The sequence below is a fragment of the Bos taurus genome, chromosome 5, assembly GCF_002263795.3.
Source record: "Bos taurus isolate L1 Dominette 01449 registration number 42190680 breed Hereford chromosome 5, ARS-UCD2.0, whole genome shotgun sequence".
In the NCBI taxonomy this organism is placed as follows: Eukaryota; Metazoa; Chordata; class Mammalia; order Artiodactyla; family Bovidae; genus Bos; species Bos taurus.
In genome coordinates this window covers 60,726,008-61,302,723 of record NC_037332.1, presented here as the reverse complement: position 1 = coordinate 61,302,723, position 576,716 = coordinate 60,726,008, and the positions used below count along the sequence as shown (strand labels likewise).

Below are 576,716 nucleotides of genomic sequence, written 5' to 3'. Positions count from 1 at the left end.
TTTCAGATTGGAATGAAAACTGACCTTTTCCAATCCTATGGCCACTGCTGAGTTTTCCAAATTTGTTGGCATATTGAGTGTAGCACTTTCACAGCATCATCTTTTAGGATTTGAAATAGCTCAACTGGAATTCCATCACCTCCACTAGTTACAGTACATGGGGTCGCAAAGAGTCAGACATGACTCAGCAACTTTTACTTCACTTCACTTCACCATATTATGAAATGTACTATTGTTATCCTTATTGTGTAAATGAAGAAACCAAGGATTACAGAATCTGAATACTTACTCAAGATGGTAAGTGTTCAAGTTTAGATTATTAGGTAATTTTTTATTGAAGGTAAACACTGTGAATTTTGCAGTGTTAGATTGTGGATATTGTTTTCTAGAGCTGTGTTCTGGAATGTAGTTAAGATACTTGGGTGAAATTGTTTCAGCCTTTGCTTTTAAGCTTTGCTAGGTAAGACCAAAGTAGTGTTCAGTCAAGGGCTAAGTATTCTTCACTACTGAGACAAAATGCTACAGGATACCCTATCTGCTACCGCATGAATTATGAAGTTTTTTACTCTGACTGGTGGGAAGAGGAACTGGTCCCAGGTCTGCAAGAGCTTCTCATATTACCCTTTTAGTCACTTCAGGGGGTTCTTCCCCCACCACTGGCAATTTCCTTGCATCAGTGTGCTGATCAACCCTCAGTCAAAGACTCAAGGGGGATCCTCTGCAGATATCCAGAGCTCTCTCCGTGCCCCCTCTTCTGTAAATTCTGGATTCTCAGCTCTGTCTTCTCAACTCAGGGAGACTACCCTGTTCTAGCTGGGTCTCCCTTCCCTGCACCTTAGCTTGAAAACTCTCTCCAGGCAGTCAGTAGCAATGATTGTAGAACTCACCTCATTCGCTTCCCATGTCTCAGGGATCATTGTCCTTCATGGCATGAAGTCTTAGAAACTGTACAATGTCATTTATGTTGTCTAGTTTTCTAGTTGTTTCAGGAAGGAAGGTAAATCTAGCCCTTATCACTCCATCTAGGCCAGAGGCAAGTATTCTCAAGCTCAGATTTGAAGCTAAGCAGTCAGGTTTCAGAACCTGAGACCCTAACTGCTACCCTGATTTTTATAAAGCAATCAGTTGGGATAAAAGAGGTTAATTGGAGAACTAATGAACATACCTTAAAAAAAGAAGTCTTCTTCCTTATAATACAATTTTTCCCTAAAATACCATTATTTGTATGGTGATATTAGAAAAAGCACAGGAGAAATAGATTTAGATCCTCTGTGAGTTAAATATTTTCTGCTAGGCTCAACTATCACATTTTCTTCTGAGGTAATACACATATTTTCTGGGAACATTAGGCCTGAGAGATCATCCATAGAAGTTTCAGGAAAACTACATGAAGCACTCTTTATGTTCATGAACCTCACATCATTAGCGGCATAGAGCACTATTGAGGTGGGGTTTACTGACGTCTCTCACCATCAAAGGACATTTGAGCACTGCAGACATATCTCACTTTACCCAACACATCTGTTCCTAAAGAGGTGTGCTTAAGTCATATTTCAGTCAACTGAATAGTTTTGAAATGTACCAGTGAAGTTTATCCTTTAAAATGATGATAAGTTCTTTTGGGAATTGAATCAATGCCTACTTAAATGCTAGGTAGCATCGTGGTTAAGGGTACAGGGTTAGGAGACTGGTGGACCTGAGCTTAAACCCCTGATTCCTAGCTGTGAGACCTTGGCAAATCATTTAAACTCATCAAAGTCCCAGATTCTTCTCCCATAAAATGAGGATGATGAGAATACTTACTTCTTGATAGGTACAGCATTGTTAGGAGGACTTTGGTGAGCCAATCCCAGTAAAAATGCTTAGTCAAAGTCTGTTTCTTAGCACTAAATAAAAGTTAATGGGAGAATGGATACATGTATATGTATGGCTCGGAGAAGGAAATGGCACCCCACTCCAGTACTCTTGCCTGGAAAATCCCATGGATGGAGGAGCCTGGTAGGCTATGTCCACAGGGTCGCTAGGAGTCGGACACGACTAAGCGACTTCTCTTTCACTTTTCACTTTCATGCATTGGAGAAGGAAATGACAACCCACTCCAGTGTTCTTGCCTGGAGAATCCCAAGGACGGGGGAGCCTGATGGGCTTCCGTCTATGGAGTCGCACAGAGTCGGACACGACTGAAGCGACTCAGCAGCAGCAGCAGCATATGGATGGCTGATTGGCTTTGCTGTCCACCTGAAATGATTCCATTGCTAATTGGCTATATTTCAATATAAATTAAAAGGTTTTTAAAAGTTAACTATCATTAGTTCTCTAATATAGAAAAATGCAAAATTAATACAATGAGAGAAAATGAGAAATAAGTTGTCATCTCTAGTTAAAAGCCTTTTGAGGCATATGATGGGTGTTAGTCTAATTTTAAGTGTAATGAAAGTTGGACTACCCAACAATTTCTTAGAAGAGTTTTATAATTAAAATATTTCACCCTGGTATCATTCTCTTTAAATATTGATTTACTTAATGTCATTCATCAATACTTATGTACCATGGTAACTAATCCTGCAGGGTTTATATCCTTTGGATTTTATTAATCACCTCAAGATGCCACATTCCTTTAGTTACCATTTCAGTCAACTACAAATATTTATTTTCTTTCTCTCTTTCTTTTCCCCTTTCTAACTTACATGGATCGAATACTTCAGCACTAACCACTCCTACCACTTTCCACAAGGAAAATTTTTAAATTATCAGTTTGGTCACTTAGTCGTGTCCAACTCTTTGTGACCCTATGGACTGCAGCATGCCAGGCTTCCCTGTCCATCACCAACTCCCAGAACTTGCTCAAACTCATGCCCATTGAGTTGGTGATGCCATCCAACCATCTCATCCTCTATCATCCCCTTTTCCTCTTGCCTTCAATCTTGCCCAGCATCAGGGTCTTCTCCAATGAGCCAGTTCTTCGTTTCAGGTGGCCAAAGTATTGGAGTTTCAGCTTCAGCGTTAGTCTTTCCAATGAATATTCGGGACTGATTTCCTTTAGGATGGACTAGTCAGATCTCCTTGCAGTCCCAGGGATTCTCAAGAGTCTTCTCCAACACCACAGTTCAAAAGCATCAATTCTTTGGTGCTCAGCAACCCACTCCAGTACTCTTGCCTGGAAAATCCCATGGATGGAGGAGCCTGGTAGGCTGCAGTCCATGGGGTTGCGAAGAGTTGGACACGACTGAGTGACTTCATTTTCACTTTCATGCATTGGAGAAGGAAATGGCAACCCACTCCAGTGTTCTTGCCTGGAGAATCCCAGGGACAGGGAGCCTGGTGGGCTGCCGTCTATGGGGTCACACAGAGTTGGACACGACTGAAGTGACTTAGCAGCAGCAACTTTCTTTATAGTCCAACTCTCACATCCATACATGACTACGGAAAAACCACAGCTTTGACTAGACAGACCTTTGTCAGCAAAATAATTTTTCTGCTTTTTAATATGCTGTCTAATAATGCTTCCCTCTGAATCATAAGAAAAATTCCAATGTCCTTTTCAATATGCTATTTCTAATTCACATCCAAACATACCTACCTGGAAAACCATGTCAATACTTCACACTAGACACTGATATCAACCTGAAAAAGCAGGTGAGCCCTAAAAGAATTGACCCAGCATGTTTAGATGAATGAGTATAATTGTTGTTATTTTCATAACTTTTTCTTAGGATCTCCTAAAGCATCTGTGTTTTAGAACGAATTCTAATATTTCAGGTTGTCTGTATTTTAATTTGATAAATCTGGCAATGCTTAATATGTTTGAAACAGGTATATGCTTTTATATTTGCAAAGTCAAGGAAAGACTATATGTGAGCTATGCAAGTAGTAGAATATTTAAAAGCATGAAGGTTGTCAATGGTACAAAATATGAATATTTATTATATCTGAGCACATCTTAGCATAATTTCTCTTTCCCTAGTGATTCCAACAAGTTTTAATGCAACCCAAGTATAAAATGTCACCAACTTACTTAAATAACAGCGTCCAAATCAAACACTAATATGGCAATTCATTTCTGAAATATCTTGTCATCAGATGCATCGTTATTTCATATTAGCAGCCTTTTCTGGCATCCAGGAAACAACAAGAAGTTCACACCAAAGCCAATTTCAATTAATTCAGGATGGAAAATTTCATGTGACACTATCAAACACTTCACCAAAATTAAGATAGATTGCATCTACAGTTTCACATTCCTGTTATCTACTGATCTTATAGCTCTATCAAAAAAAGCAATCAAGTTTTTCTGGCATGATTTACTCTTTTCAAACTCCTTTTTCATCATGTCCATTATCATTATCCTTATATGTTTCATCAATGTTTGCATATTTTCTATTAATGTTCATTCTACTCTTCCAATATAGATTTACCTTGCTTTTGCTAGATAATTACATCAGCAGTGTTCATTTTTTCAAAGCAAAACAATAATCATTATCATTAGGATAATGATCAAGAAATTACTTCTCATATTGGGGTGATAAGAGGATTCAAATCAATTCTATAAATACTTATTGCACATTTACTAAGTGCCTATTTCTCTGCAAGACAATGTAGGGAAGACAGAGGAAGGATACTTTCCTCCAGAAGCCATTGATCTCACTGAGGGGATAAGATGCAGACTAATGGGGATTCTGTATTCATTTATGTCTAGTATTTTACAAATCTGGTAGGTAAAAAAAAAATCTTATTAAAATTCAAGATTCTATACCTTATTTCTAGGGTTCTGATTCAGCATTTGTGCTTTTAACAAGCACTCACCACCGCCAAGTGATTCCAATATAAGCATATCTTAAACTACACTTGAGAAAAACTGATAAGGATAATCAAAGTATCAAAGGGCCAGAACAGAGTCTAGCCATTATAGATCAAAAATGTACAAATGACCTGCCAGCATAATCAGAACTGTAAAGATGACAGACTAACAGAGTTCTTACACTATTACCTATATTAGCAGTGCTAGAATTGCTTTGAAATTTACTTGATTTACAAAGATAGACATTTTCATTTACCATATCTTGTACTCTTTGACCAAACCAATTAAGCAATGGAAGAAACATTATAATCACTTACCCAGGCAAAAATAAGCATGTATTCCTATCAAAATAACTAAAATAAATTTAATATTGAAAAGCATTAATCTGGGTTGCTTTCACATTGTATATCTACTGGATACAATCCAGAACTCGCGAATTCATCTATTTTTGGTGACAATCCAGAAAGCAATGCTTAAAGGATAATTTCAGAGTCACCAAGGGGATTTTTATCTCATGGGTAAGCCTTGCAATACTTCTGTGAAAGCCTGTCATGTTAACTATGATTACTCTAGATTCATGAAGTCTCTAATAAAAATTATTATTTGAACATGTATAACTGTCTTTCTCCAAATATCTCAGACTGGCCTAGTATATCATTTCATTCATTTTATTATCAATGTAAAACCAACATGTCAGTCAGGGTCCAACCAAGAAAACAGCACTTAAAATAAGGGAAATTTAATACTGGAGGGATTTTGTCGACCAGGTGATGAAAGAGGTGAATAACTAAAGGGGACAGAAAGCAATTGACAGATGAGGAGTGTAGGAAGTTTCTTCCTCTAAACCCAGTGAAAGAGGTTGTGTGCATGTGTTTCCAGAACTCAGGTGCACGGTCCCCCTACTCAATCCAGAACAATGGAGGCTTGTCTGCAATGACTACAATAAAGAAGCAGCAGCAGCGAAGGCAGAGGGACAGGGGAGGAAATGACCTGGCTTCTCCTGCCCTCCGGTCATCTGCAGGTGCTTAACCCTGCTGAGCCAGCAAAATGCTAGCTGGCACATAACCTTTTTATTTTGCCTTTTTGTACTGTTCACAGGGTTCTCCTGGCAAGAATATTGGAGTGGGCTGCCATTTCCTCCTCCAGTGATTTTCGAATTGTGGTGCTAGAGAATTGTGACACTTTCAAATTGTGGTGTAGGAGAAGACTTTTGAGAGTCCCTTGGACTGCAAGGAGATGAAACCAGTCAATCCTAAAGAAAATCAATATTGAATTGATTTGGAATTGAATATTCATTGGAAGGACTTATGCTCCTTGGAAGGAAAGTTATGACCAACCTAGATAGCATATTCAAAAGCAGAGACATTACTTTGCCAACAAAGGTCCATCTAGTCAAGGCTATGGTTTTTTCCTGTGGTCATGTATGGATGTGAGAGTTGGACTGTGAAGAAGGCTGAGCGCCGAAGAATTGATGTTTTTGAACTGTGGTGTTGGGGAAGACTCTTGAGAGTCCCTTGGACTGCAAGGAGATCCAACCAGTCCATTCTGAAGGAGATCAGCCCTGGGTGTTCTTTGGAAGGAATGATGCTAAAGCTGAAACTCCAGTACTTTGGCCACCTCATGCGAAGAGTTGACTCATTGGAAAAGACTCTGATGCTGGGAGGGATTGGGGGCAAGAGGAGAAGGGGACGACAGAGGATGAGATGGCTGGATAGCATCACTGACTCGATGGACATGAGTCTCAGTGAACTGAGTTGGTGACGGACAGGGAGGCCTGGCGTGCTGTGATTCATGGGGTCGCAAAGAGTCGGACACGACTGAGCGACTGATCTGATCTGATCTGATGCTAAGACCTAAGCTGCAACACTTTGGCCACCTGATGCAAAGAGCCAACTCACTAGAAAAGACCATGATGTTGGGCAAGATTGAAGGCCAAAGGAGAAGGTGGTGGCAAAGGATGAGATGATTAGATAGCATTACCAATTTAATGGACATGAATTTGAGCAAACTCTGGGAGATAGTAAAGGACAGAGGAGCCTGGTGTGCTGCAGTCCTTGGGGTTACAAAGAATTGGACATGACAGAGACTGAACAATAAAAACAAATGCAACCTCTAGAAACAGAGAGACCTCTGCTCCTTAGACTAGAACAGGAAAAAGACCAGAAAGGGGTCCAAAAACAAATAAGCCGAGGACTATCTAGGAAAAGTGATGATGATAGTGATGATGATTATTTTTATAGCTTTTCTTTAAAATGAAGAAATGGAGTTTGCAAACAGAGTTTGAAATTTTTATAAATACTCAATCCAGTGCTTCACTTATTCAACAATTCATGATGCCTCTAAATATGCTACATTTTATACCCTCATTCTTTACTGCTCAAGTTTTCTATAACTTAAAATTCAATGCCTGAATAAGCTGCATAATTCTTTTTATAATATTATGAAATGCAAATCTGTTCTCCCTATTCATTTCTCTCACCTATACATCATGATATATTCTTATACCATTCCTGATATATTTTAATTGTCCAAATATCTCTACTTCATATTTTTAAATGTACATTTTTGGAGAACAATCTAGTATTTAAATCATGTAGCTATCATCATTTTGTTCTCATTTGCATGCATTAATGGAGTTTCTGTATCTGGTAGTTTCTATTTTCCATGCAGCAGGCCATGTATTAGTCCCTTTAGCCTATTTACTGAGTAAGAAGAATGTGCTTAGATCACTTTGCTATTTCTCCCCACCTGAGAAAAATCAATTATATTAAATATATATTGCATAGAGCTTGATGTTTAGCAAAGTGTTTTGCATACAGTGTGTGTGTGTGTGTGTGTGTGTGTGTCTGTGTAAACAGAATGGCTTCCAAGGATAAAAAACATATGGAATTGTAGGACTTGGTGTTTCCATCATGTATTTATGCCTAAACATATAAAAACTTTACAGTTATACAATCATGTTCTTAGAACATATAGTTCTTTTTCCAGTCAGTTACCCAAAATCCACAGATTATAATTCAGTTGATCTCCACTTCTCCTTAGTAATCAATTTCTAGTCTCATCAGGTCAGTCTCTTCACTGACCATCCAACATTCCCATGTTCAACTGGGCTCAAGATTGTGCTAGTCTACTGTCCACTCTACTGCCTCTAACTTCTCCATTCCCCAGTGCTGTATCTAAGTTCTATCTCCTTCATGGAATTACCCTGATGGCCCAGCCATCAGGGCTCTCTCCCCTGTCTCCTGGACTCCTATTAGACTTATATCTATGGTTAGTTGTTTATTCATTATTTCATGTATGTGCTCTGTGTCATCAAAAGTCCTTTAAATTCTTGAGGACAGAGCCTGTAGTTTAAATCCTACAATATTGTTAAGAGCAAGCCCCCAAAATACATCCACTGAGTGCCACTGAAGTTCCATAATCAGTCCTGGAGAGGTGTTTCTGAAGTCACCAAAAGATGATGGGGCATCAACAAAGGAATGAACAAAGAAGATGTGGTCCATATATACAATGGAGTACTACTCAACCATAAAAAGGAACAAAACTAGGTCATTTGTAGAGACATGGATGGACCTAGAGACTATCATACAGAGTGAAGTAAGTCAGAAAGAGAAAAACAAATATCATATGTTAATGCATATATGTGGACCCTAGAAAAATGATATGTGCTCAGACTTTCAGTCATATCCAACTGTTTGTGACCCAATAGACTGTAGCCCGCCAGGCTCCTCTGTCCATGGGATCCTCCAAGCAAGAATACTGGAGCAAGCTGACATTTCCTACTCCAGGGGATCTTTGATTTTCTTATTCACAAAGCAGAAATAGAGAAACAGACATAGAGAACATGTATGATACCAAGGGGGAAGGGGGATAGGACGACTTGGGGGATTGAGACTGACACATGTATACTACTGATACTATGTATAAAACAGATAACTAATGAGAACATACTGTATAGCACAGGGAACTCTACTTAATGCACTGCGGTGACCTAAGTGGAAAAGAAGTACAAAAGGGAGGGGATATATGCATATGTATGGCCGGTTCACTTTGCAGCACAGTCAAAACTAACACAACATTGTAAAGCAAGTGTACTCCAATAAAAGTTAATTTAGAAAGAAATAAAAGGTGGTGGGGAAAAGGCAAAAAGGAATGATGTCATAGTGCAAAATGTAGAACAACAGATGAGAGACCAGTAACCTAGAAGGGAAACAGAAATAAGTCAATTTCCGGTATGCAGGAGTAGATCTCCTCTAAAGAAACTTCTCATACACTTTGGGGAAGTCTCCAAGACAGTTTTCTTCCCTTTGGAAAAAAAAAATAATCATACTTTTTATCTTCACTGATTAAATTTCTTTTGTTTTAGCCAGCAATATATTTTTGCTGCCTCTCGCATCTTGAAAAATAACTCTCAGGAATTTCATCTCATAGTCACTCTTTATTATCTGTCTTCTACCCTGTCTTAATTCAGTTTCATCAGGACGATCAAATCTAAAGCCCATCTGTAGCCGTGATTAGATGTTCACTAAATGTGATTTTTAAAACTCAAGTCTCATGATATCATCATTCTTGGAGCCTCTTGAAGGTCGACAGGGATTACACCAGTGACAATTAAACAACGTGGCTTCCTCCCCCGATGCCTCCCCCGCCACCTGCCTGGACCTTATTGTTCTGACCTATCTCCTCATTTAAACCTCTCAACACCAATACGTCTTCAACTTAAGAATCAGTGTTCTCCCCTGTTCCAGTTTCTTTTTCCCAGTTGCTTCTCTTCATTTAATCTTCAGGGTCATCTCAATCCCCATAAATCTAAACATAGCAATCAAACGTCTCCTCTCTTTAAAATGTCTCACCACAGGTGGGGTGCAAATCCCCCCTCCTGATTGATTGGGCAATTTAAAAGAAAGATGGTGAAAGGCCATTTCATCGGAAACATGGGGGTGGAAGGGAAGCTTTTGCTTTTGTTATCGAAAGGATTCGTGTTTTGATCTCTGCTTTGAGAAGCCTTTTTGTTGAAAAAAATCTTGCCATTTATGAATGAGGTCTGAAAAATCAAGGTGTTGATAACACACTACGAGTGTTTTGTTTACTAAAACAAAAAGATGCTACTAAACCTGAAGTGGACTCAGTCTCTCCCCAACCCCTACAAATAGATAACTATTGTGCCACTTAACATGCCTGCGGCAGGCTTCCTGCTAGGATTCTCTGCTTCTACAATCACTAATATTTTACTGACTAGTTAGTGAGCACTTATAATCACCAAGGCATTAATCTAGGTGCTGTGATGCCAATTAGAATTAATATGACTCAGCCTCTGTTCTCAGTGACATAGATGTGATAGGTATGTATACAAATGTTGTTGTTTAGTCATGTCTGACCCTTTTGCAATCCCACAGACTGTAGTCCACCAGGCTCCTTTGTCCATGGAGTCTCCCACGCAAGAATACTGGAGTGAATTGCCATTTCCTCCTCCAGAAGATCTTCTCAACCCAAGAATCAAAACTGCATCTCTTGTGTCTCCTGCATCGGCAGGCAAATTCTTTACCACTAAGCCACCAGGGAAGCTGCATGGATATTATAAGTGGGTGACCAGACATTAACAGAGTGATCAGACCCAGCTACATGTTGTTAAGGCAGCTTATAGCAAAAGGGGCTGATGCAGACTCAACAGTTGAAGATAGGATTTGGGGCTGAGACTCTAGGACGGATAGGAGGTGACAAGGCTCAGAGACGAGGGAAGAATGTTCCAGATTTGGTCATATAAAGAAAAATTTCTACGGATGCTTTGAGAAGGAGAAAACTTTTTCAGGAGTGGGAGGAGGAGGGCACATCCTGGAGTAAACAGAGCACTAGCTCTGGCTAAGGGATGGGATGGTGAGAGGAGATTCTGAGCCAGAGAATGTAAAGAGGCAGGCGGAGGTGAGCAGTGTTCAGGGAGAAAGGAACAGCATGAATCAGTTAAGTGTATGTACAGAATTCAGTGATGAGGACGAAAAAGATTCAAACATGGAGGGCCTCACTATCTGGGCTAAGAAGTCTGGGATTTTTCTAGTCAGGAAATGGAAAAATTGCTAAAGGTTCCAGACCTTCATGTGTCTGGAGTTATCGTGTAACCAGAATCGTGGTTTAAAGATATCATTTGAACTTGGGATACCAATCAGGAGCAGGAATGGAAAGGAAGACACAGAATGCAAAAGAGTTGCAGAAGTAGATCTAACAAGATGAATCTTTAAAGAAGACTTTAGATGTCCTGGAGCTGCAGAGAAATTTTTTTTTTAATTTTATTTTATTTTTAAACTTTACATAATTGTATTAGTTTTGCCAAATATCAAAATGAATCCATCACAGGTATACATGTGTTCCCCATCCTGAACCCTCCTCCCTCCTCCCTCCCCATACCATCCCTCTGGGTCGTCCCAGTGCACTAGCCCCAAGCATCCAGTATTGTGCATCGAACCTGGACTGGCATCTCGTTTCATACATGATATTTTACATGTTTCCATGCCATTCTCCCAAATCTTCCCACCCTCTCCCTCTCCCACAGAGTCCATAAGACTGTTCTATACATCAGTGTCTCTTTTGCTGTCTCATACACAGGGTTATTGTTATCATCTTTCTAAATTCCATATATATGCGTTAGTATACTGTATTGGTGTTTTTCCTTCTGGCTTACTTCACTCTTGAGAAAGAAGGAGAAAGGAACTAATATCTACTGAAAATTTTATCTGCTAGACCCTATGCTAAGAGCTCTCATGAACTGTTTTAATTTAATTCCCAGGATTCCCTGAAACCAGTATTATTACACTTTTTGTACAAACGAGAAACTGAGGCTCAGAGAAATTAAGTAACTTGTCAGTGAGCAAAATAATAAGTTATGAAGCCAAAATCTGACCTCAAGATCACTGCATTTTACTTCAAAACAAAAATATCACTCTGAGGGCTTTCTTCTCTCCTTGTTTATGATTCTTCCCTTGTTTACCATTGCTCAGACTCTACTGACATTCAAAATGGATCCTCAGTGCTCTGCAAACCTCTGATTGAATAAGGTAAACTCCCAAAGGGCCACCTAACCAATGTCATGCATATTTATCTCTGGGATAAAAGAAAGAAGATCTCCAGTAAAACAACCAGTTGGAAGAGGAGGGGAGGAATAATCCATTTCTGGGATGCCTGGTCCAGCTGTCTCTGAAATTTCAATGGACTTGGAAACCAGTTAGTGGATTCAGTATATTACCTTCCACTTTGTTGTTTTTATTTTCCCTGTAGGGATCAAAAAATGATGAACTCCTGTCAAAGCTTGTAACTCCTTAATTACTTAATTATTAACAGTGAAAAGCTGGTTTTTGAAACTGTTTAATGGTCATATAAAAAACCAGTTGAGAGGACTGTTGATACTGTGGCTCAAGTCTTTGAAGAGTTGAGTGATATTGTAGTTACTGTTATGTCCAAGATAGAAACAGAAAAGCCAGGACTACAACATTGCCTGGATTCCCAGTCACACACTGAACAGGTAATACGTCTTTTAGACTTGGATGGGTTCAAGGAGGAGACTTACATAACAAGTTTTTTCCCCAGCCAGTCTTTGTCATAGTAGGTAAAAATAAAGTTGATTATTAGGCAGAGGGGAAAAAAATGAACCAATTATTAAGCATATTGCATCATTCTTAGAGTTGTTTTCTGACTTCTGTTACCAGCACTGGCTGTGAATTTTAGCATTAATTATCTAGAGGCATCAAAAGTGTACTGATATTATAATTTGAAACCATTATTCTAAGTATCTCCACTCCAACTCATCATGTCTGGCAACAAACAGAAAGGTGAAATGCAAAGTAGCCATAAAAAAGAAGACAGAACAAAAGAATAATAAATAGACAATTTTATATTAGTCATGGGAACAATGACACCCATGCACAAATATACTACCCTGACCACAATGCTCTGAAGGTCTGTCCACAGAGTGGTAATGTCATTCAGAAAGGGAGATGGCTCATTTCTGAATTAATACCAAAAGAAAGTATTTCAAGAGGACCTGTAAATACAGAACATTTTAGAGTAGTCCTGACTGAGGATGGGTAGCCCCTGAAAGGGGTGGTCCTAGCACAGACCTGTCTTCCTCCTTCCGAGAAAACGGAAGCCATCAGATGAGGCTCTCACAATTTTGACCGAACCCACAAGTCAGCCCTAAGTGCACTCAGTCCTTCCTCCTTCCTGGGAGAACATAGGTTGTCTCTTCCTCCAGTAGAAAGCCACTTCTAGCTGTTCTTTGGTTTCTACCTCCTCCCACATCTGGTTCTCTTAACGATTACCTCTCTCTTCTCAATGTTATCCTCTATCATTATCCTTTCTCTCTCTCTCTCTCTCTCTCTCTCTGTCTCCCCTCCCTCCCTGCCTTAATCACTTTCCTTTTCTCTTTTCCTAGTCAGTATTTTGCATGCTCAAGTCTCTCCTACATTAAACAAACAAACAAACAAAACCTCTCCATCCAATCTCCAGGTGACAATGTTTCCTTCTTTTTCCTTTGCTGTCCTAGATAAATTCTTCCCACCTTTCTTATCTCCCTTACTCTTCACTTCCTTAAATCTGGACTTCTACTTTGCACTCCACTGAAATGGCTTTCCAATATCACCACGGTCCCCCATGTCACTAAAACACATTTTAGTTACAATTTCCTGACCTCTCAGCATCATGTGACATGATTGGCCAGTCTCTCCTTCTTGAAATTCTCATGTTTTTGGCTTCCCTCATGGCTCAGTGGTAAAGAATCTGCCTGCCAATGCAGGAGACACAGGATCAATCCCTGATCTGGGAAGATCTCACATGCCTCAGAGCAACTAAGCCCGTGCACCACAACTATTAAGCCTGTGCTCTAGAGCTTGGAGAAGGCAATGGCAATCCACTCCAGTACTCTTGCCTGGAAAATCCCATGGACGGAGGAGCCTGGTGGGCTGCAGTCCATGGGGTCGCTAAGAGTCGGGCATGACTGAGCGACTTTACTTTCACTTTTCACTTTCATGCTTGGAGAAGGAAATGGCAACCCACTCCAGTGTTCTTGCCTGGAGAATCCCAGGGATGGAGGAGCCTAGTGGGCTGCTGTCTATGGGGTCACACAGAGTCAGACACGACTGAAGTGACTTAGTAGTAGTAGCTAGAGCTTGGAAGTCACAAATACTAAAGCCTGTGCACCCTAGAGCCTACGCTCTACAACAGACAGTTAATGAGAAGCCCTGGCACTGCAACTAGAGACTAGCCCCTGCTCACCCCAACTAGAAAAAAAGCCCACATGGCAATAAAGACCCAGCAACAACCAAAAATAAATAAATGGGAAAAAATTATCATTTTTTCTTGACAGTCCATACTCTTTTAAGTTTCTTCCTACCCCTTTGGCCATTTCTTATCTTCTACAGATTTCATAATTTTAATATTTCTCTGAGCTCATTCTTCTCACTTGAAGGGGCTTGTGAGCACGTCAAGTCACTTCAGTTGTGTCCGACTCTTTGTGACCCATCGACTGGAGCCCACCAAGCTCCTCTGTCCATGGGATTCTCCAGGTAAGAATACTAGAGTGGGTTGTCATGCACTCCTTCTGGGAATCTTCCAGAGTCACTCCCATACTTCAAGTACCACTCTTAGGCTGAGGAGTTTTCAGACTGCATTTACAAATCAACTGATTTCTAAGCTTCAGTCTGACATATCCAAAGGTCAACTGGACGTCTCCTTTGGGGGTCTGGCAAAAATCTCAAATGCCATATGTCTAAAAAAGAACTTAACTTCTTCCCTCCCATTATGGTAAACAGCATAACTTTTTTTAAATATAAATTTATTTATTTTAATTGGAGGCTAATTACTTTACAATATGGTATTGGTTTTGACATACATCAAGATGAATCTACCACAGGTATGCACATGTTCCCCATCCTGAACCCCCCTCCCACCTCCCTCCCCATACCATCCCTCTGGGTCATCCCAGTGCAGCAGCCCCAAGCATCCTGTATCATGCATCGAACCTGGACTGGCGATTCATTTCTTATATGATATTATACATGTTTCAATGCCATTCCCCCAAATCATCCCCCTCCCAAAGAGTCCAAAAGACTGTTCTATACATCTGTCTCTTTTGCTGTCTCGCATACAAGGTTATCGTTATGATCTTTCTAAATTCCATATATATGTGTTAGTATACTGTATTGGTGTTTTTCTTTCTGGCTTACTTCACTCTGTATAATAGGCTCCAGTCTCATCCACCTCATTAGAACTGATTCAAATGTATTCTTTTTAATGGCTGAGTAATACTCCATTGTGTATATGTACCACAGCTTTCTTATCCATTCATCTGCTGATGGACATCTAGGTTGCTTCCATGTCCTGGCTATTATAAACAGTGCTGCAATGAACGTAATAGATGGAGAAATATACCATGTTCATGGATCAGAAGAATCAATATAGTGAAAATGAGTATACTACCCAAAGTAATCTATAGATTCAATGCAATCCCTATCAAGGTACCAAGGGTGTTTTTCACAGAGATAGAACAAATAATTTCACAATTTGTATGGAAATACAAAAAACCTCAAATAGCCAAAGCAATCTTGAGAAAGAAGAATGGAAATGGAGAAATCAACCTGCCTGACTTCAGGCTCTACTACAAAGCCACAGTCATCAAGACGGTATGGTACTGGCACAAAGACAGAAATATAGATCAATGGAACAAAATAGAAAGCCCAGAGATAAATCCGTGCACCAATGGACACCTTATCTTTGACAAAGGAGGCAAGAATATACAATGGAGAAAAGACAATTTCTTTAACAAGTGGTGCTGGGAAAACTAGTCAACCACTTGTAAAAGAATGAAACAGCATAACTTAGGAAGATCCCCTGAAGAGGGAGACTACCCACTCCAGTATTCTTGGGCGCCCCCTGGTGGCTCAGATCGTAAAGAATCTGCCTTCAGTGCAGGAGACCTGGGTTCGATCCCTGGGCTGGGGAGATTCCCTGCAGAAGAGCATGGCAACCCACTCCATCATTCTTGCCTGGAGAATCCCCATGGACAGAGGTGCCTGGTGGGTTACAGTCCATGGGGTTGCAAAGAGTCAGACACAACTGAGTGACTAATCACAGCAGAGCAAGTAACCTCTTAACTGAAATCAAAAATCTGGGAATGATTTTTGGCACCTTTTTTCTCCTTTCTGTCTCTCAGCACTCACATTAAATCAACCACAAGTCCATTCATTCATTCATTCTGCAAATATTAACTGAGTCTATCATCTGTCTTAGGGGCTAGGGGGTGCAAAACAATTGTATTTCTTATCCTCATGGAACTTGCAGTTTGGTAGAGAAAACAGTAGTCAATACACAAGCAAACAAATGGGAAATCAAGAAATAGAAAAATAAGATGGGTTGAAGCGTAACTCTTTGGGCTAGAATTTGGACAACAAAGAAAGAAAGATACAGCACTGACAGGTGTTGAGAGGTGAAACTGAAAGTTTTTCTTGATTCACTGAATGTAGGCACACAAAAAAAAAGAGAGAGAGAGAGAAATGGAGGATATTTCCAGCTTTTCAACTGAGACTCTGGGTGGATGGTGCTATTGATATGAGCTGAGGTGATGGAAGGGTAAGGAATCAACCAGGAAGTTCAGATGTGTTGAACCTGCAATGTCTATTAGATGTTCACATGGCCTAGTCAACTAGTAGTTGGGGATTATGAGCCTCACACTTTGAGGAGAAGTCTAGACCTCACCACACAAACTAGTGAGTCAGCAGCATATAGATAGTTAAATCAATGAGAAAAACACCAAAGCCACTACACACTGCAGAGAGCAAAGGAAAGAAGTCCAAGAATCAACCCTGCCTAACTTCATCACAGGTGGTTAAAAGGGAGAAAAATTGTTTAAAAGAGACTGGAAGAATAGGCTGGAAAGAAGAGAAATAGGTGAACATGAACTGAGAAGGAGAAAAATAGACAACAGAAAAAAATGTGGTCCAAAAGTCAAGAGGTCAACCATCTAGAATACTGTCAAATAGAAAGGGAAGAGAGAAATATTCATGGACTCTGCCACCTTGAGTGATTGCAACTACAATAGAATTGGTCTTGGAGGAATGATGACGGCATAGACCAGAAATTCTATAGCTCCTCTTTCTAAATATTTCCCAGATAGGCCTCATTCATTGCATCCTAATTCAAGTTGAAACCACTATCCAGGCTCATGCATGTCACTCTTGCATATCCTTCATTCTATTCCCTGTCCCATGTCTAGGATAATTTTTCCAAAGCAACAAAAACAATTTTAAGCATGTCATTCCCCTGTCCAATTTAGGATACAGACCAAATTCCTTAGGACACCTTCACCAGCCCCCAGTGTCTGGCCCCTGCCTGCTGCTTCCATCTCTTCTCATTCCACTCTCCCTTTTAAGTTCAGAGCACTGGTCACATTGAATATCTGAGATTCCAGGCACACCTCATATTAGGGCATCACAGGATCGATGGTGAGTCAGAGCAAAAGTGAAATGAGAAAAGTGCTCATCTGTAAGCTTGAGGGGAATATCCTAGTTGTGAATCAGGTAAGTGTTGTACGTGCGAACTGATCTTCCCCTTTCTTGCTTTTTCCTTTAACCTGGGTACTTCTCCCACTCCAGAATTAACCTTTTTTTCATACTTGAACCTTTGTTGACATCTCCCACAATCAGGGACGAACTCTGATGCTACCTGTTTTATGCCTACCTTGCAATGCGAGGCCTTTTCCAAAGTAGCTATGTTCCTTGTGTTCCTAACTCAGATTGTAAGCTGTTTAAAGTTAGGGAACATCAAGAAGCCAAGAATATGGATACCCATGTTTGAATCCTGGTTTTGGAGTCCTTGGGCCGCTTTTTTAAATGCATTTTCATTATTTAGCTGCACTGGGTTACTGTGTGCAGGCTTTCTCTAGTTGCGGCAAGCAGAGGCTGCTCTCTAGTCGTGGTGGGCAGGCTTCTCATTGTGGTGGCTTATCCTGTCACTGAACATGGGCTTTAAGGAGCGTGGGCTTCAGCAGTTGTGGCACATGGGCTTAGTTGCCCCAAGGCATGTGGTATCTTCTCAGACTAGACATTGAACCTGTGTCCCCTGCATTGGCAGGCAGATTCTTAAACATTGGACCACCAAGAAAGTCCCTGGGCCATTTTGTTTTAAGTCTCTCAGGGATTCAGTTTCTCCTTATAGGTGCGTACTTCATGGGGTTATTTTGAGGATTCCTTGATATCACAGGTGTAAAGTGCTTACCACACTGCCTGGCACACACAGAGCACCCAACAAATTCCATTATTCATTTTGACTATCATTATTTTCTTGATCTTAGAATGCTTTATACAGTATTGGCTCTGCCAGTACTTCACAAACACTGGTTGGCTACCTGATAAATGCTATTGCACTGACCGTTTTCCCCTAATTGTTATGGTATATTATTCAAAGACAAGAGGAGTGCACCCATCCTTAGGATTAATTCCTTCTTCCATTTTCATGTTGAGTTATGTAAATCAAGATTGTGAATTTCACCCTTCAGACAGAAATGGAGTGGTTCTAATTTGATCTAACTTAAGATGGGAGGGGGTATACAGGAGACTGGAGAAGTTAAAACTTTCTGGTATAAATGAAGCAGCAGGCTGCCTTATGTTTTCAACATTAGCATTTAAGTTCACTGCAGCTGAACTCAATTCGTATCAGGGGAGATTTATATCAAACAGTGGGAAGGCAAGTCATATCCTACTGCTGTCTTGCAGAATTATCATCAGGAATGTAGCCAATTTTATCACAAATAAATGGTAGTTAGGGAAGTAACTTGTATGATCGAGTCCTATAATGGTCATTCTTTGATTTAGAAATATATTCTAAACCTGTCACTTTGCATGAGCTTGAAAAGAAGAAAAAAATCACTACACTTTCTCCTGCGGGAATAGGACATATACAATAACAAAATAACGTTTAAAAAAATTCTGCTCACTATTTTATCATTTTAAGTGTATAGAAAATAACATTAAATGGTGGAGGCATGCTTACGAATTAAATTATATACAACACTGCTCACTATCATTACTGTTACACATCACTAAACCAAGACACTCCTAAAACTGTCATCTTGTTGGCAGTCAAAAGACAGCTGAAATGCTGGTTTGAATTTTATCTCTTTTATCTCCTTTATGAAGTAGAAGAAGCACTTTATGAGAGTCACATAAGAATAGAGGGGGAAAAAAAAAAAAAAAACTAGTGAATGAAATGAAAGTATACTTAGACCTGGAAAGAACTTGAAAGATCATCATTTCAACTCCTTCAGTTTAAATATAAGAAAAAAAAAGACCCCCAAAATCAAAATAGCCAGCCCAAGGACACATGTGGTTGGGGACTGCGTCTATTCCTCTTCCTGCCACTAAGTAATTTCCAAGCCTGGCCAGCAAACACAGAGCTTCCTGAACACACAGACTTGCAGAATCAGAATGTTTGGAGAATAGAATCTAAAATTCTGTAGATTTAAAAACCTCCCCAAATGATTCAAGTGTAGAACATCCAGTGACCAATATTCGTGAAGCACTAAGCTACCCTGTTCATGACCACTGGCTGGACGTTCAACCTGGGAAAGGGGGCAGATACAACCTGTTTATTTTCTGTATTTAAATAGCTAGCAATTATAAAATACCAAATTGTAAAATGTCATTTTCTACCAACCTATTTACATCTACACTAAAAGCAGTCAGGCTTACTATAGTTCTTTTCTGGTTTATAAAAGCATATGGGGGTGTGTGTACTCGGTCATGTCTGACTTTTTGCAACCTCATGGACTGTGACCTACCAGGCTCTTCTGTCCATGGGATTTCCCAGGCAAGAATACTGGAATGGTTTGCCATTTCCTCCTCCAGGGGATCTTTCTGACCCAGGGATCGAACCCAGGTCTCCTGCATTGCAGGCAAATTCTTAACCCACTGAACCACTGGGGAAGCGTGTGTGAACATATACATACATCTATATGTTTGTTGACCTATATTTACATCTATAACAAATCTATACTGTCCTTGTATTTATATCTCTACCTATTGAGAGAATGAGAATGATAAAAAGAGACTGGAAGGAACTACATACTAAAAAGTCATAATGGTAGTACTTTGATCGATGTTGACTTCTTTATATTTTTTTATATTTTCTTAGTATTCCCCTTATTTATATTCTTACCCAGTTTCTTCACTAATATGCTGTGTCTAATTTAAAATTTGGGCCCCAAGAGTAGAAACCGCATCTAATCATCTGATTCTGCATCCAGCATCCCACCCCACATGGCCTCAGTGTGAAATGACCCGGTGGTTAGCATTGCCACAGCCGTAGCAGATCTATCTGGCACCCTTGAGGGGGTCTTTTTTGGAAAATAGTCAATTTTTAACAATTTAAGTGTGGATCATCTAGTCTTAAAGTATCTATATCCTTATATTCTACAACATTTCCCTCTTGCTGACCACATTTGACAGTTTCATGGCTCCTAAATATCTCTACCATGACAGGAAGGGGCAAAAGTGATGATACTGTAATCAATCAAATTGCTTACTCTGTGGAACCATCGATCATTATGTTTACTTGGAAGCTCCAACATGAGAAATTTATTTCTAAATGTAATGGGAGGAAAAAAAAATTCTCCTGATTTTCTTTTTTATTGATAAAATGATGTAGCTTATGTTCCACTTTTTTGTCTCTTTGTGAAGGCTTACCATTATTTACTGCTCTGTCTTCTTCCTTTGCTAAATCTGATTTTCCTATTGATCTTATTTTTATGTCCTGTTTTGGTAGCTTGTCTCAACTTATTTTTTGAAGAAGTTGGGGTAGAAATACATTCACCAAATAAATAACAATTTTGAAAATTTGTGCTAATAATTATTAAGGCCTTATATTTTGTTTTGTTTTCTTTTTAGTACTTTCGCATTCATGATTTCACCTACTTCTCCTCCTCCCATAAACAGAGAAGCCATTATCCCCATTTTACAAATAAGAAAACTGACAGCTTCTGGAAGAATAAGATGGAAAGACTGTTTTGGGAGCTGGACTGCCTGAGCTTGAATTGTTTCTCTTCTTGTTCATCCTACAGCTTTGCCCTTGGATAAGCTGCTCACCTCTCTGTCCCTCAGTATCTTCATCTATAAAATGATAATAATAGTAGCTACCACAGAGAATTATTGTGAAGATAGGTCAAATAAATTGCATACTTAAGGAACACAGTTCAGTGAATGGTACATTTGTTATTCCTATTCAGTTGCTAAGTTGTATCTGACTCTTTGCAACCCCATGAACTGTAGCATGTCAGGCTTTGCTGTCCTTCATTATCTCGTGGAGTTTGCTCAAATACATGTCCATTGAGTCAGTGACACCACCCAACCATCTCATACTCTGTCTCCCCCTTTTCCTCCTGTCCTCAATCTTTCCCAGTATCAGGGTCTTTTCCAATGAGCTGGCTCTTCACATCAGGTGGCCAAAGTATAGGAGCTCCAGCATCAGTCCCTCCAGTGAATATTCAGGATTAGTATCCTTTAGGTAATCCAGTAGTCATGTATGGATGCGAGAGTTGGACTATAAAGAAAGTTGAGCACCGAAGAAGTGATGCCTTTGAACTGTGGTATTGGAGAAGACTCTTGAGAGTCCCTTGGACTGCAAGGAGATCCAACCCGTCAATCCTAAAGGAAATCAGTCCTGATTATTCATTGGAAGTCGTGTCCAACCCTTTGCAACCCCATGGACTATACAGCCCATGGGATTCTCCAGGCCAGAATACTGGAGTGGATAGCCTTTCCCTTCACCGGGGGATCTTCCCAACCCAAGGATAGAACCCAGGTCTCCTGCATTGTAGGCAGATTCTTTACCAGCTGAGCCACAAGGGAAGCCTACTATTACTAAACCCATATAAATTTCATAGTACAATGCAGTGGTTACCAGAGCTTTTAGTAGCAGACAGGCCTGGGTGTGACTCAGTCCTGCACTTTCAGCCTCAGGCAAGCCCCTAACATCCAGAGTCACATCGTCCTCTGTCATAAAATGAAGACACCAACGGCTCTGACTTGCTATGATTTTTACGTAAAGCACACAGCACAGTGCCAGGACGGTACAGGCAGTCAATAAATATGGCAGTGATTACTGTCATGTTCTTATTATCATTATACAATAGGCCAAATGTACCAAAAGCTGTTCAATTCAATTTCTTTTATAATATTTTGCATTCAGACTTTGAGAAATTTAATTCAAAAATTTCCCCAACTTTAAATTACAGAGGATTTACTTTAGTTGAAAAAATTGTGTCCTCCAAAATACAAAGCTTTGTTGAGTAATTCCCTCCATCTTGTTTCTGGCTAACTCTAAAGCTCATTATATTTTTTCTTAATATATTTAATATAAAATTAATCCCTTTTGTTATACAGGATCCCCAAATTTTACAATGAATATAGACCTTAAAAGCTTTCATTCTCACCCTGATTCTGATACATGCTGATAAAATGTAAAGCCTTAAGACTTTATAGTTGGATATGTTTGCTTTGTTTTGTGTTTGAGATTAGGGGGAGGGTTATGTGTTTGAGTTGGGAAGAATTAAGTCTAATTGTCTTCAGTAACTAAAATAAGCTTAATTAAATTTGTGCTTAAATTTATACGAAAGACTTTATTAAAAGACAGTATCTGCTGCAAGTCAGAGCTAGCAACTTAAAAAAAATTACATCAAGAACACAGATAGGCCTTCCTTTAAGAAAATCTAAAATGAAAAGCTCTGAATTCATAAAATGAAGAGAGGATGGCTATTTGCTTTTCAAGAGAGACTCTGTTACATGAAAAAGTATCTTTCTTTCAAAATCAGGCTTTATGTGGTATTTGAAACAATTCAATGGTAAGAAATTTGATTTGCACAGACCACAAATATTGAATAAAATGAAATATGCTTATGTCTGGAGAAAACAAAAAGCATACTTTTTTCACATTAATGCCACTGTTTTTCATGTACCTTCTAGCAGATTCCTGTAGTTTAAAAATAATAATCAATTTGGATGTACTGGCCTTTACAATTTAAAATGGTCTGGTGATCGTGTGTACCTCACTGCAACTGATGTGAAAAATGCAGTGCCCTGACAGCTCGCATTAAACATCACACAGAAAAAGTATAATTAGCATTTCTGTGCTAATTAAAAGTGATGCTGGGTTAGTTCCAATATCATGCTTTTAAATGGCTGATGTCTCAAGAGAACAAAGTTGAAGAAAAAAATGCATTTCAAATGGAAAATTCCTGTGCAAACTTTCTTAAATGATTTGGATTTGTTGCTGTTGTTATTTACATCTCATTATAATGGGAGACTTTAAGATGACTTCCTTTAATCAGGCTACCATTTTCACTTTTCCCACTTTGCAAGCAGTAGGTGATTCAAGATTTTTTTTTTTTTTTTTTTGCTTCCTTAAATCCTCTGACCGTCTGCTTTCACACAAAATTAATTAAGGATTCTCTAAATAGAGAACACACCATGAGAGAAAGAAACAATTCAAGATTTTCAGTTTTTCTTTAGAAGAGTACAAAGTACATAGTGTACTCAGCCACTTCAACTTTTCCTACAAGTGAAAATTTCAGAGACAATATCACCTCCCCAACCCAGGGTTTTTCACATAAACAGATGACTGCCACTGATGAAATTCTTTTTTCAAACATAGTCCAATTATTTAAAATCACAAAGGTTCTACATAGTATTAAATCTGATTTTCTTTCCAGACGAAATGTTGGAGAATCACCAAGAGGTGGGGAGAGAGGGAAACTATTGTTCCACCACATTCCATTCCTGTTAACTCAACTTGATATATGCGATAAATTAAGTCTGCACCGCAGGTCAGTGAATTTCTATTAACTACTTATTATGGAAGAAAGGAAAGCAGACCAGTCAAGAACTCTTATACATCAGCTAAAGCAAGATGTCACTCTGTTTAACTTTTACAATAAGTGTTCCTCCATCTCACACATGTGAAAGAAAAAAAACAAAAAAACACCATTTGGCATTTGAGCCCTCGTTGCCAATGTGCATTAAGGCAAAGAATCAGCCCAGACTGATTACTTCTGATTTAAAAGGCTAGGGAACTCTTTAGATTTTGCTCTGACTCTGCGGATTTATAATGTCACCATTTTAAGACACGCCTCTAAGGACTGAAACTATGGACACCTTGTAACTTTGTTACAGTTGTAGTCCCAACTGTAGTCTATCTGCTTCTTTCAGGTTCAACAACTGTTGGGTGGAAATGAGGCCTCCACTCAGAGTTAGACCTCAAAGGAGATGGTTCAAGGTTTCTACATAGGAGCTAAATGAGCAAGACTATAGGAGGCCAATCTCTGAGAGGCCTAGCACAAGGACCATAGCTCCTGAAGATGTAGAAGGAGTTTGGTCCACAGAACTCAGTTGGTTCTAAGTATCCTGAGCATGCCCGGGATCCTTAGACAAGACGTAGTAGATGACTGGATAAAAAGTAATTAAGCAGGTGGACCTGGTCCTCCCTGTCTCCAGACAGGAAGTCTAAGGACTCCACAGAGTCTAAGAAAAACTGGGACAAGAAACTTCTTCCTGGTGCCTCTGTGCAAGGCTGGAAACAAGCCAACTGCCTAGAACGCAGACCACACTGCCTTCTATCACTTACTTCCTGAGATGCTAGCACTTCAGAGCTCCAAAAACCAGATCTGAGCCCCAGTGAGGATGCCAAAAAATAAACTAAGTATAATAATATACAATATATATATATATATATGAAGTGAAGTCGCTCAGTCGTGCCTGACTCTTTGCGACCCCATGGATAGTAGCCTGCACCAAGCTCCTCCATCCATGGGATTTTCAAGGCAAGAGTACTGGAGTGGGTTGCCATTTCCTTCTCCAGGGAATCTTCCCAACCCAGGGATCGAACCCAGGTCTCTCACATTGTAGACAGACGCTTTACTGTCTGAGCCACCAGGGAAGTCCTGCTGTATGTATGTGTGTATATATATATAAATGATAATAAAGCCAGAGAGAGTAAGGTCTTTCTGAGAGTAAGGAAATTTGGACACAAAAGGAGATGTGATCCATGTGCACAGAGGAAAGACCATGTGAAGGTGGCCACATACAAGCCACAGAGAAGGGTCTCAAAAGAAACAAAACCTGCACTGTGATCTGATACAGGGGTATTTAAGCCATCCTGGGCCACAGAAAATGAAGGAGATCTCATTAGTTAAATCTGCTGCTGCTGCTGCTGCTAAGTCGCCTCAGTTGTGTCCGACTCTGTGCGACCCCATAGACTGCAGCCCACCAGGCTCCCCGTCCCTGAGATTCTCCAGGCAAGAACACTGAAGTGGGTTGCCATTTATAAATCTAGCTTTAATATAATACTAAATTGTAATAACATAGTGGAAAAATTCACACTGATACAATGTCACTTAAAATTGGTCTGTTATCAGAGAAGAAGACTTAATGCCATGAAAATGTCTATATAAACATCTATCTATGCACCTATATAATTTTAATGCAACTTCAATTAAAGTTCTGATATTTTTAAAATTTTGACTCTAATGATTCATACATTTTATATGAAAGAATAAATCTCTAAGAACAGTTGAGAAAATGATTAAAAAGATCTTGGTTTACCAGATCAGAATGTACTATAAAGAGAATATGGTATTACCTTAGAAACAGAAAATTAAATCACTGAAACATAATAGAAAATCAAGAACCAGAGGCCAGCATATGGGGATTTAATAAATGACAAGGGTCACACATTTCCTCCCACTGGATAAAAAATGTATTACTCAATAAATTATTCTGGTTATCCACATGGAAAAAAATTGTTTGGACTAACATCTTACACTATATTCCAAAACAAATTTTATATGCATTAAAGACATAAACTGGAAAAGTATTCTTGCCTCCACTCCAGTATTCTTGCCTGGGAAATCCCATGGACAGAGGAGCCTGGCAGGCTGCAATCTGCAGTCTATGGGGTCACAAAAGAGTCAGACATGACTTAGCAACTAGACACCAACAAAAAAGATATAAACATGAAAATATTAATTGAAAATATTTTAAGAAAATCTAGGAGGTTGTGTGTTTGTTGAGGGGGAAGGAGAGATCTTCTTAGTTTCAAACTTAAAACTCATATACTATAAAAGAGAAACTGGACACATTTGGTTAAGTATAAACAAGACACTTTTGATGACAAAAGTTTCCCTAAACAAATCCAATAGACAAACAAGGTATTTGGAAAAAATTCTAAAAAACAGAGGAAAAACAGGCAGTTAATATATAATATATATATACAGGAAGCTCCTACAAATCAATGGGAATACAAACAGTTTTATTCCATATGAAAGGAACAGGAGGAGAAAACTCACAGAAGTGTTGGATATAAGTGGCAAGAAAATATTCAAAGATGTCTGATTTCACTAGCAGTGCAGGAAATGTAACTGAAAATAAATGAGATATCCTTCATGCTCATCAGATTGGCAAAGTGTGAAAGATTAATAATTATTATTGCTGATGCTGAGCTTGAAAAACATGTCCATTTCACACTGCTTAAATAGGACAAAAAAATGCATGAGGGCAATAATGTGTTTAAAAGGAACTGTGAATTATAAAGCTTTTGGTAAGTAGTCTATCCACATTCATTAAAAGCACACATATGTTTGACCTCAAACTACCCCCTCTTGGGACTCTAGGCAAAGAAATCAAAGCTCAAATACAGAACATTTATTATATCACTGCTTGTAAAGGCTAACAACAACAACAAAATGGAAACAAAGTGAATGCTTTACAATCATATCCATGGTGGAATATAATACAGCCATCAAAAAGGGTGGATTACAGCTCTGCAAGTTGGGATAAAAGGGGTTTCCATAAAGTGTTTTGTGCGACAAAATCTAAATGTAGAAAAATTTTATAAAAAGCACATTATTATAAAACAATGGAGAAGGCAATGGCACCCCACTCCAGTACTCTTGCCTGGAAAATCCCATGGACGGAGGAGCCCAGTAGGCTGCAGACCATGGGGTCGCGAAGAGTAGGACACGACTGAGCGACTTCACTTTCACTTTTCCCTTTCATGCATTGGAGAAGGAAATGACAACCCACTCCAGTGTTCTTGCCTGGAGAATCCCAGGGACGGGGGAGCCTGGTGGCCCACCATCTATGGGGTCGCACAGAGTCAGACACAACTGAAGCGACTTAGCAGCAGCATAAAACAATGATAAAACCCCCTAAAATGTTAATTTATGAGTTTGTGTATATAGGTTTACATATGACCATGAAGATAAATATAGATTATATATAATATACATTTTATATATTATACAATTTAATTATATGATTATGTGTACAATTAATGAAATAGAAAGATAGATGATAGATAGGGAGACAGAGAGTAAGACATAGTAGCAATAGTAGGTGAAAGGAGAGATCAATAGACTGCACTATAATACTACATTTATGTAAAATTATATGTGTGCTATACAGTGGTAAAAGTCAATAGCTCTAAGATATTATTTTTTGCCTTTTATTACCTCTGATGTCAAAATGTACTTTACAGTTGATGGCGTCTGGTATCTCCTAATTAATTGGTGAATTTTTTTCTTTTCTTAATTTTACATAAAACACTGCTGCCTTGAATGGATAAAATATGGCATTATTCTAATATCATATCCCTCAAAATGTGCTTTTAACACACGTTGAAAATGGTGCATTCAATTGAAGAGCAAAGCTTTAAAAATCACTTCTCTTTTTCACATTTCTTAAGTGTATTAAAAAAATGTTAAAGTGTGCAAGGGTAAAAATGAATCCCTTAGGGCAGAGTCCTCTAGTAGACAAATAATCTAACAGTGTTATACTCCTGGAAGTGGATTAAAGGAAAAGAAGTCATGTCTTGAAGTCTTCACATTAGAGGACAGTTTGAGAGTATTTCATTGTCTCTCCTGCAATTCCTAGGCAGAGAACCAGAGCAAGACAGCAAAGGATTTCTCCAGCCTCAACTACCACCTCAGACCCTCATCTCTACAATCCTCTTCCTTCGGCTCTACAGGGAATAACAGGCCAGGAAGGCAGTGTTTCTCTGATATGAAGTAACTGAATACCCAGAGGAAATTGAAATGTGGCCATAGGGAATCTATTCTACTAAAGTAGAATCTTTAGTTTGAATACTGGTGTGCCCATTTAAAATAGTAGGTCTTTCTGGGATGTTCCAAAAGACAGCATTTAGAAACATGAAATGTTACCTGCATAAATTTTCCATTTGCTTCAAAAATAGTCCCTTATTGTTAATATGTGATAGATAACATATTCATTTACAGTCTCCCAATGACTAAAACACTATCATTCTTAGAACCTGAATATTCTCTGACAATCTAAAGCTAGTTTTCATACTTTTGACTCCTAAAGTCATTTTTCCTTCTCTTTTTCAAGATCTCCTCATCTAGAAAGGAAAGTGAAGGATTTCCCTGGTGGTCCAGTGGTTAAGAATCTGCCTGTCAATGTAGGGGGTATGGCTTCGATCCCTGGTCCAGGAAGATCCCGCATGCCGCAGAGCAACTAAGCCCATGTGCCACAAGCTGAGATCAGCAACTACTGAGCCTGTGTTCTGCAGCTACTGAAGCCTGCACACCTATAGCCTGTGCTCCACAACAAGAGAACCCATTGCAATGAAAAGCCCGTGCACTGCAATGAAGAGTAACCCCTGCTCAATGCAACTGGAGAAAGCTCACATGCAGCAATGAAGACCCAGTGCAGAAAAATAAACACATAATTTTTAAAAAGAGAGAGAAAGAAAGTGGATCCATAAAAGGATAAAGGCACTTTGGCTGCAAAGGCCATTGGTTAGAAATCACGATTGAATTTTATGCCATACTTTAATGGTCTTATTACAGGTCTGGCATTGGCTGGATAGTGGAATACATAAAATAAGAATCTGACCCAACTTCAGAATTTAGATGATTTATAGTCAGGAAATAAAACACACAATAATACACAGACTCTAGTATTGCTAATCAATCTATTAGTATATTATGTATATATATTAGTATGTTATGTATAAATTTACTGTTTATTTGGATGTCCTCTGTTCCTAAAATAACACCGCTTTCCCTTCTCTCCCTGACTTCCTCCTCTACCCATGTAGTACCCAAGCTCTCCTTGGCTAACAGGGTCAGCTGTGCCTGGCACACAATGGTGTTCTGCCCCAAATTCTTTTCATCACCTTCCCATATTTTCCACAATAGAGTTATGAATATGCTATCCCAGTCCTTCTTCCCATTTGCCTATTTATAGTTCAGTTACCCTTTTTAAAGATTTATTTATGTATTCCCTTCTTTATTTTTGGCTGTGCTGGGTTTTCATCATGTACAAGAGACTTTTCTCTAGTTGCGGCAAGTAGGGGTTACTCTCTAGTCGCAGTGCGTGGGGTTCTCATTTCAGTGGCTTCTCTTCTTGGGGAGCACAGGCTCTAGGCACACAGACTCAGTAGCTGTGGCACACGGGTTTAGTTGCCTCAAGGCATGTGGGATCTTCTCAAAACCAGAGATCAAACCCATGTCTCCTGCATTGGTAGCCAGATTCATAACCATATGACCACCAGGGAAGCCCCTATAGCTCAATTACATTTATCTCAGTAACCATCTCTCACCACTACACATTATCTTTAATTCATTTCCTTGCCTACTTTCTCCTAACACTAATTTCTTCAGAAAAGATTTAAGGTTTCAAACATATTATAATAAGTGATTGAAAGAATTTTAAAAACTTCTCTGAGATAATAAATATTTAAAACTTGAAAGTTTTTAAGAGAAGAGAGAATTAGCACTTTTAAAATACTTTATTCCCCCCCAAAAAAAATCCAAAAATAAAATACAAATGACTGAAACTGGGCTTTTCAGAAACAATTACCCACTATTTGAATAGTTTGAAGTATGTTACAAGAAGGGCTGAGGGTGTGGGGGAATCAAGTAGAAAATGAGACTATTCAGTGGCAGGTAATGTGAAGTCCTCTTAAAATGACCAAGCAAGAAAAGCTCAGGATCAGCATAAGCCACATGTCGGAAAATAATTTTAATTAAATGGCATCAATTCCAAGGAGAAAAAAAAAAGATGTAGAAAGCAAAGCTGAGAGTTGCATGGAGAAAGATAGTTTTCCTCTCGATTTGGAGAAGTGATGGAAGGTGAGGACCTAAGATTCACTAGGCCCAGAACCGGTATGTGTACTTGTGCAGGCTATGAATTGGACAAAGGCTCTCAATGAAGGTGTTGAGTAAGGCAGAATCCCGACGGTGTTCCCTGGTGTGTGCTTCACAAATCCGGAGAAAGGGGTAGTTTTTTCTTGTCTCAAGGGATATGTCTGTACCATGAAGCATCTTTTTCTAAATAGTGATTTTATTTTTTTAATTTATTCAAAGTGAAGTTTTAGTCACTCAGTCGTGTCTGACTCTTTGCAACCCTATGGACTGTAGCCCACCAGGCTCCTTTGTCCATGGAATTCTCCTGGCAAGAATACTGGAGTGGGTTGCCATTCCCTTCTCCAGGGTATCTTCCCGACCCAGGGACAGAACACAGGTCTCCCGCATTGCAGGCAGATTCTTTACCATCCGAGCCACCAGGGAAGCCTATTTTTATTTACCTGAGTTGAAATATAGTTTATTTACAATATTATATTGGTTTCATATATACAACATAATAATTGGTCTTTTATAGATTATACTTGATATAAGGTTATTATAAAATATTGGCTACATTAGCTTGGCTGTATAGTACATCCTTGTAACTTATCTGCCTGGTAGTAGGTACCTCTTAATTCCCCTCAGCCACTTTTCTCCTCCCCACCCACCTCCCCTCTGGTAACCACCTGTCTGTTTTCTGTATCTGTCAGTCTGTTTCTCTTTTATTTGTTGCTTTGTTTTATTTTTAGATTCCACATATACGTGAAACCATACAGCATTTGTCTTTCTCTGTTTGACTTATTTCACTAAGCCTAAGACCAACAGGTGGAGACTTTTTAAATTGCTTCCAAATTCTTTGATATTCCACCTGTCAGAAAGTGAGATCTATACTCCACTCCCTTTGAACCTAAGCTTTTTACTGTTCTATCCATAGAATATTGGAAGTGACAAAGTGGCAGCTTCCTCCTGCTGCATTTTGCAACATTCACTCCTGGAAAGTGACCACTATGCCCTGAGGATGGTCAGACAGCATGGAGTTGTCACTTGCAGGTGTTGTGCCTCACAGTCACATCTAAGGTCTTGGTCAATAGCCAGCATCAACCAGCAAACACAAATGGGAAGACACCTCCAATGGATACTGAGCTACTGCATCACCTCCACCCTTCTAGTCTCTCCACCAATGCCCTAGATACTGTGGAGTGGAGACAAGCCATCACTGCTGGGCCCTGTCTAATTCCCTGATCCACAGAGTCTGGGAGCATAATAAAATGTTGTGTTTTTTTAATGCCACTCTGCTTTGAGTGGTTGGTTCTGCAGCAATAGATAACTGGGACATCATCCACCAGGACCTATTTCTAATTCATGCAGAGGCTCTGTACAGGCTAGGAGCCACCCTGACTTAAGCTCCTTCTAAGTGCTAAGCCAGGAAACAGGTTACTGAACTGAATCCTCAGGCTCATGCTATTGTTAAATATTTCCATTTCATGAAGCCAGGTCTCTACAGCAAAAAGCCTCAGCGTCATCTCGTTGTGTACAAGGCCCTTGGCTTATCTCTCTCGAATTATCTCTCTCCAGCTCCCAAATCCCACACTGCATTCTACCTACACTCACAGCTCCCAGAACACAGCTCTCTCTTGCCTCTGGGTCTCTGTGTAAACTGATGCCTCTCTCTGAAACATCTTTCCTACCTTCCCACCCCCTACCTCCACTGTTGTTTTCTCATGCTCTACTTTAACTTTCTAATACCAAAACTGTCAGTAATGCAAGTGGGTTCTGTATTCTTTCATCCTAAACTTACTATCACTCTGGAAACTTCTTCCGTAATACATCTTGTTCAATGGCTTCCCAAGAAGCCTCCCAATGCACCTCCTCCACTGGAAATGCCCTCCAATGATAGCAAGGCGAGAAACATGGCTGCTGGCCAGATTCCAAGAATCACCGTCTTAATATCCGTCACCCTGAAGCAGGCACAGATGAAAAGCTTGGAACCTCATTCCCACAGAGAAATGATGCAAATTCAAAAAGTCATAAAGTCAATTTTATCCCACTTATGCAAGGGCATGTCTCACAAGGGCTTCAGGATGTTTAAATCTCTTACTGACTAGAACCTTAGGAGTAAGCAAAAGTGGAAAAGAGCCTAGAAATCACATTTAGGCTTCGTTGCATTTGGCCTGAGCAAAGCTGTTACGAGGTGGCGTTGAACTAGCAGTAACATGATGACTCGCAGCCTAACCTGGCTGCAGTGGGCATTTCAGATGACTAAGCTCGAAATTAAGGCTCTGGAAGTTTATAAGAACAACTTAAGAGCTGGGAATAGGGAGAAACTGATTTCTTCCTGATGAATTTTTCACTCTTAGTTTGGTTTCTTCTACATGTAATCCCCACTGTGAGACAATTAAAATAAAACCAAAAGTGATTGGATATGAGAAAATGATAACTTTGATGTGGAAAAAAAATGTACACAGAATGAAATGAATGCTGCTCTCAAATAAAACCTTTCAGGTATTGTGAAACAAGACAGACCTAATCTCTCAAATAACAAAGATTAAGCAAAAATGATAGAATGTGAAAGTCAAAGAGACTCACCGGTATAACTGGAAAATTGATAGACACCCGGGAGTTTCCAAAATGCTTTTTAAAAACCTGAACACATTCTTTGATACAATACAAAATCTGTGGCATTCCATGGGAAAATAAATGTTTATTTCCAATCTTAGCTTTCAAATATTTAAATGAAAGCAGACAGGCTCTTTTCCCTAATACTGAAGGCACTGGCATGCTAATAAGCATTTCAGTGAGAAAAAAAATACATGTATCTCTCTGAATTAAAGTGAAGTCTATCTCACTCTTCCTCGTCTACCTACCTTTTTTTTTCCTTCTGTCAGCTCTATTTTGTCTGTCTTCCCTATCTCTCCTTTTATTACTAATATAATAGTAACAACTGTCCTTCCATTTTCCGTCTCACTGTAACTCTATTTTCAATCAAATGACCTATTCATTGTGATCCTACCCTCTGGGAGTAAATCTGCTAGCCCTCAGGACAAACATGAATACATTGTGGGGTTCTCATCAGACTGGAAAGTACAAACAAGCTGAAATATAAGACAGGAACCAGATTTCCACCATACCAAGCAGCATCTGACCGTAAATGCTGGCATGTTTCAAGAACTGGGCCCTGGACGATGACCCTAAGTAGGAAGAAAGAACGTTCACCCAGGGAATTTTGCAAGCAGAGATATAGGGGTAAGAGAAGGCATTATTTGCTAAGAAGTTCAGTCCAGTAGACTACTTTGCCTTAAATGAAGAGTTTACATAGGCAGGTGGTGAGAGAGGGTTGCAAAAGCAGAGGGGATGCAACTGTGAATGAGTAAGTGAGTGAGTGAGTGAGTGAAAGTCTCTCAGTCTTGTCTGACTCGTTTCAACCCCATGGACTATAGACTCCATGGACTATAGACTCCATGGAATTCTCCAGGCCAGAACACTGGAGTGGGTAGTCTTTCCCTTCTCTAGGGGATCTTCTCAACCCAGGGATCAAACCCAAGTCTCCTGCATTGAAGATGGATTCTTTACCTGCTAAGCCACCAGGTAGGCTGCCTTGAAAGCCAGGTAAGGGATTTAGACTCCACTGCCCACCAGAGAAAGCCAATGGTGTTTTTTGGTGGGGTTTTAAAGATTTGTCTTTGAGATCCTCCCCTCCCTCTCCTTTCATTTTAGCCAACCATCATTTTTCTGTTATTTGTTACACTTACAGAATAAAATGCACTCCTTATGCTATTCTCTATTATAAAATCAGGTGAGCTAAAGGCTTCATATTACCTTTAAAAGTCATATATATTGCTGGACTTCTGTAAGTAACCAATAAATAAATGACACTCAGTTCTGGTCATTTAGATAAATAAGATTTTGAAGGTTATCTCTCAGATGAAAAGAAAAGAAAAAAAAAAACAGATGAGATAAATCCAAGTCCAGTATAAAATCCAGGAAATGTCATTTAGGATATCTGACATTTCCCATGGGCTTCCCAGGCGGTACTAGTAGTAAAGACCCATCTACCAAGGCAAGAGACTAAGAGACACAGGTTCAATCCCTGGGTTGGGAAGATCCCCTGAAGGAGGCCGTGGCAATCCACTCCAGTACTCTTGCCTGGAGAATCCCATGGACAGAGGAACCTGGTGGGCTACAGTCCACGGGGTCACAAAGAGTCAGACACGACTGAGCGACTGAATGCACACACATATAGTTGCTTTAAAATGCTATGTTTGTTTCTATAGTACAACAAAATGAATCAGCCATAGATATACATATCTCCCCTCCCTTATGGACTTCCTTCCATTCAGGTCACCACAGTGCATTAAGTAGAGTTCCCTGGACTACAGAGTGTGTTCTCATTAGTCATCTATTTTATACCTGGTAGTAATAGTATACATGTGTCAGTCTTGATCCCCCAGTTCCTCACACTCCCCATTTTCCCCTTGGTATCCAGATATTTGTTCTCTATGTCTGTGTCTCTATTCCTTCTTTGCAAATAAGATCATTTATATTTCTAGATTTCACGTATATGTGTTAATATACAATATTTGTTTTTCTCTTTCTGATTTACTTCACTTTGTATGAAAGTCTCTAGGTCCTTCCATACCTCTACAAATCATCCAATTTCATTCCTTTTTATGGCTGAGTAATATTCCTAGTTGACATACTTATAAAAGTCATAGAAAAATACAAAATCCACCCTGCCATCAAAATAAAAAAGAGTTAGAAACAACTATTGCTAGACTCTTGAGAAGTATTTTAGTCGGCTATATGGCTCATGGATTAAAATGTTTGCTTGCCGGGCCACTGAGACACTGGGCTGAAGGGCAACCTGAGCAGCCAAGGCTGTTTATTCCCTCTCCCTGCTCTCTTCCCACCTCCTACATCTCACCAAACTCTCTCAATTTCTTCAGACTGGAAATCCTAGAAAATCCTAAGGCAAGAACTAGAGAGTAGCTGGTGCGTGCTGTCCTCGTGCTGCACATTGTGGGAAGACCTCTTCCCTCCCAAGGGTGCTTGAAACATCACATGGAAAGGTGGAACAGAAAACATCCTGGATCTTTAAGGAAGAACACACTCCTGAAAGTGCTTTACTTGAAGTAGTCAGAAAAAATTCTAAAAATTAACCTGGCAGTCAATTGTACAGTATTTGATACTGTCCAAGAGGCTGTGCCCACAAAGATATCCATAAAGAAAGCTATCAGGAAAGCAAAGATTGAGGAAAAAAAGACAAAAGAAAGCAATAAGCTGAGTGCAAGAAAAGCTGGGTGGAACAAGAAAGACTTTCAAGAAAACTAAAACTGCCATAGCAGAATGAAAGCATACTGAAGACAGTAAAAAGTTGAATTCGCATTGTAAAAAATCAAATCAGAAATAAAGATGGGGAAAACATGAGTACTGCCCTCTTTATGAATGTCGAGTAAAAAGGCAGAACAACTAACAGCATGTGATTAGCAAGACATTGGTTGTAATAAGAGATGTAGGCAAAGGCAGGAAAGATCAGCAATGCAACTCTTGATCTGCGTGAAGAACTTGTGGATGAGTCAAGAGTTCAATCAGGCAGCAAAGAAGTTGGAAAGGACGTTAACTACAATCTTAGTAGCTGTACTATGAAACTAAAGGCATAACCTGAACCAAGGAAAGGCCACTCCTCTCCAGAGGGTTTGGACTCAAAGCCCCATCTGGTTTTAGCAATGATAGAAAAAGAAATGGCATTTCATAGTGAGTAAGCCTAAAGACACTGCCAGGGTGAAATCCTGGCTCCCTCACTATGTGAGCTTGGTCAAGTTACTTTATTTCTTTTTTTGCCTAAAAAATTAAATTTATAATTAAATTATAAGATGGAAATAATCGTAGTTCCTTCCTCATGAGACTGCTGTGAAGCTGAAAAGAGTGATATTATGTACATCACTTCATCTGGCACGTAGCACAGTGCTCGGTGAGTTGTTGCTATGCTGCTGTTATCATTATTCAAATCAGAGGACAGATTTATATACATGGCCCTAGAGATGAAGAGAAGTACACGAAGATAACTTAAAGAAATGCAAATTCCAAACAGGCAGTCTTGGAACTAGCTGCAATACTAGGTGTAAGATACCCCCTGCTCAGATCCAAAAAAAAAAAAAGAATTGAATAATTCAAACCAGAAAGAACAAATCTCATCTAAAGGCAGTGGATCAGGAGTCCCCTGTTGTCGTAACAACAGTACTACGCCATCACCCTAGACCCTATGCATCCTGGTCAAAAATCTCTAGCCAAAATGCCTTCTCAGCCAGTTGATGAAACACAGCACCCAGGTCTCCCTGGCTTCAACTTGTTTAGATTGGCAACCTTGATTTATTTTCCATAATAAAATCTAGTAGGTAAGTGTCTTTTCCCTCCAGGAAGTCTGCATTAAATATAGAAATGATAACGTAAATCAAACCTACAGAACTAATACTTTTATAGTACATGTAGGAATTGGTTTCAAATCATGGGGCAGTATTTACAAATGTAGTTTACAAAGAGGTTTAATGTTTAATAACATATGGCATATCAGTGGATATGACAGATTAGCCTCAGAATTCCAATTTAAAAGGGGTAATTGGGTAATGGATTTTAGACTTTTACCTTTAAATGGAAAGATTTAGAGAATTTAATCAAGTTTGAAAGTATCAGAATGGCTAGGAGAACATGTGATTCATTATTTAAGGTTAATTTATTAGATTTGCTGGTGTTGTTAAGACTTGACTGGTAGGTCAGGCATTTGAAAAGCTTAAAAAAGAAAACTGAAGGTATTAAATGTATAAATGGATTTTTAAATACTTAAGGGTATTTTATTAACTAAGTTGTAAAGGGACCTGCTTGAGAGTTTAATGTGTTCAACGTAAATTGGTCAAATGTTATACAAAGGCTCCCTTGAAAGCAATTGTTAAAATTTACTAGATTCATAAATCAAGTAATAAAGTGTGCAAGGTGGACTTCAAGGTTTGAGAAAACTAGATTTCTAAAAAACTGTACCTATAATCAGTGAATACTAAATTCAAATCTTGAATAACAGCAGAGCCTTTTTCTCTACACAAAAGCAGCCCTCAGACATTAAAATATCACAATTGACAAGGATTTAAACTAAGAATTATAAATGTTTCTGAAAATGAAACCATATATGTGAAATAGAAGGAACAAGCAGACATGATTAGGAATTACTTTCCAAAGCTAGAAAAAAAAATGATTTGAGTATACACGTGAAATGGGCTTATTACGTTCTAGGAAAAATTAGGAACTAATATTTTACACTTAAAAAACTGAATTACAAGGTGAAAGAAGAACAAACTCATATTATACCCCATGTAGAAAAAAATGTAATACACAAGGGAAAAAAATCAGGCTAGCCTCAGACTTCTCTTCTTTACAATAAAGGGTACAGAAAAATAGATCAACAACTACAGGGTTTGAAGGGGAAAACTTGTTATCCAAATACTGCCACTTCACCAGCTTCCTGTCCATGTATGAAGTAATGATAAAGACATTTTCAGATAAGTAAGAATTCTAAAAACAGGCTAGAAGATATATTTCCATGAACAAAGATGAAGTAAAATAGAAGCCTGGAAATCAGGCAGTTGTGTATAAGAGGACTATGGTGAGCATTCAGTTCAGTTCAGTCACTCAGTCATGTCCAACTCTTTGCAACCCCATGGACTGCAGCACACAAGGCTTCCCTGTCTATCACCAACTCCTGGAGTTTGCTCAAACCCATGTCCATCAAGTTAGTGATGCCATCCAACCATCTCATCCTCTGTCATCCCCTTTTCCTCCTGCCTTCAATCTTTCCCAGCATCAGGGTCTTTTCCAATCAGTCAGTTCTTCGCATCAGGTGGCCTAAGAATTGGAGTTTCAGCTTTAGCATCAGTCCTTCCAATGAATATCCAGGGCTGATTTCCTTTAGGATGGACTGTTTGGATCTCCTTGCAGTCCAAGGGACTCGCAAAAGTCTTCTCCAACACCACAGTTCAAAAGCATCAATTCTTCGGTGCTCAGCTTTCTTTATGGTCCAACTCTCCAATCCACACATGACTACTGGAAAAACCATAGTTTTGACTAGACAGACCTTTGTCGGCAAAGTAATATCTCTCCTTTTTAATATGCTGTCTAGGTTGGTCATAGCTTTTCTTCCAAGGATCAAGCTTCTTTTAATTTCACAGCTGCAGGCACCATCTTCAATGATTTTGGAGCCCAAGAAAATAAAGTCTGTAACTGTTTCCATTGTTTCCCCATCTATTTGCCATGAAGTGATGGGACCAGATGCCATGATCTTAGTTTTTTGAATGCTGAGTCTCATGTGAGCATTACATGAGTTAAAAATAAAAAGTTAAGCTTATACATCAGTATCTCTTTTGCTGTCTCGTATACAGGGTTATAGTCTTTTGGACTCTGTGGGAGAGGGAGAGGGTGGGATGATTTAGGAGAATGGCATTGAAATACGTATAATATCATATATGAAACGAGTCACCAGTCCAGGTTCGATGCACGATACTGGATGCTTGGGGCTGGTGCACTGGGATGACCCAGAGGGATGGTATGGGGAGAGAGGAGGGAAGAGGGTTCAAGATAGGGAACACATGTATACCTGTGGTGGATTCATTTCGATATTTGGCAAAACCAATACAATATTGTAAAGTTTAAAAATAAAATAAAATTTTAAAAAAATAAAAATAAAAAGTTAAGCTTAAATAATTGCATTTTTTTTCAGGCCAAATGGCATGGAAACGCCATCAGTGTTCATGGGCCCCCACAGACATCGTGCTTCCTTAGACACCAGAGCACACGGGTGTTCTTGAGAGGCACAGATTAGGGACAGGAGAGGCACTGTGCAGGGAGCCATGCTCTCTGATATCTCCACCCACACACTCTGGCCAACCTCCAGAATATCTTCCCTTGGGGTGACTTCACTTGAGTTCTTCACATGTCTTTCTCTAGGAATCCAGTCCATTCCACAGCCTGACTCCATTGACGGGCCTCCTTCTTACTTTCCTCCCAGAAGCAAGCCAAGGACATAATTGTTGTTGTCCTTCTTGACACCAAGAGAGGCTGGTCTTTTCAGAGCCCACAAAGAACCTCAATGGATATCCCCTTTCTGCAAACCAGTCACACATTTTCCCCATCTTTTGAGTTAGAGTTTCAAAACTGAGTTTTTCTGTTTTGTGTGAAATACATCATTCACATGCATATCTGCTCATATCTAAATAATCAAAAGTAATTTTTTTTGTTGTTAGTAGCTTCTCTGGGATATAGAACAGCTAAAACCCATTAAAAATAATCAAGAACATTTTTATTCATCAATTTAACAAATATTATTTTTGACTTACAAGATGGACATTACAAGAGCTACTAAAATGAGTAAAACTTTGGTCCCTGCTCTCAAGTACAGGAGAAAGAAGTGAACAAAAATAATTGTGGTAAAACAGTGTATGAATTAAGTATAGTAAGTGTGGTACAAATAATGAAATATGATAATTCATTAAAGGAAAAAAGAATTTCAAAAGAATAATAAAAGCATCTATTACATATAAAATAGACAACTAATAAGGATCTACTGTAGAGCACAGCAAAAACTCTATTCAATACTCTGTAATGGTCTATATAAGAAAAATAATCTAAAACAGAGTGGAGATATATATATATGTATGTATGTATGTATAACTGATTCACTCTGCTGTATACCTGGAAAGTAATACAAACTTATAAATAAACTACATACCAATAAATTTTTTTTTAAAGCATCATTTTGGGGCAACATTAAAATGGACTTTCCCTGCAGTCCAGTGGTTAAGACTTTGCCTCCCAAGGTAGGGGGTGAAGGTTCAATCCCCAGTGGAGGAGCTGCTGCTGCTGCTACTAAGTCACTTCAGTCGTGTCCAACTCTGTGCGACGCCATAGACAGCAGCCCACCAGGCTCCCCCGTCCCTGGGATTCTCCAGGCAAGAACACTGGAGCGGGCTGCCATTTCCTTCTCCAATGCACGAAAGTGAAAAGGAGCTAATATCCCACGTATCTTGTGTCCATAAAACCAAGACGTAAAACAGAAGCAATACTGTAACAAATTCAATGAAGACTTTAAAAATGGTTCACATTAAAAAATTTTTAATAAATAAATACATAAAATTAGTGTAAACAGAAGCATTTCAAGAGAAGGCTGTGAGGTTTTAATTTGTTGCTTTTTAAAAAAATGTAACCTAACAATTTATTCATTTTTTCTTCCCAGGTGGCTCTGCAGTAAAAAAAAACTGCTGCAATTCAGGAGACCCGGGTTCGATCACTGGGTCGGGAAGATCCCCTGGAGAAAGAAAGAGCAAACCACTCCAGTATTTTTGCCTGGGAAGTCCCATGGAGGAGGAGCATGGCAGGTCACAGTCCAGGTTAGCGACTAAACAACAACAACAAAGGTTTATTCACTATATTTTGTAAAACTTTAGTTATGGATTTTACTAGTTGGGACTTGCAAATCTAAGAAATCTGATTTGAACTTTTTAGTTTAGAGGAAAAAAGGAATTTATTTTTTTAGAATAATACTGGAGATGTCTCAGGTGATCAAGAAGGGTGGAGGGCAGAGTTCTATAATAATTGGCCCAGTTTTTATTAAGTAACCAACCCTGGATCAGAGGCTGAGTACATGGACATCTTTTATAACAATGGCAGTTCCTAGAGACCCACAAGTTTGAAATAAAGGAAGTAAGAGTTTACAAAAGGAAAGAGAAAACTGTAAAGCCCTGCTTGCTCAATTGTATAAAATCTTAGTTCTTTAACACAGAAGAAAGATTTCTCTCTGAGCATTATTCAGTATCACATAAATATGGCTGGGCAGCCGCCTCCTTGCTTCTATTTCAGGTATAAACATAGACTATAAAAATCAACGGAACAACATGTACCATAGGGAGAAAAAGGAACACCTCTAGGTATGGCTGCTTATCCTGAGTACAGAGAAATCTCAGGTACAAACTTCTCAGAGACCACCAAAAATAAAGGCTTTGATGTGATCTATTTTATGAGATGACATTAAAAACAAAAGATACTCACATCTCCTTGAAGTTTTCCAGTTCCATAACCAGGCTATGAAAAATGTAAGTTTCACGCAGGCCTCTTCACTGCATCTGTGAACAAGTTAAAATTTTATTTAACATCCATTTCACCTGGTCAAATCTGAAGACAACCACCCTGAATCCTAGTGTTTCACCATTCCCAGACTGCGACCTCATATAACTAAGACACTCGGTAGGAAAGATTGATTAGCTCGGGGTCTTCAGAACCCTCCCCCAACCCAGAAAACTCTATGCCTACTGATGTTCACTTTTATACAGTAAGATGGTCATTAAAGGTATACGTATTAGAGAACAGCAGGCTTTGCTCTGATGAGTGTCAGCACACAGTACAGGAACATTCATGGTCATTACTAGTACTCCCGTGAATTTTTCTGAGATAATTAAAGGGCCGGAGGCTCAGCACACAGCACCACACGCAACTCTCAGATTATTCCCTGAGCCCCTCAAGGAATGCTGCCAGATTTAGCAGATAAAAGTACAAGGCATCCGGTTCAAGCTGAATTTCGGATAAATGAGCAATTTTTTCAGTAGAATTATGCCCCATACAATAGTTGAGATTTACTTCTACTGAAAAATTAACTATTATCTGAGATTCAACTCTAGCTGAGTATCTTGTATTTTATTTGGCAATTCAATGCTCCAAGTTCCCTTTGGTAATACCTTCAGTCCTTTTCCTGAAAGGTTCGAAGAATTAAATTTCAACCAGCTTTTTGCCCAAACCCTAACACTTTTTTACTTCCTCAATTTTGTGGTCACCAAACTCTGAATTCAGATAATACCCAAGGTATGAGAGAAAAGAGGGAAAGCAATAAATAAATAATAAATAATTTCTTTCCTCTGGTATAAATCTACCCCCAAAATAAAGCGCTTGGAGTACTGATGATTATACCTTGCTGCTGCTGCTGCTGCTGCTGCTAAGTCGCTTCAGTCGTGTCCAACTCTGGGCGACCCCATAGATGGCAGCCCACCAGGCCCCGCCGTCCCTGGGATTCTCCAGGCAAGAACACTGGAGTGGGTTGCCATTTCCTCCTCCAATGCATGAAAGTGAAAAGTGAAAGTGATTATACCTTGGGTTAGCCCTATTTCAGACACAGTTTATAGGATGGTAGAAATCTCCCATGGAAGTGTGCTGTTGTTACCTCCTACGATACTGACAAGGCACGCTGACAATACCAGATGCATTCTTGCCGGGATGCATGAGCCCCAGTACAGAGAAATGCTACTGCCCCAGCCGTTCCCTGTCCATATATCATAAGCATGTGCACATTCTTACAATGGGCCTGCCACAAAGGACGGAGGAGGCCATACATCACCTCTCAACACCTAGAATTTATATTTAAAGCTACCTTTGCAATGTCAGGTCTGGGAGGTCCTTGTATTAAACACAAATCATAAAATACTTGAAGAATGAACCCAAAAACCATAACTCTGCCTTCAACCCAATGCCTCTACTGTCACTTCTATTTGAGAATTTTTAGTAGTTATTGTTGAAGTCAGGGTATGTATAGCAAGGTAAGGGGGCTACATTTATCCAAGAAAACAATATAATTCTAGAACAGGGGGACAAAAGCTTTTCATCAAAGACCTTAGCAAATAAAGTTTAAAAACAACCCCCCAGGTCACATTCATTAAGTGGCCACAAATCTGATTGCTGGAGCTGCAACATGTGACTCTGTAGGCTGACAATGAAAAGAATGAATTAGGATTTATTCTGCTTTATGGTAGTACTTCCTATATTTCAGGGTAATCAAACAGTTAATGAGGGAAATTCCTTCTTTATAGGAAAACTCTCCATTAGTAAATGAAGAAGCTATGATAAAACTAAGCCATCACATTTTGCAAGCTCTTCAATGAAATAATAGATCTAGACCACAGTCATCAAGGACCCAAAACTTGATAATGAGAGGACGAGGCTGCCACACCTGCCCCCACTCATCCGTCTGAGCATCACTTCAAGGGAGACAACCAGAACTTCTAGCTTCAGGACATGAAACAATAGGAAGTACAGAATACCCACCACCCAGCAAAAAGCCTTGTCTGCAAACTGAACCTGAATCTACTTGAACCCTCAGATCATTATATCATCCTCTCTGCTTTTGTGTATGTTTGAAATTTTTCATTTAAAAACCAGGTGTTGAGGATGTTCTTGGAAACCTTTGCTTCGACCTTTGCTTCAGATCCTTCTAATATGCATTAGTTCCCTTTCCAGCCTAAATATATTCACCATCCAGAATAGCTGAGTTTTCCTTTGATGACTGAGGTCATCATTTCAGGCTTAATACAACAGACTTCAAGTACAAGTTTCCATAGTGACTGATTTAAATCATGTAAAGGAGATGGCACTTTATATTAATCCCAGAATATTTATTCATTGATCATAAATAGTTTTCAGGATCTTTTCACATACTAAGTATTGCTACCATCTATTTTCTTGATGTCTGACCTTTTTTCTCATGAAAATTTTAAAAATATTCTAAACCACAGTGAGTGGAGGTGAGAACTGCAGCTGTTAAAACATACTGGTTCATTGGAGGTTTACTTTATATAAAAAAAAACTTATGGCAAAGGATGGGGAGGCTTGGGCAAGGCAATATTCTGTAAAGGTGCTGCTACCCACTCTTCCCCTTCTGCATGCCAGACTCTTGACTGAAAAATACGATCAACTGTATGTAATAAAAGCTGTCTGCAAGTGAGGCTAACTGGTTAACTGGTAACTTCATGAAGATAACTAGCACATTGAGAATGACTGAACTTTGTGTACAGGCTCAGTTACTTCAGTTGTGTCTGACTCTTTGTGGCTCCATGGACTATAGCCCACCAGGCTCCTCTGTCCATGGGATTCTCCAGGTAAGAATACTGGAGTACATTGCCATTTCCTTCTCCTGAGCCAGGGACCGAACCCAGGGTTACTACATGCAGGTAGTCTCTTGTATTGCAAGAGGATTCTTTACCAACTAAGCCACCAGGGAAGCCCTGACTGAACTTTATTCACACATAAATATAAAGGAAAGTGAGTAGGGGTCTAAAAGAAACACCTTGTAGTTCTTTTATGGAAAAAAAAAAAAACTGCTGGAAACCCTTAGCCACTGAGGGGAGGGAACTGTGCCTCTGATACAATCTCAGTTGTTCTTCTTCCTCCATTCTTGCCATCCTCTTCTCACTCCACAATGGAGTAACTGCATTTGTCATCAATGTCCTTTGGTTAAACTTCTCTTAATGCACTTCACAAAGTTCACTTCATGCGTCCTCACTATCAATCATTTTGCTGAGGATAATGCGATTCCTGCCAGTAGCCTCTCGAACATGCTGGCTGCTGACCTTCTGTATTAACCACTGCCATACACTGTTTGTCTCTCAGTTTATGATGTGTTGTGACTTACTGCCTGTCTACTCTCTGAGCTCTTGATGGGCTATTCTGTATTTTTTGTCTGACTGTAGCAAAGGAAACAGAACAGTTTGGTTTTATTTTTGGTTTTATATTTGTGGGAAGGGCAACTTTCTGATTGCTGAAAACTGACTTTTTTCTTCCTTAACCTATTTATGTTCCAATGCCACTGGTCTTGAATACACCCATCTCCCCTCTGGCTTCCCCTGTGGGGGACTGTATGTTTCTCATCATGCCATGCCCAGTACAGAATAGACTCCAACCCCTCTGAGGATGGCTTTGCTTTTTTTCAAATCCTACAAATTACTGAAACTTTGCTTATGGGTAGAAGTAGAGATCAAGGCTCTAAGAAAAAAAAAAGGAAATTCTACAAAACCCAGAAGTGAGTTTAATAGGAAAGAATCCCTCTCTCTGTGATCCTTGCCCTTTTCTGATAAGAATGAAATGAAGATCTCTTGCCTCTTTCTTCCTTAAATACTCCTTTTCTCCCCCCTTCAACCCTATTTCCTAGACACAATAAAGCTTGAAGATTAAGACCACCAAGCATCTGTGGCTCAAGAGGTACAATAAGTAGAGACTCAAGTTAAAGGCTTGTGAAAAAATGCCATTGCCTAAAAAGGATATGGTAAATTCAGAGGGAAGAGATGTGAGTGCTAATGGATGCCTCCAGAGGAATGAGGGCAAAGAGCAAGAGTCCAGGAGAAAAACCCAAGACTTCACAAGAAAGTAATTATGTTGCAGATAGAATAGGACCAGAATCTATTTTTAAAAAATGAAAAATCCAAGGGCCAAGAAAAATGGGTCTAAAACCAGGGACAATCAACAGCTAACTGAATGTATTGAGAGAAAAAAGGTGAGAATGGGGAGGTTGGACAAGTGAATGGAAAATCACCCAAATACGAACCTGAAATATGGTCCTTCTCCCTAATGATCCTTGTATCCAGCCAGAGGAAGAAAGGACATTCAGAAGAAATTGACAGACCACTCTCTTCCAGATGACAAAAGGGAGGCTAAACATAGAAACAGCTCCACTTTGGACTGAAGAGTAGAAGCAAGGTGAGTGAACCAAGATTCAAAATTGAAGGGGACAGAAGCAAGGGAAGAGGCTGTGGCAGGAAGTGGAGATAAATCTCTGCCATTACCAACACAATGAGAGTGGGATTTAATGTTCCGAACTTGGGTGGGGTGAACTGAATAAAGGCAGCTCTCTCCATGGAGGCCCCTTGGCTTTCTCACTCCCAGAGTCTTCAGTTCTGCACCCAAGCTTTCAAGATGGGCTGAGCTGTAGTGGGTGGAGCAGAGGTTAAGGAGATGCCATTGAGGTGGAGGGAAACAGAGTAGGAACAAGGTAGCTGGCAGCCCAGAGAGATCAATTTTGAAGGGAAAAATTCTCTGTCCTGGATGTCTTAAGAGAAAGAATCTAAGGTTACTCAATGCAGCAATATGTTTAAATCCAGACTTATAGCCAACAATCCTTTAATAACTAGTTACTGATCACCTACCACATTCAGGGCACCAGCAGTCAAAATATGAAAAGAATCAAAAGAAAATAACCTGTGATGGATTCATTTTGATATTTGGCAAAACTAATACAATTATGTAAATTAAAAAAAAAAACTTCACATAACACCCAGTAAAAAATAAATAAATAAATAAAAATGTTAGTGCCTTAGTGAAAAAAAAAAAAAAAGAAAAGAACGAAAAAGGTGGTCTAGAAGAAGAATTAATTTCCAAGATGGAATATTAGTAGCCTTGGGTTACAAACAATCTTGGACTGTTTCATTTGATCTAAATACAGATTCTATGCATCCATGCATCTAGCCAAATATCCAACAAACAAGCATGCGGAACACCTACTATTTGCCAAGATTTGTACCAGGTGGTGGGAACAGAAAGATGTTAGACATGATGCCTAACACGAATAGCTCTGCCCAGTAGGGAATGAGGGGGGAAAATGTTTAAACCAACATTACAGTGCAACATAAGCACAAATTAGATAGATGCCCAAGGTACTATGAGAGCCTGGGAACATCCAGATTGTAAAAGGGGAGGGAAGCACTCCAGTCAGAAGGAACAGCATGGGCAAAGACAAGAACAAGACCAACTGCAAGGCAGATTCATGAGGGGCAAGTAGTTCCTGTGACTGGAGTCCTGGAAGCACAGGAGAAATGGCAGACTAGATCAGAGCAGAGCTTCTTCAACTCAGCACTACAAACATTTTGTTCCTCTCTTTGTTGTGGAAGCTGTCTGGTGCATTGTAGACTGTTTAATAGTATCTCTGGCTTCTACCCACTAAATGACAGTACACACACACAAACACACACACACTCATGGTGACCATCAAAAATGTCTATAGGCATTGTCAAATGTCCTCTGTGAGGTAAAACTGACAAATTTTGATCCTGGTTGAAAATAACTAAATTACAGAGGTAGAAATGGGTCAATTTATGAATGGTTTTACATGGGATTTGGATATTTTCTTCTAAGCAGTGGAAATCGTGGAAGGAATTGACATGATCATATATGATCCTGAGACCTATCACTTTTGTTTGGAGGATCTGCAGAGGGACAAAGCTGGAGTAAGAAGCCCAGTCGGGGGAAGTCTACAGGAAGAGTCCAAGCAAGGGCAGGGGATGCAAGCCTGACCAGGGTCAGTAGCATTAGAGCAGAGAGAGGAGAGCAGAAGATAGGAAAGAGCTGATAAAATGATGTCATGTTCCCCTCCCTGCCTTCTCAGTCAAAATAATAACCAAAAAGCCAACAAAGTAAATCTTAAAATGATTAGAACTGGTAAATAGATTTACAATGTGATGATAGAAAAATGAATACTTCATGAAGCTTTCCTGAGAACGTATTACTGCTTTTTCGAAAATCATTTCACATTAAAATTAATACATTCATTTATTTAACAACAACACTATTAACTTCTGGGCTACTAGAAAATAAAAGAAACTATGTGTAAACACATGTAGGGTTACGTGTATAAAATGAAACCAGGAGACTTGCTGGGTCGGCGGCCAGTGAAACTTCAAGAGACCTCAACCCTCTCTCACCACTGCTTCAGAAGCTTACCTCATTCCAAGAACAAGAAAAAAAATAAAACTTCAGGCAAACAGCCCTGCCTTTGTCAAGGAGGTGCTCTTTCCTGCACATATGCAAGCGCACACTGTTCATGAACTTATATGGCACCAATTCCCCAGTGATCTCAAAGTGTCAAGGCATTGCTGAAGGCAATTAATTGTTTCCTCTGAGAGTATCTTCAAGTGGGAAAATTAAAAATGCTTTTTTTAGAGATGACTGTCAGATAGCGACACACAGGTATACCACTTATCATTACCTTCATGCCCATTGAGATCTGCAAAAGCAAGGCAGAACAAGAGTAGCTCATACCAACGACAAGTCATCCCACACACTGGGCTGTCCAATCATACAGCATCCCGGTGGTCCTCCAAAGGCCATTTTCAGCCTTCTCCCAGCACCAAACCTGAGACTTACATCCACTGTCTCCTCTGTAACAGCTCTGCATCACGAAAACACAAGACCCTGTGTCTGCAGAGGCCATCATACAAACCGAAATCAGAGTAAAACCATAGTCAGTAGGTGAACCAGCCTTGAGTATCATTTAGGGAGGGGAAGCACTGAATTGGCTAAATTAACATTTTTCTCCTTCGAAGTCTTTTTTATTCCCTTACCTCTTCTATTTCATTTTCAGCATTCAGGTAATTGACATTAACCAGTCTCTCTGGAGACCGCTGGTCTTTCCAAGGAGACTGTTACAGGAAAAGCTTATTCCGCCCAAACTTACTATTACTGAAACACCTCAGGAGACATAACATTTATAAACTTCCTGTCACCCGATGTGCTGTTTAGAAGCCATTCATTTTAACTTAATTTGCAGGCCTGAAAATCTCAAGCTCACTCGCTATATAAAAAGTGACTTTTTTAGCGATTGCCCATTATCATTTTGCCTCCTGCCAATGGTACAAAGTTAAAGAGCACACAGAGCTGGAAATGTTTTGTTTGTAGTTAAACAACAAGCTGCAAGGCAGTTCTTACCCAGAGGGCAACCTTTTTCCCTCTTAAAGCCTAATAATAATACCAGTGCAGCAAGTCACTCCTTCTCTTAAGATGCTGAGACTGGTGATACACTACTTTAAGGTCAATGAATGTGTGTGTGTGTGTGTGCGCACACACACGCTCAGTCAGTCAGCAGTGTCTGAGTCTTTTCGACCCCATAGACTGTAGCCCACCAGACTCCTCTGTCCATGGAATTTTCCAGGCAAGAATAATGGAGCAGTTTGCCATTTCCTACTCCAGAGGATCTTCTCGACCCAGGGATCAAACCCAAGTCTCATGTCTCCTGCATTGGCAGGTCAGTTCTTTACCACTGAGCCACCTGGGAAGCCCAAGATCAATGAATACTTCAGGCAAATCTTTCCTGCGACCGCCTCTTCATTTGTTTCCTTTAATATCTATCTGAATTGCTATTATTTATGTGGAGAAGGCAATGACACCCCACTCCAGTACTCTTGCCTGGAAAATCCCATGGATGGAGGGGCCTGGTGGGCTGCAGGCCATGGGGTCACTAAGAGTCAGACACAACTGAGTGACTTCACTTTCACTTCTCACTTTCATGCACTGGAGAAGGAAATGCAACCCACTCCAGCGTTCTTGCCTGGAGAATCCCAGGGACGGGGGAGCCTGATGGGCTGCTGTCTATGGGGTCGCACAGAATCAGACACGACTGAAGCGACTTAGCAGCAACAGCAACAGCATGTGCAGAAAACCAAAATGCTTACCCTCAGAAAATTCTAATTGCTTATATAATAAAGTACCAATTTATGATACAGCAATGAATAAGCTAATCACATGACTCACATGTCCCTCCTCTAGTGAAAGTGAAAACCGCTCAGTTGTGTCCAACTCTTTGTGACCCCGTTGACTATACAGTCCATGGAATTCTCCAGGCCAGAATACTAGAGTGGGTAGCAGCTCCCTTCTTCAGGGGATCTTTCTAACCCAGGGATCAAACCCAGGTCTGCCATACTGCAGGCAGATTCTTTACTGTCTGAATCACCAGGAAAGCCCAAGAATACTGGAGTGGGTAGCCTATCCTTTCTCCAGAGGATCTTCCCAACCCAGGAATCAAACCATGGTCTCCTGCATTGCAGGCGTATTCTTTACCAGCTGAGCTACCAGGGAAGAGATCACCAATTTACAACCAAATACTATCAATACCATTAAGATCCTTAATGGTATACAACCTAGATTCCTGAAAAATAATTATCTGGACAACCTTGGTATAGGTCATTTCTGACCTGGGGTCACTGCTACCCACCTAGAACCAGAAGTGACAAATAATGCAGTTGGTAGTTTAGGGGTAAGAATTCAAGATTGTGAAGTCATTATCCACTGAACTGCATGCATGAGTTAGGATCTTATATTTGGGATGAGAAACCATATTCTTTCCCAGTAACTTTGAATCCCTGAACCGATATTCTTAAGCCAGTCAAATAGAACCACACTATTTGGATATTTATGTGGTATTCATTCAACAGCTTCCCTGAAACTATTTTTGGTAGGATCACCAATGCCCTCGTTTTTTGCTAAATCCATTCACTGGACACTTTTAAATCCTCACCTTAACAGACTTTTATCTTTGCTTTTATCCTTTCTTGTCGGGCTACTTTTGGGGAAACTTCCTCAACTTTTCTCCCAATTACACTGGAGAGAATGTTCTATTTGAGCAATTTTCTTTTTCTGCGTTATCTTTGGTTTTGTCATCAGAGTGATGCTGGCCTCATAGAATGAGTTTGAAAGTGTTCCTTCCTCTGCAATTTTTTTGGGGTAGTTTCAGAAGGATAGGTGTTAACTCTTCTCTAAATAGAATGTTTGGTAGAATTCGCCTGTGAAGCCTTCTGGTTCCAGACTCTTGTTTGTTAGGAGTTTTTTAATCACAGTTTCAATTTCGGTACTTGTGATTGGTCTGCTCACATTTTCAATTTCTTCCTGGTTCAGTCTTGGGAGATTGTATTTTTCACTTTTCAAACTTCTTCTTATCCTTCTATGGAGACAATAACATGCCCTATCTTGTCAAATCTGAGGACAATAGAGTTGTTTTTAAATTATTTTTGTTTCCCTGAATTCTCTGTTTCTTCAGGGGTCAGTTTTTTGTGATTATCTTCTGCATTCTCTTCCAAGCTGTGAAAGTTCTGAAATACAAGACTAACTGGGAGCAGAATTTGTCCGCTCAAAGGCTTCTGTTTAAAGGGACAGGGTGAGGAAGTAAGAGCCAGCTTTACTTATGGGCCACAGAAGGACAGAATGCGAAGGGCTTGACTCCAGGGTGATAACACCCACACTAACAGCCAAGTTTTCCCAGAATGTATGTTCAATTTCTTGAGAAAAGAACACTCTGGTTTGTTTTGTTGCTGTCGTTGTATTTGCCTAAAGGAAAATGTTTGGTTTCTAGACTTTCTTAAGGAGAAAGTAGACTATGTGTTCTTATATAAACAAGTTCTTCAAATATAAACCTTTAATATTCCACTTTCTGGAAACTCATTCCCACTCAGTTATCTACCCTCTTTGAGCTTCAAGTATATATTCTTTTTTTCTTCTGGGTTTATTGAGATATAACGGACATACAGCACTGTATAAGTGTCAAGTGTGCAGCGTGATTTGATTTAGAGCCATCATGAATGATTATCACCTTAAGTTTAGTGAACATCTATCGTCTCCTATAATAGATACGAAATTAAATTTTTTTTCTTGTGATGAGAATTCATGATTTACTCTAACTTTCATATATAACATAGAGCAGTGTTAATTATATTGATTATGCTGTACATTACTTCCCTAGTACTTACTTATAACTGGAAATTTGTACTTTTTTGTCTTCATCCAATTCCACTCCCCCCACCCGGGCCTCTGTTAACCACAAATCTGACTCCTTTTTCTGTGGAGTTTGTTTTTGTTTGTTTTTGAAGTATAACTCACCTATAACACTATGTAAGTTTCTGCTACACAGCACAGTGATTTGGCATTTCTATACATTTAAAAATGATCACCACCATAAGTCTAATCACAGCATGTCACCATTCAGAGATAGTATGTTGTTTTTGACTACATTCCCCACACAAACATTTCACACCTGTGAGTCATCTATTTTGCAACGGGAAATCTGAACTGCTTAATCTCCCTCACCTATTTCTTTCCTCCTCTACCCAGTAACCCTATAGCAGCCACCTGTTTGGTTCCTGTACCTGTAATTCTGTTTTTGTTTTGTTAATTCACTTGTTTTGTTTTTTATTTATTTATCTATTTATTTTTGGCCACACCACGTGGCTTATGGGATCTTAGTTCCCTGACCAGGGATCTAACCAGGGCCGTCAGCAGTGGAAGCACGGAGTCCTAACTGGACTGCCAGGGAATTACCCTTGTTTTGCTTTTTGGATTCCACGTATACGTTAAAGTACACAGTCTCTGTCTCTCTCTGCCTTGTTTCACTTAGTGTAACACCTCCTAGGTTCATCCGCATTGTGGGAAATGGCAAGATTTCACTCTTATGGCTAATATCACATTATCTTTATCCATTTCTCTATTGATAGACATGGGGGTGACTTCCATTTCTTGGCTATAGCAAATCATGCTGCAATGAATCCAGAGGGGACTATATTCTTTCTAGTTAGTGTTTTTGCTTTCTTCAGATAAATACTCAGGAGTGGAATTGCTGGATCATATGGTGGCTCTATTTTTAGTTTTCTGAGGACTCCTCACACTGTTTTCCACAGCGGCTGCACCAATTTATGTTCCCACCAACAGCGCACAAAGGGTTCCCTTTTCTCTGCATCCTCATCAACACTTGTTATTTGTTGTCTTTTTGATAACAGCCATTTTAACACCTGTGAGGTGATATCTCATTGTGGTTCTGATTTGCATTTCCATGATAATTAATGATGATGAGCATTTTTTCATGTGCCTACTGGCCATCTGTATGTCTTCTTTGGAAAACTGTATATTCAGATCCTCCTGCCATCTTTTAATTGGGTAAGATTCTTCTTGGAATATTCTAAACAGGCTACTCCTTCCTCAGCTACAACCTCCTCTGCAAATATTATGGCTGGAAGTTTTCTCCCAATCTATAATTTACTTTCCAGAACTGGAAACAGTTCATCTGTCACTGCTCTGTATGTAAACTGAGAACTCAGCATTGTCTCTCCTATCTTTGTTAATCCAACATGAAACTTGAAATCCACTTATTACTAAGTTTCTTGTAATGATTCCAGCAGAGGCCAACAGCTGACATATCTTTAATTATTTTTGAGAAATCATACAAGTGTGATAGTCTTTCTGAATCTTTGTATATTAGATAATGTGTTTGTTTGTTTGTTTGTTTGTTGGTTGGTTGCTTTCACACATTAAGATTTTGGATGAATACTTTGTTCAAAACTTTTTCCCTCATAATTGTTTTTTGGGGCTTTAAAAAACTTATTTATCTATTTTGGCAGTGCTGGGTCTTCATTGCCACACACGGGCTTTCTCTAGCTGTGGTGCGTGGGCTTCTCATTGTGGTGACTTCTCTTGTTGAGGAGCTTGGACTCTAGAACTCAGATTCAGTAGCTGCAGCATACAGGTTTAGTTGCCCCTTGGCATGTGGGATCTTAATTCCCTGACCAAGGATCGAACACATTCCCTGCATTGGCAGGCAGATTCTTAACCACTGGACCACGAGGGACGTCCCCCTCATAATGTTATTATCTACTGCTTTATATTATAGAGGTTACTCTATCACTGGTATTTAATATGGTAGAGATGAAGTCTGAATTCTGCTTGATTTCTGTTCCTCTGCAAAAACTTTGTGAATTCGAGATTTCATAGCAATGTTTTTGTCTATAAAGTTGAATTATTTTTGCTGGGACATGCCTGAAAGCAAGTCTTACCCTGTTTATTTTCTGTGGGAATTACTGAGTGCTATCAAATGCTGACTCAGTCTTTCTTCCATTTGGGAAGGTTTTCTTCTTTATATCTTTTAGTATTACTTTGATACCATTTGTGCTGACTTTATCTTCAGAAACTCCCTACACTCATGGTTTCATTATCTCATCTCTGCATTCCATATGGATAAACTTCATTATTACCATGTTCATCTCATTACTTTTGCATTCTAAAGGAGCCTCTCAACTTCCTCTTCATGGTAACTGACATCGTGTTTTCTGTCTCGATAATGTCCTTTCTTCCTTCCAAAGAAGATTTCAGAAATATGTTTTAGTTCCATTTAACAGGTCATTTCTCAAAGTATGCATTCCATATGTCTTCTCAAGACAACAGTCCCTTTTTTAGAAGTTGCAGAAACTATCCAAAGGTTCCATGTTGATTTTATTTGTTTGTTTGGTCACCCTTTACAGAAGAGTTTTATCCAGTTCCTCTCTTCAGATGGATAAGTTGCAAATATTGCTGTTAATCCCCTTTCTTCTCACCCCCAAATAAATACACCCTAGATTGCAAGCATTCCCTGTTGTCTAGATGCCAGTAGAATTCCCCTCTCAGACTCCAAAGCAGGGGGAAACAAAGGTGACTATTTTACATGCAATAGTCATATCCTTATGACAGAAGATTGTATTTCATTGTCCACAAAAGCCATGAGAATATCTGCTCTTCTATATGCTCTTCTATAATGTACCCTTACCTCTCCTCCATCAAGAGGTGGTATCTAACACCATCCCCTGAATGTGGGCTGGCCTCAGTGATTCACATACTATCAGAGCACAACAACACTGACTGCTTCATGATTTCTGAAAGTAGATCATATTATAATAGGCCATGTATTTTCCATCTGCTTGATCTCCAAATTCTCCCACTTAGAACCCAGCTGCTGTGCTGAGAGAAGTCCAAGCCACACAGGCCATATGTAGGTGCTGCGACTGACATTTCCAGTTGATCGCAGCCTTCAAGTTATCCTCACCCAGGTGCCAGACATATGAGTGAAAATACTTCTAGATGATTCCAGCCCCAAGCCATCTGGAGGGCCCATACACTATGGAGATGAGACCAACCATCCAAGTTACTGACTCACTGAATCCATGAGCATCATTCAATGGTTGTTGCTTTCAGCACTTATGTTACAGAGTGGTTTGTTACACAACAGTAACTAAAGCTTCCAACTAAATTTCTTATATGACTCAGCCACTTACCCACTATAATTTTGACAGGCTAAGAAGGAAAGAATTCTGGTTCCTGCTGTTTGGGGTACTATGACTAAGTTTATTTATTTATGGATACATTTCATTTGAATTTGGGAAAGAGTTGAAAGAAGGCTAACAGTTCTTGTTTTGATGTCACTTCTTATCTCCATTTCTTTCTATGGCTGACTTCACATCCCAGATATAGTGTTCCCTTGTCTGTCTGCTCCAAATGTCAGTCTTTTGCACGACTGAGGAGAAGGCAGAAAGGTCTTGCCTGCCTCAAGAAGGAATTTCCATGTGTGACTCTGAGGAGTATTCACATGGCTTTCTCACTAGTAGAGACCCCAGGGGGTACACAGTGGCATCAGGGGTGTCTCTTCCTGCCTTTGCCCTCTTTGGCCCTGCTCACATGTTTAGGAGTTCCACAATGCAGCCTCCTCTACAGTCGTCTCATTCCCACCCAAGCTTCCCTGTGTCACTGAAAACAGCCCCCCAAAACTGACAAACTATGGCTTTAAAGATGGGATAGAGAGTTTTCTTAAGGCAAGAAATCTCTACATAGTGAGAAAATTATTTCCATTATTTAAAAGTTTTAAGATCCCTGACTGAATAGGGTGTTTCCCCCATGAGCACATAAATTTTGTCATTTTAGATCACCTGCAGAGTAAACACAGCTTAGCATTCTGTCTCAGACATGGGAGCAGTCCAAACACAAGATGCCAAAGGGGTGTAATTCACACTCAAGAACCATTGTGTCTCTACAATTCATAAATATATTATGCCTTCTGTGAACCTTTATTATTTTCAATCCAGACCCTATCTTGGGAATAACTTGTTTCAAAAGTTTATGACTCACTATGTAAACTAATGTGTTTTTTTCTTCTATTTGTCCTAAATTTCTCTTCTTTCAGGCTTCAAAGAGTTCTCCCTGCCCATTCTTGTGCTTTGGAATTTGGTGAACTCAAACATTTTGATGCCCTTCATGGCTTTGTCGACTTTGATCATCTCCCCATGCAGCCTTCATCTCTGTGGGCTGAAAGTCTTAATCTTCTTAGTTTGACCTCATGTTTCAGCCCACATATTCCCTTAATTCTTTCGTCTGCCCTTCACTGGCCCTTCTAAGAATCATATTTCTTTGTTAAGGGGTACTAACCACAGACACTATTTCAAGAGCAGGTGTTCCCAGCCTTATCTTTAACTCTCTCTAGTGGACTATTTAGTCAAGCAGACTTGTATGTTTCCAGGAGGTGGGGGCAAACAGGAAGGTAGAAATATTTCAAAGTCAATATCAGAGCACAGTTTGGAAATATTTTGTCGCCAGAATGATGCAAAGGGAAATTACTCCCTGGGCTCCTTTGGTATCTATTCAAACTTGAATAGCCTGATTTCCAAAGCATGTGGGAACTACAGCAGTAAGCACTGTAGGAAAAACAAAGAGCCTATTTTTATACAGAATGTTCTGGGGTGTGTGTGGGGGGGAGACACAAAACCAGAAAAACAACTCCACATTTTGTACATGGGGAAAAATTAAAAATAGGATGGCAGCTTCGTTTTGATATTTTGGTTCTTGGAAGCTGTTGTTTTTGTAGAAATGGAGAAAAAATAAACAAATGGAACAGAAGGTGTTATACACAGGAGGAATATAAACACAGACTCATAGTATGCTAGTGCTGTGAAGAGAACTCCAAGGCTCCAACACAACAGGGGCTTCCAGAAACCAGGCTTTGGACCAGAGATGGGCTGCCACTGTGAGATCCACATAGAGGGGCTTGTTACAAAAGCCCATGGGGACCATATTCCTAAAATTACTGATTCAACAAATCAAGGGTAAGGTCTGGGGAGTCTGTATTTCTTTTAATTCCTTAGAATGATTTGATAATCAGGTATATTTGTGAAACACTAATCTAAGGCCAGTGGTTTCCTACCTTTAATCCTTTGCATTTTCATAGCATTTTGTTTTGGCAGAACTCTTCTCTTATTGAAATCCCACTTGGAATCTAAACACATGAAATCCTTTAAGAGCAGCTGCCCTGATGGGACTGGGGTGACCAGGCTGAGACCTCCTTTACAATTGCACCCACTTGCTCTTTAAGTGACCCTTCAGTATAACCAGGGAGTTCAAAAGGTGACACAGACACAGCGTGAAGGCAACTGCTCTGGTCTTGTTTCTTGATCATATGGATGGTGGGGCTAGAGCCCAGGGAGGTGGTGCCCACCAAGTTCACAGAGTAAATTAGAAGACGGGTCAACTGGAACAAAATCCCAGATTGTGTGCATAGCCCTTCCCTGGCATCCAACAGCAGCCACCAAGGCACTGGCTGGGCACAAGGTCCACCGTCAGCTCCCTCCTCAGCACCAGACCAGAGCTTTCTGGCGGCTCCAGGTTGCTCTCCCTTCAGAAGGTTGGGCCAGCCCCTCACCCCATGGCTGTCCTCAAGGAGCCCAAGGGGGATGCATACACTCATCCTCCAAAGGAAGGCTACCTCAGTGACAATTCCAGGCCTTTCCCTAGGCTTCCCGTTTTGATTACAATTCCAAACAAGGGCAATGCCAAAGAATGTTCAAATTACCATGCAACTGCACTCATTTCACACGCTAACAAGTTAATGCTCAAAATCCTTCAAGGTGGGCTTCAACACTATATGAACCGAGAACTTCCAGTTATACAAGCTGGGTTTAGAAAAGGCAGAGGAACCAAAGATCAAATGGCCGACATCTGTTGGATCATAGAAAAAACGAGGGAATTCCAGAAAAACATATACTTCTGTATCATGGACTATGCTAAAGTCTTTGACTGTAATCACAATGACATGTGGAAAATTCTGAAAGAGATGGGAATACCAGACCACCTTGCCTGACTCCTGGAAAACCTGTATGCAGGTCAAGAGGCAACAGAACCAGACGTGGAACAAAACTGGTTCAAAATTGGGAAAAGAGTATATCAAGGCTGTATTTTGTCACCCTGCTTACTTAACTTCTATGCAGAGTGCATGATGCAAAATGCCAGGACAGATGAATCACAAGCTGGAATCAAGCCGGGAGAAATATCAACAGCCTCAGATATGCAGACAACGCCCATAGCAGGTGCGTGCATGCCAAGTCACTTCAGTCACATCCAACTCTTTGCAACCCTTTGGACTGTAGCCCACCAGGCTTCTCTGTCCAGGGAATTCTCAGGCTTAAACACTGGAGTGAGTTGCCATGCCCTCCTCCAGGGAATCTTTCCAACCCAGGGATGGAACCAACGTCTCTTATGTCTCCTGCCATGGCAGGATTCTTTACCTCTAGGCAGATTCTTTACCTCTAGCACCACCTGGGAAGACCACCCATAGCCGAGCTCCTGCTAAACCAGGAAGAGAGCAAACCAGGAAGAAGGTACGTAGTACCTTCTGTAAGCTACCCACTTCCCTTTGATCAACTACCATCAGCTCTCTTTTTTAACAGAATATTTGCACATCCAATGAATATGTATGATGCAGATACAAGTTATGAATGAAGCACAGTAAAACAAATTCCCCTGAAACTGCCACCCAACTTAAGAAACAGAGTATTTCCAAAAGAAGTGTCCATGTGCTTCCTCCCCAAAGCCATCCTTGGGCTCCGACCCCTCTACCACTGCCACTACCATCCCGAGTTTGGGTTCTTTAGCCTTCTCTTGTGTTTATGTATCAAAATGTATCAAGATGTTTATGTATCAAAAATGCCTATGTCACTAAATATTCTATTATTTGGTTTTGCTCCGAACTTTAAAAGGGGGCATCATACTGTTGTGATTCTTTTGTCTCACCTTTCACTTTGATGTTTCTGACATGAGGCCATGTCATACACATAACTGTTTCCTCACTCACGGCTGTCAGGTACCCCACATAACGGGATTATACACATACGCCACACTCATCGCTAAACAAATTGCTGAGTGCTTACTATGGACCAGGCACCATTCCAGGTGCTGGAGATGCAGCAGTGAACACACAGACACACTCTCTCCCTTCACAGTGCTTAAATTCCAGGGGGAAGTGTGCACGGCACAACTTATCCTATTTTCTGTCGAGACACATTGGTTTGCTTCATTTTGTTCCAGGTTTTTCTGCTATTACTAACAGTGCTGCCATGGACATGCTGAAGCCCTTTGTGCTCCTGCACTGGAGTCTCTGCAGGGCAGTGGGTCACAATGCTGAGGGCATATGAGAGCTACCTGGGGAGTTCTGAAAACCATCAGTGTTCAGACCCTGCCTCCAGAGACTGTTTCTGAATGTCTTGGAAGGGACCTGAGAACAGGTTTTTTTACAGACTCCCGAGATAGCATATTCAAACGCAGAGACATTACTTTGCCAACAAAGGTTCATCTAGTCAAGGCTATGGTTTTTCCTATGGTCATGTATGGATGTGAGAGTTGGACTGTGAAGAAGGCTGAGCACCGAAGAATTGATGCTCTTGAACTGTGGTGCTGGAGAAGACTCTTGAGAGTCCCTTGGACTGCAAGGAGATCCAACCAGTCCATTCTGAAGGAGATCAGCCCTGGGATTTCTTTGGAAGGAATGATGCTAAAGCTGAAACTCCAGTACTTTGGCCACCTCATGCGAAGAGTCGACTCATTGGAAAAGACTCTGATGTTGGGAGGGATTGGGGGCAAGAGGAGAAGGGGACGACAGAGGACGAGATGGCTGGATAGCATCACTGACTCGATGGACGTGAGTCTCAGTGAACTCCGGGAGTTGGTTGACGGACAGGGAAGCCTGGCATGCTGCGATTCACGGGGTTGCAAAGAGTCGGACATGACTGAGCAACTGATCTGATCTGATGTGATTTTACTGGGTAATCTGCTCTAAGACATAGGAGTCTGCCCACTCCCTCTGAACCCACTAAGTTTCTTTAAGAAAGTACCAGTTCAAATGACACATCTCCTGTTCAGCCTCCTGTGACCACCCTCCCCCACACCATCCCTGACCCCCATCATGCATTCACACACTCAGAATCATTCTGTTCCTTTTCTGTGTGCACACTGCCTTCCTGTTCATGTCACCGTGTGATGTAGGATTGCAAATGTATAGTAACACCTTGGTCTCACTCATAATCTGTGAGCCTTATGATGGACAGACAGGCTGTCTCATTTGTCATTCCAACACAGTGCTTGGCACAGGGTAAATGTTGGCTAAAAGAATAAATAAATAAGAGATGTCTAATGTTTTATTACAAGTTATACTGAAAAATTACTTAGGAAATGGAAATGTAACAAAGCAAACACAACTGTGCAGACTGGAAGGAAAGGAAGAAACATCTACTTTCAATCTCTTGAGAAGGAAACCCAGTTGACTGTAACATATCACAGCTACTAATAACAGATCAATAGCTTAGAATTCTCAAAATGCAATTCACAACCTGGCCACTCAGGCAAAAATTAGCTGGGGAGCATACACAGTTCCCAGCTTCACTGGAGACAAGTGACTCAAGAAAATTCAAGACAGCCTGTTGCAGTAAAAAAAAAAAAAAAAAAAATATGGAATTGGACAAACTTGCTTAGCTTCCTGACATAGCATACTCAGTCTCTAAGTTGTATCCAATTCTTTGTGACCCATCAACTGTAGCCCACCAGTCTTCTCTGTCCATGGGATTTCCCAGGTAAGAATTCTGGAGTGAGTCGCCATTTCCATCTCCAGGGAATCTTCCTGAAACCCACATCTCCTGTGTTGGCAGGTGGATTCTTTACCACTGAGCCACCAGGGAAGCCTCCCTGACATGGCACATATATTTATGTGCACAAATAAATAACTGTCCTTTTTGAGGAGGTCTATGAAATGGGAATATTTGTCATTCCTAGCTCACAGGCATAGCATAATAACTGCCATCACTCTGTCAGTGATAGCTTCTGTTCGATGTGTTTGCCTTATGTCGGGCACTGTGCTGGGCACCCTGGAGATGTCCTTTCACAGTGTCTCAGGTGGAAAGTCTCCTCTCCACAGTAGACAAGTTAATGGACATCCCTGAGCTCCCTCAACCGGCTGTCCAGGATTTAAAATCTATCTGATCCCAGACTTTTGTGTTAGCAGTTCCAGATGAGGTCAAGTCCCTTAACCTTTCCGAGCCTGGGTTGCCTCGGCTGTAAAAAGGCAGACACTATTAGTAATTACCACATTCATTGCCACACATATTCAATGAGGCAATTCACATATTCTCAAAAAAAACATATAAAGGGCTCAAATGATGCTCATAGCTCTTACATCTATCAACACCACTGCCTTCCTTTTGTGTTCATTTTTCCAGTTCTCTGCCTCACGGAGGACATCATCATCTGCTCAGTTATTCAGACCAGAGCATGTAAATAAGTCTTGATGATGCGCTTGCCCTGAACCTCCACGTCCATTCACCAAGGCCATCAGGTCTCTACCTCTTCCCATATCATTGCCACCTCACTACCTCGGGTGAAAGCTACTGCCTCTTTTCACCTGTTACCTCAACAGACTCCCTACTGATCGTCCTGCCTGCTTCCCATAAGCAACCTCCACCTTCCAGCCAGAGTGACATTCAAAGACGAAATCTTCTCCCCAAATGCTCCTGTTCAAACTCCTGATGAAGTCTGTCATTCAAGGTGATACTGTCCTCCACACCACAAGGGGGCACCTTATCATAAATTTATCCAACCCAGAATACTTACCCACATATTGTCACACATTTAAAAAAAATTATTTTGTTGAAGGACAGTTGATTTACAATAAATAAATAATTTTAAAAAATGGTAAAGTCTAAACTCCTCAGTACACAAGGACAAGTGCCAGCCTGATCTGATCTGACTTCTGTCTCCAGTCCCACCTATTACCATTTTGGCAAAACTCTATTAGTCTTTGCCTTGCTTCATTCCATATTCTAAGGCCAAATTTGCCAGTTACTCCAGGTGGTTTTTCCAGTAGTCATGTATGGATGTGATAGTTGTACTGCAAAGAAAGCTGAGTGTTGAAGAACTGATGCTTTTGAACTGTGGTGTTGGAGAAGAATTTTGAGAGTCCCTTGGACTGCAAGGAGATCCAACCAGTCCATCCTAAAGGAGATTTGTCCTGGGTGTTCATTGGCAGAACTGATGCTGAAGCTGAAAGTCCAATACTTTTGCCACCTGATGCAAAGAGCTGACTCATTTGTAAAGACCCTGATGCTGGGAAAGATTAAGGGCAGGAGGAGAAGGGGATGACAGAGGATGAGATGGTTGGATGGCATCACCAACTCAATGGACATGGGTCTGGTTGGACTCCAGGAGTTGGTGATGGACAGGGAGGCCTGGCGTGCTGCAATTCATGGGGCTACAAAGAGTCAGACATGACTGAGCGACTGAACTGAACTGAACTCTGAATAGAAGTTAAATAAGCAAGTGACAATATACAGTCTTGACATACTCTTTTCCCAATTTTGAACCAGTCTGTTGTTTCATGTCCCTTTCTAACTGTTGCTTTTTGACTTGCCTACAGGTTTTGTAGGATGCAGGTAAGGTTGTGTGGTATTTACATCTCTTGAAGAATCTTCTAGTTTGTTGTAATCCACACAGTCAAAGGCTTTAGTGTAGTCAATGAAGCAAAAGTAGACTTTTTTTTTAAATTTTCTTGCTTTTTCTATGATTCAACGATGTTGGCAATTTGATCTTGGTTCCTCTGCCTTTTCTAAACCAGCCTGTACATCTGGAAGTTCTCGGTTCATGTACTGCTGAAGAGTAGGTAAAGAATACCTGGATCTTAGCCTAGGTAGGATATCAGCCAGCATGTGCCAGGTGGCCAGATTATACGGCCCATGACCTTCAACTCAATTGGAAGAAACTGCCCATCAGGAAACTATTCATGGCTGAATCTGGGGGCAAATCCCAGCAGATAAATCTATCCTTTCTCAAAGCAGACAACACTGACTTTTAGCAAAGCTGAGAAGTGTCATTCTTTCCAATATATTCCAACATATTCCAAACCTCCTAACTCCCATTTTCCTTTTAAACCCCATGTGCCTCTGCAGGCACTAACTGGTGGCATGGCCTCCACTCCTACACTGTCTCCCAAATGCAGTGGGAGTCACCTCCTGTCCTGTGACTTGGGACTGCTCTGATTGAAACTGTAAGACTAACTTTTAGGGAGGTTCTTTCTCAACTCACATTTATTTCCACTGAGAATCATCCTCAGCAGATTCCTAAACTGTAGCTTCTGCAGTCTGAGCCCCTGGGAGTTTAGTGACAACCAATACCACTGGCCATTGCCACAGGCACACCAAGACAGTCTCTTCTAAGCCTTTGAATATTCCAGATGAATAAGCATTTCCTCATGCAACATCTTTTATTGTAGGAAGACATGCCTCTAGAGTTTTGTTTCCCTGCACTGCCTTTTTAATCCCATTCAAAAAGACTAAGTAGAGGTCATAACATCCTTAGTCTCTTGAAGTGGTCCCTATTGTTCCAATATATGTAAGTCTAGTATCATTTTCTGAAAAGGAATGTCTCTTTTCCTTGACTGCCTCTTTGTTTTCTGGTCGAGGCATCCATTTTTCTAATATTCTTCTAAAGAGTCTAGTGTGAACTCCCAAAGTGAGAGAGAAAGTTATCAAGTCTGTGAATTTTGGGTCTTTTCGGTTGGCTTCTTTGTTCAAATAAATCTAGTCTCTTTTCTATCTTTCCTACCCCGATGGAATAATACCAACTAGAACATATGTTCTCATCAGATCAACATCAGACTCAAACTCCAACTATTAATGCCCAGATGGTCCCCATTAATGTTTCCTCTTGCATGAACCAAACTCACATCTGATTCTACATGTTGAGCATATGACCCAGGACCATCAGTTCAGTTCAGTTCAGTTCAGTCACTCAGTTGTGTCTGACTCTTTGCAACCCCATGAACCGCAGCATGCCAGGCCTCCCTGTCCATCACCAACTCCCAGAGTTTACTCAAACCCATGTCCATTGAGTCAGGGATGCCATCCAACCATCTCATCCTCTGTTGTCCCCTTCCCCTCCTGCCTTTCCCAGCATCAGGGTCTTCACATGAGTCAGCTCTTCACATCATGTGGCCAAAATATTGGAGTTTAAGCTTTGGCATCAGTCCTTCCAATGAATATTCAGGACTCATTTCTTTTAGGATGGATTGGTTGGATCTCCTTGCAGCCCAAGGGACTCTCAAGAGTCTTCTCCAACACCACAGTTCAAATGCATCAATTCTTCTGCACTCAGCTTTCTTTATAGTCCAACTCTCACATCCATACATAACTACTGGAAAAACCATAGCTTTGACTAGATGGACTTTTGTTGGCAAAGTAACATCTCTGCTTTTTAATATGCTATCTAGGTTGTCATAAATTTCCTTCCAAATAGTAAGGGTCTTTTAATTTCATGGCTGCAATCACCATCTGCAGTGATTTTGGAGCCCCCCAAAATAAAGTCAGCCACGGTTTCCACTGTTTCCCCATCTATTTTCCATGAAGTGATGGGACTGGATGCCATGATCTTAGTTTTTCTGAATGTTGAGCTTTAAGCCAACTTTTTCACTCTCCTGTCTCATTTTCATCAAGAGGCTCTTTAGTTCTTCTTCACTTTCTGCCATAAGGGTGGTGCCATCTGCATATCTGAGGTTATTGAGATTTCTCCCAGCAATCTTGATTCCAGCTTGTGCTTCTTCCAGCCCAGCGTTTCTCATGATGTACTCTGCATATAAATTAAATAAACAGGGTGACAATATACAGCCTTGACGTACTCCTTTTCCTATTTGGAACCAGTCTGTTGTTCCATGTCCAGTTCTAACTGTTGCTTCCTGACCTGCATACAGGTTTCTCAAGAGGCAGGTCAGGTGGTCTGGTATTCCCATCTCTTTCAGAATTTTCCAGGACCATTATATCACCTTAAAATTCACTCAGTAATTCCCTGGGTATTACACACTGATCTTCCTGGACTTCTCTTCTCACATCTGTTCAGGCTATCTGTAACCAGCTAGTATAGCTGTCAAAACTCTTGGGGAAGGGGCTTCCCTGGTGGCTCAGTGGTAAAGAATCTGCCTGCCAATGCAAGAGACACAGTTCCGATCCCTGGATGAAGAAGATCCCCTGTGCCACAGAGCAACTAAGACTGTTAGCCACAACTACTAAGTCAGTGCTCTAGAGCCCGTGAGCCAGAACTACCAAGCCCAAGTGCCACAACTACTGAATCCTGCACACCCTAGAGTCCAGACTCTGCAATAAGAGAAGCTACCACAGGAGAAGCCCAGGCACTGCTACTAGAGAGAAGTTCGCACATCAGCAAAGACCCAGCCAGCCAAAAATAAATAAATAAATAAAACTCTTCGGGGAGAGGGGAGGGATACATTCTCAATTGATTTTGGAGCAAACTGTGCCTGTAACTTTTTAAAAGGGTATTTCTTAATGCTTTCCTGGGTACTGTCTTTCAAGTTGGAATCAATTCAATGAACTCTTTAAGATCTTGCCTCTCTTCTCCAGATATTTTGAGCCCTAACCACCATTTTTGATCTAATAATAACTGAAACATCTCTAAACTCCATCTTTCCAGTTGCTGAGGCCAAAATCCTTAGAGTCAGCCTTGATTCTTCTCTTTTTTTCACATACCACAACCACTCAATCTGGGAATCCTATTGGCTCTTCCTTCCAAAAATATCCACAAGCTGGCCAATCTCTGTTGCCAACAACTACTTCAAGCTACCTTCATCCTTCTCCTGGATTACTGCAACAATCTCAGGATTCCCTTATTCTTCGTTCAAAGTAGAAGTCAAAGTCCTCACAAAAACTTTGAAGGGTCTTCTTAATATGGCCTCTTACCACCTCTCTAAGGTCCTCTCTTACTATCCCTCCCCTTGATCTCTTTCCCCCACTCCTACCTCACTAGCCTCCTTGCTCCTCATCAAACACACCAGATACACTCCTGGCACAGAGTGTTGGTATTGGCTATTCCCTCTACTTGTAATGCTCTTCTCCCTGAAGTCATATGTCTCATTCCCTCACCTCCCCCAAATCTTTATTCCAATAGCACCTTCTCTATAAGGCCCACCCTGACCACCACCACCATTTCCCTCCCAGGAACTCCTAATTCCCTTTACTACAACATATTTTCTTTTCTGTTTCTACAACTTTTTTTTCTGTTTCTACAACTCATCATTTTCTAACACATTATATGTCTGATTTTCCTCCTAAAATGCAAAATCCACAGAAATAGATTTCTTTTTTTATTTTTTTTGTTCAGTGATATCTTTCTAACACTCATGATCAGTGCCTGACACAAAAGAAGCATTGAAAAAACATAAGTGGTTATTGAGTGAAGGCCTTCCTTTTCTAGTACTTTTTACTGAAAGTGAAATTGAAGTTGCTCAGTCGTTTCCGACTCTTTGTGACCCCATGGACTATAGCCTACAGTTCCTCCGTCCATGGGATTTTCCAGGCAAGAATACTGGAGTGGGTTGCCATTTCCTTCTCTAGGAGATCTTCCCAACTCAGGGATTGAACCCAAGTCTCCCTCATTGTAGGCAGACGCTTTACCATCTGAGCTACCAGGGAAGTCATTAGGAAGAAGTAGATCTGAAAGAACCTAATTATTTTGTATCTACCCCTGTCTTGAGAGTTATTGTTCTTATGTTCTTATGAATGTCTGTTTTAGTCTGACCAAGAATATCTCTATTTTATATGAGAAATCTCTCTTTTCCTCTAGTTAACCTATCTTTCTTGGTTTTCATTCCTCCACTGTTTCTGTTATGATAGCAAAACTTGAATATGTTTTCAGACAACTCCAAGTCCTGCCTGACTTTCAAAGCAAACCTGATTTCTAAGGTGTCCCACATACAGACCTTTTAAGTTGTCTTCCTGGACTTTAAATTGGCAAAAATTCCATCGAACTGTTTCTGCCCTGAAACCCAAGACTATGGCATATTCTCTTTATATTATGCCAGTCTTCCTTCCTTCCTTCCTTCCTTCCTTTCTTCCTTCCTCTCTTCTTTCCTTCCTTTCTCCTCTCTCTCTCTCTCCCTTCCTTCTTTCCTTCCCTCCCTCTGTCTTCTTTCATTCCTTTTCTTTCATGAAATCTAACACCTCTTTATGGATGAAGACACTCTTTCAGTCCTGAAAGTTTAAGTTCACGGCCAGAGCTTATATATACTTGGCACTCCATAGCCCCAGGTTCTGTCACCACAGATTCAATCAACTAACCAACTGCAGGTTGAAATTATTCAGGAAAAAAACAATCTAGAAAATTCCAAAAAGTAAAACTTGGATTGTTCATATGCCAGCAACAATTTACAAAGCATTTATATTGTATTAGATATTATAGATGATTTTAAGGATATGGGAGGATGTGCCTAGGTTATACACAGAAACCAGTCCATTTTATATGAGAGTTGAGCTTCTGCAGATTTGGGTATAGCAGGGGTGGAGGTGGTTGTGGGGAGAGGGCAGTGTGGGCAGTAGTTAACAATCCAAAGCCAAACTAAGATCACATAGTTGTCATGATCCTAAGGAACCCCTGGTTAAGAAAATAAAATCCAAGAGATTAGCTGTTTCATGACCATTCCCCTTGGTCTCAACACGAGAAAGGCCATTATTTGGAGAGTCCACCTCTGACACCACCTGAGGCTCATCACTGAAAGCCAGTGCTCAGAAGGGCACAGGGAATTCAGCAGCTGGAAGTCATCCTGGGAGACCTGCCTGAGAAATGGGCCAGAACCCTGCCAGGAAGGGGAAGAGGCTGAGCTCAGTGGGCCCAGGTCCTATCCTGAGCTTACCACTGGGGATTTGGGGGCGGGGGGCGGTGGTGAGTGAAGGGGCATCAGAGGCCAGGCAGGAGGTCTAGTGGGTGTTCCTCCATATGGAGGAACCATCAGAACTGGTAGATCAGTGTTTTCACCTCTACCACATACAAATAGAGCTTCAAAATAGACTCGTAGCTCAGTCAGTAAAGAATCTGCTTGAAATTCAGGAGACCGGGGTTCAATCCCTGGGTCGGGAAGATCCCCTGGAGGAGGAAATGGCAATCCACTCCAGTATTCTTGCCTGGAGAATCCCATGGACAGAGGAGCCTGCCAGGCTACAGTCTCTGGGGTCACAAGAACTGGACACGACTTAGCAACTAAACCACCACCACATACAAATAAAGAGGTAAACAGACTTAATTTATCTCAGTCAACATTCCTGCCTGTTGAGTATCACTATGACCCACGGTGTTTTCTCTTTCCTTCTTCATGCATGCAATTTATTTTTAGTATTGTCTTGATATAACAAAACCAGGCCAGGGATCTTGCCTGTCTGAGGCTCCACCATAAGTGCAGATCCTAGCACGGTGCCTGGCACATAAAGGCCACTTCATTAGTATTTGTTAAATGAACAATTCAGATCAAACACATTACATTTCAACAAGAAGAAAATCGCTCGTACCTGATATATTCAGATGAATAAGGCTACAGTACACACTTTGACTATTATTGTATTATTTGGAAGCATGAATTAGCCCAATATTTGTTGTGGGACCCCCTCCTTTACTTTGTGTCTGGAGACAGACGCACAGGCTGTGAAATGGCAGGTGTTACAATTAATAAAAGAAACCATTGAATGAAATGAGGCATCTGAGTGTTTTCTTGCTGATAATTGTATTGTTTCAGGATATTCCTAACTAACAATCTAAGATTCATTCATGCAAGGAAAAACTATATTTACAATTATCCCAAATATACCTCCCACAGTGTTCACCAAAATAAAAGCTCCATTCCTTTCCCCCGTGCATCCACCCTTTCGAATCATAAAACGGATGTCATCACTGTTCAGCTCTTGACTCATGGGTTTAAATTTTCTGAGCTGAGCTGCGGGATAAGCTGTGTACTTTAATATCAGATTTAAAAGAATGTTTCAAGATGAGTTGATAGGACAAAGTACACACAGCCATGCAATGAGATGAAGCTGCCATAGAGTCCCTGACTTATGTAGAATAAAACACATCTTAGAAAATACAAACGTCAATCTTTGAGAAAATGTCAATTAAACATAAGGAGTCTTCACTTAACATCCCATTCATGTCTTCTTACTTATGTGAATTTTTCATCTAGTCTAATTGATCACTTTTTAAGACTTGTTTTACAGAAAATATTCTAAACGTATTACACACACCCCAGCCTTTAAAGTGTATATATGTGAATTTTCAAATGTCCTCTCTCTGCTGAGAACTTCTCATGGCCGATTTAATAAGCTTTATAAGCTGGAGAGGGCTTCCTAGGTGGCACCAGTGGTAAAGAATCTGCCTGCAAATCAGGAGACACAGGTTCGATCTCTGGGTCGGGAAGATCCCCTGGAGGAGGGCATGGCAACCCACTCCAGTATTCTTGCCTGGAGAATCCCATAGACAGTCCAATGTGGTCCCTAGTGGGCTACAGTCCAATGGGTCCCAAAGAGTCAGACACGACTGAAGTGACTTAAGCATGCACGTACAAGCTGAAGAACTGAGAGGGGACCATTCCTTGACCCAGCCTTGCCCCTCTAGGTACCATCCTCCTCTTCATAAATTCCTTCAAAGTGTGGACCACACACTCCCCTTCACCACATCCTCACTTTTTGCTGCTCCCTTGACTTGAAAACTATTTCTGCTAGCCTACTGACATGCGTTAGCAAAAGTCTTCTATTCTTGAAGTCTCTGCATTTTATAATGAGGCTTCCAAGAAACTCTTAGCCTCATTCCTTGGCAATTACCCTCCCTGTTGTTTTTCTATCTGACCATTTCTTTCCAGTGATCCTTACCGCAGCCTCTGATGTTCCCAGGGTTCTCTTCTGAATTTACTGCCTTGCTTTAAGCAATTTCACCTTCACCACCACCACCTCCATCTGGTGGTCCCTCTTTCTTGGCCGCATCTTGACACCTTCCTCTTGGACACAGGCAGATCAAGCTAACAGGACCCAAACAGAGCTCACTGCCATCCTCAAACCCAACCTCTCCCCGGCCCCCCATATCCAAAGCTGGAAGCCTGATTTCTCTCTTCTCCGTCTTGTAACATCAGGTCCGAGTTTTCTAGGTAATGCCTCAGCTCCACTGGCTCTTCTTTATCCTGTTGCCAATGCCTTAATCTAGGTCCTCTTCTTTCTCAGTATTACTGCAACAGCCTTTTAACTGGATCGCTTTTTCTCTCCCATCTTGACAATTTTACAGCTATGCCCCTGTTACCAACAAAATTATGAAAGATCTAAATCGGATTCTGTCACCTCTGCTTACAAATCCTTCTCTGGCTCCTCAGCACATACAGGATAAAGGCAAAGTCGTTTGAAGGGCAGTTGAGGTCCATCTTGATTTGATCCCTGCCCCCTTCTCACCATTACTTGCCACCTATCCCCACCTCAGAATCTATCTTTCAGCAATTTACAGCTGCTTATAGTTCCCTAAGCACACGTAACCACTAAGCGTTTGCTTCATGATACACTTGAGAAACATCACATTTCTTTACTTTTCTAGATAAAATTAAAACAGGCTCAGCCTTTCTTTGCCAGGGTTGATGAGAAATCCAATCCCAGGGAGTAGAGTCTTGGCTCTCAGTCCCCCCACACACCCACTGAGCTCTTTAAGGACCCCAAGGCTCCCACAGGAAGAGGCCTTGTCCCCAGGCCACAGGGCTGCCCTCCGGGGACCAACCTCTCTGCTACTAAACTCTCTCTGTCAAGGTTCTCTGCAGGCCCCAGGCACTGCTGGCCCCAGAGGGTAGGAACAGTGCTAGCCACTGGTGTCGGCAATTCTCAATATTCACTCGAGAGTCCTCATTAGCCACCTTGTGAGGCAGGCACCCTCCTTACCAGCCCTAGTGGGCAGATGTGGAAGCCGAGGCAGAGAGGTGCGGCAAGTAGTCCAGGGTGAGTGGCGGAGCTGGGATCTGACCCACCGGCCTGCCCCCAGACCCCTGCTCCTGACCACAGCCCTCTGCGCCCTCTCCTAAGCAGCACACAGCAGACTGGCTGGGGAGAAACTGCATCAGTGTCACCAGGGCTTATTGACCAACCCCATCCATGTGCCCCTTTCCTACCACATGACACCTCCATATCCTACACTTGAGAAAACAGCTGCAGCTCTAGCTCTCTCTCTCTCTCTCAAGTTCTAAGAGGTTACCTCACCTTTCTTGGGCTACTTTACTTTTCAATTCAAAATACAAAAATTTGCTTGCTTTCCCTCCCCTTGGAAACGCTCCAGATGAACTCCTTGATGGCCCTAAATGTTTTCCCAGGGACTCAGGCATTCAGCTATCTGTTCCTGTGCTCCCTAGTCTAGTCTCCAGCCTCCTCATGTTCCTGAAAAACACAGCAAGTTTAGATGTTGGAGGTCTTTACCTCAGCCATTCTTGCTGCCTGCTACTCTCCCCCAAAGACAGACTTTAAACTTAACACAGGTCTGTTCTTGGAGCACAGGGAGTGGGACTGGGGAGTTTTGTTTCAATGCTTTGGATCTACTGCACCACCGAGAATAAAACAGAAGTGAAGAGCTTAAAGTTTAGCCCACCCCACAGATCCTGCTGTTCCCTCTAGCTGCAGTGGCTCCCTCCCCCTGGGAAGGGCACCCTGGGAAGTTCTTGTTTCTTTTTCAAAATGCAGCTCCTGTAGGAAGCCTTCCCTGCTTGTCATTCCGTTTTGGGGGTTTCATTCTGTACCTTGAACATATTTTTATTGTTACACTGGACACAATGCATTCTAATGCTTTTTTTTTTTTTTTTTTTAATAGCTGCCTCTTTTTTTAAGATTGGGTTCCTCAGGGGTAGGAACAGAGTCTTGTATAACTGGACCCCAGTCCCTGGCAAGATGCCTAGAAAACTACTAAATACCTTGACTTGTTTGGTAATTGAAGTCTTGTTTGGTAATTGAAGTTCTCGGGTCAAGTGCCCCAAGGCCAACACTGTACCTATCACTGTTTTACCACCTGGCCTTCACCGCTCATCCCAGCTCCAGGTTTCTGTCATTTTTCTCTCAGATGAGTGCAGTGACCTCCCTGCTGACCACAGAGATCCCACCTTTGTCCCCTTGCAGTGTATTTTCAACATGACAGCCAGGATAATCCTCTTAAAATATAAAATAGATAATGTCACTCAAAACCTTCCCACCTCAATCAGAAAAACCCTACAATGGCCTACGAGATTCTATCTGATCTGCACCTGTTCCCCACTCTTATCTGTTCTCACCTCCTGCCACGGTGCTCATCACTCCAGCCACACTGCGCTCCCGCTGGTCCTCAAACACACTGGCCAGGCTCCCACCGCCGGGCCTTTGTATTTCCTGGTCCCTATGCCCAGAACCACGCCCCCCAGTATATCCTCGTGGCTCACTCCCTCACTTCCTTCAAGTCACTACACAAACACCACCCTCCCTGAACACCCCAGTTTAAATGCCTTGCTTTATTTTTCTCCATAGCTTTTTTCACATTCTGCATGATACAGTATAATGTATACATGATATATATTGCATCATTTCTTCATTTATCTTATTTATTGCCTATCTCTTCCACACAGAATGGAAGCTCCAAGAAGACCTGGCACACAGTAGGCACTCAATAAATCATTGTAGAACTGAGTCTTAGACCAAGGAAGCCACATCCAGTCTTACCTCTGCCTCTAATTGAAGAAGGCACTCACTCTAAATGTCTTCAGCTGCTTCAGCTCTGAAACAAGGCTGGACCAGAAGATCCCTTAGGAGATTCATTGCAGAATTAGAAAAGAAAATCGATGATTCTTCCTACCAGCTGTTTTTCTTTTGCACTCTTTAAGCGAAAAGTGGCAGTCGGGATCACAACTTCAAAGTATTTTTGGTCCAAAACAACTGCATGAACATTTGACTATGGTATGATGGAGAAAATACGAACTATATGTTTTCACAAACTTTCTTCTAAGGAGAAGGAAAACACTCTGTGTCTTCGTGAGTTGACCTAGTAAAGAACGAAGGAAAATTGAGAGGAAAAAGAAAGAATTAGTTAACCTACACTAGAAGGAAAGGGTCTGGAACTGCTCTTGGAAAAAGAAAACTGACCCACAGGGAAGAGTAAATAGTGGCCCAGTGTGAAGGGGGTGGAGGTAGTAGCATTTTGAAATAAAGTTTGGTAAAAGAGAAGGACATAAGTCTTTGGAATTTAGAAAAAGACTTTATGCTTCAGTGGAAAATTCTGCACTGTCTACAGCACCCCCTTCTAGATTATCTGATTCTAGTTTTTCATTGCCATTAAGCCGGTTTATAACTATAAAATGCAGATAGCCAATAGCTATTCAAAGTAGTGCCTGTCTACAGACATGTAAATTCTATCTGACAGAAGTTCAACTGACTACCTTTCCTAGCATTGGTAACCCACTCCAGTACTCTTGGCTGGAGAATTCCAAGGACAGAGGAGCCTGGCGGGCTACAGTCCATGGGATCGCAAAGAGTTGGACCCAACTGTGTGACTAACTTTCCTGCACTTCCTAGCATGGAAAAATCCAGTCTCACCTCCATTTGGACATTTACATGAATATTCCTGACCTATAAGTGCATCTATTCTTTGAATTCTCCTTTGAACTGGTTATAACATCTTACATGCTCCCTCTTTAATGAGTTAAATAAAATCTTCAGCACATATTCATTTTATGTCTGCATGAGAGTCATGATTTTATCTTTTAAAAATTCATCCTTTAAATAAGTGAAGAGAATTTTAAGACTTTTATATGTATTATGCAATATGATCAAGTGTAGTAAAAATTTAGTTCATTTTTTAGATGTCATTGTGCTGAGAATGACCTGAAAGTGGCCAAATTATATTCGGATAAATGGAGATGACAGTGTTCCAGAGTTTTAGGAAATTGACACCCTTAAACTGGACTCATTGCCTTCAGAGTCATCCCTTTCAACCCAGCCCAGATTATTTTGCTAAAGTAATCTTCTAAAGGACTACTTTGATCATGCCAGTCCCTTGGCAAAAAACCATAAATACTGCTCCACTACCTAATGGGTGAAGCTCAGATGCCTTTACCTGACATTAGAGGCCAGACTGCAGTGAGTCTTGAATACATGCCAACTTTCCCTGCCTCAGCTCCTCACACAGCAGAAATCTTCTATACCATCCAAAAGCTTGCACTCAAAACCCATGAGTCTGCACCTCAGTTCACATATGTGACATCTCTTCTCCACTTAGGGAAATGCCATTCATTCACCCCTCAAAGCTCTCAACTCTCCACAAAGCCAGCTCAGAATGACTTTCTCTTTTGAATGCCTTGAACAACTTATCTATTTCCTAATTAATCACATCCTGCCCCAATGCCTACATGATCTTTTTTACACATCTAATTAGATTGTAAACTACTGATGGGAACACTATATTTTCTATTTTACTTGTATGTCCACAGAATTTGACTCAGCATTAGGCATGTGGTAAGAAGGATCTATTGATCCTTATACGTAAGAATGAGCCTCTGAGAGAAATCCAATCCTTTGCTCCAAGAGTGGCCTGATTTTTTATAAGGAGCCACACCTCACACATATACCACAAACACATAGCCTTCAGTGGGAAAGCATCACAAATACTCCTCCTCACACATACTACTCCTTACAGATATTCCTCCTCACAAATACTCCTCACCGGAACTCCCGTGCCCAGACTTCTGAATCTTTCCCATTTCTGCAAATATCTATCTAGTCACTCAAATCCTCCAGGTGATTCCAACCTGAAATGTATTCAAGGAATTATACCACATCCAGAAGTCTCCTGACGGGCCCCACTCTCTCCTTCCTCGGCTTCTGAGGAAGGGGGCTCCTCTGCTGGTCCCCCATCTTCCCACTTAATCCCAGGTGACTCTGCAATGCTGCAGCCTGTTCTGTTTCCCAGAACTCAGTAAGCTCTTGCACTGACCTTTGCTGATTCTCCTTCTGGGCTCCACACTGGCCACTGGGAAAGTGCCTTCACTTATGCAAATTCCCTGGTGGGGGTGCCAACTGTTACCCTTAACATATGCAAGGTCTCAGCTAGAACTCAGGTGAGATATAATAATGAATAAGACATTTTCCTTGCCCTCCAGGCACTTACAAGCTAATAACACCTATAGAACTAATTAACTTCTAAGGGAAAAGGAACTACTATCTTCAGAGAAAGAAATACTATCTTCACCTTTACTCAAATTCAGGTTAGACAAAGCCACATGAATGGCTTGTTGGGTCTTTGTGAAAGAATAGCAAGGGGAAACCACTGCCAAATCAATACATTTTAATTGGAAGTGTTTATGAAACCCAGGAGAGGTCCCTAAATGTATTAATTGCTTCCCAAGGAAATATAAAATTCACAATTACTAAAACCATGAAAATTAATACAATGACAGCTCTAAAAAGATTGCTTTGTAAACTGCTGCTAAATACATGGAAATAAACCAATTGACCTTTTAAAATGTGAAGAAAAAAAAAAAAGCTCTAAATGATCAGTAAACAAGAACTGTTTGCCTTGAAACCAACCAACTTACTTAGGGCAGTAATACTAATGCATGGCAATTCATTTAAAAGAGACTTAATCAAGTATATCATTAGTTTTAGAAAAGTTATTTCAACAAAGAAGGTAACTAAAGGTTAGTTGTGAATTCTTCTCCCCTTCCTTCTCACACCCACAATATATTAGTACAGGTAAAATTAATTCTCTATTAATTCTGAATTTAGACTTGAAAAAGTAGTTTAAAGTGAAAAATAGCAATTATCTGTATCCTAAGATTCTTTTTCATTTAAAGTTTCCACCGGATTGCAGAAAATATGTTGATTCTCCATAAAATGCAGAACATGCAGAGCTTTTAAAACTTGAAATTACTTCCCCTAGAAAAGAGCCTCCTCATTCGCATGGCTACTTGTTCAAGAAACATTGTTAACAGTTTCTATACGTGCCTACTACTTACTGGGTTGGGCACTAGGAATTAAAATGCAGAGAGAGCCAGTCCCCAGCCCCAGGAGGTGCAGAGTGCAAGGAGAATGGAGGTTATTTGCTTTGCTGGCAGTACGGGCACTGGGAGGTGGGAGTCCAGGAGAGGAAACACAAGTCTCTTCACAGAGCACAAAGCACTTCAGCTGAGAACTCAAAGATAAAGATTACATTGCCAGGCAATCAAGATGGGCAAGGGCATTCCAACAGAAGGACCAACATGGATGAAACATAAAACGTGGCAGGCTCAGAGAAGAGCAAGTAGCTAAGACTGGGTCTTCCAGTAAAGGTGGGAACCATGGGACACATGGGGCTAGATAATCAAGCAGAACCAAAATCATAAGGATTAGTTTTGAGCACTTATTATGTGGTGCACATAGTGACAGGTGTTTCACATGGATTATTATTTATTATTACAAAATAGTCTCCCTGTGAGATAAGCACTAATATTATCCCTAATTTCACAAGTGAGTAAAATGAGGCACAAAGAGGTTAAGTTACTAGATCAAGGACTCACTGTTAGTCAATGGCTTTGAAACCCAGTATTCTTTCTCCATTTGCATGAGCTCTTTTATGACAGGAGGTCCTGGTAAGGAACAGGGAACTATTAAGCCTCCACCAACCAGAAGAGTTCATGAAAGGTCAAAAGGAGACACCACCTGTCCAACCACCTCCAAGAATCCTTCTCTCTGGCATCCATCTTGGCTGAACAAGGCATGCACCATCAAGAAGGACTCTTGAGTCAGAATGATTGGCTAAAGACAACCCGGAAAATAATCCCATCACCATAAGACTGCAAGCCATGAGACAGAGCTGTTCTCCTGGGTTCCCTTACCCTACTGCTCTCCACCTGGGTGCCCTTTACCAATAAAATCTCTTGCTTTGTCAGCACATGTGTCTCCTCGGACAATTCATTTCCGAGTGTTAGACAAGAGCCCAGTTTGGGGCCCTGGAAGGGGCCCTCCTTACTGCAACAGTGGGATGCCACTGATGGATATGAGCATGGAGTAACATCATCAGATGTGTACAATAAAATAACGAGTCTGATGATCTGGAAGACAAATATTTTTTTCAGTTTTGCTTGTGTGTATGTTGGAGGTAAGGGGGAAGAAGCAGCGAGGCTGAGGCACAAAGACCAGAATCCCAGCAAAGCAGAGAATGCGCATAAAAGAGAAAAACAGGCCTGACTTGTGCAGTAGCAGTGGAAACAGAGTGGAGGAGCGAATGCACTAGATATTTAGGAGGCGGATAAGAGAAAACCCAGTAATACCGATGGACACTGGGAGTAGGACAGGTGTCGACAAGTATCAGGAAAGGAACACCTCTTTCCCATTTCTAATGTTCCTCTCAACACAAAAGGACATCAATTGATATAAAACTCTTGGCCTCTCTCTGTTCTCTTATTTCCACCCACCTCAAATTATACCTATTGTCCGATGGTGAATTCAGTAGAGAAAGGAGACATGTGTAGCTCAGCCTCTTCTCTTTCCTCTCTCTCACAGGCAAGTTGCCCTTGGAAGCATTCAGAAGCATGCTTTCTATTCCGCATTTCCACAGAGCAGGGAAGCTCACAGTTAAAGAAAATAACCCCACCACCACTCAAAATAACTGATGCATGAACCAGAAGCATTGAGAAAAAAGGCATGTTAGCATTTGAAGGTGGAGCCTGTGATTTGGGGCTGTCTGGGTATGTAGCAGTTTACATGGTCCATGAGGCTGGTTTTGACAGTTACGCACTTGGCTTTGAACTGCCGAGCCTGCACAAGATGCCACGTACAGTCTTGGCTGATCTTTGCAGCTCATGGCAGCTCTGTCCACAAGCAAATGACTTTCTCCAGAGGCAGAGTGGCATGTGAAGAACTCTACCAAGGGCCCCAGGTACAACAAAGAGGAGAGCCTCAATGCTGGGAACTTGGTTAACCAAGTGGTTAATGCTGAGAAGAGGACAAAAGGATGGGAATCAATAGAAAGGGAATAGGTATTCTTCACTTCCCATGTTGCCTTTTAAGTGAAGGGCCATCAGTTAGTAGGACATACCCAGCCATGGTCCAGCTCTTCACTCTCTCAGCCTCAAGCCTACCATAGACCAAGCATAAGAATCTTTTTATGCTAGGAGAAGAGAAGTGCACATCCTTCTACTCTGCCATCTTGGTTCCATAGAGGAGATCAAACCAGTCAATCCTAAGCTAAATCAATCCTGAATATTCACTGGAAGGACTGATGCTGAAGCTGAAGCTCCAACACTTTGGCCACCTGTTGTGAAGAAGTGACTCTTGGAAAAGACCCTGATGCTGGCAAAGATTGAGGGCAGAAAGAGAAGGGGACGACAGAGGATGAGACAGTGGGATGGCATCACCAACTCAATGGACATGAGTTTGAGGGAGCTCTGGGAGTTGGTGATGGACAGGGAAGCCTGGTGTGCTGCAGTCCATGGGGTCGTGAAGAGTCGGACAGACTGAGCGACTGAACTGAAGAATCTTCCGGGGTGGGCCCCGGCATCAGCATGATTTAAAAGCTCTCTGGGTGATTCTAATATGCAGGCAGGACTGAGAATCAAAGAACTAAACGATCCCTACAGATACCTTCCAATTCTTAAATAAACTGCTGTCATCCTGCCAGAAGTTAGAGCAAATGACTTTAAGGCCTTTGGGACGTCCTTTCTAGTAGCCCTGAGGCTCAAATGCGTAGTGTGCAATCAGCCTTCTAATGGGAAAAAAATACACGAGCTTCATGAGTTGGTCCCAAAGCTTGCTTCTTAGGGCTTCCCTACTGGGTCACTGCCACACAATCAATGGTAGAACCGTTCTGAACTGTAACCTGAGAGGGAAATAATCAGGAACAATCCAGCCATGCCACAGCCTAATCACAACGACTGGTATTTCTAGGGCTGTGTTAATCAAGCATTCGTGTAGACAGACTCTTATGGTCACACTGATTCTAGGATGATTCTGCCTCCAGAGCAGGAATCTTTTATAAACTGAAATTCTCCGTTCAGCCTTTCCTCTCACCTAAGTGCAAAATCCCTCCTAATGGTAGCATCTGTTGTCTGCAGCAAACAGTGTTGATTACAGATGCTCTGAAAGGAATTTAAGTCCTTTCTCATGCTACTCAAGAGGTGATAGTGGGTAGAAAGCAGTGACTTTTCTGTTTAAAGAAAACAAGATCTCTAGCTAAATAGTGAGTGCAATAATAAGGTAAAAGATATATTGTTGAATAAAATATTAATATTTTTTGGATTTTTATCTTTTTCTTTGGTACTAAATACAACCAATAACCATACATGCACTGTCTCTTATAGCTATGGAGCAGGTGTGCAGGTAACTGGTTACCAAGCAACGTATTGGCTGGGGATTAGAGCACACAGTTGCATGGGCATAACTCTGAATAATGCAGACCTTGTTAAGTGATACATTTTTCATTATCCTAGCATCACATCAAGTTCTATACCACCTTTTTTCCCCTTTTTCTTTAATCTAGGGAACATATTCTATTAAGAACCTTGAAGAAACCTTACCATGAGTTATTTCTTTTTTATTAAAAACAATGAAAAGACCAGATTCATTATATCTTATCCATCACACTTGTTATCTACCTAAACATCTGTTCGGTTTTTGTTGTCGTGTTTAGAAAGAATAATTATCCAGCAGACCTTAAAAGAAATGAATTCCAATGGAGCGAATGAACTTTCCTAATGACTAGCATTTATAGCTCCTTAAGGAAAAAGTTACCTAGTCTCATAATCCTGTTGATTCTTGCAAAATGAAAAAGTCGTTGGTGGTTATTTTAGATCTTAGAGGGTTTTTAAAAACTAGTTCTCAACAGTCTTCTGATCCTTAATAAATATGATCAAAATATATTTAAAATGCTTGTGGTTTCTCAATTGCTGAGCATAGATAATGCTCTTTACCTCTACTTTCTGAATTTAAATACTAGCTGCATTAAGGACTCGAAGTAGTAACTAGAAAAGGTTTTGTTTATGGGAAAGTTCTCTGATGCATCACTGTAATGACTCATTTTGCCTTAAAAAAAAATCACAATTAAATAGGAAGGAGGAGTGGAAGGAAGGAAGAAAGGAAGGAAGGGAGGAACAGAGAAAAGGAAGGAGGAAAGAAAAGTATTCAAAAGGGATCCCTAATTCCCCATTCTTTGAAAACTAACAAGTAGATCTTTTGTAAGACCATTCCTTTTCTATACAGCCCATTACAACAGCTAAGTTTTAAAGACTTCCTTGTAATTGTTTAAGTGATTTACCCAGTCTAGAGAAAGGACTTCTTTGAAGAAATGGTATATGAAGTGATTTTGGTGCAGGGAAACAATGTAAATATTCTTGTCCTTAATTTTAAGGTTAGTCATCCATGATACTAATTTTATTACAAAAATTGACAAACACATTTTTCTAAACCTGGATAGAGGCCAATGGAGTTTTGTTTTGATTCCAAGTGGAGAGAAAAATATATTTTAACCCAGTTCTCTGTGTCATTGTTAAGAACCTAAAGAAAAGCACAGTTGACACACCCCTTTGGAGTTCATGCAGGGCCGCATACAACTGCTTGCTTCAGAGAATGCAGGAGCAGTGGGAACTTGCTTCTGACCTGGTGACTTACTGAAGCTCTAACCAGCAATTTCATAAAATTTCAAGCAGCTTTGTAACTGTGTCTATTATTTATGATTCAGCATCTTCAAATTCATCTAAAGTGGACGTAACATGAGCAAAACACTAAAAACTGGGAAGGGAGGCAGCTTCAAATTTCCTAGAGGAAAGAGCTATGAGAGCTACGTTCTCTCTCTTCTCTCCCTACCTGCTCCTTTTTTAGGAAAGAAATACAAGATTCTGCATCCTGGGGATGGGATGGGAGTCAAGATATAATATTTTAAAATGAAATGGGCAGTTCTTTCCTTTACATTTAAAATGTATATGCTTGATACCAATCTTATACCTAAAATAAGTAACTGGAATCTATACCCTTCCAAAAGAGCAAAGTGGAATAGCTCCTTTTATTTTTCAAGATGCTGTATTTTTTTTCGAGATGCTCATTGGTGTGTTTTCTCCATCTATATTTCTCTTATTTTTTTCCCAGTCTACCCAGTCTTTTCCTGATAGGATTGTTGCTACACTGTCTGAAAGTGAAAAAAAATTTTTTGACTAGCAAGTCATCAGAGTTGTTTTTATAAAAAAAAAAAAAAAACTAACTGCAAGCTACAAGATCTGTTCAGCTTTAACTTCTCTCTATGACTTTTCTGTTAAAACAAGGAAGATAGTCTTACAAATCTCTCCTTACTAGTTCAGGCTGGAGAATCAAGCATGATATCTATACACAGCCTTCTTACAACTTTAGGCTAGTTTAACGGTAACTTCCTCGTAAATGTCATTTCAACCAAAATCACACGTGAAAGATACTCAACAAGAAATCATGACTTTTTCATCACAGAAATGTGTGTTGACCCAAAGCACAGACAGACGATTCATACACGTACTTTGCTGACATTCCCCCATGCATATCATTACATAATGATCATGTAATAAAGATATGACACAGAATAACATATGAGTTGCCTGGTTCTATTCCTTATTCCAACAAGGGCTCTTTCTAAAATTGCCTGCCTCAGAATCAGGTAATAAATGAAAGACAGAAAAGATGGTCCAGAGTCTGTTTCCTTCTGTAATCTTCCATGCAGAAAACACCTGGGTGACACTCCGGAACTGAATCTTCAGATTCACAAGTTAGCAAGGACTGCCTCACCTGTTGCTAAGAAAAGGGCTATGTTTATATTGTTTTTCTCTCTACAATGAAAAGACCTTAGAATTTAAATCTGCAATAAATAATAATCGGTAACAAACTCATATTTTATATCAATTTTGAAACAAACAAAAGGAACACTTGTAAGAACCAAAATGAATTAATGGCACCCTCCATGAGCCTGTTTGACCTTGTGAATCACCTTTCCTCTTTTTCCTGTCCCCATGGGAGCTGCCCAAGCTTCACAGCCACGTTAGTTTGTTTGCTTTGTTCAGCAAAGAAAATGCTCAGTTTTGCCTTGAAGTCTGAATTTATTAAAAGGTAAAGAACCTTATACTCTAAATATCCTTATCAAAATGTTCCCCCTCAAAAAATAAGTTTAAAAGCAATCTGAGCACTGTTCTCAGAGTGGACACCTAAATAATCACATTTTCAGTTTACTGTATTTTTTTATGCTGCCTGAATCTTTTCAGAAATAAGGTAGGCCAAAAATTATATTATTTAGAGAACATTTATTAAAATGTCTATTATTCCCATATTTAAAATGTCAGCCTCATGATTCATTACCTTTTGTCAATTCTCCTGAGTACTTCAATATAGTAATTAACAGTCTTTCTTAAAATCTGCCAGCATCTTGAAGGTCAGAGGTTTTTTCAGAGGGGTAGGGGAAGGAGGGACACAGACTTGTGGTTAGCCCAAGTCAGGGCTGAAAAAGAGGTGAGTAGATCAGGTCACAGGACTGAAGAACACATGAGACAGATAGGAATGTACCTCACCACTCCCACCCCAAACAGGCCACGAGGACTAGGTACTGACCTCCTCATTGACTACTGACGCAGGAGATCTGCTCCCCTGAGAAACAGATAAAGGATGTCAGCATCCTGAATTGCATCTTCACAATACCAGGACCATTTTACTACCTACTAATAAACTCAGGCTATTAGAATATGTCCTTCTCATTAGCAACTACAAGTGTAGTTCCATCTGAGGGTATTTATGGATATATATATATAACCAACCTAGATAGCATATTAAAAAGCAGAGACATTACTTTGCCAACAAAGGTCCATCTAGTCAAGGCTATGGTTTTTCCAGTGGTCATGTATGGATGTGAGAGTTGGACTGCAAAGAAAGCTGAGAGCCAAAGAATTGATGCTTTTGAACTGTGGTGTTGGAGAAGACTCTTGAGAGTCCCTTGGACTGCAAGGAGATCCAACCAGTCCATTCTAAAGGAGATCAGTCCTGGGTGTTCTTTGAAAGGACTGATGCTGAAGCTGAAACTCCAGTACTTTGGCCACCTCATGTGAAGAGTTGACTCATTGGAAAAGACCCTGATGCTGGGAGGGATTGGGGGCAGGAGGAGAAGGGGACGACAGAGAATGAGATGGCTGGATGGCATCACCGACTTGATGGACATGAGTTTGAGTGAACTCCAGGAGTTGGTGATGGACAGGGAGGCCTGGCATGCTGCAATTCATGGGGTCACAAAGAGTCGGACATGACTGAGCGACTGAACTGAACTGATATAAAAGGGAATAAATGTTTGCCAAGAACATTCTTATACCCGATGCTTTATGTGCATTTTCTTATTTAATTCCTTCCATGACCCTTCGTGGCTATACTCTTATCCATCTATTGTACATGAGACACACAAAACACAAAATGCAAGAAGGCCAAGTAAGACTCTTGTGCAAAGGAAAGTGAAAGTCGCTCAGTTGTGTCCAACTCTTTGCAACCCCATAGACTATATAGTCCATGGAATTCTCCAGGCCAGAATACTGGAGTGGGTAGCCTTTCCCATCTCCAGGGGATCTTCCCAACCCAGGGATTGAACCCAGGTCTCCTGCATTGCAGGCGGATTCTTTACCAACTGAGTTATCAGGGAATCCCAACACCCTAATAAAAAATTGATCAGGGATTCAAACTTAGGTCAGGTTCCCAAGACCTCCTTCTTACTACAATGCCACAGAGGCTGGTGAAATACAGATTTCCTCACAAGCTGAGGAAATTGAATTTGGCAATGAACACAGTCATCCAACTTTTACCTCTGAAAATAGTTCTGGCAGCTCCTCAAGTAACTGATCTGTATTTTGTTGTATAACATCCATTTCCGTTTGATAACATTTCCAATATTTAAGTATGCTGAAAACTTTGTTGATCTGCTGACATTTAAATTAGCTTTTGCATGTCTTTCTTCCTGACCATTTTAGGTCATTGAATTTCAGAGTGGAGTCATCATTACAAGGAACAGTTTTCTCAATAATGTAAAAAGACTTCCATATCATACACAGCAGAAAAGGTCAAGGATAAAAGTCCAGCAATAATACACTTCACAAAATGGAGTCCAACAAACTCCTCTATCAGAATCACCTTGGTGATAAGATGCAGGTTACTGACCTCTGTCCCTGAGATATTGATCCCACTTGTAACTCTGTTATCCACATTTCAACATAAAAGTTCAGGAATTACCACTAGAGATAGTGCACTGTGAAAAAAGTATTGCAAAGACCCAAACCGTGGAAGTTTTCATGCTTCAAGAGTTTTGAATAAAGCCCTGTCCAGTTAATGAGGTCTTAGATTTGAAATAGACACAGATGAAATTAACTAGACTTCTCTGTGCAAATGCTCTATTTTGTTTTCTATTTTTTGGCCACGCCACATGGCATGCAGGATCATATTTCCCCACTGAGGTACTGAACCTGTGCCCTCTGCAGCAGAATCACAGTGTCTGAACCACTGGACCACCAGGGAAGTCCTTGCTCTAATTATTTTTATGGAAAAAACAATTGGCATTAAGCATGCCATTGTTGATATGAAGCATGGTAAATCAAATTCATCTACCCACATCCTCACCACAAACCAGCAAATTAACACAGGGGCCAAAACTAAGATTGCCTCTGGGCACAAGACTGATTCCTCCATCACTGTATGGTGATGGTCTTCTTTTTATCCTTGCCTCTTCACATTTCATAGTGATTTCACTTAAAACCTAACATGCCAGCATAAAAGAACTTTTGTTTATGTATGGTTTGTAAGGCCACGGGTCATCAGGCCCTGTGCCACCCCCCAGCATTCCTTACCTCTCATTTAACCCTAGAACAACGTCCAACTGTAGCTCACTGAACACCCAGTGCTGACTTACACTGCATCCTTCCCTTCTAATAAAATGGCCTTCAACCCAGCATCTTCCTTACCTGATTGATATCAATTAACCACTTGTGTATTGCCTCCTTCTGGAAGTCTTCCCTGATGCTCTGCAGACCCACTCTGGGTGAAGTGATCAGTTCTCATTTATGGCTGCACATCAGAATCACAGAGGTAGCTTTTAATATAAATACAGCCCCAAGGCAATGGCACCCCAATCCAGTACTCTTGCCTAGAAAATCCCATGGATGGAGGAGCCTGGTAGGCTGCAGTCCATGGGGTTGCTAGGAGTCGGACACGACTGAGTGACTTCACTTTCACTTTTCACTTTCATGCATTGGAGAAGGAAATGGCAACCCACTCCAGTGTTCTTGCCTGGAGAATCCCAGGGACGGGGGAGCCTGGTGGGCTGCCGTCTCTGGGGTCGCACAGAGTCAGACACGACTGAAGTGACTTAGTAGTAGTAGTAGTAGCTGTCTTATGATTACTGTTTGCATGCTATATCTCATGGTTACTGTTTGCATGATATATCTTGTTCCATATTTCTACTCTTAACCTATTTGTGTCTTTGAACCTAAACTACCTTTCTAGAAGACAGCATATAGTCAGGTCTTGCTACTGTATCAGTTCTAAAAGTGTTTGCCTTCTGATCTGAGTATTAGTTACTCCATTCACATCTGCTGGAATTATTGTTACAGGCAGATTCGTTCTTCCATTTAATGTAATGGATTTGCTTTACGATTTCATGTTTTAAATTTTCCATGCAACTGTTGATGCAGTTAGAGTTATTTATCTTTAGTATAGCTCTGAAGTCTGTAGTAGTAACTCCCAAATTTTTGTGTTTAAAATGTAGACAACAGGATCCGATAAGTAGGATCAGTATCCCTGTGATGGAGTTCAGGAACCTACACCTGAATAACTTCCCAAGTGACTGTTTGTTCCTATGTTCTTCATCTGCTGCCTTCTTCTGAGCTAACTATTTGTTAGGACACCATTAACACCCTCTTCCAACAACACAGGAGAAGACTCTACACATGGACATCACCAGATGGTCAACACCAAAATCAGATTGATTATATTCTTTGCAACCAAAGATGGAGAAGCTCTATACAGTCAGCAAAAACAAGACCAGGAGCTGACTGTGGCTCAGATCATGAACTCCTTATTGCCAAATTCAGACTTAAATTGAAGAAAGTGAGGGAAAACCACTAGACCATTCAGGTATGACCTAAATCAAACCCCTTATGATTATACAGTGGAAGTAAGAAATAGATTTAAGGGACTAGATCTGATAGATAGAGTGCCTGATGAACTATGGATGGAGGTTCATGACATTGATCACTCATCTAGAGCCAGACATCCTGGAATGTGAAGTCAAGTGGGCCTTAGAAAGCATCACTACGAACAAAGCTAGTGGAGGTAATGGAATTCCAGTGGAGCTATTTCAAAACCTGAAACATGATGCTGTGAAAGTGCTGCACTCAATATGCCAGCAAATTTGGAAAACTCAGCAGTGGCCACAGGACTGGAAAAGGTCAGCTTTCATTCCAATCCCAAAGAAAGGCAATACCAAAGAATGCTCAAACTACTGCACAATTGCACTCATCTCACACGCTAGTAAAGTGGTGCTCAAAATTCTCCAAGCCAGGCTTCAGCAATACGTGAACCGTGAACTTCCAGATGTTCAAGCTGGTTTTAGAAAAGGCAGAGGAACCAGAGATCAAATTGCCAACATCCACTGGATCATCAAAAAAGCAAGAGAGTTCCAGAAAAACATCTATTTCTGCTTTATTGACTATGCCAAAGCCTTTGACTGTGTGGATCACAAGAAACTGTGGAAAATTCTCAAAGAGATGGGAATACCAGACCACCTGATCTGCCTCTTGAGAAATTTGTATGCAAGTCAGGAAGCAACAGTTAGAACTGGACATGGAACAACAGACTGGTTCCAAATAGGGAAAGGAGTATGTCAAGGCTGTATATTGTCACCCTGCTTATTTAACTTATATGCAGAGTACATCATGAGAAACACTGGGCTGGAAGAAGCACAAGCTAGAATCAAGATTGCCAGGAGAAATATCAATAACCCCAGATATGCAGATGACACCACCCTTATGGCAGAAAGTGAAGAGGAATTAAAAAGTCTCTTGATGAAAGTGAAAGAGGAGAGTGAAAAATGTTAGCTTAAAGCTCAACATTCAGAAAACTAAGATCATGGCATCTGCTCCCATCACTTCATGGGAAATAGATGGGGAAACAGTGGAAACAGTGTCAGACTTTATTTTGTGGGGCTCCAAAATCACTGCAGATGGTGACTGCAGCCATGAAATTAAAAGACACTTACTCCTTGGAAGGACATCATGACCAACCTAGATAGCATATTGAAAAGCAGAGACATTACTTTGCCAACAAAGGTCCATCTAGTCAAGGCTATGGTTTTTCCTGTGGTCATGTATGGATGTGAGAGTTGGACTATGAAGAAAGCTGAGTGTTGAAGAACTGACGCTTTTGAACTGTGGTGTTGGAGAAGACTCTTGAGAGTCCCTTGGACTGCAAGGAGATCCAACAAGTCCATTCTGAAGGAGATCAGCCCTGGGATTTCTTTGGAAGGAATGATGCTAAAGCTGAAACTCCAATACTTTGGCCACCTCATGCGAAGAGTTGACTCATTGGAAAAGACCCTGATGCTGGGAGGGATTGGGGGCAGGAGGAGAAGGGGACAACAGAGGATGAGATGGCTGGATGGCATCACCAACTTGATGGATGTGAGTCTGAGTGAACTCCAGGAGATGGTGATGGACAGGGAGGCCTGGTGTGCTGCAATTCACAGGGTCGCAAAGAGTCGGACGTGACTGAGCGACTGAACTGAACTGAGGACACTATTATCATTCCTCTGTTGATTTTTATCCATTTTTAAGGTTATTTAATATGTGCATCTCTAAACTTATCACAACCTACTTCAGGTTAATATTGACTTCACTCTGGTAAAATATATCAACTTTATTTCAATAATTCTTCATTTCTTCCCACATACTTTGTGTTATTACTGTCAAATATATTACATTTGTACATTATAAATCCAACAATATAGTATTATAATTATTGATTTAAACAAGATTGCAGTTTTAAAGAAATTAAGAGAATAAAAGATAAAATAAATAGACAGATAGATCCTATACTGACCTCCACATTTACCATTTCCAGTGCTCCTCTATAGTGTAAGTGACTGGCATTAAGCTTCCGAGGTATGCTTTTCACAAGACATCCCTCTTGAATAAACAGGTTGTCAGCTGTATGACACAGCTACCAGCAAAACAAGTGGGCAAGAAACTAGGCCACCCCCCACCCATGAAAGTCCCTCTTTCAGAAATTCCTAGGTAATTAAGATAACTGACCACATGAGTGACTCTTCTCCCTTCCCACACCCATAATTCCTGTTCTCATGCTTGAAATAAGCCAATAAAGAGGAACCCACGAAACTCAAGCACACCACTCTCAAACCCTGAAAAAGGCAGAGCCCCAGGGTCTCCCTCTCCCTCTCTACCCACCCTGCTCCATGACCTCCCTATGTAGCCCTGGGGCATGCCATGTACCCTACAGCAACTGTGAGGAATAAAACTTGTTCCTGTAAGTTCGCTGATGGTTTCTGCTCTCATATACCAAAAGGCCAGTCCAACCACACACACACACACACACACACATATATACATATATATATGTAAATACCCCCAATATAAATACACATGTAATACCAAAATATATATAAACCAAATGTAAATGTGTGTATACACACATATGGGCTTCCCGGGTAGCTCAGCTGGTAAAGAATCTGCCAGCAATGCAGGAGACCCCAGTTTGACTCCTGAGTTGAGAAGATTCCTAGAGAAGGGATAGGCCACCCACTCCAGTATTCTTGGGCTTCCCGGATGGCTCAGATAGTAAAGAATCCACCTGCAATGTGGAAGACCTGTGTTCAATCCCTAAGTTGGGAAGATCCCCTGGAGGAGGGCCTGGCAACTCACTATAGTATTCTTGTTTGGAAAACCCCCATGGACAGAGGAGCCTGGTGGGCTACAGTCCACGGAGTTGCCAAGAGTCAGACATGACTGACCAACTCAGCTCAGCACAGTGCGTGCGCACGCACACACACACCAAAAAAAAAAAAAAAAGAAAGAAAGAAAAAGTACAACCTATCCCCAAAACTATTACTTTTTAACTTGGGAAAGTCTACAGCTAGATCTCCAAAGAACTTCTAGTAATTGTGAACATAAACAAAAAGAAACTTCATTGGTATTTTATAAAGAAAATGTAAAAAAACCTTAAGACATTTAAAAAACTACTTCTCATGCTGGCAAACACAGGCTGATCCCATAACTTACAAATGTAAAAGGGTCAGCCAGAACAAAGGTTTTCCTTTCTGTCTGATCCCTTTCTTGGTAAGGATGACCTATGCTTTGCCCCATGCCTGTTGCTTTCTAATTCTGCTTCAAAGATGAATCAGCTTTCCCAAGAACTTCCTCTTCAAGAATTTCCAAACAAACTCAATTGGGACTTATTTCACTCTTACCAAAAAATGAGATCATGTATGCAAATCAAGCAATGCATGAAACAAAGAACCTGCCATAACCATGAATTGCATGCTGATCCAAACGAAATGCACAGTAAGTATATATATGCTAAAAAGCATTTTTCACAGTGAAGACTGACTCATCCTTTGACAATATTCTCTTGCTGCCCATTTTTAAACTACTTAGATTTCTGGAATAATTGCGTGTTCCGACTTCTGATCTTCACCCATTTCAACTAAACTACTTCCATCCTCTCTGGAACCTACATTCTCTCATAGAAAAAACCTTAGAGCTACATTTTTTAAATGCACATTTTAATTGATGGCCAAGATTTGAAAAGGGCAGTTTTACGTTCCTTCTGTCTCCACCTCCAGAAGAAAGGATGGGCAAGATTTACCTCCTGCCTAACTCTGGTGCAAAGCATTTTTATGCCATAATTTAGCTCTGTTCAGCTCCAAGTCTTAATAAGGTCCGATTCTCCAATAATTGGCTGTAAGGTTATGAAGGACGTAACATTTCGGTCTTACTCCCTGCACTCCCAGCCCCATAATCTGCATCTTTGTCACAAGAATAATTGGGAGTCAAACAAGGCTGGTCACTGTACATGCTACGATGCCCCCAGGTAAACAGCCTTGCAGAATAGAAGGTTCCAAAGGATCGCTTTTATGTTCTCTTCTCCCTCTGCCCCAGCACAGTTTTAAGAAATTGGAAATCAAAGCTGCTGGGTTTGATTTAACCTAATGATTGCATAGTTTGTGTAATTATTATCTTAATTCAAAATCGTGATAGAGGGTGAATTTCTGGTGTGGGATGAAAAGGAGCGCGGTATCTCTGAGAGAATATTGCTGTGCATTCACTGTTCTCGTCTTTCTTCCCCTCGGGAAATAGCTCTTGGGCCCATGAGGTCTTTCTGACCCACAGGAGAGGCTCCCAGAATCCCTGCACTGTGACAGTTCATGAGTCTCCTCTCCAGAAAACACACACAGCAAACTGTTCCCAATGAAAGGTGTTCTAATCCTCATGCAAATGCAGACCAGCACTGTTCTCATGAAAAAAGGCACAATGAAAAAGAATCCTGCTGCAAAACAAAGTCAGGCCACGCCCAGCCACCCCCACCCACCAGGCAAGGCAGCCTGCTGATGGCTGCTGCTGCCCCTCCAACACTCAGGATCTGTGTTAACTGAAAGCTTACCCTGGATAGTTGTATACCCACACCTGCATCCCACCTCTGTATGTGTGGCAGCCTCCTACTCTCTCCCTAGCTCACCAGGGTCTCTGCTCTAGTGTCCAAGTTTTCCTATTGCTCTCTTTGCAATAAAAAATTATCTGTCCTTCTTCTCCTATTCCATCTAGACTCCTGTGAAATGCTCACTCCCGGAGCCAGGGTACTGACGATTGAAAAGTGCTTTATAAGGTTCCCCCCTTCCTAAGATCCATGACTTATTTTTTAATGTATTTTTCACAGTGCTGGGTCTTTGTTGCTGCACTTGGGCTACTCTCTAGTTGTAATGCAGAGGCTTCTCCTTGCAGTGACTTCTCTTATTGTGGAGTACAGGCTCAAGGGCATGCAGGCTTCAGTAGTTATGACACAGGGGCTCTAGAGCCCAGACTCATAGTTGTGGCTCATGGGCTTAGCTGTTCTGCAGCACGTGAGATCTTCCCAGACCAGGGATGGAACCCATGTTCCCTGAATTGGCAGGTGAATTCCCAACCACTGGACCACCAGAGAAGTCCTATATAACCAACTTTTAAAGAAGCCTCTACTATCTTTACCCAAAGACATAAGCAACATAGACACTTCGGAAAAACTAGTGTGATGTGCCAGACAGAGAAAGAAAACTGTCTACTAATGTCTCTCAGATCATTCCATAAAGGATGCCCAGACAAGAGCAAGACACAAATGCCAAACCCATACATTTATCCACTGCTGAGATTCTACGAGGATAACAGCCTAAAGAAAGGCAGAGTATGAACTCATCAGAAGCACAAACAAAACAGAATGGTGAGTGCTAATGTATTATCTGCTCCGTATGTGCCTCATTAAATTAAATTTCATGGTACGACTTTTGCCAGACTTCCTTAGAAATTGTCACACTACACAAATATCACTACCTACTACAGGATAGCAGAAAATTCTGCCAATTCCACCTCTGCCAGAAGAATACCCACTCAGAACCTCAGGTTCCCCAAACATAAACTAGAGACAACAATACTAGCCACACTCGGCTGTCCTCAGGAATAAAAGAGATGGTGCCTGCGAATGTAGCAATTCCAGGGCCTGGCACACAGAAATAACCCAACAAATGCTCTTCATCTTTACCCCAACCTCAAGATTTGTTTCATTCCTAAAACCCTTTTTATGTAAACTTGGATACTCCTACAAGCCCATATTTTTCTCTTTTCAATAACTACTAACCCTCCTCCTGGCACTATTTGCCCTGCCTCTTGAGATGACCAATCTCAGTCTATTTCTCTGGGTCCTTCTCACACTGGCCACGCAGTGGATATGGAAGACCTGGTGTGAACTGCTGACACTTCATCAACAAGAACCTTGTGTGAACAATCTCCTAGCCTTGCCCTTGGCCCTGTGTTGGTTCTAGAGAAAGAACAAGACTTGGTCCACCCACAGCTTCCAGCCCAACTGACAGAACTGCTAAACTTAGGAAAGGTAAAAGACAGTGTGAGACTATATATTTTCAGTGTGTATTATGTTAATAATAATAATAATGACAGCTAAAGTAATGAGTACTGAAACAAGCCAGGCAATAAGTTACATATCTACATCTATGTTGCCATTCCTACTAGGTAAGGAACATGAGAAAGATTAGGTAGTCTGTCCAAGGTCATGCAGTGACCACAACCGTCACTCAACTCACTAGAAAAGTACAAAACACTGTGCTTAGCATAAGGCATAGAGGACTGGATTCGTCTGAGATTCCTAAAGGCATGAATGGCATTTTCCTGATCTTTATTTCCACGGTAGACAGTCCATTACTGTGTGCTGACTACTGAGTGAGCGAAGTCTTACTGAGTGACATGGGGCTTGGTAAGTAAACTACAGAAGAGCACAGTGTTGAGCAGGCAGAGTAGCAGACTCGCATGCTCAGACACTGAATTCAACATAAGTATAGGCAGGAACTAGGAAGCAGACTCGGAGAAGGCAATGGCACCCCACTCCAGCACTCTTGCCTGGAAAATCCCATGGACGGAGAAGCCTGGTGGGCTGCAGTCCATGGGGTTGCAAAGAGTCAGACACAACTGAGCGACTTCCCTTTCACTTTTCATTTTCCTGCATTGGAGAAGGAAATGGCAACCCACTCCAGTGTTCTTGCCTGGAGAATCCCAGGGACGGGGGAGCCTGGTGGGCTGCCATCTATGGGGTCCCACAGAATCGGACACGACTGAAGTGACTTAGCAGCAGCAGCAGCAGCAGCAGAAAGCAAACTGACCTTAATGAAGCCCCAGGCTTGCTCTGAGGATAATGATGGACACAGATGCACAGGTGAGACAGACAGAGACAATGGGGAGGTCTTAAAAGCTGAAGCAGAGAAGTACAGTGTTGACAACATGGGCAACAGGGAACACCCACAAATCCTTGAGCATGGAAATGATCTGAGAAAAGTGGCAGTTTAGAAAGGTTGATCTGGCAAGAGTGAAACACTGGAAGAGAGGAGAATAATCCAGGTGTGAAATCAGGAGGAAGTGAATCTGAGTTTTCCAAATGGCTGAATTAGAAGGAAGAACTACAAGAATGAAAGCACGGAGACAAATAACAATTCAACAATTCCTGAGTGTCTTTTATGTCTGGAATGGTGCAAGGAGCTGAGGATAAAAGATGGAATTAAACACAATCCTCAGTGACTAACGACCAAGAAGAAGAAAATGAAATTGAGAGAGACCTGCCAAGCAGGTGGTATCTAAGTACGACACTGGAAGACATGTCACCCCAGAACCAAGATCAGAAAGTGAAAATGTTAGTCACTCAGTCATGTCTGATTCTTTGCAACCCCATGGACTGTAGCCCACTGTGCTCCTCTGTCCATGGAATTCTCCAGGCAAGAATACTGGAGTGGGTAGCCATTCCCTTCTCTAGGGGATCTTCCTGACCAAGGGATTGAACCAAGGTCTCCTGAATTGCAGGCAGATTCTTTACCACTGAGCCACGAGAGAAAAGATGAGAAAGTTGATGTACTAATACCAGATGTGTGTGTAGAGACAACTCACATTTGTCTCTAATCCTCTCATAAGTACTTATCTCTGATGAGATTTTTACATTTCTCTGAAAAAGGAGCCATATCACATCTTTCAAGATACCTAGGAGAGTATTTGGAGAAGGCGATGGCACCCCACTCCAGTACTCTTGCCTGGGAAATCCCGTGGACGGAGGAGCCTGATAGGCTGCAGTCCATGGGGTCGCAGAGTCGGACACAACTGAGTGACTTCACTTTCACTTTTCACTTTCATGCATTGGAGAAGGAAATGGCAACCCACTCCAGTGTTCTTGCCTGGAGAATCCCAGGGATGGGGGAGCCTGGTGGGCTTTCGTCTATGGGGTTGCACAGAGTCGGACACGACTGACGTGACTTAGCAGCAGCAGCAGGAGAGTATTGGAAATAAAGAAATCGTACTTTGAATACCTAGAATCCAGTAACTGTCATGAAATCCAACTGGAATTTCTTTTTAAAATTATTACAATAACCTGGCCTCTCTCTATTCCCTCATTATCATTTTACAGTCCTTCCCATCTCTTCTCCATTCCTTCACAATTACCTCTCTACTCCTGACAGGACATGTTTCCTGCTGCTCCAGCCATCTGGCACACTGTTTTTGAGTCTCAGAGATTCTATCAATTCAGAAATATAATCTTTCTTATATTTTCAAAAAATTAACCCAAAGAAAGAAAGAATGATGCATTAAATCTGGAATGTGTTTCAGGAAGTAGTGGTGAGTGTTAGGAAGGCATACCATGTCGGAACTGAAGCTTCAGGAGTCGCAGGGCTCTGCCTGCATTATGACTTTCTGTCTTATTCCTCCTCATTTCCTTTCCTGGTGCCTGAGTTGTTCCCACCAAGAGTGGGAAATACTCTGGTCTAACATGTCCTCATAAAGAAGAAACCCAGAAGCCAGCACAGGACTCAGCAGAGCTGGCTTAATGTAAAAATCCACAATGGGTCGCAGGTACTTCTCCAGCATACTGTCTCACGGGTGATTTATAAATGTGGCATAGGGTACTTATAATGGATAGCCAACAAGGACCTACTGTATAGCACATAGGAAACTCTGCTCAATGTTATGTAGCAGCCTGGATGAGAGGGGGGTTTGGGGGAGAATGGATATATGTAAGCTTATGGCTGAGTCCCTTAACTGTTCACCTGAAACTACAACATTGTTTGTTAATTAAAAATAAAAATAAATCCAGCACAGGAAAGGAACAGACTTAAAACAATGGACTGACTGCTCAATAATAATCTAAAGATTCATGATGAGGGACAAGATGCCAGTCGAAAGGCTGATGAAGATCCTCAGAACATCACTGCTCACCTCCTCAATCTCAGAAACAAAAGAAATGGGGGCTTAAGCCATTCCTGAAGGTATGAAAAATTGGCTTCAATTCTTTTACAAACACCAGTTGACAGACAATGACTGCCAAAAGCCTCCTGTTAAGGACTTTGGGGTTATGCTGGGCTCATTGGGAGCATAGCACTGAACTGATAGGTAACATCTAACATAGAGGTATTATGTTGGGCATATAAGGTATGGGCTTCCTTCATAGTTCAGTCGGTAAAGAATCTGCCTGCAGTGCAGAAGACCCAGGTTCAATCCCTGGGTTGGAAAGATCCCCTGGAGAAGGAAATGGCGACCCACTCCAGTTTTCTTGCCTGGAGAATCCCATGGACAGAGGAGCCTGGCAGGTTACAGGCCATGGGGTCGCAAGAGTTGGACATGACTTAGTGACTAAACTATCATCGTCAACATGGTGGAGGAGGGTGACAATACATGTGCTGTTAGGAGCACAGCACTGAACTGATTGGTAATACCTAACATAGAGGGAGGGTGATGACATGTGTGCCGTTTGGCCAGACCTGGACACGTCCAGTCCCACTTGATAATCGGTGGATTGAGTTGAATTCACCAGTAAAGTTTCTAGGGATAAACTATGAGTGTTTCCTGAGTCATTGCTGGTGCAGAGCAGCATACAGTACACAGAGAAGTCATAGTGGAGAAGAAAGAGCACAGAAGAGAAACTCAGAACACCTGCAAGTTCATGCAAGCAAGCTCTACGACTCTAGGGAGACATTGCTCTCCCCTGGATTTCCATACGTTCCACCTGGAAATGGGCAGAGGGCATGCACTTGCTGATACAAAGTCCAATGCTTTTGTTTTTAATTGGAATACAATTGCTTTACAATGTTGTGCTAGTTTCTGCTGTACGACAATGTGAATCAGCTATATGTAGATGTATAGCGTGATTTGTAAGAAGAGTAAAGTGACAAAGTCTAGATATAGGAATGTCCAATATATAGATAGTGTGGTTAAATTATGATCACTCCCAAGTTCCATCTTTAAGGTAGACCTGTTTACCCCAAAACAATCCACACATTCTAATGAGAGTCTGTATATATGTCAACGCTACAAAATTCAAGGTTTTTAATTGCCCATACTTACAATTTATTCTCCATCAAAAAAAAAAAAAAAAAAAAAGAGCTGAATCTCATTATAATGTATGGATCATCATGGGGTAACCAAGTCTACCTTAAAGATGGAATCTTAAAGTGGGAGTGATCATCGTACAACTACACCACTATTGGATATTCCTACATCCAAACTTTGGTCACTTTCCTCTTCTGATAAATCATGCTATGTTTATCTTCCCCAAATGCCAGCCTTGTGCATAAGTAACATTTGCACTAGTTGGTGAATGATTATCTACTATGTAGGTGCCAAGAGTGCTGATGGAGAAGGGATTATGATTGGTTCTGAGACTGCAAATTTCATAGATGGGAAGGTTATGGTAAAGGAGAAAGAACTTGAAGAGAAAAGACTTTCCTGGTTTCAGATATTTTGATCATCACATGTTTAGGAGATATCTGGATAAAGCTATTCAGTGGATATGCAAGTCTGAGGCTTGGGAGAAGAATCTGGATCAGAGATGAGATTCAGGAGTCATCAACACATCGATGACAACTGAAATAATGAGAATGGATTGGATCAACCAGGCGGGAGAACATGCAGAATGGGGAAAATAGCTTGCTTAGGATAAAAAGAATGCCAGGATTTAACTGGTAAGCAGTAGGGGATCCTCTGAAGAAAACCAAGAAGGGATAGTTTGTGAGGTGTCATGACAACCAGAAGAGTGAGGTTCCACAGAAACTAGCAGCACAGAGGTTTTTATGAAGTATTGGCAAACAGCAGAAAAATCCAGAAAAGGACTTTTTTTAAAAGTCCAAATGGACCTTGTGATTAAAAAGCAGCAGGGATGCTAGCAAGAACTATTTCAGCAACATAAAGTTAAGCAGATGCAAATTAAAGTGAGGAAAATAGTATTTTACTTTTATTTGGAGGAGTATGTGGGTAGAGGATGAAAGATGGAAATTGAAAAGCTAATAGTAAGTACATAAATTCTACATACTTACCCTTTTCCATTGCCTGTGACTGGACAAAGGTGGGCTATTTTTTTGTTTACTGGCACGGGTCTATCAGAGGTTGATTTCAACTGGCTCATGGCTGGGAGAACTGACAGACCACACTAAGAAAGAAATAACTCAGTATCTCGGGAGCGGGGGAGGGCTCCCAAATCCCATCCCCTTGTCTGTCGTGTTCCATCTGTCAGGTTTTAAAACAGTCATTCAGCCTCTTTGTTGATCCATTTCCTTAGCTGTGGAATGGGAAAATAATTCCCTTTTAACTGGATCCTGAAGTGCTAAGGGCTTTTCAGACTGCCCGAGCCTCTGCAGTGTTTAGACAATATCCTAGCTCAGAAATTTCCCAGCTACTTTGTCCTATTTCTGAGAAAGCTACTTCTCTCTTCACATGAAATCCACAACCCAAATGCTCAAGATGTAAATTTCTTTCTGCAGGTTTGCATGACTTTGCACCTTGAAGCACCTCCTTACCACCTCATATTGTAGAACAGGCAAAGTAAAGTGGAGGACTGAGGAAATGACCTGGAGAATTCAGCTCCCAGTCTGAAGTTTGCCTCAGACTATTCATTTGTTTGACCAGAAAAGTTTACAAAACTAAATTCCTCCTGCATAGGCTAGGGCCTCAGGTTTATTGGGTCTGGGCAGCTTCATTTGCATTCTCTTTTTCTTTCCTCTTGAATTTCAGCCTCTACCAATTTCACGTCCCCCAGGAGCTGTCGTTAGCAGCCATATATCCTCTCTTGTAAATAAACCCCAACTGTCTGCTGGAAATTTCCACTCACATATCCAGCCATCTCATCAAAAGCAACAGACCTGAAATCAAATTCATCAATCTCTTTCTCAAAACTGGCTTCTTCCCAGACTCTCCCATCGCTGTCAACTGACATCATTCTCCCCGTCACCCTGGCTGAGATCCTCAGTGTCATCTCTGTGCCCAGACTCTCCCTTGTCTTCTGTCTCCTTTCCCCAAGCCTGAAAATTTTTCCACTGAAATGCTTGGCCCCCCTGAACCTTCTAGTTCCCAGTTATTTGCAAACCTCCCTGGTGCCAGACACCATGCTGAGAACACACCTCACCTCACTTAATCCTCATGACAAACCTATAAAGAGGTTGATGGGAATTTCCTCCATTTTGCTAATGAGAAACTGTTTCAGATGGTCATGGGGACTCTTACGGATTGAACATTTATGTCTCCCTAAATTGATAAGTTGAAGCCTGACCCCTCCATGTGACTATAGTTGGAAATAAGGCCTTTGAGGAGGTAATAAAGGCTAGATGAGGTCATATGGATATATTCTTAATTCAAAGGGCTAGTGTGCTGCTAAAATGAGAAAGAGATACCAGAGTGCACTCTCTCTGCCATGTGAGGGCCCAGCATAAAGGCATCTGTCCATCTATGAGCCAAGAAGAGAGTTCCCACTAGGAACCAAATCACCCAGCACCTTGCTCTTGGGCTTCCCTGATGGTAAGAATCTGCCTGCAATGTAGGAGCTCAGTTCAATTCAGTTGCTCAGTCGTGTCTGACTCTTCGCGATGCCACGGACTGCCGCACACCAGGCCTCCCTGTTCATCACCAACTCCCAGAGTTTACCCAAACTAATGTCCATTGGTGATGCCATCCAACCATCTCATCCTTTGTTGTCCCCTTCTCCTCCCACCTTCAATCTTTCCCAGCATCAGGGTCTTCTCCAATGAGTCAGGTCTTCACATCAGATGGTCAAAGTATTGGAGTTTCAGCTTCAACATCAGTCCTTCCAATGAACACTCAGGACTTACCTCCTTTAGGATGGACTGGTTGGATCTCCTTGCAGTCCAAGGGACTCTCGTGAGTCTTCTCCAACACCGCAGTTCAAAAGCATCAATTCTTCAGTGCTCAGCTTTCTTTATAGTCCAACTCTCACATCTGTACATGACTACTGGAAAAACCATAGCCTTGACTAGATGGACCTTTGTTGACAAAGTAATGTCTCTGCTTTTTAATATGCTGTCTAGGTTGGTCATAACTTTTCTTCCTTCCAAGGAGTAAGGGTGTATCAATTTCATGGCTGCAATCACCATCGCAGTGATTTTGGAGCCCAAAAAAGACCCAGATTCAATCCCTGGATTGGGAAGATCCCCCTGGAGAAGGGTAACTGGAGGGTTACCCCCTCCAGTACACTTGCCTGGAGAATTCCATGGACAGAGGAGTCTGGCAGGCTACAGTCCATGGGGTTGCAAAGAACTGGACACAACTGGAGAAGGCAATGGCACCCTACTCCAGTACTCTTGCCTGGAAAATCCCATGGATGGAGGAGCCTGGAAGGCTGCAATCCATGGGGTCTCTGAGGGTCAGACATGACTGAGCGACTTCAGTTTCACTTTTCACTTTCATGCATTGGAGAAGGAAATGGCAACCCACTCCAGTGTTCTTGCCTGGGGAATCCCAGGGACAGGGGAGCCTGGTGGGCTGCCGTCTCTGGGGTCGCAGAGTTGGACACGACTGAGGCGGCTTAGCAGCAGCAGCAGCAGAGCAACTAACACTTTTACTTTCACTTTTATCTTATGCTTCTCAGCCTCCAAAACTACTAGAAAATAATTTTCTGTTGTTTAATTCACTCAGTCTATGACAGTTCATTATGTCAGGCTAAGGCAGGGACCATGTCCAGCCCACTCCTAGAAGACAGAGTAGGATCCAAAGTTAGGACCCCTGTCTCCAGAAAGTATGCCCTGAGCCAAAGCACTGTGCCCCTCCCTGTGCCTCAAGGCCAGCTCCCTAGCTCAGGCCCTGGTGACCACACAGGAAAGGCTCAGTAACAGCACTTGCTTCAAGTCCTCCTTGCCCTCTCTAGTTGGCCTGTTGCATGTCAGGTTTTCCTCAAATACAAGTTGGATCAGATCATTCCTCTGATCAAAACTTTCAGTGTCTCCCCACTGGCTACAAAATCAGAATTCAATCTTTAAACAGGCCTCCAATTTTTCTTTAGTTGGCCTGAGCCTTCTTATCCAGCATAGGGTCGCTTCATTGCCTATCCCAAAGATATCCATTCTGCTGATCAAAGTGGCATGAATTATTTGTTTGTGAGTTCCAATGAGGGCAGGAGCTATGCTGGTTCCATCCCTGTATGACTAGTGTCTGGCACATGGTAAGTGCTCAATAAACAGTGGTTCAATGACTGACTGAACGAACCGGTACATGCTATTCACCTGGCCCAAACATGCTATTAGTCCTCCCATCTGCAGTTCACCAGCCATCAGGACCAAGCTCAGATCCATCTCCATGACAGTGGCTGCTCCAGCCACCAGCCCACCCTGATCTCATCCTTCTCCAAGCTCTTCCTCTAGAACTTTCTTTCCCTGTAACTCATGACACATATCACTTACTGGCATGAACCAACATGACTGAACATGTTCAGGAATGCTCATTTTTGCATTCTTGGTAACAGTAACACATGGTAACAATCACCAGCTGCCTCCCAAATCTCTTCTACCTTTCTTTTTTAATATAAAAGCTCTGATCTTTAGCTAGGCCTATTCCCACCCAGCTTAAAATAACAAACAAAAACAACAACATCAACAAAACACATTTCTCAGCCCTCCATGCAGCTAAATATGGCATGGCCACAGAACTAAATTTTGGTCAGTGACAGAGAAGCCCATCTTTCTCCACCATATCCTCAGTCCCACCGACTGGAGTTCAGCTGTGCTTCTTATGTTCCAGCAGCTATATTGAGCCAGAAAGCAAAGACATGCCTGGGCAGTAAGCTGGCAAGAACCTGGGTATCTACCAGCACGAGGGAGGATCCCTATGCTGCCTCTCTGGCCTTCTTTCTCATGAGAGAGAAATGAATTTCTACTTTAGTTGAACCCTGTTATTCAGGCTTCTCTATTGACTGCAACTAAGCTGGAACACATTATAAATGCCTAGTATGAAAGAAATGAATGAATAAAAGTGGGTGGTTAAAAGAACTAGATTGACCGATCTACCTACCTCTCTGAGAGAAAAATAAGCCATATGTGCATTATATTTTTAATTAATGTATGTATTACTTTTATAACAAATGACAAAAATATTTCATGATAAGTATTACTCATTCTACTTAACATATACTCTGCCTCTTCAATTATCTTTTAAACTTCCCAAACACAGACATAAAAACTTGTATTTTCTTTGTCTCTGCCACTCTCCCTAGCATATAACAATAGACCTTAATATTTGGTTGGCTAAAACCTATGGGAATCAGTCAAACACTGACTATCTGTACAGAAACACCAAGAGTAAATGTTGGGGATGGGCTTTAAAAATTATATCCTTCATCTGAAATAACACAGAGGACTTTCTACTCAGTTAAACAGTAATATGTTTAACTTATCATGTAACTCCCAGCTCCTCATCCACACCAAATTTAATTCACCTTTCAGTTAAAAAAAATAACTATTTTGAATTTTGAAATGAGAGAGAAATACTGGTGGTAAAGCTTAAGAGCAAGAGAGTCCAAAGCATGCAAAATAAAAATGCAAAAAGGAATAAAATGGAATTTCTTTATAATATATGGTTTGAGAGGTGGAATTAATATCCATCCATAGATTTACTAGGTTAAAACTTACTCTTATCCTAAGTATCTTGTGGTTATGTTTCAGCAGATAAGATTTCTCGCCTTCGGCAATGGAAATCCATCCTAATTTCGTACTCTTCACCAGAAGACATTGTTTGGTCCCCAGCAAGAGGTAATAGAGCACAGTACAGAAGTTTATTGGAAAAACCAGCTCTTGTTTATTTCATAATTATACACTTGACATTTGGAAACTCCTGCTTGTTACTAATCGCTTAATTAGGCACACCAAAGTTCATAAAAAATCACAGGTTTAACTTTGATGTAAAAGATCCTTTAACTCCTCTTGCTCTGAAATTTAATCTCATCCACTGTACATGCAATTACAACCCTGACAAATGATTGCTGATGATAACAGACTCATTTAAAGGAGACAAATATAAACACAAAATGATCTGATTTTTTTTTCTTAAATCTGTGTCCACAGAAAGAATGGGTAGACCAGATAAATCAATAATAGCTAAAGAAAAAATGAAAATCCTAAGCATTGACTTTAATTCAGCAAATCATTCAGTAAAGTTTGAATTAATAGAGATTTATATAAATAGTCTGAATGCAGATGACCTTCAGGAAAATTACTATTAAGAGAAAGGCCTTTGCATGTCTCTTCAAAGATGTTTGACAAAGGAATGACTCAGCTGCATGTCTTCATTATTAAAGGTTTCATTTAGATCACCAGGACTTTTCCTGAAATATCTATCTATCTACCTCTGCTTCATTGACTAGTTGATACCTTTGACTATGTGGATCACAACAGACTATGGAAAATTCTTAAAGAGATGGGAATACCAGACCACCTTACTGCCTCCTAAGAAACCTGTATGCACCTCAAGAAACAACAGTTAGAACTGTACATGGAACATCAGACTGGTTCCAAATTGGCGACTAAGTCAAGGCTGTATATTGTCACACAGCTTATTTAACTTACATGCAGAGTGAAAAGTGAAAGTGAAAGTTGCTCAGTCATGTCCAACTCTTTGCGACCCCATGGACTGTATAATCCATGGAGTTCTCCAGGTCAGACTACTGGACTGGGTAGCCAGCCGTTCCTTTCTCCAGGGGATCTTCCCAACCCAAGGAATGAACCCAGGTCTCCCGTATTGCAGGCAGATACATCATGTGAAATGCCGGGCTAGATGAAGTACAAGCTGGAATCAAGATTGCTGGGAGAAATATCAATAACCTCAGATATGCAGATGACACCACCTTTAGGGCAGAAAGCAAAGAGAAACTAAAGAGCCTCTTGATGAAGGTGAAAGAGGAGAGTGAAAAGGCTGGCTTAAAACTCAACACTCAAAAAATGAAGATCATGGCATCTGGTCCCATCACTTCATGGCAAATAGATCGGGAAACAATGAAAACAGTGAGAGACTTTATTTTCTTGAGCTCCAAAATCACTACAGATGGTGACTGCAGCCATGAAACTAAAAGACGCTTGCTCCTTGGAAGAAAAGTTATGACAAACCTGGACAAGCAGAGACATTACTTTGCCAACAAAGGTCCATCTAGTCAAAGCTATGGTTTTCCCAATAGTCATGTACGGATGTGAGAGTTGGACCATAAATAAGGCTGAGTGCTGAAGAACTGATGCTTTCAAACTGTGGTGTTGAACAAGACTCTTGAGAGTCCTTTGGACTGCAAGAAGATCAAACCAGTTAATCCTAAAGGAAATCAACCATGAATATTCATTGGAAGGACTGATGCTGAAGTTGAAGCTCCAATACTTTAGTCACCTGATGTGAAGAACTGACTTACTGGAAAAGACCCTAACAGTGGGAAAGACTGAAGACAGGAGGATAAGGGGACAGCAGAGGACAAGATGGTTGGATGGCATCTCCAACTCAATGGACATGAGTTTGAGCAAGCTCTGGGGGATGGTGAAGGACAGGGAGGCCTGGCGTGCTGCAGTCCACGAGATCATAAAGAGACATGACTGAGTGACTGAACAACAACAATCCATCTATATCTGCCTCTTAGCTAAACAGTAGATTTGATGAATTTTGGCAGTTAGCAAACACACATACATATAACACCCAAAATTATATTTAGAAGTGCAAACTATAAACAGTATTTTTGTTTTCTTACAATCAGTCAGTGATATTTAGTGAAATCAAGGATGACTTTAACAGTGAAAGTACTTTTGATAACAGGAGGTACTAAAAAAATGCAGACTACTACTTCAAGTAGTAGCTCCCAAAATCAGTTACAAAAACCCTGGTTTACCAATATACTCACACACACACACAAAAAGCTCTATGGTGAAAAGAATGTGAAATATGATGCTTACCACATTCTCCCTTAGATATTCATACTAGCGTATTACATTCTATAAGCATACTAAAAGACTCTGAAAAGCCCCGTAGTAAAACAACCTATGTACACTTAGCCAGATATTTTTTTCCCCAAATAACATATTACTGCTTCACTTTGGGAAATCATGCTCTAAATTAATAGTCTAACATAGCATTTGTAACTCTGAATTTTAATTCTCAACCAAAAGTTGTTTATTATGAAGGTTATATAAATGCTCACTATGGTTAAAGGGCCATAAGGAATAAGAGATGAATAAAGTAGTCTCTTTGATCTCCAGGAGCTTACATTCTAGTAGAAAACCTAATCAGCATATCCCAAACTGAATAATGTGTCACAATAAGTGGTACATCATAGTTCAGTTGAAGAGGGAAGGTTTTAGAGTCTGTGGCATTTCAAAATGATTCTTAAACAATGGATGGAATTTCATTTAGGAAGAGATGGGGTGTAGAAACATGAGGTGCAAAGAAACTCAAGACATTCTGCTGGATGAGGACTTGACCAGTTGGCTAGGGTAAAAAAGGCTTACTTTCGAGGAAGGGCTCTTTAAGCTAAATGACTGGAAAGCTCACCAGCAGTTTCAAGCAGAGGTCAGATGATAGGGATGCGTGAACACAAGGCTAAGGAAGGTGGGGTTGATTGGGTAAGCACTATGGAGTAATTGTGAGAGTAGTATGATCAGAACTTGCAGAATGGTTGGCAATGCTGCCTATAATACTGAAGTACAGCAGACAGGTTTCTCCTCCTTTGCTTGGATAGCAACATATAATTTAAGATCTTAAACAAATCTGTGTTTCAAAGGTTCAGAGAGCAGTGCATTTTATCAAAAATGTTCACAAGCAACCGAGAGACCAGAAAATTATGGTTTCAGAATAACAGAGAAAGGTGATAAATTTCCACTGTCTTTCATAAATCCAACCTGATGGCAACACAAAAGAGTAAACCTGAAATATCACCCTGAGTCCTCCCACTCTCACTGGGGGTAGTAACCACGGAACGGCCTCACAGAATCAACGAGATCGATTTCACCTAGCAACTTGTATCAGTTATAAGAGGTTATCTTTATCCCTCAAAAGCCATACAGCAGTAAAAATTTAAATGGAGAAGAAGGATGTCATGTGAGGAACATGTGGGTTAAAAACAAACTGGCAATGCCATACTCTTAAATACCAAAACAGAAAACACAATTTGATTTTTAAAACCCAGTGACTGTTTGAAATAGAAAACTGTTTTTACTACTATAATTGCCTTCACATCTACTGACATAATTTAGGTAATTAGGAATCTATAATTGTGCTTGCTAGGAGGGTGAAAAAGGTTGAAATGAGACAAGGAGAATTTTTTAACAATTAAAATATAGGTGGTCAGCATCTGCAATATCCAGGATGGCTTTCTTCTATATGGGGTGTTTCCCTGGGAAATGAAACTGTATTACCTACGAAGCACTCTATGGACTTTCAAAACAACTGGCCACAGAATATGTCTGAAGTCTTGACTAATTACAGTAGGTGGTATAAATAGGAATTTAGGCTCATTAACCAGGCAACTAAAAATCACTCTTTTTCCTCCCAGTCCTTTTTGCTAAAAAGTCCTTTCTGAAATCAATTAATCTGTATTAATAACCTGCCTTATCAAGTGCATTATCTAGACCAGTGATTACCAAACACCAAACTGGTGCCAGCCTGGCTATATCCAAATCACCTGGAGAGACTCTGAAAAATGCAGATTCCTGGTCCGCTTCATCCACTCCCCTGGAAGTCCACACTTCCATTCTGATCCTGCGTGGGTCTAAGTGACGTTCCAATAATATTTTTTAATAACTCAAATTTTGGAGGCTTCCCGGGTAGCTCAGCTGGTAAAGAATCCACCTGCAATGTAGAAGACACAGGAGATGTGAGTTTGATCCGGGGGTCAGGAAGATCCCCTGGAGGATGAAAAGGCAACCCACTCCAGTATTCTTGACTGGAAAATCCCATGGACAGAGAAGCCTGGCAGGCTACAGTCCATAGGGTTGCAAAGAGTTGGACACAACTAAGTACACACATGTGACGCAAAGTTTTGGAAATCACTAATCCAGTTCAGAATCAGATGTTTGTTACATGCTTTTGAATATCAGAAGAGCCATAAAGACCTCAGGATTTTATGTCTCTGCTGTGACAGAGACCATGCTAGGTGGACACCAAACCCCATGTCCTTTCCTTCCTGGGCGCAGAGCTGGACTGTATCTCCCAGCCTCCCTTAGTTAGGTGGGGTCATGCCATTGGAATGTGAGCAGAACACTGGGCAGAACCACTTTCAATCCTGGTCCCTACTAACTTCTCAAAGACTCTTCCAGGCTGGCTGTCTTCCTTTGTTTGCCAGTCTTGTTCTTTAAATTCAGTGAAAAACTGAGATTCTAGAGGAATTATCAGAGCCACAAGGTTATCTGAATGAGGGTCTGGAGCAGAAAATCTGCTCTCCCCACTATCACTGCTGACTCCCACTGCATCATGAAGTGAATGAGACGTCATCTTTTATTATGATAGGCTATTAAGATGCAGGGACTCTCTGTTATAGCCCTTAGCTTACCCTTACTAATACAACTCCCTTAACACTTTTCGCAGATTTTTCTGTTAAGCATTTCAAAATCATAAAGAGATTTACTTATATTTTAACATCTAACACAGTTGGAGTTAGGAATAACATCTAAAAGGCAAAGGACCATAGGACATATTTAATCTTGAAAAGCAACTCTGATATGGGCATATTTTTCTATGGTTTTCTTCTTCCTTCTACAAGTGGAATATAGGAAAGGAAAAAAAAAAAGAAAAGAAACATCTGGCTAATTGAGAGTTCCAGGTAATAAGATTTCAATTTAATAAGGTTTTATAACAGTTTCAGGAATAAAAACGAAATATAGCAACTAATAACTCTGAATTTTCAAAGACCAAATGGATACAAAATAAAAGCTGGTGAAAATTTTAAGACTTAATAGAATCACACAACCTGAAGAGTATTCAAAAGGTCATGATATTTATTTACTGCTGAAAGAATCTGTAGGAAGAAATTCTACCACTGAGCTCATCATTGTCGTCGCTTTGGAGGCAGTTTTACAGTAAAATGTTAAGAGGGCAAGGTTAGGAATTAGAGCTGGGTTTAAATCCCAGCTCTCCTCACTAGTTGGGAAATCATGAAAAAGCCCTCTGAGCCTCACTCTCCCTATCTGCGCAATGGTGATGATGTAATTTGCTTCATGGGTCGTTATGTAAATTTATAAGGCATGTAAATTTCATGTGGCACCTGGTAAATATTTAATACTTACCTACATTACTTTAGTAGTTAATTGCAAAATACCTTCTTTTCTTAGGACAACCTTTTATTGTCTACATGCATAAAGAAGATCCTGAAAACTCATGAGCTGTAACTAGCTAATTTTTATCCCCAAAGAAAGAAAAATGAGAGGGCTGGTGGCGGCCATGCCTAGAATTCTACATAGCTTTACACTGTTCTTGTAAAGCAACAACGAGTGTGCTAATATCGATGCTTCTTAATCCTCTGTCTGCCAACCATGAAGACCAATAAGTCCTGAGCAAAGATCACTGGTGCTTGAAGCTTCTCTAAAAATGGTAAAGAAGAAAAGAAAAAACCTCTCCCCATTCTTGGAGAGAAGTGCAGGGTGGCCTGTCATCGTTGTCCAATCTCAGCAAGCTTGAGCAGCTGGAGTCCTTCCTATCCAGCCCATATCAAGAATGCACCAGGTGCCAGGGGGAGCAGAGATGATGTGAAGGGGGTGCTGTCCGCCTCCCTCCAACCTGGCTGGCCAAGACAGCGGTGGGAGCCTGCCACCGCATTTCTTTTGATAAGCTACTGAGAAGACACAGTGTCTCCTCGGTTTTCTAAGTTTTAGTTTGAAAATTGAATTCGGGAACTTGTCAACTCTGACAGCAGAGCTTTAACATTCAGTTCAAAAACAATCTGCTTGTACTTTATAAAATCCGTCTTCTGACTTCAGAGCAGTAGGACATTTCAAAATCTTCACTATGTAGTGAAATGAAAAACTTCAGTTTTCCTTCTTTCCAATTAAACTTGGGTTCTTTATAAAAAACATTATTATTTCCTACTCCAATCTTTCTCCCCTAAACTGCCTCTTTCAGCCAATAAAACTCAGTCCTATGTTTCAAAAAGACTGAGACTTTGCTGTAATGTGGGACCCTCCTCATCAGCAAAGACTACAGACAAAAATAGATAATACCCATGGGATTAATCGCAAATCAATGCTGTTCAAGTGACAGGATTCATGACACTTGAGGTTTTAAAAATAATAAAAAGCAAAGCCCAGGGGAGAAATCCCTCCATGCCTTAAAGTTACAAGTCACACTTGGCAGCAGAGACCTCCATCGGAGGCTATATTGAGAAGTAAAATTACTGGCACTCAAAGGGATAGGTCAAAACCCTAAACATGGCAGGAAACCAAAGGCAAAATCATGATCCAATGACAGATGGCAAAGGCCTGTCAATGCCTGGAAAATTACATGGTGAAATTCATTTCTGACATTTCATTCACACAAGAATAACAGGACCCTGAAGTTAAACAATGACATTCCGAAAGGAAACACCTCTGTAGGTGACACCTCTTGCATAGTTCAGCCTCCAGGGCATACACCCACTCATGTAGCTCAGGTGTGTGTGTGAGAACGGGGTGCAGGGAGAAGGGAAGGAGGAGACAGGGAGAGAGCAGAGAAGCCAACAAGAAGGAGAGAGAGGCACAATCAAAGCCAAGCGGGGATGAGGGTGACAGTTCATTCCTGCTCCTTCCCAAAGGACTTGAGTCGTCACTACATAAGAAGTTTTTTTAAGTGACATTTGAAAGGTGCTGCAATCATCCATTGATTTGGGTTCTGTCTGGCCTTTAAATGTAATATTTCAACCGAGAGTTCAAGCCGTGGGAGTCTGAAATGTTTCCATGAGAAGTAACCAAGTCAGACAGTTCCTATGGTCAAAGAGACCCTGTCGAAGGGGAGAAGCACTAAAATTAACCTCCCAGGCTAATTTTATTGCTCAGGCTCAGTGGCACCAGCCTTCCAGGCTGTTCCATTCCACCTAGCAGGGAGGTACTAAAAGGAAACAATCCTTCAACTGCAGAGAAATCCAGTGAGGTGGGGGAAGGAGTGAGGGGAGAGGCAGGGGCATGTATGTATCTAGGAGCCGTTTTCATCGACCAACACAGAAAACAAAGGAAAGGGGTTTTTGTGATAAGGAATCCAAGAAAAATTGTGCCCCATTAAATTTCAAAGGCAGACTCTTAAGGTTTAGCTGCTAATCTCTGTCATATTACCTTCCATTTGAATGATGATAATTATTTTTATTAAGATTTACTTTATTTTTTAAATATGTCCCTTTTTATTTTAACTATTTGCTTTTTTTTAATTTTATTTTATTTTTTAACTTTACAATATTGTATTGGCTTTGCCATATATTCACCGCCACAGGTATACATGTGTTCCCCATCCTGAACCCAGATTTACTTTAAATTTGTTTCCAAATGGCTTCAACAATGGATTTTGAGTATACTAATATAATGTACTAAAAATCATCTCGTAAAACATAAAAAGCATCAGGAATGATTTCTTAACAATGTCACACATACCTACATACATACACACTCCAAAAAGTTCACTTTTGTTTTCTTCTTTAGATAATATATACAAGCCCAGGTGATACTGAATGGGTCATGCACATGCATAACTATTTTAAAAAGGTGATTTACACACACCTATTACTTCCACCTGAAACATCAGACTAGAGAGACTGAGTTTCCCCAGTGAGTCTCAGAAACACAAAACAGGATGTTTAATTTGTTTAAGTTTCCAAAGCAATTTACTGGAGACAAAAATAAAATACCGTGGCATTTTGCTGGCATCTTAAAAAAAGAAACCCTGTCTGAGAAGTACAATGAACCTCATGAGATCTCCAACGCGAATTCTCTATTTGTATGCTCACATCCTTTTATGACTTTGTTCACTGAAGAATAGTTTAACATATTCCAACCCATGCACTTAGAGAAAGAGAAGCTTCCAACAAAACAGGTCTTTTTATGAGGCAGCCCCCAAGGTCTCCAACAGCTAAATGGGCTCAGACAACCACCACACCCACCTATTCCAGCCTCGGTAATCAAGAGATTCTTTTCCCTGGATCGTCTTAATTTGAGTAGAGTTTCTATTTAATGGAGTTAGAGCTCCATGCCAGCACCAGTTCTGAATTTAAACATCTTTAAAGAAAACTTCTGTGTCTGTGAGTAAGGTACTCCATCTATGCTTTCATTATTTTAAAATGAACCTTGAGAAGAATGATTTTTTTAAAAGACAAGAAATTATTCATCTGCAACCCCGGCTTCAACATTGTGCAGAGCAGCCCAAGGAGGTCAAAGGCTGGCATAGTCTCAAAATGGTAGGTTATTTTTTTTTTTTTAACCTGCTTTGTGAGGTTTGCACTTGATCTGCTGCCACTGATGCCCTACCATACAGGAAAACTTTATTTCCTTGCTTGAGAGTGAGTTCTCAAGCTCTCTGTGGGTCTATCAATTCTCTTCCCATTGCAGTGAAACGTCACCACAAGAACCCTCAAATGTACAGGGTTCTCTATAATACTGCTTCTGCTTCCTCCAACTTGACTCTCAACTTACTAGATGCTTAATAACCAAAGACAGGATTTATAAAGGAATTGCCAAATGACGTATCATCTGACATATCTATGCTAAACCATCAGTTATTCCACACACACTTTAGAGTTCTTTGATAGTGAGCAACAGAAAATTACTCTGGCTAATTCCAGCAGAAAAGGACTGTATCAAAAGGGTATGGTGGAGTTCACAAAACAGACAACCTGAGGATCTAACATTAAAAAAAAGTGGGAACCCAGACACATTTGAGGAGGAGATCTAGCTAACAGGACCGTCTGAATGAGGCTTTGCTCCTAGAATAAATGAGTTTGACTAATTTGGGGGGTTTGTTGCTTATACAACATCACTGATGTTTCAGGGTCTCAGAAGAGAAAGTCAAGTTGGCTCAGACAGGGTTTATCAACCTGTGCACTACTGACATTTTGGATCAGATAATTCCTCTTTGGAGGTGGCTGTCTTGTCCATTGTAGGATCCTAAGCAGCATCTCTGGCCTCCACATGCTAGATGTAGCTGTAGCAACCAGAAATGTCTCCAGACATTGTCAGGTATCCCCAGGGAGAGAAACTCATCCCTAGTTCAGAACCACAGGCTGAGACTGAATCACAACATTGACCTCCTAATGGCTTAGGTAAGGCCAGGCATCTTGATGTAGAATCCCACATGACAAAGTGGGAGCATGGATACGTCTCCGAGAAGAAAGTTGGATCCTGTTGCCAAATGATTGGGGCATTAAGGCTCGCTGTCCATTTCCACATTAGTAAGCAGAACGTTACGGTAGGGTATGTTTTCTAGTCCAATGCATTCAGAGAACAAGAAAAAAAAAAAGTAGAACTTAAACTTCTGAAAACAGATGGTGGGAAACATAATCCATCAGAATGCTGCATCAGTCCTTCACAGTGCTGTGACAGCATCCGTGTGCTGGAAAAGCACAGTCCTAGTGAGGTGGGTCTACTTTTCCATTTTTATTCACATTCTCCATGGTCCCCATGTGTTTTTAAATCCTGCCAGATCTTTTTCCAGCTCCTGGTATCTATGGGCTTGTGGTAATTGACATGGCTAATTTAAGGGAAACTGATTCCAAATCCCAGAGAACACTCAATGCATCTCTCTATTAATTAGTCAGTTAACTCTGTTGGTTCCAACATGGTGCTAATGAGACCAAAGATACAAATGCAACCCTCATGCCATATGGGCTTGTTCAACAGCCAGCTTGGAGCCCCACTCCTATCAGCCAACTGACAGATAGATATATATGGCTACTGGCCGGGACATGGGCTGATGGGTGGGGGGTGGGGGGTAGGAGAGAGAATGGATGTGTCCTGACTGGCCCATCCCCTCTGTGAGGAGCCCCTCATGCACCAGGCTCTGCCAGGAATGGGGTCTCTTCTCACAGAACACAAAGCACGGCACACACCACAGTACCTCTCCCCAACAACCCAGCATGGGTTCACTTCCCCTTCCAGCTCATACCTACTCATCTTAGGTTCCCTTGCTGCTTCCTCTCCCTTCTCTTCATTCATATTTCTTAACAACTGAAGTGCAGAACTTCATCTCCAACCTGCGCAGACTCTCAATTCTTTGATCCTACCATCAGCAGCAAGACCGGGCTTGTCTCTTCTTCCGTTATTATTTCTGACAGCCCCAAAGAAATCACTTAATATTCATTTCAGCCTCCTTTTTCAGACAGTCTTAAAAATCAATTTTAAAATTTTTCTTCTTGATCCTGTCATTTAGCACTTAAATGGCCTAAACTGATTACTCGGGAGCCTTAGCGTTTCTCCCTTCTTCCAGGATGTCAGCTTCATTTTGTGAGTCTTTTCTGGTATGATTTAAGTTGGCTTTCATTTCAGGGTTGTTTTTCACTGAGAAACATGAGTTTTTTAAGCTATATTTGTAGAACAACTTTCAATTATCCTTAAAAAAAAAAAAAAAAACGCAGTAAAGAATAGGCAAAGCACTCTGGCTGAGAGAAAACTCAATTCAATGGGTGAAAAAAGAAAAAAAAAGGACTTAAAATTACAATTACTCTAAAACCATCAAGAATGCCCCATTAAAAGCTCTACTTTCCAAACAGCAAATTAGTAACTGTAACATTATCTTATTTATTAATAAAAAGGAGTTAAAATAGCCATTCATAATGAGACACTGAAAGCTGCAAGGAAGCCAAGAAAGAACAGGGAGAAAGAGGTCTGAAAGAGAAGAAAAAGGTAACATCAGCTCTTATAAAGATGAAAAAAAAGTTCTTTTGTCTCTGCTACCATTCTGTGAACAGCCTAGAGAACTCAGTTCATTGTTGTTGGCTGCCCTTCTCCTTTGCTATAGTTTTTGTTTTTCAGGTTGTCTTTAATTCTCTAAGTAATATTATTAGAGAACAGGAGAGGTTGAAAACCACCAGGAAGACCAAGGAGGGAAAAACCTAACTAAATGAAACTTATCCAGAGCGTTTTATTCCCTAGCCTGTGTTTTCTTTTCTTAGGAAAGAAAGGAGGATTTTTAAACTAAGGAAAGCTGCACACAGACATGACATTAAAAAAGGGTTGTGGCCCTTTCTGAAATAGTCCTCCAGCTTGGTAATCAGAACCACTTTTTTTTTTTTTTTGCTCTAACCTCTTAAGAATCTCTGCTCTACTTGTAATTCCACCAACTTGTTATTTATATTATTGCAGTAGACTGACAGACCTCCCCTCATCACATCACAACTCTGCCCTGAAAAAAAGAAAATATCTGCTAAAATGATGAGGGAACAAAAGCCATCGGCATGAACTGCAAGATGCAGAACAATTGGATTTTTCTTACAGGATCAAAGAGTCAAAAATCATTCTTTCCAGGACTTTGGAACATCAAACATTGGGACTTAAAAGTGTTACCTCAGGAATTAACAAACACCAGCATGTGCGTCCAGCCCTAAACCACTTTTTGAGACTGAAGATAAACTGGGGGAACCCATCCACATCACAGTGAATGTCATCAAACGGATTTTGAAAAGGCACACTGACTTGTGGGCACAGCACCCTGCATCTTTTCTGCCTCCAAACGTGTAGTTGTCCGCGCCAAGCAAGTCACCTTCCGGTGTCACCAGGAAGCCACTTACAGGACAGACCACAGCACAGCCCTGGATTTTAGGCTGACTGCATGCAGTCAGCCCATGACTATAATGGACTAAAAATCACTGACCACAACCAAAGAAAGGTGAGAGTACTGCTACTTGAATGTTAAGTGAACATCAGCACTGCACTGACTCTCCACCTACAGCACTGCCCCCCTGCTAAGAGGTCACATATCTCCATGGATGCGCAGGTAACCAGGAGATGCCTTGTCAAAAAGAAAAGTAGGAATCGTTTAGATTACTGACTTTTTCAATAAATGACTTTATTTTTGAAGACTGGGGTGGCAGCTGAGAGAATACAGATCTTCAACTAAGTCGTACAGTGAGAACAGATGAGTACTGCGTCTACACCAGAATTTTTCCCTCAATTCTGCCAGACTTCAAGCAAAGCTGATAGGAGAATATTCATCCATACATTCAAAATTAGGTTATGATTCACTTTACCAAATTTTCATTTATTTTACTAAGGGATTTACTTCTAAATTCTCACAAATAACATTAGCTCTCTGAATGCATTTCTAATTAAATTAGAATTATAAGCATTTCAAACTAGACTCACCCGTCAGAGACAGAATATCTGAACTGCTCGTGTAATTAACACATGTACCCAGGCTAACAGGCCTTGAAATAGGACCCTGCATGGGGATGACACACCCTTAATCTAATGATGCTGGGCTTTTAGCCCATTGGTTGTCATCTCACGTTTCCTTACTATGCTCCAGCATTTGTAGAACTGTCTTTGATTCCAATAAATGAGTATAATGCAAACTTAATGAAGAATCACACAGCATTTTCATCAGCAGGTGACTTTCAGTTCAGTTCAGTTCAGTCACTCAGTCGTGTCCGACTCTTTGCAACCCCATGAACCGCAGCATGCCAGGCCTGCCTGTCCATCACCAACTCCTGGAGTTCACTCAAACTCATGTCCATCAAGTCAGTGATACCATCCAGCCATCTCATTCTCTGTCGTCCCCTTCTCCTCCTGCCCCCAATCCCTCCCAACATCAGAGTCTTTTCCAATGAGTCAACTCTTTGCATGAGGTGGCCAAAGTATTGGAGCTTCAGCTTTAGCATCAGTCCTTCCAATGAACACCCAGAACTGATCTCATTTAGGATGGACTGGTTGGATCTCCTTGCAGTCCAAGGGACTCTCAAGAGTCTTCTCCAACACCACAGTTCAAAAGCATCAATCCTTCAGCGCTCAGGTTTCCTTACAGTCCAACTCTCACATCCATACATGACCACTGGAAAAATCATAGCGTTGACTAGACGGACCTTTGTTGGCAAAGTAATATCTGTGTTTTATAATATGCTATCTAGGTTGGTCATAACTTTCCTTCCAAGGAGTAAGCATCTTTTAATTTCATGGCTGCAGTCACCATCTGCAGTGATTTTGGAGCCCCTCAAAATAAAGTCAGCCACTGTTTCCCCATCTATTTGCCATGAAATGATGGGATCAGATGCCATGATCTTAGTTTTCGGAATGTTGAGCTTTAAGCCAACTTTTTCACTCTCCTCTTTCACTTTCATCAAGAGGCTTTTTAGTTCCTCTTCACTTTCTGCCATAAGGGTGGTGTCATCTGCATATCTGAGGTTATTGATATTTCTCCTGGCAATCTTGATTTCAGCTTGTGCTTCTTCCAGCCCAGCGTTTCTCATGGTCACCTAACAAAATGTTCCTCCAAGGCTCAAGGCCCTATGGCACATGCAAGACAGACTCGCTTAAGTATATCCACTGACAAGAGATAACCACCTTCCAAGGCTCTATGTGTCACTCAACCACAATGGCACAGGACCATGTATAGAACAGTTAACACTGACAGATGAACAAGCCAAGTTCTACCATATATTAACAAGGGGAGACCATATTTTTATCTTAGTCGTCTGTGTTCTGCTGAAATACTAGTTTCCCAACCCTTCCATTGCAAATATTCTAAGTAACTTCACCTGCATTTGAATCCCTTCCATTACACTGTCCTCAGATTTATTATCTAAGTCATACAAATGGCAGCACCAAAAATCCCAAATACTTGGGACAAATTTCTTGTAAATCATCCATCAAATTAAAACAGCACATTCATTCACCTAAGGAGACAGAGTGCCAGGAGCCTCACGGAGACACAATGGAGAAAAAAACACTTTGGATTCCGCAAACGCTTTAAACTTTTGAGTCTGGCATTCTCTACCTGGGAGAAGATCCTGGCTAACAGTTCCACAGACTAATAATTAATTGCCAACTATTTGTGGAAGGCCTTTTTGGTCTAACACTGGGCTAGTCGTTGCGATGAAATAGGAAAAAATGCATATCAGACATGTTTCTTTCCTATCAAAGATCTTCCATCATCCCACTGGGGAGACAAGACTAATGTACAAAGTAAAGGAATATATCATTAAACTAACATTTGTTATGTGTAGTTGAAATAGAAGAGGGATAATTCATGGATTTGCTAATTATACTTCTGTGCCATACACATTAGCCCTGAATTGCTTATCCCTGGCTTAACCTGACTTTAAGGATATTTCATCAAGCCCTTTCTTGATTTTTCCACACGTTTAGCTGAAAACACTTCATAAGCATGGTTCTTTATAGAACACACTGATTTGGTGGCTCCTCTAGCTCTTCCTTATTCATGCAAAGCAAATATGAAAGTTAAACACTTTCAATATCAACCCTGTACAAGTTTTCAAATTTTTCTGTGTCAACATGCAAATAAGCTTTCAAAACCTAAACAGCATTTTCATATAAATAGATGTTAAGTGGTTTTAAATACTTACAAACAATCCCTTTCACACCCTGTTGTTAGATTTTTTGCACAATGTTAACAGGGGGGAAAGAAATAACAGGAAAAGAAAAATAGCCCAAAGTGAGCAGCAACTGAAAGCCTGAAAGAAAACACAGTAAAGAAATACACATAAATTGTTTGCATGAATCCTTAGTCTCCCTCTTCTTGGATTTTAGCCTTACAGGGTTCAATTTCACACTAAACACAGCAGAGATGGCTGAGACAAACGAGGGAGAGAGTAAATCGTTTAATGTACATTCTAGAAGAAAATAACCCCATTCTTTTCTGAGCAAATTCACTTCAACTTCCTCTCCTCTGCGGATGAATAAAAGCATTTTAAAATAAAAAGTTACCATAAACTTTGATGTTGTAAAAATAAATCCCCCAGACAGCTTGTGTAGCTTCAGGAGTAGAAAGCTTCCAAAGCATTTACTCTAAATGTAATAGCAGACTCTACAAGAATACACTGGGCACTAAATCATAAATAATTTATATGCACATTTCATACTTCATTTTTTAGGATAACTGAGGCCATGAGTGCAATCTCTTGAAAATACAAAGTTTTGGCAAATAAACTTTTAAATGTGTTTTAAAAAATTAAAGGGTGCTGTCTGACTCTGTCTGGAGTTATTACATAAAACTAGAGAGAACAGAGAGATTTTTTTAAGTAGGGGGCAAACTGACAATAAAAATTTAAAATATTATAAATGTTCATCACTGAAAATATAGAATACCATAACACCTCAATGAATATTAAAATATATTAGGTAAAACTATTTCAAGTTTGGATCCCAAAGAATCACAATTACAGACTATGAAGAGTTCCTTGGCAAAACTGAAGGAACTTAAAAAAAAAAAAAAAAATTTTTTTTTTGAGACAGCTGTGCCCTCTGGAGGTGGCACTTGGGAATTGAATAAGTCTTTCCTAAACCAACAACAATGACTTTTCTAAAGAATTGAACATGCGCTTGGAAATGCAAAGAAGGCTCAGAAGGTTTCATTCATGTTCCTTTCTTTGTGTCAAACCAGTTTTCAATGAATACTAATTTAGAATTTCAATTTAGAAATGTTCAAATGAGTGCAAAACATTTTGGTAGAAGGGATTAAAAATTGGTGTTCAATATCTGGAATACAACGATTAGGGACATGCTGAATATTATGAAAGGAAAGAACGGTAGTTCCAAATCAAATACCCTCAAAACCTCTTCTAGTGAACAGTGCATGAGAGCAGACTGCCTTCCCCCTTCAAACCATATTTTCCAACACTCCCAGAGAAAATCGAATCATCTGGACCAGCAAATGCATGTATTCTATCTTCTCAGAACAATTCACCTCCTCCCGTTCATTTTCCTTTTGTCCTGTAGGTTTTTACTTCATTCCTAAATTTCTCCATCTGGGGAATATATTATTCCAGTGGGAGAAGTAAGAGGTAAGTATTTCTTGTTGGAGTTTTAGAGATAGATATTAATAAAGTTACAATTTCAATAGACAAAAACCTAAAAAAAATTAAAGATGTAATTATGGAGTGGGGATCAAAAGCAAAACAACCCCAAAAGTAGTCCTTACTTGATACGAAAACAAGAACAAAGCCACCACTTTTAAAGAGAAAATGAAGACATCTTTTTGGTTGTGAATCTGCCTTGGATGTGAGTCACATATCTCTTTTGTAAAGAACTGGGAAGGAAACTAAAAGGATTGAGTAAGGCTGGTGCGTGGAGCGAGAGTAGAACTACTGCGCATCGGAGTCTAAGAGATTACACCCAACTACCCTGAGCGCACTTGCGTTGACAGGCGGGACTGCGACAGAAGGTTCTGGAAAATGGATGCAAAGGTCTTACTGCTTCTGGTTTTGGGCCACTCTTGCATTACAGGTTCTGATCATCGGCCCAAAGACAATTTCACTCCCCACCCCCCGCGTCCTCGCTCTTCCTCAGAGGGAAGTCAAGGAGCCAAGACAAGGAGCCGGAGTTCTTGAACCTCAGCCCTGTCGGCTTCCCTCGTGCCTCTGGTTCCCAGCCACCCAGGCAATTGTAAACGCTTCAAGTTCTCCTGACCCTTGGTCGAGCGCCCATCCAGACGCCGATTCCTCAAAGAAGCCCAAGACTACATGTCTGAAACTCACAAATGATGTCCAGGTCCCATTTAGGGAACGGCTCAGCACCCCCAAACGTGAAAGCCAGCACTCAGGCCCCACAGCCACTCGGGGGCACCCTCCCCGTGCGCACCTGCACATCAGCAGGAGCAGGCCCGTGCGCCACCCGAGCGTCGCCGACAGAGGGCGTCCGTGGGCCCACAAGCCATCCCGGAGGTCCAACCCAGGGTAGCCAAGGAGCCAGGGAGATGGGCTACTGGGTAAGGAAATGGACGAATGTTTAAGACATGAGGAACTTTAAAAAAAAAATTTTTTTTTAATTTTATTTATTTGGCTGCACCGGGTCTTAGTTGTGGCACACAGGATCTTTAGTTGTTGCATGAGGAATCGAGTTCCCTGACCCAGCTCCCTGCATTGGGAGCCTGGAGTCTTAGCCACTGGAGCACCAGGGACGTCTCTGAACTTCTTAACTTCTCTGAACCTCAGCCTCCTAATCTAAGAATATGGTGACAACCCTAATATCTAAGCCATCGTGCTCATGTATTCATGTATTCATTCATTCACTCAAATATGCCTTGAGGTCCCCACATGTTCCAAGCAATGTTGTGGCACTAAGGATACCCTGACAATCAAATTGGAGCCAGCCTCTGCCCTCTGAGTGTACATTCTAATAGGATTAACCCAGAGCAGCCTAAATGAGGTCATGTGTGCATGTAGCCATCTTAGCCCAACTCCTAGAACATGCTCAGTCTTTGGAAACTGTTAGGAGTTATTAGGTGTTTGAATCTACATCAACTTCATCCAACCAATTGTGGTAGAGAGGGTTTGTTCATTCCTGGCTCTTCCATGGGAAAGCACAGCCTTTTTTACCTTAAAGTTAATAGATCAATGGTAATGGAAGGGATGGGCTTCCCATGGCTCCGTGGTAAAGAATCTGCCTGCAGTGCAGGAGACTCAGGTTCAATGTCTGGGTTGGAAAGATCTCCTGGAGGAGAAAATGGCAAACCACTCCAATATTTTTGCTCAAGAAAGCCTGTGGGACAGAGGAGTCTGGGGGTTACAGTCCATAGGGTCGCAAGAGTCAGACATGACTTAGCCACTAAACAATAACAAAAAGTACCATAGACTGGGTGGCTTAAACAAACAAACAAATTTTATTTCACATCATCCAAGGTCAAGGTGCTGGCTGGCTCAGTTCCCAGTGACAGCCCATTTCCTGGTGTACAGATAGATGCCTTCTCATTTTATCCTCACAGCCAGAGAAAGTGATCATCTCTCTAGTATCTCTTCTTTTAAAGGGCTCGAATATCTATCTCCATGACAGGCTCTACCCCTTGGAATTACCTTCCAAGGCTCCACCTCCTAATACTGTTAGGTTGAAGATTAGGGCTTCAGTGTGTGCATTGGTGGGGGGAGGACACAAACAGAACATGCATACCATGGGATGGGACGCTTTCAAGTCATCTTAGAATTCTGCCTGACACAGGAAAGGATAGAGGAAAATAAATCAAGAAAGCATAAAGCTATAGAATTGTGCTAATTTATGGACACCAGATTCCTATCTAAAATAACCATTCTCTAAAGGTCAAAGAGGCCTCAGTACCCAAAATACTTGCCTTCCATCCAGTCTTGAGCCCTCAGCCCTCTCCAACCTTCTCATTCCCCTCCTCCACCCCCTGCATAAGTGAGAGTAAGAGCCAAAGCTGGAGCTCAGAGGATAAAGGGTATTAACTGGGGGCCATAAAGAAGAAAGGCCAACACCCACCCCATGGTGCTTCTGGCCTGGCAGCAAGGCAGGAATTAGAAGTGGTGGGTCAGCAAGACACAGCAAGCCCAACTCTGCCACTGACTCACTTTTTAACCTTTCAGTCTAGTCACTGAATCTCTATTTTGACATCTATAGAATGAAAACAGGGGTTCTCTCAGAGTTGTAAGCATTGGATGAGATAATACACATCAGATGCTTTACACAGCACCTGGATGGTAAAAGTAAAATAAATGGAAAAAAAATAAAACAGGAAGTAACTCAGAGAAGGAGGAGTTGTTATTTCTCATCGTACCTACTGGGGGCTCAGAATGGTGTTGGGAAATGTGAGATTTACAGATTTCCATAAGGCCGGATGTCTACCATTGACACATGTACAATCTAGTTGGAAAGACAAACAAACAGATGCCCTTTCATAGAGAGATGGATTATGAACACAAAAGTTCTCTCTCAAGGACTTTTCACCCAGAACCTGCAAGCATTTGTTCCCTTGTGGTGTTCAAGCCAGGACTTCGGAGGTCTGTGTTGCCTCAGTAACTGGCAGATCTAAGTACCTGGACCAGATCCAAGGTCCCCTAAAGTATCACACAGAGAACACCCTACTCACAGGACCCTCAGTCAGTGACACTCAGAACGTTCAGCCTACAACCAGAACTGGCTTCATTTTCTGCAGCCAAGTAAGAGTAAATATCAAATGACCCTGTCTTAGAGGAATTGGTGGGGCCAGAGACTGCAAACAATGCTCTATTATTCTCCTACTGCTGCTGTAATAAATTACTGCAAACTTAGTGGCTTCAAATGACACACATTTATTCCCTTACAATACTGGAAGTCAAAGGCATCGCTGGGCTAAAATCAAGGTGTCGGCAGGACCGTGCTCCCTCTACAAGCTCTGGGGAAGAATTCGCTTCTTTGCCTTGTCCAGCAGCTAAAGGCTGCCTGCATAGCTTGGCTCCTGGACCCACATCACTCTCATCTCTGCTTCTGCCGTCCCACCTCCTTCTTATAAGGACCCTTGAGGTTATCTATGGGCCCACCTCAGTAATCCAGGATATTCTTCCTATCTCAAGATCCTTAATTTAATCATATCGACAAAGTCACTTTTGCCTTGTAAGAATTTGTGATACTCATTATCATGGACCAGGGTGGTGCTATGTATGGATTTTTAAATTTGTTTTATATACGATGTTTTATATACCAGTACTCACAAGTTTGTGGGGTTAGGACATGGAAATTTTGAGGGGCCATGATTTTGCTTATCAACAAGTGCCTATTTCCCTGAGTCAGATGCCTGTATTTTTCTCCTCAAATGGTTCAGTAAAAAAACTTTTACTCTCTAACCTGATCAAGCCTACAAACAACTTGGGGTTTAAACTTACTTCATTAAAGTAAGTTTGCTGATGTTTAGTAAGAAAAAGTACTGTGTTCTGGACATCATGAGAGAATGTGCTGTATGCTCAGTCATGTCCAACTCTGCAACCTCATGGACCATAGCCCACCAGGCTCCTCTGTCCATGGGATTCTCCAGGCAAGACTACTGGAGTGGGTTGCCATTTCCCTCTCCATTACAAGAGAATAATTGGTCAGTAAAATCTGCTTTTAAGTGCAACAAATCGGCCACCACTGAATAAGATTTGAAAAGAGAACCTATATTTTAGGAGAGGTTCTGCTGCTGCTGCTGCTAAGTCGCTTCAGTCGTGTCCGACTCTGTGCAACCCCTGAGACAGAAGCCCACCAGACTCCCCCATCCCTGGGATTCTCCAGGCAAGAACACTGGAGTGGGTTGCCATTTCCTTCTCCAATGCATGAAAGTGAAAAATGAAAGTGAAGTCGCTCAGTCGTGTCCAACTCTTAGCGACCCCATGGACTGCAGCCTACCAGGCTCTTCCATCCATGGGATTCTCCAGGAAAGAGTACTGGAGTGGGGTGCCATTGCCTTCTCCAAGGAGAGTTCTAGCAGTCATTATTTCAATGTTTGCAAATTGTGATGCTCACTAACACCTGTGTTGCCCCACTCCATTTCCAACTATTCTTTAAATTGACTTGATACTGCATTTTTTTGACAATTCAGTGACAGCCACAAATTACTTCACTGTTACCGTGGTAACTAAGGGACCTCCAAAGAGAGAAAAAAATAAGATTAAAATAAAAGGGGGAAGGAATAATCTAAATTGGCATTATTGAAACGTTGTCCAAGTGTAGACGGGTATCAGTTGGTCAAGCTTTGGGAGTTTTTCCCAGTAAGGACCCCCTGAATCAGTCAGCCAGCAGGGGAGGTTGCTCCTTTGAACAAGAATGCTTGTTTCCTGCAAGAAGCAATGGTTCAAAGTTATGGAACCTTCTACTCTCCCTTACTTATGCATCTCTTTTATTTGGATCATCTCCTTTGTTTTTCATCTCCTCCTGCTTTTCCCCTTCTGAACACATTAGTTACTATGGAAACATTGGTGTGAATGTCAGAAAGCTCAGCTCAGAAATGCCTCATAAAGTCAATTTATAGAATGGTCTGACATTTATCTCATGTTTGGGAAATTTAAAGAATTTATGATATTCATGGCCATGGACAGGGGTGGGTGGTAAACACTGTGCTATATATGGATCTTAAAATTTGTTTTATATACACTGTGAAAACATCAGGTTCTGTCTTTTTAGGGGAAGAAGAGCAACAAAAACAGGAACCTGGTTTGGGATTTGAAATTGGATTCATTTTCCATCAGTTCAGAAAGGATTTCCACTTTCTAAGTTTATAAGGCTGACTGGAATCTCTTGGGTCAAAATAAATGCTTTCTGGAAAAAAAAATTATGGTTGGCTTATTTTTTAAACTTTAATCTGACAATAAAACAAATGGCATTTCCCATAATAATGTACACAGGGCAGCTGCAATATTAGTTAAAGGCACAGAAATGTTAATATCCATGCTGTAAAAATTCCTACTTCACCATGGGGAATTTCAGAGTTAGTGTTACCCTATGGAATAATAATAATAATAGCTAAAGTTTATAGCACACTTACTATGTGTCAAACCCCATTCTAAATACTTTACATGTATTAATTCATGGGGTCCTCAAACCAACCTGGTGAGGTAAATGCTACCATTACACTTGCTTTACACACACAAGAAAACAAGTACAAAGAGGTTAAGTAACTCATCCAAGAAAGTGGGTGAAGCAAAGATTCAAATGAAGGTAATTGGGTTCCAGGCTGTATATTCTTATGGTCTGATGAGTTCAGTTTAGAGTCAATTTTGATTTTAGACTTGCAGGCTCATATATATTTTGGTACATATAAAAGAGCAATAATGTTTTGCTATATAATCAGCAGGAAAGTTATATGATCAGCAGGAAAGTTATATATCAGCTGACCAAATCAATTGATATTAACTCCACTGTATTCCATCAGAAGAATTTTAATTTCAAAGGAAATCCAGTGTCAACCCATGAATGTCTACATGAATGCTTTGCCACCCAACATTCCCCACGTCCTCTGGCAACAGCTCCCAGTTTTTCTTTGAGAAAATCCCATCTGCTCAGTTCATGTGCTTAACTCTCCTGATGCCAAAGTGCATCACATAACCAGTCTAGACCAATCAGCCCATTTCATCTCCCTGACCTCAGTGACAGATGGCATGTGACCAGATCAGAGCCAATGAAATGCAAAAAGATTTTTTCTGGGAATGCTCCAACAGGAAACAGGGCTCTTTTTCTTCCCTAGAAAACTTAACTATGAAATGACTTGCCCTAGCCATCTTTGTCACCACAAAAGAGTTGGCTTAGAGCATACAGAGACAGAGAGACTGAAACCTCTGGAACAGAAGATGTGTGAAAGATTAAGAAAAACCAGCCAGATGGCATCATTTGATCCCTGAGTACAGCATTGTCCAAATCTGCCTGCTAGACTTTTCAATTATTGAATCAATAAGTCACTCCAACACCAACACCTTCCTTTAAAAAAAAAATCTAAACACATTGAACTGGCTTATAACAAACAGAAAAGACTTAATAGACAAAACATGAAGTGTCTGTGTCCTTTGAGGGAAGACACTACATATTACTCACCATTTTGTTAGCAAACAAACATTCCATTATCTGAGATTCCAAAATCCATAAACCTATGAAAACCAGAAGTCCTTTTGTAACTCATCTGGTGTCAAAACAGACATGCCCTTCATAGACATGAGGCTGCCCATGGTCCTCACTTATCCCATGTAATGTGACTATTTCTATGTTTTGCTAAGGAACAACTAGTGTGTATGTGTGTGTGCTTACAGGATGCTGCTACAGACCCTGCCAGGATGGTCAGACAGTCTAAGGCACAAACTCTTCAATTAAATCAAAAAGTTATAAATTCCAAAGCCCCAAACAGTATCAGATAAAAGACTATGGACTTAGGGACTTCCCTGGTGGTCCAGTGGTTAAGACTTCACCTTTCAATGCAGGGGGTGCAGGTTTGATCTCTAGTTGGGGAGCTATGATCCCACATGCTTCCTGGCCAAAAAAACACCTGCCAACACATAAAACAGAAGCAATACTGTAACAAATTCAACAAAAACTTTAAAAATGGTCCATGTCAAAAAAGTAAAAAGGACGGTGGACTTAGAGTCACAGGATAAATTGAAGAAATAAATTGATTGAATAAATGAGTGCTTACTCTCTGAATAGGATGGAATCTGAGTGAGTTGTCACTCACTATCGTTAAGAACCACAAGAGTCAGTCATCCGTTACTCCTTGAAGGTAAAAGTATGCTTGCATATGCTGCTGCTGCTGCTGCTGCTAAGTCACTTCAGTCGTGTCCGACTCTGTGCGACCCCATAGACTGCAGCCCACCAGGCTCCCCCATCCCTGGGATTCTCCAGGCAAGAACGAACACTAGAGTAGGTTGCCATTTCCTTCTCCAATGCATGAAAGTGAAAAGTGAAAGTGAAGTCGCTCAGTCGTGTCCGACTGAGTGGACCTGCAGCCCACCAGGTCCCTCCGTCCATGGGATTTTCTAGGCAAGAGTACTGGAGGGGGGTGCCATAGACATCAAATCAAACATCAGACTGATAAACACCTGAACAAAGTGAAAATTCATAAGCAAAAAGTTCCTTATGAAAGCAAAAGAAGTTGAATGTCTCAAAGCATATTATCAATAGCTTCAAGACTGGAAAATTTGGATGAACAGAAAGAACGTGCTATCTGACTCCATAACAAGTTAACCACACTGTATGTGATATAAACAATAACTACAAGATGCGAAAGAAATATGAGTACACGTGACCACAGCATTGACTAAATCTTGAAATCCATACTCTATGTCCATGGGGGATTCATTCTTAAACTCTTCTGAGTCCTCACATTATACGTATAAAAAGTGTCATTTATTTTTTATTTGAGTACAGCCATAAAAATTATTATGCAATATCAAAAAGAGTACTGGAAACTAATTAAACACCACCTTCAAAATAGAAAAATTTGAGATCATGACTCATCTGTTTTCCTTTTTATATCCAGGACCTAAAACAATAAGTAGTGCACAGTAGATTCTTAATATGCACTTTATTAATAAATGAAATACATGTCACATTCTGATACCTCTGCCATCTGACTATACTGACAAGTCAGTGGAACAATGGACAGAGGGAGGGAGAAAACTAGCAAACCAAAAAGCCCCTAAGGATGGTGAAGTTTATACGTAGGAGTGAGATTTCTGGGTCATGTTGTTCTATGTTTAACTTATTGTGTGCTTAGTTGCTCAGTCGTGTCCTACCCTTTGTGACCCTATGAATGTAGCCCACCAGGTTCCTTTGTTCATGGGGATTCTCCAGGCAAGATTACTAGAGTGGGTTGCCATGCCCTCCTCCATGGTATCTTCCCAACCCAGGAATTGAATCCAGGTCTCCCACATTGCAGGCGGATTCTTTACCATCTGCACCACCAGAGAAGCCCAGGAATACTAGAGTGGGTAGCCTATCCCTTCTCCAGGGAAACTTCCTGACCCAGGAGTTGAACCAGGGTCTCCTGCATTGCAGGTGGATTCTTTACCAGCTGAGCTACCTGGAAAAGCAGGTAACTTACTAACTTGAGTAATTGCTATTCTCCAAAATTGCTGCACCAATTTATATTTTCATGAGCAATATATGAGGGTCCTAATTTCTCCACATCTTGGTCAACACTTGTTATTTTCATTTTTTTTAAATTATGGCCATCCTGATGGATGCAAAGGACCATGTGTTGTGGTTTTGATTTGCATTTGCATCAACAACTCGATGGACATGAGTTTGAGTGAACTCTGGGAGATGGTGATGGACAGGGAGGCCTGGCATGCTGCAGTTCATGGGGTTGCAAAGAGTTGGACACTACTGAGCGACTGAACTGAACTGAACTGAATGAATAATGACACTGAGTATCTTATCATATGATTTTTGGCTTTTTATATATATCTTCTTGGAAAAATGTCTATTCTAGTCCTTTGTCCATTTTCTAGTCCTTTGTCCATTTTTAAATTGGGTTGTTTGTCACTTTGCTTTTGAGTTGTAAGAGCTCTTTATATATTCTGGATACTAGACCTTTAATAGACATACAATTTGCAATTCGTTTCTCCAGTTTTGTAGGTTGACATTTTACTCTTGTGATAGTGTTCTTTGATACACAGATGTTTTTAGTGTTGATGAAGTCTAGATTATCCTTCTTTGTTATTGATGCCTTTGCTTTGGTATCATATATAAGAAGTCATTAAAAGACGGAAAAAAAAATTTCCAAATCCAAAGTCATGAAGACTTGCCCCAATGCTTTCTTCTAAGAGTTTTAAAGTTTTAGCTCTTAAATTTAGGTCTCCTGAGTACTCATTTTGAGTTAATTTTTGTAAACAATACGAGATAGGAATCTAACTCCATTCTTTTGTGTGTGGATATTCAGTTGTCCCAGAACCATTTGTTAAGGAGATTGTTTTTTCCCCCATTGAATGGTCTTGGCATCTTTGTCAAAAATTAGTTGACCTCCAATTAAAAGTAAATAATTAATTTTTTTTAATTCCATCCTTTGAAAAAATATACTAAAAAAAAACAACCCGGTTGACCATAGATACACGGGAACACTTATTATCTCTTATGCAGATTTCTCTTCTGAGCTTAAGACCTATATGTATCCATCAGTCCATATAATACAAACACCTCGACATTTCCAAAGCAGACTTCATGGTCTCCAACATCCCCCCTGGAGAATCCCCATGGACAGAGGAGCCTGGGGGGTGGGGGGGACAGTCCATGGCGTCACAAAGAGTTGGACTCAACTGAGCGACTAAGCACAGCATAGCACAGGGTTGAAGTGGGGATAAACAAATAGCTGTAACTCCAGATAAAAGTTCTTTATGAAAAAATATAATATGAAAAAGTCTTCTAAAAATTATCATGGGAACAGAGATGTTTTCTCTGAGAAAATCATCAAAACTCTACTACAGAATGTATAAATTTAGCTAGGTATTGAAAAATGAGTACGAATGGGAAAGAAGAGGTTTTCAGAGATAAGTATTTAGCAGTAATAAATTGTGATGAAAGACAGTGACATGTTTGGGAGCAGCAAGTGGCCCACACTGGTACACAGGGCTCGAGAGGGTAAGACTGGAAGGTGAGATTCCAAATTTAAAGCCCACGCCACAGCTGACAACGTCAGTCTTGAAAAACTGCCCCTTTCCCTCATTCTAAAAGATAAAAGTATAACTTTCTAATAAAACATTGATATGAGAAATGTGTGGTAATATAAAAAACTCTCTGGTGGAAAGATTCTAGGGAGGCCCCAGTGTGTGATTCTGCAGAACACTGCTCCCTGGTGTTCTCACTGTGTGTAATCCCTTACCCTTGAGTGTGGGTGGAACCTGTGACTTACTTGGAGCCCAAACAACACAGTGAAGGTGAAGAAATCTTGCCAATGAAATTAACGTTCTAAGTCAGTTGGTGTTGACCAATTAGAAGGGAAATTATTCGGGTTACAGCAGGGAGGAACTGACTTACTCCAATGAAATCCCTCAAAAGAGAAACTGGATGTTCTGTGAAGCAAGAAACTTCACTTGTGAGGATAATGAAGGAACTAGCCATGGCAGAGAAGGTAACAAAGAACTGTGGGCAGCCAGCAAGTGATGGCCAGTGAAAAGTGGGGGCTTTAGGCATGCGGCCACAAGAAAACAAATGCTGCCAACAGCCTGAATGACCTTGGAAATGAATTCCTCCCCAGTCAAGCCATTCTTCGTGAGAATGCAGCCCTAGCCATCACCTTGATTATCACCCTGTGAAACCCTGAGCAGAGAAACCAGTTGTGCCATGCCAGACACATGACAATAAATTGTGGATTGCTTGAAGCTGTTAATTTGTGGCCATTTTTTATGCATAAATAGAAACTAATGTATATTCTAAGCTAGTGAAGATGTTTTTGTTGTTGCTATGTGTTTCTTACTTATTTTCCTAAATGGCTTAAATACTATATGAATGATTGAAAGAATATATTGGTTAGAACAACATTTAAATGCTTTGTAGCCAATTCCCCAATAAAGTAAAGTGACTATTGAGTGCTTTAATTTGATTTGCTCTACTTTACAACAGGATGTCTCACTTTCCACCACCACCTCCACCCCCAACCCCCTGCCTTAGGCTTTCGTTCTTAGCAGTCTCTTTGGCTTTTAGTTTGTTGCTTTCAGATGAAAGGAAAAAAAAAAAAAGACAGCAGTTTTAAGGATCAAAATGCAACCATAAAAAAACAAACAGAAGAGTATACTTACCATACAATACACAGCAACACACGAAAGAGCCCGCAACCTATCCTGCTGCAATTCTTCCTTGCCTCTGCTGTCGGAGTCAGTGTTCTCCTAGGATTAATTCCATCACAAGAAGTTGATGACCCAGCATCAAATAAGTCATTGCTGTGACTGATATGGTCAATTTATATATAATAAAAGCAAAGAAGAGATTCAGAGCCACTGTAATAATTTAAAATAAAGATATTATGCTTCAAATTATAAAGATTGGCATAAAAAGACTGTTCATCTTGCTTATAAATTTACAACTAGCATAATCAACATATATGGTATAAAATGTCACTTTATAACATTATTTTTAATCTAACTGGTATGCTAGACTAGATAAATGTATTTAACTTAACCTAATTTTGTTAAGAAGCTAACATCCCCTATTCAAAAATCTGGCAAAGATAATTATAAATTTATATTGCTATGAAAATAGAATTGAAACACTGAAGTAAAATACAAGGGGGGAAAATACAACACTATATGAAAGGAGTAATCCTTCCTGACCATCTCTCAAACAAAAGATGGGTCCATATTCAAAACCAAATCACAGCAACTCGCATCTATAGATATTAAAGGAGGGGATGTTCGACAGATGTTAGAAACTATGAAATTTCTCTTCATAGCTTTAATGTTTAAAACACTTTGAAAATTAGGGCTTATAGGATAATTATTAAACCTTAAAAAGCCTTCTCAAATCAATAGCCCGCTTAATGTGTAACAAGCAGCTTTTAGATGCATTCCAGTTTAAACCCACTATCTTTTTGATCAAGCTCTGCTTATTTCATCCTCCAAATAGTCTTCCAATCTTTTGACGGTTCAGGCCTGGTGTGTTTCTTACCTGGAAGACTGAACAGTCTCCTAAATGATGAATGCTATGATCTGAATGTTTGCCTCCCCCCAAATTCATACATTGAAATCTTAATCCCCAAGGTGAAGGTGTTAGGAAGTAGAAGCTTTTGGAGGTGATAAGTCATGAGAGAAGAGCCCTCCTGGATAGGATTAGTGTTCTTATAAAAGAGGCCACAGAGAGATCCTTCATGTCTTCTCCCATGTTAGGACACAGCGAGAAGGTACTTTCTATGCACCAGAAAGCAGGACCATATTTGGTCCTTGATCTTGGACTTTCCATCCTCCAGAACTGTGAAAATACATCCCAGTTATTTCTAAGCCACCCCGTTATGGTATTTTGTTATAGCAGCCCAAACACTACAATAACATCACTGCTTTTAATCTAATTCGCTCAAAACCATTCTCTTCACTGTGATCTGAATCATCTTTCTAAAGCTGGTTGTGTCACATTCATGTTTAAAAACACTTGACTGGCTCCTCCAAAGAGAATCCTAGTACCTCAGTATACTCCCAAGCCTCCTGATGACCTGACAGGGCCCATCACTGCAATTCACATCCTGTTTCCCCTGCTTGGCCCTGGCAGGTCCTATGCCTATTTCCAGCCTCCTGTCTTAGAGGTACATCTTCCCTCTCCACCAGGTGTTTACCCATCTGTAATCCTCAGATGGGTAATCATCTGATTTCATCAATCAGAATCATCAGTTCAGGACTTTTACCTCCTATTTCCTCTAGGAAGCCTTCTCAGATACTACTCTCAGATTGCAGCTAATACCCATCTCTGCTGCCCTGTGCATATATCCCATTCCTCACTCTTAGCACGTGAGTATTCAGTTTCTATTAATATATCTGGTTTTTTCTGCTCAATGAGTGTGCTCTTCGGTATGATTCCCAGTGCTTAGCACATAGGACATGACTACAATTCACTGAATGAATGATGAAAAAAATGAAGACAAGGGAGCAGAAGTGAGTCCTGTCAGTTGAAACATCTCTCCTGAAGCACAGTCAAGAATGGAATCTCCCATGGGAGTTGCCCAGACACGGGGATAATGCCTGAGAGTATTATCTACCACTAATCCTGAGAAACCCCAACAAATCAAACTTCAATTGTCATTGTTGCCCAGTCACCAAGTTGTGTCTGATTCTTTGCAACCCCATGGACTACAGCATGCCAGGCTCCCCTGTCCTTCATGGTCTCCTGGAATTTGCTCAAACTCATATCCACTGAGTCAGTGATGCCATCCAACCATTTCATCCTCTGTCAATCCCCTTCTCCTCCTGCCTTCAATCTTTCCCAGCATCAGGGTCTTTTCCAATGAGAGGGCTCTTCACATCAGGTGGCCAACTACTGGAGTTTCAGCCTCAGCAACAGTCCTTCCAATGAATATTCAGGGTTGATTTCCTTTAGGATTGACCGGTTTGATCCCCTTGCTTTCCAAAGGACTCAAGAGTCTTTTCCAGCACCACAATTCAAAAGTATCAATTCTTCAGCATTCTATGACTCCCTTCTTAGACCACAGCTTCATTGCACCAAAGAGGCTTGGGCAACTCAATGAAGCTATGAGCCATGCTGTGCAGGGCCACCCCAGATGGACAGGTCAGAGTGAAGAGTTCTGACAAAATATGGTCCACTGGAGAAGGAAATGGCAACCCACTCCAGTATTCTTGCATGGAGAACCCCATGGACAGTACAAAAAGGGATATCATATATAGCACTCAGATCACCTCACACCCACACTCAGAGGATGTGCTATTTCATGTTCAAACTTACAAAGCCAAACTAGTACAAAGTGAATGTCAGTTACACTTACCTCACAAAGCTGAAGCTGGTGACCACACCTGAGTCTGCACACTTTCTAACAAGAAGAGCAGAAACAGGGCGGTCATTCCCCTCATTCCATCATCTATAGGCAAACATACCTCTGTTTATTGGATAAAGTCTAAACTCTTAGCCATGTCTTACAAAGTCCTTCATGATCTAGACCACCTTCCTCTCCAGTCTTCTCTTGTACAACCTTCTTTGTGTAGGCCACATCCCAGCAGTTCCCTATTAAATTTAGGCAACTGCGTTCTTTGCTAAAGTCAATGACTTTGCTATTTAACAAGAGTTCAATAATGATAGCAATATTTAGATATCCAGATATTCTTGTTCCTTCTTTGTTAGATAAAGATTTAGTGTGTATGATCATCTTAAAAAATGAGAAATAAAATGTTCTCTCATATCACTAGTATTCAAATAATAGAGTAGGTGTCTTTTGACATAAGATGTGCTTCAAACCAAATTTTGAGAAGTTCAATTTGTCTGAATGCAAAATGAAGCATAATTGATTTTTGACATTTTAATTTTAAGTGAGCTGGTTGTCAGATTTCACTTAAAAGGGACCCACAGTATCTACATATCAAGGGCATGTCAACTATCTTCAACCATTATTGTCATTTTTCTATGTTCATAAATGTATCCTCCTACTATAAATACTATTTGACATGTGCAAAGAAGGAAGAGTTATGAACCAAATTTCCAGTTTATTGCAAATATCATAAACACCATACAGAAATAATTTATAACAATCCCTACATGTTTTCCAATTATTTAACAATGGATAAAATTAGATGAAATGATATTGAACCTCTATGAAGTTTAAGCATCACACCAGGTATTGCATCTACAGAAAGTTTTCCAAAACTGCCTCTGCCTATGAGGAGAGGAACCTAGAGACAGACCATCCCAATCCTTTAAGAATTATAATGACAGGAAATTAATTTTTAGATGCATGGAAGAGAGCATGATTGTCTTTAGGTCATGGAAAAACGTCACAAAAGAGGCAACATGTGGTAAGTGTCCTGAAGGATCTGTAGGGGTTTCTCAGGCAGAGAGAATGAAGGAAGTAGTTGCCTAGATCTATGAAATGGCATGGTACTTTCTGATGCCCGAGATTGAAATATCTGGGGCAGGGTGTGCAGAGCAGCAGGAAGGATTAGGATGCCACGCCAAAGATTACATGTGGTCTTTTTCTGTGGACAATGAGACTTGCCTTTTGGGTGAGGGCAACACTAATAGAAGTGTATACAACAGATAAGAATAGAGGAAGACCCAAAGTCTAATTAAGAGGCTCCTGAAATAAATCTCAGCAAAGCATGAAGAAGCTCCAAATCACAGCAGCTGGAATAAAGGTGAGCCAAAATGTTAAGTTATCTATTGCTGCATAATAAACAACCAAGAAACTCCCAATGGCATACCATGATAGGCGTTTGTTCCCAGAGATCTAAGGGTCTATTGGGCTGGATTAAGCTGTGTTTGGCTGAGCAGCTTGTTTGAGACAGCCCTGCATCTCATCTTTCTTGGGACTAGCAGCTAGCCTGGGTAGCTTTTTGTTTAGTTTTGTTTTTTAAGGTCCATGTCAGGGGTACAAGAGAGCAAGTGGAAATATGTGAGAGCTCTGAAAGCCTGGGTTTGGAACTGGCACACCATCATTTCTGCTTTATTGGCCAAATCAAGCCACAAGGCCAAACCCAGTCACACATATTCCACCTCTTTAGCAGAAAGAACTGCAATGTCAAAGGGCAAAGGGCAGGAATACAGCTTGGGGTTTAGGACTGGTGACAAAAATGCAACACACCACACTCTGGCCTCCAGGCCACAGTAATTCATTTTATTCCCAAATGAAATATATGCTCACCCCAACCCTAGGACTCTAAAAGTCACATTCAATCACAGCATCAGGCTGTTTAAGATTTTTAATCTGCACTGGACTCTTCCCAGAGAAGGCAATGGCACCCCACTCCAGTACTCTTGCCTGGAAAATCTCATGGACAGAGGAGCCTGGAAGGCTACAGTCCCTGGGGTCACTAAGAGTCGGACACGACTGAGTGGCTGGTTTCACTTTCACTTTTCACTTTCATGCATTGGAGAGGGAAATGACAACCCACTCCAGTGTTCTTGCCTGGAGGATCCCAGGGATGGGGGAGCCTGGTGGGCTGCCGTCTATGGGGTCGCACAGAGTCGGACACGACTGAAGTGACTTAGCAGCAGCAGCAGGCTCTTCCCAGGTGGCACTAGTGATAAAGAACCCACCTGCCAATGCAGGAGACATAAGAGATGTTCAAATTCCTGGGTTAGGAGAATCCCCTGGAGGAGGACATGGCAACCCACTCCAGCATTTTTGCCTGGAGAATCCCATGAACAGAGGAGTCTGGCGGGCTATGGTCCATAGGGTTGCAAAGAGCTGGACATGAAGTGACTTAGCATGCATGCAGTCGATACTGTATTCAGATATGTTTCATCATAATAAAAACAATGCATTGCTCTCTGTTTAGAGAACAATAAACAGAAGAATGAGCTACTCCTGAGGTGTATATACACACAGAGAGCCTACAAACAGAGAAACTAGGACAGATCAGATCAGATCAGTCACTCAGTCGTGACCGCCTCTTTGCAACCCCATGAATCGCAGCACGCCAGGCCTCCCTGTCCATCACCATCTCCTGGAGTTCACTCAAACTCACGTCCATCGAGTCAGTGATGCCATCCAGCCATCTCATCCTCTGTCGTCCCCTTCTCCTCCTGCCTCCAATCTCTCCCAGCATCAGAGTCTTTTCCAGTGAGTCAACTCTTCGCATGAGTTGGCCAAAGTACTGGAGTTTCAGCTTCAGCATCATTCCTTCCAAAGAACACCCAGGACTGATCTCCTTCAGAATAGACTGGTTGGATCTCCTTGCAGTCCAAATGACTCTCAAGAGTCTTCTCCAACACCACACTTCAAAAGCATCAGTTCTTTGGCGCTCAGCCTTCTTCACAGTCCAACTCTCACATCCATACATGACCACTAGAAAAACCATAGCCTTGAGTAGACGAACCTTTGTTGGCAAAGTAATGTCTCTGCTTTTGAATATGCTATCTAGGTTGGTCATAACTTTCCTTCCAAGGAGTAAGCATCTTTTAATTTCATGGCTGCAGTCACCATCTGTAGTGATTTTGGAGCCCAGAAAAATAAAGTCTGACACTGTTTCCACTGTTTCCCCATCTATCTCCCATGAAGTGGTGGGTCCAGATGCCATGATCTTCATTTTCTGAATGTTGAGCTTTAAGCCAACTTTTTCACTCTCCACTTTCATCAAGAGGCTTTTGAGTTCCTCTTCACTTTCTGCCATAAGGGTGGTGTCATCTGCATATCTGAGGTTATTGATATTTCTCCCGGCAATCTTGATTCCAGCTTGTGTTTCTTCCAGTCCAGCGTTTCTCATGATGTACTCTGCATATAAGTTAAACAAACAGGGTGACAATATACAGCCTTGACGAACTCCTTTTCCTATTTGGAACCAGTCTGTTGTTCCATGTCCAGTTCTAACTGTTGCTTCCTGACTTGCATACAAATTTCCCAAGAGGCAGATCAGGTGGTCTGGTATTCCTATCTCTTTCAGAATTTTCCACAGTTTATTGTGATCCACACAGTCAAAGGCTTTGGCATAGTCAATAAAGCAGAAATAGATGTTTTTCTGGAACTCTCTTGCTTTTTCCATGATCCAGCGGATGTTGGCAATTTGATCTCTGGTTCCTCTGCCTTTTCTAAAACCAGCTTGAACATCAGGAAGTTCACGGTTCACATATTGCTGAAGCCTGGCTTGGAGAATTTTGAGCATTACTTTACTAGCGTGTGAGATGAGTACAATTGTGTGGTAGTTTGAGCATTCTTTGGCATTGCCTTTCTTTAGGATTGGAATGAAAACTGACCTTTTCCAGTCCTGTGGCCACTGCTGAGTTTTCCAAATTTGCTGGCATATTGAGTGCAGCACTTTCACAGCATCATCTTTCAGGATTTGAAATAGCTCAACTGGAATTCCATCACCTCCACTAGCTTTGTTCGTAGTGATGCTTTCTAAGGCCCACTTGACTTCACATTCCAGGATGTCTGGCTCTAGGCCAGTGATCACACCATCATGATTATCTGGGTCGTGAAGATCTTTTTTGTACAGGATAACTGCAATAAACACTCGTATTTTAGAATGAGAGACTCCCAGCAGTCACTGACCCACAGCAATTCTGAAATCCAAGTGGGCCAAAGTTGCTTTATGGATGGGAAATGTTTCTTAATTAGACCTGCGTTCTGCCCCCTAGGGGTGCCTCCCAAATCCACTGTTCCCCACATTTCTGACTGCTCTTCAAGATGTCCTTCTTTTTTCTTCACTTCAGTCATTTCTGAAAAGGGCTTCGGAAGGCAGGTCATTTTGGCAACTTGAGTGACTTTCTCAGCCTACCTCCTGCATTACAAAGTTGAGGGGTTAGATAATTTTTTATATTTTTGAAAAGTCTCACTCTTTTAGTCCTAGGTGGCAGCAGTGCTTTTGCTGAATCTACCACTTAAAACACTTTGTAAATGTTTATACATTTGATAGTCTACTCAGTGAACCCGGAGAAGGCAATGGCACAGCACTCCAGTACTATTGCCTGGAAAATCCCATGGAGGGAGGAGCCTGGAAGGCTGCAGTCCATGGGTCACTAAGAGTCAGGCACGAACGACTTCACTTTCACTTTTCACTTTCATGCATTGGAGAAGGAAATGGCAACCCACTCCAGTGTTCTTGCCTGGAGAATCCCAGGGACCGGGGAGCCTGGTGGGCTGCCATTTACGGGGTCACACAGAGTTGGATACGACTTCTGCTTTATTGACTATCCAAAGCCTTTGACTGTGTGGATCACAACAAACTGTGGAAAATTCTGAAAGAGATGGGAATACCAGACCACCTGATCTGCCTCTTGAGAAATTTGTATGCAGGTCAAGAAGCAACAGTTAGAACTGGACATGGAACAACAGACTGGTTCCAAATGTAAAAGGAGTTTGTCAAGGCTGCATATTGTCACCCTGCTTATTTAACTTATATGCAGAGTACATCATGAGAAATGCTGGACTGGGAGAAACACAAGCTGGAATCAAGATTGCCAGGAGAAATATCAATAACCTCAGATATGCAGATGACACCACCCTTCTGGCACAAAGTGAAGAGGAACTAAAAAGCCTCTTGATGAAAGTCAAAGTGGAGAGTGAAAAAGTTGGCTTAAAGCTCAACATTCAGAAAACGAAGATCATGGCATCCGGTCCCATCACTTCATGGGAAATAGATGGGGAAACAGTGGAAACAGTGTCAGACTTTATTTTTCTGGGCTCCAAAATCACTACAGATGGTGACTGCAGCCATGAAATTAAAAGACGCTTACTCCTTGGAAGGAAAGTTATGACCAACCTAGATAGCATATTCAAAAGCAGAGACATTACTTTGCCAACAAAGGTTCTAGTCAAGGCTATGGTTTTTCCAGTGGTCATGTATGGATGTGAGAGTTGGACTGTGAAGAAGGCTGAGCGCTGAAGAATTGATGCTTTTGAACTGTGGTGTTGGAGAAGACTCTTGAGAGTCCCTTGGACTGCAAGGAGATCCACCCAGTCTATTCTGAAGGAGATCAGCCCTGGGATTTCTTTGGAAGGAATGATGCTAAAGCTGAAACTCCAGTACTTTGGTCAAGAGTTGACTCATTGGAAAAGACTCTGATGCTGGGAGGGATTGGGGGCAAGAGGAGACGGGGATGACAGAGGATGAGATGGCTGGATGGCATCACTGACTTGATGGACGTGAGTCTCAGTGAACTCCGGGAGTTGGTGACGGACAGGGAGGCCTGGCGTGCTGTGATTCATGGGGTCACAAAGAGTCGGACATGACTGAGCGACTGATCTGATCTGATCTGATCTGACGTGACTTAGCAGCAGCAGCAGCAGCACTCAGTGAACCAAAAGTCATATCCACAATTATTTTCCACTCACAATTATTTTCCAGATATGCTTCTCTCTACTTAATTACTAATAAATGCATATCAGACTCATGTGAGACCATGCCTTTAAGCTTCTTAAATGTCTTTTATACCACTTGAAAAGGCATAACACAGGTCCTAAATTTTCTTAGTATCAGCTATCTTTTGTACTATTAAAAATTATTGAAGATTCCAAACAGCTACTTTTGAAAATTCTAGAAAGTACAAGCATACACAAGAACCCCTTTGATTAGGTGTCAAGACAGTGATGTAACCACACTGGAAAACTTCACTTTATGCTCATGAGAAAATAAGAATGAAAAAGACAATGTCTTAAGTAGCATTACAAAAATAATTTTAACCTCACAGGGTCCCAAAAGGATCTTGGAAATTCTCAGGGCTCACTAAACCACATTTTAAGAATTATTGGTCTACCAAACATTTTTTTTTTCCTTTCAGCACTTCTAACTATAGTTTCCATAGCTACATCCTTGATTTTCCCACAAATAATCTAAGTCTGGACAGACTACCTCTTTATCTTTTTGTTTCTGTAGGATTTAAGGGCTCCAGCTAAGTATGTGGAACTTGATACATAAAACACATAAAATAATTCTTTACTAGAAATATACAGTGATTATCTACAGTATTAACTTGTCTGGCATTTTGTTAACTTCCACTGCAAACTAATACATCTAAACCTTACTGATATAAGGTGAAAAACAGAACTTGGAAAGAAGAGTTGGAGAGAGAAAAAGTAGAGTTCTTTTCTTGCCAAGTAGGACAGTCCTGTTGAACTCCAAGAGTTGTTTGCAACTCTGAAGGATTAAACCTTTAACATGAGAATAAACCAGAAACTTAAACTCAACTAGGAAGCACCTCAATCCCTGATTGCATTAAGGTGCCATGGGCATGTTCATTCCCCTAATTGGCTGCTTGCTACAGTGGAGGTAAAACTTCTCAGAGAGACGATAATAGCACTGAGACTCAAAGAATTCCTACAATTTTTTATGAAATCAACCATTCAATAAAGAAACATTCAAGAACAGATGGCACAATGTGATCAAAAACTGAAATAATGTAAAATAGAAACAAAAGCACAGGATATCCAGATATTAGTTATCAGACCAAGACTTGCAAATAACTAAGGGAGGAGTAAGATAGACACAGGGGATTAAGAGTTACAAACTGCTATGTATAAAATAGCATAGCTGTGTAGATCACAACAAACTGTGGAAAATTCTTCAAGAGATGAGAATACCAGACCACCTGATCTGCCTCCTGAGAAATCTTTATGCAGGTCAAGAAGCAACAGTTACAACTGGACATGAAACAACAGACTGGTTCCAAGTTGGGAAAGGAGTACATCAAGGCTGTATATTCTCACCCGGCTTATTTAACTTACATGCAGAATACATCATGCGAAATGCTGGGCTGGATGAAGCACAAGCTGGAATCAAGATTCCCGGGAGAAATATCAATAACCTCAGATAAGCAGATGACACCACCCTATGGGAGAAAGCGAAGAACTAAAGAGGCTCTTGATGAAAGTCAAAGAGGAGCGTGTAAAAGCTGGCTTAAAACTCAACATTCAAAAAACTAAGATCATGGCATCCAGTCCCATCACTTCATGGCAAATAGATGGGGAAATAATGGAAACAGTGGCTGACTTTATTTTGGGGGGCTCCAAAATCACTGCAGATGGTGACTGCAGCCATGAAATTAAAAGATCTGTACTCCTTGGAAGAAAAGTTACAACCAATCTAGACAGTATATTAAAAAGCAGAGACAGCACTGTATATAATAGCCAGGACATGGAAGCAACCTAGATGTCCATCAACAGATGAATAGATAAGAAAACTGTGGTACATATACACAATGGAGTATTACTCAGCCATTAAAAAGAATACATTTGAATCAGTTCTAATGAGGTGGATGAAACTGGAGCCTATTATACAGAGTGAAGTAAGCCAGAAAGAAGAACACCAATACAGTATACTAACGCATATATATGGAATTTAAAAAGATGGTAACAATAACCCTGTGTACAAGACAGCAAAAGAGACACTGATGTATAGAACAGTCTTTTGGACTCTGTGGGAGAGGGAGAGGGTGGGATGATTTGGGAGAATGGCATTGAAATACGTATAATATCATATATGGAACGAGTCGCCAGTCCAGGTTCGATGCACGATACTGGATGCTTGGGGCTGGTGCACTGGGACGACCCAGAGGGATGGTATGGGGAAGGAAGAGGGAGGAGGGTTCAGGATGGGGAACACATGTATACCTGTGGCGGATTCATTTCGATATTTGGCAAAACCAATACAATATTGTAAAGTTTAAAACTAAAATAAAATTTAAAAAAAGAAAAGAAAAAAAATTAAAAAGAATTCTATCTATAAAAAAAAAAAGCAGAGACATTACTTTGCCAACAAAGGTCCGTCTAGTTAAAGCTATGGTTTTTCCAGTAGTCATGTATGGATATGAGACCTGGACTACAAAGAAAGCCGAGCACCGAAGAATTGATGCTTTTGAACTGTGATGTTGGAGAAGACTTTTGGAAAATCCCTTGGACTGCAAGATCAAACCAGTCAATCCTAAAGGAAATCAGTCCTGAATATTCATTGGAAGGACTGATGCTGAAGCTGAAACTCCAATACTTTGGCCACCTGATGCATAGAACTGACTCATTGGAAAAGACCCTGATGCTGGGAAAGACTGAAGACAGGAGAAGGGGACAACAGAGGATGAGATGGTTGGATGGCATCACTGACTTGATGGACAAGAGTGTGAGCAAGTTTTGGGAGTTGGCGACGGACAGGGAAGCCTGGCGTGCTGTAGTCCCTGGGGTCACAAAGAGTTGAACATGACTGACTGATCTGAACTGAACTGATATACAAAATAAACAAGCTACAAGGAAATACTGTATAGCACAGGAAATATAACTAATATTTTATAACTATAAATGAAGCATAATCTTTGAAAATTATGAATCACTATGTTGCACACCTGAAACACATACTATTGAAAATTAAGTATATCTCAGTTAAAAAAGAAAACAAAACATTTGCAGTTGGTTTCTGATATATTTTCTCAGCATAAAGAAAATTTCTTCTATTCAGTTTACAAGATTACCATGAATCAGTAGTAACTTTTATCAGATACCTTTCTGTATCTATTGAGATGATCCTTAATGTGATTTAAACTAATTGATTTGTTTAATGTTCCTGTTTTCTCAAGATAAATTCAAATTAATTTTAAGTGATAAACATACATATATGTTATATACTTCACACCTTTTTTCTAGTTTTGTTTCAGTATAGTTTACCAAAAAAATTCATTTAAATTAAAAAAAACTAAAATCAATATACTTAATTAGGAGATTTCACTGAGAATTAGAAACTATAAAAAATAACAAAATGGAAATTCTAGGATGAAAAATAAAATAGATGATATTAAATACTTACCAGATTAGGTTAACGCTAAATTAGGCATAGCTGAAGAGAAAAATAGTTTCTGCTCAAATTTTTATTATTACATTGAATTGGAAAATCAATATGGGAAAAACTGATATTTAACAATGTTGAACCTTTCAGTCTATGAACCTGGCATATCATTTACTTAGGTTTACCTTCTCTAAGTAATGTTTTGTAGAATTCAGAGTACAGGTCATACATAACTTTTATCAAATTTATACCTAAGTAGCACATCTCTGTCGGAGAAGGCAATGGCACCCCACTCTTGCCTGGAAAGTCCCATGGACAGAGGAGCTGGGTGGGCTGTATATCTATGGGGTCACTAAGAGTCGGACACGACTGAGCAACTTCCCTTTCACGCATTGGAGAAGGAAATGGCAACCCACTCCAGTGTTCTTGCCTGGAGAATCCCAGGGACAGTGGAGCCTGGTGGGCTGCCGTCTATGGGGTCGCACAGAGTCGGACATGAATGACTGAAGCAACTTAGCAGCAGCAGCAGCAGCAGCACATCTCTGTAGTGATGTCACTTCTTTCATTCCTGATCCTAGTAATCTATGGTTGTTTGTTTCTTTCTCAGCTGGTTAGCTAAAGGTTTGACCTTAAAGCACTAGCTTTTACTTGCACTGATTTCCTCAACTGACTTTTGCTTTGTATTCTCTTTTTTCATTTGCTTCTTTGGGGGTTTTACTTGCTGTTTCTCTAACTTAAGGTGGAAGCTGAAGCTATTGAGCCCTTTCTTTTTCTAATACAGATATTTAATGATATAAACTTCCCTGTAAGTACTGCTTTAGCTGATTCCCACAAAATATGATAATTTGCTTTCATTTCCATTGTTCATGTACTAATTTTTTACTTCAACTTTTTGTATTTAAATTATTTGTATCTTCATATTTAAAGTGGATTTCATCTATTTCGTATACAGCTGGATAAAAAAATTCAATTTCATAAGGGTAGTTGATAATTCATACTTAATGTAATTATTGATATTGCTGCTTAAATCTACCATTTTACTGTTTATTTTCTATTGTCCCATTTATTCTTTGCCCCTTGTTCTTTGCTTTTTTTGGGTTTTTTGATGGCTACATTTCATCATCTTTGTTGATTTACTAACTAGAACTGTTCTGCGTTTGTGGTTGCTCTGGGGTTTACAGGGCACATTCTCAGCTCGCAGCATCCTACTTTTTGGTAGTACTCTGCCCCACAGTTAAGGAACCTTAGAGTGGTGTGCTTTCATTTCCCTCCTCCCACCCTTGAAGACAGATACGCTTGTCAGACATTTCACTTTACATATGTTACCACATAATTGTTATTATTTTTGTTTTAAATAGTCTGCTACCCTTTAAAGATAATTTAAAATAAGGGGAGGAAAGGTCTTATATTTGTTCACATATTTACCATTTTTGTTGCTCTTCATTCCTTTGCATAGAAGCAGATTTCTATCTGGTACTTTCAATGTTTCCTGTAGGGCAAAAGTTAGCTTGTGATAAATTCTTTCAACCTTTCTAGGTCTGAAGAAGTTTTAATTTTCATTTTTAAAGATATTTTATCTAGGTAAAGAATTCCAAGTTTATTTTTAAAAATTCAGTATTTGAAAACCATTTCAAGTATTTTGTGTCTTTTTAAAATTTAGTTGCATTGTGTAAATCTAATCTCCTATTATTCTATTTTGGCTACAGGCTAAAATTCAATTTTTGATTTCCCATTTTTACCATTTAAAATTTAACTTTTTTTACTTACTTAGCTTTTAAATTCCATGACAAAAAATGTTTCATCTGTATGCATAAGGTTACCAAAATTATTTTATTTATCTAACTTCTTTTAATATACATTATGTGCATTTATAGAAAAAGGCAATAGGAAAATATTAACAGATAATGCAAAACACACTTTTATGTCTTCTAAATCTCTTTGATAATGATATGACAAAATTTGTGACAAGCCACAATGCTTTCATTACCTGTCAGGAAAAAAAGATTAGCATCCCTTTATGCTTTGTGTGCTAAGTCACTTCAGTGTCTCCAACTCTCTGCAACCCTATGGATTGCCATCCGCCAGGCTCCTCTGTCCATGAGATTCTCCAGGCAAGAATACTGCAGTGCGTTGCCATGCCCTCCTCCAGGGGATCTTCCTGCCTCATGGATTGAACCTGGATCTCATGTCTCCTGTACTGGGAGGGGGGTTCTTTACCACTGGTGCCACCTGGGAAGCTCCCTTATGCTTTAATACAAATGTATTCCACTAAGACAAAGTAATTTATTTCTTGAAGTAATTATTAGTATTTTACACTTACTAAATACATCCTTTTCATATTGTTCATGGGGTTCTCAAGGCAAGAATACTGACTGGTTTGCCATTCCCTTCTCCAGTGGACCACATTCTGTCAGACCTCTCCACCATGACCCACCTGTCTTGGGTGGGCCCACAGGACATGGCTTAGTTTCATTGATTAAACAAGGCTGTGGTCCTAGTGTGATTAGATTGACTAGTTTTCTGTGATTATGGTTTCAGTGTGTATGCCCTCTATGCCCTCTTGCAACACCTTCCATCTTACTTGGGTTTCTCTTACCTTGGACGTGGGGTATCTCTTCACAGCTGCTCCAGCAAAGCACACCCACTGCTCCTTACCTAGGATGAGGGGTATCTCCTCACTGCTGTCCCTCCTGACCTTGAACGTGGAGTAGTTCCTCTAGGCCCTCCTGCGCCCACATAGAAATAGAGGAAAACAACAGAATGGGAAAGACTAGAGATCTCTTCAAGAAAATTAGAGATACCAAGGGAACATTTTGTACAAAGATGGGCTTGATAAAGGACAGAAATGGTATGGACCTAACAGAAGCAGAAGATATTTAGAAGAGGTGGCAAGAATACACAGAAGAACTGTACAAAAAAGATCTTCACGACCAAGATAATCACGATGGTATGATCACTCACCTACAGCCAGACATCCTGGAATGTGAAGTCAAGTGGGCCTTAGAAAGCATCACTATGAACAAAGCTAGTGGAGGTGATGGCATTCCAGTGGAGCTATTTCAAATCCTGAAAGATAATGCTGTGAAAGTGCTGCACTCAATATGCCAGCAAATTTGGAAAACTCAGCAGTGGCCACAGGACTGGAAAAGGTCAGTTTTCATTCTGATCCCAAAGAAAGGCAATGCCAAAGAATGCTCAAACTACCACACAATTGCACTCATCTCACATGCTAGTAAAGTAATGCTCAAAATTCTCCAAGCCAGGCTTCAACAATATGTGAACCGTGAACTTCCTGATGTTCAAGCTGGTTTTAGAAAAGGAAGAGGAACCAGAGATCAAATTGCCAACATCCGCTGGATCATGGAAAAAGCAAGAGAGTTCCAGAAAAACATCTATTTCTGCTTTATTGACTATGCCAAAGCCTTTGACCGTGTGGATCACAATCAACTGTGGAAAATTCTGAAAGAGATGGGAATACCAGACCACCTGACCTGCCTCTTGAGAAACCTGTATGCAGGTCAGGAAGCAACAGTTAGAACTGGACATGGAACAACAGACTGGTTCCAAATAGGAAAAGGAGTACGTCAAGGCTGTATATTGTCACCCTGCTTATTTAACTTATATGCAGAGTACATCATGAGAAATGCTGGGCTGGAAGCAGCACAAGCTGGAATCAAGATTGCCGGGAGAAATATCAATAACCTCAGATATGCAGATGACACCACCCTTCTGGCAGAAAGTGAAGAGGAACTAAAAAGCCTCTTGATGAAACTGAAAGAGGAGAGTGAAAAAATTGGCTTAAAGCTCAACATTCAGAAAACAAAGATCATGGCATCTGGTCCCATCACTTCATGGGAAGGAACAGTGGAAACAGTGTCAGACTTTACTTTTTTAGGCTCCAAAATCACTGTACATGGTGACTGCAGCCATGAAATTAAAAGAAGCTTACTCCTTGGAAGGGAAGTTATGACCAACCTAGACAGCATATTCAAAAGCAGAGACATTACTTTGCCAACAAAGGTCCGTCTAGTCAAGGCTATGGTTTTTCCAGTGGTCATGTATGGATGTGAGAGTTGGACTGTGAAGAAAGCTGAGCGACAAAGGATTGATGCTTTTGAACTGTGGTGTTGGAGAAGACTCTTGAGAGTCCCTTGGACTGCAAGGAGATCCAACCAGTCCATTCTGAAGGAGATCAGCCCTGGGTGTTCTTTGGAAGGAATGATGCTAAAGCTGAAACCCCAGTACTTTGGCCACCTCATACGAAGAGTTGACTCACTGGAAAAGACTCTGATGCTGGGAGGGATTGGGGGCAGGAGAAGGGGACGACAGAGGATGAGACGGCTGGATGGCATCACCGATTAGATAGACGTGAGTCTGAGTGAACTCCGGGAGTTGGCGATGGATAGGGAGGCCTGGCATGCTGCGATTCATGGGGTCACAAAGGGTCAGACACGACTGAGAGACTGAACTGAACTGAATTGAACTGAAATATATCCTTAAAATCTTTCATCACCTGGAAGGAAAAAGTTAGTAATCCAGCTAGACTTCTTTTTTATTTTAGTAAATACTTTCATCTCAAAAGTTAAAATTGAGCAGGAGTGCTATATACAAGGTATAGTTTAAATCTTTGGGACAAGAGACTACAAGAGGTAAATAAGCCAGCTGCCCTCTTAATCTTATACCACTAAAAATGTAAATCACACCATGCAATATTCACATATTGTCAAAGAGGTGTATATTCTTTTGACAATTAACCTTACTGTTTTTTTTTTTAATTTTTATTTATTTTATAGTGGGTCAGTAATATAAAAATATTACACACAGCACAAAAAAGAATTAAAGAAAGTTAATGATATAAACCACAGAACAAAATAAACCACACCTCATTTAGGAGAAGAAAAAAATGGACTAATACTGTAATACTTAGGATAATATGAAATTTTCACTAATTATTAAGTGGAATTATATTGACTGAAACATTATAGTATAAATTTTATGCTGTTAATTAATGAGATAATCACCAGATATGTAGTTCTGGTTGAGTCTTATAAACCCTTAAAAGTTTTCATAGGTAAAGTTAACTACAAAAAATATCAACCAGAGTAGAGACCAGTTAGAAGTATAGAAAAGTAATGCAATAGATATAATGTGATCTGTGCAATTCAAAATCTGAAAATTTTCTTATCAAATGTACAAGTAATAAATAATAGTTATACTTGACTTCACCAAGTTAACAAAATAATTACTAACCAACTTTGTGTTTTATTAGTCAATTGCTTAGAAACACAAAACACCAATTAAACTTATGTTCTCCATAAAAATAGAAGGTATATCAAACTCTTTAATCATTAAACATCCAAAAAAATTTGGAAGGCAACTGTCAACCAAAAATATTATGTTTAGAAAGGATGATTAAAAAACATACATAACCTATTTTTTTGCACAATTTTTTCATGAAAAAGGGCACTTAGTGTATAGCTAAAGCTTTCATAAAATAAAGATTCTGCTGGCTTTCCTCTCAGGCAGATGACATAGTGTACAGTTTTTAATATAAAAATATAAATATATTTGACAGAAAAGATGAAATAGTGATTGGTATAAAATCCCATCACCCTTTTACTGAAAAAAATTTTTTCTCCCAGAGGTTATGAAAACAATACTGATTTCATGTAGTTCTGTGTGTCAGAACCTTCCCAAATTACAAAACATCAAAGTATTCACTGAAATTTCAGAAGTGTGCCCGCAGTCTTTTGTTTTCTTCTCGTAGTCTTTCAATTTCTGCCACTAAACCTTCATTCACTGAGTATCTTTCCAACAAAGAGTGCATCTCATTCTAGAAAAGGGGAAAAAAAATTTTTTTAATTACTGGCATTTCACATTTATTTGACACTGCTTTACGCATTTTCAGCTATCATTTTTCTCATGTTCAATTAACTGAGTAATTTTTTTTTTCAATTTAACCACCCTTACTACTTTGCTAATATAAATGAAAGAGCACTGGTAAAATTTACATATTTGGAAAGCTTACATTTCCACATTTAGAAAGGTTTTTGCTTACTTACTGCCAAAAAAAAAAAAATAGCTGTGAAAAAGTAGCCTTAACTATCATAGGTTATAAAGAAGGGTGACTAGTTAAAATCTATTTTATTTACTAAATTTCTAAAACACTCTTTTATTTCTTAGCAATTAGATATAACTAAGTAAGAATACGTCACCCTTTCATGGACTTTTTAGCCACTGCTATGCTCACTTACAATAAAACATGTCAATACATACCAGTTGCATATGAAACTGTTTAATCATCTCCACTTGCAAATTCACAATGTCCCTATGGCATGCTTCTCTAGGGGAGAACATATAATATTTATTAGAATTAGAACAGTTTTACCAATTCTAGAATCACTCAAGAAAATGACTATACTCTTATTATTTCACATTACTATTAACAATTATTATAATAACAGTAAAAATGCCACTGCACCTAGTATTTATTTACTATGTGCTAGGGTCTGTGTCTTGTACTTCAGATGTAAGAACTCATTTAATCTTAACAACTAGGTAGAATTACTACCTCTATTTTACCCATGTAGCTGAGTCACAGAGAAGTTGTAACTCAACCAAAGTCACACAACTAGTATATGTTCGAGCTAGGACATAAACCCGGCTGTCTACTTCCGGAACTCTCATTACACTACATTCCTTAATACAGAAATCATCATTAAGGAAAGACACAGGTTTATATTACAAGGAAATACAGACAATGCTCTAGGTTACAATGTTTAAGTATTACCAATGTTTAAGCTATTAAAAAAAAAAAAAACTTCCAGTAGAAAGCAAAGAGCCTATTTATAACAGAGGTTTATTCAATAAAACGCAATTAAGTCATGCCTGCAAAACCATGAGTGGGAATTCCAAGGTGGCCCAGTGGTCAGGACTCTGGGCTTTCACGTCCATGGCTAGGGTTCAATCCCTGGTTGGGGAACTAAGATCCCACAAGCCACGTGGCATGGCCAAAAAGAAAGAGAAGGCATAAAAGTTATGAAATAATAAAAGGAATATCTGTGTGTCACCTGCCACAGAAATTATGGGCTAGAACATAACGAAAATCACAGAAGCTTCCTGTGGTGCTCCTCACTTAACTCTTGAGAGAAGTCCAAGAAAGAAGTCACTACTCTCTCAAATTTGTTTGAGCAAAGATATGTTTTTTAAAAAAAAAATATATATATATATGTATTTATATATTTTTACATAACATAGAATCTGTAGTCAATGTATTTTTGTTATGCCTACTTTTGAGCATTATAAAAAGGGTACCATATCCTATGTAGCCTTTAGTGTACAGTTAAAAATAATCCAGTATCATGCTTTCAAGGTCATATTCTATTTATCTATAATTCATTGATCTGTACTAGTGTATATTCTTCTGTCAAATTGAACTGTTTTTAAGTGTTTATTATTAAAATGTTGCTATAAACAATAATGTATATGTCTTCCAACCCACATGTGCCAATTTCTGTAGATAATATATCCAAGATGTGCTGAGTCACAGGTATGATCGAAAGGTACAGTGTTCAAACTTACAAAATAATAGAAATTATTTTACGAAGTGGTAGTATTAATGGACATGCTCATCATCAGAATAAAGAGTTCCTCTAGCTCTACATCCACACCAAGACTTGGTGTTGCCAGACTTTTTACAAATGTGTTTCCATATACTGGGTGTGAAATGGTAACCAACTGCATTTTCAGTTCTCTGGTTAATTTTCAGGGTTGAGCAACTTTCCTTATGTTCATACTATTCTTCAGTGAAATGCTTGTCTGTGTATTTAAACTATTGTTCTATTCAATGTCTTTTTAAAAGAAATTATTCATAACAGTTCTTTACATAATCTGATCCTCTATTGGTTATATGAGTACTGCAGATATCCTTCAGAGAAGGCAATGGCACCCCACTCCAGTACTCTTGCCTGGAAAATCCCATGGATGGAGGAGCCTGGAAGGCTGCAGTCCATGGGGTCGCTAAGAGTCGGACACGGCTGAGTGACTTCACTTTCACTTTTCACTTTCATGCACTGGAGAAGGAAATAGCAACCCACTCCAGTGTTCTTGCCTGGAGAATCCCAGGGATGGGGGAGCCTGGTGGGCTGCAGTCTATGGGGTCACACAGAGTCGGACACGATTGAAGTGACTTAGCAGCAGATACCTTTTGTCTTTTCATTTTATTAATGGTGTCCTGGATGAACACTTCCTACTGACATTCTCAAATTTACTAACCTAATATTAATGTAAATTTACCAATCTATTTTTATAGGTAGTGTACCCTCTTATATTTAAGTAACTTTCTAAACCCGAAATCATATATAAATTCTTCTACAATGCCTAAACTTTTTCCATTTCTATTTAAACTTTTACTCTGTATGGAACTGATTTTTTAAATAAATGGAACAGGGATCTATACATTTCCTCTGTGATATATCACATTTCCACATATATGTATATATGGGATACATATATGCTTCTTTGGGATACATTTGATTGCTTTGAAAAATCTGTCCACTCTGTGCTAATGCTACACTATTTTAATTATAGCTTATCTATCTGACAAACTAGTCCCCTTCAACCTTATTCTTCTCTGGTGCCTTAGTTATTTCCAGATCTTCCATTTTTCATATACATTTTGGAATTACCATCTTCTTCCAAAAAACCCAGCTGGTATTTGATTGGAATTGTATTCAACCTTGTAGACCAATTTAAAAGAACTGATAGCTTCACAGTATCTTCCCATGTATTTGTTAGTGCTTTCTAATACATTTTTGAGTTAAATAATGGAGTAGCCATCATGGTCAACAAAAGAGTCCGAAATGCAGTACTTGGATGCAATCTCAAAAACGACAGAATGATCTCTGTTCGTTTCCAAGACAATCCATTCAATATCACGGTAATCCAAGTCTATGCCCCAACCAGTAACACTGAAGAAGCTGAAGTTGAACGGTTCTATGAAGACCTACAAGACCTTTTGGAACTAACACCCAAAAAAGACGTCCTTTTCATTATAGGGGACTGGAATGCAAAAGTAGGAAGTCAAGAAACACCTGGAGTAACAGGCAAATTTGGCCATGTAATAAGCAATGAAGCAGGGCAAAGACTAATAGAGTTTTGCCAAGAAAATGCACTGGTCATAGCAAACACCCTCTTCCAACAACACAAGAGAAGACTCTACACATGGACATCACCAGATGGTCAACACTGAAATCAGATTGATTATATTCTTTGCAGCCAAAGATGGAGAAGCTCTACATAGCAAAAACAAGACCGGGAGCTGACTGTGCCTCCGATCATGAGCTCCTTATTGCCATATTCAGACTTAAATTGAAGAAAGTAGGGAAAACCACTAGACCATTCAGGTATGACCTAAATCAAATCCTTTATGATTATACAGTGGAAGTGAGAGATAGATTTAAGGGACTAGATCTGATAGACAGAGTGCCTGATGAATTATGGAATGAGGTTCGTGACATTGTACAGGAGACAGGGATCAAGACCATCCCCATGGAAAAGAAATGCAAAAAAGCAAAATGGCTGTCTGGGGAGCCCTTACAAATAGCTGTGAAAAGAGGAAAAGCGAAAAGCAAAGGAGATAAGGAAAGATATAAGCATCTGAATGCAGACTTCCAAAGAATAGCAAGAAGAGATAAAAGCCTTCCTCAGCAGTCAATGCGAAGAAATAGAGGAAAACAACAGAATGGGAAAGACTAGAGATCTCTTCAAGAAAATTAGAGATACCAAGGGAACATTTCATACAAAGATGGGCTTGATAAAGGAAAGAAATGGTATGAACCTAACAGAAGCAGAAGATATTAAGAAGATGTGGCAAGAATACACAGAAGAATTGTACAATAAAGATCTTCATGACCAAGATAATCACAATGGTATGATCACTCATCTAGAGCCAGACATCCTGGAAGGTGAAGTGAAGCGGGCCTTAGAAAGCATCTCTACAAACAAAGCTAGTGGAGGTGATGGCATTCCAGTTGAGCTATTTCAAATCCTGAAAGATGATGCTGTGAAAGTGCTGCACTCAATACACCAGCAAATTTGGAAAACTCCACAGTGGCCACACACTGGAAAAGGTCAGTTTTCATTCCAATCCCAAAGAAAGGCAATGCCAAAGAATGCTCAAACTACTGCACAATTGCACGCATCTCACATGTTAGTAAAGTAATGCTCAAAATTCTCCAAGCCAGGCTTCAGCAATATGTGAACCGTGAACTTCCTGATGTTCAAGCTGGTTTTAGAAAAGGCAGAAGAACTAGAGATAAAATTGCCAACATCTGCTGGATCATCGAAAAAGCAAGAGAGTTCCAGAAAAACATCTACTTCTGCTTTATTGATTATGCCAAAGCCTTTGACTGTGTGGATCACAACAGACTGTGGAAAAGTCTGAAAGAGATGGGAATAACAGACCACCTGACCTGCCTCTTGAGAAACCTATATGCAGGACAGGAAGCAACAGTTAGAACTGGACATGGAACAACAGACTGATTCCAAATAGGAAAAGGAGTACGTCAAGGCTGTATATTGTCACCCTGCTTATTTAACTTATATGCAGAGTACATTATGAGAAACGCTGGGCTGGAAGAAGCACAAGCTGGAATCAAGATTGCCGGGAGAAATATCAATAACCTCAGCTATTCTGATGACACCACCCTTATGGCAGAAAGCAAAGAGGAACTAAAAAGCCTCTTGATGAAAGTGAAAGAGGAGAGTGAAAAAGTTGGCTTAAAGCTCAACATTCAGAAAACAAAGATCATGGCATCTGCTCCCATCACTTCATGGGAAATAGATGGGGAAACAGTGGAAACAGTGTCAGACTTTATTTTTCTGGGCTCCAAAATCACTGCAGATGGTGACTGCAGCCATGAAATTAAAAGATGCTTACTCCTTGGAAGGAAAGTTATGACCAACCTAGATAGCATATTCAAAAGCAGAGACATTACTTTGCCAACAAAGGCCCGTCTAGTCAAGGTATGGTTTTTCCTGTGGTCATGTATGGATGTGAGAGTTGGACTGTGAAGAAAGCTGAGCACCGAAGAATTGATGCTTTTGAACTGTGGTGTTGGAGAAGACTCTTGAGAGTCCCTTGGACTGCAAGGAGATCCAACCAGTCCATTCTAAAGGAGATCAGCCCTGGGTGTTCTTTGGAAGGAATGATGCTAAAGCTGAAATTCCAGTACTTTGGCCACCTCATGAGAAGAGTTGACTCACTGGAAAAGACTCTGATGCTGGGAGGGATTGGGGGCAGGAGGAGAAGGGGACGACAGAGGATGAGATGGCTGGATGGCATCACTGACTTGACGGACGTGAGTCTGAGTGAACTCGGGGAGTTGGTGATGGACAGGGAGACCTGGCGTGCTGCAATTCATGGGGTCGCAAAGAGTCGGACATGACTGAGCAACTGAACTGAACTGAATACATTTTTAAATGTTTTTCTATACAGATCTTTACCATCCTTAGATATCCTCCCAAGAATCTTATTTTTTCTATCGCAACAATTACAAGTACTTTTTAAAAAGTTTCTCTTCTGTTTTTAACTATGACAAATGCTGTATTGAAAACACAAAGTAACAAAAACAAGAAGTGAAGGCATCATAGAACCACTAAGGTAACCAGGGCTGGTAGCTTTACAGTCTTGTAAACAAGGGGATCTACTAGGTAAGCTTCACAACTACCTCTTCACCTCTGGGGGGTGAGCTGATTCCACAGTACGGGGAAAAGAGACGGGGAGGAAAGCAGTGGCCCAGAGTCTGAGACAGTCTCACTGGGTTGGGGAGTATTATAATTCAGAACTCCCAAGGCAGCCAGAGCTGCAAGGTTCCTGGGAAGGGGGTATCAGTAGAAAATAAACCTGAAACTGTGCAGTCTCCCCTCAAGACATCTTTGACTCCTAAGCTGTGCCTGTACTGAAGTTAGATGGCAGGAAACCAAACATAAAGTGGCCGCTAAAGAGGAGAAAAGGATCTGGGAGGCCTTGTGATGCTTTAGAATTGGAGGTTAAAGCTAGATAAAAAACCAGAAACAAACTACAAACCCAGGAAGTGATTTGCTTGCTAGAGGAAACTTAAATCTTGAAAGACAACAGAAGTAAACCTGCAGACTTCTGCTTAGAATGTAAGCTCTCCAACTCTAATAATGAGCACAAGCCAGATAACCTATAAAATCACACATTTCAAAATAAATTCAACTTTGAGTACAAAGAAATCTAAGTGAATTTAAATCCAGAAAATGGTGAGTCCCTCCAGAAGAAGAGAGACCCACAATTGTTTTCATCCTTGACAAGAGCAGTGTGTAAACAAAGCTGCCACTGACAGGGTAAAGAGAACTAGATGAAACTTCTCTAGATTTTTAAAGGCCAAGTGAAGACTGCCACAAGCTTAGAATCCCAAGGGAATCCCAGCCAAATGTAAAGTCTCCATTCACTCAACAACTTTTCACCATAGGCCTTCACTGAATGCTCTGTAAAAATTAGGGGCAAAGCAGGAGGGCTCAGAGAGAGTGCCCCTGGGGCACAGATGCACAGAGCCTGGTGAAGACTTAGGGCAGCAGAGGAGAACCCCTGAAGCATGAAGGCCCTCACGGAAAAGGCGGCCTCCAGGCTGAGAGGGAACAGCTATCAGACAGCCCCATCTGTAGCTTGTTCTAAGTAAGGTCTGGCTGGCAAGACCTACTAAAGGCTGAAGTAAGAGCAGCTGAATTTACAGAAATCCTCTGAGTCATTCCGGGTCCTCACCGGGTTTCTAAGCAGAGGCTGCGTATGGGTGACGGAGGGGAAGCAGAGTGGAGAGGGGCCCCTAGCCGCCCTCACTCCCTAGGTACAGGCACACAACGCAAGCTGAAAGCTGAAGGCAGGACAGTGATTTCTTTCTAAATTTGCCCCAATGTAACTGCTCCCTTTCTGTGTTTTCAACAACTGTTTTGTTCCACATTATATTACAGCTGTATCCAGATAATTCTGCTATTTTTTTCCCCACAGACACATTCCTGAAATAGCTCATATTTTTAAAAACTATGTATGGAAAATAATAGGACCAGATTTTTTTAAATGTGGTATGTGCATATAACAGAATATTATTCAGCCTTAAAACAGAAAGAAATTGTGACGTGTGACAACACGCATGAACCTGGAGGACACAATGCTAAGTGAAATAAGCCAGACACAGAAACACAAATACTGCATAATCCCGTGTGCATGAGATGTCTAATAAAATAGTCATGAGATATCGAATAAAACTCATGGAAGCAAGGAACAAGATGATGGGTGTTGGGGCTGGGGAGAAGGGGAAACAGGGAGATGCTAATTGAGGAACAGAAAATTTCAGTTTCACAAAATGAGTAAGTTCAAGAGGCCTGTTGTGCAACACTGTGTCTACAGTTAACAATACCATTATGCTATACACTTGAAGTTCCAAGAGAGTAGATCTCATAGCAAGTATTCTTACCATAACACTGAAAAAAAAAAAGAAAAGAAAAGAACACAATTTAAAGGAAAAGAACTCTGGAAGATCACTCAAAATCTATACAAACTTTGCAACCAGAGTGCTAACAGAAACAATTAAATCCTAATAAAAATACTAGCACAGCTTAAATATTGAATAATCAAAGATTTTACCCTAAAAAAAAGTGAGGGTTACTTGATAAAAGGGGAAAGAAGGTAAGAGAAAGGACTGGGGCTCTCAAGCATGAAGGCAAAAATAAAATGCCCAAAGATGAGGAAAAAAATCACAAAATAAGCACTTCCTAACACACAGCACATAGCCAAATCAAGTTAAGAGGAAGGGAAGAGAAAGAGATGGACATAGACAGGTGGCTTGCAGCCTTTACCTGTGTTCATGTTCTTTGTTTTGACAGCTGTTACACAAACCAAGAAAACTTCCTCATCATACTATCATCGCTGCCCTATTTACAAATGAGTTACTTCACATCAAAGAAACACACATCACAGCAGGACACACTATACCTGTCTTAATTAAACTATAATGTCTTTGTGGGCAGATCACCTGTTTTTGTATCCTCAGTACCAATACATACGAGGCACATTATAAATGTTAAAATGATACAAGAAAATGAACAACCCAATCAAAAAGTGGGCAAAAGAACTAAATAGACATTTCTCCAAAGAAGACATACAGATGGCTAATAAACACATGAAAAGATGCTCAACATCATTCATTATCACAGAAATGCAAATCAAAACCACAATGAGGTATCATCTCACGCCGGTCAGAATGGCTGCTATCAAAGTCTACAAACAATAAATATTGGAGAGGGTGTGGAGAAAAGGGAACCCTCTTACACTGTTGGTGGGAATGCAAATTAGTACAGCCACTATGGGGAACAATGTGGAGATTTCCTTAAAAAAACTGGAAACAGAACTGCCATACGACCCAGCAATCCCACTGCTAGGCATACACAACGAGGAAACCAGAATTGAAAGAGACACATGTACCCCAATGTTCATCGCAGCACTGTTTACAATAGCCTGGACATGGAAGCAACCTAGATGTCCATCAGCAGATGAAAGGATAAGGAAGCTGTGGTACATATACACAATGGAATATTACTCAGCTACAAAAAGGAACACATTTAAGTCCATTCTGATGAGGTGGATGAAACTGGAGCCTATTATACAGAGTGAAGAAAGAGAAACACCAATACAGTATATTAACACATATATGTGGAATTTAGAAAGACTGTAACGATGACCCTATATGCAAGATAGCAAAAGAGACACAGATATAAAGAACAGACTTTTGGACTATGTGGGAGAAGGCGAGGATGGGATGATTTGAGAGAAAACCATTGAAACATGTATAGTACCATATGTAAAATAGATGACCAGTGCAAGTTTGATGCATGAAGCAGGGTACTCAAAGCCAGTGATCTGGGACAACCCAGAGGGATGGAGTAGGGAGGAAGGTGGGAGGGGGGTTCAGGATGGGGGGACACATGTGCACCCGTGGCTGATTCATGTTGCTGCTGCTGCTGCTATCACTTCAGTTATGTCTGACTCTGTGTGACCCCATAGACGGCAGCCCACGAGGCAGCCCCTGGGATCCCTGGGATTCTCCAGGCAAGAATACTGGAGTGGGTTGTCTCCAATGTGTGCATCTATGCTAAGTCGTTTCAGTTGTGTCTGACTCTCTGTGACCCCACGGACAGCAGCCCACCAGGCTCCTCTGTCCACGGAATTCTCTACGCAAGAGTACTAGACTGGGTTGCCATTTCCTTCTCCAGGATTCATATATGGCAAAAACTCCCATGATAGTGTAAAGTAATTATCCTCCCATTTAAATTAATTAATTAATTAATTTTAAAAGTCAAATTGATTATTTTTCTTTAGAAATATATTTAACATTTAATTTTTTTTTTCAAAACATTTTTAACATTAAAAAGAAACATGTAACAACAAAAACTGCACATCTTCTCCAACATTCTTGCTCATGATATCCCAAATCTGAGCAAGAGTACTAAGTAAGTAAAGGTCAGAAAGGGAAAAAAAAATGCAAAAAGATTCTGATAATTGAAAAGAGCTTTCAAAATATATTGAGAAGACACATAAAAGGAACTAACATTCTAGAACATTCTTACAATGTTCAAAATTCAGAATGAGAAGACAAGGACAGATCCAGGCAAGAACTTTTAAAAATTCTGTGTTAATGTTCTCTGTGTGTGTTAGTTGCTCAGTTGAGTCCAGCTCTCTGCGATCCCATCAACTGTAGCCCACCAGGCTCCTCTGGCCATGAAATTCTCTAGGCAAGAACACTGGAGTGGGTAGCCGTTCCCTTCTCCAGGGGTTCTTCCTGATCCAGGGATCGAACCTGGGTCTCCTGTGCTGGGGTCAGATTCTTTACCGTCTGAGCCACCAGGTATATTCTGACACATTCTATTTGAAAATATTCAGAATTCCTTTAAAAATGTCTTTCTCTACCATATTACTGCACATAGCATAGTTAACAGGCAGTCTATAAATACTGTAGGAATCCCATTTGAGCCTATCAGAATCTGTCCACATTTTAATGATAAAAGAATTCACAGTGGCAGCTAGCTGCCACACTCTCAAGTCCTCTGTTAACTGCCCCACGGAAACGTGCCTTTCCCTAGCTGATAGAAAATAAACTCGGCACTTAAAGAGTCACAAAACTCATCATGTCTTCTACGTTTTTACAGATCCTAGAACCTAGGCTAAAGTAGTCACCACCACCATTACTCATAGGTACGGTTTTACACCTAACAATAAAAGCTAGTCAAAGTCTAGATAGAAAGAGTAATTTCCCAATTACCTAAAGTCATCCAGAGTTTCCTGTATCATGTTCTGAATAAAACGGATCTGAACAGATGACAACGGTGCATTTGGCCGACTATTTCCAATGGTATCAACGATTTTTTCTGATAGTGAACCAGCAACTCCAGCAGTGACAGAGGATGCTATCTTTGGATCTGAAATAAAAATTTGAGAAAATATTAATAGTCAGCTTGGACTAAGAGACATCAAATATGATTCAGCATGAGAAAGCCTGAAAAACTGGCAACACCCCCTCCCCACCAAAAAAAAAAAAACCAGTGCTCCCATGACATTTAGAAAAATTCACTGTCTGGAACACAAGTCTTAGAAACTTTCTATGATGTCATTTCTATAAGTCATTCATATATATATATAAATTGCCAACTGTCTAATGTACTAACATCTGACAGAGGAATTAAGTCTTAAAGGATCGCTGAACCATTATCTCTTACAAAAAATGAATGTGACGAGCTGCTGGATAAACCAAGACTATTAGAAACAAACAGAAGGGACATAGGAGTAAAGTAGTTCTCAGGCAAAGCCCTAGAGTTTAAGCTAATGCAATATATCCACAGAAACCTCAAAATACAGGTATTTATATAAAAGAGCTCCTTCTATACAAAGAGTTCTTTTGTATAGATAACTCCTATCGCTAAACCTAATATTGCTTTAAATGTGACCAAGTTTTTAGGGTCTCTACCATGAACTCTATATAGACACTTTAATATGGAAAAAGAAAAAGACATTTCAGGTAGTTAATGACCCTATATTACATTCCTATCTGTACCACAGTAGACAAGACACTTACATATTGGATTGAAAATGAAATTCATACCCAAAGAATACCAAATTAATGTGGTTGAATTTAACCTTTCGTTTTATTGTCTTCTAGTAAGAGAGTCCAGAGAAGGCAATGGCACCCCACTCCAGTACTTTTGCCTAGAAAATCCCATGGACGGAGGAGCCTGGTAGGCTGCATGCAGTCAGTCCATGGGGTCGCTAGAGTCGGACACGACTGAGCGACTTCACTTTCACTTTTCATCTTCACGCATTGGAGAAGGAAATGGCAACCTACTCCAGTGTTCTTGCCTGGAGAATCCCAGGGACAGGGGAGCCTGGTGAGCTACCATATATGGGGTTGCACAGAGTCAGACACGACTGAAGTGACTTAGCAGTAGCAGTAAGAGAGTCACGCACTAGGGTCACAAATTTTAAATTCCTGTAACTTTTTCATCTGTGATCACTGTCAACTTATCCTTTACAAGTTAAATAATGGGAGTTTTCAACTTAACACTCAAACATCAGAAGTTTATGTTCTTACTTGGAGTTGAGGATCCATTGCCTGGAGGTTCATTTATTAACTGGGCTTCAATTTCTTTTTCTGGCTTTTCAAATTTCTCAGGGCTTCTTGTTTGGTTAGATGATGGAGAGGCATTTAGATTTCCAGTTTCAGCACCGGAGATCAACTTTGCAAACTTCACATTTAAAATAAATAATTAATATATAAATTCTGGTTTTATCCAAAGGACCTACTGTAAAGCACATGGAACTCTGTTCAATGTTATGTGGCAGCCTGGATGGGAGGGGAGTTTGGGCGAGAATGGATATACGTATATGCACAGCTGTTCACCTAAAACTATCACAACACTGTTAATTAGCTATACCCCAATACAAAAGTTAAAAAATTCTGGTTTTATCCATACTACCCATATAATTTGTATCTACTTTTCTCTATTTTTCCCCAGTAAATAGGGTCAGAAAAAGGAAGAACAGAAAGGAATCTTGAAGGAGAAAAGAAAATGTTGCTAGGGCCATGGCAAAATAATTAACTTTACTAATCAAAAACAATTTTGATGATTTTGATGATGACAAGGAAAAGCTTATTTACTAAGAATCTGCTGTTGAATATCATTTAAGATGGCAATCACAGGCCAAAAAGTAAATAAAAAATAAATCCCCAAACTCTCATGTGATAACTAGTCAGGAATATTTGAAAAATAAGTCAAAGGATTTTCATATTTCTTAAATATCTTTTCAATACCATTCTAAAAGATAAATATGAAAACAGACATACTAAACAACAGATTCTACTAGATTACAGCAGAAGGTAATATGATGAATCACATTCTCAGCACCGTCAATTTGCTCTAAGACTTAGGGTAAAAGCATCAACTTGGTGCTTTGTGCTGCAATGGAAATACATTCTAAAAGAATTCAGGGATAAAATATTCTTACAGACAGTTAAATCAAGTATCTTGTCTTAGGGAAAAAACAGTGTAAGATTATACCTGCTGTTACCTCCAACATATCCAAAGACAGATTTCAAAAGTGTTCTTCAGTTTTTAGCATGTGACATCAAGACTTAAGAATATTTTCCACCTAGTAAGTGCACAGCACTGTCAATAATTAGGACATATCCAGTGGCAGCTGCCTGCTTTCTAGTGATGAGATGCATTATACTTGCTAGTAATAAACACACGCAGTGAGTTCAATATCATTTACAGGCAGATACCTGCTTGAAGGAGTCTTTAGATTCCTGTTTTCCCAGATACATTTTCTTAGATTCAGCTGTCAGATCATGATTTTCATTTTCTTCTTTCCCAGGAGACCCCATAAAGACATTAAGAGGACTAGAATGCAATACTGAAGTGCTTGAAACTACTGGATTTTTTCTTGGAGGAAACACTGAGTTCAACTGTGGTAGAAAGTCAAGGCCTGAAAAAGAAGAAAAAAGCCAGCACTTACATGGACTGTCCCCCAGTCTTGCATATTTAAGAAAAGCACTTAACATAATAGATATGTTAATATAGTAGGAAGACATGGGATCTGGATTCAGAAGACAAGTTCACTTGTCAGCTTTACCCCTCACTTCATTTGAGTTTTTGGGGTAAGAGTTGTAAAACTGTTTGTGACTGTTTAAGTGATCTATAAGTATGAATGATGATATCCACTGCCCTAAATGATGAGGTATAAAAGAGAAACTGTATGTGAAGATATGCCAAAAACTGCAAAGCATGATGACTGTTTTAGTCAATAAAAATGTTTGATAAAACTGTCAATTTGGTATGTATCTGTGGTGGATCTTGGTAAACAGTCTCTAAGATGGCTCCTCAAGATCCCTGCCTCCTCCCAAGGATCCACAGCCTCATATAATCACCTCCCTTAGAATGTGGGTTGGACCTAGGAACTTGCTTCCAAAAAAGAGCACATAGCAAAAGTAGTGGACCTCACTTCAAACATACTGTGGCTTCCATCTTTAAAAAAAAATATTTTATTTATCTACTTTGGGCTGTGCTGGGTCTTCATTACTGCACACGTGCTTCTCACCACAGTGGCTTCTCGTGTTAAGGCGTACAGATAGGCCCTAAGGCATGGGCTTCAGGAGTTGTGGTGCACGGGCTTAGATGCTCTGCGGTATGTGCAATCTTCTTGGACCAGGGATCAAACCTTTGTCCCCTGCATTGGCAGGCAGATTCTTAACCACTGGACCACTAGGGAAGTCCTTTAGCGTCCATCCTGAGTGCTCTCTCCATCTCACAACAGCTCTGAGTGAAGTCAGCTGCTATGCTGTCAGCTGCCCACATGAGTAAGGACTGGTATCTTTAACCAACAGCCACATGAATGAATTTGGAAGCAGATCCTTGCCCAGTCATACCCTGAGATGACTGTAGTCCTGTTGACACCCTAGTTAAAGCATCATGAGATACCTGATGCCAAAGGCATCTAGCTAAGCCATGCTTGGATTCTTAATCCACAATTATATGATATAAATATTCTTTTAAGCTTCAAAATGTTGGGGTAATTTGTTACACAGACGTAGATAACACAAAATCACTTTTAACATTGATAAAAAATACTTCTCAACGGTTCTTACCATCTCCTTTGCCGATGGACTCATCACCTCCTTTGCTAACTACAGCATCTATAATAAAATTAGAAAATAAAATTTTAAAAATGCAAAAGAAGCCACAACAATTGAGGTTTCCTATCCGTTCCCTAAAGAGTTCAGAGACTAATGATTTTATGAAGAAAAATCTAAATGAAGGTACAGCTAGTACTCCTAAAAATTCTCTTTTCACTCTTTTACCTTCATGCATAGTAGCAAATATGAAAAGATAATTCTATGATATAGAGTCATTTAATGAGACAACAAGGTATACTAGAAAAAGCACTGGAGAAGGTTCCAAAGACCTGTCATCCAGGTCTACCTGTACCACTTAACAGTTTTGTGACCTTGGACAAGACTTTAATACAATTATGCTTCAGTTTCTGTACCTATATAATGAGGATAATGTCCCGACCACCTCAGAAAACTGTTTTAAGGATCAACTGAAATAATGTAAAAATATTTTGCAAACAACACAATGTTAATTAAAAATATAAGGTTTTATCAATATCTTTTCAATGACAGAATATGTTTAAGAATATTTCATTATTCATTTATCAAGTAACAACCAAAAACTGCTTATCTCAATTTTAATAGATTAACATAAAAATGGGGAAAGGTCATTTAAAAATTCCCCAGAAATTCAAATGGTCAATGAATTATCATACATGATTATCACATGAGTAGGACTCTCATCCATATCTCCATTCATTCATATCTCTGTCTGCATGTGTGTATTACATCTAGTAATCATACAACACACATTTTTAGAAGTTATTCATTTTTTCCTAATAAAAACAAAAGTATTATTTAAAAAATGAAGAAATTGAGGAAAAAAGATTAAGCCTTTTACCTAAGTAGTATTGACTCTTAGAGATTAAAATTCAAACCTCTTGACAGTGAAACCAGTACTATATTTAGTATCCACATTTTTTCTTATTAATATCAAACTCTAATAAATGGAAGGGCATATGGCTCAAATTCTAATCATATCTTCTTTAAACAGCAAAAGCAATTAAAAGGAAGTTTATATCCTGTACTTTACCATCAAACACCATTAAATAAGATTTATTTATAACTCAAACACTTCCAAAAAGCCCCTTTAATTAGAAAATTAAATTCAAATTAAAAATTACTCCAGCGATTCTCATAAACAAAGCTCCCCAATTGGGTACTAAACTCCAAAACCTTTCTGATCTCCAGCCCAAGCCACTTCTACCTGCTTTGCCCATATCTTTCCATGGGTGAATTTAACTCAGATGACCATTATATCTACTACTGCGGGCAGGAATCCCTCAGAAGAAATGGAGTAGCCATCATGGTCAACAAAAGAGTCCGAAATGTAGTACTTGGATGCAATCTCGAAAATGACAGAATGATCTCTGTTTGTTTCCAAGGCAGACCTTTCAATATCACAGTAATCCAAGTCTATGCCCCAACCAGTAACGCTGAAGAAGCTGAAGTTGAACGGTTCTATGAAGACCTACAAGACCTTTTAGAACTAACACCCAAAAAAGATGTCCTTTTCATTATAGGGGACTGGAATGCAAAAGTAGGAAGTCAAGAAACACCTGGAGTAACAGGCAAATTTGGCCATGTAATAAGCAATGAAGCAGGGCAAAGACTAATAGAGTTTTGCCAAGAAAATGCACTGGTCATAGCAAACACCCTCTTCCAACAACACAAGAGAAGACTCTACACATGGACATCACCAGATGGTCAACACTGAAATCAGATTGATTATATTCTTTGCAGCCAAAAATGGAGAAGTTATATACAGTCAACAAAAACAAGACCGGGAGCTGACTGTGGCTCCGATCATGAACTCCTTATTACCAAATCCAGACTTAAATTGAAGAAAGTAGGAAAAACCACTAGACCATTCAGGTATGACCTAAATCAAATCCCTTATGATTATACAGTGGAAGTGAAAAATAGATTTAAGGGACTAGATCTGATAGAGAGAGTGCCTGAAGAACTATGGAATGAGGTTCGTGACATTGTACAGGAGACAGGGATCAAGACCATCCCCATGGAAAAGAAATGCAAAAAAGCAAAATGGCTGTCTGGGGAGCCCTTACAAATAGCTGTGAAAAGGAGAAAAGTGAAAAGCAAAGGAGATAAGGAAAGATATAAGCATCTGAATGCAGACTTCCAAAGAATAGCAAGAAGAAATAAGAAAGCCTTCCTCAGCGATCAATGCAAAGAAATAGAGGAAAACAACAGAATGGGAAAGACTAGGGATCTCTTCAAGAAAATTAGAGATACCAAGGGAACATTTCATGCAAAGATGGGCTCGATAAAGGACAGAAATGGTATGGACCTAAGAGAAGCAGAAGATATTAAGAAGAGGTGGCAAGAATACACAGAAGAACTGTACAAAAAAGATCTTCATGAACCAGATAATCACGATGGTGTGATCACTGACCTAAAGCCAGACATCCTGGAATGTGAAGTCAAGTGGGCCTTAGAAAGCATCACTATGAACAAAGCTAGTGGAGGTGATGGAATTCCAGTTGAGCTATTTCAAATCCTGAAAGATGATGCTGTGAAAGTGCTGCACTCAATATGCCAGCAAATTTGGAAAACTCCACAGTGGCCACACAACTGGAAAAGGTCAGCTTTCATTCCAATCCCAAAGAAAGGCAATGCCAAAGAATGCTCAAACTACCACACAATTGCACTCATCTCACATGTTAGTAAAGTAATGCTTAAAATTCTCCAAGCCAGGCTTCAGCAATACGTGAACCGTAAACTTCCTGACGTTCAAGCTGGTTTTAGAAAAGGCAGAAGAACTAGAGATCAAATTGCCAACATCTGCTGGATCATGGAAAAAGCAAGAGAGTTCCAGAAAAACATCTATTTATGCTTTATTGATTATGCCAAAGCCTTTGACTGTGTGGATCACACCAGACTGTGGAAAATTCTGAAAGAGATGGGAATACCAGAACACCTGACCTGCCTCTTGAGAAATCTGCAGGTCAGGAAGCAACATTAGAACTGGACATGGAACAACAGACTGGTTCCAAATAGGAAAAGGAGTACGTCAAGGCTGTATACTGTCACCCTGCTTATTTAACTTATATGCAGAGTACATCATGAGAAACGCTGGACTGGAAGAAACACAAACTGGAATTAAGATTGCCGGGAGAAATATCAATAACCTCAGATATGCAGATGACACCACCCTTATGGGAGAAAGTGAAGAGGAACTCAAAAGCCTCTTGATGAACGTGAAGGAGGAGAGTGAAAAAATTGGCTTAAAGCTCAACATTCAGAAAACGAAGATCATGGCATCTGGTCCCATCACTTCATGGGAAATAGATGGGGAAACAGTGGAAACAGTATCAGACTTTATTTTGGGGGGCTCCAAAATCACTGCAAATGGTGACTGTAGCCATGAAATTAAAAGACACTTACTCCTTGGAAGGAAAGTTATGACCAACCTAGATAGCATATTCAAAAGTAGAGACATTACTTTGCCAACGAAGGTCCGTCTAGTCAAGGCTATGGTTTTTCTTGTAGTCATGTATGGATGTGAGAGTTGGACTGTGAAGAAGGCTGAGCGCCAAAGAATTGATGCTTTTGAACTGTGGTATTGGAGAAGACTCTTGAGAGTCCCTTGGACTGCACGGAGATCCAACCAGTCCATTCTGAAGGAGATCAGCCCTGGGATTTCTTTGGAAGGAATGATGCTGAAGCTGAAACTCCAATACTTTGGCTACCTCATGCGAAGAGTTGACTCCTTAGAAAAGACTCTGATGCTGGGAGGAATTGGGGGTAGGAGGAAAAGGGGACGACAGAGGATGAGATGGCTGGATGGCATCACTGACTTGACGGACGTGAGTCTGAGTGAACTCCAGGAGTTGGTGATGGACAGGGAGGCCTGGCGTGCTGCAATCCATGGGGTCGCAAAGAGTCAGTCACGACTCAGCGATTGAACTGAACTGAACCCCTCAACTATGCAGTATGACCTCTCATCATTTTGAAATAAAGGAATCCTTCTTCTTTTATTAGATAGAAGTAGGAATTTGGGCAATTTAAGGAGTCATTTTCAAGCCAGGGTAAGGCAGAAGACACGTGAAGAAAATTTTGAAAGACAATTTTAAAGTAAAAAATTAAATTTTATAAGATCATGAGTTCAGTTCAGTTCAGTTCAGTTGCTCAGTCGTGTCCGACTCTTTGCGACCCCATGAATTGCAGCACGCCAGGCCTCCCTGTCCATCACTGACTCCCGTATTCACCCAAACTCATGTCCATTGAGTCGGTGATACCATCCAGCCATCTCATCCTCTGTCGTCCCTTCTCCTCCTGCCCCCAATCCCTCCCAGCATCAGAGTCTTTTCCAATGAGTCAACTCTTCACATGAGGTGGCCAAAGTACTGGAGTTTCAGCTTTAGCATCTTTCCTTCCAAAGAAATCCCAGGACTGATCTCCTTCAGAATGGACTCTTGGATCTCCGTGCAGTCCAAGGGACTCTCAAGAGTCTACTTCAACACCACAGTTCAAAAGCATCAATTCTTTGGTGCTCAGCTTTCTTCACAGTCCAACTCTTACATCCATACATGACCACTGGAAAAACCATAGCCTTGACTAGACGGACCTTTGTTGGCAAAGTAATGTCTCTGCTTTTCAGTATGCCATCCAGGTTGGTCATAACTTTCCTTCCAAGGAGTAAGCGTCTTTTAATTTCATGGCTGCAGTCACCATCCGCAGTGATCTTGGAGCCCAAAAAATAAAGTCTGACACTGTTTCCCCATCTATTTCCATGAAGTGATGGGACCAGATGCCATGATCTTCGTTTTCTCAATGTTGAGCTTTAAACCAACTTTTTCACTCTCCTCTTTCACTTTCATCAAGAGGCTTTTTAGTTCCTCTTCAAGATCATGAGTGGACATAATAAATTAAACACACTGATGCCTCTGACATTTAGATTCACTTCTGTTTTTCATTATTATAAATAAACTGTAAACACAAATCTCTGAGGGTTTCTCTGAATATCTTCTAAGGTAAATTTATAGAAATGGAATTAACAGGACGAAAAGTATGAATATTTATGTCTGCCAAATTATCCTCTGGAAATTTACCCCATACTGTTGATAAAACTGTTGTTAGTAGTGAGACTATCCCATTAAAGCAAACAGTATGAACATTAGCACCAAAAAAAGTACAGCCAAACCATGTGCCTAGTTCATAGAAAGTAAACAACAATGATACATAATGTTCCTGTTTAAAAACTGGCAAAGGTTTTTTTGTTTCATTTTTTAGGCTTATTTCTTTTTAATGGCAATGCGTACTAGTGATGTGGGGAGAGGAGAGAGGGAGTGAGTGGGTAAGTATGTATGTGTGTGTGTGAACACCTACTAGCTATGGAGAGTGAGTAAGAGTGTGTGTGTGTGTGTGTGTGTGTGTGTGTGTGTGTGTGTGTGTGTGTGTTGGGGGTACTTTCATACAGTTAGTGTAAAAGATGAGGCAATCTAACCCCCAGCCATATTTCTCCATGAAAACCCTTAATACCGGTTCCTAATAATCAAAGAAACATTTTTTTTATGTTAGGAAGATATTTTCTGCCTATCAAAATATCCAAGATTTGGGGCAGACTTTCTTAGAAATAAATACAAGTAAAAGAATGTCTGTGGAGGCAGAATGTCCTGGAAGAAACTTCAGTGGAAATTAAAAAGGCTAACTTGAGAGCGATTTGTTTGGTTCCCATGTGAAAACTATTAGCATATATTTTAGAAAGATGGCATTTGAAATCTCAGGGCAAAGGGAAAGATAACACCTCAGGGACTGAGAAAATCAGCAACTGTCATGAATAGCATAAGACTGAAGCTATTATCCACATCTTATAGCCAGAATAAAAACATTATGGCCCCCAGAGCAAGAGAACATGATCCTCTGATCTGAACAGACTTACCATCTCTGACAGGTGAGAACATGTCACCTAAACTACTTTTTCCAGAATCATCAAAGTTGGAGAAATCCTGGTTTTTCCCACTCTCTGCTTCCTTTGATAAAGTATCGGTGTTTATGCTTCGAGGCAGACCTTATAGAAATTGGATATAAAAATAAGTTATTATATTGAAATAAGTTTATCATGAGAAGCTAGGAACTAAAAACTGTCTTACCTATATCATTGGCAACACTAAAACTAAACAACAGCTCAGTTAACCATCATTTTCATGGAATGAAGGGCTCCTCAAAAGCAACTAACTTATTTATGTAACACCACTTTTTAAATCTATTTTGATAGCACTTTTCTAAATATTTTTTGTAGTTTTCTTATACAAAGTATACTGAGCACAGCTTACTTTTGTTAGTGACTCAGGATCATCTACAATGATTAAAAAATGTCTCTAAGGCATAAAGTACAGCACCAAACACACAGCAGTATTCAAATGATGTTGATTCCCTTTCCCAACTTACAGTGAATGATCTCTTCTTTTCCCTTCTTTATCTTTTTCTTCACTAACAGTGGGAACCTAACATTGCTCTTAGCATTACTGACCTTAAAGGCCTTCACTAATCTTAGGACAGCTTCCAGACAGGAAGGAAACCAGAATACCAAACTCATAAAGAACAGCACAGTAGACTACTAATAGAGACACGCAGCTATGCAGAGAGTGTGCTTTCTCTCTCAATATGACTTTAGGGCAGGGACGTTTTAAGAGGAATTCTGCAGGCTCAGTAACCTCTTGCTCATTTCTGGGTCAAGGATTGAGTTCTAGAGAATCAAGAACTTTGATGAAACCTTGGCACTTGAATCAGTAGCATATTTCTGTCCTTTGTTTTTAAAGGTGTTTTATTTGCCATCTTGGTCCCAAATGAAACCTGAAAAATCCTGGGATAAAAACAAAGATTTGCTCTGTTCAAAATATTAAAAAATGTCCAAGCCTGGCTAATGAAATAAACCTAACTAATAGTACACTCATAGAAAGTTAAAATATGACCAAACATTTTTATCACCATCACAAAAGGGTGTTTATACCAAGTGTACAAACGGTTAAACGGAGGAAATTTCCTCTCTTTTTTCTAGGTCCTTAACATATTTGAATGACTAACTCTAGCCTCTGGAACTTTATGAAACAGAAGCTTGGTATCATTTGAAAATAGTGTGAAAGTCTAATTTTTCACTTCTTAAATGGCTGTTTCCTACAGAAAAAGAGCACTAGCAAAAAGCCTGCAGAGGTTGTTTTCAATAACTAAATTAGGATGCCTTCAGTAGAAAGCCATATGAACTGTTTCAATTTTTAAATTTATTTTACATGATGCTTAAAGTAATAGTAACAATAATGATTGTAATGACAATATTAACAACATTATAATTTATTGGGTGCCTACATCCACCAGGCACTTTTGATACATTTTCTCCAATTTTCACAATAACTCTAAATGTTAAATATTATCTACGGAAGAGAAAAATGAGACTCCAACAAGTGGTTAAGAAAACTGCCCCCAAAAAAGAAAACTGCCTAGCATCATCCAGGTAGGAAGGTGACAGTTCTAAGACCGAAGCCTAATATATTCTCAATGCTTCAGAGGGGGGAGAAAAATGTATATCTGTGTGTGTGAGCTGAGAGAGGGAAGATGATGAAGCAAATGTGGCAGAGTTTACAAAATGGTGAATCTGCTGAAGGACATACCAGAGCCCAAGAGTTCTTTGCAGTGTTATTCAAACTTTTCTGTAAGTCTGTGATTATTTCAAAATAAAATTAATAAACACAAAGTTCTAACTCTTTGGGAGTACACAGTAAGCATTCATTTTGCCAGAAACTGCTAATCAGCCAAGAATTATCATTAAATAATGGCCCTGTAGACCTAAGTCTAGAACATCTAATTAGTGTTGCCATTGTTACATATAACCTTCCTTATGAAAAATTAAATGAAAGACACTGAGACTTCAGCAAGCTTGCAATAAATGACAGAATCTTTATTTTGTTTAATTTTTGAAAATTATGAATAAAATAGTAATTTTGAAAAATACCAGTTCTCATAATATAGTTAATGCAACATTTATTCTTTTAAAGAGACAGCAATAGTATTCATTCCTGCAAGTTCTTAAATAAGAAACCTATTATTTTTATATAATTTATAATGATTTTTATGTAAGGATGATACAGATATTCACAGATAATTTATAGTGAATATACTATTTGTTTAAAAAAACTATTCTACACTATTAAGACTAACAAATTAAAGTTTTGCTTATACTTGGAAATAGTAAATTTTTTTATAGGAAACTGAAAAAGCACCAAACAAGCATTTGTGTTCAAGTTAAGTACTTATCCTGAAAATCAAAAAAGACATGAGTAGTTTCAATTCTGATAAAAGTACTTCGGCGACATACTGGTATATCATGCAGATTTTAAAAAATATGTTGAAAGTTGACAGTACAGCATAATTTCTTAAAATAAAAACAAAAAGGCTTTCAGGAATTTAGGGAATTATTTAATGTAGGTGAAGAGTATTTTCTACAAGTATGGGGAAGCTTATCATCACATTATACCTTTACAAAGTCTAAATGAACTCTTATTTAAGAACTGATAAGATTATCAGAATAGAAATTATTTAAAAATTACAACATTTTCATTCCCTTTTATTTAACAAATGACAAATTTACTGCTTAATATGTGCCAGGCACTATTCAGCACTTAAATATATTCATTTCACCACCTGATTTACTTTCCATTTTGAAATATGAAGTAAAAGAGCCATTAATAGCTTTTTTTTTTAAACTAAGAGATCAAATCATAATGAAACCATCAAAGTTTCATATTCTCTATTGATTCAGCTAAAGAATCTATGAAAAGTCATCTAGTCCATAGCAGTACTTCTGATTGGGCATTATTCTACTTTTAAGATAATATTTCTTAAAACAGAAGTTCAGCTAAACAGAATAAGTGAAGAATCTTTCATGAATTTTTTTAAAAAGTTAGAGCTAAAGTAGAACTTATCACTTTTTCAATTCTCATTATCTACTAATAATTTTACCCAAGTCCTCAAGTGAACTGAAATTCTAGGTTCTTGAGAAAAGTGATAATGACATTCATTTGGGGAGGAAACAGGATGGGAACTCCAAATACTATATATAAGCAACAGTTACCTGCTTTGTCCTGAGGAGCAACTGCTCCCTTCCCCACAGCGGCTGCCGTGGGCTGAGGCGGAACTGTGGCGATGGATGTGGTAGCTGCCTCTCTGACCACTCCAGGATTCTGGGCTCCTCCTCCGCCAGCACTCACATTAGCAGTGCGTTTGTTCACAGCTGTGGGCTTATTTGAACAGCCCTTATTCAAACCTGACTGAAATGTAATGGAATATGTAAAAAGCTCAGGTTTCTAATGCTCCATACTATACATTAATATTTTATAAATCCCTATTCATTTAAAAAATATTTTTTTCCCTTAGAAATCTTAAGCTCACTGATGGATGTGAGAGTGTCCCTCTGAACCATAAAAGCCTTTTATAGTTTTAAAGAGAGAGAATTGTGAAAAGTACAAAAAAATAAATGAATAAAAGTTTTAAAACTAAGTATCAAAAGGATTTGTACTAAAATTATTAAAAATGTTTTGATATGAATGATTCTGAAGCAAAAGTATGACCTCTATACTCTGATCTAGATTTATTTAGTACAATCAAAAAATGCTGAAACTATCTTACCTTAGAAAGAACAGTGGAGTACTGAAATGCTATACATTGCACAGATGTCTTATGTGCACTGATGGTTTTAATTGGTGATTTCAGCATCCTTAAATCATATTGATATATTTTCCCACGGGAGGATCCAATAGCCAAAGTGGCTCCATCAGGCATGAAATCCACCGCGGTCAGGGGAGCATCAGCCACTAAAGTTTTCACGAGCCTTTGGAAAGGACAGCAAAGTATATATAGATATGTGGGTGTGTGCATATAAGCCTATACAACATAAATAACTGTAAACAAAAACCAAAGTTACTTGGAATTCAGCAAAGTTATTTACTTAGAATATCCATCTCAAATACCTGCCTAAAGCAGAAGTTTAGAATTAGACCTAGAGACATTTCTATATAAGGAACTGCTAAGCACTCCATCCTATTTTTCTATTCACTTCTAACAGATACATTCTGTACTTTCTAGAAACAGGACCTATTTCTTGAGTAATTATTATTTTGGCAGTGAATATGACTCCATATAGCCTCAGGGTTCTGGAGAAGGGAATGGCAACCCACTCCAGTATTCTTGCCTGGAGAATTCCATAGACAGAGGAGCCTGGTGGGCTATAGTTCTTGGTGTCACACAGAGTCGGACATGACTGAGTGAATAACACACATACACACACAACCTCAGGGTTAAGGAGGCTCTAAGTGTCTCCTTTCCATTTAGGGACCTGCTTAGGCCTCAAGAGGACTGTGACCTTTGACAAGGAAGCAGCTGCCACTTTGCTCTTAGTTCTGCATCTCTTAACCCAAAAGCTAGAACTCATGAGGCTTAACTCTGCTGGAAGCTAAGCTGAGCTCCTGGCTAGGGTGTCTGGTATATGAGAGGAATGGCTTACTATTAGGGTTTTCAGTAAATCAGCTCAAAATAAAAGAATAACAAAGAATAAGGGGAAAAAAAATAAGAAGAGTGAAATAAGTAACAGTAAACTTTAAAAGGGGGCTTACAGTAGGTCCTTCCCTAGTAGTACTATTACATCATTTCTAGTTCTCTTCACATGATACTGGTAGGTGTCTTGAATATACCTCCAGCACTCCTGAAGCTTTTTTTTGTTTGTTTTTTTAAGCTAACCAAGCACACTTATAACTGTAAGAAGGACAAGAAGGCATAACAGCCCTTGCTTCTCAGAGAATCACATACCCTTAGGGGTTCTCAACTGGGGGTAATTTTGCTACCTTTGCTAATTTGAGGAGGACTATTAACATCTATTAGGTGGGTGCCAACCTAACTGTGGTTTCAGACTGTGATTTTTAAATCATTATAACTAGGCTCAAACACATCTTTTTTTAAAATTAAAATAGGAACCATTAAAATCAACACATTTTTGCCAACAACAAGTAACTTTATCCCTGGGGCATTAGAATCCATGCTTCAGGGTTCAACGAACTCCAGGAAAGCAATTTTTGCATCCTGCTGGTTGTAGAAGCGTTTTCCCTGCAAAAAGTTGTCAAGATGATTGAAGAAGTGGTAGTCAGTAGGCAACAGGTCAGGAGAATATGGTGGATGAGGCAAAACTTTGTAGCCCGATTCATTCAACTTGTGAAGTGTTGGTTGTGTGACGTGTGGTGGGGTGTTGCCATGGAGAAGTGGGCCCATTCTGTTGACCAATGCCGGCTGCAGGCATTGCAGTTTTTGGTGCATCTCATCGATTTACTGAGCATACTTCTCAGATGTAATGGTTTCACTAGGATACAGAAAGCTGTAGTGGATTTGGACCACCAGATAGTGACCATGACCTTTTCTGATGCAAGTTTGGCTTTGGGAAACGCTTTGGAGCCTCCTCTTGGTCCAATCACTGAGCTGGTCGTCACTGGTTGTTGTACAAAATCCACTTTTCACTGCACATCACTATCCAAACAAGAAACGTTTTGTTGCTGTTGCATAGAGTAAAAGAAGATGACACTTCAAAATGATTTTTTTAATTTTCGGTCAGCTCAGGAGGCACCCACTTACTAAGCTTTTTCACCTTTTCAATTTGCTTCAAATGTCGAGCAATCATAGACTAGTCAACACTGAATTCTTTGGCAACTCTCAGGTAGTTGTAAGAGGATCAGCTTCAGTGACGCTCTCAGTTGGTCACTGTCAACTTCTGATGGCTGGCCACTACACTCCTCAGTCTTCAGGGCTCTCGTCTCCTTTGCAAAACTTCTTGAACCACCACTGCACTGTATATTTGTTAGCAGTTCCTGAGCCAAATGCATTGCTGATATTGTGAGTCGTCTCTGATGCTTTCTGACCCATTTTAAACTCGAATAAGAAAATCACTCAAATTTGCTTTTTGTCTAACATCATTTCCATGTAAAGTGTAAAAGTGTTAGTCACTCAGTCAAGTCCAACTCTTTGTAACCCTATGGACTGTGGCCCACCAGGCTCCTCTGTCCATGGAATTCTCCAGGCAAAAATACTGAAGTGAGTAGCCATTTCCTTTTCCAGGAGACCTTCCCAACCCAGGGATCAAACCCAGGTCTCCTGCACTGCAGGTAGATTCTTTACCACCTGAACCACCAAGGAAGCCCAACATCATTTCCATAGTCTAAAATAAATATAAAATAAACAGCAGGGACTTCCCTGGTGGTACAGTGGCCAAGACACCATGCTCCCAATGCAGGGGGCAGGGTTTTGATCCCTGGTCAGGGAACTAGATCTCACATGCTACAATTAAGACCTGGCAAAGTCAAATAAATAAATAAAAATAAATATTTTTTAAAAAACAGCAAGTAGTCAGTTCAGCTCAATTCAGTCGCTCAGTCGTGTCCAACTCTTTGCGACCCCATGCACCACAGCATGCCAGGCCTCCCTGTCCATCACCAACTCCTGGAGTCCACCCAAGCCCACGTCCATCGAGTCAGTGATGCTATCCAACCATCTCATCCTCTGTCATCCCCTTCTCCTCCAGCCCTCAATCTTTCCCAGCATCAGGGTCTTTTCAAATGAGTCAACTCTTCACATCAGGTGGCCAAAGTATTGGAGTTTCAGCTTCAACATCAGTCCTTCCAATGAACACCCAGGACTGATCTCCTTTAGGATGGACTGGTTGGATCTCCTTGCAGTCCAAGGGACTCTCAAGAGTCTTCTCCAACACCACCGTTCAAAAGCATCAATTCTTCTGCGCTCAGCTTTCTTTATAGTCCAACTCACACATCCATACATGACCACTGGAAAAACCATAGCCTTGACTAGATGGACCTTTGTTGGCAAAGTAATGTCTCTGCTTTTGAATATACTACCTAGGTTGGTCATAACTTTCCTTCCAAGGAGTAAGTGTCTTTTAATTTCATGGCTGCAATACCATCTGCAGTGATTTTGGAGCCCAGAAAAATAAAGTCAGCCACTGTTTTCCCATCTATTTGCCATGAAGTGATGGGACTGGATTACATGATCTTAGTTTTATGAATGTTGACCTTTAAGCCTACTTTTTCACTCTCCTCTTTCACTTTCATCAAGAGGCTCTTTAGTTCTTCTTCACTTTCTGACATAAGGGTGGTGTCATCTGCATATCTGAGGTTATTGATATTCCTCCCAGCAATCTTGATTCCAGCTTGTGTTTCCTCTAGCCCAGGGTTTCTCATGATGCATATAAATTACATAAGCAGGGTGACATAAGCAGGGTGACAATATACAGCCTTGACGTACTCCTTTTCTTATTTGGAACCAGTTGTTCCATGTCCAGTTCTAACTGTTGCTTCCTGACCTGCATACACATTTCTCAAGAGGCAGGTCAGGTGGTCTGGTATTCCCATCCCTTTCAGAATTTTCCAGTTTATTGTGATCCACACAGTCAAAGGCTTTAGCAAATAAACAAACAAACAAACAAAGTGGTAAATGTGCATTAAAATGATCTATAACATAAGCTCCAAAACTCTGGCCACCTGATGCAAAGAGCTGACTTATTAGAAAAGACCCTGATGCTGGGAAAGATTGAGGGCAGAAGGAAAAGGGGACAACAGAGGATGAGATGGTTGGATGGCATCACAGACTCAATGGACATGAGTTTGGGCAAACTCCAGGAGATTGTGAAGGATAGTGAAGACTGGCATGCCGCAGTCCATGGGGTCGCAAAGAGTTGGACACAACTGAACGACTGAACAACAATAACATAACCACATTTATTTAGGAATGTATTTCAATATCAAATGGCAAATTTCAAGTGTAAAACCACAATTACTTTTGCACCAATCTAATAGTAAGTAGGGGCCAGGGAAGGTGCTGAATATCCCACAATGCTCAAGACAACTCCCCACAACCAAGACTCATCCAGCCCAAAATGTGAAGGCTTACAAACCCTGCTCTAGACACTGAAGTAATTTTAAAGCAAATTAATCATGTTGCTTTAAAAATATACAAATTTAGTTGTATTCTGAAGAGAATAACATGGCATGCATGTTAAAATAAAGATGTGAAATCATCAACATGCTATCTCTCAACATTCATCACCCAGAATTACTCTAAAGACTCATCAAGTTTTTTCTGCATATGGGAAGAAGAGAAAATTTTACCTTGTTAGACAACAAATATACAATCTCTAGATCTTTTAACATTCATCAGAGGTCTATGCAAATCACAAATATGGCTACTAGTGAAATAATTATTTGTTACTAAATTAAGAAATGAGCATGTTATACTTACTTCTTACTTGAAGTGTCATAGAGAATGATTCTTTTATCCAAGCCCACAGTTACAAACAGCAGTTCATTGACAGGAGAAAAACAGATGCCTGAAGCTGGAGCTTTATGTGTACTGTCAAAGTTATGGTATGGACTCTGACTATTCACATCCCAGAGAGTTACTATTCCATTATCTGAAACACTGCCCAGGAGTGATTTCTTAAATAAGGAGTACTTCAAGTGCCGAATAGACTAGGAAAATAAAAATAAATTTTATGTAATTGTAAGCATATGTAAGAGCATTTTATATAAGGTATAAATAATGGCCAAATACCAACCATATTATTCACAAGGGATTCAGAACTTCCCTGGTTTATGGCATAACAGGTGTCATAATCAGGACAACCATAACATCATTCAGTGGGCTATAAGATCCTAATTCTAGTAATTGAACAGTACTCATGATTTTATTATGTCAGAGTAGAGTTACTTCAATCACCTCTTTTACAGAAGAAAAATACAATATATTGAGGTAAACTATATTAATTCATCAGGATTATAACATTCCACCTAAATAAAAGACCCAGTCACAGTCAGATCATGAATAAACATAAGGGAACACTGGTAGAGAATAAGTAAAATAGTCTGCATTTGTTTTCAATATATATTTTTTATATTTGAATATATTTCTTTGAATCTGATGTGCTGGCAGTTCTACAGTGGAAGCACAATAAAAAATTAACTCAATATAAAGGGGGTATTGGCAACACTCTAGACTGGGGATGGCCTACCATTCTTTCAAAAGCATTGGCCTGAGGGCAACGCTAGCCTTTCTCTAAAACACTCATCTCTGGAGGCAGTGGAGACTTTTTTCAGTTTCTGCTGGACAAGAATAAACAAAGATCCAGTTTGAGTAAGCAGGTCTTCTGAGACTGAAAGTGGATGAATTTATCTACTTTTACTAAAATGTTACTTTCTAACTTGGCTGATACTATCATTTATTGTGTTGAGAATTAAATATTTCACAATTACCTGATTTTTTACATTTAAGCAAAATAAAAGTATAGAAATCAATATTAAGCAGAATCCAAAGATTGGGAAACTAGCCACAAGACACTTTTATTTATAGTCTCAAGGAAAGCAACAAATCACTGAATGAATCACAGTTGGCAGTTATCAGCTACACATACAGGTCCCAGATAAAACTGCCACAGAACAAAAGTCAAACCTGAAGGCTTTTTGTTTGTTCTATCTAATCTAACACACTTCAAAAAGACTTAAAATTTGAAATTTAGATTCCACTAGCTTTTACATATTAAAAACTCATATTCTACTTTAAGATGTTTCAAAATAGTAAGTATTAGCCCTCAACAATAAAAAATATGTAAGAATAACATAACACAAATTCTGTCTAAGGAAACCAAGTATTTGCAACCTGACACCTAAGGTAAGATAACTACTATGTTGTTGTTTAATCGCTAAGTTGTGTCTCTCTGCAACCACATGGACTGTAGCCCACCAGGCTTCTCTGTCCATGGAATTTTCCAGGCAAGAATACTAGAGTGGGTTGCCAGGGGATCTTCCTGGATCAGGGATCGAACCTATGTCTCCTATATTAGCAGAAGGATTCTTTCCCGCTGAGCCACCAGGGAAGCCTTTTATACACATACACATTCTCATAAGTATTAATATATACAGTATCCCTTCAACTCCATTCCTCCCTCTTCTTCACTCACTTGTCTTCTTTCAAGCACCAATCATCTGTCACCTGAGCTACTGCCTATTTCCATTCTCAGTGTCTTGCTATCTACCCTTCATACCATTGCAGCAATAACTTCTTCAAAGCCAGAAATCTGAATGTAATTCTGTCTTGCCTAAAGTCCTTGTAACTGGAGGACTCTGAGAAGATAGAGGATACGACCGTGGCAGAGTTTTTCAATCTCCCTAAGTCCCTCCATTTGTTGTGTATGTGTGCACAAGCAGGCCTAAGACTGCTTATCCTTATAAAGTCCTGCTTTCAAGATGGGCCCTTGGCTGGAGTCTTCAAACTTGGATCTTTTGGGGGGTTCCCACCACCCTAACTGAAGACAGTGGCTCACTGACTGATAAAGAGTGGCTCACTGTGCCCAAACTGTTTGTGCAAAAGATATGGTTTATGGCTGAACCATGGATGAACACTTGCTATCATTATTAGAATTTGGAAATTCAGTACATGCTAGGCAGAGGATGTCAAGATAAGCAGTCTCCAACAAAGTCCCTGGCCAATCAGTCTCTAACAAGCTTCCCTGGTAAACCATATTCCATACATGCTGTCACAATTTGATCCTGGAAAAATTAAATACATCTACTCCACTGAGAGAAGACTCTTGGAAGCTCATGCCTGGTTTCCTTGGGACTTCACCCTATGCACCTTTTTCCCTTTGCTGATGTGCTTTGTATCCTTCCACTGTAATAAATCATAGCCATGAACACCACGTCTCTACACTGAGTCCTGTGAGTCCTCCCAGCACAGACTGTAAGTATAATGTGTGAGTGTGTATGTGTTACAGATAGCAAATCAGATAGCAAAACTAAAACCCCATGAACAACATTTACAGTAAAACTAGACTGTTTCAAGTATCCCCATGAGCCCCAAAATATCCTAGCAGATCAAACATTTAACAGCCATAGTCCTTCATAGTATTAGTATCTATGCAGGAGGAAGCAGAGGGAAATTATAGGGACTGAGAAAGATTTGAGAACAGGAAAAGCCCCACATAGCCAAAATGCATCCATGGGAAAGTGTGGTGGCCAATCTGACAATATCAGCTAAACCAGGAATACCCATAGAATCAGCATTAGTAGTTCTGTCCAAGAAGTTTGCAGAAAGGTCTGAAGGGCTAGAACACCCCCAAAACTGTCCAGCCAAGGCATCTCCTTCCCAGGTCAGGGCTCCATAATGAGGAGACACTACTAGCAGTGGAAACAAACCTGAACAGGTTGGAGTCAAGATAGTTGAAGCAAAGTGAAAATCCACATACAAGTCCAGGAGCAGAACAAAACCAAGCAATCTCAGAAGAGTTACCCTCTAAACTCCTTCTCTGTTGCAGAGTTGAGGGAAACGGACTTCACAGATGAACCCCAGACAAAGTTATTATAAGAACAAAGAGAACAAGAAAGAAGACATTCTCAACAGAGGCCCAAAAAGACAGGAAAATGATACAAGACGTTAAAAAAAACAACGTAAGTCAGAATTAGAAAACTCAAAAATGAGATGTCAGAACTTGGAAAAGAATTGTAAATTTTAATCCTTTAATCCTAAAGATGAAGTCTAAAAAAAAAAGAAAAGAAGGCTACATTACATAGCTTTCATTAAATGTATAAGGAATACAGAATGAAGAAATATAACAAATAATACCTTAAAGATAGGTCAAAAGGAAAGAATTTTTAAAAATCAAAAATGAAGAAAAAAGTTAAAAATGATATGAAAGTAGCAAATCACTGAAGAAGATTCAACAAAGAAAAAAACAAAGATAAAGAAAATATCAAATACTAAAAACCATAATTCAAGAAAACTCCCTGAAAGAAAAAAACATTTGAAATTACATATTAACTGATCATACCATGTACCTAAAAATAGCAATACGGAATAACCAACACCAGGACACAATCTAGTAGAATTACTGGATTTTAAAGGAAAAAAAATCCTCTGCACATATAGGAAAAGGAACAAATAACTTATAAGGAAAAAATACTTAAATTATGATCAGACACTTGAGACCAAAAATGATAAGAATAACACACTTTAACTCCTCAAGGAAAGAAAATGTAAGCCTGCTACAGAGTTACATTGAAAGAGAATTTTTAATCTCAAAGAAAAAGTCAAAAGCAGAAAACATATACTTATGGAAATAGTATTATGTTATTCACTGTGATTATAAAAATTTGGAAAATACCTAAAGTATAGGATTATCTAAATAAACTGTGCCATTTGAACAATGGAACATTATATAGGCACTAAAAATTATAATTGTGAACACTAGCAATATGAGAATACCTAGGATAGAACACTAATAAGAAAAAGCAGACTGAACCAATGGAACAATTATAAATTTATGGAAAGAAGACAGAGCTATATAGATAAACTGCAAGAAAACATTCTTCAAATCACTTCCTATTAAAGAAAATTTAGAAGAGAAAAACCAAAGGACAAAATAATACTTTAAGATGCAATATATAAAGATATGGAAGTTTGTTTTACACCAACACGTTAATCACAAAACTGCTCGAAAACATAAAATAAAGGCTAGAAAAGTGGACGAATACTAAGGAAATATATTGAGATAATCAAGGATGTTTTATACCATAATACACAACTGTATACCAATGTCCCCATATAACATAAAAGAAACCACTACTCTAGATACAAAGCTTTGTAGTAAGTCAAACTTTTTGAGTGCCAAAGTTCAGATATAAACAAAACCAGTCAACCAAGTCAACCAACTTGGAATTAAACTCATTCTTGATAAAATAATTATTTTTAAAATGTAACTAATAATTATTTACCAGATCTCTATATGCCAAATGCTTATTAATATTTACAGAATCTATACCTAAAATGTCAAAAATTTCACTGAAGAAAATGGACTTATTTAACATACACTGAAAATGTTATATTTAAAATCTCACAGATATTACATTTAAAGATCACTTTTAAATCTAAGGAATCAATAAAATATCCACATTTTAACTGCTTTCAGAAAGACTGCAGTCTGAGAAAGGCAACACAGGTTAACCTATTGGTGAGCCTAAGCTGCTGAGCTTGCCAAATAGTGACTTGCAATTATAATCTAAGGAGCGCGTCAGCCCTGGCAGCTCTACAGAAGCAGTAAGGCTTTTTGCCCCTGCAGATAGACACTGCGATCCACAGAAAACTAATAGCTTCAATTCAGCTCAGACACTTCAAAGTAAGATTCTAAATATATTCAGGCAATCTCATTTCTAATATGAAATTCAGTATAAAGATTCAGTGAGACTCCGTGGTTTTGTCACTTTTGCTAAGAAAGCAATTTGATGATTTTTAAAGATTTCAAATTCTTGATTGCTCATAGGAACAAAATTAGAAATTTTAAATTTAATCATTAGATGTGCCCTACCTACTATTTTTCTCAATAACCCAAACCCTATAGTAAAACTGATCAGCATAGGAACTTGGCTGGATGACAGTATACTGGAATTGGATTATGTCAATTTTTAGAGTTGAAATTTTTATGAACATTATTTGAATGTCTAAAATGAGTATTTAATATACTTGAAATCTTAAATGAATTTTGAGGAATCAATTTTTAAAACTCCATAGATTTCAATTATGCTGCTTGCAAAATGGAAATGTAAATATGCAGAATCATAACTTCAACTTTCTTCACTAAGAAAATAGACTGCATACTTACATACCTAGAGACCAACTGGTATTTACAGAGAGCCCATGCACTCTGCTTTAATGCTGTAGAGAAAAATGAAATAATATAGTACACGAAAAATATAGAAACATTTGTTCCAGGAAAAGAGAAAAAAACCAACATGCTCCAGTTTGATTTCTTCACCTTCTTAACGCTCTCCTTACTCTACATTGCTCTAAAACACAAATTATGATTTCTGAGGTCAAGTTACAACTGGTTAATCTGGAGGGAATGCATTAAACCTAAAGATGCAAAGTAGTCTGTAGAAGTTAACCACAAAAGCTATTTTAATAAATTAATATGATTATTTATCAAAAGTTCCCTGACCTCCTATCACATATTACAAACTATATCAGCATCTCATTTAGCCCTAAAAACAACAAAATAAAAACCTTATTGAAAGTATATTTTCATTCTCACTTGACAGTTAAGGAAAAGGAGACTTGAGAGTTAAGTCACTTGCCCAGGCTCACACAGCTAGCCCTCCAAATAAACGTGGGATTTACAACATAAAGCTGTACCCAGTAAAGCTCACAGAGAGGCCAACTGCCCAAGCAGGAGGCAGCGGCAACATGAAAATATAGGTTCCAGTTCATCTGACCTTGCACAAGAGATAAGCTTTCAGCATTACTGTCTTCCTAAACTAGAAGATCGGAGAAGGCAATGGCACCCCACTCCAGTACTCCTGCCTGGAAAATCCCCATGGACGGAGGAGCCTGGTGGGCTGCAGTCCATGGGGTTGCTAAGAGTCGGACACGACTGAGCGACTTCACTTTCACTTTTCACTTTCATGCATTGGAGAAGGAAATGGCAACCCACTCCAGTGTTCTTGCCTGGAGAATCCCAGGGACGGGGGAGCCTGGTGGGCTGCCGTCTATGGGGTCTCACAGAGTTGGACACGACTGAAGCGACTTAGCAGCAGCAGCAAACTAGAAGATAAATTCAGGTCTGCCATGCAAAGTAATCAATGAAAATCCTTTGAAAATCAACAATACAGCAACCTGCCACCTAGCATTTTAAAATATATTTCTTTTATGTGAAGAAGAGATAATAAAATTTGGGACTCCTGCACAAAGTGACAAGAGAATGCTGCAAAGTTTCCTGAAGCTATGGATCCTCAAATACTTACACATTTAGCTGCCCCTGAGCCAGAAAGAGATCCAAAAGGAAACAATGCTACCAGTCTTCAAGAGTTGACCTTCAAGTCAGTCAATTAAGAATCTTGTGATCTCAAAGTCCTGGAATCTGAGTTTTCTCATTTTTAAAATGAGAATAACCTATACCTCAGAAGTGAGCAGCAAAGAATAAGTGAGAAAATATATATAGTGACAATTACTGTACTTGAAACACAATAATAGTGGTAAGAATTCTATAACGGTGATAACCTCTACCTGGAATGTTCTCCAAACCCTCTCATCACCTACACTTACCCCAGTGGCAGTCGAATGGTCTTTTCAATAAATAATGCTGGTATAAACATATACCTGTATGGAAAGATGAATCCCATCTCACACCACATACAAAAACTACTTTGAAATGGAGCACAAAAGACATAAATGTAAGAACTTCTGTTCATTTTTTAAAGGCATTAAGAGAGTGAAAAGGAAAGCCATAGGCTAAAAGAGAAGACATATGCAACATGTATATCCAAAGGATGACTTCATCTGGAAAACAGAATAAACTATAAATCAATCCGAAAAACACAACCCCAAACAAAAAGGAACAGACTTGAATAGTTACTTCACAAAATAAAGTATACAAAAATGTGCCCAACTCATTCAACAGAGAAATGCAAATTAAAACCACCATGAGATACAATCACACAACCATTAAAGTGGCTGAAGTGAAAAAGCAAGACAATACTTGATAAGAGCAAAAACGTGGAACAGCTGGATCTCACATACATTGCTTATAGACATATACAGTGGCACAAGCACTTTAAAAACTTTTTGACAACTTTTAATGAAGTAAAACTTAATGCCTACCCTAAGACCCAGCAATTTCACCCCTGAGTATTTACTCAAGAGGAATGAAAACATATTCACAAAAAGACTCATATGAGAATATTCATAGTAGCTTTCTCACAATAGATACAAATGAGAAACAGCTCATACATCCATCAATAGTAGAATGGATAAATGGTGGTATATCCATATAATGGAACACTTCACAGGAGTTAAAGCAGTATAAACTACTATTCCATGCAACAAACATAATGAAGACCAGAAGAAACCAGACACTACAATTCTTTTAAGAAATATGAGGTAGTGACTGGAAAGGGTTAAGAGGGAGAACTACGGTATGCCAGAAATGTTCTGTATCTTGATTTTGGTAGTATGTAGTAACACAGGTGTATGCACGTATAACAATTCATCAAGCTGTATATTTAAGATATGTGTACTTTACTGTATGTATCTCGTACATATCTCACCTTTTAAAACTTTAATATTTTACAGAGAATAAGGCCAAGAGCAATAACCAAAACTCTCTAGTAAAATACAGTAAAAACTTAAATACATGGCAGTATCTAACCTAATATTTGTTACTGAAAAGTCAACCCAGAATTTATAAATCTAAACTTATCATGCTTCTAATATATCATGCTTCTTCCAAAGAAGAGGAAGAGAAAGAGGAGAAAGAAGGAAGAAGAGGAGAAGGGAAATTGGGGGAGGGAGAAGAGGAAGAAGGGAAGGGGGAGGGAAAGGAAAAGAAGAAAGAAAAGAGGAAGGAGAGGAGGAAAGAGATGAAAGAAGTAGAAGAGGAAGAAGACTACTCTGTTTCTTTAAAAAGCAAGTCATCTATTTGAACACTAGATTTTTTTTTTCCAATAGTTCCAATATCTATGGGCTTAGGTTTTATGTCTCAGTTATAATAAAAATAACCAAAAAATTACAAAAACAAAATATTACTTCTTATCTTTATGGCCATATTAATCATTCTCTGTGGTAAATCACTTATCCTCATCCATAAAATGCAGAAAATGAGATTACCTCTAAAGGCTTTTTTCAGTTCAAGGATTCTATGGTTCTGACATTCAACTAATCAAAATATTCTGACTAGTTTCCTGTCTTCCAAAATAAAAGCCAAGCCTTCGGTCTGGCATTCAAAGTCCCATCAACATTAGCTCCTACTTTTCTTTTTCTCACATTAGCCCTATATAAAACCCATACACTTTCCTTTCTCTTTATTTTTTTTGTATGATTTCCTCCAAATAAAATACTCCTCTCCCAAAGTTCTTTATTAATGTATTAAAATCTTTATCTTTGAACGTGCCCATCCACTCACATATTTATTGGCGATCTTTCCCATGTAAGGCACAAAGTTAGACAACAGCTGAGGACAAGGAAACAAGACACAGTTCCAACTACTCTGTGGACACGCAAAGAGCTAAACCCAGCACAAGGCAGAATCAAATTACACAGGAGTAAAACAAAACCAAACCCTTAGACCGAGCCTGAGACCCAGCTCAAACTGTCCCTTCTCCAATTTTCTGTTATTCCCAATCAGATAGTTTTTTCTCTGTTCTAAATGACCATAAGATTGTTTCTCAACAATCTCTCACTTTCTCATAAACCTAATCATTTATATCTCTATTACCTCAATATACATGAAATCTGAGAAAAGACTTTTTTCTGTATATTTTTAATACTCGTTTAATTTTCCTTGAACACTAAACATAAACTGTTCAAAGAATGATTTTAAGGCTTTTCAAAACTGGAGCACTCCCGTATTTTACCTAAAAATACTTACGGCCAAAGTGATTACAATACAAAGTAAGAGTAAAAGAACTTGCACCTGATGGGAAATTCCTGTGGGTAATTTCATGTAAAGTTAGTCAAGAGCTAGATTTCTGAAGAAACTACATTTATTCTTTTAAGAATTTTACAGACTAATTTTTTATAAAGAAAAATTCAGTAACTGACTAATTTTGCTTTATAAAAGCATTTATAAAGTATTTCCTTTATAAAATATAAAGTATTTCCTTAAATACTCCTGTATTAACCTGAAATACGTAAATATGCCTTGGTACTGTAACTATCACAGACTTGAAACAAACAAAAAAGAAAAGCCTCTATTTGCCCTGTGCCTAAAAACAAATACTCCATGTCCATCAGAGTATTTATGAACATTAAGTATCTGTCTTGTAGCTGACATGGTTTAAGTTATGCGATACTTCTATAATTGTAATGTCACAGATTAATATCCATGTTTTAGGCTTAATCTATTAATAATTATTTATGTTTTTTATCTGCAGTTAAGTTCTAGGAGCATGTGACCATTCAAAGAATAACTAAACTCATATAAGCTTCATCATCTAATATATACTAGTTTTAAAATACTACCATTAAAAAATAGCTACCTGTAAGTTTTTCAAGCACGCTAAATGCAAATTTTAAATACTTAATTTTAAAAACTGAAATTCATTGCCTTATGTAAGATAATTAAAAATCTCTTACCAACTTTATTTTGAATAAACCCATACTGTACCTGGTTACTACCGTGACCAAAAGGAGTACTAGATAAATTAGTGGTTACACTGTGCAAAATAATTTCACCACTGAGAGATCCAGAAGCAATGTAGCAGTCATTCCAATTATATGTTACACAAGTTACTTCATCTTTATGATCCTGAATGAAAGAAATGACAGTAAATAGAGTGCCACACAACTTCCAAACAGCATATTTTTCATGTTTTTTTGTAAATATTATATATTTGTCAATCTAATATTTGCTTAACATTTTCCTCAAAATAATCTAAAAAAAAAAAAAAAGTACACAAATGAGTAGTAAACTATCTGATCAGCACCAAGTCTTCAGGGAACAAACTTATTTTTCATAACCATAACAATGATCAGGCACTATGAAACAAGAGACAAAAAGGAAAGGTAATTTTCTAAATGGCATTATGCCTACATTAAAGAATTCACTTCCACTGACAAGTAACATTTATTGCAAGTTGACTATTATGAGAGTCTCTGCCCTTGAGAATATTACTGTTCAACTGGGAAGACAGGATGTTTAAGTAAACATGCAAATGGCAGAATGAATCCTAAAGGAGGGGCAGAGTCAAAGCGTCAGAGGAAAGCGAAAGAGGCTTCACTATGGCTGAGTTGACAAAGGAAGCTTTACAGAAGACAGGAAGCTTGAGTTCAACCTTAAAGAAAGCGATTAAGAGGTAAGTTAGGGGAAGGAGAATGAAACCTAACACTGCAAAATGGAAGAGAGCGGAAAAAAAAAAAAAAAAAACCCCAAAGCCGAATTGAGAAAGCATGTTTGAGACTTGATAGATGCTGCTTCCGTCTGTTGAGTACCAACTTAGGCTGGAGTTTTAATTATTATTAATCTTTAGAACAAGCATGGGAGGCAAAGTCATTTTTCCTATTTTACAGATGAGTTAACTAAGGTTAACAAACTGCAAGCTCACAGAACTGCCAGTGGCAAAGCTCAGATTCAAGCTTATTTTCCTCCCATTATACTAGCACTGTCTCCCTGATCCACAGGGGAATCCACTTTGAGGAAATAAAACCGTTTAGAACAAACTGAGTTCACAAGGATTATGTTTTCCAAGACTAAATTAAAGGCAGCAGCCTAAGAGCACAGTGGTCAGCATAGTTTTTAACACTTTGATGTCACATCTTAATAACAGAAACAAACCAATCTTTGTATCTAACAATTAATGTAATAACAATAATTGTAGCTATAATATTCCACTTATTTTACAACTTTCTCAAATGGTCCCTGAAGCATGCCAGGAGATGGCTTTATATTTTAGGAAATTCTTTTTCCGTGTAGGTATGTGTGTATATATATAAAATATGTTTAAAATTTCACATGTTAAAACTTTTTTGAAAGACAAAAATTGAAAACAATTTTAAAGATGAACTTCCAAATACCAAAACGATAGAAGTCCAAAAAAGCAATCACAACCAGAGGCTTTCACAATGATTCTTTTCATTTTCTGAAACTGCAAAAGCTATTTAAAGAAACACTAATTATAAATAGTAAATTATTTCAGAAACATTTTATTACCAAGATGAAAATACACACAAAAATAACACAAATAGCAGCAGAGAACTAAGGAGCAATATCTCCAAACTGATTACCAGATTGAATACTATCATCCCAAAATCACTCTCACTTTTTCAAAGAGCCTTAAAAAAATCTTTAATGACAATAAACCATATTTTTTAAAAAATGAAGGAAGTGGTCCACTCAAGAGCAGAACAAAGTGAAAAAATAAGGAAAAAGTTTTAACCCCAGCAACACAGTAACATACATGGAAGGAAAAATAAACTCAAAAAAGTAAGCTTTTGGCTACACATCTTTATATTCCCTAACAAATCTCACTTCATTCTGAAGCTGCTTATTGTTATCATAAAAGCTCAAAATTAAATTTTGGTAATTACTAATAAACACATTTCTGTAAAGATTTTTTTTAAAAAGTTGCTTACCTTAAGAGATCGATGAACTCTTTTTGATTTTAAATCCCAAATATTAACAGTATTATTTAGGCCTCCGCTTACCAAATACATAGATGTTGAATTTAAACTGACACATGTCTGCTTTTGCTATTAAAAAAAAAAAAGTCATGTTAATAGAGACCAGAGCTGACTATCAATTCTCATCCAACACTTGGTAAGCACATGAAAAACATTTGAGTGAAATGCTATAGACATGTCAATTCTTGTACTAAAGATTCAGCTCTCATCATCTTTCACAAGAATTCAACAGTCTGCAAAGTGTTCAAAATGGCTTTAAGGAAATCAACCAGATTCATGTTCTTCTCACATAAAGGTGGTGACAGAGGAAGCTTAGGAAACCAGCAAGTCTCAGAGTCCCTTTAGGGCTTACTTGCCCTGCATATTTCCCTTTAACAAAACCTGCTCTTATACTCCACAGAATATCTCAAATCAAAATCAACCCACAGCTCAGAAAATTCTAAAGGTAGAGGAGACTTTGAAGAATGCCTAGTTTAAACCCTTCAATTTACAGAGGGGGAAGTTTTATAAAGAGGACAAGATACTAGTCCCAAGGCACAGTGCATCTCCCCCAAATGGACCAAATCTCAAACATCCTGTCATCAGAAACTAATTCTACACTCTTCCCCCCTACTGTAAGGTCCCATTCATCCAACTACTCAAGACAGAAGTTCAGAAGGAACCTTGTTTCCTTGTTCTCCCTCCACTCAGTCTATCAGCAAGTTCTCTAAACTCCAACCGTAAAATATACCCCACAGGGTGCCCCCCTCTATCGACGGTCACTGCAAGCACCCTGATCCAAAACTTGCCAAAGCACAACAGCAGCCTCCTAACTGGTTGTCTGCCTTCCACTCTTGCTTCCCTACATTCCATGTTCTATACATAGAGTGACCTTTATGAAATGTATATCAAATCATGTGTCTTAAAATCCTCAGTGGCTTCTAATCACACCTAAATTCCAAACTCATCATCAAGCTGGCTTTCAATGCCCTATTCATCTAGCCCTTCCTTAACTGGTCTCTCACCAGTTTCCTCCCCACCCACTGATTCTCTAGGCACAAGGACCATCTTCCATTCCTTAAATGTAATGACACTATATTTGCCTCCAGACTTCTACACAGCTATTCTTGCCTGGAAAGTCAATTCCCCTGAACCTTGGCTTGAATGACTTCACCTGATCAGTAGATATCAACTTAAATACCACAACTTCAGAAGACCCCTTCCCCACCTAACTAACTGCTAACTAACCACCTGCTAACTCAATAACGTACTTCAGCTCTCTGCATAACAACTTACCACTATCACTGGGTACTGTTTACTCATTTATTCTGTGTCTTTCACCAGAATGTTAGTTTCCTTAGAGCAAAGACCATATCCATGTTCAATAAATATTTATAGAACAAATGGCTAAAAATACAGTGGTAACCAAGTTTTCTCATAATGAGTATGTATGCATGTCATCTATCTGGTGGTATCATCAGTAACTATGCTACAATGTTGCATGGTTGTTGTTTTTTTCCTATTAACTTTCAGATACACTATATAGTTACATTAATTATTCCCACTCCAGCTGAACACCATAAGGGGGCAGGGCAGGGATAGAAATTAATTCCAAAGGGTACATTTTGTGACTGAAGGCAAATTACTTAGCTCTAGGCAAGTAATCTCATCTTTCTAAGCCTACATTTCTACCTTTGAGAAATGAGAGATGAGGACCTGATCTACTGTTCTTGATAGTCCATGCATTTCAAAAACATCCTCTGCTCAAGAGAGCACCAGATTCTTAAAAGGGTGCAGATGGCCTCCTCTCTCTCCCCCAAGGTTTCTTCCAGCTTTGAAATTCTAACCGAGTCAAAAGTATTAACACACAAAAATATCAGGGGCACATTACATCAATATTTCAGTATGGTCACTATAATTCTCTTGCAGACATCATTCGAGGAATTGACTTTGGTCTAAATAGACTAATAAAATTTAGAATCTGGTTATTACTGCAGATCAGGAGTTTACCTTTAAATAAAATAGATAAGAATGGCATCCATCAAAGATCAATATATTAAAATCCCAATCATCAAAAACAACTGAAATTATTCATAAGGGCTCAGAACAAAACCTTTATTTTTAGCTGCTTACCCTAATGAGAGGATTTTTTATGTTAATGTATTATTAATGTAGGTAGTGAACTTAAATAATTAATGGAAATTGGTTATTACAGGAATCCTGTACCCTAAGACAAAAGCAATGGGTAGAATCTTAAAATCTGAAGATAACATCAGGTCAAATTTCTAGGTTATCATATCCATTATCATACTGTCAAGACCAATCTGTCTACTTTAGAGAGGTAAAATACAAAATCAAAGAAAACTAGTATGGACTTTAAATAAAGTTCCACCTTAAACAGTGGCAGAAGTGGAGATCAAAACTGTTTTTGTTTTTTGACTTTTTATTTGTTTTGGCTGGATCGGGTCTTAGTTGCAGCATGCAGGGTCTTTTGTTGAGGCATGTGAGACCTCGTTCCTGGACCAGGGCTCGAACCTGCATCCCTTGCCCTGGAAGGATTCTTAACCACTGGACTACCAGGGCAGTCCCCAAATCAAGACTGTTTTGATGTTGATATTTAATTCAACAAATGTTAGCTGATCAACTTGGACATGATCTGAAGATCCAAAAATGACTAAGATGTTCTGCCTGCTCTTGAAGAGTACAGTTTACCTTTACCGCCCAGTGGCACTCTGGGGATGCAGATTCAATCCCTAGTCCGGGAACTAGATCCCACATATCTCAACTCCACTTACTGAGGCTGAAAGGCAAGTGCCATTCCTACCCTTAACACACATTCTATCTGTCCCAGTCTCCACCACCTGTGGGCTGGAACTGATGCTGAGGCCAATCCTACCAGACACCTTTAGGAAAGGACTGCTAGAAATAAAAGGACTGCTAGAAATTCTAAGTCATTTTTATTAATATGTTAGATGAACTCATATTGTGTAGTCCTGCTGTGTTCCACTTCAAAGCAACTGGAGGAGAACAATTACTAATTAGGCCACCTTATCTACTCCAGTGTATAAAATCATGACAACTCATTATGGCTTAGAGTCCACCATAAAACTTTGAAATTTAAAAAAAGAACCATCAACTACATATTCCTTTTTATTTAGATCTTATTTAAAATGGAAACAAATTTCAAGAAATATGTGATTGGAAATGAAAAAGCCAGTATTATCCTGAATCAGAGGGATAAACTTATGAAACAAAAGGGTAAGAATATATAGTGAGAAATTTGTTTAAATGCTCTGGAACCAAAGCTCATTTTGACAAAGCCTGTTCTGTTACAGGAAGGCTTGGAGAGGCTCAGGTAGCACCCACTGGACCAAAGCTAAAGCAGAAGGTCACCATCAGATAAGGGTCTTTAGCTGATGGTGCTGAGCCTATTGTTAGTAAGGGAAGGGCTACATCATTAGGACCCTTTTGGTCAGATCAACCTAGGAACCTTGGTGGAACATAGTCCTAAAAAGCCACAGCAATACCAGGAAACCTCCAACAGAGGGAAAATGGAGATGCCACCTAGCTGACGAAATCTAAGTCCTTGATTGCTCCCCTAGGATCCAATATTATTTTACCTAAAGATGTATCAGTAAGCACACTTATCTCACCTTCAAGTGTTAACTGTATTCTTTTAAGCTCAGGTTAAGAATAATGCTTTTAAACTCCTTTAAATTTAGTTGTTAGCACCATAATAAATAAGCAATTACCACGCAAGCAGGACTAAGATTTTTAAAAGTTTAAAAAAAAAATCACTTACCCCTTCACCAAGCTCTAAAAGCGGGACAGGTTTACATTTGCAACTTGAAACAACTATTTTGTCACCACTGGAAGATGCTGTCACTAGAAAGTTATCTAAATCAAGAGTTATGGAACATCAAACAATCCAAGAGCAGCTCTAGCACTCGACTATCACCATAAGAAATGTGATGATAAAAGCAAGCACACTAAACTAAGAAGACAAACAATGAACATAGTTGATACATTAGCTTTCAAAACTGGCTCAGATTACTAATTACTAAGACTAATTCTCTTTACTACTGCAGGGAAGAACTATCCTTTTTGACTTTGCTATCACTTGAAAGCTATTTAACCTGTGTGAAATACTACCCCATTTTCAAAGAGTAGGCCAGAAGGTCTAATTTTATCCTTCAAGAATGAGAACATGATAAAAGCAACATCAAGCAAATACCAATCAGCCTTTTCTTCTACACATATGGTTTAAGATAATTATTTAGTAATGCAGTGCTTGATACCAGTTTAAGCTAGGAAGCAAATGTCCATATTAGTCTCCTATTTTTCCACTAAAAAATAAAGCCTGATATTTCCTGGAATGGAATGGACTGGAATGCTTATGATAGAGAATTTCAATTTTTAATGTATTAAGAATATTATAGTGTATGTAGCAAATATAAGTAAGTGCGATTACACAGCACCTATGAGTTTTACTTTAACTTTATTTCGGCTCAATTAAATTTAAATTATTTAAAATACAATTTTAAATTATTAAAATAAGAATTATTTAAAATTTGATTTAATAATTTAAAATTAAATTTACCTTATTTCACATAAATAAGTGAAATAATCAGTAAACACAAAATAATGTAAGTATTTTTACATGACTAAACACAATAATACAACCAAGAACAAGAGCCTGATTTTGAGAGTCAAAACAAAATATCAGAAGTTTAAACATACACTTTTAACAAGCAAAGTCCAAACTGCATTACTTTAAGTGATTTGTAGAACATTCAGCTATTTTGTGAACAGACCATGGACTGTAATTTTATCATGACATATGATTCAAACAAAATCACTTCCACCTATCTAGATTTTACAATATTGAAAAAAATAAATCATTTTCCCTTTCCTTGGCTTCTTCCTATGTTTACTGTTACTCTTCTTTATAGAATATATTAAAGAAAGGACTGAAAGAAGATACTACAAAAGTATACTCAAGTTACTCCACTTATTTCTCATATAGTTTTAGAAGTCTTAAGAAAGTGAGGAGTGTTACCTGGAGGGCCAAAAAAATAATAAACTGATTTAAAAAAAAAAAAGAAAACTGATCTTCATGGCTGCTGCTGCTGCTGCTGCTGCTAAGTCGCTTCAGTCGTGTCCGACTCTGTGCGACCCCGTAGACGGCAGCCCACCAAGCTCCCCCGTCCCTGGGATTCTCCAGGCAAGAACACTGGAGTGGTTGCCATTTTCTTCTCCAATGCATGAAAGTGAAAAGTGAAAGTGAAGTCACTCAGTCATGTCTGACTCTTCATGACCCCATGGACTGCAGCCCACCAGGCTCCTCGGTTCATGGGATTTTCCAGGCAAGAGTACTGGAGTGGGGTGCCATCACCTTCTCCCGATCTTCATGGCATCTCACCATTAACTCTGTCCTTGGAATCCATGCTAAGCGGTCCCCAAATATCTGAGTCTGGGAATCCCTTGGTCTTCAGTAACTAACCTCTAAGGAAGGCATCAAAGCCTCAATAGGAATAAAACTATACAAAGGTTTCCAGTGCACATGTACTTATACAAGAAAACTACAGAAATAAAACCAGTTTCCAAAACCCAAAGGACACCATCACATTGTCATAGTCACAGCAATTTTGTTGCTAGACCTTTAAGTGGTTTATCAGTAAATGCCAACTCCTGATAAAACTCCTTGGAATAAAAAATAATCACTAAGAATTGGTACTTTTATGCAGTAAGTAACAGAAAATTAAGCTCTAAACATAATAAAAATCTAATAATAGAAGCAACATCACATATTTGTCACTCTCTTTAAACATTTCCCCCCACTATAGATCTGCAGAGGGCTTCAAAAACACAGTCCCCTCACATGAGTTTGATTAACAGGGAGCCAAAGTAACTTACTTTGCTACTTTAATACAAAATCAAGGAATGATAAGAGGAAAGTTTAATTCAATAAGAAAACTTGTCATTTTTGTTATATATATTTACAAGAATAATTAGACTGGGCATGAAAACTTTCTAATGTTTTTGTTCATGAATCATTCATATTTTAAAGCTTTGATATTTTTACTTTCATCAAGAAGCCGAATATTACTACTTTGATACTGATAAGATCAGACACATGTTCAAGCTTAATCTGTTATTTAAGAAACACTGTATGAGTTCCACAAAAGAATGGTTATCTCTACCATACCAAGAATACAGAACATTTTCATACAAAAGGTGGTAACAGTACTTTGTTTCCAGCAATGGTTCTCAACTGAGGATGATTCTGGCCCCTCACAGAATTGATATGTGGCAATTCTGAAGATGCCTCGCAGCTGTCACCACTGGGGCTACTGGTATCTCATTGGTAGTGGTCAAGAAGGCTTCTAACCATCCTACAACACACAGGGCAGCCTCCATGACAAAACATTATCTGGCCCAAAATGTTAGTAGTGAGATATTGAGAAATCCCTATTTATGAGTTCATTTTATCCACCAGGAACTTCCCTGGTAGTCCAGTGGTTAAGGGTCTGCCTTGCAGTGGAAGGGACATTGGTTTGATTCCTGGTCAGGGAACTAAGATCCAACATGCCACTGGGGAGCACTACAAATAAAGAGCCTGCAGAGAGCCTGCACACCGCAATAAAAGACCACACGTGACTCAACTAAAACTCAGAGAAGCCAAATAAATGAACTTGGGCTTCCCAAGTGGCGCTAGTGGTAAAGAAACTGCCTGCCAATGCCAGAGACCTAAGAGATGTGGTTTCAATCCCATGGTTGGGAAGATTCCCTGGAGGAGGGCATAGCAACCCACACGAGTATTCTTGCCTGAAGAATCCCATGGACAGAGCAACCTGGTGGGCTACACTGCGTAGGGTCACAAAGAGTTGGACAAAATTGAAGCGACCTAGTACACAGAATTTACTAAGACAGGAAGGATAGGAATCAGAAACATAAAAACCTTAGGAAAATTCAATCAAGATTATTTATCTTTTTGGGAAACAAGACTATTTTCAACACAGATACAATGGAAGAGAAATACAGGAAATACCTCAGTAACATGGAAATGTTCTACAATTTTTATCTCCTCCCTCAACTTTGGCTTTTGTCTTCAAGTTCTGTCTTGAATTTCCCAACTAGATCCACAAATACGCAAATGGAGAAGGCAATGGCACCCCATTCCAGTACTCTTGCCTGGAAAATCCCATGGACGGAGGAGCCTGGTAGGCTGTAGTCTATGGGGCCGCTAAGAGTCGGACACGACTGAGCGACTTTACTTTCACTTTTCACGTTCATGCAGTGGAAAAGAAAATGGCAACCCACTTCAGTGTTCTTGCCTGGAGAATCCTAGGGACGGGGGAGCCTGGTGGGCTGCCGTCTATGGGGTCACACAGAGTCGGACATGACTGAGGTGACTTAGCAGCAGATGCAAAACATCATTCCAGAACTTTCAGGATTATTTCCACCATTACCTACCTTATTCCATTTAATTCAATAATGAACTGTTGACACAAAACTCTATGGTCTGCAACTAGTAGCTAACATATATTTTTAATACCAGTGCTGTTAAATGTAGTGGGTTGCAAATAAATTTTTTTAATGAAATCAATGGAGAATATCAGTTTTCAATCACATGATATGTCATTGTTTAGTCGCTAAGTCATATCTGAATCTTTGCAACCCCATGGACTATAGCCTGCCTGGTTCCTCTGTCCATGGGATTTCCCAAGCAAGAATACTGAAGTGGGTTGCCATTTCCTTCTCCAATGGATCTTCCTGATCCAGGCATTGAACCCATATTTCCTGCGTGGCAGGTAGATTCTTTAATACTGAGCCACCCGGAAAGCCCCTATCATATGACATATTGTTTATTAAATTCCTATTTCATTTTATCTTTCACAGCTATGCCAAATATATTTCTCATTATGGATCACACAAAAAAGTTTCACTGCTACTGGATGTTTAACATAGTGGTTATTTTTGTTTTTTTTAAAAAAGGATACTATTGCTGCTCCAACACACTGAGCTGATAGCATGTGGTGCGGTGTGTGGGTTGAATTTATCCACCAGTGTCATAGATGAAGCATCCCATATTTTAACATCATCTCCCGATGAAGCAAATCTGAGGTTTTCCTGCATGACTGCACCTACAAATTGTTTAAAACAACATGCTTTAAAAACAATTAATAGGTTTAAAACAAACAAAAAAAAAGAGTTAAAATGAGGCATCTTATCCAAAACAAGTGGCTGCACACTTTCACTTGTGTCCCAGAGACTGCGCTCACCACAAAGATGAGTTACTGGATGGATCTTCCTAAAATGTAAACTGGATGGTCTTAGCTGACCTTCCCAATGGCTCTCCACAGCAGTTGCAATGAAATGTAGCCTCCTTAGTGTGGAGAGTTTCATAAATTGGCCTGATGTAACTTTCCTTTCTTCCCCGGGGCCACCAAACACACTGGCCTTCTTTCTCACCTCCAAGTGTTTCTGTTACCTCGTCTGCCAGGAATGACCTTTCCCAATTTCCCAGGGTCATCTCCTTCACATCATCCCAGTCTTAGCTCATGTTTCTTCCTCAGAAAGGCCTTCCCTGACCACCATGGCTAAACCCATTGTTCTAAACCCCATTCTCCTGTTCCACTTTTTCATGGCCCTTCCTGCTATCTGCAATTCTTATTCTCATAACATCTGTGGCCCTTGACTTGACCAAAACTGTCTTGTCTTGTTAATTACTGGTCATCAAACATTCCTGGCACACAGTTGGTATTCAACAAATAACTGTTGGTTAGGTAAATGCCTCATCTTGAAAAAAAAAAAAAGATATGATAAACTCTAGCACTCCTGCAGGTTAGAATCCCACCACTGCAGGTCTTCCAAATAACTCTAAAATTAGCAAATACAACCTGAGAAGATGTCACTAAGTCCCTATACCAACACCTGATCCACAATGCCTTCGCTTGTATTATCTATTCACAGTTCGAATCCATAATTCCTACAAAGTGATTTCACAAACCCAGGCCGTCTAAAAGACAAAACACACATAGTAGTGCATGATGGGTAAGAAGAAAAAAAAAAAAGGTCAAAAACAGCCTGGGAGAAAGGGGAAGGGAAGGGAAGGGTCTAAAAATATACCTTCACATCTTCCTGGTGTGGACAGTGTCAAGAGAGTGGCAGAGCTTAAGTGATGTCACAGGTTCCCAAGTCATCAACAAAACATCACATTTGTAAGGATATTTCAGAGGACAATTTAGAGACATAGTAAAATACAGGGCTCTTTCAACTCTCAAGAGACAGAAATTTTAATGTGTTTATAATGAGGCTGAAATTTCGTTAACTAGAAAAGTCACTTATGTGATTCACTCTGCTTCATTCAGCAGATAAAAACAGTTCTACTAAGAGCCCTTAGTCACCTGTTGAAATGTAGACACAGTGTTTGGATTTGGTGGCTTAACATGTTATAACTTATGCCCTTTGGATTCCTCCTCAACAACAATGAAATGCTGGAAAAGCATCTGTAAACCCAGGAAACAACATTGAAAGATGTCTTTACTGTAATCTTAGACCACACATGTTGAGCGGTGTGATGTAGCGGAAAGATCACTTTAGTCCTGGCTCAGATGACCTGCCCCTGAGTTAGGTGACAGTCAGTTTGGCCGAGTCACTCAATGTCTGTTTGCTCCTCTCAAAGGAGAGCGGGGAAAGGCCCATCAACCAGTGTTCTGAGAACTGAGCACACTTAAGGGCGCGGCATACTAGCCGCAGAAAGAGGCTCCCATCAAAAGTGAGCTGTCAGGACACACGACCGTAACACCATCAGCCTCGCGGCTACAAGAAACAACTCACTACACTGAGCTTAAGTAAAAGCTCTCCAACTTTCTTTCACCCAAAATGCATTTTACTCGCAGGAGTCTTGCTCAACTGGAGTTACCTTGTTAAATGCATTCGAGCGCCTGCTAAACGAGTCGAATTTGAGAGGTTTACAAAAAGGTAACGGGACTGCTAGCAAGCGCAAACTTTCCGGAGTCGGTGCAGCCCCCGGAGCCGCCCCCGACCTGCCCCAGTCGACCCGGGCCACCTCTCAGGCCCGATCGGAGGTGCGCGACCCCGGCCCACGGCTCCGGGGCACTTCCCCGCCAACCCGGCCGCCGCGCCCCTGCCCGACCCGCTGAGTCGCGGGGAGCCCAGGGACCTCCGACCCGCCCCCTGAGGTGATCGGAGGGCGGGTGGGGAACCAGGAGAGGGCAAGTACGCGGCGGGCGGCGGGCCCTACCCCGGAACCTCCGGAACCTCACCTCTCAGCCGCCGTACACCGGGGGCCTCGGCGCGGCCCGCTCCGGCGCTAGGCTTCCGGCTCCCGCCTGAACTGTTAAACTTCGGCGGCCGGAAGTCCCGCCTCTGAGTGGCGTCACCAGGAGAGGCGCTTCCGCAAGGAGGGGCTCAAGTTGACAAGGCAGAGCCAGGGACAGTGCTGGGCCTGGGTTCGAGTCCTGATCCAAGCGCCTGGGACGGAAGGGCGGGAACTGAGGGCCTGGGCGGCTCCTCTCTGCTCCAGGGAGGCGCTGGTGCCGCTGGCTGCTTCCCTTTTGTCATCCATTTGTTCGCTGACTGCCTCTTGCATGCCAGGCCCTTTGCTAGACTGGGTTTACAGTGCTGAGTTTAGCCTGGGAATACAGGGGTTGGGTCAGCGCTCTTGGTCTCTAGCCAGGTGGAGCTACAATCCAGTATAAGGGGCAGACGATCATAAATAATTACATACTTAAATGAAAAGCGGAAACTCTTGAGAGTTGCCTCAGAGAAAAGGTATAAAATGTATGAAAGGGAAATGAACATGGATGTGAGTTTGGGAAAGGCTTCCCGGAAGAGGAAACCATGGAGAGCCAAGAATACCCGATGCAATTTACAAACCAGGAGACACGATGAGAAAAGCTAAGAAATAATGGAAAGCATAAGTGTCTTCAGATATCAGACTTCAAAACCTGTGATTTTTTTTTTCCAAATCGTGCTGTGGGGTCAGGAACATTCCCATCTAGTTGGGAATTTTTTGGAAGGAGATGCTTCTCAGAGTGGAAAAAGGAGTAGGTGAATTGAGCTTTCATATGCTCCTTATACCAGGGCCCTTTTGTTTTTAAAGCTCTACTGACAATTTTTGCCGAGAGTCCTTATAAAATATAGGGCATTTCTTCTACAAAGAGTGTTATTATTCTTTCAGCACAAGTACATACTTGGATTGTGTTTCTGAACTAGGTACATAAGCCCTGGTTATTTGCACCAATATTGCAAATAACTGGAAAACTAATAAGTATGGAGAAAACACTTTTTCAGAGCAGAAATTGAAGTCCTAAAAAAGCTGTAAAGATTGATAGGGAGCCTCAAAACGAAAAAGATAGGGAGCAGGAACTGCCTTAATTGTAGTGTACAGTTCTTGAGGTTATTAAATCAATTTTGAAAGGGATGGGAGCCAGAAAGTTGGGAGATAAAATAGGGTAAGAGTAGAGACAGGAAGGATAAGGGCAAAGAGAAGAAAGAAAAGACAGCTAAATCTCTGAAAATGAAGACAGAAAAGTGAAGATTAGAATATATGAAACAATAATGATACATTAATATATAACATTGATACAATGACATATATAATAATATTTATGGAGCACACACTTCGCTAAACTCTATATGTCTGTATATGCATAAAGTATATATATATATGTGTGTGTTATATAGTATAGTGTGTATAAAGTGTATATATGTGTGTGTGTGTGTGTGTGTGTATGTGTTATTATAGATTTAAGGCAGGAGGTGAAGGGGACGACAGAGGATGAGATGGTTGGATGGTATCACCAACTCGATGGGCATGAGTTTGAGCAAGCTCCAGGAGTTAGTGATGGACAGGGAAGCCTGGCATGCTGCAGTCCATGCCATCGCAAAGAGTTGGACACGGCTGAGCAACTGAACTACTGAAACTCTTAGCATGATGCTCTTTATAATATACAAATCTGATCATATGACTACTTAAAACCTTTAGAATAAAGTCTAAACTCCTTTGCAGGTGGTGCTAGTAGTAAAGTGTCCACCTGCCAGTGCAGGCGATAAAAGAGATTCGGTTCGATCCCTGGTTCAGGAAGATCCTCTCGAGGAGGAAATGGCAACCCACTCCAGTATTCTTGCCTGGAAAATTCCTTGGACAGAGGAGCCTGGTGGGCTACAGTCCATGAGGTCGCAAAGAGTCGGACACGACCGAGCGACTGAGCACTAGGCCCTTCACTGCCTCATGCTGTTGTTTGCGGCTCCTCTCTGACTATCTGTTCAGCCTTACTGATCACATATGCTATGCATCACTTGTCCAGCCTTTGCCCTTGGAGAGGGCATGTTAAAACACGTCCCTCTGCCTCTCTCCAATTTGATCAAGTGGCAAAGACTGAGAAACTGTCCTCCCCTGCTGGCTTCTACCATGGCATGCTGGGCCTACCCTCATGGACTATAAATCATGTGTTCGTCTACTCATTGACCCCCTGGACTAGACTCAAAGCTCACAGTGGCTGCATAGGAAAAATATTTCTTTGTGTTCCCAGTTCCTAGCATGATGCCTGACACAAAGGAGTTGTTTAATAAATGTTTGATAAATGAACGAATGAATGCATAAATCTGTTTTTCAGAACCCTGTTTTTAAATTTTACCAGTAAAGTGGAAAATGGACTGCTGGTAGGGAGTCTGAGAGCATGCCGACTAGTTAAGAGCTAATTGACATATTCCAGACAAGATGAAGAGGACCTGGACTCAGGCAGAAGCAATGGGAATGGAAATAAGGAGTCAGAATCAAGAGACTTTTGTTCCAAAAAACAAAAGATATTTTATGAGCAAATGCAATTGATTGAGCGCTATGTACTTTCTGAAGGATGGCTCCAGTGTTTTAAATTTAGACAAAAAGCTGGAAAGCCAGCCATACCCTGTGAGAAGCAATCAATCAACAAACTTCATGAAAGTGAGAAGAGGTGACTGAAGTCGACAAAGAGGTTAGCAAGGCACACAGAGTCTCTGATACAGAAATAAAAGTGAGTGTTTTAATTGCCGAAGAATCAAGAGACTGACAAGGAGAGTGAGGATGTTAGTGCAGAGGATGTAATAACTGGAAAAGTTTGCTTCAGCCCTTAATGTAGTAATAAAATTTGCAGACAGCTTACAATACCACACTAACTGTGAAGATATACATTATACAAGCTGCCTTCCATTTTGATGAGGGGGTATAAAAAATAAGCAAATGTATTTCTGGGATTTATTGGGAGAAAATAACTAACTTCCAGGGCATGTCATAGGATCAGGGCAGCCTCATCCCAGTTAACACTTGACATCTTCAGAGCTGTAACATGAAGTTAGCACCTACAACATCCCTAAACAAAAAGGTGCTGTTATAGTATCTGTGCTACTAGTCCAAGTGTGGAGAAAGGAGATGAAGGGATATTTCTTAGGCATCTACTGTGTGCGGGACACCATGGTTTATCAGCTCTATTTTTAAAAAATTAACCTAAGTTGTTAAGCTGTCATAACTGACTTTGGGAAATTCTTCTTGAGCTTTTTGTGAAAAAAAAAAGAAAATGTGTAATTGTATTTTTTTCTGAATAGGTAATGAATACATATTGTAAAGACATTGACTAATGAGTGCAAAGAGGTAGAGTTAAAAATAAATCTTCCTCTACCCCTGATACTGAGCCACAATTACCTTCCTTTAGGACAGTTGTTGTTCAGTCGCTAACTGGTGTCCAACTCTTTGTGACCCCGTGGAGTGCAGAATGCCAGGCTTCTCTGTCTTTCACTATCTCTCAGAGATTGCTCAAATTCATGTCCATTGAGTTGGTGATGCCATCCAACCATCTCATCCTCTGTCACCCCCTTCTCTTCCTGTCCTCAATCTTTCCCAGCACTAGGGGCTTTTCCAGTGAGTTGACTCTTAACATCAGGTGGCCAGAGTATTGGAGCTTCAGCTTCAGCATCAGTCCTTCCAAAGAATATTCAGGACTGATTTCCTTTAGGACTGACTGGTTTGATCTCCTTGCTGTCCAACCAAGGGACTCTCTAACATCTTCTCCAGCACCACAATTTGAAAGCATCAATTCCTCGGTGCTTAGCCTCCTTATGGTCCAACTCTCACATCCATACATGACTACTGGCAAAAACCATAGCCTTGACTACTGACAAAAACCATATGGATCTTTGTCAGCAAAGTGATATCTTTGCTTTTTAATATGCTTTCTAGCTTTATCATAGCTTTTCTTCCAAGGAGTAAGTGTCTTCTAATTTCTTGGCTGCAGTTACCATCTGCAGCAATTTTGGAGCCCAAAAATAAAATCTGTCACTGTTTCCACTTTTTCCCCATCTATTTGCCATGAAGTGATAGGACCTGATGCCGAGATCTTAGTTTTTGAATGTTGAGTTTTAAGCCAGCTTTTTTACTCTCCTCTTTTACCATCAAAAGGCTCTTTAGTTCCTCTTTACTCTCTGCCATTAGAGTGGTATCATCTGCATATCTGAGATTGTTGATTTTCTCCTGGCAGTCTTGATTCCAGCTTGTGATTCATCCAGCCTAGTATTTTGTATGATATACTCTGCATATAAGTTAAATAAGCAGGGTGACAATATACAGTCTTGACATACTCCTTTCCCAATTTTGAACCAGTCCGTTGTTCCATGTCCAGTTCTAACTGTTGCTACTTGGCTTGGTATATGCAGGCCTCTCAGGTTTCTTTAGGACAATAACTAGAAATAATTTCTTGTGTACCCTTCCAGGAATATTCTATGCATATGGCCAATTTTATATAATTTTTTCCAAATTTCTTCAGTGTACACGGAACACAAACATTAACTTCCTATATCTGTTTTGTGCTTTATTTTGTAACTTTGTCTTGGAGAGTTACCCATCTTAGTACTTATTAGTCTCATTCCTTTTCCTGGCCACATGATATTCCACTCTGTGGATGTATCATATTTTATTTAGTGAAGCCTCTGTTAGTGAATACTAAAGATGTTTCCAGATATTCTTTATGCATACATAGTTTCTCATACATGCAAGTAGAACAATATATGTTCCACTATTCATAAGTGAGCAACATACAAAATTTCAAATGTGCTAGTAGTTAAAACAGACATTTAAAATTGTTCTTATTAATGTATTATATTTAATGCACTATTGTCATTTCAACATATGGTTGTTGTTTTTCAGTCTCTCAGTCATGTCCAACTCTTTGCAATCCCATAGACTGCAGAATGCCAGACCCCTCTGTCCTCCACTGTCTCCTGGTGTTTACTCAAATTTATGTACATTAAGTCGGTGATTCTATCTAACCATCTCATCCTCTGCCACCTGCTCCTCCTTTTGCCTTCAATCTTTCCCAGAATCAGGGTCTTTTCCAATGAGTTGACTCATTGCATCAGGTGGCCAAAGTATTGGATTTTCAGCTTCAGCATCAGTCCTTCCAGTGAATATTCAGGATTGATTTCCTTTAGGATTGACTGGTTTGATCTCCTTGCAGTCCAAGGGACTCTCAAGAGCCTTCTCCAGCACCACAGTTCTAAAGCATCAGTTTTTGGTGCTCAGCCTTCTTATGGTCCAACTCTCACATCTTTACATGACTACTAGAAAAACCATAGCTTTGACTATATGGATCTTTGTAAGTCATTATAAAAAAATTAATAATGAGATATTTTACATTTTTCTTTGTACTAAGTCTTTGGAATTCAGTGTGTATTTTATACATAATGTACATCTCAATTCAGATGAGCCACCTTTCAAGTGCTCAGTAATGAGATGTTGCCACAGGGTACTGTATTGGATAGCATAGATACATACATCCCCAGAAATGGAATTGCTCAGAAGAGTATGTGCATAAATTTTATGGTCATTGCCAAATTGTCTTTCAAAGAAGTTGTATCTGTGTACATTCCCCTCAGGTAAGAAACAGTATATCACTGAGTTTTAATTTGCATTTGCTTTATTACACATGAGGTTGAGTATCTCTTTACATGTTTAAAAGCTATTTATATTTCCTTTTCTGTGGATTATTTTTGAGACCTATGTCTGTATTTTTTTCCTACTGGGTTGGTCTTTTTCCTTATTGATGTATGAATTAAAACAATCCCTTTATGTGTCATAAATGTTGCAAACAGTTACCCTCTTTGGCTTTGGTTGTGGTATTTTTTTGCCACATAAAAATGTTTACATTTTATGCAATCAAAATATCACTATTTACAGTTTCTGAATTTGCTCATGCTTATAGAAGTCTTCTTCTCTCTAAGATTCTTTCCAAAACCTTTTCCATGACCTCTTCTAATCCTCACAACACATTTATGAAACTAGTGTCATTATTTCCATTTTACATAGGAGAGGATGGATGCTTAGAGAAATGTTTATAATAGATTGTGTAAAGATACCCATTTAATAAACAACAAAGTTAGTATTAAAATCTATCTGCCTCTAAAGGCTATGCTTACTCTTTTGATTAGCCTGTAAAGATCAATATAATCTGTGTTAGATGTCTTACTATTGTCCACTTCTTTTAAGTTCTAGTGCTATATTAAATATATCATTATTATCAATAACTAGAACATCACGACAATCTAACACCAGATACCCACAAAATTCCAGATACATAGAAACTAGCAGTTTAGACATTCCTGTGGTGTGAGAATTACTTGTCAATCTTGGGTGAAAGAAATCAAGAATAATCAACTGGAGGGCAGGACTTGGGGAGAAGAGCACATGCGGATGCGGGATCTGATCCTTGTTACAAGGGTGAGATAGAAACTGGTCATGGATAGAAAACAACAAGTTAAGAATTCAGAGATTTAACAAAAACTATTCAAGGGTTCAGTTTGAGGGTGCTGAAAGGGAGAACAAATAACAAACTTCAGTGAGACTACAAATTGTCTTGACTTTCAGACCAAAGAGCTTGGATATTTTCAAATCAGTAGTTCAAGTCATTGATAGATTTCGAAAAAGGTAGTGATATTATTGGAGTTATGCTTCAGAAAGATTAGTCTGGATGAATGTGTAAGAGCTACTGGAGGAGGGAGAGAGAGAAGGATAAAGAGGAGAGGAGGTCATTAGGGTCTTGGAGAGAAAAATCAATCTATCTCATTATTGGATTACATGATTGTGCTGTATGCCTCTAACCTGCCCTTTTCACCAGATTTTGTTCCAAATGACAAATTAGGTTTTTTCAAAATTCAAATTAGCCCTTAAAAGACATGGATTTTTACCCCTTCAAGCCAGAGGCAAATTCAAAAGAGAATTTTCAAAACTGTCTTGTGCAGTAACATCACTGCTAAGATAAATGTACAGACTCCCAAAGGGAACACCTTGAAAAACTTTCTAGTGTTTTTATTTATTTACTTTTAAATCCTGTAACCTTATAATCTTCTCTCATGCCAAAACTTCAATTACCATAAAGGAGTGAAAAGCCTGCCTCTCTTATGTGTGACTTTTAGGGAATACATATATCTTAATCCATATGTTCAATTAATAGGCAAGCATTTTCAAAATGAAGCGCAGTCTATGAGAATGTGTCTTAGTTTTTGAATCAATATCTGTGACAGCTGAGTCTGAAAAGCTGACTGGGTTTCAACTGCAAACTGGCTTCCACCAGCATCATTCAACAGATTGTAGACATCTGTTGTTTTTAGTTACCCTCCATTCCTACCCTAGATTCTGGGAACAGCATATTTTCCTCCTCTTTCTTTTGGATCTATTCCTCCTTCCTCAAATCACATGATTTTGGTGGAGTAACCATTCTCAGTATCTTCCCCTTGCCTTAAGGGTAGGCTCATGATCCCGGCTGTCTTGACCAATCAGAGTTCTTTCTAGCAAGTTGTATATCCTGAAATAGAAAAAGAGACATTTCCACTCTCCTCTGGATTTACAGGGCTGAGAAAATACAAGCCCTGAGCCACCTACGGTTTGTCCCCCTCCATGGACAGGATGTTTGTGTGCAGTAGAAGAGAGTGAGACCAAACAGGAAGGACAGACTTGTAATGGTATGGGAGACTTGTAATGGGTTATGGTAGAGATAGGGAGAAAACAGTATTAATATTAATTAAGACTCTGGATCCTCCCTTCTCCTTCCCATTAACATGAACCAATAAATTCCTTAAGCTGATTTGAGTTTCTAGTGCTTGTGATCAAAGAGACTCAATTACTGTTCTCACACATTAGTTCCAATATATGCAGTCTGACTTCACAGTCTTTACCTCATTCAATCTCTTTGAAGTACGTATCTTCATTAGCTCTGTTCTCTTTCTTCCCCAGCTTTTATCCCACCTCTCTAGCCCCTCCATCATGGTCTCTTTCTTTGCCCTCTGGATTTTCATGCTATGCCTTTCTTCCTGTGAAATAGCATTAAAACTCATGGCTTCAAAAACCATTTGTACTCTAGTCACTATATATCAGATATCCCATGAGCATCTAAAATCCAAAGGGGCTGAAGAAACTCTATTTTTTTTGACACCAAATCTGCTCCTCTTCCTGCTATGTTCTGCATCTCAACCAGTTAACTCATCACCCATCCAAAGGGCCAAACTATATCCCCAAGAATCATTGTTAGAATCATCCTCCCCTATCTTCTCTCTCCCTCCACATTCTATCAATCATATGATCATATAGATTTCACTTTCTGTGTATCCTTCAAATTAGTGCCTTAACAATCCCCTGTGCTGTACTGTGTTTAGTTGTTCAGTCATGTCTGACTCTTTGTAACCCCATGGACTGTAGCCCACCAGGCTCCTCTGTCCATGGGGATTCTCCAGGCAAGAATACTGGAGTGGGTTGCCATGCCCTCCTCCAGGGAATCTTCCCAACCCAGGAATTGAACCGAGGTCTCCTGCATTGCAGGTGGATTCTTTACCAGCTGAGCTACTAGGGGAGTCCTAACAATCCCCTACTTTAGTCTGGGATATCACTGCTGTGGGAAATATCAGCAACCTCAGATATGCAGATGAAACCACTCTAATAGCAGAAAAGTGAAGAGGAACTAAAGAGCTTCTTGATGAGGTTGAAAGAGGAGACTGAAAAAGTTGGCTTAAAACTCAACATTCAAAAAACTAAGATCATGGCATTCGGTCTCATCACTTCATGGCAAATAGTTGTGGAAACAGTGACAGATTTTATTTTCTTGGGCTCCAAAATCACTGCAGATGGTTGACTGCAGCCATGAAATTAAAAGACACTTGCTCCTTTGAAGGAAAGCTATGACAAATCTAGACAGCATATTATAAAGGAGAGGCATCACTTTGCAGACAAAGCTCTGTAAGGTCAAAGCTATGGTTTTTTCAGTAGTCATGTACAGATGTGAGAGGTGGTCCATAAAGAAGGCTGAGCAATGAAGAATGGATGCTTTGAAAATGTGGTGCTGGAGAAGACTCTTGAGAGTCACTTGGACAGCAAGGAGATCAAAACAGTCAATCCTAAAGGAAATCAACCCTGAATCTTCATTGGAAGGACTGATGGTGAAGCTGAAGCTCCAATATTGTGGCCCCCTGACGCAAAGAGCCATCTCATTGGAAAAGACCCTGATGATGGGAAGGATTGAAGGCAAAAGGATAAGGGGATAACAAAGGATGAGATAGATAGCATTACCAATTTAATGGACATAAATTTGAGCAAACTCTAGGAGATAGTGGAGGACAGAGGAGCCTGGCGTACTGCCAGAGCACATTCCTACAAAGTAAATAGGATTGTTTTACTCTTCTGAACATGCTTCAGGGAGTGACACGCAGAGCTTTTAGGATAAAGTTTTAACTCAGTTCAGTACACACAGCCATTTGTCAGTCAACTAATATTTAACAAATACTTATCATAACCCAAGTGCTACGATAAATGCTATAATTGCAGAAAACAAAAATTAGATTTCTCCTTAAAGAGCTATTTGTTTTGCTTATATTTTGCAAATAAGCTTAAAGTTCTTTGGAGAAAGTCACTAAGCAATGTGATGGAAATTTACAACACACATGCTGTGATTCATGTTTTCTTTACTCTTTTTAATTCCATGCTGCTGCTGCTGCTGCTGCTAAGTCACTTCAGTCGTGTCCGACTCTGTGTGACCCCATAGACAGCAGCCCACCAGGTTCTCCTGTCCCTGGGATTCTCCAGGCAAGAACACTGGAGTGGATTGCCATTTCCTTCTCCAACGCATGAAAGTGAAAAGTGAAAGGGAAGTCACTCAGTCATGTCTGACTCTTCACGACCCCATGGACTGCAGCCCACCAGGCTCCTCCATCCATGGGACTTTCCAGGCAAGAGTACTGGAGTGGGTTGCCATTGCCTTCTCCAATGCATGCAAGTGAAAAGTGAAAGTGAAGTCACTCAGTCCTGTCTGACTCTTAGTGACCCCATGGACTGCAGCCTACCAGGCTCCTCCATCCATGGGATTTGCCAGGCAAGAGTACTGGAGTGGATGCCATCGTCTTCTCCCTTTAATTCCACGAACAAGAGACCCCAACCTATGTTGTTTGCTGACTACAGACCCACTCTTACTTCTGGAAAAGATCAAAGGAAGATTAAAGGAAGATTCAATCCAAAGAGTGACTTTTTGCATTTCTTATAGCTAAGGATAGATAATAGCACTCAAGGAAGCTTGAACACCACAGCTCTAAACTCCTACATTTCGATGAAAAGTGCTTTGTCTGATTGTACCTGTGTAAGGTTCACCTTTGGGTCAGATATCTGTCCTATACTTTCTAAACACAAAATAAAAGACACTCTGTATCACTAGGTTTCTAAAAACATGCCACAGGCTTTGATGCCGCATCATGGGGTTGTACTATCTAATTGGTTCTATGCCTGCTTGCCATCTACTCCTACAATAGAGGATACATTAGGTTTGCTTTGTGTGTACAGCTTGACTTTGAATAAGAACAGCTGCTCTCATTTTAAACTAAAGAAAAAAACTAGGAATTATATCAGAGGGAACAATCCTTCACCTGATGACCTAATGGATTTTTTTTCTTGAAATTTCCGTTAAGTCCAGACCCATCTTTTGGAAAGAAAAAAGTGCTTCCCGGCTGTTAGTTTGACAACTGGAAATTTTTACTCTGGTTCACCTGGACTTTCATCACTGATTTCAGCTTATGAGGAGGAGGGAGTTGTCCCAGAAACTGTTTTTAAAGACTGACTAATAACGGTCTGAGGGTGACTCATGATGCAGGAAGGTATGCATCAAGCAGATGATTGAAATGAAAAAAAAAGTTGCTTTGATATGTTTTCTTCCCCTTCCTGAAGTATTGACCAGAAAAGGGCTTCTTGGGTACTAGTAAAACTCTATTTCTTTACCTAGATGCTGGTTACTAAGTTCATTTTGAAAAAATTCATTGAATTATATATTTAGGATTTGTGCAATTTTCTGTATGTTAAATGCAAGGAGATCAAACCAGTCGATTCTAAGGGAAATCAGTCCTGAACATTCATTCATTGGAAAGACAGATGCTGAAGCTGAAACTCCAATACTTTGGCCACCTGATGTGAAGAGCTGACTCATTGGAAAAGATCCTAATGCTGGGGAAGATTGAAGGCAGGAAGAGAAAGGGACGACAGGGGATGAGATGGTTGGGTGGCATCACGACTCAATGGACATGAGTTTGAGTGGGCTTCAGGAGTTGGTGATGGGCAGGGAAGCCTGGCATGTTGCAGTCCATGGAGTCACAAAGAGTCAGACACAACTGAGCAACTGAACTGAACTGAACTCATGTTAAAGGTCAGTAAAGAGTAAACAACAACCCAGAAATGTCCCTTTCCCACCTGGAAAATAGACATACATTCATGTCCCAGGAACACACATGCTTCCTCTTCACGCAAAAGGATCACTTTCTTAAGAGCATCTCTTTTTCTATTAGACTATAACTTCTCTTTCTTTATTAGACTCTAAGTTCCTTGAGAGTAGGCCAAATGTTTTATTTAGTTTGTATTCTATGGGAGCTAGGATAGAGAAGCTACTAGGTAAATATAAACATATACTGCAGGAATGAATAAATAACAAAACTAAAGAAATTAGGAACAGGTGTTAATGTCTCAGAATAAGAATACAATGAATTAGTATTCTTTACATTGTAAAAGACAATTGTGGGAGAACTCCCTGGCAGTCCAGTGCCAGGGAATTAGGCACAGAATGGTTAGGACCCTGTGCTCCTACTGCAAGGGGTGCAGGTTCGATCCCTGGTCAGGAAACTAAGATCCCTCAAGTCAATTATGTTCATGATTATCTTAGACATTGGTCATGTTCTACAAAGCAGCTTGAATCTCATAATCCTGGTAAGTATTATATACAATGTTTAACCAAACCAGTCTATTCCTCAGTTCCTCAATATTACCAGATAAAGTCAGGAAAAATAAGGTTTCTTACTGAGTGACTAACGTTCAAGGGTGTTGTAGCTGCAGTGCTGTAGGGCAAGATGGATAGGCTTAGAATTGGAGTGAGGGATACATCACACAGCACTGCCTCCCTCCCCCATGTTACGATACCTCAATTTATGTCATGAGAAGAATCATTGGTATTAGAGGGATTGGACCTGTCATGTACAATTTACTAGTATTTTTTTTTTAACCTTTATCTTGAAAAAAAAAAAAAAAATCCAGGCTTAGAATATTGAAGAATTAATAGCATACAACAGGCAGACTGTTTTAATATATTTCTAATTAAACATCCTCATTATTGTTTTTACATTAGGTTTTTATTTTTGGACATGCAGCTTGTAAGATCTTAGTTCCCTGACTAGGGATTGAAGCCATGTCCCAGGAGTGAAAGTGCTGAGTCCTAACCACTGGACCACCAGGGAATTCCCATATTAGGGAGGTAGGAAATTCCCATTATTACTTCAGAAAGGCTCTCTGAGGTAATGGATACCAAGGCCATAATTTGAGAAGCAGGGGTGGAATGGTAATATATTAGTTTTGTCTTTCTGCTTGACAAATTTATCCAGAAAACAATGGTTTAACATAATAAATACTTATTATTTCTCATAGTTTCTGTGAGTCAAGAATTTGAGAGCAGTTATGTTGGGCAAATTGAGACTCAAAAAAGATTAGTTGACTAGCCTAAAGTTATTTAGCTAATAAGTAGCAAGGCCAGGATTCCAAACAGGTTTTCTGCCTCTTAATGACCAAGCATCACCCTAGTGGTCAGGATACCAATTAGCAAGCTATTGCAATAGGAGAACCAAGAAATAACTTGGGACGGTTGTAACTTACAGTCAAGGTACAGGTGGAAATATTTTGGCCAATTGCAGAACTATGCTGAGAGCCAGGCAAGAGGGCCTCCTGCCCAGGGCATGGTGCTTTAGAAAAGTGTTCTCTGGCCACTCCCCTACCTGCAGAGCAAGATCCATAGGCCTAAGGGTGAAACAGGAGGGAGGGGGGCAGGGCAAAATCTTTAAAAGAATGGCATAGCCCAACGACACAACATAAACTCATTCAAATTAATTAGGTCCAAGATGGTGGATGAGTTGACTTCCATAAATGGGAGAAGGCAATGGCACCCCACTCCAGTACTGTTGCCTGGAAAATCCCATGGATGGAGGAGCCTGGTAGGCTGCAGTCCATGGGGTCGCTAAGAGTCAGACACGACTGAGTGACTTCCCTTTCACTTTTCACTTTCATGCATTGGAGAAGGAAATGGCAACCCACTCCAGTGTTCTTGCCTGGAGAATCCCATGGATGGAGAAGCCTGGTAGGCTGCAGTCCATGGGGTCGCACAGAGTCGGACACAACTGAAGCGACTTAGCAGCAGCAGCAGCAGCAAGCTAAATGACCCACCCCAGACACCATGACATTTCCATAAACGTCAAAAAGTGGGTAGTGGCCCAAACCTGGAAATCTCCACCTCTTCCCCCAAGTAGCTATAATACTCCTCCTACTCACTAGCCTATGAAATTACCCATCCATATAAAAACTGACAACCCGTACCCTGGTGCAGCTCTCACCTTCTAAAATGGCCCCCACTCTGTCTGTGGAGTGTTTCTCTCTAAATAAATCCACTTCTTACCTATCACTTTGTCTCTCACTGAATTTTTCATCCAATGACACATTAAGAACCTGAGCTTCAACCTGGATGGGAGTGGGGTTTGGGGGAGAGTGGATACATGTATGCACATGACTGAGTCCCTTAGCTGTTCACCCGGAACTATCACTACATTGTTAACCAGCTATAACCCAATACAAAATGCTTTTGGTGTTTAAAAAAAAAAGAAAAAGAACCTGAGCTTCATTAAGTCCTGAGACCAGGTGTGTGATCTCAATTAAAAGAATGTGGATTCAAGTCTTGGTCTGGGTTTTGCCTGGGATGGAGTCCTGGTGCATGGGTTCAAGTCCCACTCTGAGTTGTATGGTTTTAAGGGCACTGGCCTGCTGAAGTCCACGCGTCCCCCTTTAACCTCAGGTGCACAGATCCATTCCCTGCCTAGACTGCCCTCAGCGAATATCCAGATCCTTCATGGAATTCTTTTCCAGGCTCTTTCAGTTTGGGCCAGAACTTGCTATTTGTATACACAACACAGAGCAGCAGCCATGATTGCCAAGTTGCCAAAGGTTTGGACAGAGGGTGGGGAGGGTAGAGGGGATCAAGCACACATATATGAGGTCTCACAGTCCTGCATGGAGCCAGGTGTGAGAAGAAGGACAGACAGCAGCCCAGGGCATCTTACCCTGTCCAGCCAAAGTCCTGCACAGAACCTCAGGGAATCTGAGAATCCTACATCCAGATCTGGCCTTACAGGTCCTGACAGAAGTGTATTTTCCAAGTTAGGATGATGGAATACATTTTAGTCTTAAAAAATTATAGCTTGATTTGTATTCTTTATTTGTATTTATTTCTATTTATTTGTATTCTTTTATTCTGTATTGAATATATGCTTTATATGCCTCTAGTCGTGCATGTGCCCTACATTGCTTCAGTCTTGCCCAGCTCTGTATGATCCTACGGACTGCCATCCTCCGGGCTCCTCTATCCATGGGATTCTCCAGGCAAGAATACTGGAGTGGGTTGCCATTTCCTCCCACAAGAGATCTTCCTGATCCAAGGATTGAACCTGCAACTCTTAGGTCTAACCTGCATTGGCGGGGGGGGGGGGGGGGGGGGGGGTTTACCACTAGCATCACCTGGGAAGCCCATGCCTCCATACCCCATTGATTGAATATGATCATACTGGAAATGTATTTTTCTGGCATTACTGTTGGCCATATAATCCACAAATTCTCTGTGAACCCCTAGAAATGCTGGTTAAATGTAACAAATATTCCTTTAAGTAGTAAGATTTCTTATTCTAAGAAATCGCCAAAGAAGGAAAGGGAGACATGAAATCCAAGGTAAAGAGAGTATGAGCTGATCCTGCAATCTCCCTGGATGAAGTATTTGGTTTGGTTAACCTAAGGATGTGGATTTTAATGGGCTTCTCTGGTAGCTCAGACGGTAAAGAATCCACCTTCAATGTGGGAGTGGCAAAGAGTCAGACACGACTGAAGTGACTAAGAATGCAAATAGGTTTTAATAACTGTGAGGCCTGGAACTTCAAAGAATGGCAAGTGAGAACAAAGATTCTGGTATAAAAGCTGACATTCTCAGAAAACTCTGTGGTTCGAAGAAAATAACTCCTCAAAGAGTTCTATATCCTAATGCCAAGAGTCTGTGAATGTTACCCATCACATTCAGACAGGAAAGAATCTACCTGCAATGTAGGAGACATGGGTTCAACCCCTGGGTGGGGAATATCCCCTGGAGTAGGAAATGGCAACCCACTCCAGTATTCTTGCCTGGAGAATTCCATGGACAGAGGAGCCTGGCAGGCTATGGTCCATGGGGCTGCATAGAGTCAAACAGGACTAAGTGACTAACACTTTAAAATAACAAGATTATCCTGGGTTATCTGAGTGTTACTAATGTTATTGTTGTTGAAAGCTTGGCCTCTGTATACCAGTGTCAAATCAAATCCCAGAGACAGAGATTTGGGTGAAATAGAAAAGGATAGCTTTATTGCTTTGCCAGGCAAAGGGAGACACAACAGGCTTCTGCTTCAAAACACTCTGTCTCCACCCCTGAAAACTTGATTAGGGTTTTTATAACAGTTGTTCAAAGTTGAGGTCTCTGACAAGATTAGGGTGTGAATAGGGCTTGAATCCTTTGATCTCACCTTTTTAAAAATATAATTGTATTTATTTTTGGCTGCAATGGGTCTTCTCTGCTGTGCTCAGGCTTTCTCTAGTTGAGGCAAGCGGTTGTTGTTCAGTAGCTAAGTTGTGTCCCACTCTTTGCAATCCCACACTGCAGCATGCCAGGCTTCTCTGTCCTTCACTATCTCCCAGAGTTTGCTCAAACTCATGTCCATTGAGTCAGTGATGCCATCCAACCATCTCATCCTCTGTCACTCCCTTCTCCTCCTGCCCTCTATCTTTCCCAGCATCAGGGACATTTTCAAGGAATTGGCTCTTCACATCAGGTGGCCAAAGAACCGGAGCTTCAGCATCAGTCCTTCATATTCAAGGCTGGTGTGCGGGGCCTCCCATTGTTATGGTTTCTCTTATTGCAGAGCACAGACTCTAAGGTGCATGGCCTTCAGTAGTTTCGGCAAGGAGGCTCGGTAGCTGTGGCTCCCAGGCTCTAGAGCACAGGCTCAATAATTGTGGCACATGGACTTAGTTGCTCTGGAATCTTCCCAGGTCAGGGATCAAACCCGAGTCTCCTGCATTGGCAGGCGGGTTCTTTACCACTGAGCCACCAAGGAAGCCCCCTTAATCTCATATCAGGTGGTCAGTCTCCTAATCTTGATGAACTTCTCTGGTCCCTTTAATCTTGTGTTAGGTGATTTCTTGGCTATTCCTGCCTTTATTAGCAACTGTTCAAATTCACCCTTTGGAATCCATCAAAGGTTATAATGGCTGGAGTCTTCCTGCAAGAAATGGGGGACAGAAAGACCTCTATGCCTGGGAGTCCCACAGGGCCCCATTCAGTTTCATTGTCACGAGGGTCCTTAAAAGTGGAGGAGGAAGACAGAAGAGACTGTCAGGGCCATGCAGCATGAGGAAGACTAACCCACCACTGTTGGATTTGAAGATGGGAAGGGACCACCAGCCAAGGAATGTGAGCAGCCTCTACAAGCAGGGGAAAAACAAAGAATGGCTTCTCCCCGGGAGTCTCCAGAAAAAAAAAAAAAAACAGGCCTTCTGACACTTCAATTTTAGCCCAGTGATATACATCTTGGCCTTCTGACCTATAAAACTATAGCAACAGTAGGAAATGAACATAGACTTCACTCTCCACAGGTAATAGACTAGAAAAAAGTGTGCTCATTAGCACAGGTAAAGAACAAGAAATCTTATCTAATTTTCTATGTCTTTCGGTTAAAAAAAAAAAAATCTCCCCTGAGAATTTGTTGCCATGGCCCAGCTCTTCACTATTTGATCTGGGACTCTCAAACTGAGAAATTAACAACATAATTGCTCTCTCAGAGAGAGGTTCCTGGCAAAATCCCCTCTGGAAAAGCCCAAACTTAGCCCAAACCACACAAGATTTACACAAAATCTGAATTAGCAAACTGAAAGGTAAATTTAAAGACATTATCCAGAAAGACACCTGGACAGAAAATATAAGACACATTAAGAGAGAGGACAGAATGAAAAGACTTAAAACATGTATAATAAAATAAGAGTTTCCAAAGAAGAGAAGAGAGAGAAAACGGGGGGAAAAGCAATATCTAGGAAACAGAAGTCTATGTCTTAAAACCAAGGTGAAGTAGGTGCTAATGGAGACAATGACATGATTATTAAGTACCAATCTCTTGACTCTCTTTTCTGGCATGATTAAGGTAAATAGTACCACTACATATAAATAATTATTGTCATTATTGCCTATATTGTTTATCATAGGTTTTTCCCTGTCAAAATATAATTTTTAAAAATTAAAACACTATACTTATAGAAATATACAATGAATATAGGACAAAGACTTTCTTTAATTCATTAATTAATGAGGGAAGCTATAAGATGCTGTCTTATTCAAAGAACATTGTTTAAATGTTAGAGTAACTTTGTTGTTGTTTTTGTTCAGTCACTAAGTCATGTCCGACTCCTTGTGACACCCATTCCCACCCCTGCCCACACTGTAGGCTGCCAGACTCCTCTGTTCATGGGATTTCCCAGGCAAGAATACTGGAGTGGGTTTCCATTTCATCCTCCAGGAGATCGTCCCCACTCACAGATGGGACCTGAGCCTCCTGTGTGGCAGGTAGTTTCTTTACTGCTGAACCACCCGGGAAGCCCTGTGTAATAGGCTACTTTCACTTTATCATAAAAATTGACATCAGTACCACAACCCTAAGGAATATTTGCAAAGATTAATGTGCCTCTCCCTTGCCCACTTTCAATCTAGTATCCTTACTGCAGCCACAGAGATCTCAAATGCAAATCTGATTGTTATTCCTGAGCTTCAAGTCCTTTGTCACTGTCATAACTCCTTAATAATGCAATACTCCTACAATAATCTGTGACCAGGTGCCTCTCCAGCCAATCCTCTCACAGCCCTGACCTGTACCGCCCAGGCTTGTTCTGCTCCAGGAAAATTGAACTTCTTACAACTTCCAGAAAAGTCAGCCTCCATTTTGCCTTTGCTGCTAAGTCACTTCAGTCATTTCCGACTCTGTGCGACCCCATAGACGGCAGCCCACCAGGCTCCCCCATCCCTGGGATTCTCCAGGCAAGAATACTGGAGTGGGTTGCCATCTCCTCCTCCAATGCATGAAAGTGAAAACTGAAGGTGAAGTTGCTTAATTGTATCTGACTCGTAGAGATCCTATGGACTGCAGTCTACCAAGCTCCTCCGTCCACGGGACTTTCCAGGCAAGAGTACTGGAGTGGGGTGCCATTGCCTTCTCCGATTTTGCCTTTAGGTGTCCAAATATACTATTGTCTAAGTCTAGACTATTTTCCTCCACCTACAGCTGCTATTTCTTACCTGTACATATAGAGGATTAGTTTAAAACTTGTCTTAGCCCAGGTTTCCTAGACAACAGAATTAAAGGCCAGAAATCAGTTCTGGTGCTTTATACAGGAGACAGAGAGGGGTAATCTTAGGTTGAGGGAGGAAGACTTGACTGAAGGAAGAAGGGTTGTGAACTGTGTTACCACACTGGCCACTGCTTCATGGTGAGCCTGGAAGAGATATACCAGTTTGCTCAGCAGATGTGTTTGTGGAGTATTTAGGATTCCTCAAGATGACTGTAGAGAGAGAAACAGTGCCTCAGACTGAGGGGACGGGAGGAGGGCAATCTGCTTGTTCTGACCCCTACCTCTTGCTTCCCAGGACAGAGTCAACCCAAGTCGGGTCAGCTGCCCTGCTCTCCCAGGACATGTCATCTGAAGCCTCTCAGGATACCAGATTCCTTACCCCACAGTGTAGTGTCTAGGGGATCAAAACATGCCACCCTGAAATATGCCACTTCAGGATAAGGATTATTTTGAGCTGAAAGCATTTGAGATTCAATAGATGCAGAAAGAAAGCTTCCCAGAGATTTTCATGTCTGTTGAAAAGCAGAAACTTCTGAGAAATGATGATTACTGATAAATCCCCTCTCCCAGGGAAGTTTATGACCATGAAGAAAACAGAAAGTTAGCACCGAGATGGCCTGCACAACAAGAAAGACCCATCCCGGACTAGGGTGCATGAGGGAAGATGATTCTTAAACTGAACTGGTTCAGAGAATTCTGAGCCAAAGGTGATATAAAAATGTAAAGTGCAATCCACTCCCAGAATCTTGGAAATACACAGAGCTGGCAAGAGACAGAAACTAACCTACAGTCTTGGGGGAGGGCATGTGATAAGATGGAATTACAGCCAAATTTACTCTAATGAGGAGAAGGCAATGGCACCCCACTCCAGTACTCTTGCCTATAAAATCCATGAATGGAGGAGCCTGGTAGGCTGCAGTCCATGGGGTCGCTAAGAGTTGGACACGACTGAGTGACTTCAGTTTCACTTTTCTCTTTTATGCATTGGAGAAGAAAAAGGCAACCCACTCCAATGTTCTTGCCTGGAGAATTCCAGGGACGGCAGAGCCTGGTGGGCTGCCGTCTATGGGGTGGCACAGAGTTGGACACAACTGAAGCGACTTAGCTTAGCTTAGCTTAGCTTTACTCTAATGATGGGCTAACTCACCTAATATTGCATGTTAGAGATGGTTTTTATGTTTGGCTGTTACTCTGAGTTTGGCATAAAGATTTTGAGTTTTTTTGTGACACCCAAACTTTAGACTATTTAGAGATGCTTCTCTCAGTCACATTTAAAAGATTTCTGAAAGTCTATTCAGATTCTATTCTGAAAATCCTTGCAGAAAGTGGAAATAGCCACATATGTAATTTTTAACTTTTACAAAAATTTATTTATTAGGCTGCATATGGTATTCATTGCAACATCCAAGATCTTTGGTTGAGGCATGTGGGATCTAGTTCCCAGACCAGGGATTGAACCCAGGCCTCCTGAACTGGGAGCTCAGAATCTTAGCCACGGGACTGCCAGGGACATTCCTTAAATTTGTTTTTAAATGCAATAAATTGTTTTGTGATAACCAGAATGGAAATTTGTCCTGCTTCCCTAGACTGCTCACTGACTAAGTGACACAGATACTGAGGCTGGCAGGTCCCTATGAGATGTGGGACTCCTGTGAAAAGTGACTCTGGCTCTAAGATTTCCCATTATCCAGAAAGATCTTCCCTGTCTCTGCCATGATTTTTATCATTTCCTGCCTTCACCATTGTTCTTCTTTCCCCCTCATAGTTGTTTCACTTTATGAATATCTTGGACATAAAATCCAGTTCTGAATCTGCTGCTCACAGCATCCAGGATTTTTCACCCCTCACTCTGGAAACACTTGTACAGGAGTAAAAAATTCTTCTCTACCCTTCTAGGTTCACTGACTCAGGTTCTCTCTGAACTAGACAACCAAAGACAGATTAGCATTACAGTATTCTTGCCCAGGAAATCCCATGGACAGAGGAGCCTGGTGGTCCATGGGGTCACAAAAAGTTGGACACAACTTAGCTACTAAACAACAACAATATGCTGTATAAACAATGGACCATTTTCTCCAACTCTTCTGTCTTGAGAAGCACTGAGCTCTACCACCAGTCTCCGAAGTTATATAGCTGAAGCAAGAGATCAATTCAAAGATAACTGAAAAGTAGTTGATAAACCACCTTCTTCCCCTCTCTTCCCTAGTTCCCTACAGAGGTTGGTGAGGGGCACTGCCCCTCCATCATGCTTGGGATGGGTCTCAAGGCAATTTCAAAGGGGAAAGGGAACAATATATTCCTCACTAAATAAACTATGCTTCCCTCCCCACTTTTGAAAGCAAATTCTCCTAAAGTCAATTTTGGTTTTTAAATAACGCATTTTTGTCCTCTTGATTTCACATCTGTTACATCGCTATACCAGAACAAGTTTAATAGAGAAGTCCATGCTAATCATTAATTATGATACCAATATGCCGGTTATATTGTATTCTAATGTAACTCGCACTTGTGGATTTCAAAGAGCTTGCGCCAGATTTAATTAATCCTCAGCTTTGCTAATGAAAAGCATCGTTTCTACCCGGCATGAATTTGGGTTTCCAATCTGTTCCTTAAGGTCACCTCATTTTTCTTGAAAATGTACATTTATAATTTAACATTTCAGATCTTTCACATTCCCTATTAAGCAATTATTTTGATTACTTCATTATCTTTCTTTTTTTTTCTCCTAGACTATTTAGGTTCTGTTTCTGCCTACCGCCAGCCAAGTGTAATTCCGACATTCTCTCTCACTCCCTTTATTAGCATGATTTGCATTAGCAAGGGATTCATTTTCATTCTGAAGACTGAAAACAATTTCATTATCTGATAAAAATTATCTTCTCATATGCTGTAAGAAGCAATTCTCCTCATTTATGGTCTCATTAGGCATTTCATCTACCCAATACATCTTCTCAATTCTTCCTCCTTTTGGAAGTAGTCATTCTGGTGGCTCAACTAACAGTATCTTGGGTTAGGGACTCTCATTTTTGCCTTTCTTCCCTCTTTTGTTCTTTCTTTCCCTAAAGGAGTATCCCCCTTATCTCCTCTGTGAACCCTTGTTCGTTCCCTCTCTCCCTAAATATTTGGTTCAGGCTTCTTTCTAACATCTATATCGTTGTACCATGAATTTTAAGTCTGCATTTCTGTTGTCCTTAATAGACTGTGAGCATCTTATGGGCTGGACCACAGCTCACAGATCTTTGTATTTTCAAACTCTGACAATGTGTCTAGTGGATAGCAATGATAAAAAAAAAAATGTGTATCAGTCACAAACAACAATCACCATCAAGATCATCATCATCTTTAAAATGAGGAGTGGCTTTTTCTTAATACTATTTAAAATGCAAATAAGTGGTCTTTAGAATAGTTTTTGTTCATCGGTCCCAAACATTATGTTATCGTTAAAACCAATATGCTTGCTTGCAAAAAATAAAAACAAAAAATTTGTATTGAATAAATGAAGAACTAAGTATGCAAGCAAAATGCATTGTTATTTTGAAATTTTGTTCTTTTCAAAAGACAGATATGACTGGAGAAGCTAAAGCAACTTGATAAGGAAGTAGATCATTGGACATGCTGAAGAGACAGATCTGTAAGTAACAGGGAGGGAAGTAGTTAAACTGCCTCAGTGAGAGCTAAGACATCCTAATGGCTATAAGAGGCCAGTTGAGCAAGAGAAAAATCTCAAAGCAATATCTGGAGCACTTGGATACATCATAACTGATCAGGTGGAGCAAGATCCAAGTCTGAACTGCAGCCTTCTGTGCAAGCAAGATATTGAATCATGTCTATTTCTTCTCACCAAATTTCCAAAAGCTGACAGATATTGCTGAAAAATTCCTCAGTCTAAGGTCACAGTCTTGATTTATTTCTAAGTTTTATGCATCCCTTGAGGAGGAAAAAAAGAGCAATCAGAATACTTCCTTTTCACCATAAGTGTGCTAGAAATATAAATGGTCCCACAAGGGATCGACTCATGATTTTTCGACTTTACAATGGTGCAAAATCGATATGCATTCAGTAGAAACCATACTTTGAATTTTGATTTTTTCCCAGGCTAGTGATATATGGTATAGTAATCTCTGGTGATACTGGACAGCTGCAGTGAGCCACAGCTCCCAGTCAGCCACGCGATCATGAATGTCAACAGCTGATACACTTACAGCCATTCTGGACCCATAAAACATTCTAGTTTTCACTTTCATTATAGTATTCAATAAATTACAGGAGATATTCAACACTTTATTAGAAGATAGGATTTGTATTAGATTACTTAGCCCAACTGCAGGCCAATGTAAGTGTTCTGAGCATGGTTAAGGTAGCCTAGGCTAAGCTTTGATGTTCAGTAGGTTAGGTGTATTATATGCATTTCTTTACTTATGATACTCTCAACTTACAATGAGTTTATCAGGATGTAACTCCGTTGTAAGTAGAGGGATAGCTATTATAAGGATTGCTGAAGCATCATCCGATGGCACTGGGGTAATTCCATGGGAATGCATACACAGACACACACACCCCCACCCCCACACCCACACACACACACCTACCCATCCACCCACACACACACACTGTCACACTCTCCTTTCCCTGAGAGTCTTCTGGGACCTCCTGGCACTCTGATGTAAATAATTTTTTTAATGTTTGTTTATTTATTATCTTTAATGTTTATTTATTTATTATCGGCTGTGCTGGGTCTTCATTGCTGTACAGGCTTTTCTCTAGTTGCGGTGAGGAGGGGCCACCCTCTAGTTGTGATGTACAAGCCTCCCACTGAGGTGACCTCTTTTGTGGAGCACAGGCTCTAGGGTGTGCAGGCCTCAGTAGTTCAGCCCCTGAGCTCTAGAGCACAGGCTCAGTAGTTGTGGCGCACTGACTTAGATGACCCGTGGCATATGGGATCTTTTCAGATCAGGGATGGAACCGTACCTCCTGCATTGGCAGGTGGATTCTTTACCACTGAGTTACCAGTGAACTCCTGATATAAACAATTTATAGCAGATATTTAAAGAGCAATTCAGTGGATAAAGAAGATGTGTTATATGTACACAGTGGAATACTATTGTGTATTCAGTCACAAAAAAGAATTAAATAATGCCATTTGCAACAATATGGATGGACCTAGAGATGATCATACTAAGTGAAGTAAATCAGATAGAATAAGACAAGTACCATATGGCATCACTTACATGTGGAACCTAAAAAACAATACAAATGAATTTATTTACAAAATAGAAACAGACTTACAAATATCAAAAACAAACGCTCTTTATTCTCTGTTCCTCTCTTTGTAGGGTGAATAATGACTTCAGACTGCCTGGGACTTTTTCCAGTTTAGAGAGTATTCTGATTTTTGCACTGAAAGTTCCACGCCCCAAGAAAATATCTCAGTCCTGGGCAAACTGGAAAGATTGTTAACTCTATCTTTTTGTCTCAAGTTAAGTAGTTTTACCTACCTCTCTGGTGGCTTCCCTGGTGGCTTGGTGGTAAAGAATCCACCTGCCAATGCAGGAGATGCAAGAGATGTGGGTTTGATCCCTGAGTTGGGAAGATGCCCTGGAGGAGGAAATGGCAACCACTCAGGAATTCTTGACTAGGAAATCCCACAGACAGAGGAACCTGGTTGGCTACAGTCCATGGGTTTGCAAAAGAGCTGGACAAGACTTAGTGACTAAATACCACCACGTCCCTTTCTGAAGCAGCAGAGCCAGCCCACACCCATGACTCACAGAAGCCACTTGTTCCAAGAGACATATCAAACATTTTCCAAATCAAGGCAACTCTCCCTATACCAGATGTTGAGAAAATAAACATTTATCAAATAGATACATACACACTTAGGATTATATCATCTTAATGAATTGATGCTTTTATCATTTTGAAATGTTCTGTTTTGCCTCTGGCAGTAATCCATGCCTTGAAATATATCTTGATGTTAATAAAAGTCACACCAATTTTCTTACATTCACTATTTGTGTGGTATACATTTCTCCATCCCTTTATTTTCTTCTTTGATACCTAATTTGCTGTTAAGTTCATCCAATGAATTTTTAATTTTAAATATTTTAGTTTTCAGCCCAAGGATTTCTACTTTTAAAAAATTAGTTTCTATATCTTTCTTGATATTCCCATCTCATCAACCATTATATCAATCTTTCCCAGTAGATTTGTTTCTTGTATATCATAATTATTTTAAAGTCATTATCTGCTAATTCTAACCTTTGGACTTTGTGGTTCTGTTTCATTGTTTTTTCCCTTGACTGTAGACTGTATTTTCCTGCTTCTCTGAATATATAGCAATTTTCTGTTGTATACTGTACACTGTGAGCAATATGTTATAGAGGATACATTATCTACCTTTGGGATGCGTTGAGTTTTGTTCTAGTAGACTGTTGAAATGCTAATGAATCACCTTGATCTTAGGGAGGCTTGACAGGATGGGCTCCTTGTTGTTTTGCTCTTGGGTCTCAGTTGTAGTACTTCCTCCTGCATCTTTATTTTTAACATGTAGCCCTCTTAGGATTTCAATGAAAAGCACAAGGAATTTAGTAAGTCCTTTGCTGGACTTGAATTCCAAACCTTGTCTCTCCAGCATCAAGCATTTGATGAAATCTCTGCTTAGAATCTTTAACCCAAGGGTCTGAGCACTTGAGCAACAATTCCTCTAACCCCAAGGTAGGAACCAGGCTGCATAATAGGAGGTGAGCTGTGGGAAAGCAAGTGAAGTTTTGTCTGCATTTGCAGCTGCTCCCCATCATTTGCATTACCACCTGAGCTCCACCTCCTGTCAGATCTACAGTGACAAGAAGCACAAACTTTACTGCTTCTAGGTTGCACTAGACATCTGCTTCAAGAGATCTGGGTTGCACATTGCTATGAATCCAAAGCCTGATGATCTGAGGCGGAGCTGAGGTGGTGATGCTAGTGCTGGGGAGCCGTAGCCATTGTCTCCCATCACCCCCAGATGGGACCAGTTAGTTGCAGGAAAACAAGCTCAGGGCTTCCACTGATTCTGCATTATAGTGAGTTGTGTAATTATTTCATTATACATATCACAATGTACCAATTGGAGAAGGAAACGCAACCCTCTGCATTATTCTTGCCTGGGAAATCCCATGGACAGAGGAACCTGGTTGGGGGGGCTACTGTTCATGGGGTCTCAAAAGAGTTGGAGACGACTGAGTGACTAAACAACAAAAATGTAACAATAATAGAAATAAAGGACACAATAAATGTAATAGACTTGAATCATCCCCAAACTTTTCCCGCACCCCCAGCCCACCACGTCCGGTCCATGGAAAAATCATCCTCTGGGAATCCGGTCCCTGGTGCCAAAAAGGTTGGGGACCACTTCTTTGACCTTTCCACTGGTGCTTTCCACTGGACTCCCTGAGGTCTCATTGTGAGCACCTGCAGTCTGGTAGTCAGCCAACAATTTGAGAGAATTTGTGCACAGACAGGGGGCACTCCATCCTGCCTCCCTGTATTCTGGAACATCCCTCCTTAATTCCAGAAATTCTGGCAATGCCACACTCTGACCTCTGAATCCTTAATCCAGTCTGTCAGCCTCTTCCTGAGCTCTCTTCCTCAACTACAATACAAAATGAGGCATGTCCTCAAGGAAAAAGCTGTCCAGTGTGGCTCTCACCTAGTTGGTCTCCCTTATTGCAATAATCATGTATCCTCTAGTATCTGCATATTTCCAGTCATTCCCCAGGAGCTTCAGTTATTTTAATTCGGATCTTATAATTGTTTATGCTGATTTTTTTGAAAATTCAAAATTGTGATGAGCAGATGGTCATTCAATAAATGCTACTCTACTATTGTCAGAAATGAACTCCCCTTATTACTAGGAACACAAAATTCTGGTCTTTTTAGACAGAACTGAACTTTCCTGGAAGGTGTATATAATAATATAAGAATGTGATAATGGTAATGATAATAAGAGATCACTGTTTTTGAGTATTCAGTATCTGCTAGACCAATGATTTTGGTGCTTTATCTGTCCCCAGTTGACAGATAAGCAAACAAGTTCAGAAAGTTTAAGAAACTTGCCCAAGTTCATAAGGATGGTAACTAGGGAAACCAAGACTGTAACTCACATGACCTGATACATTGGTCCTTTTAACAGTGAGGCTATGATGCTACTTAAGTGGTGCTTGTTGTTCCTTGGTGGAGACATTTCAAAGGGGATTAAGCTTAGAGAATTCAACTGAATAACCTTTATAGTTCTTTTAAACCTATGAATCGACTAGTCTAAAAAAAATTATAACCCTCAATCAGCAAAAAATGTTAAGTTTTTATGTAAGAAAAATTATGTCCCTTCAATCCAGAAAAAGCACACAAAATAAGAGTATTTGCATGTCTACCCAGCTATTGCAAAAGTCAATTCTCTTTTCTCTGTTTTAGAATTTGACTTACAGCACCTCATGTAGCACAATATACATTCAGAAAACGAAGATCATGGCATCTGGTCCCATCACTTCATGGGAAATAGATGGGGAAACAGTGGAAACAGTGTCAGACTTTATTTTTCTGGACTCCAAAATCACTGCAGATGGTGACTGCAGCCATGAAATTAAAAGACGCTTACTCCTTGGAAGAAAAGTTATGACCAACCTAGATAGTATATTGAAAAGCGAAGACATTACTTTGCCAACAAAGGTCTGTCTAGTCAAGGCTATGGTTTTTCCAGTGGTCATGTATGGGTGTGAGAGTTGGACTGTGAAGAAAGCTGAGCACCAAAGAATTGATGCTTTTAAACTGTGGTGTTGGAGAAGACTCTTAAGAGTCCCTTGGACTGCAAGGAGATCCAACCAGTCCATTCTGAAGGAGATCAGCCCTGGGTATTCTTTGGAAGGAATGATGCTAAAGCTGAAACTCCAGTACTTTGGCCACCTCATGCGAAGAGCTGACTCATTGGAAAAGACTCTGATGCTGGGACGGATTGGGGGCAGGAGGAGAAGGGGACGACAGAGGATGAGATGGCTGGATGGCATCACTGACTCAATGGATGTGAGTCTGAGTGAACTCCGGGAGTTGGTGATGGACAGGGAGGCCTGGCGTGCTGCAATTCATAGGGTTGCAAGGAGTCAGCCACGACTGAGTGACTGAACTGAACTGATGGCTGAAGTGCTGGTTGCATCCTGTGTTGATTCCAAATGTAATGTCAAGACTGATAAACCAACTTACTTCAAGTAATTCAGAGCATCAGTCTTTGAAGTTTTGAAAAATAGCCATTTGGGTGTTTTTCCATGCCACCCCATATATTCAGAAAATATTTTTAACCAGTGAAATTGCTCTAAGGGGAAAAAAAAACACATTGAAGTATTTTTCCTTGGACAAAAATGAAACTGTTCTTAAGATCAATAAAAATATCCCTTCCTTGACATCCATCCCTAGCTACATGCCTGCCAAATTGTTGTAAACTAATTAATCAGAAATGGATACGGTTTTGCAAAAATAAAATAAATGAAAAACGCTTGAAAGAGAAGTCTACGGTCCTTGAAATAATCCATGAAATGTGTTATATTTTACTGTAGGCTGCTGCTGAACTCATAGTTTATTTAGAGCATATTCTCATGAGGATCCTCAGCAAAAACTGTTTTCTGGAATTAGTACCAGGAACAGCAGCACTTCTTCAAAGTCCATGGTCTGCTTTCTCCTCATTACAAAGTTGATCTTGTAATGTGTTGTATTTACTTGCCAACACATGCTGCAGGAAAGCACACAGTTATCTTTGTGGCTGATGACTAGTAAGACTAAAGCTTGTAGCAGCATCTTTTTTCAAGAAATTAATACAACTTCTGGCTCCATCTTACTTTTCTCTTTTTATTTGTTTTCTTGGCCTCATGCTTCTTATCTGGTTTTAACAAATGCTTATTTGTAAGTCCCCTTAAATCCCTTTTTGAAAAAGTCTGAATAAAACTAAATGCTCTCAATTTGACTACCACAGTTTTAAAAATAAGAACTACCAAACAGTAAATGAAAACTGAGAGGCAAATAAAAACCTGACCAAAATATACAAGACATATAAAAAAAGGTGAAAAGTCTTGATTGTGAAGAATATTGGAAGTCAACAAGAGAAAACTATGTGAACTGCAAGTAAAAAACTGGGGAAAGGTCCAAAAAAGATACAAGAAGAGAAAAAAATGCAATGGGCAGATAACAATGTGGAAAAAACCCAACCTCAGTTTTAGTTCAAGAAATGCAAGTCAAAACTTGATGAGAAACTCCCATAAACAATGGAAAAATAAATTGGTTTCCTTGGAATTGTCAACTTAAAAAAATTTGTACAATGTGAGAGTTGTGGGTGAAGTTTTATTTGGGAAAAAAATGAGGACAATAGAAAGCCTGGGATACAACACCTCAGATAGCTCTGAGAAACTGCTCCAAAGAGGTACTGGGGAGGTCAGTATACATGTGAATCTGGTGAAGAAGGAATACATGCAATCAAGCACGTGTTTTTTTCCAGAAGGTTTCTGCTAGTCACAAGAAGCAGATGTCACTATGAAGGATTTTAGTGCTTTTCTAGATATGAAGAGATACAAGAATTGGGCTCATAAAATCAGCTCCTGCAAATATCTAACTCTCTTCTCTGAAGACCTGTTCTGCAAGTTTTCCCCCTGAGCAAAGAGTGCTTCATTTCTGCTTTCTACCCTGAAACTCCTTTCAGGGGGTTTTGAAAATCAGCAGCTGTAGCAGCACATGATTTAATCCTTATAGAGGTAGATGAAGTGAAACTGTTAGTCGCTCAGTCACGTCTGACTCTTTGCAATCCCATGGACTGTAGCCCACCAGGGTCCTGTGTCCTGGGGATTCTCCAGGCAAGAATACTGGAATGGGTTGCCATTCCCTTCTCCAGGGAATCTTTCTGACCCACGGGTCGAACCCAGGTCTCCTGAACTGCAGGCAGATACTTTACTGGCTGAGCCACCTGGGAAGTCCTGTAGAGGTAGATGGTAAGTGCCAATTTGTAGTTGACAGAATTCACCTACCTTGTTCCCTGACCTCAAGGAGGGGAACAGACATGCAGATAAGCATGTATAGGATAGAGTGGCTGTGACAGAGTATATGTGTGTTTACAAGGAAACACCAGAGGGAAGATAAAATACAGGCTCATGGTTGGAGAGATCCCAGAAGAATCTGGAAAGAAGAGCTGGGATCATTAGATGTGAGTTTTTGAAGGCAGGGACTGCCTAAGTGGCATTCCGCAAGTGCACAATCTCTGGCATACAGAAGGCACTTGATAAGTCTTTTTTTAGATAAAAAGAGTGAGAAGGGACATTTCTGCCGGGAAGCAAAGGCCCAGAAAAAAATCCATCAAATGAACAAATGGGTCCATGAATGAATGAGCTGTTTGTCAGGGACATACTAATGCATCTTTGAAAGAATTAAATGACCAGCCTCCAAAGGACAAAACTAACAGCCTCCAAAGGACTTTCTTCCCCTCCTATGGATCATTACCATACATCTTATTACTTGAAAGGAGAACTCCAAACAATTCAACAGTTCCTTTGGATTCACTTACATCCTGATTTTTCTAACTGCATTTCATCCCAACCACCAGGATTAAATACTCCCAACTCAGAAATATTCCCAGTCAAGACTCTGAAAAAGCCCATCTGAGCTAAACCTTAGGACATATGGATAGTTGCCATAAATCTCGATACTTTTCAGCTGAAGGTTTTTTTTTTTTTCTTGGTTATTAGGGAAGACAGATGTGCTATAGGAAAAACATTTAAAAGCTAACATTGGTTGTTTCTCAGTAGAGGATTTCTGAGTAACTTTTATTTTCCACTTTGTACATTTCGGTATTTTGCAAATCCTCTCCATCAGTTCTGAATCGCTTTTATAATGACAAGAAGAGAAATCAGGTCAAGAAATGCATGTGAATCTTGTTGTGGAGAATTAAATTAGAAAAGTCGTGGAATACTTAGAAATCAACTGAGTTTTCACATTGTGGACAATTTAAAGGGAGGGTTCAGGGTGATTAGCCCTTGGGCAGAATATGGTTTTAGACATGTTCTATTCTAAGCTATTAAATACAAAATGTATAAATGTTATCTTAAATATCAAATATTACCAAAGGCAATTTAATAGCAATTAATTTTGTGTCGTCTCAAAAGCTCCAGTTGAAAACGTCTTTGTTGTAATAAAATTCCTACACTTCTTAACCCAGCATTTTAAGTAATGAATTTAATTATGAAGAAAACTGCTGTCATTAAACCCTTCTTCTTAATTATGCCTGTGTTTATGACAAAAAAAAAAAATCTGTTGCCATGGAAATTTTAGTGTCAAAGTTGCAACTCATAAAGCTTTACAGAAGTATAAAGTAAAAATAGGAAATGATCTTTAGCAAGGTGAAACTTCTTCCTTAATATATTTTTAAAAACACTTAAATTATGGACAGCAGGTAGATTTTACAAGTGAACCTAATTTTGTATAACTAAGCAATCATGAAAAGTTTGGCATTTATCTCATTTTGGAAAATCAAATAAAGTATAATTAGGGAACTTATAAAAGATAAGAATTGCACTGGTAATCCACCTCAATTTAATTAAACATTTATTGGGGCTCTACTATCTTATAAAAATTAATATTTTCATGGGCTGACTTTTCTAAAAGTGGGCACTTATATAGTTTGACATTAGTTTTTAAATTATTTTTAGCTGTCATTAAAACCCCAAATAATGGAACTAGATGTGAACAATGCAGCTATAGTTATACAATGAGACCAGAGTCATAACTTACATTTAAGAGTTATTTACTAATAGGTGAGCCCATAGTTATATTAAGCTTGTTGGCCAACAAGATGAGGAAGGTAAATGATGTGTTTCTTTTTAATTTATGAAATATATTGTGTATGCAAAAAAGTAGAAACCAATATGACAACCACTCAGTTTAAGAAAGAAAATTTTGCAGGTAAAATCTCTGGGGAATTCTTACTTGGCCTCATTTTCTTCCTTCATCCAAGAGGGAACCACAAACTTGAATTTAGTATTGATCTTTACTTAATTTGACTTTAAAAAGTTTAGTATATAGCTATACATCCACAAATACTATGTACTATGTCATTTTGCTTATTTTCAAATTTTTATTTAAATGGTATCTCCTATATATATTTTTATGTCACTTCATTTTTTTTCTCTTGCTCAACGTACTTTTTGAAGCATATCCAGATTGATATGTCTCTTTAATTAATTTACAGTTGCTCTGTAGTAGTCTATTATTCATTCATTTATGTGTTCTGTATGGGAGAAGGCAATGGCACCCCACTTGCCTGGAAAATCGCATGGGCAGAGGAGCCTGGTAGGCTGCAGTCCATGGGGTCGCTAAGAGTCGGACCTGACTGAGCGACTTCACTTTTACTTTTCACTTTCATGCACTGGAGAAGGAAATGGCAACCCACTCCAGTGTTCTTGCCTGGAGAATCCCAGGGACAGGGGTGCCTGGTGGGCTGCCGTCTATGGGGTTGCACAGAGTCGGACACAACTGAAGTGACTTAGCAGCAGCAGCAGCATGTGTTCTGTATAATACTCTACTGTGTGATTACACTATTATTTATCCATTCTTCATATGAGGGATATTTGGCAGGTTTCCTTTTTTGTTTTGCTATTGTAATCTAGGCATTAGTGAACACTTTTACATGTTTCCTTGGGCATATGGGTGGGAGTTTCTTTCAGGGATATATCATGAGCATTTCAAATATGAGAAAATGAGAAGGTGGTTAAACAGTGGACTTCTGGATCCACTATTTTCTTCCCTAACTCCCAGTTAGTGGCTTGTCCAATTCTATGTACACATAGATAATATTTAAGTTTAGAATATTATTTTATTTTTCTATGGATTGAAGATGTCCATCTTATGTATATCTCACCCAAGTTTCCAGGCCTTGTGGACACCCTGTAGCTTAAAAGATGCATCACCCAACAATGACGTACACATTGTTGTACACATCAAGCCAAATGAAGGCCAAAGGACTGTGGAGTGGGCTTACACTTATGACACCCTTGAGCTAAAGTCATAAGACTTCACCGTGAAATATAACAATGCAGAGCTATGTGCTCTGGGGACTGTTAAGAGCCATATGATCAGGGCACCAGGAAGCACTTGAAGAGTTCTGGAAGCCCTACGCTCTGTCATCTGAGCTGCTCTGTCATCTGTATAACACTGTCCAGGGGGGGAAAGAAGGGCAAAGCAGACCAGAGGCTGAAGCCAAGTTTCTAGTACTCTCCAGAAATGTACCATTTTTCTCCCTCTGCAATGCAGTGAAGAAGAACAAGTCAACCGGGCTGGGGAATATGGAAAGTGCCTACATGTGTACTGAACCGAGACTACTGCATTTAAGGTTTTGAATAGCCAGCAGGTGGTCAATTTCTAAAGCAATCTCTTGGAGATTGATAGGGAGAAAGATATGGGGAGTGCTGGGGTTTTATTACCCATCACTTAGCTGCTGGCACTGGCTCCTCTTCTCTCCCTCCTTGCTTCCCTCCCCCGTTTTCTCCTTCTCTTCTTTCCATTTCACGTTGTCTCCTGTCATTCTCTGTTATAATTAAATAGAAAACATTGCAGGTGCCTGCTATAAAGCATCTGTAGACACTGTATGTTACATGGGGGAAAAAAAGCAGCTGCAAATTGTGTAATTTGGTCTTTAAAGAAAAATCTGAAAGACATCTCTGGAAACAAACACATCTTTCACCCTAGTAGATTTTGAATTTCTATTTGTTTGTACTTCAGCTAGTTCATCACATTTCCTCACTGTCTTACACAGAAAGTTAGAAGAAATGGGGAATTTCTGGAATGGTGGCTTAAAGTGGGGAAACTGTGATTGCAGGGTCAGTGCCATTTCAGACAGTATTTCTCTCAGTCAAAACAACACCCACGAACGACAACATCTGTACATTACTAAATGTGGGGGAGAAAGTAAAAGATGTGCTGAAATATTATCAGTAATATTAGGAAGTGTAAAGTGTTAGTCACTCAATCGTGTCTGATTCTTTGTGAACCCATGGACTGTAGTCCGCCAGGCTCCTCTGCCCATGGAATTCTCCAGGCAAGAATACTGGAGGGGGTTGCCATTTCCTTCTTCAGGGGATCTTCCCAACCCAGGGATTGAACCAAGGTCTCCTGCATTGTAGACAGATTCCTTACCTTCTGAGCCAGCTGGGAAGCCCAATAGTAGGAAGGCACCTACCTTTCTCAAAGGAAATCAATATACTGGCACAGATCACACTAGAGACACCTCATGACTTTTTTAGTTATTCGTTCAGGTCTATGAGTGATTTTCAACTGTTTCCAGGGTGTTCTCCAATAGGTATTCCAGTTCTAGCTTGAGGTTCAGCTATGTCTTCCTCTCCCTTGATTTTCAAATTTTCCAGAGCAGTAGAGTAGGGAAAAGGGCTGGGGAAGCCAGGTCAGCAACAAAGAGTCAAAATTCTCCAGCCAGATCCTGGCTCTATCTCTGAACGGGATCACTGGACAAGTTGCAGAACTGCTAATGTGCTTTTTCCCTCATCTGTGACCCAGAGTCAGTCGTCCTACATGCATCATCATCCTAATTCTTGTTTTTGAGTACAAACAACCCAATCAAAAAGTGGGCAGGAAATCTAAAAAGATATTTCTCTAAAGTAGACATACAGATGGCCAAAGGCACATGAAAAGATATTCAACATTGCTAACTACTGGAGAAATACGGGTCAAAACTACAATGAGGTATTACCTCACACCAGTCAGAATGGCCAGCATCCAAAAGTCTACAAATAATAAATGCTAGAGAGGATGTGGAGAAAATACACTATTGGTGGGAATGTGAATTGGTACAGCCACTATGGAGAAGAGTATGGAAGTTCCTCAAAAAACTAAAATCAAGCAACCATAGGATCCCGTAATCTCTCTCCTGGCCATATATCTTGAGGAAAACATAATTTGAAAAGATACATGCACCCCAGTGTTCATAGCAGCACTATTTCCAACAGCCAAGACACGGAAACAACCTAAGTGTGCATCGACAGATGAATGGATAAAGATGTGGAGATATATATATATATACACACACACTGGAGTATTAGTGAACCATAAAAAATTAAATACTGACATTTTCAGGAACATGGATGGACCCAGAAATTATTATACTAAGTGACATAAGACAAAGACAAATATCATATATTTCTTATATGTGGAATCTAAAAGACTATACAAATGAACTTAAGTAAGACATAAATAGACTCACAGACATAGGAAAAACTATGGCTACCAAAAGGGAAAGTGGGCAGGGGTGATAAATTAGGAGTTAGGGATTAAAATATATATAAAATACATAACCACCAGTGACTTATTCATATAGCACAGGGAACTCTATTCAATATCTTATAAAAACCTATAATGCAAGAGAATGTAAAAAATTAATATATATATGTGAGATATATATGTATGTTAATATATATATGTTTGTGTGTGTGTGTCTGTGTGCATGTGTGAATCACTTTGCTGTATACCTGAAACTAACACAACGTTATAAGTCAACTATATTTCAATTTCCAATAAAAAATTAAAAAGAAAGGCCATTTTAACATGAACAGTAAGCAGAAAATCCATCTTCAAATAAAGAGTAGTTCATTGACACATTTAACTTTAGAAAAAATATATTTATGTTTCCTTATTTTTTCATTTTACCATGAATATGCATGCATGAGCCCATATGTAGGAAACACTTGTGTAAAGCATTCCTTGATATTAAACAAAGTGGGTCAGGATGCCCGATCCTCTTCCAGTTTGGCAGGGAAACGACAAGTCCTAGCATGATGACTATAATACTTCAGCTACTATCAAATCAACAAAATTAGAAATGAAATTGGAGAAATCACAACAGACAACACAGAAATACAAAGGATCAAAAGAGACTACTATCAGAAACTGTATGCCAATAAAATGGACAACTTGGAAGAAATGGACAAATTCTTAGAAAACTATAACTTTCCAAAACTGAACCAGGAACAAATAGAAAATCTTAACAGACCCATAACAAGCACAGAAATCAAAACTGTAATCGGAAATCTTCCAACAAACAAAAGCCCAGGACCAGAGGGCTTCACAGCTGAATTCTATCAAAAATTTAGAGAAGAGCTAACACCTATCCTACTCAAACTCTTCCAGAAAATTGCAGAGTAAGGTAAACTTCTAAACTCATTCTATGAGGCCACCATCACCCTAACACCAAAACCAGACAAATATGCCACAAAAAAAGAAAACTACAGGCCAATATCACTGATGAACATAGGTGCGAAAATCCTTAACCAAATTCTAGCAAACAGAATCCAACAACATGTTAAAAAGATCATACATCATGACCAAGTGGGCTTTACCCCAGGGACACAAGGATTCTTCAATATTTGCAAATCAATCAATGTGATATACCACATTAACAAATTGAAAAATAAAAGCCATATATATGATTATCTCAATAGATGCAGAGAAAGCCTTTGACAAAATTCAACATCCATTTATGATAAAAACCCTCCAGAAAGCAGACATAGAAGGAAAATACCTCAACATAATAAAAGCCATATATGATAAACCCACAGCAAACATTATCCTCAATGGTCAAAAAGACAAGGATGCCCACTCTCACCACTTCTATTCAACATAGTTTTGGAAGTTTTAGCCACAGCAATCAGAGCAGAGAAAAATAAAAGGAATCCAGACTGGAAAAGAAGAAGTAAAACTCTCACTGTTTGCAGATGACATTATCCTCTACATAGAAAACCCTAAAGACTCCACCAAAAAATTACTAGAGCTAATCAAGTTGAAGGATATAAAATTAACACACAGAAATCCCTTGCATTCCTATACACTAACAATGAGAAAACAGAAAGAGAAATTAAGGAAACAATTCCATTCACAATTGCAATGAAAAGAATAAAATACTTAGGAATAAATCTTCCTAAAGAAACAAAAGAACCTATATATAGGAAACTATAAAACAAATCAAAGATGACACAAATAGATGGAGAAATATACCATGTTCGTGGATTGGAAGAATCAATATAGTGAAAATGAGTATACTACCCAAATCAATCTATAGATTCAATGGCAATCCCTATCAAGCTACCAACAGTATTTTTCACAGAACTAAAACAAATAATTTCACAATTTGTATGGAAATAAAAAAAAAAAACCTCAAATAGCCAGAGTAATCTTGAGAAAGAAGAATGGAACTGGAGGAATCAACCTGCCTGACTTCAGGCTATACTACAAAGCAACAATCATCAAGACAGTATGGTACTGGCACAAAGACAGAAATATAGATCAATGGAACAAAACAGAAAGCCCAGAGATAAATCCACACATCTATGGATACTATCTTTGACAAAGGAGGCAAGAATATACAATGGAGAAAAGACAATCTCTTCAACAAGTGGTGCTGGGAAAACTGGTCAACCACTTGTAAAAGAATGAATCTACAACACTTTCTAACACCATACACAAAAACAAACTCAAAATGGATTAAAGATCTAAACATAGGACCAGAAACTATAAAACTCCTAGAGGAAAACATAGGCAAAACACTCTCTGACGTAAATCACAGTAGGTCCTCTATGACCCTCCTCCCAGAGTAATGGAAATAAAAGCAAAAATAAACAAATGGGACCTAATTAAAATTAAAAGCTTTTGCACAATAAAGGAAACTATAAGCAAGGTGAAAAGACAGCCTTCAGAATGGGAGAAAATAAGAGCAAGTGAAGCAACTGACAAAGAATTAATCTCAAAAATATACAAGCAACTCCTGCAGCTCAATTCCAGAAAAATAAGCGACCCAATCAAAAAATGGACCAAAGAACTAAACAGACATTTCTCCAAAGAAGACACATAGGTGGCTAACAAACACATGAAAAGATGCTCAACATCACTCATTATCAGAGAAATGCAAATCAAAACCACAATGAGGTACCATCTCACATCGGTCAGAATGGCTGCTATCAAAGTCTACAAACAATAACTGCCAGAGAGAGTTCAGAGAAAAAGGAACACTCTTACACTATTGGTGGGAATGCAAACTAGTACAGCCACTATGGAGAACAGTGTGGAGATTCCTTAAAAAAACTGGAAATAGAATTGCCTTATGACCCAGCAATCCCACTGCTGGGCATACATACTGAGGAAACCAGAATTGAAAGAGACACGTGTACCCCAATGTTCACTGCAGCACTGTTTACAATAGCTAGGACACAGAAGCAACCTAGATGTCCATAGGCAGATGAATGGATAAGAAAGCTGTGGTACATATACACAATGGAATATTGCTGAGCTATTAAAAAGAATGCATTTGAATCAGTTCTAATGAGGTGAATGAAACTGGAGCCTATTATACAGAGTGAAGTAAGCCAGGAAGAAAAACACCAATACAGTATACTAATGCATATATACGGAATTTAGAATGATGGTAACAATAACTCTATATATGAGACAGCAAAAGAGACACTGATGTATAGAACAGTCTTTTGGACTCTGTGGGAGAGGGAGAGGGTGGGATGATTTTGGAGAATGGCATTGAAATATGTATAATATCATATATGAAATGAGTCGCCAGTCCAGGTTTCACGCATGATACTGGCTGCTTGGGGCTGGTGCACTGGGACGACCCTGAGGGATGGTATGGGGAGGGAGGAGGGAGGAGGGTTCAGGATGGGGAACACATGTATACCTGTGGCGGAGTCATTTCGATATATGGCAAAACCAATACAATATTGTAAAGTTAAAAAATAAAATAAAATTTAAAAAAAAGAAAGAAAAACACCAGTACAGTATATTAACACATAAATATGGAATTTAGGAAGATGGTAACGGTGACCCTGTATGCAAGACAGCAATAGAGACACAGATGTAAAAACAGACTTCTGGACTCTGTGGGAGAAGGTGAGGGTGGGATGATTTGAGAGAATATCATTGAAACATGTATATTATCATATGTGAAATAGATCACCAGTCCAGGTTAGATTCATGAGACAGAGTGCTCAGGGCTGGTGCACTGGGATGACCCTGAGGGATGGGATTGGGGAGGGAGGTGGGAGGGAGGGTCAGGATGGGGAACACATGTACACCCATGGCTGATTCATGTGAATGTATGGTGAAAACCACCACAATATTGTAAAGTAATTAGCTTCCAATTAAAATAAATTTTTAAAAATTGGGTAAAGAATTGGGAGGACATTACAAAATATGATAAAATTTAAAAAATAATCCCATTCCTAGACACGTTTCTTAATCCATAAATCAAAGGAAATATATACTGTTTGTTAAGATAAGTGTATCCCCATGATTTGTAAAAATAATATTAAACCAAAAAAAAATATATACTTCGGCTACTGAAGAACCTTTTAATCATATCACTTAATTTAATCCTCACAGCCATTCTATTAACATTCCCATTCTATAGATAAGGAAAGGAAGTCTTAAAGAATGTATTACTTTCTCAAAGTAGCAAAACTAGCAAGTGGTAAAGTTACTATTCAAATTCATGTCTATATAGTTCCATAGTTCATGTTCTAAAACTTTATGCAATGCTATCTCTCAGAAGTATAAAATATGAAAAGTCTAATTCACTGTAGATTTCTTCTCAAGCCACACCTACAAACTTCTAAAGTTGACTGATTACTTTGAGTTGACTTGAGGTATATAAGAGATTCTTAACCTCGGCACAGATAATTTCTGCCAGATAATTATTGATTGGTTGTGGGGGGCTCTTCTGGACATTGTGGACCATTTCACAACATCCCTGGCTTCTAGCCACTAGATGCTGGTAGTATTCTTTCTGAGTGCTTGCATGTTCACTCAGTTGTATCTGACTCTTTGCAACCCCATGGACTGCAGCACTCCAGGCTCCTCTGTTCATGGAATCCTCAAGGCAAGGAATACTGGAGTGGGTTGCCATTTCCTTTTCCAGGGGACCTTCCTGACTCTCAGATATAACTAGTGTTTCCTGTGTCTCCTGCCTTGGCAGATGGATTCTTTACCACTTGGGAAGCCCACTCTCTTTGGAGTTATAGTAATAATAATAACAAAATATCTTTGGACACTGCCAAATGCTACCTGAGAGGCAAAACTGCCCCTGGTCAAGAACCACTGACTTAATTTTCAGTCTTGCTGTATGGGTGCATCCAAAGACAACCTCAACATTATACAAAAGTAGGAATAGTTGCACTATGAACAAATATATTTTCCATGACTGGCTCTGTAAGACAGTTTTTAATAAGCAACAGCTTTACCTTTTAATTCAAATATCATTGAAAACATTACTCATAACTATGATTTTTAGATAAATTTAGCTTGTATAAAAAAAAAGCAATTTTATTTTGCTTAGTATAAGAGGATAGCTCTGAAAGTTTATTACAAACCAAGTGAAGAAATAACAATCCCTTTATAAGGCTAACATACAAAGGATGTTCAGGGAATAATTGATACCACCCAGTTGAAAAGGCTTCCTCCCGATACGATACAGCCACTAGCAAGATCAAAAAGTCTCTCCAGACTGAATATAGATGGCAGCGAGACATCAAATGGGACCTGAGAAAAAGCATAAAAGCGTTCATGAAATGCATTGTTTCAAACTGTTGACTGAAGTAACAATCTCAAAACACACAAACACCAATTCTAGGTAATGATCTTATGTGAAATATTCTTAACTCTTGCCTAAGATAAGACACAAAATTTCACATCTCTACTTTGCTGAAATGTCCTATATATCATTTTCTATCCTAATAAGACTCATATCTATGAATATATAAAAGTGGCATACAGATTCATGTCTGTAAATCTACAAAAATGAGACTATAAAATGGTAGACATTTCTAGAAATATGCATCATTTGATTTTATATAATCATTGCATATGATTTTAAGTTTAGGAATTTTAGTCCAGTTCCTAATGAACCACTTCTCTTCAGAACACATTGCGCAGTGAACAAATCTCTCCCCCTCATTTTGAGTTTAAATTCTGACATGGTGAAGCGAATTATGTTTGGAGTTCCTTCTTTCTGAAAGAAACACACAGTTACCATGTTGAGGACTAGTGCAGCCAAAGTCATCTGAAAAATGGAAAATAAAGATTGTTTCTGGGGTCATGGCACACTGGTTATTTAAGTGGGAAGAATGGCAAGAAGGAAAGTGGGAAGATCAAACATGAAAGAAAGAAAACAAGTGTTCACTTGTTTCTAGGAAAGCACTTCATGCAGACTTAGATACTTGTGAAGATACATGAGCAAATAGCATGTAGAATGGTCACCATGAATTAAAGCCTTGGGGCCCCAAATCCTTGTAAGAAACTAGAGGACAAGTTTTATTAATGTCTTTTCTTGTTAAATGAAACTTTTATTCTGAAGAAAATACAATGAACTTAAAAATAGAGGCTGGTTTTCATTTCTTTTTCTTCACTCAATTGGATTAAAAAATAATAAAAGCATTCCAATACTTTCTATAACTTCAGATAATAAAGACTTGGAAAATTAATAATATCATGCTTTCTTAATTCTGAAGTAATTAGTGTTAGCAGTTTAAAGAGTATCTTTCCAAAACAACAGAGAATGAGATGGTTGGATGGCATCACCAACTCAATGAACATGTGTTGAGTAAACTCTGGGAGTTGGTGATGGACAGGGAGGCCTGGCATGCTGCAGTCCATGGGGTCGCAAAAAGTTGGACACAACTGAGCGACTGAACTGAACTGAACATGTTTTTTTGATATTGGGCTATATAAGTTGTTCATATATTTTGAAAATTAATCCACTGTCAGTCTCATCACTTGCAAATAATTTCTCCCATTCTATAGGTTGTCTTTTCACTTTGTTTATGGTTTCCTTTGATGTGCAAAAGCTTTTAAGTTTAATTAGGTCCCATTTGTTTATTTTTGTTTTTATTTTCATTACTCTAGGAAAAAGTGAAAGTGTTAAGTTTCTCAATCATGTCTGACTCTTTGCGGCCCCCTGGACTGCAATCTGTCAGGCTCCTCTGTCCATGGAATTCTCCAGGCAAGAATACTGGACTGGAGTGGATACCCATTCCCTTCTCCAGGGAATCTTCCCAACCTAGGGATTGAATCACAGTCTCCTACATGGCAGGCAGATTCTTCACTGTCTTGAGTAACAGATGGAGAATCCCATAAACAGAGGGGCCTGGCAGGCTACAGTCCATGGGGTGGCACAAAGTCAGACACATCTGAGTGACAAACACTTTCATTTTCTTTCAGTAATATGGTCATTTTAACAATATTAATTTCTCCAGTCCATGAACACATAATATCTTTCCATTTATTTGTGTCTTTTTCAATTCTTTCATTAGTGCATAATACTTTACAGTGAACACAACTTTCATCTCCTTGATTAAAAATTTTTCCCATGGTCTCTGTGGCACTTTGGACACTTCTCCAGTATTAGCTTTCAGAAATTTTATGGACGGTTCTGGGTTTTCCCTAAAGAATTTCTCAGGAAAAGTTAGGTTCCAAGTGAAATTATAGAATTTCTTTATTTGTCATTCAACAGAGATAATATTGGCAATCATATAATTATTGAGAAGTATTGTATGTGTTTAGTAAATAGTCTTGAGCCCAAATTGATATGGATAAGATAGCAGAGAATCTTGGTTTCTTTACCTGGATTAGGAAAGGTTTTATAGAAATAAAGGAAAAAATACCTTGATAGGTAGCAGACTGTAATTTAGTTCAAGTAGATTTTGATTCAAGGAGCAATATCAAAGACAGGATGATGATTTTGCCTGCCTAGAGAGGATAAAAGTATGAAAGAGTACAAGGAAGGCAAAGGAAGTTAATCAAGGTGGACCACACCGAAGGGGTTCATTAAAATCTGGCCTGGACTTGAACTTGTTCAGAAGAGTTCTGAAAGCCATTGGAGAGTTAAAGGTTATTTGCCAATGCTGTATTTTATATGAGTTTCAGCATGAAAACTAGATTTTACCATAATGAAAGATTTATTACTTTTGTTCCTTTGCTCTTACTATTTTCCTTGATTGAAAGAAAAATTGTTTTGTCTTCAAAATATCTATGCGTTTTCTTAAGCCACTAAGTTTTTTACTGAGCACCTTCTTTGAGACCTCTGCTTATTTCTCTCAGCCCAATGTCAGTTGCCTTTTCATTGATTTTAAGTGTTAATGACTAAGAAAAAAGGGAGAAAGCCAAATAACCACTAAATAATTAGATTTAGAGATAGGAATACCAGACCACCCGACCTGCCTCTTGAAATACCTATATGCAGGTCAGGAAGCAACAGTTAGAACTGGATATGGAACAACAGACTGGTTCCATACAGGAAAAGGAGTACGTCAAGGCTGTATATTGTCACCCTGCTTATTTAACTTATATGCAGAGTACATCATGAGAAACGCTGGGCTGGAAGAAGCACAAGCTGGAATCAAGATTGCTGGGAGAAATATCAATAACCTCAGATATGCAGATAACACCACCCTTATGGGAGAAAGTGAAGAGGAACTAAAAAGCCTCTTGATGAAAATGAGACAGGAGAGTGAAAAAGTTGGCTTAAAGCTCAACATTCAGAAAACGAAGATCATGGCATCTGGTCCCATCACTTCATGGGAAATAGATGGAGAAACAGTGGAAACAGTGTCAGACTTTATTTTTTGGGGCTCCAAAATCACTGCAGATGGTGACTGCAGCCATGAAATTAAAAGAAACTTATTCCTTGGAAGGAAAGTTATGACCAACCTAGATAGTATATTCAAAAGCAGAGACATTACTTTGCCAACAAAGGTCCGTCTAGTCAAGGCTATGGTTTTTCCAGTGGTCATGTATGCATGTGAGATTTGGACTGTGAAGAAAGCTGAGCACCGAAGAATTGATGCTTTTGAACTGTGATGTTAGAAAAGACTCTTGGGAGTCCCTTGGACTGCAAGGAGGTCCAACCAGTTCATCCTAAATGAGATCAGTCCTGGGTGTTCATTGGAAGGACTGATGCTGAAGCTGAAACTCCAGTACTTTGGCCACCTCATGCGAAGAGTTGACTCATTGGAAAAGACCCTGATGCTGGGAGGGATTGGGGGCAGGAAGAAAAGGGGACAACAGACGATGAGATGGCTGGATGGCATCACTGACTCGATGAACATGAGTTGGAGTAGACTCCGGGAATTGGTGATGGACAGGGAGGCCTGGCGTGCTGTGATTCATGAGGTCGCAAAGAGTTGGACACGACTGAGTGACTGAACTGAACTGAACTCTTATAATTGGTAAGTGGAGGAGGGCATGGCAACCCACTCCAGTATTCTTGCATGGAGAATCCCATGGACTGAAGAGCCTGGCAGGCTACAGTCCATGGGGTCACAAAGAGTCGGACAGGACTGAGCGACTAAGCACAGCACAGCATAATTGGTAAGTGGTATATGAAAAATTGCAAGCACTGTGATACAGATGGATTTAACTTTGTGTCCTTTCAAGAACCTTAAAACAGAGTCACAGCCATAAAAAGAATAGCTTCAAGGTAGGAAAACAAATACTATTTTTATATAGCATTCTCACATGTCTTTTCCTACCATGTTTTCTATATCTTCTTTATTTATATCACCTGAATCTTTGAAGTTAGTGATTTACTGGATTTTTTTTTTTTTTTGGATCAGGGAAAAAAGATGCATTTCACAGTAGAAAGGATAATGTGATACTAACTTACTTAAGAGCTGATATCATGAATGACTAGTGACCCAACTAATAAAAGTTTAGATGAAAGGGAACCATTAACAGATGTATTTGGTTTCTCAATACTTTATATGACCAAGTGGATCCCATTACAACCAATAATGTTATTCTTCCCAGTCAAACAGAAATAGCACCCAACTCTAAGGAATACGAGAAAGGCTTATAAACAACTCTACCAGACATAGAAATTTTACACTTTCCTGGGAACAAAATTATCTTTTTGATCAACCGAATTTTTGTATTAATAAAATTTAAATATAACAGAAAAGAAGTTTTTTAAAAAAACATAATATCGGATCAAAGAGTCAGACTGGTAAGATAATAGAAATCTTTTAAAATTTAAAGAAATAACATTGTTAAAAAAACATTTTGCAGAGAAGAAGAAATTTAAAAATTGAAGATAAGATTATGGCAGAGAAAGCATATGTTCCAAAAACTGGTTCAATAGTCGTACTGCCTAAGAATAGGATCTATTCTTAAATCATGATGCCCATCACCATCACTGCACTGACACTCTACAAACACTGAACCCTGGCTATGCATGGTGTTTCCTTGAGCTCTTGAGTAGAGTTCACCTTTTAATAAAGGGCTATTCTTGCTCAGACATATCGCCCCTTATGATCACGAAACCAAAGGTTTCAGTCCAGCCGAAAATATTTCTGCAACGTAAGGAGCCCCGTCTCCATTTTCACATCTAAGTAGATGCCAAAAATGTTCAGGACAATGGCTTCTTTATTGAAATACATGAAGAGCACCTCCATGAGAGGAGTTAATATTGAGGGGGACTACATTCATTGGGATATATGTTCAAAAATCAATGTTAGGTGATGTCCATACTTTACAGTTATGGCACAATAATAAATAAATATTTGGTCTATGTCCCTGATTTTTTTGTATAGAGCTCCTAAAACCTTGGAAATTTTCTTTCATATGCTTATAAGATGACTAACGTGAGGAACGACTGAAGCAACTTAGCAGCAGCAGCAGCAGCAGCAAGGTGAGGAAAGATGCCTAGATAGCTTCAGGATGTGGTTGGTCACCAGGAAAACCAAGCATGTGTTTAGAGAGGTAAACATCCAGTCTAATAACTCATCCTTTGGGGAGGGAAGAGCAACTGAAGATGGAGTTCAATCACCAATGTCCAATGACTAAATCAACCGTGCCTACATAATAAGACCTCAATAAAAACTCCATGATGAGGACTTCCCTGGAGGGCCAGCGGTTGAGACTCCATGCTTCCATTGCAGGGGGCATGGGTTTGATACCTGGTCCAGGTACTAAGGTCCTACATGACACACAGTAGGGCAAAACACAAACAAACAAACAAAACAGAAAACAAAATGCTCGCAAACATTTTAAGGAGTTTCTTGGTTGGTAAACAAACTGATGTGCTGGGAGGGTGATGCACCCAAGGAGGGTATGGAAATTCTGCTCCTCCCAACCCCTATGTCTTGCCCTAATGCATCTTTATTTGGCTATTCCTCAGTTGTAGCCTTTACAAAAAACTGGTGCATGCTGAGTGTGCAGTAAGTTGTTTCAGTGTATGACTCTTTGTGACCCTATGGACTACTGGCTGCCAGGCTTTCTCTGTCCATGGGATTCTCCAGGCAAGAATACCAGAGTGGTTGCCATGCTCTCCTTCAGGGGATCTTTCTGCCCAAGGGATTGAACCTGCATCTTTTATGTCTCCTGCATTGGCAGGCAGGTTCTTACCACTAGTGCCACCTGGGATAATAAACTAGTAAACTTAAGCAAAGTGTTTTCCTGAGTTCTGTGAGTTATTATAGCAAATTATCGAACCTTAGTGAACACTGGGGGAACTTCTGAATTTGTAGTCTGCTGTGGCAGAAGCATGGGTATCCTGGGCACCTCATTTAAGCTGGCATCTGAAGTGGGGGCATTCTTGGACTGAGCCCTTCACCTGTGGGAGTCTGTGCTAACTCTTCAGAGTGTCTGAAATGAACTGACTTGCTGGGCATCCAGTTGGTGGCAGAAAACTGTAGAATCAGCTAGTGTCCAGAAACTCCTGTAAGACTTGTATCTGCCATTACATAGATTAGGGCAGTGTTTAGCCACTGAATGCCTTTGGGCTTTCCCTTCACTCTTCCTCCTCCTCCCTGGTACCCCTTCTGCACACATGGCCTGCCCTTCATACCCTACCCCAGGCTGAGCCAAGGCACTATGTAATGAAAAATAATAGCACTTGCACCGATAGCTCCGTTATGGGTATATGCTTTTTATACGGAACTACTTAAGAAAACAATCCTTTAAGACCAAAAGAGACCATTAAGAGAAAAGTAAAAAGTTTTGGCTGTACATATCCAGGCTTATTTTGAGGACTCAAGAGTCTAAGTCCCAGAGAAAAGAGCTTTTGAAACCTGACCCCTATTGTGCAGAAAGAACGGCTGGTCTCTCACTCCAGCAAAGTCTTTTTCACCAAATAAAGAACTAATAAAGGGTCTCAAACAGGGCAAATCCCCTTCAAAACATCAGACTCTAATCAGAACAGGAAGCAGGAGTTATACAACCAACAATGAAGTGCATAAGGCATAAAGGCCAGATGCAAGTTCATGACCAAGGATTCAGTGCTTATAATCATGGGTTGGAGGAAGAATTAAAGGAACAGTGTTCTGGGGTAGGTGATTGAATAGAAATGCATATACTCAATGTACTGTAAAACTGAGTGTCTATTCCTCACTGTCTGTGGAGATGTATAAATCCTGATATTGTTCTATATGTGATGACATTGTTCTTACCTCATTGCCTTTATTTTCATAAGATGGTTTTAAAGTTTTATCAAGTCCTTTTTTTTAACTCCGGGAAAAAAGTGTTTCTCTGAAAAAGGAAGCCTGTATTTACTGAGGACTGGATATGTGCTGGAATCATTGCTTTACAGACTTTATTTCATTTGTAAATTAACTGTTAAAATGGAGGTCAAAGGAAAATGTGATTGAACTCTGGGTCACACTGTAGAATGTATTTTTAATCATGAGTGGGTGACTTGTGTATGATGTTTTCCCCTCACTTCTACATTAGAAAATAAACTTTAAACCAGCAAGAATGTTTCCAACTTCCTTTAGAACTCTTCCAGTTCCAATATAAAGATTAATTGAGCACTCTTATGAACTCATCACCAGTTGGGGAATCTTCATTTTTTATTTATTTTTTACTCATTGTCGTGGTTCAGGTTCCTGGAAAGCAGAGCCTGAGATAGAACTTAGCTTTTAGGAAGTTTATCAGGGCAGTCCCTTGGGATCAACACCCATGGGGAAAGGAGAGAAAGCAGGATTCGGCAGAGAGAGAGAAGATGGGCTGCAACGTGGTCGCAACAAACCCCACGCCAACCCCATGGGAAGCGGTGAAGCTGCAGTGGCCCTTTAGAATTGTCCTAAATTGTGGTTTTGGGGGGTCGGGTCATTTCACCATGTCAACCAGTAATTAGATACAGACAGCTTCCTGCCCCCACCAAAAAAGACCATGCCTTTAGGCATGGATTCCTGGAGAGTGTTGAGAATTGAAGGCTATTGGTCCACACATTTCCACAGCTGGGAAAACAAGTTCTTCAGGGGCCACAAAGGCATAAATATTTAATTGAGTGGTTAACTCTGTGTGTGTGTGTGTGTGTGTGTGTGTGTGTTAGTTGCTTCTAACTCAGTTGTATCTGACTCTTTGCAACCCCTTGGACTGTACCCGCCAGCCTCCTCTGTCCATGGGATTCTCCAGGCAAGAATACTGGAATGGGTTGCCATTTCCTTCTTCAGGGGATCTTCCCAACCGAGGGACTGAACCTGAGTCTCCTGCATTGCAGGCAGATTCTTGACCATCTGAGCCACTAGGGAAGCCATTAAACAAATGGCAATATGGCAGAAAAACACATACTAGTATATAGCCAATATGAGCATATGGGAGATTTAATGTATTGAAATTTTTTATACTAGATTTCTAGAGACTTATTTTCTGGGTCATGGTAAAACAAACTTAATACATTCCCAGTATTATTTCTATTAATCACTTTATTTAATTACCCTCAGGAACATTTCCCCCTCTGGAGTATGAGGAAAAGAATTAGAAACTAAGGAGTAGGAAGAAGATTCAGAAATAATATCCTCCCTCGAATAATGTCCTCCCATAACTTGAATATGAAAAAATTCAATAATTTTGCCTGCAGCTTAACTTTTCTTGAGGAATTCCCTATGGAAGGCCTAGAACCTTACATAAAAAAATTTTTCCCCCAAAAGCGGGAGCTGAAAACAAGTCCAGGGGCCCCACAGAGCCCATGGGAGGAGAAGAGGACTGGAGTCAGGTGGATGTGGGGGGAGAGGCTGCCCATGACAGGGGTATTTCATGTTTTATAGGCACTGCAGGCAGAGTTCAAGGGCAGCTGAGCAGTAGGGCAGAGGCAGTGCTGCACAGTGGTTAGAAACGTGATCTGGGAAGCCAGTCTGCCTGGGTATAAAACCTGGCTCTGATGCTAACCAGTTAAGGGACCTTGGGCAAGTGACTTACATTTCTCACATGTAAAGATTTTTTTTAATAGAAATCTAAACAGAAACAGAAACCTAAAGTCACATTCTCAATGAACTTCAGAGTGTAGTGTGGATTAACTGCCTACTGCTGCTGTAACATACAAACCTGCGGCTTACAACAATACAAGTTTGTTCTCTTACAGTCCTGGAGGTAAGAAACCTGAATTCATTTTCATGGGGCTAAAGTCAGGGTGGAGGAAGGGCTGGTTCCTCCTGGAGGCTGTCAGCAAAGAATCTGTTTCTTTGCTTATTTTAGCCTCTAGAGTCCACTTGTCTTGGAATATGGCTGCCTTTTCCATCCTCAGACCACATCACTCCAATCTTGGCTTCCATCATCACTTTGCCATCTCCTCTTCTGCTATCAAATCTCCCTCTGCCTCCCTTTGACAAGGATACTTGGGACTACATTTAGGGCCCATGCAAATAATTCAGGATAATCACTGCCACCTCAATATCCTAAACCTGATCTACAAAATCCGTTTGGTCATATAAAATAATGGGTTCTAGGGGTTAGGGTGTACACATCTCTTGGAGGCATGATTCAACCTACCAAAAGGTGTGATTAAATTAGACAGCTTAGTTCAAAAAAATATCACATTTATATCATATCTTCTCAACAGAGTTTTGGTAATTGAAGTTACTGAATTAAGTGTTTAAAAAATGCATGGCATTTCTGCAGATGCCTTCAGTGCCAGACATTATTAGTGCTCATTAAACAAAGTACATACTTGTTCCTCCATGGTTCTCTACATACATCCTTGCACATTAGGGTGAGGCCAAGAGGATCAGAGCAGAAATTATGACACGGATTCCATGCTGGCTCTTATAAATGGTCACCTTAATTTATTGCCTAAACTGGGAGACTTTTGAGAATAAAGGGAAGTATATTAACTACTGGGCCTCCTTGGTAGCTCAGCAGTAAAGAATCTGCCTGCAGTGCAGGAGTTCAGTTCGGTTCAGTTCAGTTACTCAGTCATGTCTGACTCTTTGTGACCCCATAGACTGCAGCATGCCAAGCTTCCCTGTTCATCACCAACTCCCGGAGCTTACTCAAACTCACATCCATCACGTCGATGATGCCATCCAACCATCTTATCATCTGTCGTCCCCTTCTCCTCCTGCCTTCTATTTTTCCCAGCATCAGGGTCTTTTCTAGTGAGTCAGTTCTTCACATCAGGTGGCCAAAGTATTGGAGTTTCAGCTGTTCAATATACCAATGAATATTCAGGACTGATGTCCTTTAGGATGGACTGGTTGGATCTCCTTGCTGTCCAAGGGACTCTCAAGAGTCTTCTCCAACACCAGAGTTCAAAAGCATCAATTCTTTGGCACTCAGCTTTCTTTATAGTCCAACTCTCACATCCATACATGACTGTTGGGAAAACCATAGATTTGACTAGATGGACTTTTGTTGGTTAAGTAATGTCTCTGCTTTTTAATATGCTGTCTAGGTTGGTCATAGCTTTTCTTTCAAGGAGCAAGTGCTTTTAATTTCATGGCTGTGGTCACCATCTGCAGTGATTTTTGAACCCCCCCCAAATAAAATCTCTCACTGTTTCCATTGTTTCCCCATCTATTGGTCATGAAGTGATGGGACCAGATGTCACGATCTTAGTTTTCTGAATGTTGAGCTTTAAGCCAACTTTTTCACTCTCCTCTTTCACTTTCATCAAGAGGCTCTTCAGTTCTTCTTCACTTTCTTCCATAAGGGTTGTGTCATCTGCATATCTGAGGTTATTGAGATTTCTCCCGGCAATCTTGATTTCAGCTTGTACTTCATCCAGCCCAGCGTTTCTCATAATGTACTCTGCATATAGATTAAATAAGCAGAGTGACAGTATACAGCCTTGACATACTCCTTTCTTGATTTGGAACCAGTCTGTTGTCCCATGTCCAGATCTGTTGTTTTTTGACCTACATACAGATTTCTCAGGAGACAGGTCAGGTGGCCTGCTATTCCCATCTCTTTAAGAATTTTCCACAGTTTGTTGTGATCACACAGTCAAAGGCTTTGGCATAGTCAATAAAGCAAAAGTAGATGTTTTTCTGAAACTCTCTTGCTTGTTCGATGATCCAGCAGATGTTGGCAATTTGATCTCTGGTTCCTCTGCCTTTTCTAAATCCAGTTTCAACATCTGGAAGTTCATGGTTCATGTACTGTTGAAGCCTGGCTTGGAGAATTTTGTGCAGTACTTTGCTAGCATATGAGATGAGTACAATTGTGTGGTTGTTTGAACATTCTTTGGCTTTGCCTTTCTTTGGGATAAGAATTAAAACTGACCTTTTTCAGTCCTGTGGCCAGTGCTGAGTTTTCCATATTTGCTGGCATATTGAGAGCAGAAGTTTCATAGCATCATCTTTCAGGATTTGAAATAGCTCAACTGGAATTCCATCACCTCCACTAGCTTTGTTCATAGTGATGCTTTCTAAGGCCCATTTGACCACATTCCAGAATGTCTGGCTCTAGGTAAGTGATCACACCATCGTGGTTATCTGGGTCATGAAGATCTTTTTTGTGTAGTTCTGTGTATTCTTGCCACCTCTTAATATCTTCTGCTTCTGTTAGGTCCATACCATTTCTGTCCTTTATTGTGCTCATCTTTGCATGAAGTGTTCCCTTGATATTTCTGATTTTCTTGAAGAGATCTCTCATCTTTCCCAGTTGATTGCTTTCCTCATTTTTTTGCATTGATCGCTGAGGAAGGCTTTATCTCTCCTTGCTATTCTTTGGAAGTCTGCATTCAAATGGGTATATCTTTCCTTTTCTCCTTTGCCTTTAGCTTCTCTTCTTTTCTCAGCTATTTGTAAGGCCTTCTCAGACAACCATTTTGCCTTTTTGCATTTCTTTTTCTTGGGGATGGTCTTGATCACTGCCTTCTGTATGATGTCATAGTTCCTCACGCACTCTATCAGATCTAATCCCTTGAATCTATTTCTCACTTCCACTGTATAATCTAAATCGATTTGATTCAGGTCATACCTGAATGGTCTACTGGTTTCCCCTACTTTCTTCAATTTAAATCTGAATTTGGCAATAAAGAGTTCATGATCTGAGCCACAGTCAGTTCCCAGTCTTGTTTTTGCTCACTGTATAGCAATGCAGGAGACAAGGGTTCAATCCCTGGGTCAGGAAGATACCCTGAGAAGGAAATGGTAACCCACTCCAGTATTTTCATCTGGGAAATCTCATGGACAGAGGAGTCTGGTGGGCTATAGTTCATGGGGTCACAAAAGAGTCAGACACAGTTTAGTGACTAAACCACCACCAACCATATCAGCTATTACACCAAATCAACAGGTATACACTGTGATTGCTACAGGCAAACCTGAATATCTATAATCACCCAACTTAAAAACATCCTGCAAAATCCCCCAGCCCTCTTCTCCTCTGACTGGGAGGCCAGGTAGTCCAGATAGCAGAGTTACAAGTTGAAGGTGAGTTGCCCTCCCCTTGCTGACTTTTATGAGAAATAAACCTTTATTGCCAGTTCACAGGGTATTTGTTCGTAGAACACAGCCTAAGCTATCCTGACTCAGACACGTACACTCTGGCAAGCTTGCTCTCTCCTCATTGTATTTCTGAATAGGGGACATTCCATCAGTGTAAGGGTTTGACTCCACTTAAAGGTCAGGTCATTTGCTCTCAGCAGCAAAGTTACAGGAAGAAATGCTCTAACTGGGTATAAATGCCGACACTGGGTTCCCTTCTGAACAGCTGTGACTGGTCTGCTTATGGGCTTTTGACTTGGGAGACTGAAATGAAAACTCCAGAGTTTGAACAATACTTGGCATTTCTTGATGCTTTTTTTATGAAGGAGTTCAGTGAGCTTAACATCAGGCAACTCTAAACAGGGGGCTCTTTTTCAGAGCAAAGACTTACAAAGAATGTGAACTGATGTTGGCATTTTGTTCAGGGGACTTTGTTGGTGAGAATGAAAGCATGAAGGGCTTTGTTGGTCAGCAGCTCTCACTGCAGCAGAAACTAGAGGGTAGCCCTGTGGGCTCTAGTGTGTAGAGGGAACACTGCTCATGCTAACTGCTTTGTTCACATCCATACACACCGCAAACAGCTGCCAACCATTCTTACAGCGTGGCCACCACTGACTGGCAATTTCTGATAAGAAGTGTAGCAGAGCATACAATTTACAAAGCAATTTCACATAAAGTATTTCTTTTTAGCTTTTTTTTCAGTATCTCTAACCTGAGCAATCAGCCTTTGGTTTGTCAATATTAATAAGAGGATGTGGAGGGGAAGGGGGCAAGGAAAGAGAAGGAGGAAGGGGAGGAGGAGAGGCAGTAAAAAGATGAATCAAACAGAGTGGGATCCACCCTGAGCCCCCCTGAACATCTAAACCCATATTGTGTGCCTGGTACCACTTCAGGCACTCTTGGGTTAATGCTAATTGTGTGGCCAAAGTAAAATGTGTCAATATTTATATGGATTTTTTTGTTCATCAAAAGCATAGTTTAACGGTTCTCCAGACAATTAAGCTGAGAGGGAAAAAATACCAATCCTCAAAGCTTACGTACTGTATGGTTCTTCTAATATAACATTCTTGAAATGACAAAACTATAGAAATGGAGAATAGATCAGTCATTGTCAACAGTCAGGGACAGGGTGGGGTGTGAGATTGGAGGTGACTATAAAAGGACAACAGGAGGGGTCCTTGTTGTGATGAAATTGTTCTGTAGTCTGACTTTATTAATGTCAATATCCTGGTTGTGATATTGTAATATAGCTTCATGCTGTACTACATTATTATGTTATATTTTTATTTCATGGGAGTCTATAATGAAGAATGGTTGAAAAATATTTGGCAAAACTAATACAATATTGTAAAGTTTAAAAATAAAATAAAAAAAGATTATATTAAATGTCTATTTGCTCTTTGAAAAGTTGCAAGCATTCAGATAGGCCAAAGGTCACTAATGCAGAGAGTTACTAATGATCAAATGAAGAAATGACTCATTTCCCATTATTTTAAGTCTGGGGAAAAAAAGATGGCTACAGTGTATTGGAAGTTTACACATGGTGTTGACAGGCAGTATATCAGATGTGTTACACACTGTCTCTAATGTAATCCTACACGAGGAGGAGCTATCATCAAAGTAATGATAAGGAGCTGAAGCAGAGAAGGAAATGTGAGTAGCTCACCATCACATCATAATAGATGGTGGAACTAAGAATCAAATCATGCTTTTATCCACTGAAATACATTGCTTCTGAAACCTTCAACAACATGGAATTGACCTGAGGTCTTTAAGGACAAATGGCTTGTCCATAGGAGTAACACTGGGGCTTGAGTGTTCATACAGCACTCTTTCCACCATGCTGTGCTCTCACAGGTGGTTGAGAAGAGAATATAATGGCAGTATCAGCTGCCTGAGAGACAGGGGAAATAAGGGCAAAAATCTCAACAAGGCTGGTGTCCAAAGTATAACAAGGAAAATGGGTAAATTTACATGAGTTCCTCCTTTGTAGATTTATTTGAATATAAAGAACTCTAATTCAGAACATTTCAAATGATCTGTCCTCTGACTCAGAAATATGGGGCAAAAATCAGCATCCCCCTAAAGTGCATTATAATCCCACTGTTAAGGGACCAGTTTTTTGATCAAGACAAAACTGTTACCAAAAAATGGATGAAGTGAGTGAAAACTAAGCACTTAATTCAGTTTGCAGTGAGATAGAAAGCAATGAACAGATCTGCTAATAATGTCCTTGCCTCTCACCGCCTTTGAGGTCATACAAAGTGACTCAACTTTGGGAAACTGTCCTCTTGATTCTGAAATACAGCTGTATCTGAAATTAAGCCAGGCTTGCTTTCTCAAGCAGCGCACACACTTGTTACCACTTTTCCAGTAAATACACAATATAAGGTTCATGACTATATTTTGGCTTAAATTACATCCAAGTATCATTATACCCCCAATTGCATGTCTGACAAAAGTGGGACCAGTGCTTTGAGCACAGACAACACAAAGGCTCTTGGTTCCTGGATGAGTGAGAGCTGTTTCACCTTGACACTGTTGCTGGCAAATCTCTGAGAGATGAGCGTTTTGAAAATGCTATAAACAGCTTAGCCTTTTCTTAGCATTTTGAAGAGCACATTAATAGCCTGGCCTTTTCTTAAGGGCTTTCTTTTTCCCTTAGCCAAATTTGACAGTTGGAAGTGAACAGTGAGCGGATGGAATCAAAGTCAGAGCTGTGTCTTAAAAGCAGTGTGGAAATGATGTCATCCGGCATTGTCTTCAAAAGAATATAAGAATATTAAGTGGATGTCTCATGAACTTACATACAAAGGATACTCTTCACTTGAGGACAGAATGATAATGTCTCACAGAAGAAAGATGTAATTCTTGATACCCATAAAATCTATTCAGACAGCTCTTAGCTGGTACCAAAAAACCCTGCAACTCTCAACCAAAAGAAGTTATATTAATAGAATTAATTTTTTGATACCTAATAAGCTATAGAATAGCTTGTTCTCCATGCTGTAAATGACAGTTTAAAGATGGTATTGTCATTGTTACCATTTGGGAAATTTTGTTAAAAAGAAACCAAGAGGTATACGGTCATGTAACAGAATTAGCCAAAGGAAGTTAAAAAGCATAACACTACCCTCTTAGACTTAACAGCTTCCCAAAAAGTTATATGGAAGCTCTCCTATATAAACAGGGACACATGCAACCCCATCCAACACCCAGAAAAACTGCAGAGCTTATTTCAAAGGGTATGTTGAGAATCCACCTAGTTTTTCCCCTGTCTTCTGTGTATAAACACACAGCAACTCCGTAGCAGCTGAATTTTTAAACACTGGCTGAGCAGTTTGCCAGGAGCGGTGTCTGCTTACAGCAGGAAGAGGCCTAGAAATTAGGAATGCTTTATCAGATGTTGTGGCCAACTGCATTTTCCCAAAATAGCTGCAACAATGTTCTGCATACAGCTGGAAGTCAATAATTACCAATGAACAGAGAGTTGTATAAGATGACTTAGTCCTCCCCACAGTTAGTCACAGCAAGAGCGGAAAGAATATTTTCAGCGTCATATTTGAATCCTATCTGACAACTTGGAAACTGTAGTAATTTGAACTTATGTAGGCAATAAAAGGATAGCTTCATTGCTGGCACACCAAAAAGTATACCTAACTGTCATTTGCATTCTGTGCTAAGAAGGTCAGCATGGAGCACTCATTCTCTTGCTTCATTTCCTTGCTAGTCGCAGGTTCTTTTTGTCACAAGCTATGTGGCAATATTTATTTTAATCAAGAAGAGGCAATACAAGCAAAGGCAATTATAACAGGTAGGTTCGGTAAGGAACTAAACAGCAAGATCTCATCCCAGTGACCAAAAAAAAAAAAAGCATGTAACTGTATTTGTCTGACAATTTATTTCTTGGAACAAGCTTGTAAATGCCCATATGCTCATGCTCCATCCAGCACTATCAGGTAAGTCTAGCTCTCAGTGGAGGGGTTAGCATGGGGTCAATTGGAGGTACCTTCTCTTGGACCAAAGACCGAAGATTGGGATCTCATGTTGGAATCTTGCACCTTGATGGAATTTCTCTAAGCTCCAACAGTGATTTATATTACAGGAACAGAAAATGACTCCTGGTTTTCTCCCTATCTTTAGCACCATTGCTCTCCTTTTCTGTCAATGTTTCAGAACAAATTTGTATCTTAAAAATCAGTTGAAATTAGTTGACTAGAGCTTGAAGAATTCAAACATAGAAGGCAGGACTATGGTAAAGACGATGATGATGACAATGAAATAGTTAATAATTTACTAAACATTTATTTGCTCTTTGAACTTCCAGATGTTCCAGCTGGATTTAGAAAAGGCAGAGGAACCAGAGATCAAATTGCCAACATCCGCTGGATCATGGAAAAAGCAAGACAGTTCCAGAAAAACATCTATTTCTGCTTTATTGACTATGCCAAAGCCTTTGACTGTGTGGATCACAAGAAACTGTGGAAAATTCTGAAAGAGATGGGAATCCTAGACCACCTGACCTGCCTCTTGAGAAATCTATATGCAGGTCAGGAAGCAACGGTTAGAACTGGACATGGAACAACAGACTAGTTCCAAATAGGAAAAGAAGTACGTCAAGGCTGTATATTGTCACCCTACTTATGTAACAGATATGCAGAGTACATCATGACAAACGCTGGGCTGGAAGAAGCACAAGCTGGAATCAAGATTGCCGGGAGAAAGATCAATAACCTCAGATATGCAGATGACACCACCCTTATGGCAGAAAGTGAAGAGGAACTAAAAAACCTCTTGATGAGAGTGAAAGAGGAGAGTGAAAAAGTTGGCTTAAAACTCAACATTCAGAAAACTAAGATCATGGCATCTGGTACCATCACTTCATGGCAAATAGATGGGGAAACAGCGGAAACAGTGTCAAACTTTATATTTTTGGGCTCCAAAATCACTGCAGATGGTGATTGCAGCCATGAAATTAAAAGACACTTACTCCTTGGAAGGAAAGTTATGACCAACCTAGATAGCATATTGAAAAGCAGAGGCCTTACTTTGCCAGCAAAGGTCCGTCTAGTCAAGGCTATGGTTTTTCCAGTGGTCATGTATGGATGTGAGAGTTGGACTGTGAAGAAAGCTGAGTGCCGAAGAATTTATGCTTTTCTTTTTTTTTTGAATTTTTTTTTTTTTTTTTTGAATTTATGCTTTTGAACTGTGGTGTTGGAGAAGACTCTTGAGAGCCCCTTGGACTGCAAGGAGATCCAACCAGTCCGTTCTGAAGGAGATCAGCCCTGGGTGTTCATTGGAAGGAATGATGCTAAAGCTGAAACTCCAGTACTTTGGCCACCTCATGTGAAGAGTTGACTCATTGGAAAAGACTCTGATGCTGGGAGGGATGGGGGGCAGGAGGAGAAGGGGACGACAGAGGATGAGATGGCTGGATGGCGTCACCGATTCGATGGATGTGAGTCTGAGTGAACTCCGGGAGATGGTGATGGACAGGGAGGCCTGGCATGCTGTGATTCATGGGGTCGCAAAGAGTCGGACACGACTGAGCGACTGAACTGAACTGAACTGAACTGATGCTGTGCTGAGTCGTTTCAGTCATGTTTGACTCTTTATGACCCCATGGACGGTAGCCCACAAGGCTCCTCTGTACTTGGGATTCTAAAGGCAAGAATATGGAGGGAGTTACCATGTCCTCCTCCAGGGGATCTTCCTGACCCAGGGATTGAACATACATCTTTTAGGTTTCCTGCATTGGCAAGCGGGTTCTTTACCACTAGCGCCACCTGAGAAACCTCTATTTGCACTAGACCCTACTCCCAATACTAACATACTTTATTTACTTTAATCCTCAAGATTGTGAGGCATTATTGGTATTATTATCCCACTTTATATCTGAGAAAACTGAAGCTTAGAGAAGTTAAATAATTTGCCTTGGGTCAAACAAGATCCAAGGCTGGGATTTCAACCCAGGTCTGTCAGGAGCCAAAGCCCCTAAATGTTATAAATCATGTGTCTTCAAAAACCAATTTTTTTCTGTGACATACTCTTGCATTGCAGGCAGATTCTTTACCATCTGATCCACCAGGGAAGCCCTCGTAAACCACAGTTTGTACAAAATTATATTTAAGCCTGATTTTTTAATTACCAATGGTCTGCTGCAGTTATTCTACACATTTCCACAATAAAAAATTAAGTTCTTCATTTAAAAAAAATGGAAAAATAATGAATGGCTAGATGAAAAAAAATCAGATATTAAATTTCAGGTATTGAAAATTAAAGAGAATTTAATTCAGTTCCAGAAACATTAACCAAGTCATGTCCTGTACAAGGCACTGTAAGAATTCATTCAAAGATTGAGATAGCATCGCCCCTGCTCCAGAGAAGCCAAAGCACTCGTGGTAGGGACACAGTGTAATGTTTCAAGACTTACTAAAATATAATCTCCTAAGAGAAGTCTCCCCTATCACCTATCTAACCTGCTGACCCATTCTCTGTTACTTTCTATCACAGGGATGAGCATACTTTTTCTGTAAAGGGCCAGATGGTAAACGATTTAGGCTTAGTGGGTTATATGGTCTCTGTCAAAACCACTCAGCTCTGCTGTTGTAGTTTGAAAGCAGCTTTAGACCCACTGGTAAACAAATGAACATGGCTGTGTTCCAATAAAACTTTATTTACAAACAGGCAGTTGGCCAAGTAACTGTGCCAACTGGGCACAGTTTGCCAACCCTACTCTAACATCTCACTCTGTTTTTTCCTTTATAGCACTTAACAAAGTGTGGTATTATCTTATTTATTTATTTACTGTTTCCCTCTACAAAAAAAAAAAAATAGCAGCTCCAAGAGAGTGGGGTCCTTGTTGCTTGTTCACAGCAGGCTCTCTAGGGTCTATAAAAGAATTCCTGACACCTAGGCAACTCACTCTGTGTATTTGTTGATCAGTTACATGAATGAACACCATTCCACAAAAGGAGAAACATGGACTGCCAACAAAATATGAACTATATTTGGCCTTACTGTTAATAAATATAAAATAATTGAAAATGTCATTTTTTACTTGTTAGATGTACAACAGTTAGAAGAAGAGAATGATGAGGAGGGGAGGAGGGGTGTAAGGGGGAGGGAGAGAGAGAGCAGAAAGAGGATGAGAACTAGTATGGATGGGTATGTGGGCAAACTGGGCCTCTCACTACTGCAGGTAGGAGAGAAAACCGGTGGCCATTTGCAATTATACACCAAGTTGTATATGCCCATTCAAAAAGGGCAAAGGATTGAACAGACATTTCTCCAAGGATATACAAAAGGGTAATCGGCACATGAAGGATTCTCAATTAAATTAGTTTTAGAGAAATGCAAGTCAAAATCACAATGAGGTACCACTTTACATCCATTAAGATGGTTATTTTCAAAAAAGAGAAAATAAGTGTTGGTGAAGAAATGGAGATTTTAGAACCCTCTTGCACTGTTGATGGGAATGTGAAATGGTGCAGCTGTTGGGCATTCCTTAAAAAGTTAAGCACAGAATTACTATATGAGCCACCAATTCCTCTCCTAGGTATATGCCTGGATACGTATACACTCATGTTTATAGTAGCATTATTTACAAGAGCCAAAAAGTAAAAACACCTTGAATGTTCATCTATCCACAGAAGAGTGGATAAACAAATATGGTATATGCATACAATGGAATATTATTTAGTCTTAAAAAGGAATGCAGTACTGATACATGCTAAAACATGGATGAACTTTGAAAACATTGTGTTAAATCAAGTGTGTGTGTGTTGGTGGCTCAGTCATGTCCAACTCTTTGTGGCCCATGGACTGTAGCCCACAAGGCTCCTCTGTCCATGGGATTCTCCAAGCAAAAATACTGAAATGGGTTGTCACTTCCTATTCCAGGGGATCTTCCCATCCCAAGGATTGAACCTGCATCTCTAAGTCTCCTGCATTCGCAGGCAGATTCTCTACCACTAGCGCTACCTGGGAAGTCCAAATGAAGTAAGCTAGCCACAAAAAACCAATATTGTATGATTCCATTTATATGTAATATTCAGAACAGGCAAATAGCAGAATAGAGGTTATCAGGAACTTGGGGAGGAGAGGAAATGAGAGTTATTATTTAATGGGTACAAAGTTTCTAACTGGGATGGTGAAAAATCTGTGGAGATGGATGGAGGAGATGTTTGCACAATATTTTGAATGTACTTAATGCCACTGATATACACTTTAGAAATGATTAAAATTATAAATTTTATATTATATATGGTTAACCACAATAAGGTGTATACAGATCTTTCTTGATTTAGGGAGGGGTTGTGAAAAGTGTCCAACTCTTTGTGATGTCCCAATAAATGGGTCAATAAGTGGATCTGTAAAGAGATCAGACCAGTCAATCCTAAAGGAAATATGATTCAAAGAGCTGAGTCATTTGAAAAGACCCTGATGCTGGGAAAGATTGGGGGCAAGAGGAGACGGGGACGACAGAGGATGAGATGGTTGGATGGCATCACCGACTCAATGGACATGGGATTGGATGGACTCTGGGAGTTGGTGATGGACAGGGAGGCCTGGCGTGCTGCAGTTCATGGGGTCACAAAGAGTCAGACACGACTGAGTGACTGAACTGACTGAAAGGAAATCAATCCTGAATATTGGTCAGAAGGACTGATGCTGAAGCTGAAGCTCCAATAGTTTGGCCACCTGATGCGAAGAGCTGACTCATTAGAAAAGACCCTGATGCTGGGAAAGACTGAAGGCAGGAGGGAGAAGTTGGACAAGTTGGACAAGGCAAAGGATAAGTTGGGTGGATAGCACCACTGACTCAATGGAGTTGAGTTGAGCAAACTCCAGGAGCTGGTGAAGGACAGGGAAGCCTGGCGTGCTGCAGTCCATGGGGTTGAAAAGAGTCAGACACGACTGACCAACTGAACAGAAACAATAAATGGATAAACTCATCATGGGTTGAAAATATTTCAAGTCAAAAATATCCTTAATATACCTAACTTACCAAACATCAGAGCTTAGCCTAGCACACACCTTAAAAGTGCTCAAAACACATACATTAGCCCGTAGTGGGACACGGTCATCTAAAACAAAGCCAACTTTACAATAAAGTGTTGAGTAGCTCCAGTACTCTTGCCTGGAAAATCCCATGGACAGAGGAGCCTAGAAGGCTGCAGTCCATGTGGTCTCTGAGGGTCGGACACGACTGAGCGACTTCACTTTCACTTTTCACTTTCATGCACTAGAGAAGGAAACGGCAACCCACTCCAGTGTTCTTGCCTGGAGACTCCCAGGGACAGGGGAACCTGGTGGGCTGCCGTCTATGGGGTCGCACAGAGTCGGACACGACTGAAGTGACTTAGCAGCAGCAGCTTATGCATGGAGAAGGCAATGGCACCCCACTCCAGTATTCTTGCCTGGCAAATCCCATGGATGGAGGAGCCTGGTAGGCTGCAGTCCGTGGGGTCGCTAGGAGTCGGACACGACTGAGAGACTTCACTTTCACTTTTCACTTTCATGCATTGGAGAAGGAAATGGCAACCCACTCCAGTGTTCTTGCCTGGAGAATCCCAGGGACGGGGGAGCCTGGTGGGCTGCCGTCTCTGGGGTCACACAGAGTCAGACATGACTGAAGTGACTTAGCAGCAGCTTATGCATACTTATTATGCACATTTATTGCGTACTGTACTGAAAGTTAAAAAGAGAATGGTTGTTACATGTGTGGATTCTTTCCTCTTGGGATCATGTGGTTGATGGGAGCTATGGCTCACTGCTGTTGCCCAGCATTACAAGTATCAGACTGCATTGTCACTAGCCTGGGAAAAGTTCAAATTTCAAAATTCGAAGTACAGTTTCTATTGAATAGGTATTGCTTTCACAATATTGTAAAGTTAAAAAATCAAAAGTTGAATCACTGTAAATCAGGGACCACGGGTATATGCTTTTTACTCTAAAATCCTATTCCTAACAATTAACGTGGAGGATGGGTAATGCAGAAGGGTGAAATAAGTATGTACTAGAATCCATCAACTTCAAGATCCATGAATAAGGATCTAATTATATAAATAAAGCCTGACATGACAATACACAAAAGAAACTATTATGTAGGCATTAAATTGAACAGGGTAGACTTTTCACAAAAAATATCTCCATTAACACTATTGCTGAATAAAAAAAAAAGTTAAAAAATGTGTGTGCAGAATGATCTCATTGATGTAAAAATTCTAAAGTCTAATTATATATGAAAAATATGTAAGATATTCTCCAAAATGTTAATAGTGGTTATTCTCTGAATGGAGGGTTTGAGATGATTTTAAGATTATCCTCTTCACAATTTTCTGTACTATTTTCTAACAAAAAATATGTCTAACCAAAATAACATGCTGTTATAAATTCATGTTTATCACTTTTTTCACATTAATTAAGGAGGGTTAAGCCCTTGATACTTTCATAATAGATGTTTTCTGCATTTCCATTTCCATAGCAACAACATACTTGTGAGAGAATCAGATATAGTTTTAAAAGAGTTACATACCTCAGATAGTGGAGTTGCCATTTCATCACCCAAAAACAAAGATACTATTTCATTGCAACAGACAATAATCATGTTCTAGAAATAAAAGACAACATAGTGAGGTTGATCTTATTGGTAAAATACTGGGTATTTTAGTTACAAATTATTTGTCTCATTTGTCTTTTGCTACATCATTCTCTAACCCTAATTCCCAGGATGAAATTTAGAGATATTCAGAGGTCACAATCTTTAAAGTAATTATGGTTACTTGAAAGATACAGAATAGCCACAAAATATAAGATTTAATGATGAATAATAAACTATTTTAGGATTTTTTTCCTGCAAATTCACCACTAAAATTCATATGTTACAGAGGTACAGGTAAAGGAATTTACACCAAAATAAGATTTTGGAAGACCACTTTTCTTCTGAGAAGAGAGCCCTGGAATAAAGAGGGTTGGATCTCAGAAAGTATTTAAGAAAAGATGAACAGTTGGGAATTGACAAAAAAAAAAAAAAAAAAACAACTGGAAAGCGTAAATAAAGAGGAAGAGAGCGGTGGCACGTAGAATCTTTCAGCTGTGGCACGTGAACTCTTAGTTGTGAAGTCCCGTGTGCTGCAACTAAGACCTGGCAAGGACAAATAAATAAGTATTTTTTTGTTTGGATATTTTTATTTTTTTAATTTAAATTTATTTATTTTAATTAGAGGCTAGTAAGCCAGAAAGAAAAACACCAATACAGTATACTAACACATATATATGGAATTTAGAAAGATGGTAATGATAACCCTGTATGTGAGACAGCAAGAGACACAGATGTATAGAACAGTTTTTTGGACTCTGTGGGAGAGGGCGAGGGTGGGATAATTTAGGAGAATGGCATTGAAACATGTATAATATCATATAAGAAACAAATCGCCAGTCCAGGTTCAATGCAGGATAGAGGAAGCTTGGGGCTGGTGCACTGGGATGACCCAGAGGGATGGTATGAGGAGGGAGGCGGGAGGGGGGTTCAGGATTGGGAACACGTGTACACCCCTGGTGGATTCATGTTGATGTACGGCAAAACCAATACCATAAGTATTTTTTAAAAAGAGGAAGAGTCAGTATCGTCCTCAGTCCATTGTTGAAGACACTGCTGCAGCTCCTACTGTATGGCCACAGCTGTGTTTCTGAATGGACACTGGACCCAAGAAAGATCAACCCATCAGATTCTCCATCATTGTGATTTTTACATAAGGAAAGACAACAGAAGAGCACTATCAGCAGCACTGGCTGCATGAGCTGAGAGGTCCCAACAGGAGTTGGAGAAGGCAGCCCATGGACTAGACGTATAATGAGTAAGAGGAGGAAACAGAGATAAAGGAGAACTTATGCCCCTGTAGGTCTGTGTGCACTCTTGGCTCCTGACTCTCCAAGTTTCATTTTCTGTGGGGTCCACTGTATTTTGTCCCTGGTCCTTGGTTATGCAAGAGCTTACTGACTATGCCCTGCCAAACACTGCCTCCTTATCAAACCTATTTCATTTGGGTTAGTGTAAGTACTGATAGTTGTTCTTTACTTACAACTAAAGGAGTCATGATCATAAGACTGTCAGAGATAAACTATGCTTATCTCACAGTGTTGCTCACATCTTTCAACAATTTGCTTTTATTTCAGTAGTATTAGTATGTACATGTACTAACATCCAGAAATATGAAAATGATCAAAGTGCATTCATTTTTAAATTAACACTCACCAAGGCTGGCTAAAAGCCTTAAAATAAAGAAACAATTGAACTCATATTAAAGTTTTAACAAATGCAGAAACATAGAAAAGATCAAAATTTGGAGTTCCAAAGCTATAGCTAATTCTATTCACTTTAACAAATATATCTGAGGCATTCTACTAGGCACTGTGGAGCACAAAGATAAAGAAACAGACCCCATCCTCACCAAGTGTATAAGAGCTGAAAAAAAAAATAGATTCATACTTGACTAAATAATATGCCAAGTAGAGCATGGTCAGAAAATGGGTAGCTATGACATGTTATAAGAGCCTAGAGATGGGAGAGAGAGTAATATGTATATGGAACAGGGAACATTTCCTGGAGAAAGGGAACTGAGACATGAGGAAGTAGTAGCTGGCAGAGGATGGGGACAAGGATGGAGGGAGCCATGTAAGCAATGTAACAGCAGATACTCAAGGAACATAAAGAGCCTGGCATGGTCTTTACCACGGAAGTGTATTGGAAGCTTGGTGGTAAGAGTGGTGAGGAATAAGACTGAGAGGTATACTTATAACAGGACATGTAAATGTAAGGAATTTGGGTTTTGTTGCTTAGGAAATTGAGAGGCACTGGACTGAGGGGATAATGATTGCTTTAAGAAAATATTAATAATTCTGGCCATCTGGCCACTGTTTAAAGGTTAACTAGACTAGGAAGAAAAAAGAGAATGAAATTAGCTAGGAGGCTTCTCAAATTGGGCAGGAAGCGATCATGACCAGAAGTAGGGCAGTGTTCATGGGACCAGAAAGGATGGAAGGCAGCAGGACATCCAGCACTCATCGGGGGTCACCAGGTCTCTATGGTGAACTTTGCAGTCTGGTCCCCTCTACTAGATGGGGCAACATACATCCCGGAGTGTGTTCTTACATATTCTTACTTGTCCCTATTTCTATGTTTCTAATTGAGTTCTTAGGACCGGTTAAAGTATGTTTTCTTTTTATACAAAAGGTTGCAATAATAGCTGTGATGGGCCGCTGTCATGATTTCATCAAGAGCTATCAAGCAAAACGACACTGTCTGTATCATTAAACATTTCACATAACAGATGGAGACACCATGTTTCCTGATAAATGCCTTCCATGGTCTGTCTCAACACATAGTGAACAGAAATTTTGCCTCAACAACGTTCTATTTCTTTGGTGTTATTTCAGGTAGACCACTTAAACGTGTCAGAAACTGGCTGATTCGCTGCTGGGCTGTGAGGGACCTCCTGTGACCTTTCTGCCTAGAAATGAAGACAAGGGAAGCACCAAGCTCATCAATTCCTGGGAAGGCTGCCAGAGGGATGCTGCAGTTGGCAAGGGGGGCCGGGAGGGCACAGACGGTCTCTTGCTCAATATTTGCCATTTCCCCCTTAAGAAGGAGCATCTGTTGATTCTATGAGTGGTGGGCCTCTGAGTTACTACAAAACTAACAGAGCCAACATTTTGACTTTGAAGTTCCCATGGTCATTCATCAGTTTTATGAACAGAAAAAAAAAAAAAGAAAACCATTCTAAATTGCTTTCCTTCCTCCAAACTCTTGCTTCCCACATCCCTCCTCCACATGCCGTCAGGGTTATCTTAGCAAATCTCAGGATGGGTCAGGGGATGCTCTTCTGGGTGCTGGCCACACTTTCTCCAACCCCCACCCCTCACCAGCCCTGCTTTCCCAGGGTCCTACATTCACCCTGCACCCCTGACACCCTGATAAAACATCCAGCCCCAAGACTTCACATGTCGTCTCCTGCTGGATCCTTGGTCAGGAGTAGGCGCTCTCCACAGGTCTCCAGTGAGAAGTTTCATGAGCAACTACTGAAGAGGCACTACGTGTCAGTTACCGGGTGAGGTACTGAACATCGAAAGATGGAGCAGACCCCCGAGCAAAGGAACTCAAAGTCAAGAGAGAGGAAGAGACACAGAAAGAGATAATGGCCAAAACAATATGCAATAGTAAGGGGGCACAGGATATTTGGGGGTTTAAAGAAACATGGTCTTTATTTCAGTCTACAGGCTAATAGAATGCTGCCTGAGCTACTGAAGCACAAAGTCTAGTTCAGCTTTCTCTTTAAACACACACACACACACACACACACACACACACACACACAACCCTATGTGAATGAGATTTGTTTAAATGATAAATCAGAATAGTTGCCATCAACAGTCCCCCCATTGAGAAGGATTCTAGCAACCTTGCCCTTTTGTGTAAGTGTAGCACTCAGAATGGAGGAAACAGGAAAACGGGAAGGTGTCAGAGAGACAAGGCGACTTCAATAATCAAGAGCTGAGCCAGAGTGGGAAGTTGAGAGGAGGCAAAACACTCCATGCAGACTGAGTTGGAGGGAGTACATGCTTAGTTGCTCAGTCATGTCCAGCTCTTTGCAACCCCATGGACTGCAGCCAGGCTCCTCTGTTCATGATATTTTCCAGGCAAGAATACTGGAGTGGGTTGCCATTTCCTACTCCAGGGGATCTTCCCAAACCAGGGATTGAACCCACATTTCTTCCATCTCCAGCATTAGCAGGTAGATTATTTACCACTAGCACCACCTGGGCTGGAGGGAAAGGTTCAGAGGTTAGAGAGCAGCCATGGAAGCCAGGGAGGCACGAAGAACAATACAGTTGGGAGAAGGAGATTTAAAAGAAGTTATGCTGTATATGATGAAAGGATTCCCTCTCAGATGTTCTTATGAGAAGCTCCATGAAGATTTAGATGTATTTTCAACTGTTTTGAATATTAAATTTCTGTTTCTTTGAATGGCAGACTTTTCTTGCTAAGGGCCACCAGGCAGCTGGGCTCATTATGAATCTGGGTACCTATGACCATACTCAGCCAGTGATTAAGCTCCTCCTGACAGGGACTTAATTGTACTGATTTCAGTATGTTCTTATCTCCTCCAGCCTAGAAAATTTTTGCACATACCAGTCTCTCAAAAATAATGTGTTAATTCATGCTAATGCTTTGTATTTTGTTCTATGTTTTCATAGTACTTTGATATTTGGGATATGTTAACTAACTTTAATTGCCTTATACAATCGGGTGTCCCACACATGTTTACTAAACTCATTTTAGGTGACCTGGTAAATATATTTTAGGCTTTTTATATTACTATGTTGTTATCATTCCAAAAAGGTGTTTCTGTCTTAAAATCAGAATGGTTTGTATCTTTCCTATGCTTTAAAGCACCTGATAGGCTCTGAAGATACCCCATAAAGCGAAGAATGACAGGTTAAAATAACCCAGTGATTCAGAGCCAGGGTTGTTCATTTTGGAAGAAGGACATGTTTTCAAGCCATAAGTGACTGGAACACCTGTTCTGTAGCCCTCCCAAAACATCTTAAATTAATATCTGTGTTCTCAAGTTTTTGGCTTATTCCAGACCATAGGGATTTGGAGGGGAAAAAAGAAAAAAAAGAAAAAAGGAAGGGAATAAGAAACATAACAAGATGCACTACCTCCCACATCAACAAGATGCACTACCTCCATATCAACCAAAGGCACATTTTCTGAACCTTTATGTTTAACAACCCAGCAAAAATCTATACTGTGATAGAAGTAAATATATTAGATTACAGAGGTTATGAAATCCTGTCCAATTCCCAACCAGAATCGATCTCTTCAAGTGTCCTAGTTAAATTCTAATTAGCTCCAACTGAAGGTTGTCATGACAACGAACCAGCAGATTTTAGTCAATGGAATGTATTTGATATAACTCAGAACCTAGGTGCTTTTTTCCCTTACATGTTGGTTAGGATATTGGAAAAAAAGAAAATGTTATATTTCACAACTTTCAAATGTTGTGAATTAATTTGTTTGCTAATTCACCTACACTAAAAATATTAGTTTTTTCCTCACTTTGTGACATTCCTGCATATATAAATACCAACCAGAACTGGAACACATTTCACAATGCCCTAATTAAAGTTGAAGAAACATTTTTAAGTTGGAGAATAAAAGAAACTCAAAAATACAGAGGAGAACATCAGGACTGAAAGGAGTTTATTTTCCTCAAGAACTGAGCCACTCATATATATCACTCTAGTCAGGACATGAAAGCAAGATGCAAAGCTTGACTCAGGCAAGGTGGGTCATTTGGATTCTCCCCTCTGCCTGCCAAATGCCCCCACTTTCCCTGTTTATTCCTAATTTGTTTGTATTCATAGTCAATTTCTTGACTCAGGAGCTGGGCTCATGGGGATGAGCTTGATACCGACATCTGACTCCCAGGGAAATTCTGATGATTCATTCTCATCAAGGAGCCATCTCTTCATCTCAATGGTATCTGAGTGAAAAGATCATGGCTAGAGACAAGGAGAAAACTAGTCCCAGGGAAGGTTAGGTGACTAACCCTTGGTATAAAGCTGAGTGGCAGGGCACAACCTAGAATGTTTACTCTATGGACACTCAAACTCCTGTCTCAGACAATGTCAGCTGGGAAGACAAATGGGTTCAGGAGAAACACAATCACTTTCCTTTTACGAATTATCTAATAATGGATTCAAGGACAATTTCAGCAAAGAGTAGTCTAGGTTATGGCTCAGGGACAGCAACCTGTTAAGTTTGGTCTATGACTAAAAAACTATGATTGTAAGAGATTTATGAAAGAAGTTTAAAAATGAGTTCTTGAAAACAGATGTGAAAGGGCAACAATGCACTTTAGGAAAAGAATTACGTATATGAATCTCATGAGCTTGAGGTATCTGATCTACCAGGAGATTTATTGTAAGTTCTCAGGATAGTATTACTATCGTTAAACATCTGGTAATTTGTGCCATAACATTTGGGGACCTGTAAAGGATGTGCAACTAAAATTCTAAGCTATCAGTTCTATGATAAATGTAGGCACAGAGCACAGGTGATACAAACTCTGGAAAGTTGTTTCTTTGCAAAGACTAACTGTTCTTGCCTGATAATCCTCTTACGGGACTGGTGCTTTCACAACCGGGAAAAATGCACTCATTCACGTCACTGGTAAATTTAGACCAAAAAACACCCACGTGTATATTCTGAAGATCAGGAGAGTTGCTAGATTTTGCACTTTCCCATAATTGGTGTGAAGATGAGGTAAACAAGAAAACAAAGTGAGCCCATACCAATCATACTCTTTGAGAATTAAAAATGTTTTCTTATTGGTAACCAATTAAATATCAAACTAGCAAAAAGTGATTAAAAAAAAGATTCAGCAGCTCAAAAATAAACGAAAGATGCTAAAAGCTAACAGAGAAGTCAAACAGATATGGGACCCAAGTGGCTGGGAATTCAAACAGAAAAGCAGCAGAGGGAGGTCCCAGAATTAGAGGTGTGCTACCGGCATTGGGGGTGACCAGTCCTTAACCAGAGTCAGAGAGGGGCCTCCAGGAAGGGAAAGAAGAGTTGAGACATAACTATTTATGCTTGGGTAAAAAAGTTTATGGATGAACATGACAGACCTCATGTAATGATCAGAGAGAAGCTAAGAAAAAAGACAGATAGAGGAAAAATCAAACCTTCTACAGGAAAGGAAAATAACCACAGTACCCTCTAAACTGTGAACACTGTTTAGAGGGTTATAATAATGTAAACACTGAATGCTGGCTTAATTAAATTCTGTGATATAACAATATTTAGAAAGGAAGGGGAAAGGAACAGTTGCGAAGTATAAGGGATTCAAGTCCTTACACATAATAGTAAAATCAAGAGATACTATATGGAATTGATACATCAAAGGAGAAAACTAATTATTTTTGGCTCTCAGTAGCATTATTCATCATTATTCCGGCTTTCCTCTTGCCAAGTTGGTAGCAGAATTGTTGGCATGGCTTGTGAATTATTCATCCAATGACATGTGAAAGGAAGTGACATGATGTAAACCTGCAGAACCAGGCTATGCTGTGCTCCCTTTCTTCGCCGCAGCCCAGTGCCTGGAGATGCTCCAGAGAATGGGTGCTCTGCTAGCCTGGAGGCTGGTGTGGGGAGCCGTGGAGCCCAGTGGACTCACTTGGATTTGAAGTTGTATTGGTTGCCTTGTTTTTCGCAACTGATTCTGCAAATTATTTATAGACTTGGAACTAAATAACAAAAGGAACAGATGAAAGAGCTGCAAGTGGACTGCTTGCAGGACTGCAGGTTGTGGACATGTTGGGCAGGAGACTGTCCCTTTTCATTTAAACCTTGTCCATCTATTTCATCTTTTTTTTTTTTTTTTTTTCAAAAAAAGTTGCTGCAGTAACTAGGGAACACATATCTCAAGAAACTGGAGGAATGTACAAATGGAAATTCAAAGAGCAAGTGGTTAGGGGAGGACACGCATTCTCTGCTTCTCTCATTTTTCCATAGAGGATTAGGAACTCCCACTCCACTCCTGAGAAGGAGGGACACTTGTAGCTCCTTTCAGACCTAGCCAGGAGAGCAGAGTCACTTATTTGACTGATGAGTCTGAGAAAAGCAACAGAGTGTGCTAGGCTCAGCCCCATCAAAGCAATCTTTGCTTACATTTTTGGAGGCACCCTGCCTACAGGACTATTATTCTCTGCTCCTCCATGTGGTCAGCCTTCCAGGGGCAGGAGGGGAGTGGTGGAAATCCTATGGTCACACAAGTATGCTAGATAACTGTGTAACTAGGTGGGCAAGTCTGGCTAATTCAGGGGTGGAATGGTGATAAGCTTATTTGGCCATAGATCCAGTGCCATGTTTGTTAATCAGTTTTATCAGCAATGATGCTGATGTTTTGACATCTCCATATACAGTATCCATTTCCTGTGTCGCATTTTTCAACAGGTTTAGAACACAGAAGGAATAAAAGAGAAATAACCCTTTCCTCCAAAACATGAACTCCATCACAAAACCATTCAACTCTGTAATCAGATGAATAACACACTATAACGTTAATATAATATGCCTTTTTTTCTAGTTAGAAAAATACAGATATGCAGAAAAAGTCTGAAAGATACATGCTTATCTATATTTTCTAATTTTTCTTCACATATTATTTGCATAATAAAAATGCTCAAATATTAGACTTAGAGTGAAAAATTAAAAGTAACATTATAAAGCTATAGAGGATTGTTTCTTAGGAGCCATGGTGATATCTGAATAATTTCTCTTGGTTGGCTTTGTTTTCATTACCATCTGATTCTTAGTATCAGAAGAGCTTTGAAGAAAACATTACTTATGTGTCCAAAAGTTGGGTCATATTTGGTTCTCTAAGTAGAGAAAGTAAAGGCCAGAAGAACCACATGATCTACGTTTAGTTATGTAGATAATGTTATCTACGTTTCATTCTTCTCTGACAAAGTAAAAAATAATTTAAATGATTATGGATAATGGCATCCATCCTGCAATATAATTTTCCATTAACTTACTTCCATTTCTGCATCAATTGATTTCTCTTCTGTTTCCTCTACTTCATGTAAATTTTCATTTGAAGTAACTTTAGGAGTTGTTGGCAATGATAGTTCAGCAATTTGCGTAAGATTAGATAGTTTCTCATGAACTGAAATAACTCTAAAAATAATAAACACATATGCATTTTATTTTAAAAGAAAGGCATTCATTTATTCCCAGAATCAATAATATGTGTAAAATAAATCCTTAGTTATTTAACACTTAGATTTCTGGCAACCGCCCCCCCCCCACAAACATCACTCATTCAATTATTCCTTCATTCAAGAGACATGAGCCAAGAGATGTGATTCTTGTCTGTATGATGTTTATGATTTAGTTATATACCCTGATTTATAATTATAAACTTGCAAAGGCATAATAGAGATTCCCTGGAGGAGGAAATGGCAACCACTCCAGTATTCTTGCCTGGAAAATTCCATGGACAGAGGAACCTGGTGGGCTATAGTCCATGGGGTTGCAAGGAAATGGGTATGACTAAGCACAGCAGCATAAGCACAAAGGCATAGTGAGAAAAGGAATGTAGACAGCCAAAATATTGCTTAAGATGAAAATTAAGGAAATAAATATCTACTTGGGCAAAGAAACACCAGGTAGTGACAAAAGATCCACTCCTGCTTAAACTCAGTACCATCTCCAATTGGCTGGCTGGTCTGAAGCTAAGAATTAGGACAAGTCAGCCATGGCTCTAAGAGACCAATCAAGGAGCCCACACAGTGACATGTATCATGTGGGGAGTGGGGGTTAGGGAGAAGAATCAAGAAAGAAGAAAAAGCAAAAGCCAAGGGTGAGGGAAGAGGACAGAGTGGTAATTACACTGAGGCCAGAAAGCTTCTGGAGTCACAGTCCAGTGACTTGTGGAGGTGTCAAAGGCAGGAGTTAACTAGTCAATGAGGTCAGAAGCTGGAAAAGCAATGAAACAGGGAAAGGAAGCAAACAGCCACCTGCAGGGCTCCCAGTGACTCTAGGATCCAGGTATGCAGAGAACAGGTGCGTGCATAAATGTGCATGGATCCACAGGTCTCTATCCAGGGATGGAGGTAAATTTTTATGTAAAAGAAGTAGACGATGCGAAAAACCAAAATGACATCAGGAACAAATGCAGGAACATCAATTCCCCAGTTTTCCACAGCATCCTCTTACTTTGCCTTCTAAAGGATGGTTAACAAGAGCAACTCCCTATAGACTGCCCTTATCTTGACCCCCATAGGAACGCAAGGAACTCCACCCTGGGTGAGAGAAATAGTCTATTTTCACTGTATCACCACGGGATGAATCAGATGAACATTTGTCAGTTACCTTCCCCAATAAGAGCCTCAGTAACAGGGACATGTCCCTAACTTTAGTCTACTAAACTGTTGATCATAAACACACCAAAATCAAGAGCATTTTGTAGTTTTTTTTTTTTTTTAAAAAAAGAATCCTGTCAGTTTCATTACATTCTGTTCTGCAGAAATTATAATCTTTTTCATCACGCAGTTCTAAAAATAAATCCTGCTACCTTTTGGATGTACAAGGTAAGAGCAGAATTGGGCATGACTTAGTGATTGAACGACAACAAAGGTAGGAGCATGATTTCCCAGTGTTGTGGCTTAGTGGTGCTAGCACAGTCTTATGTCTAAGATTTTCTGCCATTTCACCGAAAAAAAAAAAAGGAAAAGAAAGTTGACTGAATAATTAAAAGTATGCCAGTTCTTGAAACATCTCTTGTTTTATTCCCTTTCATGGTGCGGCCAGGAAGTCTTTCCAAATGGAAATCAGGAAGCAGGAACCAGACTCTCCTCAGAAGGATGGAAAAGCACCAAGTCTATGTTCACTGAGCACTTAGTAGGTGGTGAATAGGGGGAGGAGCTGAGGCTGACAGGTATAGGAGGCCGTGAAGAAACTTGACATCTGCTCAGTGCTTTTGGTTTTACAAAGTATATGCATATATTATACATGCATGCAACACATATGCATATACTGTCTGACTTGATCCCAACAATAACCCCCAAAAGTAGGCAGAGTATTATTTCCATCTCAGAAATGAGAAAATGGAATGGGTTAGGCTTAAGGTCACAATAGTAACAAATAGTGGAATCACAACTAAATTAACTAAGCAAAGAAAAAAAAAAGAAAACAAACAAGGAATTGAATAAGGTGAAATCAGAAGAGACAGAACCCAGGCATGAGCGAAAGTTAAGAGTCTCCATCCACTGTTGGATGAAGAGGGAGGTAAACAATGTGGCTGATGCAGAGACTTCTGATGGGGGAACAGATAGGATTGGCCAACGTATAGGACTGGGCAGAGAGGGAAGGATGAGGCTGGGATGGGGATGGAGTTTGGGCTTAATTACAACTTAATACAGAGTCACATTAAGTTATTTTTAAAACACACCCTAAACTACAGGCAAAACTACAGACAACATCTTTGTACTCCCTGTGATCTGTTAATGAAGTACTAGAACTGTTACTCCAATTTGTTGTGCTTAGTTGCTCAGTTGTGTCCGACTCTTTGGACCCCATGGACTGCAGTCCACCAGGCTCCTCTATCCATGGGGATTCTCCAGGCAAGGATCCTGGAGTGGGCTGCCCTGCCCTCCTCCAGGGGATCTTCCCAACCCAGGGATCAAACCCAGGTCTCCCACATTGCAGGCGAATTCTTAACCTTCTGAGACACCAGGGAAGCCCCACAATACTAGGACAATACTCCAACACATACTCCAGCAATACTAGGTCCTATTATTATTCTTATTTTATTGATAAAGAGACTGAGGCACACAGAAGTTAAGTAGCCTGGTCAAGGATACTAAGATAGGGAAGGCCACACTGGCATGTGAACCAAAGAAGACTGAAGTCAGAGTTCATGCTCTTAACCACTGAAATATCATACTTCTCTAAGTAAAAGGAAGATTCTTCCAAAAATGTCTTCCAGAAGTTCTCCTGGATTTACCTTGTATATTACTGAAACAGCCAACCTTATGAAAATATCAGCAAAGAGGGTTAGAATTGCAGATAATCCATCTTTACTTGCCTTTTTAGTGGAACCCAGAAAGAGCCTACGTACACACAGTTGCAAGCAGCAGATGCAACATCAGAAATATTCAGGGGCTTCATATTATATGCATACAACAATAAAACCTGTAAATGAAAAGACATCTCAAATGTGACATCAAAATTACACTCCACCTCAAAAACTACAGCATTGGCTCTCAAAACAATGTCATTATACTTTAAATGGCTTTTCTTTGAAAGAGAAAAAATGAGGCTTTCCCCCCAATTCCCTTTAAAGAGAAATGATATGAACAAGAATTGTGCAAAGGTTATGAGATGAAAATAAATGCTAGTTGGTACTAAGATTATATTATTTTTAAAGACTGACATTTCTTACTGCAGTTAAGTTTAAAATTTAGCCTTTGAAGGTCCTCTGCAACAAGTCTAATATATACCTGGTAAATATCCAACTTGGTTTCCTGTTCCTTCTCAAAATGCCCCTTTCCCCATCAGTGGTCTTGGCTACTTTTGTGCACTCAGGCGATTCCCTTCTTCTTCTCTTTGTGCGTGCAATCCACACACAATTTTTCAGCCCCCACCTCTAAGATGAAACGTCTCCTAATGACTCATGCTTTAGTAATTTACCTAATGTTTGACCTCTTGACAGTTCTTAGAGTCAGGCCTATACTCTACGGCACCTCTTTATAATGAATTTATAGAATTTGAGATTCAGAGAAACTTAGAGGTGGTCCGCTCTAAGTCCTTCATTTTAGATATAAGAACGCTGCACCCCAGAGTTGATAATCAAAATTGACTAATTAAGTGCATTCATTTATCTCTGGTTCCTCTCAAGTCAAACTAAAGTAAGAGTAAAGGGATGTGGGAAATTCCCTGGCAGTCCAGTGGTTAGAATTCTGCACTTCCACCCCAGGTGGCATAGGTTCAATCCCTATGAGGGGTCAGGGAACTAAGATCCTGCAGTCTCCCAATATGAATTAATAATAAAAAAAATTTCTTAAAGTCATAAATTCACAAAGACAGAAGCAAAAGAGAAAATGAAGTAGATGAGAGATGGAAGCAACACTGTGAAAGCACCTGGAAGAGCATAGCTGAGTCAGCAGAGAGGAAAGGTGGTGTCCCACCTGGCCTCAGAGGGGCTGCCGATGACAAGCATGACCAAGAACCCCAACAACCTCAGGAATAATCTCCCTCCCATCCCTTCTCTGAGCTCTTGCAACCAGGAGACTCCCTTCCTCCTTTTCTGCCTCTTCTACGCTGCCCAAACTTCTTTCACTGTTGAGGTTAAATCAGAGAAGATCTACGAGATGCAGACATAGGGAACAGAGTTGTGGACACAGTGAGGGAAGCTGAGGATGGGATGAATTGAGACAGTAGCACTGAAACATACAAATTACCATATGTAAAATAGATAGCCAGTAGGAATTTGCTCTGTGATGCAGGGAGCTCAAATCAGGTTCTCTGTGACAGCCTAGAGGGGTGGAATGGTGTGAGAGGGAGGTTCAAGAGCGGGGAGACATATGTATATTTATGGCTGATTCATGTTGATGTATGGCAGAAACCAATACAATATTGTAAAACAGTTATCCTCCAATTAAAAATTTTAGAAAAAGAAGATATATGCTCAGGAAGGACATTAGTCCAGGAATGAAATGCTGAATTGAAAACATTGATAAGTGCAAGTCCATATTCTGAACAAGAGGCATCCCTTTATCCCACTCTAGCCCCTACCCAGAATGTAGAAAACCAAGCAGGAATCTAGAAGATCCTCTTTGGTAAAATTTACCAGATGAAGAGAAGAGAACTTCAGATCTAACATTTCAGGATCCTCCAATGAAATTGCTAGCTCAGCTACACTGCAGTGAGGCCAAAAGTCCATAAGCCTGACTAAATATGATTCTCATTTTCTCAAACATGAGTGAAGAGCCAAGGGTCACTAGACATGAAATGAAAGGTAGAGACCAGAACTAATGTAATAAAGGGACTTGGAGAATCAGATACAGGACAGAGAGCAGAAGAAAATGTCAATGAAACCATAATTAATATTCTCAGACAGAAAAACGCCAGCGTTGCATCTAAAAATTAGAACACAATGCTATTAAAATGGAACAGAGAATAAGCACTCTTAAATTTAAAAAAAATGTATGATCATAACAACTAATCAATAAAAGATTACTGAAATATAAAGTTAAATATATCTCCCCCCAAATAAACCTAAATTTAAAAACATAAATGGTGGGGTCAGGGGAAGATGAGAAAAGTAAACACTCAATCTAATAGGCTCACTATCTGAATAACAGAAATTCCAAAAATTGCAGAGATCATTAGAGGGAGTGAATTATAAAAGAAACAAATCTACATGAACCAAAGAATAAACTTCATATATTGAAATAGGCACCCTAAGGATCCAGAACAATACCCACACCAAGGTGCACCATGCAACTTTAGAACACAGGGGACAGAGGGGAGATCCCCAGAGTTTGCAGAGGAAAGACGTCACAAATAAAGAACTAGGAATCAGAATGGGAACAGAACTCTCAACAGCAAAGCAGAATTCCCAGAGGCAGTGAACAGTGAGTGCCTCCTACATTTTGAGGGAAAATAATTTTCAACCTAGAATTCTATGCTGAGACAACAGTGAATTAAGTATTAAAATGATGACCTTTTGTCAGGTATACAAGGTCTCTTTACTTCCTATGTAAGTGCAGGAATAATCTCAATACATTGCCACCTTGGTAACCATCTCAGAGGACTGAAATAATGGAACTGTTCCTTGACCAAAGCTGAATGGAATGTACTAGCAAGTAATTAACACAGCTCTTTTTTGGGGTGTGAAACACACCAGGAGGCTGCCTGTGTCAGCTTACCAGCACTATTTTTTTTTTTTTTTTGAGAAAATACACATGTTGATTACTTACATCTGGAGTCTATTTTTATCATCACTTCTCTCATTGATAGCCCCACAGTCTGGTTTTGACTACATGATCAGAGACATGAAAGAACCCTCCCAAGTAAGATAGCAGCTTTCTTGAAACCAACATATCTCACCATATTTCAGTGGTTCATGACCCATAGATAGCATGTGTGCCAGAGACCAGGAGACCAGGCAGCTCCTCCTGGGTACCTGAGTCTCTCTAATGGCTATCTGTGCTTTCTTCTTCCTGCCATGCTTTATTCTTTACTAGAGCCTTCCATGGATGCAATCTGTGGAGTCTGGTGAGCTCGGAATTACCAGAACCTCCAGCACATTCTTTCTCGGGAAGATGGAAGATGTGTTCATTTAACATGAGAGAGCAAGCCAAGTCAGAGAGAAACATGGGAGCAAGGGAATCCAACTCAGAGAGGAAGGAATTATTAGGAGGATGGATAATGGGCTCTGAAGATGATATTTGAGCCATGAGAGTAATTGGTCCAGTTTGAAGCATGTCTCTGAAGGAAAGAAAAAAGGAACTAAGAGACAAGCTCATGAGTTTGTCCACATGGAGAAGAACTGTATAGTTATTTGAAACCTTAGGAAGAATAAGAGATTCTAAAATACAGAGAATACTAAGTGAAACAAAAGTGAGGCAGGTTTTTTTTTTTTTTTTTCCTGCAGGAAAGAAGACAAGAAAGGAAATAGTACCTTATTTGGCTCAGCAGTGAGTGACATTTACATAGTCATAATGTAAACACTGACTATGCTTTAAGAATTGTGATAGGACTCAGTTAGGAGAATGTGCAGAGAAGAAGAGTGTGTAAGGCTGATCACTTGAGAAATCATCACCTGAGCACATAATTTAGTTAAATGGGTGAAAGCAAAACAACCAAACAAAAACAGTTGAAAGAGTTTGAAGCAATTACATCTGAGGAGAGAGATTCAGGGAGAAGGAGAGCTAGACAGAGAATTGTTCTTTTTTTACTCATTAAAAATATTTGACTTTTCAAACTTTGGAAAATTTAATGAAACGTTTCTGAAAAGAAAATGAAATGAATCCCAGAGAGAGTAGCTCAAGATCTCCCAGTGCTTAGTGGTGTTTGCTCTCAGCCTGTGTTTGTTAACCTTGACTCCCAGGCTAGCACATACAATCTTTGAGGACAGGAGTGATATCTTGTACTTCTTTAGCAGTGTTTACAGCATCTCCTTTAACTTTTATTTTATGTTAGAGTATGGCTGAACAACAGTGCTGTGAGAGTTTCAGGTGCACAGCAAGCAACTCAGTCATATCCCTGCTACACGTTAACATCTTTATATTTCTGAAATTTCCATTAATCTGCTAAGAACTAGTCAAATTCCCCAAAGCATGTTAGTTGGAAATTTTAAATAGAAGCCACGCTTTATATTTAACCCCTGATTATGGAAATGACACTCTCCCTCCTAAAACTGATACTTGTCAATGGTTTTGCAACACAATTTAAAGACTTCTTTAACTGCACTTAACTGAAGCCTGGCATAGATAATTGGATTCAAAGTATAAAAGCCTGAAGTCAAAATTAACTTGAATAAAATAGGGCTGTAATTAAATAATAAAGCACTAAACTCAGAGTTGTTGTGAACCTGAGCTCTGGAGCCAGGGTGCCTGGGTTTGCCTCCACCACTTACTGGCTGTGTGATCTTGCGAAAATTATTAAAACATTATGCCTCTGTGTTCTCATTTGTAAAGTAGAAGATATGGTAATCTTCATCCAACGGATCAATGTGAGGACTGAGTCAATGTGAATTGCTTTAAGTGGTATTTAGAGCATTATTGTTGTCATTTGTAGCACCATGATCATCCCTGGCTCCTTAACCTGACCTGGATACCTCACTTCCCATATTCTCTTAGATCTGCTGCTAATCCCAAACCAGGTTCCCATCTGATCCCGCAGCCTGTTCTCATCTAATCCACTTAGTTTTCAGTTGAGAACAGTGTTTAGTTCTATTCCCAACTTGTCTTTACCCTCAGGGATAAATTATATCACCTTGCATATCCAGGACTGGATTCTTCAGGAGGTAATACACCCATGAAAAATTTTCCAGTGCTTCCTTAATCACTTCTGAAAAGACTTTTTCAATGAAAAAAAAGTGATGTGATTTTTTACAAACACTGAGGGATACTATATTTAAAATTGTCTTGTATGTACATCATGATCAACTGAGATTTATCTCAGGGATGCAAGATGACTCAGTATTTGCAAATCAATCAATGTGATGCACCACATTAACAAATTGAAGAATAAAAATTACATGATTATCTCAATAGATGCGCAAAAAGTTTTTGACAAATTCAACATCCATTTATGATGAAAAAAAATTTCAACAGCATGAGCATAAAAGAGAACATACCTCAACAATATAATAAAGGCCATATATGACAAACTTACAAGTAACATCATGCTTTTCCTCTAAGTTCAGGAATAAGACAAGAATGCCCACTATGACCACTTTTATTTAATATAGTGTTTGAAGTCCTAGGTACAGCAATCAGACAAGAAAAAAAGATAAATGGTATCCAAATTTTAGAGAAAAAAGTAAAATTGTCACTGTCTGAAGATGACATGATACTATATATAGAAATCCTAAAGACACCACAAGAAAAACTATTAGAACTAATATAAATGAAGTTCGATGAAGTTTCAGAATACAAAATTAATATCCAGAAATATGTTGCATCTCTATACACTAACAATGAACTATCAGAAGGAGCAAAGAATCCCATTTACAATTTCATCAAAAAGAATAAAATACCTAGGAATAGATCTAACCAAGGAGGTAAAAGAAAGACCTGTACTCAGAAAACTATAAGATATCGATAAAAAGAAACTGAAAACAACATAAACAAATGGAGAGATATACTGTGTTCATGAACTGGAAGAATTAAAACTGTTAAAATGACCATATTTCCCAAGACAACCTACAGATTCAATGTAATCTCTATTGAAATACCAATGGAATTTTTTACAGAACTAGGACAAATGGGGAAACAATGGAAACTGTGAGAGATTTTATTTTTGGGGGGCTCCAAAATCACTGCAGATGGTGACTGCAGCCATGAAATTAAGACCCTTGCTCCTTGGAAGAAGAGTTATGACCAACCTAGACAGCATATTAAAAAGCAGAGACATAACTTTACCAACATCTGTCTAGTCAAAGCTATAGTTTTTCTAGTAGTCATGTATGGATGTGAGAGTTGGACTATAAAGAAAGCTGAGCGCTGAAGAATTGATGCTTTTGAACTGTGGTATTGGAGAAGACTCTTGAGAGTCCCTTGGACTGCAAGGAGATCCAACCAGTCAATCCTAAAGGAAATCAGTCCTGAATATTCATTGAAAGGACTGATGCTGAAGCTGAAACTCCAATACTCTGGCCACCTGATGTGAAGAACTGACTCAGTGGAAAAGACCCTGATGCTGGGAAAGATTGAAGGCGGGAGGAGAGGTGGGTGACAGAGGATGATGAGATGGTTAGATAGCATCACCAACACAATGGACATGAGTTTGAGTAGCCTTTGGGAGTTGGTGATGCACAGGGAAGCCTGGCGTGCTGCAGTCCATGGGATTGCAGAGATGGACATGATTGAGCAACTGAACTGAACTGAATCTTGATAAATAAGAACAAAGCTGGAGATATCATGCGCCCTGATTTCAAATCCTACTACAAAGCTATATCAATCAAAATAGAATGGTACTGGCACAAAAACAGACATATAGATCAATGGAACAGAATAGAGAGCCCAGAAATAAACCCACACTTATATGGTTAATCATTCTACAACAGAAGGCAAGTATATACAATGGGAAAAAGACTACTTCTTCAATAAATGGTGTTCAGAAAACTGGACAACTACATGCAAAAGAATTAAACTGGACTACTCTCACACTATATATACAAATAAACTCAAACTCAAGTGGATTAAAGACTTAAATGTAAGACCTGAAACCATAAAACTTCTAGAAGAAAACATAGGTAATATGCTCTTTGATATTGGCCTTAGCAATATTTTTTTGAATCTGGCAAATTATATATCTCGTAAGACATTAGTATTCAAACTATCCAAAGAACTCAGGCTACTCAACCTCAAAAAAAAGCAACAAATTAGAAACCTGGTTAAAAACTGGACATCTGAGAGGATCTCAGACATGTTTTCAAAGAAGACACACTGATGGTCAACAGGCACGTGAAAAACTGCTCAGCATCAAAAATTTTTAGGGAAATGCAAATCAAAACCACAGAGAGATATCACCTCACACCTAAAAGGGCAGCTACTATAAAAAAGACAACAAATAACAAGTGTTGATGAAGATGTGGAGAAAAGGGAACACTGAAGCACTGCTGGTAGAAATGTAAACTGGTACAGCCACTATAGAAAACAATTTTTTTTAATTAAAGATAAGTTGACTCATTGGAAAAGACTCTGATGCTGGGAGGGATTGGGGGCAGGAGGAGAAGGGGACGACAGAGGATGAGATGGCTGGATGGCATCACTGACTCGATGAACATGAGTTGGAGTAGACTCCGGGAATTGGTGAAGGACAGGGAGGCCTGGCATGCTGCAATTCATGGGGTTGCAAAGAGTCAGACACGACTGAGCGACTGAACTGAAATGAACTGAAAGACAGATCTACCATAGCATCCAACAATCCCACCTCTGCAAAAAACACTAATTCAAAATTATATATATGCCAATGAAAATTATGTATTTCTCAGCCATAAAAATACTGAGATCTTGCCATTTGGGACGACATGGATAGACCTAGAGGGTATTATGCTAAGTGAAATGAGTCAGATGGAGAAAGACAAATATGACAAGATTTCATTTATATGTGGAATCTAAAAAACATGATGACACATAACAAAACAGAAATAGATTCATAGATACAGAGAATAAACTTTTGGTCATCATAGGGGAGGGGGGTTGGGGGATGAGTGAAATAGTTGAGGGAGATTAACAGCTACAAACTTTCAGTTACAAAATAAATAAGTCACAGGGATATAATATACAACATAGGAAATATAGTCAATCATATTGTAACAACTTTGTATGGTGACAGATGGTAACTAGACTTTTCATGGTGATTATTTCATGATGTATAAAAATATGAAATCATTATGCTGAAACTAATATAATAATAATTTTTAAAAACAAATATCACTTTAAAAAAAAAACTGTCTTGTCCTTACAGCCCAGGAACAATGAAAGAAGAATCTACTTTCCACTTCCATTAGATCAAGCTGATTTGTAATTTCCTCATCTTGATATCTTAATCGCCCAACAAAATGCTTGGCATACAGTATGCACTCAATAAATGCTTTATTAATTAGTTAGCAAGCAATTAGTTATACACATTTTATATAGAAATTAATATTTAAAATGAAAAGACCTAGGTTTGCATTCTTATTTTTTGTCACTTACGAGTTGTGACATTGGTTATTTGACCCCTATGGAACTTTGTTTCTCATGTGTAAAACGAGAGTGTTGCTTAGGTATTCTAGTTTCCTTTCAGTTCTGACATGTGACTTGGGTGGGACCAAAAGAAATCAGAGGTTACCAGTGGAGCCCACTATATGAATTGGCAATAGAATACTTCTTGGAGAGTCATCTGTAGAGTATAAGTGCATTGGTATCACCAGCCTAGACCAGTGTTTCTCAAACTTGAAAGTGCATACATTTTGGAATGTGCAAGTAAAATGCATACTCTGATTCAGTGAGTCTAAAGTGAGATTCAAGATTCTGCATTTCTAATGAGCTTCCAGGGGTGCTGGTGGTATTGGTTCCTGACCACACTCTGCAAGGGCCAGGGACTCTCAGATGCCAGTTCCTGCCTCACTTATCCAGCTTTTGTCTTCCCCAGTTCCCAGAAGCTGGTGGTAATCTTGGGCCCCATATGCAGGACCAACTCTAGTTAATCACTTAGGCAACAAGTCCCAAAATCTAGAAGACCTCAGGGGAGGTCCTGGGCATCTGTATGATCTTAGTTATAGCACTCCTAACATCCAAGTTAATAACATTGAGCTTCTGCTTTTATTAAGACTTGTTAGTTTTCCCAGGAATCTTAACTCATCCTTTACCATCCAGCTAGGCCTCAGCTTGTGTTGAATGCATAGCCTGTTTGTTTGGGACCCTGAAATAGTGTCTTGCTCTTCTTAGGGGTACAAAAGCCTCCAGAAAAGAGCACCAGCTCTGTATTTCTTGTTCCCAGACTTGTTGGGCTTCTGAATAAACTTATCTCCAAGAACTATTTTAGCTCTGTACAAATCTGTGTTTTCACTTGCCAGATGGAGTCTGGCAAGCTTTGCCAGATCAGACTTCTTTAACTTGATCATGCTTGTCTGCCTACCACTTCCATGGCCTCTGAAGAACATGCCTTGGGCTGTGCCTTCAACGCAATAGCCCCTGCAGTCGTTTGCATCCCTCCAACTTAGGTCTCAGGCCAAAAGGAAGGGCCAGCTATGGAAGCTTTATTGCCCCTCCCCTGCCCTGCTTGCTCTGGGTTGCATTCCTTGAGCCTTATCAAGTTATAAACATAACTCCAGTCTCATTCTGAACCTCAAATAGGCTGGCTTGTGAGCTAAAGCATTCTACTGGTTACCCTGTATGCTAAAAATAGCAAGAATATGAGGTGCTTTAAAGCTAAAGGCCCTAAAGTGTAATTTTGAGACAAATTTGGACCATCAAACCTTTGGTCATGGTTATATTTCCTTAAGGCTAAGCTGTAGTCTTCTTTCTAAATCAGCCATTCTTACAACGCTTTTTAATGCCAGTGTCTGGGAGGTTCATTAGAATCATAAGCTCTAGCAGTCTCTTCAGTAATTGTCCTTAGGAGACACTGAAATGGTTCAAAAGATGCTTTGCTTGTAAAGAAGTTTCAATGAATAACATGTGTGGTTCTATTATATTCTACTAAAGGTAATTCTGTTAAATAGGATAGTATAATTTATAATCTAGGGTTTCTGCATCCATGGATCCAACAACTTGGGAATCAAAAATATTTTTAAAAATTCAGGAAGTTTCAAAAACCAGCATTTGAATTTGCCATGTTCTGGCAACTACCTACATAACATTTACATCATATTAGGTTTTATAAGTAATGGGGAGATGATTTAAAGTATACATAAGATGTGCAGAGTGTATGTGCAAATGCTATGCCATTTTATGGGGCTTCCCAGGTGTTACCAGTGGTAAAGAACCTGCTTGCCAATTCAGGAGACATAAGAAGTGTGGGTTCGATCCCTGGGTTGGGAAGATCTCCTGGAAAAGGGCATGGCAACCCACTCCAGTATTCTTGTCTGCAGAATCCCAGGGACAGAGGAGCCTGGTGGGGTACAGCCACAGTGTTGCAAAGAGTCAGACACGACTGAAGCTACTTAGCACACACGCCTGCCATTTTATATAAGGGACCGGGCATCTCTGGATTTTGGTGGATATCTGAGGGCCTTCTGAACCAATCCCCTGTGGATACTGAGGGACAATTGTACCTATCTCATAGAGTTGTTGTGAAGTTAATGAAGTAGAATACCTGTATCATCTTGTGGGGTTTCATGAGCTTCACCCAGTTTTTCCAACGTTAAACTCTACACTGAAGGTCTAAGATAATGAATAGATGAATGTTCACAAATAATATTTAAATCATCAAAAAAATTTCAGTGTTATCTTCTGAAAAAATAGACTCTTAGATTTGAGAACATCTAGCTCTCCTAAATCAGCATTTCCTGATTGTGTAGCTGAGAATTATGGCAGCCACTGCATCTTTTATCATGACCCAATACATACATACTTATTGTCAAAGGTGGAAAAAAATGTCCCTGAACTAAGATAGGAAAACTGTGTGTTCTGTGTCTTTGCTTGTGGCTTACGAAAATTACTCAAGCAACCTGTTTAAATTAGAATTTGTTAGTTGGTGCTCCACTTCTAATCTCTGTCTGACACCAGTTCATGGGTCCATGCTAATTGTCAGATTTTATTGTCGATGCATAAAACCTTGTTATTCTAATTATCAGCCACAGATGCAGTCTTAGCATTAACTCCCCCAGATCATCCTGCCCTAGACTGATAGGGATGTGATATTTCTATGGCTTTGTGAAATGAACTTTATGCTTTGTTCTTCATTTTTTAAAACTAACTGTTGGGGTAAACAATCTGTTTCCCAACCATGCCATCCTTCTGTTTCCAAACCCTTTCTGAATGGAAATCCTCTTTTATCACTCTGTTTGTTCTCTTGTCAGCCAGTAAACAAATTCTTCAGAATGCTGAACGTCAATCTAGAAATGCTCTTTTTAACAGAATCTATCCTGAAACAAATGTTTCAGAAAACACTTCCACTTACTGTATGTGGTGCATTCTGATACTGCCTTCTTATATTTAATTTCTTAAAAAAATACCACTTGACTCCATGACCCATGAGGATTCTTGGAACGGTGATTTGAAAACTACTGCACTAAATTCCCCCAAAAGAGACCACAGATTTTTTATTTTAAAATGCATGTGGAATATCTGGCAAGGATTGAACATGGAAAGGGTAGGAAGGCGAGTACTTTCAAAATATGATAAACAGCTTTCAATGTTTCTGGGAAGTTAGGTGTTAAAGTTTCTCTTTTTTGTATGGTAGGAGGGATATATAACAGACCCGGAGTTAGCCCTAGGTTGCCAGCCTAGAGGCGCAGAATGGAGGGGCTGTTGGGAGAAGCTGTGCTTGAGAGTAAAGAAAGGGTGGGCTCTGGAGGTTTTACCATCTGACACAGGTCACATGAGTCAAGGAGCAGCAGAAGCTACCAGAGGCACCGCTAGAGGGGACAGCACTCAAGAGCTGGGAGGTGCAGGAGCAGTCCACTGCAGGAGGCAAAACAAAAAAAAGATAAAAAGTGCTGAACAAGGCAAAAATATACAGGAAATGTTTCATGGGAAAGAGCCCGAGGCCCTTCTTAGAGACAGCAGAAATCAAAGGATTGCTATAGTGGAGGGTTCCTCTGTAAAAGGTGATAGTGACCAACTGTCCCATTTTTCAAAGCTTGACCCGTCTTCAAGACTCTCCCAGAACTGGACTCAGTGTTCCGTCTCCAAAGAGTTCAGGCACTGATACTGAACTGCTCCCAAATTCTTGCCCACCTCTCCTCCTGCTCCCCAGTTAGCCCTATTGCAAACATCTATACACATGTAAGAACTAGACATGGATAAAGATATAGAATTAAAGATAATAAACATTAAAATGAGTTATGCTTGTGATACAAATTTTTAAACAGCATTCAGAGAGGAATTAAGTTTTTTCTCCCATTTACTATACACTTCGGTTTTGCTGGTTACTCAGATTTTACTCTCTTTTCTGTACAACATTGGCACCTGAAGTATCTCTAGGGAAATATTGCTGGTACACTTTATTTTTTTAATTTTTTTTTCTTTTCTGTTGCAACTCTCTCCTCTTTTTTTTTATTTTATTTTTAAACTTTACAATATTGTATTGGTTTTGCCAAATATCAAAATGAATCTGCCACAGGTATACATGTGTTCCCCATCCTGAACCCTCCTCCCTCCTCCCTCCCCATACCATCCTTCTGGGTCGTCCCAGTGCACCAGCCCCAAGCATCCAGTATCGTGCATCAAACCTGGACTGGCGACTCGTTCCATATATGATATTATACGTATTTCAATGCCATTCTTCCAAATCATCCCACCCTCTCCCTCTCCCACAGAGTCCAAAAGACTGTTCTATACATCAGTGTCTCTCTTGCTGTCTCATATACAGGGTTATTGTTACCATCTTTCTAAATTCCATATATATGTGTTAGTATACTGTATTGGTGTTTTTCTTTCTGGCTTACTTCACTCTGTATAATAGGCTCCAGTTTCATCCACCTCATTAGAACTGATTCAAATGTATTCTTTTTAATGGCTGAGTAATACTCCATTGTGTATATGTACCACAGCTTTCTTGTCCATTCATCTGCTGATGGACATCTAGGTTGCTTCCATGTCCTGGCTATTATGAACAGTGCTGTGATAAACATTGGGGTACATGTGTCTCTTTCAATTCTGGTTTCCTCGGTGTATATGCCCAGCAGTGGGATTGCTGGGTCATAAGGCAGTTCTATTTCCAGTTTTTTAAAGAATCTCCACACTGTTCTCCATAGTGGCTGTACTAGTTTGCATTCCCACCAACAGTGTAAGAGGGTTCCCTTTTCTCCACACCCTCTCCAGCATTTATTGCTTGTAGACTTTTGGATTGCAGCCATTCTGACTGGCATGAAATGGTACCTCATAGTGGTTTTGATTTGCATTTCTCTGATAATGAGTGATGTTGAGCATCTTTTCATGTGTTTGTTAGCCATCTGTATGTCTTTTAAAAGGTGCTTTAAAAATGATGCTTACCGAGTGTATCATATATATATTTGAAGTTATTAAACTTTAAAATAGTGTAATACTGTTAAAATTACATAATAATAAATAACAACTACTATTTAGGTTCAATTCAGTTCAGTTGCTCAGTTGTGTCCAACTCTTTGCGACCCCATGAATCACAGCATGCCAGGCCTCCCTGTCTATCACCAACTCCCAGAGTTTACACAAACTCATTTCCATCAAGTCGGTGATGCCATCCAGCCATCTCATCCTATGTTGTCCCCTTCTCCTCCTGCCCCCAATCCCTCCCAGCATCAGAGTCTTTTTCAATGAGTCCACTCTTTGCATAAGGTGGCCAAAGTATTGGAGTTTCAGCTTCAGCATCAGTCCTTCCAAGGAACACCCAGGACTGATCTCCTGTAGAATGGACTGGTTGGATCTCCTTCCAGTCCAAGGGACTCTCAAGAGTCTTCTCCAACACCACAGTTCAAAAGCATCAATTCTTCAGTGCTCAGCTTTCTTCACAGTCTAACTCTCACATCCATACATGATCACTGGAAAAACCATAGCCTTGACTAGACGGACCTTTGTTGGCAAAGTAATGTCTCTGCTTTTCAATATGCTATCTAGGTTGGTCATAACTTTCCTTCCAAGGAGTAAGCGTCTTTTAATTTCATGGCTGCAATTACCGTCTGCAGTGATTTTGGAGCCCCAAAAAATAAAGTCTGACACTGTTTCCACTGTTTCCCCATCTATTTCCCATGAAGTGATGGCACCAGATGCCATGATCTTAGTTTTCTGAATGTTGAGCTTTAAGCCAACATTTTCATTCTCCTCTCCTCTTTCACTTTCCTTTTTTTTTTAGTTCCTCTTCACTTTCTGCCATAAGGGTAGTGTCATCTGCATATCTGAGGTTATTGATATTTGTCCCAGAAATCTTGATTCCAGTTTGTGCTTCTTCCAGCCCAGCATTTCTCATGATGTACTCTGCATATAAGTTAGGTTACATTTACACAATTAGGGCTTTCCTGGTAGCTCAGACAGTAAAGAACTCGCCTGCCAATGCAGGAGATATAAGAGACACAGGCTCGATTCCTGGGTCAGGAAGATCCCCTGGAGAAGGAATGGCAACACACTCCAGTGTTCTCACCCAGAGAATTCCATGGACAGAGGAGCCTGTGGTCTACAGTCAATGGGATCGCAAAGAGTTAGACACAACTGAGTGACTAACACGTTTACACAATTATCTCTGGGGTACTCATGATACAGAAAACTTATCTACCAAAGGTCACAAAATTACTAAGTATAATAACAGAACTGGGATTCAAAACAGGAGTTTGATCTGCCCCATTCTGAGGGCTCTAGAACCTATGTTCTTACCACTGCACTAATGAAAGCAAAATAAATAAAAAGAAGACCATTCCTAGTAAAACTGTGCAAAGACCGCCTCCAAAGTGGTTCATCAAAGAAGTCAGAATATTTTTTAAAGCAACAGCAATTTGACTCTTAAGAGCAACACTGGAAATGAGTAAGTAACATTTTCAATGTACTAAAAGAGAATAATTTCCAAGCTTGAATTCTCTACTCCATAAAAATTTACTTCCTAGATAATGTAAAACAATGACATTTGTCAGGCAAACAAAAATTGAGAGTGTTTGCCTCCAGAAGATGGTCACCAAAAGAAATTTCAAAATATATACTTCAACAGAAAGAAGTGATCCTAAATGGAAAGTCTAAAATGCAAGAGGGAATAGAAAGCAAAGCAAATGTTGAATATATATAAAATTCTAAAGGAAAATAACTCCTGTATAAAATAAAAATAATATTATCTTGGTTACTAAAAAGAAAATGTACAATAATATAAATCATTACAGGAATAAAGACATTATTCATTGACTTTAAAATTGATAAGTATGTATGTTGTCCTGAGGGGTAACCACTAAAAGCACAGCAAAAGCGTGCATCATTTCAAAATTCAGAGAGTAAAAATGCATGAGAAAAATAATCAATCCCAAAATGAGAGAAAGACAGAAAACTGAGAGAAGTCATAGTTTAAAATAATATGGTAGATTTCAAAACAAATAGAGTAGCATTTATATTAACTGTGACTGAATTACCTTTGCTAGTCAAAATACAATGTTATCAGACTGCATTTTAAGATATCCAAGCATATATTCTTATTTAAAAATACAACTAAAACACAAGGACACAAAAGGGCTGAAAGCAAAAGGCTGGAAAAAGAAATACTGTGAAAATAATAATCATGAGAAAGTCATTTTCCTTTAGTAATATCAGACAAGGCAGACTTTATGAGGGAAAAAGTATTCTTATGAAAAGGTCAGAAGTCACTTCAAAATGACAAAATACTGAAATCGCCAAGAAGTCACAATGCTTGTCAACCTGATCGTACCTAAGAACAAAGCCTCTGATTACATAAAGCAAAATTTGACAGAACTACACGAAAAAACCAAAGAACAACAATCTCAGTGACAGAATTAAATGGTAAAATCTCTTGAACACATAGGTTTGAATTGTACAGGTCCTACTTTATGAGGATTCTTTTCAATAAATATGTACTATTATACTATTATACACAATCCATAGGTGGCTGAATCCACAAATGTGGATGTGGAAAGCCAACTGTAAAGTTACACATAGATTTTTCATCTGTGTGGAAGGCCAGCAGCACCCTGACTCCTATGTTGTTCAAGGGTCAACAGTTCTTGATTTAAAAAAATAAGAAGCCAAACAAAAATAGAAAAGTCAGTAACGATACAGAGTACCTGGATAAGACTACACAAACTGGCCTATTGCACATATATCAACACTGCCTCAACAACTGAGGAGAGCACATTCTTTTTAAGAGCAATGGAATATTTACACAATAAACATTTCCTGGTGAAAAAGCAAGTTTCAACAAATGTCAATCATATAGAATATTTTTTATTAACACAGAACAAAATAATCTAGGAATAAATAACAAAAGATAACTAGAAAAACTTCATGTAAGTTGTAAGAAACATGTTGAAATGACTTGTTAAGTCAAAGAAGAAATCATATTGGAAATTTAAAAAGTTATTTTTTTACTGAAAGATGATGACAATACTATAATAAAAATTTGTAGGATGAAGCCAAAACAAAATTTAGAGAGAAACTGATAGCCTTAAATGCATAGATTAAGAAAGAAAGGACTAAATATTGAGCTAAACATCTATGTCAAGAAGTCAGTTAGGAAAAGAAAACACATACACACATTACAAAAAAAAAAAAACAGTAGAGGAAAGATATGTAGGATTAATGAAATAAAATTGATTAATGAGAAATCTCTGGTGACAATAACCAAGAAAAAATGCACCGATAAGCAATATATAAAGTTTCAAAAGGGGCACTTCAGCTACAAATACACAGATTGGTTAAAAAGATGAGCATGAGTGCTTAGTCACTCAGTTGCGTCTGACTCTTTGCAACTCCATGGATGGTAGCCCACCAGACTCCTCTGTCCATGGGATTCTCCAGGCACAAATACTGGAGTGGGTAGCCATTGCCTTATCCAAAAAGATGAGACAAATTTTAAATAAAATGGAAAATTTCCTAGAAAAAGAAACTTTAGACAAAACTGAGTCAAGAAGAAATAGAAAACCCTAATGTCACAGGGGTGACAGTTAAAATACTTAAAACTTGTTTTGACACATGCACTTACCATTAGAACAGATATTAGCCCAACCAGAACTGATACCAGCTCTGAAAACCAGCACGTTGTTAGTACTATTGCCTAAAGACTGCCTCTAACTATGGAGACTTACATCACTAGTCTTATATTGCCTCACAACAAAAACATAAATGCTTTACTTTGATAAACTCTTAGCAAGTATCTGAGAAAAAGGGTTACTCCAAACTTACAACCCTGGACTGTGTGGATTGCAACAAACTGTGGAAAATTCTTAAAGAAATGGGAGAGATGTCTATTTAGTTCTTTGGCCCGTTTTTTGATTGGGTCGTTTATTTTTCTGCAATTGAGCTGCAGGAGTGGCTTGTATAACAAACACATGAAAAGATGCTCAACATCACTCATTATCAGAGAAATGCAAATCAAAACCACTATGAGGTACCATTTCATGCCAGACAGAATGGTTGCGATCCAAAAGTCTACAAGCAATAAATGCTGGAGAGGGTGTGGAGAAAAGGGAACCCTCTTACACTGTTGGTGGGAATGCAAACTAGTACAGCCACTATGGAGAACAGTGTGGAGATTCCTTAAAAAACTGGAAATAGAACTGCCTTATGACCCAGCAATCCCACTGCTGGGCATACACACCGAGGAAACCAGAATTGAAAGAGACACATGTACCCCAATGTTCATCGCAGCACTGTTTATAATAGCCAGGACATGGAAGCAACCTAGATGTCCATCAGCAGATGAATGGACAAGAAAGCTGTGGTATACATTGTGGTATACATTGTGTATACACAATGGAGTATTACTCAGCCATTAAAAAGAATTCATTTGAATCAGTTCTAATGAGGTGGATGAAACTGGAGCCTATTATACAGAGTGAAGTAAGCCAGAAAGAAAAACACCAATACAGTATACTAACACATAATATGGAATTTAGAAAGATGGTAACGATAACCCTGTATGTGAGACAGCAAAAGAGACACAGATGTATAGAACAGTCTTTTGGACTCTGTGGGAGAGGGAGAGGGTGGGATGATTTGGGAGAATGGCATTGAAACATGTATAGTATCATATATGAAATGAATCGCCAGTCCAGGTTCAATGCAGGATACAGGATGCTTGGAGCTGGTGCACTGGGATGACCTAGAGGGATGGTACGGGGAGGGAGGTGGGAGGGGGGTTCAGGATGAGAAACACGTGTACACCCGTGGAAGATTCATGTTGATGTATGGCAAAACCAAAACAATATTGTAAAGTAAAAAATAATAATAATAAATAAATGATAAATGGTTAAAAAAAAAAAAGAAATGGGAATACAAGACCACCTTACCTGCCTTCTGAGAAAGCTGTATGCAGGTCAAGAAACAACAGTTAGAGTCGGACATGGAACAACAGACTGGTTCCAAACTGGGAAAGGAATACGTCAAGGCTGTTATTGTCACCCTGCTTATTTAACTTATATCCAGAGTTCATCATGAGAAATGCCTGGCTGGATGAAGCACAAGCTGGAATCGAGATTGCTAGGATAAATATCAATAACTTCAGATATGCAGATGATACCACTTTTATGGCAGAAAGCGAAGAACTAAAGAGCCACTTGATAAAAGTGAAAGAGGAGAGTGAAAAAGTTGGTTTAAAACTCAACATTCAAAAAACTAAGATCATGGCATCTGGCTCCATCACTTCATGGCAAATAGATGGGGAAACAATGGAAACAGTGACAGACTTTATTTTGGGGGGCTCTAAAATCAGATGGTGACTTCAGCCATGAAATTAAAAGATGCTTGCTCCTTGGAAGAAAAGCTATGACCCACACAGACAGCATATTAAAAAGCAGAGACATTACTTTACCAACAAAGGTCCATCTAGTCAAAATTATGGTTTTTCCAGTAGTCATGTATGGATGTATGAGTTTGGCTATAAAGAAAGCTGAGCACCAAAGAACTGACACTTTTGAACTATGGTGTTGGAGAAGACTCTTGAGAGTCTCTTGAACAGCAAGGAGATCCAACCAGTCAATCCTAAAGGAAGTCAGTCCTGAATATTCATTGGAAGGACTAATGCTGAAGCTGAAACTCCAATACTTTGACCACCTGAAGCGAAGAACTCACTCATTGGAAAAGACTCTGATGCTGGGAAAGATTGAAGCCAGGAGGAGATGGGGACAACAGAGGATTAGATGGTTGGATGACATCACCAACTTGATGGACATGAGTTTGAGCAAGTCTGGGAGTTGGTGATGGACAGGAAAGCCTGGCATGCTGCAGTCCATTGGGTAGCAAAGAGTTGGACACAGCTGAACGACTGAACTGAACCAAGTTCAGTGGTAAAGAATTCGCCTACCTCGCAGGAGATGCAAGAGTCTCTGGTTCGATCCCTAGGTAAGGAAGATCCCCTGGTGAAGGAAATGGCAACACACTCCAGCACTCTTGCCTGGAGAATCCCCATAAACAAAGAAGCCTGGTGGGCTACAGTCCATGGGATGGCAAGAGTTAGACACAACTTAACAATTATATCACCACCACAAACTTACACAAACTTCACTATTGAACAGAAAACCATGATTTTATTTATCAATGAATTTTATGAGCCTAACAAAAGGCTCATACAGAAAATATCTGACAAAGATAGCACAAAAAGGAAAAACTATAGCCCAACATTACTCTTGAGTGAAAGTCACTCAGTTGTGTCCAACTTTTCGCAACCCCATGGACTATACAGTCCATGGAATCCTCCAGGCCAGAATACTGGAATGGGTAGCCTTTCCCTTCTCCACGGGATCTTCCCAACCCAGGGATTGAACCTAGGTCTCCCACATTGCAGGTGGATTCTTTACCAGCTGAACCACAAGGGAAGCCCCATTTCTCTTGAAAATAGTGGCAAAAATTCATTAGGAAACATTAGCCAACCAAATCCAATAAAATTAATACATCATGGCCAATTTCAGGAGCACATGGTTGATTTAACATATAAAATCAACTACCATATTAAAAGAGATCAGTCATAAAGTCATCTTAATAGATATAGTAAAATAGTCACAATAAAACTTTCTATCAAAGTGGAAGTATGAAAAAATCTCCTTAATGTGATAAAGGGTAACTATAAGAAAACACTAAATGTCACATATAATGGTGATACACTGAAAAGTTTCTTTTTAAGTTCAGGAAAAAGGAAAACGATCAACAGGAATCAGACATTCTCAAGATTTCTTAGTTACTTGCACAGTTATTTTACTAGACAATATAGATTCTAAATTGCTGGACATTTCTGTGTATATGACTAGAGGATATTCTCTACTCTTATAATGGCTCCGTTAAATTTTACATCCAAATCTAAGATTTAGCTTTGTAATTATGTTACATACCATAGGTTCTGTTTCCTTTGGAGGTTTTTCCAGGGGAGGAATGTACCACTGAAAACAAAGTTCTTTGTTTAAAGCCTGTGTTGCCACAACTGGTGGCACCACGTCTCCATACAATGTGCTGCTAACGGTCTTTAGTGATAAATCGGAGCATAGAGAAGCATTGGTTACTCCTGTCTGGGGAACGAAGAGAAACATTCACTTTATTGCTGGCAATGAATGTATTCAATATTTAAGACATTCATTCAATTTTCATTCAATAGTGACTATACTGGAAAACTCTGGGAATCATCTCAGCTTGCTTTATGGATGTAGGTCTTAAAAACCTCCCGATTACCACAGAGAAGACTCTTCTGTGGAAAAAAAATATGCTTCAAAACCCAGTGGACTCAACAAATGTCTGCCACTTTGGTGAATATCCAAGAATAACGATCTAGAGGGGAAATATCAGTGCTATCACTTCAGTCTCAAGATCACCATAGAGTCTAAGAACATCTACTTTTCTTCTGGTTTATTCATTGGTATATATATACTAAGGGTTTGGTTACAATTTATTATCTGCTTTTCAACAACATTTTTTTTTTGTAGTACCTTATGAAAAATTAGACACAGTTTTTGCTCTAAGAGGTCAAAATCCATTACTTTCATTCCCTCTTTAAATGAATATGGCTGGTTTGCAAGTTTAGTCTTGCTTAATCTGGGCCCTGCTCATTTGATAGAACTTGGTCACTGAATCAGGAGTTTTCAAGAAGCATAAATGTATAGATTGCAATTGGTGATTTCATAAAATATTTACTTAGTTCTTTAAGGTAGCTTAAAAACGTAAAGCATGATTGCTGTTAACAAAAGTAGAGTCTAGCCAGAAAGATAATAATAATGATAATATCTCACTTCTAAAAAGGACTTTCTTCAGTGGAGTGTAAACTATTTTCAAAATTAAATTCTCATTATTCCCAAGATTACAGTGTGGTAACTGGAAAGCAATTCTTCTGCTAAATCTTGACCTCCAAAGGCATCTCAAGGTTTGGTGACCAAGGGGAACATGTCAGTGACTGTAAAGAAAGGCCTGGTGTTTCTGTAAGACTCTCTGCCTTCCACTTCTGAGCCTGTTCAAGATACAACTGAAGACTGTCAATGCAAAGTCTTCAAAATAAAATAAAAAGAGAAATAAATACACTGACCTTTCTGGTTGTCTACTGATAAAAGAAAAAAATATGTCTTGACTGAAAGGTAATGCTAGGGTGAAAACTATTTTAAAATGTCTAGAGACTATCATAAAAGGATATGATAAGCCAGAATCCTCATTTATTAGCACTAGGATACTAAAAGCATGACCAACATGCACAATAAATAAAATTATTAACTCTACATCAGGCAGTTCACCAAAAAATCAGGTAAATAATTGATTCAGGAAAAATTATTCATTTTTTTCCATATTTGAGTGCCTTTCAGAGCTTCTGACAACTATTTTAGAAAATAATTCATATTTAATAACTAGCTAAGTGGAGAAAAATAAAAAGTAAATACCTATGTCAACATAGATATAGTGTTTATTCATACAATAGCATAATAATAATGAACTGCAACAGAAATCAATATTAATATAGGCATTTAATTTTCTTTTCTCTATTAAAAAACACAATATCTAATTCCTAATGGGATTAATTACATAAGCTAGTCAATGGGCTATACACCAGGTACTTTCGATATGTTTGATTTATTCTTTGAAAGGAATGAAACAACAGACCTACCAGAAGCACTCTTGCTTCATCATGTACTATAAACATCAAATCACTCTGCACTAATCAAATGTTTGACCTTACACAGTCTGTCACGGGCACACAGACTAAACATGGATAACTCAGCATTGTGCACCATTTTAATCACGTCCTTTCTGGAATTTTTAATGTAATTTGTTTGGCGTCTTTGTTTTTCCATCATAAAGCTTCAATAGACTTGACGATAGGCAGACTCACAAAGCTGATGAGCATGACATGTATATATGATGGTTCTGGAAATGTATCTACTTCTTTGTGGGGGAAAAACAGGTTTAAGTACAAAATTATGGGAAGGGCTTGATTGAAATGGCCTCCTGAGTGACTAAAGGCTCAGAAATGTTATTATAAAAGTCAGCCAAGCTTGGAGTTTACTTTTAAAAAAATCCAAAAGGCTTTATGCTCGTTAGCTGTCTACCCCAGTGAAAAGAACACATGATTAGGTGGCTTGCACCTGTCAGGCAAGCGACAGTGATCTCCAGGGCTGATTATTCTGGGAGAGTGTTCCACTAATTATATCAAAATAAAGAGCAAACACGGTGAAACAACTCTTTGACATCATTACTGTGTTAGAAATACTGTATGTATTCACACTGTGTTCAAGGTTGTATGTTTGGAGCACCATCCTTAGGAACTGGGTAATGATAGGCTGCCCTTAGTAATGCAATGCTCAGCAAAGCTCCTTTCAGAACAGTATTTAAGAAATCACATACATTAGTTTCCAAACTCTTATAAAGTATTCACAAGACTACATCCACTGAAACTATAGTTCTCAACTTTCTCATTCTCTCCTATTCCAAAACACCTGAGGTATCTGGGACACATGGAAGGAATCCTCAAGGCAGTCTCAGGTCCTAGGAGGGGTGACTCAGACAGTTGTGTTAGATGGAATGATCTGATACTACTCTACTGGTTCCCGCCAGGTGGAGGGCCAGACGTTAACAATATATCCCAGGCCTTTTCACCTTCTCTCTGCTCCTCTCCCTAGAGAGTTACTTGACCGGTATCCAAGAAAAAGAATTTTGGATATGCATAATTCTACCCTTCTTCCGAGCATATTGTTTTCAGGGAGTGAACATCCTCTGCTCCTTCATGCGACAGATTTTAAAGGGGTTTCTGGCCCCACAGGTTTTAAAGAGACCTGTAATGACCCCACTCTCCACCAAAACCCATCAGCCTGGACTGGTAGAACTGTCAACTTTGCTAATCACTATTAGGGAGACCATTTAGCCGTAAATATAAACCATTTCCTACAGTATCAACACATGACTCATAAAGTAAGGTATTTTTTAATCTCAGTATGTCTTACTCTTTTATTTCTCAAATGACTTAGAATCTGAGACAGGAAATAGGGGCATTGAGTTTGGGGCATTCCAATACTTCCAGTATCTAGGAAGTAATCTGAAAAATCCTCCCGTGTGGATTGCAATACACTGCCGTGGGGGCAATAACCCTAGTTGAGACTCACTTAACTGAATCCATAAATATTCCTTAGTGGGTCTTTCCACTACTTTTTAAAATCACTCTCCTCTCTTGTTCCAAAGAACGATCTTTTTAAAATTTTATTATTTACCCCAAACACAAGGGTGAAAGTGAAAGACAAAGAGTCAGAGACAAAGACTATACATGGACTGTATAGTCCATGGGGTCACAAAGAGTCAGACATGTACAGTCCATGGAATTCTCCAGGTCAGAACACTGGGGTGGTAGCAGTTCCCTCCTCCAGGGGATCTTCCCAACCTAGGGATTGAACCCAGGTCTCCAGCACTGCAGGCGGATCCTTTACCAGCTGAGCCACAAGGAAGCCCGGGAATATTGCAGTGGGTAGCCTATCCCTTCTCCAGGGAATCTTCCCCACCCAGGAACTGAACCGGGGTCTCCTGCATTGCAAGCAGATTCTTTACCAACTGAGCTATCAGGGAAGCCCTAAACATAAGGCTACTATACTCCAGTAGGATAAGATGAGCAAAGGTTCCCGTTGGGAACAAGACACATTTTCAGGTCACTTCTCTGGGACAGTTGACAACAGAAACATGAATGTGTCTGGTATGGGTATAATTGTAAAAATTAAAGGGCTATATGGTGAAATCCAAAGTCAAGATAAATCAGTGGGTTTTTTCCCCCTAGTTTTGAAAGAATTCTATGCAAATGACTTGATTTATTCATTTCACAAATACATATGGAAAATGTACACTATTTTCTCTTGGGTTCTCTACTATAATTTCAAAGCAGAACATACGAGCCTTGTCCACAAACATTCTCACTCTCCTGCCCCCATTGTATCTGCTAATGGTGTCATCATGCTCTAGGGATCACAGACAGGGGTTCCAAATGATGGGATAAAACTTTTCTCATTCCCTCTTCTTTTGCCATCGCCATAGAGTCACTAAGGTGTTTTTTTTTTTTCAATTTTACGTAAGCAACATCATTTATATCCATCTCTTCATTCCCATTCCTCATGACCATAAGCTTAGTTGTTTCATCATCTCTTTCTCGGATAACTTCCTTTCACTTATACTTTGCCAATCAGCCTTACGTGCTATTGACAGTAGAACTAACATTTTGATTTTCATATTCTTTCTGCTATTAACCTGGCCATGTTTTTCTTAAAGAGCATCTGTGAGGGGCTGTCATTTTCTTTTGTGCTAACTCTACCAATCTTTCTCTACTACCACACCAGAGACTATGCTTTATCCACTCCTGCTTTCTCCACCACCTAAGAGTGTCTGGCATATTGTTAGTATCCAACATATGTTTGTTGAACATACCAAATTTGAAATAAATCTCCATTTTTACTGAAACTCTTTATACTTTTTCAGTATCTTCCAATCCACCCGTTTTGGTAGTTTATTTAAAAATTACTATTATTCAAGACCCTAGTAGCTTGTTCAAGACCCTCTTTTACATCTCTTCACTAGATATTTTGGGGAAGTCCATCCAACTGAATAACACTTTCCCTCCCCCAACCACAAAATCTTCAAACTTTTAATTTACTTAAAAACTTGCCATTTACCCTTAGCATACTTATGATTGCTAACAATAAAAATGAATGCTTTTTATTACACATGTAAAACAAAGGTACAGAAATTGGGTATAGATTGAGAAAGTCTCAGTTTAATTTCCTTATAGGGTATTATATTGAAATTTGTATAACTTCTTGGCAAAATGACTCTGAGAGAAGTTGTGATGTGTAGGAATACAGAAAAGTCTGGGACATTTTGAAGGCTTATAAGAGCAGCAAAACAGAACATATGAAAACAGAAAACCAGCATGTCTGGTTGGTTTTTCTCTGTGGTAAAAGTTTCCTCAGGTAAAACCTCTGAGGAAACTAAAAACCTTTGTGTCAGTATGGAGGTTAATGTGCTTCTTTCGGAAATAAAAGGATGATTAAGTCTTCCAAAAAATGTATAATTATATAATGTTTTAAACATTACCTTGCTTGCTGAATCATATAAGACTTTTTCTAGAACAGGTGGATGTTCCATGACTTGAAATAGTTCTTTTGGAAATTCATCAATACAAGAAGAAGAATATAGCTGTAAGAATCTTTTAAGGAAAAAATGCATTTCTTTTTGGCGCAAAATCAATCCAGAGTTAAAAAGAGAAGTGAGAAGAGTGTCATCTGGCAAAGACATCCCAGATCCTGGCTTCAGAGATGCTTAAAGGAAAAACAAAAACTACTATAGAATCATGTTAGATAACAGAATGGTCTCAATATTGCTGTCCTTTGCTTGCTAATCTCATTCCTGCACATTCCCACCTCACCCAGTGGCTGCCCATGACCTTCCTCCATTTTTCAAGCTTGTACACTAACAGAATTGCTTCTGGTCACAGGAAGGAAAGAACACCTCAGAACTCTGTGATCCTACTTCTGGTTTCAAGCGTATCAAAGCAAAACATTCAATCTAGCTGTCTTATTTGTCTTATCCCCAGCCAAAAAAAATAATAATAATAAAGCAAAAATTCAGGTTCAGGTAATTTATTTGAAAACTGATCTGAAGTGAGAGAATGGGAAATGTGTGACAGAAAAGAAAAGAGTCAATGACAACAAGTTAGGAAAGGGCTCCAGCTATGGACAAGGAGAGCTCAGTCCTGCTGAGGGCCTCCTAAGAAAAAGCATGGAAATCTGTTCCATCAGGGGGCTGGCATGCTGGAATACCTATCAACCAGTTCCCTCCCTCAGCAGTTGCGGGTTACTCCTGAATGTGTGCAGTCCCTGGTACTTCCAGGCTATCCTGCCTATATGCTGGGCCTCAGTCATTTCTAAGAAAGCCCAGGGCAGAAAGAAGCAAAATGTGCACGATTGACATGGGAGATACCAGCAGGTGAATCCAGGGGGAGCTGAATCGATAACAGGAGGGCATCACTGGGGCCCACTGTGCTGGATTATATCCACTTCCTTCGCTACTGAACTGGCCCTATCACGATGCACCTTTTACCCACCACCTTTCCCAGTGCTTGCCTCTCCCGTCACTAACTCTGATAACCAGGCTGAGCCGCTCTGTGACTTAGCCTCTTTGCCCTGCTGATTTCCCCATCACTGGGTGCTGCTTTAGTCAAGCTGTCTTTCCCAATTGTTTGCCCTCATAAGCAACACTGGCTCACCAATTTCATGGGCACAGATAAATACATCATCACAAAACCACAAGAGGAGAGAATGTGACTTAGATTACAACAGTTTTTTTGGCTATTCTTTAGAGCACCAATGATTTTAAAATAAAAGCAACAACAAACAAAATTCAAAACTTCAGAGTTAAATATCCTGTCTTTCTCTTTAAATACTAGATATTCTTTCTCTCCTTAATGCCAAAGGTTTCACCTTGTTCATTTTATAAGCTGTCACATTAGGGTCACTCTGATTCTTAACTGTTTTGAGTCACATAGCACTTCAGTAGTCTTGGGGGAAGTTTCTGGATGCCTCCTTCTAAGGATGTTTTTAAATACATTGAAATACTGTTCTTTTCAAAGGTCCCTGTATATCAGGCAAAGAACCCCTGAAATTTCCATCTTCTGATGAGAGTTCACTCAGAAAGATGTTAAACATATTTTATAGTTCTAAGTAAGAAACATGACTTAATGACTGGAAAGGAATATATTCTTTCAAAGGCCTACCTAGCAATTTGCTCATATTATTAATTCTTTGTAGGTGAATATAGTAGCGCAGCAGAAGAATCCATGTAATATCCACTTTAATTGGGTTTTTTTTCTGAGAATCTACATCTTCATGTATCTCTTCACTAACGTAAGAAAATGTACAACCAGTCTGGAAGACAACTTGGTAGTTATCTGAAAGTGTAAAAAAAAAAAAAATTAGAATACAAATATTATGTTTTCCTTGTAAAATAACCATATGTGAAAAAAGTAAAGCACAACTTATAAAGGAAATATTGACACTTAGGATTGCATTCAATTAAAAAAAATTGTATCACAAAAGACACCAATCATAAATAACAAACCATGGACTGAGAAAACATGTTTAAAAAATCATAAATTATCTTCTACTATGTAATCAATAAGAAAAAGTCAGATAGTCCAACAGAAACATGGGCAAAGAATTTCAACAGGTAACTTGTAGAAAAGGAAAACCAAATGGCCAAAATTTTTAGCATCATAAAATATCAGATAAATTAAGATGAAATACCATTTCACATTCCTCAGCAATTAACAGAAACTAAAATCTGAAAGCAATAAATGTGAAGATACCATAATTCTCATATACTACTTGGGAGAGCAAATTCCTGGGCAGAGGCTAATAAAATTTTAAATGCAGATACTCAGAGACATGTACCAAGAGTCCTGCACAAGATACTCATGGCACCACTGTTTGTGTTACAAAAAAAAAAAAAAGGAAACTTGAACAAATATAAGGATTAATTTAATGGCACTAATTAGAATTAATTAGATCTATAAGGAGAAACTCTAGTCTATGAGCCAAATTAGGTCAATGCATGTTTATGTAAGACCCATAAGCTAAGAATGGTTTTTATACTTTAAAGGGTTTGAAAAAATTAATATTTTGTGATATGTGAAAGTTATATGAAATTCAAATGTCAGTGTCCTTAAGAATGGAATACAGCCATGCTCATTTACATTTTGTCTATGGTTCCTTCACATTAACACAGCAAAGCTGAACAGTTGCAACAGAGATCACAAAACATAAAATATTACTATTTGGCCCTTTACAGAAGATATGTGCTGCCTAGACTTTGCTCATGAAGGATAAAGTGAGGAAAAATATCTAAAGATAATTAAGTAATACAGAGCTATCAATAGCCTCCATACACAAAAACAGCAACCAATAGAAAGCTAATGAAAAAATTCTGCAATACTACTAATAAGATAAAAATCTGAGAAGTAAGTCTAACAAGAAGCATATACGATCTACTTAAAGAAAATGTTAAAACACTCCTAAGGGACTGATTTTTTTTGAAAAAAAGGCATGAAAATGAACTAAAAATATAAGACATACAATATTCTTGGTTAAGATGACTCAACAGAATAAAAACATGTTATTTCTAGGATAAAATATAAAGGTAATGCAACTTTAATAAAATTATGAGAGAACTTTCTTAAACTAGACAAGTTGTTTCCAAAGTAGAAAAAAAGAGCCATAAAAGAAATACAATTTTGAAAAGAAAGAGTAATAAGTGAGGATTTACTCTAATAGATACTAATTATATTATAAGGCTATAATAATTAAAATAGTGTGGTATTGAATCCTGAATAGACAGATCAATAGAAATTAGAAAAAAGTACAGAAATAGGATAGCCATTTGGGAAAACTAAAATTGTATCCATTTGTTATTTTTTACATATTCCGAATAGATTTCCATTAACTAGTAAAAGGGTCCATGCCTTTTCCTTAAATACTTGCAGAAGCTCTTTATTGGGCTTCCCAAGTGGCTCAGTGGTAAAGAATCCACCTGCAATGTAGGAGACAGGAGTTTGATCCTGGGGTCAGGAAGAGCTCATGGAGGAGGAGATGGCAACCCACTCCAATATTCTTGCCTGGAGAATTCTATGGACAGAGGAGCTTGGCTGACTACAGTCCATGGGGTCGCAAAGAGTCAGACACGACTGAACGACTAAGCACACACACATACACAGAAGCTCTTTATTATAGAAATAAACCCTTTAACTGTGATATTATTTGCAAATACATCTTTTCAATTATCACATGTTATTTAACCCTCTTTATGGTAATTGTGTGCCATGAAGAAACTTTTCATTTCTAAGTAGTATAAACTATTAACCTTTTCTTTGATAACTTTTGGATTTTTGCCATAGTTAGCGCTTGACCATAATCTGAGACTCTAAGTAAGTAAGGAAACATTCTCCCTTAATGCCTCCAGAGGAAAGTAGCCTGCTGACACCTTAATTTTAGCCCAATAAGTCCTATATTGGGCTTCAGAACACCAGCACTGTAAGAGAATACATTGTGTTGCTTTAAGCCACTGAATTTGTGGCTATTTGTTATAGGAGGAATAGAGCATTGATATGGTACTAGTGGTTCCCTGGTAGATCAGTTGGTAAAGAATCCACCTGCAATGCAGGAGACCCCATGGTTCAATTCCTGGGTTGGGAATATCCCCTACAGGAAGGCCTGACAACCCACTCCAGTTTTCTTGCCTGGAGAATCCCATGGACAGAGGAGCCTGGTGGGCTACAGTCCATATAGCTGCCAAGAGTTGGACACTACTGAAGCAACCTAGCATACACACACGCATTCTGACAACACTGTTTGCCTCTGGGGAAGAGAACTGAGTCACTTGCAGAGAAGATGGAAGGGAGACAACTCTTTCCATACCCTTCTATGAATTTTGAATTGTGATTCTTGAAAATAAATGACCTATGCAAAAAACTGAGCTAAATTAAAAGCAAAAAAGAACCTCTACATTTATGTGGCCAATATTATGTAGTCTTTAATGTCACAGAGAAAAAATAAGACCAGTTTAGTTTTTGTTCTTTCGTAGAAAGTTTGCTTTTTCTGTTTACAATTATTTTGTCTTTACAATCCATAAATGAGGCCAAAATTTGTCCACGTATTATCTGTGCTATCTGTAAGTTTATCTTTAGAAGAATATTTTGGAGGGAGCGTCCCTTATACCCTGCATTGAGAAGCATCCCTTTGCAATGGTTTCCACCACCTTCAGCAAGGACCGCCTGGTTACACTGACTTGGGGCCTCTGCTTCACTGAGGATAATTCTCATTGTACCCTCATTGTCTGAATTGTTGACAATCTGAATTGGTGCAGCACGTGAGCACACACATGCATGCATGTATATAATCAGTATTTCTAGCATGAATAATTTATCTCCATTCTCACCTGTATGTGGTATAATTATTTGGGATTTGAAGATATAATGTGTCCTTCTAGCTCCCCACCAGTATGGGAAATTTGTGTCTCGGAGGAATAGAAAATAGGATAGCAGTAGAGGAATGATATCCCAGTTTTCAGTTGGCACTGACCCATATCTCTGAGCCAGGGACAAGGCAGAACAGGAAAGACAAATCACATTTTTTCCAGGATGGAAAGTTTTCTCCATCTCAAGAGGCAAAACATGTATTAATACTAAGGATCAGTTGATTCTTGGTTCTGCTCCATAGATTTCTCTTTATGTTCTGACAGTAGGTTCATCAACATTCATTTTTGGCATGACACATATTTATATTTTTCTGTGTATCAAGTGTATTTAGTTGTGAGAGGCTGCATCCAGGACCACTGACCCTGAATGTCACTTTTAATTCAAAACATATTACAGAATTTAATAATTTTTAATCCTAGCAGAATTTTTTATTAAGGCTGCAAGAAAATCAAGACAAAAAGATGGAATATATTTGAATATAACGGGGCCCAAAGTAGATATTGAGTAGGTGTTTTCTGCATTCACTCTAAATATGGTCCCCTGTTGCCAGTAGCATCATTTCAGGGTCTGTATTCCTACACGACAATGTAGAAGAAACCTCAGTAAATTGGGCCGGCTGCATCACTCAATTCTCTTATTGTTCTATAGACATCATACAATTGCTCTCTGGTCCTGGCAAGATGATCTTTATTCCATCCTCCACACATGACTGGTCTATTCTGTCACCATGCTTCTCTGTCAACTGCTCAGAGTGCTGAGAAAATAAGCTTCCCTTCTACCTGCTCTCCATGCCTCTAGTCCATTTGTATCTGCCTCACATGTACTTCTTCCAGAAAAAAAAAATGTTCCTAATAAATTCAAATGCCCACCCAGCCTGTGTCCAGCTTTAGCTTAAAATATGGTCCTCTTAATAAATGCATTTATATCATTTCAAAGTGGATGCCTGCTCTGATTGCTAAAGACTAGAAGTTTATGGGTGGCAAGACCTACTCCTTGGTGTGTTCTTCCCTCTGGACAGAAATAGCTGTATAGTGCTCTACACATGATAACAATGAATATCCTTTACCACATAGTGTACAGATCAATGCTAGTGAAGATAAGATGAGTGAAGAGGTTTTCTCCTGGATGCTAATGTATGCTAACACAAGGAAAATCAAACAATTTTTATTTGTTGTTGTTGCCCTTTAGCAATTCATTATAATATGAACTTCACTGCCATCTGGGTATTTGAAGCAATCAGTTGGGGATTCAATATTTCTTTCCAAGCCAAATACTGAAATGAGGGAAATTGTAACAGTAATTTATGATCAGACTGCTAGAAGAATAGTGGAGAGCAAAATTATTATTCTTAAGGCAAAATACAAAATGAATTGGGCTTAAAAAATTTGGTCATTACAGGGCTTCCCTGGTGGTCCAGTGGCTAAGAATCCATCTTGCAATGCAAGGGGCATCCATTTGATCCCTGGTCTGGGAAGATTCCATATGCTGCCGAGCAACTAAGCCCGAACACCATAACTCCTGAGCCCACACTCTGCAACTACTGAAGCCCGTGCACCTGGAGCCTACACTCTGCAATAAGAGAAGCCACTGCAACACGAAATCCGTGTACCACAATGATGAGTAACCCCCTGCTTGCTGCACTAGAGAAAGCCCTTGTGTAGCAATGAAGACCCACCACAGCAAAAAAAAATAATTAAAAAAGAAAAATACATTTAAAAAAATCAGGTCATTTCACATTAGAATCTTTGTACAATAATAAAGGAATGTTAATGGGTACAAAATGGAAACAGAAAATTGGAAGATGCTACCAAAACCACTGAAACAGAAAAGTAAAGCATAAATTCTAGTATTAGGCACCGCTGAGATGAAGACTATTAGCCCAATTGGATCAACTAAGATCATCTGGTTAGGAGATGCCATTCCCCACTGTGCGGGCCCATGCGTGACACCTAACTGATCACCGCAGCATTTTTTCCAGTCCTTGCATGCAGCAGTTCAGAATTCTTCTTAGGTGGCTACCAGCCGAGATCCAACCAGTCCATCCTAAAGGAAATCAGTCCTGAATATTCATTGGAAGGACTGATGCTGAAGAAGAAACTCCAATACTTTGGCTACCTGATGAGAAGAACTGGCTCATTTGAAAGACCCTGATGCTGGGAAAGATTGAAGGCGGGAGGAGAAGGGGATATCAGAGGATGAGATGGTTGTATGGCATCACTGACTCAATGAACATGAGTTTGAGTAAACTCCGGGAGATGGTGTTAGACAGGGAGGCCTGGTGTGCTGCAGTCCATGGGGTCACAAAGAATCAGACACGACTGAGCGACTGAACTGAACTGAGCCATAGTGTGGATTAGGTGTGTGTGCACTCAGTCATTCAGTAGTGTCTAACTCTTTGAGACCCCATAGACTGTAGCCCGCCAGGCTCCTCTGTCCCTCTCCAGGCGAGAATATTGGAGTGGGTTGTCATGCCCTCCTCCAGGGATCAAACCCATGTCTTTATGTCTCCTGCGTTGGCAGGCAGATCCTTTACCACTAGCGCCACCTGGGAAGCCCAGTAGTTTGGACTATCATCCCACAAACATTCACACCCTCTTCCTTCCTCTGCAGAGTCGGACACGACTGAGCAACTTCACTTTCACTTTCCTTTCTCTGCAGGGAGAGTCTAATTCCATGCCTCACTGACATTGTACTTGGCCAGAGGACTTGCTGTGACTAATGGGATGTAACGTGAAGAGAGGTCTTGAGTGTGCTTCTGTGCTTGGGCTTGGTCTTGTGTTCTGGTCTGTACCGTGAGAAGAGCACCCCCTAAGCAGTCACTGCCTCTATACCCTGGGTCTCATAACAAATGTACATGAAGTGCACTGGAACTTGGCCTGCAGCCTGAAGCAGAACACAGGAGACAAGTAAAAGAAAGAAGTCATGCCGTTCTTGCCACTGAGTTTTAGGATTATTGGGTATACACTGCAATTTTGGCAATAACTGATTAACACAGAATTTCAGATCTAACTTATTTGTTATCTCTGTCCTAAAAACTTAAAGCATGAGAAAACAGAGCAGGATAAAGTAGACCAGATCTATCCGAGGCAATAAGGGACCACTGTGAAAAAGAAATAGCCATGTTAGTAGTTGGAATCACAGTCTTAAAATTCAGATTTCAGTCTTCTTCATAAATAAATCTAATTCACTCAGTCTAAAGATTAAGGACAATGAGGCTGAGAGAAATTCAACGGTTTGACAGGATCAGGGTATAAGCTGAAACCTCTTCATTATTAATACTGCATTCCCTTTGTGGCAAAACAATAATGTGTGTTTCTAAGAGGACTGCCTTCCTGGCATTCTGAAGCAGGGAGAACTGAGTTGCCAAGCCGTATCAAGAGAAAAAAGCAGTGACCAGCCCCTACTGCTATACTGCCCTGCTTTGTCCCCCAAGAGCCTACCTTTGGGGTCTCTAAGGAAAACCATGCACCCTGTCTGAGATCCAGGTCATGGACCAGAAGTCTGATGAAGCAAAATCTCACCAGGAAATAAAAAGAAGAAGATAATACCTTAGCATTAAAAAAATCCATCTGATGGTTTAACCTCAGAGCAAACCATTTTAGTTTGGAAAACAGTCTGGGCCACCTAGTCTTCAGGAGAGAGAGAGCCAAAGAAGGAGATGATTTCAGACACAAACTCTTCAGCTAAGGTTGACTCAACCCTTCAGCAGTAAGCTCTGGCCTACCAGAGTGATTTCAGAGGCTTTAGGAAGACTACCTCACCCCATCAGGTTAAAGTTAACATTTTTCATCCCCTTTGGCTCAATGCTCACCCAATGACAAGCAAAATTAGATACTGTTGTTACTAAAATATCCTTCTGGAAGTAAAATTCCAGTACCTTGCTTCTTAGGACCTATCCAAGTGCTTAGCACAAAACAGCACTCAATATTTTTTGAATGAATGGGCAAAAACATAAAATGACTGTTCAATATTTATGTTATTGCTGGTATGACTTACAGATTTATACTACAGTTTACTGTAACCAACAGCAGAGTTACAAATTTTTAAAAATAGAGTAAGGTTAAGTTTAAATTACACTAACTTTTCATTCATTCATTTAACAAATATTAATATCAATCCTTGCTATGTATAAGTAATATGTGATTTTCTGTAGTGTGTGCTCATGCTCATTCATGTCCAATTCTTTGCAACCCCAGGGACTGTAGCACACCAGGCTTCCCTGTCCATCACTGACTCCCAGAGCTTGCTCAAACTCATGTCGATCAAGTTAGTGATACCATCCAACCATCTCATGGTTGGATGAGATGTCCCCTTCTCCTCCCACCTTCAATCTTTCCCAGCATCAGGGTCTTTTCAAATGAGTCAGTTCTTTGCATCAGGTGGCCAAAGTATTGGAGTTTCAGCTTCAGCATCAGTCCTTCCAATAAATAATCAGGACTGATTTCCTTTAGGATGGACCCATTGGATCTCCTTGCTGTCCAGGGGATTCTCAAGAGTCTTCTCCAACACCACAGTTCAAAAGCATCAATTCTTCAGGACTCAGCTTTCTTCATGGTCCAACTCTTAAATCTATACATGACTACTGGAAAAATCATAGCTTTGATTAGATGGACCTTTGTCGGCAAGGCAATGGCCCTGCTTTTCAGTATGCTATCTAGGTCAGTCATAGCTTTTCTTCCAAGGAGACAGCATCTTTCGATTTCATGACTGCAGTCACCGTCTGCAGTGATCTTGGAGCCCAAGAAAATAAAATGTCTCACTGTTTCCATTGTTTCTTCTTGTCTCTTGTTTCCATTGTCTCTATTGTCTCTAAGGAGAGCCTTTAGCAAATCAAATAGCTAACTTCCCTGCCCTCAGGAAGCTGATGATAGTTTAATAAGAGAAAAAGCTTAAACATGCACAAGCACACACACACACACACACACACACACACACACACACACACACACAAAAGAACTAAGAAAAGAAACAGGGAGCTAAATCAGAGTGTAAGAGTAGGTACACATTTCAGAGGCTCAGAGAAGGTCTCTCAAATAAATAATCCCACAAAGTTTCATTTCAAATGGGTGAACTGGAAAATAAACAGGCCATCAGGAAATATCACTCTTTTCCCACATAACCCTGCACCTAAAATGCAGCAGTGAATGGAATAACATATACATACATACAGCAAGCGGGGGCCCCTATGTTTTAGCAGCTAGACCCTAAGATTTGCCCTTTCAGGGTCTTAGAGGTTTCCCAAACCATTGTTGTTTTAAAGTTAAAACCCAACAAATCTCTAGAATTAAATCTTTGAAACTTGATTATACATTATATGTATATAAAATGCCCAACATCCAAACATACCAAGCAAATAATCTGTGTATGAAGACAAAAGATCCATGGAAGCAAATTCTGGAATATTTGATAATGCCCCTTGGCTAACTGTATCAGTTCTAGCATTCTTCTTTCCAATAAGTAGATTAATTGCCAGCACAGCCTCACTGACCTAAAATTAATGCATAATTAGAATTCATAAATGCAAGCTTTTTGATTCATAGATATCCATTAGGTGAAGAATATGAAAGAGCAAATTCATAATGTTTGGTATATACTGTAGGAAAAATAAAGACAATCTGAAAAACAATATGTGATCCCCTGCATGTACTATGTATCATAGTCAAACAAATCATGATTGTTGACAATTTAATCAATAAATAAGTCACTCTGAATAGGCTCCCTCACCTAACTGTAACAGATATTTCCCAAAATATGTGCACATGTGTATCTGCCAACACTTTCATTAAAGAAAAGTTGAAACAAACAAAACCAAGTCTGGCTAATAGAGATTAAAAACTCTACACATATAAAGAGCACTTCTAATCGCCCCAAAGAAATATCATTGGCACAAATCTCTAAGAATGTGAAATTTTTCTTTCTCTCAAATAAATAGATTGTGTTGCCTTAACAGATGAGACAGTAAAGAAAGAATTAAATAAAAATCACACCAACCTGTGCAGCAGCTCTTATTGCAATCCAGGCAAATAAACTGTACATTTCATGTTTATTTACTACTGGTTCTTTAATAGAACTATGCCTTCTGGGAAGAGCCTACAAAATATGGCAAATAGTTTATGATAAAGACAGATAAAGATATCCTAAAGTTTAATGACAGATTTTCTAATCTTCTGAAGATGAGATTTTAGTGTAACACTGTGTAGCCATTAAGAATAATAATGTACATGCATCTATCAACATGAAAAGATATCCTAATCATATTAGCAAAAGAAAAGTGTAGGTTACAAAATAGCATGCAAAGTATGATCCCATTTTTTAAAAGATAATATATATTTTTCTGTATACACAAACAGAGCAAATTATCAACAGTCGTTATCCCAGGTTTTATGGGTAATTTAATTATATTTAACTTTTTGGTGTGATTTTCTAGATAAGCTTACATTATTTGAATATCAATAATATAAACAGAAATGGCACTTTAAGTGTTATTTACCATTTTAATAGAGGATCTATAAATTGAATATATATTGTGTGTAAAGATGTCAGAAACAGGAATACTACTTAAAGATTTTTGATAGGTATTTGCCATCAGCTTTCTAACTACAGAACTGTTAAAAGGATGACTGTAATCATGAAGTTCTACAAAACAGCAAAAAGTGACAATGAACGGAGATACATGCAATGTGAGGGTGTGTGTGTGTCATGTGTGTTCAGTTTTTAAATATAAAAAAGTCAAGAATACAGAAGTAAACAGAAACCCTGCCAGCAACATAGTAGCTGTCTGTTTTACATTTTTAAAGTATTAATAGTCAAATTTAAAGATTCAACTAATCTGGAAAAACTATTCGATTAGATGGCTTATTCTAATTTGTTGACATTCATATTTTACCTGATTTTTTAGATCTTCAACAATAAAATAAGCAATAATAAAAATACCTTTTTTACTTCTGGCAATAAGACTCCCAAATAAAAGGAAAAGCAATGAATAAAGCTGATGCCAGAGCAGGAAATACAATGCACAAATGTGACTAGATCAAGTTTTAAACTTGGAGACAGGTGATACCTGGAGAGATCCGTCCATGGGGAATCTAAAATCTAAGCAATGTAGCCCTGTCCCAAATATGAAGACCATCCTCACTAGCTGTAATAACACTGCTTAGGCTCTGGGGTAGCCACTGCCAGCTTACTGACTATAATCTTGGGCAATTTACCTATTTAATTCTGGACACAAGGCTAATAGGCATTGAGTACAGAATAACATTAAATAACTATATTGTAAGAACAAGTAGTGACACAGACATTCAAAAAAGAAAGCTCATTTTGAATTGAGAGGAAGGCTTTATTGAGGCCAAACTTGAGCTCAGAATGAAAACAGGAAAAAAAAATATGATGGGCATTTTTTTACATGGGAGGTGTTCAATACTGCATATGAGATACAAGCCTATACAAACAGGTAAGAAAATTTTTAAAATGCATCTAGAATAGGAAATGAAATTAAATTGTTTGCAAGGAACATGATCCTATATGTAGAAAATCCCAAGATACACACACACACACACACACACACACACCTCTAAAATTAACAAATGTGCTTAGCAAGATCACAGGATACAAAACTCAATATTCATAAATCAATTGTATTAGCTATGAACAATCTGAAAATGAAATTAAGAAAATACCCATTCATGATAGAAATAATCTTAACAAAAATTTATAAAATGTGCATACTGAAAAGTAAAAAAAATATCAAGAAAAATTAATATCTAAATAAATGAAGAGAGTTCATATACATGAATTGAGGATTCAAAATTGTTAACATGCTAAATGTCTACAAATTACTTGTAGATTATTTGGTACATAATCTGTACCAAAATTCTGCATTTTGGCAGAAACTGACAAGCAGATTCTAAAATGAAGAAGAAAATGCAAAAGATTCAAAGTGAAAATAATTTTGAAAAGGAAGAACATAATTGGAGGACAAATACTTTACAATTTCAAAAAACTTACTACAAGCCATACAGTAATCAAGACAGTGGATACTCACATAAAGGTAGAATTATAGATCAATGGAATAGAATTGGAAGTCTAGGAAAAATATTTAGACTTTTGATCAATAAATTTTTTGACAAAGGAGCCAAGGCAATTCAATAAAGAAAAGATAGTCTTTACAACAAGTGATACTCAGACAAATGAATATCTATGTGCAAAAACATGAATTTAGAGCCTTACCTCACACTTTACACAAAACTTAAATCAAAATATACCATGATGGACTTAAGCATTAAAGCTAAAAAACTTTTAGAAGAAAACACAGGAGAAAATCTTCAACATCTGGGGTTAGGTAAGGTGGTACTAAAACCACAAAATATATTAAAAAATGATAAACTGTACCTCATTAAAAGTAAAGACTCTTGTTTCTGAAGATACAATTAATTGCATGAAAAGACAAGCCATCAACTGGAAAAAATATCTATAAATTATATATCTGATAAGGGATATATATCTAGAACACATATGTTTTAAAAGTTATAACTCAATGATAAAAAAGATAACTCAATTTAGTTTATGGGCAAAAGATTTGAGTAGATATTTTCCTAAAGAAGATATACAAATGGCCATTAGGGATATGCAAATCAAAATCCTAATGAAATACTGCTTAATACCCACTAAGATGGCTACAATCAAAGAGATAAATAATAACAACTGTTTGCAAGGATGTGGAGAAACTGAAACCCTCATACACTGCTGGTAGGAATACACAATGGTACAGCACTCAGGAAAACAATATAACATATCATCAACAGGCTAAACAGAGAGTCGAAGTATGACCCAGAAATTCCATTCTTAGGTATACACCCAAAGGAATTGAAAACACGTTCACATGAAAAATCTGTATATGGAACTGAGAGAGTAGCACTGAAACATACATATTACCATATGTAAAACAGACAGCTAAAAGGAAGTTACTGTATAACACAGGGAGCTCAATGTGGTACTCTGTAACAACCTAGATGGGTGGGAGGGGGTAGGGGTTGGGGGGAGGTTGAAGAGGGAGGGGACATATGTATACTTATGGCGGATTCACGTTGTTCTACGGCAGAAGCCAACACAATATTGTAAAGCAACTACCTTCCAATTAAAAATAAAGTTTAAAATATTTAAATCTATATATGAGTATTCAAAGCAGCATCATTCATAATAGCCAAAAGTGGCAAAAATTCATATATCCAGCTCCAGTTGAATGAATCAAGAAAAGGTAATAAAACTATATAAAGGAATACTACTCAGAAGTAAAAGGAACAAATACTGTTACATGTTACAACATGGGTGAACCTCAAGAACATAATGCCAGGTGAAGGAAGCAGGCATGAAAGATTACATTCTGTTTGATTCCATTTAAGTGAACTATACAGAAAAGACAAATCTACGGAGACAGAAAACAGACTAATGGTTACCTGGGACTAGAGGTAGAAATGGGAATGATAGCAAATGGGCACTTGGGATCTTTTGAAGATGAGGGAAATGTTCTAAAACTAGATGGTGATGATAGTTACACAACATGTAAAATCATTAAACATCTATGAATTGCACTCTTAAAATAGGTTAATTTCATAGATATAATTTATGATTCAATAAATCTGTTTTCTAAACATGTGTTTGATAATCTCTCTCTTTGGACTATTTTTTCTCTCAATTCCTTGGAAAACTTCTACTTATCCTCCAAAACTCATCTCATCTGTAAAGCTTTCTCTTACATTCCCCCAAAGCAGAATTAGCCACTTTGCTCTACTTTTCTACTTGACCTATCTTATTATAGTCCTCAATACATCACAATACAATTATTTCTTTCCTTTGCTCCTCTGTGCTTCTTAGTGGAAGAGAGTAACATGCTTGGCATACATTAAGCACTCAATAAGTGTTGGCTTGATTGAATGAATACATGAATGAATGTTCAAGAAATAGTTCAACTAACAAATAACTATTGGAGATCTGCTGCTACTGCTAAGTCACTTCAGTCGTGTCTGACTCTGTGCGACCCCATAGATGGCAGCCCATCAGGCTCCCCCATCTCTGGGATTCTCCAGGCAAGAACACTGGAGTGGGTTGCCATTTCCTTCTCCAAAGCATGAAAGTGAAAGTGAAAGTGAAGTTGCTCACTCATGTCTGACTCTTAGCGACCCCATGGACTGCAGCCTACCAGGCTCCCCCATCCATGGGATTCTCCAGGCAAGAACACTGGAGTGAGTTGCCATTTCCTTCTCCAATGCATGAAAGTGAAAAGTCAAAGTGAAGTCGCTCAGTCGTGTCCAACTCTTAGCGACCCCATGGACTGCAGCCCTCCAGGCTCCTCCGTCCATGGGATTTTCCAGGCAAGAGTACTGGAGTGGGGTGCCATCGCCTTCTATGTACAAAATACTTCAGAAAGATAAAATGTTGGAGTCTAGTCAAAGTTACATAATGATAAAGGATAGTCCCTTCACCTCTTTTTGGGTTTTCTTTTGGGTATTTATTATGTGCCGAGTCTTTTATTTTACTTAATTTTCCTAGCTACTCTAAGGGGTAAGCATCCTCACCTTCATTTCACAGATGAGGAAACTTGGGTTAGAAAGGCTTTGCTCCCACTGCTGTGTCATGAAGATAGGATTCCAACCCAAACCAGGGTGACAGTCACTATACTCCAGACTCTCCATGTAAGTGAAACAATAATGTTTTCTTTTAGCATTTATATAGCAATTGTCTTTACTAGGACATATTTTAAATTTTCATTTCAATGGTCTGAATATGCCTAGATGAATTTTTGTTGTTTTTGACTGTTTTCTGTGTGTCTAATAATTGTATGTCTTGCTAAAATATTTATGCCATGTCAAGATATACAGAAAATAATGCTCATATTGTGTTTGTTGTTGCTGTTCAGTCACTGGAGTTATACTATTCTTTCATTCAAATCTTATTTGTTTAAGCTCCTAATTATAAACAGCTCCCTAGAGAAGGCCCAAAAGGTGATATATTTTCTATCCTAGCATCTTATTAATTTGCATTGCAAACTGCCATGGAAACAAAGATTTCTGTTTTCTCTTATTGGATGTAAAGATGTGTATCATATCACAAAAGTAAGTTTTCTATGTAATTATTTTGATGAAAAAAAAAATAGCTGTTACCCACCTAAGGCAGCAACCATTTAAGTTGTTCCAACTGACTGAAAGCCTATTTGTCTACAGAATTTAAATCATGTTTATGTTGTCTCAAAGATTAGAGATTTTACATCAAAATTTTCTGGAGAGATTTTTTGGTGGGTCAGAGGATTATTTAATGAGAATGAAATATATAAAGCCTACTGAAATCTAAAGAATAAACAATTAGATGGTATTTTTTGAAAAATAAAAATCAAGTTTTCAAAAAAAAAAATTAACACAAAGTTCCCCACCCAACTTCCTGCCTAAAAAATCTCCCTCTCTGGGGTGCTCAGGGCTGGTGCACTGGGATGACCCTGGGGGCTGGGATGGGGAGGGAGGCGGGAAGGGGGTTCTGGATGGGGAACACATTTGCACCTGCTACTGAATCATGTCGATGTATGGCAAAACCCAGTACAATACTGTAATTAGCCTCCAATTAAAATAAATACATTAATTTTTTTAAAAAAGAAAGAAAATCTCCCTGTCTGAATCCTGGGTACTCAGGTGTGGCCCACAGACCAGGAGCATTGGCATTTCTAGGAGCTCCTGAGAAAGGCTGAACCTCTGACCTCAACAGGATCACAGGATCAATGGAGATGTTTCTGCCCCTTATTTGGAAGAGCTGCTTGATGGAGTGCATGCCTCTGCCACCCTGCAAGGCTCCCTCCCAAATGATCAAATCTCACTTTTCACCTCTTTCCACTGCAGTCATTCACAATCCCACCAACTCAAGTTATTTCTTAATCCTAAACTTCACCACCTAAAACAACCCCAACCCTTCCTTCCCTTCTCTTCCTTCCTCACTCCCTCCCACCTTTCTTTCTTTACAGGTTTATTACCTGTCTCCCTCCACGGAGGAGTAAGTGCGTGGGAACAAGCACTGAGATTGTCCTGGACTCTGCTTTATCCAGAATACGGTCTGGGTTATAGGACATGCTCAATAGATATGTGATAAATGAATGAATGACTTTTCTTATCAAAAGATGATCTGTTTGCCAGTCACATCAGTAATGAAAACCATACTTGTCTATCAGCTTAAGCAATATGTCATTTCCTGCAAACATCTGATCAATCCTAATGACTGAGCATATTTATATGCACCTACATTTCATGGAGTACATCATGAGAAACGCTGGGCTGGAAGAAGCACAAGCTGGAATCAAGATTGCCGGGAGAAATATCAATAACCTCAGATATGCAGATGACACCACCCTTCTGGCAGAAAGTGAAGAGGAACTAAAAAGCCTCTTGATGAAAGTGAAAGAGGAGAGTGAAAAAGTTGGCTTAAAGCTCAACATTCAGAAAACAAAGAACATGGTATCTGGTACCATCACTTCATGGCAAATAGATGGTGACACTGTGGAAACAGTGTCAGACTTTATTTTTTGGGCTCCAAAATCACTGCAGATGGTGATTGCAGCCATGAAACTAAAAGACACTTATTCCTTGGAAGGAAAGTTATGACCAACCTAGACAGCATATTAAAAAGCAGAGACGTTACTTTGTCAACACAGGTCCGTCTAGTCAAGGCTATGGTTTTTCCAGTGGTCATGTATGGATGTGAAAATTGGACTGTGAAGAAAGCTGAGCACCAAAGAATTGATGCTTTTGAACTGTGGTGTTGGAAAAGACTCCTGAGAGTCCCCTGGACTGCAAGGAGATCCAACCAGTCCATCCTAGAGAAGATCAGTCCTGGGTGTTCATTGGAAGGACTGATGCTGAGGCTGAAACTCCAATACTTTGGCCACCTCATGCGAAGAGTTGACTCACTGGAAAAGACCCTGATGCTGGAAGGGACTGGGGGCAGGAGGAGAAGGGGGCGACAGAGGATGAGATGGCTGGATGGTATTACTGACTCGATGGACATGAGTTTGAGTGAACTCTTGGAGTTGGTGATAGACAGGGAGTCCTGGCGTGCTGTAACTGATGGGGTTGCAAAGAGTTGGACACGACTGAGCAACTGAACTGACTGACTGACATTTCATGGATAACATTTTAACAGGCAAAAATCTCCAAATGAAATCCATTTCCAGAATCTTATGTAAAAATGTCCAAAGAGGTATCTAAATATGAGTATGAGCTTAAAATAATGAATTAATTCCTCCAAGTCACAAAGAAAAATGTCTCTTTATATCCATAGCACAGAGGTAGCAAAATAAGCAAGCTCAAAGGCAATATACTTTACATTTAATACTTTATATTTCTAATAAAATCATTTATTACCTTAATACTCATCAATGGTGACACTGAAAGTTTGCTCTTTAACTTCCTCATGTGTAAAAATAATAAGGCTATTTCAAGGTAGGAGTCTCTTATCAACCTAAAACAATAAAACATTGTACTTACTACATAGCCTCACTACTCAGAAGCATCATTTTGCATCATGTGACAATTTCTGAACAAATGAAGGTAAAAACAGGCAAAACTAGCATCTGTTCCAAACTGACCCTTTTTTCATAGCACCTGTGGCTTAAACACTGGCATCTTCCTCCCTACTGAAATCAGAAGCTCTTAAAGACAGCTGTGTGTTCTTCCTTGTCCTGTGCTGTCCTCCTGCCATGACTGCAAGGAGTCCAGCATCAAGACCATTCTGGAATATTCCAGCACACAAGGCACTACAGAAGTGATAGTCAAGCCTGGAAAACCAGGTCTATGTCTCTACCCTCCTACACTGATTAGATTCTAAAGAGACACACAGAGTTATGCTGAAAGTCATGACTTGGTGTGGGTGAGGGCTGTGCGTTCACTACCAAACCTGTCAGACAGGGTCATTTAAATCAGTGCATTAAGTCAATTATACAGAATTGAGTCGCCCAGCCTTGGCACTGATGAACCAGCATGACACAAATCCCTTCTCGATACAATTTCACATCTGGTGGAAATTCCTGTATCCTTGGACTGATAGGAGATCAAGCTGAGTATAGCCCGGAAGTGATTTACAATCCAGTATGACACCAGGCTAACTGCTGTCATCAATTGTCACTGAGAATGAAGCCTTGGGGGCAGAGCCAAAAGCAACAAGCTTGAAAAGGAAGTCAGTGAACCAGTTGGACAATGAACACCCCAAACTAGCCCTGCCATGGGAAGAGAGTGTCCCAGTCATTTCAGCACACATCCAGAACACGGGACTCAAACCCAAATGCATATTGTGATAATGAAAAAGTCTTTTTTTTTACCCTGAATTTTGATCATTTCTCAAGCTTAGCTGTATAGCTTCAAACAGACTCTCAAGTTGCATAGTTGGAGGTTTCTCTTCCATCAATATTTGACATTCTATTTTGCCTGAAAGAGAAAAAGGATATACAAAGATGCATTTTCTTTTTCCTATCATTTAGGACTTCAGAACAAATATTTTATGCTGGAAATTTGGAAAACTGGATGTGTTCTCCTTGCTTGCCCATCTCTCGTTTCCTGCTGGAAGGTACGCCAGTGGGGAAAGAGCTGCTGCTTCCTTCCCTGGGCACCTCGAGGTTCCCCTGCCTCCTTTCACTGTTCGGACACAAGTGTTATCATCCTATTTTCCTTCCATTTCCTTACTTTGTGCTCTCACTTCCTCCTGCAGTGTATTCCTTTAATCTACATCCATTTTCTTCTTTCCTCAATCATTGCAGGCATCATAGGAAACACCTTTGCTAGAAACAAATCCTAGAAAATCAGCAAACGCTGGAAAACCAACACAGATGATGAAAATGCTCTCACGCGCACACAGCTCCCCCTTCCTCATGGTAAGCTGCAGCCTTCAAATGCCAGGCGCTGGAATGCTACTTCTACAGCCAGAAGGACTGGAAAGGGAAATCTCATAATCACTGTGAAAAGGATTGACAGTTTCCATGCAGCATGTGGACAGAGCATAGAGCCACCTCGTGTGAAGTTCATATCTGGGCATTTAGTAGCTCTTGACTTATAGATGGTTATTTACCCAGACTGCCCTCATCTGCCAACCAGGATTGATCATGCCTAACTCGTAGCACTATTGTAGGAACTGGCAATATGAGATGTAAGACACTGATTATAGTGCTTTGTACCTAGTAGATGTTCAATGAATGATACCAATTGTCGTCATCACTTTTCTCAGGGCTAAAATGGCCACAACAAAGTTATATGAATGCATTATGCAAATGTGTATTTCAAGTTATAAGTATAGATATGCTATAGCTATTTAAATGGATAGGTATCTTTTACAGAAACTGGCTATTTTAGCTAAGTAATGAAATTATGCATAAAAATATCTTCTGAGCATTCTTTAAGTAACATTTTTCATAGCTAAATGGCTGATAATGAGATTTTTGTGTCAAACGTGAAACTTTGCATAAGGAAAGCCAGTCATAATTGTAAAAGAAATGAAAATAGGAGTCTTTTTTCCCTTTCTAGATGTAAACTTAATATAAGCATGTTCACTTTATTCAAAACGGAGTTTGGCAGAGACATCAAGGTGTTTGTCAACACCATGCCCTTTGTAAAATCAATATTTTATATAATCAGTGACCAGATTTTTAAGAAGCCCTTTGTTAATAGGAAAAAAAGTTTTGCCAAACTTTATCATAGTTGTGACTCCAAATACATCTTACCTTTCTGAAAAAAGATTTCAGCTTCCACCTCATGTTCTTCTGTTCCTGATGTCCTAGCGAGCTTCAAAGCTATTTCAAAAAAATGAAGGGCAGGTAACCACTTTGAAGAATCCTTCTTTTTACTGGTATAATATACTTGCTTGGCCACTGTATGTCCTAAAAGAAAGATGTTAGATGAAGAGGGAGAAATATACAGAGTGTTCATAACAAGGGCTTCGCAGGTGGTGCTAGTGTAAAGAACCGGCCTGCAGTGCAGGAGATGCCAGTTCGATCCCCGGGTTGGGAAGATCCCCTGGAGGAGGGCATGGCAGCCCACTCCAGTATTCTTGCCTGGAGAAACCCATGAACAGAGAAGCCTGGCAGATTAAGGTCCATGTGGTTGCAAAGAGTCGGCCACGAATGAAACGACAGCACACGCACACACCCATTCATACCCAACCTCCCAGTTAACAGACTCCTCTCACAGTAGGTGCAACTAAGAAGTCTGGGTGTGTTGGGGGACGAGGGTCCCTGGTAGCCTAGTGGTTAAGATTCCAGGCTTTCACTGCTGTGCCCTGGGTTCAATCCCTGGTCAGGAAATGAGCTCCCACAAGCCCTTAGCAAGGTCAAAAAAAAGAATAGAATTCTAGGTGTCTTTAGTTTTTAGCATTGAAGAACACTTAAAGGAAACTCAGTACCCAAATATTTCAATGAACTATAAACAACAGCCTTTTAAAACTTGGTCTTTGATAAATTTCAACATTTTTCTCATTTTTAAGATGAAGGATAATCTCTTGAGTCTTTTTCCGTTCTAAAAGTTCATAATGCTCTACCTAACTTCTGGGTTCCAGAGATAAGGTTGTTAGTAGTGAAACACCTGGACGTTTTATAAACTTTTATGTTGTTCCCAATAAAAGTTGCATATATTAATAGGCAGTAATTTCTATTCAGTTCTATAGTGGTTCCTCATGTTGTATATTTTCTCATTATAACTTGTTTGCAAACCCATTATGGACAAAGAGCTCAAGTCATACTTCTGGTATGGTCCCATCACTTCTTAACATAATAAAGGATTATTGTATTATTGAAGGGGCATTAGATTTAATTTCTAATCACCCCAAAGACAGCCAGACATTTATTCCACAAATATTTTCTGAATTCTTAGGCACTGGATAAGAAAGAGAAAAGTGGAAAATAAGAACTAAGGTTCCTACAATGCCAGGTACCATCCCAAGTACTTAAGCATTATCTCATGTAATCCTTCCAACTCTGAGTGGATATCATTATTATGCTCATGTTACAGAGGAAAAAGCAGTGGCACAGTGAAGTTTAAATAAATTGCCCAAAATCACACCATCTGAACCTAGGCAGTCTAGCTCCAGGGCCCATACCCTAAACCCTGACTCTGCAGCAAACCTCTTAAGTGAGAGACCATGGAGCTTAATGTCTAACAGGGAATGTGAACGGCCAGAGAGGCAATCAAAATACTGTGTGGTGGACTGTGTAGGCAGTGAAAGCTCAGGACACTGTGGTAGCAGGTTATAGGAGCCCTGGGCCAGACCTGAGAAAGGTCAGGGCTGCCTGCCTACGGAGTACGGCCATCAGGGCGGGCAACTGATGATCACCTTGTTATGTTTCAAGAAGAAAAATGTTGAGATAAAAGCAAAAGGCAACTGGGTGGAAAAGTTGTATTGATAGAATAGCTTAACAGGCATAGTAGGGGGAATATGAAAAGAAAGGTAGTGTAAAATTGCAGAATGTGTAGGATTCCAGCTGAAATGCTGGGTACAAGCCAGTCATTGGTGTTACTGTGTCACCAGAGCCTTTGAACAGGTCCCTACATGCCACTGAGCACTGAGGCAGCAGAACTGGAAACTATCTGAGGTTTCTTCGAGTTCTGAAAATTTGAAATCCAAGACGCCAGGCCCTACAAAGAGTTTTTAAGAAGCCTAGGGGTTTTTTTGTTTGTTTGTTTGTTTTGTAAATGTATAGCTCAGGAATGAGCTATTTGAGTAGAAGGATGGTGGAAAAAGGGTCTTTCTCCCTCCCTCTCTCTCTTATCCAAGGAGAAGTTACACAGCCCTTCCTCTGGACAAGGCACTTTGCTGAGAAATGGAGATGAAGAAACTGAAGGCTTGCTTCCCGGGCTTCCTAAGAGAGTAAGGAGGCCAGGCATGGAACAATGAGAATAGCTGACGCCTATGAAGTTCTAAGAACAAACCAGGTGCCCTTCTAAACGTGTTACATATTCCATTCACTTCATCCTGTGAGATTGGTACTTTTCTTACCCACATCTTATGAGAAAGGAAACTGAAAACACAGAGAAGTGAAATGATTTCCTGGAGGGAATTGGACCAGAATTCTTTCTCCAGAGCTCATGCCCTTAACCCCAATAATCACCAGCAACGATCAGATGGCAGGCAAGAAAGGTATGCTAATGCCATTTGTCCTATACCATCTCACAACTCAATACCTCTCCCATTCTGACATGTCTTGCTTATTGTTTCAAAGTATACTACAACTGTTTATTAACACAAAACAAAAATATCAAGTCTCTTCATGTCATTGAGGCACTTATATACATGTACAATATGTACTATAGTACTATAAATAATTACTGACATATAATAATAGTACTTGTTTTCTATGTGTTTGTTAAAACTAGAAAAAGAATTGTTACAGAAATTGACTTTTCTTTCTCTCTCCTAACTAGATAACAGATCCTTTGAAGGCAAAGATGATGGTTCCCAGTTATATTCCCACTCTCCAGCATTATTCTTGAACCTTTCTTCAATCAGTAATCTACTTCTTCAACTAATAAGGAAGCTCTAGGTTCAGTCATTAATGGGAAAAATCATCTTTAATAACCATGATACTTATCTTTTTGTTGTTTTAGAAAAATAATCTCAAAATGTCTTTCTCTGTAAGAGGTTTTCACAAAGAAAGAAAATAACATAAGTGCCTCTGTTCTTGCAATGCAATCTATACTATCACTGAAAAGGAAAACTGTAGAGAAACATCAAATCAGAGGATTTTTATGCTTCATAATATTGAAGCGCTCCTTTTTGCAATAAACATCAACTCTGTGAAAAAGATGTTGTGAAGCTGACGTTATTTTGACAGAAGAGCGGCTTTTGGTTTTTGTTCTTTAAGTTGGTATTTAATATAACATAACAGAAAGCAAGCTGTTCTGCTTCAAGTGAGTCTAAAAAACAGCAGCAGTATTGCCACTGAGTGGTGACACATCTTCAAGATCAGTAAGGCAGGAGAGCAGAGAATACATGTAACACAATCTGTACAATTTAACACAATCTGCACTTTAAGTTCTTATAGAAATCAAATATATTGATAATATAAATTGTGGGCTAAAAATGTAGGAAAATAGCTCTCATGGGATCAGTGAACAGGATAGGAATTCTGCAGGTCAGCTAGGCTAGCCTAATTTCATAAATAAGGAAACATTAATAATAGGGGTGAACGGATTTCCCTACAGCAATAAAATTCATAAATGATGATGATAATCATGAAATAATGATAATCATCATGAGGAGGAGAAGAAGGGGAACAAGGGGGAAAGATTCTGGGCAGTTTGAACACACTTCTGTTACCCTCCCTCCCCAACTCTAGTCCAATCACCAGCCTCTCCTGAGCTGAGCAGCTGCTAGAATGGGAGGTAAGTGGGGCCCAGGAGGCGAGGGGTGATGTTTCAAAATGTTGGTTTGGTTGTTATTCAAGTATGACAAGGTCAACAGGTCAGGAGATGATTGCCACTGGAAAGACTAGTTTCTCTTTGCTCAAAGTTCTCAAGAGGAGGAGGGCACACATGCCATGCAGGGCACCACAAAGAAGCATGAGGGTCAGTCAGGAGGTAGAAATGTTACAGGAAAGAACAAAATCTTACTCCTGTTGGATCTGTTTCTTTGATTTTAATCTTTACTTCCTATTGCTTTTGTTTATTAAAAGGATAGTGTCTATACATAATGGCCTGCCTCAGGGAACACTGCCCCTCTGTCTGAATGTTAAGCCAAAGTGCCTTTGTTCAGGGAGACTCCCTGGTCCTATCCACCTGTGGATGGCTACAGAAAGGAAAAATTAATACACATACTCTGTGAGGCTGGCCATTCCAGGAGATATTTGGAGGATTAATGGCCTTTTCACTGTAATTCCTCACCCTCCCCTGCTCTGTGTTCTATAAAAGATACTGGCATCCAGACCCCGATAAGATGGCTATTTTGAGACATTAGTCTGCCATCTTCTTGGTCAGATGGCTTTCTGATTACAGTCATATTCCTTGCCTCAATACCTCGTCTCTGATATGTTGGTCTGTTGTGTGGCAAGAAGAGTGACCTTGGATGGGGTAACAGAAGGGGCAAGGAAAAAATGTGGGCAAGAGTCTTTATTGTATTTTTTGTGGAAAGGAGTGGGTGTGTAGTGTAAGCAGACCAAGGTTTAGGATTGGCTAGTTTATACAATTTCAGTCGTCTCTGCTAGTAGTGTATAATTGTCTCTGGGGTGATTAGGGCAGAGAAATATTGGCCCCAAGGTAAGAACCCAGCAAGCTCAGTAAAGGTTTTGGGTGTGGGCTCTGGAAAAGCTGATTTGCATATAAAAGTCACCATCACAAGAAAGTGGTTAACTAATCTCTAAGAATTGGCTAACCCTGAGAAGGGAAGTCCCTCCCTGGTCAGCAAGATTCCGGATGTCAAAGCATCAGGAATACATTTTTATTTTTATTTTTTTTATTTTTTAGGAATACATTTTTTAAAAATATTTTTATTTATTTATTTGTTTTTGGCTGTGTTTTGTCTTTGTTGCTGCACTGACTTTTCTCTAGCTGTGGTAAGTGGGGGCTACCCTCTAGCCCCTTGCACTGCAGGGGCTTCTCATTGTGGTGACTTCTCTTGTTGGAGAGCATGGGCTCTAGGGCACGTGGAATTCAGTAGTTGCAACTCCAAGCTCCAGAGCAAAGGCTCAATAGTTGTGGTGCATGGGTTTAGTTGCTTGGTGGTTTGTGGGATCTTTTCAGATCAGGGATTGAACCTGTGCATTGGCAGGTGGATTCTTTTTTTTTTTCTGAAAAACACCTTTTGCTTTATTTCACAGCAAAATTAATAGAACTTGATTCTTACAGTGGCTTGGATTTTAAAACAGTATAGGAAGTTGTTCATTTCATAAAGGAACATCAAGATTAGCCTCATTTTATAACCTGAGCTTCCCTAAATGTTCCAGCTAACTCAGCCCTTTATGTCTCTGAACCTTATGTAGAGCTGTGATTATAATATTGAACCAAAAGCTAAAAGCATAAGAAACTAGGAACCTGAATATCATCCACCTTTAAAGAAAATCCCTATAAACAGCCTTGCCTGTAAATTTTTTTTTTTTTCTAGATACCAGTGCTGGTGTAGTTAAACGAAAATTAAATTTGATCACTGAAAAATCAGTGCAAACCTTTGTTTCAAAGATGACAATGTGAAATAAGCCTTGGAAACTTATTTTTTTTTTTTTCTCCCAAATCTTCCCACCCTCTCCCTCTCCCACAGAGTCCATAAGACTGCTCTATATATCAGTGTCTCTTTTGCTGTCTCGTATACAGGGTTATTGTTACCATCTTTCTAAATTCCATATATATGCGTTAGTATACTGTATTGGTGTTTTTCCTTCTGGCTTACTTCACTCTGTATAATAGGCTCCAGTTTCATCCACCTCATTAGAACTGATTCAAATGTATTCTTTTTAATGGCTGAGTAATACTCCATTGTGTATATGTACCACAGCTTTCTCATCCATTCATCTGCTGATGGACATCTAGGTTGCTTCCATGTCCTGGCTATTATAAACAGTGCTGTGATGAACATTGGGGTACACATGTCTCTTTCCCTTCTGGTTTCCTCAGTGTGTATGCCCAGCAGTGGGATTGCTGGGTCATAAGGCAGTTCTATTTCCAGTTTTTTAAGGAATCTCCACACTGTTCTCCATAGTGGCTGTACTAGTTTGCATTTCCACCAACAGTGTAAGAGGGTTCCCTTTTCTCCACACCCTCTCCAGCATTTATTGCTTGTAGACTTTTGGATCGCAGTCATTCTGACTGGTGTGAAATGGTACCTCATAGTGGTTTTGATTTGCATTTCTCTGATACTGAGTGATGTTGAGCATCTTTTCATGTGTTTGTTAGCCATCTGTATGTCTTCTTTGGAGAAATGTCTATTTAGATCTTTGGCCCATTTTTTGATTGGGTCATTTATTTTTCTGGAGTTGAGCTGCAGGAGTTGCTTGTATATTTTTGAGATTAGTTGTTTGTCGGTTGCTTCATTTGCTATTATTTTCTCCCATTCTGAAGGCTGTCTTTTCACCTTGCTAATAGTTTCCTTTGATGTGCAGAAGCTTTTAAGTTTAATTAGGTCCCATTTGTTTATTTTTGCTTTTATTTCCAATATTCTGGGAGGTGGGTCATAGAGGATCCTGCTGTGATGTATGTCAGAGAGTGTTTTGCCTATGTTGTCCTCTAGGAGTTTTATAGTTTCTGGTCTTACGTTGAGATCTTTAATCCATTTTGAGTTTATTTTTGTATATGGTGTTAGAAAGTGTTCTAGTTTCATTCTTTTACAAGCGGTTGACCAGATTTCCCAGCACCACTTGTTAAAGAGATTGTCTTTAATCCATTGTATATTCTTGCCTCCTTTGTCAAAGATAAGGTGTCCATATGTGCGTGGATTTATCTCTGGGCTTTCTATTTTGTTCCATTGATCTATATTTCTGTCTTTGTGCCAGTACCATACTGTCTTGATAACTGTGGCTTTGTAGTAGAGCCTGAAGTCAGGTAGGTTGATTCCTCCAGTTCCATTTTTCTTTCTCAAGATCGCTTTGGCTATTCGAGGTTTTTTGTATTTCCATACAAATTGTGAAATTATTTGTTCTAGCTCTGTGAAGAATACTGTTGGTAGCTTGATAGGGATTGCATTGAATCTATAAATTGCTTTGTGTAGTATACTCATTTTCACTATATTGATTCTTCCAATCCATGAAGATGGTATATTTCTCCATCTATTAGTGTCCTCTTTGATTTCTTTCACCAGTGTTTTATAGTTTTCTATATATAGGTCTTTAGTTTCTTTAGGTAGATATATTCCTAAGTATTTTATTCTTTTCGTTGCAATGGTGAATGGAATTGTTTCCTTAATTTCTCTTTCTGTTTTCTCATTATTAGTGTATAAGAATGCAAGGGATTTCTGTGTGTTGATTTTATATCCTGCAACTTTACTATACTCATTGATTAGTTCTAGTAATTTTCTGGTGGAGTCTTTAGGGTTTTCTATGTAGAGGATCATGTCATCTGCAAATAGTGAGAGTTTTACTTCTTCTTTTCCAATTTGGATTCCTTTTATTTCTTTTTCTGCTCTGATTGCTGTGGCCAAAACTTCCAAAACTATGTTGAATAGTAATGGTGAAAGTGGGCACCCTTGTCTTGTTCCTGACTTTAGAGGAAATGCTTTCAATTTTTCACCATTGAGGATAATGTTTGCTGTGGGTTTGTCATATATAGCTTTTATTATGTTGAGGTATGTTCCTTCTATTCCTGCTTTCTGGAGAGTTTTTATCATAAATGGGTGTTGAATTTTGTCAAAGGCTTTCTCTGCATCTATTGAGATAATCATATGGTTTTTGTTTTTCAATTTGTTAATGTGGTATATTACATTGATTGATTTGCGGATATTGAAGAATCCTTGCATCCCTGGGATAAAGCCCACTTGGTCATGGTGTATGATCTTTTTAATGTGTTGTTGGATTCTGATTGCTAGAATTTTGTTTAGGATTTTTGCATCTATGTTCATCAGTGATATTGGCCTGTAGTTTTCTTTTTTTGTGGGATCTTTGTCAGGTTTTGGTATTAGGGTGATGGTGGCCTCATAGAATGAGTTTGGAAGTTTACCTTCCTCTGCAATTTTCTGGAAGAGTTTGAGCAGGATAGGTGTTAGCTCTTCTCTAAATTTTTGGTAGAATTCAGCTGTGAAGCCGTCTGGACCTGGGCTTTTGTTTGCTGGAAGATTTTTGATTACAGTTTCAATTTCCGTGCTTGTGATGGGTCTGTTAAGGTTTTCTATTTCTTCCTGGTCGAGTTTTGGAAAGTTGTACTTTTCTAAGAATTTGTCCATTTCTTCCTCGTTGTCCATTTTATTGGCATATAATTGTTGATAATAGTCTCTTATGATCCTTTGTATTTCTGTGTTGTCTGTTGTGATCTCTCCATTTTCGTTTCTAATTTTATTGATTTGATTTTTCTCCCTTTGTTTCTTGATGAGTCTGGCTAATGGTTTGTCAATTTTATTTATCCTTTCAAAGAACCAGCTTTTGGCTTTGTTGATTTTTGCTATGGTCTCTTTTGTTTCTTTTGCATTTATTTCTGCTCTAATTTTTAAGATTTCTTTCCTTCTACTAACCCTGGGGTTCTTCATTTCTTCCTTTTCTAGTTGCTTTAGGTGTAGAGTTAGGTTATTTATTTGACTTTTTTCTTGTTTCTTGAGGTGTGCCTGTATTGCTATGAACTTTCCCCTTAGGACTGCTTCTACTGTGTCCCACAGGTTTTGGGTTGTTGTGTTTTCATTTTCATTCGTTTCTATGCAAATTTTGATTTCTTTTTTGATTTCTTCTGTGATTTGTTGGTTATTCAGCAGCGTGTTGTTCAGCCTCCATATGTTGGAATTTTTAATAGTTTTTCTCCTGTAATTGAGATCTAATCTTACTGCATTGTGGTCAGAAAAGATGCTTGGAATGATTTCTATTTTTTTTGAATTTACCAAGGCTAGCTTTATGGCCCAGGATGTGATCTATCCTGGAGAAGGTTCCATGTGCACTTGAGAAAAAGGTGAAATTCATTGTTTTGGGATGAAATGTCCTATAGATATCAATTAGGTCTAACTGGTCTATTGTATCGTTTAAAGTTTGTGTTTCCTTGTTAATTTTCTGTTTAGTTGATCTATCCATAGGTGTGAGTGGGGTATTAAAGTCTCCCACTATTATTGTGTTATTGTTAATTTCTCCTTTCATACTTGTTAGCATTTGTCTTACATACTGCGGTGCTCCCGTGTTGGGTGCATATATATTTATAATTGTTATATCTTCTTCTTGGATTGATCCTTTGATCATTATGTAGTGACCTTCTTTGTCTCTTTTCACAGCCTTTGTTTTAAAGTCTATTTTATCTGATATGAGTATTGCTACTCCTGCTTTCTTTTGGTCCCTATTTGCATGGAAAATCTTTTTCCAGCCTTTCACTTTCAGTCTGTATGTGTCCCCTGTTTTGAGGTGGGTCTCCTGTAGACAACATATGTAGGGGTCTTGTTTTTGTATCCATTCAGCCAGTCTTTGTCTTTTGGTTGGGGCATTCAACCCATTTACGTTTAAGGTAATTACTGATAAGTATGATCCCGTTGCCATTTACTTTATTGTTTGGGGTTCGAATTTATACACCATTTTTGTGTTTCCTGTCTAGAGAATATCCTTTAGTATTTGTTGGAGAGCTGGTTTGGTGGTGCAGAATTCTCTCAGCTTTTGCTTGTCTGAGAAGCTTTTGATTTCTCCTTCATACCTGAATGAAATCCTTGCTGGGTACAATAATCTGGGCTGTAGGTTATTTTCTTTCATCATTTTAAGTATGTCTTGCCATTCCCTCCTGGCTTGAAGAGTTTCTATTGAAAGATCAGCTGTTATCCTTATGGGAATTCCTTTGTGTGTTATTTGTTGTTTTTCCCTTGCTGCTTATAATATTTGTTCTTTGTGTTTGATCTTTGTTAATTTGATTAATATGTGTCTTGGGGTGTTTCGCCTTGGGTTTATCCTGTTTGGGATTCTCTGGGTTTCTTGGACTTGGGTGATTATTTCCTTCCCCAGTTTAGGGAAGTTTTCAACTATTATCTCCTCAAGTATTTTCTCATGGTCTTTCTTTTTGTCTTCTTCTTCTGGAACCCCTATGATTCGAATGTTGTAGCGTTTAATATTGTCCTGGAGGTCTCTGAGATTGTCCTCATTTCTTTTAATTCGTTTTTCTTTTATTCTCTCTGATTCATTTATTTCTACCATTCTATCTTCTAATTCACTAATCCTATCTTCTGCCTCTGTTATTCTACTATTTGTTGCCTCCAGAGTGTTTTTAATTTCATTTATTGCATTATTCATTATATATTGACTCTTTTTTATTTCTTCTAGGTCCTTATTAAATCTTTCTTGCATCTTCTCAATCCTTGTCTCCAAGCTATTTATCTGTGATTCCATTTTAATTTCAAGATTTTGGATCAATTTCACTATCATTATTCGGAATTCTTTATCAGGTAGATTCCCTATCTCTTCCTCTTTTGTTTGGTTTGGTGGGCATTTATCCTGTTCCTTTATCTGCTGGCTATTCCTCTGCCTCTTCATCTTGTTTAAATTGCTGAGTTTGGGGTGTCCTTTCTGTATTCTGGCAGTTTGTGGAGTTCTCTTTATTGTGGCTTTTCCTCGCTGTGTGTGGGTTTGTACAGGTGGCTTGTCAAGGTTTCCTGGTTAGGGAAGCTTGTGTCGGTGTTCTGATGGGTGGAGCTGTATTTCTTCTCTTTGTTCAGTCGCGCTGTGGGGAGGGAGGGAGGGATGCTGCAAACAAATAACACTGGCGTGCGCTCGCAGTGCCTCAGCCACACTGGGTCTGCCCCCGCTCACGGCGCGTGTAGCCTCCCTGCCCACACTGCTCGGGCTCTAGGTTGTTCCGCCGGGAACAATCCGAGGATGGCCCTGGGTTGCATGTACCTCCCAGGTCCAAGCCGCTCAGGTTCAGGCACTCGGGTAGTCCTCAGAGGCGCAGACTCAGTTGGGCCTGAGTTTTGTGCTCTTCCCAGGTCCGAGCAGCTCAAGTGATGAGGTGTTTGGCGAGCACCAACGCTGCGACTTATCACCTCCCCGCCACTCGGTTATATGGGTGTAAAACCGGCGCACCTTCTCAGGCAGATGTTAACCGTCCAGACCCCCAAGAAGTTTTAGTTAGCAAAGAAGCCTGCTTACAGTTTTATAGATAATGTCTCTCTGGGGCTGCGATTGCCCCCTTCCGGCTCTGGCTGCCTGTCACCGGAGGGGGAAGGTCTGCAGCCGGCTATCTCTGTTCAATTCTTTGTTCCGTGCGCGGGCCTGGCGGTGTCTTAGGTTGAGGCTGGCTTTTCGCGTGGTAGATATCCCACAGTCTGGTTTGCTAGCCCAAATTATTTCGCTCAGATAGTGCTCAGGGTATTCAGGCCAGATTCTTACTCTAAGCGATGCAGCCCGCGCTGCACCTCCCTGCCCAGCCCCCGCTTGCTAATGGCGCGTGCAGGCGTCTGCGCTGCTTCTCCGCTGGGGGAGTTACCATAGGACTCGCAATCTTCGAGTTTTAATTGTTTATTTATTTTTTCTTCCTGTTATGTTGCCCTCTGTGCTTCCAAAGCTCGGCACAGATTCGGCAGTGAGAAGGTTTCCTGGTGTTTGGAAACTTCTCTCTTTTTAAGACTCCCTTCCCGGGACGGAACTCCATCCCTCCCTCTTTTGTCTCTTTTTTTGTCTTTTATATTTTTTCCTACCTCCTTTCGAAGAGTTGGATTGCTTTTCTGGGTGCCTGATGTCCTCTGCCGGCATTCAGAAGTTGTTTTGTGGAATTTACTCGACGTTTAAATGCTCTTTTGATGAATTTGTGGGGGAGAAAGTGTTCTCCCCGTCCTACTCCTCCACCATCTTCAGAAAACTCGGCAGGTGGATTCTTTACCACTAAGCCACTGGGAAAGCCCCAGATATACTTTTTTTTTTTTTTTTTTAAGGCATGATTAATATAGGTTAGAACAGACAGAGCTGTTACAAGATTTTCAGCCCTCTGAGACAGACAAGAGCCTTGGCGCTAGAGGCACATAGCTTTGGGTCAACAGTGTCTGTGAGCTCCTGTGAAGTGTAGCAATACTGGTTTCCTAGGAGTTATATGGTAAACAATCTGCCTGCCAGTGTAGGAAATGTAAGAGATGCTGATTCGATCCCTGGATCAGGAAGATCCCCTGGAGAAGGAAATGGCATTCCACTCCAGTACTCTTGCCTGGAAAATTCCATGGGCAGAGGAGCCTGGCAGGCTACAGTCCATGGGGCCACAAAAAGTCAGACACAACTGAGCAACTGAGCACACACATATATACCTCTGACTTACTGGTCTACCTTCTACAATCAGGTCCTCCACTGGCTGGCTTCAGGTTATCCTCCAACCTATTCTTCACCCAGCAGCTAGGGTAATCCTTTGAAACATAAACTGTTCCCTGATCACCTCCTCCCTTTAGGCTGCCCCTACCCAACTCTGCTCTGGTTGCACTGGTCTCCTTGCAGTTCTGGAATATGTCAAGTGTGTCCTGACCTCAGAACCTACAACTCACTGCTCGCTCTGCCTCCACTATGCATGACTCCCTATGCATATTCATGACTCTGCTATGCATATGCATAATACTTACAGTCTAGAGTTAAATACCACCTCCCCAAAGAGACCTTTCCCAATTATTCTATTCAGTACTTAAATAGACACCCCTTCCTTTGCTATTCTTTATCAACAGACCTTATCCACATCTTTATAACACTAATTACAATTACGTACATAAACATAATTCATCATCATGTTTAAGCTTACTATATCCTTGCAGATTTCCTATATAGTTGTTATCAAATACAGATTTCTATAAAATATGTATTGTATTAAATTTTCTAAATATTATAAAAATGTATAAATATTAAATAAATATTAAAATGTTTTATACAATATTTATAATATGATAAATGATATAATATTCATTCCTGTATATGATTTGTTTACTTGTTTATCTCTATCTTCAAGGTTAAGAGTAGGAACTACATCTGTTTTCATCTCCAGTAGTGTCCTAGGACCTCATATGGAGGCTGGCACATGGTAGGTGATCAGATGTCTGTTCTTTCATCAGCAAAAGGAAGAACTGAGTACATAATTGCTTTCTAACATTTCCACTATCAAGTATCCTTTTCATACAAACTACTTTTCAACTAAAGGATTACACTGTGTAAAGAGCTTTGTATAACCAGCTATTTAATTAAATGCCTTTGTGTGAAAGGAATAACATGGCACTAATAATAATTTTTTCAACTATTTTTTAAATAAATGGAATCTGGGTATTCATAAATATTGCCCCAAATTAAATGCACTCACAAGATAGCCTGTTTGAAAATAAATTAAACTTTTTCATCAGTGTCTTGAATATATGTTTAAGTGTCCTTACCAATTCTCATTTTTGTTTTGGCCAACAACATGACGTGAGGAAGATAAATATTTTTCAAAGGCAGTAATGGACTTGCATAGTCAGTGTTTGATGAAGGCAATTCAATTGTTTCTCCAAAAGTTATCATCTGTAAAAGAAACATCATACTAAGTAATTAGCTATTGTGGTCTGCAATAAGAAAAAGAAGAGTAAATTTCTAAATCTTTTGGACAGTAAAGCTTTCTCACCTGTTCTATAAGAATGTTGTGAGACTGAGTCAACAAATACAATTTTTCTATTTTCGAAAAAGGAGTTTCCTTGAATTTCTCAGCTTTTGTTAAATCATCCAGCAAAAGCATGCTTCTCACCAGGGTTAAATGAGATCGAGGAGAAATAAAGTCATGCCCTTCAAGCAACTGTATTACCTCCTATTAAAATAAAATTATTATGTCTGATAGTACCATTTACAATTCACTGAAATAAGAGCTGGCCATATTGACTGCCATACAAGCAGTAACTAATGGAAATTTAAACTCTCTCCTTTTATTCTAACCAGAATCCTTTGGTAAATATCAATGTGAATGAGACTGGCTTCCTACCTGAAGGCTTTTTATGATGTCTGCCTTTAAATGCTTTTCTTGTAGGCCGATAATTACAGCTTGCATCAAGAATTCAGCCTGTAGCTCCCTGTCACCTGCAGCTTTTGCCTCCACACACACTTCATTGATAAGGCTCACGTAATCTGTTATATCGTTTTCTAAAATAAACAAATGCAGTTACTTAAAATGCACCAAGAAAGGAAGAAACTGTATAAGCATAAAATCCTCAAAGTTTATCACAGGAATATTGTATAAAATAGAAGAAAAGGAAGATGCAAAGATGGAAAACAAAACTACATGAAATATTGAAAATAAACATAATTTGAGGGGAAGTACTTTAGAGTATTCAAACGCTGCCAAAGTAATAATGATATTGCATGAAATAATTTAATTTGGGAGATGGGTAGAGATGGGTAAATAGATAGGTTCACACACAGATAACTATTAACCTCTGCCAGCACTAATATTTGTATGTGCCAGGTTGTAGTCTAAGAACCTTAGAAATTTAACCTATTTATCCTGGAAATAATCCTATGAAGTAAGTACCCTATTTCTATTTTACAGAGGAGAAAACTGGGGCATAGGGGGACTAAGTGATTTGGCCAAGATTACACAGCAAGGAAGTGGTGGATAGAGTATTTGAACTCAAGGCAGGGTGGCTCCAGAAACTGCTCTCTGGACCCCTGCACCAGGCTGCCTTCCTAGATGACTCTGAAATCTCATTGCCTGCAATGCATACATCAGTAACATATATGCCATTTTCAGTGATACAAGGGACTGCTGAAAATTATTATCCTCATTTAATATCTCAATTTTTAAAATTCTGGAAACAGATCAAGCTAAGAAGTTATAAAATGTTAATGTTATAATAAAATACATCCCAATAAAACCTCTGTTACCTAAATAAAATTAAATTTTATGAAAGCTTTGATTGAAGAGAGAGGGTATTTGTACCTTTCACGATTCCAATGCCACGAATCTGGGCAACAAATGCAGTCACCAAGGCTAAGCGGCACCTCAACCACAGATGAATGTTGAAATATTCTCGAGAATTTAAGGAAATAGGATCTAAAAAATTGTCGTCTTTACTTTCAGTCGCCTAAACAATATCAAAATGATGATTATCTTTCCACTTAAAAATGTCCAAGTTCTAGCCTAGTGTTAAATATAAGTTAAGGGAAGCATTGATACCATTTAATAGCATTAAATTTTTGATTTTAGAAATTATCCTTTAACATTCTATAAAACATAAAAGATATATAAAAAACAAGTAAAATCACTATTAACACTGATCCTCATTTAAGTGCTTTCTTTTTCTCTGTGTACCCACCGTTGAAAACTAGATTTACAGTCTGAATTTTTCATTGCAAACTATATCATCAGTTTCCATACCTTCAAAAATTTTGTGACCATCATTTTAAAGGCTGAAAAACAATAATACTGGCTAATTATTGAGTGTGCGAGGGGCTGTGCTACATGCTTTATACATATTATCTCACTTAATCCTCCTGACAAGCCAAAGAGCGGTTATTGTTATTCTCTGTTTTTCAGATTTGAGAAGTGAAGCCTGCTGCTACTGCTGCTAAGTCGCTTCAGTCGTGTCCGACTCTGTGCTACCCCACAGACAGCAGCCCACCAGGCTCCCCCGTCCCTGGGATTCTCCAGGCAAGAACACTGGAGTGGGTTGCCATTTCCTTCTCCAATGCATGAAAGTGAAAAGTGAAAGTGAAGTCGCTCAGTCGTGTCCGACTCCTAGCCTAGGGAGGCTAACTATTTGCTTAAACCCCATCATATTCTGGCAGAGGATTCACACTTGTGTCTTTCTGAATTTAGAGCCCACAGTCTTAACTGACTAAGTTATATTGCTAGGTGCTGCTCACATCCCGAACATATTTTATGACTTACTATCCTTCTTGTTTCACTTTACAAAGGAAATGACCAATGGGAGGGAGGTGACAAAGGAACTCTTCCAGAGCTATCAATCTCAGACACTTCATCTAGAACAATGCCTCTTTGTTCCAGGAATTTCCTGCTATGCATCTCTGACAGTTCACCATCTCCAGACAGTCAGCAACATCTGTTATCAAGGAGCTGTGACCTGGACTTGATGGGGGTTAAAGTGACTGACAGGTGAGGTGCAGACGAGGAGAGGGTGAGCTATTCCTGGGACCAGAGTAAGAAGGGAACAGAGAACCAGGGAGAGGATCATGATTAGAATGAGGGATCTACTACTTAGATTAGATTTACAGGAAAAAATACCTATCTATGTACCTTTATCTTGGCCTACATGCCTGTTACTATCGAAAAGCCAAGTCATGCTTAATCTAAATCAGGGCTTCTCAACCTCAGCATGACTGACATTTTGGGCCAGATACTTGTTGTGGGGGAAGTGTCCTGTGTGTTACAGGATGTTGAACAACATCCCTGGGTTCTACCCAGTAGTTGTCATTAGCACTGCCTCTAGTTAGAACAACCGAAATGTCTCTAGGCACTGCAAATGTCCCCTGGGAGGCAAAATCGCCTCCAACTGACAACCACCACTCTAAGTAAATTTTCAGAATCAGATTGCTTTTTAGCATACATATTGCTTTTAATATAGTAAGAAATGAGTCAATTAGTTTTATTTTGTAAAGACTTAGATAGCAGCAATTTTATTAGTAAAGCTTAAGCTTTATTTTATTCATTTTAAAATGAGCAAGGGTTTAGTGTACTGAATCTTTATATTTTAATCCTAAACAACCCTGTATTATTAAATTACTTGGTCTAATTGAAGTCCATAAAATTTCAAAGAACGTGAGATACCAGTTGCCATATAGATTTGAGAGCTGAAGTGCAGAAGAATCTAATTGTGAGAAATTCAAGATGGGAAACAGCACACATGTCACACTGGTAATGCTAAAGAAGAAATATAATCGAAAGTGAAATGAAGACCAAGTATTGTGAAACAAGTTCATTTACTGGTGACACCAGATCTAGAAGACTAGAATGATATATCTGGTAGGACTCCAGTCACTATTACATCCAATTCCATAAGTTCCTAAATGAGATTACATAGCTCTTTAAAAAAAATGTTAAGGAACTTGCCCAAGGTATACTGACTAATAAACAGCATCAACATGGGACTTAAACACAGATCTTTTTATTCTGAACTCAATTTTTCAGTACTTTACCCCTTTGTTTCATTTAAATAATGAGACAATGTCCTAGTATGCCAATAATTATTCCATAATAAGTATTATAAGGATAAACATTAAATTCATACATACATAACTTTCTGAAGAGGTGCAATTCTCTGAGTCATCTTCTACTACTTTCTTTTTAAAAAGTTTTGAATCCTGGAGAAGTTTAAGTGTGGAAAATACTATCGCAGCACTAAAATAGAGAATATAATTTAAACATTATTAGTATTACACTTGTGGCATTTGTACCTTATTTCCTAAGTCTCTTCCTCCAAAAAACCCTCCCCATATTGCCACCCCCACCCCAATTAGGTGCCCTGTCTGTGTGCCCTAGTGTGGTCTTAACCACAAGATGGTACCTAGCACATTATTTAACTGCCTGCAAACCCCTGTATAGTCTCACCTAATTTTATCTTATTCCTTGCTGAAAACCAGCATCTAGTGGCTCAGACACAATAGAAGTTAAAAAATATTTTTAAATGAAAAGTGTGAACAAAAGAATGAATGTTTCCATGATCTAAAACAAAATTTACTCACACATTCATTAATAAAATGAGCACAGATGTATTTTCCATACATCAGAATATGGTTCTCTGGGGTTATTTGATGCCATAAAACTGTGTTGCTTAATGCTATGCACTTGGAAAATCTTAAGGAAAATTTTTGCTCAATCAGTATCTAGCAGTGCCAAGAGGTAAAGGTACTTAATGAAGAAAATAGAAGCCAGGAGAGAGGACTCTTCTCACTTCCTGTTGCCCGGGATGTAAGTTTTTCTTCACTTTAATCCATCCCATCCTCTTTCCCTGTATGATGATATACATATAACTGATGTCACACTTTTTCAAAATATTTTAATAATATATGTCAACAGGCCTTCTCATTGGAAAATCTAGACCAAAACAAAATTCAAATGCAGAATAATCTACCTGACAATGCTTGTTGTTATGCTACTTTATACACAGAAAGATTGGCTGAAAGCCAAATGGACAATATATCCATTTATCTAACTGATCACTTGATATCTCCACTTGAACAGTAAATAACAATCGCATTTAAGAGGTGTTATGAGCTAAACTGTGTTGAGGTCCTAACCCTCTGTGCCTCAGCATGCATTCTGACCTGGAAATAGAGTCTTGACAGAGGTAACCAAGCTAAAATAAGGTCATTGGGGTGGACCCTATGCATGTGCTACATGCTGTGCTAAGTCGCTTCATTGTGTTTGACTTTTTGCGACCCTATGGACTATAGACTGCCAGGCTCCTCTATCCATGGGATTCTCCAGACAAGAATACTAGAGACAGTTGCCATTTCCTTCTCCAGGGGATCTTCCTGACCCAGGAATCGAACCTGTGTCTCTTACGTCACCTGCATTGGCAGCTGTGTTACCTGGAAACCACTAGTGTTACCTGGAAAGCCCCATTCCAATATAACCAGTGTCCTTACAAATGGGGGGAATTTGGACAGAAAGACAGACATGGACAGAGAAACAGACATGCCCAGAGGGAAGCTGATGTGAAGACACATGGGGAGAAGGCAGCCCATGACTGGAGTGATGCACCTCTCCATCACGCATAATGCAGAACACCGAAGATCGCTGACAAGCAACAAGAGGTGAGGAAGGGCTCCCTCCAGAGCTGTCAAAAAGAGCGGGGTCCTGCCAACGCCCTGATTTTTGGACAGTCAGCCTCCAGAACTGTGAGACTATAAAATCCTGTTGTTTTAAGACACAGTCTTGGGTACTCTGTTATGTTAGCCCTAGGAAACATGTTGTTTAGTCGCCCAGTCATGCCCAACTCTTTGTGACCCCATGGACTGCAGCACGCCAGGCCTCACTGTCCCTCACCCACCATCTCCCGCGGTTTGTCCAAATCCACATTTGTTGCATTGGTGATGCTGTCCAGCCATCTCATCCTCTGACGCCCTCTGCTCCTTCTGCCCTTGGGAGGAGGGAATAGCAAATCTGCCCACTGGAGGAGGAAATGGCAAACCACCCCAGTACACATGTCGTGAGAACCTCATGAACTGTTTAGAAGGCCTAGGAAACTAGGATGGATTAAAAGCAGAGCCCCTCCACCTCCTTCTCCCTTCCACCTCCTCCACCAAACCTACTCCTCCTTCTTGTTCTCTACCCCAGATCAAGAGCCCAGTATCACCACTGCTTCCCCTTTGCCTCCCGCTCCATGTTCAATCTGTCAACAAGTTCTGTCGGCTTCACCTTCAAATCTGGATACTATCCAGCAGCTCCTTCCTTCCTTCACTGCTACTGCTAATGCCTCCATCCAAGCCACCAACATCTCCAGGCCAGACAGCTGTGGGAACTTCCTGGCCAGTTTGTCTGATATGGCTCCCACCCCTGTGGTCCTGGTTCCTACTCTGGTCACATCGATCTCTCTTCAAGATGTAAATCAGATCATGTCATTTCCCCAGTCCTCCTTCCAGAAGCCTCCCTGGCTGTGGCCAGTACACCATCTCCTTTGGGTGAGGTTTCTGGCCAAGAAACCAGCTTCATCAGGGTCCAGGGATACTTCTAAGAAGGTATAGTCTCTGTGTATAGGCCCCCAAGGTATGTACATATGCTCAGATCTTCATTACATTTTAAAGCCTTTTTTTTTTTTGGTATGCATCCACGTGTTGTATTAAAAGATATCCTCTGTCTCGTCTTCCCTCAATCTTTTTTTAAAATGGTAACTGGTATTTACTGTGTTTACCACCTGCCAGGTGCTATGTTAAGTGCTTTCTGTGAATTAATTGACTTAATCCCCACCACAAACCTACAAAGTATGTATTATTATCATCCCTATTTGATAGATGAGTTAATTGAGACCCAGAAATGACTTGCCTAAGGTGACTCATGGAGAAGGAAATGGCAACCCACTCCAGTGTTCTTGCCTGGAGAATCCCAGGGACGGGGGAGCCTGGTGGGCTTCCGTCTATGGGGTCGCACAGAGTCGGACATGACTGAAGCGACTTAGCAGCAGCAGCAGCAAGGTGACTCAATGGGCATGAGTTTGAGCAAACTCCAGGAGATAGACAGGGAAGGCTGGCATGCGGTAGTCCAGAGAGTCACAGAGAGTCACACACGACTGAGCCACTGAACAACAACAAAGGTGACTTGGGTAGAAAGGGGAGGCAGGATCAGAACCCAGGCCACTGGCGCCTGCCGCATTCTCAGATTCATCCTTCTTCTATAATGTGGCCTTTTCCTTTTTACAATTCTAACACACTGCGTTTTGTTTATCCTGGCACAGGGTTACTTGGTCCCACATTTATATTACTATCTAATTATTGTTAACTGTACCTTGCACGATATAAAAGGCCCTCTTTGTTCAGCTTTTTAATGTCTTTTGCCTTCATTCTACTCAGTAAGCTTCATTAAATGGGGTTATCTTAAGGATATTAAATGAGGTACTTAGTCTTTTATATGCTCAAAAATATGTATTGAGCACCTGCTATAGGCCAGAAGCAAATGTAGGGGTTATGGATACAGTACCTGACCTCACGGAGTTGACATTCTATTGAGAGCAGGATGCTCTCAGCAAACAGGAATGCTCAGCAAACAGACAGTATTCAGTGCTTCCTTGCTATAATCCTCCTAGCTGTCATTATTGTATAAAGTTGGACAGGGAAAATGCAAGGACTAAATTGATTTTTTTTCTGAGTTGTTAACCAGCATCAAAGCTTTTCAGCCATTACTGAATTTCAAACTCTCAGGATTTTACTCCGTCATTAAACTGGTTTAGATACTTGTATTTTCTAAAATATGGCTTGTGATGATCTAAACTTACTATTTAAAAGAAAATTAAAATCAAACAAGCAAGCAAGAAACAAACAAACAAACAAAAGTATAATGTTTATGGGGTTTGCATACAGGTACAGAATCTCCTCTCCCCTACACCCTTCCTCCCTGCAGGCTACATACACATTTCTAATGCACTTTGTTTATTCAGTAGCTTCAGAGTTAGCACAGGATAGCAACTAGAGACCTTGGAAGAAGAAAACAGTACTTATCTCACTCTTCTGATCTGAAGGCCTAATTCTGATTTCAAGAGAAATGAGATACAGGGTTTGGAATCTTGCAAACCCCAAAACTTAGTGAATAAAATATAAACGTACTGGTATGTCTTAATCCACGTGGTACTGCTTAGTTGCACAATGGAAAACTTCTAGTTTCTCCTCTGCACTAGGCAGACAGAAAGTGTAAGAGGATTACTGACTATAAACAGTCTGAATCCCAACAGAAGGACATTTCATTCTGACACAAAATTAAAAGGCTCAAATGTTATCCGACTTAGACAATAAATTAAATACAAAGGAGAACAGAAAGGAACATTTAAAAAAAAAGAAGACAAGATTCTGAAATAGAGAGGCAGCCCTGAAAGGAGTAGAAATACTGTTTGCGTAACTTTGATCCCATTTATTTCTTATTAACATTCATGACAAACATGGTCAGTTTGTTCTCATAAAATCTATGTGGCTCACTCCACCTGTCACCCAAGGGAACGTGCCTTTCAATTTCCTTGACACATAATTTTATTAGAAGAATCATGAAATGTCAAGCTAACCATCATTTGGAAAAGGGACTGTCCAACACTCTCAGCAGTGCCCAAACAGAAGCTCACAGAGGGTGAAGTTCACCTGCAAAAACACATTCATCCTGACAGTAGGCTTTCCCAAGTGACAATGCTGTCACTAACAGCCAGCAGTGGCAAAGTTTTTGCAGGTTTTGTCCCAAGGGCCTGGCTCATGGACTTAAAATTGGTGCGATTCTGGTATACTTGCATATTATTTGCATACATCTATCTGGTTGTCAAATTAAAGTTCTGTTGTGACATTCCTTTCTATGCTATTTTTTAATGTTTAGTTTCTCACTTCATTCTTCTTCACTAAAAAAAAAAAAAAAATCACTCTTATCCTCCACACTAAAAGGGTATATATAAGACATGTAGAGAGCAGGGCAAACAAAGAAAGTAAGAGACAAGAACTATTTTCCACAGTTGCTATTGCTCTCTGAGACACAGTTTGGAAAAAACAGTTCCATTTGCCACCATGGGAAATCATATGTTCATTATTTTCCATATATAGATATACATATATATTCTATATAGTGATAACACACAAAATCATATATATAATACACATTAAGATACATAAATATTTTCTAAATATATATTTACATATTATATATTCAAATCATTTATTTTCTATAGGAAATAATATAGTAAAAGTTCCTTTGTCTTCAAACTTCAGTGGGGAAAATGGTGTATTATTATGCCGTCTCTGGGGCTGCACAGAGTCGGACACGACTGAAGCTACTTAGCAGCAGCAGCAGCACTACTTAGTCGCTCAGTCGTGTCTGACTCTTTGCAATCCTTTGGACTGTAGCCCACCAGGCTCCTCTGTCCATAGAATTTCCCAGGCAAGAATAGTGGGGTGGGTTGCCATTTCTTCCACCAGGGGATCTTAGCACCCCAGGGATCGAAGCCATGTCTCCTGTGTCTCCTGCATTGCAGGCCAATTCTTTACCCTCTGAGCCATGTAAGCCTATTTTAACCAACTACCAGTATAGTTTAAAGATAGTTACAAATGTGACAATACTTTAACCCAGTGGGTCCCAAGTTTTTTTTAATCTCAACACCCATTTACATTCTTAAAAATTATTGAGAACTATCAAAGAGCTCTATCAATATTTACCATATTGGAAATTAAATTGAGTCATGTTTAAATTCATTAACATTTACTAATTCATTTAAAAATAAAAACTCATTAATTTTAATATAAATAATGTATTTTATGGAAAATATATTTTCAAAAACAAAAAATAGTGAGAAAGATGCCACTGTTTTTGCATTCTGCAAATCTCTTTAATATCTGACTTGAAAAGAGAAAATCTGCTGAATAGAAGACTAGTCAGTCTGTTCTGACATAATGTTTGGTTGAAGTACAGAAGACTTTGCCTCACACAGATAGTGACTAGACATGGGAGGAGTATTTTAAGAGCCTCTTCGGATAATTGTCAATATTCCTCCTTGATACTATACCAACATGTGACAAATGATATGCTTAGTTGCTCAATCATGTCAGACTCTTTGTGCCCCCATGAATGGTAGCCCGCCAGGCTCCTCTGTTCATGGGGATTTTCCAAGCAAGAATACTGGAGTGCATTGCTGTGCCCTCCTTCAGGGGATCTTCCCAACACAGGGATCGAAGCCAGGCCTCCCACATTGCAGGCAGATTCTTGTCTGAGCCACCAGGGAAGCCCAACAAATTATAGTTTCTTAAGTTTGTTGTTACGTGAAATGTAATACCATCCACTGATGCGCTTTTCCTACTCAGTTACATGAAAACCTAATGGTCTTTCTTGTTAACCAGGATTTGGGAACATCATATGTGGTCATTTAGAAAACATAAGCTCCCTGAATTATACAGATCCTCTTGATGTTGAAGCATTTCATTATACAATTTTTAAAAAGCAATGCCCATTAATGTCACCACCAGTCTCATCCAAAAAATCTAAGCATTTGAAAACTGTCAAACTCATGATGGCAAATACAAATTTTCCAAAACTCCAGTTTTCTCATGCAAGTTTAGATTTTATCACTGGCAACAAAAACAATTAGTTGTTTTCCTAGAAATGGCATGTTCATTTCACTCATTTTCAACAAAATGCCTGTCAAATACCCAAGTCTGAATAATCATGGTTTTTCAGTTGTTTTTATAAACAAAAATGTTGTTCCATGAGAAAAACAGCTTATCCAGCTCTCAATTCATCCACATGCATTCTCTTCCTCAAGACAGCCATCAGACTATGCTACGCAGTGAAAGTGCTTGAGGTACACTTCCCACTTAATATATTCCCACAGATTATTACAAATTTATTTAAGAATAGGTATTTATGAATGTAACAGATTCTACTGCTTCAGCAAAAGCATTCTTAAAGTGAATCTGCCTTTTTTTTTTTTTTTAATCGCAAGCACACAGCAGTGAAGAACAGAAGGACAACTAGTTTGCTTTGGTGTCACTGCTTTGATTCATGGTGAGCTGATGGAAGTTGCAAATAACAACACACAGAAAAGGCAAAAAAATCTTCATTTTATAAACTATTATACACATAGTTTACTATGTTATAAACTACTATAAAAATAGTTCTAACCTCACAGACCTCCCTGAAAGAGTCTCAGAACATCCAAAGATCTGCAGACCACATTTGAAAATCACTGCCCCAAACAGACTTTATGGATTTTCATCGCTGCTTAGAAACCACAAAAATTTATAAATTCCCCCAAACCTGTACTGTCTCCAACATAAAATCAAATTTAGATGTGGACTCAGTAGAGCCCAGCGAGCTTACAGTCTATGAGGTTGCAATTTAGCAATTGAACAACACCAACCATGGAAAAGCCTTCAATCAAGGCAATAGTGAGATGATTGTATGTTACCAATCTAAGTACAAGCAAAGGGGGGGTTCTGCTGAACTGACTTCCCCTTTGTGAAGGCTGCAGGAATACTTCTCCTGTTTAAAGAGAATGTCCATCTAAAAAAATTAAGTCCCTTTCCAAATTCTGGACCCAATGCATAGAACCTAATGCACAGAATTTCAGTATACTGAGAAAGGAGAGGAAAAAAATTGTTTCCATCTAATTTTATCATTTCTTCTTTTCATTCAATGATATTTTTCAGTTCTAAAATCTCTAGTTTTTTTCCCCTAAATTCACCTATTTCTTTTATAATCTTGTCTCATTCTCATCCATCCTTCACATCTTTGAACAGTTCATTTCTTGGGCTGCAAAGTCTGCCATTTATTGTCTGCTCTCTTCTGAGGATGTTTCTTCATTTGGTTTATGATATTTGCCTCTGTGTTAGCTTTACCGGCAGTTATTTTCCATGGGAGTCCTGCATTTCCTAAGTTAATCTCTATGAGACAACTTTGGCTTTGTCTTTGCTCCAGCTTTGTGATGTCAAGGCCAGTTTCAAAGTTAATATCTTAAGGTTTCTGCCTCTCACTGTCAGTGCCAGTTTGGACCCTGCACTTGCCAAAAGCATCCATCTGAGGAACTTATTTGTCTTGGGCTACTCTTTTTCCAACTATACTCAGCGCAGGCAGAAAGCAGGTTCCTGGCTAGTCCCCAGAGACCTTTCTGAAATCCCAACCTAGGGGATAATTTTATTCTGTATTAGAGAAACAGAGAAGACTGGACTGGGATCCTACCCTACTGTGTACAAATTATATCAGAGCATCGAATTCACTCTCTCTACTGGGTCATTTTCATCAGTATATAATACTGATATTATCAGTGTATATCAGTATATACTGTATATACTGTATATACTGATATACAGTATATAATACATTATTGTTGCTCTTATCTCAAAAAAACTTGTCTTGATCCTACTTCTACCAACTTTACCCTATTCCTCTAACTTCCCTTTACATGAAAATTCCTCAAAAGAATCATCTTTACTTGCTCATTCCAATTTCTCTCCTCCCGTGTTATCATAAAACCACTCTAAACATGCTCTTTCCCCATTACCTTCTAAAATTACTCCTGTCAAAGTACAAAATACTGGTGATGTCCACATTTATAAATCATCCAATTGCCAATTCTATGTTCTCATCTCAATCTACCTGGAGCTCTTGGCACAGCTGATCGCTCTATTCTCCTTGACACACTTTCTTTACGTGGCTTTCCGGATTTCATAATCTCTTGGGTTTTTTTTTTTTTTTTTTTTTCTTTTACTAGTCATTTCTTCTCAGTTTCCTTGGCTGGTTCCTCGTTTTCTCCCCAATCTTTTACCATGCCCAACCCTCAGTCCTTGGTCTTTTTCTTTCATTCATCTACTCACACTCCTTAAGGAATCTCATTCTTTATAAAGGCTTTAAGGGACTTCCCTGGTGGTCCAGTAACTAAGATTCTGCTGCATTCCCAATGCAGGGGGCCCAGGTTCAATTCCTGGTCAGGGAACTAGATCCTACATGCCCCATGCCACAGCTAAGACCTGGGGCACCCAAACAAATAAATAAATACACATTTTAAAAAACAGAGGCTTTAAATACTATCTATATTCTAAAGACTCCAAGAATATTTGATATTGCCAATTGTACCTCAAAGGGACATCTCAATCTAAACACATACAAAATGTAACTTTAGATCTTTCCCCTAAATAAGCTGCACCTCTGCAGTCTTCCCCATTTTGGTGAGGGACAATTTCTTTTGTAACTCTTCTCTCTTTCTCACTACTCTACAGCTAATGCATCAGCAGATTCTAACGGTTCTACTTTCAAAATATACCCAGAATCCAATGGCTTATCACCATCCTCAGTGCTACCACCCTTTTCAGAGCCACTAACATCTTTCTTTTTATAACAGCTTCCCCAGCTGATCTCTCTGCTTTCAAACCCTTTCTCTCCTACAATCAATTCTCCACCTAACAACTGGAGTCATCCCTTGGAAGTGAAAATCAGATCATGTCATTCTTCTGCTCAAAACAATATAATGACTCCCTAGTTCTCTCAGAGGAATAGCCAGAATCTTCACCTTGGCCACAAGATCCCTTATGATCTGCCTCCCCCACCAAGTACATCTTTGAGGATCTCTGAAAACTCTCACTTGCTCCATTCTAGCCACAAGAGACCCTGTGCTATCCCTCAAACGTGTATTAGGCATGTTCCCACAGCCTGCAACACTCTGTCTACAAGTATTTGCATGGACAACCCCCGTATTTATTTGTTCAGATGTCACCTCATCATAAAGTCTACCCTGACCACACCAGATTTGGGTTATATGTCAACACTGATGCCAAGCACATCAAGAAGACTACGAAGAGGATGATTACTTCCATAGGGAAACTATCCAGGAAGAGCACAGCAGCCTCCCAAACAGGTTGAAAATGTCTAAAGAGGAAAGAGAAAGGTAACTGACTGGGCTTTATGGTGGTTAACGGGCGGTGCTGGGTTAAGGTTTCCCACATGTGGGTCAGGGTCTGTGTGGTTTAGACTTCCCACCAGCACCAAAGGAGGGGGCGACTAGGCTTTCTTCTCTGCTTGTCTGGGCATGGGGCACGAGAAGGGGGAGTGGGAGCAGTCAGTTAATGAACATCTAAGTGGAGCTTGTCTGGGCATGGGGCACGAGAAGGGGGAGTGGGAGCAGTCAGTTAATGAACATCTAAGTGGAGCTTGTCTGGGCATGGGGCACGAGAAGGGGGAGTGGGAGCAGTCAGTTAATGAACATCTAAGTGGAGCTTGTCTGGGCATGGGGCACGAGAAGGGGGAGTGGGAGCAGTCAGTTAATGAACATCTAAGTGGAGCTTGTCTGGGCATGGGGCACGAGAAGGGGGAGTGGGAGCAGTCAGTTAATGAACATCTAAGTGGAGCTTGTCTGGGCATGGGGCACGAGAAGGGGGAGTGGGAGCAGTCAGTTAATGAACATCTAAGTGGAGTCATTCTCTTTACTACAATAGCACAATTTTAAAAGGATAACCTTCCTCCTCCTCCTGCCTTCAGATATTCTCCGTAACACTTATTTTTGGCCACACTATACAGTTTACCTAACTGTTAGGTTTACAGTTTATCGTCAGCCTGCTTATCTTCTATTAGATTATAAACTCTATGAGGGTAGGATTTTTGTCAATATTGTTATGTACTTTTTGTCTACTGGGATACAGAACTTAGGACGGTGCCTAGCATATTGTAGATGCCCCTAAATTATTTTTTGAATGAATGAATGTTAATATAAGAAATTTGCTCATTATTCAAAACATCACTATTGAAAGTATACTAATGATAGAGGTGATTATCATAACTGATATGGGAAGCTCTTTAAAGTATATTTCTATATTATTCAATATTAAAAAATCATTGAGAAGTATTTTAACCGTCTATGAGCTTTTGAATACAGAAACTGTATTCTATTCATCTTTGTATCCTCAGTGTCTAGAACAGAGCCCTACAGCAAGGTACTCAGCAGATGAAAGAAAGTGAAAAGTGATCTAACTTAGGTTTCCCACACTACAGACAGGTGGGAGAAGCCCCCGGTGGCACTAGTGGTAAAGAACACGCCTGCCAATGCAGGAGACGTAAGGGATGTTGTTACAATCCCTGGGTCGGGAAGATCCCCTGGAGAAGCACATGACAACCCACTCTAGTCTTCTTGCCTGGACAGTCCCACGGACAGAGGAGCCTTGCAAGCTACAGTCCATAGGGTTACAAAGAATCAGACACGACTGAAGCGACTTAGCAATGTCAACAGATACTGATCACTATAAATGAATCAATCAATGAACAGATGAAAGGAAAAATCTGACATTAGCAATTGCATCACATTTAAAAAATCTGCCACTTACAACAGTTTATTCAATGATTCAGCACAGCATAGTTCATAGTAACTTTTTTAAAATAGAGTTAATTTTTAATATTGTTATTGGTTGGAAAAAATACTCCACAGGTGTAATTTGTAAAAAGCTATAAGGAATTTAGATTCTGCCTTTTAAAAAAATAGATTAATTCTGAAAAGGAGAGATCTGTGAATTTGCTAATGTTTGACATAAAACATCCGAGCTATGTGCTTTAATAAACCAACTCATTTGTTGAGGACTATAGTTTTAAGTGTAGTAACATGTGAAAAAAAAAACCCTGAATCCTAAGTCTGCTCTATTAATCTAGGAATTTTTGAAGCTTACATAAAATTGAGATATATTGAACAAATCAGGGTGAGGAAGAAATCATGTGTGCAGATACTCGCCTGTATGCTGCCCGGTGTCTCTGCAGGGCAATGGCAGCCAGCTGCAGTCTGACCTCCACTACAATCTCCAGTTCGCCAGCAGAACACTGAGAGAGGTCCTTATGGCTTAGATGGTCCATCTCCGACAGAAGGGTGTTGAGTCTGTCTTCAGCTTCTGTCAGTAAAATTGACTAAAGAAAGAATACCACGCAGTTACCCAAGTCCAGACATAATACAAACCATGTCTCATCCTTACTCAGCAAGCATTTTTTACGTACTAAAAAGTAACAATGAATGGAAGAGCAAAAAGGAAATCTGAACAAAAGCATCAGAGAAGAGAGCTCAGTGAACAGGAAAAGTTAGCAGAGAATGAAAAGGGCAGTAATGGCAGGAATAAGGTGCAGGACAGTGGCCCTTTACTGCACACACAGCTGATGCCCATACTTGCTTATTCACAGAAGCTGTGTTCTAGAAAGTTCCTGCCAACACTGAGTCAGTGAATGCTGAAGCATTACTCCTAGGGGAAATACAGGGATAGGTTCCTACAAGCCTCTGGTCACACCATTTTTTGTCAGCTGATCAATATGTAATCTTGTTTAATGTGTGTCTATGTTTAAAGACATATAATTGAATATATAATGTAGATTCATTATCCCTGAACTCACAGCCAGGAGCTCTATAATTCATGCCTGACTGAAGCTTGTCTAACATACACATGTTCTCCAAAAGGCTCATCACGGCCTTCTTGAACTTAGGATTACTAGACAGCACTTCAGCTTTATGCTTAGGGGCCATTTCAAATAATGAAATGACAAAACCCCCACAAAAATGTGAAAAGTTTGGCAATAAATATACCATGAAAAGGGATACTTGTTTATAGTATGAGAGTGGAAACAAAAAGTCACCATCGTGTTGTTCAACTTGGCTGAGAATGTGCATGTCAGAAAAATCCAATTCTTCTATGCTCTGTGCAGGTCCCCAAATGACCACCAAAGAGCCAAGGGTTTTGATTTGGAGGTTACAAGTAACTTTTAGCAGATAAGCAAATCAGCAAATACTGAATCTGTAAACAATAAGGATCAACTGTATTTCAAATTAAACTATGCTCATCTAACTTGTAATGTGAAGATAACAAGATTTTAAGGTGGACAATAAGTACTAATTAGAGAAAAAAGAGAAAGAGCCCAACCAAACTTTCAAGGAACAGGTCTCTGAAGACTTCTTTGTATAGGGCAGTAAATATTATATAAGGACTAGGGTAATTTAGTATAATGGTTAAGAACATGATCTGTATTTTATCAATTACATGGCACTAGTGAATTTCTTACTGTCTAAGCCTCAATTTATTCATCGTTCAGCACAATATAGTTCAAAAATGATTAACAGGTACATCACGGAGTTGTGAGAATTAAATATAATGCAAAGTGCCTGTCATGTATAATAGTAAGTACCAAATAAATGGTTCTGTTGTTGTCGCTGTTGTGAATCACTGTTACGATTAGGAGATGCCAAACAGGGTATGGAGAGCTTAGATCCCGTCAAATAATAAATCTTATTTTCCCCACCAACTTACCTGAGTTAAAAGGTCAAAGTCTGACACCACTCAGCATCTGCTTTTTTCATGGGGAGTAGACCCATCTCTGGCCCCAACCCATGCTTGGGAAAGAAAAGCTAACAGATTTCCCAACAGTAAGCACAAACGTGAAGGTTGGCCTGGCCAGGGCCTAAGAGTGGGCATTGTGGTAACTGATTCACTATGATTTGAGAATTTTTTTTTTTAAACTTACCTTTAGTGTGCTAAGAGCAAAGTTCTCTTTCAATTTTGTCAGATGACAAAGTGAGCCTCCCTCATCCTTTAAACACATCTCTACAAAACACAACATTTTAGAAGAACTACATATATCTATGGTTAGCTTAAATGTGAATTCTAATTTATAAAACTTATCATTAGTTGGAAAATTTAATGTTTAAAAATCAACCACAATGATAATTAGAAATATATTGCTATATACAATGGTCCTCAAATATCATACTCTATAGAAGACTACGGCTGATTCTTAAAACAAATTGTGTGTGTGTGTGTGTGTGTGTGTCAGTCACTCAGTTGTGTCCAACTCTATGACCCCATGGAGTAGCCCACCAGGCTCCTTTGTCCAAGGGATTCTCCAGGCAAGAACACTGGAGAATGTTGCCATTTCCTTCTCCAAGACAATTCTGAAAGGATCTTTCATATGTTTGTTGATGCCATTCAAGTTAATCAATCACTGATACAAAGTAGTGGTTCCTCACCTGTGACCCTATATGGTTCTCAAAGTATTCTGAGACTTCTAGATGTTTATAATATCTCAGTAAGATCTCCTTGGAGGTGTCAGTACTGCTGATCTGCACCAGCCCCTCACTCTAAGACCAGAGAGTGAGACCATTTGGAACAGCACAACCTACACTCCTCAAACATCTTGACATTCCTACCTACGATCCAAAGCCAGCCCTCATTCTGAGCAAGGGAGAACTGAGACAATTTATATCGCAGTCTTTGCCTGCTTTAGTAAGCCTGGCTTCTAGACTACAAAAGGGAGAAAAATGACAAGTCCTATTTGACTAGGAATTAATGCACAAATGACGCACGTAAAGAGGCTAAGTTTGCCAAGTGGAACAGGGAGTCCTGAATATCATGGAACTGAACACTCTTGACTTCCTCCCTTCTTCCAACTTCAACCTACCTGGCTCTTCTCCTAAATTAGGAGGCTCTGGAGCTAAGGGTCAGCTGAGGATGGAGGGCCCAGAAGAAAGATCTGGGTTGTGGTCTTCTTCCCTAAGGGAAACTGTGAGAGAGACAAGGATAGAAGACAAATGCCTGAAGGTTGGTATGGAGAAACCCCGGGAAGAGTCTGACCCACATCTTCCTCTGGCCCTCTCTGCCTCCTGAGCAGCGGTCCCATGTTGTATTAGGCCCCTCCCTCTTGGGGGCTCTAAGTAACAAACTATGTTTTCACTGGCAGTCAGTTCCTGATCTGTTGGCCTTAAGCGTTTGTGTGAAAGTGTTAGTCGCTCAGTCGTATCCAACTCTGTGATCCCATGGACTGTAACCCGCCAGGCTCCTCTGTCCACAGGATTATCAAGGCAAGAATACTGGAGTGGGTTGCCATTTCCTTCTCCACAGTTGGCCTTACCATACCTGAATAATAATAAAACTTACACTTTAAAACAGAGGTCAATATTATTCTGATACCAAAACTAGACAAAGACATCATAAGAAAAAACTACATAATATATCATATGAATATGGATGCAAAAATCTTTAAGAAAATCCTAGAAAACAATCCAGGAATATATATAAAGATTTTACACCATGACCAGTGGGATTTATCCCAAGAAAGCAAAGATGATTAAACACTCAAAAATCAACCAATACACCCTATTGATAGAATACAAAATAAAAAACATATAATCATCTTAATAGACACAGGAAAAACATTTAATAAAATCCAACACTATATTTAACTTATATGCAGAGTACATCATGCAAAATGCTGGGCTGGATAAAGCACAATCTGGAATCAAGATTGCCAGGAGAAATATCAATAACTTTAGATACACAGATGATACCACCTTTATGGCAGAAAGCGAAGAGAAACTAAAGAGCCACTTGATGAAAGTGAAAGAGGAAAGTGAAAAAGCTGGCTTAAAACTCAACTTTCAAAAACTATGATCGTGGCATCTGGTCCCATCACTTCATGGCAAACAGATGGGTAAACAATGGAAACAGTGACAGACTTATTTTCTTGGGCTCCAAAATCACTCCAGGTGGTGACTGCAGCCATGAAATTAAAAGATGCTTGCTCCTTGGAAGAAAAGCTATGACCAACCTAGACAGCATATTAAAAAGCAGAGACATTGCTGACAAAACTATGGTTTTTCCAGTAGTCATGTGTGGATGTGAGAATCGGACTATAAAGAAAGCTGAATGCTGAAGAATAGATGCTTTTGAACTGTGGTGTTGGAGAAGATTCTTGAGAGTCCCTTGGACTGCAAGGAGATACAACCAGTCCATACTAAAGGAAATCAGTCCTGAATATTCATTGGAAGTACTAATACTGAAGCTGAAACTCCAATACTTTGGCCACCTGATGAGAAGAACTGACTCATTGGAAAAGACCCTGATGCTGGGAAAGATGGAAGGCAGGAGGAGAAGAGGATGACAGAGGATGAGATGGTTGGATGCCATCACTGACTCGATGGGCGTGAGTTTGAGTAAACTCCAGGAGTTGGTATGTTGGGAAGCCTGGTATGCTGCAGTCTATGGGGTCGCAAAGAGTCGGACACAACTGAGTGACTGAACTGAACTGAACTGAACACCCTTTCATAATAAAATCTTACTCAACAACTTAGGAACAGAAGAGAAATTCCTCTACCTGATCAAGGACAGTTAATATCATACTTAGTAGTTAAAAAAAACTATTTTAAGGCAACATTATTACATTTGCAAAATGCTTATATAGTTTTGTATGTATATATGGGCTATAAATTCCATCCATGGATATCTTATCCCATAGAAATATATACTATAATATGGATATGTAGTGCTTCTGCATATCCCTGGATATGGCAGTATCTAGCGATATGCAAATACTCCATATCCTGGAAACAAAATGAACATACAACAAAGGAATGGTTGAATAAATCATGGGATGTTCACAGCATAGAATACCACACAGCCAAGATAGGAGACAAAGCAAAGCAGTTGACTTGGGGTGGCTTAGCAAAGTTTTCTACATAAAAACTGCAAAAAGCAGAAAAATTAAAAATACGTCATCTCTTAAGCAAATGACAAATCTGATTTTGTATGTGCACCTGACCGTTGATCAACATAGAGGTTAGGGGCACTGACCCTCCATGCAGTCAAAAATCCATGTATAATTTATACTCGGTGCTTGGTATAGACAGTCCTCTATATCCACAGTTTAGCATCTGCAGTCAACCAACCACAGATTTGCAGTATTGAAATATTCACTATTGAAAAAATTTAATAAACCAGTGGACCTGCGCAATTCCAACCTGTGTTGTTCCAGGGTCAACTGCACATAATGTAAAAAAAGTAGACATATATGCAGATAAATTGGTGGATATGGCACCTAGACATAAGCACATATGTGTGTCATTAAGTGAACTCAGAGAAAACTATGAAAGAATACCTGCTAGAATGTTTATATGGACTATAGTGGGTAGAGTGGGGAATTGGAAGGGAAAGGAAATAAAAAGAGAAATAAGCAAAAATAAAATAAATCGTTACCTTTCAAGTTTGGAAGATTTGGTTTGCTTTTCTCATTCATAACTCCATGGCCGACTGGTTTCATTGTCTGTTCTGGGACACAATTTATTGTTGCAGCCACATTTATGAAAAAGTATGCTTTAACAACTAAAAACTTATTTAAGAGATGTTGCTGGCTGACTGTAGTCAGAATTACAGGCATTCCTTTATTTATTAAATCATCAAGTGCCTAAAACAATGGAGAAAAAAAAAAGAAAATCAGGAAAAGTAGTAAAATACTGTTCTCAGATATTATTAGCTTCAGTCCTTCTACAGTCCTTATTTGGCACAGGATGAAAGAATGGAGGGCTAGACACGAGGGACTGTAATTGGCAAGTCCATTGAGAGAAACATGATATCACAACAATGCCAGCAGGTCCACAGTACTACTGCCGTTCCTCACCAGTGGGTGACCTGCCCCACAAGGTCAGCCCTGCCACGCAATGAGAGTGAACCTGGTGCTGGCATCGAGGAGGGGACAAAATAGAGCAACTAAAAAAGCTCACCAGCCAGGCATGTTGGCCGCTCTGCTTTAGCTCAAGTGAATTAGGGCTCACAGGTTGGAAGAGGAGGAAGAGCAGGTAGACAAGCAACCCCTTCCCAGCTTAGATTCTGGGTCAATCATGAGAATGCCCAGCTGAGGACTCCCTCAACTTCCTGGCCCCCTCCCTTGCACACAGACACTTCCTTGGCAATTGTTCTAAGTGGTCCCACTTTACATTCCTGACCAAGCCTCAGTGCCACCTGTCATCATCCTACATTTTCCCAGTCCATTCACTCTTGCTCTCTCCTTAGACAACCACTTCATGCCCTTTTTGTTTCTAAATTCTAACACTTCTTCCCCCATGCCCCTCCCAGCAAATAACCGTGCTTCCTCTACTCAAATGAGCAAATTGAAGCAGTCAGAGTAGTGCCCACAGACCCCGCAGCTCCACCTCCCCACGCACCTGCCTCACTGCCCTGCCTTCCTCCCTGCTCCCTAAGGCTGGTGCCGCTACTTAGGTCATCAGTCCCATCCCCACCAGTCTGATAAGCCATTCTCTCCTACAGTGTAAGTGTTCCCTTTCTGACAAATGCCACATGATATCACTCACACGTGGAATCTAAAATATGACATGAGCAAACTTATCTATAAAACAGGAACAGACTCACAGACACAGTAAACAGAATTGTGTTTGCCAAGGGAAGGAGGGAGGGAAGGGATACACTGAAAATTTGGAGTTAGCATATGTAAGCTATATTATATGTGGAATGGATAAACAACAAGGTCCTATAGCTGTAGAATGCAGAGAACTAAATTCAGTATCCTATGATAAACTGTAATGAGAAAGAATATGAAAAAGAATGTATATATGTGTATAACTCAATCACTTTGCTGTACAGCAGAAATTAATACAACATGGTATATCAACTATACTTCAATTTGTAAAAAATGTTTCCTTTCTACAGAGACATTCTCATCAGTACTCTGTCTTCTCCATTTTAAAAACCGATTAACTCTCTACATTCTGACTTCCCTCTCCATTTACTACCCGAATTTTCTCTTTTGTTTACAACAACAACCTACAAGGTTGTCACTATTCCAATCTCTCTCCTTTCATTTTCTTGTAAACATACTTCATCCTTACATTGAAATCCTCTGTTCAAAGTCATCAATGGCCTACTCTAGGCTAAAGCCATTGTTCAATTCTTAGTTTTCATAGGCAAGAATACTGGAGTGAGTAGCCATTCCCTTCTTCAGGGGATCTTCCTGACCCAAAGGAAGGACCCAAGGAGTCCCTTCCAAACCTGGGACTCCTGCCTTATAGGCGGATTCTTTACCGTCTGAGCCACCAGGGAAGCCTGCTTCATATGCTATGTTATGTTAATCTAAGACACCATTATTTTATATGCCAATTAAACATTCATATGCCTGCAACTGTAAAATGCATTCTAACTGCAGAGCTATTAAATGTTTTATTAAAATGAATGTTTAAGACTTGGTGAATTACAGGACTGCATTTGTCAGCAATATTTGACACTATTAAACCTTCCCTCTTTTGAAAATGTTCCTCTCTTGGCTTCCAAGCCACCACACTCCCTTGCTTCTTTTCCTACTCTATCCACTCCTCCTTTTCAGTCTTCTTTGCTGGTTCCTCCTCTTCTCCTAGACCTCTAAGTATTGTAGTGTCCCAGGGCTTGGTCCCCTTCTGTATCCTCATTCTCTCCCCTTAGATGATCTTAATCAGGCTCATGCTTTTAATCTCATCTAAATGCTAAGTCCTACATTTTTGTGTCTAGCTCCAACTTCTCTTCTAACTCAAGACTCGTGTAATCAACTTCTGACTCAATTCTTACATCTCAAACTCAACATGTCCAAAATTTTATTCCTGATTTCCATCCCCCACCACACACACACAAAATATAAGCTCTATGAGGACTGAGAATTTGTCTATATTGTTTATTGGCTAATGTGTCTGATTGACAGCACCATAATAGTACCTGACACACACAGTAGACTCCACAGATTAGCTAAAATGATCCCTTTAAAACATAAGTAGGGCTTCCCTGGTGGCTCAGTGATAAAGTATCCGCCTACCAATGTAGGGGACATGGGTTTGATCCCTGATTCAGGAAGATCCCACATACTGTGGAACAACAAAGCCCACGTGCCACAACTACTGAGCATATGCTCTTGAAACCAGGAGCCTCAGCTACTGAGCCCACGTGCTCTGCAACAAACGAAGCCACTGCAATGAGAAGGCCATGTACCACAACTAGAGAGGAGTCCCTACACTCTGCAACTAGAGAAAAGTCTGTGCAGCAGAGAAGACCCAGAACAGTCAAAAATTAATAAATTATAAATTTAAAAAAAAAAGTAGATCAGGCTACACCTCTGCCCTGAATCTTCCAGTGGCTCCTCCTTTTGTTCAGAGTAAGAGCCTGGATGATGAAAGCCCTACAAGGCCCTTCTCCATTTGGGCACCCCATCACTAGCCACCCCGTTACCTCTCTGACCCGTCTCCTACTGTTCTCCCATCACTCACACAACTCAAGGAACACTGGCCAAGGTGTCCCTCACTAAGTAGGCGATCCTGCCTCAGGGCCTTTGCACCCACTGTAGCCTGTTCTAAGATTATTCTTTCTCCAGATTTCATATGACTTGCAACTTTATCTGCTTCAGGTCTGTTCACCAATGTCACCTCAGTGATGACTAAGCTGATTGCCTCATTCAAAATTACAACTCCAGCGTACCCTCTTTATTGGCTGCTAGGTTCATTGTCCCCTGCAGCATGGTTCACCTTCTAACATACTACATAATTTACTCATTTATAATGTTTAGACATATATCATGTTTATTACTAGTCTTGCCCACTAAACTATAAGTTCTCTGAGGGCTTGGAATCCGTATTGTTGATTAACTGATGCATTTATTTGACAGCTCAAGAATGTGCTTTGTACACAACAGGCTCTTGGTAAATATTTGTTAAATTAATATAAAAAGCAGATGCCAGGACTATCGATTCTAAAAAGAAGGAAATTATTTGCCTTATGCAAACTGAAAAATAAAAATCTCATCGTTTGAGAGATTTTGAGCCAATGCTGGCAGTGGGGAGGTCTGTTGCTGTTGTTCATTCTCCCTGCTTAACCTCTTGTAAAGGGTGGAAAACAATATCCACATCAGAACCAGACATGGAGCAACTCTGAGACTGATTTGGTAACAAATGGGTGTACTAGGAAAATGGCTGACATTCTCCATCTAGAAAAAGGAACTTCAGACTGGTTAGGGGTGGAGGGATGTGTAGGAGAAGGTTTCTCTTTTTTATCCACAGCAAACAGTGATTTAATGAGCCCTGACAATTACACACAAACACTTGAGGATCAAAAGAAGATTAATTAGTAATGCTATCTAACACTCTTTTCTCTCTCTTTCTACAGAAAATATAAAATGTAATCTGAAGCATCTTAAGCAGACCAGCAGTTCTGTTTTAATTAATTAGCTAATAGAAATCGGTTTTCCATTATACTGTCAGTCTCTTAAAAAAAAAAAAAATCAGACAGACATTCTGTTTATACCCCAAACCACTTTTATAACCAAAACCAAAAGAAGTGTTTTCAGGATGCCCTGGCATTTATGACTGGAAAGAAATAAATATTCTGAAACATTCCAAGGTCTCAGAACACTAAAATGAAAGTTGAATATGTACCTGTATCTTCCTAATACCAGCTCTTCCATGTCAGGCAACTTGGTTGTAAATTAAAACAAATTTTAAGACAAAAACAATGAGTCACCTGAAGGATAATTAAAAGTGAAGTTTGTGGAATAAAATGAACAATAATAGAAAAGTAATAAGATTACATATTTAATAAAAGGTGGATATATCAAAATTATGGAAGAAAAAATAAAGCAATTTTGAGGAAATGTCTCTCAAAATTATTTCATAAAAATTAATACTTAGTGAAACAGAATGCTATTTCTGAGCAAAAAAAAAAATGAAAACTACATGTGTCTGGCTAGATGCATTAACCATCACCTAGCTGTATGAACCACTCACCTATCTGCAATTCCATTAACAATGATCACCATACCAACCTTCCACATTAACACTTTCTAGTGGAACAAATAGTTGGTACTCTTAAGATTTTTTTTAATGACTTGAAAAAATATACTTAAATGCTCATAGGACATCAAAAACTTAAAACCCAATCATTCAATTATTGACAAGAACAAACTTAATGAGATGGGCAATCTGGTCCTCTCTTTGTAAAAAGTAGTGGGAAAGTCAGAGGAATTGTTTATGAAAATGCTATATGAAAATATTCCTTTAGCTAACCCTGCAGGGGAAATCATAGTGCAATACATAAAAGTATCAAATCAATGCAGTTGTGCACCTCACATTTACACAACAATATGTGTTGATTACATTCCAGTAAAAAACTGAAAAAGAAAAGAAAAGAAAACCTTCCAAACACTGGTTGAGAGGCCATCTCAGACTGGGGCAAGGGTCTAAGTAAAAGCAGTACTGAACAGGTGGCCCATTAGAAAATCCTTTACTTATGATCAAAGCTACTAGGTAACTAAGATAAATATTAGATGTTTGGCGTGGCTAGATAAGACACTGACGATGCATGTATAACTGAAAAATTGAGGAGCAATAATTGATGCTTGTTGTATCTGAAAAGCAGATCAGTTTGGGTCCAACTGTACCGCTGGCTTCAGTATTTGGAGGTAAAACCCCTTTACTAGAATAGAAGAATATATTCACAGCAGTGCTCAAAAACAAAGATTATACACACCAAATAGATGGAAATGACTCAAAAATTATCCACACTAAATAGCCAAGGTTTATAAAATGTTATCCTTACCTGCAGATTCTCTTTACTAATAAGAGGTTTTCCCGAGTCAAATGATTGAAATAGCTGTCAATATACAAAATGTTAACATTAGAAACAAGAGTACTGAGTGGCCCTTTAGATGAAAACGTTAATGTGTTCTAAAGCTATTTTAAAATACCATTTTTACTATAAAAGTAATACATGCTCTAGTCAGAAAAGGCAAGTATAGTATAAAGAAGAAAGCAAAAAATCTTTAGGTTGTTAATGTTAATATCTTGGTGTCTTTACTACCAACTTCCTTCTGATGTATTTTAAAGCTTTATACATGGATTTGTGTTCCTTTTCACTAAATGTTACATCATAATTATTTTCTCAAGCCATTAAGTTATTTGTAAACCTCATCCAACAGCTCAATGACACTCTAGCCTACGAATGTACTGGTGTTGGCCAAAAGTTTGTTTGGGTTTTTCTGTAACATCCCATGGAAAAACCTGAGAGAACATTTTGGCCAATCGCAGTAGCATAATAACTTATCCTCTTGCCTATTGTGAGGCAAAGAGGACCACTTCCACCTTCACCCCACCATTCAGCCCTGTACTAAATAATATTGGTGATGAGTATTTCTGATTAGCACCTTTGAATAGATTCCTGGAAGCAGAAGTGCTGGGTCATAAGAATAAGAGGCTTCCCTGGTGGCTGAGACAGTAAAGAATCTGCCTGAAGTGCAGGAGACCCGGATTCCATCCCTGTGTTGGGAAGATCCCCTGGAATACGAAATGGCAACCCATTCCAGTATTCTTGCCTGGAAAATCCCATGGACAGAGGAGACTGGCGGACTATAGTCCATAGGGTCACAAAGAGTCAGACATGACTGAGCGACTAACACACACTCACAGCTCAGTTTACCTTCCACCCACATTGTATGAAAAGGATTAGTGCAGTTTCAATGGCATTGCATATTAGCGCCTATATATTTTTTTTTTTTGCCAGTTTGAGGTAAAATTGTATTACTCTTCAGAATGATGCTTTTTGTGGTTCTTTCCTTGTTTGTGAATTACCTGCTAATATGTTCTAAATATAATGTTGCCTTAGAAAACATTCTATTCATTTGCTGCAGAACATTGTTGTCTCATTATGAGTGTGCATCCCCCTTGGTACGGAAGACCTTTTTAAAAGGCACTTGTTCTCAGGCATCAATACTAATACCTCACTCACATCCTCTTGGTCACCTGGAAGTCACCAGCATCTTCCATGAATAGGTCACTCATATGTGGATGGTATCCTACTTCAACCACCTGGACCTCTCTACCTGAGGGTGGTCTGCGGCCATAAGAGAGTTTCAGGAGAGGCTGGACACGTAAGGAGCAGCCACTACCCATGAGGGGTGAGGGACTGTCTCTCCGTGGCCCCGACTGCCATGGCAGTGATCTCATTAACACTCTTTGGAGTGGTTTTCCTTATTTCGCTGTCTGACTTTCCCCCTTACTCACAGTTCTTCCTGGAGTCACCGCCCAAACACACTGTGAAAGTGAAAGTTGATCAGTCGTGTCAGACTCTTGTGACCTCATGGACTATATTTATATAGTCCATGGAATTCTCCAGGCCAGAATACTGGAGTGGGTAGGCTTTCCCTTCTCCAGGAGATCTTCCCAACTCAGGGATCAAACCTAGGTTTCCCACATTGCAGGTGCATTTTTTACCACCTGAACCATAAGGGAAGTCCCCTGACCACACTACGTGTTCCCAAATCTTTATTTCAGGATCTGCTTTTGAGGGACCTCTAAATCAAGACATCACACATAGCTCTAAAGGGAAGAAAGTGTTGGTAAGCGTTTAAAGACATTTCTTTTTTTTTTTTTTAAGATAGTCTTTATTTCCTTGAATACATTGAAAAGTGAGTAAGCAAATCCATGGTGAGACTTCTGGTGATATAATTTAAAGAAGTTTAATGACAGGACTTTAGATTTGGTGATGAGAACAGAAACTCAATATGAGTATGTTTAAAAATAGAATTTTTTAAAAGCCTGTGAAAAGTCCAATCATAATCTGTAAGATTTTTTTTTCAGTAACTGCTTTTACACTGAAATCTAATTCATTAATCCTTTCTTTAAATAACTAGCCTGCAGCCTAATAACATTGGCACCTATTTTAATTATAAACCCTGAATGCACTTCCTCTTTTAATTACGCTTTCTAAATTCCCAACTGAAGCTGGAAAGCTGCACAATAACTTTGAGAATAAAAAATATGAAGTCACAGTCCATCAGGAGACAATTTGCCCCCACTTTTGTCTTACGCAAATGAGTTGATTAAAAAAATGAAGTTTGGAATTTATCTGTATACATAAGTTTCAGTTTGGATTGGCGGGCTATATAGTCCATATGTCACAAAGAGTTGGACACAACTGAAGTGACTGAGCACGTGAGTTTCAGGCTGCTTGTTTATTTGCTTTGGTGATACCAGTGACTACTGAAAACTTTCTCTTGCTTCCCATTCTACCCAGCTGACTTCCCTTTCCTTCTTGTCTTCTGGACCCTAAGTGTGGAGGATCCCAACATCCAGTCCTCTGACTTCTACTTTTCACTCTGCCTTGGTCCCCAGCTGATTTCATCCAGTCCCATGATTTTTTAACTCTCTGTTAATGCTCCCAAATTTACCTGCAGCCCTCCTCTGAATCATATACTCTCTGCACCTACACAGGCAGCCTCTCCACCTGTTTGTCTATTAGGAATCTCATACTTAACATGCTCCACCCTGCCTCAGAGCAGCAGGACTCCCCATTTCAGTCAATGAAAACACTTTCCTACCAGCTGCTCATGTTGAAGCTGTGTGGTCATGCTTAACTTCTTTCTCTTACCTCCTATATCTCAACCAGCATCAGCAAATGCTGTCAGCTCTGCCTTAGCTACACATCTAGAACTTCACCACATTTCTTTCCTTCCACCCCGTTTACCTCTAACCACTGTCATGTCTCACTCAGCTCATTTGCAAAGCCCTTCTCCCTGGTCTCGCTATTTATACTCAACCTCATCCACCATCCATTCCCCAAATAGCAAGCAAATGGTTCTATGAAACTTACCACTATTGCGTCAGTCCTCTTTCAAAGCTTTACCAGGTTTCTCATATTCACAGCAAACTCTAGTCCTCACCCAGCCCTGTGTGATCCAATATGACCTAGCTCCTGGGTGCTGCCCTGTCCTCTACTTTCTCTCCAGTCTGGGCCCAGCCTCATGTGGCCTCTCTAGTTTTCCACAACCACATCTTCCAGGCCTTTCCTCTTGTACTTCCTCTTATTTGGAAGGTTGTTCCCTCAAATCTTCTACTCCTTATTAGATTTCCCAAACCACCCTCAATAAGACATTCGCCCACCACTCTGGCCACTTCCTATCCCCTCAACTCAGCTTGATCAGCCTTCACGCCATTGTCACCATCTGACATATAGTTGTGTGCTTAATATGCTTATTATTTGTCTTCCTCACTAGACCATCCAATGGTAATGTGCCTTCAGCAAGGCAAGAACTCCATTTATCTTTCCATGGTTCTGGCTCCATGTCTGGAATAGTGCCTATATTCAGTCAGCATTCAATAAATAATTTTCAATGAATTAAAATATGATTTTAATAACAAAACTATTTCAATAAGGAAAGGTTGTTGCTTGAGAAACAAACAAGAAAACACTGATCATTTAACCCAGGTAACAAGATAAATTATTTGGGCCATAAAATTATTTGAACCAAAAAACCCAACAGACTCCCAGATAGACAGCTAACTAGATAGAAATACAGTGGAGGACTGATTCCAGGATTCACCCCCCAACCTCCTTTACCAAAATCTGCAATGCTTAACTACTTACATGAAATAGCACAGTATTTGCACATATCTTAGGTGTATCCTCCCATATACCTTAAATCATCTTTAGATTATTTATAATGTCTAATTCAATGTAAATGCTATGTAAGTAACTGTAAATACAATGTAAATGCTATGTAAGCAATTGCTAGCAGGCAAATTTATATTTACCTTTTGGAACTTTCTGGAATTTTTTTCCGAATATTTTGAACCATGGTTGGTTGAAACTGTAGGTGTATAGACACACACACACATGCTATCACCTACTGAATGTCCCTCTTAGGCTAAAAAGTGAAAAAATCAAACCTGGGTCTCCCACATTGTAGGCAGATCCTTCACTGTCTGAGCCACTAGGGAAACCTTCCTCTTAGGTTACCTCAGTACAATAAATATTAACAATGTAGCAGTCATATTGAGAAAAAGTAGCAACATTTTAGTGGGACACACTGAAGTAATGTGTGCATCATATGTAAATATACTGTCAGCCTATGCAAGTATTTCTCAAGATGTATAGCCACTGCACAGTTTCTTTTAGTTCCTCCAAATCTGAATCCCACCAGCGTGTGTTGTGCCTGTCAGTCTCACTCCTCACACACATGGTCCCTCCTAGGAAACTGACTTGTTCCCTTCTCCTGTTTCCTTTATTGCTGGCCTGTGTATGAGCGTCCAAATATCTAACCTAAGCAAGATCATCCAGTGATTCCCAGATCACCAAAAACACCAAAGCAGAGGAAAATGATGATAGCTCACTCTGATTTAAATTTAAAGGTCAGTATTCAGTCCCTGGGTTGGGAAGATCCCCTGGAGAAGGGAATGGCAACCCACTCCAGTATTCTTGCCTGAAGAATTCCATGGACAGAAGAGCTTGGTGGGCTACAGTCCATGGGTCACAAGGAGTCAAACACGACTGAGTGACTACACACACATTCATTTTCAAGGATGCTTCACTTACGCAATTTACAAATACCAATTAAGCAAGCCAGGTAAAACTCTCTCCCAGTCCAATAAGGCTTGACAAACTAGAACATTTTCTCCTCATAAAAATCAGAAGAAATTTGAACATGTGTTTAACTTTTTGGTATAAAGTATTAATATATAAATAAAAATATCCAAATAAAACTTGAAGAGAGACTGTTTTGACTAAAAATATTAATTAGAAATTACAAGCTCAGATTCAAAAGTCTAAGAGGCAGTGGCTAATAAATATGTCCCTTGAGACATTCCATGATAACACAGAGTCAAAATTCCACAGTCAAAACCTACACCCAGACCACACTCCCATCCCTGTCTTGACACCCACCCCTCCATTTTAGGCAAAGGAAGCCTTGTGCATGTCTGCGGTTAGCTCTAATCAGTCTTGGTGGCTCACACGGTTAAGAATCTGCCTGCAATGAGGGAGACCAGGGTTTGATCCCTAGGTCAGGAAGATCCCCTGGAGAAGGGTATGACAACTCACTCCAGAATTCTTGCCTGGAGAATTCCATGACAGAGGAGGCTGTCATGGACAGAGGAGTCCATGGTGTGGCAAAGAGTCAGACACTACTGAACGATTAGTACAATAATCAGACTTAAAAGAAGCCTGCAGTGCCAGAGACTTGTAAATACCATTAGTGGAAGGATTTCCTAGATTTTAGGAATGTAGTTTTCAAAATGACCTTGAAAAGGTTAAAAAACAGCTTTGAATTAAATCGGCAGGATTACCTTCATTTTTCCAGTAGGTTTACAGCTGGTGGGTACTGAAGAAGGTGTGTTTTTCGCATAAAATATCTGGGATAGCTCATGAAAGGCTTCGGAAAAGAATCCTAAATCTGTAAGGACTTCTATCTTTAAAGGAAAGAAAACAAAAGAGAGATACTAAATTAAACCATTTGTTTTACTTACAAAATTAAAATTTTAGAGAAAAATCATCAACTTTCTGAGATCCAAGATGTCTGCTTCGTATTGGTAATGCATTACAAGGTAGCATTCAGACAACACGGTTGTGGAGATGCATGTTTCTGTCCCTAAGCCAGCTCATGTGTACAGAGACCAAGAAAACTAGGGAATCACAGCAAGTGACTTTTCAAGACAATGGCCATTCATCAGTAATTACAGATGCAAACACATTTAAAGAAATAAGATAGACATGGAAGCATTTTAAATAATTTACTTCATCCTTTTGTCCCCATGGTAAAGTATGGCTAACACTTTGGCCACCTGATGTCACCAACTCATTGGAAAAGACTCATCAGAAAAGACACTGATGCTAGGAAAGATTGAGGGCAAGAGGAGAACAGGACGGCAGGGCATGAGACAGGTGGATGGCATCACTGACTCAATGGACATGAGTTTGAGCAAACTCCAGGAGACAGTGAAGGACCGGGAAGCCTGGCATGCTGCAGTCCATGGGGTCACAAAGAGTTGGACATGACTGAGCAACTGAACAGCAACAACAAAATATGGTTTCAAACAAAGACAAAACAGGGACTTTGCTGGTGGCCCAATGGTTAAGAAGCCACCTTCCAATACAGGGGACTCTCCATTCCTGGTCGGGGAATTAAGAGCCCACATGCCACAGGGCAACTAAGCCCATTTGCCACAACTACTGAACTGGCATGCTCTGAAGCCCGTGCAACACAATTAGAGAGAAGCCCACAAGCTGCAATGGAAGATTCTGCATGCCACATCTAAGACCCAAGGCAGCCAAATAAATGAAAAAGAAAGACAAAACAGAACACTTCTGCTTTCTCTAATACTCTGAGGGATGTCAAACAAACCAGGAGATGAATTCCACAGTACATCAGCTGTTCATTTTCTTATCCACAATGAACAGACACTGTCGATTTTACAGACATGTACTTAAAAGCATTAGTCAATTGGTAACTATATATTGTACATGGTTTATTTTGAATATAACCTAGCAAGACTTTCAATAAGGAAATTACAGGAAGAAAAGGAAAGATCCTGATCAAATACATGCATTTGTTCAAAATGTAAATTGAGCTTCTCTTCTGCACAGAGCCATCTTGAAGGTTACATCCACTGGATAAATTATTAGCTAAATTTAAGGGATACATGAAGATATATCCAGTATGAAAAGACATAAAAGGTACTGACAAAATACTATGTTTCAAACTGTGATCCGGAGGGACTTCTCTGAGAAGAAAACTTTCAAGAGAATATTTGGGAAATGATATGATGGAGGGAGATGTGAAAATCTGCTGAGGGCACCTTGAATACAAAGGTCATGTGGTGACAGAAGCAATCCTGGGGTCCTGGTGTGTTCAGGGACCAGCAGCAGCTTAGAGAGAGGAGAATAGGGTTGGCAGCTACGTGTGAATGGTGGCCAGTCAACCAGAGTGGACCCTTGGGATTTGATTCTATGCATAATAAGTGATTGAAGAGTTTTTAACAGGGCAGGGTCTGTACCTGACTGATGTTTTGAAAACATCTAGTGAATCACAAGCTGGAATCAAGACTGCCAGAAGAAATATCAACAACCTCAGATATGCAGATGATACCACTCTAATGGCAGTGAAGAGGAACTAAAGAGCCTCTTGATGAGGGTGAAAGGGGAGAGTGAAAAAGCTGACTTAAAATTCAGCATTCAAAAAAATTAAGATCATGGCATCTGGTCCCATCACTTCATGGCAAATGGGGAGAAAGTGGAAACAGAGACAGATCTTATTTTGTTGGGCTCCAAGATCACTATGGATGGGGACTGCAGCCATGAAATTAAAAGACACTTGCTCCTTGGAAGGAAAGCTATGACAAAACCTAGATAGCATATTAAAAAGCAGAGACATTGCTTTGCCAACAAAGGTCCATCTAGTCAAAGCTACGCTTCTTCTTGTAGTCATGTAAGGATGTGAGACCTGGACCATAAAGAAGGCTGAGCACTGAAGAATTCAGGCTTTCAAACTGTAGTGCTGGAGAAGACTCTTGAGAGTCCCTTGAACAGCAAGATCAAACCAGTCAATCCTAAAGGAAATCAACATTGAATATTTATTGGAAGGACTGATGCTGGAGCTCCAATACTTTGGCCACCTATGCAAAAAGCCATCTCATTGGAAAAGACCCTGATGCTGGAAAAGATTGAAGGCAAAAGGAGAAGGTGGCAGAGGATGAGACGGTTGGATGGCATCACTGACTCAATGGACATGAGTTTGAGCAAACTCTGGGAGATAGTGAAGGATAGCAAAGATTGGTGTGCTGCAGTCCATAGAGTCGCAAAGAGTCGGACACAACTTAGCCACTGAACAGCAATAAGTGACTTCATAGAGGACAGAAAATAGTAAACTTGGAGCAAGGGGTAAAATACACACTTTGATGAAGGTGACATATATCTAAAACAAAATCCAATTTATCCTTGACACATATACTCATCTTACTCTCTTTTCCTTTATATTATCTTAGGAATCTCAAGAGTGTACCAATTTTAAAGAAAGAAAAAGAAGGTGAGTTAGAAGGAAACAGGATGTGAGAAGAACATAAAAATAAAACATACAAAGTCAGGAGAATATTTTTAATGAAGAGAAAATGGCTTGCCTATTGAGTTGCCCACTTTGGCTCTTCCCTAAAACACTTTGGGCTCTAATCTCCCTGGTGTCATATAATACCAAAGCAGGCATTAGGGAGTCGACTGAACTCTCTGCTCCTTAGAGGAAACATTTCCCCATATCTATGTGAGGTCAGTCTCCTCTGGTCTTGAATGTGAGATTGCTATACGTGGACCACTTGTAACTGTTCAGGCTACCTCTCGTTCAGTTTATTAAATGAATCTGACCACTTGAAAAAGCCATGGTGATAATAATAGACATGTATTTTCAGAAACATTGTGAACATAAGCCAGGTGGAAAAAAGAACCACCCATAAATCAACTATTCCATCATACAAATACAGAACTATTGGTACCCTTCCCAGGAATGCTGGATGTTTTGAGAGTAATACATCTTTTAGGAAGCCAGACAAGTTGATCATAAAGAGGCCTTAAAGCTTTCCCTGAAAGACATTAGAGCACTGGTAGAGACTTAACAGTGTGATTTACTGCTGTTTGATTTGTCAGAAAGCATCACTGTTTATTGTTTTCTGACTGTGACTTTTCTCTTTTCCCACTCACTGACCCCAAGTTTAGTTCGGGAAGGTCAGACAAATTACTCACAGGGGCTGTCATTCTTTCTTCTGTATGATGCAACAATTGCCCCTTTTCATGGATTCTGGCAATGCTGTAGTTGAGTTTCCAGTCATGCTATGCCAGTAAGATCCTACTCTCATCTCACTCTACTCCTAACACTCCTACCAGATACATCTGATCTCGTCCTTCTCCTGATCAAAACTGTGTCATGAATTCCCCCTCTCAGCACAAGACTACAGGAGACTCTCCATAGTTCTCACTGACTTTTAAGCTACTCTCATACAAAAAGAGTTGCTGAGTGCTAACAATCCAATAAAAAATAGTCACTTAATCAAAAACTTTGTTCCAGATTCTTTCAATGCCTTTCTGATCTCCTTCTGACATGCTACTGATGATCACTGCAACCTGCAATGCTTCTTGTCTCCTAGTGACACCAGGATAAAATTGTCACCCTACTCTGACTCCACACCTCCTCATCTCTCTCACTGCTCACCCTCCACATTACGTCTCAGCTTAGAGTTCAAGACTGGACCCACGGTCTCCTCCACATCCTGGGCCTCTGGTGTCCTCATGTCATCTTCTCCAAACTGCCTACTCAAGACCCCCACTCCAGTCTAACCAAGCCCCCTCAGCCCCCTAAAACAAATCAACACTTTCTCACCTCTATACCTTTCACACAGTTGTCGGCTGACAATGTTCCCTTCTTCCTCTCTCCTGCTCAGTTAGTTCTACTCTTTTCAAACCTAAATCTTATCTATGTACTTGGTAAAGCTGATGGCACCCCACTCCAGTACTCTTGCCCAGAAAATCCCATGGATGGAGGAGCTGGTAGGCTGCAGTCCATGGGGTCGCTGAGTTGGACATGACTGAGCGACTTCACTTTCACTTTTCACTTTCATGCACTGGAGAAGGAAATGGCAACCCACTCCAGTATTCTTGCCTGGAGAATCCCAGGGACAGGGGAGCCTGGTGGGCTGCCGTCTATGGGGTCGCACAGAGTCGGACACGACTGCAGCAACTTAGCAGCAGCAGCAGCAGCAGCAGCAGAGACCCAAAGCCCTTTTCCCCTCTTTCAAGCTCCTGGAAATGGTGTTCATCACACTCATCTGGAAATGATCAACTGGGAGGTACACATATAACGTCCTGTCTCTTCCCCGTTTTCACTTCCTTACAAGCAAGGTATATGGGTTACATTTCTTCGATCAGAGTTACTAACGGTGCCTTTATTAGGAGATACTCGAGAAATGTTGCTTCAGAGATAAAGCAGTAAACATTTACCAAGTATCTTCTTGATGAGTTCCCACTGAACACCAAGGAGAGTGTGAACAGTAGGCACATGATATATGTCTGAAGACTTTAAATTCAATTTAATAATTAATTACTGAATATCAAATATATGAATTTACTACTCAAGACACTATAGGGAACCAAAAGATGAATAAGACACATGCCCTAGCCTCGAGAATTTTTCAGTTTTGAAGAGAGTACTATCTTAAAATCAGAGAGAGAAAAGTTGTATGCGGCTTTTTAAACAGTGTTATTGAAATTCAAAAGTCAGAGAACTCTTAAAGAGTTCAGTAACTCAGAATTCGTGGCTGAAAACCAATTATTTATTCCTAGGTTAAAATGTATTATCTTAAGAGCACCAGAATTTCTCTTAGAGAAGGTATTATCTTTATTAAGAAATAGGATGTGATAGACTATTTGGTCTGAAAACACAGGCTCACAGGTTGGGTCCTGGAGAGAGAGGATCTGAGGAAGGAGGGTTTTTCCAAAAAAGGAGAAGGACAGCTCAGCCAAGGGAGTGTTGGTGCCACTCACCCCCAACTGAGCGTGCACATCTTGTCCCAACCCCATGTTCAGTAACGCCTAGTTGGCAGGCTGAAGTCAACTGCAGTGGGAGTATTTATCCCATGGAAATTGCAAATGCTACAAATCAAGGCTTTTATATTTTTTTAGAGTGGGCTGTGGAGAATTTACCAGCATGAAATATTTAAATTTAGAGATGCCAAATATTCTAAGTTGCAAGTGCCTCCCTAGTGACTCCATGGTAAAGAATATGCCTGCCAATGCAGGAGACATGGGCTTGATCTCTGGGTCAGGAAAATTCTTTGGAGAAGGAAACAGCAATCAATTCCAGTATTCTTCCTGGGAAATCCTATGGACAGAGGAGCCAGGTGGCTCCTCTGACTACATGGCTACTGTTCATGTAGTCACAAGAGAGTCAGACATGACTGAGCAACCAACCAACTTGCCTTACGTTCCCAAATTTCAGTAAAACCTGATATAGAAATAAAGACCTTAGGGAAATACAATGTGTGTATGTGTGTTCTCCGTGTGTGTGTGTTGCGTGTGTCTGTGTTGCGTGTTTGTGTGTTGCGTGTTTGTGTGTGTGTGTGTAAAATATGGAATAGGGTTGGATTCTGTATTAGAGATGAGGAGGTACAGAACAGGGAGCAAATTTGCTGGCTATTGAGAGGATCCAGGTGCAAAACAAATTCAACATAAGTGGGAGCCTCTGACAATGGGTGACCAGGGAAAAAACAGAAAAGGAGATGCTTGACATTCTGCACTCCACATGGGGCTCAAGCCAACTACACATGAATCTTGAAGGTAGAGAGCCTCCTGACTTTTAGGGGTTACATAATTAGTTGTAATTTGGTATTTGTGAATTTTATCACTTCAACTACCTATGCCATGAAAAACTCTTGTGCACCATGATATACAAAAGATCCTTAGCAAAAACAACTCAAAAACTTTGGAAAATGACTCATTAGTCTTCATGAGAAACCAGTCATTCAGAAATGGTGATTTCTGGACTGAATGTTGTTGGGTTAGCCTGTTATCAGGCGTAGCTGTTCCTCACTTTACTGTGGGCCCGAGCATAAAATTGCCCAGAAAATCCCATGAACAGAGGAACCCGGTGGGCTACAGTCCATTGGGTAGCAGAAGAGTTGGACATGACTTAGGGACTGAACAACAACAAAACAAAGCATAAAATGATTTAAGATTTCTACCCAGCTCTTTCTTACACTTTATGATAATGTTGGGTAAGGTTTTTTAATATCAGTTCAACACCATGTATTGCTATCAGCTTATGATTATGAGTATTAGAACCAAAGTAATTTAAGATGACATCTTCAATAGTTGAAAAATATCAAATGTCTTAAAAGCTTGAAACATACCTTGAGGATTCTTGCTTCCAGATTTTTGACTAGGTCTTGGCAAATTACAGAAACAAAATATTGGTACAATGCAAGGAGAGGCAGAATCTATCAAGAGAAAAACACTCTTTGTTTTGAAATATATGTTATCAAGTTAATAATCTAACAATACAATTTAACCAAATATTAATGCAAGAGATATTGTACAAAATCATGATTTACTTTTTCCATATTATAAGACTGTACTATTTAGTATAAGTGAAATGACCTGCCTAGCATATGCTTCATGATTTTATCAAAATTTCAAAGTGCTATCAGTGACTTATAATTCCAAGTAGATGCCATTTGGTACCCAAACCTAGGTTTCACATTTCCATAAGCATGGAAAAATAAAACTCAAGTTAATCATCCTTCTTGAAAAAAATTAATTCAACATATATGCAGAATTTAAAATAAAGGAACTCACATCCATGTCCCCTAATAGCTCCTATTTATTCATCTCAATGTCAACTGCTATTGTCTTCAACTGAAATATCTCTATCAGCAAAAAAAGTATAACATGCCTGTCATATGAATGTCAGACTTTGTTGAATGAGGAAAAAATCTAAGTCCTTGCCATTGCAGAACATATATTCTACTGCTTAAAACTCAAGCTTACTCTTCACATAGTATTTTTATTTTCCTAGAATTAACCCCAAAGTTCAAGTCTTCTTGATGTCCCACAGATGTATGTGAAAGCTTGAAGACTATCAACTTCTCAGTTGGCCTAACGACGATTCAGCTAAAGGCAGGTGTTGAGGAATAGTTTGGCCTGGACTTTTGAACAGCTCTTAACTGCAACTTAAAACTGAAGTTCACTCCCTGCAGCTGGGTCCTGCCCCATCAAAGGAAGATGGAGCAAGAATGGGGACTTGGATCCTTATTATTTAGCAAACTATTTCCCATTATTCCACAGCAAGGGGTCCCTTGGTAAATTTTACATATTATAGCAATCTCCTTAGGTACTTCTAGAAGGTAGTGTAATACAAAATGGAAACTGTTTACATCTTGCAAGTTCAGCTAAGGAATCTCTCATTGTCAGTCAACTGGCAGCTGCTAATAGCAACAGCTTTTAAAGAGGATTAGAACTGGCCTTAAATGATTTCAAACATAACACAATACATTTTTCTATAATGATGCTCTACAAACATAACAATACCTTTTTCTACAATTAACGCAGTGCAAAACAATAAGTCGGCTATTACCTTTGAGATTGTATCTTTTCTTTAGTGAGAAATAAAAACACACCATTTTATTGCTTCCAACTGCTCAATTATTCAGAAAAATGTTCTCAATTTCTTAAGCTTCAGAGAAAAAAGTCTCATTTATTTTCCAGTGCAGTGATATGTATTATATATGAATAGGACTAGGCAGCTAAAGGTTACCCAGGGAATAGGTAAAACTATTTTCTAAATCCAGAAATGAATCCTCTTAACAATGAGAGGAACACCATTTTTGTTATTTTTTTCTAATAAACATTTTTTTGTGTGCCAAATCTGCCAAGTATTACAAGCATGTATCAACCTTTTCACATTAACACATGACATTATAATTTAACAACTAATATCAGGGGACAATAAATCTTTTCAAAACCAGAGAGTTAATTTAGAACAAGAGAACAGAAAACAACGTATGAGAAAATAGTAAGTATTAAAATTACAGAGGAAAGGGAAAGAAGCAGAAAAAGAGAAAGAACAGATATTAAGAAGCAAACACAGTGGGAAAAGACATACAATAGTAGAGGAAATAGCACAGAGGAAGAAAAAAGAAAAACTAAGATAAAGGAGGAAACAATAAATATAATAACCAACAGAAAATACTAATTTATGTCTAAAACGAAATCAACTTCAAATTTATGATTTGTGACTTATTTTCCCAAAGGAAATGAGTTTTTATTTGAGAGTTTTAACTTCTTAGGATATTAAGAAGTGTCTTTAATTTCATATTTAGAATCTGTTTTTCACTTAGATGTGCCCTTAACATAGAAGAAATGAGACAGATACAAAGATAAGTTTGTCTCAATAAAGAAATACTCCCATAGTTTTGATATTGATATTCCTTCATGACTTAATAAAGTGAAGTTATAAGTCCACTAGATTTCTGTGTTCCAGACCAGTTAAACATTCTAGTCAATTTTACCATATCTTAAGGGGGAAAAAACAATAAATAATAGTGTTTAAAAAAAAAGAGAGAACCAAATCAAATAGACCTGGCTATTGTATCCAAAATGGCATGCAAATAGTGATGTTAAAAAAAGAACATTAATTATTTTATTTTGAAGTACAGATCAGAATCCTGAAAATAGAGTTTAAAAGTTTAACAAGAATTGATCACAAGAACAATAGTAAAATTTAACCCTGCCAAGTAAAAAGTACAATATAAGTGGGGTAAGATATCACCATGAATTATAATTTGTTGATTTTACAAATCACTTACTACTAGATTTTGCTTAGCAAAGTGCAGCTCGCGGATGACGTAATATAAACTCGCAATGACGGAGCAGATGTCAGCCCGATATCTGTCTGAGAAGAGCTCGATGCCCGGGAGAAGCTGAGTGATTTCATACTGAGCGTAGCAACGTTCAGCTTTAGGATGCGGCAGTGTGGTTCTAAGCAAACCCTGAGGACGAAAAAGGTGAAATGAACAGCTGGAACTTGCATTTGTAACAACAAGAAAGATAAGTATTTAAAGGATATAAGGAATAAGTGTATTCCTTCCCAAAGTGTTTTGTGTTGCCTAGCACATTGTACCCTATAATAAAGGGCTGTTTGTTGTTGATCAGTTGCTAAGCAGTGTCTGACACTTCGTGACCCCATGAACTACAGCACACCAGGCTTCCCCGTCCTTCATTATCTCCTGGAGTTTGGTCAAAATCATGTCCATTGTCAGTGGTGCCATCCAACTGTCTCATCCTGTCACCCTCTTCTCCTCTTGCCCTCAATCTTTCCCAGCATCAGGGTCTTTTCCAATGAGTCAGTTCTCCACAACAGGTGGCCAGAATACTGGAGCTTCAGCATCAGCATAAGTCTTTCCAATGAATATTCAGGGTTGACTTCCTTTAGGATTGACTGGTTGGATCTCCTTGCTATCCAAGGGACTCTCAAAAGTCTTCTCTAACACCACAGTTTGAAAGCGTCAATGAAAGGTACTTATTTATATTCTCATCACTACAGGTTCCAAATGCTTTATCACTGACAATGGGCCTTTTAAACCCCATGGTAGTTGGATATTTATTATTTTAAGAATAAATTATCATTATTTTATCATTTGTTGAGAGTTGACTTTGTGTTGGGCACTCTTAGTTTATTCCTCATAAATATTATCTCATTTAATCCTCACTTAACCCACCCCTAGAAGGAAGACTTATTATCTCACAAGTGATATAATTGAGGCTGAAACAATTAACTTCTTTGAGGTCACCCAGTTAATGCTGGCAAAAAGAAGATTCAAAAATTTTGACTATTTGACTCAAAAATCTGTTTTCTCCCCTCTACCAACCCACAAGTAGAGGAAAGAAAAACATACTTCAGAAGTCTAAATCAAGCACAGGTAATTCTAAATTTTTAACTGAATTAAGTGAAAAGGTAATCAGTTTAATTTGACCACTATTTCTAAATACAATTTATATGACCAATATTGTGCCAGACATTCGGAAACAAGATGAATACACAAAATCAAATTGTACATTTAGGAGTGCTTCTTATGTTTTCTTAAACAATGACATTTCTTGATGACAAATGCATCATCAAATTATTTTAATGTATGTATCAGGAATAACTTTAATCAGACTGCTCATTAAACTTATACCTAGTCTAAAATATTATGCAATTGTTTAATTTTTAGTTTAAAATCATGAAAAGAATGAACAGACTTTTAAAATAAATCCCAGAGCTAATTTTTATTTTAGTTGTCGAATTACTAAGAAATGCTGTCTACATTTAAGCAAAAAATTACTTATTTTCTAAAACATAAACAGCATTATCTTCAAAAATGAGGAATATCAGGAGAAAGTAAAGGATGCAACAGAAGAAATCTGATTCGGATTATCATTCCTTCTGTATCCTTGCCTCTTCCACCTCTTCCCTTTGAAACATTGGCAAGAGGTGTATGGAACATAAGAAAACTAAAAGATCTGGCTATATACTCCAAGAAACCTGTCTCAAAGATCTTATACACCCAGATTTCATAAGCTATCAGACTCTCAGAACAAGGGTGTTCCATCCTTCAAAATAAATAGGACCTCCAGGAGATTGCAGAAACCCCTGGCTACATTCCTGAATCTCAGAATGTCTTATATTTTGGATAAAAGCTCCTTTCTTCTTCAGTAAAATCAAACTAAGAACTGCAGACACTCTACTTCTGTAGTCTTCAACATATTTTTGGCTTGCATTATATGGCGTATTTTACATCATGCAATTAAGCAAAAGTTTATTTCAAGATAAGGCAGGGCAACCCTTTAGACTCAATCAGACTGGCTTCACTGCTCCATGAAAGAAGGACAGGAGACTCAGTTTCCTCATCTATAAAACTTCTCCATCTACAGTGAACAAGAGAAAACTGACCTGCTGAATACTAAAGGTGGAAATGCCACAGGGGCTCAGTCATCAAAGGAAAGATGGGTGTGGGATACTTAATCAAGGTTTATGGTATTTTCCTAATGTCAGTTTTATGAATGTAATAAATCACTGCATTTTTTAAAATTTTTACTAATTAAATGGCTGTGCTACTACAGAACGATATATATGAAGTGTTACCTGAAAGAGTAATGCTGATAAAAGGCAACAATTGGTTCTCTTTTCAACATCCAATGTCTGAATAAATCTAAGTATAAGAAAAAGAAACTGATTCAGAGACAATGTTCCAAGAATATTTTTACATAAATACAACTCTAATACTCATAGATTTTAACTCAAAATTTAAGTAGCCTTTAATAAAATTAAAAATTAAAAATTTAATTTTTAATTCTAAAAGTGCTACATTCTCATGTAAGATTTAAAACATTCAAAGACAGAAAAAAATAAAATGAGGAATTCACCAATAAGGCTACCACCTAAACATGATTGCAGCAGCAGCAGCAAACATAATTACCAGTAACATTTCAGTCACTTTCCTTCTAGATTTCCTTCTACATATAATTATACAGATGCACATTCACATTAAGACTGAAATTAGGCAATACACATTTTTATAAACAAATTTTCTATTATTGAACATAATCAGTTATATAATTATTTTACAGAACTTTAATATTTTTATCAGACACATGTACCAGAGTATTAAAATATTCATCTCCATTTGGATTTTTTCCATTGTTGAAACAAACATTGTCATACCTACATTTTTGAGCACTTGTCCTATTACTTCCACTGGATAAATCCCTAGAAGTGGAATTTTGGGGAAATGGAGGTGCACAGTTTTAAAATTTTTTAAGGAGCACAATTAATTAATTTCTTCTCATAGACTAAAACACTGTATTTCCTCACCAGCAGTACATTATGGATCCATTTATGATATTAAATCTTTCCACCAAAGATTGAGGTAACTCTGTGTTTATTACTGTCTCATTTTATGTCCCTTAGTAGAGTCTGAGTTTTCTTTACATTTATGACTCACAAACTCACATTTGTGACTATAAACCACATTACCTTCTCCCAAGTCTTATTTTAACACCAGTGGACTTCACTGTATTAATAACACCAGTCTGAGTTCAGCTTCTTTGTGAGGTGCTTTGCCTGCTGAGCAGTGGGAGAGAAAAGTTTCTTCTCCTCAGGGAGTCTCCAAGAATAGCCAAAACCCCTGGAGTACCTTAGAGCCTGTGGAAGTCAGACTTCCAGCTGGGTAACCCAGGAAATGACTTTCTGTTGACTGAAAATCACGAACAACTTCAGAGGCCCAGAGACCCTAAGGTGTCCTCTGGCAGGAAAGCTGTAAGCTGTTCTTTTCAAGCTGGGAACCTTTCTCAGCTTTTCTGTTCTCTGCTGACAAGTGCTACTAAATTATAAACTCAGACTTGTATGGGGACTCTGTGTGTGTGCGTGTGTGTGTGTGTGTGAAAGGAAGAGTTCCTTCTCAGAAGAGCAAAAGAAAAATCAGAGTTGTTTTTTTAAATCTTTGAACGTTTTATACTTTTAAAATGGTAATTCCATACTTCCCTTGCCCAAATGCTAATTTTCTGAAAACAATGTGATCGTGAACTAAGACAAGTTACTATTTTTAAAAATTTTCTCTACAGCTCAAAATATTGTGCACATATTTTGCCTAACCATGCCCTATAATGTAACTACAGAGGTAAGGGAAACCTGTACCTCTACTCTCTTCATACATTTTATGTTTTTCACCTTAATCAAATATTTAAGATATTTGTGAGTCCTAAGTAGACATAAGACATTGTGATAAGACTTCCACATACGCCATGTGTGGGAGGCTGAAAAATGGCTGCCCAATGATTCCAACATCCTAATTCCCTAAATCTATGCATATGTTGCTCATGTGGCAAAAACCAAAAAAAAAAGGGAATTCCCTGGTGGTCCCACAGTTAGGACTCAACGCTTTCATTGCTGAGAGCCCAGGTTCAATCTATGATCTGGTCGAGAAACTAAGATCCTTCCAGTTATATGATGCAGTGAAAAAAAAACAAAAAACAAAAAACCTGCAGATGTGATTAAATTAAGGGCCCTGAGATGGGAGGGAAAGTTCTACCAAATTATCCACATGGGTTCAATCTAATCACAATGGTCCTTTAAGAGAAAGACAGGAGGGTCAGAGTCAGAGAAGATGTGAGGATAGAAGCATACTGACAGAAAGGAAGATGAGAGTCTGTGGGTCCTGAAGACAGAAGATGAAGAATGCAGGAGGCCTTGGGAAGCTGAGACAGGCAACAACAGATTCACCCCCAGAACCTCTGGAGGTGGCTCAGCCCTGCCAACACTAGGATTTTAGGACCTCCGCCCTCCATAACCATAAAACAATAAATCAGTATTGTTTCAGGCCACTGAATTTTGTGGAATTTGTTACACCATCAAGAGGAAACTAATACAGTCTGTGATATGGGCTTAATTATATGCCCCACTGGGTCTTCCCTGGTGGCTCACTGGTAAAGAATCTGCCTGCCAACACAGGAGACCCGTGTTCAATCCCTGGATCAGGAAGATCCCCTGGAGAAGGAAATAGCAACCCACTCCAGTAGTCTATGGGGTCGCACAGAGTTGGACACGACTGAAGCAACTTAGCAGCAGCAGCCAGTATTCTTACCTGGAAAATCCCACAGGAAGAGAAGTCTGGCGGGCTACAGTCCATGGCATCTCAATGAGTTGGACACGACTGAGCCACTGACACATAAGCACCCCTGCATACCCAAAATTCCTAAGTTGAAATCCTAACCCCTAGTAACCTCAGAATGTGACTAAGAAATGGGATCTTTAAAGAGGCGATCAGGTTAAAAGGAAGTCATTAGGGTAGGCCATCATCTAATATGAGAGGTGTCCTTACAAGAGGAGATTAGGACACAGACACACACAAAAAGGAAGAACATATGAGAAGAGACTGAGAAGAGAGTTACCTACAAGCAGGGAGAGAGGCCTCAGAAGAAAGCACCCTGGGAACACCTTAATCTCAGATGTCAAGACCCCAAGATTGTGAGATGGTAAATTTCTCACAGATTGATATTCTGTCACTAGTCTGTAGTAGCAAATGAATATGGTATGTCATGTGATTTCTGTCACCATGGTTTACAGATGAGAATAGTTAGGCTCAGAGAGGATGAGTAACTTGCCAGGGGGCGCCCAGAGTTATTAGGAGGCTCTTAAATTAAGAGTAGTTGGCCTGCCTCCACGCTGTTATTCTTGCTCACCTACCAACTGTTATCCACTCAGTCATTCATTCAACAGTTACTGAATGCCATCTCCATGCTGGGCACTTGGAATACACTGGTGAACAAAGCAAAGACCTGAGCCCACGCAGTGCTCACATTCCAGAGGTAGCCCTGGTTACAGGAAAGGAGACAGCCATAAACAAGCAACAGCACAAACAAGTAAAGTGTATAATAAGCCTATAGGATATGAATGGAGCTGCCCAAGAACCCAGTGTGTGTGAGGCACCCTACATGGCCCGGGTGGGTAGCCCATGAAGGAAGGCCCCAGGTCCTACGCAAACGGCTCCAGCGTCATACTCACTGTGCTATCTTTGCTGATATCACCGCTCCCTGCAAACACCCCCAGATGCCGCCTTTGGACAGGAGCTCCTCACTGTAGTCTTTGGAACCTGGAGGTGACCAGCCATCAGTGGCACTGGTGAGTGAGCTGCCAATCTCCTTCCATGTATGGAGCACATCTTCTTTTCTGAAAATTTCATCCAGAGCTTGACTCCAACACTTAAAAGCAGCCCTGAAACAGAAACGGGGCATCAGGCAGCATGAGATCTGTGTTGTTAAATCTATCTTTCAAAAAGGAAAGAAAATGCATTGAATAAACATTTTCATCAAAATGTTAGAGAATGGATCTGTGCCATTTATTGCTCATAACCGTTTCTCTCCGGTAGCATTTGATGACTAAAACACAGCAATGGAATATTATCCAAGAACTAAAATTTATAAAAGATGGTGCTTTTTTTCACAATAGTTAAACATTTTTCAGGTGAACAGAGTTCTCCCTGTTTTACTGACTCCTATAAGCTACCTTTTCTTCTGTGCGAAGATGAGAAGATTTCCAAGTTCATGCAACGCCTGCACATGAAGACTTCTTTGATTGCTGGTTTGAAGAACATCTGTATTTTTAATCAGGTGAAAGAAAAATGTCAGTCCCTGTAAAATATTTCCTTTATATGTGCAAGAATATTTTAAATTGCTTTATACCTTGACTGTGTAGATAAGCAAACTTCAAGTTAATAGACCCTCTAAATGTCACACAATATAGCTATAGAGAACAAATGATGTTCTGTTTGAATGTTAGGGAGTAGGAAAGTGGATCTAAGAGGGAGGAAACAAGATTGGATCTAACAGGTAGGAAACATGAATAAAGTAGATAGCGTAAGAGTGAGGCAGGTCAAGATGGTGAAGGAGGAAAAATCTAGAAAAAGCATACAAGGGAGATCGAACTGGGTATAAAATATAGAAATGTCATATGTGGCCAGAATATGGTTTTGGGGGAAGTTGAAGAAGCCGTAGTGGTAAGATTACTGAGGCATCTGAATGCCAACTGGAAAAATGTGAACACTATTCTACAGCAGATGGGAAGACTTGAATGGTTTGGTTTTGATCAGAGATGTGACAAGAGTGCAGCATATCAGATTCTTCCTTCACCCAAATACAAAAAAGCACATCTTTACTATCACCTGAATTTGTTGTTGCTTTCTGAGGAATGCATGCATTCCAAGATGTGTAGCCAAAAAACCCCATCTAACATGGCACTGGTTCCTAATGAGGGTAGCTCTATTGGCTAGTGGGTATTTTAGAAATGTAAGGGAGGGGGCTGTTATTTGTCACAATGGGGCAACTGCTAGTGTTTCCTCAGTGAGGACCTGGCACTGGGGGGCCCTGCAGTGTACAGAACCTTCCCCTACAGGGAGGAAAAAGATGAGAAACTTGTAGATAATTATCTGAGTCTAACATCTAACTTCATTTTATACATAAAGGGGTATTTTTACATGTTTTCAAAATGCGCAGTTTTCCAGAAATGCAATCCCTGTAATATTTTGGTTTTTGTTCAGAATGCCCTACATTTGCCATTTTAGAAAATCATGGCACCAAAATTAACAATGCTGATAGTACCTGAGTCACCAATATAATACACTTGTATCAGTCTGCATTTGCAGCTGCCATATTCCTATGTATTCTGTATATCTTACATACAATATATGAGCATCTGATTGACTCTCTGTACCTCTGGCGCCTAAGCTCTCGCTGCAACTGTTGTCATTTAGTCACTTAGTCGTATCTGACTCTGCAACCCTATGGACTTTAGCCCACCAGACTTCTCTGTGTAATTCTCCAGGCAAGGATACTGGAGTGGGTTGCCATGTCCTTCTCCAGGGGATCTTCCCAACCCAGGGACTGAACCCACATCTCCTGCATTGGCAGGCAGGTTCTTTATCACTGAGCCACCTGGGAAGCCCATCTAAGCTCTTACATATTAACAAACAGATTCTTTTATTATAAAGTGATTTCATTTAATTTATCCTTCAATTTATATTTAGGACTTCATATTTATTTTTTTAAATAATCTGTATAGGAAGAGTATATTAATACAAATTTTATTTCAGGCACTAAAGGGGGAATATTTTCTGTTGTAAAAAATAGGGACATTGGATCTACAACATGTTGAATTTATACTGCTGAATTTGTAGAAACGCCAAATCAAGTGGAAAGACAAGGAAAACGGAACCAGCTGGGGCAAAGCAAAAGCACATAACAGTGGCCACATCTCAACAAACGGTTCACAGATTCAGTTAAAGTGGGATGAGCGGGAGGGCGCCTAGAATCTCGCAATGGTAACAGCTAGGCTGGAGAGACGATCACAGGAGGCGGGTGGCAGCGGCCCGTCTCCTTACTGCTCTGTTACTGCCTACAAGGGTGTGATGAATAGAGTCTATGTTCAAGCTCTTTCATCCCACTTCTACAGATGATATTTCAGTTACTGTACAGCACAGGTAACTATATTCAATATCTTGTAATAACCTATAATGTAAAATAATCTAAAAAATATATACACGTACAAATAACCAAATCACTTTGCTGTACAGATGAAACTAACACAATATTGTTAATCAACTATATGTCAATAAAAAATATATTAAAAAAGGTATCATTTCAAGACCAAATGCAATCTCAACATTAATGTGGCAGATTATATTGAAAATGAACATGTAATGAATAAACCTTACTAATAGTTTCATAATAAGAAGAAATTACGAGTCCAAGTTGTGAGGAGGGAAGCTTGCTCTTCTCCACTGAGCTGAAAACTCGGAAGTGCTCCTGAGAAAGGTCGGGGGGTGTTGGCATGTGCATCTCTTCTGTCCCCATGGAAAACTCCACCTTCCCAGTAGCAAATTTTAAATTGTTCACTCCTCCTTTGTCTCCTAAATTCATGGGAAAATTTTTAAAAGAAGCTTAAAAATGGAGAAAGAAGGGAAGTTTAAGAGGAGGGGAAAAGTAGGAGAAATAGAAAGGGAGAAGGAAGGGTTTTACATAGAGTTGAGCCTCATTTACAGTTAGAAGGACTCTGTTTCTTTAAACTTTGTGTCTGGAACCATTTCTGAAGAGCCCGGGTGTGTGTCGATGTGCTCTACACTCATGTTACCTCAGAAGGAGTAGTACAGAGGGCAGTTTGCTGGAAAGTGAATGCTGAAATAATGCTTTGCTCCTCCTGGGGATCAGGGGGAGAAGTTGCACAGTTTGAGTTTACTTTTTTAAAAAGAGTTTCCAACATTAAGATGTTAGTGTGCCTCTGGGGCAGAGACCTCTGGGATAGGCGCAATGTACAGGTAGTTCTGACCTAAGGGGAAAGAAATAGGAAAGAATCTGTGTCTGTGTAAGGTCAGAGAACACACAGGGAAAAGAAAGGGAAAAATATTCTTGGGGAAGGAGTTTAAAACCTCAGAGAGAGAGAAGCTAAAATGGATTTAGGTCTACAGCCAAGGACGGGAGATAAACTTCTGAGGGTATTAATACTAGGTGAAATTCAGAATGAAGTGGTATAAACCATCCTTAGGAATTGCATCTGCTTTTTTTCAATTCATGCCCTTAACCACTGTTAATGCACACCATAACCAAAGGAAGTTTAAACATGATATGCTGTGCTTAGTCATTCAGCTGTGTCCCACTTTTTGAGACCCCATGGACTATAAGCCCTCCAGGCTTCTCTGTCCATGGATATTCTCCACGTGAGAATACTGGAGTGGGTTGCCATGCCCTCCTCCAGGGGATCTTCCAAACCCAAGAATTGAACCGAGGTCTCCCGCATTACAGGCAGATTCTTTACCATCTGAGCCACAGGGAAGCTCCAAAACATGATATGGAGGGCTAAGTGTGTCTGTGGACAATACAACCAAAAACTGTGGGCACATATCATAACAAGTGCTTTCTCGGGGGAGAAGGGGAGCAACAATGACACATATATGCATTCATACATGCATACACACATACATTATATATATATACATATATACATACATAGATACATATATTATATACATAAGTAAACTTTTGTCAGTAGTTGTAAAAAAAATTGGTTTAATTTCTAAAAAATCAGTTCAGAGAATATTAGCATCTTAGATGCTAAATTTAAATCTATTATTAATAACTTTAAAATATAATAATTATTTTAAGTTTATTAATATAAATTTATTTTCATTATTCTGATAAATTTGAAAAGTAAGGATTATAAACATAAATTAGGATTTTAGATTACCTAAATGTAGGTAATTTGGGATTTCTTAACCTACATTTGAGTATCCTTTTTCTCCCTGAGGTTAACCACTTGAAGCCCTGCTTTGACTGAGTTTACAAATCAATAGATTTTGAGAAGGGAGAAAACAAGTGTAAAGTAACCAAACATAATGAATATCTTTTTTTTAAGCTAAGATGAAAATCTATGGTATTAATAAGGAATTTTACTGGTGTGTATATTAAAATGCATCTATTTCTTTGACATTGATAAGTAGTGCTTTGGTAAAAGACTGTGTAGTTAATTCTGTATGAATCAATTCATCTACTTATGAAAATAAAACAAGACTATAGCACCGTACTTGCAAAGCAAAGAGTAAGGACACAGAGGTATAGAATCAAACATTAACACTGCTTTTGTATTTACTCCACTCAAGGGAGTATATTCAGAAGGCATAAAAACATGAGGGAGGCAGTGCTTTGGTTGGAATCAAGAGTGGGAAACAGAGGTGTGATCCACTGGACAAGAAGAAAGAGTGAAAGGCAGCTGAAAGCGGGCATGGAAGTGGGGGAAGGAGGAACCTAGTACAGAACATGGTAGACCCACAGGATGATACCCTGTGAAAATAAAGAGACAGGAACACAGAGCAAGTGCAGTCAGCCCTCTGCTTCTGGAGATGCAGAGCCATGGATACTAGGGAGGGGGGAGCTGACTGTAAGGGACATGTGCATCCAAGATTTTGGTATCCACAGGGGGTCCCAGAACCCGTTCCCCACAGGTGCACAGGAACAACGGGAATGACTGTATTTCACCTTGTGTCTGTGCGAGAAATAACGAAAGCAACTTTCTGCTGTGCCGGATTGATCTGTTGTGATATTTGGATTTTTCCAAGGTCTCTCTAAAACATCTCAGAGTGTCTGTCACGTCCACAGGCACACAGAGGAGCTCTTTGGCTCTGCTGTATTCTAAAAGGAAAGGGAAGAGTGACGTTAGGAATGAAATGTTGCAGCAAGCCAAGGAGCCTTTCTAATTCAGAGAATTTCTTGGGTGTAAAAGACTTGCAGTTGATCCTTATTGAGTGAAATTATTATATTTGCTACTTATTTTCTAAAAAGTTCCACACTTCCTTTTTTCCTCCTTTTATAATTAATTGTGCCACCAAGCTGGGATAAGATAAAACTACTTTTCTTGGGGTCACTGGTAGATGGAACCAATGGGCCTTTTTGTCACAAGCATCCTGTAGGTGTATGTTTTATGGCAAGAATAATTTAATCTCATCTTTTGGTAATATTAATCCTAATTAACTGACCATTTAAAGTCTCATACACTTCAACAAGAGCTAACTCTGTCTCATTAGTCAACTTTCTCTTAGAACTGGAATTAGGATCAATTTTTAAGCAATCAAATAAAGGCTTTAAATCTGCAGTAGTCAGTTTTAAATGAGGGCGTATCCAATTAATGTCCCCTAATAATTTTTGGAAATCATTTAAAGTTAGTAAACAATCTCTCCACAGCTTCAAAGGGGCATTATCAGTTTTTAAAACTTTTGGCACACCTAAATATGAGAAGCAAGTAAAGAGGTGTTGCACAACATGTTTATAAGCTTCTCCAGTTAGTTTTGTAAACCAAATCTGGTCTATAGCTTTTTAGATGACAAGTAACCATCTAATCTTTGCTTGAATACGTCCAACAACAGGAAACTCACTACTCTTCAAGGTTTTAAACTCTCCCTCACCTTTTTTTTTTTTTTTTTTTACAGCATTCTCACCCCGCATATCACTTTCTCTAATCCCACCAACTCATTTTTAGTATTATACGTGGGCCAGGAACTAGGCCAGTCTTTCCCAGCAATGTTAAGAGATGTCTGTTCCTGTGTCTAATAGCCCTGACATTTTATTTTCTTGAATTAAAAGATCTTTTAAAGGCCTTGGAGCTGTAATTCCCTGCACCCAAAAAGCTAGATCACTAAATCTAAATGCTCTGTGGCTCTTAGCTTGAGAAGTCAAGGTTTTTCTTGTCTAATAGTAAGGTAAAAGCAAAAACTGTGTTATTCTTTGACCTTTATTAATTTGCACAGTTTTAGTAGGCGGTGAGAACAAAACTTTAATTTCTCAATATAATCAGAATCTACTACACCATGCACCACCGAAATTTTCTTTTTCTTTTTTTTTCTTTCTTCTTTCATTTATTTATTTATTTATTTATTTTAAGAAAGCGAGCTACGCCCTAGCACAAGTCCTACAATGCCCTCAGGTAGGGGGCCAGCCACTCCCGTTGGAATTGGAGTAACCTCGTCAAGGGTTAATATTGTTGCTAAATCCCCTTACCATTGGGCTTTTCTCTTAGCCTGGGTGAGACCCCCCTGAGGGGGTTTTCTCCAAGGAGCAGGCTCTGCATATTGTGCATGCAGTCTGTTTTAAAAGCTCCACTGTTTAAAAAACTTTTTATCTTTTTCAGGCTTAGGCAACACTTTGAGAGGCTTTGGGGGCAAAGTGGGGAACTCTTGGGCCCTGGAAGGCGCAAACGGAGGCGGCGGCTATCGCCCCAAATCAGAAAGTGGTGGATAAGTTTTTTTTAAAAGTTTGTGCAGAGGGGGAGGTAGCTCGCCAGGGCGTCTGGCCACAGTGTCCTGTAAGTCCTCTCCTCTCTCCTCTGCTGATTTTTTCTTCCTTCTTCTCTTTAAATCTTTCTCAAGTTTTCTTTCCCTCACTCTCTTTTTTCCTTCCTCTTCTCTTCTCTTTTACTTTCTATCATTTCCTTCTTGTTTCCCTCTTTCATTCTCCCTTCTTCCTTCTCACTGTCTTCTCTTTCTTTCATTTCTTTCCTTTACCGTCTTTCTCTCTAACTTTTTCTTTCCTCCTCCCTCTCTTTCTCTCTGTATCTCTTTTTCTAACTTCCTTTTTTCCTTTTCCTATCTTGCTGCATTCCCTGATTTCTTCCTCCTCCGTTCCTCTCTCCTTTTCACTCTTTAGTTCTTTTTCTATCTTTAGATCTTTCTCTATTTTCTTTCCTTTTTTCTTTTTCACTTTTTCCTTTTTTCTTTTTCTCTCTTTTTTTGCTTGGGTGAAGCCCCCCTGAGGGGGTTTTTCTGCAAGGAGTAGGCTCTGTATATTGTGTATTTTTTAAAAGCTCCTTTCTTTAAAAATAAAACTTTTTAATCTTTTTCAACCTTAGGCAATGCTCTGGGAGGCTTTGGATGTAAACTGGGGAATTCCTAGGCCCTGAGAGGTGCAAGCGGAGGTGGGGTAGTCGCCTTAAATCAGAAATTGTTGGACAAATTTTTAAAGGTTTGTGCAGAGGGAGAGGGGGCTCGCCAGGGCGCCCGGCCGCAGCGTCCTGTAAGCCCTCTCACTCCTCGGGAGGTAGAGCACAGTGTCCCTCCTTTTTCTTGTCAATGGCAGAAAATATGATCTGCGCAGAAGGTGGAGACCCACTACCATCCACCGCTATAGCCTCTCCCATAGGTCATCCCACAGCCTCATGATGAGGGTCCAGAACATTTTTAATCATATTTATAGGATAAGTGTTCAGTTGTTTTTTTCACCTTCACCCAAGTATCTAAATTAACAGTAGCTTTAACAGTTTCAAGATTACTTGTATAAAGAGTTGCCATTCTTAGTTTCAGTGTTATCCATGTCAGAAAATTAAGTATAGTAAAAGATTTTGCTTTAAGCTATCAAAAGATCAGGCTTTTCTTTGGCCTTTTAACTTCAGAAACCATTTTTTCTCTCTAACTCTAACTCTTTAACACTTTCAACACTTCCCACTCCTACTCGCCCTGTCTATCCTACAGGGGGGTCCGCGGCACCCTGAGTGGGGTCCTATCCGTCCCTAAAATTCAACACTGGGGAAAGGGTTGGGGACCTACCTTCGAATCGTCCCTGTATCGGGCGCCACCTGCCGGGGACCTGCCCCGGCTGATCCAGGGTATTCGAAGCGGGGACGGCGTCGGTGACCTATTTATTTATTTAAATATTTTATCAAAGATATAAAGAGTAATAGGATGAGGATAGCTCAGTAGGAAAATTCAGTGGAGAAAAGAGGCTGAGTAGCTTGGTTTACGCGGGAGACCAATAAAACTTCAAGACAAGAAGTTTGCACCACTTACGTAGGCCGCAGGCGTCCTTCCGTTCTCCCGAAGGAGAGGAGACACTGAGGCCTCCCCGGTCGGATCTTAGAAGCCCAGGCATAATTAGTAAGCATGGTGGGTTCCGCGCTCCAGATGGAGACTCAACCAGAGTGAGAGAGAGCGACATGGGGAGACCAGTATTTCGAGAAACTGATCCCAATTCTTTATTTTCCAGAGTCTGTTTTTATACACTGAGATGTTATACAAAAGTCACGTGGGGACAGCAGTCCTGACTTTTATTAAAGTCAGGTGCTTCACACAAATGTATACAGAGGTCTTAGGGGTGTTACATCATCTTCTGGCCAGGGGGGCCTGCTGACAATTTATGACCCTCTCCTTGTGACAGCGGTCAGTCAGTCAGGACACTTATTTCTCCAGGGCTGATTAGTCTCAAAACAGACGCCACCCAAATAAGGTTACATTCCTACAGGGTGAGGGTGTAGTGGGTTTTAGTTAAGGAAAGAATTTACTTAGCCTAAGGTCTAACGTGATTAATATCAAAGGTTAATTCTATATATTCATTAATGTGTGTAAGGGCAGGGGATATGGAGACTTAGCAACAAACATTGGCTCAACAAATGAAAAACCCTTCACCAATACAATTTCTAATCAGCCCGTTATACTTATACTAATAGTTTTCTAACTTCTCTAAAGAACCCGTTTTTAGAGGGTTTAAAGCATCTTGTGCCTCTCACGGTTGGGAGGCTGTGAGCAATCACATGTGGCCGGACGAGCCTGTCAGGCAGGCTAGAGAACCTTCAGAGGAGTTTGTAGGTTAAAACACTCTTATCATGCCCAGGAATTATTATAAACTGGAGCTCTAAGTTAACTCCTTCTCCAAAAGAGGTGGTGGGGGACAGCCCCCCGTAAAGTCAGAGGTGTAGGTGAGCACAAAGTAGTAAAGTAGGCAGGCTCTGGTTATGGGGGTAGATGCTCGAGGAGTTCCAGGGGGACTCCTGAGGCTCGATCCCGCCTTTGCGTATGTCGAGCCTCCTTCCTCATGACCTTTGTCACGGGCGGAGTACCTCACTCTGGCCCCCAACACTTGGGCCCAAACTAAAGCTGCTAAATTCAAAGCCCCCAGGTCTGCAGCAGGTGTTTCAATGTTCAGATCAATTTTTTTTTCTTGGTTTATTTGACAGTTCTTTTTTTAAAAAAGAAAAAAAAAACTTAGAAAACTTTTGATTCGTATGAAATGCAAATAACTTTAGATCTTGCCAATTTTCCTTATGAAGCCTCCTACTTTTTCCTTTGCTGATCATAAAAGATGAAATAATCTGCTCCTTTTCAGCAGCCTCTTCAAAGCCAAGGTGCCTTGGGAAAGAGACGAAAGGAGGAAACAAAGCTTGGAGATGGGCAACTGCTCTCTTAAGAGAGGAAAAGACAGCTTTCTAACACTGGAGAAGGCAGAGGAAAAGAAGATGAGGCCATAAACATGTAGGGAACTGAAAAGCCATCCTGAAAAGTGGCCAGAAGGGCAGATGTTGGCAGAGCTGCCGTGAGGTCTCTGGAGAGGAAGTGCCAGACCCATGAATTCAGCTGCAGACCAGCTGCATATGCTATGAAGCAGGCACGTGGGAGAGAGGACACACAGGCTTCAGACTGAATGACAAACAAATTTACCCCTTCAACAAATGAACAGGTCAAATACCCCCTGTCAAATCTGAAGTCCTGAGAGTCCAGCAACTTGCTAGGGAACAGGGCTGTAACAGCTTAAGAGACATGACCTTTGTCCTCAAGAAATCCACCCTTTAGCTGAAGCTATGAGGGCATTTTAACACTGGCGAATGAAAATCACACTGACAGAGTGTCTGGGGACACGCCAAAATGATGGAGAGAAAGAAGAGAGATCAGTGCAGGAAGGAAAGGATGAGCAAGAAACAGTTCATGGGGGGAAAGACATGCCAGCTGTGTCTTAGAGAACAGGGAAGACTATCAGGAAGTAAGGGAAGGGGTTTCAGATAGAATGAGAAGAGCTGAAGCTGGGACATCCCTGGAGGTCCACTGGTTAAGACTTGCCCTTCCAATGCAGGGGTTGGGGGTTTGATCCTTGATCAGGGAACTAAGAGTCCACATGCAAAAAAGCCAAAACTTAGAAGGATTATCGAAACAAATTCAATAAGGACTTTAAAAAATGGTCCACATTGAAAAAATCTTAAAAAAAAAAAAATAGCTGAATCTGATTGAGTGTTTATACTATACCAGTAACTATTCTAAATAAACACTGTGATAGTCTTATTGAATTCTAGCAACACTCATTGGAGAAGGCAGTGGCACCCCACTCCAGTACTCTTGCCTGGAGAATCCCAGGGATGGAGGAGCCTGGTAGGCTACAGTCCATGGGGTCACTAAGAGTCAGACACAACTGAGTGACTTCACTTTTACTTTTCACTTCCATGCATTGGAGAAGGAAATGGCAACCCACTCCAGTATTCTTGCCTGGAGAATCCCAGGGATGGGGGAGCCTGGTGGGCTGCCGTCTATGGGTCGCACAGAGTCGGACATGACTGGCGCGACTTAGCAGCAGCAGCAGCAACACTCATAAGAGGTATGTCCCATTATATCCTCTTTTTACAGATGAGAATCAGGCATAGAGAAGTCTCAGCTTCCCTTGGGTCACAGAACCAGCTTGCACAGGAGAGGGTGGAATCAGGATTAAAAGTGGCAATGCAGGGCACAGTGAGATGACACGGCCAGTTCTTTTGAACCAAGAAGGGTTTCCAGAGGCCTAAAGCCCTCACTGCGTATGTGGCCTTCATCCTCTTTAATGGGCAGCCAAGAAAGCGTTTTGAGTAAGACCCCAGCAGAAGGAGATTCATATTTTAGGAAGCGTGAGCCAGCAGTTGTATGCACAGCAGGCTGCAATAGAACGAGGGTGGTGGCTGAGAGGTTATAACGTTACAACACCAACATAGTATGATTTGAACTTGATTAAGATGGTAGCAGTGAGAACAAGGGAGGGACACAGAAAATTCCAATGTTAGAAGTGATTGGAGAATGGTTAATTGGCTACTAGGCGAAGAAAAAAAAAAGGTGTGGAAATTGCCTCTTGTCCACCTTTTAGGGCTGATGACCTTGCTTCCTACCTCACTGGGAATAAACGGAAGGAATCCAAATGGATTTCCTGCAAGCCCCTACCCCTAGACCCACACAGCCCCCAGTTCCCATGCTATCTACACTGCAAGGTCATCACTCCAGCAATTCTCCTCTCTCCTCCCAGTCACCAGTTTTTCCCTCTGCTGAGTCAACATCCCGTTTTGCGTTTTTTTCTATTTTTAAAAATCATCAAAAATTTTGTGTTCACTGCAGCATTAGTTACAGTAGCCAAGATATGGAACAACTTAAGGGTCCATCAACAAATGAATGGATAGAGAGAATGTGGTATTTACCCAGTGGAATATTATTCAGAGCCATAAAAGAGAAGGAAACCCTATCATTTGTGACAACTTGGATGAGCCCTGATCAGACAGAGAAAGGCAAACAGTGAATGATCTCACGTACATTTGGAATCTAAAAAACTCAAACTCAAACAAACAGAGAAGAGACTGGTGGTTGCCAGAGGCAGAGTTGTGGGGTGATGGGCAAAAATGGGTGAAGGTGACCCAAGGTATAAATGTCAATTAAAAGACAAATAAGTTCTGAAACTGTAAAGAATAGCACAGAGACTATATTTAAATTTCTAAAAAAAAAAATTTTAACCCTTTCTCTTGACCCTTCTTTCCCCTCAAGCCACCATCCTATCTCTCTGCTCCATTTTATAATTAAACTCCTCAAAAAGTTCTATTTTCATTGTTCCCCATTCTCTCTTGCTGCTGCTGCTAAGTCGCTTCAGTCGTGTCCGACTCTGTGCGACCCCATAGACAGCAGCTCACCAGGCTCCCCTGTCCCTGGGATTCTCTAGGCAAGACCGCTGGAGTGGGTTGCCATTTCCTTCTCCAATTCTGTCTTAAAACTGCTTAAATCACACTTTTCCCCCATTATTTCACCCGAAGGATCGTCACTAGAATAAATCTAGTGTTCGATTTTTAGGCTTTATCTCACATAAATTTTCAACAGCATTTGACCCAGTTGCTAACTCCTTCCTCGTAATACTTTCTTCACTTGGCTTACAGGTCCTTTACCAACCTACTGACCCCTCCTTCTTAGCCCTCTTTGCTAATTCATCCTTGTCAACCCAAATTCTTAATATTTGAAAATCCCAAGGCTCAACCCTTAGACTGCCTCTCTTTTCTTCTTAACTAACATTTGAGACAGGCTGGAACCTGGGACCCTTTACTGGAATACTTGCATCTGGACAAACGTCTCCTCCAGCAATAGAATACAAAGAAACTTCCAGTACTCTTGCCTGGAAAATCCCATGGATGGAGGAGCCTGGTGGGCTGCAGTCCATGGGGTCGCTAAGAGTCAGACACGACTGAGCGTCTTCACTTTCACTTTTCACTTTCATGCATTGAAGAAGGAAATGGCAACCCACTCCAGTGTTCTTGCTTGGAGAATCCCAGGGACAGGGGAGCCTGGTGGCTGCCGTCTATGGGGTCACACAGAGTCGGACACAACTGAAGTGACTTAGCATAGCATAGCATAGCATAAGCGACTAAAAACAACTGTGTGCATGCACAGTTGAGGCAAATCATGAACAATAAGATACACAAAGGCCAAAACCCATCTGCCATCTCTGGGGCCTGGAGCAAAAGCAGGGTACTGCACACAGCACCACCAGGGCACGGGGAGACCAACCTCAGTGACTCCCCTGCCAACACACTGACCTGCTCTCACACCCAATTTAAGAAACTAGCCCCCCTGTCAGTTGGAGATTGAGGAAGGGAATCTATTACTTCTTCTCATTCCTTTGTGCTGTAGCCTAAGTCCCAATGAAGCCTTGCCTGAATTCCTCATCCTCTCTCTTATCAATGTCTATTGATTAACGAGTTCAAGAACCCAGTTCAGTAACACATTCACCCCCTTGATGATCTCATCTAGTCTCATGGGTCTAAGTATCTACATGCTATCTCTGGCCCCATCTCTCTTGAAGTCCAGGCTCATTTATCCACTGGTCTCCTCTGCTGGGCATTTAATGAACATCTCACACTTAGCATGTTCCCAACTGATTTCCTAATCTTTCCTCCCTAAACCTACTCCTTTCATAGTCTTTCCTCATCTTATTAAAGGGTGGTTCTATTTTTCCAGTTGCTCAGGCCACAAGCTGGCATCATCCTTGACTTGTTATCTCATCTCAAGCCCCAAGTCAAATTCACAACAAATCCTGGAGGCTCCCCATTCAGAAAATGTCTGGAGTGCCACCATCTCTCCCCAGATCTACTCACCACTTCCATTCCACTGTGTTCCAAGACCCGACATCTCTTTCTGAATCACTGTGACCACCCCGAAGCAGTCTCATTTCTACCCTTGCCAGTCTCAACAAAAAAACCAGAGGACCCCCTTTAAAATACAAGTTATCCCTTTTAAAATATAAACTATCTCATGTCACGCCCCTGTCCAAGACTCCCCCATCACCTAGAGAGAGAACAGTGTCCTTGGAGTGACCTCTGAGGCCCACCAAGAAGAGGTTCCCTGTGACCTTACTATTCTCCCCCTTACTCCCTCCCACATTGGCATGCTTCCACCCAAGGGTCTTGGCACCAGTGGTTCACTTTGTCCTAGAACATTCTTCCCTGAGATATCCCCAGGTTTGATTCCTCAACTCCTTAAGCTTATGACTTCACTGTTAACTCCTCACTGAGGCCTTCTTTGATCACTCTCTTTAACATTGTCACAACTTCTCTTTTCTTCTCAGCACCCATTAGCTTCTGACCTACTATGGGTTTTACTTATTTATTGATTGTCTCTGACCACTAAAATGCAAGTTCTGTGAGAGCAGAGATTTTTGCCCATTTTGTCCACTGAATTCACCCCTGGCCTACAACTGTACCTATTACAAGGTATGTGCTCAATAAACATTCATTACGTGAATGAATGACAACAGTTTTCAAAGCTAAATGCTTGGGACAAACTTTATTAATAATCACTTCCATAGGCATTAATCTCAATTTATTGTCACAGTATTTTACAACTAGTAGAGATAAATATCACTCATACTTTACAAAGGACGAAAAGTGAATTTGAGGGACAGTCACTTGTCTTAACTGGAGAAGGAAAAGGCAACCCAACTTCAGTATTCTTGCTTGGGAAATCCCATGGACAGAGGAGCCTAGTGGGCTACAGTCCATGGGGTCACAAAGAGTCAAACATGACAGCAATTAAAAAACAACAACAACACTTGTTCTAAGCCCTTACAAGATGAGAGAGAACCAGTGTTTTAGTCTGACGCCTTTCCCAAATAGTTTCCCAAAGGGTGTCAGATTTGGGGAACAGGCAATGATCCTAATTTAAGGTGTGCTCCTGTGGGCATAGAGACACTTTGAGAATAATACAGATTAAGCCTGGGGTCCTTGTAAGCCCAGTGAGGTCTTGGTGAAATTAATAACATGGGGTCACATTCAATGACCGTGGAGACACATCTTTCATTACACCTTGATGTCTCGAAACCCTGGAAGCTCTGGTCAAACCAGGAACATGGCTATGTTGAGAGGTGCATCTGTGCCCCCAGCAAGTTCACTCATGACTCACTTCATGACACACTTCCCTGTCATACATTTAAGAGGATCAAATAATGAGGCACAGGTCACACTCTTCTCCTGCCAACTTCGCTCTCCTGTCCCCCTACCTTGTCTCCACCACCCCTCTCTCCTCTAAGCATGCACAGTCCTGCGTGAGTCCTGACAAGGCATGCCCTCACCCCTCCCACCCCAACCCTTACGCACAGCACCCTGAAGATCATAGGTTTCTGCTCCGTTTCTCCACTTTTCCTGCCAGAATTCAAGAGCTTGGCTTTCATTTTTTCTTCCATAGAGAGTGAGATGAGGGAAAGAAGTTCAGCAAAGCAAAGGAAAGGGTGGAAACTGGAAGCCCTCACATATTAATATTTTCAGACAGTAACTTTCTCAGGAGGCCTTCATTTGCAAGATCTGTTAAAACTGGGATGGTAAGATTTACCTCCAAGAGTTATTAGACTACGTTTTAACCCATTTGTGACAGGTCCAGCACAGTATTGGTCATGGAGGAAGCATTTAATAAATAGCTCACATTATATTTTAAAAATGTCCACTGAGAACGTACCAGTACTAGGTGCCATGCCAGGCACTGAGCAGGTACAAATGAACAAAATAGACACGCTCCTTGCTCTCCCAGAGCTTACGTTCTAGAATAAAAGTCACAAAGGCATGCCAGTGATTACAGATTATAAGAGGGAAAAGAGGAGATGTTTGCCATCTTTAAAACATGGGCTCTGAATAAAATCATCCTGCTACTTTTTAGCAAATATATGCTTATAAATAATTTCTTTTTGTTGTTTTCCTAAATTATATTTTACCTTACTTTTTTCTCTTCTTTCAAGCCCTAGTATACCCTTTTTTCTTATTGTCTAATTAGGCTTCTGTTGGTGTTTTGGTGGTTGTCTACAGGAGATAAATGATGCAAAGCAATAAGGAAATATCATTAGCTTGCAGGCCTTATTCTGCCATCTCTGTCTCAAGGGGTCCCTCTCTGAGAACTTCTATGGATAATTCAGAAGCTATTTTAAAGGCACTAATAGCCTCAACAGTTTGAAATAGGTAAAAATAAGGAAGAGGAGAGAAAAGACTAGATTTACTATGTCTCTCGTGTACCAGTGTAGACATTAAAATTGAAATGCCAATGACTCCAGAGAGATGGTCTCAATAAGGAAGAATCCCAGTGAGTGATATAAACTTTGGGCCACTTTCTACACCTTCGGTGACATCAATCCAAATGCCCAGAGGCCCTAATAAAACACACCAGCCAAAGGGTTCAAAATTCCAACACACGTGATGGCTGAACTATCCTGTTAGAGAACTTAGATGCCAGTAAAGTCAAACCTGAAGAAAGAGATCCCAGACAGAAAGCAAAAACAGCTACAATAAAAGGCATATCCATAGAGTTATCACCCCTTTGAAGCTTAACAAGCAGGTGGGTTACTCATCCATACAAAAAATCATCTATAAAGTAAGGTATTCTCACTCCTCCAAATCCTACAGAGACTGTACCAAATTACATATGCATTATTAAATAGCTAGAGGGAGAATAGAATGCTGTTAAATAATGAGAATACCAAATGTTCCTAGGCACCGGAGCGTTACAGTATCTGTTCTGAAGAATTAAACATATCAAGCATTACCTCCAAATGCTATTATGCCAAAAGAAAATCTATGATGTTCTAAAGCAGCGATCTGGGGTGGAAACCATCAGGAGTATACTTGTTCTTTTTTTAAAACTCTTTTAAGAATTTCAAACATGTCATGGTGATATAAGGACCATCATGCTTATAAACACATTAATGATCTGAATTTAGTACACTAAAAAAAAATTCAGCATCCTAAAAATTTGCCTAATAAGCCCAAAAGCGCAGCCCAAATTATGCTCCTAGACACAGAGGTCCTAGAGTTTCATAAGGAGGTATCAGGTGGATGCCAAGATTTTAATGATAATGGTTCAGTGTAAAACCTGTAGTAGTTATGCAGGATCATCTTAAAATTGTGCAACTATCATAACAAGTAACAATAAAATATCTGTTTCCCCATGACTACTGATATATAGCAAATTTTTTCTTGAATGCTGTAAGTTAAGAAGAGAATCTAACCTGAAAAGGGACAAAGGACAGACAGACCTGATAGCTCAGTGGAGCCCTGTGAGCAATCAGACCGACCAGAGTTTGAACCATGATTCCAGCACTCACTTGTAACATTTAATTATCTAATGTGTAATGTAAGTATAATAATATCTACCTCCTACAATTGTTGAAGAGTTAGTCGCTCAGTTATGTCTGACTCTTTGCAACCCCATGGACTGTATGTAGCCCGCAAGGCTCCTTTGTGCGTGGAAATCTCCAGGCAAGAATACTGGAGTGGGTAGCCATTCCCTTCTTTAGAGGATCTTCCTGACCCAGGGATTGAACTCAGATCTCCTGCACTGCAGGCAGATTCTTTAACCATCTGAGCCACCAGAAGATAATAAAGTACTGGCTCAATCAATTATTACTGCCATTACAATATTTTTTAGATCTTATCTATTTGAATACTCCTACTCTGTCCATGGGCTTCCTAAGTGACTCAGCAGTAGACTCCACCTGCCAATGCAGGAAATTCAGGTTCAATCCCTGGGTTGGAAAGATCCTCTGAAGAAGGAAATGGCAACCTGCTCCAGTATTCTTGCCTGGAGAATTCCATGGACAGAGGAGCATGGAGGGGTACAGTCCATGGGGTCACTAAAGAATCAGACATGACTTAGAGACTAAACAACAACAACAACTCTGTTCATTGCTCAAACTAGCTCTACCTCCACCACCATTGAGAACCATCTCAAAGGATCACTGAAGCCTGATGACCCCATCTTTCTTTCTGCCCTACCACCCACCCTCTTGCCTTTCCAAATATAACCTAACAACAGACTGGCAACGTGCTTTCCTGACACATTGCAGCCATTGTCATTAAGCACCTACTGGTCACATGGGTCTAGAGTTTTCCTACATATGCTTTTCCTAGATCTTAGATGTTAGTCACCATTTTGGTAACAAGCATTTTCTTTTTTTGTTGTTGTTGGAGTATATTTGATTTACAATGTTGTGTTAGTTTCTACTATATAGCAAAGTGAATCAGCCATGCATATACATATATCCACTCTTTTGAAGATTCTTTTCTCATATAGTTCATTACAAAGAACTCAGTTCAGGTCAGTTCAGTCCCTCAGTTGTGTCCGACTCTTTGTGACCCCATGAATCACAGCACGCCAGGCCTCCCTGTCCATCACCAACTCCCGGAGTTCACTCAAACTCACATCCATCGAGTCGGTGATGCCATCCATCCATCTCATTCTCTGTCATCCCCTTTTCCTCCTGCCCAGCATCAGAGTCTTTTCCAATGAGTCAACTCTTCACATGAGATGGCCAAAGTACTGGAGTTTCAGCTTTAGCATCATTCCTTCCAAAGAATACCCAGGGCTGATCACCTTTAGAATGGACTGGTTGGATCTCCTTGCAGTCCAAGGGACTCTCAAGAGTCTTCTCCAACACCACAGTTCAAAACCATCAATTCTTCAGCGCTCAGCTTTCTTCACAGTCCAACTCTCGCATCCATACATGACCACTGGAAAAACCATAGCCTTGACTAGACGGACCTTTGTTGGCAAAGTAATGTCTTTACTTTTCAATATGCTATTTAGGTTGGTCATAACTTTTCTTCCAAGAAGTAAGCGTCTTTTAATTTCATGGCTGCAGTCACCATCTGCAGTGATTTTGGAGCCCAAAAAATAAAGTCAGCCACTGTTTCCACTGTTTCCCCATCCATTTCCCATGAAGTGATGGGACCAGATGCCATGATCTTCATTTTCTGAATGTTGAGCTTTAAGCCAACTTTTTCACTCTCCTCTTTCACTTTCATCAAGAGGCTTTTTAGTTCCTCTTCACTTTCTGCCATAAGGGTGGTCTGCAGGTCCTTAATAGTTATCTACTTTATGTATGCTGCTGCTGCTAAGTCACTTCAGTCGTGTCTGACTCTGTGCGACCCCACAGACGGCAGCCAACCAGGCTCCCCCATCCCTGGGATTCTCCAGGCAAGAACACTGGAGTGGGTTGCCATTTCCTTCTCCAATGCATGAAAGTGAAAAGTGAAAATGAAGTTGCTCAGTTGTGTCCAACTCTTAGCGACCCCATGACTGCAGCCCACCAGGCTCCTCTGCCCTTGGATTTTCCAGGCAAGAGTACTGGAGTGGGGTGCCATTGCCTTCTCCAACTTTATGTATAATAGTGTGTATATGTTAGTCCCAATCTCCCAATTCACTCCTCCCTTCCCCACACCATACCCCCCACTCCCCCACCCCCTGTAACCAGAAGATTGATAACAAGCATTTTTGACAAATTTTCTCACATTTGTTGCCAGTTCTTTTTAGGATGGAGGGGACAGTATAAATCACATTCTGAGTTACAGATCCCAAGTTGGAGGATCTCCAGAGGTTTGACAGACAAGATGAAGAAAAGGACAACACACCCAGGAAGAAACATGCTCTTTGGAACTATTCACACATGACTGATGAGGGGAAGCTGGTCCTCCTGCTGTTCACTGAATATGAGGAAATAATTTATCATTGGCAGTAAAACCTACAAGTTCATGGTCACCAATGCTACTCAACTGGATCGTCTACACTGCTCTGCAGCTCTCCTATCTTCCTTTCTCCTATTTTCCAGTCCACCACCTCACATCTCTCCTGGAATCTCAACCTTGGCTGTGCTCTCAACTCCTTGCTTCATTAAGAACATCTCTAGTGCCCAGTAAAGATGCCTTCAAATTCTACCACTAACATCTACAAATTTTCCTGCATTTGAACCTGTTCTCTCCTTCCTTTCTTATCTAGCATCAGGGGTGTCCCAACATCCTAAGTCCCATATATCCCATTTTCTGCCTTGTTTATCCTCAAGCTCCTTGCCTGATCAAATATCTTTATCTCTTGGCTCTCCCTCTCTCCCGGATCTTTCTATTTAATATAGAAATATTCTCCTTCTCTTCTACTAAAACAACCACACAAATAAAACAAAGCCTCCCTGGGTTCCACTTTCCCTTCTGGCCGCTCCTGCTTTTTTCTTGTCACTTCTAAGCTTCATCAAAGGCAATTCTCATTCAGTGACTCTGTGCAGGCACAGCTTACCACTACCACACCCACCACTCAAAACACTGCCATTACCCTCCCAACCATTTCTTTGAAACTACTATTGTTAAAGTCATTCATTCAGCAAGTGGACACTGAGTTCCTACGATGTGTCAGGTACTGATGAAGGCATGTAGATTCCATCGATGAACAAACCAATTGTCCTTGACCTCACAGACCCTACCTTTTACCAGCAGAGACAGACTAGTAATCAATAAATATAAGTTTTAAAAAACTGAGTTATAGAATGTGATAAGTGGCTATAAGTGCTTCAGGGGGGAAAAAAGAAAACATTTATTAGGGTAAGGGGAATTGGAAGGAAGGAAGCAGGATGCAGTTTCAAATAGAATGGTCAGGGTAAGCCTCACTGAAAAGATGAGATGCACACAAAGATTTTAAGGAAGTGAGGGGTTTATCAGAGAGCCACCTGGATGGGGGAAGAGCACTTCAGGAAGGAGAAACAGCTACAGCAAGACCCTAAGGTGAGGGTGTCATAGCAGAAAGGCCAGGGACAGTGACCTCCCAAACACAATGGACAGAATCCCTCATCTTAGTTGACCTCTCTCTGACTGTTGACTCATACGCTCTCTGTCTCTCCTCGGCCTCATTTGTAACACTCTCAGCTCCCGTACCTCCCACCTCTTAAGCCACATCCCAATTTCTTTCAGATATGAGCTCTGCCTCTGTTTTTTCCATCACAGTCACTAGGGCTTTTCACATAGTCCATCTTTATCCTTGGGGTACAGAGTACAATCACACTACCCTCCCCTTTTGAAGTTAGATGTGGCCACATGACTTTAGCCAATAAAATTGCAGAAAATGTGTCACCTTAAAGTATCAGCTTGAAGAGCCATCATCTGACTTATATATAAACTATGAATATAAAATTATAAAATATGAAAAATATACAAAATATTATTTTTCCTGGTTAAAAAATGGAGACAACAGCAAACCTACCTCATCAGGCAGTTGTAAGCTAATACTCACAAAACATTTATCAGAGTGCCTGATGTCCAATGAATTTTAATGGGGTTGTTATAATAAAACAATCCACATAAAGCCCTTAGCACAAAGTGTATGGTATATGTGTGTGGTCTCACTTCAAAGTCTTAACCATTTACTATATGCCTCCAGTTATAGCTACCCTAGAGGATAACACTAGTGTTCTGTCTCCTGCCTCTAAAACCATCATGGAAGCCTGTGTCGAGAGGGACATTCCATCAATCCATGATGAGCTGCTCAACCTCACTGAACACAAGCATGAGCAAAAAACAGACTTTTCCTTGTCTTATGGCAATGAGATTCAGGGATTGTTCATAACTGCTATGTACCCCAGCCCTTTCTGACTGACACAGATTCCAAAGTGATGGCATCCTCAGGACCATATTCTTAAGAACACCCTCTGGGTGACCTTGTTCAAGCCTCTGATTTCAACCAATACCAATGCACTGGTGGTGAAAATACAAACCTGCTGAGTGCCTCACTGATGTATCATCAGTTCAGTTCAGTCATTCAGTTGTGTCCAACTCTTTGTGATCCCATGGACGGCAGCACACCAGGTCTCCCTGTCCAAAACCAACTCCCAGAGTTCACTCAAATTGAGTCGGCGATGTCATCCAACCATCTCATCCTCTGTCATCCTTTTCTCCTCCAGCCTTCAATCTTCCTCAGCATCAGCGTCTTTTCAAATGACTCAGTTCTTTGCATCAGGTGACCAAAGTATTGGAGTTTCAGCTTCAGCATCAGTCCTTCCAATGAACATTCAGAACCAATATCCTTTAGGATGGACTGGTTGGATCTCCTTGCTGTCCAAGGGGCTCTTGAGAGTCTTCTCCAAAACCACAGTTCAAATGCATCAATTCTTTGCTGCTCAACTTTCTTTATTGTCCAACTCTCACATCCATACATGACTACTGGAAAAACCATAGCTTTGACTAGATGGACCTTTGTCAATAAAGTAATGTCTGCTTTTTAATATGCTGTCTTAGGCTGGTCATAACTTTTCTTCCAAGGAGCAAGCGTCTTTTAATTTCATGGCTACAGTCACCATCTGTACTGATTTTGGAGCCCCCTCCCCCCAAAAAAATACAGTCTCTCACTGTTTTTGCTATTTCCCCATCTATTTGCCATGAAGTGTTGGGACCAAATGCCATGATCTTAGTTTTCTGAATATTGAGCTTTAAGCCAACTTTTTCACTCTCCACTTTCACTTTTATCAAGAGGCTCTTTAGTTTTTCTTCCCTTTCTGCCATAAGGGTGGTGTCATCTGCATATCTGAGGTTATTGATATTTCTCCCAGCAGTCTTGATTCCAGCTTGTGCTTGATCCAGTCCAGCATATAAGTTAAATAAGCAGGGTGACAATATACAGCCTTGATGTACTTCTCTCCCGATTTGGAACCAGTCTGTTGTTCCATGTCCAGTTCTAACTACTGCTTCTTGACCTGCATACAGATTTCTCAGGAGGCAGGTCAGGTGGTCTGGTATTCCCATCTCTTTCAGAATTTTCCACAGTTTATTGTGATCCACACAGTCAAAGGCTTTGGCATAGTCAATAAAGCAGAAGTAGATGTTTTTCTGGAACTCTCTTGCTTTTTCCATGATCCAGTGGATGTTGGCAATTTGATCTCTGGTTCCTCTGCCTTTTCTAAAACCAGCTTGAATATCTGGAAGTTCACGGTTCACGTATTGCTGAAGCCTGGCTTGGAGAATTTTGAGCATTACTTTACTAGCATGTGAGATGAGTGCAATTGTGCGGTAGTTTGAGTATTCTTTGGCATTGCCTTTCTTTGGGATTGGAATGAAAACTGACCTTTTCCAGTCCTGTGGCCACTGCTGAGTTTTCCAAATTTGCTGGCATATTGAGTGCAGCACTTTTACAGCATCATCTTTCAGGATTTGAAAGAGCTCAACTGGAATTCCATCACCTCCACTAGCTTTGTTTGTAGTGGTGCTTCCTAAGGCCCACTTGACTTCACATTCCAGGATGTCTGGCTCTAGGGGAGTGATTACACCATCATGATTATCTAGGTCATGAATATCTTTTTTGTATAGTTTTTCTGTGTGTTCTTGCCACTTTTTCTTAACATCTTTTGCTTCTGTTAGGTCCATACCATTTCTGTCCTTAATTGTGCCCGTCTTTGCATGAAATGTTCCCTTGGTATCTCTAATTTTCTTGAAGAAATCTCTAGTCTTTCCCATTCTATTGTTTTCCTCTATTTCTTTGCACTGATCACTGACTGACTGGATGATTCTACTCAGCTATTATTTAGACACCTCAAACTCAGTAATAGCAAAGAGATGTTTTCCTCTAACCTGCCCCCCACTTCAGTACTTTTTAATAGAGTGAAGATACCACAACCACTTAGCCACCTAAGCCAGAAACCAAAGCAACTTGAACTCCTCCCTTCCTCATGCATCCCCCTCACCTAACAAGCATTCAACTGCCCACCCCGCTGTTCTCACTAAGTCCAGGACCTCATCATGTCTGTAAACCCATAAGCAGGTAGCAGCAGCTCTCCTGCCGCCATGTGGTCTCCTTCCAACCCATTCCCCACGCTGCTGAAGTGTCTTTCAAGAACACAAATATGATCATTTCATTTTCCTTCTTTAAACCCTTCTAACTAGCTCCCTTCAGCTCTCTAGATGAATCTGAGCCTCTTTACCCTACCTTCTAAGACCCCTTATTATCCAATCCCTGCCGACCTTTCTACTCTCAACTTTTGCTTTTTACTTTTATGATAACCCCACTAAATTACATAGAGTCTCTCAAAAATGACACTACCATTAACTATTATTGTTTATAGCAGCGGCAGGAGTCACAACAGTATAGATCTTACCACTCTACACTACCATCTCTGGCTTATTTATCGGTCTCTTTCAATGGGCTGTAAATCATATAACAAATCTTTAGTCCCATTCATCTTTGTATTCTCAGGACCTCAGTTAGTCATTCAGTTCAGTCGCTCAGTTGTGTCCGACTCTTTGTGACCTCATGGACTGCAGCAAGCCAGGCTTACCTGTCCATCACCAACTCCTGGAGCTTGCTCAAACTCATGTCCATCAAGTTGGTAATGCCATTCAACCATCTCATCCTCTGTCATCCCCTTCTCCTCCTGCCTTCAATCTTTCCAAGTTTCTCAGGACCTAGTATAGCACTTAACACATGGTAGATACTCAAGAAATATTTGCTGAATGACTGAATGGCTGCCTGACTTAAGAAATGAATGAATGAATGAATGCATAAATACATACATACACACATACATACCTAAAATCAATAGATAAATAAGTGAAGGAATCCAAACACATCAAGGCTTCCCAGATCATGCTAGTGGTAAAGAACCCACCTGTCAATCCAGGAAATATCAAAGGGAAGACTTGCATTTCTTTCCTCTACCCAAAACAGAGACAGGAAAAACACCACTGAGAGAGGCATTACTTCCATTTTCATCCCTTCCCATCATCTCATTCGTATAAGTCACATTGCCAACACACTCCAAGAGGCCTCACCAGCTAAAAGCAAAGGAGTCATAATGTTTCAGAATCTTCTGTTGTACTCTTGTTTAAAAACCAACAAGTTAACCTTGGTAACACCAGTAGAAAAATAATCCATACTGATTATGGAAATGGAAGTTATTATGAGGATCACGATAGAACCAAGAAAATAGCAAAAGATCAGTTTAAAGAGTTCCCAAATGAGATTAAAAATAGAGAAAAACTTGTGAAACAGTCTTTTCTCATATTTAATTTTTCCCATCAATTTCCTTTCTCCCTCTTCTCTCATATCCCTTTTTTAACTTACAGATTAAACTAATAAAAGACATGAGTTTTAATTCCCCTTAAGTGACATTTATAGCAATATAAGATGGTAAATATCAAGTGGATTATTTTCAGTCAAATCTGCAAAAGAGCTTTTGCGAACACTTTAATTATGGGAGACTGGACATGCAGAACACAACAGCAAATCTTGTTTTAAAGAAGAGAGAAAGAGCTTCAAGCTAAGATTGGTTCCAACCTGAATAGATAAGCTTTCTAAGGACATCTGCTCGCTGTCCTATAGCTGTCCCTTTATTGGTTGGAGGATTAATCTTGAGCTGTATTCCAATGAAATTTCGGCAGGTTATCTTTAAAAAGATAGGAGAAAACAAATATCACTTAGGTATTTAGAGCCAAAATTTTTGCTTACTTGAAATGTTCATCTTATTTTTCATTAGCCAAAAAGAAGAGATACAAAAAGATGTTACAAATAAAAGTTCCAGAGTAACATTCAATCATGAGAACTTTTGAGGGAAAAAAAAGTGGCTACATAATTTTTCATATTTCTTATGTATACCACAGCTGGAAAAGCATTAGGCAAATTATGTAGAGCAATTAGAATAATTTCTCTGATGTTCTATAAATTCACTAGTCTAAATATATCTCCCATTATGTAAGTTGAAACATATTTAAAATAGAGGCTGCTTTTTCAATGGCAGATTTCCCCTCTACTCATAATTAACACTATTTAAACTTCCCTGGTGGAGTTTTTCAGAACTAACGTCCTCTGTAGTATTTTTTAACAGATAATGAGTCCTAAAATGAAAAAGACCATTTTTAGACATAAGGTAATTCTTTTAAAAGGTCCAAGATCCTCTTCTCTCCATTTCTCCACCCCACCTCCCACACCCCTGCTCAAAATACAACCATCCTTGAACCCCAGTCTGACGTAGATGATGCTTCTTTATTATCGTCCCTTGTAGTTACCTCTATAATGAGATGCAAGGACAGTCTAAGAAAATGCAAATTCCTTCCCCCAGCCTATTAAGATCTTACTTGACCTAGTCCTTCCCACCTCTCCAGCTTCATTTAAAAAATCTTTATTGAACACCTATTATGTGCCAGGCACTACTCTAAGCTCACAGATGATATAGCAGAAAACAAAATAAGCAAAAATTCCTCTTCTTGTGGTACTTATTGTCGTGGAAATAGACAATAAACAAAATATATAGAGTACATGATAAAGTAGACTAAGAGTTATAAATGCTATAGAGAAAAACAGACAAACAGACACGTACATTTAAACAAGGCAGTGAGGAAAAAGTCTTCACAGAGAATGTGATGTTCAGTCAAGACTGGAAAAGGTGTGGGAAAAATCAATGTGGACATTTGGGGAGGGGAGAGACAGCTGTAACTAATTTTGCTTCTTTGATTGAACCCTGACTGATACAGGCAGTTAGATACGTCAGCACAGAATACAGGAGAAAGGTCTAGACAGGAGATGTAATTTTGGTAGCCATCATCATAAAGATGTTTACTTTGAGCCACAGGTTGAGTTAACTCTCTAACAGAGAATACCTAGCTAGAGTACTAGAGGACCAAGAACAGAACGTTGGGCTGTACTAACACTGGGACACTGGGGAGAAGAGGAGGAAGCACCCAAGAAAATGCCGAAGAAGCAGCCCCTTCTTCTCATCTCTCGTCTGCTGCACTGCAGGGTCTGGGCCTCCTTCCTGTCCCAACTCAGGGTCTTTGATCCTGTCCTCCCCTTAGGCTGGAATGTTCTTTTCCACTATAGGGCTGGCCCTTTCCCACCAAATGTAACCATCTCCAAGAGACCTTCCCGATCACCTCTGCTCAACTTTTCCACCTCTCACCCCAGCCTATCTCTATCCCATGTAGCTGTTTTATCTTCTTCAGAGAATTTATGCTGATAATAAATCTTTTTATCTGTTTACATGTTTATCCACTGGTCCTACCTCCCTACTTCTGAAACTAACCTCCATAAAGCAAGAACACAGCTCTCTACATAGAATATGCAAGAGGCAAGAATATGCCAAGACCATAAGCAGCCTTTGTGAGAAGGAAAAAAATGTGAGCCTTCTCTGGGGGGCTACAAGCCCCTCAAGCCCACATGGATTAGTGTGTGGGGCAGGGGCTGGATTCAGCACCCCAACGTATGCCAAGTGCCCAAGGGCAGGACACAGACTGCACAATTGAATGCATCAGCTCTAATCTTAGGGAGTCAATACATATTTATTAAGCTAATAAATGAGAGAATAGATGTATCTCTTTCCTCCCTCAACTTAAAGCTGCAACATGTCATTCATGAGCCCTAAGTACTTTTGCCGTCATGGGCCTACTGCTCCATCAAAAAATATTATTAAAACTGTAACGCTGTCTTTAACATAAAAGTTCCTTTTTTCTTCTGATTGTAAAATAAATCAAAACATTTAATGGCTCCTAAAAAAGTGCTATGTCTCCAGCACTCTTTTCACTGTGCCTAATGCGTAAATCAGCTTTGACCTGGATATAAGCTCCTCGTGTACAAGGACTTAATTTTTGTTTTCTCTGTATCTGGAAAATACTGGCAAACAGCGATTCTCAACAATGTTTGCTGATTTGAATGATAAATGCCTAAGTGAAAATAGCAACATTTATCTGATCCCAAATCTTGCTAGTTATATGCATACTAATAAGAAATGACAACTGCATGAATAACAGAGCCTAACCTACCTTCTGTTTGTATTCAGTCTCATATCTTACACAAGCCTGTTGGCTGATGTCTGGGCCCTTGCATTTGGATATTTGCAGTAGAAGCTGGCGCTGTGCGTAAACCAGCAGTGGAGTCACTTGCTCTGTGTATCTTTCACTGGATAAGAGTAACATATATATTAGAAACAAACATTAGTAAAGACACGTTCTTCTCAGTGAAGTCTATCGCTGTTAGCCACCCTTTCAGAGGTACTTACTGCGAAACTGCATTGAACTGAATGGCAAGTGATACGAGTGTTTCCCATTTTTCTACTTGATAGACAAGTTCCAGAGATTTTAATACAAAGTCATGGATCCATTTCAAATCGACCACATTGACGTCATCCAGAGGATGCTCAAAGGTAAGGCTGGAACCACCGTTATCATTTTTAATATTTCCATAGCAACTCGGGACACTGAACTCTCCTTTTTCATCAATAGTCTGCAAGTAGCACATTGAAACAAAACTCTGAAATTTCATATTTCCCTACATGTTTCGTCTGAACACAAAATGAATAGCTAAAAATATAACATGGAAAAGAACTGAAAAGAAAAAAATTGAATATATTTATTATGCAAATCAAAGCTAGATGATACTGTTCAATAGCTCTTCTGTGATGAAGGAAATGTGTTACATTTGTGCTGTTCCATACAGTAGCCACTAAGCACATGTGGATACTGAGCTGTTGAAGTCTGACTACGGCAACTGGATTTTTAAGTTTATTTAATTTTAATTATTTAAGCCAAAATATACATAGCCACATATGGTTAGTCATTACTATACTTCCTGGTACATAGTCACTATTTAAGTAAGAACATTAAACCAATAAATAAGGTAAAGTTATGAGGAAAAACAGGCTATAGTATACATAAATATTTAAATTTCCTTAATATATTGGTTATATTCAGTTTGTATACGAAAATTTGCCCAGTTCCCTGATGCAAATGTCAAACTTAGGGAGAAAAAGTCTTCTAAATTCACTTCAGTTCAGTCGCTCAGTCGTGTCAGATTCTTTGCGACCCCATGAATTGCAGCACACCAGGCCCCACCATTCATCACCAACTCCCGGAGTTCACTCAAATTCATGTCCATCGAGTTGGTGATGCCATCCAGCCATCTCATCCTCTGTCGTTCCCTTTTCTTCCTACCCCCAATCCTTCCCAGCATCGGGGTCTTTTTCAATGAGTCAACTCTTTGCATGAGGTGGCCAAAGTATTAGAGTTTCAGCTTCAGCATCAGTCCTTCCAAAGAACATCCAGGGCTGATCTCCTTTAGAACGGACTGGTTGGATCTCCTTGAAGTCCAAGGGACTCTCAAGAGTCTTCTCCAACACCACAGTTCAAAAGCATCAATTCTTCGGTGTTCAGCCTTCTTCACAGTCCAACTCTCACATCCATACATGACCACGGAAAAACCATAGCCTTGACTAGACGGACCTTTGTTGGCAAAGTAATGTCTCTGCTTTTCAATATGCTACTGCTGCTGCTGCTGCGTCACTTCAGTCGTGTCCAACTCTGTGTGACCCCATAGATGGCAGCCCACCAGGCTCCCCTGTCCCTGGGATTCTCCAGGCAGGAGTACTGGAGTGGAGTGCCATTTCCTTCTCCAATGCAGGACAGTGAAAAGTGAAAGTGAAGTCGCTCAGTCGTGTCCGACTCTTCGCAACCCCATGGACTGCAGCCCACCAGGCTCCTACATCCATGGGATTCTCCAGGCAGGAGTACTGGAGTGGGGTGCCAGTGCCTTTTCCGCAATATGCTACTAGGTTGGTCATAACTTTCCTTCCAAGGAGTAAGCATCTTTTAATTTCATGGCTGCAGTCACCATCTGCAGTGATTTTGGAGCCCAAAAAAATAAAGTCTGACACTGTTTCCACTGTTTCCCCATCTATTTGCCATGAAGTGATGGGACCAAATGCCATGATCTTCGTTTTCTGAATGTTGAGCTTTAAGCCAAATTTTTCACTCTCCTCTTTCACTTTCATCAAGAGGCTTTTTAGTTCCTCTACACTTTCTGCCATAAGGGTGGTGTCATCTGCATATCTGAGGTTATTGAGATTTCTCCTGGCAATCTTGATTCCAGCTTGTGCTTCTTCCAGCCCAGTGTTTCTCATGATGTACTCTGCATATAAGTTAAATAAGCAGGGTGACAAGATACAGCCTTGATGTACTCTTTTTCCTATTTGGAACCAGTCTGTCGTTCCATGTCCAGTTCTAACTGTTGCTTCCTGACCTGCACATAGGTGTCTCAAGAGGCAGGTCAGGTGGTCTGGTATTCCCATCACTTGAAGAATTTTAGATAGTTTATTGTGATCTACACAATCAAAGGCTTTGGCATAGTCAATAAAGCAGAAACAGATGTTTTTCTGGAACTCTCTTGCTTTTTCCATGATCCAGCGAATGTTGGCAATTTGATCTCTATTCCTCTGCCTTTTCTAAAACCAGCTTGAACATCTGGAGGTTCATGTATTGCTAAAGCCTGGCTTGGAGAATTTTGAGCATTACATTACTAGTGTGTGAGATGAGTGCAATTGTGCAGTAGTTTGAGCATTCTTTGGCATTGCCTTTCTTTGGGATTGGAAAGAAAACTGACTTTTTCCAGTCCTGTGGCCACTGCTGAGGTTTCCAAATTTGCTGGCCTATGGAGTGCAGCACTTTCGCAGCATCATCTTCTAGGATTTGAAATAGCTCAACTGGAATGCCATCACCTCCACTAGCTTTGTTCGTAGAGATGCTTTCTAAGGCCCACTTGACTTCACATTCCAGGATGTCCAGCTCTAGGTGAGTGATCACATCATCGTGATTATCTGGGTCGTGAAGCTCTTTTTTGTACAGTTTTTTTGTGTATTCTTGCCACCTCTTCTAAATATCTTCTGCTTCTGTTAGATCTATACCATTTCTGTCCTTAATTGTGCCCATCTTTGTATGAAATGTTCCCTTGGTATCTCTAATTTTCTTGAAGAGATCTCTAGTCTTTCCCATTCTGTTGTTTTCCTCTATTTCTTTGCATTGATTGCTGAGGAAGGCTTTCTTATCTCTCCTTGCTATTCTTTGGAACTGTGCATTCAGATGTTTATATCTTTCCTTTTCTCCTTTGCTTTTCGCTTCTCTTCTTTTCACAGCTATTTGTAAGGCCTCCCCAGACAGCCATTTTGCTTTTTTGCATTTCTTTTCCATGGGGATGGTCTTGATCCCTGTCTCCTGTACAATGTCATGAACCTCATTCCATAGTTCATCAGGCACTCTATCTATCAGATCTAGGCCCTTAAATCTATTTCTCACTTCTGCTGTATAATCATAAGGGATTTGATTTAGGTCATACCTGAATGGTCTAGTGGTTTTCCCCACTTTCTTCCATTTCAGTCTAAATTTGGCAATAAGGAGTTCATGATCTGAGCCACAGTCAGCTCCCAGTCTTGTTTTTGCTAACTGTGTAGAGCTTCTCCATCTTTGGCTGCAAAGAATATAATCAATCTGATTTCAGTGTTGACCATCTGGTGATGATCATGTGTAGAGTCTTCTCTTGTGTTGTTGGAAAAGGGTGTTTGCTATGACCAATATGTTCTCTTTGAAAAACTCTATTAGCCTTTGCCCTGCTTCATTCCGTACTCCAAGACCAAATTTGCCTGTTACTCCAAGTGTTTCTTGACTTCCACTTTTGCATTCCAGTCCCCTATAATGAAAAGGACATCTTTTTTGGGTGTTAGTTCTAAAGGTCTTGTAGGTCTTCATAGAACCGTTCCCCTTCCGCTTCTTCAGCGTTACTGGTTGGGGCATAGACTTGGATTACTGTAGACCCTCTTTTCACCAAAATTAAAGAGTTACTATGTAACTATTGTATTCATTTCCTTAAGTCCTTGCTGCATTTGAAACACCCTAGAGATGTTTTCTTTTAATTTAAAAAATTTATTTATTCTTAATTGAAGGATACTTGCTTTACAACGTTGTGTTGGTTTCTGCCAAACATCAGCATTAATTGGCCATAGGTATATATATATGTCCCCTCCTTCTTGAACATCCCTCCCACTTCTCTCCCCATCCCACACCTCTAGGTTGTTACAGTCCAGATTTGAGTTCCCTGAGCATACAGTAAATTCCCATTGGCCATCTATTTTACATATGGTAATGTTTATTTCCATGTTACTCTCTTCATATATCCCATCCTGTCCTTCCTCCTCCCTCACCATCAGTCTGTCCATCAGTCTGTTCTCTATGTCTGTGTCTCCTTTGCTGCCCTGAAATAATTTCATCAGTACCATCTTTCTAGATTCCTTATATATGTGTTACTGTACAATATTCATTTTTCTCTTTCTGACTTACTTCGCTCTGTATAATAGACTATAGGCTCATCCACCTCATTAGAACTGACTCAAATGCACTCCTTTTTATGGTTGAGTAATAGTTCATTGTAAATCCATACCACAGCTTCTTTATCCATTCATCTGTTGATGGACATCTGAGTTTCTTCCAGGTCCTAGCTATTGTAAATTGTGCTGCAATGAACATTGGGGCACATGTGTCTTTTTCAATTTTGGTTTCCTCGGGGTATATGCCTCCTAGTGGGATTACTGGGTCATATGGTAGTTTTATTCGTAGTTTTTTAAGGAATCTCCATACTGTTTTCCATACTGGCTGTTATCAATTTACATTCTCACCAACAGTGCAAGAGGCTTCCCTTTTCTGCACATCCTCTCTAGCATTTATTGTTTGTAGATTCTTTTTGATGATGGCCATTCTGACTGGTGTGAAGTGATATCTCATTGTAGTTTCGATTTGCATTTCTCTAATAATGAGTGATATTGAGCATCTTTTCATGTGTTTATTAGCAAAATCCTTTAGATCCACCTACTGGCCAGACTATCAGAGAAGGGCATGGCAACCCACTCCAGTGTCCTTGCCTGGAGAATCCCATGGACAGAGGAGCCTGGTGAGCTACAGTCCATGGGGTCGCAAAGAGTTGAACATGACTGAAGCGACTTAGCACGCACGTACTGGCGAGACTATAGCCCAATAAAGTTAGTAGGGCTTCCCTGGTGACTCAGCATTAAAGAATCTGCCTGCCAGTGCAGGAGACATGGGTTCAATCCCTGGGTTGGGAAGATTCCCTGGAGAAAGAAATGACAACCCACTCTGGTATTCTTGCCTGGGAAATCCCATGGACAGAAAAGCCTGGCAGGCTACAATCCATGGGGTCAGACTAAACAACAATAACAACAAACCAAGTCTCAGTTCAATTCAGAACATTCCCTCCCATAAGATTCATAGTCCTTGAATTTGGAAGAGACCTTGAAAATCATCTGCTTGTGAAGGTATGAATAATAGGTGTGATATACATGACCTATGTGAATTTGCCCCCTTAGCACAGCGTCTGGCACATAACATGCTCAATAAAAGATAGATGTCATTTTGCTGATGTTATAAGCTCCGCCCTTATAATCTAATAATCAAAAGTCAAAGAAGTCAAATGACACCAGTTCCATTTATCTAAGTTCTCTTGCTGTGTGGATGAAAAATGGAATAATTTATGATTATAGGTGATAGATCTAAAGTTATTGCCAGATTTGTTAACATTTCTCCATTTCTAAACCGTTCATAAAGAAAATCATACATGGGGTGATACCATCCTTACGGTAGTCTAGTAGAGCAACCACACTGTCTAGATTCATATCTTCACTGATAAAAAAACAGTAGTTGTTTTTAAAAATTAGCAAGGAAATGCTTGATTTATTTTTCAGACTCTCTCACAAAAGGTTTTATTCTTTCTGGCCTCTGTTCTTCAAGTCGGTCTCTGATTGAACTCATGGAATCTTTTCTTTCATTCATTTTTTAAAATTTTATTTATTTTGGCTGTGCAGGGTCCTTGTTGCTGCTTGAGTTTTTCCTTAGTTGCAGCAAGTAGGGGCTACTCTCTAGTTGCAGTGCAGAGACTTCTCTTTTTTTTCATATTTTAACATATTTTATTTTATTTTATTAATTTAAATTTATTTATTTTAATTGGAGGCTAATTACTTTACAATATTGTATTGGTTTTGCCATACATCAACATGAATCTGCCATGGGTGTACATGTGTTCCCCATCCTGAACCCCCCTCCAACCTCCCTCCTCGCACCATCCCTCTGGGTCATCCCAGTGCACCAGCCCCAAGCATCCTGTATCCTACATCAAACCTGGACCGGCAATTCATTTCTTATATGATATTATACATGTTTCAATGCCATTCTCCCAAATCATCCCACCCTCTCCCTCTCCCACAGAGTCCAAAAGACTGTTCTATAATCTGTGTCTCTTTTGCTGTCTCGCGTATAGGGTTATCATTATCATCTTTCTAAATTCCATATATATGCGTTAGTATACTGTATTGGGGTGTTTTCCTTTCTGGCTTACTTCACTCTGTATAATAGGCTCCAGTTTCATACACCTCATTAGAACTGATTCAAATGTATTCCCATCACTTCATAGGAAATAGATGGGGAAACAGTAGAAACAGTGGCTGACTTTATTTTGGGGGGCTCCAAAATCACTGCAGATGGTGACTGCAGCCATGAAATTAAAAGACGCTTACTTCTTGGAAGAAAAGTTATGACCAACCTAGATAGCATATTGAAAAGTAGAGACATTACTTTGCCAACAAAGGTCCGTCTAGTCAAGGCTATGGTTTTTCCAGTGGTCATGTATGGATGCAAGAGTTGGACTGTGAAGAAAGCTGAGCGCCAAAGAATTGATGGTTTTGAACTGTGGTATTGGAGAAGACTCTTGAGAGTCCCTTGGATTGCAAGGAGATCCAACCAGTCCATCCTAAAGGAGATCAGTCCTGTGTGTTCATTGGAAGGACTGATGCTGAAGCTGAAACTCCAGTACTTTGGCCACCTCATGCAAAGAGTTGACTTATTGCAAAAGACCCTGATGCTGGGAGGGATTGGGGGCAGGAGGAGAAGGGGACGACAGAGGATGAGATAGCTGGATGGCATCACCGACTCAATGGACATGAGTTTGAGTGAACTCCAAGAGTTGGTGATGGACAGGGAGGCCTGGCATGCTGTGATTCACAGGGTCGCAAAGAGTTGGACACGACTGAGCGACTGAACTGACTGACAATCCATCTTGGTGAACACACTATGTGCTTTGTTTCCAACCTCCCTCAGTGTACTACACATCAGTGCTGACACTAATTACCCCACAGTTAGGGTCAGATTCCACAGGTTTAAGAAGGGTCTGTGCTCACTGGAGATGCCAGTCACAGGTCCTCTGGCACCTGAACTCCTGACTGACCAGTTGTAAACTCAGGTCAGTAATTTCCTAGAATGACTCAGAACTCACTGACACAGTTTTCTTATGAAGGATATAACCCAAGAATAGCCAAATGCAAGACGGGCCAGGTCTGGATGGGTCTAAGATAAGGCATTTCTGTGACCTTTCCTATGGACTCAGGGCCTGAGATCTGCTTAGTATATCAATGTGTCCACCAAGCAGAATGTTTTTCAAGCTTTGGGTATCCAAAGTATATTCTGAATCTCTGTTATTTGGTATATACACATTTATGATTAGTATGTCTTTCTGATTAATTGAGCTTCTTCTCATTATGAAGTGTCCCTCTTTATCTTTCAAAATACTTTTTGACTTGAAGATCATTTTATCTAATATTAATATAGCCTCATCAACCTTTCTATGCTAACTATTTTTGTAGTATAATTCTTCCAATTACTGTTTTATTTTCAATCTATCTGTTTCTTCATATCTAGAGTGCTTCTCTTATGGACAAGTACACGTCTCTCTTTTTTTAACCCAGACAATCTCTGCCTTTTAACTGGGGTATTTAGTCTACTTATATTTAATACAGTTATTGATATAATTGGGCTAGGTTATTTGTTATCTTCTATTTGTTCCATGTGTTTGTGTTCCTCTTTCCCTGCTTTCTTTAGTTAACTGACTATTATTTAGTTTTCCATTTTAGTTTTAGCTTTCATTTGGCCTTTTAGCTATATCACTTTTTTTGGTAGTTACTTGGGGGATTATTAAATGCATACTTAACTTATCACATTCCACTTAAAGTTAATACTGTATCACTTTATACTTATATAAAGTTTAAAAACGTATTCAGTTTCATTTTATTTGCCCTCCCAGTCTTTTGTACTATCATTATCATATATTTTACATCTGAAAAATGTTATAAACCCCATGATTCAAAATATTTATGTGTTTACTAATTTTTAATGTGTTTAAGTTATATGAGGTTTGCTTTTTTTTTTCAGTTTTATTTTCATGCTTTAAACTACCGTGTGGTAGATTTGAAATGGCTGCAAATTCTACATCTAGAGAAACAGAACAGGGACTAAAACAAGTATCAATCAACAAGCTACATGATCTGTTTTAAGGTCTGTTTTTTCTCTGTCAAATGATTGCCATGAAGATTAAATGTACTTTGGTTAGTTTCTGTAGAAGCTGGAGCTCAATAAATGCTACTTTCTTTTCCATTTAAGAAACTGATTTTCAGGCAGATATTTGTAATTAACATCAGCACACATTATATACTGTGAACCAAATAACAAAGCAAATAAAATTAAGACAAACCAAAAAACAACTCAAGCAAAATATAAAATTTCTACTTATCCCAAGCTGTATGGTACACACACACACACAAAATTGTTAATCAACTACAATAAAGAGAATTGCCCAAATACTCTTACCTTAATAGAATCAGTATTCTGTAGTTCTATTAACATGTCAATAAGTAATTCTGCTCCCAAATAGAATGGTAAAACAGAGATACAGAGGAAACTATCCTGGCTAATAGGAAATGTCTTATACAGATCCACTGCTTGTTTATGCAGTATTTGTAGCTCCTGAGTAAAGTTCCAAAGGGCCCGACAGCAGTTCTGAAGCAGAGTCCAATAGCCACCACGATGAGCAAGAACCTAAGACAAGCACAACATTCAAAAGATGCCAAAGTTACAGATCTCTGAGTGACTTCACATCTCTGCTAATATTCTAAGTCAGTAATAAAAGTTGTTATATGCTACTTACAGTGCTAAACACCATGGTAAGACATTTATATTCTAATATAACATTCTATATAACAACTCCTATGAAGAAAGTATGCACTAGTATTCTCATTTTACAGATGAGGAAATGAAGGCATGGGGCTAACTTGCCCTGGGTTATGACTCCACTAAATGATGAGCTAGGACTCCAACATGCCCATTGTTCTAAGTGCCGGGAATGTCTCAGTGAGCAAGGGAAACTGCGCCTGACCTTGTGCTGCTTTTGATTAGGAAAATCCAACACTATTAAGCAGACATATCAAAGTACAATTTCAGGGAATGGTAAGTGTTATAAAGGAAATTAAAGTAGAAACTACTCACCCTGGTAAGGGTGAGAGGACAGGGTGGTCAGGAGAGAAGTCCTCTCTAAGGAGGTGACATATGAGCAGAGCCCAGAATGCTGAGTGGAACAACTCATGTGAAGGAGAGGGTGGGGTTATCGGGAGGAGAAGGGCCTTTGGGGCTGAGGGAACAGGAGGTGCAAAGTATGGATAGTGAGCCTGAGGACTGAAGAGGGAGGTTCTAAAGCACACTTAGTGCTTTCAGAACCACAGAGGGGAGAGTAGACTGCACCAGGGAGAGAGGAGCTGAGTTCTGAGAGGTAAGTAGGACCCAGACCCTCCAAGCCCTAAAGCTGCTAGAAAGGAGGATGGGATGCATTGTTAATGCCCATGGGAGATGATGTGAGATGACTTTACATATTTTAGAAAGTCACTCTCTACTCCATGAAGAAATATGGGAACTTAAGTCTTTTTTTCTTGTCCAGAAAGGATAGATTTCTTCTCATCTCTTGAGAAGTTTGACGTACCTCCGCTTCTTGCTATGAGAAAAAGGAAATTAATTTCTTTGTAGTTAATTCCTATTCTGAGTTTAATAATCTATCAGATAACATTTAAGAAGGAAAAAGAGAAAAGCAGTTGAGAGAAGACACAAGTAGCCTGTAGAAGCAGGTCGGGGGAAGGGTTAGGGCTTTCCTATACCTAGAAAGATATTCCCCTTTCCTAGAGGAGAGAAAGGAGCATGTGCTGCCCAGGAGGGAGCAACAGTCTAAAGAGGAACCCCTGGTCTCACTGGAGAAGCCCATGTTCCAGGTGTGGCTAGAAAGCAGCAGAGGGGTGTCTGAATATTCAAGGAGACTTTGTAGACAAGGACAAAGGGCACCTCAGCTCTGGATGATTGGATGACTAATGACAAAAGGGGTTCACCGTCTCCCTCACAACTCTACCACTCTACTACTGAGACCTCAGTGCTGTGGCAAGCCTCACGGATGATTGATACAAAATCCAGCAGGTTTAGTCTCACTGTTGAAATCAAAATTATGAATAATAAGGAAATAAATATATCACACATGCCCAAATTCATGGGCTGAGATTCGAAGAAGGACCAACTTACCATTGCTCTCCTGCAATATAAAAAGATTTTCATAAAATGATCCAAGAGACCCACATTTGCAGATCGATCCTTTTCTTTACTGCTAAGTCCCGACTGAGAGTCTGATTCATAAACCGTTTGGGTCTTGGAAACATTTTCACCACTCATTTTGGAATTAAGAAATGCCAAAAATTCTTCAGCATCTACAGTATAAAAATAAAGTATAAAGTTATTGAAAGTAGAGAGTTAAGCTTCAGAAAACACAATAGGTGACTAGCATCAAATAAATAATTCAGATAACAACTGCTACATTAGTTTGGAGAAAGGAGAAAATTGTTATGGATGCGATGAACCAGGGAAAGTTTCCAGAGAAGGAGGTGCTTAGATTAGCTCTTAAGGGTGAATCATGATTTAGCTGTGGGGGAAGAGTATGGAGAGCATTTCAGGCAAAAATGATTGGCCAAAGGAATGAAGCAGAGGTAGGAATGCCATGTTTCAGGGGAGAAGAATGACAGGATCCTAACTTCCCTCCAAACAGGCTATTCCCTGGACACATACACTGGAAGATGAGGAGGATCCCCTGCAGTTAGGCAGTGCAGCAGCCCTGATCACTCATCCTCCCGTTGCTGTGCTATAAAAACCACGGAGGACTTCTGCCACAAACATTCTCTTATTAGAACTCTGCATTAAACGCTAAGTCTCAATTGCAGAATCTATTGTAAATTTCATAGGAGGTCTTAGGGAGCTAGTTGAAAAGAAAACTCAAGAAAATATATACATATATATATAGTAGTCTACATATGAAAACTCGGACTCTTTCTATGTCTAGGGAATTTACTTTTAAATACTTTAATAGTCATAGAATGACATGTAGGTACCAGTAAAACTATACCCCAGAAGAAATTAAAAACATGTCAAGTACCTCAAATACGAATCAAAACTCCTGGGAAAGTTAACCAGCATATGAAATACTTTGTCCCGCAATAAGCCAAACAGCATTTAAAGTGTCATTTTTTAAAAATCTATATAAGAGGGTTTGCAATAACATAAAGATATTGGAGATAAATGTTTGCTCGTGAAATGAGTGGTATTCAAGGTAAGTGATTACTCAGGAATAGTGTCATCAGTGCAACACCCAAACAGAGAGCCCTGCTCACATACATCTCTCCACCTCTTGGGAGCCCTTGTCACCTGACCAGAAGACAGTATTGGCTGGTCCTACCATTAGAATATTATCTCATTCATCTTGGAGTAAACTTTCATGGAAGGTGCCGACTGAAGATCCTAAGGCAAGATCCTGAGTACAACTAGAAAGTCATGCCTGCTTGCAGCAGTATATTTGGTGGAATTTTTCCTGAAACTTGCGTGCATGTTCAGTCGCTTCAGTCATGTCCGATTCTTTGCGACCCCATAAACTGTAGTACACTAGGTTCCTCTGTCCATGGGATTCTCCAGGCATAGATACTGGAGTGGGTTGCCATTTCATCCTCCAGGGGATCTTCCCCACCCAGGGATTGAACATGTGAGAGCAGGCAGGGCTAACATTTGTTGAATGACCCAGTGAGTGAATACACAAAGGGCCTAGAACCAGGCACGGTATATCATCGATACTCAGTACAGGTTCTGAGTGGATCCCATAGGTTCTGCCTCCAAAAGGCATTCTTTCTGTTTGTGTTTCTCCATCTTCACCAACTTTGCCTCATCCAAGCCTTCATCACCTGAGAGTAAGTTTTCACTTACTTTGGCCACTGAAGGCTATGAATATTTTTTAAAGAACATTATATTTGTTGAACGGGCAAATTGGGGTAGGAGAAAATTCAATATAAAAATATCTAAAGACAATTTGATAGTATATAACGTATTTATTTTACCTGATGGTAAGTGAGCCTTTCTTTTTTTAGCTGTAAGAAGGAAATCAAGCATCACTTTATAGTTTTCTAGAGTCATTCTTCCTGTTGGTAATACTGTTCCTGAATTATACAGTGAGAACATAGTAGGGTCACATGATCGGAAACTGCAAAGGGAAAAAAACTCATTGAAAAAACAATAGAAGCAAAATTGAATTCTGTCAAATACTAAATAAATAAATAAATGTTTCAATGAAATTGGATTTAGCGCCAAGTTACCCTGATTCAAACCTGAGGGAGTTAAAGTCACTGAGTTGTGTCCAACTCTTTGCAACCCCATGGACTGTACTCCAATAGGCTCCTCTGTCCATGGAACTCTTCAGGCAAGAATACTAGAGTGGGTAGCCATCTCCTTTTCCAGAGGATCTTCCCAACCCAGGGATTGAACCTGGGTCTCCCACATTACAGGCAGATTCTTTACCATCTGAGCCTTTCAGTCATTGTGTGATTGGACAGCCAGAGAAGAAGAGTTCTCCATGTCCAGAGGATAGTAAGGAAGCCCATCTGATCTGAACTGTTTTCCCTTTCAGAGCCTCAAAAATGGGTCACTTTGCTGAAAGTTTTCTCTGTCAAGAAATCTAAGTACTTCCTAAATGCTAACTTGGTCTAGTCCACATAGACCAGAATTTTATTTTAACCAAAACTCTGGAGAAACAGAAACTGAATTCAAGTTCCTTGCAGATTTCAACCTGCATATTTTATCGCTGGATTACTGAAATAAATACCCTCTTAATTCATATCCCTATCATCAGTCTCTCCTTCCTCCAATCCATCCAGTATTTTGCTATCAGAAAAATTTCTTATCATAGCCCTGTTTAAAAAAAAACCTTAAAATGGTACATAAATTAAAATTCAGATTTATAGACAGTTAAGACTATCCATGTTCTGGTACCGACATTCTCTTCCGATCATTTCTGACCACTCATTTTCAGATGCCCTAGACTCTGGTCAGACCACTAGGGGCTCCTGTCCTGAGTTTCCTACCTGGGCTGTGACTCGTTCTTCCATCATCCCGGAAAGCTTGTTTCTCTACCTGCATATTTTAAAATCTTGCCTGTCCATCAGGACCCAGGCCAAGTAGCTTCTCCCGTGAAACCTCTTCTGGTAGTCTCAGCCAGTAGAAAGCCTCCTTCCCAGGTACAAAGACTTTATACCTAAAAGGTGTAGTTCACCTTTTACCTTAATTGACTATTATTTGTGAACATTTATGAGCCACTCTACCAGATTCCAACTTGTAGATCCTGTTCATCTCAGAATGCACCTCATGCCTACCTCAGTACCTTGTTTCTAATAAGTGCTCAATGAGGGTTTTGTTTTGGTTTTGGCTGCGCTGAACTTCCCAGGTAGCTCAGCGGTAAAGAGTCTGCCTGTCAAGCAGGAGACACAGGTTCGATCCTTGGATTGGGAAGATCCCCTGGAGAAGGAAATGGCAACCCACTCCAATATTCTGTGCCCACTCCAGTATTCTTGCCATGGACAGAGGAGCCTGGTGGGCTATAGTCCATGGAGTCACAAACGGTCGGACACAACTTGGCCACTAAACCACCACCACATGCAATTTGTTGGATCTTAGTTCTCCAACTGGGATCAAACCCCTACCCTGTGCAGTGAATGCATGCAGTACTAATAACCAGACTTCAGGAAATTCCTTCAATGAGTAGTTTTTTTAAATGAAAAACTCTGGTTACATAAAGTTACTCTGGTTACATGGTATTCTGTATTATGTATTTATCTTATATTTTTACCTCCCATTTTATCTCCTCTAACACTTTAACCAAAAATAAACAAGAACAGGAAAATATCTTTTGAGTTAATGACAGAAAGTATAAATTATATAAGAAAGTATGACCTGTGTTTATGGAGGCTTAAAATATACCTCTAATGAAACAGAGATTTGCCTAAGGCCTACTAATATTTTGGTTACTATACAGTTAGGGGGATCCCTGGTGGCTCAGTGGTAAAAGCATCTGCCTGCAATGCAGAAGATGCAGGTTCGATCCCTGGGTTGGGAAGATCTCCTGGATAAGTAAATGTCAACTCACTCCAGTATTTTTGCCTGGAAAATTCCATGGACAGAGGAGCCTGACAGGCTATAGTCCATAGGGTAGCAAAGAATCAGACACAACTGAGAGACTGAGCATGGAGAGGTACAATTAATATTAAACTTCTCTTGGAAAATTCACTTTCTCCTTTCCCTGAAAGCTATATTGAATAACATATTCAAATGTATGTAAATTAGTACTTATATCCAGCACTTGTTTGGGAAAGATTCTGAGATAAGAAATTTTTAAATATACCAAAGTTATCATCAGCATTGGAGCCCTGAACATACAAACACTATCCATGTTTCTGAGACTAAAACAGTATTCATTGATAATATACTATACCTGACCATTATCGGTGAAGAACCAAATTTTATCTTTGTACGTTCCCCTAGCTTTGTTAAAAGCAAGTTGAAGTGTGCGCTTGCCAGATACAGATTCATCTGAGCTTTCCAGGGCATCTCCTCAAGAAATATTTGATGGAACCTCTTCTTTTTAACATAACTTAATATTAAAGGATTCAAGTTTTCCACCAGGAATCGATGTGCTACTTTTCGAACATCAGCTCTCTTATTTCTGTAGAGGGAAAAAGAAGTTTTGCAATTACAAGAACTTTTAGACATTTTATAACAAAGAATAATCCCTGTCTGTACAAAATACAGCAAGAAATCACTTGACTGTCCTTATGCAAATGTGTCTGGCTTATTTGTCATCTCCTTAGTGCTAAAAATGTGAACCAGGACAATGAAGAAGGCATGAGGGTAAACACTGAGGACAAGGACACTACAAATTGCCTTCGATTCTCTCTGCTGTCTGTGTCCTAGGCCCAAACCAAACAGCTTTTCTTTTCCGTCACCGAAAGACCACTGAGATTAGACAACCAAATTATAAGGTAATGTTCACATTCATCAACTAACTTCAATATTAAACAAGAAAATCATTTCTCTGTTCTTTTCCTTAAGGAAAAGAAAAACAATGGAGCCAAATTTTTCCTATCACTATCTAGATTACAGAGGAAATAAAACATCAGTCAACTCTACATGCAATAACTTCATACATCCATACCCAATGTGCTCTGAAAAACACTAAAATCTCAAGTTTTGGCTAATAGTTCAGATTTTAAGGATAATACATATTCAATTTGTTTCAAATTATTTCTATCAAAATCTCAAAGTAGCCCATCTAATTTCATAGTTACATAATTGTTTATATGGCATGACTTTATTTCTTCAAAATACTTAATCTGTTTTTTTAAAACAGTTGATGATGTTGCTGCCTCATTCTACCTGATTTATACTGAAAAAGGGGGGAAAAAAGATCTCAATTTGTAAGTTAAAGAATCTTGCTCACTTTAAAAGTTAACAAGTATGAATCTGAGTCAACACACACACACAGAAATAAAGGAAGGGAAATAGGGATGGATGGATGCAAGGAAGGAAGGAAGAAAGGTAGACCTTGCTGCACTGGAAGGACAGATATTCTAGAGAATAAAGGAAGGAAGGAAACTATTTTTGACATGCAGTGTTGATATTATCATTCAGTGTGGAGTTATTCTGTATTCGTTGGTGACTGACTTCCTTTGAATCCAAGGTTTTCTGAGCTTTTGCTGTTGTTTGGTTATCTTTGGTTAGCTTCTCTGATAGCTCAGTTGGTAAAGAATCTACCTGCAATGCAGGAGACCCCAGTTCAATTCCTGGGTCAGGAAGATCTGCTGGAGAAGGGATAGGTTACCTACTCCAGTATTCTTGGGCTTTCCTTGCACTTCAGCTAATAAAGAATCTGTCTGCAATGTGAGAGACCTGGGTTCAATCCCTGGGTTGGGAAGATTCCCTGGAGAAGGGAAAGGCTACCCACTCCAGAATTCTGGCCTGGAGAATTCCATGGACTACAGTCCATGGGGTCACAAAGAGTTGGACACGACTGAGCAACTTTCACTTCACTTCACTTCACTTGGTTGTCTTGGTAATGGCATGTGATTTCCAAACAGAAATGTTTTAAATACCTCAACCCTAAAAATTAAAACTATAATTTCCAAAATAAAAGTCAATCTTTTTCTTGTGTGAGATGGCTGTGAAAGTGAATTCGCTCAGTCGTGTCTGACTCTTTGTGACCCCGTGGACTGTAGCCCGTCAGGCTCCTCCATCCATGGGATTTTCCAGGCAAGAATACTAGAGTGGGTTGCCATTTCCTTCTCCAGGGGATCTTTCCATGTGAGATGGTTAAGTCACTTCAAGAAGCCAAGGAGAGTGACTGAACCAGAGGCATCTTCCCTGCTAGAGAGGGTAGGATGGTGAAAGCTCTCGCTTTCGCGTTAGGATTATTTTGAGCTGGAGGTAAATGAAAATCAGTAGATGCAGAAGGATGCCTTCTTGGAGATGCCCTTATCTAAGGGAAAATAGAAACTTCTGAAAAATATGAAGAATGCCATAAAACTCCTCTCCTGGGAAATTTTATGACTATGAAGAGGGAAAAACAGCACCTAGATGGACCTGCCCAAACAAGTCTTACTCCATTTGTTTTCTCTCATATTTCTACCACAGTTTGTTGCCCTTGAAAGCCTACACCCCTGGTCATTCTACTGTAAATTCATTGTCCTTTTGAAGATGCCCTAAGCCCAAATCCTAACCACCCCTTTGAGTTACTCATCACTGAGTTCTCCCATGCATAAGCATATGTTAATAAACCCCTGCTGTTTTTCTCTTGTTCATCACTCTTCTGTTAGTCTAATTTTACCAAGTTCCAGCTGAAGAATTTAGGAGAGTAGAAGGAAAACTCATTTTTTCTTTTTTTGCCTTAAGTCTCAGTGAACCTGTTTTAAAAAAGGAACTGGGAAGTAATAAGTATAAAAGCAAAAATTAAGGGAAAGGAAGATAAACACAATAAAGAGGACTGACAAAGACAAAATTTGGCTCTTTGAAAAAATGGGGGGAAAATAGACAAACCTCTGGCAAGATAAATCACAAAAATATGAGAGAAGACAAAAATTAATGAAGTTAGGAATGAAACAGTGTGCAACTGTAGATATAGCAGAGATTCAAAGGATAACATGAAAACATAATAATGTTTTATGAATAACTTTGAAAATTTGGTAAAATGGATAATCTCCTAAAAAATAGAATTCATCAAAAAGAACTAAAACAAAAATCACAGACTCAAATTGGCTATTCATCTTAAAAAAGTTGAATCAGTAGGTAAAAAAAATGAATGTATGTGGGCAGACCTAGAATGCTATAATAAAATATATATATTTGGTCTTTGTCTTTTATTTCAGGTATAGAGCTCCTAAAACTTGGAGTTTCCTGAGTGACAGGAATCTCCTGTTATTCATGATGCACTCCTTTGGAATACACCTGAGTCTAGTAAGGTGACTCAGGGTTGGGCTGTTAGAGAGCCTCAGCATAGAGGTTGGTCACTAGAAAAATCAAACACATGATGAGTAAGTGGAACTTTCAGTCTCAACCCCCAGTCTCTGGAGAGAGTAACTGCAGACTAGGTTTTTTAAAAAACCTATTAACAATGAAGTTCAGAGGGCCTCCAGTTTGGTGAACACATCCACGTGCTGGGAGAGTGACACATCACAACTCCGTAGAGACAAAGGCTCCTGTGCTCAGGACCCTTCCAGACATCATCTTACGAACTCCTTCATCTGGCTGATCATTTGCATCCATTATAAACCAGTAAACATAAGTAAAATATTTTCCTGAATTCTGTGAGCCATTCTAGCAAATTACTGACCTGAATGAGGGGAAGAGGAGTTATGGGAACCCCCTACTTGGAATAGACTCAACAGAAATGTGTGTACCTGGCCATCCTATTTGTGGCTGGCACCACAAGTGGGGCAGGGTCCTTTAACTTGTGGGACTAAGGCTGTCTCCAGGTAGATAGAACTGAGTTGAATTTTTAGGCTATAGTTCTACAAGGTATTACCACTAGGAGAAAACTAGGTGAAGGGTGTATGGGGGTCTCTCAGTTCTCTCAGTTGCAGTCAGAGAATTGGTTGGTTTTGCATCTTTGGATATAGGATATCCTTTGGGGGCAGTTTCCAGTTTTATTTATTGATGGTTGTTCTGCAGTTGTGATTTTGGTGTGCTCGAGTGAGGTGAGCCCAAGGTCCTTCTACTCCACTCTCTTGTCCCAACTCCCTGAGAAGTGGTTGGTTCTGGAAGACACCCCATTGGAGTCAAAGGTATGAGACAAAGACACTGCACATAGTTTAACATTTACATATTAATGTAATTTGACTGCACAGATTAAAAAAGAAAAAAATCTCAGTGGAGAAATATTTAGCAAAACTAAACACAATTCAGAAGAAAATTTTTAGAAAACAAGAAATCAGACAATTTCCTAAATTTGATACATATGACAACTTGCTAAATGACAAAAATGAAAGAATAGACTACTCAATAAAAAGAGTTATTCAATTGGGTATAATGAAACTTTAAAAAAAAAAAGGAGAGAGAGACTCTTCCTCTCACCATTCACAAAAATTTATTCGAGTTGGATGAAATTCTCAATTGTAAAATCAAATATTTACATTGAAAAAGAAAATATTTTACTCAGAAAAAATTTCAAAAATAATAAAATGAAATGCTGATACCTTTGATCCCATTAACAATTACAACTTTTAATTTAAAAAAGAAGACCTTTAAAATGCAAATGGATGAATGACATCTGGGAAAAGCATTAGTATCCAAACCTTTAAAAATAAATGAGAAAACAAAAGTTGTAAATGAGCAAAGGATCTAAACAAGCAGTCTTGAGAATAGAAAAACTCTAGGGTTTAAACAAATATGAAAAGCTGCCTAAACTCATTCATAATCAAAGAAATAAAAATTCACAGCTCATAGGTCCACAAAAATTTGAAAATTTGATACTAATAGTAAGTATCAGGGAAGATGCTGAATAATGGAAACCTGACACACCACTGATGAAAATTTTAAAGCAATTTAGCAATATCTAGAAATGTTAAAATGTTCATATCCTGGAAACTACAGTCCTAAGTATTTACCCCAGAAACTCTCAAATGTGCACGTGGAGATGTATACAAGAATGTCCTTTGTAGCACTGTTTACATAATGGAAATGTGGACTGGACTTATATATAATCAACATGAAAAAAATCTCGCAAACATAATATTGAGGTATAAGAGCATATTGGCAAAACAAATTGTAAAAAATAACACCACATGTTCTTTAGGGGCATACACATATATATAATTGAAGTATAAAGCCAGTCATAAGCATGATAAGTGCTAGGTTTTGGATAATATTACTACTGGGATAGAGGGGGGACAGAAATGCATTCCAAATGTTTCATATGGCACATTGCATATTGAGTACATGTTCATTTTTTATATCATTTTCTATACTCACCTAAATTATACCATAATTTAAATAAAGAAAATGAAGGAATAATCAAACAGATTGTGAGGCAAATGCAAACAAAAAGAAAATGAGAGTGGTTTCATTAATATTTATATGCTGCACATTACAATCAAAATCACTAAGCAGGTAAAGGAAGACATTACATAATGAAAGTAAACGATATAAAGAATCAAAACTGTGTACTCATAACAATAAAAGCTAAACATACCACAGCATTACGAAAGTGAAAGTCGCTCAGTCATGTCCCACTCTGCAATCCCACGGCATGGAATTCTCCAGGCCAGAATAATGGAGTGGGTAGCCTTTCCCTTCTCCAAGGGATCTTCCCAACCCAGGAATCGAACCCAGGTCTCCCGCATTGCAGGTGGATTCTTTACTAGCTGAGCCACAAGGGAAGCCCAATAAGTATTATAGTTTTAGTTTTAGAAACAAGAACACCATTGGCCAATACTTAGAAGTAATTTACCAGTTTGACATCCTGGCCACTCTTAATCTAATTTACTGCAGCCACCAGCTCTACCCCAGGACAGTTACTCTCTAGTATATCATCCTGTTCATTTATTCTATAAAATTTATCAAAATTTTCAATTTTCTTGCTTATTTGTATGTTTGTTTATTTTATGTTCCTTTTAGTAGTATGTAAGCTCACTGATGGCAGTGATCCTATCTGTTGTGTCTACCAGTGTATCCCTGGTGCCTAAAATAATGCGCAACACATGTAACTCTCAAGTGAACATTTAATTAATTAATCAATCAATACCTTTCATGCTCCGGCATTTCAGAAATAAAGGGATTTTTATTCAAAAATTCTCTTAGAGTTTCCTTTCTTTTAGCTTTTTTTTTTTGCTTCATTTCTGTAGTCTTAACACAGAAGATAACAAAAATGTTACAAATTAAAATCTGAACACAAATCTGAGTACAACATAATTTACTTGTATTCTAATGCTTACCTCTTGACATTACAACAGTGATTTCTTTATGCCCTTCAATTAAAATTATTTATCAAAAGTAACAGAAGTACCACTGTAGATAAAAGATTATAAAAATATCCATATAACTTAAGAATTAAAATATATTGTATAATTATAAGTTTATGCTTGTTGGTATTACCTTCTGTTTAATATTATAATAAATTATAGTGCAGCCAACCATCTCTAGATACATGAATCTCTTAAGTTCACTAACTGAAAATTCAAAATTTACATGAAACTTACTTTTCCAATCTCCACTACTGCAGCTCTGTACTTCTTCACAGGTTTGATGACCTTTTTAGACAAAGTATCCTTGTATTTCAGTTTTTTTATTCCAAGAAGGGACTCATTCCTCCTATTACAAAAAGATAAAGTCAGTTAAAAGGATATGCAAAAATTTGCAAAACTACCCCAAAGTAATAAATTTTTAATGAGTATTGTCACTGAAATTATTCTAGAAGCATTTCCAAAATTGGTTGCATTCCATGCATAAATGAGACTGTGATACTCCCAGTCCCATCAAGGAATAGCTGGCCTCTCAAAAGAGCAAAATGTAAATCATAGCATCAAATGTGATGAGAGCTGAAGTATCGATATGATATAGAACAAATAGAATCGAACTGGAAAAAAAAAAAAAGTGAACACTTTCCTTTCAAACTAAGTGACCCTAAACAGGATATCTTGCTTCCAACAGATTCAGTCCCTTTAGTTCTACCATGTGCAAGCTCCCAGCCACTACCACCTTCGGACATCAACAGGAGCTAAGCATTTTAGATTACTACACTCATCCATGGGGATCTGCAGGGGCTTGGTTCCAGGACCCTCTCAGATACCAAAAGTCAAGGAGGCGCAAGTCTTTATATAAAATGGCATACTATTTACATATAACCTACACATATCCTCCTGTTGCTGCTGCTAAGTCACTTCAGTCGTGTCCGACTCTGTGCAACTCCATAGACATCAGCCCACCAGGCTCCCCCATCCCTGGGATTCTCCAGGCAAGAACACTGGAGTGGGTTGCCATTTCCTTCTCCAATGCATGAAAGTGAAAAAGTGAAAGTGAAGTCACTCAGTCGTGTCCGACTCTTAGCGACCCCATGGACTGCAGCCTACCAGGCTCCTCCATCCACAGGATTTTCCAGGCAAGAGTACTGGAGTCGGGTGCCATTGCCTTCTCCGCACATATCCTCCTATACAGTTTAAATCATCTCTTTAAATCATTTAAGTTGCAATGCAAATTCTGTATCAGTTCAGTTCTGTATAAATAACTGTAAATACAACATAAATATTATGTACAAAGTTAACAGGAGTGTGGCAAATTCAAGTTTTACTTTTTGGAACTTTCAGGAATTTTTTTCGAATATTTCTGATCCATGGTTGGCTGAATGCCTAGATGCAGAATGGATGCCAATGTCCAACAATATTAAATGTCCTCCCTTTCCCCTAGCTGGCATTCATTTTGGCAAATGTTTTGTCTGCCTGAACTATAACACACAGCTTGGACCATTGATCAGAGGGAGACTTGGGAATCCCTTCTGTGCTCTGCTACTTACATTCTGAGCCTAGTTGCCTGCTGTTTTCCAACCAGCCTGGTCTCTCCTCTACCTCCTATCTCTCCCACCCCACCAGAATGCTTTTGTGGCTGTTATTCCAGAAAAAGCTGGAAAGAAGAGGAGGTTATGGAGCACCATCTTCCCAATCCTGTCAGCAATCTCCTCCATGCTCTGCAGAATGCTCTTCCACTGAGTAAACTCCTCCACTTCTCCACCTCTTCATCGAATGCTTTCTCCTAGCTCTGACTGCTTTCTATTTTGCTGATGGTGTGTTATGAAAAATAATATTTCTAAACTTTCATATAATCAATGTTATTGATCTTTGATTTCATGGCTTATTCATTGTTTTGGTTACATACGTCATGCCTGCTTCTGACCCAAAACATTGATTTCCAATGACTGTCTGCCTATTAATTCATAAACACAACTCTGTTATACTTTATTCGACAGAAAAGCCTCTCTTTTCACCCTTTTTTATTCTTTAAATATATTTCATTACTCTAGCCCATTCCATACAAACTAATCTGATTGGAATTGCATTAAACCAATAAGTTAATTTGAGAATAATAGAAATCTTTACAATATTCCATCTGCTCATCAAGTAATGTACTATTTCTCTCCATTTATTCCAGTCATTTTTTAATACCTCTTAGAAAAGATGTTGGTCTTTTTTATATTAGCCTAAATCCCCTCACAATTTCTGATAAACTTAATCCTGTACTTCACAACAACAGAATTGTCTTTCCATTATACTTTCTAGTTGACATAGCAAAGCATTGATTTTGCATCTACCCATCCTATGGAATTCTATTGTTAGTTCTGATAGTTTTTAGTTAACTTGTTAAGTTAAAAATAATAATAACTTGCAGATATCAATCCTTCTATTTTCTGAGTACTTCACCTTGGAATTCACTTGGCAAACATTTTGGGGACCCTATCATATGACAATCATATGAATTCTAATCCTAATTTCTATTTCTTACTTTAAAGCACTGCCAATAATGTTCAAAATGATATTTTTTAATAAAAGATAGGAGGAATAATAGGTTTCTGTGTGGTCCTGCATATTTTAACAGAAAATCTTCTTCTAATCCTGATTTGCTAGGAATTGCTGTTGCTGAACTTCATGATATGACTTTTCAGCACAAAAGATTCCTTTGACTACTAGTGATAATTATATTTAGACTTCTTATGATATATTGAGAACAAAATCTACATTCTCACAGCTAAATTTATAAGCTAGTGTTTTATTTTGATTTTGTATATTTCTAAATAAAGTCAACCCCTAATTTTCTACTTTTTTATTCTCTTTTTACACATGTGTTATCAGAGCCTGCTGTAAAAATTTACAAGGAAACTACAACTACACTCTGAAGTGTGTGTGTGCTCAGTCATGTCCTACTCTTTGTGACCCCATGGACTGTAATGTACCCTGTCAAGTTCCTCTGTTCATGGAATTCTTCAGGCAAGAATACTGGAGTGGGTCAGCATTTCCTACTCCAGGGGATCTTCCCACCCAGGGATCAAATCTGAGATCTCCTGTGTTTCCTGCATTGGCAGGTAGATTCTTTGCCACTGGGCCACCTGGGAAGCCCTGAAGTAGCTTTATGTAAAACAAAATTATTTGTTCCTATGAGAGAACTTGCTTAAAAAGTTTTTGATCTCTCCAAATATTTTTTAATTTTATTTTTAAACTTTACAATATTGTATTGGTTCTGCCATATATCGAAATGAATCTGCCACAGGCATACATGTGTTCCCCATCCTGAACCCTCCTCCCTCCTCCCTCCCCATACCATCCCTCTGGGTCGTCCCAGTGCACCAGCCCCAAGCATCTAGTATCATGCATCGAATCTGGACTTGCGACTCGTTTCATATGTGAATGGCATTGAAATATGATCTCTCCAAATTTTTTACTGCTTCAATAAATTCATATAATTAAAAATTTTCCAGATAATCATCACTTTAAGTTAGATTTTCAAACTGATTCATGTTAAATTACATACATTGTTTTCTAAAATTTAACAACTTCCAAATTTATGACTATTTTCTCTTTGGATTACTTACATTTCACTTTTTCTTATTTTGTTGGCCAGAAAATTACCTAATTTATTCATATCTTCAAAGACTAAACCTAGCAGTTACCATTGGACTATTTTAAAACCAATTTATAATTGATTAATTTCAACTTATTCTATTTCTTCTTTCTACTGTCTTAGATTTATTTTGTTATTTTACCAATTTCTCGAGTTCAATAAAAGCTAATTTAATTTTATTTTACTCTTTTAGTAAGTAACAGAAGCTTCTAAAGCTAAAAATTTGTTTTTACTGCTTTGAATACATTTGATATTGGACTTCTCACTAGCATGATTTTCATGCTCTATACTTTTAGATTTAGCCTAAGGGAGAGAATGGGGGCAAGAGGAGAAGGGGATGACAGAGGATGAGATGGCTGGATGGCATCACTGACTCGATGGACATGAGTCTGGGTGAACTCCGGGAGTTGGTGATGGACAGGGAGGCCTGGCGTGCTGCGATTCATGGGGTCGCAAAGAGTCAGACACGACTGAGCGACTGATCTGATCTGATCTGATCTGATAGTTATATATAATTATATATACCAGTCATCATTTTGTTATAATATTTCAGTTGTACTGTATGAATTGCATTGTATGAATGTGATCTTTACAAATTTTAGACTAGGTGGTCTACTGAGATTTATTTTGCAGTTTAAAAATTACTTTTCTAAAATTTAATAAGTGCTATAATATAAAGGGTGTTTAGTCTCAGTTGGCTATATATATTAAATTAATCTTATTAGTTATATACATTTTCTATGTCCTTATCTCTTTTTAAGTATCATGTTTAACTCTAATATCATTATTTTCTATCAAATTAGCCTTCTTTTCATCAGTTATTTCCATATACTTTTATTTTTTGTTATGTAGAACATAAAAATTCACTAAATATCTTCATTGTGATTTATAAGCATTATTAATAGAATCAACAATGTGAAAAGTTAGCATTAAAAATAAGTAACAAAGAGATTACTTTTAAATGTTCCCAAGACAAATAATTAAAATTTTAAAAGAAAAAACCCTAAAGTTTAATCTAAATCCTTACACCAAAATAAATTCCATATGGATTAAAACACTAAATCTAAACTGTGAAACTAAAAAGTTGGAAGAAAACATTGCTGCATATTTGTCTGTTGAAGTAGAAAAAAAGTTTCTTCATGCAAAAATATGTCAAGCATACAAATACAAAAAGAAAATAGATATTACTAACAAAGTAGAGATCAAGGACTTACTTCTGCCCCTCCTCTGTATTTTTTGACTTGAAGAACATCCTAGAACATCTGCCCAGGCTTAAATGTTGAAATCATTACCTTTGACTTGAACTCACTTATACTGTTCAATCTCCAAACTCATATCCTTTTTTGTACCACTGGTCTCAAACACTTATTCTATTTTCCTATTTCAGATTATCTATTCTTCTTCAGTTGGACCTCCATGGTCAGCCCTCCAAATTTTACTGCACACTGAAAGTGCCTTCTGATTTTCTTTGGTATCAAGAATATTATTTACAGCTTCCAAGGTTCTCATTTTGGCTATCGTTTATTCAATTTGGTGGGACTTTCTAATTCTGTCCAGCTCTCTCATTACAATGGCCTGCTTTCATGTAATGAAAGCAATTTCCTCTTTCATCTTTTGAAAATACAAAGCACATGTATTTCAAGCTTTTGTTCTAATAAATGAAGTGCCTATTTTAGGAAGAATATTTTCCTGTAGGTTTTTATGAGAATGTTCCTCTTTGACATTTTTAAAGTAGATCTTGTGTTACTGATGTTTTTCCTACAATGAGATAGATTAGACCTATGTCCAGTTTTAAAATCAAAACCCAACTATTGGAAGAAAAGCTGAATTCATTTGGCGTCTCTCATAACTAGTTGGCACAAAACACAATTTTCCTTGGGGGCAGAGAGAGCCATTTATGCTTAGTGAATAAAAGGGTTAACTTTAAAGTTTTACTACTTCTATTTGAGGAACTCCATTCACATATACATACGGGAACCCCAAGGAATGACTGCTTGCTACTGTAGAGAATTAGAAAAGCATAGTACATGGCCAAAACCAGACTTCAAAACCACACCATACACAAAAATAAACTCAAAATGGATTAAAGACTTAAAGTGAAGAACCTGAAACCATAAAACTCCTAGAAGAAAACATAGGCAGTATGCTCTTTGACATGAATTTTAGCAATATATTTTGGAGATGTCTCCTCAAGCAAGGGAAACAAAAGCAAAAGTAAGCAATCATTTTAACCTGTTAAAATAAGTTGTAAACACCTTAAAGAAAAAAAAGCATAAGTAAACAAATGGGACTACATCAAAGAGAGGGGGAAGGGGAATTACTGATGATAGCCCAAAGGCACAAACTTCAGTTACAAGGTAAAGAACAACTAGGGATGTAATGTACAACATGATAAAGATAACTAACATGCATGCTACATGTTACAAATAAAAGTTTTTAAGAGGGTAAATCTTAAGAATTCTCACCATAAGGAAGAAAAAAAAATTTTCTGCTTTTATTTTTTTTTAATCTTTTTTTCTTTTACTTTACAATATTGTATTGGTTTTGCCATACACCAACATGCATCCACCATGGGTGTACACGTGTTCACCATCCTGAACCCCCCTCCCACCTCCCTCCCCATACCATCCGTCTGGGTCATCCCAGTGCACCAGCCCCAAGCTTCCCGTATCCTGCATCACACCTGGACTGGCGATTCATTTCTTATATGATATTATACATGTTTTAATGCCATTCTCCCAAATCATCCCCCACTCCCTCTCCCACAGAGTCCATAAGACTGTTCTATACATCTGTGTCTCTTTTGCTGTCTCACATACAGTGTTGTTGTTACCATCTTTCTAAATTCCATATATATGCGTTAGTATACTGTATTGGTGTTTTTCTTTCTGGCTTACTTCACTCTGTACAATAGGCTCCAGTTTCATCCACCTCATTAGAACTGATTCAAATGTATTCTTTTTAATGGCTGAGTAATACTCCATTGTGTATATGTACCACCGCTTTCTTATCCATTCATCTGCTGATGGACATCTAAGTTGCTTCCATGTCCTGGCTATTATAAACAGTGCTGCGATGAACATTGGGGTACACGTGTCTCTTTCAATTCTGGTTTCCTCAGTGTGTATGCCCAGCAGTGGGATTGCTGGGTCGTATGGCAGTTCTATTTCCAGTTTTTTAAGGAATCTCCACACTGTTCTCCATAGTGGCTGTACTAGTTTGCATTCCCACCAACAGTGTAAGAGGGTTCCCTGTTCTCCACACCCTCTCCAGCATTTATTGCTTGTAGACTTTTGGATCGCAGCCATTCTGACTGGCGTGAAATGGTACCTCATTGTGGTTTTGATTTGTATTTCTCTGATAATGAGTGATGTTGAGCATCTTTTCATGTGTTTGTTAGCCATCTGTATGTCTTCTTTGGAGAAATGTCTGCTTAGTTCTTTGGCCCATTTTTTGATTGGGTCGTTTATTTTTCTAGAATTGAGCTGCAGGAGTTGCTTGTATATTTTTGAGATTAGTTGTTTGTCAGTTGCTTCATTTGCTATTATTTTCTCCCATTCTGAAGGCTGTCTTTTCACCTTGCTTAGAGTTTCTTTTGTTGTGCAGAACCTTTTAATTTTAATTAGATCCTATTTGTTTATTTTTGCTTTTATTTCCAATATTCTGGGAGGTGGGTCATAGAGGATCCTGCTGTGATGTATGTCAGAGAGTGTTTTGCCCATGTTCTCCTCTAAGATTTTTTATAGTTTCTGGTCTTATGTTTAGATCTTTAATCCATTTTGAGTTTATTTTTGAGTATGGTGTTAGAAAGTGTTCTAGTTTCATTCTTTTACAAGTGGTTAACCAGTTTTCCCAGCACCACTTGTTAAAGAGATTGTCTTTTCTCCACTGTATATTCTTGCCTCCTTTGTCAATGATAAGGTGTCCATAGGTGCGTGGGTTTATCTCTGGGCTTTCTATTTTGTTCCATTGATTTATACTTCTGTTTTGTGCCAGTACCATACTGTCTTGACGACTGTGTCTTTGTAGTAGAGCCTGAAGTCAGGCAGTTTGATTTCTCCAGTTCCATTCTTCTTTCTCAAGATTGCTTTGGCTATTCAAGGTTTTTTGTATTTCCATACAAATTGTGAAATTATTTGGTCTAGCTCTGGGAAAAATACCATTGGTACCTTGATAGGGATTGCATTGAATCTATAGATTGCTTTGGGTAGTATACCCATTTTCACTATATTGATTCTTCCAATCCATGAACATGGTATATTTCTCCATCTATTAGTGTCCTCTTTGATTTCTTTCACCAGTGTTTTATAGTTTTCTACATATAGGTCTTTAGTTTCTTTAGGTAGATATATTCCTAAGTATTTTATTCTTTTCGTTGCAATGGTGAATGGAATTGTTTCCTTGATTTCTCTTTCTATTTTCTCATTATTAGTGTAGGATACCGGAGTAGGAATCCTACTAATCCGGAATTAGGAATGCAAGGGATTTCTGTGTATTGATTTTATATCCTGCAACTTTACTATATTCATTGATTAGCTCTAGTAATTTTCTGGTGGTTTCTTTAGGGTTTGCTTTTCTAATGTCGCATTTTTATGAGATGATGGATGTTCATCAAACCCACTGTGGTAATCATTTCATGATGTACATAACCCAAATCATTATGTCGTCCACCTTAAAATTTATACAGTGCTGGAGAAGGCACTGGCACCCCACTCCAGGAAAATCCCATGGATGGAGAAGCGTGGTAGGCTGCAGTCCAGGGGTTCACTAAGGGTCAGAAACGATTGAGTGACTTCACTTTCACTTTTCACTTTCATGCATTGGAGAAGAAAATGGCAACCCACTCCAGCGTTCTTGCCTGGAGAATCCCAGGGACGGGGGAGTCTAGTGGGCTGCCGTCTAGGGGTCGCACAGAGTCGGACACGACTGAAGTGACTTAGCAGCAGCAGCAGCATGTCAATCATATCTCAGTTAAACTGGATGAAAAAATTAAGTAAATAATTGGACCCCAAAGTTTGTGTGAAAGATGCTAATTCTAGAAATTCAATCATCCAACATGTCTCAATAGCAAAAGGGATAATTTATTTCCTACTAGAAATAAGAACATGCTCTATTATTCCTCAGTTCAGGTGCACAAACATTTTTGTGTGTATTTATTTATTTACCCAGACACAGATACTCACTACCTTCTAGATGCCTGTTTTAACTGCATAGACTCCACTCTCTTTATCATCCATCTTATATATCTTTTAGAGCTTTCCTGGTGGCTCAGATAGTAAAGAATCTACCTGGACCCAGGATGGATCCAGGTTCCATCCCTGGGTCAGGAAAATACCTGGGAGAAGGAAATGGCAACCTACTCCGGTATTCTTGCCTGGAGAATTCTATAAATGGAGGAGCTTGGTGGGCTACAGTCCAGGGGGGTCACAAAGAGGCAGACACAACAGAGCAACTAACTCATAACATACCATATATCTTTAAGGAACAATTTTACTCATTTTTTAAAGTTGTTAATGCTAATCAAACAAATATTACAGTACCTTTTCAAGAAGTCATAGACAGGATTTGTTATCTCCACCATAGGTTGAAATTTTTCATCATGCATACATTTTTGCATAACTTGTGTAAAGAATTCCAGGAATCTAGGTCTCTGCTTAAATTTCATAACTGTGAAAACAAGGAAATTCACGTATAATCACCAATACACTTGGTTAATGGCATTGAAAGGATACTACTGCTATTAGTCATTTTGTTCTAATAGGCAAGTTTATTAACCTGCTTTTTTTTTTTTTTTTTTTTTGGGCCCATGCCATGCAGTATATGGAATCTTAGTTCCTCAACAAAGAATCAAATCCATGGTCCCTGCATTGGAAGCATGGAGTCTTAACCACTGGACTGCCAGAGAAGTCCCTTCATTTCTTTCTAGATTTCTTACTTTTTAAAAATGTATAGGAGTAAATGTTGTGAGACTATTGTTTTCCTATGATCAAACAATCCTTTATAGTCTAAATTTCTTTTATTTTCCAAATATCTCAGTGTTTGAAAGATTTCCTAAAAGTTCCCTAACATACGACTAGGTGGGGGTAAATATACTGCTGATAACTGCCAGAATAACTAGTCATCCTAATTTTTATTATATTTCACTCTGAGATAAACAATAATGCTGCTATTTCTTCACAGTTGAGCTTAAAAATCACTAACACATTGTTCAGTTCCTAGTTTTTGTAAGCTTCATAACAACACAACATCAATTACTGCCAAAATAAGTCAACATAAAGGTTCCGCATTTTCAGATTTTAAATCAGGTACCTATTTTGGTCTCTTTCCTTACTTGACAATCAAGCATCTGCTTTATTCTGAATGGGTAAGAACCTGAAATCTTCTGCCAACAACAGAATTTATGGAATAAAAGATCTTCAGCAGTAAGGTGAGCAAGCAACATATGTATGACAAGGTAACCTACCTTCTTTCACAGCACCTTTGACCGACCAGTTTAAAACTATAGGGTAAAGAAATATGGGATCTTCTGCTCCTGAGAGTTCAGTTGTAATATCTAAGGTTAAAAAGAATTAGTAAGTTGTTGATTTTGTTTAATATCAATAACCAAAAATGAAAATCCTTTGGTGGAGGGTGAAAAATAGGAAAATACCCAAGTAAACATTTCAGACATCCTAAATTCTTGTCTTAAAATATAAATTACATATTTTTGAGATTTAAGAGATTCAATAATTCAATTATTTTCCTTTCATTTTTTCCCCTAAAGGCCAAGGAGTCTATTACCAAATAGGGGAAGAATCTCTAAAGCATGAATCTTTATTACTCAACAGCTATTGTCTATCAGCAAGTATCAGACACAGAAACCAGATTCTCAGTTTGATACTTTTTTTTCCGGCTGCACAGCATGTGGGATGCAGGAACTTAGTTCCCTGACCAGGCATTGAACCCACACCCCTGCATTGGAAGCATGGAGTTTTAACCACTGAACCACCAGGGAAGTCCCTAAGTCTTACATGTCTTAGTTATGAGACCTTGGGAAGTTACTTACCTTCTCTGTGCTTCCCTTTCCTTATCTTTAAAATGAAATAATAATAGTAGCTTTTTCATATGGCTGTTATATAAGGACTATATAAGTTTTAATATGAATAAAACACTTAAAATAGTTCTTGGCACACAGAGAGCCCTGTATAAAACTGTTATTTTTATTATTGTTTTGTTACTGAATCTATTGTTTAGCTCCTAACTTTACATTGTGCTCCTTAGTGAAATGTGGAGGGGGTGATAATATGAAAATAAATAATTCATATTTCCAGAACCCTTTACACTTCCAGAACCCTTTCTATAATTTAAGGAATTATAATTTTTATATGTAACCAGACAATTAGAGCTTTCCCAAAACTAGGTTTATAGGTTTTGTGAATAATAGAGCATTGGGTTCAATTCATAAGTTCAGCTGGAAACAGAGACATGGAGTGTGTTTAAATAAAGTGAGAGATTCAAGTCAGGGAATTCTGAAACAGTACAACCACCTATATATAACCGAGGCACAGAGTAAGACAGGTGAGATGGGGACACAGAATTCTACAAGGGTAGTGACTTCCCAAAAACCAAGGGGCCAAAAGTGCAACCTTCTAATGAGAGAAACTTATGTACTCTTTTATTCTTCTAGGTATGAAGTGCTGCTTCTTAAAAATGTGAGAACAGTTGTCATCACCAGAAAGTAAATCAATTTCTTAATCAGATTTCCAAGATGCAAACTCCAAAACTCCAATAATCGTGTCAGCATTTTGGTCTATCACTAAATTACAATACAGCCCAATGACCTAAAATCAGTGTTTCACTTGAGTGTTTCACATGGTTCAAATCACTCGTATATTAACACCTCTCATGCTATCCCTTTCTTTCTCAGTTACATTTCTGCCTTCAGAACAGTGATTCTCAACGTTGTGTTCCCCTTCTACAATACATTTGCCAACACTTGTGTCACAGCTGGCGCTGGTGGGGGATGGGGGTAGGGGAGACAGTCCGGAGGGGATGGTGTGCTATGCATCTCTGGACAAAGGCCAGAGATGCTGTTTTACATCCACAATGCCTAAGACAGTCCCCCACAGCAAAGAATTATCTGGCCCAAATTGGCAATATTGTCGAGGTTGAGAAACTCTGCTTTAGAATGAGAAGCTTTAAGCTCAAATCCAAGCCAACTATGTAATCCTAAATAAACCGCTTAATCTTTATGAGCTACATCTGTAAAAATCAGGTTAGCAATCCCTTATTAACAGAGTATTGTTAGGATTAAGGACATAATGTAAAAGCACTGCATAAACCATAAAGGGCTTACCAAATGCTAATCTCATTCTAATCCTTTTAACAAAATATTTTCTTATTTAAAAAAAAAAAGCTAAACAGAAGTATACAGAAAGAAAAATAATAGATTACATTGCTTTGTCAGTTTGAGTAGATGTGTCTCCAATAAAACCAGCTGTTCATTTATTTTTTCAGGTACTAATACCTGCTGTGGCTTCTTATTCTTGCAAGACTTCTTGGAAGAACCCTAGAAACATTGGTTAAATGTCAGAACGTATTTCAATATGTTTCAAGAATTGTCATTTTCAAATAACATTCTTTAAATTATGTTCATGCTTTCATACTTGGTAGACCAAGTTATGAATCTACATAGCTAAATGTACTAATAATTAATTAATAACAACCCATTGTAGTCTAACTAAATGCCAGATACAATACAAAGTGTTTTATGGAGGTTGACCAAAATAGTTCTTCTCTTCCCTTTCCCTTCCTCCCTGTAACTTCTACTCCCCTAAGCAGCCCCTTCCCCACTACACACACCCTTTTGAGAGCACTTGCAGATACAGCTCTCAAAATCCTCAAAAAAAATGCTTTCAGAAATATATCCTTTTCTTTCCTTCCTTTTTTTTTTTTCCCCTTGCCCCAGAGGGAGCTTCCTTACAACTAAGCTAATTGCTTTTGCTACTTTGCCTTTCATTGAACGTAACATGATCAGTAATTAGTGGATTAAGAATTGGTGGGTCTGCACTCAGGCTCCCCACCATGTTTTCAACTGTCTGAGCCTGAGAACTGACTGGTTCATGTCTCCCACTCTCTGAAAAAATAGACCTGCCAAGATCTTTTGGCTTTGAGGGACCCCAGATGCTTATAATGATTCCTGACTTCTATAAACTAGATACTAGATTCTCAATCCCCACAGTCTTACTCTGAAAGAAGTATCACAACCTGCTGCTGGACTAAAGGCTCCAAGGAAAGAGGGATGGGGTCCTGTCCTGCCGCTTTGCGAAGGGGCAGGGCCCTGAGTCAAGGCCTCAGTGACATGAAGGGGCTGGCTGATGGACTCTGAGAGTGGACAACACTTGGTGAAGAAAAAAATCCTCAAGTCACTTTCAGCTTAATCAAAACTTTCTCTAGAATCCCCACACACACCCCAAAAAGTATTATGGCTAAAAATATTCATCCAGGGAAACTATGGGATTTTTCTTAAGCTTTTTCCACATATAATAGAGATAGAGCTACTCCAATTGAAACAGGCTTAGGGGTCATAGTCTCAACCCCAATCCTGATCACAAAAGAGGCTGCAAGCAGTTCCCAGTACTCTTCAGAAACCAGATAAACTAAGCAATGTTTCAAAATTTGATCTACCTACAAAATCATTTAACCACATACTTTCAAGAAAAGGCAATAACGATCTAGTAAGACCCATGCTTGGAGTCAGCATGGGTCTTACTTAAAAGTTATCTCAAACATTAGAAGCCTCATAAGGAAGACAATGTAGGTGTTACAAGAAGTTCAGGAAATCTACTTGGTGCACAGCAAAAAGCTCTGACATATTTATTGCATTCAGTGACCCACCGAAAATAATAAAAATCTTCAGTCTGGGAGAGACCTTTGAGGGCTTTCAGTCTAATGTCCAACTGGGTATAGGAAGCTCTCATCAACACCTAACTGATCATCAATACTAGAAACAGGGGGCTATTCAATATTCTAGAATAGAGACCTTTTAATTTTCTGGATAGTAATTAAAATTGAAAGAAAAGGAAGGAAAACAGAAGCTCTTCACTATACATTCATCCTCTTTTATGTAAATATGACAAACTAAAAACTAATCAATTATCTAACATATTTACTAACACTACATGACCTCTCATAAAATTCAAATAATGTATGTTTAAAGATGAGACACAAAGAACAAACAATTACCTCTTCTTGCATTTCCTCTAGGTCTGTAGTACCAAATAGAGATTTGCAACCTGATGAGATGTCCAACACCTTTTTTCCATAATTTATAATCATTACTGCCAGGTCATATTCCTTCCATGAACGCAGGATCTGATTAAAAATATTAATTATCTCTGTTGGAAATTCACATCTATTTTCAAGTGCCATGTATCACCTTCTGGAAATTCATAAGTTTCATGTTTTGGATGTAATGCCCCTGTTTTTGCTATGTAAGCATACCTCCAGACCATATTTCTCTAGAATTCAAACTGTATGATTTCAGTATTTTAAATAAAGGACCAAAAACAAACAAACAAATGAAAAACCAGGAATTTCATCAGTAACGAATTCTTGGTATCTCTGGGGCTTCCCTGGTGGCTCAGATGGTAAAGAATTCACCTGCAATGCAGGAGACCTGGATTCGATCCTTGGGTTGTGAAGATCCCCTGGAGGAGGGCATGGCAACCCACTCCAGTATTCTTGCCTGGAGAATCCCCATGTACAGAGGAGCCTGGTGGGCTACAGTCCCTGCGGTCACAAAGAGTCAGACACAACTGAGTGACTAAGCACAGCACAGCACAGCTGGGACATACATCTTTTGGTATAGTAAGCCAACTATTAAAAAGCATTTCCACTTAAAAGAGCCACGCTAAAACAAAATCATTGTTAAAGGCCATGTAACCACCACTTCTTGTCTTGGGTTGTCTTCTTTGTGAAATGACACAATTACTGACCTCATGACATCTTGGGGAACATTTTTAGCTGTGAATGATATACATGACCTTCGTGTTGAACTAGGCTGGAGATCAGCTGGTTTGGGCATATTCTCCATGAGCCCTGGGAAGTACACGCTGTACTCAGAATATGAGAAGGAGCCGCTCTGCCACCCAGTCTCATCCACATTCCTGGTTACAAACTGTTATCTGGCCTCCTCTAGCCTGGTCCTTACCTCCCTCTCCAGTGTCATCTTCCAGTATTCATATCCTTGTGTTGTACTTTCAGCTTACAAAATATTGAATCAAGTATCAATCCTGATACTCACCATGGTGTCAGGACTTCATGCCTCCCTACAGGGGAGGTTTATCCCAGAACAGCTTTCCCTCCTTATTTATACAGCTTTAACCTGGTCATTAAAACCTGGGATCTAACATTAACCCAGGAAAGCGTCCCTGGCCTACAATCTGATTTGCATAGACCCTGCTCTAGCAAGAGATCACACAAGGGGACACATTCACCATGAACCCCCAGGGAAACTCTCTTAGGGTATAAATAAGTCTGTATGAACTTATCTGTAGATGTATTCTGTTAGGTTGAATAGGTTAGTATTTAAGATAACTGGATTCTTTACCACTGGTGGTCAGTGGTAAAGAAACTTCCTGACAAGCAGGAGACACGGTTTCAATCCCTGAGTCAGAAAGATCCCCTGGAAAAGGAAATGGCAACCCACTCCAGTATTCTTGCCTGGGAAATCCCATGGACAGAGGAGCCTGGTGGGCTGCAGTCCATGGGGTCCCAAAAGAGTCGGACACAACTTAGCGACTAAACAATAACAATTTAAGATAGGTAACAACTGTGACTTCCCAGGAAGTGAAGGATATATAAGTGGCTGAAAAGCAGTAAGTGCCTGCTTATATCTGATAAGACCTACCTAAAAACATCTATTTCTGCTTTATTGACTATGCCAAAGCCTTTGACAGTGTGTATCACAATAAACTGTGGAAAATTCTGAAAGAGATGGGAATACCAGACCACCTGACCTGCCTCTTGAGAAATTTGTATGCAGGTCAGGAAGCAACAGTTAGAACTGGACATGGAACAACAGACTGGTTCCAAATAGGAAAAGGAGTACATCAAGGCTGTATATTGTCACCCTGCTTATTTAACTTATATGCAGAGTACATCATGAGAAACGCTGGACTGGAAGAAACACAAGCTGGAATCAAGATTGCCAGGAGAAATATCAATAACCTCAGATATGCAGATGACACCGCCCTTATGGCAGAAAGTGAAAAGGAACTAAAAAGCCTGTTGATGAAGGTGAAAGTGGAGAGTGAAAAAGTTGTCTTAAAGCTCAACATTCAGAAAACGAAGATCATGGCATCCAGTCCCATCACTTCATGGGAAATAGATGGGGAAACAGTGGAAACAGTGTCAGACTTTATTTTTTTGGGCTCCAAAATCACTGCAGATGTTGACTGCAGCCATGAAATTAAAAGACGCTTACTCCTTGGAAGGAAAGTTATGACCAACCTAGATAGCATATTCAAAAGCAGAGACATTACTTTGCCAACAAAGGTTCGTCTAGTCAAGGCTATGGTTTTTCCTGTGGTCATGTATGGATGTAAGAGTTGGACTGTAAAGAAAGCTGAGCACCGAAGATTTGATGCTTTTGAACTGTGGTGTTGGAGAAGACTCTTTTGAGTCCCTTGGACTGCAAGGAGATCCAACCAGTCCATTCTAAAGGAGATCAGCCCTGGGATTTCTTTGGAAGGAATGATGCTAACGCTGAAACTCCAGTAGTTTGGCCACCTGATGCGAAGAGTTGACTCATTGGAAAAGACTCTGATGCTGGGAGAGACTGGGGGCAAGAGGAGAAGGGGATGACAGAGGATGAGATAGCCAGATGGTATCACCGACTCGATGGACATGAGTCTGAGTGAACTCCGGGAGTTGGTGATGGACAGGGAGGCCTGGCATGCTGTGATTCATGGGGTCGCAAAGAGTTGGACATGACTGAGCGACTGATCTGATCTGAATGCAAGTGCTAAGAACTAGAACTATTTCTGTAAGACCAGGGGAGTGGTGTTCAACTAATGCTGACTATGGGACAGAATGTGGGAAGGAAAACGGTGAAACAAACTTTACAAAGGCAGTAGGGGTTTAGGCCAAGTAGTGCCTTGAATACCAAGTAAAACAGTCCAACTCATTGTAAAATTGATATGAGAGGGAATGAGATTTGTTATTATAAAACAGAAATGAGATAACATTTGCACCTTATTCAACTGTGCAATCTTTTCCCCTTGTTTTAATATGCCAGTGGAAAATACTAAATGAGAATGAATTTTTTCCAATCAAAAGAAAAAGAAAACCAGTGCTATTTAATATACCAAATGACAAACAGAAATTTTTAAAATGTGCCAGATGTTTGGCATAATAAATTTTTTTAACAACTCAAAAATAATGAAACACAAGATGACATATCTCAGAAGTGGCACTTTATTTAGAATTATGATAACTTTTAGAAAAAAAAATACTGCTACTTAAAGAAGAAAGACTGAACCATCTGGAAAGATTACCAAGCTTTAAAACATAACAGAGAAAAGAAACAGGGTCATTTGACTAATTGGGCTTTACATGTCCTAAGAGAAAATCTGTAGAAAATATATATTTATATCAAATGAATACCTCATATCTGGGATTGAGTAGTCAGGTTTCTTGGTCTATTCGTCAGGCTGGAAGAAACATGAAATGATGATTCTCCCAGCCTATCAGTTTGTGAAAAAAAAATCAGCTCTAGTATCAAAATTCTGACATTAATATTGGGTTAGCCAAAAAGTTCATTCGGGCTTCAAATGCTCTTCCAGGAAACTCAAACTTTTGGCCAAGCCAATAAATCAGTCAGTTCAGTCACTCAGTTGTGTCCAACTCTTTGTGACCCCATGTACTGCAGCATGCAAGGCCTGTAGCACCGACTCTGGGAGCCTGCTCAAACTCACGCCCAACGAGTGAATGATGCCATCCAACAATTTCATCCTCTGTTGTCCCCTTTTACTCCTGCCTTCAATCTTGCCCGGCATCAGGGTCTTTTCCGATGTCAGCTCTTTGTATCAGGTGGCCAAAGTATTGGAGTTTCAGCTTCATCATCAGTCCTTCCAATGAATATTCAGGACTGATTTATTTTAGGATGGACTAGTTGGATCTCCTTGCAGTCCAAGGGATTCTCAAGAGTCTTCTCCAACACCACAGTTCAAAGGCATCAATTCTTTGGCACTCAGCTTTCTTTATGGTCCAACTCCCACATCATATATGACTACTGGCAAAACCATAGCTTTGACTAGACAGACCTTTGTTGACGAAGTCATGTCTCTGCTTTTTAATATACTGTCTAGGTTTGTCAGAGCTTTTCTTCCAAGGAGCAAGTGTCTTCTAATTTCATGGCAGCAGTCACCATCTGGAGTGATTTTGGAGCCCCCCAAAATAAAGTCTGACACTGTTTTCATTGTTTTCCCATCTATTTGCCATGAAGTGATGGAACCAGATGCCATGATCCTAGTTTTTTGAATGTTGAGTTTTAAGCCAGCTTTTTCACTCTCCTCTCTCTCTTTCAAGAGGCTCTTTAGTTCCTCTTCACTTTCTGCCATAAGAGTGGTATCATCTGCGTATCTGAGGTTATTGATATTTCTCCCAGCAGTCTTGATTTCAGCTTGTGCTTCATCCAGTCCAACATTTCTCATGATGTCCTCTGCATATAAGTTAAACAAGCAGGGTGACAATATACAGCCTTGATGTACTCCTTTCCTGATTTGGAACCAATCGGTTGTTCTATGTCCAGTCCTATACGCAGGTCCTTCGTGACCTACATATAGATTTCTCAGGAGGCAGGTAAGGTGGTCTGGTTTTACTATCTCTTTAAGAATTTCCCAGTTTGTTGTGATCCACACAGTCAAAGGCTTTGGTGTAGTCAATAAAGCAGAAGTAGATGTTTTTCTGGAACTCTCTTGCTTTTATGATCCAAAGGATGTTAGCAATTTGATCTCTGGTTCCTCTGCCTTTTCTAAATCCAGCTTGAATATCTGGAAGTTCATGGTTTATGTACTGTTGAAGCCTGGCTTGGAGACTTTATTATATAATTCCTGCCTCTGTGAATACCTTGTATGCCCCAAAATTCAATATATTCAAAACTTATTATCTTTTCCCCCTTTCTTACTCAGGGTTCAACAAACTGCATTCACCCAACTGTCTAGACATCTGGATTATTGGGGACTCTTCCCTCTCCCTCCCCAACCCCCTCTATTCAATTCCATCTGATAAACAACTCTTGAAACATTTTCAATTCTATCTCCCATTTTTCCACACTAGCTTCATTTATCATCTCTTGCCTTCTAACTCATTTCCTGCCTCAGGTCTTATTCTTCTCTAATGATTAGCTGTTGCACAACCAGAATAATTTCTTTTTTCTAAATGCAAATTTCATTACAGCATTCCCAGGTTTGAAATCCTTCGATGGCTCCTATCTGACTTCATTAGATGGCCATTCATCGTCTGGTACTGGTTCACTGTCCCACTTTTTAAGCTGACCAAAATATTTAATCATATCCTCCATACTTAAAAATCAGTCTGATTCTTCTTTTCCCAAACTGTGAAATTATTTCCTATTTTCATATTGATTACTATCTGAGGCAATGAATGTTAATAATCCTGCATCTGTTGTATTTTCAAAAACTACTTGTCTTGAAGCTTATTTATAGTGTCTTGCCATAAACAATTATTTTTTACTTATCATGTAATCTATTTATCTACTTTTTCTGGTACCTTTTGAATTTTGTGCCCTGTTATAGAAGGTCTCCCATGATTTCAACGCCAACCAAATATCCTCAAATCCATCTGACTTCATTTTGTTTATGGTATGAGAAAGGACTCTGGCTTTGTTTATTCTAAAATGAATAGTCAGTAATATTGGCACCTTTTATTAATAAATTATCATTTTCTCAATGAACCTAAATGCCACCTTTGTCTTATATTAAGTCCTTCCTTTGACCCAGGGCCAGTTTTTCCTAGAATCTCTATTCTATTCCACTGATCTATTTGCCCATGACTCTGTTAAGACCATTTTTCACTGGAGTGAACTTTTGGTAAATTTTAATACCTACTGAGAACTTCTAAATAATTCTAATCAGTTTCAAGGAAACATCATTGGGATTCTGATTAAGGCATCATTGCATGTAAATATTATTTTAGGAAACATTTATTTTACTATTACAGTAAGTCTTCTTATTCAAGAACTTGGTGTGGCCTGCCATATGTGCAGATCTTATTTTATGTCTTTCAGTAAGATTTCACATTTCTTTTACTTAGGTTCTTCAACATTTTGTTAAGTTTAAAATACTGTATATCATTATAAGTGGTATATTTTCCCCTGTCCTGGCTACTGCTCACATTAAAAATAAAAACAAGTTTGTATCTTATGTAACTTTATAAATTCTCATTTTAATTTTAGTAACCTTTTGCTAGATTCTCATGTGTTTTTTGAGAGCCTACAATTTCAGACAAATTATGCTTTTCTAATGTTATAAAATTATTTCATGCCCTTATCTGTTGCATGAGACAGAATCTCTACAAATAATGAATCACAGTATTAAGAGTCAATATCTCCTGTGCCTGATTTTAAAGAAATGACTTCAGAAACTTGCCATTTAGCATGATATTTGCTAAAAATTTTTGGTAAATGTCTTTATCATTATGCAATAACTTCCTTCCATGTCTAACCTACTTAGAAATTTTATTAGGAAAGGCTGCTAAGGTTTATCCAGTGCCTTTGTAGCATTTTCATATAACCTGTTTTTCTCCTTTAATTTGCTGCTATAAAAAATGAAGTTTTGTTTTAATTCAGACTTGATCTTTAATACTTGACAATGAGACTGCCCTATGACTGGAAAGTGCCAGAGGCCATCCAGAAACAGACAAGGGTGATCATCAGAACAGAATGGATGGACATAATGTCTCTCTTTATCCATTTAATGTTTTGGACTCTGAATTCTGCTTTTTCAGATATGAAAATTGTCACGCCTCCTTCACTTCTGTTTGCATTTTCCCAATATGTGTCCATTTATTTTTCAAATTCCTTGTTATTTTGTTTTACAGGGTGTCTTGAAATCATACACATTTTGAATCTAACTTTTCAGCCCATCTGACAGTCTCTGTCTCTTGAGTTCATTCACTCTTAGTGAAGTAATTAATGTACTTGATTTTATTCCTTCCACCTGAAATACAATCTCAATTTCCTTCTTCTTTTGTTAAATTAGCCGTTTCGTCCCCGCCACTTTTTTTTTTGTTCTTTTTTCCTCCCTGTCATTCCTCTGTTTGCTTTTCCTTCTTGACAGTTTAGAAGTCCTACAGTATTTTAAAGATCAGCTCATGCCTACATATTCCTGAGTCATCTTTAAATATACATATTCTTTCAAAAGAAAATAATAAAGTTATACAATATGTACTTTTACACTATGTGTGTTTTTAACACACTTGCACCAAGAATCCATAGCTGCTCATCACTCCCTCAACCCTAAACAGGAGAGAAGCTTTAGCTCTAGGTTACTAATAGGTTTTTCTTTTCATGGATGACTCTTCTATTTCAAGACTCCCTATTTAGCATTTATATTACAAAATCCTAGTCACATCATTATTATCCATTTAATTTTGATAATGCATATATTGCAAGATTCATTGCTCCCATTATTCCTCTCCTTTTCATCTTTCCCTATCTTGGGATTTCTGTTCTGAACCAACTGTCATTTGATAGAGTACTTCCTCAAGTGTTTTTCTCAGATAAATACATGGATGGAATACGTTTTAAATGCCTGCACTTCAGAAAATGTTTATTTTGCCCTGACAAATGAATGGTATCTTTTCCTGGTTATTAATTTACAGGCCTTAAGTCTTTTTCCCTCAGGATTCTACAAATGTTGCTCCAGGAATTTAACTTTTAGTGTTGCTGATAAAAAGTCTGAAGCTAATTGATTCTCTTTTCATTGCAAGTAAGTAACCTGTTCTTTTGGTCTCAAATATTAAGATTTGTCCTCGGATTTCAGGAATTTCACCAACATGTGTCTACATATATATTCTAACATTAATCCTGCCTCTGACTCAAAAAGATGATTACTTTTCTATGTATTTCTTTTCTACTTCCAGACTCCTTTTATTTCATGTTATGACTTCTGGATCTGTCTTCTGAATTTATCTCTAGGTAATACTATTCAACATCTGCAGGTGTTTCTTGAGCTTCCATATGTGAATCAAGAAGTATAATCGCAATCTTCATTTGTTTCATTTTTAATCCAAAATTAAATTTATTATATGTGAAAGTTACTATGGGAGTAAATTCTTAGAGTGCTTATCACAAGAAAAAACATTTTTTTTATTTCTTTAATTTTGTATCTTTAGGAGATATGCATGTTCACAAAATTTCTTATGGTAATCACTTCAAGATGTATGTAAATCAAGTCATTATGTTGTACATCTTAAACTTATACAGTGCTGTATGTCAGTTATAGCCCAACAAAACTGGAAGAAAAAATTAAATTTGTTCTAATTGTACTGCTTGAAAGGTTTCTTTTTCTTTAGTAATCCCTGATCCTTTTCAACACTGTAAGAACAAATAACACAATTATTCTAGTTTTTGGCTTGTTCTTTCTCCTTGGGTTTCTCAGTTCCCATAAGTGAATTATTATCATTTCTTCTTTCTAATGGCTTATGCTCCCTCAGCATCTACACAGACCAGGGCATAGAGGTCTCTCTACAGTGGCAAACCAGTGAGTGATTGAAGGAATATGATTTTCTACTCCTGAGGTCATGACATGACCTCTTTGCTAAGGTAGAGAGTAGAGGCCTCTCTGTTACCAGACCTCCACAGAAGTAAATTTAAGTCCCAACTAAAGTAATGCAGAAGACTCTTGAGATTCTCTTGGCCTGCAAGGAGACCAAACCAGTCAATCCTAAAGGAAATCAACCCTGAATATACATTGGAAAGACTGATGCTGAAGCTGAAGCACCAATACTTTAATTACCTGATGTGAAGAGCCAACTCACTGGAAAAGACCTTAAGCTGGGAAAGATTGAAGGCAAAAGGAGAAGGGGGCAACAGAGGATGAGATGGTTGGATGGCATCATCAACTCAATGACCTGAGTTTGAGCAAACTGCAGGAAATAGTGAAGGACAGGGATGCCGGGCATGCTGCAGTCCATGGTGTTGCAAAAGTCAGACCTGACTTAGCAACTGAATAACAACAAAGTAATGCCTCTGAATAATAAAAAAGTAATGGCTCTGAATAATAACAAAAACGTACTATTTTAAGTATTCTAATCACTGTGATTAAAAGTAGTGCAAATAATTTCACAATTTGTATGGAAATACAAAAAACCTCGAATAGCCAAAGCTACCTTGAGAAAGAAGAATGGAACTGGAGGAATCAACCTGCCTGACTTCAGGCTCTACTACAAAGCCACAGTCATCAAGACAGTATGGTACTGGCACAAAAACAGAAATATATATCAATGGAACAAAATAGAAAGCCCAGAGATAAATCCACGCACCTATGGACACCTTATCTTTGACAAAGGAGGCAAGAATATACAGTGGAGAAAAGACAATCTTTAACAAGTGGTGCTGGGAAATCTGGTCAACCACTTGTAAAAGAATGAATCTAGAACACTTTCTAACACCATACACAAAAATAAACTCAAAATGGATTAAAGATCTAAATATAAGACCAGAAAGTATAAAACTCCTAGAGGAGAACATAGGCAAAACACTCTCCAAAATACATCACAGCAGGATCCTCTATGACCCACCTCTCAGAACATTGGAAATAAAAGCAAAAATAAACAAATGGGACCTAATTAAAATTAAAAGCTTCTGCACAACAAAGGAAACTTTAAGCAAGGTGAAAAGACAGCCTTCAGAATAGCAAATGAAGCAACTGACAAACAACTAATCTCAAAAATATACAAGCAACTCCTGCAGCTCAATTCTAGAAAAATAAACGACCCAATCAAAAAATGGGCCAAAGAACTAAACAGACATTTCTCCAAAGAAGACATACAGATGGCTAACAAACACATGAAAAGATGCTCAACATCACTCATTATCAGAGAAATACAAATCAAAACCACAATGAGGCACCATTTCACGCCAGTCAGAATGGCTGTGATCCAAAAGTCTACAAGCAATAAATGCTGGAGAGGATGTGGAGAAAAGGGAACCCTCTTACACTGTTAGTGGGAATGCAAACTAGTACAGCCACTATGGAGAACAGTGTGGAGATTCCTTAAAAAACTGGAAATAGAACTGCCTTATGATCCAGGAATCCCACTGCTGGGCATACACAATGAGGAAACCAGAATTGAAAGAGACACGTGTACCCCAATGTTCATCACAGCACTGTTTATAATAGCCAGGACATGGAAGCAACCTAGATGCCCATCAGCAGATGAATGGATAAGAAAGCTGTGGTACATATACACAATAGAGTATTACTCAGCCATTAAAAAGAATACATTTGAATCAGTTCTAATGAGGTGGATGAAACTGGAGCCTATTATACAGAGTGAAGTAAGCCAGAAAGAAAAACACCAATACAGTATACTAATGCATATGGAATTTAGAAAGATGGTAACATTAACCCTGTATGAGAGACAGCAAAAGAGACACAGATGTATAGAATAGTCTTTTGGACTCTGTGGGAGAGGGAGAGGGTGGGATGATTTGGGAGAATGGCATTGAAACATGTATAATATCATATATGAAACAAATGTCCAGGTTCGATACATGATACAGGATGCTTGGGGCTGGTGCACTGGGATGACCCAGAGGGATGGTACAGGGAGGGAGGTGGGAGAGGGGTTCAGGATGGGGAGCACGTGTACACCCGTGGCAGATTCATGTTGATGTATGGCAAAACTAATACAATATTGTAAAGTAATTAGCCTCCAATTAAAATAAATTTATATTTTAAAAAAAGTAACTTTCTAAATCTTTAGGGCTCCTAAGTCTTATGGCACTAGTGAAAGAATGAGGTAGATACCTTTGTTATGTAGAAGATACAGCAAGCTATCATATGCTGTACACTTTCAAAGCTTGCAAGATGTTTCTTTGAGTGGATGACATTTGGTAGTCCTTGCAAAACTACCACACACTTTATCAAGATCTGAAAAACAGAAACACAGTGCTTTTTGTTGAAAATATCTTTACTCATTAAAAAAATATCCTATTTAAATCATGCAGGTTTAAGCCATCACATTTTATTGTTGTTAATAATTATGGACCAATTGCTTATCTTGTACAAAGAAGTGTACCCTGAGATAAAATTGATAAATTCAATGTTCAGATGAGTACGTCATCTAAAGTAACTTGAAAGCTAGAGGAAAGGATAAAATAAATACAAAAATAGATAAAACAAAGCCCATACTGACAAGTACTACAAAAGATACAGGTAAAATGTTACATGTGTACAAGACACTAAAGATGACATTCAGGCTTAGGAGAACCTTGAAAAAAACTTACAGAGAAGGACTATTACCATATTAAATATACAGCAATATGGGTACTTGGTATAACAGCTTCCTTTAAAATAAAACCAAGCACTCATATCCCAGGAAATCAATTAATATTGGCACTTCAGTTCAGTTCAGTTCAGTCGCTCAGTCGTGTCCGACTCTTTGCAACCCCATGAATCACAGCATGCCAGGCCTCCCTGTCCATCACCAACTCCCGGAGTTTACCCAAACTCATGTCCATCGAGTCGGTGATGTCATCCAGCCAACTCATCCTCTGTTGTCCCCTTCTCCCCCTGCCCCCAATCCCTCCCAGCATCAGGGGCTTTTCCAATGAGTCAACTCTTTGCATGAGGTGGCCAAAGTATTGGAGTTTCAGCTTCAGCATCAGTCCTTCCAATGAACACCCAGAACTGGTCTCCTGTAGAATGGACTGGTTGGATCTCTTTGCAGTCCAAGGGACTCTCAAGAGTCTTCTCCAACACCACAGTTCAAAAGCATCAATTCTTCTGTGCTCAGCTTTCTTCACAGTCCAACTCTCACATCCATACATGACCACTGGAAAAACCATAGCCTTGATTAGATGGACCTTTGTTGGCAAAGTAACGTCTCTGCTTTTGAATATGCTATCTAGGTTGGTCATAACTTTCCTTCCAAGGAGTAAGCGTCTTTTAATTTCATGGCTGCAGTCACCATCTGCAGTGATTTTGGAGCCCCAAAAAATAAAGTCTGACACTGTTTCCACTGTTTCCCCATCTATTTCCCATGAAGTGATGGGACCAGATGCCATAATCTTCATTTTCTGAATGTTGAGCTTCAAGCCAACCTTTTTACTCTCCACTTTCGCTTTCATCAAGAGGCTTTTTAGTTCCTCTTCACTTTCTCCCATAAGGGTGGTGTCATCTGCATATCTGAGGTTATTGATATTTCTCCCGGCAATCTTGATTCCAGCTTGTGCTTCTTCCAGCCCAGTGTTTCTCATGATGTACTCTGCATACAAGTTAAATAAGCACAGTGATAAGATACAGCCTTGACGTACTCCTTTTCCTATTTGAAACCAGTCTGTTTTTCTATGTCCAGTTCTAACTACTGCTTCCTGACCTACATATAGGTTTCTCAAGAGGCAGGTCAGGTGGTCTGGTATTCCCATCTCTTTCAGAATTTTCCACAGTTTATTGTGATCCACACAGTCAAAGGCTTTGGCATAGTCAATAAAGCAGAAATAGATGTTTTTCTGGAACTCTCTTGCTTTTTCCATGATCCAGCGGATGTTGGCAATTTGATCTCTGGTTCCTCTGCCTTTTCTAAAACCAGCTTGAACATCTGGAATTTCACAGTTCATGTATTGCTGAAGCCTGGCTTGGAGAATTTTGAGCATTACTTTACTAGCATGTGAGATGAGTGCAATTGTGTGGTGGTTTGAGCATTCTTTGGCATTTGCCTTTCTTTGGGATTGGAATGAAAACGGACCTTTTCCAGTCCTGTGGCCACTGCTGAGTTTTCCAAATTGGCACTTACTTCCTTAATTACTCTCCATATCATGTGATCCTGAATTTGATCCAGAGCTAGACAATTAAGTTTAGCTTTCAATATTGCCACACACTTCTGAGCAATATTGCTATCAGAAGAGCAGACTTAGATTGCATCAATCTATTCATCTTTCAGATTATCCCAAAGGACAAATTAATATATGGAGGTTGGTCCTTTGTGGGCACATTAATTGCTTCAAGCCATCACTCTAACAATATTATTACTGTTGTCACAGAACTCTTATGAATTATTTTCAATGCAGCTTTAATTCCTCCCTTCCACCATCACCATCTCCCAACCTACTGTTCCATATCCCCGAATCAAGTTAACCACCTAGCAGTTCTGTAGTTTTCTCTGGGCTCATGTAATCCTATGTGTGTGTGTGTGTGTGTGTGTGTGTGTATTCCCCAGTATTCTTGCCTGGAGAATCCCATAGACATGACTGAGCAACTAACACTTTCACTTCACTTTCACATGCACTTTCACTTTCACACACAGAGAGAGTTAATGTTATTTTACAAAGTGAAATTAAGCACACTTACTATGCATTTCCCCTTCAGGCATATCTTGCGAAAAATCCCTCCAAGTCTACAGGTATAGATTTAATTCATCATTTCTAACGGTTGCCTACTATTATTTACTGTAAACCAATGATAATTTTGCAACCATTTTCCAGAGCCTTCCTGTTGCACAGTTTTAAGGTTGATGTTTTACAATCTGGCAGTTCTGGCCATCCTTCAATTACTGCATGTCCTCTTTGTCTCCAGATTTTTTGCCTTCACCAAGAAAGCTACAATAAACACCCTTACACAGGGAATTCCCTGGCAGTCCAGTCGGTTCAATCCCTGGTTGGGGAGCTAAGATCTCACAAGCAACACGGCATAGCCAAAAAAAAAAAAAACACAACAACAACCATCCTTCTACCTATTCAGTTGCCAAAATGAGCAGCAAGTGAGGTGCCAGCTTTGAGACGATACCTAGGGAGGGTGAGGTACCATCCTCCAGGGTACAGTAGACCCTCTAAATCAATGCCATTATGTGGTATTGTGTCCCCAGTAGGTAGAACAGATGGAAGCAATGGTGGAACTAGGGGTGATTTTAATCTATGGGATAAATCATTAAGAAAGGAATTGCTGGGCTGTGTAAATGTACTTTTTAATTTACTAAAATATTATTCCATGAGATAAATTACTAGCGGAGGAATTGCTATGTTAGGCATATTTGTTTTTAATTTTACTTATACTTAGTTTAATTAAAATTAGGTTTGTATCACCAAATTCTAAAGACTATAACAGTTCACATTTCTCCCATTGATGAATGAGAATACCTTTGCCCCACATCCTCACCAGCAATAGGAGTTACAGATCTTTTCAATTCTGCTAGTGATATTACATTGTTGATTTAATGGGAATTTCTATGGATATTCAGAATCTGAGCATCTTTTCCTATGTTTTTTTGCCACGTGGATTTGCTCTCCTATAAACTTCATATTGTTATCCCATGCCCATTATTTATTGTTATTAAAAGACTTTTTGTTATATATAGTTACCCTCATTAGTGTTGGATACCTTTCCCAAATCCATAAATTGCCTACTATCTTTGTTATGGCTCCTTTTGCCACACATTTAAATACAGTCAAATATTTCTTATATCTAAGAGTTCTATTTTGGTTAGAGTTCCCCAACAGTGACTGTACATAGACTCTAGGGATTATTTTTTTCCAAAAGATTTTGCTTTCTTTTACATTTAAGCCTTTAATATATCTGGACATTTTACATATGGTACAAAGTAGGGGTCAAATTCTACTTTCTTTCAGAGGAATATCCTGATGTTTCACCACCATTTACTAAAAATATCCATTATCTTCCCACTGAATTGGAAAGCCAATTCCATCACACATTACATTCTTCTACAGTGAGGCCTATTTCTGGCATCCATCCCTTGTTCCATTCATCTTTTCCTGCTCTAAACTATATAATTTAATTTAAAAACTCCTTTCCTACGTCTTTCCCTCATAGCTATAATCCACTTTCTGAGTTAAATGCATCCTGAATCAGTAGGATCCCAGAGGATGACAGGGGACTACCCTCAATTCAACCAAGGAAGCAGCAATTTCAGGCACTGTTCCATTGTGGTATCTTTGCTGGAGCACTTAAAAGGGAGTTTGGGGGAGAATGAATAAAAGGAGTATACGTATGGCTGAGTCGCTTACCCGAAATTATCACAACATTGTTAATTGGCTATACTCCAGTATAAAATAAAAAGTTTTTTTTTTTTTAAAAAAAGGAGTGGGGGTGCCTTGAGGTGGCTAATGTTGCCTTTTTTATCTTATTGGACAGAAATAATATCCTATGGGGAAGAAGTATCTGAAGAAGCTCCAATTCACACCAGGCAGATAAAAACATGCATTTAGAGTCTTGATCTAGGGCAGTGATAATGCTTCTACTCTCTGACCTAATATTTTATGAAAGGACCTTAACTTTGTGGACATGTCTCAAAACAAAACACTGGACCACTACATCAATAAATCATGCTAACCAAACCTAATAAACAAGAAATGGCAAGTATGTTGAAGATGTGAGATGCTTGCCCTCCAGAGGATAGAAATAAACCCTAAGAAGAGTCAGGGGCCTGACACATTAATGAAATGTCTGGGACGTGCCCCCACTCCAAAGTAGGTCTGACATCTCTAATCTCTCACCTCTAAGAAGAAAGGACGATGCTTTAAGAAGCAGACTGCCATGTTGTGGAGAAGGGCATGTTGCAGGGCACTGGTGGTCAGCCTTTCAGAACTAAGGGACTCATCACATGGCCGCAATGGAATGAATCTCTCAACAACCAATGAATTTGGAAGAAACCTAAGCCTCAGATGAGACCACAGCTCTGGTCAACACCTTGAATTTAGCCTGATGAGATCCTGAGCCAAAGATCCAGACAACCTGTATCCAGCCTTCTGACCTCCAGAAACTATGAGATAGTGAATGGGTGTTGTTTTAAGCCATTGAGTGTTGGTGATTTGTTAGGAAACACAGACAACTAATACAATCCCTTCAGCCAAGTTTATCAACCTTTTTTCCAAAAATTCCAATTTAACCACAGAGACATCAAGTTTATTTTCTGGTTATCCATCAATTTGTTTCCCCTCAGTGATGGCTTTAACAGTATGCCTTGAATAAATATTGCTGTTTCTAACATTACAAGATCATAAAAATTGAAATGACTTTTAAAAAACAACCTAGAAAAGTATGTACCCATATTTAAATATGGACAGCAACAGGGCTGAATGTTTTCAGGGAAACACATTTTAAGTTCTTATTTATTCCCAGACATATAATTTAAATTATTAAAATGTCTTTCAGTTAACTCACAAAATGTCATAATACTCATTCTTGACCTATTTGTACTTTCTAAGAGACACGTTGCATTTTCTTTTCCAAAATGCAGTGTTGACTTGCCTTTGTAAAAAAATACCCTTATGGGGAGGGGGTGAAATCCTTACCTGTACAACAGGTACCAAAACAATATTGTGATAAATGATAGGAGCAAGGAGGCCGTAACACTGAGTCACAGCCTGAAGGGCATAACTGGAATCATTTAGGTAGTTGCTCAGTTCCAATGCCACCAATACTCTCTCACATTCAATTAGTCTAGCAATCTGTAAAGAAACAGGTATTGTTACTCAAGCTGAACACCAGGTACTTAACTTGTGTGTCTCTAATGAGGTGAAGGGGTAGGAAATGTGACCCTTGTAACTTAACAATAACATGAATGTTGATAAAAAGAAAAACCTAAATTCAGAAACAACTCTAACTCCCCAATAATGCTATTGATACATACGGATGACACAATCTTAGAATTAAACTTAAAATCTTTTTATGAATTGCAATCAAATACCACTAGTAACAGAAAAGGCACCAATCTTTTTTGATTGGTAAGATAAAATCTTGGCTATATTTTAGGAGGAAAACTCTAGCTTTTTCAAAAACATAAACTATAACAAATAATAATTAAAATATAGAATTGCTGTAATATGGCCCCCACTTGATTAATAGAGTCTTATTTCTCTCCTGGATTTGTGAGAAAATGGTAAATTTTTTGTAGACCAACCTATCTGCTATTATACTTCTGCTGCTGCTGCTAAGTTGCTTCAGTCGTGTCCGACTCCGTGTGACCCCATGGACTGCAGCCCACCAGGCTTCTCCGTCCATGGGATTCTCCAGGCAAGAACACTGGAGTGGGTTGCCATTTCCTTCTCCAACGCATGAAAGTGGAAAATGAAAGTGAAGTCGCTCAGTCGTGTCCGACTGTTAGTGACCCCATGGACTGCAGCCTATCAGGCTCGGCCATCCATGGGATTTTCCGGGCAACAGTACTGGAGTGGGGTGCCATTGCCTTCTCCCATACTTCTACTTAAAGCAAAATGTAAGGTTAGGCTCTTTGTGATTAAACATCACTTAAGAAGAGTAAGAATCCTATCTTACTCTTTTTTCTTTCCTGGGGAGACATTTCATTGAAAGAAAACAATATGAGGGGCAACCAGAAATTTCTATATAGCAAACTGTTATTAGAATGGTAGTCCAGCATTCTGGAATTCACTGAAGTACTTAAAGATTGTCCTCATTTTCAGACTAGATGATAAAAATAAAAGAAGCCAAATGCAACTTAGTAGGACAGGTCAATGGCTGTGAATGCTTGGGCTCTACAAGAGTGTGAACTTGTCTTAGGCAGAGAGTCATGTTTGTTTGTTTTTTTACTTTCATAGCCACAGAAATTGGCACAGTCTCATGGAACAAGTTATTGGCTAATTAATTAATGAATAAGTGGATTGGTAGGAAAAAGCTACTGTAAAAGAAAAACAAAAATGACTAAAGTCTCCATATATCTAAAGTAAGTAAAGAAGGAAGGGAGAAAAAGAAGAGTGAACCTCAATTTAGATTGAAAAAAATAATGTAGGATTGTTACTAAAAGCAAGAGTATTGTAAGGCTGCAGGTGTAACAGAGCAACATTTATAAGTACCTTGAGAACATATCAATAGGAGATAAGTTAAATTCCTGTCTCTGCACAGGATGCAATATTATAGTTTTAAAAAATGTACTAGATGGATATGTACCAGCATGAAAGTATGTCTAAGATAAATTATAAAAAGTATTCAAAAAGCAAGTTACAGAACAGTGAGTCCATCAGGATTCTGTTTTTGTAAGTAATAATAGCATATTTGTCTATGCGTATTTTTTAAAATGGGAGAAATCACAGGAAAACAAGAATGTAGCATTCTTAGGGATAATGGGATTCTAATAGGTTTCACTTTATACATTATAAATTTTGAATATTTGAATTTATACTACTTTTATACAGGAATATATATATATAAATAGAAAAGAAGGGGGGAAAAAACCATGAGCCTAGGCCTGTGAAATCTACAAACAATATCAAATAAACCAGCACAATCATACAAAGGTCTCTCAGTCCGTTCACAAGTGAGGATATACAATCCCCACAGCTCATAAACTTGAAACATCAAGAAACAAATCAAGGGAAATCAATGCATTTGCAATGATTTTAATTCACTTACTTGTTGAGAAGGGAAAATCTCATTGCCTTTAATATTATCACAGAAAAAATTTTCTTCTTTAATTTTAATGTCACTTGTTACAAAAATATTTCTAAGAAAAAGATATAAGAGAATTGAAGAACTCTCTGCCAAAATATCTGAATGTAATCTGCAAAAAGAAGTAAATGATGTTACAGGTATAAGGTGATTTAGTATGTGAATTCAACTTTGTAGATTGATTTGTTATACCAACACAATTATCCCAAGATAGCAGCAAAAGTCGGAGAAGGAAATGGCTGCTGCTGCTAAGTCACTTCAGTCATGTCCGACTCTGTGTGACCCCATAGACGGCAGCCCACCAGCCTCCCCCATCCCTGGGATTCTCCAGGCAAGAACACTGGAGTGGGTTGCCATTTCCTTCTCCAATGCATGAAAGTGAAAAGTCAAAGTGAAGCCAGCTGCTCAGTCGTGTCCGACTCTTAGCGACCCCATGGACTGCAGCCCACCAGGCTCCTCGGTTCATGGGATTTTCCAGGCAAGAGTACTGGAGTGGGGTGCCATTCTTGCCTAGAGAATCCTGTGGACAGAGGAGCCTTGGTGGGCTGCTGTCCATAGGGTTGCACAGACTCAGACACAACTGAAGCAACTTAGCAGCAGCAGCAGCAGCAGCAAAAGTATGTAACATAGTAACTCTTACACAGCTGTTTAATAAAGACTGTTCTTAACAACAAGTTCATAACTAAGAAAATTAAGCTATGGACATATGTCATGGATATATAAAACATAAACCATTGGCAAAATTTTCTGATTCTAAAATATATAGCTCTTTTCTATCAATATAATTGAAATCATTATAGATACTCAGAAGTTTGGAAAATAGGCCCAATATTTCAATCAATAAACTTTCTGAAAGTGGGGGTTATTTATAGCAAAATCAGCCATGGTTAAAGAGAAGTAGAGACAGATTTGGGCTTTCCTGGTGGCTCAGATGGTAAAGAACCTGCCTGCCAACGCAGGAGATGTAAGAGATGTGAACTTGATCCCTGGGTGGGGAAGATGTCCAGAAGAAGGGAATGACTACCCACTCCAGTATTCTTGCCTGGTGAATCCCATGGACAGAGGAGCCTGGTGGGCTACAGTCCATGGGAGCACAAACAGTCAGACACAACTGAGCTATTAACACACTGCCATGTCTCAGTCATGTCTGACTATAGCCCGCCAGGCTCCTCAGTCCATGGAATTCTCCAGGCAAGAAAACTGAAGTGGTTAGCCATTCCCTACTCCAGGAGATCTTCCTAATCCAGGGATCAAACTCCGGTCCCCTGCAGTGCAGGCAGAGTCTTTACCATCTGAGACACCAAGGAAGCCCTACAGAAGTAGAGTCACTTCAAATTATCTTTTCTAAATTACAGTCAACAGTGCCCACCACGGGCAAAACTGTGAAATCTGCAGTCTTCCTTCTCTGTTTCTGTAGTCCCTTCCTTGCCCTTAAGCCTAAGTTGGTGACAAACCCTCTCTCCTAAGCTTCAGGTCCCTCCACTCTCCCTATAAAACAGGAAAGGATCCAACATCAGTAATTGACATTAAAGATGATCTGTTTCACCACCGTGTTAAACTCTGAAATTGTCTTTGCCAGGAGGATTTTAGTTATCCTGCTTCTACAACTCATACTAAACTTTCTTTGTCATTGCTGACCATGAGTAATTCGACACACACAGTAAGTCCAGGTTATCACCTCCTCCTGGCTCTAGTTCCTCCAGTACCCAGCTTGGACTCTGATTAGTCATTTCCACAGTGACCTCTCTAGCACTTTAGATTCTGCACCCCATAATTTATGCAATAATAAACTTGCCTGACCTTGCATAGATGTCATCTGATTTTTTTTATCCCTCCCATAATGGCCAATCAATTAATCACTTATTTATTTACCTCATTCCTTTTTTGTTTCATTCAAACTAGCATTTGCTCAACACCAACCATGTATAAAATCATTATTCTAGATCCTAGAATATAAAGGTGAATCATATGTAGCCCTCAGCCACAAGGAACTGGGCTCTGCTATTGATACAATTCATGTTACATAACATCAGCTGAGCCATGATTCTCAGCAACACTTCCGTCTATCCCTGATGCCTCCTTATTCGTATTCCCCATAGAAAATGATATAAACTTCCTGTTCTCCACCTCCACGTGCTCTAGGATCTTTGTAGCCCCACCACCATACATTCTTAGGCTCTCCCTTGCCACTGGCTCTCTTATCTCAATCCTCCAAATTCTGTCCTTAAGCAAGCTTGCCTTCCCCCAAAAGCCTCTGCAAACTTTCCTCTGATCTTTACCACCAAACTTCACATGGGTAGTTTTTGCTTGTTACTATTTTCCATTTTCATTTATTCCTTAACTAACTGCAATATATTTCTGGCCCATCACAGAACAGAAATGGCTTTCTTCAACTTACCAATGTCTTCCTATTTGCCAACTCTAAAAGCCTCTTCTCGGCTTTCATCCTACCCAACCTCTTTGCAGCATTTTCTTAAGTGACTACTCCATCTGACTTTGCACCAGCATATAACAGTGCTCGTCAGGGCCTCCATGATAATCTTCTCACTTCCCTTGGCAATGCACTTTCCTGGACTTTCACTTCCAGAACTGATCCATTTCAGTTTCCTTCCTTGATTCCAATTCCTACTTCTATCTCTTAAATGTAAGCAATGCCCCAGGATTCAAGTCCAGCCTTCTACCTTTTCTGCTCAACAGTCATTTCTCGGAAGCTATCACTCATTGTCAAAATTCCAACAATGACCTCAGTGAACAATTTACATAAGTCTCTAGCCTTGAGCTCTCTCCTGAGTGTCAGCTCATATCTACAGAGTTGTCCTGCTGGAAAACTGAACTCCATACATCCCCAAATTCGTTCTCTTCATCCAAAAACTCACTCCACCTTTCAGCTTCCCTTAGTAACATCAGAGGCTTACCCTCGCTGGAAATCCCAGTCAGCTTCCCCTCCTTCCTCTGTCTTATCCCCACAAGTCACATAAAATCTGCCAAGATCTATCTCTTCCTCTTCTTTAATGCCTCTTGAATCCATCCCCCACAGCACTGAGCATCCTCATACATGGTAAACACTAAGTTTATGTTTGTTTAATTGAATGGAATTATACATTTACATGAATAAGTGTTACCAATGTCTTGCCTCATTCAGCATTTGCATTTTTAAACTCGTTACCTTTGAGGAGTGAAGAGTTTTGCCTTATTAAGGGAATTTTAGGCATTATCAAGCAGGTAAAGGAGACTGTTCTTTTTTTTTTTTTTTTTAAGGAGACTGTTCTTACTGAATATGTTGAGACAGGCTGAAATTATACCAATGCTCATTTCTGATGCTGCCCTTAAACTTTGGTTTCTTAAAGAAAAAATGGCAAAGGATAGCCTGTAGCTTTCTATGGCTTCTATAGACCTATTTGCAGTTGATGGCCTAATCCTGGGTGCCTCTTCAAGCAAAGGAAAAGCCTTCTTACCCTAAGAGCTCACCCACCAGACCCTAACCTTAATCTCAACCTGATCTTTCTCTGTGATAAAGGTTCCCAATACGTATTTGTGTCTTCTAGTAAAACTGACACTACCTTGGTTAGTATTTGGGGGTTTTTTCCTCATAACCTCATTAGCTTATATTCAGAATGTACCTATATGTTTCCAGTGTTTTTTCTGATTCTAACAAAGCAAGTTCTAAGAAGGACCCAAACCTTCAGAATATCTACACTTTACTTGTTGGAAGTAGTTTTACATATACCATCTCAACATGAACTTGAAAATAAATTAACTCCAGGCTTCACAGCTAATACCTATCTTTTCAATAAGCAAAATAATATTTTAAAAGAACATTTCTAATTACCTTCTCTGTGTAATAGTCATTATATTGCTTAAACAAATAATGGATTGGTCACCCTGAGGTGGTGAAGCAACAAAATAATCCCAGACTGGTGAGAAAACTTTCTTAGCCAGATCATAGTTACCAGTCTGATAGGCGACCTGCAACAGAAAGCACATTCTCTTAGGCATTACTTGAATTTGGGGAGTGTATACTTTCAACAAGAATTCTGAGAAGGTCCAATCACACTCTAATTTCCTACAAAGTTATTCACATTGGCTGTTCTGTTCTACAGGGCCACGGCAAGGGAGAAAGACACATTTTGAAATCTCTTTTATTTCTAAATTGCATGGAAATTTGAAACTCTGTAAGGATGTTTCAAATTCTCATAAGCAAAACAAAGATCACATCTGAGCCAAATTAATTTCATTTCCATCTATCTCGGCAGTGCACTCCATTTATTACAGACACTGTTATAATGAACAATCTGTTCCAAGAGAAACAATCAGATTTCCCAAACCCAAAATATGAAATATACTTCATTTTTCTCTGGTTCTGACTGACGCTTTCAGAGCTTTTTTTTGCAACAAAGGCTTCAGAGCTGAAAAGAGTGATTAAAACACCATAATGTGTTTTAAGTTTCACACATTCAACCAGTTGGTAAAATAAATGATTTCACTGAAAAAACTTAGAAGCTTGCAAGAAAAAATCATCAACTTACCTATTTCTTTTGGTGGGATATATTTCTTTAACTATATCTTTAAAAATCACTCTATCCAAATATGTGTAACAATATGAAATCACACCACATGAGTTATATGCTGCTTCAAATTCTCAGTGGAAGCAGGTAGGATATTAAGTATAAATAAATTCATTAAGTATGTAAATGACATGTTACTAGACTATATTCCACACAAGGGAATAGCTTACAGGGCCAGAACTTTTAAAATCTGCCAAGTCAATACTCCTAATCAACCAACCAGTAAACTTTTATGAAGTTTCTACTTGGTGCTAAGCACTGTAAATCTAGATTCTTCAAAGCTTAAAACAATTTCATACTCCATGAAACTGTAATCAAGTTACAGTGGTAAAACACATGAAATTACAGAAAAATTGCAAATAATCACATCATAACTGTGGAGACTTAAAAAAGGAGAAATGAAGACTTCAAGGAGGAATCAGGGCTTGATGTAAACCCTAAGGCAGGGATAAGGTTCAAATGGGCACAGTTTAGATGGAATCTGAAAAAGGTCCTGTGAAGGAAATTGCCACAGGGCATTTGAGACTGGAAAGACAGGTCAGAATTTGAAGAAAAGTAGGGCTTCCCTTGTGGCTCAGTTGGTAAAGAATCCACCCGCAATGCAGGAGACCTGGCTTTGACCCTGGGTTGGGAAGATCTCCTAGAAGGAAACGGCTACCCACTCCAGTATTCCGGCCTGGAGAATTCCATGGACAGTATAATCCTTGGGGTCACAAAAAGTCGGATGTGACTGAGTGACTTTCACTCACTCAGGCAGTATGGTGGGCTTTCCTGGTGGCTTAGTTGGTAAAGAATCTGCCTGCAATGAGGGGGACCTGGATTCAATCCCTGGGTTGGGAAGATCCCCTGGAGGAGAACATGGCAACCCACTCCAGTATTCTTGCCAGAAGAAAAAATGGACAAAGGAGCCTGGCGGGCTGCAGTCCATTGGGATTGCAAAGAGTCAACATGACTGAAGCAACTAAGCACAACACAGGAAGTATGATTGGACAGGTAAAGTGAGACAGGATTTCAGAAAGTCTTGAAAATCAGATGTGTGTGTGTGTGTGTTGGCTCAGTCATGTCCAAATCTTTGTGACTCCATGGACTGTAGCACACCAGGTACCTCTTTCTATGAGATTTCCCAGGCAAGAATACTGGAGTGGGTTGCCATTTCCTTCTTCAGGGAATCTTCCTGACCCAGGGGTTGAACCCACATCTCTTGCATTGTGGGGCAGATTCTTCACCACTGAGCCACCTGGGAAGCCCTGAAAATCAGATGGAAGTATTTAAAGATATCAGGTCCTGGACCAAGCATTTCACATGCATTATGGCATTGACTCTTCATTATAGCTCTGTGAAGTGAGCTCTATGAGTGTCCTTGTTTTCCAGATAAGGAAACTGGGGTATTGACAAGTAGAATAATTTGTACAGAGCCAAATACTCAGTAAAAAATAAATAAAATGAAAAAGTAGAATCAAGACTTAGTGTGATAGATGAGGTCCCTTCTCTGGGCCACATTGGGCAAAAAAGTGGGACTAAGTGGTCATTAAAACACCATTATAATTCTAAGATTCACCATGGAAAATGATAACAGATGATGTGTAAGGGAGTTGGTGAAACTATAATTGAATGTTCTTTCCTTTTAAAATATAGCTTTTTAAAAATAGTTATTTCTGAGTCACTTTGCTGTACAGCAGAAATTGGCACAACACTGAATCAACTATATTTCACTTTTTATAAAAAAGGGTGAAAACATAAAAATAATGTTATTTGTTCAGTCAGTGGACATTGCAAAACAAGAAAAAAATGCTATGACAAAATTAAAGGTTTATAAATTCATGAGTTTGTCTGAGTTAACAGAGGAGTGCTTGATATTCGCAGGTTCAAAGATGGTTAAGTAGTAGTCATGTGCAGAATAGACTTTAGAGGGGGTGAGGTTAAAATGAGAAATAAGCATTAAAAGAGGGACTTCCCTGGTGGTCCAATGGCTAAGACTCCACACTCCCAATGCAGGGGGTCTGGGTTCGATCCCTGGTCAGGGAACTAGATCCCAAAATGTTTATGTGGGTTTTTCCATAAGATGCTATGGAACAAACATTTTGGCCAACCTAATACATTCCTTTGCAGCACCTTGGCAAGCTCCTCCTCTTCTCTTCAATCTCATGATACTGGCGTTCCCCAGGGCTCAGTCTTCTGACCTCCTCTCCTCAGCACTCATGTCCTTGCTGCTATTATCCAGCCCCACGGCTATAGTTGTCATACAACTACTCTCAATTCCCTCGGCTGCCCAGACCTCTCTCCCAAACTCCAGATTCACGTGTCTAACTGACTACTCAACAATTCTCTCTGAATATCTAATAAACATCTGACCTTAACACGCCCCCAACTGAATTTTTTATCTTTCTCTGCACCACCCACAGCCATCCCCAACTCAGCTGTGGCCCGAGTCTGTCCTTCTAGTTAGTTGGCTAAACACCTTCAAGGCATCTCCTATTTTTCTCTATAAATTGTTTCCAACAGGAATACTTGTTAACTCCTTCAAAATATATCCAGAATCTGGCCACTTCTCATCACATCAATTACTATCACCCTGGTCAAGCCACTCCCACCTCTGGTTGGATGACAGCGGTAGGTATTCAACAGCTCCCTCTGCTTCTATACTCACGCCTTATGGTGTGTGCACAACACAGTAGCCAGGGTGAGCCTTGAAACAGAAGTCACGTTATGTTGTCCTATTATATCAAACTCTCTCCAGTGGCTGTCCACTTCACTCACAGTAAAAGCCATACTTCCTACAATGGTCTGGAATTCTTATCACGATCTACTTTCCCCCCATCCACTCACCTTTTACCTCCCTAAGCAATCCTTCAGGCCCCTCTAATCCAGTCATTCTGGTCTCCTTGCTATTTATGTTATACCAAGTACAGTTCTGGAATCCTTCAGGCTTTTCTTCTAGCTCCTTCTGTGGAATCTTCTTTCTCCAGAGCTGCTCCCTCACCTCCTTCAAATGTCTGTTCACATCTCATCTTCCAGATGACATTTTCTCTGTTCAGCTTACTTAACACTGTAACACTGTAATTTACCTTCTTCACATTTATCCCACTTCACATTTCCAATTCCTCTGACTGTACTCTACGCTATTTTTCCACAGGACTTACCTTCTAACATACTATTAATAGGCAATCTATTTCTTTACTATGTTCATTGTCTATTACCTACCTCCTACCATGGCATTTTGCTCACTTCACTTAGAACAGTGGTTCTCAAAGTATGGTCCCTGAACCATCAGCATCTGCCTCACCTATGAACTTGTTATACATGCAGACTTAACAGGTCCTATCCCACACCAAGTGAACCATATACTCTGTCAGTGCAGGCAGCAATCTCTTTAGGCCAGCACTCCAGATCCTTCTGATTCAGGCTCAAGTTTTACAATCACTAGCCTACAGCAATGCCGGGCACAGAGTAAGCACTCAATAATAATGTGTTAAATGAACTTAAAATTCTGCTTTTCCTGATAATTTCCCTCTCTGTACAGAAGAGAACACCCAGGAGGTATGCTACAAAATAACACAATTGACTGGCCCAGGGTGAGTGCCTGACCCAAGCTGGGTCCACAGCAAAGCAAGATGGACCCCATACATACACATACACAGTCTGCTTCAGGTGTTAAGGCTGAAGACATTACATGCACCAGGAGGATCTGAGAGAAAGTTTATTATTCACACAAGGGACTCCCAGTGAGAGTCCCATGGGCAGGCACAGGCAGGTCCAGGTTTTCCTGGGCAGAGCAGAAGGTTGGGCTTTGTTAGTGGCTGGACTGGGCACAGTTCCTGCTGGCTGGGACCTTTAAATTTCCTGCAGGAACCAAAGGAAAAGGTGAAGTCAGAGACCTCCTTAGTAGCCTGCTCAGATATGGGGCCAAACAAAGAAGGGTGAGATTTAAAAACAAGTCAGTGGCCAAACATTAAAAATGAGATCAGACTCTTACATTGGGTGAACCAGTGCAGGTCTCTTTCCCAGAAATTTGGAATCAAGATTAGGTCATAGCTAAACAGTCCCAGAATATGGCTGAAATTGAGAAATACACAAAAACATTCAAGGGGCTGCCATATTCCCTCCAGAGATGGAAAGGAAAATCAATATTTAAAGAGGGAAAAAGAAAGCAAGTGTATAGAGAGTATCAGAGGTATGAGGCTTACAGCTGCCTGAACTTTGCAGCCTTCCCAGGGCTTGGCTGCATTTCCCCAAGGGAGGCTTTCTTGCAATCGGGGTCCTAACTGAAACCATAAGTCAAAAATCAACTAGAATGAGGATTACTGTTGTGGTGATGAGACTGATTTAAAAAAAAAAAAAACACAGTTCAAATGAAAGAGATGATACCTAACATAGAACCTGGCACAAAACAAACATTGAATTTTTGTTTGTTCAAAGAGGGAAAAGAAGAGTTGAAACTTCTTATAAACTTAAAAAATGGGGATGACTACATTTTACTTGGTAGCTCTATACTTTTTAATGGTCATAGACAAAAGGCGAAACTCTATTAATAAAAGGGTTTCAATGAATTCATACATGAATTGGAAAAAATGTACAAATTTCAGTTTCCTGCCACCATTGTGATTCCCGACCCAACATCAAACTCTACTGCTCCCACAGATCATGACAACCTATGGAGTACACCAACCTAGGAAGAGAAGAGATGGGAGAGATGTAAGCTCTAGATGAACTTTGCACATGTTAGATGGTGAACACATGATTTCCTGGGAACCTGGACAGAGCAGTTGAAAGGCATGAGCTGGTTCAGATGGCAGGCTTACCATCTACCACCAGAGTTCAGTTCAGTTCAGTCGCTCAGTCATGTCCGACTCTGCAACCCCATGAACCGCAGCACACCAGGCCTCCCTGTCCATCACCAACTCCCGGAGTTCACCCAAACCCATGCCCATTGAGTCGGTGATGCCATCCAACTATCTCATCCTCTGTCATCCCCTTCTCTTCCTGCCCTCAATCTTTCCCAGCATCAGGGTCTTTTCCAATGAGTCCGCTCTTTGCATCAGGTGGCTAAAGTATTAGAGTAACCTTGGGTAAATTACTTAACCTCCCTAAGATACTCTTTCTGGAATAAAATGAGATTGGCAGAGGAAGGGTTAAATTCATCTGTTTCCTGAACTTGAAAGTAATACTACCACCTCTATCTTTAGAGTTACTGTAATCAATGAAATAATAAATGTTAAAATGTCTGTCAGGCAACAGTTTTTTAATAAATGATATTCCTCACTTTCTCATTTCAACAAGTCATGGTGCCCACTTGCTATTTGATTTAGTAGTTCAATAATCCAGCAGTATGTGGCATTTGGTCTTGTATCCGTTTTACAGACAGGGAAATTAAGACCAAGCAATTTGCCTAAAATCCTACAATCCTGCTCACAGATTTCTAATTGTCTATATTTTATATCACATTATCTAGTCATTCCCAACTTAAAAGGGAATAATAAAAAGAAATGAGGCTATAAAGGGAATGAAATTGGAAAATAAATGTAGACAATATATAATTCATAAAGGTTCCTCAAAAAATTTTCCAGATAGCCTAAATTATTATAGTTTTCTACAGTAAGATAAAAATCTACTAGAGATTTACCTGACTTTATAGACTTTTTATTTATAAAATAATGTTTAGTAAAAAGTACAACTGAAAACTCTAAGCCAAGTTATTCATAAACATTTAGCAAAGTAACTCCATATTTTACTATAAAATATTTATGATATTTTTTAAAGAACAGAATTATCTTGAAACTAAAAGCTAGCCACTCTTACAAAAAACAGCAGCTTTTCATCACAGTTCCAAAAGAAAGGTACATTTTCCGGCTAAAATTTAAAAGCTTAAACTCAAATTTTAAATGGAGGAAATTTTGCTTATCCAACTTAACATTATGAGAGAGAATGATTTTAGACTGTCATAAATGAACTACAGTACTGCAAATACAGTAAAGAAACACAGGCCATTACTTTATGACACTTCTCATTATCCTAGCAGTATAGCTAGGACTTCGTTTTATTAACTTTCAATGAGAGTTATGCCAAATGAAGCCCAAGAGTCAAACCACTCCCTGGAGAAAAATTAGACCTTGATGAAATATTCGGTGCCTTACTTTGAAATAACTCCATCACTGCAAATTAGGAAATATATTAGATTCCAAAGAAATCAAAACATCAGAAAACCATGAGCCCAAATGACATGCTAAACCAATGCTAGACAAATCCTAGCAATTCTCTCAATTTAATTTTCTTTGAAAAATATGATAATATAAAATTCCAGTTAGACTTTAGCCTATAATACTAATCAACTATTAAGAGGAAAAATAGCACAATAGAAATGGGATAAAATTTGGAAAAGCCAACAATAAACTTAAAATTATATGCTTGAGACTTGGGTCAATGAGTCATTTTTTTCTAGAATCCCATTCACTTGGTGACATGTTTTATTTAAGTCAGGCAATTATTTCAGCAAAAATGTCAATTCACAAGTATATCCATAACTAAGAATCACAATAATATTCATTAAATGCCTACTGTCGGGTAAGTGCTATGGTTAAATGTTTAACAAGCATAATTCCATTTAATACTCATAACAGTTCTGGGAGGTAACTACTATTATTATTCCACTTCATAGATGAAGGTTAATTGACTAATATCACACAGCTAGTGTGAGGATCTGCATCTTAAACTCAGGTCTGTCTCTATGAACCCAGAAAAGTCACTTCTATAAACCAATCCAAAGAAAATAATCATAGATGCAGTGAAAGATGCTCAATATCACCAATTATTAGAGAAATACAAATCAAAACTACAATGAGGTATCATCTCACTGTATGGCCATCTCATTGATGGCCATGTCAGAATGGCCATCGTCAAAAGTCTACAAACAATAAACACTGGAGAGGGTGTGAAGAAAGAGGGAACCTTCCTACAGTGTTGATAGGAATGTAAATTGGTACAGCCACTATGGGAACTGGATGGAAGTTCCTTAAAAAACTAAAAATAGAACTAGTTTATGATCCAACAACCCCACTCCTGGGCATATATGTGGAGAAAAGTATAATTTGAAAAGATTCATGGACCCCAATCTTCATTGCAGCAATACTTATAATAGCTAAGACACAGAAACAACCCAAGTGCCCAACAACAGATGATTGGTTTAAGATGTGATGTACACACACACACACATGCAAACAGAATATTACTCAGCCATAAAGAAGAATAAAACATTGCCATTTGCGGCAACATGGATGGGCCTAGAGAATATCATAGTAAGTAAAGCAAATCAGGCAGAGAAAGACAAATACTATGCATCACTTACATGTAGAATCTAAAATACAATGCAAATGAACTCATCTACAAAATAGAAACAGACCCACAGACATTGAAAACAAACATGGCTACCATAGGAGAAAAGGAGGAGGAAAGGGATAAATCACGTGTGTGGGATTAATAGATATGAACTACTATACAGAAAATAAACAATCATCAAATATTAATATTTACTGTATAGCACAAAGAACTATATTCAATATCTTAAAATAACTTACAATGGAAAGTAATCTGAAAAAATACATACATATGTATAAAAATCATGTTGCTGTACACCTGAAACTAACACAATATTGTAAAACAACTGAAATATATTTTTTATGGAAAGAATAATTATTTACAATGTTATATTCGATTCTGGTGTACAGCAATTCTGGTGTACAATTCTGGGGTACAGTGATTCAGTTATATAGACACATATCCTTTTTCATAGTCTTTTCCATTATGATTTATTACACAATATTGAATCAGTTCCCTGTGCTATACAGTAGAACCTTACTGTTTAACCATTTTACATACAGTAGTTTATATCTGTTAATCCCAAACTCTTAATTGATCCTTCCTCCACTCCCTTTCCCCTTGGGTAACCATAAGTTTGTTTTCTTTGTCTGTGAGTCTCTACTTTTGTTTCACAAACAAGTTCACATATGTCATATTTTAGATTCACATATAATGATATCATATGGTATTTGTCTTTCTCTTTCTGACTTACTTCACTTAAGTATGACGATCTCTAGGTCTATCCATGTTGCTGCAAATGGCATTATTTCATTCTTTTTTTATGACTGAGTAGCAGTCCAGTGTGTATGTGAGTATACATGTATATACACACACATATATATATACTACATTATGACATTTTTAAGATGAAATACCATACAAATGTTAAAAATTATGTTTTGAAACAATACTTTAATGGAATGGAAAAAAGTTAATTATGTAGTAAATAACAATCAGATGTAAAATAATATGTACACTATAACTAAAATTATATATTATTCATAAATTTACACACGTATATATGTGTCTACACACATGTTGTATGTAGACATATACATATGTGTGTGTATTTGTATACATACAGGCTTCCTAAGTGGTAAAGAATCCTCCTGCCAATGCAGGAGACGTGTGTTTGAACCCTGGGTGGGGAAGATCCCCTGGAGATGGAAATGGCAACCCACACCAGTATTCTAGCCTGTGAAATCCTATGGACAGAGGAGCCTGGTGGGCTACAGTCCATGGGGTTGCAAAACAGTTGGACACAACTTAGCAACTAAACAACAATGTACACATATGCCTGCAAAGAAAAGGATATCTCTGGATTAGGGCTTCTCAGCCATGGCACTATTGACATTTTGGACCAGATAACACTTTGTTGAGAGGAGGAAATGCTGTCCTTTGCTTTGTAGCGTGCTTATCAGCATCCCTGGCCTCTACCTTCCAGATGTTAGTAGCACTCCTCTAGATGGTGACCACCAAAAATGTCTCCAGACATTGATATATGTTCCCTGGGGGCCCAAACTGCTTCAGGTTAAGAACTGCTACTGGTTGACAGGAAAACAGGCAACATTTATTTCCAAAATTCTAAAATCAGTATGTGTTGCATTTAAATGTTATTTAGTGCAGGAAAAAAATGTTATTATATAAAGCAAACTCATGAGTGAGAGAAATAATGATTTATATTTTAGGAGACTAAACTGTGGTCAAGGAAAATATGTATTACAGGAGCTTCAGAATATCTGCTGTGACTGTTTTTTTTTTATCAGAAATTACTTAGTAATTGGTTAACAGTATAAAAAATAGAGGAAAAAATTAGGAGAAATCTCATCTACCTGCGTCAATAACATCCGAGTAGTAACAGCAGAAAGAGGTGGGTAAACCAGAATTGGTTTAGTTGTCTCGCCAATAGCATCACCAATCAGCTTTCCTTTAGAACAGTAAGCCGCAACTGCAAAGACGTATTTTTCATTGGTTTCTAAACCTTTTACCTCAAAAACGCTTTTGCCATCTGCTGGTATCTATTAACAAAAACATATTTCAAGTTATACATGGAAAATAAAAGTAAGGGGTTTTTTTAATATAATTAAGTGATCTTTATAGGTTAAAAAAAAACTTTCCATTTACTGTAACATTTTAGTTATGACTCAAGTTGAAATCAAGAGAAATTCACTGAAACAGTGATTACATAAAGGAAAAAAAAAAACCAGCAACACTCAGTTGTAATTAATGAGACTTTTGGTAAGACTTCCTGACATTCAAAGTTTTTTCAATTCAACGTACCGCTTCTCCTGAGTTTGGGAGATGATTATCGTTTAGTCTTACTTTTCCATAGCTTCCTTCTGCTTTGCGACCCAAAATGCAGTACCAGCAGACCTGCCAAGGAGAGAGATGCGCCTGTCATCTCTAGTCAGTTTACACAGCATTTGATTTCTTTTATCATGATGTGGCAAAAGGAATACTTTTCTATACAAAAATATAACTATTCAAGTCTTAAAATATGAAACCTCAGTTTACAAAGACACTTAGGTTTACACTTCTTAAAAATACAAATATAGTTTATCTGGGACCAAGACTAAAATATTATTCATTATTAATTACTTTTAGCTCTTATGAAGTGAGCAGTTCCTATGTGTTAAGCAGTGTTCAGACAGTGGCAGAGAGTGACTCCAAAGATGAGCTCGTCTTGATGACAAAAAGACCAACACGGAAATGATTTTCATATTTTATTTAATAATAAGGGACAAAAAGTAAGTGGTAAAAGAACCAAGGCTCTAAATTGTAGTGTTTTAAATAAAATGTAAAAGTGCATATGAAAAAGCCTAGAATAAAACATTTCTAAATAAGAATAGTAGAGTTTGGATGATAAAATGGTAACATTATGGGTAATATTTTTTCCTCTGGTCTATAAATTTTCTGAAACATTGTATTCGATAATTATTAAATACAGATGTAAACCAAAAGCAAAATGCAAATTGCACAGAAAAAAAGCAAACTTAAAACTTGACTAAATGGTTAGACAATAATGGTCTTTTTGCCAAAACGTCAAAATAATGGGAGATTCCTCATCATCATGAATTATTCTCACTGTAGGGAAAGGGGGAGAGGTGATACTTAGGAAAAAAGCATCATTAGGAGGTATACTGTCCAGGGGTAGGTGATGTAGGGGTCGTCATCAATGTGGCGTTTCATTCCCTTTTCCGCAAAGGCCCCACCTCACAACATCTCAACTTCTAAAACTAGAAAAAAAGGGTAGGGGGCGGGGAATGTAATTGTCTCAGAAGCAGCTGCCTTTTACAGCTCCGCCCACTATTTTTCCCTCTGGGTCAACAGAAAAATACTAATTGTGTATTGTCTGAACAAGTAGTTCTCCACTCTGACTATGCAACAGAATCATTTTTTAAAATACAGTTTGTACATAATCAACCATTAAAAAAAAAAAAATTACATCTACCCAAGCCTACCCCCCTCAGTGAATATGAATACCTAGTACAAAATAGCCGAACTCCTGTGTTTTTAAAGAAAATTTCTCAGGTGATTAAAGAGCACTAGGAAAGGTAGAACTTCAAGGACAGAAAACACACTGAAGGAACTTGGAAGATGGAGGCCAGGAGAAGAGGAAAAAAAAAACTCAGCATGATTCTCAGGAAAAAACTTAGAAACTAACTTTCCTTGACTTTTCATGTAAAAAAAGTGCCATAGAGGTAAAAAAGGAAGAAATGTACTGTTTTATGACCTGGATCATTATTGCTCTAAGTGAAGCTCTACATATTTTGAAGCTCTACAGAATTTGAAGAGTAAGTTTTCTCTAAAAGCATTTTTAAAAGCAGGCTTTATATTTCTATTTTGCTACCCAGATGAAAACATCTTAGTTTATATAAGAACAGTAAGTCCTTAGAATCTATATAAGAGTAAGGACACATGGAAAAATCACCACTAACTTCGAAAGTAAAATTTTATAAACTGCATTAATATTTTCAACTATTAAAACAGATGTTAATGCAATGAATGCCTTAATAAGAGGATTTTGGTAAAACAAAAGATGGCTGAAATCACAAACTAGAAAATGTATTTAAGCCCACAGCACCATCTAGTGCTAAGGAGTAGGTAACAGAAGGTGTCATTTCCAGCAGCATGCATCTCTCCCAACATAGAACATACATCAACCTCACGTCATGTGCTGAGTAACAAGTCTTACAGCTGCAGGTCAAGAGTGGGATTCTTATGTCTTCCTATTTTTAACATTATGAAATAAACTAGTCACTAATTTGAGATACATAAAAAATAAGAACCTGGTTAAATAAATCAAAATATTTACATAAAAACAAACAAAAACTCTTGGGAAATTATCCAGTCTTAGTTCTATCCTGAATTTCTAAAGCCAATGAATCCTTATTCTTAAAACAGATCCCCCAGATCCAAAGTTGAATTTTAATAGTGCTAGAAATTGCAATAATGCATTTATCATAGCACAGTTGGGTATAAGATGAATGTTGTTACTATTCGTTCAATTATAAGGCATTAGGAAGGTGGTATTACTTCTCACTGATGTCCACCTCCCATTAGTCTGTTGCTGCTGCTGCTGCTGCTAAGTCGCTTCAGTCGTGTCCAACTCTGTGTGACCCCATAGACGGCAGCCCACCAGGCTCCCCTGTCCCTGGGATTCTCCAGGCAAGAACACTGGAGTGGGTTGCCATTTCCTTCTCTAACGCGTGAAAGTGAAAAGTGAAAGGGAAGTCTCTCAGTTGTGTCCAACTCTTAGCGACCCCATGGACTGCAGCCCACCAGGCTTCTCCGTCCGTGGGATTTTCCAGACAAGAGTGCTGGAGTGGGGTGCCATTGCCTTTTCCGCCCTTTAGTCTAAAACTCCTCAAAAAATGGAATCGTGCTTCATTTGTGTTTACTTCTATACTTTACCTCACATAGAGCTTAACAGATAACAGACACTCAATAATGATCACTGAACAGAATTTATGAAAAAAAATCATCAGATAATATGATTACAGAGTGTAATCTCATTAACTGATTTTAGCAAACCTTATTACATAAGGTTAATACAAGAAATGTAGGGACCTTGGTTAACATGCCAAGAATATGATATAATATCCCATTTACTTTTCACAGCAGAAACATTTTACAAATGAAAAAGTAACAAAAACAAATTTAAGAACGGTTCAGAAAGTATATTTAGATTTCCTAAGGTCATACTGCTGTGCTAGAGTGAGAATTTTATGTCTGTGTTTGTCTCACTTCAAAGCCCATGCCCTTTCCACTGTATCGAGTCAGTGTAAGTTCAAACAGAACATCCTAAGGATAATCAAAGAAACAACTTTGTTTTTTATACAACATCAAAGAGCATGTGTTCATCACCCAAAAGAGGAAATGTAATATTTAAAATATGAATTAGATGGAACCAAATGCTTGTGAGGAAACTAAATCTCAAGTTATAGTCACACACAGACTAATTTCAAGGCACTGGGGCTAGGAGAAAGAGCTTCAATAAACACATAGAGTTATGACTTATAATATGGATGGAATTATTGTTTGCTTTCATTAAAAGACTCTTTTAATAAAAATTTAGTCTGACTCTTTGTGACTACATGGATTATACAGTCCATGGAATTCTCCAGGCCAGAATACTGGAGTGGGTAGCCTTTGCCTTCTCCAGGGGATCTTCCTAACCCAGGGATCGAACCCAGGTCTCCCACACTGCAGGCAGATTCTTTACCAGCTCAGTCACAAGGGAAGCCCAGGAATACTGAAGTGAGTAGCCTGTCCCTTCTCCAGCAGATCTTCCTGACCCAGGAATTGAACCAAGGTCTCCTGCATTACAGGTGGATTCTTTACCAACTGAGCTATCAGGGAAGCCTTTTATTAAAACAATCCTCATTTACTCAGAAGAACTTCAGAAAGAGCCTCTAAATTCACCACCCCTCAATTTTCTTGTCTTCAACATTGGTTCTCAGAGTAACTTTTATCCCCTTCAAGTGTCTGACTCTATTTTAATGAAACCTTCTTGATACTGAGCACTCTAGTATATCAGTGTATGACTGTTACAGTGATAAAGGTACTTCAAGAGAAATGCTTGTCTCTTATTTCTCCTTATTATATATTTGGGTGTAGCAAAGCTATATGGAGCCAAACGGGAAATAGCATAAAGGCAAAAGGGTCATGAAGAAACTAAGTTTAGTTAAGATATTAAAATACTAATCTCAGTGTTCAGGGTTTATAAATAAGATTATCCAAGTGCTAAAAGCAATAAAACTATCAATCATTACAGTTATTGAATTACCTTTGATGCTTTCCTTGAGGTAAAGATCAAAATAGACAACATACCTTAACATCAGAAACAAATGGGGCAGGTTTTAATGTCACAGAACGGTAAGTTCGGGATAGCAGGATGGGTGGAGGAGGGACCCTGCTTTTCTTTCTTTTGGCAGTTTCCACATATTTCTGATATGAATATTGTATACTTTGTTCTGATTCGGTCTTCTCAATCAAAGAATATGCTTCCTATAATAAAGTGTGAAAATAGGAAAATACATTTCAAGAGCTTGAACTTCGTTTTATTGGAGAATTCTGGTGATGTTAAACAACATTATCTTGATGCATGTATTTTTTGGGCCTCGGTAGTATACATATTTCAAACATTGAATGATATTCCAGAAGTAAAAACAAACTACTAAACAAGACAAGTAAAAAATAGCTATTAAGACAATTATACTGTATGTCTAACATGTTTATCATTATTATTATACATTAATATAAGACATTTCAGTTTCAGATCAAGTCCTCTGAATATCTGCCATCATATTTCACTGTCCTTAAAAATTTTTGTAACACAATTATCTGCATTTATACTTATGAATTGTATATTTACACTTAATGCAATTTGAAATATGACTCTCAAGTAATGATCATTGGTACATGTGGTTTACAAAATTAATGTTATTGAGGGTTTCTTACTATCAGCAAAAAGAAATAAAATATACACAAATATCTATTCTATAAACCTAAAGGAAAGGCAATAATCTTTTTAAAGATTACACATTTAGTGACAACAATAAAACAAAAAAAAACATAAATATCAGAAAATCTAAATACATCAAAAGTAAAACTAACTAAATCAACAGTAATACATGTAAATGAGATAAACTCCTTTTATATTAAATGAAAAATCAAAGACTCTGACAGAGTACTAAAGCAAAAACCCATGTAAAGACTAAATTGAAGGATAGAAAATAGAATACCCTTTCAAACAAACAGTGCTTGGATGATTAGATATCCATGTGCAAAAGAAAAAAGAGGGAACCATATATCACATTATATACACATAGTTAACTCAAAATGAATTAGGGACCCAAATGTAAAAGCTAAAATTATAAAATACTTAGGAGAAAATATAGAAACAAATATTCACAACCTTGAGTCAAACAATGCTTTCTTAGATATGACACCAAAAGCACACCAACAACAAAAAAAGCAGATAAATTTAAATTCATCAAAATTAAAAACCTCAAATGATATCATCAAAACAATAAAGACAGCTGACAGAATGGAACAAAATATTTGCAAATCATATATCTGATAAAGGAATTGTATTCAGAATATATAAAGAACAGTCGCAATAATAAAAAATAATAAAAATAAACAATAATGAAAAAATTCCATTAAAAAATGAACAAAGGGTTTACCTGAGGAAACCAAAATTGAAAAAAGACACATTTATCTCATTGTTCATTGCAGTACTATTTACAATAGCTAGAACATGGCCACCTGATGTGAAGAGCTCACTCATTTGAAAAGACCCTGTGTTGGGAAAGACTGAAGGCAGGAGGAGAAGGGGACAACAGAGAATGAGATGGTTAGATGGCATCACCGACTAATGGACATGAGTTTGGGTAAACTCTAGGATTCGGTGATGGACAGGGAGGCCTGGCATGCTGTGGTTCATGGGGTTGCAGAGCTGGACATGACTGAGCGACTGAACTGAACTGAACTGAGAACATGGAAGCAACCTAGATGTCCATCGACAGATGAATGGATAAAGAAGTTGTGGTACATATACACAATAGAATATTACTCAGCCATAAAAAGGAATGCATTTGAGTCAGTTCTGATGAGGTGAATGAACCCAGAACCTATTATAGAGTGAAGTGAGTCAGAAAGAGAAAGATAAATATCATATTCTAACATATATATATATGGAATCTATAAGAATGGTACTGAAGAACTTACTTGCAGGGCAGCAATGGAGAATCAGACATAGAGAATAGACTTATGGGCATGGGGAGAGGGGAGGAGAGGGTGAGATGTATGGAAAGAGTAACATGGAAACTTACATTACCACATGTAAAATAGATAGCTAACAGGAATTTGTAGTATGGCTCAGGAAACTCAAACATGGGCTCTGTATCAACCTAGAGAGGTGGGATGGGGAGGGAGAGGGGAGTGAGGTTCAAAAGGGAGGGGATATATGTATATGTATAGCTGAGTCATATTGAGATTTGACAGAAAACAACAAAATTCTATAAAGCATTTATCCTTCAATAAAAAAATAAATTTAAAAAAAATGAACAAAGGGTTTGAATAGACATCTCTCCAAAGAAGATAACACAAATAGTCAGTGAGCAGATGAAAAGATGCACATTATCACTGATCACTGGAGATGGAAATACAGAACCTAACTCAAAAATACAAAAGCAAAAAAACCTCAACACAGCAATAATGATGAAAGAAACTCAGATATCCAAAAACCTACTTCCCACAAGTGTCAATCTTAAATGATATTATTAAAAGTTAATATTTCAAATCTCAATGAACTGAAAATTCCTATGTCATTTGCTAAATTTGTAACTACAGAGAAAGATAGACAGCTTCTGAAATAATATTCTAAAACTATTACAGCTTTGATAACAAAACCTGAAAAAATGACTGCACTTAAAAACATAGAGAAATCTTTTTACAAATACAAATGCAAACATTCTAAATAAAATACTAATTCACTGATCTAATAATATATTGGAGGAATAGTGTACTGTAATTATGTTGTCTCCTCAGGAATAAAAGGATGATTTAATACTAGGAAATCAAGGAATATAATTTAACTTATCCATAAATCAAATGAGAAAAAATATGATTACAGGTTCAATGGCCAAAAATACATTTGAGCAGTTTTTAAGATTATTAATTTAAAAAGAAATCAAAAGGGAAGTCAAAAAGTATCTTAAGACAAGTGAAAACACAGCATACCAAAACTTACAGGATTCAGCAAAATAAGAGAAGGTTTGTAGTGAAAATGTCCACCATAAGAACAAAGATCTCAAATAAACTATCTAACTTCACACCTCAAGGAAACAGAAGAACAAAAATCCTAAGATCAAAGTTAGTTGACGAAATAACAAGGATCAGAGGGGAAATAAATAAAATAGAGACCATAAAGACAATAGAAAATCTCAACTAAAACAAAAGCTGTTTTTTAAGATTTAAAAAATTGACAAACTTTTAGCTAGATGAATAAAAAATAGAGAATGACTCACATATTAAAGAAATGAAGGAGGAGACAACTGATACCATAGAAACACAAAGAATCATAAGAAACTGCTATGAACAATTATATGCCAAAAATTGAATAACCTAGAAGAAGTGGATAAATTCCTAGTAATACACAACCTACCAATAGTGAAATACCATAAAGAAATAGAAAATACAAACATACTAGTAACAAGTAAGAAAATGAATAAGTAATCAAAAACTTCCTGATAAAAGTCCAGGACTAGATGGTTTCAGTGGTAAACTCCTGCCAGAAGTTTAAAGAATTAACACCAATCCTTCTCCAATTATTTCAAAAAACTGAAGAGAAAGGGACACTTACACACTGATTTTACAAGGCCAGCATTACCCTGATACCAAAACCAGACAAGGATAGTACAACACAAGAGAAGAAAACTACAAACCAAGATTGTTGATGTGTACCTGAAATTAACACAACATTGTAAGTCAACTATACTCCAATAATTTTTTTAATTTAAAATAAAATAAGCTACAAAGATATATTGTACAGCACAGAAAATAAAACTAATATTTTATAATGACTATAAATGAAGTAGGGCTTCCCCAGTGCTTAGTAGATAAAGAATCCACCTGCAATGCAGGAGATACAGGAGACACGGGTTCAATCCTTGGATCAGGAATATCCCCCAGAGAAGCAAACAGCAACCCATTCCAATATTCTTGCCTGAAAAATTCCATGGACAAAGGAGCCTAGAGAGCTACAGTCCAAAGGGCCACAAAGAGTCAGACACAACTGAGCAACTAAGCATGCACATAAATGGAATAGAACCTTTAAAAGTTGTAAATCACTATATTGTACACCTGTTACTTACATAATATTGTACAGCAACACTTCAATTTCAAAAAATAATTCCAAAAAAAACCATACTGTTTTATTGCCACAATAGTACTGAAGTCCAAACTACAATCGTTTGAATGCAATCTCTCTCCCTATAGTTCCCATTAGAGAACATGTGACCAACTTCTTTTCGTAAGCTACTCAATACTTAAAGGGCTTCCCTAGTAGATCAGCAGTAAAGAATCTGCCTGCAATGCAGGAGCCAGAGGAGACACGGGTTCGATCCCTGGGTTGAGAAGATCCCCTGGAGAAAGCCATGGCAACCCACTCCAGTATTCTTGCCTGGGAAATCCCATGGACAGAGGAGAGGCAGGCTACAGTCCATAGGGTCACAGACAGTCAGGTACGACAGAAGCAACTTAGCATGCATGCAGCATGCATGCAATGCTTATAAGGACAGATTGATGTTAAATATATCTGAAAATGCCTTAACATCCACAGTACAGCAGAACACTTATGGAAAGATGTAATGCAACTTTGAAGGGCATGATAACAATCATAAGACTGGAATGACAAAGCACCATATTTATTCCTCATCTAGTAGATCTCTCAAAGTATATTTTGGGTTCTCAACAATATTATGTACATTTCAGAAGGAGATGAAAAGTAGGTTAAGTCATATCCAAGAATCCTAACAAAGAATATTGCTGAGAATAAAATATACAACTTATAAGATCTAAGAGAAAAGACAGAAAAAAATGTGTAGTTTGCTAGAGAAAAATCTATCGAAAGCACCAAAAATTATTCTGATACGACAAAACAGAATATCCCAGAGTGCTTAAAGTGGAAGAGAGAATAGAAGTAGTAGTAATAATAATGGCTAACATTTACCGACTGCATATACTGTGCTTAGTCGCTGTTTGTGGACTGTAGCCCACCAGGTTCTTCGATCCATGGGGATTCTCCAGGCAAGGATACTGGAGTGGGTTTCTGTGCCCTCCTCCAGGGGATCCTGCCAACCCAGGGATCAAACCCAGGTCTCCCGCACTGCAGGCAGATTCTTTACCATCTGAAACACCAGGGAAGCCCTTATTGACTGCTTGCTGCTGCTGCTGCTAAGTCGCTTCAGTCGTGTCCGACTCTGTGCGACCCCATAGGCGGCAGCCCACCAGGCTCCCCCGTCCCTGGTATTCTCCAGACAAGATCACTAGAGTGGGTTGCCATTTCCTTCTCCGATACATGAAAATGAAAAGTGAAAGTGAAGTCGCTCGGTTGTGTCCAACTCCTAGTGACCCCATGGACTGCAGCCTACCAGGCTCCTCCATCCATGGGATTTGCCAGGCAAGAGTACTGGAGTGGGTTGCCATTGCCTTCTCCATATTGACTGCTTACTCTGTGCCAAATGTTAAGTATTTTATAGGCATTTCATAAAATCTTCCCCAAGATCACCCATTTTACAAATGAAGAAAGTAAAACTTAAGACAGCATAAGTAACTTGACCTTGGTCATATAGCTAGTCAGCAGCAGAACCACAGCTCTAATCAAGATCCTTCTACGTCTAACCACTATGATTTCTTGTCTTAATGCAAAGTGAAGTTTAAAAGAAGCATGAAAAGGCAACCTAGATGATGTTTTCACTGCAATAACCTCAAAATATTTAAAAGAAAAAAATCCTAAAATGTAAATATGCTAAAAGACTGAAGTCTTCTTTTGAAGACTTGGGGTCAAAATATGACCTCATAAGAGGAAGGTCAGAATCAAAAAGGGGTTTACTCTTTATGAGGAAGATTTTAGCATGGAACAATTTAAAAGAACTGAGAAGGTCTCTGAAATAAATTGGCTTACATATACTTTTCCTCAAAAAAGCAAATAGGATTGATTTGACTAGAATGCTACAAAATAGGGAAAATCATTTCAATTGGTAGCATAGTTAATACAATAGTATTTAGGAGCTCTGCATTGTGCTCAGTCCCTCAGTCATGTCTGACTCTGCCACCCCATGGGTTACAGCCCACCAGGCTCCTCTGTCCATGGAATACTCCAGGCAAGAATACTGGAGAGGGTTGCTATTTCTTCCTCCATGGGATCTGCCTGACCCAGGGATCAAACCCAAGTCTCTTGTATCACCTGCATTGGCAGGCAGATTCTTTACCACTACACCACCTGGGAAGCCCTGAGTTGTAAATTCAGGAAATATTAAAACCAGGAGTGATTAGAACTTCTAGTGGCTGGGCTTCTTCATTAGTTATGGTTCCAAATTAGGGCCATAAAATTAGATTTTGTGTTGATTATAAAAAATAATCTGCTAATCCATAACGCTCTCTTTGCTTAGAGTTGAAGCACTATAACTGAATTTTGGAACAGTCAATTACTGATTTAAGTTTCAACAAACAGTACAAGATCACTAGATGCATCAGTTAGGGTTCTTTGGTAACAGAAGCAACAGGAAAATGAGACTTTGACCATAGCAGGACCAGAGGCAAGAGGGTCCTCAGAATACAACTGAAAGAATCTGATCAGGACATGGGTATCAGAATGAATGAATGCCAACTCTGTGTGTGTGTGTGTGTGTGTGTGTGTGTGTGTGTGTGTGTGTGTGTGTGTGCTCAGTCATGTCTGACTCCTTGCAACCTCATGGACTATAGCCCACCAGGCTCCTCTATCCATGGAATCTTCCAGGCAAGAATATTGGTGTGGGTTGCCATTTCCTCCTTCAGGGAATCTTCCCAGCCCATGGATTGAACCCGTCTCCTGAGGCTCCTCCATTGGCAGGGGGAATCTTTATCATTGAGACGCCTGGAAAGTCCTGAATGCCAACTAGTTTTTGTCTTTTTATCCCTCTGCTCAAGATTCAGATTCCAAGGAGGGAACAACCTATCGGCCTAGCTTGCCTCACCAGTCATCCTCTTGGCTGGCTGAGAAGAGTGGCCCTGAAAAGTCCCACCTGATTACCTCTAGTGGGGAAGAAGAAATTCCTCCAAAGGTGACATTTGGAAAGGAAAGTGGATGCTAGACAGAAAACAGCAGTATATAACCTGCCCTGGTACCCTTAACACTTGCATTGAAGAGTATTCCTGCCTCTGCCCAGTGAGAAATTACACTGTAAAGATGCTCAGTGTTGGAGTGCTAGACTCTGAAGTGAACTAAGAGTGAAGATCATAAGCCATATGCTGATTCCTCTATTTGATCAGAAGTAGAAGATCAGGGACATCTCGGGCTGGTTCTAGATGCAAACCATTAAAATAAATCAGAGGTATAGTGTGTAAAATGCCAACAAGGACTTTCAGAAGTCAAATAACCAACAGAGGAAAATGAGAAAAATTAATCCCCACAATAAAAAAAAAAAAAGCCAACCATCTCATCTGGAAGGCTAACAGGTTCTTATCAAAAGGTGGTCCCTTATCTGTGGCAACAAGCTGCTCCACCTTTAATGGACTTAGAATAAAACAGACACCTGATGAGAGCATTCATCTCTAAGAGGTCAGGAAACTTCTGAAAAACTGAAACATGATATGAATTATTGAAGAGTTCTGCAAAGACCCAGGCTTTCCTAATCTTTTTTATGGTATCAGGTGACACATCAGATACTGATTTGGGGATAATTCTATTACCAGATGATGATAATGTAAAGCATGCTGTAATATAGCCCAAAAAAAAAAAAAATGATTGCCAAGGGAGAGAAATTTATTTGTCTTCTTTAAGGAAAGAAATTCTGGCAATTATTTGATCCATAACATCGTCATTTATCAGAGTACCCTAAGGACTAATCACTAAGCTTTTTAACACTAGGATAAAAAATTGCCATGAAAGAGCAGAGGTGGCGATGGACGATTTCAGGACTTCTAAAAAAATATTCAACATTTCCCAGCTGGTGACAATCCTATGGAGGGCTCCTCATAAAAAAAAAAAAAAAGTGGAGCCTCTAAATGCTTCTCATGAGTTTAACAGAATATTTTAATTTTTCTTAAGTTAAAATAGTTTCACTTAAGAAATAGAAAGAAAAGATACACAAGGAGAAGAAAATGAACACTTCAGCTTTCCCACATCTCCAATGTGTTTCCAATCACGATAGTGGGAACATAGAGACATAACAGGGGAATGGGTATATTATGATAGCATTTCATGCATTGGAGAAGGAAATGGCAACCCACTCCAGTGTTCTTGCCTGGAGAATCCCAGGGATGGGGGATCCTGGTGGGCTGCCATCTATTGGGTCGCACAGAGTCAGACACGACTGAAGTGACTTAGCAGTAGCAGTAGCAAAGACAAAATTGTGCCATAATAAAACAAAAGGGAAAATCCTGGAGGATTTACTCTCTCTGAACTCTAAGAGGCCATGAAAGAAATGAGTCCTGAAAGAAACAGTTCTAAAAGATAAGCTTTACTTGCCATCGAAATAGTACTGCAGTACCAATGTCCTCCAAACACTGGGTAATAAAGATTGGTTGTAGAAGCAGCTGCTAAGAAATGGAATCCTGAACGCACCCCAGGAGTCTTCCGACAGAGATCACTTACTGCTTGGCCTGGTCAGCTGAGATGATCCAACACCATCATCAAATTCCTTCATTCAAATGCTGGAGATTCTAGTGTATCAAGGCTCTCCCTGAATACGGCCAGGACAGACTTTCTCCCCTTGAATACTGGCAGCATCCATCCAGAATCCTTAGATTTCTTTTGAACTAGACTCTACTTTCTTTCTGGGCTCACCTTTTACTATCCTTTCCAAACACCCCTCTCCCCTTTGCCACTGCATCTTAGCTTCTGTCACACTGAATGACCTATAGAACTACAAGCATTCTATGACCCTTCCAGCCTCAGGACCTTTGCACAAGTTGTTTTCTCTTCCTTGCATGTCCTTTCCACCTTTGTCTTTCTCCGTCTCTGGCAACTCCTGCCTGTCTTTCAGTATTCAACTTTGTGTCATCTTTTCCGAATGTTTCCTCAAACATTCTCCACTGTTGGGTTAGGTATTCTCTTCCTGAATTTCCCTGGCACTCTTGCAATTAAAGCACTTATGACAATGACTCATAATCACTTACTTACATGTCTATTTTCCCATAGATCGGATTTATCTTGAAGGCAGAAACCACAAAGAGTAGGCAATCCATCAATATCAGTTGAATGAAGAAAGAATCTTTGTTTTTATCCCCTGTACTCAGCATAATACCAGGCACATAGTCAACTTGCTTTGAAACATTTGCTGAATGGATCACAGGCCCTCAAAACCATTTGCTGGATAAATGAAGTGACAGACTCATGATCAGGAAACTCTACATGCCAGAAATCTGAAATTCCAATATTCTACTTCCTGACTTCAAACACCTATCCTTCTAACTCTCTCAAATTCTGATTTTATGGCCCCCAACCTCATACAGAGGCCCGATCTCTTGATATCTCCATAGTCTGCCACATCTTTAAAAGTTTAAAAGCCTTCGTGGGTGTTACTGCCTTCTCTACTCAATCTGTACCCATTTCTCATTGTGAACTTTTAACCTATACTTCCATACTTTTGAAAAAGTCCAGTCTGGTACAGATCTCTGTCACAAGTATTCTACTGTCACAGCTACTAAGAACACCACACCAGGATAACATCATACCAGCATGCAGATGGGGCCTTCTGGAAATCCATGGTCTTCAGCCTCAGCTAGAACTTCAGAATGCTGGCCAGCCCTTTATCTTAGAGTTCGCTCCTTCATCCATTCCTCTCCACTCTCCCATCACCTTCTCTCTCCTCAGTCCATCTACCTAGCCCCACATTTCATGGTTGGCAGATTTCCTTGCCTCCTACTTTAACAGATGATTAAGATAAGAAAGTATCCACTCAACTCTCTGCCTCCACAACAGACTTATAGAAATCTATATCTGTCTGTTGCTCCTTGCCTTCTACATCAGAGGGATGAGGTGTCTGCTCTGCAGTCCACCCTCCTTGAAGAGGAATCGCTTTGTATGTGCTTTCAGTCTCATCTCCTTTCCCTCTTCTATTATAGGATCCCCACTGGATGTCAGACTCTTCTTCAATGCTGTATCCTCCCCCTAGCTTTGACCTACACTCCTCTACCCTGTGTCAGTCAAGCTACTGGTAGTCTCTAATTTATCATGTGCCATTCATTCACCCAACACAATCAAAGTTTTGTGATGCATAGGGACAAAATAAAACAGAAATGTGATTCCCCTCAGAAATTTAAACTCTAAAATCAACATAAATGAATTAGTAAGAAGACAGAACCATTTCCAGGTCACAGAGAGACAGCAGTAAGGCAACTGGTCCATAAATCAGCAATCTCCATCTTAGGAAAGTGTCTTAGCCCAAGGACTTTAAGTATTTTAGTTCCATAGTAAGGAATGCATTTATGCATACACAGTGTCACTTACATTCTACAGTTTACCTCATTTTGAACCCTTCTGATTTTATTTGGTTCCCTATGTAAGGTCCCCCCTGCAGAAGGAGAATCTCTCATTTCAAGAGAGTTCAAGGCAGGAGATATACATTAATTTTCCTGTTTAGAACTATTTCACTTCACAAAGAGAGGACTAAACATGGAAAATCTGAAAGTTCATAATCTAATGTTAAGGGCAACACATTATTTTTAGAAAAGAGCAATAAATCATTCATTTTTACCAGGGGTTTCAAGTCTGGACTAAAGTAAGGAATGGTATACACTGTTACCGTCAAGTAGTTCTGTAGAGAAGAACAGGTTGCATCTTTCTCAAATATTAGAAGAGTTTTCTGCATCAAATAAATCGCTTTAGATAGCTTATTCTTCCTTATTTTATTCATCACACTTAATTCTGTAAAAGCAGACAAATGTTTTACCAAAAGGGCAACATAAAAACTATCCTGAAGAAATTTGGAAAAGCATTTTATCCAAATTTTAATTACCTGTAAAACAATCAGGGCTTGCAGGTTTTTTTAGCTTCTCTGTACCTTTGGTAGATGTATTTTTGCTCACAGTTGGAGTCTGCAAAACTGAAGAAGAAAGAGAAGAAGACTGTCGTTACAATCAGGCTTACATTCAAGAAAGGAAATATTTTCTAAACACTAAAGAGTAACTATCTATTTGTAAAATTATTGCTTCCTCTATCATTCAGTTCAGTTCAGTTCAGTTCAGTCGCTCAGTCATGTCCAACTCTTTTTCAACTCCATGGACTGTAGTACGCCAGGCCTCCCTGTCTATCACCAACTCTCAGAGTTTACTCAAACTCAAGTCCATTGAGTCGGTGATCGATCCAACCACCTAATCCTCTGTCATCCCCTTCTCCTCCCACCTTCAATCTTTCCCAGCATCAGGGTCTTTTCAAATGAGTCAGCTTATCACATCAGTGGCCAAAGTACTGGAGTTTCAGCTTCAGCATCAGTCCTTCCAATGAATATTCAGAACTGATTTCCTTTAGGATGGAGTGAATGGATCTCCTGGCAGTCCAAGGGACTCTCAAGAGTCTCCTCCAACACCACAGTTCAAAAGCATCCATTCTTTGGTGCTCAGCTTTCCTTATACTCCAACTCAAACATCCATACACAACTACTGGAAAAAATCATAGCCTTAACTAGATAGACCTTTGTTGGCAAAGTAATGTCTCTGCTTTTTAATATGCTGTCTAGGAGGAGGCAATAGCACCCCACTCCAGCACTCTTGCCTGGAAAATCCCATGGATGGAGGAGCCTGGTAGGCTTCAGTCCATGAGGTCGCTAAGAGTTGGACATGACTGAGCGACTTCACTTTGACTTTTCACTTTCATGCATTGGAGAAGGAAATGGCAACCTACTCCATTATTCTTGCCTGGAGAATCCCAGGGACGGGGGAGCCTGGTGGGCTGCCGTCTGTGGGGTGGCTCAGAGTCGGACACGGCTGAAGCAACTTAGCAGCAGCAGCAGCAGGTTGGTCATAACTTTTCTTCTAGGGAGTAAGCGTCTTTTAATTTCATGGCTGCAATCACCATCTGCAGTGATTTTGGAGCCCAAAAAAATAAAGTCTGACACTGTTTCCATGGTTTCCCCATCTATTTGCCATGAAGTGATGGGGCCAGATGCCATGATCTTAGTTTTCTGAATGTTGAGCTTTAAGCCAATTTTTTCACTCCCCTCTTTCACCTTCATCAAGAGGTTCTTTAGTTGTTCTTCACTTTCCGCCATAAGGGTGGTGTTACCTGCATATCTGAGATTATTGATATTTCTCCCAGCAATCTTGATTCTAGCTTGTGCTTCATCCAGCCCAGCATTTCTCATGATGTACTCTGCATATAAGTTAAATAAGCAGGGTGACAATATACAGCCTTGACGTACTCCTTTTCCTATTTGGAACCAGTCTGTTGTTCCATGTCCAGTTCTAACTGTTGCTTCCTGACCTGCATACAGATTTCTCAGGAGGCAGGTCAGGTGGTCTGGTATTCCTATCTCTTCCAAAATTTTTCAGTTTGTTGTCATCCACATAGCCAAAGGCTTTGGCATAGTCAATAAATCAGAAATAGATCTTTTTCTGGAACTCTTGCTTTTTCGATGATCCAGATGATGTTGGCAATTTGATCTCTGGTTCCTTTGCCTTTTCTAAAACCCGCTTGACCATCTGGAAGTTCACGCTTTACATGCTGTGTAGGGCCACCCAAGACAGATGGGTCATGGTGGAGAGTTCTGACAAAATGTGGTCCACTAGAGAAAGGAATGGCAAACCACTTCAGTATTCTTGCCTTGAGAACCCATGAACAGTATCAAAAGGCAAAACATAGGACACTGAAAGATGAACTCCCCAGGTCGGTAGGTGCCCAATATGCTACAGATCATCAGTGGAGAAATAACTCCAGAAAGAATGAAGAGATGGAGCCAAAGCAAAAACACCACCCAGTTGTGGATGTGACTGGTGATAGAAGCAAGGTCTGATGCTGTAAAGAGCAATATTGCATAGGAACCTGGAATGTTAAGTCCATGAATCAAAGCAAATTGGAAGTGGTCAAACAGGAGATGGCAAGAGTGAACGTCGACATTCTAGGAATCAGCAAACTAAAATGGACTGGAATGGGTGAATTTAACTCAGATGACCATTGTATCTACTACTGTAGGCAGGAATCCCTTAGAAGAAATGGAGTAGCCATCATACTCAACAAAAGAGTCTGAAATGCAGTACTTGGATGCAATCTCAAAAACGACAGAATGATCTCTGTTCGTTTCCAAGGCAAACCGTTCCATGTCACGGTGATCCAAGCCTATGCCCCAACCAGTAATGCTGAAGAAGCTGAAATTGAACAGTTCTATAAAGACCTACAAGACTTTCTAGAACTAACACCCAAAAAAGATGTCCTTTTCACTATAGGGGACTGGAATGCAAAAGTAGGAAGTCAAGAAATACCTGGAATAACAGGCAAATTTGGCCTTGGAATACGGAATGAAGCAGGGCAAAGGCTAATAGAGTTTTGCCAAGAGAACATACTGGTCACAGCAAACACCCTCTTCCAACAACACAAGAGAAGACTCTACACGTGGACATCAGCAGAAGGTCAACACTGAAATCAGATTGATATATTCTTTGCAGCCAAAGGTAGAGAAGCTCTACACAGTCAGCAAAAACAAGACCAGGAGCTAACTGCGGCTCAGATCATGAACTCCTTATTGCCAAATTCAGACTTAAATTGAAGAAAGTCGGGAAAACCACTAGACCATTCAGTTCAGTTCAATTCAGTCGCTCAGTCGTATCCGACTCTTTGCGACCCCATGAATTGCAGCACGCTAGGCCTCCCTGTCCATTACCAACTCCCGGAGTTCACTCAGACTCACGTCCATCGAGTCAGTGATGCCATCCAGCCAACTCATCCTCTGTCGTCCCCTTCTCCTCCTGCCCACAACCCCTCCCAGCATCAGAGTCTTTTCCAATGAGTCAACCCTTCATGTGAGGTGGCCAAAGTACTGGAGTTTCAGCTTTAGCATCATTCCTTCCAAAGAAATCCCAGGGCTGATCTCCTTCAGAATGGACTGGTTGGATCTCCTTGCAGTCCAAGGGACTCAAAAGAGTCTTCTCCAACACCACAGTTCAAAAGCATAAATTCTTCATCGTTCAGCCTTTTTCACAGTCCAATTCTCACATCCATATGTGACCACAGGAAAAACCATAGCCTTGACTAGATGGACCTTTGTTGGCAAAGTAATGTCTCTGCTTTTGAATATGCTATCTAGGTTGGTCATAACTTTCCTTCCAAGGAGTAAGCGTCTTTTAACTTCATGGCTGCAGTCACCACCTGCAGTGATTTTAGAGCACAGAAAAATAAAATCTGACACTGTTTCCACTGTTTCCCCATCTATTTCCCATGAAGTGATGGGACCGGATGCCATGATCTTCGTTTTCTGAATGTTGAGCTCTAAGACAACTTTTTCACTCTCCACTCTACTTTCATCAAGAGGCTTTTTAGTTCCTCTTCACTTTCTGCCATAAGGGTGGTGTCATCTGCATATCTGAGGTTATTGAGATTTCTCCCAGCAATCTTGATTCCAGCTTGTGTTTCTTCCAGTCCAGCGTTTCTCATGATGTACTCTGCATATAAGTTAAATAAGCAGGGTGACAATATACAGCCTTGACGTACTCCTTTTCCTATTTGGAACCAGTTTGTTGTTCCATGTCCAGTTCTAACTGTTGCTTTCTGACCATTCAGGTATGACCTAAATCAAATCCTCTATCATGGGTCATCTTTTTTCATTAATAGATAAAAATTCAAACAAATATAATAGAGTTTTATCATTAAATTATTTTATTAGCCACAGTATGAGGACATGAAGAGTTTTCAAATTATAAAAATATTTTATTTTCTATTTCACTTTAAATAAAATCATCTTGAATGTTGATAAATAGGATCCAACCTACTCTTGGTCACTTTCCTTCCTCAAAAGCTTTTCAAAATTGCTCCATCCATGGTCCCTGCAAGAGTTCTGGGTACCACATGAAGATCTCCACTTTGCTCTCTGTGGCTGATAAAATCAGAGTCTCTCAAAATTTTCAACTAACACACAAATTATTGCCAGCTGGTTATGAGCAGTGAGAGATCCTCGTGTGTAGCTGAGACTGACCATCATGGTGGTCCAGGAAAGAGGTAGCAGGATGAGGGAAAAGAAGATGAAGGTATGCTGACCCAGGGAGGTAGAAAATATATCAAGAAACTTTCTTGATTTTCTAGATCTAGTTCTCAAAAGACCTGGAAATAGGGTACCTGTAATAACCTTACAATAAACCCTTTTATTGAGGTTTAATTATTTGTGTTAATGCACATGAGCCACCATGGGATGATGACTGCCTGATGAAAAGATGTCAACAGACACCATTTAAAAATATAAAGTTTCTTTAATGGCAAAGGATAAGGAAATTTACCTGCATGGAAAACAGAAAATAATGCACCATTCTCTCAGCACCTAGGGTATTATAAATGCTAATTAATTGATAGTTCTCATGATTATAATCATTGGAGATAAGAAAGATGAGACTGCAAGAAAAATTTTAATGCCCAATACAGGAGTCACACTTTATAGCACAATCATCAACAGACACCCATTGTAAAGTTCTTGAATAAGAATGACAAAAGCAGTCTTTAGGCAACATTAGTCAGACGGCAGCATAGACAGTAATGGATGACAGGAGGAAAAAGTGATCATCTGTGCCAGGGTGGCAGTTCAATAAGGCAGAGAAAAATATCAAGCAGATCCAGATACTGCAAAGAAATAATAATTAATTCCATGTAAATATAAGTATGTACGTACATATTTCCAAAATATATAAAGAACTCATATAACTTAATAATAAAACTCTGATTTTAATGGGCAGAGTAACTAAACGACATTTTTCTAAAGAACATATACAAATAGCTCTCTAGTACATGAAAAGATGCTCAACGTCACTAATCATTAGGAAAATGTGAATCAAAACCACAAGGAGATACTACCTCATGCCTATTAGAATGGCTATCAACTAGAATGGTGATAGCAAACTAGTTAATCCTAAAGGAAATCAGTTCTGAATATTCGTTGGAAGGACTTGATGCTGAAGCTAAAGTGCCAATATTTTGGCTACCTGATATGAAGAACTGACTCATTAGAAAAGACCCTGATGATGGGAAAGATTGAAGGTGGGAGGAGAAGGGGATGATGACGATGAGCTGGTTGGATGGCATCACTGACTCAATGGACATGAGGTTGAGTAAGTTTCTGGAGTTGGTGATGTACAGGGAAGCCTGGCGTGCTGCAGTTCATGGGGTTGCAAAGAGTTGAACACAACTGAGCAACTAAACTGAACTGATCATCAAGATGACAAGAGATAACAAACACTGGCGAAGATGTGGATGAAAGGGAACCACTGTGCACTATTGGTGGGGGTGTAAATTGGTTAAGCCCCTATAGAAAACATTATGGAGGTTTCCAAAAATTAAAAATTAAAAGAACTACTATATGATCCAGAAATCTACTTCTGGATATATCCACAAAGGAAATGAAAATAAGATCTCAGAGATATCTATGATCCCATTTTCAATGCAACATTATTCACAACAGCTAAAATACGGCAACAAAGATATCACAATGACCTAAGTGTCCATCAATGGGTGAATGTAGAAAGAAGATGTGATGTACATATAGAGGCAGATTGATATAGATATATATCACATGCACAATGGAATATTATTCAGTCATGAGAAAGAAGGAAATCCTGCTATTTGCAATAACATGCATAAAACTTGAGGGCATCATGCTAGGTGAAATAATCATACAGAGAAAGACAAATATTGGATGGTATCACTTTTACAAGGAATCTAAAAATGCCAAACTCATAGAAACATAGAGTAGAGTGGTGGTTACCAGGGGCTGAGGGAGTGGAGAAACAGATATTGGTAAAAGGGTACAGACTACCAGTCATAAGATGAATAAACTCTGGGGAGCTAATATATAGCATGGATCATAGTTAATAACACTAGAGTATATATTTATAAGTTGCTAAGTGAGTAAATCTTAAATATTCTCACCACAAAAAAAGAAACAGTGATTATGTAATGTGCTGGAGTTGTTAGCTAATGCTATAACAATAATCATTTTACGATGTATTAGTATAGCAGATCTGCACATTGTACACCTTGAACTTACATAATGTAATTGTCAATAATATTCTTAATAAAGCTGAGGAGAAAAAAATCTGCACTCAAATATTATTTAATTAACCAACATTTGATTAAATCTAGTTTCAAAACAGTCAATCCTAAAGGAAATCAGTCCTGAATAGTCACTGGAAGGACTGATGCTGAAGCTGAAGCTCCAATACTTTGGCCACCTGAGGCAAAGAGCTGACTCACTGGAAAAGACCCTGATGCTGAGAAAGACTGAAGGCAGGAGGAGAAGGGGACAACAGAGGACAAGATGGTTGAATGGCATCACCAACTCAATGAACATGAGTTTAAGCAAACTCCAGGAGATGGTGAAGGAAAGGGAAGCCTGGCATGCTGGAGTCCATGTGGTTGCAAAGAGTTGGACAAAGTCACTGAACAACAAACCGTGTATATGATGCAACATAATCCAACTCATCTAGCCTCTGACACTGCTGTCAGAGATATCTCTCTAAATTTTTCAATTCAGTTCAGTTCAGGTCAGTTCAATAGCTTCAGGATAATATATAAACCCTTTAACCCTTCAAGCTCTGTGATCTACCTCTAGGCTTAGTTGTGTCAGTCTCCCACGTGTGCTCTTTACTGCAGCCATAAGAGAATTCCAGCAGTTTCTATACTTCATATAATTGCTTCCACCTTGCTCAAAGTTGCTTTCTCCATTCGAAATGACTGCCTCCTTTTCAATTTTCTTCATAAAGACACTTGCTAGCTTTCTGGTCAACTCTCATCTCTTTCAGGAAGCCATCCCTGACTTTCTTGTCAGTTATATTCTTCTGTGTGCCAAGAGCAAGCACTCTGAGTCCACTTCCACTGCATTTATGAACCTTGACTCTTACAGTTGGCTTACTTATCTAGAGCTCAAAATTAAAGGCTGTGTCTTTTTTGGACCAAGCCTAAAAACAGTTCCCAGATCTTGATATTCACTTCAATAAATGTTTGCTTAATTAAGAAAATACCAAAAGTTTACTATAACTCAAATAATTTAATTTTTCAGAAGTTTACTGATTTGCTAACCAAGGTGTAAAGAAATAATGAAAGCTATCTATTGATATTAATCAGGGAAGTAAGAAAAAACAAAGCAACAAAGTTTATCTGAAAAACACCTGGTCAACAAGAACATTATTCACAAATAAAATTGATTCCACGCTTGAACATGTCTTAAAATAGATTCAGAACAAGTTATCTGCTTTGATGACTACTACCTTGCAACTGGTCAAGAAGCACAACAGCTATTCGGTGCTGGGCTTGAATTAGTTCAAGATGCAAATCCATTATGAAATTATTCGGTGTGACTGGTTTGCACATGTCTCCATCTATATAGTGGTTGTGCTTCGGTAGAATTGAAGCAAAAATTAAAAAGGAATACAGTTATCGAAACATATAAAAATAGCTCTATCCTATTATTATTCAGGTTATCATTTTATTCTTAGCCTTTAAGTTATGCTCACATCTTAACCCTTTAAAATCTGGCTTACACAATAATTACTCTGCTTTCCACATTCACCAATGGCCTTTCAATGACAGGTTCAAAGACTCCTCACCCTCCTTGATTTCTTCTGAGAGGAGAGAAATGTATTTCCAGTCTGTGAGAGGGGAACCACCATAGATCATTCTTTACTTACCTATGCTTCCTAGTTAAGGACAATAAGTCTAATGTAAGAGTTTCTCATTCTCACCGTGGCATAGCAATGGTCAATCACTGATGATCCATTTGGCAAAGCAGTTAACATGCAGTTCAAATTTATGCCATCAATGGCTTTGTCAAGAAGTTCATAGGCCATAAATAACTGTTCTTCAGGTTTTTTCTAAAGTAATTTTATAAACAAAACAGAAAATTCAGATTTAAAGGAAAATCATATACAACACTTCCAAACTTCACAGTAATTCAAAATCCCCACCCCTAGGAAGCCACTGTCCTTGAATTTGGTTTCCATTCTTTTGCATGTTTTAAAATTTTTACTACATATGTATGTGTCCACTAACAAGATGCAATATAGCTTTGCATGTTTTTGATTCTCTTGTGAAATTCTGCAGTTCATTTTTTTCACCCAACCATATGTCATTGAAACCTTCTCCTGGAACTTAGGGTGTCTGGCAGGGTCTGGTTAAGAACACAGAGCTATTCTAAGTATTCCAAGCAGAAAGGGATTTAATGGACAGAACTAGAAGTGTCCATCACTGCTGGAAGCCCTAGGGGAGCAAAGATCAAGAGAGCTGTCAGGGATGACTTTAGTGCATGCAGCAAGCTAAGAATCCAGGAGCCAGGTGACAATCTCAAGTGTCTACCACACTGAAACAAAGGAACTGCAAGGGCTTGCTAAGCAAGGCTGATCAATTATCTTCTTGCATCCTCCTCTGCAGTATAAGAACTCTCTCTTCCCTTGTGTGTAACAAATTCATTCAAATAACCCTAATTGGAAGACTAACCTAGAACCATATGGAAATGAGATGGTGGGAAATGTAGCTCCAGGTCTTTCTCGCTCTAGTGTGAAGCTGATTACGGAAGGGGATAGCAATGATACCAGCTGACTCTAGTTCAAGGCCACTGCAGCTGATTCACCTTCATGGCTGGGATGAAATGGTATTGCTAAGGACTGCATCACAATTCACTTATCCACTCTTCCCCCATGAACATTTAGACAGCTATTACTAAAAGTGTGCAATGTTACTAGACTAGTCTGAGACTTCTTTACAGGCCTACCTTTTCTTCTGCTTCTCTTTTTTCACACAGCTAAGACCCCTAGGGCATGTTGATTAGAAGAATGACAGACATCTAAGTTTGTACATCGGGATAAAGGGATTACTTTTAATCTTTTACCAGAGGCGTAACCGTCATTAAAGGTCTTGGTTGATACCCTTTATGGGATACAAAAGTTCTCTTCTATTCCTAACTTGTTAAGGGTTATTTTTTAAAAGGTGATTGTTGTTTTTGTCAAATGCTTTTGTTGCACCTCTTTATCTGATGATGTGGTCATATTTTTTCCTTTTCATCTGCAAATGTGGTATACTGCATTATGGAATTTCTAGTGTTAAATCATCCCTGCATTCTGGAATATACATAGTTTGATTACACACATCCATTCAACATATGTATAGCTAGATATCTCCATTCAAGAATCACAGGTTCATAAACAAGGTCCTACCATACAGCACAAGGAACTATACTCAATATCTCCTGATAAAACATAATGGAAAAGAATACAGATGCATAATGAATCACTTTGCTGTACAGAAGAAATTAACAACATTATAAATCAACTATACTTCAATAAAAGTTTTTAATTAAAAAAGAAAGGAATCACAGGCTCCAAGAGTTTCCTAAGCAACCCAAGCAGTGTAAATTTGAATGACAGACCAACATGAGGGCAGACCCAAATTATTAGGAAGAGAGCCTTTCTCATGTTTACTCCACTTCTCAGTACCCAAACAGAAACCTCCTTACCGAATAGGCAGATACTTTCCTAGTTGACCTTTTCCTGGGATAAGTCTTGTAGGCTCTAACTAAATGTGTGAGTCTGAGTTTCAAGCCCCATCTCTCATATGTCCAAGGCTCATCTCTTTTCCCTTAGTGGTGGTTAATTTAAATTTCTTTGTAACTGAGACCAACAACCTACTCCAGCATCTGTTTATAAACTGACCATTCTGGTTTTCAGTTCTCCTTTCTATTTTGGCTCCTGGGATTTACCTTACTTTCTTGTGAACTCTGTGGTGTGCTTGAGGATATTTGTTTAATTTTCTCCAAAATTTCCAGGTATTTTGCAGCAAGAGCTTTTTTCAGGTCGTCTAGTTTCCCATTTAGCCACAAACAGAAGTCTCTGAGCGCAGCTTTTAACACCAAAAAGTTTCAAAGACCTCCCACACACACACACACATTCTAGCATCATCATCACCACCACCGTCATTTGTCAACGTTACAGCTAGTGAAAATGGAAGTTAGTTGCTCAGTCATGTCCGACTCTTTGTGATCCCATGAACTGTAGCCTGTCCATGGAATTCTCTGTCCATAGAATTCTCCAGACAGGAGTACTGAAGTGGGTTGCCAATTCCTTCTCCAGGGGATCTTCCCAACCCAGGGGTTGAGCCTGAGTCTCCTGCACTGCAGGCAGAGTCTTTGCCGTTTGAGCCACAATGGAAGCCCAGCTAATACTGTAATATCATTACAGCTAATATTGAATTAAAATGTGTTCCAAGTGCTAGGCTAAATGCTTTATGTGGACTAATTTTTAAATTACCATAATCCTATGAGGCACTTATTATTCTCTGGTGGGAATGGCTACCCACTTTAGTATTCTTGCCTGGAGAATTCCATGGACAGAGGAGGCTGGTGGGCTACAGTCCATGGGGTCACAAAGAGTTGGACACGACTAAGCAACTAACACTATAATCCATTTGTCAAAAATAGCCATGAATTCAGTAAAACTTTAAAGTAAATTTTAAAATATATATATATATAATCACAATAGTACCCTATATATTTTTTAAATAGTTCCATGTGTATATGCAAGATATCATATCTTGGCCACCTGATGCCAAGAGCTGACTGATTAGAAAAGATCCTGATGCTGGGACAGAGCGAGGACAAGAGTAAACGGGAGCAACAGAGGATGAGATGGCTAGATGATATGGCATCATCAACTCAATGGACATGAGTCTGAGCAAACTCCAGGAGATAGTGAAAAACAGGGAAAGCTGAAGTGCTGCAGTCCATGTGGTTGCAGGGAGTGGGATACAACTTAGGGACTGAACATTAACAACAAACATGAAAGATACACAGTTTACCCCACCTGCAGACTTTGCTAGGTGAGCATATGGATTTTGGACTCTCCTTACAATAAATTCTCACTCCTTCTCCCCACTTCACTCCCTTCCAAATAGCTCTGAGACTCTAGGTTGAGATTCAGTGCCCTTTGTGAAATGTAAGAGAAAAACTGAGTTGCCACCATGTGCCACGATGTTATCAACATCTCATTTGGACTGAATCACTTAAAAACTACCAGTAGGATAGATATTACTGTTATCATCTTACAAAGGAGGACACACATTCAAACAGATTAGTTTATTTAAGATCACACAGTCAACATTAAAGTCAGAATTCAACTCCAAGTCCCCCAATATCAACTGCTACGCCCTTAGGCCATATCAGTGAATCACCCCTACTCCATACACCGCACACCCCCATCCAGCTGAGCAGGTAGCGTGTGGCAAAAGTTTAGAGGTGCTATTCACACTCTAGTCATCATAGACTTCTATGTTGACAATTTCCTAGCAGATGGCAATAAATTATATCAAGAAAAGAGTGCATTTTTCTAATTTAAAAACAGTAGCAATAATTCATAAATGATTTTCAGTTTCTTCATGGTCACTTTCTAAGAAATCCATTTCATTTAGTGCCTTTAATCGCCAGAATTTTTCTATCCAAGTCAAAATCTAGTACTTTGTAACTTCTACTACTATTCCTATTCCTGTACGAAGCCTCACAGAATAAGTGCCAGTACACTAAGCAAGTAATTCTTAAATTCTAGTTTCCTTAAGAATTTACCTGGCAAACTTTTAAGAACCTCACACCTGAATTACAAACTTTTGAGAACCTCATACCTGAAATTATGATTCACTATGTCCAAAATGGAAAAAAGGAAGCTATGTATTTAATAAGCACTGCAAATGATCCCTAGAAAAGCCACTGGCAGACAGCTCTTATGCCCCCTCAATCTCTTACACAGTTCAAACATCTTCTGTTGTCAATTTCAAATTTCTCAGCTCTCAAGACACAATGCAGCATAGAAAACTCAAAATTGCATTCCCTGAAGCCTTTTATTAGAGATGAATATAATATTCAAGAAAGTTCTGATATACTTATGATATTTGATTTATAGCCAGTTTCTTAGCACTTGCATTTTTGTGTATTAAAAAAGTATACTTTATACAAGTATTCTGAAGACACTCTTTTTTATAATCAATGGACAGCATAGCATAGTCGCTAAATGCCTGAACTTTGAAGGAAACACTCTAACTTCAAATCCACTTAGCTGTACAACCTTGGTCCAATAAAATGTAGTAGTGAAAATGATCACTGTGACTATATAAATCAACCTCACAAACACAGCACTAAGATAAAAAGTGAGCTACTTTTTTGAATGTTGTAACTCATGGACTCATAAAGCAGGTAAGTGCTAAGGAGGACATCCCTGCTCTGTGAGTCTATGAAATACAACATTCAAAATACCAATAGTAATATAACTATAACTCCTTCTAAGACCCTTTATCTAGCTTATTTTTGAAGTTGATTGGATTTTTTTCTAAAGTAAAAACAAAAGGTAGAAAAATATTCCTATAGTTCTCAATGTATATAGAAACCATAATTTCTCAGATAGTAAATACTCAAAATTACTTCTATAACTAATCATTGTACATTTACAGACGTAATAGTATTTTTAAAAATTAAATTTTAAACATTTAAAATTAAATGTTTTTAACTGTATTTTCTAAAATATTTTGCAGTACCTTACCTTTATTATTGGAAGAATATCTATGCTCCCTTTCGAACCCCCAAAGATTTCACTAGTCCCTCTCTTTAAAGATACATCTGAAAAACAGAGAGAAAGAGTGGAAGGAAGGAAAGAGGAAGAAAGAAGGGAGGGAGGGAGAAAAGGAAGCAGGGGAAAGAAGGAGGGAGTTCAGGAAAAAGAGAATAAAAGAGAGGAAAAATAGGAAGAAGAGAAGGAGTGAGTAGGAGAGAAAGAAATGGAGAGAAAGAGGACCAAAGGAAATAAAAGGATGAAAGAAAAAAATGGGAATTAACAGTGAATCACAATCATGAAAAAACATTATCCTATATTAGTTATCTTTTTAATTATTCATGAGTTTAGAAATGATTCAACACTTAGAAGTTGCATACCAAATTATTTCTTCCAGCTAGTTATATTTTGTCTTTATAAAAGTAAATTTAAGAGTATTTTGTAATACAACAAACCAATTCAAAAATCTTGATTATCAGCAAGGTAATATTATGGTAAAGAGATTGTCTTTCTGTACATTCTATGGAAAATCCATTGAAAAGCATTCATAAACTAACAGTAAATTTAGACAAATGTCAGAGAAGTCTGGCTTTAATTAAAGGAATACAAATAATAAAAATGTATATGACAATGCTAATTTTCCAGTCTAAAAATTTTTCAGTAATTCCAATTAAACAATGAATTACTTAATAGACTAATATTAATAAACATCTTGAAGCAGATTATCATAATTAACTTAGAATGACTTGTACTTTGTGTTTTATGTGCCAATAAGATGATGAGAGTAACATTGCTTGAAAAGTTTAAATTTACATATCTAAATGGGTACAACTGCTCATGACATAAATGTAGATGTTTTCAAGTTTACAAATGGATCATGTTCTAATATTGACTAGTTCTTCAGAAATCAAATATTTTAACAAAGGATCAGTATAATCAGTTGTATGAAGCCTATCCATAACTAAAGAATATAAAATACAATAAAACATTAGTCTCCCCAAAGTAAACAAAACAATAAATTTAATTAGACTTTTTTTTATAAAAGCAATCATTAGACTTTTTGGTTCTAGTAACAGATATTCTGGAAACATTCCCCTGGCTGGAAAAGCTGGAAAAATGCAGGGTTGGTTTTTGTGGGTTTTTTTTTCTGCAAGCTAAGAAAATAATGAAAATATCAGTACAGAGCCAGTATCTTGAAAAGAGAGTATCCCCTGGATCTTGGGAAGCAAGCCCGGGGCCTAGAGAATGTCCTTCGAGCTACTTTTCCCTCCGAAGATTTTCGTCAGTTTTGGAAAGGTAAGCTGAGAAGCTGAATGGTGCTTTGACAGCCTTGAGGAGCTAAAGCAACAGAGATTGGTATCCAGGGCCCATCAAGGGTGAAAAGCCAGAAGGGGCTACATCCTAGGAGTCAGAGTAACTGAAAATAGGCTGAATAAAGAGCATCTCAGCTTTAAATTATCTTACTATCTCAAAGTGGATTAATGGGAACCTGAAGTTGCAATGCCTTCATGTATCTGGCAGAAGCAAGCATAAATCTTCCCTGGAAGAACAGATCATCTAAGGCTTCAAGTTACTTTTATAAAATATTAGTAGCAAATATAGTGTATGGATGTGAGAGTTGGACTGTGAAGAAAGCTGAGCGCCGAAGAATTGATGCTTTTGAACTGTGGTGTTGGAGAAGAATCCTGAGAGTCCCTTGGACTGCAAGGAGATCCAACCAGTCCATTCTGAAGGAAATCAGCCCTGGGATTTCTTTGGAGGGAATGATGCTGAAGCTGAAGCTCCAGTACTTTGGCCACCTCATGCGAAGAGTTGACTCATTGGAAAAGACTCTGATGCTGGGAGGGATTGGGGGCAGGAGGAGAAGGGGACAACAGAGGATGAGATGGCTGGATGGCATCACTGACTCGATGGACGTAAGTCTGAGTGAACTCCAGGAGTTGGTGATGGACAGGGAGGCCTAGCGTGCTGTGATTCATGGGGTTGCGAAGAGTCGGACACGACTGAGCGACTGAACTGAACTGAAATAGTGTCTACCACAAGATTTAAAATAACCAGATTAACCAAATAGCTGATGAAGCAAGTTCTGCACTTAAGAAATCAACAGAATACCTACGGATGAGATGATAGAAGTCGGAAGCCTCTTCTGGCTTCCCTCCACCCCTACTCCAGTAGCCTTTAACCAATGACAGATATAGGTCCGACAAACACCCCAGCCTACCAGCTCTTTAAGGGACATTCTATACAGTCTTCTGGAAGCCCCTTGTGGGACTAAGTCCTATACCCACAACAGCAGCCTTCTCACGAACTTCCAGTACCCTGTACTGGCTTCCTTTCCTTCTGTCCCGCTTCACCCCACCACCCTGCTTCCCTGGATAGCAGTCCAAATAAACTGCTACACTCAACTCTGTCTCAGAATCTGCTTCTGGGGAAACCAATCCAGGAAAAAGTTCAAGGTGACAACACCTGAACTCACTGGTAAATCTTTGCATCATAACAAGTGAGACAATCAGGCATTACATACCTCCTGACTCAATGCAATAGGGAGTATGCATGAAGTATGCTTGCCAAAAAAAATAAGATTGACAAGAAAACTTTTTGAAAATGTATCACTTGAATATAACCAACCTGACAGATCTAACTATCAGGTAGAGAAACAAGTTAACACCATAAGGACGCAAAAAGCCAAATCCAGTATGTGGGAAATCTTCCAGGGAGATGATTCAGTTTCTTCAGGGGTAAGGAGAGGAGGACTGTAGGTTACAGAGAGAGATTTAAGAGACATGATGGAAAATAAAATGTATGGGCTCAACTGGATCCTGATTGAAACAAACCAACAAGAGATTTTAATACAATCATGGGCATAGGGATGTTTGCTAACTTTGTAAGGTATAATGTATTAATAGCATTGTGGTTGTGTAAAAAGAAAAAAAAAACCTTCTGTTAGATAGACCAACACACACACATGTATGTGTATATGCTGAGGTATTTGTTGGTGAATGACATGCTGTCTGCCTTAAAACTGTCCAGGAAAAAAGAAAGTATTGCCAAGAGAGATTAAATAAGGTTGGCAAAATGTTCATAATTACTGGTACTGGATGATGAGTACTGTGACTTATTTAATGTCTCTATTTGAAAATCTACATAATAAAAATTTTTTAAAGGAAAAATGTTTTAAGACAGGATATGTCAAAAAGTATGACTTCAAGACAGAGAAAGCACAATATCACATGACACCCCTTGTATGTGGCATCTAAAAAGAAATGACACCAATGAACTTACTTACAAAAAGAAAAAGACTTACAAACTTTGAAAATGTACTTATGGTTGCTGGGGCAGGTCATGTACACACTGCTATATTCAAAATGGATAAGCAACAGGACCTATTACATAGTACATAGAACTCTACTCAATGTTACGTGCCAGTTTGGATGGGAGGGGGGTTTGGAGGAGAATGGATACATGTATATGCATGACTAAGTCCCTTCACTGTTCACCTGAAACTACCACAATATTGTTAATTGGCTATACCCCAGTACAGAATAAAAATTATAAAGTTAGAGAAAAATAAGGCTTCAAGTCATTGAAAGTGTTAGCCAGAGAACTCTAACCAGTGGTCCTCAAACTTCTAAGTGCATCAAAATCACCTGGTAAGCTAATCAAGACTAGAAAGGTCCATACTAACTGAGGTGCAATAGAACTGAGCCTCGTATTTTTAACAAGTTTCCAAGTAATACTTATATCAACCAAACTTTGAGAACCACAGTTATCTAATTCAATCTGCAAAGCTGAGCTCAACAATGGAGTGCCAGATTAGCGAATCTCTGGGAGAACAATTATTACAATAACTTTTATTACCGAATCCCTCAGATGTTACACACACACACTATAAGAGGGGTAAGACAGGAAAGCAAGCACCCCTATGCTCCTCTACCTCACTTTCTGTATGTGAGTTACCTGATGACACAGACAACTCTGGGGTTCAATCACAGGCAGAAGAAAGAATGAGGAGGTCAAAGCATCCTCTGAGAGAAGGCATCTCCCAGAAGGAGAACAGAATAGTGGCAGGAAGGGATTGGACAGGGAGAGGAGGAGAATGAGTGAGAAAGGGGGGCAAAAAGAGGAAGAAGATAAAAAGGGAAAAGAAAAGAAGAAACAGGACAAAGAAAGAAGAAGAATTTTCAAAGGAGGGAATCAAGAGAGAAGAGACAAAGGAGACAAAGGTAGAAGGACATGGATCCACTCATTCCAGCTCTTCCTCTGTGGCAGGCAGCATGATGGTGTCAAGAATTATGGTGACCAGAATACATTCTCTTCCTTCAAGAACTATACACTCTAGCAGGAAATGGAAGAGGAGGAAGTAGGATTAAAAGGAGGAGAGGAAAGAAAAAAGGAAGAATGGGGAGGGAGGGTGAGTGGTGTAGGTGGACAATGAGGGACAGAGAAGGGAAATATACAAGTGAGGAGAAGACGCAAAGATTTTCATTTGCCACTGAACCAGAAAGCATATAACCTTTTTTTTTTTTTAACATCAACTTGGTTGAACCTATATTACTTCTATCTTTGATTATAAATCATCAGTGAAGCATAATACTGAAATGTCTGATTTCCATTAACAGATGTTAAACAGTATTACAATTTGTGCTTATATATTCATATATATATATTAATAACCTCATGCCTTTTAATTCAATATTTTACCTAGAAATTTTTTAAATTTCCTTCTTGGGTTTCCTAAAGATTCCAATATTTCACTTAATCGTAACGTGATCTCTGCCACCATCACAACATCAATGTCTTCCATCTTATAGCAGTGAATGATTTCATTTATCTGCCACAGAAGATAAAGCCACTAAAAAGAGAAAATACACAGTAAAATCAATTGAAAGTGCACTACATTGTAGAAAGAGTCACATTTCATAAAATTGAGTACTTTCTTGAAATCGCCACCTTCTAATCATATAATGTTATACAGGTACTAGCTCCCCTGGTGACTGAGATGGTAAAGAATCCGTCTGCAATGCAGGAGACCTGATCCCTGGGTCAGGAAGATCCCCTGGAGAAGGGAATGGCAACCTACCCCAGTTTCTTGCCTGGAGGATCCCATGGACAGAGGAATCTGGCAGGCTACAGTGAATGCGGTCGCAAAGAGTCAGACATGACTGAGCGACTAACACCTTTTTATCAGTGGATCTTAATTATAAGTAATAGAAAATCAATAATCCTAATAAGATGATAGTTAATGATCACTCTGTTTATACATATTCTTGAAGAAGAATTATTTAGCTTGTAGTCTGCATATGCTATGCTATGCTATGCTAAGTCACTTCAGTCGTGTCCGACTCTGTGTGACCCCATAGACGGCAGCCCACCAGGCTCCCCTGTCCCCGGGATTCTCCAGGCAAGAACACTGGAGTGGGTTGCCATTTCCTTCTCCAATGCATGAAAGTGAGAAGTGAAAGTGAAGTCGCTCAGTTGTATCCGACTCGTAGCGACCCCATGGACTGCAGCCTACCAGGCTCCTCCGTCCAAGGGATTTTCCAGGCAGGAGTACTGGAGTGGGGTGCCATTGCCTTCTTTTATCATCTGACTTTTTTATGTATCAATGAAGATTATCTGTATCCTCAAAATTGTCATTCTCCCTTCAAAAAGCAGCAGTGACTATCACTATCAAAGTCCTCCCAAATAGTGAGGGGGAAGTAGGTGTTTCAGGCTCTACACTGAGTGCCTTAGAAGCTGTCTTTCATGCCTATAACCTCAAAGCTTAGCACATAAAATTAGCCATCACATTTTGGGAGTTAAAATGGGAAAACAACATTTATGCATCAGATCATTGTTTCTTTAGAGTATATGATAAAATTATGTACATGCATCCTAATATAGCTAATCTTAGGAGGCTTCAGAATCACAGAAGACTGAGTTATTGTTAAAATACTCTCTCCTAAGTTTCTAGGTTATAATATTGACCTGCTCCACTTTTTCCTTTCCATGAGAGAGCTCTTTAGTCTAAATAGAGTATTATTACAGAAAGTGAAAGTGAAGTCGTTCAGTCCTGTCCAGCTCTTTGCGACCCCATTGACTGTAGCCTACCAGGCTCCTCGGTCCATGGGATTTTCCAGGCATGAATACTGAAGTGGATTGCCATTTCCTTCTCCAGCAGATCTTCCCAACCCAGGGATCGAACCCGGGTCTTCCACACTGTAGGCAGATGCTTTACTGTCTGAGCTACCAGGGAGCTAAAATGGCTTATCTATTTGTTTTCTGTTATTCACTTTCTTAATGAATTTATTCAAGTTCATATAACCTTTAAACATACCATATTTATTCCTCCCTGAAAAAACTGAAACACCTCCCTGTTTCCCAAAACTAAGCTGGAGCAGAAGTACAGGGAATACACTTAAAGGAAAGGTTCCCTCATTACCACATTTAAAGAATAGTAATTATGCAGGTGGGTAAGTAGGGAAAATTTAGATTTGAAATGTGCATCACAAATGAAATTAGCAATAACAAAAAGCATATGAAGGGAAACAAAAAGGAATACTTTATTAGTACTGATCTTCTGGGTAAACTTTGAGTAGTCATTTTTGGACACAGTGACCCGCTGCATTCCTAATTTGCATTTCTGCCACAGGAACATTATCATGTCCACAACGATTTCCTTATCCGGCTGAGCATTCTGAAAGCAAAAGTGGTAAAGTAAATAAATAAGAACAATAAGATATATAGATATGGACATATGACATTTAATGTGTGCCAGACAACATTCTCAGAGCTTCATACATACTGCACTGAACTGAATGGTCAACTCAAAATTCCTATGTTGAATTCCTAACTCCCAAAGTGATAGTATTAGGAGGTGCCCAGGTGGCTCAAATGGTAAAGAATCTGCCTGCAATACAAGAGACCCAGGTTCAATCCCTGGGTTAGGAAGATTTCCTGGAGAAGGAAATGGTGACCTCAGAGATGCTCTGAGGATCCACGGAATTCAGTTTTAAAACCAGAGCTGCACTGCTGCTACTGCTACTGCTAAGTCGCTTCAGTCGTGTCCGACTCTGTGTGATCCCACAGACAGCAGCCCACCAGGCTCCCCCATCCCTGGGATTCTCCAGGCAAGAACACTGGAGTGGGTTGCCATTTCCTTCTCCAATGCATGAAAGTGAAAAGTGAAAGTGAAGTCGCTCAGTCGTGTCCGACCCTCAGCGACCCCATGGACTGCAGCCTACCAGGTTCCTCCGTCCATGGGATTTTCCAGACAGAAGTACTGGAGTGGGGTGCCATTGCCTTCTCTGCACTGTATGCTAAGTGACTCCAAACAGTAACTAGGCTTTGCATTTAGGCACTGGAAAGGAGGGTTTCATTAAGAATATTAACTCTCATCAAAACTACTGCTTCATTTCCTCCATTATCAGAAATATAACTGGCCTTGAAATTTCCCTGAAAGGAAAAGATAGATGTCCAAAATGATAACAATAGTAAATATAAATTTAAAATTACAAGTCAGGATATAACTCAATGTCTTATCCTAATGACTGAACAGTATAGAATTTCAGCAAGGTGAAATTCCTGTGATTTTTAAATATGGCTTTAAATTACAGAGAAGAGCCTCTTTTGACACTATTACAAATTGTCCAAAATAACTTTTTCACCTGTGGAGAGTCACAGACACAGGAATACAAGGTTGTCGCCAAATGGAAAATGTCTTCTGAGTATCCACAAGACTTCACATAAGTATCTCAATTTATAAAGTACAGGAAATGAAGCACACACACAAAAAAAAAAGTTACAAAATTTCAAGTAGAAAATGCATAGAAACATAGAAATTCTCCAAAAATAACAAAAATGATATCTGGGCAAATATGTCAATAAGACACTTTAAATGCTTCCATTTGAAAACTAATCTAAGTAGGCTTTAATTCAATTAAAATGGACTATTATCATTTTCATTATCTGCAATCTGTATACCAGCTATGTCCATAATGGAATTGAGGTTTATAATATTAAAACATCTGTGACTGTTGAAATAAAAATAACAAAGATATCTATTCAGAAACCACTAAAAGAAAAAAAAAAAAAGCATCATTACTTGGTACAAATTATTTACCACAATTGAGCAGCCATGCAACGCCTTAAGCATGTGATAAAACATAAAACATGGGATTAAATAATTCTCTAAAAGACAGAGGCTGCAGATGTTCGTTTATATACACAATAACTCCTAAAACTGAGTTTCAGAATGGAAAACTCTGCATACTGGAAAGAGACAGGAGACCATCAAACTTTTCCTTGCCAAAGTCAACTGATACCTCTGATTCAATGCCCTGCTGACCTCTCATTAATAAGGCAGCAGCTAAAATACAGCCTCATTTTTCTACCCAAAATCATGTTGCAACAGAAAAATCCAGAGACTTCCCTGGTGGTCCAGTGGTTAAAGCTCTGTGCCTCCACCGTAGGCGGTGTGGGTTTGATCAGGAAACTAAGATTCCGCATGCCCCATAGTGTGAACAAAAAAAAAGTTCTTTAAGTAAATAAATAAAATCCAGCACCTGTACAAGGCCTAGGAACCTGCAAGATCAGGCATCCAGCTATTTCTCTGACCTCAGTTCCTACCACATTCTCAAAGGCCAGCACCACCACCAGAACACTCCAGCCACATCTGCCTCCTTGCTGTTCCTTCAACAACCAAGCACACTCTCACTTCAGGGCCTTTACACTTTTGCTCCCTCTACCTTGAATATTCTTTCTCTCATTTCACCTATAGAGAGCGTATAACGTCATCTTAAGCTTTCAAAGAGGCAAATAAACACTCACCATGAACAGCAATTTTTTTTACATAGACTTGACCTTCTTTGTAGTTGTCAAAAGGAAAGATCAAACCTTTGTTTCTCTTTACATTGATCAAAGGTTCTATCGCAACAAGAAGAATTAAATTCTTTTCCGCTTTCTTTGACGCTGGGTCATCCTGCCTCTAAGGAAAGTATATCTCACAAGTTAATTAGCACTTCAACGTCATGTTAATACCATAAAAACAAAGCAATTGTTTTGCATGTATTACCTGGAGAAAATCAATGAGCTGCCCAGCCGCAGATTCAAATAAACTCCATTCCTCATACATGAAAGCTAATTTTATAAATTTCACGGCAGCATTCACAGAAATAAGATTCTTCTTTTTTATAATAAGTTCCAAAAGATGTGCTTTTGGAAAATCAAGTATGCCATCTGCACCAATATTTGACACTAGAAAAGAAAAGAGAGGGTCATTTGTGCAAAGAAATATTTACCAAACATTAAATATCAGGCACTTGAGAAACAATGAGGGAAAAAAGCAAACACAACTCTCGCCTTCACAGAACTCACACTCTGGCGGGGAAAACAAGAAATCATAGTGGGCAAGGACTTCCCTGGTGGTCCAGTGGTTAAGATTCTAGGCCTCCGGTGGTAGATACACAGGGTTTACTGTACATTCTACTTTTGGTTGTGTTTGGAAATTTTCATAATAAAGTTTTTTAAAAGAAAAAAAAAAAAAAAAAGACTCTGTGCCTCCACTTCAGGTGGCTCAGGTTTGATCCCTGGTCTGGGAACTAAGATCCCGCACACTGCACAGCAGCCCAAAACACAATGCATAAATAAAATATAATATAAAAATTCAATTCCTGGGTCAGGAAGACACCCTGGAGAAGGGGTAGGCTACCCACTCCAGTATTCTTAGACTTCCCTTGTGGCTCAGATGGTAAAGAATCCACCTGCAATGCAGGAGACCTGGGTTCAATCCCTGGGTTGGGAAGATCCCCTGGAGAAGGGAAAGGCTACCCACTCCAGTATTCTGGCCTGGAGAATTCCACGGACCATATAGTCCACAGGGTTGCAAAGAGTCAGATGCAACTGAGTGACTTTCACTTTCTTTCAATATAAAAATAAAATATTTTTTAATAATTTTTTAAAAAATCTAGTAGGCAAACACAGGATGCTCTGGGGACAAATAAGAAGGGCCTCAAACCTAGGTGTGGGGTAGGAGGTTCGGTCAGGAAACATCACCCAAAGGGACAAAGAATGTGGAATCTCAAAAATAGAGAATTAGCAAGAGTAAACTAGCAAAATACACAGCGGGATATTACAGACTAGGAGCTCAGAAAGGAGACCTAAAATAGGGACAGAGCTCCAGAGTCATCACATAGGCACTGTAAGTAAGTGGATCAGCTGTGAGCAATGGAAGGCTGCCAAAAATAGAACAGCAAAGAACCCCAACAAGTAAGAGAAGGGCAGGTGGGGAGAAAAGGCTGCAAAGGAGAGTATTTAAAGAGAAAGAAGGTGTCATCAACAACAACTGCTACAGAAAGCAAAGGAAGGAAAAGCACTGACTTTCAACTGAACAATAAGGAAGTTGTCCACGACATTCTCTGTCCATGACAGCAGACTGCCAAGTATAAGTAGGAGGGGAAGAATATGGAACAGTGAACAAAGGCAATTCCTTCAACAAATCTGTCTCTAACAAGAGGAAGAAATTCAGGGAGGAAGTTGGATCGGGATGAAGGGGCAATTTGCAGAGATATGGCCCAAAGACCTAAAGGGAAAGAGGAAGAACATCCCTTCCATTTTAATGAGAGACAGTGGAAAGGAAAGGTGCAGATGAAGGTAAATTTTCAGGTGTGGGAGAAGCAAGTCAAAGGAATTCTCCTTTGAGATCTTGTATTTTCCTCGTGAAGAAAAAACGAGACCGAACTGCAGTACAGAGGCTCCTTGCCCACAGATGGGCACACACATGTACACACATGCACATCTTTACGCTCACTTAGAAGATGACAGGGCTTCCCAGGTGGTGCTAATGGTAAGAATCCACCTGCCAATGCAGGAGACAGAGGCGATGCGGGTTCAATCCCTGGATAAGGAAGATCAGAGGACAGCAAGGCAACCCACTCCAGTATTCTTGCCTGGAGAATCCCACAGACAGAGGAGCCTGGCGGGCTACAGTGCATAGGGTGCAAAGAGTCAGACAGGTCTGGAGCGACTTAGCACACACAGAAGGTGATGATGATGTCATAAACTATTCTATGAAAATTTGAAAATATAGATAAAATCAAAGTAGTATTTACCAAACAGAAGATTTTTTAAAAGAAAATGAAATTCTAAATCATTTTGTATCTATAGAAGAAATAGAATCCATAGCTAAAAACATTTCCATAGAGAAAATTCCAGGTCCAAATGCCTTCACCAGCAAATTCAAACTTTCAGAAAGAAATAACACCAATCTGACAAAAACTCTTCCAGATAATAGAAAAAGACGGCAGAAAGCTCAACTTTTGTTTGAGGCCAACATGACCTTGAGAGGAAAATCCAAAAAGGACTTTGTAAGAAGAGAAATCTAATTAACAGAAACATTAGCCACTAGGAAGAAAACCAAGAAATATATCAAAAGAATAATTCTCACCTCCAGATTAAGATTATTCCAAAAATATGCAGTGAATATGAAGTGGTTAAAGATTATATAAGTAATCATTGTAACTCACCATATTAATTGAAAAAAGTTCATCCATTTGATGAACTCAATAAATCTCAAAAAACCCAGAAAAAGGTTTTAATAAAATTCAACAACTATTCAGAATTTAAAACTCTTAGCAAACCAAAAATACAAAATCAAACAGAAGCAATATTGTAACAAATTCAATAAAGACTTTAAAAATGTTCTACATCAAAAAAAGAAATCTTTAAGGAAAAAAAGATCAATAAATTGGTATTGGTTTCTTATGTGTCAAATATCATGCTAAAATTTTTGTTATTTATGTTCCACCACAAAATAGTATTTTTATTTTTTATAAAATACTATTTTAATAACTTATTTACTTATTAAAAGTTCTTTTCCTGCCATAAACAGTTCTGAGACAACATCACGAACTTCTACTTCATCTGTAAAAACAGGTCCAGTCTGTAGTATTCGCCGATTTGAGTCAGAGAGCGCTTCCAAGACAGCCAGAAACCGGGAGGCAGTGCTATCAAACAACTCCTCCAACAGCTTTTCTGTGGCTGTACGCGGCCATGGCATCTGGGGAAAAAAAAAAAAATACAGCCCACTTTTTTAAAGTTCTACAATGTCTGATGGCATAAGGCAAAGATGAGTAAGGTGCGCTTTATTAATGCTAACAGAGAGACTGGATGGCCTGTCGATGAGACAGCTGCTTCTAGGGTTTCCATTTTTGAGATGTCACTCCAGATTTTATTAAAGTTTATGTTGTGCTACCATTACATCAAAGACTTTGCTTTTTCTTCTTCCAACTACAATTTTATTTTATTTTTAAACTTTAAAAAATTGTATTAGTTTTGCCAAATATCAAAATGAATCCGCCACAGGTACACATGTGTTCCCCATCCTGAACCCTCCTCCCTCTTCCCTCCCCATACCATCCCTCTGGGTCGTCCCAGTGCACTAGCCCCAAGCATCCAGTATCGTGCATCGAACCTGGACTGGCAACTCGTTTCATACATGATATTTTACATGTTTCAATGCCATTCTCCCAAATCTTCCCACCCTCTCCCTCTCCCACAGAGTCCATAAGACTGTTCTATACATCAGTGTCTCTTTTGCTGTCTCGTACACAGGGTTATTGTTACCATCTTTCTAAATTCCATATATATGCGTTAGTATACTGTATTGGTGTTTTTCTTTCTGGCTTACTTCACTCTGTATAATAGGCTCCAGTTTCATCCACCTCATTAGAACTGATTCAAATGTATTCTTTTTAATGGCTGAGTAATACTCCATTGTGTATATGTACCACAGCTTTCTTATCCATTCATCTGCTGATGGACATCTAGGTTGCTTCCATGTCCTGGCTATTATAAACAGTGCTGCAATGAACATTGGGGTACACGTGTCTCTTTCCCTTCTGGTTTCTTCAGTGTGTATGCCCAGCAGTGGGATTGCTGGATCATAAGGCAGTTCTATTTCCAGTTTTTTAAGGAATCTCCACACTGTTCTCCATAGTGGCTGTACTAGTTTGCATTCCCACCAACAGTGTAAGAGGGTTCCCTTTTCTCCACACCCTCTCCAGCATTTATTACTTGTAGACTTTTGGATCGCAGCCATTCTGACTGGTGTGAAATGGTACCTCATAGTGGTTTTGATTTGTATTTCTCTGATAATGAGTGATGTTGAGCATCTTTTCATGTGTTTGTTAGCCATCTGTATGTCTTCTTTGGAGAAATGTCTATTTAGTTCTTTGGCCCATTTTTTGATTGGGTCATTTATTTTTCTGGAGTTGAGCTGTAGGAGTTGCTTGTATATTTTTGAGATTAGTTGTTTGTCAGTTGCTTCATTTGCTATTATTTTCTCCCATTCTGAAGACTGTCTTTTCACCTTGCTAATAGTTTCCTTTGATGTGCAGAAGCTTTTAAGGTTAATTAGGTCCCATTTGTTTATTTTTGTTTTTATTCCCAATATTCTGGGAGGTGGGTCATAGAGGATCCTGCTGTGATGTATGTCAGAGAGTGTTTTGCTTTTTCTTTATGTTTGTGTTTCCAAGACAGCCTCTAAAGGCCCTTTATTAATAAACAACAGCATTGGTCTCCACATGCTTTGCGGCGACTTAATTACAGCCCTGAGGAAAAACTCGAGTTGCCTGAGAATCTCTCAGGAGAGCTTTTTAGATTCACCAACCAAATCTCCAGACAGTCAGTGAGTCTGGGTGGAGCATTTTTAGAAAACCGGGTGGAAATTCTAATGAAGAATGTCCCCAAACTCAAATTGGAAATAATATTTTATCGTATAAGTAACGGGTCTTGTGGCAGCTAACTGTAAAGAAGAGTTGACCAACTGGATACAAAGAAGCAGGTGCCACTCACATCCCCATGCGGATCCCCGGTCACTCTACTTTGTGTCGGCCTGAAAGGATTTCACTCCTGGCAGATGGCCTACCTACACACTTCATTCTTCTCTCTGACTAATGACCTGTTCTCTGTACTTAGATTACCAGGAAATAAGAAAGATAGCTTTAGTTGGCTTTTCTAGAATCCATGTCCAGTTAGTGGGCATCCACATTTCCTATGATTTCCTTGCTTTATTCATCTTCCTGAGGCAAACTGAGGAAGACAGAAAAGCAAAAGCAGAAATAAAGCTGCTTTGGACTATTTTTCTCCAAACACCAACTTCCCTGCTTATTAGAGTCTATGTGTTTTCAACCCTTAGGTTGACTGATATGTTTAAAAAAAAAAAAAACCTCAGTAAATAGACTCATCTGTACTGTTTTTCGAGAAGGGGTGGGTGGAATGAATTGGGAGATTAGGATTGACATACATACACTACTACCGTGAAACTCCAATCCTTTGGCCACCTGATGTGAAGAACTGACTCACTGGAAAAGACCCTGATGCTGGGAAAGATTGAAGGCAGGAGGAGAAGGGGACAACAGAGGATGAGATGGTTGGATGGCATCACTGACTTGATGAACATGAGTTTGAGCAAGCTCCAGGAGTTGGTGATGGACAGGGAAGCCTGGCATGCTATAGTCCATGGGGTCGCGAAGAGTAGGACATGACTGAGTGACTGATCTGAACCGTGTGTAAAATAGATAGCTAGTGGGAAACTGCTATATAATACTGGGAGCTCAGCCCGATGCTCTGTGATGACCTAGAGGGATGGGATGGGGGTGGGGTGGGAGAGAAATCCAAGAGGGAGACGGTAAATATATACATATAGCTGATTCACTTTGCTGTACAGCAGAAATTGATGCAACATTGTAAAGTGATTATACTCCAATTAAAAAGAAAAAAAAACAGTAAAACTTGAACTTCAGGCCTCTTGCTTTACAAACAGAGGTCAGGGTTTCTTCTAAGATATTTGCTATAGGTTAAAACAGAAGTTTAAAAATTTATAGTTAAACAACATAATAAACTTCCTAATAATTAGAAGTATTCAAAATGAAATGGTAAATCCCAGATAGATTACACTGAATTTTGTTTTTTAAAATATTGTAGAGAAACTACAAAAAGTGAACTAGAATATTTATCAGATCTATAGATGAATAACAAGCAAATGATTTTAAAATAGAAATATTTAAAAGATCTATAAAAAGATTTAAAGCTAATGTAATAAAAATACACTGAATTGTCAAACATGACAAAATATTAATGTCTATAAAAATAATGAGCCCATTCAAATACAACTCAAAAATTAAAATCTCTAGTAGATAAATGGTCAAAGACTGTGAAAGATAATTCACCTAAAAAGAAAATATAAAGAGTAAACACAAATGTAAGGGAAAGCTGGTTGAAAACAATAAAGTTAAAACAAGCCATTTTATGAACCCTTAATTATTTTAAAGATTAAGAAATAATATCAAAATGATAATGGTGAGATTGGCATATGCAGATTGTCACCTTGGAGAACTCATTTCAGAAATTCAATCTGGTAATATACATCAAGAGAAATAAGAGTGTTTGTAACTTTACTCAAATTCTACACCTTAAATTTTATCCACAGGAAACAAAAGAAGGAAAAAATAATATACTTGAAGATGTTGACTACATCAATATTTATAATAGCAAAAGATTGGAAAACAACTAAAATATTAGTAATAAAAAGTACTGGACAAATCTGGTACATGTACTGCTTAGGGTGAAAAGTGACAGTGAAAGTCATTCAGACATTTCTGACTCTTTGCAACCCTGTGGATTATACAGTCCATGGAATTCTCCAGGTCAGAATACTGGAGTGGGTAGCCTTTCCCTTCTCCAGGGGATCTTCCCAACCCAGGAATTGAAACAGGGTCACCTGCATTGCAGGCTGATTCTTTACCAACTGAGCTATGCCTAGAGTATACTAGACATCTTTTCAAATGTCAGGATGGATGAGAAGCTGAATGATACAACCCATGCAGTAAGTTCCAATCCTGAATACCATGGCTCCCATGAGATCTACGCCATTAGACTTACTGTGTTAATTTCTCAACATAATACACCCGCCCTGTTCAAGCTCAGTGTCACTGTCTCACTGTGTGCCAAAAGCCTTTGCTTACTTCTGCCTCCAAACTACTATCATGCTCTTGTCCTTTACTTAGAATGTTTTTCCTGTTCTCCCTGTCCAGTCAAATCCTGCTTCTTATTTCAAAGTCATTCAAAAAAGACAGAAAAAGTGACTCCCATCTTTTCTATTAATATGTGCCACCACTCTTGGACCACAGTAGGCCTTTGACACATGGTTACTAAATGAATGAATGAAAAATAAATAACAGTAACAGCTAATACTACTAAGGCTCTACCATTTGCCAGGAACATTCTAGGGGTGTTACATGTAACTCATTTAGTCACCACCATTATTTCCTTCTTAATTCTTATCACAGGCTTTAATTTACTTATTTATTCTGTAATTTCTCCACTAGAATGTAACCTCTACATATTTTGTTCACAGAGAAGTTACTTTAAAATATTTATTGAATGAATCACTAAATGGTCAATTATCAGAAGTCTGAATTAATAGTCCTACAAAACAATCCTTTGAGTCAAAATGATTTACTGCAAATTAACAATTGACCTACAAACTCAGAAATTTTTTATAAAATAGATTTAATGCATATTGAAATCATTTTCTTTTGTAGAAACATAATAAAATGATTTCATAAGCATAAAGCAGAACATTCTGCAAAATATGACCCCTGCTCTCTAACGAACACTATAGCATAACTACTTAATGATACCAGATGCAGGCTACTCAGCAGCTCATCCAATGGATTATCTACAATTTGGCAGGTTACCACCCTTGACCAGTTAGACACCATGAGTCAGTAAGGGGTACAATTTAAAAGGATGTATGAACTGTATGTCTGGGCTCACCAGTCAATATACCACGGACACTAAGTAGCAATGAAAAGTTACTGTGTCCAAATAATATTTTCATTTAGTATTTGAATTCATTTAAAAGAAAAGAGAAGCCCTCTCAAATGTTTATAAAAAGAAATGAGGAAAGAGAACAGCAGTCATTGGATTATTTAGAATACCCTGGGCTAGAGACCTGGGTTCTGGTTCAAGGGTTGCCAGCAGCTGGCTTAAATACTCTGGGATTTATTTTTCCCATTTGTAATAGAAAAGGACTGACCAAATGATTTCCAAAATCCCTTCCAGGTTCTGAGATTCTACATCTCTTCTGTCAGAAAGTGTTCATATTCTTCCCCTCCACTTTCATTTTCAATCCTTACACAGAAGCTCATAGAAGAGAGTTTACAGCTATCCACAACAGTCACAGGGCACTGCGAAGATATATAGAGCTGGGATTTAAGGAACACTGAGACTCTGAATGGCCAAAGGGAAGACAGTGGGAGAGGGAAAAAGACAGAAGGGAGAAAGGGCAGAAGAACCCACAGGCATATGTATGTCCCACTCTCCTCCCTTAGTGCAATTGGCCAAACATACTTGTGGCCAACAGGGGCTGTGTGAGGGGTTTTGGCTGGTGAGAAAGAAGACTGTAGTCACTTCCATACTGAGTATCACTACCTACGTGAAGTCCTCCACAGCTCCCCTAGGTCCACTCTGGCAGAACGACCTAGGTCTCCTCTGGCAGAACAACCCAGCAGTTTTCCAAATGAGGACCACCTCTCGATTTGGCCCTGAGCATCAGTCATGAGCAGATAACTATAATAACATTTGACTCCAGTGGGAAATAAGTTTTTGTTTTAAAGCCCCTGAGACATGGGGGTCGTTTACTACTCTAGTGCAACTACATCCTGTTGTTGTTATTGTAGTCACTAAGTTGTGTCCGACTCTGGCTTCTCGGTCCACAGGATTTCCCAGGTAAGAATACTGGTGTGGGTTGCCATTTCCTTCTCCATGGGATCTTCTCTAATCAGGTATCAAACCCATGTCTCCTGCATTGGCAGGTGGATTCTTTTACCACTGAGCCATGAGGGAAGCCCAACCTACATCCTAAATACTCCAAAGATGAAACTGGAAGTTGATAAGAAAAGGTGCCTCCACTTCCTCTCCATCCTCAACACCTTCAAAACTGACACCAAGTGGTCAAAAGGCTTCTGCGATCTTACTCAGAAGGCTGTAAATTTGAACTTTTCCCAGGCTTTTCTTCAGCTTCTTGTCCTTTAACATTACAAAACTAGGATTATGTGAAGGTACAAAAGCTCTGAGGAAAGGATGAAACAAGACCATGTCCAAATTAGGAAGACATTCTTCTATTTGCAGGGATTGGGGGCAGGATTTTTTTACCTGGAGGATAAGAATGTTCTTTACAATGTTTGTTGGTTTCTGCTGTACAACAAGGTGAATCAGCTTTTATACATACATCCCCACCCTCTTGAGCCTCCCTCCAACCCAGCCCCCATCCCACCCCTCTAGGTCATCACAGATAGGGGGTCAGGATTTAATATTGAGTGGTGAAAGTGTTAGTTGTAGGCCTGTTTGCAACCCCATTGACTGTAGCCCACTAGGCTCCTGTCCACGGGATTTTCCAAGTAAAGAGTACTGGAGTGGGTAGCCATTTCCTTTTCCAAGGGATCTTCCTGACTCAGGGATCAAACTTGGGTCTCCTGCATTGCAGGCAGATTCTACTCCATCTGAGCCACCAGGGAAGAATAATGATCAAGCATTAAGGACACAGAGGTATAACATAAACACTGTAGAAATAGTCTGAGACACAGAAGATATTCTGAGACTTACAGTTTGTGCTTCCTTTATGTTAACTCTTATCTTTGGTCTAAAGAAACTTTTGTTTTTTCTTCTAGATTCAAATACTCCTCTTTTGAAGATCATGACTGCCATCTGCCTCAAAAAGAAGAATTACTTATGAAGCATCAATGGGATACACTTCTCAACTACTGATATTAAGTACTTCATCATCTGTAGAGTACAGTGGATTTATCTCATGAAATTTTTATACCTTTATTGTGGCCTCTCTATAATATTCTCTGGATTCTTCCTGTGGTTGTGAGGAACTCATTAATTCCAGTTGCCGTAACTCATCAATTTTAGCTAAAGCACGCCGAGCAAATGCCTACATGCAATTAAAATAAATTTAATTCATAAGACGTTAGAGTACAGTGATTAAAAATGTATCAAGAGAGTATGTTTTACTCTCCCAGACATTTGATTTAATTTGTGAATTAAACTAGGCTGATGCTGACTTTTTCAGAACATAGTGGCTGACCCATCAATCATTTCCTAGAAGCACCACTAATTTCTGTAAATCTAAAGTCAATGAAATGTTGGCTATACTAACTTTAGAATGCAGAAAAGTAAAGAAATTCAAAAAAGTAAGGAAATTCAAATTCTGGGTTACAGAGTAGCTTCTTATAGATGATCACTTCTCCGGTATTGCACATGCATGCACACACACACACACACACACACCCCTCCTCGGTGCTCTTCTCAAATTCTAACTTTTCCACCAAAACCAGCTGTATTATCTATTCAACTGTACACATTGTCAACTAAATTGTTAGGTCCTTAAAGGGCCTTGTTTTATATTTCCAGTACCCAACATATAGAAAGTGTTTATTAATATCTGAGGAAAGGAAGAAGGTGGGCTTGCTTATTTAATCAGATCACCATTATTATAATTCTCTATTGCTATGATAGAGATAATAGCAAAATGAGTTTCATTCCTGTCATTTATTTTAGCAGTTCTTTCAAGTATTTTATTTATAATTTATGATTTTTCATGAAGATGTTTCTAGAACATAATAGTAACATAAAGGGTTACACTTTTCAATAAGAAAAAAATTGCAATAGGAATCAAATGGTTAAAACTATGCAAACATGTCTATCCCTGATAAATTTAATAGCTACAGCAATATGCCACCACTAGTACACTAAGACTAACTCTGCATATATGGTGAATAGTTTCTAGAATGTATCCTAGGCAAGAAAAGTATCCCACAAGGACTGAACTAAGCTATTCTCCTGCTGAAATCCAGACCCCACTGCACTCACCAAGTTACGCTCACTGGTGCAGGGATGGGATGGTCCAAAGGAAGGAATGCCTGTCTCTAATTCTTACCGGTCTATTGACAAGCAGAGTACTACATACTATAGTGAGGGTACCGGATTTCATTTGCACAGAGATGTGGCAGAGGTCAATAGAAGCTCCAACCAGTTAAGCTACATTTCAAATATTTCATCAAAAATATATACAGGAAAAGAGGAAAAATAAGAAATAGAGTATACTAAATAAATGGTGGCTGGAAGCAGAGAAAAACAAAACAAACAGATAGTAGACAGCTTGGAACACAAAAACTAAACAGGGAAGGACAGTGGCTTGCATACAAGAATATAAAGCGGAAGGGAAGATATCAGAGATCTTATTCAGAAAAGAAGCAAAGATGGTGGAAGTGAACAGAGAATAAACGGGGAAGCAGAAAGTAAAAGCAAGAGATTCACAGAATGGAGAAGCCAGGCAAATGTCTGCAAATAAAGCCTGGGACTTGTATCCCTGCTTCATCCCAATTCTTTGGCTTTTGTTGGTTTGCTTGTTTTCTTGCCACTTATCTAATGAAGAAAATGCTAAATATGTTGTATTTTTAAGTATTAGCATCCTCATAATTAAAAAGTGGCCTGCACGCATGCACGCTAAGTCACTTCAGTGTGTTTGACTCTTTGCAACCCTATGGACTATAGCCCAACAGGCTCTTCTGTCCATGGGATTCTCCAGGCTAGGATACTGGAGTGAGTTGCCACATCCTCCTCCAGGGGATTTTCCCAACCCAGGGATTGAAGCCACATCTCTTACATCTTCTGCATTGTCAGGCAGGTTCTTTACCACTAGTGCCACCTGGGAAGCCCAAAAAGTAGCCTACCTCTCCATGAACACCAGCTTGGCAGTCATAGTAGCACTGGCAGACAGCTGTGTAAAGAGTAGCTCTCCACGTCAAGTACCTGATGGACAGGAGAGGCACTGAAGACTCCATACATATACTGGCCCACAGGAGGTATTCCAAGGCCTAAATCAGAAAGGGCACGATTGAGTGTCTTTTCATTTTAAGGGAATAATGCCAATTTTTATTCAATATAATCAAACGAAGAATGGTGAGCACAAGTCACTGACGCTAAAAATACACAAATAATGAGTCAACTAAAAAATAAGCATTTAAAAGTTAAAGAAGAATTTCAAGAACTCAAAATCTCAAGTTAGCCATTTTACGATGTCTTCCTGCCTAGCTCCTAGAGTCCTATGAACTCAGCTTATTCTTCTTAACACTTACCAAATGTCAACACTAGTCGAGGAGCTAATTATGAAAGGCATGAAAGTGAAAGTGACTCAGTCGTGTTTGACTCTTTGTGACCCCATGGACTATACAGTCCATGAAATTCTCCAGGCCAAAATACTGGAGTAGGTAGCCTTTCCCTTCTCCAGGGGATCTTCCCAACACAGGGATTGAACCCAGGTCTCCCACAGTACAAGCAGATTCTTTACCAGCTGAGCTACACAAGGCAAGCCCAAAAGTACTGGAGTGGATAGCCTATCCCTTCTCCAGGGGATCTTCCTGACCCAGGAATCAAACCAGGGTCTCCTGCATTGTAGGAGGATTCTTTACCAGCTGAGCCACAAGGGAAGCCCAAGGAGCTAACTGCAACAATGCAATTGTTATTAGCAACAAATTTCTGTTGATTGATCGACAACAGACCTTCATTGAAAAGTTTCAGTTCCTGATGCTACATATTTCTAGTAATCATAGCATCAAGGGGCTGAGAATCTAATTTCATTCCCTCAACATCACCAGCACCACCACCTGATGTCCCTCACCTTCTCTGCCCACAATCAACAAGGAATGTGCCACGTGGCATAAGAAGACACTTCTAAACATGATCTTCTTTAACCTGAAATGCAATCATTTTGATACACCTCCAGTGCATTTGTTCTAGTTATGCCTTCTAGAACAGCACAAGCCCACTCAAGACTCAACTTGAGAATTATACAGCCTTCCAAGAATCTGAAAGCATCTATGCAGGCTGCCGCTCCCCCAGCACTCTCCAGGACTAAGATCCCCAAGCACTTCTATCCTCCCAGGACAAAGCTTCCCTCTCTTACCATGGTATTATTTGAGGTGGCCAATGTCCCTGTACAGTATATGACTAGAGCACAGTAAAATGAAACTCTCACTCTCTGGTTCTGGTCCCTATATCTCTATTAAGTCAACCTGGGGTTGCTTTATTGCTGCTTTAATTGTTTCTGTCATTGTTTGCTAATTTTGCCACACTGTGAACTAAAACAGAATTAACAATTATCAAAATTCTTGAGTTTCACATTATCTGCTGTAAAGAAATCCTATTGTGGATTTTTGCATTCATATAGTTGTGTTTTGCGGGGCGTGGGATTAAATCATGTACAAATTTTTCCCCCTTTATATCCACGTGGCTTTCAAAGCTCTCAGGATTCCTGGTATTCAAAACTTCATACTTCAAAATAAAACTAGCTACAGTTACCAGTTGTTCACATAATATTTGGGTGTGGTCTCAGATTTAGTATAAAAGATCCCACATCACAGATTTTTAGTGCCAGACAGAACCTTAAAAGTAACCTAATCTGACTCCAAGAGGCTAAACTGCTTGGAAGTGACAGAGCTGGGGCTGGAATTCGGGTCTCTGGACTCCTAAGGGCAGCAGGATTGTTCCCACTACACAGGGCAACTTCAATGAATAGAAGAAAAGCCATCATTCCACTGAGGGTTCTGAGAAACCATCGTTCAGGTTTCGAAGCTGAAATGCCATTTCAAAAAAAAACTACTTAATTTGATTGCAGCATTTTTTTCTCGACCATAAAAGAAAGAATTATTTCTATTAACAAAAATTTGATGATTTCAACAGGACTAGTCTCTTCATTAAAAGAAAACAGAACAAAACTTTGAAAAATACAAATTTTAGGAGCCTAGCAAGAGCATGGTTAAGGTGTCCAGTAGGAAGAACCACACAAGGATTAACCAGCCGAGCCACAAGATGGCAGTGCAGCGTCACTTATTTCAGTTCACAGCCTTTGAGGGGAGCAAAGAGAGGCACTTTAAAGTCTGGACTTGAACTTGATGTGATGGTCTGTGGAAGAATCTGACAACCATCGTTCACGCATCGGCTCTGGCCTCAGCTACATCTCTGACTATCCTAACTAGATATGCAACCCTTCCAAGCCTCAGCTTCCTCATCTGTAAGATATAAGTGATAACGCTACCTTCTCCAAGTGCTGGTGAGAATTCAACGAGTAATATGTGAAAATGGCTTAGAAGCATACCTGAGAGATGGTAAGCATTCATTCAACAAAGGACAGTGATGATAGTCTTAAGGTCTCACCCTCGTAAGACTACCAAGGCATTATTGTGTACACAGAGCCCTTCACACAGCACTTAACACATAGTAGGGATTCGATAAATATTCAATAATAACAAGTGGTAATCATAATTACCAAATCCTGTAGGAATAGGAGTTTAGATTGCTCTGGGGTGACACCACTAAAAACCTAAGGACCCCATGTCTGTTTCTCCTTCTGTTTTGGACTGTAATGGACTTGAACTCTAAAGTAGCTACAAAATCAGGAGGATTCAGATGGGGCCGGACTGCCAAGGGCTTGTCCCCATTAAATGGACCCATCGAGTCCATGTAGAGTCTCAGCTCAGGAGTTGACTCATCAGCTGAGGGTTTGTGAGTTTCAGGGTAAAAAATTAATTTCCTTGAATCTTATTACACTGAACATACATTGAAAGAATTCCAGCCTGATCTGCAAGTGCCAATTGTGCAGCCACCCACCATCTCAAAATTCTTGCATTCCTCACTCCCCCGACTCCCACTCCACAGACTGGGTCTATGAAATGATCCTCCTTCGGGCCTTCCTTATTCTGTCAATGAGAAACTCACATTATATGAGGGGGAGAGAAGAAATCTTACACAGAATATAAATAAGGAATTATTTTAAGATGGCTATCACGTTAAATCAAAATTCCCTCAGCATTAGCAAGTACAAACACCAACAGTTAAATGTTGGCACAGACATCTCTGCCCTTCAAAGCCTTGCCAGACGAATGTTATAAGCAGACCAAACTATGGTGATTCTGTGGAGCAGTTATTTGTTGCCACAGCAAGCACAACAGGAGATTTCCTAAATTCCTTTCAGGAAATCATCTGGAACTGAATAGAGAATCATTGGAATAGTCTCTAGGCCAAATTTACATTAAGCATGGTACAGCCTCTCCTTGTTTTAATTCACACTCAAAATGCTGGCATAGAGTTTGTTAAGTCACTGTCAGTAATAGAGCTTTTAAATGCAAGGAACAAAACAGAGAGAGAGAACACACAATTAATGCTATCCATTAAGCATGCAAATATCTTGGCATCTGTTTTTTTAAGTGTTGTCAGTTTTTAAGATACTTGGCTATGTTTTGAGGAAATAAGGAAAATAATATCTGTCCCGAGTGTCCAAATATTCAGAGCAAGTTTTTACATACAATAGAGAAGACTCATGGAGAAGGAAATGGCAGCAGCAGCAGAGAAGACTCAAATAGCAATGCTGCAAATGCCAGCAACAACTCAAGCATGGTCTCGAGGACAGAATGTTGTCCTTTCTTGGCCTACATTCCAATGACTGAATAGTGAACACAGGGAATAAATATGTCTCCTGCAGACAAAGGTGCTACCAACATGGTAAGGAAGTCAACAGAAGCCATTCCCTCCAGCTAAAACTAAGCAGTGAGTACTGGTCAGTGCGAATCTTACTAAAAAATAACGTCAGCTCATGACTTACATAGCTGAGGTGTTTGTTCACCCATCGAGTATCTGGGCCATTGGTACAGGAAAAGTTCTTCAAGCAAATGTGGTCCGAGCTCCACAGCAAGTAACCCACAGGCTAACCATAGTTTACCATCCAAACTACAATACTTTTAAAAGTAAAAGTGAGCACTATTAATAATTACTCCAGGACAGCAGGCATAAACCAGGACTGTCCTGGACAAGCTAGAATGAATGGCTACCCTGCTGCTACTGCTAAGTCGAATCAGTCGTGTCCGACTCCGTGCGACCCCATAGACGGCAGCCCATCAGGCTCCCCCGTCCCTGGGATTCTCCAGGCAAGAACACTGGAGTGGGTTGCCATTTCCTTCTCCACAATATGATACTGAATATCCATCTAATAACTATATCACCCCACTCCAGTACTCTTGCCTGGAAAATCCCATGGATGGAGGAGCCTGTTAGGCTGCAATCCATGGGGTCCCTAAGAGACGGACACGACTGAGCGACTTCACTTTCACTTTTCACTTTCATGCATTGGAGAAGGAAATGGCAACCCACTCCAGTGTTCTTGCCTGGAGAATCCCAGGGACGGGGGAGACTGGTGGGCTGCCGTCTGTGGGGTCACACGGAGTTGGACACAACTAAAGTGACTTAGCAGCAGCAGCAGCAGTATCATATTGACAAGTTACAACTAATCTGAAAGACTGAGGGACCCTGGAGAAATATCTATCCATTTGGGAAATTCTTTCTTTTCATGAATACTTTAACTGTTTACATTTTTATTTATGATCATGTTAAAGGAAAACTAAAAACAGTATACCTAGTAATACAAATACAGCCACTAACTTTTGTGATACTAAGTCATTAAATTTTCTTTGTTTAGCATTCAATGCTAACAAAAGTCTTAAGAAAACCAGGAAATACAGGGGAAGATATTCTGACAGTAAATTTCATACCTTGGAAGAATGACCTCTGATCATCAATTTTCTGCAAATAGTGTAAATGTAAATGGTACCTAGATGGAGAAAAAGATTAGTATGTTTTATAGTCACATGATAGAACTTTACATTCCACACTCTGTAGTTTAAGTTGGTAGTTCTCAAAACAAATGACTCTCTTATAAGAAAATCTGATAATGACCAAAGTTATAATCATTATAAAACTTTTTATAACTTGCAGCTAAATTTTTAAAAGAATTAATATGACCATATTTTTAAAATGTTAACACAGGAAACTTAGTCTTACTTTAAAGGCATTTTAAAGTACTGGTCAGTAAGAAGTGAAAGTGAAGTCGCTCAGTTGTGTCCAACTCTTTGGGACCCCATGGCTTCTCAGTCCATGGGATTTTCCAGGCAGGAGTACTGGAGTGGGTTGCCACTTCCTTCTCCAGGGGATCCCTGGATCCAGGGATCGAACCTGGGTCTCCCGCATTGTAGGCAAATGCTTTACCCTCTGAGCCACCAGGGAAACCCAACCCTTACTATAAAACAAAGCCAGCTCATGACTGGAACACAGCTGAGGTATTTGTTTAGCCAACTAGTATCAGGGCCATAAGTTACAGTCCAAGCTCTTCCAGTAAAATGCAGATCAAGCTCCATAGTAAGACATAAGTTTAAGTTTTGAAATATACTGAACAAAAGGATATTTTAATAGCATAATGTATGTACTTTGTGGTTTTATTAATTCATATAAAATTTTATTGGTTCCCATGGTTTCCTCACAGTTGCATAACTAAAGATTTATCTCCAAATAAGACTAGGATACATATTTAATCATATAGCACAATACTCAACAAAGAAACTCATAACTTAAAACCATAATGCATAATAGGTTACATTATATTCACTTGCTGTTTCATATAATATCTACCCCATTATTAAGTACGTTCCATAAGCACTCTGATGAAAAATGACATTTCCAACTCCTATGTAAGATCATTCAAGTACGATCATTTTTAAAATCAGGCCAATAATTAAATGAAGATAGACAGCTCATTTCATAGCAGCATTTGGAGGACAAGTGGAGAATGGCATCACCGTATATCTTTCTATATAGAAAACATATTATCAGGCTATAAACATAACCCAAAAGACAGTATGCTGCTGCTGCTAAGTCACTTCAGAAAGACAGTATAGCATGCTTTAAAAAGGCATTTAATTATAATGGCAAGCAATCTAAATATTTCCCATAAAATATCTGATCTAAAATTCATAAGCGCCACAATTCAACAATTACAAATCCTATGTTCACTTTTAAACTTAAAAAGCTTCTAAGAAAATAGCACCTGCTCCAAAACACACATCCCTTGATTACAATACACCTGCAGGCATAATAAATATGACACAAATCAGTGACCAAAATATACAGAATAAAATCTTAAATACTTAAACAACCATAAAGTTCACAGAGAATGCAATTAAGTCCTTCACATTCAGAGCCTCAGCATTCTTAATGTTCCTGCTCTCATGACGTAGAATTGTTTATCTGCAGTAAGATCCAGTAGGGAAAAATTCCTCAGCTAGTAAGAGCTCAGGCTCAGCATTCTTAACTTGGCTTTGTTGACCTGATCTGTATAACTGTGTTACTTAGGAAAAAAATCACCTAGAGAGGATATGCATAGGAGACATGTAACTCTTCACAAAACACATGACTCAGGTGTGAGCAGGGAACTCAAGACAAACATTCAGCAATGGGAACTGGGGGACTTCAGAAAGCCCCAGGAGACCACCCTCAAGAATAACAAGGGCCCTTGGTATTTCAAAGATGTACCTTTAATCTTTGCACCCCTAGTACACCCTGACCATAATGGAATTCTTCCCTGATGGTTCAGGATATTGGCATGGCTTACAGATTCCACCGCAGAAGCCCACTGGACAGAGTAAATGGTTCAAAATGGAACACAGACTGAATCTTTATGATCTCAGAATGCCTCTGGAACTTAGTTTGATGTTTTAACCAAATCCCTGATACAGAGTGACTTGTGACAAGTGATTCCTTGACATGTGACTCCTTTTCATCAAAGACAGTCACCACCAAAATAATCTATTTGAAGGCTTAAATGATTTGTGTTCAGGTTAGTTGGGAAGTCAGATATTATCCAATATTATCCAATATTCATTTACCCAGTTAGATTTTGTGAAAGAACCAAGATTGATTAAATAACTTAAGAAACCAACTCTTATAATTGTATAATAGTCAATTAAAGAGTGTTAATATTTAGCAGGAAAGTTCGAATGTATTTTAAGAAATTGACTGGGCAGGTCATTTTTTCACAATTCAAATTCCAAAGTTTTAAAACTACAAGGCCTTTGCACTTGCTAATCTCCCAGTCGGAATGCCCTTGCCCTGAATGCTCAGATGTCTCAGCCAGGTGTTTGTTCAAATCTCCAGTGAGGTCTACCCTGACCATTCTATTTAAAATTGCAGCCCAGGCCCCAGACCAGCCATCACTCTCACTAATCCCTTTCTAGACTTTATTTCCCTCCATAGCGCTCATCATCAGGGGCTTTCCAGGTGGCTCAGTGGTAAAAGAATCTGCCTGCCAATGCAAGAGATGAAGGTTTGATCCCTGGGTCGAGAAGATCTCCTGGAAAAGGAAATGGCAACCCACTCCTATACTCTTGACTGGGAAGTCCAATGGAAGAGGAGACTGGTGGGCTGCAGTCCATGGGGTTGCAAAAAAGTCAGACATGACTAACGATACACACAGATAGTCCTCATCACCACCTGACACATCACTTAGTTTTGACTTGTTTATCATCTCTCTGAAGTACTATGGCAGCATGAGAAATAGGGTTTTTGTGTGTTGTCCACTCCTGTATCCCTAACACCTGGAACAATGCCTGGCACTTAAGTTTGAGATGAATTAATTAAAACAGGGATGGCAACTAATGACACTAAGTGCATGTATCTCCCACAATCCAGCAACCACTCCAGGGCACACGTCCCAGAAAACTCTCACATGGGTCTACAAGAGGACCGATGTGAGGATACTCACTACAGAATTATCTGTGAGGTCAGAGAAGCAGGGCAAACGAGGTGCCCATCCTTATTATGGGTCTCTGCCGAATACAATTCAGCAGGCAGTTAACAAACCAGGTTTACATATAGGAACATGGCTAGATTCTAAAACCATAGAGTTGAGCAGGAAAATATTTAGGAAACAGGATAAAATCTAGAACATGATGCCAAAGAAAAAGCACCCAGCAGAATAAAGGATGTGGAAGACACAGGGATTGTCCTTTTTAAAAAGAAAATGGGAGGGGGGTGGTTTTGTGGGAATTTTTGAAGGATTTCTGATAGGGAGTCACACTGCATCATCTCCACCCCTTAAGCTGAGCCTGACCCCAGGGCCCAACCATCAGGTTGGGTATCACCCTTTCTTGAGCACAGAAGCTCTGCTCTGGCTCAGTCCCTGCCAAGATGCATGAGCAATTCACCCAGAGACATGGCCCTGGCAACTCTGATGATGATGGGATGCAAAAGTTTAACAATCACTGACCTGAAAAATGTCTCCCAGAGACACTCTCATCTCAGTAGCAAATGTAAGGTCTGATTACAGTCAAAATGTCAAAAAAAATTATTTGGGGACAGTGAAGAAGGAAAAGACTAGGAAACATACTGTCAGCTACCATGGATGAGAGGAAATCCAATATGCTTTCTTTCAAGTTGTTTTGCCCTCATCTTATAAACTCAGAACAGACTGTCATTCTTTTTCTTACAAGAATATGTGATCCAGAGAACAATATTATAGGTTACTCCTTATAACTTCAAATTGTAACTTTAAAGAGAATTTAAATTGAATTTAAATTGTAACTCTTAAAAGAAAAAAAAGGTTACCTTTTTATAAGATTTAGAAAAGATTCATTTTATGAGACATACATAATGCATACATACGTCTATCTATATAACGCATATATGTGTATATAAATAAACCATATACACATATACATGCACATTCTCAGAGTTCCTCACTCAAAAACAAGTAGGAGGAGAAGGTTGATATGTAGGAAGCCCTAGTCACTGGCCAAAATATTTGAGGAGAGGACCGATAAGTAGATGATGCTTAGAAATAATCTAACCTGCAAGGGCCCTCTGATCCTTCTCCACTTAGATTTATTTGGCCAAAAAGTTTGTTCAGGCTTTTCTGTAAGATGTTATAGAAGAACATGAATGAACTTTTGGCCAACCCAATATCGACTTACTAACTGTGGCCCCGTATTTTGTTTATATGTGAAACTGATTATCTCCACAGCTCTGATCCTCCCTTGAGCAGAAAATCCACACACTTGCTGTATGAGTCCCTGCTGGTCAGGACAAGCTAAAATGTGATAAAAATGTAACAAAGCCCACCACTGTCCTCTTATGAAATGAACATTATCTAAATCACAAGGTAATCAAGTCACCATTGAACTTGGCAATTAAATGACTTCCTGAAAGACACAATGAAAAATAAAATATTGAACACTGATATATACCATTGAAGATAATCCAGCACAGGTGCTCCTGTGGCAAAGCCACCTGCATGATGAGCCTGAAGGAGGACAAGATTTGCAGACAGTGGGTCACAGATTCTTTATTCTGCAGGTTCACATCACTGTCACAGACCAGCTGGTAGTTGCAAATATTTTTGCCATTTAAAGCATGAAACTGAAACATATGAGAAAAAAAGAATATAAATAATGCTTATACAACTTAGGAAAGCACCTCTTAAAATGCAAAAAACTAAAATGGAAACAAATTATGCATAACTAACTCAATAGATCAGTAGAGTACAGGAGACTGAATGTTTGTGTCCTTCCAAAATGTATATGTTGAAACCTCACCAGCTGCCATATGAGAACATAGCGGGAAAGCAGGCCCTCACCAGACAGAGTCTTCCAGCCCCCCTGATCTTGGACTCACCAGTCTCCAGAACCACGAGCAATAAATGTTGTTTAAGCCATCCAATCTCTGGATTTTGGCTATAGCAGCCTTAGTGGACTAACACATGGGAAGAAACTTGGTAAAATAAGTTTATTCAAACCATGCATTTAGTTAAGATCATCTTTCTTTAGTCAAAAAAAAAAAAGTCTTACTTCCAAGAATATAGGATTGAAACAATTTTTAAAAGTCTCCCTAATGGCATGTTAACATATTAATTCAGATGTTATGTATGTACACAATTCTGTCGGCAAATGTTTGTTGAGCACCTCTGTTTGCCACACTCTGCTAAGCAACAGGGAGTCAAAGATGAGGAAGACAAGGCTCTTGACAGAGGAAAAACCCTTCCAGGCACACACAGTGTTAGGGATGCTTAAGGTGACTGCTGTGGTCACTGAGCTGAAAGTCTTTTTTAAAGTTGGGTAAGAAGGTTTAAGACAAATTGAGCTATAGAAGTGGTCCATGGTTAGAACATGGACACCATTCCAAAGAATGTGGACTAGTATTTGATTTACACTTTTTAGAAATGAATTCTGACAAAAGTATGAAAGATGCAAAGCAGATGGGGGACAAAGCTACATGCAAGAGGCTAGCAGAGATCAAAGGCTTCTGAGGTTGTCCAGAGACAAAAGGGCCCTGAAATGGGGCTCTGAAAGTGGGGATGAAGAGAAAGGAAAGAGCTAAGTCTTATCTAAGATCCATGACATTTAGTGACCAATTAGAAGTGAGAGGTAAGAGAGAGGAAGAGGCTTGCAATGGTTTCCTGCTTGGGTGATGGACTGGAGCCAATTATTGGAGAAAAGATGTTTGTTCAATTTGGGACATGTTGATTATGAGATTATGATGTTACCTTGATAGATGGGGAGTTCAGGAGAGTGATTTTGGCTAGAGAAACATCAGAACTACTAAAGCTGTGCGAGTGTACACTTATAATAACACAAATGAGCCTTATTCTACCAGGCAGATTGTCTGCTTGGATAAATGTATTTCTAGCCACCATGAAACTGATTTCACAGCTAGGGAGGTTGAGTCTAAGCATGATAATACAATAGTATAAGAGATATGGAGGCCTGGGCCAGGGTAGTAGGGGGTGGGGGGGCTCAAAAGTTCCAATTTTTCATTCAGCACTCTTCCCAATGGGGCACTGAGATATTACAATTTATAAGAAATATATATTTGGCCACTCAGATGGCCAAAATATGTTTCTCATATATGTTTGTTCTTCATCCACAGTTTCTAGCTCACAACCCCCCCAAACCCTTGGAATTGTTTTAAGTGTTGAGAGTGACAAAGATCTTTGGCTATGTTAATGAGGTGACTTTTGGAAAGTGGCTAAGGATGGAGGTTAAGTTGCCAATGGAGCCAACCATGTGATTAGAGGTTTAGCACTTTCAGTCCCACCCCCTGACCTCCAGGGAAGGGAACAGGGGCTGGAAGTTGAATCTACAACCAATGGCCAATAATTCAATCAATCCCAATTATGCAATGAAGCCTCTCTTAGACTTCAAGGAGACCAAACCAGTCAATCCTAAAGGAAATCAACCCTGAATATTCATTGGAAGGACTGTTGCTGAAGCTCCAACACTTTGGCCACCTGATGGGAAGAGCTGACTCACTGGAAAAGACCCTGATGATGGGAAACATTAAAGGCAAAAGAAGAGGCAGCAAAGGATGAGATGGTTATATAGCATCACTGACTCAATGGACATAAATTTGAGCAAACTACAGGAGACAGTGGAAGACAGGAGAGTCTGGCATAATACAGTCCGTGAGGTCTTAAAGAATTGGACATGGCTTGGTGACCGAACAACAACAATGAAGCCTGCGTAAAAACCCAAAAGGATGGTGTTTGGGAAGTTTCCAAGATGATGAACACATGGAGGTGCTGGGAGTGGGGTGCCCACAGGGGCCATGGAAGCACTACGCCCTTTCCCCATGCCTTGTTCTATGTATCTCTTCCCTCTAGTTCCTGAGTTACATTATGTCCGTTTATAATAAACCTGTAATCTAATAACTAAAACGTTTTCACAAGTGCCATGAGCCACTACAGCAAATTATTGAACCCAAGGATGGGTCGTAGGAACCTCTGAGGTAACAACTGGAGCTTGCAACTGGCATCTGAAGTGAGTATGGGATGTGGTGGAATGGGGAGTGGTCTTGTAAGACTGAACCCTTAACCTGTGGAATCTGACTCCATCTCCTCGTAGAGTCAGAATCGAGTTCAGCTGTAGGACAATCAGCTAGTGTTCCAAGAATTATTTCTTGGTATCAGGATCCCTACCCCTCCCCTCCATATTAAGCACTAACTCACATTGCCCAGTATTCTCATTCATGCACTTGTGTCACAGGCAAACTAAATGTGCCTTCAAACATGCTTCAGCATTTCTGCTTATTAAACCACATGTTGTTTTCAAGACCTAGAACAATCATTAAGTTTGGAATAACACAGCCTCGGATTCAGATGAATTAGGGTTCAAACACCAACTGTGTCTATTGCTTAAAACAACTAGGTTTTTTACTCTCCAAAAAGCCTCAGTTTCTTATCTGTAAAAGAGGCATAATCGTACCCATCTCTTAGGACTGCAATGAGGCTGCAAGATAACAGTTCATATAAAGCATTTAGAAGACTACCTAGCACATGATAACTGCTCAACCAGTGACTCATCGGTAGCAATTAACATAATAATGCTGGTATACTAGAAAAAAGCATATTTTTTTTTCATATCAAAAGATCTATGTTTCCTCTCCAGAGTCACTAGTTATTATACTGTGTGATTAGCTTTCTTTTTCTCTCTTATACAATAGGGATAATAACAGTATCTAACTCATAGAGTTATTGTAAGGAGCCAATGTTTTCCAAAGTACTTTGAAGAGTAAAAGCATTCTACCAATATTAGTTATAATAATAATAAAACTGCCTACTGGATGAATAAGCGATTATAGTGACGAAATCTCCAAAGCATCTTTACAAAAGTTAATAAGTGCACTTTCTCATCCAGCACAGAAAATATTTATTAAGCAACTTATAGTACACAGGTAAATACCACGCTAGGCAAATGAAAGACACTGAGAAGCTGTCAGCTAAAGGACAGACTGTTGCATAGCTAATATAAACGGTAGCTATTTTAGCTACCACTTTCATCTTACTGTATGTGCTGCAGTTTTGTCTCCAAAGCCTTTTGGGAAAAAGACAGTTTTGAATTGATTCACGTCTGCTTTATTCTCATCAAAGCTGATGCTGAACTCCTGAAGATATCTGCCATAGCACTGTAAAAGGGCCAATTTATATTCCTGAAATAAAAAAAAAAGGGCTCGATGAAGGTTTTAAAATACCATTTTTCTTATCATTATTAAAATTAGGTGATATTGGGTTTCCCAGGTGGCGCTAGTGCTAAAGAATCCACTGCCAATGCAGGAAACAGAAGAGACGTGGGTTTGATCCCTGGGGTCGAAAAGATCCCCCAGAGGAGGGAATGGCAACCCATTCAGGTATTTTTGCCTGGAGAATCCCATGGACAGAGGAGCCTGGCAGGGTCACAAAGACGCAGACATGACTGAAGCAACTTAGCACACCCAACGTTCATATTATTCTCAATGATGGCAATGTTGATAATTACTATGATCACCATTACTTCCACCATGACATCATTACTAACATTATCACAACTATTTCCAAACACACACGTAACAGACACTGTTCTTGGCAATGCATGTGCATTATTTAATTCTCCTCACAACAAACCAATTGTGACATGAGACTTCAAAGACGGGGATACTCCCCAGGGCATTGTGTGTGGCAATACCTGGATATACTCAAAATCCAACAGGTTCAGCCTCAACAGAGGATAGTAATCCACCAACTCAATCACAGAGGTGGAGGAGCTGTTTAACCAGCCTTGCTTCTCTGATACCTCCTAAGCTCCAAAAAAGAAAGGACAGGTTGGGGAGGGCAGCTAGGGAGCTAGGGAGAGGAGAAAAAATGGGGGTGGGTAGAGAAAAGAAGGAAGAGGAAAAAAAGGAAGGAAGGAAAGAAAGAAAGGAGAAGAGAAGATTGCAGGTGATGAGCTGGCTCTTTCATGTCCCATTTCTGAAGTTACATCAGGACCAATCAGTCTGTGCTGTTGGTAGTTAAGGATTCTCGTCAGTTCTGATGCATGCTTAGTTTCCCATTACAAAGTCAGATGCCTCATTTCTGAAGCCCACAGGGCACAGCTGACCCAGAGAGTTTCAGGGCGGTGGATGCCAGCAAGGCTCCACAGATGAGTCAGCTACAGCCCTTCCTCTGCTTCTTCCCATGCCACTGTGTTTCCAGGAAGAGCAGCTGCCCTGGGTGTGAACTGCCTCTTGGGTTACCTTGCCCCTCCACAGATTCAGAGTTAAAATGCTCTTTTGTTCCTATTTCTATTGACTTGTTTGTCACTTACTCACTAATTAATTCTGAATCTTTTCCATTCTAACTTGATTCACATAATGAATTCAAATCTAGGTTCAAAACAAGAGTAGTCCAACAAGATGAGCTTTACTGTAACTAAAATAAAAATAGATTCTAGAAACCAAAGTAACCACTCAAGTTTGTTTCCAGGGTTATAAATACCTTTACCGGCCCACTTTCCCATCAGTGAAAAGTATTTAAAACATTCTGTTTCTTTAGTAAATCTTTTAGATAGTCTACCTGAAATACTCTGAATTCTTGGCCAATACCCATTATCAACTTGCTTTATCAACTTCTAACATGTTCCTTCTTCCTCCCTCCACCCATCTGGATACTCCTGAAACAACCTCAGACCGTGTTGTGTATCACCAGCTCCTTATTATGGAATTCTACAGGCAAGAATACTGGAGTGGGGTGCCATTTCTTTCTCCAGGGGATCTTCCTGAACCAAGTATTAAACCCAGGTCTCCAGCATTGCAGGCAGATTCCTTACCATACGAACTACCAGGGAAGCCTCATTATATTGAGAAGACGCATAAAAACAAAGAGCCGGGCACTCGTCTAATTCTTGTGAAAACTGTTATTCCATTTCACATGAATATAGCTTACAAGTTGGATCTCACTTGGTTTCTTTTTCTGTAGTTTCCCAAACTCTGTATTTTCAAGTCTCTAAGAACCATGGTCCAATTACATGGAGCTGAGAGGATTCTTTAATTTGGGCAGCTGAAAATAGATCTTAGTGCTCCCTTATGCAAGTTCCTCTGCATCTTTGCCTCCATTCGGTAAATTTCCAAAAAGATTCAAGCCCAGAAAATAGAAATGGAGGAGGAAAATGAAGCTGAGAAACTGTAGACTTAGAAGATTTGAAACTGTGCCCCCAAAGAGGTAAGAGAAGCTCATAACAAAATAGAAATTCATGAGCTTGTCTTACAGAACAACAGATAAGGGAAGAGTTTGTTAAAAGCCCTTGGTTTGTAAACTACCTTCACTGATTAAGGTAGCTTTAGTTATTTTTTTCTCTTTCTTTTTCTTTCCTTAATTGTGTACCTTCCCACCTTCATGGCAGAAAGCGAAGAACTAAAGAGCCTCTCGATGAAAGTGAAAGAGGAGAGTGAAAAAGTTGACTTAAAACTCAAAATTCAAAAAACAAAGATCATGGCATCTGGTCCCATCACTTCATGGGCAAATAGATGGGTAAACAATGGAAACATTGTGATAGACTTTATTTTGAGGGGGTCCAAAATCACAGCAGATGGTGACTGCAGCCATGAAATTAAAATACCCTTGCTCCTTGGAAGAAAAGCTATGACCCATCTGGACAGCATATTAAGAAGCACAGACATTACTTTGCCAACAAAAGTCATTTAGTCAGAGCTGTGGTTTTTCCAGTAGTCATATATGAATGTGAGAGTTGGACTACAAAGAAAGCTGAGCACCGAAGAATTGATGTTTTTAAACTGTCGTATTGGAGAAGACTTTTGAGAGTCCCTTGAACTGCAAGGAGATCCAACCAGTCCATCCTAAAGGAAATCTGTCCTGAATATTCATTGGAAGGACTGATAGTGAAGCTGAAATCCAATACTTTGGTCACCTAATGGGAATAACTGACTCACTGGAAAAGACCCTGATGCTGGGAAAGATTGGAGGCAGGAGGAGAATGGAACAGAGGATGAGATGGTTGGATGGCATCACTGACTTGATGGACATGAGTTTGAGCAAGCTCTGGGAGTTGGTGATGGACAGGGAAGTCTGGGGTGCTACAGTCCATGGGGTCGCAGAGTCAGACACAACTGAGCAACTGAACTGAATGGACAGCTTCAGGCTGTCCAGTTGTTTTACAGGAACTAGAGTCAGCTCTTGCCTAGAGCCAACCAACAGGGGGAAGGTTGGGACCCCCAACCCTAAAATTAGGCCTGCCCAGGCATCTCTTGACCAGTCCTTTTGACGTCAGAGGCTGAAAAGCTCTGGGCTCCCATCAGGCTATGCACCCCATTTTGAATACACACATAACCCAGGTGCACCTGTGCAGAACTCCAACTACCTCCCTCACCTTTCCCCCTACCTCCAATCACCTTTCCCTGAGCCTAAGATCACACTGTTGATATCTCATAAATATCCCAACTCCCTCGCTTTCCAGGAGGCAGATCTGAGACTTATTCCTCGCCTGGTTGCCTTGTGAATAAACTGTTTCTCTGCTGCAAACCTCAGCGGCTCAGTACTTGGCTCGCTTCATGTCAGGAAAACAGACCTGGCTTGGTAACAGACAGAATACCTCCCATGTCTGGCCTAAAATCACTTTGTATAAAATAACACTTGGTCCAAGGAGCCTATTAATACACGTGCCAAAGATATCATATTTAACTTGGAATAATTTGGGCCCAAGCCAGAGGTTATAGGGAAAAATTCACATTTTCATTAACTGAAAACCCAGCCTCAGTGTGGTCTTATCAAACCAAATCCATGAGTCCGCAGCAATCCAAGACCCGAGCATTGATAATGGAACTAGAAATAAGGCAGGAACTCAGTTGGAATACAACACTGAGTAAGAACTGGGGCCTGTATGGAATGACTGCTGCAATTACATATGGCAAAGTGTTGAGAAGGAGCTGAAGGTCATTGCAACAAGGCACCTGGAAGCAAGCAACACAGCAGCAAGGCCCTGCAAGGGTTGTGGGCAAGGTCAGCCATGTGAAAAACAACAGGAAGTGGTGTCTGGGCTCCTTTGTATGAGGTAGGAACATGATGACTCAGCATTTCCTGTTGGGCGCCTACCACACCCTCTGCTAACTATGGGCTGTGCTCCTGCTCAGCCTCAGCCAACTGTCTTTCTGTTCAGGAACCTCTCACCTCTGGAGAATCCCAACTACAAAATTTTAAAGTGAACACTTTTTCTGTCACTGTGCCTCATTAAAATTTTTACATATCCCCTTGGATTTTTCCAACAACAAAAAATCAAATCGTGTAAAAGAGGAATGCTATCCAATAATAATAATAATTAGCCAAATGAGTTTCATTTGGGCTCTTTTTACTCCAGAGGTACTTACTTTCATTTCACAAAGGCTATCTCCAACCTTCAGAAGCTTCTCGTTGTAATAGGCAGCTGGCAGCCGGGGGGCGTATTTGGTCCAGATATTAAACAGAGAGGTGGCACTGTAAAAATTATAAAATAAAACGATATCTTCAAAGTCAGCAGGAAGCCTAAATTAATTGGCAAGCAATCCTTAAAAACTTACCTTGTGCTAAGTCTTCTTTTTTTAACTTTTTATTTTGTATTGCTGCTGCTGCTGCTGCTAAGTCGCTTCAGTTGTGTCCGACTCTGTGCGACCCCATAGACGCGACCCCATAGACGACAATTAACAATGCTATGACAGTTTCAGGTGAACGGGGAAGGGACTCAGCCATACAGATACATGTATCCATTCTCCCCCACACTCCCCTCCCATCCAGGCTGCCCCATAACATTGAGCAGAGTTCCCTGTGCTGTACAGTAGGTCCTTGTTGGTTATCCGTTTTAAATATAGCAGTGTGTACATGTCCATCCCAGACTCTCAAACTATCCCTTCCCCCCATCCTTCCTCTCTTGTGCTTTCCAATGTGCCATACTGTCAATGTCTAATTATTGATAAATGTAATTACGGTTATAGTATTATTTCCTTTGTACCAAGCACTGACAGCTCTTAATGTGCATTTTTAATTATTTTAAAATTTTAATATTTTTATTGAGATATAGTTTGTTTCAGATGTACTACATCGTGATTTAGTAGTTTGTACCTCTTAATCCCCTACCTCTATCTTGCCCCTCACACCTTCCCTCTCCCCACTGGTAACCACTAGTTTGTTCTCTATGTCTGTGAGTCTGTTTCTTTGTTATTATAGTTACTAGTTTGTTGTATTTTTTAGATTCCACATATAAGTGATATCATAAAGTATTTGTCTTTCTCTGGCTGACTTCTTTCACCTGGCAAAATGATGCCCTCCAAGTCTATCCATGTTGTTGCAAATGGCAAGATTTCGTTCTTTTTTATGGCTGAGTAATATTCCTGTGTGTGTGTGTGTGTGTGTGTGTGTGTGTTCATGTGTGTATCACATCTTCTTTATCCATTCATCTCTTGAAGGACACTTAGGTTGCTTCCATATCTTAGTTATTATAAATATTGCTGCTATGAACACTGGGACTGACTCTTTGTATGCATTTTTAAAAATCAACTTTATTTTTTAAAGTAGTTCTAGATTCACAGAAAAACTGAGCAGAATATATAGAGATTCCCCCATATACCCCTATCTCTGGCACATGCACAGCCTTCTCCATTATTAACATCACTCACCAAAGTGGTACATTTGTTACAATTAACACATTGACACATCATTATCACCCAGTGTCCCTAGTTTACATTAGGGTTTATTCTTGGTGCCGTCCATTATATGGCTTTGGACAAATGTATAGCGCCATGTATCCACCATTGAATCATAGAGAGTAGTTTTGCCGCCCTAAAAGTCTTCTGTGCTCTGCCTATTCATCAGTCGCTCCCCACTAACCGCAGACAACCACTGAACTTTCTACTCTCTCTATAGTTTTGCCTTTTTCAAGATGCCATATAGTTGGAATCATACAGTATCAATATGTAGCACTTTCAAATTGGCTTCTTTCACTTAGTTATAAGGATTTACGAATCACCCATGTTTTCCCGTGGCTTAATAGCTCATTTCTTTTTACCACTGAATAATATTCCATTGTCTATATATGCCACAGTTTATCAGCTTACTTACTGAGAGACATCTTGTTTGTGTCCAAGTTTTAGCAATTTGTATAAAACTGTTGTAAACATCCATGTGCAGATTTTTGTATGGAATAAGTTTTCAGCTCCTTTGGATAAATACTAAGGAGCACGACTGCTGGATTATATGGTAAGAATATGTTTAGTTTTATAAGAAAACATCAAACTGTCTTCTAAAGTGGCTTTACCAATTTGCATTCCCACCAGCAATGAATGAAAATTTTCCCATTGATCCATATCCTTGTTAGCATTTGGTATGGTCAGTGTTCTGGATTCTGGCCATGCTAATAGGTGTGTAGTGGTATCTCACTGTTGTTTTAACTTACATATTCCTGATAACATATGATTTGGAGCATCTTTTCATATATTTATTTTGTCATTTATTTATCTTCCTTGGGTAGACGTCTGCTAAGATTTTTGGCTCATTTTTAAAATCAGGTTGTTCGTTTTCCTATTGCTGAGTTTTTAAGAGTTCTATGTATATTTTAGATAGTAGTCCTTTATCAAATATGTCTTTTGCAAGTTTCTTCTCCCAGTCTGTGGCTTGGCTTTCATTCTATCGACAGTGTCTTTCACAGGGCAGAAAATTTTAATTTTCATGAAGTCCAGTTTATCAACTCTTTCTTTCATGGATCATGTCTTCAGTGTTGTACCTCAAAAACCACTGCCATATCAAAAGTCATCTAGATTTCTCCTATATTATCTTCTAGGAGTTTTATAGCATATAATTTACATTATGTTTGTGATCCATTTTGAGTATTTTGGGGAAGGGTGTAAGGTCTCTAGCTAGATATGGTTTTCACATGTGGATGTGCAATTGCAGCACCGTTTGTTAAAAAGACTTTGCTTCATTGTATTGCCATCACTCCTTTGTGAAAGACCAGTTGACTATCTGGGCTCTTAATTCTGCTCCTTTGATCTGTTTGTCCATTCTTTCCCCATACCATGCTGTCTTAGTTAATGTACCAAGTCTTGAAGTCAGGTAGTGTCAGTCCTCCAAATTTCTTCTCCTTCAGTATTGTGTTGCCTAATCTGGGTCTTTTACCAACATGAGTATTTTTCATTCCATTTTCACAACTGAGATGGGTAATATCAATATCCCAAATATACAGCTGATCAAACTGAGGCAGGGTACATCTATACTCTTAGCCAGCATATAACTGTGCCTTCCAGTCCTCTGGAATCTAAACTCCCTGAGAACAAGGACTTCATCTGTTTAGTCATTGCCCAGCCCCAAGAGTAGTGAATATCTAGTATATGTCACCACTCAATAAACACTTTTTGACAGAAAGAATGAATGGATGAAGGACTAGGGAAAAGAATTCTTTGTTTTTATTTTATGCTTTTCTATAAAGAGTTCAAAGGTCCAACTGCCCAGTCAGTCCATTTAGGGTTATGTTTCCTATGTGGTTTCTAACCAGAGTTCAAAGGGAAGCAGATCATTGCTTATTTTGTTCACCCATTTAGTTAATATTTACTCCTTCCCTCTCTCTTGGAAATTATAAATGCCTCTAGGAAAAATCTAAACTTCTCTTAATAGTTGTCCAATCCTATCTCATAAATTTTTGGTAAGAAAGGTATTATACACTGAATGTGAGTGCCTCCTCAAAATTCACATGTTGAAGCCCTAATCCCTTGTGTGGCTGCATTTGGAGGAGGCTCTGAGGAAGTAATTAAGGCTAAATTAGGTCATAAGGGTGGGGCCCTGGTCCACTGGGATTAATCCATCTAAGAAGAGACATGAACAAGTTCTCTGTGTGTGCTTCACAGAGGAAAGACTATATGAGAACAAAGTGGACATCTTTTAAGCCAGGAAAAGAGCTCTCACCAGAAACTGACACTGCCAGACCCTCATCTGAGACTTCTAGCCTCCAGAAAAATAAGAAAACAAATTTCTGTTGTTTAAGTCACCCAGTCTATGGGATTTTGCTATCGAAGCCCAAACTGACTAAGTTAATAATTGACTATGCCAAAGCCTTTGACTGTGTGGATCACAACATACTGTAGAAAATTCTTCAAGAGATGGGAATACCAGACCGCCTGACCTGCCTCCTGAGAAATCTGTATGCAGGTCAGGAAGCAACAGTTAGAACTGGACATGGAACAACAGACTGGTTCCAAATAGGAAAAGGAGTACGTCAAGGCTGTATATTGTCACCCTGCTTATTTAACTTCTATGCAGAGTACATCATGAGAAATGCTGGACTGGAAGAAGCACAAGCTGGAATCAAGATTGCCAGGAGAAACATCAATAACCTCAGATATGCAGATGACACCACCCTTATGACAGAAAGTGAAGAGGAACTCAAAAGCCTCTTGATGAAAGTGAAAGGGAGAGTGAAAAAGCTGGCTTAAAACTCAACATTCAGAAAACTAGATCATGGCATCTGGCCCCATCATTTCATGGCAGATAGATGGGGAAACAATGGAAACAGTGGCTGACTTTATTTTGGGGGGCTCCAAAATCACTGCAGATGGTGACTGCAGCCATGAAATTAAATGATGCTTACTCCTTGGAAGAAAGGTTATGACCAACCTAGACAGCATATTAAAAAGCAGAGACATTATTTTGTCAATAAAGATCCATCTAGTCAAAGCTATGGTTTTTCCAGTAGTCATGTATGGATGTGAAAGTTGGACTATAAAGAAAGCTGAGCACTGAAGAATTGATGCTTTTAAACTGTGGTGTTGGAGAAGACTCTTGAGAGTCCCTTGAACTGAAAGAAGATCCAGCCAGTCCATCCTAAAGGAAATCTTTCCTGAATATTCATTGGAAGGACTGATGTTGAAGCTGAAACTCCAATACTTTGGCCACCTGATGCAAAGATCTGACTCATTTGAAAAGACCCTGATGCTGGGAAAGATTGAAGGCAGGAGGAGAAGGGGATGACAGAGGATGAGATGGTTGGATGGCATTACTGACTCGATGGACATAAGTTTGAGTAAGTTCCGGGAGTTGGTAATGGACAGGGAGGCCTGGGGTGCTGCAGTTCATGGACTGCAAAAAATCGGACACAACTGAGCAACTGAACTGAACTGAAGTTAGTAATTGGGCTTCCCATTTGGTAAAGAATCTGCCTACAATGCAGGAGATGCAGGAGATGTGGGTTTGATCCCTGGGTCAGGAAGATCCCCTGGAGGAGGGCATGGCAACCCTCTCCAGCATTCTTAGTAGCTCAAGCTGACTAATAGGAAAGAACTTAAGGACTGAAGATGGCTCAAGTACTTATCAGGTACACATCTGGGTATTAACGGAACAACCTCAATAAAAACATGTAAAAAAAAAAAAAAGTCAATTAATTACCTAAATGATGGGGCTTCCCTGATAGCTCAGTTGGTAAAGAATCTGCCTGCAATGCAGGAGATCCTGGTTCAATTCCTGGGTCAGGAAGATCCCCTGGAGAAGGAAAGGCTACCCACTCCAGTATTCTGACCTGGAGAATTCCAAGGACTACAGTCCATGGGGGTCTCAAAGAGTTGGACACGACTGAGCAACTTTCAAAAAAAAAATTAAATGATAATAGCTCAGTGACAAGAGAGGAGGCGGATACAGGGTATTCCTGCCTTCATGGACAGATTAATAATATTTAAGGGTAGTAAAATATATACATGTAATCATGCCAAATAAAGAGTATAGAAAACACAGCCCAGAGAAGTTTAAAAAGGTAAATGTGTTTGGGTTTGTTTTGCCTTTTTCCCTTTGATTTCTGCTTCATGAAATGCATTATAATAAATATAGTAAATCCAAGAAATTTAAGATAGAATTCTTAAATTACATAGTTGAAAGAGTTCTTTCCTCCCAAACCTTACAGATGAGATAATGATGAGTAGGTCTGTTACTCATAAAAGAAAAATACCAACTTCATAAATCACTCAAGGTTACGTAACAGAATTTCCTTTTTTTTTTAAAGTGAGCCATAAGTTCAAGTTAAAATTGCTTATTGGGAAATGGCTTACATAATGATTAAATAGGGAAAATATAACATATAATATGTAACACACATCATTTAAGAAAGTTTATTAATACACTTTTGATTGCTATTTGATTATAACTATTGCAGAGAAGGCAATGGCACCCCACTCCAGTACTCTTGCCTGTAAAATCCCATGGACGGAGGAGCCTGGTAGGCTGCAGTCTATGGGGTCGCTGAGGGTCGGACACGACTGAGCGACTTCACTTTCACTTTTCACTTCCATGCATTGGAGAAGGAAATGGCAACCCACTCCAGTGTTCTTGCCTGGAGAATCCCAGGGACGGGGGAGCCTGGTGGGCTGCCATCTATGGGGGTCGCACAGAGTCGGACATGACTGAAGTGACTCAGCAGCAGCAGCAAAGCAGAAAAACATAACTATATAAAAAGAATATAAAAATTTTGTGTGCTTATAACAAAAGCATACCTTTAAAATACATTGCACTCTAAATTTAAGGACATTGCTGGTATGATCAAAATCTGTATGTTAGGTACTACAAATTTTATACTTATATGAGACTCTACAGTTATAAAAATAAGCAATTTTTTATTTTAAAAAATTACCATCTTGTCAAATATGTTATAAAAGCAACTCCTACCTCCAGTACTCCTAACTGGTTTCCACATTGCCATCATTACTCCATTTGTACTAAGTCAAACAACATTTTTTTTTTTTTTAAATCACATATGGTTAATTCTTTGCCAAAAACTAAGCAACGATTTCTCATTGCATTTGGAGTAAATGTAAACTCTATAAATGGCCTCTAAAACCTTGCATACCCCGATCTACTCCTCTAATCTCATCTCATACCACTGCACCCACACTCTCCACACTGTGCTAAATAGGCTTCTGTCCACTCCTCCAAAGGGCCCTGCCTCTTTCCTGCCAAGATCCTCCCACATGATTGTTCCTTCTGTTTATCCTCTTTTTCCTTGCTGGTTGACTGCCAGGCAGCCTTCTAATCTCAGCTTCATGTCACCTTCCTCACCATTCATTTGAAGGCAGGTCTCCACTATGTTCCCATTAAGCCTATGCTCAATTGTTACCTACTCTAATCACCTTATTGAAGATTGCAACCTCCTGTCTCCCACTCCATAACTTTTCCTCTCTTTTTCTCCCTAGCATTTATCACTTTCTAGGACACCACAAAATGTACTTATTTAATACGTTTATCGTTTATGTCCCCCTCTAGAATATAAGCACCAAGAGGGCAGGAGGTTTTTGTCTGGTTCATTGCTGTATCCCCAGGACTTAGGGCAATACATGGCACATGTAAATTCTCAGTAGCTTCTTCCTTCACAGCGCTTGTTGTTTGTGTGTTGACTTATTAAAAGCCTTCACTTATTAAAAGTGACTCATTAAAAGCCTGTCTCCCTCTCTCCATGAGCACAGATTCCCATATCTATTTTGCTCATCACTGTATAACTCATAATTGGTGCAGGCCCTAGAGCTTCCGTGGTGGCACAGTGGTAAAGAATTCGCCTGCCAAGCAGGAGATGGGGGTTCCATCCTTGGGTTGGGAAGATCCCCTGGAGAAGGAAATAGCAACTCACTCTAGTATTCTTGCCTAGAAAAATCCCATGGACAGAGGACCCTGGCAGGCTACAGTCTACAGGGTCACAAAAGAGACAGACGTGCCTTAGCAACTAAACAGCAACAACAACAGTGCAGGCCCTGGCATATAGTAGGCACTCAATAAAAATTACTCTGTAAATAAATACCTAAGCATGTGAGAAGTTAGAGGCTAAGGTCCGTGTCAATCCTTAATGTTTGTGAGTCTCTGTTTAAAGATGGGGCCGCTGCTGTACTTACCAACTGACCCAGATCAACAATTATTGAGAACAAAAAGGATAATTCTTAAATTCTTTCAATGCCAAATATTCATTGAATGTTCACAATATCCCAACCCTCAGGCTAGGTGCTAGATATACAGCAATGAAAAAGTGGATCACCATCTCAACTCAACAGGAAGCTTACATTCTAATGGGAGAGATGGACAATACATAAGAAATGAATATTCAATAAAAGTATAAATTGATGGGTAAACCCTGTGTTAGATATGAAAGGCCTCCTAAGGAGGTAACAACCAAACTAAGACCTGGAAGAAAAGGAGCCAGATACTTGAAAAATTGAGGAAAGAACATTTCCAACAAAGGAGGGAGCAAATATAAAGCCCCTGAGATGATAAACAGAGGTCTGTTTTCCCGGAAAGTCCTGGGAGAGAAGTGAGGGATGAGCTAAGATGAAAGAGGCAGGCAAGGCCAGAGCTTCAGACCCTGAAAGACACCAGAAAATGTCGTAATTTTATTTTAAAAGCAATGGGAAACAGAAGTCTTTAGATAAGGGAGTGGGTGATTTGTTTATAAAGGTCACCCTGATTGCTACGTGAAGGATATATTTGAGACTCAAGCGGCTGCAGAGAAAATTTGAGATGATGATGGTTTGAACTGGAATGTTGGTAGTGGAGATGGAAAGGTGAACTATTATCTAAGGCACAAAAACAGAAACATTTTAAATATAAACATATGTAGCTTGAGCTTCGCAGGTGGCGCTAGTGGTAAAGAACCCACCTGCCAATGCAGGAAATGTAAGAGATGCAGGTTCCATTCCTGGGTGGGGAAGATCCCCTGGAAGAGGGCATGGCAAGCCACTCCAGTATTCTTGTCTAAAGAATCCCATGGACAGAGGAGCCTGGCCAGCTACAATCCATGGGGTCGAAAAAAGTAGGACACAACTGAACCAACTTAGCACACATGTGCACACATGTAGCTTAGCCATGTAATGTGCTTTCCTTAGTCAATTCTTGGTTCTCATTTTACTTGGCCCATCAGCAGGATTTGCCACAATTGACTGATCATTCCTTCCTTCTTAAAGCACTTTCTCTACTTGGCTTCCAATACACCACTGGATTTCCTCTACCTCTTTGGCCACTCCTTCTTAGTCTCTACCAGTTTCTTCCCATCTCCCCCACTTGTCAGTGTTGGAGGGTTCCAAAGTTCAGTCCTTGGACTCTTTTCTTCTCCATCTATACTCACTCCCTTAGCTATTCCATCCAATGTCAAAGTTTAAATGTCATCCATATGCTGATGAATCCCAAAAGTATTTCTCCTCTGACCCCCAGACTCCACATATCCAACTACCTACATAATAACTCTACCTGGATGGTGAATTACATCTCAATCTTAATATATCTAAAAACTAACTCTTCATCTCCCTTACTCCTGCCCAAACATGTTCATCCCACAGTCACAATCGCACCCCAGGACCTTCACACTTGCCATTCTCCCAGCGTGGCCAACTCTTTGTACAGAAATCTTATCATTTGCTACCATACCTCCCTCTCATCTTTATCAAAGGTCACTTTTCCTGACTTTCCCTGACCATGTTCCCTGCCATCCCATTTTAAATTATAACACCCACCTGATATCATTATCTTCCTCCCTGCTCTAATTTTCTAGCACTTACTTCAGTGTAAAATAATTTCCTTACATATTTGTTTACTGGCTGTTTGTAGACACAAAAATACATATTCCATGGGGATATGAATTTGTATATTTTTTTAACTTGATGTTTTCCTAGTTCCTGGAATGGAACCTGATATTTAGGAGGTGCTCAATAAATATGCAGTTAAATCCATGAATGAATAGTAAATATAAGTTAAAACTATTTCTTCATATTAAATACATGGATGAAAAATATAAGATGAAACTACTGACTATTCTAGTATTCTTCGCCACTTGCCTACATTTCTAACTGTTCCATTTGCAATGTGTTTTGACTGGGAAAGAAAGATGGTTAACACAAACAGGAAAGAGCCTTAAAAACAGGTAGTCTGCAGTTTGAGATAATAACATGGTGATGGAATCCAAAAAAGGCAAACGTGCAAAATGAGTCACAAAATCAAGAACAAGTTACTGTGATGCTATTAATAGTAGCAGTTGAAAAAGGAATAAAGTACAAATGTTCGCAGAATGACATACTTCATGGCATCAAGAATTAACTTTTTCATGAACCTAAGTGACCTCAAAGTTATTCCTTTCCCTCCATATACAAAACTGTACCCACAACATGGAAAGTTGTGAAACCTGTGAGTCAGCCAAAACTTCATTGGCATGCACTGGCAATTAGAAGACAGTCAGAACAAATGCTGAATCATGTGAACTTGTGAAATATGAAACATTTCTTTGTTGACTTTTATTCTGACCCGAGCAGGAAGTCAAGACACATTTACCAGGCAATAAGGATTGTAATAGCGACGAGTCTTCACTTCTTAAACTTTGTGATTATCTCCGGGCCCTTTGGCCAGGTTCTGCATCCGCAACACCGACCAGCTCCAGGGACCACCGCCTGCCTCCTCAGAGCATCTCCTCCTCTGGCCCTGGGAGTTGTCTTCTCCGGACAGCACCCGCCCCCAGGGCCCTGCCTCTGCTTACCAAAGCCGGTGGAACTCATATTTCTGTTCCTCCGTTGTAGCTAAAGCCTTCTTTCTCTTCATGAAGTCTAGCAACTCCTGAATCTCCTTCTCACAGGAGGCCAGGAGTGGGTTTTTTGCGTCCAGCGGCCCATAAAATACTGCGAGGGGCAACAAGTCCTCGTGGCCGGCCGAGCGAGACTGTGGGCTCAGAGAGCTCGCCTTCGAGTCCACCAGGGTCGACTTCGAAATCCCAGTAGAGGGCGGGGGCGGAGTCGGCGGCGACACTGAAGTGGGAGACACGTTTGGTGAAGAGACCGAGCAGGTGCCTTGCGCCGCCATGTTGACGAGACCCGGGCCCGTCCCGGGGTGTGTGTGTACACGCGGTTGCCTGGCGACGGTCTCGTGGTAACCAGGCATCCCGCGAGCTTTCGGGGAAATACAGCGGCCCCTGGAGGGCAAAAGAAGAAAAACCTTGTCCAGAAAGCAATGTTACTCCTGAGGTGTTTTTGCTCTCCTGCTCACCGCTAGATGTTATAACTGAGAGGATTCTGGAGATAGAGCGAATAGGAGAGCCAGAAACTTAGGATCACATATCCAAACTATACTTTTTCCATTTCTACCACTTAATAATGATGCTCATTAATATATGCCAGGAGTTATTCTAAGCATTGGAAACAAGTAATCTCATTTACTCCATTTAATCATCATTATAACTTTGCGATTTAGGATATTACTAGTATCTCCATTTCACAGTTTAAGAAACCAAAGTTTAGGGAGGTTTAGCCATTTGACAAAGGTCAGAGTAAACCGTTGGAGGTTTACTCTGAAGGCAGGGACCTGCCTTCAGACTCCAAAGGCTGTGCTCAAAATGACCTTCCCCACCACCATGCACTCAAACTAAGGTTAGCAAAAGAACTAAAAATAGTTTAAGAATCAATTGCATGCAACTGATCCACTCTGGTCCCTCTTATCGGACCTTGAGGTCTGTAACTGCGAATGATATTGGTGTCTAGTAGTTATGACTACTCTGTTTATTCATTTGTATTTCAGCCTTATCACTATATTTTAAATTCATAAGCATTTAACTCAGCCTTAACCTGTGGACATTAATGTGTACTAATGCTTGAAGTGGTAACTCAAAGAATTTTGCATTTTAAATGGGGATTTTAGGAGACTTTGCTTCTGATGGGGAAGCGATGGCCTCAAGGGAACTATCTGGGGGCAAGAGAAGTTCTTTCTTTCCCTAAATTATGGGCAATAGTAAGTTTATTTATAAATTTAAAGTATGAGTTTCCAACTAGTACAGAACTTGCTTTCTTTCTAAATGTTATGCAGTGCCAAAAATTGTCTAAGAGAAGGATCAGAAATATTTGATGGCTTAGGAAAAGGGGTCCTTAACATTGAAAACTGTTACTAGTCCTGTAAAGAGAGTAACCTTTACACCCTGTGAGCCCAATTTCCCACCTGAGATTAAGAAGCTTATTGGACCACAGACTGATTTCTTTCAGGGCTGACCTAATTTCTTGCAGACTCTCTGGACCTGTGCTAATTTGCAAGGTTGGCCTAGTACGTCATGTGTACTGTACCCTAATATTCTTTGAAGGCAAATGATGATGATTTTGCATTTCAAGGCAGGTAATTATGGCCCAAGAACCTTCCTGGCAAACAGCAAGCTCCTCTGACACCAGACTACCAGGAATTCAATTCTCCAATAAGAATGTAGAAATATTCTTTGATTAAGATGTTTATCTTGTCTCTAAGTGAGCAGTAAAAATGCTAAGATTTTAAAGAATTTAGGCCTAAAGAAATAATTTATCTTTGGGGCATTTACAGAAAGTATTAATAGACCTTTTTAAAAAGTCAGCTTGGTAAGTTCTTTCTCTTCCCATCCTCTTATTCTTACATAACAGACATGTCCACTGCAGATCAAAAGCTGGTATAATTTGCCACTGAGTACTGTCTTTTATATTGATGAAAGTGAAGCTGCAGGATAAATGTAAATTAAAGTGGTCAGAGAGGAGGAAAGAAAATAAAAATAAAACACATAAAGTAGATTTATTCCCCCTTGATCTGACTGCTCTCTCAAACAGCTTTCATAGCTCAGACACATATCAGTCACTGGTAAAAGAAAATGTGACTAATTAAATTCAAATACTTGAATTATGAAAAATTGTATCTTAGTCATTTTCCTCCTTGCACACACACTCAAGCTAACAATGCATAACTTTCAGTAGTTTTTGAAAGCTCATCTGCATATTTAAATGGATGCTATACTCTGAATCATCACTGTGGTAAGGTGGATATTTCCATTTTCTTCAGTTTAAATTATATTTAAATCATGTTTTTTAAATATTTTTGAGATGTTATCTTTCTGATAATGAGAAGCAGCTATTAGGATATCTTTTCTATTTCCTTGTCACTTCGCTTTATTCTTTTTACTGTAGTGAAAGAATAGAGCTTTGCAACTGTCTGACAGCTAAATAATGTAAATAGCTTCCTTATAAATAATGTAAATTGCTGTTTCCTTATAATTAAGGAAATTAAGTGTCTGCAGGCTGCAGGGATCCTTTTGTCCGTTCAAGAGTCTTTATCATTTAAAGTTACTGTTAGAGAAAGAATAAATAAAGTTAAAATTCTTTCTATTCCTAATGTGGTTGTTAATCATTTGGACTGTCTGAAGTATGTAAGATATTTTTTTAAAAAAGCACAAAGATCTACCTTTCCTACCTATCTAATATTTAGACCATTCTTAATTTCATGCTTTCCTTCAGTGAAATAACAGCCATTTCTTTCGATTGAGTTCAGTCGCTCAGTCATATCCTACTCTTTCGGATGCCATGGACTGCAGACACCAGGAGACGAGACACCAGGCCTCCCTGTCCATCACCAACTCCAAGAGCTTGTTCAAACTCATGTTCATCGAGTCAGTGATGCCATCCAACCATCTCATCCTCTGTCATCCCCTTCTCCTGCCTTCAATCTTACCCAGCATAAGGGTCTCTTCTAATGAGTCAGCTCTTAGCATCAGGTGGAGCATCAACTTCAGTATCAGTCCTTCCAATGAATAATCAGGACTGATTTCCTTCAGGATTGACTGGTTTGATCTCCCTGCAGTCCCAGGGACTCTCAAGAGTCTTCTCCAACACCACAGTTCAAAAGCATCAATTCTTCGACACTGTTTTCTTTATAGTCCAAATCTCACATCCATACAGGAGCACTGGAAAAATCATAGCTTTGACTAGATGGACCTTTGTTGGCAAAGTAATATCTCTGCTTTTTAATATGTTAAGTGGGTCATAGCTTTTCTTCCAAGGAACACGTGTCTTTTAATTTCATGGCTGCAGTCACTATCTATAGTGATTTAGAGCCCAGGAAAATAAAGTCTGTCACCATTTCCATTGTTTACCCATCTATTTGCCATGAAGTAAGTGATGGGACCAGATTCCATGATTTTAGTTCTTTGAATGTTGCATTTTAAGCCAGCTTTTTCACTCTCATCTATCACTTTCATCAAGAGGCTCTTTAGTTCTTCTTCTCTTTTTGCCTTAAGGGTGGTGTCATCTGTGTATCCCAGGTTATTGATATTTCTCCAGGTAATCTTGATTCCAGCTTGTGCTTCATCCAGCCTGGCATTTCACATGATGTACTCTACATAGAAGTTAATGAGCAGTGTGACAATATACAGCCTTGATGAACTCCTTTCCCAATTTGGAACCAGTCCATTGTTCCATGTCTAGTTCTAGCCGTTGCTTCTTGGCCTGCATACAGATTTCTCAGGAGGCAGGTCAGGTGGTCTGGTATTCCCATCTCTTTAAGAATTTTCCACAGTTTGTCAAGATCTACACAGTCAAAGACTTTGGTGTAATCAATAAAGCAGAAGTAGATGTTTTTCTGGAATTCTCTTGCTTTTTCTATGATTCAACAGATGTTGGCAATTTGATCTCTGGTTCCTCTGCCTTTTCTAAATCCAGTTTGAACATCTGGAAGTTCGTGGTTCATATAGTGTTGAAACCTGGCTTGGAGAATTTTGAGCATTACTTTGCTAGTGTGTGAGATGAGTGCAATTGTGTGGTACATTGAACATTCTTTGACATTGCCCTTCTTTGGGATTGAAATGAAAACTGACCTTTTCCAATCCTGTGGCCACTGCTGAGTTTTCCAGATTTGCTGGCATATTGAGTGCAGCACTTTCACAACATCATCTTTTAGGATTTGAAATAGCTCAACTGGAATCACATCACCTCCACTAACTTTGATCATAGTGATGCTTCCTAAGGCCTGCTTGACTTTACATTCCAGAATGCCTGGCTCTAGGTAAGTGATCACACCATCATGGTTATCTGGGTCATGAAGATCTTTTTTATATAGTTATTCTGTATATTCATGCCACCTCTTCTTAATATCTTCTGCTTCTGTTAGGTCCATACCATTTCTGTCCTTTATCAAGCCCATCTTTGCGTGAAATGTTCCCTTGGTATCTCTAATTTTCTTGAAGAGATCTCTAGTCTTTCCCGTTCTATTGTTTTCCTCTATTTCTTTGCATTGATCACTGAGGAAGGCTTTCTTATCTCTCCTTGCTATTCTCTGGAAATCTGCATTCAAGCGGGTATATCTTTCCTTGTCTCCTTTGCCTTTCAATTCTCTTCTTTTCTCAGCTATTTGTAAAGCCTCCTCAGACAACCATTTTGCCTTTTTACATTTCTTTTTCTTGGGGATGGTTTTAATTGCTGCCTCCTATACAATGTCACAAACCTCTGTCCACAGTTCTTCAGGCACTCTAGAACTGAAGTGCCTGATTAGATCTATCAGATCTAATCCCTTGAATCTATTTGTCACTTCCACTGTATAATTGTAAGGGATTTGATTCAGGTCATACCTGAATAGTCTAGTGGTTTTCCCTGCTTTCTTCAATTTAAGTCTGAATTTGGCAATAAGGAGTTCATAATCTGAACTCCTTAAAGTTCAGATCCCAGTCTTATATTTGCTGAGTGTATAGAACTTTTCCATCTTTGGCTGAAAAGAATATAATCAATCTAATTATAGTATTGACCATCTGGTGATGTCCATGTGTAGTCTTCTCTTGCGTTTTTGGAAGAGGGTGTTTGCTATGACCAGAGCATTCTCTTGGCAAAACTCTGTTAGTCTTTGCCCTGCTTCATTTTGTACTCCAAGGCCAAATTTGCCTGTTGCTCCAGGTATCTCTTGACTTCCTACTTTTGCATTTTGCCATTTTTTTAATATGTCATAAATGCATAAATGAACCACATATTCCCTGAAAGAAGCAGATGACACATACACAACTAACCCTGAAGAAGGCATACTATGAAACATGCTGTCAAATGCTATAGGAACCCCAAAATGAAGTTTGGGACTAGAGAGAGAATAAAGGATTCTAGAGGAAGTGATGTCTTGACCTTGAACCATAACCACTCTTCATTAATAGAAAGGTCTTTGCAATAGGCTTTTGCCTAATTACTGGGAAGCACTGATGGCTCAGCAGTAAAGAATCCACCCTCAATGGAGGAGATGCAGGTTCAATCCCTGGGTCAGGAGGATCCCCTGGAGGAGGAAATGGCAACTCACTCCAGTATTCTTGCCTGAAAAATTCCACGGACAGAGGAGCCTTGTGGGCTACAATCCATAGGGTAACAAAGAGTCAGACACAAGTGAGTGACTGAACACACATGTCATAACCTAGCACTGAAGACTGGCCGCTGGCAGAGTATATAAACGAGTGGTGCTGGTTTAGTCACTAAGTCGTGTCTGACTCTAGTGACCCCATGAACTGTATAGCCCACCTGACTTCTCTGTCCATGGAATTTCCCAGGCAAGAATACTGGAGTGGGTTGCCATTTCCTTCTCCAGGATATCTTCCCAACCCAGAGATCAAACCTGCATCTGCTGCATTGCAGATGGTCTCAGTCATTGCAGGCAGATTCTTTAACCAGGGAAGTCCCCATATAAATGAGTGAATGAAAAGAAAAAAAGCAAGATGAAGAACATTTCGGATATTCCTGACTGAGAGAAAAGACTGAGTCAGGAACAAAGTCATAAGCGCACACAGCAAGTTAAATAAGAAAATTTGCCTAGTGTGGTGAGTCATAGACAGCAGAAGATGAGGTGGAAAGAGAAGCATGATCAAATCAAATAGATAGTTAGAAAATATGCTAGAAATTTTGACTTAGTTCTGTATTCAGTGAGGAACCTCAGTTAGAAAAACAATGTCATGTAGAGGTTAAAAATCCAATTCCAAACTAATATCAGGCCAGAAATCATGGTTAAATACCCAGTTCTTCCAAGTTACTTAAGCTCAGTGTGCCTTGATTTCTTTATCTGTAAAAAGGGAATGAAATAATAATACTACCTACCTCATAGTTTTGTTTTGTTTGGAATTAAATAAGTTAATATATGTAAAACCCTGAAAACAGTGCCTGGCACATAGTGAATGCTATATTGTTGTTGTTTAGTCACTAAGTCATGTCCAATCCTTTGCAACTCCAAGGAGTGTAGCCTGCAAGGCTCCTCTGTCCATGAGTTTCTCCAGGCAAGAATACTGGAGTGGGTTGCCATTGCCTTCTCCAGGGCTCTTCCTGAACCAGGAACTGAACCTGCACCTCCAGCATTGACAGGTGGATTCCTTGCTGCTGAGCCACCAGGGAAGCCCCAAGTGCTGTATAAATGTTTGTTAATATAATTATTCAGTTGGGAACCATCGAACATCCTTAAGCAGAAAAGAGTATATTTTATGTATTTTAGAAAGACAACTATTATGGTATAATGAAAGATGTGCATGAAGAAGGTTACATCTGATCTAAGCCCCACAGATCATGACAACCATTATACACAGTCAACAACGAGACAGAATCAGTCAAACTAAAACCACAGATATAAACAGAGCTGGAATCAGTAGGGAACCAAATTCAGATCAATTAAGTAAAATGAGAGTCATGGAGTAATACATAATTTATATAACAATTATATTAAATGTAATATATATTTTGTTTTATATCTCATTATATATATATAAACATCTGTTGTTGTTGCAAAATAGAAGAAATTCTAACAGAATGTATTTATAATCTTACAGTAAAGTCTTCCCTAAAAGCTACAAAACTGAAAGACAAAAAGGAAAATACAGATCAATTTGAATACATTAAAAGGCAAACTTTTGGAAGGAAGAAAGATACCACCACAGAAGTAGAACAACAAAGCATATATTGGGAAAAGATATTTTTAATGCATAACATACTGTGTGGATATTGTTTTGATAAATATCAGGAGAAGACTAATAGAAAGACTAGATAGGGCTTCTCTTCTCTTCATGTCTTTTGGGTCGACCCACCCTCACACCTCAAGGATGTATTTTCCTTTGCTTTCTAAATAAAACTGAGATGTAACACAGAGCTGTAACACTGGTCTGTCCGTCACTTCAAATGTTTGCTGCAGTGAGATGGAACCAAGGAAATTACACACTCTCCTGACATATGTGGTGTTGATTCTCGGATTTAACCTGGCTGAAACAACCTCGGCTTGGCCCCCTCCCCCTCCTCTCCCCGAGGCGGAAGCCAAGCACAGCAGAAGCCCAACTCAGTGAAAGCTCCCACAGTAGAAGCTGAAGATGAAGAAAACACAGCGCAGGGGAAGTGACAAGAAGCCCAGCATGCTGGAAACTGGAACAGCAAAAACAAACTCAGCAGAAAGCTCATGCAGCTCAGACTCAGATTCCAGAAGACCTCCTGTTAAGCCTGAACCTCCAGTTTAATTGAAACAGAAGAAACATTGTTGGAATGTGGCCGAAGAAGAGATCAAGCCTTGAGCCTTTGGAATGGGAGCACTGACTCCAAGACCCGAGATGACCAGAGAACTAACCCTAGGGAGTATCAAATAGTGAGAACTCACACAAAGGAAACCACTTGAACACAAGACCACACAACCACCAGTAGTACCTTGTGCAGGACACCTCATCTAAACAACAAACAAAAATGCAAACCATATCATCAGCAGACAGGATTACCACCTCACTCAGCCTTGACCATCAGAGGAAAAACAAAGAAACAAAAAAAAACTCAGCACAAATCTCACCATATACGAAGCTTACACAAACCACTGGACCAACCTTAGGAGGGCAGAAACCAAAAGGAAGAAAGAATTCAATCTTGAAGGCTGGGAAAAGGAGATATCAAACACAATAAGTTAAAAAAAAATTTTTTTAATAATGAAAAGGCAGAGAAATACTACACAAATGAAGGAACGAATTAGAAACACAGAAGTCCAAATAAATGAAGAGTAAATAGGCAAACTACTTGAAAAAGAATTCAGAATAATGATAGTAGAGATGATCAAAAACCTTGAAAACAAAGTGGAGAAAATGGAAGAATTGATTAACAAAGACCTAGAAGAATTAAAGAATAAACATACAGAGATAAACAACACAATTACTGAAATCAAAAATACTTCAGAAGGAATCAATAGCAGGATATCTGAAGCAGAAGAACAAATCAGTAGACTGGAAGACAAAATGGTGGAAGTAACTTCTGAAGAGCAGAATAAAGTATAAAGAATGAAAAGAACTGAGGATAGTCTCAGAGACCTTTGGGGCAATATCAAATGCACCAATATTTGAATTATAGGGGTCCCAGAAAAAGAAGAGAAAAAGAAAGGGTATGAGAAAATTTTTGAAGAGATTATAGTTGAAAATTTCCCCAGCATGGAAAAGGAAATAGTCAATCAAGTCCAAGAGGCTCATAGAGTCCCATACAGGATAAACCCAAGGACAAACATGCCAAGACACATACTAATTAAACTAACAAAGACTAAACACAAAGAAAGAATATTAAAAGCAGCAAGGGAGAAGCAACAAGTAACACACAAGGGAAACCCCATACGATTAACAGCTGATCTTTCAGCAGAAACTCTGCAGGCCAGAAGGGAATGGCAGGATATATTTAAAGTACTGAAAGGGAAAAATCTACAACCAAGACTACTGTACCTGGCAAGGATCTCATTCAAAATTGATGGAGAAATCAAAAGCTTTTCAGACAAGCAAAAGTTAAGAGAATTCAGTCCCACCAAACCAGCTTTACAACAAATGTTAAAGGGACATATATAGTCAAGAAATACAACAGGAGGAAAAAGATCTACAAAATCAACCCCAAATAATTAAGAGAATAGCAATAGCAACACATATATCAATAATTACTTTAAATGTAAATGGATTAAATGCTCCAACCAAAAGACACAGACTGGCTGAATGGATAAAAAATAAGACACATATATATGCTGTCTACAAGAAACCCACTTCAGACCTAAAGACACATATAGACTGAAAGTGAGAGGATGGAAAAATATATTCCATGCAAATGGAAAGCAAAAGAAAGCTGGAGTAGCAATCCTCATGTCAGACAAAATAGACCTTAAAATAAAGAAGATTACAAGAGATAAGGAAGGACACTACATAATGATCAAGGAATCAATCCAAGAGGAAGACATAACAATTGTAAATATCTATGCACCCAACATAGCAGTACCTCAATACATAAGACAAACACTAACAGACATAAAAGGAGAAACTGACAGTAACACAATAATATTAGGAGACTTTAACACCCTGCTTATACCAATGGACAGATCATTAAAACAGAAAATTAATAAGGAAACGTGTTAAATGATACATTAGATGAGATGGAGCTCATTGATATCTTCAGGACATTCCATCCAAATGCAGAAGAATAAACCTTCTTCTTAAGTGTACATGGAACATTCTCCAGGATAGACCACATCTTGGGTCACACATTAAACCTCAGTAAACTTAAGTTGAAATCATATCAAGCATCTTCTCCAACCACTACACTATGAGACTAAATATCAATTACAAGGGAAAAGAGAACTGTAAGAAGCACAAACACATGGAGATTAAACAACACGTTTCTAAATAACCAACAGGTTACTGAAGAAATCAAAAGGGAAATAAAAAATTTAAAGAAACAAATGACAATGAAAACATGACAACACAAAGCCTATGGGATGCAGCAAAAGCAAATCTAAGAGGGACATTTCATAGCAATACAATCCTACCTCAAGAAACAAGAAAAAACATCAAATAGACAACCTAACTTTGTACCTAAAATGACTGGAAAATGAAGAAGAACAACAACAACAAAATAGTAGAAGGGAAGAAATAATAAAAATCTGAGCAGAAATAAATGAAAAAGAAATGAAAGAAACAATGGTAAGGATTAATAAAACTAAAAGCTGGTTCTTTGAGAAGACAAACAAAATTGACAAACCTTTGGCTAGATTCACCAAGAATAAAAGAGAGAAGAATCAAATCAACAAAACTAGAAATGAAAAAGGAGAGATTACAACAGACAATGCAGAAATACAAAGGATTTTAAGAGACTGTTGTGAACAGTTATATGGCAATAAAATGGATAACCTGGAAGAAATGGACAGATTCTTAGAAAAGTTCAATCTTCCAAGACTGAACCAAGAAGAAATAGAAATTATGAAAAATCCAGTTATAAGCACTGAAATTGAAGCGATGATAAAAAGAAAATCTCCCAAAACACAAAAGCCCAGGACCAGATGGCTTCACAGGAGAATTCTATCAAACATTTAGAGAAGAGTGAATGTCTATCCTTCTGAAACTTTTCAAAAAATTGCAGAGGAAGGAACACTTCCAAATTCATTCTACAAGGCCACCATCACCCTGATACCAATAACAGACATAGACAACACAGAAAAACAAAACTACAGGCCAATATCACTGATGAACATAGAGGCAAAAATCTTCAACAAAATTTTACCAAACAATTCAGCAACACATCAAAAAGCTCATACACCATGATCCAGTTAGGTTTATTCCAAGGATGCAAGGATTATATGCAAATCAATCAATGTGATACCCCATATCAACTATTTGAAAGATAAAAACCATATGATAATCTCAATAGATGCAGGAAAAGCCTTTGACAAAATTCAGCACTCATTTATTATTAAAACTCTTCAAAAAAATGGGCATAGAAGTAACCTACCTTAACATAGTAAAGGCCATATATGATAAGCCTACAGCAAACATTATTCTCAATGGTGAAAAATTGAAAGCATTCCCCCTAAGATCAGGAAGAAGACAAGGGTGCCCACTTTCCCCACAATTATTCAATGTTGTTCTGGAAGTCCTAGTTACAGCAATCAGAGAAGAAAAAGAAATAAAAGGAATCCAGATCAGAAAAGAAGTAAAGCTCTCACTGTTTGCAAATGACATGATACTTTACATAGAAAACCCTAAAGTTAAAAAAAAAAAAAAGTACTAGAATTAATCAGAAAAGTACTAGGATTAATCAATGAATTTAGCAAGGTTGCAGGATAAAAAATCAATACACAGAAATCACTTGAATTTCTATATACTAACAATGAAAAATCAGAAAGAGAAATTAAGAAATCAATCCCATTCACCATTGCAACAAAAAGAATTAAATATCTAGGATTAAACTTACCTAAGGAGACAAAAGAACTATACACAGAAAATTATAAAACACTGATGAAAGAAATCAAAGATGGCATAAAGAGATGGAGAGATATTCCATGTTCCTGAGTAGAAAGAATCAATATTGTGAAAATAACTATACTACCAAACACAAGCTACAGATTCAATGCAATCCCTATCAAATTACCAATGGCATTTTTTTATAGAACGAGAACATAAAATTTCACAATTCATATGGAAACACAAAAGATGCCAAATAGCCAAAGCAGTCTTGAGAAAGGAGAATAGAGCTGGAGGAATCTACCTTCCTGACTTCAGATTATACTACAAAGCTACAGTCATCAAGACATTATGGTACTGGCACAAAAAACAGAAACATAGACCAATGGAACAAGATAGAATGCCTAGAAGTAAACCCATGCACCTATGGGCACCTTATGTTTGACAAAGGAGGCAAGAATATACAATGGGGCAAAGACAGCCTCTTCAGTAAGTGGTGCTGGAAAAACTGGACAGCTACATGTAAAAGAATGAAACTAGAACACTTCCTAACACCATACACAAAGATAAATTCAAAATGGATTAAAGACCTAAATGTAAGACCAGAAACTATAAAACACTTAGAGGAAAACATAAACAGAACACTCGATGACATAAATCAAAGCAAGATTCTCTATGACCCACATTCTAGAGTAATGGAAATAAAAACAAAAATAAACAACTGGGGCCTGATTAAACTTAAAAGCTTTTGCGCAGCAAAGGAAACTATAAGTAAGGTAAAAAGACAGCTCTCAGAATGGGAGAAAATAATAGCAAATAAACAACTGACAAAGGATTAATTTCGAAAATACACAAGCAACTCATGCAACTCAATACCAGAAAAACAAACAACCCAGGCCAAAAGTGGGAAAAAGACCTAAACAGACATTTCTCCAAATAAGACATACAGATGGCTAACAAACACATGAAAAGATGCTCAACATCACTCATTACTGCTGCTGCTGCTGCTAAGTCACTTCAGTCATGTCAGACTCTGTGTGACCTCATAGATGGCAGCCCACCAGGCTCCCCCGTCCCTGGGATTCTCCAGGCAAGAACACTGTAGTGGGTTGCCATTTCCTTCTCCATGCATGAAAGTGAAAAGTGAAAGTGAAGTCGCTCAGTCATGTCCGACCCTCAGTGACCCCATGGACTGCAGCCTACCAGGCTCCTCCATCCATGGGATTTTCCAGGCAAGAGTACTGGAGTGGGGTGCCATTGCCTTCTCCGTCACTCATTATTAGAGAAATGCAAATAAAAATTACAATGAGATATCACCTCATACCATCAGAATGGCCATCATCAAAAAGTCTACAAACAATAAATGCTGGAGAGGGTGTGGAGAAAAGGGAACACTCTTGCACTGTTGGTGGGAATGTAAACTGATACAGCCACTATGGGAGATGGTATGGAGATTCCTTAAAAAATTAGGAATAAAACCACCATATGACCCAGCAATCCCATCCTAGACATATACCCTGAGGAAACCAAAATTGAAAAAGACACATGCATCCCATTGTTCACTGCAGCACTATTTACAATAGCTAGTACATGGAAGCAACCTAGATGTCCATCAACAGATGAATGGATAAAGAAGTTGTGATACATATACACAATGGAATATTACTCAGCCATAAAAAAAAAGGAATGCCTTTGAGTCAGTTCTAATGAGGTGGATGAACCTAGAACCTATTATACAGAGTGAAGTAAGTCAGAAAGAGATAGATACAGTTTTCTAATGCATATATACGGAATCTAGAAGAATGGTACTGAAGAATTTATTCCCAGGGCAGCAATGGAGAAACAGACATAGAGAATAGATGTGTGGACATGGAGAGAGGGAAAGAGAGGGTGAGATGTATGCAAAGAGTAACATGGAAACTTACATTGCCATGTGTAAAATAGATGGCCAACGGGAATTTGCTATATGGCTAAGAAACTCAAATATGGGCTCTGCATCAACCTGGAGGGGTGGGATGAGAAGGGAGATGGGAGGGAGGTTCCAAAAGGAGGGGATATATGTATATCTATGGCTGATTCAGGTTGAGGTTTGACAGACAACAACAAAATTCTGTAAAGCAATTACTTTAGTCGCTCAGTCGTGTCTGACTCTCTGTGACCCCATGAACCACAGTACACCAGGCCTCACTTTCCATCACCAACTCCCAGAGTTTACTCAAACTCATGTACATCGAGTTGGTGATGCCATCCAATCATCTAATCCTCTGTCATCCCCTTCTCCTCCTGACTTCAATCTTTCCCAGCATCAGTGTCCTTTCCAATGAGTCAGTTCTTCCCATCAGGTGGCAAAAGTATTGCAGTTTCAGCTTCAGCATCAGTCCTTTCAATGAATATTCAGGACTAATCTCCTTTAGGATGGACTGGTTGGATCTCCTTGCAGTCCAAGGGACCCTCAAGAGCCTTCTCCAACACCACAGTTCAAAAGCATCAATTCTTTGGCACTCAGCTTTCTTTGTAGTCCAACTCTCACATCCATACATGACTACTTTGACTAGATGGACCTTTGTTGGCAAAGAAATGTCTCTGCTTTTCAATATGTTGTCTAGGTTGGTCATAACTTTTCTTCCAAAAAGCAAGCATCTTTTAATTTCATGGCTGCAGTCACCATCTGCAGTGATTTTGGAGCCCAAAAAAATAAAGTCTGACACTGTTTTCACTGTTTCCCCATCTGTTTGCCATGAAGTGATGGGACCAGATGCCATGATCTTCATTTTCTGAATGTTGAGCTTTAAGCCAAATTTTTCACTCTCTTCTTTCACTTTCATCAAGAGGATCTTCAGTTCTTCTTCACTTTCTGGCATAAGGGTGGTGTCATCTGCATATCTGAAGTTATTGATATTTCTCCTGGCAATCTTGATTCCAGCTTGTGCGTCATCCAGCCCAGCATTTCTCATGATGTCCTCTGCATATAAGTTAAATAAGCAGGGTGACAATATACAGCCTTAATATACTCCTTTTCCTATTTGGAATCAGTCTGTTGTTCCATGTCCAGTTCTAACTGTTGCTTCCTGATCTGCATACAGATTTCTCAAGAGGCAGGTCAGGTGGTCTGGTATTCCCATCTATTTCAGAATTTCCCACAGTGTATTGTGATCCACACAGTCAAAGGCTTTGGCATAGTCAATAAAGCAGAAAGAGATGCTTTTCTGGAACTCTCTTGCTTTTTGATGATCCAATGGATGTTGGCAATTTGATCTCTGGTAAAGCAAGTATCCTTCAAAAAAAAATTTAAAAATGAAGAAAGGCCAGATAAGGAGACTGAGTACATAAAACAGCTTTACTTATTACAGTCTACCAGTGGAGGTCAGTGTAGTCAGGCTACACAACAAAGATATCAGCATCATTATCCAGGAGAGATCGGAATATAAATTTCCATGATCTAGCATCCTCACCAGTGATGCACAATGCTGGATGGTAATATCCAGGTGTCTTTTAAGTCTCTGATGGGGAAACAATGGAAGCAGTGAGAGACTTTATTTTGAGGGGCTCCAAAATCACTGCAGATGGTGACTGCAGCCATGAAATTAAAAGATGCTTGCTCCTTGGAAGAAAATCTATGATAAACCCAGATAGTATATTAAAAAGCAGAGACATTACTTTGCCAATAAATGTCCATCTAGTCAAAGCTATGGTTTTTCCAATAGTCATGTATGGATGTGAGATTTGGGCTATAAAGAAAGCTGAGTGCTGAAGAATTGATGCTTTTGAAGTGTGGTGTTGGAGAAGACTTTTGAGAGTCCCTTGGACTGCAAGGAGATCCAACCAGTCCACCCTAAAGGAAATCAGTCCTGAATACTCATTGGAAGGACTGATGCCGAAGCTGTATCTCCAATATTATGACCACCTGATGCGAAGATCTGACTCATTTGAAAAGACTCTAATGCTGAGGAAGATTGAAGGCAGGAGGAGAAGGGGATGACAGAGGATGAGAGGGTTGGATGGCATCACCAACTCAATGGACATGAGTTTGAGTAAGCTTTGGGAGTTGGTGGTGGACAGGGAAGCCTGGCATGCTGCAGTCTATGTGGTCACAAAGAGTCGGACATGACTGAGAGACTAAACTGACTGACTAAGTCTCTGATGCTTGAAGAAATGTCTGCAGTTCCTCTGGAGTGCAGTGTTGCTTCAATTTAATCATACAGTTTCAGATACCTCCACTTGGCTCTTCTACCAAACTCTAATGCCACAGGTTAGGAATCCCATGTTAGGGTTCTGCTAGATACTAAGTCTCACCTTCAATCAGAGGTTTTGAGTTTTGAACGGCCTGAGATCTGGAAACTAGATGAGGAAGCACGATTTTCCATTGCAGTAACTAATATCAGACTTTTGCTTACCATTTCTTAACTTTTCTGATTATACATATCAAGCAGCAAATTTGTTGCCTTCTCATCCATCTATCTTGACCCTGTAACACCATGATTCATTAGTCAACACTGCATATCCCTATAGGTAGAGACACCTTGGTTGTCACTCTGGCCTGGGCTGTCCATTATGGTAATGACATCTCATGCTGGCCTTTGTTAACTGTTACTACCTGGCTTTGCCATTCTGGAATTACATCATCCCCACTAATATTATAGGGTTCCCCAGTGGCTGAGCAGTAAAGAATCTGCCTGCAATGTATGAGGCGTAGGAGACATGGGTTCAAGCCCATGTCTCTGGTCAGGAAGATCCCCTGGAGGAGGTCATGGGAAACCCACTCCAGTATTCTTGGCTGGAGAATCCCATGAACAGAGGAGCCTGGTGGGCTACAGTCCTCAGGGTCACAAAGAATCAGTCATGACTGAGAGACTGAGCACCACTAATATGATGAAACTAAAGTTCATGGCAGAATCCCTTACTGCCCACAGCCCTGGCCCACAGACAGAAAACTTCCAAACTTCTCCAAAGTTGCTGTTACTCACCTTGTTACATTCCTTGCATTCTCAGTGGAGTCGTCCTCTGACCAACTAGGGGAACATGGCCAAAAGGTAGGTTCTTTAGGACATATGTAATAAATCCATTCTAACATTTCTCTCTCTCTGAGCTTTCTGGCCCTGTCTTCAAAATCATGTCAAGGAAGTGCTGCATCTTCATTTCATTTAATGTAGAACATTATCAGATCCACACTTCCAGAAACTACCTTGTTATGTGATTAGGAATTCTGAATCATGGCTGAGCCCCTCATATTGGGTTTCCTTGGTAGCTCATTGGTAAAGAATCTGCCTGCTGATACAGAAGAAGTGGGTTCGATCCCTGAGTTGAGAAAATCCCCTGGATAAGTAAATGTCAACTCACTCCAGTATTCGTACCTGGGAAATTCCATGGACAGAGGAGCTTAGTGGGCTAGAGTCCATGGGGTTGCAATAGAGTCAGACACAACTTAGCAACTGAACAGCAATAACAACCCCCATATTAATGAATTCTACCCCATCCAGCTTTGTCTTCTGGTCTAGTGTACTCAAAATACCCTCTGAACACATGTTACCCCCAGTTTCAGCTAATCCCTGTAAGCCAGATCCTGCAATTCCTTTGGCATGTGGGCTATTTCTTCCCAGAACACAGCTTGTGTTTTCCTGTTCAGGCTGTGCTGAAATGTGTTTGATTTTTAGCCAGGAGGTAATGAAGGATGTTGGGGGCATATCTAGAGGGAACAAGAATCATCTTGAAAGGCACCTGCTTCAGATTAGGTCATTGCACGTTCCTCCAGGCAAAAAAAAAAAAAAAGACTCTTTTTCTCTGGCAGGTGGTTAGAGGATGTTTCTGCAACCCTGGAGGGTTCAGAGGAATTCAAGAGCTCAAAATTAGACTTGTCTACCTAAAAATCTCCATTTTATATCTCTGAATCCCATTATTTTCTTGGAACCTCTGCTACATAATCAGATGTGGGCCCAAGTTTTAGCAGTCTACACTGTCATTACTCTGAGCTGCAATAGAGGCAATCTGACTTTTAGAGAATGCTTGAAGAACTTCCAGTGCCTCAAAGGAATCCATCCTACAATCCCTTTCATTAATATTGCCCCATACTGACTAACTACAATAGCTATTTGACCTCCCTATACCTTGCTCTCTACCTACACCTCATCACAATGAAACCATGGGTGAAATCACTGCATGCCAACCCAACTTATGACCACAGTTGGCTCCCTATTGCTTTCAGACAGTGAATGATTCAACCCTAAAATCCCATCCTGGGGAGTCCACTTTTCATAGCTCATTTTATAGATCATTACTCTGGACTTCCCTGGTAGCTAGGTCGGTAAAGAATCTGCCTGCAATGCAGGAGATTGGGGTTCGATCCCTGGGTATTGAAGATGCCCTGGAGAAGGAAAAGGCAGCCCATTCCTCTACTCTTGCCTGGAAATTTTCATAAACAAAGGAGCCTGGTGGGCTGCAGTTCATGGGGTTGCAAGAGTTGGACATGACTTAGCAACTAAAACCGAATCACTGTGTTAACCTGGGTTCTCTAGACAACAGTTCAGTTCAGTTGCTCAGTCATGTCCGACTCTTTGTGACCCCATGGACTTCTCTGTTCATCACCAACTCCCGGAGATTGCTCAAACTCATGTCTATTGAGTCAGTGGTGATGCCATCCAACGATCTCATGCTCTGTCGTCCCCTTCTGGTAAAAGCTTAAGTGCTTGTGGTTTGTTTGGAAGTGATTCCTCTGAAACAAGAAGTAGGAGAAAAGGAAGTGCCATTAGCTCTGATGTTAATTTCATGTGTCCACTTGACTGAGCTAAGGGAAGCCCAGCTAGCTAGTAAAACATTATTTGTGGGTGTGTCTGTTAGAGTGTAAAATATTAACATTAGAATCAGTAGACTGAGTAAAGAACAATGCCCTCATCAATGGAGTGGGCATCAACCAGTGCACTGAGGATCAAAATAGAATAAAAAGACAGAGGAAGGGCAAATTTGTTCTCTCCGCTTGAGCTGGGAAATCTTTTTGCTACTGCTTTGATATCAGCACTCCTGGTTCTCAGGCTTTGGTGTGAACTGAATTACCCCTGCCTTAAATGGCAACCCACTCCAGTATTCTTGCCTGGAGAATCCCACGGATGGAGGAGCACGGTAGACTACAGTCCATGGGGTGGCAAAAAGTTGGACACGACTGACTGAGCTTCACTTCACTTCCTGGTTCTCCAGTTCTCAGACAGCAGATAATGGGGCTTCTCACCTCCATAGTTCCGTTCAGTTCAGTCCCTCAGTCGTGTCCGACTCTTTGCGACCCCATGAATCACAGCGCGCCAGGCCTCCCTATCCATCACCAACTCCTGGAGTTCACACAAACTTATATCCATTGAGTCAGTGATGCCATCCAGCCATCTCATCCTCTGTCAACTCCTTCTGCTCCTGTCCCCAATCCCTCCCAGCATCAGGGTATTTTCCAATGACTCAGCTCCTCACATGAGGTGGCCGAAGTACTGGAGTTTCAGCTTTAGCATCAGTCCTTCCAATGAACACCGAGGACGGATCTCCTTTAGGATGGACTGGTTGGATCTCCTTGAAGTCCAAGGGATTCTCAAGAGTCTTCTCCAACACCACAGTTCGAAAGCATCAATTCTTCGGCGCTCAGCTTTCTTCACAGTCCAACTCTCACATTCATACATGACCACTGGAAAAACCATAGCCTTGACTAGATGGACCTTTTTTGGCAAAGTAATATCTCTGCTTTTTAATATGCTATCTAGGTTGGTCATGACTTTGCTTCCAAGGAGTAAGCATTTTAATTTCATGGCTGCAATCACCATCTGCAGTGATTTTGGAGCCCAAAAGAATAAAGTTTGACACTGTTTCCACTGTTTCCCCATCTAGTTCCTATGAAGTGATGGGACCAGATGGCATGATCTTAGTTTTATAAATGTTGAGTTTTAAGCCAACTTTTCACTCTCCTCTTTCACTTTCATCAAGAGGCTTTTTAGTTCCTCTTCACTTTATGCCATAAGGGTGGTGTCATCTGCATATCTGAGGTTATTGAGATTTCTCCTGGCAATCCTGATTCCAGCTTGTGCTTCTTCCAGCTCAGCATTTCTCATGATGTACTCTGCATATAAGTTAAATAAACAGGGTGACAATATACAGCCTTGACGAACTCCTTTTCCTATTTGAAACCAGTCTGTTGTTCCATGTCCAGTTCTAACTGTTGTTTCCTGACCTGTGTATAGGTTTCTCAAGAGGCAATTCAGGTGGTCTGGTATTCCCATCTCTTTCAGAATTTTCCACAGTTTATTGTGATCCACATAGTCAAAGGCTTTGGCATAGTCAATCAAGCAGAAATGATGTTTTTCTGGAACTCTCTTGCTTTTTCAATGATCCAGTGGATATTGGCAATTTGATCTCTGGTTCCTCTGCCTTTTCTAAAACCAGCTTCAACATCTTGGAGTTCATGGTTCATGTATTGCTGAAGCCTGGCTTGGAGAATTTTGAGCATTACTTTACTAGCGTGTGAGATGAGTGCAATTGTGTGGTAGTTTGAGCATTCTTTGGCATTGCCTTTCTTTGGGCCTGGAATGAAAACTGACATTTTCCAGTCCTGTGGCCACTGCTGAGTTTTCCAAATTTGCTGGCCTATTGAGTGCAGCACTTTCACAGCATCATCTTTCAGGATTTGGAATAGCTCAACTGGAATTCTATCACCTCCACTAGCTTTGTTCATAGTGATGTTTCCTAAGGCCTACTTGACTTCACTTTCCAGGGTGTCTGGCTCTAGGTGAGTGATCACACCATCGTAATTATCTGGGTCATGAAGACCTTTTTTGTACAGTTGTTATGTGTATTCTTGCCACCTCTTCTTAATATCTTCTGCTTCTGTTAGGTCCATACCATTTCTGTCCTTTATCGAGGCCATCTTTGCATGAAATGTTCCCTTGGTATCTCTAATTTTCTTGAAGAGATCTCTAGTCTTTCCCATTCTGTTGTTTTCCTCTATTTCTTTGTATTGATCGTTGAGGAAGGCTTTCTTATCTCTCTTTGCTATTCTTTGGGACCCTGCATTCAGATGCTTATATCTTTCCTTTTCTCCTTTGCTTCTCTTCTTTTCACAGCTATTTGTAAGGCCTCCTCAGACAGCCATTTTGCTTTTTTGCATTTCTTTTCCATGCGGATGGTCTTGATCCCTGTCACCTGTACAATGTCACGAATCCCCGTCCATAGTTCATCAGGTACTCTGTCTATCAGATCTAGTCCCTTAAATCTATTTCTCACTTCCACTGTATAATCATAAGGGATTTGATTTAGGTCATACCTGAATGCTCTAGTGGTTTTCCCTACTTTCTTCAATTTAAGTCTGAATTTGGCAATAAGGAGTTCATGATCTGAGCCACAGTCAGCTCCCGGTCTTGTTTTTGCTGACTGTATAGAGCTTCTCCATCTTTGGCTGTAAAGAATATAATCAGTCTGATTTCGGTGTTGACCATCTGGTGATGTCTATGTATAGAGTCTTCTCTTGTGTTGTTGGAAGAGGGTATTTGCTATGACCAGTGCGTTCTCTTGGCAAAACTCTATTAGCCTTTGCCCTGCTTCATTCCATACTCAAGGCCAAATTTGCCTGTTACTCCAGGTATTTCTTGACTTCCTACTTTTGCATTCCAGTCCCATATAATGAAAGGATGTCTTTTTTGGGTGTTAGTTCTATACAGCAAGAAGAGATAAGAAAGCCTTCTTCAGTGATCAATGCAAAAAATAGAGGAAAACAACAGAATGGGAAAGACTAGGGATCGCTTCAAGAAAATCAGAGATACCAAGGAAACATTTCATGCAAAGATGAGCTGGATAAAGGACAGAAATGATATGGACCTAACAGAAGCAGAAGATATTAAGAGATGGCAAGAATACACAGAAGAACTGTACAAAAAAGATCTTCACAACCCAGATAATCACGATGGTGTGATCACTGACCTAGAGCCAGACACCCTGGAATGTGAAGTCAAGTGGGCCTTAGAAAGCATTACTACAAACAAAGCTAGTGGAGGTGATAGAATTCCAGTTGAGCTATTCCAAATCCTGAACGATGGTGCTGTGAAAGTGCTGCACTCAATAGGCCAGCAAATTTGGAAAACTCAGCAGTGGCCACAGGACTGGAAAAGGTCAGTTTTCATTCCAATCCCAAAGAAAGGCAATGCCAAAGAATGCTCAAAATACCTCACAATTGCACTCATCTCACATGCTAGTAAAGTAATGCTCAAAATTCTCCAAGCCAGGCTTCAGCAATATGTGAACCGTGAACTTCCTGATGTTCAAGCTGGTTTTAGAAAAGGCAGAGGAACCAGAGATCAAATTGCCAACATCCGCTGGATCATGGAAAAATCAAAAGAGTTCCAGAAAAACATCTATTTTTGCTTTATTGACTATGCCAAAGCCTTTGACTATGTGGATCACAATAAACTGTAGAAAATTCTGAAAGAGATGGGAATACCAGACCACCTGACCTGCCTCTTGAGAAATTTGTATGCAGGTCAGGAAGCAACAGTTAGAACTGGACATGGAACAACAGACTGGTTTCAAATAGGAAAAGGAGTTCGTCAAGGCTATATATTGTCACCCTGTTTATTTAACTTATATGCAGAGTACATCATGAGAAATGCTGGACTGGAAGAAACACAAGCTGGAATCAGGATTGCCAGGAGAAATCTCAATAACCTCAGATATGCAGATGACACCACCCTTATGGCATAAAGTGAAGAGGAACTAAAAAGCCTCTTGATGAAAGTGAAAGTGGAGAGTGAAAAAGTGGGCTTAAAGCTCAACATTCAGAAAACGAAGATCATGGCATCTGGTCCCATCACTTCATGGGAAATAGATGGGGAAACAGTGGAAACAGTGTCAGACTTTATTTTTCTGGGCTCCAAAGTCACTACAGATGGTGACTGCAGCCATGAAATTAAAAAGCGCTTACTCCTTGGAGGAAAAGTTATGACCAACCTAGATAGCATATTCAAAAGCAGAGACATTACTTTGCCAACAAAGGTCCATCTAGTCAAGGCTATGGTTTTTCCTGTGGTCATGTATGGATGTGAGAGTTGGACTATGAAGAAGGCTGAGCGCCGAAGAATTGATGCTTTTGAACTGTGGTGTTGGAGAAGACTCTTTTGAGTCCCTTGGACTTCAAGGAGATCCAACCAGTCCATTCTGAAGGAGATCAGCCCTGGGATTTCTTTGGAAGGAATGATGCTAAAGCTGAAACTCTAGTACTTTGGCCACCTGATGTGAAGAGTTGACTCATTGGAAAAGACTCTGATTCTGGGAGGGATTGGGGGCAGGAGGAGAATGGGACGACAGAGGATGAGATGGCTGGATGGCATCACTGACTCGATGGACGTGAGTCTCAGTGAACTCCAGGAATTGGTGATGGACAGGGAGGCCTGGCGTGCTGCGATTCATGGGGGTCGCAAAGAGTCGGACACAACTGAGCGACTGATCTGATCTGATCTAAAAGGTCTTGTAGATCTTCATAGAACCACTCAACTTCAGCTTCTTCAGCGTTACTGGTTGGGGCATAGGCTTGGATTACCATGATATTGAAGGATTTGCCTTGGAAATGAACAGAGATGATTCTGTCGTTTTTGAGATTGCACCCAAGTATTGCATTTCAGACTCTTTTGTTGACCATGATGGCTACTCCATTTCTTCTAAGGGATTCCTGCCCACAGTAGTAGATATAATGGTCATCTGAGTTAAATTCACCCATACTACTGTTGAACTGAAGTGAACAACCTCCATAATCACAAGTCAGTTCCTTGTCAATTTATGTATATTCCTTATACATATTTCCTATTTGTCTGTCAATGAATTTTTTCTTTTGATCATGCTGTCTGACATGTGGGGCTCTTAGTTTTCTGCCCAGGAATCAAAACCATTCCCTCTGTATTGTAAGCTGTATGAATACCTTAAACTGTGGAAGTAGCTTTGGAACTGGGTAATGAAAAGAGGCTGGAAGAGTTTTAATCTGCATGCTAGAAAACACCTCCATTTCTCATGAATGAACCTCTCTAGAAAGTCTAGAGAGGACTCAGAGAGAAAAGAGGACAGGAGATGTTGCAGAGAAAGCCTTAGTCTTCTTAAAGAATAACTAAGTAATCTTGAACAGAAGTTTGGTACATATATGGATGGTAAGTACCATTTTGATGAGGTCTCATTCAGATGGAAATGAGGAATATATTACTGGACAACAGAGGGAAGGTCATTCTATGAAAGTGGCAAAGAACTTGACTGAATTGTGTTTGTATTCTAGTATTTTGTGGAAGGTAAAACTTGGGAACAATGAAATGAATATTTAGCTGAAGCAATCTCTAAGCAAAGTGCTGAAGGTACAGTGTGGTTCCTCCTGACAGTCTATAGGACAATGTGGAAAGAAAGAAATGACCAAGCCAAAAGGAAGCTTAAAGATTTGGAAAATTCTCAGCCTATTCATAGGGTAAAAAATGAAGAAGAGTATTTGAAAGAGAACACAAAGAGATCATTCGATAAGGAGTTTATTATGGATCAGTCATCTCTACAGAACCTAGGAGCTGCTGTTCAAAACACTGGAAGAATGACCACATGGGCAATTCAGAGATCATCAGGGATGGTGCTTCCATGAGACCCAGTGTGCATGGGCCCAGACACAGAGCCATTTCCCAGGAGGGCACTCAGTGTCCAGCACTGCATCACAGTTCGAGCTCTTCAGTTACCCTAGATGCAACTTCAGTGGGCGCCAGTGGCTGCCCCTCCAGCAGGGCACTTGAATGTGCTCAGAACACTTACGTTAGCCTACAGTTGGGCAGAATCACCCAACACAGCCTGTTTCACAATGAAGTGTTGAATATCTCATGTAATTTATTGAATACTGTATTGAAAGTGAAAACAGAATGGTAGTATGTGTACAGAACGGTTGTCAATGTGTCGCTTGTTTACCTTCCTGATCATGAGGTTGACTGGAAGCTATGGCTCACTGCCACTGCCCACGAGAGAGGAGCAGATCACCATTATCACTAGCCTGGGAAAGATCAAAATTCAGCATTCAAAGAAGTTTCTACTGAACATGTATCACTTTTATGCCATCATAAAGTCAAAAATTATAAGTCAGGGACCATCTGTAGTAGATCTTTCTGTTTTGACATGAAAATAAATTTAAGGCTTTTTATTTATTTTTTAAGGCTTTTTATTTTTAATTAAATAAGAAATTTTGGAATGATGTAAACAATATGTTGTCATTTATCTATATGAAAGAACCACAAAATGATACTATAATATTTGTATTTATATGTGTGTATATATTATAAGAGCCCCAGGGAAGATGGGAGAGTGAAAGAGAGGATAAATGTGCTGAGAGGTTCTGAAAAAATCCTCAATAAATTATTAAAATGGTTATGTCTGGCAGGAAAGTAGAATTGAAAATGGGGATCCAGTGAGATTTTAGCCTTATCTTTTTTTTTTTTAACAAAGAAAAGATCTTCCTGTAGTATCAATGTAATTAAAGTTAATTTTAAAATGTAACAGTAACTGTAAAGTAAAACTTTTCTTTTTTTCTTTTTGGCGTCCCTTAGAGAGTAAAGTAAAACTTAATAGTTTTACTTAACAGTAAAACTTCAGGTTATGAGGATATTTGTTCTGTGTTCTTTTTGGTATATTTGTTTTTCTACAATGAACATGTATTACTTTCATTGTAAAAAAAAAGCATACTTTTTTTGAAAGAATGAAGGTACATAACAATATACATACAAACTAAAACTAAAAATTTCGTATTCCTTAGCTAGACAGAATTTTCACTAACTGCATCATTTTGGGGGGAAGTATTTAGAAGCACAATCTTGGACTACATACTATTTGCTTTGTTTCCTGAATCTCAGAAATAGGAGAAAATGTTTGGTTTGAGGGTACCTCCCTGATATTACAGTGGATAAGAATCCACTTGCCAGTGCAGGGAACACGGATTTGATCCCTGGGCCAGGACTATTCCACAAGCCTAGGAGCAACTAAAGCCCACACACTGCAACTGCTGAGCCCTTGAGCTCCAAGTGCCTAGAGCCTGTGCTCCGCAACAAGATAAGCCACCAGGATGAGAGGCCAGTGCACCACAACAGAGAGTAGCCCATGCCCACTGGAACTAGAGAAAGCCCTTGTGCAGCAGTGAAGACCCAATGCAACCATAAATAAATAAATAAGAAAATGTCTTTGATTCATTTTGATTCACTGTAGCCTGGCAAGTTACAGTCTGTGGGGATGCAAACTGTCAGACATGACAGAGCAACTAAACAGCATGGCTATTTAAGACTGACCTCCAGCCCTTAGGGTCGACATGGACCCCACCAAATGTCCTACCTGTCCTTTTCATTCTCTCTACCACCAACTTTCTTCATTTACCATGAATTAAAATACTATGACTTCTAGTGTATTACAGGCAAGAAATAAAGAAGAATATACGAGAGGTGTGGAAATCCAGAACAATAGATCTCCTAAGGAAAAACTTAAGCAGAGTGGAGATTGGAAAATTACTGAAAAGAAGCCTCTCCAATGATCTTATCTGTCACATAACAAGTTGTTTAAAGAAAAAAAAAAATTTATCTGACTTTCTGGATTGGTCGTAAAACCTCAGTCTAATTGTTACCAAACCTTTTTAGTTGAATGTATAATCAGAAATAGAAAGAGCATTATGACCATAATTTCAATTTGGTTCCTGTCAGGGAGTTGCATTTAAATGCCTTTGGTTTTATCTGCTACCAAACTGGTATTAAAAACTTGCAAAGTCTTAAGGTTTTTGTACTGTTTCATTCTTCCTCGCTTGAGAATCAGCAGATTATTTTCTGATCTCATATCTTTCCTCTTTAACAAATTATTTATTTTGGTTGTGGTGGGTCTTCGTTGCTGTGTGGGCTTTCTCTAATTGTGGGTAGCAGGGCCTACTCTCTTGTTGTCATGCTCGTGCATCTCGTTGCTGTGGCTTCTCTTGTTGCAGAGCATGGACTCTAGGGCACTCGGGCTTTCGTGGTTGTAGATTCTGGGCTCTAAAGTACAGGCTCAGTAGTTGTGGCACATGGGCTTACTGTGAGGGGTCTTCTCAGACTAGGGATCAAACCCACGTCTCCTGAATTGGGAGACAGATTCTTTAGCACTGAGCCACCAGGGAAGCCCCTCCCACATCTTTCTCGTGGTACCTTGGCAACTACAGCCAATAGCAACCAACACATGCTTTTTGTTTCCCTTCACCTAGAGCCCCAAGTTTATTCAGTATATTTTATGCTACCAAGTTATTGCAGATGTCAGTTTTACCAAATGTTTTATCACAAAATAACACGAGCAGTCATCTTTCTAGGCTCCAAGAACAATTTCCTTGCTTCCCACTCTCTGGCTCTGTAGTCAGTGCTACACATCTTAAATTTCTGTTAAAGCAGCACCCTAATTTCAGTACAAAACACTACATCAGTCTCCTTAGACTAAATTATGCTAGAGTAACAAATAATACTGTATCTCCATGGCTTACAAAAACAAAATTTTATTCTTTGCTCACATTTATGAATAATGTAGTTCAGCTAATCTCTGCTCCACATACTCTTCGTCTTGGGACTAAGGCTGGAAGAGCAAGCCGTATGTGGGACGTTGTAAAATCTGAAGCAGAGGAAAAATGATCGAGGAACCATTCAATGGCTCTTTAAGCTTCTGTCCCAAATTGGCACCAATCACTTTCACTTACACTTTATTTTCAAACACAACCCAAACTATCAAGGCTGTTCTCAGTGGTGCCAGGAATTACAATCCTCCCACAGGGAGGAACAGGTAATATTTTGACTAATATAAGCTACCAGAGTACCTCAACTTTAACATATCCAAACTAAACACACGTCTTTCAATCTCCTCCTTTCCTGCTTTCTCTCTCTCACAAGTGGAGGCGCCAGAATTTTCATACTAGAAGAGGGTTGATGTAGCAATTAGGTTAGAAAGAAGAGCTAGGAGACTAGTTTTAAAGCTGCATCTTCCAGGCAAGC

At 39.4% G+C, this 576,716-nt stretch overlaps 2 protein-coding genes and 1 non-coding gene across 14 annotated transcripts; 1 reads left to right on the top strand and 2 right to left on the bottom strand.

The window, feature by feature from the left end:
- Nucleotides 1-145,529: 145,529 nt before the first annotated feature.
- Nucleotides 145,530-197,547, bottom strand: NEDD1 (NEDD1 gamma-tubulin ring complex targeting factor). 2 transcript variants are annotated; one of them, XM_024991762.2, is made up of 15 exons: nucleotides 197,135-197,547; nucleotides 195,210-195,353; nucleotides 191,009-191,103; nucleotides 187,180-187,296; nucleotides 185,216-185,356; nucleotides 175,312-175,541; nucleotides 170,650-170,851; nucleotides 170,096-170,291; nucleotides 166,910-167,038; nucleotides 160,981-161,028; nucleotides 159,619-159,821; nucleotides 158,428-158,581; nucleotides 157,105-157,261; nucleotides 147,044-147,110; nucleotides 145,530-146,600 (listed from the first exon to the last, which is right to left on the bottom strand). In XM_024991762.2, exons 2-15 carry the CDS (start codon nucleotides 195,343-195,345, stop codon nucleotides 146,496-146,498), a joined length of 1,980 nt encoding a protein of 659 aa, XP_024847530.1. In that variant the 5' UTR covers nucleotides 195,346-195,353; nucleotides 197,135-197,547; the 3' UTR covers nucleotides 145,530-146,495.
- Nucleotides 197,548-237,586: 40,039 nt separating this feature from the next.
- CFAP54 (cilia and flagella associated protein 54) lies at nucleotides 237,587-549,595 on the bottom strand. Of its 11 annotated transcripts, XM_002687523.7 has the most exons (68): nucleotides 549,253-549,595; nucleotides 539,117-539,222; nucleotides 534,788-534,931; nucleotides 531,196-531,367; nucleotides 526,675-526,733; nucleotides 521,806-521,949; nucleotides 519,891-520,004; nucleotides 519,671-519,772; nucleotides 512,861-513,059; nucleotides 510,078-510,259; nucleotides 509,834-509,990; nucleotides 508,672-508,757; nucleotides 507,567-507,701; nucleotides 505,727-505,877; nucleotides 501,017-501,093; nucleotides 496,187-496,315; nucleotides 495,713-495,839; nucleotides 488,275-488,361; nucleotides 488,062-488,183; nucleotides 477,380-477,556; nucleotides 473,327-473,419; nucleotides 472,879-473,064; nucleotides 462,961-463,097; nucleotides 459,096-459,243; nucleotides 457,022-457,177; nucleotides 451,524-451,646; nucleotides 440,710-440,838; nucleotides 438,919-439,033; nucleotides 436,949-437,038; nucleotides 436,026-436,152; nucleotides 427,080-427,191; nucleotides 426,626-426,726; nucleotides 420,827-421,057; nucleotides 418,404-418,546; nucleotides 416,554-416,735; nucleotides 414,808-415,035; nucleotides 406,341-406,564; nucleotides 406,105-406,240; nucleotides 403,628-403,736; nucleotides 383,526-383,678; nucleotides 381,212-381,406; nucleotides 379,009-379,096; nucleotides 378,508-378,717; nucleotides 375,091-375,157; nucleotides 372,773-372,955; nucleotides 370,319-370,405; nucleotides 363,722-363,844; nucleotides 358,203-358,256; nucleotides 352,839-353,046; nucleotides 349,336-349,415; nucleotides 347,570-347,739; nucleotides 335,922-336,027; nucleotides 333,610-333,754; nucleotides 332,656-332,813; nucleotides 332,305-332,484; nucleotides 332,078-332,204; nucleotides 318,831-318,986; nucleotides 317,439-317,544; nucleotides 316,486-316,582; nucleotides 309,083-309,181; nucleotides 308,438-308,579; nucleotides 299,837-300,010; nucleotides 298,159-298,382; nucleotides 292,953-293,126; nucleotides 272,649-272,755; nucleotides 269,596-269,737; nucleotides 260,525-260,599; nucleotides 237,587-237,823 (listed from the first exon to the last, which is right to left on the bottom strand). In XM_002687523.7, the coding sequence occupies exons 1-68, from the start codon at nucleotides 549,570-549,572 to the stop codon at nucleotides 237,704-237,706; spliced, it is 9,510 nt and encodes a 3,169-aa protein (XP_002687569.6). In that variant the 5' UTR covers nucleotides 549,573-549,595; the 3' UTR covers nucleotides 237,587-237,703. The 11 variants fall into 11 exon arrangements, with proteins under 11 accessions (XP_002687569.6, XP_024848275.2, XP_024848276.2 ...); XM_024992507.2 differs by lacking the exon at nucleotides 260,525-260,599; XM_024992508.2 differs by lacking the exon at nucleotides 292,953-293,126.
- Nucleotides 420,380-420,451, top strand: TRNAC-GCA (transfer RNA cysteine (anticodon GCA)). The gene has a single exon. It is a non-coding gene; the product is annotated as a tRNA-Cys (tRNA).
- Nucleotides 549,596-576,716: the final 27,121 nt, after the last annotated feature.

Excerpts from the sequence above, each read along its gene's own strand:
- CFAP54 (XM_002687523.7), bottom strand. The coding sequence starts at position 549,572 with ATGGCGGCGCAAGGCACCTGCTCGGTCTCTTCACCAAACGTGTCTCCC. Across the intron at positions 510,260-512,860 it reads AGGAAAAGAACTTTTAATAA|TGTCAAATATTGGTGCAGAT; the intron begins GTAAATAAGTTA and ends TTTCTTTTCTAG. Across the intron at positions 457,178-459,095 it reads AGATTTTCCCTTCTCAACAA|ATTGCTAGACTAATTGAATG; the intron begins GTAAGTGAATTA and ends GTTTCTTTACAG.
- NEDD1 (XM_024991762.2), bottom strand. The coding sequence starts at position 195,345 with ATGCAGGAAAACCTCAGATTTGCTTCATCGGGAGATGATGTTAAAATA. Across the intron at positions 161,029-166,909 it reads GTTCTCACCTGTCAGAGATG|ATGCTGTAGTTAGCAAAGGA; the intron begins GTAAGTCTGTTC and ends ATTTTATTATAG. Across the intron at positions 146,601-147,043 it reads AACAGTTTCATATGCAACTG|AATGAGATGCACTCTTTGTT; the intron begins GTATGTATTGAC and ends CCCCTTTTCTAG.